The sequence below is a fragment of the Microtus oregoni genome, unplaced genomic scaffold, assembly GCF_018167655.1.
Source record: "Microtus oregoni isolate MIOR12 unplaced genomic scaffold, Mior012 000022F_ref0000154, whole genome shotgun sequence".
NCBI classification, from domain to species: domain Eukaryota; kingdom Metazoa; phylum Chordata; class Mammalia; order Rodentia; family Cricetidae; genus Microtus; species Microtus oregoni.
The window spans coordinates 13,156,304-13,645,869 of NW_024543081.1; the positions used below are offsets into that span (position 1 = coordinate 13,156,304).

The following is a 489,566-nucleotide window of genomic DNA, read 5'->3' on the forward strand; positions in this document are numbered from 1 at the left end:
AGACATCTGACACTTATCATGCTTACTTATTTCAGGATTATTATTTTTTCTAATTTTGCTTTTCGATCACATTCATGATTTGGATATTAGGGTTTTTCTGTTTGCTGGGTGCACGTGCAGGCATGCGCACATGTACACGTGATGGCGGCAGTGGTTTAGGCTGGAACCCAGAAACTTGCCTTCCACTGGTTCACCTCACCAGCCTTTATTCTTTTCTCTCTCTCTCAGAAGTAGCCCAGGAGAGGAAGTGCTGGGAAATGCTGTCTTCTGGAGGTGACACGGCCATTGCCCTCATGAACTGCCCCACAGCTGTGGGTATGGTAACAAGATGGAGGCTATCACATTCCATCATAGCTAGGGGAGGGGTTCATGAGGCCCTGCCCTTAGGTGAGGAGCTCTTGGTAATTAGTAGGCACTAGGAAGGGGAAGTCATTTTTTTTCAATGGTGTAACCACTGGTAAGTTGCCGTATGCTCCAAAATAACCCCACCTAAGTGCATGTCAGCCACCCGGATTCAGTTTGATGGATCACACACAGGAGACGTCATATATGTACGTGTATGGGACTGACAAAGAATAAATTAAAATACACAATAAAAGGGGGGAAAGTAATACATGTTGGCTGTTTATGATTACAACAATATGGGAGTATATGAAGTAAAAAAAGCCGGTTATGAACCAGTCCCATTTCTCAGGAAGTATCACTAATAACACAGAGTGCCCACACCTTCAAGCAGCATGCGGTGTGGCCACAGCCTTGAGGTTGGTGGGTTTCTTGTTTGCTTGCTTGCTTGTCTGTTAAAGATGGGGGTGGGGTAAACTTCTCAGACTGGCCTGGAACTCACTGTACTCCCGCCCCAGGCATCCCTATCCCTCGTGTGTGTTCCTGCATTAGTAAAAAGACCAGCACCTGACTCTTGAGGTCTCTTACAGAAGAGTCTTGGAATCCTGCTGGTTCAAAGGAGGCAGGGTTACATCCCGAGAACGAGGGGCCCCCGGTAGACCCGAAGGTCATAACTTTCCTACTTCCTACCTGGTCTGCTGGAAAGGGGAATGAATGCAGTTTGTGGGTCCAGTGTGGCTCCTAGCCCAAGACACATTCGTCATCTGCATCACGCCCCAGTACCTGGCCTCAGGCTCTCAGGATATAGGTCACCAGTCCACACCTTGCCCACAGAGTGATGCATCTCTCCTTTGAAGTCTAGGTGTCCTCTCTGCCGGCTGACCTGGGACAGGACTATCCTGATGAACCAGACAACAGCTAATCCCATTGTCCCTTACACAGGACAAGGGGCCTGGAACTCTTTCCTACTAGGGCTCCCTAGTCATCTACAAATTTGTGCCACTCCTCCCCAGTTATGGGAGGAGCAGTTCTGAGAGTTGGTGAAGCATGGGAGTCTGTCTGCTACCTCGGTCCCCATATGGCCATAAGAGAAATAATTGCAAAGGACCGGGAGTGCTGGGATATGGTGACTGCTCCATCGAACACTGTGAACTGTATCACTGTATGACTTTCTTATTGGAAGAAATTAGGTGTCTTAGCCTGTACCTGAGGCTGTATTCGCATCTGCATAGCAACCTCCTTTCCTTCCTGGGCAGAGCTTGGATCCAGGTGAGGAAGGCTAGGGAGATGGAAGGATGCTCCCTGAAGGGTCCAGGCCCTCAGCCTTCATCTCTGTGATGCTCTCCAAGGCTACCCAGGAAAATGAGTTCTGGCTTAGTCCAATTAGATCAGTTAAAACGGAGCCCCAGAACTGTTGCCCGCATCATCACGACTTTGAGAGTGTGTGTTTATCTTTCTGGCCATTGACTCTCCATCCACGTGGAATGACAACTGATTTCCTAACTGGGGAGAAGAGAGTGAAGGATTAGTTTCCCCAGAGTGAGTGAAGCTAAAGGTGACAAGGGTCCAGAAACTGCCACCACCAGTGGGATAGGGACAGGAAAGCTTGCCAAAGGAAGGGTCTGGAGTTAGACCCCCGTCCATCACGTCTCTAACCGACCTGAAAAGCAGGGAGTCCTCCCCATTCCTTCCTCCCCCTCCCTGCCACCTTAGCCAGCCTGATTGTGGATTTGTCCTCAAAACTATGCCTCCTGGCTGCCTCACTCTAGAGCAATGCAGAAACGTAAGGTCATTTGTGGCTCCATAGCGACTTTGAGGCCAGTCTGGAGTACATACGACCCTGTCTTTGTTGTTCTGTTTCAAGATAGGGTCTCTCTGTGTAGCCTGGCTGGCCTTGAACTCACACACCACACCCAGCTTTTTTTTTCCTGGTAGGACCCTGTCTTAACCTCACATACACATATACAAATGTATCACTCTCTACTCCAGGATGTTAGCAGTCTGAAGTGGGCTAAGATTACTGGGCCAGTTGGGACCTGTCCCTTCTAGAGGCCCCAGGGGAGAAGCCTCTCTGTTTGTTACCTTGCTCGGCTCCCCCAGCTGCCTGCCTCCAATGCCCACATAAGCGAAGGGACTTTCCTGAGATAAACCTCTCTCTGGTGTCCTGTTGGAGGATCCTATGAGGACACTGAGCCTATGTGGATGACACAGGGTTAAGGGGCTTGCCTTCATCTGTAACTTTGTTTCCCCCAAGGAAAGAAATAGGTACAGGGCAGTGTGGGGTCCATTCTGCCATCAGTAGCATGAGGACAAATGTGGCCTTTTCATATACCCGGCTAGCCAGCTTCTCCTCTCTCTGCTTCCAGTTTCATCATAGGCATGCTGGGGTTTCAGACTCACTAATTCATGCAGCTTTATGTGGGCTTCAGGGATTCGAACTCAGGTCCTCACGCTTGCACATAAGAGCTTGATACACTAAGTCACTTCCTGAATCTTCTATTTTCTCTTTCTTTATCTCTTCCCTAATCTCTGGAGAACACTCACTCACTGCTCCTGCGAAGGACCCAAGCCCACAATTCCAGTTCAGCAAAGAAACGAGAGAACATTAATGAGCTGGGCATGGTGGCATACCTTTGGTCCCAGAACTTGGGAGGCAAAGGCAGGCGGATCTCTGAGTTCAAGGGACAGCCTGGTCTACAAAATCAGTTCCAGGACAGCCAGAGCTACACAGAGGAAACCCTGTATCAAAAACAAACAAACAAACAAAACAAAACAAAAGAACATTAATGATAAGAATATTTGCCTAAAAGAAGCCCCACTAAGAAATGCACCATGGGTCTGTCTGGAGAGATGGCTCAGCAGTAAAGAGCACTGACTATAGAACCCAGGTTCAATTCCCTGAGTAACTTCAGCTCCAGGGGACCTGACACCCTTACACAGACATACAGGCAAACAAAGCACTAATGTGCATAAAATAAATTATTTTTTAAAAAAGAAATACATCACAAAAAGAGGGCTTTGTGCTTGAAGTCCTGAGTTGAAGCCATAGCACTGCATAAACCAGGCGTGATAGTGCACACCTGTAATCCCAGGACACACAGGCTTGAGAGCAGAAGGTCAAGGTCATCTTTGGCTACTTTGAAAGCTAAAGGCTGGGGGCTCAGTGGTTAAGAGCACTGGCTGCTCTTCTAGAGGTCCTGAGTTCAATTCCCAGCAACCACATGGTGGCTTACAACCACCTGTGATGAGATCTAGTGCCCTCTTCTGGCCTGCAGTAATACATGCAGGAGGAACACTGTACATAATAAATAAATCAGAAAGAAAGAAAGAAAGAAAGAAAGAAAGAAAGAAAGAAAGTTAGTTAGTTCACGGCCAATTTGAGTCTCAAGAATTCAAGAGTCCCTGTCTCACTACGTAATATGTCTCACCACGTATTGGTGGCACACACCTTTAATCCCAGCACACAGGAGGCAGAGGCAGACGGATCTCTATGAGTTCAAGGCCAGCCTGGGCTACAGAGCGAGTTCCAGGACAGACAGAAATACAAAGTAAGACACTATTTATAATGATGTTGATGATGAAAGAAGAGAAAAGGGGGCTGGAGAGATTGCTCAGTGGTTAAGAGCATTGCCTGCTCTTCCAAAGGTCCTGAGTTCAATTCCCGGCAACCACATGGTGGCTCACAACCATCTGTAATGAGGACTGGTGCCCTCTTGTGGCCTGCAGACATACACACAGACAGAATATTGTATACATAATAAATAAATATTTAAAAAAAAAAAAGAAAAGAAAGAAGAGAAAAGGCTCCAACTCGTGCGGCCCCCAGGTGAGCAGGCTAGGAGGTGTTATATGCAGTCTGCTGGGTCTTGCTAATAGCGCTCTGTAGCAGCGCTCAGAGCTGACAGAACAGGGCTACGGGAGGGTGTGACAGATGCCAGGGAAAGCTGTGTGGCTGGTTTGAGGACATAAAAAGAGGATGTGGGTGGAAAGGTGAGCTGGCCAAGGCATATGGGGCTTTAAGTCATGGTAAAGGGCTTGAAATTTGTTCATGTGTACTAAAAACAAGGTGGAGGAAGAATTTAAAATAGAATCATTATCCTTCATAAAATAATACAATTATTTTAAGGTAAAAATATAAAATCATGGCATACAAAATTATAGCATACTCTGTCCACAGAGAAAATAGATCACATTTGTACAGATCTAAAACTAACGTGAAGCTAGACAGCTGCGTTCTATCCCTGCAGTTGAAGTAAGAGACATGGCGGTGGGGGAGGGAATATGAAAAAAAGAAGCATGCCTGATTCCTTGTTGCACAGGGTCAGGTGCAGGAGATGAGAGCCCTTGCAGCTAGGCATGGTGGACCCCTTTAATCCCTGCACTCGGGAGGTAGAGACAGGTGGATTTATGTGAGTTCGAGGCCTACTTGGTCTACACATCAAGTCCAGGACAGCCAAGCCTTCATAGAGAGACCGTGTTTCAATTGCACCCTCCACCCCCGCCAAAAGGCAAGCCCCAGGACCTGAGTTCAAGCCCCAGAACTCACTGTGGGAGAAGAGAACCAACTCTAAAAAGTTGCCTTCTTACAGCTGCTCTCTGACTTCTGCACACGCCTGCCTTGGCACAAAGACCTCCATATTGAAACATGGCAGGTCTCTCCCCATGCTCCCCTGCCTGTGCTCACCACCAGGGATGTAAATAGCTTTTGTTGTTTTTCCTTTTGGTTTAACCATGTGCCATGAACTAATCCTATGCAATAATTACTTTTTCTTCTTTACTTTTGGGTCAACCAAGAAAAATCTGACCATAGCTTTTTTTTCTGGTTTTTTGTTTGTTTGTTTGTTTGGATTTCCAAGATAGGGTTGCTCCGTGCTACAGATGGTAGTGAACCATTAAGTGGGTGCTGGGAGTCAAACCCAGATTCTCTGGAAGAATAGCTAGTACTCTTCTTTCTTTTCTTTTCTTTTTCTTGGTTTTACAAGACAGAGTTTCTTTATGTAGCTCTGGCTGTTCTGGAACTCACTCTGTAGACCCCGCTGGCCTTGTACCCACAGAGATCTGCCTGCCTCTGTCTCCCAAGTGCTGAGATTAAAGGCATGTGCCACTACCGCCTGGCTATTTTGGTTTTCCCAGACAGGGTTTCTTTATGTAGCTCTGGCTGTTCTGGAGCTCACTCTATAGACCCGGCTGGCCTCGAACTCACAGAGATCCGCCTGCCTCTGCCACCCTGAGTGCTGGGGTTAAAGGTGCACACCACCACCGCCCGGCACAGTCGGTGCTCTTAACCACTGAGCCATCCTCTCCAGACCCCGTGTGGCATCATTTTAAACACAGCTGTCTCAGGAAAAGTCTAAACATTTTCTTCCTTGTGGTGATAAGGATTCTGCCCACTGGAAGACACACAAATCCATGTGTTTATTGGAGAAAATCTGATGAGCGATCTCTTACTTCAAAACAATGGTGATCGTTTAACAACTTAAATTTGCAATAGGAGTAAGGATACTGGCACCAATGTCCAGGACCTCCCTGAGTGCTACTTCTGACACTTCCTTCTGCAGTTATTCTTAATCAGGAGGCAGATGGGCAAGACAGACAAACAGCTGCCTGGCCAACCCGGCCTGGGAGTCCAGCTGTGTGACTCTGAGCAGTTACTTCACCTCTCTGTTTCAGGCATTGCCAAGTGCTCTTTGGGGATGCAAAATCAACCCCAGTAAAGACACCGCAAGGCACAGGCTCGCTGAAGTGATGGATGGGCCAGGCTGAGACAATGACAAGGCTCCTTCCCCCCTTTTTTTTATAATTTATATGCATTGGTGTCAGATCCCCTGGAACACTTGAGTTACAGACAGTTGTAAGCTGCTATGTGGGTGCTGAGAAATGAACCTGGGTCCTCTGGTAGAGCAGCCAGTGCTCTTAACCACTGAGCCATCTCTCCAGCCCAGACAAGGCTTTTCCAATGAGGGGCTCAGGCTAGGAGGCAAGGGGCAGCTCATGCTCGCTTCTGTCCCCATCCTGTCCTTTTCGGATAGATTCCTCTATTTTATCTGGAAGTCATGGTGGCTATGTCCCCTGGTGTCCTTGCTGTGTCCACACTTCCCTGGAGAGCTCACTTTGCTGCAGACCTTTGCAGTTCTAGCCTCTCCAGGTCTCCCTGAGGAACCTTACCTTGGGGTCTAAGGGATTCCTCCTTTAGGAGCTCCCAGCATGTCCCCTCCTCCATAGTCCACATCCTGATACTGTGTAACACTGGGGAAGCTGCCAGGTTTCCCTCCCTCCCCTCAGGAACACACCACTTTGCCCTCTCACAGACTCTTCTTCCCACCCCCCACCCTGGCTTCCCTGCACACTGGGGCAGCTCCCCTTGTACCCGGTTCCCTCTTCTGCTGGATCTCCTTAGGGTCTCCTGCCCTTTCAGGTCCCCTACTCTCTACAGCCCCCCATTTTCCCATCACCAGGCTCTGCCCAAGCTGTTCCACAAGGCTGGAGCTGCTCCAGTGGTCCTGTGTAAGCCTCACTCTGGTCTTCCAAAACACGACTCCTTTCTTCCTCTGACCTGATGTTCCCTCCAGCCCTCCTGCCCCCACGTCACCCCCATCAAGGCCCTGCTTTTCATCTAGGAAGACAAATATGCGAATATTTGAGAGTGAGCTTTGACCCCACAGAGGTTCAGAGACTCTGGGGACCCTTGATCACAACTTTCATCTCCTGGAGGGTAGCAGCCATACTACAGGGTGGACTATGTCCTTGCTACCCTAGTTGTTGGCATCTGATATGACTGGCCTCTTTGCCCCTGTGACACTCTCCTTTCTCATTGGCCACCACCCCTCCCTCTGATCCTCCCACTCACCTTGGCCCCTCCTGGGTTTCTTTCATGTAGCTGGTGTCAGTTCCTACCTTCTCATCCACTGATCTCCACACTCTGCCCATATGGATGCCCGCCAGCACTCCCTGTCTTGCTTTGGTCTCTGCAGCTGGAGTTCACTGTGGGTGAGGTCAAGTCTCTCCAGGGGTTCCCACCTCACTGAGTAAAAAGCCAAAGTCCCTAGCTGCACACACTGGGTGCTTCTCCTTCCTCAGCCACCTCCTCATGTACCATTTTAAATCACCTCTTTGCCGTGCCCTCGTCCCAGCCACACTGCACATTCCTGTCACATGTCCTTTGTGCCAGCTGGTTCTTCTGCACGGAGAGTCTTTCTCTTGTAAAAAGAATGACTCCTTTCCTTGCCTCCTTCAAATATTTGCCTAGATGGTGGCTTTTTTTTTTTTAAATCACAGCTGAACGGTGGTGGCACACTCTATTAATACCAGCACTCAGAAGGCAGAGGTAGGTGGATCTTTGCAAGTTCAAGGCCAGCCTGGTCTAACAAAGCGAGTTCCGGGACAAATAAGACTGTTACACAGAGAAACCCTGTCTCAAAAAAATAAATAAATAAAAGTTTTTAAAAAAAATCACACTTGCTGGGCGTTGGTGGTGAACACCAGGTCCCTCTGAGAACTTCTAGTTGTTCATAATCATTGCTTTTCAATATATACATTTTCTTTTCTTCTTTGGAAACAGGATCTATGTAGCTCAGACTGAACTCAGACTCTCCACAATCCGCCCCCCTCAATCTCCCCTGCACTGGGATTACAGGTGAGCACCACAATGCCCACCCAGCAAATTTTCTTCCTTATGCTTCATTTTCTTCCTTATGCTTCTATTTTCCACTACAGTTTCAGCCTCACACGGGAAGGCTTCTCTTTTCTGCTCATGGCTTTATTCCCAGTGCCTGACATATACTCAGCACGTTGGGAATCTGGAGCTCAGCATGAGCCAGGGGTCTTACCAGGAGGTGGAAAGAAAAGACAAGGACAGAGACTACAGGGTCACCGAGCCTTCCAGGGCTCCTGTGTGTAACTTGTAGATCTTCCAGTCAAGGACTCAGTAAGCCCCCTCCCCGTGAGAATGTCATTCCCACCCTAATTCGATGGACAGGTTTTTTCCATGCAGGGTTTCATTTCTCTGTCACACAAACCCCCTTTTTATTGGCCCGCGAAGAAGCTGCCCGGCTAGCAGGGAGACTCCACACAGAGACTACATTTCCCAGGAAGGTTGCCCACAGCGCTGCAGCTCTGGGGTTTTTAAAGGGCCTCTCACTAAATTCAGGGCGGGTAGGTGTAGAGGGTGGGGTGGGTAGGAGCATCCTCCCGATAGAAGCCAGCACCAGACAGCCACCTGCAAGGAGACTGTGTGGGTCAGGGAGGAGTCACCCTGCCTCCTGGTCCTCAAGTGTCCCAGGTGTGAGGCTAGGCAATGCCAGCCTGGGGGCAGCCTCTTTCATCTTGACACCCTCGGCATCTCTCAGAAAATCCCCTTTCTTCCCTTAACTCCCCCAAACGGTGGGGAGGTGGAGTTGTTAATCTTGTGTCTCAGCGGGTGGTGCCCCCACCCAGTGCCAATGTTCTGGGATTGTGGGGGCAGGTAAAGATGTTAGAGTTGCAAGACTAAAGAAAGATCTGGGGTCTGTGGGAGCTAGCCAAATCTCACAATACAATGCCTCTCAGTCCTCCTTCTGAGCCCGGAGGCCTCTGGGTAAATGTGGGTATGGGTCACCCTCCCAGGAGGGATCAAGGAACTGGGAGCACCTTACAAGCCCTAATGGGCTATGAGAATAAAAAACTTCAACACGTGTCACCCGATTCTCTCGACTTGAATTCTAGGGCATGCATAGCGAGGGAGTGGGGTGGGGAGGGTGGCACAGTATCTCAGAAGTAGGTGCTTTTGGGTACCTTCAGAAAGGTCTTAGTGGAAACGCAGAGAACTGGATTTCAAAATAACCCAAACAAACCTATCAGAATATGTTTTCAAATTAGGAAACTTCAGGGTCACTGACATCATCAGAATTAAAAACCTTGACCTTTTGAACTAACTTGGCCTTTGACAGCAGTCGCTTCACCTAGAAAGCTGTGGTGAAGACACCTGTCTTGGTTCCTCCCCTCCCCTCCTCCAGTCATTTGGATTGAGCTATGGTGGGGAGGCTCACCAACTTGCCCTAGTGTCAGGGACTCCCAAGCTCAGGAGCGCTTTCCCCATACCCCGCCCCCAAGCCCCCAAGTTCAAAGCCCCACCATCTAAGCCCCAGGTCTTAGCAGAAGTTCCTTCATCAGCTACAATCAATCACCCAGTCCCAGGTTACTATATAATTGGACAGCTACACGCCTTTTTGCTAATAAAACCACCGAGGTCCAGGGAACGAGCCCAGATAGGCAAGAACACCAGAACCCTACTCTAGAGCCATTGCCAAGAGGATCTGGCATTTTGAGAGGGAGGTAGGCTGCAGACAAGAGATCCTGGGCTCTCTGGGAGTCTCTTCCGCAAATCTCTGCGCCTCTAAAATCCCTCGAAGCCTAGAACTCCCAATTGCCCAGGTTGCACTACAGACGCTGGCTCCCCATGCTCACTTCATGGATTTGTGCCAAGCAGGACGGGAAAGATGGACACATTTTATAACAAAGGCATGGAATCTTCCCAGCAAAATGGCGGTGGTCCGGACCACGGCTCCCTGGTCGACTGCATACCTCCTGAACATGTCATGGCCAGAGAAACGAGGACTCCCCCCCCCATTTTTACAAATCTCTAAAGCACCCAAGAGCTTCTGCTCATCCCAGGGCCCCCCAGAAGAGTCTCTGGTTAGCACCTAAGGAATAGCGCTAATGGTGTGGATTGCACCCCATCAGGCACACCCTACTTTCAAGAGGCCAGTGGGAGAGGGGAGCTTCACCCCCACGGTGGGCCTCGTGGTTCTATTTTTGCACACCCCAAAACTCCCAAGCTAGGAAGGCATGTAAATGAACTCTTAGGTTTGGATATGTGGAAGATGTGGGGGTTTCTTTGAGGAGAGCAGGCGTCCCCAGAAGCCAGTCCCCATTTCCCAGGGGTCCCAGGAAGCTTTGGGGGCTCGGGCTCAGACAGGAATCTTCACGCAGAGATCTGGGGGCGCGTCTAGGAGAGAGGCGACTCAAGAGGGGGAAGGGACAAAGTTTGAAAGTGCCCATCCAACTCTTCAAGGGAAAGTTTCCCTGAGGGCCCCGGGGACAGAGAGCGGTTAAGGGTGCTGGGGGGCCTGTGGCCGGGTGACCCCCAAGAGGTGACCAGACCCCGGGGAGACGACCCCTCCCTCTTGTCCTGACTCGGCCCGGCTGGGAGTCGCCCAGCTCGGGGCCGCGTGTGTTAGTTGGGGCCACTTCTGCGCCGCTCCTCTAGGTTGGGGGACCCCGCAGCCGGCCGGGAGTGGGAGCCCTGGTAGTCCCAGGGGGGAGCTTTCCTACGGGGGGTCTCAAACCCCGGGGCTCCCAGGTCCCGCAGAGCCAGCCCCCCGCAAAGGGGAAATGTGCCGGCGCCCCAACGCTCCTCGGCACAGTTTGGGGCTCGTGGCGGGCGCGGGGGACGGCGACCGGCGAGCCGGGGTCCCCAGCGGGGAAGCCTAGGGATCAGGCCAGGGACCCCGAGAGACAGCGGGCAGCGGGAAGGCCGGGACCGCCAGGAAAGGTCGGGTTTGCTCGGCGGAAGAAACACAGATGGCGGCGGCGCGGCGCCATTCCGGGCCGGGAGCAGGCAGCCAGCAGCCCAGTCCTCACCGCGGTCCGCCCGCCGCCGCTAAATACCCGGATGCGCCGCCCGAGCGCCAGACGCCAAGCTGGGAAAAGGGAGGCCGAGGAGGCGGAGGCAGAGGCAGCGGCAGCGCCAGGCGCCGGACGAGCGACAGCGGTGGGGGCTGGGCCGCGCAGAGCAGCCCGCCTGCGACCCGCGCCGCGCCGGGGAGGACAGGAGCCGTGCGTCCCCTGCAGCCGCACTTCAGGGTGGCCTGCTAGTCGAGCGGGAGTGCAGATCCCGAGGCGGGTTGTGCCCAGCCTCCGGCGAGGGCTGACCCTTCGGAAGGCTCCTTCAACAGCGGGAGCAGGCCGGCCACCATGACCGAGAACTCCACGTCTACCCCTGCGGCGAAGCCCAAGCGGGCCAAGGCCTCCAAGAAGTCGACGGACCACCCCAAGTATTCAGACATGATCGTGGCTGCCATCCAGGCAGAGAAGAACCGCGCCGGCTCCTCGCGCCAGTCCATCCAAAAGTATATCAAGAGCCACTACAAGGTGGGTGAGAACGCCGACTCCCAGATCAAGTTGTCCATCAGGCGCCTGGTGACCACCGGTGTTCTCAAGCAAACCAAAGGGGTGGGTGCCTCGGGGTCCTTCAGGCTGGCCAAGGGCGATGAGCCTAAGAGGTCGGTGGCTTTCAAGAAGACCAAGAAGGAAGTCAAGAAAGTGGCCACTCCAAAGAAGGCAGCCAAGCCCAAGAAGGCTGCCTCCAAAGCCCCGAGCAAGAAACCCAAAGCCACCCCAGCCAAGAAAGCCAAGAAGAAGCCGGCTGCCACGCCCAAGAAAGCCAAAAAGCCCAAGGTTGTCAAAGCCAAGCCAGTCAAGACATCCAAACCCAAGAAGGCCAAACCTGTGAAGCCCAAAGCCAAGTCCAGTGCCAAGAGGGCCAGCAAGAAGAAATGACGATGAAGGCTTTGCTTGTGGACACCCCTTCCTCTTTTCTGTAAATAACATTTCTCTCTTGATCTCGTCTGCAACCCTTTGCCCATTCCATTCTGACTCTTTACAAAAAAGGACAGAGTTCGGATTCCTCAGACAGACATTGTGGAATGGTTCTTAACCCATTGTGCAAGGATAGCCACAGACCTCATCTTTGTAATGATGAAGATGTATTTTTTTTCCCTTGACTTGATATTAGCCTTCTTACGGGGTTAGGGATGGGGGATTGTTGGGTGGTTTGTTTACTGTGAAGGAAAATGGAACTGGCAAAGTTCTGGCTAGATGAGGGGACCCAGGTACAAAAGTTTGTCTTTTCAAGGCTTTCTTAAGTTGCTCATCCATCCCTTGTGAGAGCTTCAAAACCTCTGGTGGGGAGCAGAGGGTGACACCCCACCTAACTGGCCAGAGAGGGACGGAGGAAAAACTCCAGTGGTGAGCAGTTGGGGACCTTGTCACTTATGCCCTAGTGCCTCACCATTGTCTAGGAGGGGAAAGGGCTCCAATTGACAGCTAGCCAGAGAAACCATAGCTTCTCACTATCAGGATCTAGCCATTGGGGAAGGGGGGCTCTTTTCAACGGTCTCTTGTTAAATGGGAGTAGACTTGGGAGGGGTGGGAAGTCAGCCAAGTGCCTCAGTGTGCCTATGGAAACTTGGGTTTTTTCCACACGGTTGATGGGCTGTGTCTTTTTGTTGTTCCTTCCTGTATAAGATGTGGCTTTGCTTGGTGCCGCTTCAGTTCTATCAGCTGCCACTTAAAACCCCTCCAACCTCTTGTACTTTTTGAGTCTTTTCTAAGTAGCCGAGGAGGGCAAGAAGCAGGGCGAGGGCTGTTAAGAAATAAAATAGTTGATTTGAATTTGCTAGGTAGCTTTAGAGAGTCAGGCTTGTGTGCATGTGTGTATATGTATATATCCGTATCTAAGACTAGTACTTAGTCTCACTTCGGGAGCTGGGAGAAAAAACCTGTACAGTTGTCTCTCTTATTTTAATAAAATAGGAAACTCGTGCACTCGCGCCCCCTCCCCCTTTTTAAATAAGTGTTATCAGTGCCGGGAAAGATTTGCTGTGGTTGTAATTTTAAACTTTAAAATAATAAAACTGGAAAAGGAAAAAAATCTGAATGGTGCGTTTTTCCTCAACTGGAGGAGAGTGAGGAGCGATCGGATGGGCAATGTGGGGAAACCTGGTGCCACGTTAGCGCCGGAAAAAAGCGAAGCTTTGGAAGGAGACGGGAATACTCAGACGCAAGGGCAGGATGCCGGCCGACTGGCCGGCTCGACACAGTGGCTGGTCTTCGGGAGAGGTGGACGTGTAGGCAGTATCTGGGGCGGGGAGGCCCTGAAGTAGCTTCCCCAGCGCGGACCTCCCAGGTCTCGTCTTACAAATCAATCCACTTTTGTCGCCTGCCGACGGTGTCAGGCCCCGCCTGTGGGAGGGACCCCCACCAACCTCTGAAAGTAAGCTCCCGTTACTCTGATTGGTTGTCGGGGCCCTGCCCACGCCACGTGACGGGGAGAGCTAGGCAGTCCGAGGCACATTTCGTCCCGTGGGCGCGATGTGGGTCAGCAGCGTATGGCGCACGACGTTGTCACCCGGTCGCCGCGCGCAATCAGCGCTGGCGCAGCTGCGCGGTATCCTGGAGGGCGAGCTAGAAGAGATCCGCGGGGCTGGCACCTGGAAGAGTGAGCGAGTGATTACGTCCCCCCAGGGACCGAGCATTCGTGTGGACGGTATCTCCGGAGGTAACGTCCCCTCCTGGGAGTCATCATGTCTGGCCAGAGCCCTTGCAGGGCTTGCATGTGAACGGAGGCCCTCGGGTGGGTGTGGGGGATGCACGTGCATGCGTAGCTGCTGGTCTCCTAGTCTGTCTCAGGCACACTATGGCTTCCTAGTGTTAACTCCACATGTTTAAACCTGTTCGACGGAGGGAGGTGATTTAACCGTCAGCACCTTTTGGGCGCCTAAGGCTGTGCTGCCAAGAGACCCAACCCTGTGAGAAAAAGAGAGCGGTATCCAGCTGCATTGGCCTCCTACACCCTGCTTCCAGGAAGAGTGGACGAAAACCCTCATTCTTTCATTGATCCAAGCTGTAAAGGTTACCAGTTGCAATACCTTTATTCCTGATGACATCTGCATGAGAGACCAATTCTCCCTGCTCCCCTTGGTTTTTCGAGACAGGGTTTCTCTGTGGAGTCCTGGCCGTGCTGGAACTCACTCTGTAGACCAGGCTGGCCTCGAACTCACAGAGATCTGACTGTCTCTGCCTCCTGAGTGCTGAGATTAAAGACAGGGACACCACCTTTGGGCTAGAGAGACCAATTGTCATTGAAAGAAATCATGCCTTTGATTCCAGCACTCAGGAGGCAGAGGCTGTTGGATCTCTGTGAGTTCAAGGCCAGCCTGGTCACAGAGCTAGTGCTCCTGGACATCCAAGGCGACACAGAGAAACCCTGTCTCAAAAACCAAAAAAAAAAAAAAAAAAAGAAAAAAGAAAGAAAGAAGAAGAAGCAGCTGAAATACAGCTAGGTTTCCCCAGACCCTCCATTGGCCAGCTCAAGTGTCACAGGATATTGGGGTGGAAGACCCTCGTCCACCAGAGAAGCTAAAGTTTAAGCAAGCTAGGAGGAGATCGTGTCTTCCGCCTGTCTTCTCCTAAGGACTATAGAAAGAACTTCCCATCCCCTAACAGAACCTTCAGCCTTCACGTGATTTCAGAGAGATAAGCAACAGGCTGAGTGCTTGCCCAGCTCACCTAAGGCTGTGAGTTCATGGCCCAGCACTCACCACACTCAAAAGCTGGGGCATTTAGAGAACCAAGTCCTTAAAGATTCTTTGTCTGGGTCCCAGGTCGTGAGCCATCCCTTCCTCAGGCCTCAATTTCCTTGGGCCAACTATGTGAACTTTTTAAGGTTGATAGCCGAGGTCTCTGAGATACCCCTCTGGAATTGCAACTCTGTGGGCAACGGGTGGCTGAGCACTGGAGTTCGAGGCCCTCGGCCTCTTTCACAATTAAGAAAAGAAAAATCAAAACGGTGATGGTTTTGGCTTCAGAACCTGTGAGGAAGGTCTGGGATTCTCTCAGATGGGACGTTATTCATAGCGAGGTTTTCAACTTCTCATCCTTCAAGGTGGAGAGGTACAAACCTCTCCTGACCCTCCTGCCTTGTGACAGTAGATTCGAAGCCTCTGACCTCTCCCCAGAATGGGTCATCTGTGCAGCTGTTGCCTCTCAAGGGCAAATCTAAGCTGACTTTTCTCTGGCCCCTGTCCCAGGACCTGACACCATGGTCCTTACAGGCCCTTCCTCGCTCTTCTGAGCCCTATTGTTGGTCTTCTCCACCCCAGGAATCCTCAACTTCTGTGCCAATAACTACTTGGGCCTGAGCAGCCACCCCGAGGTGATCCAGGCAGGTGTGCAGGCTCTGGGAGAGTTTGGAGCTGGCCTCAGTTCTACTCGCTTCATCTGTGGGACCCAGGTACGCAGCAGGTGCTGGGTAGCACAGAGATCCGCCTGCCTCTGCCTCCCGAGTGCTGGGATTAAAGGCGTGCGCCACCACTGCCTGACTCATGCTCAGTTTTAATGCATTTATTTTCTAATAAAACTCATGAGTCTTACCAAACAGCTCCCAAATCTAAGAAGTTGAGCCCCAAGTAAGCATAGGCTTGCCTAATGTGATCCACTTCTTTGCTGCGGAGAAAAAGACAGTCTGATGTGAAGACATATCTTCTGTCCCTAGCATCACTCAGAATTCACAAACACTAGACAGATCCCCAATACAAACAAAGGTCTGCTCAGGAATTGAGACCTGCCAGGCCTTATCCTCTATGGCGGGAGCAGCTGCTCCAGTCCAAGCTCCAGAAGTCACCTGTGCAGTGCCAAAGCAAGAATGTGGCTGAGGCTACAGGCCTTCTGCCTGGGTCTGTTGGTTCTCTAAACCTCTGTCCTTTAGGACTTGTCCCTTAAAGCCCACAGGTACTAACCTTTGCCTGCCTGTATCCTTTAGAGCATCCACAAGAAGCTAGAAGCCAAGCTAGCCCTTTTCCACCGGCGTGAGGATGCCATCCTCTATCCCAGCTGTTTTGATGCCAATGCTGGCCTGTTTGAGGTGCGTAGAGGCCGTGGATGACGTGGAGGTAGGCAGCTGGGATGGTGTGGCAGAGTGACAGTGCTGCAGAGCAACCTATGTACCCTGGAAGGCGAGGGAGGGGCCGGGTGCCAACCTGACGTTTGCAACTGGCCCTAGGCACCTAGGAAGAAGTAGAGTTTCGGGGCTGGAGAGATGGCTCAGTGGTTAAGAGTACTGACTGCTCTTCCAGGGGACCCGGGTTCAATTCCCAGCACCCACATGGCAGCTCACAACTGTCTGAAGATCCAGTTGCAGGGGATCTGACACCTTCACACCAATGCACATAAAATAAAATTAAATAAACCATAAAAAAAAAGCAAAAGAAGTAGAGTTTCGCCTTGGGGAAGTTACGAGGGAAGGGGAACCTGGGTGGCCATATAGGAACTCCTTGCCGCAGGCTCTGCTGACCCCCGAGGACGCAGTCCTGTCAGATGAGCTGAACCATGCCTCCATCATTGACGGCATCCGGCTGTGCAAGGCCCACAAGTACCGCTACCGCCACCTGGACATGGCTGACCTGGAAGCTAAGCTGAAGGAGGCTCAGGTGCGGTGAGGCCCTGGGGCTCCAGAGAAAGGTCTATATCCCCCTGCTCAAGGAAACTCAGCCTGGAGGGGACTCCTCTTCACAAACAGCCTGAAGGGCTGAGAGAGCCGTTTGAACTTCCTCATCCCTCGGGCCCAAGACTGTATTCTATAGCTCCACATGGCCTGAGATCGGGAAGCACTTTTGAGGAGCAGGTGTGTGGATGTGTGACTAGGATCTGTCCCAGGCCAGCTTGTCCTCTTGAGGTCTGAGTCAGGGGACAGGGAGGCCCAAGCCCTTTCTCAGTGCCAGAGCTAAGGTGGCTGAGGTTGGAGAAGATGGACGAGGGTCAGGATATAGCCCCAAGGCAGTAGAAGAGCAGGTGGTTTGGTCCTGCTACTATCACCTGCTCTTGTCTGCCCCACAGAAGCACCGGCTGCGCCTGGTGGCCACAGATGGAGCCTTCTCCATGGATGGTGACATCGCTCCTCTACGGGAGATCTGCCGCCTCGCTGCTCAATATGGTGCCCTGGTCTTTGTGGATGAATGCCATGCCACTGGCTTTCTCGGGCCCACCGGACGGTGGGGACATTTGAGGCCTGGGTGGGAGCTTCTGTTGGTGGATGGGAGGTCAGGAGGCCAGTGGCAACAATGGCTGCTTCCTTTGCAGGGGCACAGATGAGCTGCTAGGCGTGATGGACCAGGTCACCATCATCAACTCCACTCTGGGGAAGGCACTAGGGGGAGCATCAGGTGCCTATAGATCCTGTCTGTGGGGTCTCCTTCCCTACATGCAGGGCCTGCCTTGTATGGGTGGAGAAGGAGGGGGAGGGCAACTGGAGGGGAGGGCAGTTCCTGGCACCTGACTGGCTCCTCTCCACATTATTTTCTGTCTTTAGGGGGCTATACCACAGGGCCTGAGCCTCTGATATCCCTGCTACGTCAGCGTTCTCGGCCCTACCTCTTCTCCAACAGCCCGCCCCCTGCTGTTGTTAGCTGTGCTTCTAAGGCCCTGGACCTGCTCATGGAGAACAGCACCATTGTCCAGTCTATGGCTGCTAAGACCCGGCGGTATGATGCCCACAGGGGTGGAGCAAGATGAGGGGAGAGATGGTAGTCACACACCTTTCTACCTCCTCTTGCCCACCTTCCTCTTTTCCTTCCTACCCGCCTCTGTCACAGCATCCTCCTTGGACCCCCCTGTACCCTTCTTTTCACCCTACTTTCCCACCTCCCTTTATCCTGCCTGCCTCTGTCTGCCCCCGCCTGTGCCTCCTCTGCTCTTTGGGTCTGTACTTCTGTCTTTATTTCTTCCTCTCATAGGTGGTCTAGATCCTGGGCCTCTTCTTCTGGCTCCATGGCCTTCAGCTACCTGTGACACTCAGCTGTGTCCCCAGGTTCCGCAGTAAGATGGAAGCTGCTGGCTTCACTATCTCAGGAGTTGATCATCCCATCTGTCCTGTGATGCTGGGTGATGCTCGGTTGTCTTCTCAAATGGCAGACGACATGTTAAAGAAAGGTAAGGAAAGGGCTGGGCAGTGGTAGCACACACCTTTAATCCCAGCACGTGGGAAGCAGAGGCGGGCAGATCTATGTGAGTTCGAGGCCAGCGTTGTGTACAAAGCGAGTTCCAGGACAGGCACTATACCTACATAGAGAAACTCTGTCTCAAAAAACCAAGGGCTTGCCGGGCGGTGGTGGCGCACGCCTTTAATCCCAGCACTTGGGAGGCAGAGGCAGGCGGATCTCTGTGAGTTCGAGGCCAGCCTGGTCTACAAGAGCTAGTTCCAGGACAGGAACCAAAAGCTACGGAGAAACCCTGTCTCGAAAAATCAAAAAAAAAAAAAAAAAAAAACCAAGGGCTGGAGAGATGGCTCAGTGGTTAGGAGCACTGACTGCTCTTCCAAAGGTCCTGAGTTCAATTCCCAGCAACTATATGGTGGCTCATAACCATCTGTAGTGAGATCTGTAAATAAATCCTGTATAAATAAATAAATAAATCTTTTTAAAAAAAAGAAAAAGGTAAGAGAACTGAGGGCAGAGTGTCCTCAGAGACGAGAACACCTATAGGCTGCATAGTTTCCCGAGACCCAAGTCTCGCTCCTCACTGCCCACACCACCTCTTGGATCAACCATCTGTCCAAACTTAACAAACCCCAGGCCACAAGGTAGCCCCATGTCTGTGAGCTCGGCAGCTCCCTTATTCTCTGTGGATGGACCTGGGGACAGTAAGCCCTTATATGTCACAGCCCCAAAGCCTGTCTGCCACTCTGTGCCTGTACTCTCTTCTCAGGCATCTTTGTCATCGGATTCAGCTACCCTGTGGTCCCCAAGGGCAAGGCTCGGATCCGGGTACAGATCTCCGCAGTACACAGTGAGGAGGACATTGACCGCTGTGTGGAGGCCTTCGTGGAGGTGGGGCGGCTGCATGGAGCTCTGCCCTAAGCACTGGGTAGGGGCCAGCAGAGCCAGAGTCCCTCTGCTGCTGCAGGGACACAGAGATCTTCTGGTCAGTCCAGACTAGAGGCTCTGACCCAATCCAGACATCCAGAGCCCGACTGAAAATGGGCCTGAACTTGTAGTTGGGGAGACAAAAATATAAAAATTGGCTATGACACTTTGGTCTGCTTTATTCTTTCCGAGTAGGCCCAGTCCTATGGCTAACTGATGAATCAGGCAGGGACTGGATCTCTGAGGGCAGTCCCCAAGCTGAGTTGAATTCCTGTGTCTGGGAGGTATTATTTGGTGCAGTTGGATTCTGTGCTGCTGTGGAAGGCAGCTGAGAACCATTCTGGGGATGCTTCCTCAATCTAACCGTGGTGGCTTGTCTCCTGTGTCCATCCAAAGGACAACAAAACACAACTGCCAGATTAGAAGGGTTCTTGGACCTGTGTTTGGGAGAGGGCAGAGGATTCAGGTCCCAAAGAGAGGAAGCAGGTAGCTACTGTAGGACATCTAACTTTGTTTTCTAGAGCTCTTTGTCCCTAATTCTGTGGCCTTAGACCAGTCAGCATGGCCCAGTTTTTCCGAGAGCTGCAATTCCATTGGAAGTCACCTTTCTGACTCTGGTTCCAAAGCTTTAGTCTGACGGCCAGCCACCAGAGGGCGCCTCGAACTCAGGCTCCAGCCGCTGCCTGCCCTGCCCCGCCTCCTTGAGCTGGGGGCCTTGGAGCAGGCTGTTGGGCAGCCCTCAGGCAAGGCCACAAGGACTGTTTGCTGTTGCCAAGGCCCTGTCCTTTATCTTCCCCTGCCACTACCACCTCCTGCTCCAGTACTGTGGGCGTCCCCTCCTTCCCACGTTCCTGACCTGGCATTGCTGCGGGCACTGTGGGAGGAGACTGGAGCTATCTGCTCTCTACCTCAGCCTTACAGGCTTCTGAGAGCACTGCAGGCTCAGTGTGGTGGTGTGGCCTTGGAAAGCACCTTAACTTGCTTGAAGTAGAACTGAGGACAAAAGGCACTTGCTTTTACTGTACACATTGGAAACAAAGCCTCGTACCTCCAGCTCACCTTTACCAGGACATCTTGGAGCGATGGTCAAACCTAACATTTTGATGGTCAAACCTAACATTGCAGAATCTTTTTTTTTTTTTCAGCTTTTCGAGACAGGGTTTCCCAGTAGCTATGGAGCCAGTCCTGGAACTCTCTCTGTAGACCAAGCTGGCCTCAAACTCACAGAGATCTGTCTGCAAAGTGCTGGGATCAAAGGCGAGCACCACCACCGCCTGGCCCTTGCAGATTGTTAAAGTCGCGATTCTGGGAATCCCCATTTGCAACCTGGTAGTGTTGGGTCAGGGCATCGTGCAATGATGGGGGACAGATCACCAAAGTCTATTAAACCAGAAGCAAACTTTATTCCAGAAAAAGAAAAACCAATCACCATGGGGCACACAAAGCGTAGCTATGTGTGCTATAGCTATGACCGCAGCCAGAGATCGGGTTTCTGCAGCTGTGGCCATGGAGGCTGGTTTGGGACCTTTTCTCTTATAGTAAAACCAAGCACAAGGTGTGGGTCAAAGAGCTTTTCCAACCTTGAGGACAGGCTTAAAGTCACAATACATTTTCAGTTTTACAACTTTTGGTTATAGGAGGCTAGAATGTTAACTTAGGATGTTTGCAAAAGCCTCAGCCACTTTTCCCTATCCCTGTAAGAATGCAAGAATGCAAGGCAGAGAGTAGAGTCACGTGGGAGACAGTTAAAAATTAAGGGAATACAAGCAGGGGGTCCCATAGAGGGAAAAGTTAGAAGCTTCGTCCCCAGTACCTGCCTAGCTGGGAAACTGGGAGGCAGGTGACAATCACTGAAAGTTTATCCCTGTACACAGTGGCTGCCAGGATGTCAGCTCTTAAGGCAGAAAGTGTTTGTTAAAGGTTAATAGTGGTCAAGCGATGGTGGCACATGCCTTTAATCCCAGCACTAGGGAGGCAGAGGCAGGTGGATCTTTGTGAGTTCGAAGCCAGCCTGGTCTACAAGAGCTAGTTCCAGGACAGGCTCCAAAGCTACAGAGAAACCCTGTCTCAAAAAAAAAAAAAAAAAAAAGGTTAACAGTGGCTGCCAGCTTTATTATTTTTTTCTCTCAAAATGTGCTTGGGCTTACAACTTGCTATTTCTAGATTCCTGAACCAGATCCTTTATTTCTATATTTTGTTCCGGGGACCCATTAGTGCTGACTGAGGGTTGCAGCTTGGCAGGAGGCAGCTGCAGCTCCATCAAAGGCAGGAATACCTGCAGACTGCCACTGGCATGCTGGAAGGAATGTAGATGGCCCAGCACCAGCTGGGGAGCCAACTGCAGAGCTAGGCCAGCAGCTTGATGTGTGTTCTGTGTAGGCTGACAGGCCATGCCTGGGGCCAAGGGCAGCCACTAGGCGATGTGTGTGGTATAGCCAGCCAGGGCCAGAACAGTAGGCCCAGGTCCACCCACACTCCGAAGTGTGACCCGCCAGCCAATGGCACAGCACCAGAGCCACCTCTGGTAGTGGTAGTGCCCAGGCACTACTGCTGGCATCGTTTTCCAGCAGGCAGTTCCTGTAGCAGCCGCACCAACCTCCTGGGCCAGCTGGCCATGGTGTCAGTCTGTGCTGTCAACCAGCATGGGGCTCAGCCAGCCCACTGTCCTGATTGAGGTTTGGTTCCCTCACCCTGCGGCTACTCTGCCATTCAGAAGAGGTCATCGGAGGTGCCCAGTACACGCAGCAGCCTCTTAGGGCGCATGTGTTTCAGAGTGGGCACATAGTGCGACGTTCTGTATGGCATTGGCAGGCTAGAGAACCAGCTGCAGGTCGGCTAGAAGCCCTCATCTTGCTGAGTCCAGGGCTCTAGGCCACGCTGTCCTTGTCCTCTGCATCTGGCAAGCAAGATGGAGGCTGGCAGGAGCAAGGGGAGGAGGAGGTAATGCAAGGACACCCTGGGGCTCCAGCCATGATGGTCTGTCTTCTCTGCTCCACACCCCCTCCTCTCTATCAGCTCAGCCCTGCTCCTTCTCAGAGCCCTTTATCCAACCTTAGCAGAGAAGGAGGGGGCTGGAGGCCAGGCCAGAGGGCACTTCCAGGTCATGGGATTCATCTGGGTCTTGGACTCAGGTATGGACACATGGGTCCACACCCGTGGAAGTCGGACTGCATTGCCATCCATATCATTGTCCTCCAAGTGCCCCGTGCAGGGACCCTGAGGTCCTGCTTTCAGACCGTCAGCTCCAATGGTTCAGCAACTCAGCGTTGCAGCCTCCAGGGCTGATTCCTAACAGCTCGATTCATTGAGTCTCTGCATGTGGGGTTCGTGACAGTGAGAGGAATGGACCCACAGGAATGGGCCCCAAAGAATGTCCCCCAGATCTTCCAGTCCTGCTCTGTGGAACACACACACACTCCTCTCAGATGTCCCCTCCACCTCCAGGTTCTAGGGCTCTTCTCCCTTCCTAGCGGGCTATCTTCAGCCCTTGATACAGTTGTCTGAGATCCAATCCCTCCGTTGCCAAGTCTAGTGTCCCTCCCTCCCCAAGTGGCAGCTGCTCTACTCCTTGGAAGCATTTGGCCATAGAACACTCCTCCAAGGGCTCAAGCCAGCCATTCACTAACATCTTCTAACCTCTGCTTCCTGTCAGGGCAAGAGGCTGTCAGAGGGACTTAAGAGTAGGCATCTCCTCTGTTCTTTAAATCTCAGCTGTATCAAAGTCAGGTTCTACTTCTAGAACCTTCTCTAGCTTCCCCATGTTTTTTCAGGCTAAACCAAGACTTACAGTGGATGAAGCTCCTGAAACCAGCTGGGGAAGAAATGGGTCTCTGGGGAGCCACAGAACACGAAACACAGGCTCCTACCTGAAATCCACAGCAAAGACACTGTGGTTCTGGTTTTCCAGCCTTGGAAACTCCATCTAAAACTAGAAATCCTTTCGAAGGTTAGCTCAGAGTTCAACCTGGAGCCAGGGAAGCTAGGCAACAGGGGGAGGAGTCACAGGCAGGTCCACAGGAGGTGGGAGGGGCCAGGAATGGGCTGAGCCATGGACATGGAGGGGTTAACCACCAAGCCAGTCTCATAGAGCGAGATCAATGGGTTACTGCCCGTGAGAGAGTGTGAGGTAGCAACAACGCAGACAGGCAGAGAAGAGCTAGGCAGAAGAGCATGCCACCCTGGGGAAATCCAGGCTGAAGAGGAGGTTGGTCAGTAACAAGTGCCCACATCCAACTCAGCAGACTGCTGAGGGCAGAGGAGAGGAGAGGAAGGGCCTTGAAGACGAAGGAAGAGAAGTAGGGAGCAGAAGCGTACCTGCGGGGAGGCACCACGGACAGCGGCTGAGCCCCTCAGCCTTGCCATTCACCAGGAAGCATGCGGGGGCCCAGTGCTTAGAGCTGAGGTGGGTATTGCTCATCATGGGCTTGGATGCCTGCTGCATGCTGGGTGCTATGCGGGGGGAGGGGGGGAGGGCAGCCATCACCTTTCTTCCCTCCTCCCTTCCCCCTGACCCCCCTGCTCCTAATTCACCCCACCGCTCCAGTGGTCCTGGAGTGCAAACAGATCCACAGGTTGTGTGTGGACTGTGGGGTGGGGCGGGGATGAAAATAGGCGGTGAGCACATAGCCACGTGCACGGGGCATTTGTGAGTGGTCGGGGCACCACCTGTTAGTCTTTCAGATGAGCACCCCAGCATAGGAGTAAGGACCACAGCAGAACCAGGTCTGTCACTTAGGGTGTGATATTAACCACTCACATCACCTCTCTAGGACTCTGTTTCCCTAGGCAAAGCAGAGACGGTGACTTTAACGGTCATCCTAGGTTTGCCACGGTGGTGCTTTCATGAGAATGGGCTCTCCAATGACTCAGGGATGTCACCAGTGCAGCCTGTGGCCACAAAAACGCCCCTAAAAACAAGGGTCTTGCCGCGCACCGCGCCCCCGTGTCTGCGCTCTGTGCGCTGGCACCCAGTTCGCGGAGCTTCGGGCAAGGGGACTGGAGGTTAAAATACACAGACTCACACAGACAGAGAGACAGCAACACGGGTCATCCTTGAATTCCCCAAGAATGCCCCCTTTATTGTGTTCAGGGGCAGATTATATAGAGATAGCCACGCCCCAGCCAAACCACCAGAAACCACTCTCCTGCCATCAGGAACTCCTGAGGGTCTGGTGCTCAGAGCAGCCATAGGCACTCAGATCAGGGGATTACAAGAAATTCAGGATCTGGGGTCTCACTGCTCCCAACAGGGTCTCTCCTGAACTTCAGACCTGATTGAAAAGGAAAATATACCAACGTCCAGAGTGTGTGCTGCCCCTCCCCCCGCTGCAACATCTTCATCTTATTCTGCCTGTGTCTTCACATGCCTAAGTCCAGAGTAACCCAAATGGCCTTCCAGGCTCTGGGTTACAGAGGTGTTCCCTAGGAAACCAAGGAGTAGAGCTCCTGTGAGCACATGCGCGTGCGCACACACACCAATGTCACTGTGGCAGATTCTTGCTCACACAGTGATCTTTTTAGCTTGGCTCTACCCTCTCCCATCTCTCATGAACTTCTAGCCCAAGACACTTGGTCACATCCCGGCTGGAGGAACCAGGCCCATGGGTCAAGTGCCTGGAGCCCTGGTCTCCTGTCTAAGGATCCATTTTCTCTTCCCCATCTGATAGGAAGATGGCTGACATCCAGAACATTTCGCTGGACAGCCCAGGGAGCGTAGGAGCTGTGGCAGTGCCTGTGGTCTTTGCCCTCATCTTCCTTTTGGGCATGGTGGGCAATGGGCTTGTGTTGGCTGTGCTGCTGCAGCCTGGCCCAAGTGCCTGGCAGGAGCCCGGAAGTACCACAGACCTCTTCATCCTCAACTTGGCGGTGGCCGATCTCTGCTTCATCCTGTGCTGTGTGCCCTTCCAGGCAGCCATCTACACGCTGGATGCCTGGCTCTTCGGGGCCTTTGTGTGCAAGACCGTGCACCTGCTCATCTACCTCACCATGTACGCCAGCAGCTTCACTCTGGCGGCTGTCTCGGTAGACAGGTGAGCTGTAGCAGGGCAGATTGGAGATGGACCTGGGCAGATTCTTATTGGCTAGTGGAGGAGAGACTAGGGATTAGAGGTTGGTGGGCATACAGGGAAGCCTCGGTGGTACCTGCCCTTTCCACCTCTACTGCGAACTTCCAGAGGACATTTCTGTGCCCCAAGTGTCAGCACAGGCCTGGTATAAGGGTAAAATAGCAACAAAAGAAACCCCTGGGGTCAGTTGTGCTAGTGCACACCTTTAATCTTAGCAATCTGGAGGCAGAGGTAGAGAGATCTCTGTGAGTTCGAGGCCAGCCTGATCTACAAAGGGAGTTCCAGGACAACCAGGGATACACAGAGAAATCCTGTCTTAAAAACATACATACATACACACACACACATGCACACAGGGAGGGAGGGAGGGAGGGAGGGAGGGAGGGAGGGAAGGAGAGAGAGAGAGAGAGAGAGAAAGAACGAACAAGAAACTCCAAACGCATTCTTCAGATGTTAAGGCCCCACATTGCACTCACATCTGCTTCCTTATCTCGAAAACTCCCTAACCAATGACCTTGGGTGAAACTTTGGGCCCCTGCTAGACGCCAGGCAAGGGGAATGGGGTGGGGAAATTAAGGCAGGTGCGGAGCGGCCGCGCGCAGGAGGCCCCCGCCCCCCTGACCGCGCGCCCTCTGGCCCGCAGGTACCTGGCCGTGCGCCACCCGCTGCGCTCCCGGGCGCTGCGCACACCCCGCAACGCGCGCGCCGCCGTGGGGCTGGTGTGGCTGCTGGCGGCGCTCTTCTCGGCGCCCTACCTCAGCTACTACGGCACGGTGCGCTACGGCGCGCTCGAGCTCTGCGTGCCCGCCTGGGAGGACGCGCGGCGGCGCGCGCTCGACGTGGCCACCTTCGCCGCGGGCTACCTGCTGCCGGTGGCCGTGGTGAGCCTGGCCTACGGGCGCACTCTGTGCTTCCTGTGGGCGGCCGTGGGTCCCGCGGGCGCGGCGGCGGCCGAGGCGCGCAGACGAGCGACGGGCCGCGCGGGGCGAGCCATGCTGGCGGTGGCGGCGCTCTATGCGCTGTGCTGGGGCCCGCACCACGCGCTCATCCTCTGCTTCTGGTACGGCCGCTTCGCCTTCAGCCCGGCCACCTACGCCTGCCGCCTGGCCTCCCACTGCCTCGCCTACGCTAACTCCTGCCTCAACCCGCTCGTCTACTCGCTCGCCTCGCGCCACTTCCGCGCGCGCTTCCGCCGCCTCTGGCCCTGCGGCCGCCACCGCCACCGCCACCACCGCGCCCATCGCGCCCTCCGTCGTGTCCAGCCAGCGTCTTCGGGGCCCGCAGGTTACCCCGGCGACGCCAGGCCTCGCGGTTGGAGTATGGAACCCAGAAGGGATGCCCTGCGCGCTGGAGAGACTGGACTAGCCCTGTCCGCCCGGGGAGCGCAATAAACCCTGCCAGCCTGGACTCTGCCGGCTGTCTGTCCTCTTCCCTGGGTGGCACAGTGTCGCCGAGGAGCGTCTAGAGGGCCTGGCTCCACCGCAAAGCAGAGGCAGAGTTGCAGCTCTAATCCAAAGGACACCTGGGCTGTTAAATGTGGTCCACCCAACCAGACACAGTGTCCCAAAGCCAGTCTGGCAGCAGAATAGCCCATTCACCCAGCCTGCACCTTCCAGGCCCTGTTTTTTTCTACTACCTCTGACTTCCCCTTTTTGCTCCCAAGCCATAATCTAGGTGTTTTGTTTTGTTTCATTGGAGAGAGAGAGAGAGAGAGGCAGGCAGAGACTGATTCAAGTCGTCTAGGCTGGCCCGAAACTGCCTACTGTAGCCAAGGATGAACTTCAACTCTTCCCCCGCTTCTCTTCTCTTACCCAAGTGCTGACAGGCACCCCAGACTCCTGGCTTGTTCAGGCAGGGACTAACAAGTCTTTCCTTGGCTACTCTGTAACCTAACAGAATGCTATATTTAATCATCAAGACAGCTTTGTAAGGCAGGGTAGATATGATTAATCTTATTTTAAAGACGTAGAAATCAAGGATCATAGAGGTCACATAGGGAGAGGCTAGATCCAAATCCCTGGCTGCCTAACACTTGTTACTCAGTGGCCTTTCTTTGCTTCCTTAAGGCTTCCATTTGTCTTTTGTTTATTTGGTCTTTCGAGACAGTATTTCTCTGTAGTTTTGGAGCCTGCCCGGGCACTCTCTCTGTAGACTAGGCTGGTCTCGAACTCGCAGAGATCCATCTGCCCCTGCCTTCCAAGTGCTGGGGTTAAAGGCGTGTGCCATCACCACCCAGCTGACCATTGCTTTATTTCTGTCTTTTGTTTTTGAAGCCTTTGTAAACGATAGGTAAGTGCTGTACTTCTGACCTATATTCCCAGCCTGGGTTTGCTCTTGTTTTACTTCTAGCGTGGAGCTCTTCTGCTCCACACGTCTGATTCTGTGTTCTAGAAGCTTCAGAGCTCGCAGGCACTTACTTTCAGAATTCTGCTTGGCTACTGAGGTGTGGGCTTCCTGGTAGTCAGGCAGTCCTGGGGTGAGTTCCCTAACCCAGACACCTTGCGTCATTCCCTTAGCTTCTTGGTGTTCCTGACTCAGAAGAGACACTGAACCTCGCTTGAGCCGCAGCTGGCCTCTTAAGGGCTCTGGTTGTCCTCCCCCTCCCCATCACCACACACAGCTGAGGAAGCCTGCGGCTGTGGAAAAGCCTAATTAACCAATAAATCAGTCTTGTAGGATCCCATGCTGCCTGCTTCTGCTCTCCCTTTCCACACATCAATAATGTTGATTAACTTCAGGCCCTAACACTGCTTGTCTGCTGCAAGGAGCACCCTGGGAAGGGCTCTCCCTATCAGGAGGCAGCTACCTAGCGGTCATTACTGCCCGCCACCTGCTGCTGACACAGAAGCCAGAGCAGCAGGAGGAAGCTGAGACCAGCCAGAGAAGTGGCTGCCCCAAGACCCAGTCAGGGCCTAACACCGGGCCTCGTGTTTTCTCCCATGATTCTTCCAAGAATCTGGGCTCAGTGAGGAAGTGCCCTGAAGGCAGGGAATGTGTTGTTGCCTCTGCATAGCACCCATGGTGGCTGTCACCACTTCTGTGCCTCACCCGACACTTCAGAGGAAAGCAAGGGGTAGTGGTTCATTGGACACAGGGAGGCAGATGACATGACAGGGGACAAACATGGGTGGCAGATAGTGTTCTCACTTCAGTGTGGAAACACCCCTGAATGGAATATGGAACCCATACGCTAAAATATCATTCCATATATAAATAGAAATATAAGCCACAGAAGACAGGCCTTGAAAGTAGGCAATGAGACATATATTGTATACCTCTGTTTACATAAGGTTCCTAGAATCAGCAAATTTATAAGAACAGAACACAGCTTGCTGTTTGCTTAGGTCCGGGAGTGGTGGGGAGAAGGGAATGAGAATGCTCATAGGTACTGAGTTTCTTCCAGGCTTGATGAAAAGGTTCTAAAATTAGATCACTAGGGCTGTCTGCAGCTCAGCTGGTGGGGCACTTGCTTGATGAGCAGGAAGCTCTGGGTTCAACCAAGCTTTGAGTTCAATCCCCAGAAGGCAGTAGCCTACACACTACTGTAATCTCAGCACTTGGGAAACGGATGCAGGAGAATCAGAAGCGCATGATCAGTGAGACAGATGTGGAGGTGCGTGCCTTTAATCCTAGCCAAGGGGAGGCAGGCACCTCCCCTTTGTGATTTTGAGGCTGACTTGGTCCATATAGTGAGTTACAGGCTAACTAGGGTGATGTAACAAATGTCTCAAAAGAAAAAAAAAAAGTTCAGCCTTACCTATGTAGCAAGTTCAAAGCAAGTAAGAGAGTCAATCTCAAAAAAAAAAAAAAAGGTGGGAGTGGGCAAAAAGATGACTCATCAGATAAAGGGGCCTGCTGTGCTGTCAGGCCTGACAACCTGAGTTTGAGTCCCCAGACCCCACACTGTGGAAGGAGAAAAGAGAGAATCCACTCCTACAAGTTGTCCTGACTTCACACGTGTGTTGGCACGTTTGAACATGGACACACTCTCCCTACACATACACTCATACAGATACATACCTTGTTAAAGCAAAAATAAGTGGGATGTTCTGGCTTTAATTCCATCATTTAGGAGACAGAGGTAAGCAGATCTCTGATTTTGAGGCTAGTCTGGTCTATGTAGCAAGTTCCAGGCCAGCTTGGGCTACACGGAGAGATCCTCTCCCAAAAGGCAAAAGTAAAATACAAGTAGATCATCATCCTACCGGGCAACCACAGGACATGCCGACACCGCTGACGTGTGCAGATTAAGTGGGTACAATTGACATGTAAACCATATTTCAATAAGTGCATTTGAAATATAAAACTAAAGTGGGTCTGGGACCCACACCGGACCCAGGGGACATTTTCAGGGTAACCTAGCAACTTTGGGTAGATACAGAAGGGTGGCTGAGAAGGCTGTCATAGACAGTGCACATCTGCAAAATAGGAATGGAGACAGACAACCCCCAGGCTGGCTTAGAGGAAGTGAGTCTAGCCACCCAGTAGTCCTCTGTAGGTCCAGGCAGATGATCCAACCAGAACCTCTGTGGACCAGAGAAGATGATGGTCTCTGGGCCCCTTCCCAGTGGCCTAAGACTCTGCTCAACTGGTAGAGGACCACTGAACAGCTAGACCCCTCGCTGGCTTGCTGAGACCTCCTGCTTTTGAAGCAGGACTCTTGCTCAGTGCAGCCAGCCAGCCTATGGGTGATCTAAGGGATGGAAGCCCAGGAAGCTTGACAGTGTGTGGCCAGACAGTGGGTGGATACTTGTATGTAATACGGGAGGACACGGTACCAGGGGAGAAAAGGTGGACCTGAAATGACCCAGAGAGGAAAGTTCCTGCCACCTGGGCAATGCAAACAAGAATTCCAGAGAGAACTTCTAGGAAGTGTTTGCACATGCCCATTGTGTGTGCATGGTGTGTAAGCCAGAGGTCCAAATCGGGTATCTTTCAAAAGTGATCTCTACCTTGTTTTCGCTCACTGAACCTGAAGCTCCCCAACTGGGCCAGGAAAATCCCTGGCATTCTCCTGTCCCGGCTTCCTCGGCTCTAGGACTGCAGACATGGCTTTTGTTTTGTTAAGGTAGGGCCTCACTATGTAGCCCTGATCAGCCTGGAACTCACAAAGATCTGGCCTGCCTCTGCCTCCCGAATGCTGGGATTAAAGGCGTGTGTGGGCCAGCTGTGGCTTTTTTGCGTAGTAGCTGGAGATTCAACTCAGGCCCTCAAGGCTTGCAAACCTGAACTGTCACCCTGCTGTGCAGCCTGGTTGACCTGGTACACTTATAGTATAGCCCAGGCTGGCCCCAAGGTCACAGCACTTCTGCCTCAGTCTCCGAGTACGAAGGTTACAGGCGTGCATCACCATGCCTGGCTCCTGAGGTGACTTGTCAAGGTGTGCCTTTTTCTCAGAGGAAGGCAACCCACAAGAGGTAGGGACGAGGAGCCGAAAGCAAGCTTGCACAGCTCGTGAGGGAGGGGTGGGTAAGCTCTGTGGAGACGGCAGGATATGCATCTCTCAGGCAGACCAGGTTGGGCAAATAACGGTTTCCAGGAAAGGAGATGTGGGGAAGAAAGGCTCCCTCTGAGGCGGTACTCAGAAAGCGCCGTAGGCTGGGAGCCCCGTGAGGAAAGCCCTCAAGGCCTAGACCAGAGCTGGAAAACGGTTTTTGCACAGACATGACAGGAAGATGGATGGCCTGCTGCTAGGTTTAGTCTTGGCTTCCAGGACTCGGGGGTCTATTTCAGGGACTAATGAAGTACTCGGGAGAGCAGGTGGTTGCCGTAATTTGGTTAGGAGAGAAACGTGTGTCCTGTGGAGCCCAAGGCAGGCAGTAGGGGCTGGAGTGGAGACTGAGTGAAACCAGGATGCTGCCCTCAGAGCCCAGGAGAGGTCACCTGACCCAAGGCCACAGCAACACTCAGGACAAGGCTGGGGTAGCCTCAGTGGGAAGGCCTTCCCAGCTGGAGCAAGGTTTAGACTCTGCAGCCCTTGCCTTCTGGTTGCTGAAGTCTTTTTGATTCTTTTTGATTTACCTTTTTTTTTTTTTTTGGTAGACCAGGCTGGCCTTGAACTCACAGAGACCCACTTGCTTCTGTCTCCTGAGTGCTGGGATGAGAGGCGTGCACCACCATGGTCAGATGGTACCAAGCACGCATAAGGAGCCACGGTGTGTACTCACACTTGAGCACCTGCCAGATGCAGCAGGAACGAGAGCTGGGGCTGGGGAGCCCAGAGAAGGGCCCATCAGAGGGTGGACTCCCAGAAAAGGCTTCCTGGAGACGCTGTGCCCAAGGTCAGTCATTAAATGCAGGCTTACTATGGCTCAAAGAGGGAGGCCTGAGAGACCATTTGCAGGGGCTCCTGATGGCAGGGGCCTCTGATGGCATGGGGTGCCCTCAGGAAGGGAGGCAAGGGCGGTGGGGACCTTGTGAAGAAGGCTCTATGTTTCATCTGAACTGAGGACTGGATCCTCCTGAGGGCAATAAGGAGCCTCTGCTCTGGTTCTGAAACCAGAGCGATTTGATGAGGTTTCAGGAGCTTTCTGTTGCCGCCAACACTGGCTTTTGTGTGGTGGAAGACCAAAGAGAGACAGGAGTGAGGACACTGGTCAGGCTGGTGAAAATCCAGAGAGATGAAGACATTCAGGACAAAGACAGTGGAGGACTCGCTGTCGACCACGTGGGAAGAACAATTATCAGACTTGGTGACGGTTGAGAAAGAAGAAAGAGGTACCTCAGAAGACACCCAGGCTTCGAGCTGGAGCCCTGGTGTGGCAGTGGGGACACCAAGGGGACAGATTCAGGGGAGGTGATGACATATTAAACTGAGGGACCTAGGTGGTGGGGGCTGCAGGGTTCTCAGGGAGATGAAGCGCCAGCACACCTGCCACGTTGTATTTAGTTCTTGTGCTTGGCTCTGGAGCTTACGTCTCATCTGCGTCAGTTGGAAGATGAAGAAGGTGAGACCAGAAAGGTTGAGTACTTGCCCTAGGCCACAGAGCTCAGGTTTGTCTGATTTGGTTTCATGGAGTTGGCGAAGGGGTAAGACAGAGCCGATTGGGGGTGGGATGAACTAGAATGTGCACAGGAGAGGGCCTCTCTGTGCCACTCTGGTGACAGGGCTGCCTGACCCTGGCGAAAGGAAAGCTCCCTCCTCCGGCCCCTCCTCCTTTGAGCTGGCAGAGACAGCATCATCTATCAATTTCGAGGTGCGGACCAGGGGAAATAAACACCAATTAACCGCCGACTTTTCTATTAATGAACATCGCTTCCTGATGGCGGGCTCATTTGTGGACTGCTCGCTGCAAGATGATGTGAGGCCAGGAGGACAGACTGAGCTTAAGAGGCTGCTTTAAGGCCGGGCGGTGGTGGCGCACGCCTTTAATCCCAGCACTCGGGAGGCAGAGGCAGGCGGATCTCTGTGAGTTCGAGGCCAGCCTGGTCTACAAGAGCTAGTTCCAGGACAGGAACCAAAAGCTACGGAGAAACCCTGTCTCGAAAAATTTAAAAAAAAAAAAAAAAAAAAAAAAAAGAGGCTGCTTTAAGAGGCTTAGGCTGATTGCAGGGACACCTGCCTGGCAACAAGCTAAGTGGCTCCTGTAGGGGAAAGGCTGTGATTGGAAGAATGGTTCCAGGACAGGGTGGCTGGAGTTCCTGTGGGTAGAATGGGGCTCCCTCCGCATCTGTGGCTCTGGATGGTATGGGGCAGGAGCAGGCACTGGCCCAGGAAGCAGTGCAACCCAGGGGAATGGGTTTGAATTCCAGCTGCTGTCCAGTTGTGAGGCATGTGGGTAGAACTGAGCCATTTGGCCTCCCTCCAAGGGTACCTCCTGGGGGCCCTCTCTAGCCGACCTCTCACCCTTTGGGGTCCCCTCATCACAGATTAGCCAGGACTACCTAGGTTCTGGACCAGCCCCATCACCTCTGACCATCATCGTAGTATCAGGTGTGTGTCTCATCCACCGAGCACACTGTACTGTGAGCTTGGCAAGGAAAGAGTTTGACCTGCTGCTTCTGAGAATGCTGACTGCTCACAGAAACAGGCATTCAGAGCTGGACAATGATGGCGTACGCCTTTAATCCCAGCACTCAGGAGGCAGAGGCAGGCGGATCTCTGTGAGTTTGAGGCCAGCCTGGTCTACAGAGTGAGTTCCAGGACAGCCAGAGCTGCACAGGGAAACCCTGTCTCGAAAAACAAAACAAAACAAAACAAAACAAAAAAAAAGGTGGGCATGGGGAATGCTAGATGGGAGTCTGACACTTTACTGATTTCAAACAAAGCAACTTCTGTCTAAGCCTCCGTTTCCCACATCATAGAATAGGGGAATATATACACACACGTGTGTATATATGTATGTGTATATACACACACACACACACACACACATAAATGTACACACACACAAAGTAACACTCTGTCACAGACCCAACACCTGCTGACACACAGAGGCATTCAGCACATACCGTCGTCACCCTGTGTGAGGAAATGAATTGTGAGGGAGCTCTGGTTTCAGGCATGGTAGAAATAACATGAGTTTGAGGTGAATCTGGCTGCCTGGGTGGGGGTCTCTGGCCAACCTGTTTGGTCAGGTGTGGGCAGCAGCAAGAGCAGGCCCACTGGAACGTGTGAACATGCGTGGTGTGAGTAAGCGCTCAGTAAGGATCGTTAGGAAGGAAGTTAGGAAGGAAGCAGTCGGGATGAGGTAAAACCAAGATCCCCCTTCCCCCACCCCTCCGCTATTCACCCCCCCCCACCGCACCCTCCCCATCAGTGGCGTCCAGTCAGCTGGCTCCAGAGCCAACCCCGGAGGACTACTCCAGCTGCATTCTTTCCTGCCGCTGCCCAGTCCATCGCCCAGGGCCCACTTGTGTTTCCTGACTCACTCCAGTGTCTGGGCCGACTCTCTCTGGCTGGCTCTTCAGACTGACTCGGGGTTATAGGAAATATTCTGGCTGGAAATGGGATGAGGCAGATTGCCTGGCCACCTGGTCAGCCACCTTCCTGCAACAAGCCCTCCCTTCACTGTCTGCATGGCCAGAGAGGGAGCTAGCAACAGACACTCTGCTAGGGCCAAGGGTGCTCTTGGGACCCAGCCTGCAGTAATAGGGGTGCAGGATGCCTTCCTTGTTCCTGGAGGCCCAGGTTTCAGGAATCAATTAGTCCTACTGTGTCCTGCTGTCTTAGAGATTCCAGGTCAATTCAGGGCAATTTTGAAGTTTCAGAACATTCAACTGTTCAAATTCAAAGCAACAGCCTGGGGCAAGGTGTCCTTGGTACGCCCAGGCAGCCCCAGAGGACTCTGGTGGCTTTTCAAGCTTCTGCTTCCAGGATGCCAGTGCTGGAGTTCCAATTTCGCTGAATGTCGATTTTCTTCAGGATGCCAGTATATACCCCACATAAACCTTACTCCGTTCGGAGGTTTCTGTACCTTCCCTAGCAGCCAGAGAGCTGGTCACCATGCCTTAGCTCTTTCCAGGTGGTGAAGGGTGAGGAGGCCCAAGACCTGAGAGGGGCGGTTTCTTTCCACCCTGCCTCTCTGCTGCCTTGGTTTCCAGCTTGCCCCATGCCCCAGGTAATGACCCAGCCCCAGTGAAGCCCCAAGAAGAGAGCAAGATCAATTGTGCCCATGGGCCCCAAGTGAAAGTCACTTAGAGAGCTGGTCACCCAGGCAGAGGAGAAAGTCTGCCCCATACAGAGTCCCTTGTTCCTCTTGTCACTCAGCAGGGACAGCACTGCCGCTCTCATCTTGGGGCTGCTAAAACACTTTGTCCTCCTAATCCTGCCAAAGTAGGGAACTATGGGTTTCCTTCCCCACAGGGGACTGGGGGTTGAACCCCTACCCAGTTCTTCCTCCAGGGTCTGAGGAGTGGTTGAGTTTCTGTTCAGTACCAAGCTGGCATCTGAAGATGGGCTCTCTTCTGCCAGTAGCCAGACCTTCCCGTTTGGCAAGAGAGAAAATGGGGGCGATGCCAGGCCAGACATGGACTAGAAGTCAGTGGCCAAATCCCTGTCCGGAGGGGGCTCCTATATGAGGATTCTCCCCCACTCCCACACCAGAGCAGTCTCCTTCAGGATAGGGTAGGGCACTGTTTAGCAGACCTAAGAGACCTCTGCAGTGAGTCCGAGTCCTTGCTACTTTGTCAGTTCCTGTTGTCACTACAAGAAGCCACCACTAAAAACAAACAGCTGAAACAGCAGATTTATTCTCACAGTTCTTGAGGCTAGACACCAACACGTGTCCCACTGAGCTCAAGTCCAGTGCCAGCAGAGCCAGTCCCTGCTGGGGGACCAGAGGGCAATCGTTCACGTCCTTCTCCAGCTTCTTCCTCAACTTCTCACATCCACACGGCAGCAATCACCTCCTGCCTCCCTCCCACAGGGCTCCCTGGGGTGCTACCCTGCTCACCTAGATGATCCAGGATCCTCTAAGACCTCTAGTTATATCTGTGCAGGCTCTTGTCATACCATCTGAGGCCTCGAGGCTCCTGGGATGAGGACCTGGGCACATGAACCACCATCTCCCTCTCACAACTTGGCTGCAAAACAGATCCCATTCCTAGTGTTTCAGTGACTGGGAGGCAAGGAGTTGGAGATCTTTCTTTGGGCTAAAAAGGGTCTTTCCTAGTCTTATGAAGGCCTAGGCATCAGCAATGCCCCTCTTCTGCTCAGAGACACCCATGCACTGCAGTGTGCCCTTGAAAATCAGGTGCAGGGCTAAACTTAAGTGCTGGTGTGGGGAGCAGGGCCATCTTAGATACCCATAGCAGCCAGGGTGGCCTCAGAGTACCTACCCTAAACCAGATGATAATAAATCCATGGCTGGGAAGAAATGGGGCCCTGGGGCTTGCTGAGAACATAGGGAGGCCACAGGAGTGATGTCTGCTAGGACAGCACATGTAGGCCTGGAGGCTGGCTACAGAGCTGGCAATGTGCAGCAGGAGCTGGGGCTGTGGTCCTGGCCCATAGAGATGATGCCGACTGGGAGCAGCTCTGCCCTCAGCCTCTAAGGGCAAGGGCTAAGTGGAACTCCGGAGTCCCCTGGGCTTTCCCTGTACCGAGAGCGGAGGGCAGGAGGGTGGTGCAAAGCAAGGAGGAGCCGTCCTTGCTACCTCTTCTCCATGCCCTGCATCTGCAGGCTGAGGGAGGTGAAGCTGGCCAAGAGGTCTGTCACTTCATCCACCTGCAGAGAGAAACCCAGACTGACCCGGGGGTCACCACACAACGAAGGCACTGCCTCTCTTCAGGGCACACAGATGCTTCCCCCGTCCTGGTGTGCCAATGACAAGGATGGGGGCTAGAGACTTCTGTGTTGGGCTCAGCACAGTCCTTGACCAGCGAAGGCCTAGGTGTCACCAACCTTTCCCTCTGACTATGGTTCATCTGGGCATCAGGTAGTCTGAGACATGAGCACACCAGCCGCCATGGCTTCATGGATGTGGACAGAAGCTGAGGTCCATGGTGGTGGCAACACCCCAGGTCCTGTGGCTGTAGCTCACCTGCTCTTTGGTACTAGTCATCTGGAGGCGGGTACAGAGGTCATCCAGCCGTTCCCGCTGCTCATGGCGCCCCAGGCGCTCCAGGTACTCCCGTAGCATGTGGATGATCTGAAAGGAGAGAAAGGAGATGGGAGCTGAGCTGCTGGCTAGAAAGCAGGCACAGGCCCAACTTTACACCAACTAGCGTAATGGAGCAGAGATGTTGGGGAACAATGTAATCAGGAAACCTAAGCCAGAGGCAAATGGTCTGCTAAGTGTGGTACCCATCCAGGGAGGAATCGCTCACCTGCTTCACCTCCAGCCGGACAGCCTCCAGGCACTGGGAATGGCCCTCCTGTAGGATGTTCAGCTTTGACTTGGCCAGGTGTAGGGGCGTGCGGCCAGCTCTGTCCAGGGCGTCCACACGGGCCCCTGTGGGAACAAGGAGAAGGAAGCATGCTGGGTATGAGAACGAGAGAAGGCAGGAAGAGGTAGAGGAAGGAGCCACATACCTCCTCGGAGCAGCGTGGTGATGACAGGCACATGGTTGGTGCAAGCCGCTGCGGAAAAAAGAGAGACTTAAGAATCACAACTGGGGAGAGCAGGGAAGAGATCTGTGTCCCTGCGTGTGCCTATGCCACAGTACCTCCCGAGACAGTGTCACCAGGTCAGTGTGCCCTATTGGACGGGACTCAGATCAAGTCCAATTTTCTACCTGTACAGCTGGGGAAACTGAGGCCTGGAGATAGGACTCACTATAATCGACGGTGTGAGTCTACAGCAAGGCTGGGACAGCCAAAGGGCTCACAACCCACTTCCTAGCAGAGGTGGCTGCAGCCAGTCCAAGGCACACCAACAGATCTGCCAAGTGCGCAGCCTACTGTGAACGGATGGTCTGTGGGACACAGTCTGTGGGGAATGCATCCTTGGGGTTCAAGCTCTGTCAGGATGCTAGGAGACACTCCTGGAGCCTGCAGAGCCCTAGGAAGCCTACCTTGTGGCTTTCGAGGACTTACCCAGGTGCAATGGTGTGTTGCCCAGACCATCCTGTTGGTTGGGGTCAGCCCCATGGTCCAGGAGAAGTTGCACTGAAGATGGAAAAATCCAAGATAGACTGTTAGAGGTTCCCACCAACTAAACCTCACCTGAAGCCAGCAGAGGCTTCCGGAGTGTGGAGTGCAGGACCTGGACATGGCTCCCCAGAGCTGTTACATGCACTCCATCATTTATGTGCTCCACAGGGTTTATGTGTAGACCCCAAGGTCTGTAGGAGAGTCAGTCTCTTGGCCTCTTGGTCCTATCTGACTGAAGAACATACTGGGGAAGGCTCCTGAAAGTATTTCCTATTCCCCATACGGCAGCAGGCTGCACTGCACCCCATGAGCAGACGCCCCTCTTCAGCCGTCCTGGGCCGCCTCATGCTGCCAAGGCTTGCCAACCTCCCAGATGGAATCATTTAGGTTAAGGACATTGTTTGGAGAGCCAGGCTGAGTCTCACAAAAGAACAAAATCTAATTCCAGAGACTGGCCATAGACGAAATGGGAACTGTAACAGTGTCCCATCTCTAGAATGAAATAGGTGACCATCTCTGTGGGGAAGGCAAAGATTTTGTAAAGAGACACACACAGTAAAAAACCTACTGGCAACCAGTGCACTATAGCTGGGCCTGGTGGCTTAGGTCTGTGAGTCTAGCTATCCAGGGGTCTGAGGCTGGAGGGTCTCAAGTTCTAGGCCTACCTGGTTTGTAGCATGAGCTCAAGGTCAGCCTGAACAACAAAATAAAAAGTAAGAAGAGAGCTGGGGATGTAGCTTAGCGGTGGAGCACTTGCCAACATGAGTGAAGCCCCTGGGTTTTATCCCCAGGACCACAAAAGAAAAAACAAACAAAAAACCTGGCCCAGGTGTAACCGTGTGGACACCTGTAATCCTAGCATTCAGGAGACGGAAGCAAGAAGATCAGTTTGTGGGCGTTCTCAGCAGCACAGCAGCTGTGAGGCCAGACTGGACTACATGAGACTCTGCCCCCCCGCCACTGGATTCATTAACAAGGACCTCTGCTTATTAAGTGAATGACTGCTCACCAAGCCAGGAATGGTGGCACACATCTGTAATCCTAGCACTTGAGGGCTCCTTATCCCACACCCCAGCCCGACCCCCAGCATGCAGACAGCAATTCCTCCTCCATTTCATTTAGAAGGATGTCCCTGGCCTTGTTCTTCCCCAGGACTCACCAATCTGGTCATTGCCATTGCAGGAGGCAAAATGGAGGGCTGTGCGGCCTTTGTCGTCAGCTGCGCAGGGGTCCGTGCCATCTTCCAGCAGCTGCTGCACTGACCACCAAGATGGGGGAGAAAGGGGAGAAAGCAGTAGTGTTAGCTATGCTACAGTCCCTAGGGATGGACGATGATGCCCAAGGGTCCTTCCCGATGAGCCATTCATAATTCACAGCAAAGTTGGTCCCTCCTAGATGCTGGCCCCTCAGGGACTACTGGCCCCAAGGAGAATTGTTATCTTAATGGCCATGGATCCGTTTTAACCTGTGTGTCTAGGGACTGGACAGAACATCAGAAGAGGCTCTTGATCTTTATGGTAGGAACTGCAGGGCACAGTAATTCTGGCACAGGGAGTGGCCCCATCCCTCTGTCTCCATGCTTAGGTACATTTTTATCCCATCTGGACACAGCTGAGCAAGCTACCGGCTGGTACTTGGTTCTCAAGAGGTCGCACTTTGAAAGGGAGAGAGCATAAGCCCCAGGGACGCATAAAATCCCAAGCTAAACTAAGCAAAAAAGGAGCGCACAGCATCGGCATGAGGTGCTGGCAGGAGCTGGGATGGGAACAGGCATGGAGGCCTGGATGTGCACAGCAGTCACAGAAAATGGGCATCATCTCTCTGCTGCCGCCTGTAGAGCCGCTGTGACGGAAATAATGGATGTGTTATTCCTTTTCTGACAGGGCGGGGCCCTGAAAAGAGGGAGACATTATGCACTAATGACCAAAAAGTGGGGAAAATTGCTGCCAGTCCTTTCAGCGTCAGTGACGTTTTAGTCTTTTTCCCAGAAGCCCCCTCAAGGATCTGAGTCCTTCCAGTCAAAGTCCAAACTGCTTCCTGTCCATGTAACTCGCCCCAGCTGAGTCAGCCTCTCCTCTCCCACATTTCTCCCACGTCCTGCCCATCCCGTTCTGTTTAACAGCAGGGGACTGTCCACTCTAGAACAGAGCTCACTGTACAGTGTACTTGGAATTCTTTTTTTTTTTTTTTTTGGTTTTTCGAGACAGGGTTTCTTTGTGGCTTTGGAGCCTGTCCTGGAACTAGCTCTGTAGACCAGGCTGGTCTCGAACTCACAAGAGATCCGCCTGCCTCTGCCTCCCGAGTGCTGGGATTAAAGGCGTGCGCCACCATCGCCCGGCTTGTACTTGGAATTCTGGCCAGGCAGCACCCTGACAACAGCCATGTAAGGTGTCACATCCACTTCACAGACCAGGACACTTTGGCCCCGTGAGATGTGAGGTTCATAGGCCACAGTGACCCAGGTGAAAAGAGGCAAAATGGGCTGCAAACTGGCGTCTCTGCTCCAGCTCAGCACATCACTGTTGCATTTTGCATTCCTGTCTGTATTTATTTTGTTTGGTTTGCTTTGGTTTGTCCTTTGGTTTTTTGAGACAGGGTTTCACTGTATGTAGCCCTGGCTGTCCTGGAGCTCACTCTGTAGCCCAGGCTGGCCTCAAACTGACCAAGATCCACCTGCCTCTGCCTCCCCAGTGCTGGGATGAAAGAAAGGTGTGCAGCACTCAGCTCCGTCTGGTTTTGAACTGGTGTCGCTTTATCGTCTTCCTCCTCAACTATATATAGGGTTTATAGCTTTGTATGAGGCATGGTGCCCCGTAAGTGCTGCCCCATTACTGTTGCTGACTGGCTGACCCGCTGGGTGTCATGTTTCACTCTTGTAACCACAGCACTCTAGAAACAGAGACAGGAGAATCACAAGTTCAAGGCCAAACTGAAAGACATCAGCCCCAATCCTATTCTCTGCCACAAGCCACAACATTATACAGTATTGCTTAGCTATCTTTTCACCAGTGACTTATCAGAGCCAGGGGCCCTGGTAAAAGTTAAACCAAAATTCAAGGAAATTTCAGTGTTGTTGCTTTGGGAATAAAGGGGGTGTCTTTTTGCTGTAGCTTTTCGATGTAGCTAACTCCCCTTCTGTTATGTATTTAGGAACTAATTCCCACAGTTCCGAACTGTCTCCTGTGCCTTTGGGGCTTACTAATCACATTCCCCTAGCTACATGAGAAAGCAGTTTCCCACTGCCAGGCCTTCGTTCCTCTCTCCTAGGTAAATGCAGAGAGCTGCCTTCCTGCAGTTATCTTTATCAGCAGGCATTGGTCAGTGTTCAGATTCCAGGCAAGAGCATCCCATTTATGATGTTCACAGCTATCCAAGGACACAGAATTACTGCTTGCCCAAGCTGCTGATTCATAGCTGCTTAGATAGGTAGCAGAATCCGCATGCTCTGGTTTTATCTCACTAAAAAGATTCCTAACTCCTTACGCTCACCTTCACCTCAGTTTACTGATGATTTTAGTTCAGGAAATTTACTGCTTGTGTTTACTCTCAAGGACAGCAGAAGAGATAATTAACAGCAACCTAAAGAAAGACCCACAACTCCCCCTGATCAGAACAACTGATAACAGCATACCCTGGAATTGATAATTTAGAGGCCTGGGTCTCCTCTTTGTTTCTACCACCTAGAGCAATAAATGTAAACTCCAGACCTAGACATGGTGAATGTGCTAATCAGATCAGGAGCCATTAGCTTCCCTGCCAACCCCCAGACTGTTTACATATGTTGCCTGGTTACCAGTATCCAGTACGCATGCCGGGAGATAAGCTGTGCACTGATTTAAAACACACTCTGTGCCCTATTCATAATTTTATAAAATAAAATTTTAATAAACCTTTATTAAAGTAGCTGAAATTTAAAGTAAACTAAACTGATCTTTTATTTACCACCTAAAATATAGCATTCCATCTAGAATTCCCTAATGATGTAATTCCTTTCTTAACTTTCTCCATTAAGGACGTGTGCTAGCCACACCCAACTTTGAACTGACAGCTGATATGGGAGTGTCATATATCAATCTGTTGATTTCATTGGTTAAGCAATAAAGAAACTGCTGGCTGGCCCTCATAGGTTAAAACATAGGTAGGTGGAGTAAACAGAACAGAAGGCTGGGAGAAAGAAGCTGAGTCAGTGAGTCGCCATGATTCTCCCACTCCAGGCAGATGCACGTTAAGATCATTCCTGGTAAGCCAGCTCGTGGGCTACAGCAGATTATTAGAAATGGGCTAGTCCAGGTGCGAGAGCTAGCCTAGAAGAGGCTAGATAGAAATGGGCCAAGCGGTGTTTAAAAGAATACAGTTTTGGTTAATTATTTCCGGTAAAGCTAGCCGTGCGTGCGGCCGGGTGCCCGGGACGCAGCTCGCCGTTCTTACTACTACAGAGTGGCACCCAGACATGATGGACTAAATCCACTTAAAAACCTGAGAAGGCTTAAAAATAAGAGGGAGAGAGTTTAACACAGATTTTTGCTGTTTGTTAGTGGCGTGCCGTAGAGAGATTTCCTGATTCGGCATCAGCAGCAGAAAAAAAAAACGCTGCGTCATTGCGGCTTCCTAGGGCTGTGCTGCCAACATGAACTCTGGCTTTAAAGCATTTCAATGGATTTTATAGGACTGGATGTTTGTGTTCCCTCTTGGGATCAGAAGGAGAGTGCTCTGAGACCCGTGCTGATGGCTCAGCACTCCCTGCCTGCACCTGGGCAGACAGCCGAATCAGGCTTAGGCAGGCAAGAGAGCATGGCGGATTAGGACTGCGCAGTGCTCTGGGTATCAGATTTGGATGTAGCTTAGATGAAAAGAATTTTATGCTGCACGCTCGGTCTCAGAATTGAACTGCTGACTGCAGCACCAATGTGGACTTGCTGTGTGCCTGGAACTGTGCTCAGCTGGGGGGGGGGGCACCAAATGGATCTGAGGCAGGAGCTACTGTAATTACTTTAATAACAGCGCATTTAAGATTTCGACTGGGCAGGACACAGACGGTACCATATTACCTGTACATGGTGCAACTTAAGTTTTTAAGAACTGCTTAACATTTTAAGAAATGCTCCTGAATAGTAAAAAAAAAAATGTTACAGATTCACAATAAAACAGATTCAGACATAAAAGACCACACTGTTGGATGAATGTACGTAGGCTTGAGAGAGAGAAGAAAAAGAATATAGAGAATAAAGTTAATGGTTTTAAAAAAAAAAAAGGTAAAGTCTTTAAAGAGACAGAGTACAGATAGTTAAGAGATTAAAAGAAATAAAGAAAAATAAGCCACGTAAAAATGGAAACTTCACAGAGAGTCTGGATTATGTACATTGTGTTTTCTTTAAAATTTTTGACTGTAAAGGAGCTAAGTACAGAGAGACATTTCATTACATGGGCTGCCAAGCTAAACCAGAATGGATATAAGGGTATTACGATTTCAAAATTTGGGTCTAAGGATATGATGCTTTGGAGAGGGTCTTCTTTTGTTTTCACAGAGGACCAGACCCTGTGGATTGCATCTTTCCCGATATGGTATGATAGACCACGACCTCCCGAAAAGTTCCTGTGAACACCCTCAAAAAAATTACTTCACTCAACTGCCAACTGAGATAAACCTGGTACACAGGTTACACCCTAAATGATCTGATTAACAGCGCCCCCATTCAGCAGGAAGCAGTTTGGAGAGAAAAAACTGCGCCCATGTTCCCAAAATATTGTTTATAAATGTTCTTTTACATTTAAAGGGGGATATGATATAGATATGAATAATTTGCATTGGTATGGATTTTAAGGTCAATTTCGTTATATGTATTTCTTGATCTTGATTAAGGTATTGTGATTGTGTAGTTCATTTAAAAATGTATTGTATAATTAAGAAATATAGGTTGTTAATGGATAATCATCGATAATAGTAAAGCTTGTAGTCATGTTAGTTAGATTTTCTAGATATATAGAGATATATTTCAGATAGGCATTCTTCATATCTCTCAAAGGCTGCAGAATATGGCATTTAAAATACTCTAATAACTTAGGGTTTTTCATGACAATAAGACATGTCTGCTCCTGGCGGCACCAATCTACTTCGAGAGGAAGATGGGCATCGAAGAGGATCATTATGGAGTTTGATAGCCATTTGGGCAAGAAACTGCTCTTGCCTGGACTGATGCATAAACTGGACACAAAGAACCCGCAGAGAGAGGACTGCTGAACTTGCCTAAAGGTGAGATGGTCTTTCGGGGTTCCTGACTCATGAAAGAGTCTGCGAGACATTCTGCAGGATACAGCAGAAAGTGACTGAACTGTCTTTGGAATTTCCTACTTGATGAAAATGTCTACTGGATACTATGGGCCTGAAGGCTGAAGATGGATGCCCCAACGGTACAAAAGAACTTTGGGCCGGGCGGTGGTGGCGCACGCCTTTAATCCCAGCACTCGGGAGGCAGAGGCAGGTGGATCTCTGTGAGTTCAAGACCAGCCTGGTCTACAAGAGCTAGTTCCAGGACAGGCTCCAAAACCACAGAGAAACCCTGTCTCGAAAAACAAAAAAAACAAAAAAAAAAGAACTTTGGGTGACTGTCCAGGCAGCGAGATGTCTCTGTCATTTCTAGAGTTTTCTTATTTCTTGTTTATGTAGGTAGTATTATATCCTTCTGGAGTCTTTGATGGAGTTGAAAAATGAATAGTTATAGTTTTCCATTGTTATAAAAGATAAAATAGATATAAACATTGTAACTGTAATTCTTGCTTGATAACTGTTTTATATGTAATTTTGCTATGTTAAAGTTAAAGCTTTCTTTTTTTGTTGTTTAAACAGAAAAAGGGGAAGTGATGTGGGAGTGTCATATATCAATCTGTTGATTTCATTGGTTAAGCAATAAAGAAACTGCTTGGCTGGCCCTCATAGGTTAAAACATAGGTAGGTGGAGTAAACAGAACAGAAGGCTGGGAGAAAGAAGCTGAGTCAGTGAGTCGCCATGATTCTCCCACTCCAGGCAGATGCACGTTAAGATCATTCCTGGTAAGCCAGCTTGTGGGCTACAGCAGATTATTAGAAATGGGCTAGTCCAGGTGCGAGAGCTAGCCTAGAAGAGGCTAGATAGAAATGGGCCAAGCGGTGTTTAAAAGAATACAGTTTTGGTGTAATTATTTCGGGTAAAGCTAGCCGTGTGGGCGGCCGTTCTTACTACTACAGACAGTCACAGCTCTGTGTACGCGCATGAGTGTATGTGAGCATGCACATGAGTGTGAAAACTCTTTTACAGGGAAAAAGCATTCCAGTCCTGGAACCTACTAGGGCTGGGGAACAGCTGGTTATAAGGGCATATATTACTGGGAATGTTTGTAACAGGAAAATTAATTAAGAAGAGAAAAAGAGAAGAATAAAGGAACATGAATAGACAAATCCTGTTGTGAGTAGATTTTTTAACCCCCAGACTTTAGTTCCCTATGCTTACTGTGGTGTCTTTGATTGGACCCTGAGAGGGGTTTCTTACGAGCTGGACTCTAAGGAAAGATGGTTTTTAAAAAGTGGCCAGGTGGGCAGGAAGGGTCTAACCTGATGATCTGAGTTCAATCACTGAAACCCACGTGGTAGAAGGAGGGAACAAGTACACATATGGTATGGGAGGTCCTTCTGTCTGTGTGTTGCTTATATTGGTTAATGAATAAATAAACTGCCTTGGCCTGATAGGGCAGAACTTAGGTAGGTGGAGAGGACTGGACTGAATGCTGAGAGGAAGAAGGGCGGAGTCAGAGAGCTGCCATGAAGCTGCCAGAGTCAGACATGCTGAATCTTTGCCAGTAAGCCACTGCCACGTGGTGGTAATATACAGATTAATAGAAATGGGTTAAATTAATATGTAAGAGTTAGTAGCCAATAAGAAGTTAGAGCTAATAGGCCAAGCAGTGATTTAATGAATACAGTTTCTGTGTGGTTATTTCAGGGCTAAGCTAGCAAGGGTGGCTGGGAACTGAGCAGCAGGACAAACAAGTGGGCCTTCCTCTTACACACGTAAGTTGTACAATGACATCTACAAGCATACACATGCTCCCCAAAACAATAAATATGAAAAAATAATGTCTATTATCTTTCATTGCCAAACTTTCTAAGTTGATGCTCAAATATCCTCAAACATTAAATTTCATGGAAAACAGACCAAGGCAAGAAGTGGACAAACCTTCCAGGTTCTGGGCCTGCTGACTACTGCTGAGCCAAAAGCAAGGGAACCATCTGGAAGCAGGTCCCTGAGATAACTGTGCCTATCCCATGACTGCTGTAAGGGGGCTCCTGTAACCATGGCCCCTCACTGTTCACATCTTACCTGTTGCCACAACAGCCCACCACCAAATCAGAATGCTGTACCCTGGAGGGAGGCAGAATAATGGCCCTCAAATTTTGTGGATGTTACTTCCAAGGCAAAAGCAATTTCTGCAGATCTGCACAAGGCTAAAGACTCTAAACTATGGAGACATTGCTGGATCATCCAGGCCCAGTGGAACTAAATGAGTCCTTTAAACCAGGGGACCCTTTCCTACTTAATAAGCTAGAGAAGGCAAAATGAGGGCTCAGCTCACTGCTAGGGGTTTGTGGATGACAAAGAGGCCTAAGAGAGGCCTGGCAACTTAGAAGTTGCAAAGCAAAGAGAAACCGATTCTTCCCATGACCCTCCAGAAATGCAGACAGGTGGAGTTTTGGCCTGGCCAGGAAATCTGGCCTGGAGGTGTGACCTGCAGAACTGTCCATGCCACTCGTGATGCTGAGCACTGAACGTAGGTTGTTTGTGGAGGCTTTTCTGACGGTGAATTCTGACTTGATCAGAGAAGTACCTAGATCACCATCAGTGTGAACCTATGAGGGCATTCTCAGAGAAGATTCCGGAAGGCCACCCTGAGTGGGGCAGCACCATCCCATAGGTTGCGGGCCCAGAAGGGCAGGAAAGAAGAGGGAGCCTGAAAGCTCATGCATGCTCCCTGCTTCCTGCCACAGGGACACTGACCTCTTCTGCCATGCCCTCCAGCAACAACCAATGGAAACTTGCTTTGTTTTGCTTTTTAATTTATCCATCTTTTTGTGTTTTTGTGTATGTATGGTTTCTGATCATGGTATGTACAAGTGCATGTGCCTATGTGTGTGCATGCAGGGACCAGAAAAGGGCATCAGGGATCCTCTGTCATTTGCCACCTTATTTTAAGATACAAAGTCTCTTACTGAACCTGTAGATTCCTGCTGCAGTTCGGATGGCTGGCCACCAAGCTCCTGGGATCCACCTGTTTTCAACCCTGATGCTGGGGTTACAGGTACATGGAGCCATGCCTGACTTTTTTACATGGGTCCTGGGGATTTGAACTCAGGTCCTCTTGCTTTTATGGCAAGTACTCTTACCCACTGAGCCATTCACTAGGCCAAACCTATTATTTTTATCTCACTCTATACCCCAGGCTTTTTTAGAACTTGCTGTGTAGACCAGACCGGCCTTAATAGTCATCCAACCACCTCTGCCTCTTAAATTCTAGGATTAGGGCATACTCCACTGCACTGAGGTCTGAATGGAGTAGATGAGCTGAGCATTAAAAGATCTGAATTCGGGGCTGGTGAGATGGCTCCGCAGTTAAGAGCATTGTCTGCTCTTCCAAAGGTCCTGAGTTCAATTCCCAGCAACCACATGGTAGCTCACAACCATCTGTAATGAGATCTGGTGCCTTCTTTTGGCCTGTAGGCATACATGCAGACAGAATATTGTATATATAATTAATAAAGATTTAAAAAAAATTTTTTTTTTCGAGACAGGGTTTCTCTGTGGCTTTGGAGCCTGTCCTGGAACTAGCTCTGTAGACCAGGCTAGTCTCGAACTCACAGAGATCCGCCTGCCTCTGCCTCCCGAGTGCTGGGATTAAAGGCATGAGCCACCACCGCCCGGCTTAAAAAAATTTTTTAAAAAAAGATCTGGATTCAGGAGCAAAAGTAATCTCCTTCCTTAGGTGCAAGTTTGTCACCATGACAAAGTCTGACGATACAGCAGCCACAGTAACCCAACACGCCACTTCCCCTGACACATGGGAGGTATTGTTAGCAGATTAAATTAGTAGCAGCAGTGGTAGTAGCAGCAGCATTTGTCCTAGAAGCTGCCCTTGTACCTCTGATGCTCTACCTCAGTTAGGGAATGCTCAGAAACAGCAACAGAAAGTCAGCTACAGTGTCCTGCAGGGATCCCACCCATGCTTGTGAGATGCCCTTTCAGTAACAGGTCTGAGGACAAGTCACTGGAGAGCCAGGGATGCCAGATGATTACCCGGCAGTCAAGGGAGTGTTCACTGATGCTGGATGCCCTTCGGTATGCTGTGAATATATTTTATTACCACTGGTTAATAAAGAAGCTGATTTGGCCAGTAGCCAGGCAGAACAGAGTCAGGTGGAAAATCCAAGCAAAGATACAGGGACAAGGAAGGCAAAATCAGGGAGGTGCCAGCAGCCACTGGAGAAGAAAGATGTGAAGTAACAAGCCACGAGCCTCGTGGTAAAATGTAGAATAACAGAAAAGGGTTAATTTAAGTTGTAAGAGCTAGTTAATAATAAGCCTGAGCTAAAAGGCCAAACAGTTTGTAACTAATATTAAGCCTCAGAGTGGTTATTCAGGAACTGGTGGGTAGGAAAAAAACCTGGAGGTCATTCCTACCAAAAGTGGGCACTTGCTCTTTGCTGAGGGCTATGCTGAACCCCAAAGATTTAAAGAAAAACACAAAACACTGGCATGGTCCCTAGCATCAGGAAGCATACAGGGCACTGTGACACCAGGAGACACTGGTAACAGAGGGGCATGGTGAGACAGTGAGGGAGTCCTACACCCTACTTCTGTTTTGCAGTGACTTCAGAGTCAGGGAGTGAACAAGGTGAGCATGCCCCGAGGGAAGGAGGGTGATCTGGCTTTTCCCTTCCCCATCAGCCCACAGGTCCCACTGTGCACACTCACCTGTTTCTACATCATTGGCATTGGCCGAGTCCCTCAGCCTCTTCAGAGCTATAAAAACAGAAAAGACAGTTAAAAAAAAAATGACCATAACAAAACAGAAGGCACATGGCTTCTGAGCTTTCCTTGATCGTCTACCCTTCAGTCATAGCAGTACAGAAAGGCAAAGGTGTCGGGACAGAAACCACCAGTCTGGGAACAAGGAGAAACTGGAACTGGACCACAGTTGGAGGAGAGACCAATTTCTGTAGCAAACTGACTTCTGGAACCAGATCTAATTTCTGCCACTTGTGGTAGCTGGCGATCTTGAGCAAGAAAGTTACTTACCCTGGGCCCCAGCCCATCATCTATAAGACAATGCTGAGCTGTTTGGCCAGCTCTTAAGTTGTTACAAAGAAAATTGAGATAATATTTTTAAAATAGGAAGAATGAGAGGGTTTGCTTAGTCCTTTGTAAGATAATCACACCCAAGCTTTTATTATTCTTCTTCACAGCGGTCATTCCTAAATGACTTACCAAGCAGAAACTTCTTTGCCCTCTTTGCACTGATTCTGACTCTACTTTAGAACAAAACTAACAGCCTCTGTTGTCTGAGAATGGTCAAAAAAAATGCAAACTAGATATAATGATTGCAGGCATCTATATGCACTTTTTTTGTTACAGCACTTTGAAATTCTCTTTTAAACTTTATTGAGTCAGGGTTTCTCTGTGTAGCCCTGGCTGTCCTAGAACTCACTCTGTAGACCAGGCTGGCCTCGAACTCACAGAGATCTGCCTGCCTCTGCCTCCCAAGTGCTGGGATTAAAGACAGGGACACCATTGCCCGACCCTCTTTTGACTTTTAAGACACCAGGTCAAATGGTGCTAGTCTGAAGAGACCTTAAAACTTTCCATTCTTGGGGTTGGAGATGTGGCCCAGAAATTAAGAGGACTGGCTGCTCTTTAGAGGTACTAAGTTCAATTTACAGCAACCACATGATGGCTCACAACCATCTATAAATGAGACCTGCTGTCCTCTTCAGGAGTGTAGGGATACATGCAGGCAGAATACTGTATACTGTATACATAATAAATAAGAAAAAACCCTTTCCATTCTTAATCCTTCTGCACCCCATTTTCCTTTTCACCCACAAACTGTAGAAAACAATATAACAGATATACCAGGATGGTCTGGCTGACCTGAGCTGGACTACGGTACAACCTTTTTCTATGTGACTTGAGATCGGCAGTCCAGATGGGAGTAACTGGACTTGGTGTGATAATATGTATTTTATTTGGGGATGCTGAGATGGCTCAGTGGGAAAAGATGCTTGCTACAAAACCTGACCTCCCCAGTGCAATCTGCAGGATTCACACTGTGAACCAGGCTAACCTTGAACTCACAGAGATCTCCCTACCACCTCTGCCTCCTCAGAATTACAGGTGTGCACCATCACACCTGGCCGTTTTTCTTGTGTATAGCAAATTCTGTACAAGTCACTTCTCGTGGGTCACAATCTATCTCTTGAAATGATTATAAAAGTTTGTGAATCAAATGAGTGTTTGGCCATCACAAAGGTAGGCTTTATAAGCAGAACCTTACTTTTTTTTTTCTTATTCGAGACAGGGTTTCTCTGTAGCTTTGAAGCCTGTCCTTCAACTAGCTCTTGTAGACCAGGCTGGCCTCGAACTTACAGAGATCCACCTGCCTCTGCCTCCCGAGTGCTGGAATTAAAGGTGTGCGAACCTAACTCTTAATACCCCCAGTAAAGCTAGTAGTGTACCCATTCTACATATAGAAAACTGGGGCTACAAGTGTCTGTAGGTGTGTCAGGGCCACGTGTGGAGCAGTCTGGTTCAGATCTGTGCATTCACACAAGTAGGTATGGCATAGCCACAGGCTCTTGGCTTCCTTCTTTAATAATAAAAATATTCTCAATCGTCCCACATTATTGTCTACTAACAACCACCCTCGAAAGTGGAAAGATTTTTTTAGTGATGTCCAAGTGGCCGAAGACACGGTCCTCGTTAGCTCTAACTACTGCGATCACTCACGAGCGACCCCAGGATCCCTGGCAGAGCTCACCGTGCACCTCCTTGCCCGTGGGCCCGAGCCGGCGGTGGGGCCTGGCAGCACGCCTCAGCCGTCCGGCGGGGATCTTGCAGCGCAGTTCATCGCGGGGCTCGGTGTCCTGCTGCCACAGGACCTGGAGGTAGCGCAGCGGGGACTGGGCCCTGCCGGCTGCCCGGCCCGGGAGGCCTGCACCGCCGCCCAGCGCAGCGCCTAGGTCCGCGAAGGAGAACAGGCCTCCGGTTTCCGCCAGAGGCTCCGGCGCCACCGCGCATTCGCCGTCGGAGCTCGAGCGGCCGGATCGGGACTCGTCATCCGCGTCCCCGCCGGTGGCTGCCATGGCAACGGCTAGGCGCGGGCCTGGCAGCGCCAACCTCGTTCCGGACCGACCAACGGACCCGCTTCCCTCCAGGAGAAGCCTCGCTGTCAGCGAGCGGGAGGGCGGGGCCTGCAACCACGGCAACAGAGTGCGGGCAGACCGGGCCGCGTAAAGCGTCGGACCAATCAGACACTGCAGAACATGTACAACCCAGCCAATCAGGCAAGGAAGGCAGAGTATAAGGAGAACACTGGTTTACGGTGGTCTGACTGGCGGACAGATAAGCCAATCACAAATTGGAATTACTACGCACTAAGCGTGTGTTCCTACTGGAGCCAGTAAAAAAGCTGAGTTCTGGGCACTTCCCCCCCCCCAGCCGGGCACTTCCCCCCCCCCCCTCTACTTCCAGTTCTTCCTGTCGTAGGTCCGGAAAGACGACTGGCAAATGCTTTAGCCAATCACGGTAAAATGCTCCCCAGCGACTCGGAAACTAGTCTGGTGTAGGTGTGTTTTGAATCAATGAACAGACTTACAAAACGCGGTTTTCGACAAAACGCACGATGATTTGGAAATATCACCTCTAGGCAGGCGGTAATATCTTCTAACATAATAGATTTCGCTCCCTCAGGGTTCACTTGCCCTCGAGGGGAATCATTGCTTTAAAAAAGATTTTTTAAAAAAGATTTATTTATTTATTATGTATACAGTGTTCTGTCTGCCTATATTTCTGCAGCCAGAAGAGGCCATCAGATCTCATTATAGATGGTTGTGAGCCACCATGTGGTTGCTGGGTCTTAAACTCAGGACCTCTGGAAGAGTTGTGGGTTCTCTTAACCTCTGAGCCATCTCTCCAGCCCTTAACACAATTTTAATTCATTGTAATTAAACAAGAGTAACCCTTCAGTAGACAGATTAGTGCAGAACTATTATTTAGCCTTGAAAGTCCCACCTAACACATGCCTGAACCTGACATAAGAGGGCTGCAAGCACACACACACACACACACACACGTCATTTACATTTGGTCAATTCGTACATAAAATAGAAAACAATCGAAAGAAATTTATTTCCTTGGTAAATAAATACCTGTATTGTTGCCTTGTGGGACTCCCAAGGACTTGGATTCTAGTTTTGTTGTACCCCGTGTTTGCAGTTTGGGTGCAACTTCTTGGAGCCAATCTTTGGAGCCAGTCTTTGGACCAGGAGTCTTTCTAGGAAGAGTATGAATACCAGCTCAGGCCAGATCCAACACATTGCCTTTCCTTTGCATCTTTCTTTGCCTCCACCTGCTGGCCTTCACAGTGTGTTAGAGAAGTTTGAACTGATTATCAGCATTTAAAATTTGACAGCTGGTGGTGCCAAAGAGATGGCTCAGCGGGTACGAGCACTGTCTGCTCTTCCAGAGGACTTGGATATAATTCCCACCACCCACATGGCAGCTCACAACTGTCTATAATTCCAGTTCCAGGGGATCTGGCATCCTCACACAGACATACTTGCAGAACACCAATGCACATAGAAATAAATAAACCTAGCAAAAATATTTTTTAAAGATTTGGCAGCTAAGCCAGCAAGATGAAGAGTGTTTCTCAACCTGTGAGTCAAAAACAGCCCTTCCACAGAAGCAGCCTAAGACTATCTGCATATCTGTTTTTTACATTATGATTGATAACAGCAGCAAAATGACAGGAAGTAAGCAACGAAAAGAATTGTATGGTTGGGGTTCCACAGCATGAGAAGCTGTATTAAGGGTCGCAGCGCCAGGAAGGGTGAGAAGCATTGGCTCAGCGGCTGGAAACTCCTGTTGCAATAGCCCAAATACCTGGCTGTGATCCCAGATCTTGTGGTGGAAGTTCTCCCTCAGCCTCCACACTTGCTCCATGACATGGACACACTGGCAATCTGTCTATCTTCCCTCTCCTTTTCCCTCCCTCCTTCACCCCTGCTCTCACACCACAAATAATAATAAAAATTTAAAATGAGACTTTGCAACTTTTTAATGGCATTCTCCTAAAAACGGGAAGGTATGTCAACTCATCACCTGGTTTCCCCACTGCGCCTGTTGTACATTGTTATTTCAGGCTTACTATGCAGCCTAGGATGACCTTGAACTTCACTTCTTGAAAAGTACTAGGACCACAAGCACCCAGCACCCTCACGTTTGGGTGTTTCTGGGTATCAAACCCAGAGCTTTGTGCTTGGTAGGCAAGCACCCTGTCTACAGAGTTACACCCAGTTCCTGCTCTCCTTTCCCTTCCCTACATAGTCTCGCCACCCTTGTTGCCTTCTGATGGAGGCTGAAAGGCAATTGACACTTCCTGTCGTATTCTTAGGAATCCCCCCTCCCCCGTCAGAGTTTCTCTGTGTAGCTCTGACTGTCCTTGAATTTTCTCTGTAGACTAGGTTGGTCTTGAATTCAGAGATCCTTCTGCCCTATCCCCCAAGTGCTGGGATTAAAGGTGTGCGCCACCATCCAGAAAGTCTATTCTTAAGATAAACTAGCAAGAAATCAAAATTTTGCTTTTTTTACTCAAAAGTGGAATGTTGAGGCAGGATACGATGCCATAAACCTTTAAGCCCAGCATTCAAGAGGCAGAAGAAGGTAGATCTTTTTTTTTTTTTTTTTTTTTTGAGACAGGGTTTCTCTGTGGCTTTGGAGCCTGTCCTGGAACTCGCTCTGTAGACCAGGCTGGTCTCGAACTCACAGAGATCCGCCTGCCTCTGCCTCCCGAGTGCTGGGATTAAAGGCGTGCGCCACCATCGCCCGGCAGAAGGTAGATCTTTGTGAGTTTGAGGGTAACCTGGGCTATATTGTGAACTGCAGACCAGCCAGAGCTAGAAAGTAAGACATAGACGTTTGGTTTTTCGAGGCAGGATTTCCCTGTCTCCTACATTCTTTATGCCTCTTCTTTTGACTAGATCCCTGAGCCCTGGGGGCGGAGTCTGATGAAGACAGCGGCTTTAGCTGTGAGCGCTCCAGAGTCTCTCACTTCCTGCACATTTTCCAGGTGTGGATCTTTGTGTTAGTTTCCATCTGCAGGAAGGAGCCTCTCTGATGTTGACTGAATGAGGCACTGATTCTGAGGTTTCTGTTGGACATCCTAAAATTTTCATTTCTAGTTTTATTGCAGTTTGTGGTTTCTTTAGTGATTCTATTTCTACTTTCATCTCTCAGCCGTTTTCAGTATTTCATTCAATAGTTTGTGCTTTCAGTGTCTTCATTAAGGGATTCATTCTTATCCTCTTTAAGGTCCTTGAACGTATTTATACTTGCTGCTTTGAAGTTCTTATCTTGTGCTTCAATTATATTGCATTTTTTATTCTTTTCTTTTTCTTTCTTTCTTTCTTTTTTCTTTTTTCTTTTTTTTTTTTTTTTTTGAGACAAGGTTTCTCTGTGTAACAGCCCTAATCAATCAGCCTGGAACTCACTCTGTAGATGAGGCTGGCCCCAATCTCAAGAGATCTGTTTGCCTCTGCCTCCTGAGTGCTGAGATTAAAGGTTTGCACCACCACTACCTGGATTTTTTTTTTTTTTTAAAGCAAACCTCTGGGCTGGAGAGATGGTTTAGAAGGTAATAGCACCTACCTGCTCCTCTTCCAGTTCCAGGGAATCTGACACCCTCTTCTGGCCACCAAGGGCATTGCATATGGTGCACATACATATACATAGGCAAAACTTTTATATATACGAAATAAGATGACTAAATCTAGAAAGAAAATAATAGAACAAAGCAAAACAAAACAATACCCAGACAAGTAATCAGATTGTGTATTTGTGGCCAAGAACAATATATTCTTCAAAGTGCATGGTGAAAGGAAAAGATAGAATTTAAGATACAATAAGGAGACAGCCTGCCCCTTCATTGGCCTTTTTATTATAGAGTGTGCCTCAGTTTAGACTTTGCCCAATAAAGTCTATACAGGAGGATCCACAATGATGCTTCTAGCTCTCACTGGTAAAATGCAAGTGGGGTAGGTAGGGCTTCTGAGATACCGCTCAGAGCAGTGAAACAAACGGGGTAGAAGGGGAGCAACAAGCAAATCTCATGGCCATGGAGAAAGGAGCTTCAAACACATTCGTCTGCAAAGCCTAGATAGGCTGGGATAGACTAATGACCCAAGCCAGAGAATTTCCTGCCTCAAACCCCAGGCAAAAGAGCAAGAGAAAAAAAAGCAGCATTGCAGCTGCTGAATCCCCTGTTCCAGGAGCCGGAGGCTGCTCTGTTCCTTCTCCTTTGAAGTCCTGCTCCTCCGATTACAAAGGAGCCTTGCAAAATCAAACTCCCCGTGATGAAAGATTGCATAGTCTGTGAAGGGCTTTCATCTGCTCACCAAAGTTGCTTTTCTTTTTTTTTTTATGAAACAAAAATCTTTATTGCTACAATATACAAATACAGGGGGAGTGCAATGGGTAGACTTAGGCACTCATTAACAAAACAGGTTTACTCCAGACATCTACAATACAGTTCTTAAGGTCTATCAATCCTTCAAAACAAGACAGGGACATTTGTCCATATACTGGAGACCTTTATGTTTAGGGACAGCCAGAGGGATAGAAGCATCAAATAGTGCCCCACAGACATGCGATTTACCATGGTGACATACTTCAGAAATCTCTGCGTGTAGGTTAAAGCAGGAAGATTTCAAGGCCAGCCTGCGCAATATACCACTATGAAAGAGACGGAGAGGGAGCAAGCTCTGTGGCTTATCTGTGACCTCCCAGTACAAATGGACTAGATAGAATGCCTCGACCATTCCATTCCCCAAACCTCATAGGAGTGCAGTGCTCGTTTTAGGCTGGAAACTTTGTACACAGAGGTACTAAGCAGACACACAGTGGGACATAACCGACACCCAGGCAGAAGACAAGCTCTCCTGCCTTTACTTTCATTAATCAGGATTCTCTCAAGGTTAAAGGAACAGAACTGATAGAACTATATATAGTAGAAATAGATGAACTTTAGGACCAAGGATGTAGGAGTCGTCCATCCACAAGGGTGGAAGTCTCTTACAGTTCCCTTCTTCCATATCTTTTTATATATGCTGCCAAGAGAAGGCATGGTTTCAACACAGGATGGGTGTGTTTCCTCAAATAATGTGATGAAGAATCTCACCTCACAGGAATGCTCAGCAGCATGGGTTCTAGTTGATTACAGGCATAGCCATGTTGACAAACCAGGTTAGCCATCAGAGACGTCTAGAGATCTTGGACAAGGGGTCAGGGAACACAGGGTCTTTCGAGCTCAAGAATCAAAAGAAAACCATGGCACTGAATCCAGGTTAATGGCATGGAAGGACACCAGAACACCCAGTCAAAAAAATCAGACCCTTCCTCTAAACCGCCATGTAGGAGAAAGTCACTTACGATCATGTCCTGGCAAAACCCTTTTAGAAAATGCAAAACTGGGGCTAGAGAGACAGCTCTGCAGCTCAGAGTGCCTGTTCCTACAGAGGACCCAGGTTAGATTCCCAGCCCCACACGGTAGTTCACAGCCACCTGTAACTCCAATTCCAGGAAATCCAATCCTTCATCTGACCTCCACAAGCACCAAGCATGCATATGTGCAAGGAAATCACTCACACCCTTGATGAAATACCTATTGCTAGGTTTTCAATTCTCAGTATCAAGAAGCAACCTTCCCCACTTACTGCCAACAATGACAAAGTCTGGCCTCCAGGTCATAGATACAGCGCTGACAACATTTGTGACACATGTGTGTAGCAAAGGAGACTCTCTTGAGCTGCCTGACAGTAATCAGTGTATCCATGAGCTCAGGACAAAGTTGAGCAAATCTTCCCACATGGACATCACCCCTGTCATCATAGCATTCTAGAGGGGCGGGGTACAGCTCTTGGATCAGCTGGTTGAGGTTGGCTGTGTGATACAGAAGGTCTTTCAGGACAGCCATGGAGATATCATTGTCATAGAAATTGACCCTAGTGAGTTGGGAGCACTGGCTCAGGGCAGGCAGGAGGGTAATGAGCTGAGAGTCCACCATCCAGCAGCCCTCCAACTCTAGGGTCTGCAGAGTGCCCGCAACACTGTTTAGGAGATCATGGAAAGGTGTAGGATATAGGTCAATTAATTTCACAAGCCTCAGATTCAGGTGTTTCAGCTGATGGAGACTCTGACTCTGGGACAAGGAATTCAAGTCTAACTGTGAAAGCTTGCACACAGTGATGGATAGGGTCTCCAAAGGGGTCTTCAGGTACCTGAACAACTGTTTCATGTGCTCACTGGAAAAGTAGACCCCATTCATGGAGAGATGCTGCAGACAGTTGAGTTTAGAGAACTGAGAAACAAACTTAGTGATACACTTCTGTATGTCTGAGGGGGTATTTAGAACCTTAAAGGTGTTCTTGTGGATCCGTGTTAAAAGGAGTTTTTGAAGATTTCTCATCTGGTCCAGGTAAGATACAAAATGCACCAGAGTGGACAGACTCCAACCTGTATTCAGTTCCAACTCCTGGATGCTGTCAGGCTGGAAAACCATCAGGACTTTCCTGACAGTGTACACGGGCAATGCCCATATCTGCATCTTCACACAGCACAGCCTGATGAAACTTCTTCTCTGCTGGGCCCACTGTAACAAGTATGTTTGCTGTTCATTCAGATGGAACCTGAGGCAAAGGTCTGCGACCACCTTCAAACGCTGCCTCAGGGCGTATCTAGGAGAGCGCTTCACCGCTTGCTTCTTACCCACAGCCTCTGCCGAGCACTCTCCATCCTCTGTGCCAGCCCAAACATCCCAGAAGTTGTGCTGCACATTCCTCAAGTCGAGCACCTGGAGCTTCCCCCTCCTGGGGAGCACCTTCTGTGTTCGCAGCATGTCTACTCCATCCAGGACTGCCTGCAAGGTCTCCAGGTGGGAAGTCTTCATGAGGGTCCCCACGGGAAGGAAGCTGAACGGCCAAACTGCTACCATAGCCCTCAGAGTGTTACTTTGTCCGTGGTTGAAGGCTTCCTTGAACAGCGGTGGGAACAGCACCCTGGGCAGGCACTGCAGAGCAGAGATGGCCAGGGCTTCGTCCCTCAGCAGGCTCTGCACTGCCAGATGCAGGAGTGTGGGTGGGTCCTGACCACTCATTCTTCAGATCTTCAATCTGAAGCAATCAGAAACAAGCACTAATTACAGAACTCAGAACCCCAGAAGAGTCAGGCAGCCACTCCAAGCTTGCGCTCCAAGGCTGTGAGTATCTTTCCCGGCTCTTCTCGCTTTTCTTTTTTTTTTAATATTTATTTATTTGTTTATTTTTTTTCTTTTTTTCCCATTTATTTATTTATTAAAGATTTCTGTCTCTTTCCCGCCACCGCCTCCCATTTCCCTCCCCCTCCTCCAATCAAGTTCCCCTCCCTTGTCAGCCCATAGAGCTATCAGGGTTCCCTGCCCTGTGGGAAGTCCAAGGACCACCCACCTCCATCCAGGTCTAGTAAGGTGAGCATCCAAACTGCCTAGGCTCCCACAAAGCCAGTACGTGCAGTAGGAGCCAGTACGTGCAGCAGGCCAACGTTGCTTTTATAAGTTGTGTTAAGGTACTGTCAAGCAACAGACCTAGTCCCGACTCAAAGGCAATTGTACAAATACAGGTTGAAACATAAGCGAGAGACCGAGGTAGCTGCTACAGTACAGCTGACACGGTGGGAGCCTAGACACGAGTGGTGGGGACAAGGTGGGGAGACCTAGCTTACAGGAATGTTTCTGGAAGCAGAGCCGGCAAGATTTGCACATGTGCCAGGCAGTGGTGCTGCATGCCTTTAATCCTGTCTTCGGGAAGCAGAGGCAGATGGATCTCTGTGAGTTCGAGGCTAGAGTGAGTTCCAGGATAGCCAGAGTTCCACAGAGAAACCTTGTCCCCTCCCCCCCCCCAAAAAAACACAGAGAATACATTGGATATGAGAGGGAAGGAAGGGTGGCTGTGGAGGTTTTGACGTGAGCAACAGTAGAGGACATGCTGTCCTTATGCCCACAGATAAGCACTGGGTAAACCAGGAATGATAAGTACACCTGTTTTCCACCCTGAAGGCTGGGACTGGTTGTGGTTAATAACCTGCTGGCCTTTGCTACCTGTAATGCCAGGCTTGAGTCCCCCAGAATGTTTATCCTGGACACTCTCTCCCTAGACCTTTATCTTTAGCTTTGTTTCTCAGTCAATAGAACCTATCCTTAGGGACGCTGTCACGTGAACTTTATATGGTAACCTCTATACTATCTTGATGAGAGACCACACCAGATCCTGGGCTCTTGAGTTATAGAATCTATCCTCATGGTAGAGGTCACATGTACTTTGGCAAAGAGTTTTGATGCAGTCACGCCTTAAGCTTTATTGTATACCCGGGACTGAGATAACCGTTATCAGGAAACTTTTTCCCCGCAAATGATATTGTACTTCAATATGTCTAAAATAAACTGCCCAGTGTCAGACTCTAGAAGTTGGAATCAGCACTGGTCAAGTAGTGCCAAACCTGATTTCCTTTCTTGCCTCTCTGTTCATTTTCCTGTTGGCTGTAGCATTTTCAGGGACCACCCCCCCACACACACACACAAGCAACTGGAAAACTAAAGTTGTCCTTAATTGAGAAGGGAAAACTGCGGTTGAAACTGGGTTGACCTGAAAGTCAGGTCACTTTGAAAGTGTTGTTGTTGTTGTTATTATTATTATTATGGTTTTTGTTTTGTTTTGCTGTATTTGTTTTGTTTTGTTTTTGAGAAAAGCTTTCTCTGTGTAGCCCAGAGCTGGAACTTGCTCTGTAGACTGGGATGGCCTCAAACTCAGAGATCCATCTGCCTCTGCCTCCCAAGTACAGGACCTGGCTATCATCATCATTAGTGATGCTGGTGATCAGATCCAGAGCCTTACACGTGCGATGAAGCCCTGGCTGTCCTAGAACTCACTTTGTAGACCAGGTTGGCCTTGAACTCAGAGATCCACCTGCCTGTGCTTCCTGAGTGCTGGGATTAAAGGCACGTGCATTAAATTTGTGATCCTTCTGCCTCAGCCTCTGAAATGCTGGGACTACAGAAAGGTGTTACCATGTTTGGCTCAAAATTCAAAAAATATATTTTGTGTGTTACACAATATTATAATATATATTATGTATATATTTATAATTCATATCTTTCAATTTCACAACTCTTTTTAAAATGTCATTACACATTTTGAGAAACATTATCAAATTTTGATAAAGTGTATGAAATCCCTGGCATAGATGCACTGTGAGATTTCAGGTAAACTCAATTCCTTAGTGCCCTGATTTACCTTTAAATATTTTCTCATTGGGGATACTTATTGACAACCATGGGTCCCAGCCATTCCTGCATGCAGAATGCCAGCAATACCTTAAATCCATACCAAAGTCTATTGCATACATATGTTCCCAGGTGGGTTTCTTTCTGCAGGATTCCAGATGCTACCAGACACAAAGGGAATGATAACAAAAGAGAAACCCAAGTGGGGAAAGCTTCCTTGAACAATTACAGTAAAACTACTATTGTGCAAATTTTATAAAAACATATGAGTATCTGAGCACCTTACTGGAAAACCTCACTGCAGTTAGAATAGGTCCTCGGAGTCTAGGGGCTCTGAAGCTTAAGAGTCATTTGTCATGGGACCGTATTCACCTCTGGTCATACTACAGAGGAGGAGGCAAAGGAAAACAGCAAAAGCAACCCTCCTTTGAGGAGCTGTTTACCCACCCTTGGTATTACTTTCTATATGTCTGGCGGAGAAGCTCACGGCCTTGCTCTCAGGTGAACCTAACATTTTTCTGAGTGCTTCTATCTCCTAATGCTATTGCTTAAGCCTAGGTTAAATATCTTGGGGGGCGGGGTGTGCTAGCACAAGCCTTTGATCCCAGCACTTAGGAGGCAGAGGCAAGGTCTCTTGTGAATTTGAAGACAGCCTGATCTACATATTGAGTTCCAGGACACCAAGAACTATGTAATAGAGACACCTGTGTCAAAAATAAATAAGAAATCTTAGCCGGGGAGCAGTAGGGCAGGCCTTTAATCCCAGAACTTGGGAGACCGAGGCAGAGGGATCTCTGTTAGTTAAAGGGTACCCTGGGCTACACAAGATTGAATCTGTCTAAAAGAGAAACAGAGCTCACACAAAGGTGATCCCAGCCCTTGGGATCACCTGTCTAATCCCAGCACTAGAGAGGTGGAGACAGGAGTGATATGGCTGGGTAGAGGGAGGAGTATAGGTAGAAAGGAGACAGGGGCTCAGTGCAGTCCGAGGTTTGGTGGAGACAGTTGCAGGCTGAGGTTTAGTGGAGAGTCTGGAGAAAGCAGTCTGAGGACAGGATTGCCCCTTCCGTCTGAACGCTGGTAAAAGAACACTAGTGGCTGTCCTGTCTATCTTATCTGCAGCCTTAACCCCTACATCTGACTCTGAGTTTTTATTATTAAGACCAACTAGAATTTGGCCGGGTGGTGGTATACACCTGCAATCCCAGCACTCAGGGAGGCAGAGGCAGATGGATCTCTGTGAGTTCGAGGTCAGTCAGTCTACAAGAGCTAGTTCCAAGACAGCTAGGGCTGTTATACAGAGAAATTGTCTCGAAAAACAAAACAAAACAAAAAAGCCCAACTAGAATTCGTTCTACAATTTAATGTGTGTGTCCTGGAGGTTAAAGGACAATTTTGAAGAGTTGGTTCTCTCCTTCCACCATGTGGGTCCCTGGGATCGATTCAGGTTAGGCTTGGGCGGCAAAAACCCTTACCAGCTGGGTTGTTTCACGTATTCCAGGGTTTAATTATTTAAAAAAAAATTTTAGGACATTTCTCGCTGCAGGCAAACCACTTACACCTAAACCTCAGGTCAGGCCCACTACATCTTAACGCCCCTCTAGAAACCGGCAGTCTGCCATCTGTTGTGTGACAATTCTCTTCCGATTCCCCTTCTTTCCTCTTTTTTCCCCTTTAGTTCTTGTTTTGTTTTTTTAGCCTCTTGCTCTATAACCGCACTGTCCTTGAAGTAACTAAACTCGGGTATTCCTCGATCTCGCTGCGAACCTTCTGCCCCCGCCAACTATGAGATCGCAGACGTGAGCCAACAGGTCCTCTAGGCTTCCCCTTTATACAGAACTCCCGCCGCCCCCTATTTCTGCGCTTACACCAGCACTCCAGAAGCACATCCTTTAAAAAGCCTCCATTGGAGGAAGAAGGAACACGGACAGCTTGCGAGCTCGGTCCTTCCAATCAAACGTACACCAGGTCCCCAGCCGGCCCGGAAGGGCTTCCGGTAAGACTTGGGCTGGGCGGGACTTCCTGTCCAGCCAGACAGGCGCAGAGTACTTCTTCCGCTCTCTCCCGCGGGGTTCTGGAGCGCGGTAGCCATGTCTTACCCGGCTGATGACTACGAGTCTGAGGTAATGAGGAGCTGTGCGCGTGGCGGGCTCCGCTTCGGGCACCCGACTCGGTGGGATCTGTCCCCAAGATAAGGCGGCGTCCAGATCGGGCCGGAATATGCCGGCCGCGACCATCCCGGCCCTCCCTGCTCCGGGACTCCTCACCGATCACGCCTCTGCCCGACTCCTCGGCGTTTGTCCCCGCGTGTCGTTGCAGCCCGAGGCAGGCTGATGGGTGTTTGGAGCTGAGCTCTTTGCTCTGACGCGCTCGTACCGTGCTTTCCTTATTCCGCCGTATCCGTGGGTCGTCCTTGCCCCTGCTCTCATTTCTCGCACACTTATGAACCCCTCCGAGGTGGGGACTGCCCTATCTGCGTGGTGACATCAGCCTCCTGCTTGACGTGTACGCCTGAGGACGGGCGTTTTGGAATCCCCACTGGGCGTGCATTCCTGACTTTGTCTTTTTCCTCGCAGGCTGCATATGATCCCTATGCGTACCCGGGCGACTATGATATGCACACAGGTGAGACCTGAATTCGCCCTGCTGGCTCACTGTCTCCAGGGATTGGCACTTTTTTGACTGTCTCAGCTTTGAATCCGACAGGTCCCTGGTAAAAACACCTTGGTGGCCCAGGTCTGGGGTCGGCCATTAGGCCTGAGTGGTAGGTTAGCGCCAAGAGTCCAATAAATCAGGGCTTTTTTGTGCTCTTCCTGCCGGTGTCGGAAGGATAGCTGGCCTGGCTAGGTTTCCCTTCCTTGTGGGTAATGTTATGTGTCATGCTGGAGATGGAGCCCCATGCTTCTAGGCCAGCTCTGAGCCACACCCACAACCTTCCTTGTTTAAACCATCAGGTGAAGGTGGACAACCTTTGTGGGTGTGCTGATTTGGACTGGAGATTGAACTCGGGGTCCGGTGCAGCCCGAGCACACACTACCACTTGACCCCTATTCCAGCCCCGAGGAAGAAAAGCTTGGTGTGAAAAATGTACTTGATTCAAACCAGGTCCATGTAAACTATCCCGGGGAGGCTTTTGAAGTTTACTCAAATGCTGTGGTGACTTTAAGATGAAGGAAGTACCAAGTGGCTTGCACTGCTTAGGGTACGTTACATTAAATGTTTTATTCAGACCCTTAGAGTTGTTTTACAAACTACGTTAATGTCTCTTTAAAGGTGAAAAAACTGAGGAAGGAGACTGAATAGCTTTCAATAAGTTATTTAGTTAGAAAGTGAATTTCCTTTTTTTGTTGTTGTTTTGGTTTGGTTTTCTTTTTTTCTCTTTTTTATTTTCTTTTTATTTTTGAGACAGGGTCTCACTGTAAATATAGCTCTAGCTATCCTGGAACTTACTATGTATACCACGCTGGCATCAGAGACCCACCTGCCTCTGCCCCCCAAGTGCTGGGATTAAAGGTGTATGCAACCATGCCCGGCTAAGAAATAACTTTGGTGGTAATTGTTCTGAAGGATCGAGGGTGACTTGGGGAAAGTTTGTGTCTCTAAATGTTTAAAGGGAAATTATACTGGTTTGTGTGGATCTGAGTTTAGTGTATGGGGTGGGGTGCGTGTTTCTGTGGCTGTGTGTTCCCTCCCCAACCCACCCCAGCTTCTATGATTAAGATTGAACTCTATCCCCAGCCCTGTGATGTGGTCCTGCCCTTCTGGTCCATCATACGTATGAGCTTGCAAGCACTAGAGTTTTTATTGTGTCCGTCCTTTAGGAGACCCGAAGCAGGACCTGGCCTACGAACGGCAGTATGAGCAGCAGACCTACCAGGTGATTCCCGAAGTGATCAAAAACTTCATCCAGTATTTTCACAAGACTGTCTCAGATTTGATTGACCAGAAAGTGTATGAGCTTCAGGCCAGTCGTGTTTCCAGTGATGTCATTGACCAGAAGGTGTATGAGATCCAGGACATTTATGAGAACAGGTATGTGCTGTTTACTGTGTTTCTGTGTGGGACTGGCCTACTGATGAAGTTCCTACAAGATGAGTAATGTGTAATCGTGTGTGTGTTATGGGTTTTGGTTTTTGGGAGATGTTTTCACTGTGTTATGATTCCTTGGGCTCGAGCAGTGATTCTCAACCTTACTCATACTGTGACTCTTTAATATACAACTCATGTTGTGGTGACCCCCAACCATAAGATTATTACCGTTGTCACTTCATAATCTTATTCTGCTACTGAATTGTCATGTAAATATTTTCGGTCATAGAGGTTTGCCAAAAGGGTTGAGACCCACAGGGTGAGAACCACTGGCCTTGTTCATTAACTGGACTTTGTATCCCACAAACAAGAAAGGTTCATATCTAAAATAATGTCACTACTAATAAAGATGGTAGTAGCAATTAGCATATATTCCCAGTGCAGGTTAGCAGAGCTGGAGTATTTTGTGTGGCTTCTACTTTGCCTGTGACAGTAATCCTATGGTTTAAATTCCACAGGTTTCCTCTTTTTACAGTAAAGGAAGCATAGAAGCAACCATAGCTAGCCCCCACCGTGCATATGCTGAGTTCTAAACCTGCACACTCTAACACCACAGCTTAATTTCTGAATTGTACAACCTCCCAATGCATATCAGCACAGACCAAGCTCCAGAGTAGTGGATAATAATGTTTGCTGGATAATAGGCAGATCAGCTAGGGATGAGACGGGAAATATTTTAAGGAAGTTCTGGGAAGATGCGGTATGTGCAAATGACCAGACACCTGTTGGATCAGTGAACAGGATTTGAACTCTGTTCCCACATTGCTAGGGTCCAAAGAGAAGAGCTGGATTGAGAAGAGTCATAGACTTGGAGGGCTCAGGCTTGTTTTTGTGATACCTCCTGTGTTCTGAATTTGCGGGTTGGGTCCTGAGTCTTTCTTGTTTTGGAGTTGTGAATTGTTTTCGCTTGGCTTTCAGCTGGACCAAGCTAACTGAAAGATTCTTCAAGAATACACCATGGCCTGAGGCGGAAGCCATCGCTCCCCAAGTTGGTAACGGTAGGTGGTAGATGTGAACGCTGTGTCTCGTGGGCTGGATAGCAGATATCATGAAAGCAGAAAGGCCAGGGAGCTTGTGTTTCTTTCTTCTTCCTTTTTTGCTTTTACCAGCTAGGATTTCTCTGTGTAGCCCTGGCTGTCTCGAACCTCACTCTGTAGACCAGGCTGGCCTCAAAATCAGAGATCCACCTGCCTCTGCCTCTCAAGTGCTGGAATTAAAGGTGTGCACCACCATGGTTGGCCTGTATGTGTTTCACTTAGCATTTTATTTCCCTGGAGCTTAAGGTGTAGGTTTTTAGTAAAATTACATGGTTAGAGAAAGCTGGATAATTTGAGCTTTTCCAGATATGAACTTTTCTCTTCCATCTTTGGGGTATGTGGTCTTTGAGTTACTTTGGCTTGGGCTAATTATCCCCTCACCTTTCACTTTTCTTTTTCTTTAAGGCCAGTGATAGCATGGTGAGACCCTGCCTCAGAGAGAGAGAGAGAAGGGAGAGATGGCTAGGAGCTCTAAAGCAGCATGGGACATCCTTTTCTCTGGGCACACCTGGCCAGTATACAGTCCTTTGTTGAGAGAGGATCTCATTGTGTGTGGTTCAGGCTTGCCTAGAATTCACTGTGTGGAACAGGCTGACCTCAAACTCACAGAGATCTCCCTGCTGCAGCCTCTCAAGTGCTGGGACTAAAGGCACGCTCCACCACCCTGGCTGGGTGCATAGGTTCTTGGGGCATAAGCTTAAGAGTTTAGAATAGAGGTTCTTTTTTTTTTTTTAATATTTATTTTATTTATTTATTATGTATACAATATTCTGTCTGTGTGTATGCCTGCAGGCCGGAAGAGGGCACCAGACCTCTTTACAGATGGTTGTGAGCCACCATGTGGTTGCCGGGAATTGAACTCAGGACCTTTGGAAGAGCAGGCAATGCTCTTAACCACTGAGCCATCTCTCCAGCCCTAGAATAGAGGTTCTTAATCTGTGGCTAGCGACCCCTTCTGTGGGGTTGAACAACTCTTTCACAGGGTTTGCCTCTAAGACCACCAGGAAACACAGATATTTACGTTATGATTCCTAACAGTAGCAAAATTTATTTATAGAGTAGCAGCAAAATAATCTTATGGTTGGGTTCGGGACACTACAGCATGAGGAACTGTATTAAAGGGTCCCAGCATGAAAAACATTGAGAACCACTGGTTTAGGGCCTAGAGAGATGGCTCAGAGGTTAAAAGCACTGACCGAGACTGAGGTCCTGAATTCAAATCTCAGCAACCGCAAGGTGGCTCAAAACCATCTGTAATGAGATCTGGTGCTCTCATTCTAGTGTACAGACAGAATACTGTATACATAATAAATAGAACCTAAACAAAAAAGAGGTTTACCCTCTAGATCACCCTTGCCCCTCCACTGAAAGGCTGCAGCTGCAGGAACACCAGTTGCTTTGTAGATTAACGAAGTACCCTTTTGCTATGTCTTTTAGATGCTGTATTCCTAATTTTGTACAAAGAATTATACTACAGGCATATATATGCCAAAGTCAGCGTGAGTACTTTACATTAATGTTGGTGTTAAAACTTTTGTGAGCTGTCTGTGTCCGTTTCATCTCTAATACACTCCCTAGTTGTATTCTGTGTCTTAAGGTGCTTGGTACCTCTTTGTTGTTGTTTCTTTTTATATATATTTTATGTGTTTGAGTGTTTTGCTTACATGTATGTCTGTGTGCCTGAAGAGGTCAGAAAAGGGCATCAGATCCATTGGACCGGAGTTAACATACAGTTGTGATCCACCATGTGGATGCTAGGAATCTAACCCTGGTCCTCTGCAAGAATTACTCTTAATCACTCTAGTCCCCTACCCTCCATTGGTTGGTTGGTTTCTTTTAACGTTTTGGTTTTTCAAGGCACGGTTTCTCTGGTAGCCCTGGCTGTCCTGGAACTCAGTCTGTAGACAAGAGGGTCTCGAGCTCACAGAGATCCATCTGCCTCTGCCCTCAGAGTGCTGAGCTTAAAAGTGTGCAGCACCACTGCACTTTTTAGAAAAAAAGACAAAAGAATAGTTTGACCCATAAAGTTGGCATCTGTTATAGACACTTGAACACTTGTGCCTGCCTGTCCATCTCCACCATCCCAGTCCTCCTTCTTGGGAACTTACAATAATATATCCCCCCATAGTCCATGTTTAGGAAATCTGAGGTTAGATCCTTGACCCTGCTGAATCTGGCTGACTCACTTGCCAGTTGCCTTCCCTGTGACTGTCTCCACCCTTCCTGATTCCTAGCTATTCTCTGCCCGTCAGAGCACCAGTCACTAGCACACTGAGCTGGGGAACACAGTGAACAATCTAATTGTCCAAGGCAGTTCTTTCTACTCCCTCACAAATATGCTGTCCCACTATGTTCCCCAGCTCAAGAGACTCTGAACCGGAGTCAACCTTTGTGAAGGACCAGATAATAAATATCGTAGAATTTGGGGACATGGTAACTTTTTTTTTTTTAAGATTTATTTATTATGTATACAGTATTCTGCCTACATATATCCTATATAATCCAGTAGAGGGCACCAGATCTCATTACAGATGGTTGTGGGCCACCATGTGGTTGCTGGGAATTGAACTCAGGACCTCTGGAAGAGCAGTCAGTGCTCTTAACTTCTGAGCCACCTCTCCAGCCCAACATGGTAAATTTAATCTGTTCATCTGTGCCTTTCTAGGAGTCATAAATGATACCAGTGAGTAGGCGTGTCTTTACCAGGAGGCGGTTCATGGCCAATGGCTTTGCCATCCCGATTCTCTTGTCTGTCGCTGGAAACCCTTGGTAGTTCTGTGCTGTGTTATCTCCTTTAACTCCTTGACCTTCAAGCTCTCCAATGTTACCTTGTCACTTTTGTTAGGGCTGTGGCTCCCTGAAACACCTTCTGTTTCTCTGCTTCTCTAGATCTGCAGCCCCTTGTGTTGGCTGTGGACCTGACCTTCAGTTACTAGGACTCCTTTTTCCTCTTTCCTCTGTGCTCTCACATGCAGGGAGAGAGCAGACCTGTGCCCTGATATCCCTGTTCTCTTTACAGGGGGGACCCTCTTTAGAGCAGAGGTTTGAATCCTATTACAACTACTGCAATCTCTTCAACTACATCCTCAGTAAGTCTCACTTTTGTCCAGGGACGGTTTTAGGGCACCCGACTCCTGAACCGGATTCCAGTGTGGGGAAGAAGGGAGGTCTTGTCGTTTATAGTGCTCTGGTGAGAGAGGTTATGAAGGTGCTCTGGCCCTGCTCCGACAGGCAAACTTCTGTCTGAGGTCTGATTTTCTTGTGATCTCTACAGATGCTGATGGACCTGCTCCCCTCGAACTTCCCAACCAGTGGCTCTGGGACATCATCGATGAGTTCATCTACCAGGTGCCTGTTCAGCCTCAGCCTTAACGTGAAATAAGTAATCCCTACAGAGAACAGCCGTGGGTCGTTCATTTGTGTGACGCTGTCTCTAGCGTGGTTCCCTGGCACTGGGCTCTGGGTTAGAATGTTTTTCTTTTTCTTTCTTTCTTTTTTTTTTTTTTTTTTTTTTTTTTTTTCGAGACAGGGTTTCTCTATGGTTTTGGAGCCTGTCCTGGAACTAGCTCTTGTAGTAGACCAGGCTGGTCTCGAACTCACAGAGATCCGCCTGCCTCTGCCTCCCAAGTGCTGGGATTCAAGGCGTGCGCCACCACCGCCCGGCTGGAATGGTTTTCTAAAGAGAACACTGAAGCCTGAGAATTCCAGATACAAACTTGGAAGTCTTTGGCTCGAACTCTGTCACCTAGTACTTTTCTGACTTCAGGAACTGGTCTGGCAGCAGCATGCTTCAGGCTTTAGAGTCAGGTGGCTGTTGATTCTGGTCTGCCTCATGTCTCAGTAACTGGTGTTGTTTAAGCTTTCAGTGCTCTGTCTCACCCATCAGACAGAAACATTTGGGTTTCTCTTTGTAGATCAGGGTGGCCTCTGTCTCCCAAGTGCTGGGACAAAAGGGGCATACCACCCTGCCTAGCTAGAAATAGTTCTTTATCTTGATTGTGGTGTTTGCCTGACTTGCGCTGGGCCAGAATCAGGAACACATTGCTTATCAATGAGGAACTGTCTCTTGCCTCAGGGTTCTCTTGTTGAGGTTGCACAGAGATTGGCCAGGTATAAGGTGTGGTCACGACTGTGTAGCCTGCTGATAGAAGTTCAGTGTCACCACTGTTGGGTCCTGGAGGCCCTGAATGTTGGGTGTGTGGCTTCCTCGCCTCCGGTGCTTAGTCAGAGAGCAGCTAACGTGTGTTCCGTGTACAGTAGTCTTGTCACAGTCCTTTTCCAGCTTTGCTTTAGTCGTCTTACCAGCAGAATACGCTCCGGGGTTTGGTGGCACACACATGTGAGTCCAGGACTTGGAAGGGAGAGGCAGGAGGATTGTAGCAAGTTCCATGTTATCTCAAATCATTGCCTTTGTTTTAATTTACTTTGACGTGGCATCTTATGAATCCCAGGCTCTCTTCGAACTTCTGCCTCTTCTCCATGTTGAGGGGATTACAGACCAGGTTAGAAATTAGTATATATTCCTCCCCCTCTGCACAAGACAGGGTTTCTCTGTGTAACCCTGGCTGTCCTGAAACTCAGTCTGTAGACCAGGGATCAGCCTGTCTCAGCCTCCCAAGTGCTGGGACTAAGGGTATGTGCCTCCACTTGAAATCAGTATATTAATTTAAGGTATTTGAATGCCGCAGGCCAGGGAGCCTTTGTGGGTAGCGCGTTGATGAATTGTGGCAGGTGCAGATGCCTTCAGGCTCTGTGAGAGAGAGGGAGAACCCAGTGCCCTTCATCGCACAAATCTCAGGCCACACTGTGTACTTGGCACCTGTGGCTTCTCAGCTTTGTCAGCCTCTTGGCATAATTTGAGATTGTTGGCTGTCTGATTGGCTTGGGAATGGAGGAGAATCCTCTGGTTGAGCTTTATCCGTCTTAAGATAAGCATAATTCCTTAGTTTAGCTGGTGTTCTTTTGTTAGGGGACTTTCTAATCCACAGAGACGGGAGTGCCTGCGAGTCTCCCTGACCAAGGAAAGAGACTTCCTCAGTCAGCGCTTTTTTTTCCCCTTGAGATAGGGTTTTACTGTGTAGCTCTGACTGGGCTGGAACTCACTTTGTGGACCAGGCTGGCCTTGAACATCTGCCTCAGTGCCGGAATTAAAGACTGCCTCTACCCCTGGCCTTTTGATGGAGTTTTATGTAGTCTTTTCAACCTCATATAACACAAAAGTACTTGCTGCTGTTGCATAGGCATCAGTTACTCTAGAGGGAGGGGCACCACGTTGGTGCCTAGGTGTTTATATGAATTTGCCTATAGAGCTGTTGTGACAGTGTTGTGCTTTATTGTGCCGTTTGCTATGACTTGAAAACACACACCTTGTCTTCATCCTGGCGCTTAAGCAGAAGTATGGCCATTGAGAGTGTGAGGCCACCTGCGCTATATAGCTAAGTCATTCCCTATCCTAAAAATTATTGAATAAAAGCCTGTGTCACTTCATTCTCAGCACACGACTGTCACTGGGATTTACCCTCCTCTCATCTTTCCCTCTTCCTCAACAGTTCCAGTCATTTAGTCAGTACCGCTGCAAGACTGCCAAGAAGTCCGAGGAGGAGATTGACTTCCTTAGATCTAACCCTAAAATCTGGAATGTTCACAGTGTCCTTAATGTACTTCATTCACTGGTAGACAAATCCAACATCAACCGGCAACTGGAGGTCTACACGAGCGGAGGTGAGTGCGGTAGGCAAGGCCGAGCTGGTCTCCCTGAGATCTTTGTTTTCAACTGCTCTGCAGTGTCTCCAGGGCCTTTGTTTGCATTAATACCACCCAAACTTTCTGTTGGGAATTCTTTATGTGTTAAAAAAATATTGCTGTGTGTGTATGTGTTCATGATGATATACATGTGGACACACATGCAGAAGTTGGTTCTCTCCTCCATAACATGGATTCTTGGAATCAAATCCAAGTTGCTGGCCTATTACAGCTGGTGCTCTCACTAGCTGAGCCATTTTACCTGCTCTTTACATTTAAAATAATGCGAACCGCTGGGCGGTGGTGGCGCAAGCCTTTAATCCCAGCACTCGGGAGGCAGAGGCAGGCGGATTTCTGGGAGTTCGAGGCCAGCCTGGTCTACAGGCTAGGTCCGGGACAGGCACCAAAGCTACAGAGAAACCCCGTCTCGAAAAACCAAAAAAAAAAAAGCGAACCATAACATTTCCATTATTATGTAAGCGTGTGTGTTTATCACCACTGTAGTTGGTGTGAACCTGGAAGAACAGAGCCTAAAAATGAGGTGGACTAAAGTATCATGTGTAGTGATGAGGCCTGCAGGCCACGTCCCGCCACCCAGCTAGCTTTACCCGAAATAATTACACAGCAACTGTATTCATTTAAAACACTGCCTGGCCCATTATCTCTAGCCTCTTCTTGGCTAACTCTCACATCTTAATTAACCCATTTCTAATAAATCTGTGTATCATCACATGACTGTGTCTTACCAACAAGATTCTAGCCCACGTCCTTCACGGGCCAGAGAGCCATGGCGTCTGCCTGACTCTGCTTTTTTTCTCCCAGCATTCTGTTCGCTCTACTCCGCTTATCTAAGCTGCTGTACTGTCAAAAGGCCAAGGCAGTTTCTTTATTTGACCAATGAAAGTAACATAGACAGAAGGCCCTCCTACTCCATTTCCCCTTTTTGTTTAAACAAAAAAGAAAGGCTTTCATTTTAACATAGTAAAATTACATATAACAAAACAGTTATTAAGCAAGAATTAGTTACAATATTTAGATCTATTTTACTATAACTATCTATCCATTCTTCAACTCCATCAAAGACTCCAGAAGGATATATTACCTAAGTAAACAAGAAATAAGAAACTTCCAAAACTCTAGAAATGACAGAGACATCTTGCTACCTGTACAGTTACCCAAAGTTTTTGTACCGTTGGGGCATCTATCTTTAGCCTACAGGCCCATAGTATCCAGCAGACATTTCCATGAAGCAGGAAAATTCAAAGACAGTTCAGTCACTTTTTTTTGTATCCTGCACAATGTCTCGCAGACTCTTTCATGAATCTGGAACCCTGAAGGATCATCTCACCTTTAGGCAAGTTCAGCAGCCCTCTCTTTGCGGGTTCTTTGTGTTCAGTTTATGCAACAGTCCAGGCAAGCTATGTGCTCAGCATATGCATAGCCCTAGATTCATTCCCAGCACCAAAAAGAAAAAAAAATCTTGTTCCTCACCTCATCAGGTAAGTCTTTGGAAGCTCATTCTTTTGTTTCTTTTTATTTTTGAGACAGATTCTCTGTGTAGCTCTGACTGGCCTGGTCTTGAGCTCAGAGGCCTGCCTGCCTCTGCGGGGATTAAAGCCATACGCCACTAAACCAAGCAAAAACTCACTTTTTTTTTTTTTTAAATTAACAGCAAATACTGTTAGTTCACCAAGTTTTCTGTTGTTGTTGTTGTTCTTTTGGTTTTTTGTTTTGTTTTGATTTTTCAAGATAGGGTTTCTCCGTAGCTTTGGGCCTGTTCTGGAACTAGCTCTGTAGAGCAGGCTGGCCGTGAACTCACAGAGATCCTCCTACTTCTGCCTCCCAAGTGCTGGGATTAAAGGCGTGCACCACCTGGCTTCACTAAATTTTTTTAAATTCTATTTTATTTATTTCTGTGTATAGGTGCACATGTGCCACAGTGTACCCATTCAGAGGGCAGAGAACAACTTGTAGGAGTTGATTTTCTCTTTCTACTTGGGTTCTGGGAGTTGTGGCTCAATTTGCTAGACTAGGCTGCAAGTGCCTTTACCTGCTCAACCATATTGTCGGCCCTTTCAACTCCCATTGAGAGATTATTTTGGAGACATGTCTGTCAAATTCACAGGCGTGAGTTTGGTTTGTTTGTGATTGTGTTAAGTAGAGTGCTGAGGAAAGGGACTAGGTCTTTAGGTCAGCTGTGACAAGGAGCAGGCACAACCATGTGGCCTCCAGGACACACTGCCTGAGGGTACAAAGGCAGCCATGCTTCTGCCTGGCATTTGTTTCAGTGTTATCCATGCCTATTGGATCCACAGAAAAGGCCATAGCATAGCATCTGTGGGTAAATAGCTTTTGGCTTTGGCCTGTGAATAACTGTTCTCAGTGAGGTCCTTCTCACGTTCTTAGATATGTTAGGATTAAAACAAAAACAACAAATGAGCTGCCACTCTCAATGCAGCTGCTAGTCATCATAAGATGAACGCATGCGCACACTTTGAAACCTGGCATCAGGTGAGGAGTCTTAGTAACAGTCAGGGCCCAGGCTGGTCACTTTTTACCTTCATCTGTGGAAGCACTCAGAACATCTTTCCCTCACAGGCGACCCTGAAAGCGTGGCTGGGGAGTATGGACGACACTCCCTCTACAAGATGCTGGGCTACTTCAGCCTGGTGGGGCTTCTGCGCCTGCATTCCCTGTTGGGGGATTACTACCAGGCTATCAAGGTTCTAGAGAATATCGAGCTGAACAAGAAGGTAGGTGTAGCGGATTAGGACGGTACAATAAATAGCCAGGTCATCTCAAGAATAACAATTATTTTTTAATGGCTAAAAGAGGAAAACTCATGCTACAAGAGTGAGAGGTCCGTCTTCCTATCTCCGGCGGGCACCACGCAGGGAGAGAGCGCACACCTGGGTCTTCCCAGTTTTTCTTTTTGGGGTCCAGGTTGCCATTCCTTAATTAGATGTGATTGGTTGACAGTTTCCCCATCATCTCCCCCTTTTGTCTAAATAAGATCGATCCAAATCCAATACAACTATATACAATAGGAACAGATAACAAATATAAAATTACAAACAATAAACAATATTAAGTAAGGAATGCATAACAAAAGTTGTACTAAACATTCTATTTCAAGGAGTCTAAATATTGCATTGAAAATAAGCTTGTCTAAATGAGGAAGGTGGCTACAATTATCTAATCTTTAACTCCATTGAAGATCTGAGAAGGGAAACAATATTACTTGAGTAAACAGGAAGTGCAATCGAGAAACTTCCAAAATATGCAACAAATAACAGAGACAACTGACTACCTGGGCAATCACCCAAAGTCTCATTTACAGTGTTGAAGCAACCAACTTTGGCTAAGGCCTAACGTAACTGACATACCATTTTAAAAGGCAAGAAACTTTTCAAAACTATCTTACCCTGTCTTGGCAGGATATGACAGTCCTGTTTTATCCATTTATGGATACTCTGTATCTCTGTCAGTGGTTGATGTATGGACATTTCTTTGCCTAAAGGTCGGTTTTGTCAAGAAGAAAGGCTCCAGGTGGAGTGTCTTTGGTGCTCAACATTCTCTCAGGAATAGATCAGTGTTGCCAGGAGCGATTGTGTCTCACTACCACGGAACTCTTAAGTTAGATTAAAAGCCATTTTCTATAGCTCTTTGAAGAGGTTGAAGATTATCTATCTGGGGCTGGAGAGATGGCTCAGAGATTAAGAGCACTGGCTGCTCTTCCAAAGGTCCTGAGTTCAATTCCCAGCAACCACATGGTGGCTCACAGCCATCTGTAATGGGGTCTTGTGCCCTCTTCTGGCCTGCAGGCATACACACAGACAGAATATTGTATACAGAATAAATAAATAGAATATTGTATACATAATAAATTAATTAATTAAAAAAAGATCTATCTATACTGAATATAATCTCTATGTATCTAAAGAACCTGATTAGTCTAATTATAAATATTACAAACATAGATGACTATTGATCTATAATTCTCAATACCTATCTAACTTAAAGACTAAGACAATAAACAACTGTGCAATAAATAAAGACAATGACCTTCAAATGTAAACAATGTATAATCAGAGGTAGTAATGTACACTGCAATCTGGTAGGTATAAATACATAAACAATATTTCAAACAGGTGGAGGCATACATGCATACAATATTCAATATAATTTAACTTTGTATCAATATACAAGAATCTATACCAATATAATTGTCTAAAAACAATAACTCACAAATACCAATCTATTATCCCATCCAATTATCCCTCTTTTTTTTTCTGGTTTGATATGAATCAGGACTCATGGCTACTGCTTCCACCTTCCTTTGCAGAGCATGTATTCCCGTGTACCTGAGTGCCAGGTCACCACATACTATTATGTTGGCTTTGCGTATTTGATGATGCGTCGCTACCAGGATGCTATCCGGGTCTTTGCCAACATCCTCCTGTATATCCAGAGGACCAAGAGTATGTTCCAGAGGACCACATACAAGTATGAAATGGTAAGAGAACTGCAATCACTGTCTCACCGGGCAGCTGATTCCTTAGCACTTGTACCAACAGTTCTGGATAAACACTATCTAAAATTTGCTACTCTTGCCGGGCGGTGGTGGTGCACGTCTTTAATCCCAGCACTCGGGAGGCAGAGGCAGGTGGATCTCTGAGAGTTCGAGGCCAGCCTGGTCTACAAGAGCTAGTTCCAGGACAGGCACCAAAAACTACAGAGAAACCGTATCTCGAAAATAAAAAAAAAAAAAATTTGCTACTCTTAAAAATACTTCATTTCACCAGGCAGTGGTGGCATATGCCTTTAATTCCAGCACTTAAGAGGCAGAGGCAGGCGGATCTCAGTGAGTTTGCGGTCAGCCTGGTCTACCAATCGAGTCCCAGGACAGCCAGGACTATTACACAGAATAACTGTCTCGAAAAACCAAAACCAAAAACAAACAAAAACCTACTTCATTTCAATATAATTTAAATTGTGTGTATTTGTGGGATATGTGGTAATTAGATAAAAAAGAAAAAGAAAAATCAGAGCTGGGTGGTGCATACCTTTAATTCTTGTACTTAGGAGGCAGAGACAGGTGTATCTCTGAGTTTGAGGCTAGCCTGGTCTACATAATGAATTCCGGGACAGCCCATATATATAAATAGACAAACAACCAAAAATTCAGGATATTTTTTATAATCTATAATTTCTTTGTGTTGAAAACCTTAAAACTATTCTTCTAGTGCTTTTTGTTTTTGTTTTTTTTTTTTTTTTAGATTTATTTATTATGTGTACATCATTCCTTCCATGTGTGCCCGCATGCCAAGAAGGGGGCACCAGGTTTACATTATAGATAGCTGTGAGCCTCCATGTGGTTGCTGGGAATTGAACTCAGGACCTCTGGAAGAGCAGTCAGTGCTCTTAACCACTGAGCCATCTCTCCAGCCCCTTTGGTTTTGTTTTTTTGTCTGTTTCTGAAATAGCATTTCACTGGGTAACCTTGGTTGTCCTGGAATTTGCTCTGTAGACCAGGTTGGTCTCAAGCTCAGAGATCTGCCTACCTCTGCCACCAACAGCCCACCTGGCTCTTCTAGTTTTTTTTTTTTTTAATTAAGATTTATTTATATATGTTCTGCGTGCATGTATGTCCTCATACCAGAAGAGGGCACCAGATCTCATTATAGATGGCTGTGAGCCACCATGTGATTGTGGGAGTTAAAGTCAGGACCCCTGGAAGAGCAGCCAGTGCTCTTAACCTCTGAGCCATCTCTCCAGTCAGTCCCTTTTCTAGTTCTTTGTACATATAAATTTATATAAATTTGTATATTGATATATAAAATATAATATAAGATATTGGCATATTTTAATTGATATAAATTTGGCCCTTGCTATTCTCTGAACGCACTCACTTCCAGGGATTACAGCAGCTGTTGTGCGGGAACTTTGTTGATAGCTGCAGCTGGCCATTGTCTTCCTCCTCAGCATGTTGGGTTTTTAAACAGTGTCATGGTTTTCTTCATTACGTGAGAGTTTCGTGCATGCACACAGTATAACTATATCTTCATCATATCCACTCCATACTTTTCCCAGAACTCCCAGCCCTCTCAACCTTGTGTCTTTTGTTTGCTTGGTTATGTTTAAGAATCAGTTATGTTTAAGAATCAAATGTCTGTTGCCCATGCCCTCCTGGGTACAGTGCCATTGCAAACTGACTCTCCCTCAGATGCCATCACCTACTAATGGCTCCTCAGCAAGCGGTGAGGGCTCTTGAGCTCCGCCCCTTCCTGTTCCATGCTGGAATGGTGACTGTCTTGCTAGTTCTTTTTTTTTTTTTTTTTTTTTTTTTTTTTTTTTGGTTTTTCGAGACAGGGTTTCTCTGTGGCTTTGGAGCCTGTCCTGGAACACGCTCTGTAGACCAGGCTGGTCTCGAACTCACAGAGATCCGCCTACCTCTGCCTCCCGAGTGCTGGGATTAAAGGCGTGCGCCACCATCGCCCGGCTGTCTTGCTAGTTCTTGTCCAGGAAACCACAGTTGGTGTCATTCCTGAGTGCAGGTGTCCTGTCATGTCCAGAAGACACTATTTTACTCCAGAGTGTAGGCAGAGTTTTTCTGTCCCTACCAACTGCTCCCAAATAACCTGCAGCTGCTTCTCAAATAATTGACTTGAGAGCAGTCAGTTATACAAATACAAATTATAAATGATTGGTCGATAGATAGCTCAGGCTTATTGCTAGTTAGCTCTTATATTAAAATTAACCCATATTTCTAATCTATGCTTTGCCACGTTGCTCATGGCTTGTTTGCTCATTTTCTACACATTCTGCTTCATCTCCCCTGACTCCATCAGCCCTTTTTCTCATCATTCTCCAAATTTGGTTTTCCTGCCCATAATTCCTGCCTAGCTGCTGGCCAATCATCATTTTATTAAACCAGTTGGAGTGACAAGTCTTTATAGTGTGCAAGAAGGTTTTTCCACAGCACCAAAGTCCTTCTTAGTCTCTGACTCTTCAGTCTTCCTGCCCCTCTTTCTCCATGGTCCCTGAGTCTGGGGTGCAGGGAGTGCAATATAGATATCCCATTTGTGACTTTTTTGGGATTTTGGCCACTTGTGAATTTCTGTGTTAACTGCTGTCCATTACACAATGAAGCTTCTTTGATAAAGCCCGAGAGATACAGATTTAGAGGACATTTTGGTGCTATGTCCATTTAGCAAACTAATAGCATTAGGTTCACCCATGGGGCCTATGGGCTTCCCTACTGTGGGTTCTCTGCCTAAATTACAGAAGGAGATATATAGTTCCTCCTGTGGAGCAGGCCTTAAACCCAATCAGAAGGTGGTTGGTTACGCTATAATATTTGTGCCACTGTTCCTCCTGTGGGTATATCTTTCCATACTGTTCATTATCTTAGCTTACAGGACTTACAGCTTTTCTTCCTGTGTGTGGGGGGGGGGCTTAAACTTGGTGTCTGATGCTTGGTAGGTAAACAGTGTACCATTGAGCTGTGTTCCCAGCTGCTGCCACCCCCAAAAGCAAAAGCAAAGACATTTTAAGAGGTCTCACTAAGTTTACCAGGCCAACCTTACACTTACTTTGTTGCCCTAATAGGCCTTGAATTTGTGTTCCCCATCCCTTAAACACTAAGGTAGCTGAGATTAAAAGCCTTTGCCATTAGGGTCAACTCTCTTCTACCCCTCTGTCAGATCAATCTCTTGCTTCTGTGTGTGAGAACATGTGGTTTTTTTCAGCTGTGGCACGTGTAGATGACCACTGACCACTGAAGTACACTCCAGCAGGACTCTGCTTCTGTTGTCGTGACATCACCTTAGATTATTAACACTTTGGAACTTGGGGTAGATGGGCTAGGAGCTTAACTTGATGGTAGAGCCCTTGCCTCGCATGATGAAAGTCTTGGATTCATTCCTCAGCACTGAAAACAAACATCTGAAGCAGTTAGTGGGGGACGATGGGCTCAAGGCATGTGTGCTGAAGAAGTGTTTCCTAGGAAGCATGGATGGCCTGAGCAGAGAGGGGCTGGAGCTGGAGAGTCCTGACACAGCTCTCTAGACTAGCTTAGGCAGTGGGCTTCCTGGGAATGCAGGGATTAGTTTTGGTAGTTCGTCCTTTATCAGGTTGAAGATTTTTTCTTTTAGCATCAGATGTTTCTGCGAACAAGTTTTTATAAGAATTGACTTTCCAGCCGGGCGATGGTGGCGCACGCCTTTAATCCCAGCACTCGGGAGGCAGAGGTAGGCGGATCTCTGTGAGTTCGAGACCAGCCTGGTCTACAGAGCTAGTTCCAGGACAGGCTCCAAAACCACAGAGAAACCCTGTCTCGAAAAAAACCAAAAAAAAAAAGAATTGACTTTCCAGTAATGTGAGGCCAACCAGAGAGGCCCTGGGGAGGGTTCTGGAGACGGCCATGGAGGACTTAGCACTGGGTGGGGCTCGAGAGAGCTTGGGGTTGGGGTTGTAGGCCTCCTGGGAGAGTGCAGCGACTGACGCGTGCTGCACAGCGTGATAAATGATGGTCTGTGTTTCTTTGACTTCCCCAGATTAACAAGCAGAACGAGCAGATGCATGCTCTGTTGGCCATTGCCCTCACCATGTACCCCATGCGGATTGATGAGAGCATCCACCTCCAGCTGCGGGAGAAATACGGGGACAAGATGCTGCGCATGCAGAAGGGCGACCCCCAGGTCTATGAGGAGCTTTTTAGCTATGCCTGTCCCAAGTTCCTGTCCCCTGTGGTGCCCAACTATGACAATGTGCATCCTAACTACCACAAAGAGCCCTTCCTGCAGCAGCTGAAGGTGTTTTCTGACGAAGTGCAGCAGCAGGCCCAGCTCTCTACCATCCGCAGCTTCCTCAAGCTCTACACCACCATGCCTGTGGCCAAGCTGGCTGGCTTCCTGGACCTCACAGAACAGGAGTTCCGTATCCAGCTGCTTGTCTTCAAGCACAAGATGAAGAACCTGGTGTGGACCAGTGGCATTTCTGCCCTAGATGGCGAGTTCCAGTCAGCCTCGGAGGTGGACTTCTATATTGATAAGGTATGGCATCCCCTGTTTATCCTCTCCAAGGGGTAAATGATAGATCTTATAATTAAGTCAGATATGTAGTAAGTTCCAGGCATAAAATGGTAAAGAAGGCTTTGTTGAGAAAGTGAGGTTTAAGCTGGGATGAGAGCTCAACTTTGGCTGTGAGAGACTTGTTCTCCACAATTGCTGCACATGCTCAGTTCTTTCATGCCTGCCCTGAGACCGACAGTCACCTCCCATCACCCGCCCACTACAGTGGTTACTCTCCTGTTGATGGGCTTCTGGGTGATTTTAGGTTATTACGTGAAGGAACACATGGGGTCTTGAGCTTATGATCCTCCTGCCTCAGCTTCCCATATGCTGGGTTGTACACATATGCTGTTGTCCAGTGTACATAAGGCTTTTGTAGGTTCGCTCCTAGTAATCTGTAGCACATTTGTATACACGTCTGAGAATGTGTTGAGTTCCTACTGAAGTGTTAACAGCATAGCAGTGGCTTCCTTGGACTACGGCGGCCTGAAGAGTAGAGCTGTGACTCCAGGTGGAGCCAGACTCTTTTTTTTTTTTTTTTTAAATATTTATTTATTATGTATACAATAGTCTGTCTGTGTGTATGCCTGAAGGCCAGAAGAGGGTACCAGACCCCAATACAGATGGTTGTGAGCCACCATGTGGTTGCTGGGAATTGAACTCAGGACCTTTGGAAGAGCAGGCAATGCTCTTAACCTCTGAGCTATCTCTCCAGCCCCATGGAGCCAGACTCTTTAGTGTCCTGTGTAACAAGAAGATGAAAACGACTTTTGTTGTTGTTTTGTGCAGTGCCGGGTATGAAGCAGAGCCTGTGCATGTTAGGCAAGCACTCTCCAGCCCAGTTTTACAACCTGTTTTGTGAAATTGCCCAAGTAGGACTAGAACTTTGATCCTCCTGCCTCAGTTTCCTAAGTAGTTGGGGTACAGGGCTGTGCCACCATGCCTATTGTTTTAGTTTTCCATTGCCATGGCAACATCATCACATCACCAAGGCAGTTTGTAAAAACATTTCATTTGGGGCTCATGGTTCCAAAGATTAGCCATCACGGAAGGGAGCGTGGTGCTAGAACAGAAGCTGAGGGCTCACATCCGATCCTTAGGCCTGAGGCAGAGGCAGACAGAGTTAACTGGGAGTGGTGTGGACTTTTGAAATCTCCAAGCCCATTCCTGGTAACAGCCTCTCTAGCAGATCATATCTAATCCTTCCCAACAGATCCACCAACTGAGACCCAGCATTCAAATATATGAGCCTATGGGGCTGTTTTCATTCAAACCACCCCACCCAGCCTCGCTTTAATTTGCATTGCTTCTTTTATATATCAAGTAGTTGCAGTTTCCCTTACCACGGTACTTCACTTGAAGTGCCCCTTGGTGTATTTGCCTGGAGGTCAGAAAACAACTTGCAGTTCTGTCCTGCAGTGTGGGATCCAGGTGTCAGGTCGTCCATCAGGCTTTCACAGAAAGTGCTTGTACCCACTGCAGCAGCTCTTTCTGGCTCTCGTGAATAGTGCTTTCAGGCTTGGGTGTGTGTGTGATTATGGAATGGATGGGTCCTGTTTTGGGTAGTCTGTTAGGAGAGAGCGAGTGTGTGTGCCACATGGTGTGTGGGAGGGTGGAGGACAGCTCTGTGAGTTGCTCTTCTTTCTCTACCTTTCGTGGGTTCTGAAATCGTGCCCATCGTCAGGCTCGTGTGGCTTTCCAGTAATTTGGCTTCAACAGTTTACTTGGAGCCGGGAGTGGTGGCCTCTAATCCCAGCTCTCGGGGCAGAGGCAGCCAGATCTCAGTGAGTTTGAGGCCAGCCTGGGATACAGAATAAATTCCAGGACAGCCAGGGCTACACAAAGAAACAAAAAAAAACAAAAAAAGTATACTTGCTGCTCTTCTGAAGGACTGGAATTCACATCAGGCTGCTGTCTAATGCCTCTAACCACCTTGGGTACCCGCTCTCATATGCAGACATGCAGATACCCACCCGCATATAATTTAAAATCTTTTTAACTTTTTTTTTTAATTTATTCTTATTTTATGTGCATTGGTGTTCTGCATGTGTCTGTGTAAGGGTGTCAAATTCTCTGGAACTGGAGTTACAGACAGATGTGAGCTGCCATGTGGTTGCTGGGAATTGAACCCGGGTTCTCTGGAAGAGCAATAGTGCTCCTAACCTCTGAGCCATCTCTCCAGCCTGTTATTATTATTGTTATTATTATTACTTTGGGGAGGGTTGTTTTTTTTGTTGGTTTTTTTTTTTTTTTTTTTTTTTTGAGACAGTGTTTCTCTATGTAGCTTTGGAGACTGTCCTGGAACTCAATCTTTAGACCAGTCTAGCTTCAAATTCACAGAGATCTGCCTGCCTCTATCTCCCAGGTGGTGGGATTAAAGGTGTGCACCACCACCACAAGGCTCCAGCCCCTAATTTAAAAGTTAAAATAAGTTGGAGAGTAATGAAAAAAGACATTCTACATAAGCCTCTGGCCTCTGTGCACAATTGTATACATCTGCACAAATGTGTGTCCGCACCCCTCCCACACGCCTGTTCTCTGCCCTGAATTCTTTCTCAGTGTTTGACATAAACAATTTCTTTATAGTACCATTGACCTGTTCTTCCCACCATCATCTCCTAGTGACCAACAACTAGTCCCAACTCAGATGCTTTAATAAATACTTCTCCCCAGTTGGCTTGTAAATTACAAGTTTTATTTTTCTGTTTTGTGTTTGTGTGTGTGTGATCTGTGTGCCGGTGTGCATGTAGAGGTCAGAGGACAATTTTTGGTAGTTGATTCTCACCTTCCGTCATGATAAAATAGTCTGTCTTGTTTTGCTCTGCTGGATTCTCATGACTCCACCTCCCAACCCAAGTAGGAATCCTGGGATTATAGATGATCACCATCACTGAGCCAGCTCACAAATCATGTTTTGCTGTGACATTGTATTCAGATAAAATTACTACTGCATCTATGGTTTAAAGGCCCTATGCCAGTTATGACTTGGGTGGTTTGGAGTGTTGAGAGCAGAGTGGTCTTCACTGTGTAGATGAAGCAGGGGTGCTCCTGTTTCATCAGCCTCTCAAGTGTTAGGACTACATGTGTGTGCCTGCGTATGCATGCTTTTATTTATCTGGTCATGATCTGCTTTACCCAAATTTGCTTTTGAAAATTAGTGTAGGAGCTGAGTATGATAGTTCAGGTTCTCTCTAATGCTGTTTGCTTGGGAGGCTGAGAAGGGAGCAACTCAAGTTCAAGGCCAGCCTGGGCAATTTAGACCCTTTCAAAAAGAAAAATAAAGGGCTGGAGAGATGGCTCAGAGGTTAAGAGGGCTGGCTGCTCTTCCAAAGGTCCTGAGTTCAACTCCCAGCAACCACATGGTGGCTCACAACCATCCAAGATGAGATATAGTGCCTTCTTCCAGCCTGCAGGCATATAGAACACTGTATACATAATAAATAAATAAATATTTCTCCATCGTCTTTAAAAAAAAAAAGAGAGAGAGAGAGAAAAAAGAAAAATAAAGAGGGCTGGAGATGTAGCTAAGTAGTGTAGCCTCCCCACCCCGCCCCCAGTACTGGGGACAACACTTGGCACCGTTGTACTTTGCAGTTAAGTGGCTCCACACTAGGTGGCTCTCTTCCCCCGCCCCCCACCACTTCTGACTGCTTTCTCCCATAGGACATGATCCATATTGCAGACACCAAGGTTGCCAGACGCTACGGGGATTTCTTTATCCGGCAGATTCACAAATTTGAAGAGGTAAGATGTCTGAGAGAGTGACTGATAAGCCTGAGGATAGAGGTGGGGCTTTTAAATTTTTCTCATGCTTCTTTTTAAGCATGTGATTGGCCCTTTAACTTTCTAAGCTCAGCTGCCTGGCAGCTTGGGGAGTGGATTGGGCCCAGGACTTGCTGTGTCAGCCCTTTCTAGGGTATCTTTTTCCAAGATCTTGGTCTGCGGGTGGCCTTAAAGGGTGCCACTCCTTGCCCTTCCTGGTATTTCCTAATATGGGTGGATTTGCTGCTGAGTCCCTCCTTTCCCGGTTCCCAGTTGGGGTGTTCTCCAGCCCAGACAGGTCTGGCCAGTGTCTGCAGGCTGAACGACTAGCAGCTGTGTTTAACAGGCCTGGTACTCACTTGTCTTACCCTAAGAAATGTCTTGTGTGTCATGCCAAAGAGCACAAGTTGGTGGGACTCCCTCGTCTATCTCTGAGCCACTTTGTCCTCCGACAGAGGCCATGCTCCTTCAGGATCATGACCATGTGGCACTGTTTTTACTATTTAGCTGTCTAAGCCTTGCCTGTCAGACAGCGAATCAGGACTGTTCTATCAGGGAGAGGTTAAAGCTAACTGGTCTAGGCCCCCGAACCCCTGTCCTGTCTATGAAATAGGCAGAGCAGTATAGGGTATGGGTTTGTCAATAAGAAAAAAAACTGTGACCACTGAGGGTCTAAGGAATGCCTGGCTTTCTGTGGCCCTCCCTGACCTCAGGGCTGCTGGAAGTCTGGCTTCTTAATCATGGACACTGTTGAGATGGGTCCCAAAAGTCCCACATCTAACTTTGCTTTACTGTTCCTTGTAGCTTAATCGAACCCTGAAGAAGATGGGACAGAGGCCCTGAGGATGCTCATGCAGGAGTCGAGAACCTGTTTGATAATAGAGAGGGAAGCACTCTTGTCACCGAGAAGCCTTACCTAAGTCAGCCATCAGCTGAGTTGAAACGTGCTCAGATTAAGGACTGGATGTTTTAGGAGCTCTCAGTAAAGGGTCTTTGTTGGAGCTGCCTTTGTGGTCTCATTATTTCGTGGTGCATCAGACAGTGTGGAAGCTGAGTTCTTTCATCCCTGTGTTCAAGACATACTGTGTGCTCTATAGGACGTCTGACCTGCTATAATTTGCATAGCATGGTAGTGGCAGTGCTGGCCCCTGGGAAAAGACTGTCGGACTTCTCTACTGCCAAGAGTTGTGCAGACAAGTCTCAGACGCGCTTAACCCCTACAGCTCAGGTTTTGTGCAGTGTCCCATTTGTTGAGAAAGTAGATAGATCCTGCGGTGATTGAGGTCATATAGTTAGAAACAAGCCAGTCTTCAAACTAATTTATTACTGCCTTCTGTCCAGATTAGTGCCTGCTCTACAGATCTGTTGTAAAAATCTTTCTCGTGTGGTGGCAGGGGTTGGTTGAGACAAGGCTGTACCCCAGCATGCCCCTAGAAAATCCTACTGCCTCACTTCCGTACTGCTAGGATTATAGATGTGTCCTTGTGGGGTTTGGTGGGGGGATCTTGAGTATGGGTGTTTGCATATGTCTGCACACCATGTGTGTAGTGCCTGCAAAAGCCAGAAAGGGGAGTCAGATCCCTCTTAGCTGCTGAACCATCTCTCCAGCCCTTTTTTTTTACTTTTTGAGACAGGATCTTGATACGTGACTCAGGCTGGCGGAGCTTGGTAACTTCTGGTGGTGACAGGTGCTAAAGCTGGGCAAAGTGGCTTTTCCTTTCCTGGGCGCTAGTGATGTGCCTGTCACCTTGTTGTCTTGACTGGCAACCCAGTGCCTGGGTTTGGTGCCTGGTGCAGAAGGTGACTGCAGGACAACTGCTCTTTGTGAGCCCAACAGGAACGGGCAGATGCTGTTTGCACCCATTTGTTGCCTGGCACACGGTGGATGCTCTCTCGTTCGTTCCTCCCCCGCATTTGGAATTCATAAACTCTTCTCTCCCACTGATTCACCAAATGCCTGCAAGCTATTGCTGTAACCTTATGTGGAAGGAGATCCGTGTGGATAGAAGCTAGAGTCTTAGACATCCAGATGGGCTCTGAATCCAGTGACAGGGATCCTTACGAGAGCCACAGTAGGTAGAGACAGGAACAGACGTTGGGGTTCTCAGCCCTGTGCTGAGGAGTAGCTCAATGTGATTTCTGCTCTAAGCCTCCAAGCGTGTTACGATTTGGTACAGCAGCCCTGGGGACAGCATAGAACTTAGTAAGACGATGGAGTCCTAGATCCACCAGAGTCTGCCAGGCAAGGAAGAGGTCCAAGTATGAAAAAAACAAATTGTATCTTTTCAGCTTTTTGTTTGTTTCAAACTTTTTGTTTGTTTGTTTGTTTGAGACAGGGTTTCTTTATAGTTTTGAAGCCTGTCCTGGAACTAGCTCCTGTAGATCAGGCTGGCCTCAAACTCACAGAGATCCGCCTATCTCTGCCTCCCAAGTGCTGGGATTAAAAGTGTGCGCCACCACCGCCCAGCTAAACTTAAACTTTCATGGTGGATATATGATAAGTCATGCTTACTGTATCTGATGGTGATAGGAGCTATGGAGAATTATAGGCAATCTCACAAGGGTAGTTTTGGCCCAAGTATGGTGGCTCCTGTCTGTAATCCCCACACTTGGAAGACTGAAGCTGGAAGAACATTGGAAGCTCTGGACCACCATGCAGAGGGAATGGGGGAATGGATTTTAGAGACGATGAGGGAACACACTGATAGGTGTCTTTTCAAACAGAATCCTGAAGGCATATGTTATAGATACCCAGACAAGTATTCATCTGCAGAGGGAAACTGGCTCTGAAACCAGAGCACACTAGATCCTGAGGGAATGGCAGAAGGAAGGCTGGTTGGTACAGATACCTTGAGCGGGAAGCTAGAGACCGTGTGGGATCTGTAGGTGATGGTAAGGGTGGCAGCCTGCATGAGGCGGGAAGTCATTTCCCACCAAAGAATTAATAGAGCTCTCTGCTAGTTCCAGAGCCAAAGGGTGGAGTTCAGATATAACCCAGGGCAGCCCAGTTCTAAAAACTGTTGTGCTGGGACCCAGCCCCACTCCCAAAGGGAAAAAGCCAGAGCTCATTCTCCCTTTTAATATGGAAAACATTCAAGCACTTGTAAAATCCTTGGGAATTTTCCAAGCACTACATCTGTGACCTTGTAGGAGCCTGAAGAGTGGAGTCAGGATTTGCTAAGCTTTGGATTCCTCCATCTTCCTGTCCAGTGCTAGTTCCCTGGTTGGGGGAGGGTGCTGTGCTCAGATTCCTAAGGAATGCCTCCTGCTGTCCCACCATCAGCCCTGGCATTGGTCGTGGGTGACTCCCCTGGGCTAATTTCTCCCCCAGTTGTAGTTTTAAAAATTCAGTTTTTGCTGAGTGGTGGTGGTGCATGGTTTATTTCCAAAACTTGGGAGGCAAAGGCTAGCCTGATCTACAGAGCGATTTCTAGCACAGCCAGAGCTACACAGGGAAACCATGAGTCGAACAAAAATTGAGTTTTTAAGGCCAGGCATGATGACGTGAACCTGTAATGCTAGCACTTGGGAGGCCTGGCCAAATGTTTTAAAGTTGACAGGTGGTGCACAGCTTTAGCCCCTGCACTCAGGAGGCAAGGGCAGGTGAATCTCTGAGTTTGAGGCCACTTTGGTCTACAGAGCAAGTTCCAGGACAGCTAGGGCTACACAGAGAAACCCTGTCTTTCAAACATTAACCAAAATAAACAAAGCTCCTGGGCTAACACTGGAGTTGCAGGTTTTCTCTTTTCAATCCGGATCAGGGACCTGGAGAGATGGTTCAGTGGTTAAGAGCAAATACCGAAGAACTGGGTTCACTTTCCAGCACCCACATTTGGTGGCTCAAAACTCCGTATGAGGGTCTAGAGAGATGACTCAGCAGTTAGGAGTACTGACTTCTTCCAGAGGACTCAGGTTCAATTCCCAGCAACCACAGAACAGCTCAGACCTGTCGATAACTCCAGTTCCGGAGGATCTGACATCCTGAAATAGATATATGTACAAACTCCCAGTAGGTCCATTTCCAGGGCATCCTTGGCCACCTGTAAGCACGCTGCATCTAAACTAAGACAGCCTCATACACGTGTTTAAATAAAAAGAATACTCAGGGCTTTTTCCAGATGAGGAGGCTGACAGGGCTTCCTGGCCCTCTGCTTGCCCTAGCCAGGGTCACACAGAGCCAGTGTGTGTGTCTGGCTCCGGATCACCTCCCAGCCCAGTGGCTGTGCTTGGCAGCCGGCAGCCCTTGTGTCGGGCAGGCACAGCTGAACTCTGCCTGGCACAGAGAGGAAAGGCAGTGAGTTGAGCGTCTGCACCCGACAGGCAGGGGCCTGGTTCTGTCTTGCCCAGGGCAGAGCAAGCCGGCTCAGAATCCTTCCCTACATGGCCAGAGCAAGTATTCTGTTATCAGGGTATGGGAGTTCTGGGTGGAGCTGGTTACCAGAAGTTTCTGAATCAGTAAGAGAAGGCAGCAGAGCAGAGTGTGGGCTTGTCTGCACTGGGGTTTGAGCCCTGCCTGTCAAGTGCTGTAGTTTCTCAACTATAAAATGGGAAAGACACCTGCCTCCAGATTGTGCTGATGAGTAAATTAAAGTTCTTAGCACAGCACTTAAAGTGTAGTTAGGGAACGAAAGCCATTATTAGCGGGTTGTGAACTTGACAGTCATAGACTAGGCAGAAAGGTCATGTGTGTAACAGCCTGGCAATGTCGTGGTAGAGCAAGGACCTGCAGCCTCAAAGACCAGTTAAAGCTTTATCCAGTCTGTTTCTCCAAGGAGAAATGGAGAGTTGGGGCTTGAGTCCTCAGTGGCATAGCACATGCAGGGCCTTTGGGGGACCCTGGGGTCCACTCCTGTACAAAAGGGCCGGTGCAGAGGCCATTTCACAGAGAGGTTCAGGCACTCCCCAGAGTAGCCCAGCAACAGGCACAGGAAAACCCAGAGGCTTCAGAAGTTACAGGGGACAGGATTTAGCTATGGGGGTTGCTAGGTGGGAGAAGGCCAGTTTTCTGACTCACAGCTGGAGCTGGTGAAGTGGGGACAGTGCCAGGGCAGGAGGGAAGTGAAGGCATCTGCGGGTGGGAGGGGAGCCTGTGAGACTGGCAAGGTTCCAAGGGCATAACAACGTGGAGCCAGCCATTAGCAGGGGCTAGAGTCCTGAGCGCTAGACTCCCAGGCTAGAGTTGGTTTCTCAGCATCCTCTAAAGGCCTTGGGAACCTGTCCTCAGTTCCTCCCCCTTTCTTCACTCTCTTCCTCTTATACACTGTACAGTGAACCCGAAATGGGCCTTTCCTTCCCGTATTGCCTAGACTGTTGGGTGGCTCGGGACTGCTCTTCTGCCAAGTAAGGCAAGTAAGGCAGATATCAGCCCTGCCGGTCTCGAATTCTGGGTGTCATATAGGATCTATGTGAACCTGAGAGCACCCGAGAAAGAGGTTTCTTGGTAGCAATGGCTTAGACAGTGGACATAGCGTCTTGAATGAGCAGCTGATAAATCCTTGAGGAATACGTGAATAACCACACACCAGGAAGTGGGTGGTGCATGCTTTTAATCGCAGCACTTGGGAGGCAGAGGCAGGCGGATCTCTGGGTTTGAGGCCAGCTGCTCTACAGATGGAGTTTCAGGGCTATTACACAGAGAAACACTGTCTTGAAAAAAAAAATAGGAATTAGCATACCAATATCAGTCTAAGTGGTGTGTACAAGTCCTACGTAGAAAGTGGAGGCCTAGAACAAGGGCCACAAAACCACGGATGGTGGGCTGCACTCGGGAGGGGAAACAGTGACTGCCTTCCTGACTTCATGTCTGTGGCTGCTCATTTCACCCAGCCTACACTGCAGTGAGGTCAAGAGCTAACTTCCCGGGATGGGGAGAGGTTCCAGGAAGAGGCTGAGATGGAGGCAAGGGACCTGCCAATGTCAAGGTCCAAAACCCAACCAGCAATTTCCTGAGGTTTTCCGGAAGGAGGTGGGGAAGGGAAGCCATGGTGTGTCCTGGTGCCTGTGGCTCTACATTCCTGTCCAGCCTATTGTGAGGCCAGGTTTTTGCTCATTTCTGCTCCCTCCTGCACCAACCTCCACGTCCTCTGAAGTTGATGAATCCTGAGAGGCAGCCTCCTCTGATCATAGCTGGGAACTCAAGGAGCCTCCAGGGTTCCCATTCTGATGTGGCCCCTTCCAAACCAGGAAACTTCTGTGTTAACTTCCTGAGCCTCTGCTATCTACCCAGGCAGTCAAATGGAGCCTCTTGCTTGCCATCCCCCTGGACATCCCCCCATTAGCCTAACTTCCTATCCCCCAGTTAGCTGGTGTCTTGGGTCACCTGGGGCTGAAACCCACCCTAACTCCTCGCTCTTGAGCAGAAAAGTGCCACTTTCTGTTTGTGACAGGAAGAGCTACTGGCGCCGTGCTACACAACACAGGGACAGGCAGTAGGGAAGCAAACAACCCTTTTCCTGTGTGTGACAGCTCTTTCCTTAGTACTTAGTCCTCGGAGAGGCCATCTTCCTGTGTCCGGAAAGCTTAGGAACCATTTCCGCCCTGCCTGCTTTTGACTTGCAGAGGGGCAGGTTATACAGAGAGGGAGAGGGCTCCCCTGAAGCATAATCAGGCAATTCGCCGCTCGGATCACTTCTAAGGCAAGTACTTTGACTCATCCTCCAGGTGAATTTTTGCGCTAATCTACTGAGACGGGAGCCCATCTGCTGGCCAAATGGCAAGTAGGGCCATAAGCAGTTACCGCTGCTGAGAGGGAGATGAGAAACTGCTAGGAGGCCAAAGTTGGAAGTTTTGGGGATGTCTGCCCAGGCTTGGCCTTGGACATCCGAAGGCAGGGCTCCAGTGTAATTAGAGCAGCCTAGGGTGGCTCCTGTTCACCAGCAATCCAGAAGCTGGCTGAATTGTGACAACCAGCTATGCAGCAGTGACCTGGACACAGTGTCTGCTGTGATTTACAAGGAATACACCTTTTTTTTCAGGATGTATTTATATATATTAATATATAATATATAATGAATTTCTGTTTTGTTTTGAAGACAGGGTTTTTCTGTGTAGCCCTGACTATCCTGGAACTCACTCTATAGATCAGGCTGGCCTCAAACTCAGAGATCCACCAGCCTCTGCCTTCTGAATGCTAGGATTAAAGATGTGCACCACTGTGCCCAGAAGGAGTACATCTTGATGGTGAAGAAAACTCTTGTAAAGTCCAAAAGACCAAAGCTGAGTCCTGACTGCATCTTCTGTCGGTCTCTTTCTGACCCCAGAGTCCTTATGAAGTGTGGCAGTGCATGTTAGTGACCCCAAAGTCCTTATGAAGCAGGGCAATTCATGTTCGTGACCCTAGAGTCCTTATGAAGCAGGGCAATGCATGCCAGTGACCCCAGAGACCTTATGAAGCGTGGCAATGCATGTTCGTGACAAAGCACATGCAATGTCTGGACTACAGCTGATGCCCAGGTTAGCTGTTTGTATTATTTATCATCTTGGTCCAATGGGCAAACACTTGTGTACAAAACAAATACCATCCAGTGTGGGTGACCCCCAGTGTGGGTGACCCCCAAGGGCGTCTCCTGCGGAAGTGAGAGGATCCTCAAGGTGCTTTGCCCGTTTTCTCGTCCCACTACTCATCACCTCTACATGGTAGCTGTCTGGGACAGCTTACAGACCTGTTTTCCACACCAGCTGTCAGTTCCTCCGGGGTAGGCGTGTGGAACATCCCCTCTGGGGCCCTTCCCTTCTGAGAGTGAGTCCTGTGAGAAGACCTGAAAGCCTGGCTTCAGGGAGGAGGTAGCATCTGGATCAGGTCTCAGCAATAGGCATCTCAGAACAGCCAAAAGCAGAGGGACAGCCTGAGACTCAACAGTGCCCGCTGAAAGGGCAGGAGTTGGGCTCCCAATCCAAGCACATTTGTGCCCCCAACAAACCTCTTCTTCCTCTGCTCAGTTCAGTGTGTAGGGGGAACTCGCTAAATTAGGATATTGGCCTGTTAGGGCTTTCAGTAGGCTCTTTGACCCGGGGCAGTCCCGACGACAGCATGCACCCAGTGACAGCATACACCCAGAGCTTAGTATAAGGGTGGCCCCATTTGCCCAGTCCCAGGAAGAATTTCTAGAACATAGTAGGTGAGGACAGGAAGGTCTAGAAGGCGAGGCCTATGTGGGATTCCAGGGCTCAGGCTGTGAGCAAGTGTCCTAGTGAATCCTGAGCTGCCCTGGCCCAGGACGAGAAGACGAGAAAGCTGCCATCTCTCCATGTGCCCACTGCTGGCCTTAGCCCTGCCCTGGGACTCCACAAGGCTCCCATTGTTAACTGCTCTGCGAGGCTGACCCCCAGGGAGCAGCTCTAAGCTGGGGGCCTGGGCAGGGCCTCATTCTTGGGACAGCTTGGGTGGAAAAAGCTGCAGGCCACACCAGAAACAGCTAAGGAACTTGGGGAATCCTAGGCTGAGAACCCTGGAATCTGAGGGTCAAGGCCTTTTAGAGAATGCAGTGTACAGTAGGCCACAGGTGTTCTGTGGTCTGGTCTGTCCAGCCCAGGGGGGTGATTGTGTGCACAGCCCATTCCCTTCTCTCTCTCTCACCCTCTCTCTTTCTCTCTCTCCCTCCCTCCCTCCCTCCCTCCCTCCCTCCCTCCCTCCCTCCCCTTCTCCTTCCCTTCCTTCCTCCCTCCCTCCCTCTTTTCCTCCTTCCTTCCCCCTCCCCCTCCCTCCCTCCGTCCCTCCCTCCCTCTTTTTTTTTTTTTTTTGGTTTTTCAAGACAGGGTTTCTCTGTGGTTTTGGAGCCTGTCCAGGAACTAGCTCTTGTAGACCAGGCTGGTCTTGAACTCACAAAGATCCGCCTGCCTCTGCCTCCCAAGGGCTGGGATTAAAGGCAGGCATACGCCACCACCGCCCGGCCCTCCCTCCCTCTTTTCCTCTCTCCCTCCCTCTCCCTTCCTTCCTCCCTTCCTCTCTCTCCCCCCTCCCTCCCTTCCTCTCTCTCTCCCTCTCTCCCTTCCCCTCTCCCTTCCCTCCCTCCCTCTCTCTCTTTCTCTCTCTCTCTCTTTCTCCATCTATCTTTCTCCTTCTTTCCCTTTTCTTATAAAGCTGTACCTGCCCTTCTCTGAGTTACCCAGACCTCCCACCTTCCCAGTGATTTGCCTGAGGTCCTGGGTGGCTGAGTGAGCATATTTGTACTTCCTTGTCTGGGGGCTGGCTTTATTTTCAAATCAGAGCCCTGGCACCGGAGTGTGCCTTGGTACTCTAGTGCTGTCTAGTGCTTGGGCAGAGTGAAGTCCTGGGTTGAACTGTCAGCACTGCAATAATAACAACTCTGTAGAAAGTGTCATCTAACTGAAAGCAGTGTCACACTGACATGAAAAAGCTAAAATGAATGTCTGTGTGTGTGCCGTATGTATGTGTTCGTGTGGGTCTGTGCACGTGTATGGGAAGGTGCTCGTTCACACGGGTGCAGGGCCAGAGGTCGAAACTGAGCGTCTTCCTTGAGCACACTCTCTACCTTGTTTTTTTAATTTCTTTTTGTTACATTTATTCATTTATTTTGTGTTGTGGTGGGGGCGGGGGACGTTGCACATGCTCTAGCAGGCGTGGAAGTCAGGAGGACTCGAGGGTGTCAGTGCTCTCCTGCCATGAGGGTCTCAGGGATTGAGCTCAAGTCACCAGGTTTGGTAGCAAGAGCCTTTATCCACTGAGCCCTCTCTGAAGGGACTCTGGCCAGCTCAAGCATGGCAAACACGGCTCTGGCAGGCCTTGCCCTTCTCCCTCATTCCCTCCACCGCGCTAAAATCCAGGAGATTACATTCCTAAAGCTAGTCACCAAGGTGACTCTTGTATGACTACTTCCTCCTCCTGAGACTGACTGCCAAGCTATCAAAGTATTGAAGTCCTGCAATCAAAAGCACCCTTTCGCTCACCTCATAAACATGTCCAATTAAAATGAAACACCTCATCCTGACACGGGCTTCCCTTTCTACCTTTATAAACCACCATTTGTCTGTGGGCCGTGTCTCCCCTGTATCTAGAAACAGTCCTTGGTCCCTCAGGGACAAATGCCCCTTCCCCTCTCCCTTACTCCCCTTTCTCCATCTTTCTCCTGTCTTTGTCTCTTATTCCCTGCCTTTTGTCCCTCTGAGGGACAAAACTTGGTCTTGGAGTGTCCTGAGCCGATGCCAGGCCTTTCACTTTCGCTGATTTCACCTTAATTATTTATTTGAGGTGGGGTTTCTACATAGCTAGGGCTGTCCTGTAACTCAGAGAGATCCTCCTGCCTCTGTCTCTGGAGTGTGTGGGTCAAAGGTGTGTGCCACGACAACCAGCTTCCATTTATTTGTTTGTTTGTTTATTTATTTATTATTTATTCTTCCGAGCCAGGGTTTCTCTGTGAAATAGTCCTGGCTGTTCTGGAGCTCACTCTGTAGACCAGGCTGGCCTCGAACTCATAGACATCTACCTGCCTCTGCCTCCCAAGTGCTGGGATTAAAGGTGCGCGGCACCACCACCCAGCTTTAATTTTTTTTTGAAACATGCTCTCACTATGCAGCTCAATCTGGCTGTGAATTTGCAGTCCTCTGGCCTTAGCCTTCCCCATAGCTAGAACTGTCTGGCTTCCCAAGGCTTCTTTTTAGACCACTGTGTGTTTTGGTATCATCCAGCTGTGTGGAAACTCAATCTCCCAGTTCCCTGCAGAGCAACACTGTTTCTAGAGCTTTACTTTTGTGAGCAATGACTATCACTGTATGCAGACCCATCACTTCTGGAACTCAGTCCTAGAACTAGGCCTGCTGTCACAGGTGGAAACCCCTTCCCTTTTACGCAGGCTGATGTTGAGCAGGCAGGTGACATTTTACTCAGGGCCTTTCAGGAAGTCACAGACGAGAGAGCAGTTGGTGTGTGACTGTGCCGGCCAGGTACCTGTTCCCATACTCAGGAACACACAAATCCACCTTTGTCTCTAAGATGGAAGGGACCGTGGGCCTCTGCACAGCTGCATTATCAGGTGGCCTGGATCAGAGACCAGAGGTCCCTGGAGGCAATAATGTCCTTGCTCCCTTCTTTGCATCCTCCCTCCCTCCCTCCCTCCCTTCCTTCCTCTCTCTCTCTCTCTCTCTCTCTCTCTCTTTCCCTATTTTTATATTTTCAAGACCAGGTCTCACTGTGGCCTGGAACTCACAGAGTTCTGCTTGCTTCTCCTCCTAAGTGCTGGGGTTAAAGGCCACACTAATATGCCTCTAGGCCCTCTCTAAGATCCATTGAGGTTCTTTTTTGCAGGGTCGGGATGATGGACTGACTGGGTTTGAGCCTAAAGTCTTGCAATTGCTAGGTAAGCAGTATGCCCTTGACTGATGCTGTCTGTAGCCCATTCCTCTCCTTTTTGTCCCTGGAACTTGCCTTGAGACCTGCATGTGAAAATAAATGTGAGCCCTGGGTCCTGGTTTGTTCATTCATTCCTTCTCACCAGTATTTATCAAATGCTACACTCCTCCATGCTCAGTGGGTTTTTGGCTACTCTTTGTGATGGTTAATTTTCATTGTCAACATAGAATCACCTAGGACACATACATCCTGGGCCCTTGTGAGTGGCCAGGGAGGAGGACATTCCTTGAATGCAAGTGAATACCATCTGCCTTAGTTACTGCGTGACTGCCAAGGAGACACTGTGACCAGGACAACTTATAGAAGAAAGCACTTAGTTGGGGGCTTGCAGTTTCAGAGGATTAGTCCATGATCATCATATCACTGGAATAGCTAAGAGCTTATATTCAATCCACGAGTAGAAGACAGAGAGAGAAAACAAGAGACAGAGCCTGGCGTGGGCTTTTGATACCTCAAAACCTACTCCCAGTGACAAACTTCTTTTTTTTATTATTTTTTTTTGACAAACTTCTTCCAACAAGGCCACATCTCCAAATCCTTCCTAAACAGTTCCACTAACTGGGAACCAAATGTTCAAATAGATGAGCCTAGGGGGCCGTTCTCATTAAAATAACATGCTGTCTGGTGGGCTGGGGTTCCAGATTGTATGAAGGGAAATAAAATGGGGCTGGGGAGATGGCTCAGTGGGTAAGAACATTTACTGCACAAGCACAGGGATCTGAGCTTGGATCACCAGCAGCATGGGAAGCACCAAACGTTGTCACAGGTACCTGTAACCATAGTGCTGTGGGGCCTGGGAGGGGACAGGAAGATGACTGGAGTTTGCTAGCTGCCAGCTTAGTTCCAGACTTAGTAAAAGACCCTGTCGCAAAAGAGTAGGACACCTGACAGCCTTCTCTGGCCTCTGTGCACGTGTGCATGGGTGCACACACTTGTACATACACACACACACACACACACACACACACACACGCATGCATGCACGCACAAAACCATAAAAGCAGAAAGTCAGCCAGCACCAGCATCATCCCCTCAGCCCCCTGACAATGTGAGCAGCCTCCTCATGCTCCTGGAGCCGTGCCTTCCCTACCATGATGTGCTGGACCATCACACCGTGAGCCAATACAAGCCTTTCCTTCCTTATGCTGCTTAAAGGAGAAAGTAACTAATACATTGTCAGTTTTTAAAACCTTGTTCGAATCTCCAGCACAGCCCTCTGCTAAGCGAGTTGTCTGGCAGAATGGCAAGTGGAAGTCACTGCCCTCAGTTCTTGTCCAGGTCAACCAGAAACCTTCTCTGGCTCTGGCCACTCTATTCCCATTGCTCATTCTCTCTGTTAAAGCAACCCCCTCCCCGAGTCTGGAGATGTACCTCAATGTCTTGTACGTGCTGGGCAAATGGCATACCACTGAGCCGCATTCCCAGGCTCAGTGATTGACGTAAAAAGTAAGGTAGGACTGATGGTGAAGCTCATCTGGTAGAGTGCTTGCAGAGCAAACACATAGGGCCCTGGAGTCAGTCTCTAGTACTGCAGAAATAGAATCAGACACGTGCAGACATAATGATCAAGAGTGCTAGCTGGGCATAGCGGGCTGTGCCTTGAATCCCAGCGCTCGGGACGCGGAGGCAGGCAAATCTCTGTGTTTGAGGCCATTCTGATCTACAGAGAGAATTCCAGAGCAGCTAGGACTATATAGAGAGGCACTGTCTTCTTTGAAAAATTATCTAAAGGCCAGGCAGTGGTGGCACACACCTTTAATCCCAGCACTTGGGAGGCAGAGGCAGGTGGATCTCTGTGAGTTCGAGGCCAACCTGGTCTACAAGAGCTAGTTCCAGGACAGGAACCAAAACTGTAGAGAAACCTTGTCTCGAAAACAAAACAAAACAAAAAAAAAAACCCAAAAAACCAAAAACAATGCTCTAAAGTCCTAATCCTGAAATCATGTCTTCACTTTGACCAAGAGACCAGACCTGCCCATGGGTCTGTGGCTCTTGAACCTCCCTGTAAACAAGGACTCATCCTCTTCCTGCACCCTGACTGACTGTCAACACAGCATTTTACTGTCATTATCTCACTTGGTTACCCACAAAGCAGGGATGCAGGCAGGGCAAAGATTATTATCCGCACCTTACAGGGAGGGAAATTGGGGCTCACTGGGGTGAGGTGTCTGGCCTGCAGTCACACAGCTCTGGTCACCGTGCAGGCCCTTCATGATGCGGCAAGCTGACTCAGGCACTGGATTTCTGAAGCCCACAGATGGCTGTTGGGGGCCAAGGGCTGAGCTGTCTAAGCTATTATTAAGGCAATGTGAGGGATCGAGGTCAGACCAACGGCAGTAAGTCACTGACCGGCTCTCCTTTTGGAAACGGGTACAACCATTTCTGGGACTCACTTTGTAGACCAGGCTGGTCTTGAACTCAGAGATCTGCCTGCCTCTGCCTCCGGAGTGCTAGGATTAATGCATGTGCCACCCCTGCCTTGCTTCTGATGAACAATCCTTACTGGCCCTATTTATTTATTTGGAGACAGGGTTTCTCTGTGTAGTCTTGGTTGTCCTGGAACTCACTAGTCCAGGCTGGCTTCCAACTCCCAGAGATCCACTTGCATGCTGGGATTAAAGGTGTGCTATCATTCCAGGCTCCTTTTTATTTTTATGTTGTAGTTCAGGCTAGCCTGCTACTGTGTAACCAAGGTTATCCTCAAACTTGGGTGGTTCTTCCTGCATCTGCATTCGCCCATTGTATAAACATGTGAGCCATTCTTCCTAGCTTTACTTCTGAAACAGGTCTCTTGTAGGCCAGACTGACATCTTAACTCCTGCTTCCACCTCTCAGGTGCTGGGATTATAGCCATATACCAGAGGTTCTATCTCCATGTTTAAGATACTAGGTGACACTAGATCATGGGATTGGGGAATGAGGGAGCCAGGATTTGAGACTGAGTCGATAGAACTCCAAAACCCTGTTCCAGATGACTCAGGCCCGGTTCATTCCCTCAGGGGGAGCCGCAGACCCAATCCTACTAACTATGCATAGGTCAGAGTGACGTCACCATCTCAGCAGCTGATTCAACAGCTCCTCGTCCAGAGAGGCCTCTGGGGGAGGGGTCTATTGGCGGGGTCTTAAACCAGCAGACCAGACGACGAGGTTCCAAAGCCAGGTGTGGCCAGAACACTCCGTTAGAGAGTGGTCTGTTTCTAGGTCCTTCCAGCAAAAGCGCAGCCCCCTGCCATTCTTGAAGTTGAAGGGACGCGGGCCGAGAAGGGTGTGTGCGAGCGAGTGAGATCTAGTTTACACAGCTAGATGGGGACTCCCAAGAAGGACCAGCTTGGTTGTGGGGTCTCCAGCCTGTCACTACATAGCTCTCTGGATTGGTAGTAGTTTGCGTCCCCTAGGCAGGCCATGAGGGGGTGGAGGGAGGGCGACCGGAATGTTATAGAGTGGGGAGGGGTGGTAGGAAGCTGGTGACCATATGGAGGTTTGGGATCTGCGTGGAAAGTGCCTCGATTCTTTAAGATCGGGTGTGGGTGTGGTTCACAGAAGTCAGGGAGGTGGATCCTCAGGTTTTGAGGGGTGAGTTTGAGGCAGGCAAGTGGCAAGCGAGAGTGTCCCGCCTCTGGGGTAGGAGGGTCTGGGGAGCTTGCGGGTGGCGATGGGGAGGGGCTAGCCAGCGATGGGTTGTCCCGGCTGCCAGGAGGGGTTCCTCCTGGGAAGGGATGACCGGTCTGGAGAAGAGGGGTTATGGGGCGTCGGCCCTTCCGGGGAAGGGGCTCGACGGCGTGGGCGGGGCCGCAGGGTGGGGCCTTCTCCTCCTCCTCCTCGCGCTCCCCCGCGGCGCGGGCGAGCTGGCGGGCGGGCGGGCAGGGGCGGGGACGGAGGCGGTGGGCGCCCGCGGCCGGCCCACAATGAGGAGAGCGGGCCGCGGTGAGTAAGCGGCGGCCGGCCAGGCCGGGCCACGCGGGGCGGAGGCTGCGCGGGCAGGTCGGGGCAGGCTGGCCGGGCGGGGTCGGGATCCGAGCCCGCAGCCGTAGCCGCGCCAGAGCCGAGCGAGGACACCGAGGCCCCGCCCCGGCCGCCGGTGGCGCCCCGAGCTCCCAGCCGCGCCGCAGTCTCTGCCGGAAACCGGCCCTGGCGGAGCCCGAGCACCAGCCTCGTGCTATCTGATCCGGAGTCGGAGCTGCACGAGCCGAAGCCCGAGTCCCAGCCCCAGTCGGGGCCGGCCGAGCCCGGCCCACCATGGCGGGGCCGCGGGGGGCTCTCCTGGCCTGGTGCCGCCGCCAGTGCGAGGGCTACCGCGGCGTGGACATCCGCGACCTGAGCAGCTCCTTCCGGGACGGCCTGGCTTTCTGCGCCATCCTGCACCGGCACCGACCCGACCTGCTGTGAGTGCCCGGGGCGCGCGAGCGCGCGGGGTTGGGGACCGCCGCCCCCCTCAGTGACGCGGTGGCGTGCGCCACCCCGAGAGATCCGGGAGTCCACACCCGTCTGCTCTGTGTGCAGAGCAGGGGAGCCGAGACCCCAGACCCGTGCACCCCTCCCCCGCCTTGGGCCCCTGGTGTCAGGCTGACCCCTCCTCAGGGACGCTCTTACTCGAGGCTCCAGCGCACACGCTGAGCCTCCCTTGGGCGGCGCCTGTTCATAGTACCCCCACACTTGACTGTAGGGGGATCAGGCTGTGCCACTCCCCCAGATAGGCTGCCTCCGAGTTTGAGCTCGTTTGAGCAGACATTCAGGTGCTCTGGGAGGCTGACTTTTTCCGGTAGGAATTTACATCGGGAAGGACAACCACCGGAAAGGGTGTCAGAAAGAAGGCTGCCCCAAATCTCGTCCCACCTGAGACCGTTGCCCGGCTCTATTCACCCGGTTCTTCCCTTCCCCAGAAGCCTAAACCCGGTTCCCTTTTATATATAAGCTCTGTCATCCGACTCTCCAAGTCCCATATTTTGTCGGACTCCCACGGGAATGTAGGTCATTAGTTTCACTTCTCTTCAGCTCTTTTTGCCATTTACATTTAAAGTGCAAAAAACGGGGGAAGGAGGGAAGGGGGGAGGGAAACCACCTCTCCGTTAGGCATTTTGGGCTGATGCGCTGTTGGGCATTAACCTCGTTTCTGGCACAGAGGTCCTAGATTAATGACTGTCAGGTGACTTGGGTTACACTACTTCCCAACACCACTCAAGTAGGAACCTGACAGGGTGTATGCCCTATAGTCCCGCTGTTCACAGTGGGGCACAGCGATGGGGCAGAGAAGGCGCGGGGCGGCTGGGGTGGGGAGGGGTGGGGGGGGACAACTTTAGGACGGTTGACAGCCCGATCTGTAGCTTCCTGCTGGAAAGTGGGTCCCTCCTGCCCGAGCCACTTCCAAAGGGTCTCCTGGAAAAATGTATTCAGGCCTGCAGAACGATTGACATGGGCTTCTACCTCAGCTTCTTTTCTGAGCCCTGGAACCTCTTTTCGTTGGTTCATTGATTTATTTAATCGTAAAACTGAAAGTGACAGTTCATCTGGTGTCTGCCTTCCTTTCACTTCAGGCTTTAGTAGCAAATCTGGAAGAGGCCTGGCTCTGTCTTGCTTACAGCTCCCCTGGGAGGGCTCCTCCAGCTCTCACAACTGGCAGTCTCTGCTGCTCTCTCCCAGACCTGTTTCCATAGGACAGGCTGTGGGAGGGCCCAGGAAGGGATTGCCCAGCTCTAACTTGATTTACCGTGTGTGCAGTTGAATAGTGTCCCAGGGGCCCTGGAAGACAGATTTTGGGGGTGTGGACGCCGAAGGGAGCAAGGTTTTATAGCATGGGACCCAGTGCTAACCGAAAAGGGGAGTGGGGCTTGGGCTTGCAGTGGTGGAGAAGATGCCAGCTTGGCCCCTGCTTTGGAGCTGCCCCTCAGGGTCTTCTGTTTTTGCTGGGGACTAGCCCTGAAGCAGGAGGCGGAGGATGAGCCTCAAGAGAGGATTTAGTGTCAGGATGCTAGGTGCTGAATCCCCGGCTCTAAGTGCTGGCTGCCTGGTGCTAATGTTTAAGCCCTGGGGAAAATCATTGGTTCTCTGGACATCTGGAAGGTGGGGTTGATAACAAGACCTACCTCACAGCCCTGTGGTCAGGATTTTAAAGGAGGTAATAAGCAGGCAGTTAACACTAACCACTAGAAGAGGTGCTATTAGGCAGTAGGGGGTGGGAATGACTGCTTAACCCCTTCATCTAGTCAACAAGTATGTGTAGTCACTGCTCCCACACAGTGGAGTTGGCAGAGACCACAGCCAGCAAGGCAGAAGCCTACATACTGAGCCAGTCGTGGTGGTCCATACCTTTAATCCCAGCACTCGGAAGGCAGAGGCAGGTAGATCACTGAGTTCAAGACCAGCCTGGACTGAGTTTCAGAACAGTCAAGGCTACACAGAGAAACCCTTTCTTGAAAATCAAAAATGAAACAGGACCAAAAAACCTACATACTGTCACACATGTAGAGCTTGAGGTGACTAACTAGGGGTCCCTACCTGGAGGCCTCCAGGGGACATCCTGGGGAAAGGCCAAGGTCAAGAGAAGGCCCCAAGGCCCCACCTGAGGGCTTTCAAGGCCCAAGGTGTCTAGAAAGCAGGTGTGAAGGGCTTCCCTCCCAAGCAGAGGTCTAGACTCAATCCAGTTGGTCATTTGCTAGGGAGGCTGGGCCTGGACCATGCTAATTGCGTGGGAGAGAAACTGAAGCCAGGTTCTTTGTTTTATTTATTTATTTATTCATTCATTCATTCATTCATTCATTCATTATATGTACAACATTCTGCCTTCATGTATGGTTGCAGCCCAGAGAGGGCACCAGATCTCATTACAGATGGTTGTGAGCCATCATGTGGTTGCTGGGAATTGAACTCAGGTCCTCTGGAAGAACAGTCAATGCTCTTAACCACTGAGCCAACTCTCCAGCCCCTGCCAGGGGTTCCATAAAGTGCAGAGAAGGGTGGAGGTTTATCTGTCCTCCATTTATATATTTGCTAGGGATTGACTCCAGTCCCTTGTGCGTGCCAAGGAAGCACTCAGCCACTGAGCTGCAGCCTCAGCACTTTGGGGCGGATCCGTACAGGAGCAGATGTGGAGTAAGGGTCCTAGCCTCCAGGGCTGCAGGCCTTGCCAGCCCAGAGCTGGTCCCACGCTCTCCGTGTGTGCGCATGAGTGGGTGAGGAACTGGACAGTGCCCTTCTGCCTCCTCCAGCCTTTTCTAAATTCCCTTGAGGCCAGGGCCCATGTGGCATTCATTTCTGTGCTTTCATTTCCTCGCGTCAGATGGAACTTTCTCGGCCTTTGAAAATTCTCAGAAAGATGTGTGCAGCCCAAACCCAGATGGTGTTTAGGGGTAGAGATGAAGTGGGAGACGCTGAGGAAACACTAGGATTGTGTGTGTTTATGTATGTGTATATTTGTATATGGTGTGTGTGTGTGTGTGTGTAGGCTGGAGGTCAAATTAAGATGATAGTCCTGTTTTTTTGAGACAGGCTCTCACTGAGACCGGGGAGGGGCGGGCTAATTAGCCTAGGCTCTGACTGACCACCAGACCGCCTGTCTCTTTCTCCCCAGTGCTGGGGACGTGAGCATTGTCGCTGTGAACTGAACTCAGGTCCTCATGGTTGTGTGGCAAGCGTGTCACAAGGGAGCAACCTCCCCAGTCCCAGTTACCCCAGTTCTATAGGTTTCATCACGTAATATTTCAACAAACGTGTACAAGAACACTTCCTGGACACCAGGAACTGTGTAGGGTCCTGGGGAGGCAGTGGGGACAAACTATGACCCCTCCTTCTAGGAACACTGCTGAGGAAACCAAACGGTCCAGACAAGTTGCCCTTCTGTCACTGGATTTGGAGTCCCCTGTGTTGGACACTACGGTGTTTAGTATTACAGACGAGGAAACTGAGGTACAGAGAGACGAAGTAGCTGGCAGAAGAAGGTCACTGCTAGGCAGTGGCAAAGCTTGTACACTTTGCAGTATCTAGGAGGCCTCCTTCTGTCACTCTCAGATGCTGCTGGCCCTCACTCCGGCCCGGGAGCAAGGCCTGAGGCTCTCCTGAGTCTTCGGCAGTGGAGGCAGGTAGGGTTCCTGACGCCCACAGTCACACAGCCTACCTGAAAGAGCAGGCCCACAGTGCCCCGCCCACTCATAGTCCAGCCCACTGGTTTCCACCGATGGATAAAGCCAACCAGCACCTGTGTTTCCCACACCAGTGCCCTGAGGGGAGGTCCTGCCACCACTCACCTGCCCCATTCAGAAGCCAAGAAGCCCTTTCTAAGGGAAGTAGGAAGTCCCCTGGAGGGAAGCTGTCCCCAGGAGTGGCTGATGGGACAGACCAGCTGTTAGTTCTAGCAGCTCTGCAGTATGCTCATTTCTGCTCTGCTGCTAGCTTGTTCTATTTTGAGCCCCATTAAGAAACAAATGTAGGGGCTAAAGTTTATTCAGTGGTTAAGAGCTCTGGCTGCTCTTCCAGAGGAATGGGTTTCAACTCCCAGCACTCACTCTAGTCCCAGGGAATCCGATGCCCTCTTCTGACCTTGGGCGTCAGGTAGGCACATGGGACACAGACATACTTGCTGGAAAACATATATATATATCTTGTTAATTAATACATATTAAATAAACAAGAAAATATGTATGTGTACATACACACTAAAAAAAATACAAATTTAACAAAACAAACAAAACAGAAAAACATTCCTCCTGGAGTTGGATGGGGTTTTAGATTCCGTGCTTGGTATGGCTTGTGTGTTTGTGACATTTGATGGAAGTTCCAAAAGTATAGATTCCCAGGGCTGGTTAGCTTCCCCTCTTGAATCTCACCACCCTCTTCTGTAAAATGGGGTGAGCACCTGTCAGGCAAGCTGCAGGGAAGTGCAGGCTCCTCTGCATGGGAATGCCCACATTGCAAGTCTGCATACTCGGTTTGTCTTTTTTTGTCACTGACTGAGGAGAATGTCTCCTGAGGAAGAACTGGCCATGAATCAAGAATCCAGCCGTGACTTGGAGCTTGGATTGAACCCACCCCTTCTCAGTGATTTCTCAAGCCTGGCTTGGGTACCTTTAGGGGCCATAGGCTCACTCTCTGCTTCCAGTTGACAGCGACAGTTCCATCAGGGCTTGCAGCCTCAGTTTCCTCCTCAGGAACCTCTAGGTGCCCTCCCAGCTCTTGGAGAGCCGAGGCTGGTCCTACCAGGATAAGATCACCTCCTCCCTCCGTCCTGATTCCGCCTGTCACCTCTCTTGATAGTCCTTCTGTCTCTTGCAGCGACTTCCAGTCTCTCTCCAAGGAAAATGTCTTCGAGAATAACCGTTTGGTGAGTCCTCAGACAGATGGGAGCACACAGGGCTGTGGTGGGAGAGGGCAGGGGTCGCAGAGGGCCACTACATTTGGAAAGGGGACTGGTTCAGGACCTAGGGGAGGTCCTGGTTCTCCCTTCTCACAGCTCCCATGGGTGAGCTGCTCCTTCAGCTGCTCCTTCAGGTCACCATGTGGGGATGGGATTATAGTCACCCAGTCCCCTTACAATGAGCTGGTCCCGGTCTGAGAAGTGTTTCCTGACTCTGCCATCTTGCTGTCCTCTCCTCACTGTGGCCGCTCCTGTCTCCATCCTAGGCCTTTGAAGTGGCTGAAAAAGAGCTGGGGATCCCTGCTCTCCTGGACCCCAATGACATGGTCTCCATGAGTGTCCCTGACTGTCTCAGCATCATGACCTATGTGTCCCAGTACTACAACCACTTCACCAGTTCTGGTCAAGGTAAGAGGGGACAGCCCTCCAGGGAGGCTGCCCCGGGCTGTTGACTTCTTTTCTGAGCAGTACAGAAATAGCTGGGATGGCCAGGTGGTGGTGGCACATGCCTCTAATGGGAGGCAGAGGCAGGTGGAACTCGGAGTTTGAGGCCAGCCTGGTCTACAGAGTGAGTTCCAGGACAGCCAGGGCTACACAGAGAAACCCTGTCTCAAAAAACCAAAAAAGGAAAGAAAGAAAGATCCAGGAAACAAACAGCCCGCCATTCATTCACTGACTATAGATTTGCTAGTTCATATACATTTTTGCATTAAAACAGCACTGGCTTGGGTGATGTGCTCACACCTGTAATCTCCATACTTGGGAGGCTGAGGCAGGATTACCTTAAGTCTGAGGCCAGCCAGGGCCACACAATCAGACCCTGTCTGCTTTGCCCTGTGTGTGTGTGTGTGTGTGTGTGTGTGTGTGTCTGTGTGTGTGAGAGAGACAGGCAGTAAACACAGGTGAGCTCATCTATGTGTTCACCTCCCCTCACCCACTGCACTTCCTGTCTGACACTTCCTGTCCCGACACTTCCCAGCGCTTTTTCTTCCTGCCATGCACTCTGTTCTGGGCTATTGCATAGCATCTTTGCAGAGCCTGCCTCCTCGGCTTGAGTGTAGAGACACTGGAGAAGGGCATATGCTGGAGGGACAGGCATCCTCTCTGTTCTAGTCAGGTTCATGAGTGTCCCAGGGCAGCTGGGGGCAGACAGCTCCTTTCTGCATAGGGGAAGTGAGTCTAAAGAGGGGAAGCAAGGAGCTCAAGAACACAGCACAGGCCGGGTGGTGGTGGCGCACGCCTTTAATCCCAGCACTCGGGAGGCAGAGGCAGGCGGATCTCTGTGAGTTCGAGACCAGCCTGGTCTAGAAGAGCTAGTTCCAGGACAGGCTCCAAAACCACAGAGAAACCCTGTCTCGAAAAACCAAAAAAAAAAAAAAAAAAGAACACAGCACAGAAGGTAAACAATGGGGCTGAGGAGTCAAGGGTTCTGAGTCCTACACTGGGCAGTTGCTGCCACTAGGTCCTGAATAGCCAGTCCCATGTGGGTCATGTTTTCTGTATCTGCTCTGTGTGGGCAGAATCCAGTCTGTCTCTTTAAATGGGGCGGGACGGGGTGGAGCTGGAGAGCTGGCTCAGTGGTTAAGAACATAGTCTTCTTTGAGGGGATCCAGCACCCACATGAACATGGAGGCTCACAACAGTCTATAATTCTAGTTCCAGGAGATCGAATGTTCTGACCTCTGCAAGCATCAGGCATGAACATACATGCAGACATAATTAAATGATAATAAAAAACTTTGGAGTAGACCAGGCTGGCCTCGAACTTACAGAGATCCACCTGCCCCTGCCTCCCGAGTGCTGGGATTAAAGGCATGCACCACCACTGCCTGGCCATAAAAAACATTTTTATAAAAGGCTGAATGTGGTTGTGCACGCCTTGTATACCAGCTCATAGGAGGCAGAGGCAGGTGATTTCTGTGAATTTAAGGCCAGCCCGGTCTGCTAGGCCAGCCAGGCCTTGTCTTAAAAAAATAAAAGAGAACAAAACCCCAAAAAACACTGTTCTAGAGCTGGGAATGTAGCTTAGTTGGCAGAGTGTGTGGACACTGTGCATAAAACCCTGCTTGGGTTCATTTACCAGCACCATGTAAATTAGTGGTAGTGGCCAACACCCGGAATCCCAGCATTTGGGAGATGGAGGCAGAAGACCAGAAGGTCAAAGTCCTTGTCAGCTACACAGCCTGGGAGACATAATATCTTGTCTTTAAAAATAAAAAAAATCTGTTTTTTGAGCCAGCACTTGCTGCTAAGGCTGATGACTGAGTTCCAGCCGTAGAACCCACATCATGGAAGCAAAGAACTGACTCCTGGGGGCTGGAGAGATGGCTCAGTGGTTAAGAGCATTGCCTGCTCTTCCAAAGGTCCTGAGTTCAATTCCCAGCAACCACATGGTGGCTCACAACCATCTGTAATGAGGTCTGGTGCCCTCTTCTGGCCTGCAGGCATACACACAGACAGAATATTGTATACATAATAAATAAATAAAATAAAATAAATATTTTAAAAAAAAAAAAAAAAAAAAAGAACTGACTCCTGAAATTCGCCTTCTGACTTCCGCTTGTGAACCATGATGCTTTCGATCTCTGTACCCGAAAAGTAAATAAATATCAAAATCTTAGTTTAAAAATAATAAATTAGGGGCTGAAGAGATGGTTCGACTACTAATAAAGACTTAATTCAGAGCCGGGCAGTAGTGATGCACGCCTTTAATCCCAGCACTTGGGAGGCAGTGGCAGGTGGATCTCTGAGAGTTTGAGGCCAGCCTGGTCTACAGAGTGAGTTCCAGGCAACCAGGTCTGTTACACAGTGAAACCCTGTTTTGAAAAACCAATCAAACAAACAAACAAAAAATAAAAGACTGAGTTCTCTTCTCAGCACTTATGCCTAGCAGCTCACAACTGCCTGTAACTCTAGCTCCAGAGGATCTGGCCTTCATGGGCATTGCACTCATGTGTGCAAAATAACACAAAGGCCAGGAGGTGGTGGTACACGCCTTTAATCTCAGCACTTGGGAGGCAGAGAAGGACTTCTGAGTTCAAGACCAGCCTGGTCTATCAGAGCTAGTTCCAGGAAAGGCTCAAAAGTTACAGCGAGGGGGCTGGAGAGATGGCTCAGTGGTTAAGAGCATTGCCTCGTCTTCCAAAGGTCCTGAGTTCAATTCCTAGCAACCACATCGTGGCTCACAACCATCTGTAATGAGGTTTGGTGCCCTCTTCAGGCATGCACGCAGACAGAATATTATATGCATAATAAATAAATAAACAAATAAATATTTTAAAAAAAAGTTACAGAGAAACCCTGTCTCAAAAAGCTAAACCAAAACAAAACAAACAACAACACATAGACACACACATATACACATAATCAACACATAAAAGAAAACTTTAAAATTTGAAATTAAGTAAGCAAAGTGTCTGGAAGATGCATGTAGCCGTCTGGAGCATGCTGGAACTTCGGTATCTGCACACACCAGGGACAACTGCATTGGAAGACCCCAGAGTCACTGTGGGAAGGAGCCTAGCTTCAGTAGAGATAAGAACATGGCCTCAGACTTTTCCCTTTGTATTGCTTAACCTCCACCTCGGTCTCCTCTTTGGGATGGGGTTGTGCATAGAGCCCACCTCACAAGGTTGCTGTGAGGAGTGAAAGGGATGTGTGCAGAACATGTTTGTCCTCTCTGATTTAGGACTCACGTGTCCCCAGCTTGTGCGGTACGGTCTCATGACTGTGACTCTCACAGCCTGGGAAACAATTAACATCTCTAGTGTACCGTGTGCTGAGTTATAAAGGATGAGCGTCACCGTAAGGGTGTTTCCAGTGCTGATGGTCTTGTTGGGTGGAAGCCCCTGTAACAGAAGAACATATGTATCTGGATTGCTGATCAAGTGTAGCTTGCATAATAGTCAGGATCCATGAATGGACCATGTGACCCTGATCACAGTTCTCTTTCCAGACTGCACCTCTCTACTCTGTTCTTTGGCTTCCTCCTACCCCTTTCAGATTTTTTTTATGTAGCCCAGGCTAGCCTGAAATTCAGTATGCTTCTTCCTCACCTTCTAAGCCAGTTATAGATGTGTGTGATCATGCTCACTTTGTTTCAGTCTCTTTGTGACCAATCATGAATCTCTCTTCAGCCCTTCCTGGGAGTCAACTTCCTAGACCTGCCTGCAAGGTGGGGGTGTTCTGTGGAGTTTCATTGGTTAAGATAAAGTTTGTATCTTTTATGTCATTTGGCCCCTAGATACAAACCATTTTTATCCCATCTGCCACCGCTGTGATGTGTTCCAACCCTGTGTTCCCTCCCCCAGATGGTCCTGTATTGTACCTTTTGGGCAAGTGGAAAGTGTGTGTGTGTGTGTGTGTGTGTGTGTGTTAGAGAGAGAGAGAGAGAATGGCCAGTTCTTCCTAACCTGGCCCTCTCATCTGTACAGTAGCCACTGCCTTTCTCCTGGGAAACACACAGAATATACTTAAGTATGTACAACCCAGGGCTCCCACATGCTAAACAGGCACTCACACTGAGCCCAGTCCCAGCCTTCCTTCCCTGCAGACCAGCACTGTCTGCACAGCTGTGCTGCCCCAGCACCTGGAACCCAGTACTTTGTAGAGCCCTTGCTGTGTGCCAGGCATTGTGCTGGCTGCTGGGGAAAGAGAGAGTTTCAGAGATCATGCTGTATGGTGTTGGAGGAAGAGAAAGAAAGCATGAAACAGTACATTTCTCAGGATCTGGGCAAAGGGCAGAGTTCACCAAGGAGAGCAGGAAGTGGTCACTTTAGATGTGTGGTCTTGGAGGGCCTTGGAGGTGATGTCTGAAGTGAGTAGGAGACAGCCAGACAGCTCTGAAGGTGTGGGGAGGAGTGTGGCAGGTTGGGCTCTAGGGGGAAGAGGACAGGAGCCAGCCCAGGGAATCTCCCCAGGGGCTTGCCTAGGCTGCTGAGTCTCCTAACCTTTTCACTGTGACTCAGAATAAAACAGCTTTCCAGTCAGGCATGCCCTTAATCCTAGCACTAGGGCAGCAGAGACAGGTGGATATCAGTGTGAGGCCAGCCTGGTCTATATAGTTCTAGGGCAGCCAGGGCTACATAGTAAGATCCTGTCTCAATAAAATACAACAAAGCAAAAACAGATGCATTCCCTGCCACATCCCCAAGTTCACACACATGTGTATGTGACATAAGCTTTAGAAATCAGTCCCTTCCCATTTGACATGATGGCCTTTGCATTGTGTAGATGTTTCTCCTCTATGTATACCTTTGTTCAGATGTTGTATTTAATTGAATTGTATTATCATTATTATTATTATAAATATTTGTTTTGTACATGTGTATGTGTGTGCTGAGCATATCTCTGTGAGTCATATGTTGGCGTCATAAGCCTGCAGAAGTCCAGAAGGGCATTGGATCCTCTGGAACTGGAGTTACAGGTGTTCACGAACTACTGCCATGTGGGTGCAAAAACTCAAGCCAGGTTCTCTGTAAGAGCCATTTTGTTTGTTTGTTTGAAGACAAGGTTTCTCTGTAGCTTTGGAGCCTGTCCTGGAACTCACTTGGTAGACCAGGCTGGTGCTAGCCTCAAACTCATGGAGATCTACCTGTCTCTGCCTCCTGAGTACTGGAATTAAAGGTGTGTGCCACTGCCACCATCATCTGGCATAAGAACCATTTTTTTTTTAAGCTGGGCAGGGGTGGCACACGCCTTTAATCCCAGCATTTAAGAGGAAGATGCAGGTGGATCTCTGTAAGTTCGAGGCCAGCCTGGTCTATAGAACTAGTTCCAGGACAGCCAGGGCTATCCAAAGAAACTCTGTCTCAGTCCTCCACCCCTACCAAAATTCACATTTGCATGTTTAATTTGTGTGCATGTATACCATGGCTCATGTGTGGGACAACTGTGGGAGTCATTTCTCTCCATCCACCATGTGGTTTCCAGAGACTGAACTCAAATCATCAGCCTTGGCAACAAGAGCCTTTGCCTGCTGCATCATCTCACTGGCCCTTTAATTGATTAACTCACTAATTAGTTATTTTTTGAGACAGGCTCTTACTTTGTAGCTCAGACTAGCTCAGAATTCATAATCGTGTAGTGTTAGCACTCCAGGGACTGGGATTACAGGTGTACAACACACACACACACACACACACACACACACACACACACACACCTGCACATACCTTGTTTCTTTTCAGTACTGGGCTTGAACTCAGAGCCTGGATTATGTTAGCCAAGTGCTTTGTGGATGAGCTGTCTGGATACTTGTCAGATCACTTCACACGGACTGTTTTGTGGTGCACGGTTCTCGAGAAGTTAGAGGTTGGATGTTGTTTTACTGCATGGGTGCAGAGGAGGTTCCCAACGACACTAGCTGATGGAGGAGGGGCGTAATCTGAGGGAAGCCCTGGCATGTGTGTGGGGTTTCCTCTGACTCTGGGCCACATCTGCTCACGTGGAGACAGGCGGGCGACCTCAGGGAGTAGGCCACCTCCCTGAGCCTTCAGATCAGGCTTCATCCCTTTGCCTGAGTGAGAAGGAAGCTGAGGCTCAGCCTGCTGTACCCAGGTTGTGGTAATCCTGTACAGTGCGAATCACTGGCTCCACTTGAGGGAGGCTCAGCAAGGCCCCTGGCACAGGGCCTGAAAATGGAAGTGTTTCCTGCTCTGTCTTACGTGCAGCCCAGGTGCAGACCCGTGTTCTGCCCAGAGGAGGTGGCTGTGGAGCTTCGGGTGGGTTGGCGCCTCCTTGGTCTCCAGGTTCTCTCCCTGCCTCAGACAGTGTCTTTCCTGTCTTATAGCGGCTGTCTCACCATCACCCTCACCAGGAAAGGACCCAGCACTCCCCTCTCCCCCATCTGTATCCCCTGCTGTGCAACCAGGAGAGGAGGCTCAGGTAGGCAGACTCCTTGGGTGGAAGAGCAGGCAAGGGGCACAGCCTGTATGTTTTCTCCAGAGTTTGAGTGAGTCACGCTCATTCCTGTGACTGTGGACAAACCCCATGCTGTCCTTGCCATCATGGGACTGTCAGGAGCTATGCAAATGACACACAGTGATGTGACTGTCCCTTTGACTCTGTGGAGTCCCAGGTTTGAACTCAGTGTGAGTGAGGCCCCTCCAAGGCGGCATCTCTCAGGCCCTGTTGTCCAGACAGGAAACAATGACTCAGTGAGGCTTGGTCCTTTGTCCAAGGTCGCTCAGTAGAGAAGTGGGGACCACCTTGTTAGTCCCCTCTCCAAAGGACATCAGCTTTTCATGAGCTTTAGAGAGAAGCAAGCCCAGAGTGAGTACCCAGACAGCCTGAGTGGGCTGACAGCTAGTTGATGGAGAGCCAAGGCCACCAGAGGAAAGGAGGGTTGGCTAGAGCAGCTATCAGGAGGGACTTGGCAACCAAAAGTTGCCTCTCCTAGGGCCAGGAGGCCTTCCTTGGAAGCTGGAAGTCTGGGCTTCACTGTTTCTGTACTGACTTGGGACATTGAGAAAGTCACCTTCTCTGGGCTCTGGCTTCCTCACGTGGGAGAAGGCGACAGCCTGCCGTCCTCTGGCTCTCCTAGGACTCTGGTCTTCATGTGTTAGCACTACGGAGCTCTGTGTGCACTTGAGGGACCTGGCTGTGGTGGAAAGGGAAGGGAACTCTTCAGGAGCAGCATGGCTGGTAACTGTGCCCCATTTCCTGCAGGGTGATGACCTCTTCTCAGCCAGCCTGTCTGAGCAGGGCAAACAGCAGCCCCCCAGCAGCGCATGCGCAGCCTGCGGGCAGCGGGTGCACTTGGTGCAGCGGTACTTGGCCGAAGGCAGGCTCTACCACCGGCACTGCTTCCGGTGAGTGCTGTAGGGCAGGGCATATCTCCCAGCACCCGGGAGGGAGCTCCCTTGGAGTCAGCACCCACTGTGCCCTTCACACCTGCTGTGGCCGTTCACACCCACCAGGCTGTTTATACTGGGCATTCAGCTTCTCCTCACTTCACAGAGGAAGAAACTGTGGCCTAGAAGAGAAAGACCAAGACCCAGTCAGTCACAGGATTACCCTCCCATTCTCATTCTATTTATTTATTTATTTATTTATTTTGTATACAATATTCTGTCTGTGTGTATCCCTGTGGGCCAGAAGAAGGCACCAGACTCCATTACAGTTGGTTGTGAGCCACCATGTCGTTGCTGGGAATTGAACTCAGAACCTTTGGAAGAGCAGGCAGTGCTCTTAACCTCTGAGCCATCTCTCCAGCCCCCTTCTCATTCTTTTTAAAGATGTATTGATTTTTATGTATGTGTCTATGACTGTGGAAGCAGAAGGTGTGTGTGTGCACGCCCCTGGAAGCCATCTGCAGTTACAGGCCGCCGTGAGTGGCTCGATGTGGGTGCTCGGGAGCAAACTCAGGTCCTCTGCAAGAGCAGCAGTTGCTCTCAAATGCTGAGCCATGTTTTTTCCTGGGGTGCTGAGGCTTGAACCCAGGCTCAGGCATGTGCAGGGCAAGCGTCTCACCACTGAGTTTTGTGCTCAGCCCCCTCATCATTGGAGCTCAGTTGAAACAAAGAATTTTCTTGGGTTTAAGTGTGACTTCCTGGGGATGCCAAGTTGTTTGTTTTTGTGGTGCTGGGACTGAACGCAGTCTGTGTCTGCTAGGCAAGCACTCTACCACTGAGCTATTCTTCCAGCCAAGGGAAGACAGGTTCTCCTTTTTGCTTTTTCTGTGTTTGTTTTAAGGCAGTGCCTTACTGTGTAGACCAGGCTAGCCTGGAACTGGTATTTCTTTGGCTTCAGTCTTACTGCGTAGACCAGGCTAGCCTGGAACTGGTATTTCTCTGCCTCAGTCTTCTAAATGCTGAGATAAAGTACATCGGCCTAACCCTTCAATCCCAGCACTCGGGAGGCAGAGGCAGAGGCAGAGGCAGGTGGATCTGTGAGTTTCAGACCAGCCCGGCTACAGAGTGAGTACCAGACAGCCAGAGCTACAAAGTGAGACCCCGTTTTATAAAACCAAAACAAAAAAAAAAACCCCAAACAAAACAGGTGTGTACCAGCATACCTGACTTTTTCAAAAGTGCATTTGAGGGGCAGGTGCGAAGGCTTAGCACTTAAGAGCAGTGGTTGCTCCTGCAGCGGACCCAAAGTTTGATTTCCTTCATGCACATAGCCTCTCACAACCTCTGTAATCCAGTTCCAGGGGATCTGATGCCTTCTCCTGGCCTCCTTTGGCACCAGGCATCCAAGTACATAGATCTACACGTAGGCAAAAAAGCCCAACACATAAAATAAATCTTAAAAAGTACCCCCCCCCCCCCCGCAACACGCATTTAATATTACTAGATGTGCATGCATGGTCTGACCCTGTGTCTGTAGGTGTGTGCCCTGTACAACACACATTTGATATTACTAGATGTGCATGCATAGTCTGACCCTGTGTCTGTAGAAGTGTGCCCTGTACAAGAGCTTTCTGCAGCTGGGCTCACCCACACAGGAGACACTCCGATACACTGTATTCTGTTTCATTAAGAGCAAGCCAGCCCCAGGCTGGGGCTGTGTGACTCAGTGGTGGAGTGCTTATTCATAATTCACAAGGCTCTGGGTTCCACCCCAAAACAGTTGAGCTTGGGCTGTGGTCCAAGGGTAGAGCACGGTGTTTAGCCTTTTTAGAGGCTTTGGTTCCCAGCCCTGAAAAACAAAGTGAAACCAAAACAAACCTGGTAGGTAGGGAACCAAACTGATTTCTAGAGTAACTGGCTGATGGCGGTCTTCCCCTGGGGCAAACCCTGGGGCACTTTCGCCTCTTCCCCTTGCAGCACAAGCTTGTTTCACAATGCCTGTTTCTAATTTGACATGGTTTACTTTTCCCCTCTGATTCCAACAGTTGCTGTGTTCTTTTTCTTCTGGAAAGTCCAGGGTATAAAGCCAGTTGAGCCTGGCAGTTGAAGGAGGGAGTAAGGGGATAATAACTTTGGTCTCTGATGGAGGACTTACCCAGGACCTAGCCAGTGTGCCCTGCTAAGGGAATACCTGCTCTGTCCTCTGCAGATGTCGGCAGTGTTCCAGCACGCTGCTCCCGGGTTCTTATAATAGTGGGCCTGAGGAAGGCACCTTTGTGTGTGCAGAACGCTGCACCAGGCTGGGTCCAGGAGGCCGATCAGGAACTAGGCCCCTGTCACAGCGAAAGCAACAGCAGTTAACAGAAGCCAAGGATGGAGAGGAGAGTGACCTTAGTGTGTCTGCAGTGGCCGAGGCAGATGGGTTCCAGGCCAGCTCCGAGGTACAGCCCCAGACCCCGAACAAGCCACTTCTTCCCAGCAAGCCCCAGGAGTTGGCCAGTCCCCCTGCTGGCCGGCCCACACCTGCCCCCAGGAAGGCTTCTGAGAGCTCAGCCTTGACGCCCCCAACACCACGGCCACGGTCTAGCCTGCAGCAGGATGGCTTGGTGGAGCAGGGTACCAGCAGCGGCCTTGTGAATGGTGAGTGAGAACACAGTGGATGGGGCGTGCTGGCTGAATGTGTTCCCTCCTGTGGGCATGTACATAGCCTTGTGTTCCTGGAATAGTGTCAACTTTCCTTCTTTCCCTCAAGATTCATTTTAAATTGTGTGTATGTGTGTCTGTGCATGTGACTGTAGATGCCTACAAAGTCCAAAGTCGAGAAGAGGGCATAGGATCCCTTAGAGATGGAGAAACAGGATGTGTGAGCCACCTGATCTGGGTGTTGGGAATTGAACCCAGGTCCTCTGGAAGAGCAGCAAGTGCTCTTGACTGCTGAGGCATCTCTCCAGCCCTGTGAACTGCTCTGAGCTGGCACCTGTATGTGCTGTGTGATGAGGTCTCCTGTGTGTGTCCCAGTCACCTTGTGCCTTTTCATGCCATGTTGTTCTCCAAACTGGTGCAGCTCAAGCCGCAGCGCCACCTGTGTCCCGTGTATGCATTTTGTTTCTGTCTTGTGGCTTGGAGTATAGCAGGCATACATGTGTGTGTCTTGAGTGTCTGGGACTGTGCATGTTGATGTCAATAGTATGTGACCTGGTTCATTCCCAGGTATGCTTCAGGTAACTTCCACTTTCATTATGTGATCTGTTATCTGTCTGGGGAGGGCAGTGGGGTCAGGGCCCTTGGGCTCATCTGAACTTCATGGAAACTCTTGGACTGCTGTCTGCGGGGTTTTCTTAGATGACCTCCATGTGTTCCTGAGCTGTGCAGAACATCCCTTATGATTTGGTCAGGGAAGGCAATGAAGGCCCGAGGGAGAGAGCATCCCGGGACTTGTGCCAAAACATTCTCAGCATTTCTGGAGGCAGGCTTAGGTTTGGGTACTAGGGACACCAATAATGTTTGGACCTTGTTGTGTTTTCTTGGAGGAACCAGTGATTTGATAGTGTGTAGACATGCTGTTGGGGTGGATGAAAGGAAGCCAAGACTGGGATTTAGATAGCTGTAGTCAAGGGAGGTTTCCAGGTGGAGGTGGCACCTGGGTTGATACCCTGGTATAGAAGAAGTGACTGAAGGGATTTGGGTTGGGACTTTTCATTTAGCATGCAGTTGGGCCTGTCAGAAGCCTGCCTACAGCCTGACTGACCATTCTCCTATTCACCTTTGATCATGTATCTTATCTCCCTGAGGGCGGGGCAGGGAGGGACTGCGGTCACCCTGGTCTGTGATTTGCCATGTAGGGCACAAAGTGCTGGCTTGCAAAGCCAGCACTCTGGCTGGCTCTTGGTACCCCTCTACAGCCCATGAAGGCCTGGTTCATTGTCCTCTCACGTCTAGGAAGACTGCAGGAACCCCCTGTTCCCAGGCCAAGAGGCACACCCAAGCTGTCGGAGAGGTATGCTGGCCCCTGAAAGGCCTCTGGGGGAGTGGGGGTTTCCAGGGCCCAGATGGGGAAAGGATTTCCTGGCCCACAGGGAGGCTCCTCTCTGAGTGAGGAAGGAAAGCCGTGTCCCCAACCTGCCTGACCTGTGCTCCAAGTGGGGACAGCCACCTCTAGAGTCACTTTGCCTCCCAAGCCTGTGCTTCCTGCATGACATGGGCGTCTAGGCCTTTTTCATAGAGTACATAGTTCATAGACAAAGCTGATGTGCCTGCCTCTCTCCAACCCCACTTTGGGGAGGACATACTTTTAGCTTTTCTTTGAGAGCGGTCCTCATTAGGATAGCTGCCCTGGGAGGGGTAAGGGGCCACAGTGCCCCACTAGTAAACATTTGTGCAGTTCCTGGTGTGTAACCACACTCGGGAGCAGGGTGTCGAACTCACTGGACCCTGTGAAATGGAAGGCTAGCTAAGCCTCCATGGAGCTGATAAGCCTGAGGCATAGGGAGGTGGGTGACATCATGAAATGTCACACAGCCCCTCTTTTGGGCTGGATTGACAGCAGCTGTGTGATTGAAGGCTTGTCTTCTCTGGGCTCCAAGGTGCCCTATTGGGATGTGACTGTCACAACCCATTTTACCTTTTTGCTTGGCCTGACCTTGGGGCTAGGCTTGGGAGAACAGAGGGGGCAGTTTCTCCCCCTCCTCTGGGACAAACTGAAACTTCCTAGAGAGCAGAAGGCTGACCCCTTGCCTTGGCCTTCCTCTAGGATGCCAGCACCAAGGAAGGACCCCCCATGGATTGCACTGGTGCAGACAGAGCCAAAGAAGAAACCAGCCCCACCGCCCCCCAGCAGCAGTCCTGGGTCACCAAGCAGACAGGTGGAGAATGGAGGCCTGGAAGAAAGGACCCAGAAGAGCCCAGTAGCTGGGCCAGAGCCCAAGCCCTACAACCCCTTTGAGGAGGAAGAGGAAGAAGAAGAGACAGCCCCAGCAGTACCAGGCCCTGCCCCAGCCCCACCAGAATCCACACCCAAGTCTCTGCACCCCTGGTATGGCATCACCCCCACCAGCAGCCCCAAGACAAAGAAGCGCCCCGCCCCAAGAGCACCCAGTGCTTCCCCCCTTGGTGAGTTCTGGGTCTGAGGTATGGGAAGCTTTGTTATGTTTTTGTACACTGTGGGTATGTGATCTCCCATTTCATCTAAGAGAGGCTGGGAGAAGGGCAGTCACTTTATAGGAGAGGCAGAGCACTGGAGCAGTGGAGGCAGAATTTGAACCCCAGCTTTGTTCATCCATCCATCCATCCATCCATCCATTTAATGTGCATTGGTATTTTACCTGCATATATGTCAGTGTGAGGGTGTCAGATCTTGGAGTTATAGATGTTATAATTTGGAAAAAGTGGTATGTGAGAGAGAGATATCATGTGACAGAGCTAAGGTGGAGGGCTTTTTTATTGGGGAAAAGTGAATGGGAAAAGGGGAGATGGAGACCAGCCTCTGGGGACAGGAGTGGCAGAAGAGAAGAGAGGGAGACAAACAGAGACAGAGAGAACGAGGGAGAGATGGGAGGTGGGCAGGGCCCTTTTAAAGGGGAACAGGAGGTGCTCTTAGTGGCTACAGCTGAGGACGTATACCCCAAGGTCAGGCCAGCGCAGATGCCTGAACTAACAACAGATAGTTGTGAGCGACCATGTGGGTGCTGGCAATTGAACCCGGGTCCTTTGGAAGAGCAGCCAGTGCTCTTAACCACTGAGTCATCTTTCCAGCCCCTGAGCTCCAGCTTTTAACACTTCCTGTTGTGCTAATTCAGCATGGGAGTCAGGGAGTACTTGGCACAGCCTTGGACTTGTGAAAGGCATGAGGCAGGAGTTCACTTGAACCCTGCCCCCTGTGTCTGTCTCTCCAACCACTGAGAAGTTCTACCTTTGTAGGACTTGGTCTTTAGTCTCCTCATGTGTGAGATGGGGGTGAGCTCCAGGTCCCTTCACCCTAGCACGCTGTATGTTTTGTTTTTACCTCAGATTTGTCTTAAACTCTTGGTCCCCTATCCCACTCCTAGGGGTGTGGCTGGCAGTTCTGGGACCAAGCACCTCCTGGGAGCAATTACAGGCAAATTCTCAGTCCTGTATGCCCTGGGTCCACTTGCTGGTTGGGTTCAGGGTAATGGGGGCATGAGCTCTGAAGTTGGACAGAGCTGTGCTTAAGGGTGACCCTAGCTAGGGAGGATCCTTCCCTGAGTCTGCGGCTTCATCCAGGAAGTACAATGATGGATGTGGAGGCAGAGTCCGTGTCATCTGCAGAAGGGGAAAGCTGTGCTTGGCAGTGCCTGGCCCAGCTCTGGCTGCAGCAAGTGCTGCCCCCACCCTGTGCTGTTGCTTTCTTTCCAGTCTCTGCTGGAGACGAAGGCCAGCCTCATTTCCCCTGCCTTCCCTGTACAGGAGCCTCCATCTGCCCCATGGCTTGCCCTTGAGTGGGCTTGGGTGTGGGAGGATCGTGGGACATGTGGGGAAGTGGAAGGCAGCTGTCTTTCTGAGTGGGAAGTTAGGGCCATAAATGTGCCACAAGTTGGCACCCTAGTGCATCAGGGGTACAATGACCTAGTGCCTTAGTGACGTGGGTCCTGGCATGGGTTTGGTGTTCTCTGGCCTCCTGCCCATCCAGATGGGAAAAGCTTGGTGTCCAGGGCTACCCCCAGCTCTGGGAGTAGGATGTGTTGGGGGAGGACAGAAGTCCTGCTTACTTACCACTTGAATGTTACTGCTATTCGTCTTCAACAGTTCTCCACGCCTCCCGCCCGTCACACTCAGAACCTCCTTCCGCCACGCCATCGCCAGCCCTTAGTGTGGAGAGCCTGGCATCCGAGAGCTCCAGTCACACTGCCAGTGCAGAGCCTTTGGAGATGCCTGCCGTACCCAAGAGCTCCTCAGATCCTGCTGTGCACGTGCTTGGTACCCCTGGCATAGCTGGGAACTCCGTCACCCCCTCTGCCAACTCTTCCCTATCGTCTTCTGGGGAGCTAGGACAGCCTGGTGGTGAACAAGTACCCCAGGCCAGGACCAGAGGCAGCCCAGGTACCCAGGCCACCAAGCCCTTCAGTGGTGCTACCCCCACGCCCTTCTTGTTGGCTGGAGACCGGAGCCCTGCCCCTTCCCGGGGTAGTTCATCCCCACAGCTGCAGATCAAGGTAAGTGCAGAAGCAGCCTTCTAGCTAGTGGATGTGTGGCTTGTCTGAGGGCAAGGAGGCCCTCGTCTGGGATCTTGAGTGGACACACCCATTATTACCTGTGTGAGGCCCTGGTCTGTGTTTCTCCATCCCTCTGTCTGTCTGCTCCCAGCCTGTTTCTGACAGGGTGGGATCTGTTCGCCCCTGTACCCGTTGCCCATACCTCCTCTACCCTACCACCTGCTGGCTTCACTGATGCCAGGTCTTGGGCTTGTTCATTAAGACCCTGTGCTTGCCCTCCATGGGCAGACAGGCATATGATTATTGTAATATGGAGTGAAGCACAGATAGGAAAGAGGACTCCTTCACTAGACACTGCAGCTCTTACCAGGAAGTGGGGAGGGTACCTCCTGTGTGTATGGGACACCTGGATTCCGGAGGTCACACAGGCCTAGTGGCCTCTGTTCTTGAGTGGCCCATTGTCATTGTCTGGTCTGCAGGTTCTGAAATGACTCCCACAGGTAGCCATATTGGTTTGTAGGAGCCAAGGTTAGCACCCATCAGTCTAAAGGGCACCGGATGCACACCTTCCTGGGTTCCTCTTTTATGGTTATGGGGTATAAAACCAGGCCCGACCCTAGACCCATGCTAGGCTCTGTCTTCTCTCAGAGGTAAAGCAGGCATGAGGAGGATCTAGCTGGGCCCCTATCCGGGAATCTGGCTTTTGACAGGTTCTGTAGTTCTGAGTTGTCTTGTTTCTTGTACTGATCCTTTCTGGGCCACAGTGACTCATGTAGGTATGGTATTTCCAATTCTGCTATCTATTGTGTGACATTGAAAAGGCCTACTTTTGACAGTAAGCTACTGGGTAGTGCCAAGTTTCCAGAATGTTCTAAAGAGCCTCTGGGTATCTAGATGGTGGTAGGTGATGGACTTGGGGTAGCTTAAAGAACCGTTCCAGGTCCTTTGTTTATATGTTTTAGTTTTTCTTTATTTTAAATATGTGTATCCGTGTATGGGTTTGTGCATGTGAGTGCAGTACCTGTGGTAGCCAGCAGAGGGGGTGTCATAGGGGTCTGGTGGTCACCTGATGTGGGTGCTGGGATCTGACTTTGGACAAGCAATGTGTGCTCTTAACCACTAAGCCATCTTTGCAGCCTGCCCACCTCCATTGTAATGAAAGCATGGCTTGTACAGGAGACTGATTTGAGAATGTTCTGTGGCTTTAAAAGCCCTGGAAGGACTCAGGCCTTGGGCTTTCCTGGACTCGCTCTAGGTGTTGATACAGAGAGGGAAAAGGCAGAATCTCGGGTTGTCCTAAGGGACTCAGTCTCACTCTTACCTCTGGATTAGGAGAGAATGTTGAGGTTATGGGTGACCACACTGTCTCTGTCCCAGGCAGAGACATTAGTCCTGCCATGTTCAACTCTGGCTTAGGCGCTTTTTCTGCTTCAGGGAACCACTGCGCAGCTTGGAACTTGACTGGATAAGGGCAGAGCCTGCTCCCATCCCCACCACCACCCCATCAGTAGAGGGAAGCTGAGGCCTCAAGTGTGCTGCTTGCTTTCCATAAACCGAGGGGTAATGTAGGGAAGGCAGGACCCTGGTCTCAGAGTGGGCAGGGGTCTCTAGAGAGACAGAAAGATGAAGAGCCAGGGTCTGAGTATGTCTGTAGTGGGCAGGAGAGGGGAGGGAGGGGAGAATCGCCCCTCTGTCTGTCAGGTAGAGGGAGGGTGGGATTCCTGCTATTGCATTTCCTGGCTGGGTGACTCTAGATGGGGGAGCTGTGCCTCTCTGAACCTTTGAGTCTCCACTGGAGAAAGTGTGGCCGTGAAGACTGTAACTGTATAGTCAAATGTGAGGTCTTTGACCTGTGGTGGATGCTACTGGACCTCTGGGAAGTGGGTGGCCTGGAGCTGGGTGCCCAACCTCTCTGCACTGAGCTCAGTTGTAAATTGGCATGCAGTGAGTGAGGCCTCTGTGCTTGAGTACCAGGGCTAGCACCCAATGCCTTGCACTTGTTAGGCAACCCATCATTTTGTTTTTTAATCTTTATTTAGTTTTGCTTTTGAACAATATCTTACACATATAAAATGTATTCTGTTGTTTTGCTTTGTTTTTGTTTTTCCAGACAGGGTTTCTCTATAGCTTTGGAGCCTGTCCTTGAACTAGCTCTTGTAGACCAGGCTGGCCTTGAACTCATAGAGATCCATCTGCCTCTGCCTTTCAAGTGCTGAGATTAAAGGCATACGCCACCACCGCCTGGTTTATAAAATGCATTCTGATAAATTCCCTACCCTCTAATCTCCTGCTCTGTCCTTTAGCCCTTTAACACATAACCCCTTTCCTCCCCCCCCCCCCTTTTTTTTTAAATAACCCTGACTGTCTTACAAATCACTGTGTAGACCAGGCAGGCCCTGAACTCACAGTGATCGGCCTGCTTCTGCCTCCCGAGTGCTGGGATTAAAGGGGTGTGTGCCACCACACTGGGCTCAAAGACTTTTCCCTCAGCCGTGCCCTTGAGCAGAACGTGTGTAAGGTGTGGAACTGACACTGGGGAAGTACTCTGGAAGTGGAACCATTTGGAACTTGGGGGATTCTGTTCTTGCCTGGGCCCTCCCCTCCTGCCACGTGGGTTCTGGCCTGCTTTCCTTAGCCCTGTGTGATCAGACTTCTCAGACTCCACCATCCGTCATGTCTTCCTTCAGTCTTCCTGCAAAGAGAATCCTTTCAACCGGAAGCCATCTCCTTCCGCATCTCCAGCTGTAAGGAAGGCCACCAAAGGAGCCAAGCCCATGAGGCCACCTGCCCCCGGACATGGCTTTCCACTCATCAAACGCAAGGTGCCGGCAGAGAGACCCCGAGGCCCAGCTGGCCGGGGCCCAGCACCCTCCCCACAGCAGCCATAGGAATCTGGGACCTGTGGGTGGCCCAATTGGAAGGTTGAATTTAACCCAGGGATCCTGTGTAGCCAGGAGCAGAGGGAGGAGGTGTCTCTAACAATAGTTCAAGTGCAGAGAGGGAGCACTAGGAGAAACGTGTGCTTCTCAGAAGGGTGCCCCAGGGTGCTCTGTAACCTGGTACACTAGCTGTCTGGCCCACAAAGAACTCCTCCTGAGTGACAGAGAAGGGAGAGGCTTCTCTTGGAGCAGGAATTTGGCCTCTCATTGGGAGTCTGTCAGACCCTTGGTAGGGAGGGGACAGCCCCTTCTCCACACCTATGCTGCCTTCTTGTCATGCTACCTTGTGGGACAGGACCTGGCTTCCTGCAGCCTGCAGTGGCCAGGGGACCCTGTGAGTTGGACGGGAGCAGGTGAAGGGGAAGGCCACTGCTCTTTAGGTGACCAGAGTATTGTTGGGCAGGTCCAGGCTGACCAGTATATCCCTGAGGAGGACATCTATGGTGAGATGGACACTATTGAGCGCCAGCTGGATGCCCTGGAACACCGTGGCGTTCTGCTGGAAGAGAAGCTGCGTGGAGGAGCAAATGGTGCGGGAGCTGCCGAGAGATGGCTGAGGGCTGTGGGTTGATGGGAGCCCCTCACCTTGGGGTGCTGAGCTGGGAGGGGTGCCAGCTCTGGCCTCAGTGGGGATCTGGCTTCCAGAGGGCAGTGAGGACAACATGCTGGTGGACTGGTTCAAGCTCATTCACGAGAAGCACCTACTGTTGCGGCGAGAGTCAGAGCTTATCTACGTGTGAGTCCTGACTCCTTGCCTGCTTCCCACTGGGGTCTGGGGAGGACTCGGAGCCTGCACACTCTGCCATGGCAGCTCAGTGTGGGTGGCTGGCACTGCACAGAAGCGTTTACTTCCTCTTCATCTCACCCTTTAGTGTTAAGCAGCAGAACCTGGAGCAGCGCCAGGCTGACGTAGAATATGAACTGCGGTGCCTTCTCAACAAGCCAGGTGAGCCAGCTCAGCTACATGAGCCTGCCTTACAAACTGAAAAATAAGCCGGGCAGTGGTGGCACACGCCTTTAATCCCTGTACTCAGGCAGCAGAGGCAGGTGGATCTCTGTGAGTTTGAGGCCAGCCTGGTCTATAGAGTGAGTTCCAGGACAGCCAGGATTACACAGAGAAACCCCATCTCAAAAAACCAAAAAAGTTGAAAAGTAGCTGGCTATGGTGGCACATGCCTTTAATCCCAGCACTTGGAAGGCAGAGGTATGTGCATCTCTGAGTTTAAGGCCAGCCAGGTCCACAGAGTAAGTTCGAGGACATCCAAGGCTACACAGAGAAACCCTGTTTTGGAAAACAAAATAAACCCATCAAGGTCTGAGGAGGTGACTTAGTTACTAAGTGCTTGTATAAGTATGAGGATCCAAGTTTGACTCTTTTTTTTTTTTTTTAAAGATTTACTTATTTATTATGTATACAACATTCTGCCTCGATGTATGCCCGCACGCCAGAGTGCCAGATCTCATTACAGATGGTTGTGAGCCACCATGTGGTTGCTGGGAATTGAACTCAGGACCTCTGGAAGAACAGCCAGTGCTCTTAACCTCTGAGTCATCTCTCTAGCCCCTCAAGTTTGACTCTTAAAACCTATGCATTTGTGATGAGCTTGTCTGTGGCTGTGGTGTGCAATGACTGTCGTGTGGGTGGCTGTGGCATGCACTGACCATCGTGTGGGTGGCTGTGGCATGAACTGACCCTCATGTGTGTGGCTGTGGCGTGTACTGACCATCATGTCTGGCTGTGGCGTGCACTGACCATGTCTGTGGCTGTGGCCTGTACTGACTGTCATGTGGTGGCTGTGGCGTGCACTGATCTGTAGCTGCTAGTAAAGTCCACAGAGCCATGGAAGGATCCAGGGTTCCAGCCTTTTTCCTACGTCAGACTTGGGTGATGGATCGTCATTGCCATTTCACAGCTGAGGTTAGAAATGGACCCAGAGGCTAGGCTTTTTTTGTTTGTGTAGCTGCTAGCTCTGCCTTTGCCCTGTGCAGGTCCTCAACACCAGTCTACCATCTCTCTGTCTTTCCTCTCCATTGACTGGGGAACTCGGAACGCTGGAGTACCCCCATGTCACAGAATGTCCTAGGCATCCTTTGCCAACCATGAGTCACTCCCAAGTCAGCAGGAGCTGGGGGTGTGGCCAGCACTCAGGAGCCCAGTGTGAGAGAGTGGGTATGAGCCATCAGCCCCAAGGCTGTGGCTGTACACCCTGTCCTCTTTAGCTTTCCCCTGATGCTGCTTTTGAAGATAAAGCTGGTTTATTTGACCCTGAGGGAGTTCGGTCCATAGATACCAAATAGGAGGTCAGGCTGCCTGTGTTCAATTTGGCTTTACAGTCTCTGGCCATTGCTGGCCAAAGGCTTCGTTTTCCAAAGCTTCAATTTCCCTCCATGTAGATTAGAAGCATAATTTACCAAGCTCTAGATGAAGAAAGGCAGAGCAGGATTGGAACTTGGGTGGTGACTGTGAAGCCCTACTCTGTCCCCAGACCTGGGCTGGACTTCCTGACCCTCAGTTTTGGCAAAGTGAGGTCATAGGGGAAGGGGACAGTTCCTGGAGCTTCAGGAGGTTTATTTCTAGGTGTGTAGCACATGAGGGGCACCAGGTGTGGGTGCCCTGGAGCCTGGAGATGGTGAGAGGAACCAGACATGAGTGTGCCCCCTGATGGTGGTCTTGTGAGGCAGCCCTGGGCCTAGAAGAGGGAAGAGGCTGGAAGTGACACCAGGGATCCTCATGACTGGCCTGTCCCCAGTGCCCTCCTATAGGCTTTGGGAACATGTTCCTCTGTGTGACCGGGACCATACTGCTTCTGCAAGTGGACCTCTGGAAGTTCCTTGTCATTCCCACCCCTGTCCACTCAAGCCAGTCCAATAGCTTTTCTCAAGATGCCACCAACACATGTGTTAGGAAGGCTTTGGGGAGTGCTGGCCTGCTTGGTATCTTCAACAGTGGGCTTGATATGCAGGAAGCCCTTGAGAATTGCTAGCCTTTTTTTTTTTTTTAAAGATTTATTTATTTATTATGTGTACAACATTCCTTCCGTGTATGCTTGCATGCCAGAAGAGGGCACCAGATCTCATTATAGATGTCTGTGAGCCACCATGTGGTTGCTGGGAATTAAACTCAAGACCTCTGGAAGAACAGTCAGTGCTCTTAACCTCTGAGCCATCTCTTCAGCCCATGAGAATTGCTAGCCTTGCATGATGTCCTTGAACAGTGTGTTTGGTGGGCACCTTGGCCTTGCATGGTATCCTTGAATGACGTGTTTGGTGAGCAGGAAGCCCTTGAGGGTTTCTGCCTCTACAGGGCGTCTTTTGAAGGCTTTCTGGTGGGCTTCCGGGTGTCCTTGTTTCTTTCTAGAATTGCTTCCAATCTCTCTAAGAGCTTGTGAGTGTCAACTCTGGGCCCTCCACTCATTCCACAGTATAGTTACCTGCTGTCTTCCCGGGAACTCAGGTGGTATGTCCTGTTACTGTGAGGAAGAGGGTCCCCACCACTCACCCTGGCTTTCTCCTTTGGCAGAAAAGGATTGGACAGAGGAGGATCGGGCCAGAGAAAAGGTGCTGATGCAGGAGCTTGTGACCCTCATCGAGCAGCGCAATGCTATTGTCAACTGCCTGGATGAGGACCGGCAGAGGTGACATGCTTGGGACCCCATAGGTGGAGCCACTTCCTGGCAGAGCTCTGCCTTCACTGCCAGCTTTCCCTCACGTTTGACAAGTCCTGTGGGGCCTGAAGGTTGGAAGGGGCTCATGGGTGACCTGGCTCTTTCCTGCTGTGGTCACTCAGCTTGTCATTTCCACCCCAGGGAAGAAGAGGAAGACAAGATGTTGGAAGCTATGATGAGGAAGAAAGGTGAGGCTCATCTTGTGGAGGGACCAGTACCTACCTGTGAGCGCCAGCCTATGTTTGCAGCCTGGAAATAGAAGGTTGAACAGGCCCCATAGGGATGGTTGGTCATAATGCAAATTCCAGGCTCCATTTTGCTGGAAAGCCAAGTGTAGTGAGGCCAGTCACAGCCATGCGGCTGGTTCAGGCTGGGAGGGGAGAACTGTGGTCCACCAGGAGGTCTTGACCCAGGATGGCTTTGCTCTGAGCAGATTATCTTTCCAGAGCTCTGCGGGTTGGCTTAGGAGTATGGGAATCTAGAGCTAGGATCAGAGTGCCTGGAGTTGCTCCCTGAGAGCTGTTTGGGTTGGGGTTTGACCTTAGTCCCACCTGTGGCTCACTGTTTGGCCTCATGGCTACATCTTGGCTGAGGCTGGAGCCAGACTGAGTGCTGGTCCTTTCTCTAACATGAGCTGGTGGCTGAGCCAGTTCCTTCAGCCCTCACTTCACTCCCATTCCCATGGTGCCTCTCCCCGGTGTGGGCTGAGGGTTTTGGAGCTAACTCTGCAAAGCACCAGTCTGGGATTAGGGACCTACAAGCACATGGTTGGTGTTGGTTCTTTTCAAAGGCACACATTTTCCTCGTGAGAGTTTGAGGTTTGGGCAGATGGTTTCTGAGGTGTTCCTTAGTCCTGGCAGTTGAGATTTCTGTTGTAGCCTACAGAGAAATGTACGTCAGTCTAGGTGATGGAGCTATTGAGTAAAATGTGAGCTATACCTCACAGTGGTTCTCAACCTTCCTAATGCTGCAATCCTTTAGTACAGTTCCTCATATTTTGGTGACCCCCAACCATAAAATTGTTTCTTTGCTACTTGATAACTGTAATTTTGCTACTGTTATTAATCGTAATATAAATATCTGATATGTAGAATATGCGACCACAGGTTGAGCACCGCCGTCTCAGGCTCCAGACTGTCCTCCCAGGTGTGGATCCCAGGGAGAAAAGGGAACTAGGCATAGTGACATGACTTGGTGCATGGGTGGGCTAAAGCCGCTCAGTGTCGCTGGTCACTGCTCCATCCTGCCCCTGATGGTCCCTCTTTGCTGCAGAGTTCCAAAGAGAGACTGAGTCCGAGGGTAAGAAGAAAGGCAAGTTCAAGACCATGAAGGTGCTGAAGCTGCTGGGAAACAAGCGTGACACCAAAAGCAAGGTCCCTGGGGACAAGAGTTGACAGACAGCGCAGGAAGCAGACTTCCTCTCCTCTCCTGGAGTCTCCAGGCCAGAACAGCACTCTGCTGCCCTCAGACCTGCCAAGGGGGTCAGTGACCTTGGGAGGGAGTCCCTGGGTGAGCTTTGGCCTCCTTGGGAGTCTCCAGCTGGTTTGGGCTAAAGTTTTCTTCCCTCTTTCTTCCCTGTGTCCCAGACAGCTGTGACTTAGCCCTGCCCACTTGCATTCTGACTCCAGATGCTGTGACAGGCCCAGGGGCAAGCAGGGATGCAGGGACTAGGCAGAGGCAGTAACTCTCCTTGTACTTCTGAACCAGGCCAGATGGAGTCTTCACTGTCAGTCCTGCCCAAGGCAGGCTCTGGCCATGACATGTGCACCTTGCAGCAGGCCAGCAACAAGGCTGGCTGCCTAACTTCTTCCTTCTCAGCCCTGACTCTTAGTCTCTGCCTTCCTGTCTAACACATGTGCCCTTGAAAGTCATGTCCCCTCACTCAGGAGCTCTATGAAGTCTTAGATTCTGGACCCTCAGTGAGTGCTGTTTTGTGTCAGTTGGGAATGAACTGCTTTCCTCTGCCTCCCAAGCTGTAGGGAGCTCTTCCCTTACCTCTCCCTTGGTTCATGGGAAGTCTCACCCACACCATGGGGACCTGGTGGTTGTGCTGAGGTGGTGACTCAGACTAGCCTAGAAAGGTGTGATTTGGGTAGGTGCTAACCTTTGTTCTCTAAGGTGTTGTGATCTGACCTCTGATGCAGGGTTTTTGCCCACTCCATACCCAGGGGATGGACCCATTCCTTTCTGTGGTTGTCTGTTCCCTCTGGGGACTGGTGGCATTCACCCCTGGATGGCCCTGGGAGAACAGTACTGGGGGTACATCTTTTCCCTGGGGAATATGCCAGGCAGCCTGTGGTCCAAGCACTGTTCTTGCTCTCGGCATCTTCAGTGCCTGCCCCTCCCTCTGCATCCTGGGAAGGAGTGCACTGTCTCTCAGTTGCTAGTGCCCAGTAGCCTTGGCCACAGCCACATCTGTGCCCTTTTGCCTGTGTGTGCTCCACCTCATGGCCAGGTGTCTGGCCACCCGGGAGGGGCTGGGCTGTCCACGCAGTTGGGAACTTGACCACAGTGCCTCCCATGGGGCAGGATTCCCTTCTTGTTTGGGGAGAGGTGCTTGCACTCCCATATAGCCCCTGGCAGTCTTTCCAGATGCACTGTTGACCTGAAGCCCAGGCTACCACCTCAGGTTTTTCAGAAGGGTCCTGTGACCCAGCTGCTGTAACCCAGGAGAGGGCTCCACCAGGCTGTCTCAGTGTCAAGCATAGTTTCCATGTCTCCAGGGACCAGCCCTCCTCACAGAAGTCACCTGTTGCCTGTGAATGTGGACACAGGCTTGCCACATCTTGCTCACTTTTCAAAAGAAACCCAGAATCTAGTTTCTGTCAGGCATAATCTGTAAATGTTGCCATCTATTTGAGTTTGCCACTGTAGTCAGCACTTGCCCTGGCTTTTCCAGTGTGCTAGGCTTGGGCTGGAGCTGTGTCCCTACTGACTGATGCTATCTGCTGGCTCTTGTGTAATAGCCATGGTTATTCTTCGGTAAGAAGACAGATATGGGACTTGTAGCAGGTGCAGGAAGGATTTCATTTCTAGAGACGGGAATGATGGGATACTAGTGAAGGTCAGGCTGTTCAGAGTCACAGCCTGAAGGACACTGCTGTGCAGTAAATCAGTTGTGGGGAGCGAGGGCATACCAGGTGGGAGCAGGGCTGTTTCCTTATTGGGTTCCTTGACCTTCAGGCTGGGACCTCGGGAGCATGTGAATGGAACTGGAACCAAGGCTGTGGCACCTGCCAGAGCCCTTTTAGTATGGATCCCTCCTTTTATGTTTCTTTCCTTAGTCTTCATTTGGTGGAAGTCATGAAGCTGACCTTTAACCCCTAGTGGGCTCCTCAGCAGTAACTACCTGGATGGAGTGTCTTAGTGAGACGGGTGTTCACACCGCAGAATTGAGGGCTAGCACTGACGACAGGCTGCTCAGGAATCTGTTTCCCTGCTCCTCTGGAAATGTGCAAACAGCAGTTAGAACTCATGTGCACTGGACGGGTTCTGATTCTGAACAGATTAAATGTGTTTATTCCTGTGTAAACAAGGCAGCACATGTCATGGCCAAGTTAAATGTGTTTTATTGGCCAATTAATCATTGTGGTCAAACATTTGCCCAAGGCTACAAGAAGGCAAAGAAATAGATCCTAAGATACAGGAAGGACAGAATCGTGTTCACAGAGCACCTGGAGGACAGCTGTGGCGTGGGAAGAGCCAGAGAGAGGGTGCCCTTAGGCAGATGTCCATGGTGTGTCTGGGCTCTTTCCTCTGAAGAAGGTGCCAATACTGTGGCTGTGACAGTGACTCAGAGGCATCACTGTGGCCTCTGCATCCCTGGGCAGTGCCACATCATGATCTGGCATGGTCTCTGAGGGTGGGCAGACCTGGGGATGACACTGCTTGGCGAAGCGAAGGCTCTGGTGGTCGCACTGGGCTGGCCCACCCTTGTCTAGGATTAGGTGGTGGCCAGAGCCTTCCTAAGCCTCTCGCTTCTGCTGCGGTCGATGTCCTCCATTTCCCTTATTTTCTGCAAAGGGCCACCAGGAAGATGGCTGTCATGGCAGGACACCATGGTGGGAGCTTGCCACCTGAGAGGCCAGCCGTGGTGCTGGCTGGGGCTCCTCCCATTTGAGTCTACTCCTCCCCACTTTTGGGCTTTCCTACCTGGGAGATTTCAGCCAGGATGATTCCTCGGTATTGCTTGCCCTGTCCCAGAGCCTCCATGGCAGCCAAGAATTCTTTCCTGTCCTGGACTTCCTTCACCACTGCACAGAGGGGAGGGCCATCAGTGCACAGGACAGTGGGAGTGCACAGGGACCCAGGCAGCACATAACCTCTGAGGGAGAGCAGGGCGGGGTGGGGGAGGGGGTCTCTAGCAAGTCATGTTCTCTTGTTAGCCCCATCAGTTCTACACACACACACTCACATTCTTCAAACCGGTCCACCTCGGGAGCTGGGTCCTCTTGCTGCATACGTGGAGCCGTTTTCCGTTCCTCTATGTCCTTCCCAGTGGCAAAGATATTTTGGAGTCTTCGTTTCTCCTTCTCCAGATCTCCTGTAGGGCCCAGAGACAGTCTTGTTAAGAGGGAAGAGCAGTTGTTTCCCTCTTAACCCCGCTGCAGTCTGTTGGGGTTGAGAGGAGTGGGCTCTGCAGACCCAGCACCTCCCTTGGCTGTTCCAGAGCAGAACATGGCAGGTTAGCAGTTGAGACAACCAAGAAAAAACTTCAGTGCAGAGCTAACAGAGAATCCAGAAATGCAGACCTCCGAGGTGACCTATGTGTAGGGAATTGTGAGGATGCTGGGGCATGCTCCCAGATGTGGGCTCAAATACAGAGGAGATGGACTTGAGGGACCATGTATCCCTCTGGGATTAGGATTAGGAAAACTGGATTAATTTCAGAAAAGCTATAGGATGAAGAGGGCCATCTGTCTGGGTTTGTTACCCACTACTGGAATGGTGCTGTCTGTCCCAGGCCTCTGTGACCCCAGAAGACAGAAGAGAGCCCCTAGCCCAAGACCATCACTTACTGGTGGCCTGAGGCTTGAATTGCTCACGGTTGTATGCCCCATTGGCTTGACACATGCTGGCAGGCCGGAGGTGGGAGTGGGTAGCCAGGATGGGAGGCAGGTAGATGGTTGTAGCTGGCTTCTTAGAAGGAGAGTCCCTCTGGCTGGATGTTGGGTTGCACTGCAGGGGCAGAGGGGCTCCTCCTGGGAACAAAATGGTCAAGTGACGGCACCTGTTTGTCTTTCTTTTTGAAGAAAAGTAGTATTTGCCAAATAGAAGTCAAACAGTGTGGACAGTCCAGCCCTCTGAGCGTGCTCCTCTGCAGGCTGTGCTAACAATTAGGTGGTCGCTCCTCGTTCTTGATGCTTCTAAAACACATTCAAGGATGTTTTTTGTTCGGTATGTACACAGACGGTTCTTAAACACTGGATCACACCTTTTCACTTACCAATTTATCACGACCAACTTTCCATAAAGACACATTTATATGTAACTTATTTTTTATAGTAATCTACTAGTTGTTAGAATGATTACACTATTTATTCAGCTAGTCATTCAGGTTCTCTCTGGGTTTGTTTTGTTTTTGTTGGCTGGATTTTTACTACTTCTGACAATGCTGCAATAAACATTCTTATACACTGAGTCTTTGGTGTTTTTATTTCTCTGTGTGTGGTTTTTGTTTTAATGTGCTGTGTGCATGCATGTCTGTGTATGTGTGCAGGTCAGGGAATCAGTTCTCTCTGACCATGCGTGTCCCAGGGATCAAATTCAGATTGTTACACTTGGCAGCAAGCACCTTTCCCTGCTTAACCATCTCACCAGCCCTGTGTTTTGTTTTTTGCTTTTTTGATGTTGTTTTTTGTTTGTTTGTTTTGTTTGTTTTCTTAAGACAGGGTTTCTCTGTAGCTTTGGAGCCTGGCCTAGAACTTGCTCTGTAGATGAGGTTGGCCTCAAACTCACAGAGATCCACCTGCCTCTGCTTCCCAAGTGCTGGAATTAAAGATGTGTGCCACCACCACCTGGCAGTTTTTGCTTATTTTAAAGGCAGGGTCTATCCAGACTGGCCTCCCAACTCCATATAGACCTTAAACTTTTGATCCTCCTGCCTCTATCTTCCAAGTGCATGGATTGTAGGTATTTGCCACCACACCTGGTTTCTGTGGTGCTGGAATGCACCAGGGCTTGGTGCATCTGAGGCAAGGGCTCTGCCAACTGAGCCAAAACTGCAGCCCAGATTGTGGTTGTAACAGGGAAAGCTTTTGTAAAAGGGTACATTGGAGCAGACAGTGAAGGGTGATGAGCCAGACCTGCAGTTACTTTGAGGAAGACTGTTCCAGGTAGAACAGCTGGGGTGAAGGTGCTCAGGCACTGTGTACCCAGGTATCTAGGTAGCAGCCAAGAGGCTAATGGGGTGAGAGACAGAGATCAGGACTTATGGAAGCTTCTGGAAAGAGGATTTTATTCTACAGCGTAGCAAGCTGTTGGAGGGTTTGGGGAAAAGTTACCCTTTCTGCTGTTGACAGTCCCATTCATGGCTAAGGGTAGGGTCAAGGAAAACAGCTATTCAGATAACATGCAGCATTGGTGAGGAGCAGAGAAGACAGGTTATCAGGAGCAGGTTGTAGCTTGCAGGGCTGTTGACCAGGTAGGAGGGAGAACAAGGGCCGTCAAGGATGACTGGGTTTCTGTGCTGTGGACTTAAAAGTGTGTGCCTGCCTTTACTCCCCACTCCCCCACTGCCTTCCCTTCGTGGAACCAAGCAGATACCATTCCCGGGATGATCCCGTGCCCCAGGTCTGCCTCTCCCCTGAGCACACGCTGAGCAAGCAAATAGTTACAGCCTCAGTGATGCTGGACATTCATGTCGGGGAGAGGGATCTGTGGCTTCAACCAAGCTATGAAACAATATTTTGCTTAAGGAGAAGTAGACAGTGAATTCCTAGGGAACAGCTTCAAGGAAGCCTTGTCTTTCAAGGTGTACTTATTTTTATTTTATGTCTATGGATGTTTGCATATATCAATGTATACCATATATGAACCTCTTCTGGTGCCCACAGGAGTCAGAAGAGGATCACTTCGCACTGGAGTTTAGATGGGGGTGAGGCACCATGTAGGAGCTGGGATCTGAACTCAGAACCTTTGCAAGAGCAGTAAGTATTCTTTACCACTGGCTAGTCAGTATTCCTTTACACTGTGTGAAGATGTGTCAGTGTGAATGGTTTCAAAAAAGATAATGGCCAATAGCTAAGCAGGAGGTATAGGCGGGACTTCTGGACAAAGAGCTGCAAAGAAGAGGGCAGAGTCACCAACCAGATGCAGAGGAGAGGTGAAAGGCACAAGTCGTAGATGGATAGAGCTAGAGGGACAAGCCCAAGCCCTTGGCTGAACTTCCATGATTAAGTTTCTGTGTAGTTTGTGAGCTGGCAGCACAAGGAATAATCTGTCCACAGCATGTCTCAAGCCCAGCACTTGAAAGGCAGAGTTAGGCGGGTCTCTGTGAGTTCGAGGCCAGCCTGGTCTACAGAGTGAGTTCCAGGAAAACCAGGGCTACACAGAGAAACCCTGTCTTGAAAAACAAACAAAAAATATGTTATTTTTAGTTACTCTAGATATGTATATGCCTGTGTGTCTGAACATGACTGCAGTGCCCACAGAGGCCAGAGATGTGGGATGGCCCTGCAGCTGGAGTTGCAGGTGGTTGTGAGCCACCGACATGGGAGCTGGGAACCAAATTCAGGGCCTCTACAAGAGCCTTCTCTTACCCACTAAGCCACTTCTCCAGCCTGCCTCACTCTCCCCAAACCTTTTTATGAGATGGTCTCACTATGTAGCCCTGGCCAGCCTGGACCTTGTTGTATAAACCAGGCTGGCCTGGAACTTTTTTTTTTTTTTTTTTCCAAAATGGGGTTTCTCTATGTAGCCTTGGCTATCCTGGAACTCACTCTGCCTGCCGCTGCCTACCAAGTGCTGGATTAAAGGCTTGCACCACCACAGCCGGGCTCAGCCTTGAACTTTTGGTGATCCTCCTGCCTCTGCTTCCTAAGTGCTGGGACTAGAAGTGTATATAATCATGTCTGGCTTCTGTCCTTTGAGATGAACTCCCCTTCCCTTTCACATAGAGGAATATTAAAGATATATCCCTGGTCCTCTGTTCAGAAAGTCTCTAGAGTGACTGTCCTTACTTCTCATGGTGTCCAAGATGTGTCGTTGCTGGAAGTTAGTCAGTTTGGACTCCTTCATCATCACTGCAAAATAAAACACTCTGTGAGACCTCCTGAGCTGCAGCTGAACCCCGCATCTCCCCCACTTCTCGGCATAAGACCTGAGCTGCAGCTGAACCCCGCATCTCCCCCACGTCTCGGCGTGAGACCTCCTGAGCTGCAGCTGAACCCTGCATCTCCCCCACGTCTCAGCATGTCTCATCTTGCCCAAACTCCATACCGCAGCACTGCTCCCCAACTCCCAACTAAGCACGCATGTTCTTCTGCCTGCTTCATTTTCTCTAGTACATGTCACATTTTTAGGTTTTTTCCTTTTTCTATATATTCATCTATCCATTTATTTATTTATTTATTGGGTCTTACTGTATAGCCTGGCTGTTCTGAAACATGGTATATTCATTGAGCAGGCCTCAAACTCACTCGCCTATGTCTCCAGAGTGCTGGGGTTAAAGTCATAAGCCACTATTTTTCTTTCTTTCTTTCTTTTTTGGTTTTTCGAGACAGGTTTTTTTTTTTTTTTTAGCTTTGGAGCCTGTCCTGGAACTAGCTCTTGTAGACCAGGCTGGACTTGAACTCACAGAGATCTGCCTGCCTCTGCCTCCGGAGTGCTGGGATTAAAGGCGTGCGCCACCACCGCCTGGCCTATGGATTTTTTTAAAAAAGTCTTTTTTGTTTGTTTGTTTTTTCGAGGCAGGGTTTCTCTGTGTAACAGCTCTGGCTGTCCTGGAACTCCATCTGTAGGTCAGGGTGGCCCCAAACTCAGAAACCTACCTGCCTCTGCCTTCTGAGTGCTAGAATTAGGGGTGTGTACCACCACCCAGCTTTAAGATTTTGTGTGTATGGGTGCCTGTGGAGGCCAGAAAAAGGCACTGAACCTCTATAGGTGGTTTCAGGCCACCTGACATGGTTGTTGGAATTGAACTTGGATCCTCCAGAACAGCAGCAAGTGTTCTTAACCTCTGAGCTATCTCTACAGCCTTTATTTTATTTTATTTTATTTTATTTTATTTTAAAGACAGGGTATTACTAATTATCTAATTATCCAGACTTTTTTTTTCTCAGGCAATTCTCTCAAGCAGAAAACTTGCATATCATTATATCTGCCTAAGACATACATCTTTTTTTGTGTGTGGCTAATATGGGAACTCCAGTCTTCTTGAAGAACAATACACGTTCTTAACCACCGAGCCGACTTTTCCAACTGTAACATTTTTTGTGTGCCGTGTGCTGAGATTGAAACCAGGCTTCATGTATGCTTAGCATACGTATTACTGAGCTACACCCCAAAATTACTGAGCTTTGTAATTTTTTCTTGTTAACCTCCTATACTGTTAGCTCTATGGAAGCAAGAATTGTTTGCTTTTCTGCAATCCCCTAACACTTTACTTCCAGTACGTAGGAGAATATGAAAATCACATATCAGGTGTTTTTAGTTGTTGGATAAATGAATGTATATATATATATATATGCTCATCCATGTATCAGAGGCTGGCGCCACAACTGTGAGCAGAAACAGGCACTTTCTCTGCCTGGTGGCATTCACCATTTAGAAGGTGCTGGCTGTGGGGCTGGAGAGATGGCTCAGCGGTGAAGAGCACCAGCTGTTCTTCAGGAGGACCTGGGTTCAGTTCCCAGCACTTGCACGGGGCTCACAACTGTCTGTTACTCCAGTTCCAGGGAATCTTGCACCCTCACACAGGCATACATGCTGGCAAAACACCAATGCACAAAAATAAAAAAATAAATCTTAAAAAAAAAAAAGGTGAGGGGATGGAGAGATGGCTCAGAGGTTAAGAGCACTGACTGCTCTTCCAGAGGTCCTGAGTTCAATTCCCAGCAACCACATGGTGGCTCACAACCATCTGTGTACTGAGATCTGGCGCCCTCCTCTGGTGTGCGGGCATACCTGGAGGCAGAATGTTGTATACATAATAAATAAATAAAGAAATCTTTTTTTTTTTTTAAAGGTGCTATCTGGGAAACCAAAAGCTTATAAGACTGACTATATATTGTGCTAAGCCCAGGGAAGGCAATTGGATTTGGTACTGGAGGTTTTCACTGTGGTGAGGAGAAGTTAGGTTTCATTGAACGTGCAATGTAAAAGATGAGCTAATCACCCCAAAATTCTCCTTCCTTTGGACTTTGGTCCTCTCCTGAACTTTTCTTAATCCCAGTCTCTTAAAGAAACCACCACCTCTCCTGTCGTTGTTCCTGTGAAGCACTGACCTCTGAGCAGCTCGCAGGTCCCCGGCGTGTAAGTGACCTGCTTAGGGCAGCGCCGGAACCCGGTTCCTTTGGACACTGCGCCCACCCTCTCCTGTGAAGCCATGGGAGGGCCCTAGGAGGGAGAGAAGCAATGACCAGCCCTCGTCTCGCGTCGCAGTCCCGACCTCTCATCGCCAGCACCCTGGGTATCTGAGAAGCTGGTGCCCGAACCCTCGGCTCCGGACCGTGAAGTGAACACAGTCCCCATCGGGACGGTCCCGGGCGGAGCGCTCACCCTAAGCGTGGCAGCGCCCTCCTGAAGGAGAACCTCGGGGAAGCCAGTGTGTTAGGGCCCGCACCAAGCGCATCCGTTACTATGGTAACTAGCGTACACGCCCACGCGTGCGCACTCGCGTCTCGTTCTTGGCTGTCTCCCGGAAGTGATTGCTTTTGGGTCACGGCGCAGGCGCAGACCGCGGGTAGTGCCGGGGACGACCGAAGCGCGCGGTTCACTCTTGTGCGGTCCCGAGCCGTCAGTGCGGTGAAGGCATCATGTCAGACAACGAAGACAAGTGAGCGCGGGCTCGGAGGGGAGGACTTCGTGGTGCGAGCTGGGCGCTTGGAGCACAGGCTAGCCCAGCTACGGGGTCTGTGGGGGTGAAGTCTTGAGAACTTCCTACTTCGCGGAGAAATGCTCCCGGGACAGTGTGCGGAGTTAAGCCCTCTGGGCACCCCCTTTCTGGAAGGGAATGCCGGTGGTGTAGTTCGTGTAGTTGTAGAAATAGGAAGAAGCAATCCAGAGATGTCCCGGGAGGCTGGGAGCAGGCGCGGGCTTGTAGCATAGGTGGCCAGAAGTGGGCTGAACTCTGGGTATATATTTATTTTATTTATCTGGAGACCAAATCTCACTGTATACCGGGTGGTTCCACTTTAGTAATCCGTCTTCCAAATGATGAGATTAAAGCGTGAACTACTATGCCTGGCCCCTGGTATTCACACTTACACACAGACACATATGAGAGAGAGATGGTATTCACATATACACATGAGAGAGAGAGAGAGAGAGAGAGAGAGAGAGAGAGAGAGAGAGAGAGTCTCAGCTATGTAGCCTTGGCTGTCCAGGAACTCACTGTGTAGGCCAGGCTAGCCTCAAACCCTAAAAAAATCCACCTGCCTCTTCTTCCAAAACACTGGGATTTATAGGTCTATGTCACCATGTCCAGCTCTTGGATATATTTTACTTTTTTTTTTTTTTTTTTTTTTTGAGAGAGTCTGTCTACATGGCCCTAGCTGTCCTGGAAGTCACTGTGTAGATCAGACTGTCCTCAAATTTATGGAGATCCGTCTGCCTTTGCCTCCTGAGCACTGGGATTATAGGGGTTTGCCACCATGCCTGGCTGCTGATACAGTTTAAAAATAGAGCCAAGAGGATTTCCTGATGGCTGCATGTGTTAGGTCAAAAGAGAAGATAAACTATGGGAGTCCTAAAATAGATGTAGCTGTCAAAACTCAGAAATAGAAGCTGGATATGGTGGGCTTACCCCTGTAATCCTAGCACTGGGGGGGCTAAGGCAGGAGGATTGCTGTGAACAGATGTCAGTCTGTGCTGCGTAGCGAGTTCCAGGCCAGCCTGAGTTACATAGTGTACAGAGTGATGTTGTCTCAGAAGCAAGCAGACAAAACGCAGGAAAAATACAGTGAAAGCAGAGACGTGCGTGTCGACCAGGGTTGTGCGGACCCCTAGAGAGGAGGTGGCTAGTGAGTGGGGAAAAGGGGGAACCCAGGAAAGGCTGAGGAGGCGCTCCCCCTGAGTGTGAAGCAGGAGGGAGGAGCCAGATGTGCCAGCTGTTGGACGAAGATGAGTGAGAGTGGGAAGGAGTTAGCAAGGAAAAGATCATTAGTGAAGCTGACTGGCGCTGCTTTTAAACCCAGCACCCGGGAGGCAGAGGTAGGCGGGTCTCTGAGTTTGAGGCCAGTCTGGTCTACAGAGGGAGTTCCAGGACAGCCAGGGCTACACAGAGAAATTCTGCCTTGAAAACAAAACAAAAAAGGTAATCAGCGAGCAGAGCTTGGGATGTGGTGAAAGTCTTACCTGGGTTAGGTTATCTTCTCTTCACAGTCACCTCAGGGGTAGGGTGATAGTGGTAATGTTCTCTGCTGGGAATTAATGCCCGGGGTTTTCGTGCATGCTGTGTATACACTACTTTTGAGCAACACCTCCAGCCCTGAAGTAAATTTTTTGTTCTTGAGACAGCATCTCCCTGTATAGCCCAGGCTGGGCTTAAACTCCTGCATCTCCTCCTCCATTCCAAATGCTAGGAGTATGGGAGTGTAGCATCACACTTACAGATGTATAGCTTCCCCCTTCCGATGGGGCTCGTCCTGCGCTGGTGACTGGAGGATGGCTTAGTGATTGCCAGCACTGCTGCTTGTCCAGGGAGTGAAAGCTCTGCTCCCGGTACCGTGTTGAGCAATACCAGCTTTAGGGGAATTGACACCCCATTTCTGGCTTCCACAGGCATCTGCACACTCGTGCGTACACTCACATTCACATACACAAACACATAGGGAGGCAGAGGCAGGCAGAGCTCTGTGAGTTTGGGGCCAGCCTGGCCTACAAGAGCTAATTCCAGGACAGGCCCTGTCTTGAAAAACCGAAGAAAAAAAAAAGTCCTCAGACCAGAAAAGTACATGTTACAGGCTGACCACAGTAGTTCATAGAGAGGGAAACAGTGGTGAACAAGTCCTAGCAAAATTGGGGGGCAGACGGGACAAGATTGAAGGCATACAGCGAAGATTCCTTCATTGAGATTTGCTGTCCCTCCTACGTCACACCCGATACACCGAGCTGTGCCTCTGATTCTGGCAGGTGACGCTCTAACCAGCTGTTCCTTCTGGCTTAGCTTTGATGGCGATGACTTTGACGATGTGGAGGAGGACGAAGGACTAGATGACTTGGAAAATGCCGAGGAGGTCAGTAGCCCCCCTCAGCCCTCAACTTCTTGCACTGCAGCCCGGGCGCTAGACAGCGGGGTGGGTGATGGTTACCGAACGGTTTTGCTGTTCCCTTTTCCAGGGACGTGTCTCCCACAGATACAGGCAGGGTTTCTCAGTAACTGTGGAGCCAGTTCTAGAATGCGCTCTGTAGACCAGGCTGGCCTCGAACTCACAGAGATCCGCCTGTCTCTGCTTCCTGAGTACTGGGATTAAAGGCGTGCTCCACCACTACCCAGTTCACAGATACACTCTTAGCCTTTGCATGAGCTAGACCTTAGCTTGGTTGTGGGATTGTTGTATCTTATTATGTATGGGTTTTTTTAGACTTGTTCTTGGTAGATAGCCCTAGAACTCAGCTGTTTAAACCAGGCTGGCCTCTAGCTCACAGCAACCAGCCTGCCTGTGCCACCTGCATGCTGGATTAAAGGCGTGGGCCCAGGTGGAAGCAGCTTTGCTCCCTTTCATTTGCTGCTTGCTCTACCCCAAACACTTCGAATACCTTGGGGCCTGTAGCAAGCACTCGGCAAACAGTTTTTATTTTATTATTATCATTATTATTTTTAATTTATTTAACTTTATTTTCTGTGCATTGGTGTCAGATTACCCTGGAACTAGAGCTACAGATGGTTGTGAGCTGCCATGTGGGTGCTGGGAATTGAACCCAGGTCCTCTGAAAGAGCAGCTAGTGCTCGTAACTGCTGAGCCATCTCTCCAGCCCCCACAATTTTTATCTTTTAAAAAAAATAGTTTTTTCGTGCATGTGCACTTGCGTGTCTGTGTGCGGTGCACTCACCTGTGTAGTGCGGTGGAGGGGCAGAGGCTGCTGTCAGCTGTCATCCTCTTACGGTGTTCACCTTCTCTTTCAAGACGGGGTCTCCCTGAGCTTGGGACTCACTGCGTCAGCTAGACTGTCTTTCTCTTCTTACCTCCTGGTTCTGTGGTTAAATACACACACTGTTATATACCCAGAGTCTTACATGGAGACTAAGGATCCAAATTTAGGTCCTCCAGTTTGGGCAGCAAGCTCTTTACTGTCTGAGCCATACCCTAAGCTCGAATTCTTGGTTTCAGAATCTTGTAAACTCTCGTCACAGGCTGTGCACAATCCTGGCAGCAGCTAGTGCTCTGTGCCTCTGTTTTCTCCTCTAGGTCAAGACTCTGCTATCAGAAACCCTTTGCTTAGTACCTTAGCATCTGTGGCTGTTCTGGCGGATTATTATTTGTGTGTGTGTGTGTGTGTGTGTGTGTGATGGAACCCAGGTGTATGTGTGTGTGTAGCGGAGGATGGAACCCAGATGTGTGTGTGTGCTTGTGTGTGCGTGTGTGTGTGGAGCGGAGGGTGGAACCCCGGTGTGTGTGTGTGTGTGTGGAGCGGAGGGTGGAACCCTGGTGCGTGTGTGTGTGTGTGTGTGTGTGCGTGTGCGTGTGCGTGTGCGTGTGTGTACGTGTGTGTGTGTGGAGCGGAGGGTGGAACCCAGGGCTAGCCTGGACAGATATGTGGCAAGTTGTTACTCAGTATGGGTGGTGACTCTTTCTTCTTACCATGACTGTCCTTGCCACTCGACCCATTGACTCAGTTGCCACCCGTGAAAGATCTGGTGTTTGTGCAACTTCCCATTTAGGGTGTGCTCATCACTTACAGGACCAGCCTTCTTTTCGGTGGCGCAGCTGGCTCTGGAGTCCTGACCACAGTCTTCTTTACTGCTGGCTTGGAGAATTTGGTCAGGTTGGATGGCTCTTGAAGCCCTTGGAATAGGGACCATGATTCCCACCTATTCCTCACAGAGTAGTAAGGAATGGGGCATTAGTAAATGTGCTTAGATGTACAGAAAGCGTTAATGGTGGTCGTGAGTGTCATTGTCATCATCTTCCTCTCTGACCCAAAACTCACCCTGAGATGTCCCCTCTGTTTTCTTCTATCCAGGAAGGTCAGGAGAATGTTGAGATTCTCCCCTCTGGTGAGCGACCGCAGGCCAACCAGAAACGCATCACCACTCCGTACATGACCAAGTATGAGCGAGCCCGTGTGCTGGGCACCCGGGCACTCCAGATCGCGTAAGTGTTGTCCCTTGCTGTCCTCACTGTGAGCCCCAGGCTGTTGATCCTGCCCAGCCCCTGTGTGCCAGGCATTGTGCTGGGCTTAGGGATCCTGTGGTGTAATGTAAAAAATAGGCCATGAAAAGTAACCACACAGGAAGAAAGTGTCAGGAAGAACTCTAGTCAGGCCTGGTGGCACAGACCTGTAATTGAAGACACTCAGGAGACAGAAACAGTGGGAGAATGGGTTCAAGGCCCACCTGGACTATGGGTTCAACATTACTCTGGGCAACTAGCAAGACCCCATCTCAAGCTAGAAGTGATAGGGGATTTGGGAACATAGCTCAGTGGCAGAGTGTCTGTCTAGCACGTGTGAGGCCCTGAGTTCAGATAATTCCTGTCAGTTTGCTGAAGTGAGATAAGGATGAATTCAGGGAAGGCCATGGTAGCCCTTCAGGCTTGTACCCCTTCCTGTTATGAGGGAGACTGGCCAGCCCAGTGAGGTAGGGAGGGCCCTTCACGTGGGAAAGCCCAAGAGCAGCAGTGGCTTCTGGGGTCTAGACTGTAGGTAGGCAGACTCAGGCAATCAGTGATTGCTGTAACCTGGAAGAGGCAGAGTTAGTGGAACTGTAGTGGGAGACCTGAGCCTGAGAGAAACTGCTGGACTTCTGACGTGGTGGTATGGGAGAATGGCGGATGCTGCAGGACAGACCTGGGAGTTTAGAGAAAACACAGCCAACGGAGCATTCTACCACCGGATATGTGGAGGCCTGCATGCTGGAGGCATAGAGCTCTCTGCATCCCCTCACAGGTTCACACAGCCCTGGGGAAAGATAACTGCGGTGTTGCCTTGATAAAGGGTTTTGTGTGAGGACGAGGTGGTCTTCGGCCATTCCTCAGGAATGGACGTTTCTTTTCTCTAGCACGGTTGCACTCTTGGCTCCTTTGAGTAAAGTTAGAGCCACCTTCAGGGGCTACGGTCCTATTGGCCCATACTGTCCGTTATGGCACTCAGTGTCTCCATGTGGCCATTTAAATTAATTAGTTAATTAAAAAATTGGCCCTGTGAGATAGCACATGTCTTTAATCTCAGCACTCAGGAGACTGAGCCTGTGGATCTTTGTGACTTCAAGGCCAGTCTGGTTTACGGAGTGTGTTCCAGGACAGCCAGGTTACACAGTTAGATGCCATCTCAAAAACAATAACAAAAAGCTCCAAACCACCACCTCCACAACAAAACCTACCCAAACAAATGAAAACAAAGCAACCCCCTCCCCCAATAGTGGACACATCTCAGGAGTCAGGAGCATCTCTGTGGCTCCAAGACAACCCGACTGTCATATTTTTCTTTGGGGCTTTAGTGCACCTTCCCCTGAGGGGTCCATGCCCTCTGGTGGTACTCTGCCTGTTGTGAGGGACAGCCAGGCTGGATCCTGTATATCCGCACTGGATGGGTAACCTTTGCTTAGGTGCTGAATGAAATGCCTGCTTGGATAGCTTTTGATGGGGTTCAGTCCGGCCCACTAGCACCACCTGGTGGCTGATTCGCTCACATCTTGCTAACTGGGTGGGTGATGTGTAGTGGCTGCAGCACAAATCAGTCACTTGAAGCCCACTCTTGCACTTGATGTCCATAGATAGGGACACTGACAAACAGATGCCCTTCAGGTGCTCCTGTTATGTATGGGGAGACCAGGCCCAGACAGTCAGGGCAGCCGTGCATGTCTGTAAGGCTTTGTATGCAGTGGGTGTTACAGACAGGTCAATACAGCCGTGCATGTCTGTAAGGCTTTGTATGCAGCGGGTGTTACAGACGGGTCAATACAGCCATGCATGTCTATAAGGCTTTATATGCAATGGGCATTACAGACAGGTCAGGGCAGCCGTGCATGTCTGTAAGGCTTTATATGCAATGGGTGTTACAGACAGGTCAATACAGCTGTGCATGTCTGTAAGGCTTTGTATGCAGTGGGCGTTTCTTTTGTTTTCTTGGTGTTAGGAACTAAACCCGGGGCCTTACGTTCTATTGCCAAACTACACCCCAAGTTTTGGAGACATTTTGTTATTCAGGAAGGACATTTGGTTTCTGCTCTTGGAAAAATTTCAGGCTTTTGAGAGTAGCAGAGATGAGAATATTTAGTAATGAACTAGTCAGTGTTGCTCTCAAACTGGTTGGCCCTAGAGTCACCTGGCAGCTCTAAAGGTACAATCCTCAGAACCCTTACTGAGAAAGTCTCAGGACTGGAGAGATGGCCTAGCAATTAAGAGCACTTGCTGCTCTTGCAGAGGACACAGGTTTGGTTCCCACCATCCACATGATGGCTCACACCATCTATCCCTCTAGTTCCAAGCTGGGCGGTGATGGTGGTGTGCACACCTTTGATCCCAACACTTAGGTGGCAGAGGGAGGCAGATCTCTATGAGTTTGAGGCCAGCCTGGTCTACAGAGTGAGTTCCTGGATAGCCAGGGCTACACAGAGAAACCATGTCTTGAAAAAACAAACAAATAAATAAAAAAGTATGTCCTGATAGTCTAGAGAAGACGTGGGCCCTGGCTTTGGTGTGCTTCTTAGTAGCCCTGGATTTATAGGTATAAGCCTGTCTAGGGTGATCAGGGGAGTTGTTCTTAGGGCACAGAACTGGAGGTGCCATCCCCTTGTTTAGTGTTGGGGCCTCTGCTTGGCCCAAGCATTAGCTGGGGACTGGGCCCTCACAGTGGCCATGTGTGGTCCTGGGCCACCAGCAGCTCATGGTCTGCTGTGGACAGTAATCTGGTGTCTTTTGGCACATGTAAACTCACAGGCAGTGAAGACTGTCATTTCTGGAGTGAGGACACCTGAGCCCTCAGGCTGATGAGAGATGGTGCAGAATGGACAGGCGCCTCAGCTTCTTTTCTGTGGCTGTGACAGAATCCTTGGGGAAGGTTCCTCGCTCCGTACGTTTGGCTCACAGTTCTGGGGGTTGGAAGGTCTAAGAACATGACACCTGCACCTGGTGAGACTTCAAGCTGTGTCATAGCATGGTAGAGGGTTACATGGTGAGACCAAGCAAGCTGGCTTGGGTTTCTCTTCCTCTTATAAAGCCTTCACAGTGGTCCCACCCTCAGGACAAAGGTCCCTCCTCTGTCTGATACTATCATCATGCTAACTTAAGAACATAGGGGACACTCAAGAACATGGGAGCGGGGAGGCATAAAAGTTTGCTTTGGGTGTGTGGATGGGGACCAGGCTGGGAGAATGTGACCCTTCTGGGGTTGTTGCTGTGAAGGGCTGTGGGTTTGACTGATGTGGTAAGAATGAAGGGCTTCTTCTGATGGAGCATTACAGTTAGATGACTTTAGTGTGTTTCATAGGGCACGTCATAGCACAGTGGTTAGGAACACATCTAGACTCTGCCTCTCTGCCTGTGTGTGTTTGAACCTTGAGTAGGTTACTCGCCTTTCTGTACCTCAGTTTCCTCACCAGAAAAAAGTCAAAGTGGGACTCCCCTCAAATGAACAGAGAATGTCAAGGTAGAGAACAGTGAGTGGCGTGGAGTCTTCTAGTCTTCGGTTTTCCCAGTGAGGCAGGGATTATCTTCATTTTTAAATGAGACCATTGGGAGCTGGAGAGATGGCTCAGAGGTTAAGAGCATTGCCTGTTCTTCCAAAGGTCCTGAGTTCAATTTCCAGCAACCACATGGTGGCTCACAACCATCTATAATGAGGTCTGGTGCCCTCTTCTGGCCTGCAGACATACACACAGACAGAATACTGTATACATAATAAATAAATAATTATTTAAAAATAAATAAATAAATGAGACCATTGGGATGTGGACAGAAATCTAGTGGCTTGTCTTTGGAGGCACAATTTAATCCAGTCTGCTGGTCTTCTCTCTGCTTAGTGGTAGCTCCCTGTATACTTCTGCCACCACAGCTGCCTGCCTAGGTGACCTTGCTGGATGAGGAGCAGGACACCATAGTCACCTTCTCTGAGCCTTGTTTCTTGTCTCTCCAACCCGTGTCTGTCCCTGCAGGATGTGTGCCCCTGTGATGGTGGAGCTGGAGGGGGAGACAGACCCATTGCTCATCGCCATGAAGGAACTCAAGTAAGTCCCTCAGACAGGGGTCCTTCCTCCAGAGCGCAGCAGCAACTCTCGGCCTCTCCATCTGTGGAAGCTGGTGTTTGATCCTGTAGATCTCTGACTCGTTCATAGTCAAGCCCCCGAGATGAGGGAGGGGGTTTCTGTGACATGTGCTTCTCCTGCCTGTTCCCTGCTGAAGAGCCAAGGCACCCGCCCTCATGTCCTGTGACTTTCCCACCACAGGGCCCGGAAGATCCCAATCATCATTCGCCGTTACCTGCCAGATGGGAGCTATGAAGACTGGGGTGTGGACGAGCTCATCATCACCGACTGAGCAGCGTTGTTGGACTGTGCCGGGCACCATTTCTATGCCCATTTTATACATGTAAATAATAAACTTTGCCCTTCCTACCCCTCTGCGCCTGCTGTCTGCAGTGCTGCCACCTGCTGCAGAGAGCGGGCCCACATCGAGGTGGCCTTGTGACTGTTAGCTCTTTCTGAAGCACTAGGGACTTGGCCCCGTGGGTCCTCCCATCCCTCCCTCTATCTCCCCATGCACCAGAGTGAAAGCTGCTGCAGGGGAGACACCTCAGCTGCCTTCTCAGCAGACAGATGAGTCTTTGTGCCCAGGGAGCTGGTTGCCATGGAAACCCCCAATTTCCTTTCCAGTGGGGACTGGCTGCAGGGGCTTCTCCCTTCTCAGGAGTATCACAGAGCAGGTCTCATCAAGCCAGCCATTGTTCCTAGGGACCTGCCTGGAGCTCTTATCAAGGACTCAGATCCCCTTTCAGGAGTGGTGCCCTAGCAGGAAGTGTGGGGGTGCAGTGATTCCCCCACTGTCCCCAGGCAGAGCCCTGTTGGGCAAGTCAGCAACTGGAACAAGGACCAAGCACCTGTCCAGCTCTGTCCCGGGCCAGTTCACATAGTGCCCTCCATAGCCATCTCTTTGCTCTGCCGCCTTGTGCCTCTGCTTCTCAGACTTGAGCTAGGATGATGTGCTTGCTCTTGGGTTCAGCCTGGGCTCACTCGCAAGGGTCCCTCTTCTGTGCGTTCCACTTCCCCCCACTTCACATCCTGTGGCAGAGGTGTGTGAGGAGCTAGGGATCAGGACGGTGGAGGCAGGAGGCTCGCAGAGTGAGTTCAAGGTCAGCCTGGGCTATGTGAGACTTGTCTAAGAATTTGTTTTAGAAAAGAAGGCATGGACTCTGGCATAATTAAAAGGAAGACCTCTGGTCCACTGCAACTCCAAGGAGTCATGGCACGCCACATGGGACCGGGCACCCTGGTCAGGGTGGGAAGGATGTGTGGCCACAGGAGTAGGAGGGTGCTTGCTGCTTTGGATGGTGGTTAATTCTGGGAGTCACAGACTTCGCACCCTACCACCCTCCTCCAAGCCTCTGGAATCCTTTAATCAAGCTGGGTGCTGAAATTTCAGCCCTGAAATGCCGCCTTTGTGCCGGCATCCAGGCAGCCACCCCAGAGTGCGGGGTCACTCTCTCGGCCCATTTCTCTAAATGGTCCCTTTGTTCCCTGCTGGGCCGCTCAGTATCAGATGTGATTAAAGGGAGCTGGAGCTTGGGTAGGAGGGGGCGTTAACCCTTAGGGGATAGGGTGTAAGGAGGCTGGAGCTTGGGTAGGAGGGGGCGTTAACCCTTAGGGGATAGGGTGTAAGGAGACAGAGAAGAGGGTGCTTTTCATCTCCCCCTTTTAATTCTGCTCTTGGGAAGCACCTCATTCAACTGGCCGGGTCTGTCACTTGCCTGCATTGTCAAATCTGTCTCCTTAGGTTTAAGGTCATCTCCTCAGCCATTTAAAGAAACACCTGGCTTTGGAGCCTGTGCTGTGCCCGAGCGCATCCAAACTCTTCCAAGGGATGTGGACAGCCCACTAATGCTGGCTTCCACTTGGCCATTTCCCTGCCGCCTGCACCAGTGGTAACTGGATGACCAACCTCATGAGCTAACAGCCCCCCCCATGGGCCCCTCCATCTTGCCAGCTTGTCTACGGTTCCCCATCAGAGCAGGTGCAGTATGTAGAACGGAAGTGGACAAATGTTCTGCTTTTCAGTAGAGGGGCAAGTGAGCATCAGCAGGAAAACTTGGTTGGAGTTGGTTTCATGTCTGACAGTGCTGGTATCATAAGATGAAAACCTGCAGCCAGGAGAGGAAGTTTGTCTATGGTTCCTGGTCTGGTAGATGTAGGGAATGCCCCAATCACTAGACCTTGTTTTCCCCAGGGAATCGGCAGTCTCCTGTCACCTGTGATGGGTGAAGAAGGTAGTCTATGTGGAAGAGTGCTGATGAGGAGGGGCACTCAGGCATATGCAGGCCCCCAGCCTACCCCTTGTATCCCAGCCTAGTGCCTTCAGTGAAGATAATCAAGTATGTAGATGCATATGCCCGGACTTAGCTCAGGGGAAGCTAGGCCCCAAGATTTAATAAAGGTGGAGCAACGGGTCACGTCGTCCAACAGGTAAAGATCTAATAAAGCCCAATAAAAAAATACAGCTTCCATGTAGTTTGGGTGGTCTGATGCTGCATTCGATATTGTTAAAAAGAGCGAGGGTTTCGTATGCCAGGCTTCAAAGGAGCCAGTGGTTTGGGGGAGGTGACCAAAAGAGCTTACTGGTTACAGTGTCTAGATGGAATGGTGGGTCGTGTTCCCGGTACCCACCCGCTCAGGGACTGATGGAGATGGGGGTATGATGTGGAACAGTAGACCTTGGAGAGTGGTTCAGGGCACGTGCTGTCGGGAGGGCACCAGCTTCCCAAAGCATCAGGCAACGGGAGCCACTCCCTCGGAGGCCTAATGGATGTACGTGCATCTTTACATATGTCCTGGCAAAGCCAGCAACTGGGGGCACACTAGGAGCTTTGCTGCTATCAGATGTGTGGCCGTTGGCACTTCTTGTCAGAGCAACTTGGTAGAGATTCCCCTTGACCTTGGTGAGGTGAGCTTGGCAGTGACATAGGTCACGGCCACTACTGAGGACAAACTCTTGGGGGGGGGGCACAAGTGGATGGAGCTGCTTGGCTTAAACAAACGTGCTGCTGTGATAGCTAGCGTGGGCTCTCTCTCATGTGTGTGTGTGTGTCTGTGCACTGGGGGAGGCGATGGGTGGAGAAGTGTGGCCACAGAAGGTCCATCCACACATTCTATGGACCCACCATCCCCAGGTCAGGGGAGAAAGACCCTAGGAATCGCTCACCTTTGCACTCTGCTGGCCGCTCCCAGAAAACCTTTGAAGAAGCACAGGTATGGGGGTAAGAGACCAAGAGACAGGCCAGGTCAGGCCACCAAGCAGGCGACCGGAAGTTTTAATTTTATTACTCGGAGTGCTTAATGCAAGTTAATGGGGACTGGGGTAGCTAGAGGAGGGGTGGGAGCATGGCGACTATGCAGATAAATAAGGGGCAGCGATGTGTTACATGTGGACTGGGGAGACAGAGCTACGTTCTTTATTAAGGTATCTCTGGAGCGAAGGGCACAGGGCGAGGGTAGAATGTACACGCAGGGGTTTAGTGTCCAGCCTGCTGCCAGCAGCCTGGGTGCTGGGCTCTGGGACTAGGGCCTGTACAGCGCTAACTCTGAGCCTGGGGACTTGAGGCTGACACTCAGGAGGCAAGAGGAAGACTGGCTGAGTGGCCTCTGGCTTTCCGGGAGCCCCTGCCTCCTCACTTGGGGTGGGCTTTGAGGTGTGGGAGGTGGTAGGGAAGAACGTGGGGCTCTCCTCAGATAGACAAGGTTATTGACACAGAATTGAATCTGGGGACCTCTGCCAGTTCCTTCCTGTGTCCAGGTGTGGGGGGCATTGAAAAGACAGGAGCTTCCAGGGAGTATCCCAGCCTACGCCCCACAAAGCTGTTCAGAGCTGTCCCCAATGAGTCCTCAGGACAGGACAGCCAGCTCTAGACTTTGAGGCAGGTCCCTGGCAGCCTGTCTCTCAGGCACTGTGACACAGCAGTGCTTGGGCCTCTGAGCCCCTTGCTTTCTAAGGAGGAAATGGGAGTGAGGCCTCCCACCCTAATGCTTCTGACCTCCCTGAAGGAGTGAGCAGGACATCTCGGGTCCTGGGGTAGAGGGTCATTTCTAGGGGCAGGTGGTCCCTCATCCTCAGTCTGGGGCAGCCATCAAGTCCTCCCCTGCCAGCTCACTCAGGGCTGGGCCTCCCGAGCTGGGGTAGGTGGAGGGCATCAGGGCAGGAGCTGGCAGAAACCTCCCAGCTGCTGTCGGCCTCTCAGCCTCCCCTACTGCCCCTGCCAGGCCTGAGGCTGATGAGGAGCGGGGCACACAGGCTGGGGGAAGGTGGGGACTGGTGGTGGCAGGGCCCCCTCTAAGGTCGGGACAGAGTTGTATATACCGGCTGCTCCCAGTGTGTGGGACTGTGGGACTGGGGCCCTGAGGGGCTGGGATCAGAGATGGCCGTATAGAGGGGCCGTTGAGAAGGCCCCATGTAGGAAAAGGCTGAGTAGAGGCCAGAGGCCTGACCCGCATGGCCGTAATAGGGTCCTGAGGGCTGATGGTCAGAATAGTCGAACTGGGGGCGTGAGATGGAGGGGAAGGCGGAGCCGTAGTGGGGCAGACTGAGGGAGGTATAGGCGATCTGGGAAGTCGACGGCTGGTCAGTGTAGTGTGGGGGTCCCTGGGGGCCTGTGGTCTCTGTCTTCACCTGGGCTTTGGCATCCACACCAGGGGGTGAGACCGTGGGCAGAGCCACACCTGGTGGCTTGGAGATCCAGGCAGAGTGTCCACTGGCCACAGCCAGGGCACTGCCCAGCCCGTAGCCAGCTGCTGAGTAGCTACCCACATGGCCTGGGTGCCCATTGGGTGGCAGGTATTGGTCCAGCTCAGTCACATCAAAGGTCTCCATGTTGGACATTACCTCGTGACTGATCTCTCCGATGTCCACGTTGCCGAAGTCGATGTGGGGCTTCCCGCCCTCCCCCAGGGAGCGCCCATCCCTTTTGGGGTCTGCCTTGCCGGACTGCAGCTCTGTCTTTGGGGTGGTTGGAGGGGTGGGAGGCCCATGGCTCTGGCCTGGATGAGAGAGAGAGAGAGAGAGAGAGAGAGAGAGAGAGAGAGAGAGAGAGGTGAGAATGAGCAGGTTAGAGGCAAATGGACCCTAGAAGGCCTCGTGGCTCATCTCCAGGCAACAGGATGCTGACCACTAAGACCAGACATGCTGCCTAACGGCTGAGCCTACTGGGTCATGCTGGGCTATCGTCCTGGGCCCTGCCTGCTCTTCAGAGCACCCTTGACATCTGCTGGTCACTTTTCCTGTCTACTTTGGACTGTTACCTCTTACTACCTCAGCAGCACTGTGGCCTCTGCAATACAACCCCAAGCCTGGCTACTCCCTGCCCTGCTGGCCCCCTTGGCTTTGTCTGTTAACTTTCTTGTCCACACATCTCAGCAAATGCTCAGGGCACCTGCAAGTGCCAGGCCAGGTGTGCCAGATCCTAGGAAGAAATGGAAATAAAATCGGGCCCTGTCTCCAAAAGCTTGCAGCCACGGAGAGATAAGAGCCCCCACAGGGTTCTAGAGCAGTGGGCCCTGTGTGAAGGCGCATGCAAAGGACTGAGGGGGTGAGAGAAGGAAGCCATCTGCTGTCTCAGGGATTTGGGGGAGTCTCAAAGGGGCTCCGATGATGAGATCACATGGAAGGAAGGTGACTGGACCAAGCATCTCAGCACAGAGAAGCAAATCCATGGCACAGCGTTGTAAGGTCAGCAGCTGCCGGGGCAGATCGTACCTCAGCCATCACACTGGAGGCAGTGCCAAGTCCTTCATTAGCCAAGGGCTGCAGACTTCAGGAGACCTACCAAGGCTTGAATTCTGGCTCTGCCATTCACTGTGTGACCCCGGGAAAACCCTCAATCTTCCTTTAAGCAGTTTGTCAGTAAAGCGGAGATGAGACCAGGGAGCCTAGGTACCGCATCATCTTGGGGAGATGAGACCGGGGAGCCTAGCTACTGCATCTCGGGGAGCCTACTGTGATTACATCCTGGAGTCGTATGATTCCTGGACAGATAGATGCTGCCACCTGAGTCTCAAAGAGGCTCTTCCTATGCTAGTTTCTTCCTGTACGTCATTCACTCGATTCCATCCCTACTCTTCCTCTAGACTATAGGCTCCTAAGCCAGGGACCATGGGCTTCTCCTGGTGGCTCCTGGTACCTGACACAATGAGAACTTGGCTTGTCTGCTGAAGCCAGAGCAGCTCTCTACTCTGAGCACTTCCTGTGCATCACACTGGCGCTCTGCTCATGAGGAACGCAAGCGAAACATTGCCCGCAGAGTCCCACCACCTGGGCTCAGACCTCAGCTGAGGAGCAGGCTCTTTTTCCTGTCTCCTCATCTGCAGGACGCTGGTGAGGAGTTGCTCACCTCACCATGGCATTTCAGGCTGACTGGCTGGTGGAAGGGATCCACACATGCAAGGCAGCCTGGTACGCTCAGTGTCAGCTCGCATCCTTAGGGAGAAGTAAGTAGGAATGGGCCACGTAGGCCCCTCCGTGGCATGTGCTCAGCATCGCCCCAGGGCAGGAGCCGGAAGACGCAGTGGTTTCCTCTCCACCCATGTTTGATCACTCACCCTGCCTGCCTCTTATCTCTGGTTTTTCCAGACAGGGTTTCTCTGCATAGCCTTGGAACTCACTCTGTAGACTAGGCTGGCCTCGAACTCAGAGACCCACCTGCCTCTGCCTCGATTAGAGGTACCACCACCCGTCTTTTTTGTTTGTTTGTTGTTTGGTTTTTGGCTTTTGATCAATCGTTTCTCAAAAGCACCAGAATCCCCACTGAGCTGCCTCCGGGTTCTGTTCTCCAGCTGGAGGAGCTGCACCCCTGGCCAGCCCTTCCCAGATCTCAGCTCAGGCTAGGGAACTCTCCATTGCCTGGCTTCTCCCAGCCCCACTGTAGCTCTGCCAACAGCACACTGGTAGCTCCCAACCCAGCACTCACCTGAAGGGTGCTCTGGGTTCCCGTCTGAAATGGGGGAACCTTCTTCCGGGTGCCGATGGTCCAGGTGGGCACTCTTGTAGTGGGCCTGGATGGCAGCAGCCCCTCCTTGCTCAGCCTCCCCGCCTGGGCATTCTGCCTCCCCCTGGGTTGCCTTCCCATTCTTCCGCCGCCGAGGTTGGTACTTGTAGTCGGGATGGTCCTTCTTGTGTTGCATGCGGAGCCTTTCAGCCTCCTCAATGAAGGGGCGCTTGTCACTCTCGTTCAGCAGCCTGGAGGTGGAGGACACCAGAGCTAGTGAGTGCTGGGGCACCCGGGCAATCTTCCCTCTGAACTTCATTCCTGGGATGGGGAACCCAGAGGGCAGGCCCAATGTAGGACTCTGCCCTGTGGTTAGCTCCCAGAAAATGTCAGACCAAGGAACCCCAGCCTGAGGTGGTTGTCATCTCTGTCCCCTACCTCTCAGTGGCTAGAGGACAGCAGGAGCCACCAGCCTCTGAGCATGTGGTCAAAAAGGAGTTACAAGGGGCAGGTGTCAGTGCAAGCAGAGGGAAGTCGGTCCTGTTACTGAAGCCCCACTGACGGGCGAGCTCCCTGGCACACACCTGGAGGCGTGCAGACAGAAGCACACGGCTGTAGAGGAACCCAGTCTCTGCTACTTACTAGCTGTGTGCCAGACTTTGCACAAGTTACTTCTCTGAGTCCGGGTTTCTTCACCTACAAAACGAGGATGATAACACCTACTTCACCCGGGTGTGGGGTCACCAGAAATATATATAAATACACGAAGTGCCTGGGCCTGGGGAGAGGGAACCTAGAGGAAACAGGGGCTACTCTGACGGTTCCTGGGGAGGAGCTGCACGGGACAGCCCAAGGGTAGATCCTCAAGTCCAGAAAAATGATTTGGTGAAATTTCTATGTGGTGGGGCTGAGTGTTCTAGGTGTGAGTCCCTTCAATACGGGGGCACTGTCTCCAGAGAGAGATCTTGTGTCTGGACCTGGGAGTGACAGAAGGTAGAGGAATCTTGAGTCTCTTCCCAGACTCTGGGACAGACTGAGGCCAGCCCTCATGACATGGAGAAGCCCTCATGGCAGTGCCCCCACCCATTCAATTCCAGCTTCAGGTTAAAGTTGAAGGGTGGAGGGTACCAGGACTTGCCTGCCCCAGGGTAAGGAAGACAGGGTGGGGCACCTTAAATAGGGGGAAAGAACAGATCCATAGACTCCAGACACAGGGACCACTGGTCCACTTTAAGGGTTTCTCTCCCTCCAGCACACCCAATTGGTGCCCTCTTCTCCTAGGCAACAGAAGACCAAGCCCCCTCTCCGGGATGGTTATGCCAGGCACTTTCTAGCCAGCAGCAGCATTCCTTTGCAGCTTAGCCTCCTGGTCTGCCCTGCACCCTGCCAGCATTCCCCAAGGGACCCTCTAGCTGAGCCAGACTCCATTAGAGTTAGTACACTCTCTGGATAGGTGGAGACCCCAAGTTAGGCCTTAGAAAGAACCACAGAGCAGAATGGTGGGGTCCTGTCAGCATGGACCCAGCACAGATGCTCCTGGGGTGGCTGGTGACACTGGACAGTCTCTCCTATCCTTCTCCGTGTCTCCTGCCTGGCTGCCAACCTGAAATCACCAAGAAGTGGCAAGGAATGTGGGAGAGGGCCCCACATAGCAGAAGTGCAGGAAGATTACGACACTGGAGTCTACCATCACCCCCCAAGCCGCACTGTACCCAGTCAGCCCTAACAGAAACCCGGGGAGCCGTGGTGCTAGTGCCAATCTTAGCCAACTCTGCGCAGGACTCCTCATCCACCCTACACCATCTCCAAAGCCACCCTTTCGTCCTGTACAAACCCTCACATTCAGAGCTACCCTTCTCCACTGCCCGCCCCCCAACCCCGGCCAGCTTGGTCCTCATTTGCTCCCTTTCTTTCTACCTGCCTCTTGGTTTGTAATGGGTGGAAGGAGAAGGGAGGCTGATTTCCAGCCCAGTGGGGCAGCTCCTAGTGGGGCACTGGCCGCTGTTCTATGTGTCCTCCTGCCAGGCCAACATGTGGGCAAGAGTCTGTGCGACTTGAGGCAGGAGAGGCCAATGAGGGCCCTATAGGAGGAGCTCGGCTGCAGCCTGGTCCCAGTTTCCTGGCTTGGACTGTACTTTCTGTACAGGTTAAACAGGACTGAACATCCCACAGGTCAGCATGTCATGGTTCCTCCCCAGATGGCAGCCAAGTTTAGTGTGCCAAGTGCTCACACGGCCACCCAAGACCTGTGTTCAAGTGCACTGATCCCAGACTCATGCACAGCTCTCTCCTCAGTCTGTGTTTTAGGCTGCTCTTCAGTTCTGTCGACCCAACCATCTATGCTCCGAATGTCCTTAGAGGCACTTTGGAAAAAGTGTGTTCAAACCCTTGGAGCAACTGGCAAGCTCAGCCCACATTCCGGTGTTCCTGAGGACCCCCATCCAGGGCCTAAGCAGCCACCTCCCCTTGACATTGTTTTGCCACTTCCCATCCCTGGGGTGGTCTTCGGCCATCCGGGCTCTCCTGCCTCACCTGCTCCAGGTGGAACGCTGTGGGCACAGTCTGAGTGGTAGCCAGGGATGAGTCTGCCTGAAGGGGACTAAGTCGAGGGTTCTAAAGTGGGAATTGGGACAGGGACAACGGAGGGACTCCATAAACCCTGACAACAGATGGTGGTTGGAGAGTTGGGGGGTCCATCTCTCAGTGCTATTACACGCCTAGACGGACCTTGGACAAAGGAGTTAGCCGCCACTGCCTTCCCTGAGCAGAGCTGGGCTCTGGGCTCATAGTGGCTGGGTGTCCAGCTATTGCCTGGTCAGGGCTGAGGAAGCTGGGGGAGGGGTGCCGGGCCTTCAGCAAGCACATGGCAAGCGCAGGTCAGGAAGCTACTTGCGGATGGCTCTGTTCTTAGGGAACGGTTTGCTTCTTCTGCTACTTCAAGGCCTGTGGTCTTCACACCAGACCAACAAAGTGGAAGGAGCCGGCTCTTCTAACAGACCCCAAGTCTCCTCAAGCATGGAGCCCCCTCCATTTTCCTGTTCTCTGCCCACTCCAGACCACTCCAGAGAGTCAAGTGTGACTTCTGTCACCAGAGAGAATGTGGGGAATACCTCTGACAAGGATTGGTGACTGGACTCTGTCGCTGACTGACCCAGGTAGCCAAGACTGCCTCTTGGGCCTGTCTCTTGGAAAGTCTAGTGGGGATCAGGTGACTTCACAATCTAGCTCCTGCTGGAGCCCTTGTTCCCTTTGAACCTGACCCAGGGTGCCTGTGGCGTGAAGGGGTGCTCCACACATCTGGGACTGGCCAGGTGAGCACAAGGGTCAAATTTGCTCCCTGGGAAAATGTTGCCCCAGAGGCTTGAGGACCAGCTTAGGCAGTCTAGGGTTCTGAGGGACCCTGGCAGGAAGCAGGCTTCCTCCTGGCTAGGGTGCTCAGCTCCAGTTCTTGAGCTTGGGGAAGAGGTTGCTCAACCATTGGGTGGAGCCCAGGGAGGGAAGATGGCGCCAAAGCTGGAGAAAGTGGAAAAGAGGGAGTAGCTTGGTGGCTCGGGGACATGGTTGGACAGGAAGGCCTCTTTTTGTGTGCCCTGTCCTGGGAATAAGGAAGCCCTCAGTGCAGAGGCTGGGGTCAGGAAGCTCTCCCAGGGCAGTTGGAGCAGGGACCCTGTGGGAGCAGGGAACTCTGCTTTCTCTGGGTTTCTAGTTTTCCTTGCAACCCCTCCTCCCTACAAGCTGTCCATCTGGCTGCTTCAGTGTCGCAGCGGCTACAGCAAGATCAGTTCTCTCCCAGAGTTTCCCACATTCTCCCGACCATTGAAACGGGTGGGGGTGGCAGCGGCACCCAAATGTGTGAACGTGGGATTGAGGTCATCAGAGCGTCCCACCACGCCATCTTCCCTGCCCACCACCCACAGAATTCCAGCCACGAGGGGGCGCCTCCCCGCCCGCCATCTCAGGATGGGGAGGCCCAGCCTAGGCCTCTGGGGTTCTGAGTTCCAGGGCAAGCAGCCCGAGGAGTCCCCCAGGAGCACTCTGGGTAGATGGGTGGGCAAGGTTACCAAATCTGGTCTTCTAAAGAGATGGTTGGCCTCCCCTAGGAGAGGGGCCTGGGCGATCCTACTCTGGGGCCCCAGGCTAGCCCTAATGCCCACGAAGCTAGGGCCTGCGGGGCTGGGGCGGGGCAGGGCTCACCTCCAAAGCTTGCCCAGCGTCTTGCTGAGCTCGGCATTGTGGAGGTGCGGGTATTGGTCGGCCAGCTTCCTGCGCGCCGCCTGTGCCCACACCATGAAGGCGTTCATGGGCCGCTTGACGTGCGGCTTGCTCTTGCTGGCGCCATTGACACGCACGGGCATGGGCACCAGCGTCCAGTCGTAGCCGCTGAGCACCTGGCTGACGGCCTCGCGGATGCACACAGGGAACTTGTCATCGTCTGCCTCGCCGTCCTGCTGTTCCTTCTTGACCTTGCCCAGTTCGCCGGGCCCCGGGCTGGCTCGCAGGCCCGAGCCACCGCCGCCGCCGTCGGGTCCCAGCGACGGCGCGCTGCCAGGGGACAGGCAGCGGGGCTCCTCGGAGCCCACAGGGCTCAGCTCCACCTCTGATAGGTCCTGTTCCTCGGCCATGTCGCTCCTGGCCGCCGCCGCTTCGGCCACCTCCCCCAGGCCCACCGCCGGGGTCCTCGCGAAGAGCCCAACGCCCACCTGGACAGGAAGGAGGGCGCGATGGAGAGGCGCAGTGCGCCACCCCAGGCTGGACGCGGATGTAGCCCCGAGGTGGCGGCCCTCTTTGCCCGCGCTAAATCCACTCGGGCCTGGGCCCGCGCACATGCCAGACCCTAAGTGGATGCGTCCCGCCTCTATGTCTTCCCACCCCCTGATCCCAACCGTCTCTAGGTGTGGGTGGGTTTTTTCCTTAAACCTCCTCTTGGGTGGAGGTTTGTTGATGGAAAGGAAGAAAAACGGACCCTTTATTCGACTCTAATCCGGGCCCCTGGAATTTCCCACCTTTTCTCTCAACTCTCCTTCCCCTCGTCTGCCCTGACAGTCTAAGGAAGCTGGGTGGGGGGACGCAAGCCTGCCTGTGGGGTGTCAGCCTCTCCCACCCCAAACTGGGGGGACCCAGATCCATGATAGCAGTCCTGGCCCAGGGGAGCGGTGCGCACTCACCTCCTCCGACCTCTCCTCCAGTCTGGGGCTCGTCCTGAGGAAGTGGAAAACCGTGTCCCAAGGTGTGCGGTCCAGGTCGGGGCTGGGGGGGGGCTGACACTGATGGACTGGGAGGGAGGGGCTGGGGGGCCCTAAGCCTCAGGCCACAGCCTCGTCTGGACGGAGCCTGAATCCTCACCACCAAACACCCTGGCTGGACAGCCCGAGACTGACTGAGCGACTGAGCCGCTGCAGACGGCTGGGGAAGGAAGGAGGGGGAGGGGAGGGGGAAAGGAGGGAGGGAAGGGCAGAAGGTGGAGCCTCCAGCGCTGCCTTCATCCCCAGCACCCAGGACGCCTCTACTCTGCCCAGCCCCCCCCCCCCCCCCCCCCCAAAGCCCTGCCGGCACTGCTGCCTAGGCCCGTCTCCCTGGCCTAAGCTTGGGTTTGGGCAGCTGGTGTGAGAGTCGGGGCACTTTACATCTGGGAAGGGAGAGATGCAGGTGGCGCAGTCAGAACCTGTTGCCTGGGACCCTAGACCTCTGCCGCAGGTCATGGGCTATTGACAAAGGACTAGGGGGAGATGTGAGGAAAGCTGGTAATCTCAAAGGGTGGCAGCCTGTGTTGCTTGATTTAAGAAATCCTACTGAGTCCCACTGTGTGCTGGGGACCGCTGCCAGATGGCCTCGCTGGGTCACCCTCTCCTGCTCTCTCTCAGTGTATACAGTCAGAGGTCCTGACAAGGAGGTCCGCAGCTGAACAACCTTTGCCCCGTACGTACATATACCCAGGTTCAATCCATAATTCCCTCTCTCTAGATAGCAGCCTTCAGAAAGGTAGACCTGCCCAAGGTAGAGAGACACAGGAGGCTCAGACCGGGTGGGAGAGGGTCCTCTTCAAGGGGACATGGAGGACTTTGGGGTCTCACTCCCACACTGATCTCTTCCTCTCCTGGGACAGGGAAGAATGGAAGAGTCCCAGCCCTAGATGTCATGAAGTCCCTCACTGTCCCACACTGAGAAAGGAACTGCCCTGCCTCTGACCCCCCTTTCCTCTGCCCCTCACTCTCATCCTTTGTTCTTCCTGCCCATCGCCCCAGGGTCCCTTCCCCTCATCCCTTTCCTTGGTCACACCTCCATAGGCTATTGTCCTGTTCTCTTCTCAGCAAAGGCAGCCTTTCCTGGTTGAGTGGCTATGCAGAACTAGGGTTCCCACGGAGGGACAAGCAGAGGAGCCTGGGTCACACCAGTGACAATATGTGGCTTCTCTGTCTCTCTTAGCTGGACAAGGTCCTAGGCCCACACCAAACAGGTACTGTCTGGAGTCAGGCTGGAACTGGGGTCTGGAGAATCAAGGCCTCATGACTGGGGACGGCCCCAGGGTGGATAGTGGAACACAATGAGATAGTCACACAGGGCAAAGGCATGTCGAGGGGGTGGCAGACATTGGTAACACACACTCACACATGCTTGCGCACACACAACCAGCCAGACAATTGGGCCAGTGTGTCTGGGGCTGCAGAGCCCAGTGAATTAGGAGTTTGATAAGGGTTTTCTCTTTCTCTCGCTCACTGGCCTTGGACAATCTCCCCCCAGTTTTCCTCGACGCCACCCCCGGCGCTGCCAACCCTCCTCCCCCGCCTCCCTTCTCTTCCCTGTGCCCAGACTCTTGTTCGGGGCCTTGAAACAGTGAGCTGTCTTTGTTCGAAATACAGGTGAACGGCAATCATGTGATTAACGCACACACACATAAAAAGCTTTTTAACAGCGCCCGCCCGGCCTCAGAACCGCCCGGAGAGAAGCCGCCTTGGATGGACAGAGGGACTGAGCTACAAGCATCCAGCCAGTCGTGTCCCGGCTCCTCTGCAGCGGTCTCCAACGTCCGCTGCTGCCTGCCCGCTGCCTGCCTGCCGGCCTGGCATCTCTCTCCCGGTGGGTCCCTGTTCATCTCCCCACCCTTCAGTCCCTCCTCTTGGAGGGAAGGTCCTCCCTGCTCTCTGTCTGTGGCTGAGCCTGAGACCCCTGGGGCATGGAGGAGCGCTGTGGGGGGGGAGTGGGCCCAGGATTATAGGAAGCTGGGGGTGGGGGAGGTGGTGGTCTCACAGCCGCTGACCTCTCCAGTTCCCTGCCACCACCCTCTTGGGCCCAGCTGCCAGTAAGGAGTGCGTGGGGGGGGGGGGGGAAGAGGGGCTCTATAGAGGGTCACACCTGGTTTGTGCTCCCTCTTGTTTCTTCTTCGTCCCTGCACGCAGGTTCTCCTGAGTGCTGGACTTGCTTGGACCCTGCCTAGCTACCTGCTGAGAGATGCTGCTGGGGCTAGGCCTGTGTGGGGAGGGCAGGGGAAGGATTATGTGTTGATTGAGGGATTCCCCTGTGAACAAGACGTCTGTAAGCCCCAGACTGGCAATCATGATGCTTTTGCCTCATTTTCGGTCTTAGGAACCCAGTGCTCTCCAGCAGGAGAAGGCAAAGACCCCATTTTCTCTACAGAGTAGGGAATTAGGAAAGTGGGGAGGGTCCCTGCTTTTCGATGTCAGGCCTCAGGGACCTCAGGGTGGCCAGGAGGGCCAGGGCTACCACCTGCTTCTTTTCCCAGCTGGCAGCTAGAAGGGAGGGGCTATTTTCTCTCCATCCCTGATTCTATGCCAGGGATGCTCGTGACCCCACACCCCACATCCTATCAAAGCTGCCCTGAGAGGAGGGCTCCTCCCCACCATGGGTGAGGGTGGTGCTGGTGTATGCTCTTCAGCAGAGGGCCAAGGCCTGCGTGTGGTGGAATCACAAGCTTCCTGAGTGCAGCTCATGTTCCTTTGAGATGGTCCCCAATCTCCCCAGAAGGTAGTCCTTGGGAGGGACCTGAATCTCTCAGTGGGACTCGAAGTCCACTGATGATACTGCCAGGCCAGATCATCTTAAGTAAACAGTAACCCTTAAGCCTTTTTGGGGGTGCTGTCCTGCCTGGCAGCAGGCTTCACCCATAATCCCCAACCCTGAGCCCAGGCCTCTCATTTGTCACATCGCAGAGGAGTGCCATCCTTCCCTGCCTTGGAGGATATACAGAGAGTGGGAAACCTGCTACTTGGCAGAAGCAGGAACCGTGAGGTGTTAGGATGGCTCCAGGAAAGCCTGAGCTTTTCCTCAGGTTCACTTTTCCGTACAGTCATCTGTCTTTCAGATTCCCTCATAGGACACGGAAGGGATCAGATGGGGGCCACCTCTGATCACAGAGGTATAGACCACACCTGGAATCCCTGCTCCCTCTCATCTGCCTTCCCAAGTCTATGTTTTGGCTGTCCTGGGTCTTGGGGGCTAGCTTGATGCTTCTCAGTCATGAGGGGCCTGAGGTTCTGCATTCCTGCCAGTTTGTTTCCTGGCACCTGCCCAGGGACGGTCTCAGGCCTGGAATCAGGTACACAAGTCTCACTATGCAGCCTCAGTTGGCCTTGAACTCTCCATTCCCTGGCCTCAGCCTTCCAAGGAGCTAGGATTACTGGTGTGCACCTCCATATCAGCTGTGTGCAGTTAAGACAAATGCTGGTTTGGATTTAAAAGTGTCAGATTCTACGCCATACTGGTTCGTTTTGAATGAATTTCTGGGAAGCAGAGGCAGGTATATTTTATTTTTATTTTTGTAATTCCCTTGACAGGCTCTGGTTTCCTTCCAGGGTCCTCTGCAACTCCAAGACTGGGAGGGACCCCCTGCCAGATCCAAAGTGTCTAAGAAGAATGGATAGGACTTAACTTGGACTCTGAGCCAGAGAGCCAGTGACCAAACTTGTAGTCACTAGAGTTTGAGGGCGTGGCAAGGGAAGGGCTGTGCATTGGGGAGGCAGAGGGTCAGGGTTGGATGTCAAGAGTAATCCTGGCATCCAACCGTGCCTTGGCTCCTCAGCTTGCACTAGGGGGTGTCTGGGGATGAGTATGCACCCTTAAACACCTTCTAGGTCACTCCATCTTGGCAGGGCTGTGTAGTAGAAAGTTATGTGGCGCCAGGGAGGGTCTACCATTCATACCCATGTGGCCCTGGGCAGGCTAGTCTAGGAATGTTGGGACTTGGTTTTACCTGTACAATGTCGACAGCTTCATACATTTACTGCTTATATCTTTAAAGTGTGTGTATGCAAGGGAGAGAAAAAGTAACACACACACACACACACACACATCTACTTAGTAATTACAGTAAGCGTTCACTAGAGAAAATAAGATAGGCAATGGGCTAATGCCGAGAGACATGGTGAGGGGTTCCCTTCATTCCCATTGCACGGGCACCTGGCTGTAGACCCACCTTTGGGAATTCGGGCTCTGCTTGCTTTTGTAGTGCCAGGGAGTAGGGAATGGGGAAGGGGACCCAGGGTTGAGAGACTCCCACATACTAGGTAAGCACCCATGTCCAGCCCTTTTCCTCAGGAACTTCTCCTACGGCTCTCAAATCCAGGTCCAGGCCAGGGGAGGATGTGCTGAGCTCTTGCCTGTGTGTGGTCTCCACTCTGCGCCCTGTAGCAGCAGCTTCCAGAGTCTCTAACTAAAGTGGGGAGGGAGAACCTGCCCATCACTGAGGGCTTGTGATGTTTGATTCCATACTCTGATCAAACCTCTGCCTGAGTCTGGTATCTTTATTCTTTAGGGAAACTGAGGCATAGAAAGGCTGAGGGATGAGCCCATGTGCAACAAGCTAGTTATGAGAGTGATGAGACCTGGGGTTGGTTTCTCCAGTCTAGTCCTCATGGCTGTCTGCTGCCCCTAGACCCCAGGCAGAGTCACAGGGGCCTATCTTTTCTTCTCTCCTGCTGGGCTGGGCTATTCACCTTGCCCACCGAGTTCTCTCACTGGGCATCGCCTGCCAACTGTGTGCTGAGGTCTAGTCCTTGCTTGCAGCCCAGCTAAGAGGCCCTCTTCTGGGCATTTTTGCTAGAATTCTTTTCCCTCTGTGCTCCAGTGGAGACATGTCTATGTGTGTGTGCTTCCTGTGTTCTCTCTTCCTGACCTAGCTTGGTGGTCAAGACGACCATAATTTTCTGTTGCAGCCCTCGGAGGGCAGGGCTTGTTGGTCTTGGTTGATCTGCAGCCCAGTGTGCCTTTTGCTGGTGGTCCTTGAGTTGAGCTCCTAAGGAGGAAAAGAGAAAGGGACTGGAACAGTCAGGGAGGGCTTCCTGGAGGTGGAGGGCCTGTGCTCTGAGGCAGGAGGAGTATATCTGTTCCAAGACCTGACAACAGGGGCCCTGGCCCTGCCCTCTTTCTTATTTGAGCTGGAGGCCATTCCAGAGGCCCAAATCTTCCTTCTTCCAACCCCACCCTCTCCGGGAACAAGGAAGTTGGGGCTGGTGCCCAGGGCTGCCTGGGGCAGCCTGGCCTCTGCCCCCTTCTTAGAAGCCCTCAGAGACAGAGACTACTCATTCCTGTCATCAGACCCTGAGAGCCCTTCCTGCTTTCTGCTCCGAGCTGCTCAGTTGCTTCTGGGCAGAGCAGGGCAGGGGGGCTCAGAAGCTGGGACAGGAGGTGATGGTGGCAGGCCTGGTTTTGGAGTTCAGGCTTTGTTTAATCAGACTAGCTTGGAGTCATAGAACCTGGCATGGCTGAGTCTTTCACGGATGATATATACTGGAACCTCTCTCCGCTGGAGCCCAAAGGTTTCAACTGCTGCAGGTGCCTAGGTGGCCCTGGCTTCCTTCTTTTCTTTCTGGACCTTAATTTCCCTATTTATTTATTGTTTGTTTTTATTTTTGGTTTTTTTTTTTTGAGCCAGGGTTTCTCTGTGAAACAGTCCTGGCTGTCTTGGAATTAGCTCTTGTAGATCAGGCTGGCCTCGAACTCACAGAGATCCACCTGCCTCTGCCTCCCGAGTGCTAGGATTGAAGGCATGTGCCACCACCGCCCAGTTAGTTTCCCTATTTGTAAAATGAGGGGTAGCAAGGTATCATGAGAGCCCCAATAGCCCGTGCCATGATTCATAAAGGAGGACAGTGTTCAGCCCAGTGCCTGTCCCTTGTGCACCTCAGCACATCCCTGGGTCTCTCCCGAGGGTCAGGGTCATGGTCAGACACCACATTTCCCTACAGCTGTGGTAATGTGTTTCTAATGATGTGTCGGAAGTTCAAGGTTCCAGAATTAAGAAATTGCCTTGCCTTTTACTTAAAACATAAACCCTCAATTTATTTATTTTGGTTTGTTTTCAAGACAGAATCTTACTATGTAGCTCTGGCTGTCCTGGAATTCACTATTTAGACCAAACTGGCTTTGAACTTATAGAGGAATCCTTTTTTGGGGGGAGGGGTTAGTGTCTTTGTTGTTTTGGAATAGGGTCTCACTTGACGTGGCCCAGGCTGGCCCAGGTTTTGTTTGCTATGTAGCCTAGGCTGGTCTTGAACTCACTGCCTCCTGCTTTAGCCTCTTGAGTGCTGCAGTGGTGCCTTTCTGCTTATTAACTACTGTTTTGGTGGATGATAGGTCCATCATCCCAGAGAGGACAGAGCTGCTGAGCGTGGCCTTGAAGGCACCTCAGTGCCTAAGCACGATGTGGCCTTCCCCAGCTCTGCCTGTTTTGACATTTGCTGGGTGACTACTGGGTGTCAGGCCTTGTTCACAGGACTTGGGGGCCCCTCCTGTCTACTGCCTTCACTTTCCCATGATTGATGCCTCTGTTCTCCCTCCAACTTCTCTCCTCCAACTTAGACCCTTTCCTGCTTCCTGTCCTCCCCCTCCCCCATCCCAAGAGTAAGGGGAAGAAGGGCTGTGATTTGATTTCAGCTCTCCCATTCCCACACCAACCTCCCAACCCATGGACCTCAATTTACCCCTGCTCTTGGCTTTCACTACAGCCAAGTCCACCCTCCCACCCCACAGGCCAGCCTATCTTCTGCCTCCTGCCTTGCTTGCCCACTCATGGGGCCTTATGTCTTTGGGTTGTGACCTCTGGGCTGGGTTCTGCTTCCCTCCTCGGTGGGGCTGCAGGAGGAAAGTCCACAGCAAAAGAGAGAATCACCTGCGTGTAGGTGTGGAGGTCGTTTGGGGGCCTGGGAAGGCCTGAGCTGGTACTCAGGGTGCACAGCTGTGGGTTTGAATCCCGCACCCCCACTTCTCAGCTGTGTTTCCTCTGCAGACGGCTTACAGCCTCTGGCTCTTAGCTTCCTTCTAGGCTGAGGTTGGGATTAAAGCAGATCGTGTTGGTACACATTTAGGACAGTCCTTGGATCACAGTGGAGCCCGTCAGTGGCAGTCACTGTTGCTAGCTTCTGCCACAGGTGACTGTCCGTTATCTTGAGCTTCACAGTGGTCACCGCTGCTAGTCCTCTCAAATTGCTTTCTCCAGGAGTCCCTGAATCTGCTCCCGCTAACCCAGACAAAGCAGGAGCAGGGTCCCAGCCCGATGAACCACACAGAAAGGGAAGCAGGTGACAGGAGTCATGTGATTTTGGGACTGGACATCACTGTGACTTTTGCCTCCAGGTCTTCTGAAGACATACCCAAGGGAGGGCTCTGTTGTCTGGAGGGTAAGGGAAGAACTTACAGATTTATTAGGGATTGCTTTTCCGTTCATTCGTTCATTTGCTGATGCCCCAGATGCTTTTTAGGTGACATTGTACAGACAGATGTTCATGGCAAGGGAATAGGGAAGACAGCGGGAAGGAGCAGGGACGGAGGCCTGGAGCAGAGAGACATGGCTGTGGACACAGGGGGCTGTTCGTACAGGGGAGGCTACACGTGACCTCTGAGGTTTCAGTCTGTCTACAGCCAGCTGCCAGCAGCTGGGCGAGGGTCTTGTTGAGATGAGCAGCTGGCGGCTCCCCCCCTGGGATCCCGTGTCACTTTTCTCGGTCATCCAGGGTCCCACCCAGGACTAGGCTGGGTGTGAATTGAGCCCAGGACACTTGTTTATTACTTTTGTTCTCGCATGGTTTACCTCTGTCTCCTAGAAGTGACGGGGGGGGGGGGGGGTGATCGGAGGGCTTTTGGCATCTGTGTGACTTTGATGAGATCACTTTGTTATGAGAAAGGGAGCTGAGTGGTATGGAGGCCGGGACAGCAGAGCCAGAGAGACCAGAGTTCAAGTGCGATCTCTGTCCTACTTACCAGGTCAAGCCACTTAATCTCCCTGTGCCTTGGTCTCCTCATCCGTAAAATGAGGATGGCGACACCTGTCTTATGAGACTGTTGCAAAGGTGGACGGGAGCAAGGAATGGCAAGTGCTCTGTGCAGTTCTGGGGCAAACCCGGGCAGGGTGTTGCCGTCTCTGGGTCACTTGGAATGTGAGTTAGTGTGTCCAGCATTGGCCAGGCATGGCAGCTAATGAGCTACATTAAAAGGCCTGGACGATCATGTCCCTTCCTAAGTGAAGAGCCCTTGTGCCAAGAACAGGGTCTGTGGGAGAGGCCCGCGAGAGGAATGTGCACATACCAAAAAGCTGTGCTTCACATGGTGTGACTGAAGGAAGCCCACCCACCCCAGCCTCATGGATTCTGGTCTTTTGTCTCTCCACATGAGCTGAGAAACCAGAGACTGAGTGCCTGCTGTGTGGGCCTCGGTCCAGAGTCAAGTCTTGCAGACTGTATCTCGGCAGGTGCCATGAGAGGAACTGTTCCCGACTCTGTTAAGGTCCCTGTGTGACCTTGGGGAAGTCAGCAGCCCTATAGGTGCACCCCTTCATTTATAAGAAAAGAGCTTGCTTCTGTCATCTCTAGGTGCTCTGTCGCAGTCAACATCGGGGGTCTTCAGGTCCTACAGGGAGAAGCATGCACCTGGTTTTGTGTCTCCTCTAGACTGCCGCTTCCGGCCTAAATGTGTTAGCATACTACATCCGTTCATAAGTGTTTACTGAGCTCATTGACCATGGAGATACCGCACTAAAAATCCTCTGCCCCTCCCTTCCCTGTAGACCTGTCCCGTGGTCTGGGTCATGGCATTCCTGCAAACTGTGGGGCAGGAGCCAACCGTGCCCTCCCAAGTGGTTCCTTGCTTACCACTCAGCATAATGGTCAAGCCTACAGACAAACCCATGATCCTCTAGTACCAGAACTCCCCTCCAACGGTGTACATGGGACTTTCCCTTTATTGAACATTGCAACTTGTGATGATGTGTTTATTGTAGACGTGGCCCATCCTCCCCTGAGGAGAGGGTGGTGGTGCTTGGTGCATGGCGATGCTCAGGGAACGAAACTAGCGACTCAATGAAACCTCCTGGAGAGAGGAATGGGGAACCAGGAGCTGGCCGAGGGTTAGCGGCCAGCCTTCTCTGGGGTCCCTTCTGTTTTGGAGGCAATTGGTCAGATCTTGAACTCTTCTTTTCCTGGAGTTGGGGCCCTGGAATGGGGCATAACTTACTGGGGAGCCAGGCCCCTGGTATCTAAACAAGGGGAGGAGGGGATAGAGAGTTGAGCCTGCTCCACCCCTTCACCCAGCAATCAGGAAGAACAGGGCAGATCTGTCAGCCTCAGATGCCACCCGCCCCTCCAGGGGACCCAGCCCTGAACCCAGGGAGTCAGGGCAAGGGGGGGGAGACAGGAAGCCCCTGTGTCTTCCCCTCCTCCCTCCTGTCCCGCCCTCCACCTCCATTCTGGTGAGAGCTTGCAGCCTCAGGCCTTGGCACTCTGAGGACGTGGGTGGTGACAGAGTGGGGTAGGATGGGGGACACGGACAGGACAGAAATCCCATCCCTTCCCATTCCTTTCTTCTCTGGGTTTTTGGGTGGCTACTGCCTCGGCAGCCCCTGGAGCTATGCCTGGACCTTGATAGAGGGACAGAGGGAAGTACTGTGGGTGCTGCCCCCCCCCTCGGAGGCCCCCCTGCAGGGTGAAGGACAGGCTGGGATCTATCTACTGGCTTTCCTGGGAGGTCAGGCCTTGCTGAGAATTGCTATGTGACCTCAGGTGGAGTACAGCTCTTCTCTGACCACCGCCACTTTCTTTAGCTGCCAAGGGAGCCCCCAAACCAGGGGTCACAACAAACTCTTTGGAGAATTTGTAAATATAGATTCCCAGGACCCATTTGGAATTACAGATTTGGGTAGAACTCTGCAATTTTAAAAGCTCACCTATGAAGATGGAGGTTGCAGGGACATTTTTGGAGCATGCTCCTTCCAAAGCCACCATGCCCCGGCCCCTGCCCAGCATCAAAACTTCCACCAAGCAGACAGGTCTCTCCTGTGTCCTGTCTGGGACAGGGGCTGGCAGCGGTGTACTCAGGCTGCAGGAGCAGTGTATTGTCCTGCACAGAGGAGCCTGGGAGGTCCCAGCTCTGCCTGGAGCTATCCCTGCTCCCTTGGTCCACCTTAGAATCTCTTCCTCTTGACTCTGTTTCCATTTTGATTTCTTTCTCTCTCTACTGTTTCCTTTTTCTGCCTCTCTTACTTGACGCCATAATCTGTTGTTTGTTGTTCTCCTTTCTTTGTTTCTCTTTTTCTTTCTTTTTTCTCTTTCTCCCTTCTTTCTCTTTCTTTCTCCCTTCCTTTCTCTCCTTTTCTTTTCTTTTCTTTTCTTTTCCTTTTTTGTACAAAGTCTCTCCATTATGTAATCCTGGCTCTCCTATGTAGTAGACAAGGCTAGCCTTGAACTCACAGAGATCTACCTGCCTTTGCTTTTCTGAGTGCTGAGATTAAAACAGTGTGCCGATATATCTGGTTTTGTTTCCCTTTCTTAGTGGTCAGTCTGTCTGAGGCTGTCTCCCTGTCCTTGCTTCCTTTCATCCAGTCCACCATTGTCTTCAAGGTCCCTACCTCTCTCTCCCTCTAGGCTGCATCCCATTCCCTCCCTCCGGCTCTCTTTTCCTTATCTCTCTGTCTCTTTCTCTGTGTGCATTTCTCTGGGGTGGGGGCGGGGTTGCCTGGGAGTTAGGGAACTCTGGGAAAAATGAGACTGCCACGGGAAGAGGTGACAGGCTGGAAGGACGAAGCAGGCCTCGGGTTGGGGCTGTCTTCCTAGTTTAACCTCTCCACCTGGCTCCAGCCCACGTTTCCATCTTGCTTGTCTCTTGGACACCTGCAAGTGCTGGGTCACCTGCCCCTCCCTTGGCCTGAGCCCAGCACTGAGCTGCCTCTTCTGATTTCCGGCTCAACTACCTACCTTTGGTCCATTTGCTGGCTGCCCTGGGATGTGGTTCCCAGGCCCCCACAACACTCCTGTCCGCTGGTGGCAGGACACAGGCAAGGAGGCAGGGGCAGCCTGGATGAATCTGGGGCTAGAGGGTTCAGGCCTGTCCGGACAACAAAGATTGTCCATACTGATGGTGGGGTAGGTGTGGGAGCCTCTTCTTCCTGTGTGAGCCCAGGCTAACTTGCTCAGGGGTCCCATAGCCAGGCCTACAGATCTGAGAGAGTTGAAGGGAAGTGGGGGCTGAAGAGAGAGCAGGAGGAAGGGGAGCCGAAGCCAGGTCCCCAGAACTGTGCCAACCACTCACTGGCAGAGGGAAGGGGGCTGTGTTTCTCCCTTTCTGGGCCTCAGTTTCCCCATAGAGACAGACGTGACTGGCTGAGGTGGCATTTGAAGCCCCACTCTCTTTCTGATGGGGCTGAAGCCTTTATGTCCAGAGTGAATAAGACTTCCTGTCCCTGCTCGGGCCCCACAGGCTTAGAGGATCCAAATGTCAGGCAGCACCTTCCCTCAGCGCCCTGCCCAGACAGTGTGATGTTGTCCTGCCCTATTTCTTACTTAATCCTCCAGGGCCTACCCTTCAAAGGGCCTTCTGGGGGCTGGGAGGAAGGTACCCCCAGGATCAGGATCCTGAGGAGGCTGAGGACCCTGGGGCCAGGTGTGGCTGTAGAGATCTTCTGTCCCCAGGCCTGTCTGGGAGTTTTGGGTACATAGCAGGGGTCTGGCTCTCAGAGGAGCGGGGCTGGGCCTCCTTTTTCACCCTGGGACTTGATTGCAGGAGGCCTGGGAAGGAGGCAGCTCCTGTTCTCCTAGAGTTCCTGACTACTCTGGTCCCTGCTGCTCTGTGGCTTCAGTGAGGGACAAGTAAGGGAAGAGTCAGAAGAAGGGGTTAAGTCGGGGACTCTTGGGATGGCTCTGACCATCTTCTGGAGGAAACAAGGGCTCTATTCTCTGTGTGGGAATTAATAGCAAGGAGGGGACGGGGGTGTCATTCAAGCCCTGATCAACTCCCAGAGGAATGCGAGAGAAAGAGACAGACAGAGACAGAGAGACAGAGACAGACATAGAAACAGAGAGACACAGAGACAACAAAGAGATGGAGAGACAGAAGCAGAGAAAGAGAGTTGACAAATGGAGGCTTGAGGCTCAGATATAAGAGAAGGGCATGAGGACTGCTGGTCACAGTAGCCCCTGGCATGTGGCTGTAATGCCCTAGGACAGATCCTGCTCCCACAGACGTATCCCCACACAGCAGGGAGACCTGATCTTGTCACCCTTCACCAAGGCTCTCCCTCTCTTGTTTATCATTCCCAGATGGCTGCACCCTCCACTTCCGTGTGTCTTTCTCCCCTGAAACCTGGAGCCTGTCAGGACTGAATGCTGCCCCTGCTTTCTGGGGACAGCCACCTGCCCTGTCTTTCCTTAGGGGTCCAGGGTTCACTCAGACCCCCAGGCTGTGAAAGTCCAGTCTGTGCTCCTGAGCTGTACCCTCTGTCCTGGTCCCAGGAATTCCTCTGACCCAGTTCCAGGGTCAGTTCAGACACATGCCACCAGGTGACTCCTGCATGAGAGGGGCGCACCGGGGAGCTCAGCTGTCGCGGGGGGGGGGGGGGGGGGAAGGGGGCGCAGTTCATCAGCTGCTGAGCCCGCACCTTCTGGTGTCAGCCTGGCTCACGGCTGAGGACCAGCAGCCCCCAGAGTCATCTGAAATGTCACAGCCCAATGCAGACCCTGGAGGAGCTCCAGGCCACACTTCTGGTTTTGTGGGCACATACACAGAGGCCTGGGAGGGCACTAGCCTGCCCTGGGTTGGAGCTGAGCTGGAGTTGGCCCAGACCATCTGTCTCCAGATCGGTGTTCTGACCCCCTGTGAAGAGTCACACCGAACAGTGTACTCAGACTGGGGGCAGAAAGAACTAGGGCCTCAGAGGGTGCCGAGCACCTGGTCGAGTCAGGAACCTTGCCTGTGGCTCTGTGACTCATCGTCACCAACCTCCGTCAGCTGGCAGCATCACTGTAGGGGAAAAAGAAATGTAGCAGCCACGTAACACTCGACCCTGGATGGAGCCACTGTGTGCTGCTTTTAGTTTGGTTCTTTTTTCCCCTCCCTCCCTCCCTCCCTCCCTCCCTCCCTCCCTCCCTCCTTCTCTCCCTCTTTTCTCTCTCTCTCTCTCTCTCTCTCTCTCTCTCCCTCTTTCCCTTTCTTTCTTTTTTCTTCCAAGAGAGGGTTTCTCTGTAAACTTTTGGCTGTCCTGGAACTCGCTATGTAGGTCAGGCTGGCCTCAAATTCTTTTGTTTAGTTGTTTATTTGATGTTAGGGGTCAAACCTGCGGCCTTGTGCCTTCCAGGCAAGTACTCTACCGCTGAGTTAGAGCTCAGGCCCTGGCTCAGGGCTATTACAGTTCCTGGAAGTCTAGGCAGTACCCGGTACCTTTGGGCTAGAAGGCTGGCTGCGAATGCCATTGGCTGCTTGCAACCGCACCTGACAGCCCAAGCACCTGCAGTGCCGTCAGGGTCCTCAGTGGCAGTTTTGGCGGGGTGAGTTCTTGATGGCCAGAAGGGTGCCCACGGACCAATGGCATTCTGTATCTGATGACCATCCCGTTCCCACCTCCCTGACGGCTGGTGGTGTGGTGAAGAGTCGGGGACATGACACTGTGACAGAAGGGCAGGTCTCAGTCTCCTCCCTTATGCAGTGACCGGCCTTAGTTACCATGGAAACTGGGGAGCTAGAGTCTGGAGAGGAGGGGACACCTGGGGTACCAAGAAGTCAGCAGAGTATACCAACATTTCTACACTGGGCTGTGTGTCAGGTATTTGTCTCAGGCTGTCACAGACCAGTTGACAGGAGCAGCTAAGAGAGGAACAGTTTATCTGGGCTCACACTTGGAGGGTGCAGGCCATCATGGAGTGGAAAGCAGAGCCACAGGAAGCTGGAGGCAGCCAGTCATATTTCACTCACAGTCAGGAAGAAGAGAGATGAATGCCGGTGCCTTCTCCCCATTTTTTATTATGTGTGTGTTTGTTTTTGAGCGTGCTTATGCATGCCCGTGTGCATACAGACACCCGCAGAAGCCAGAAGAGGGTGTCTGCTGGAGCACTTGGGAGCAGTTTCAGGCAGTTATGAAATGTCTGATGTGGGTGCTAGGAACTGGGCTTTGGTCCTCTATAAAAAGCAGCAAGTTGAGCCATCTCTCTAGGCCTTATTTTCTTCTTTTAATTTAGTCTAGCCTGTGGAATGGTACCACTCACACTGAGGGTAGATCTTCCCACCCCAATCCAATCTAGATTTTTCTCCACTTGCCTCTTCAGTAATTCTAGATCGCGCCAACTTAATAATAACCATCAGTCACCAGAGGCTGGGAGGCTGGACTCCTGCACTCCTGCATCCTGATACACAGCAGCTTCCAGGAGTTAACTGGACCTTGGTAATTCCTTATTCCCAGCCAGGATGGGGAGAGGCTCAGCAAGGGAGAGGAACAGCGAAAAGTTAATTTCCTTTCACAGATTTTTTTTATGTTGTTACAAAAGATGGTAAAGTATAGAAAGGCCACCCCGAGGGTCTTCATGAAGGAGCTGGCCCAATGACCTCGAGGGGAATCCTCAGTGGCAGCCTCAAAGGTGGACAGTAGGTGGGCCAGGCTATTCCGTGCTCCTTCCCAAACCCCATGTAAGGATGGAGGCTCTAACTAGAGGTGCAGATGGCACAGGGCTGAAGGCAGCCCAGAGTTTCCTGCATAGCTTGGAAATGTGGTGGGTATTGTATCCTCAGGGGATACAGGCCACAGAAAAATCTCGGGGAGCCTTACAAGGACCCACCACCCAGAGTGGCTCAGAAGCTGATGACTTTGGCATACATTGTTTTCCCCACCTGGTATGTAATGGGAACTCGGTCAGTGTGGGAGAGGATGATGCTGTCGAGCCAACCCAACTGCTGGCAAGATGAAGTGTTTGGAAGAGGTGAAGTCTGGGTCTTGGTGGGAACAGAGAAGAGCGGCGGGGTGGGGGGGGGTGCTTGATGGCTGTCTCGAGCAGGGTTGCTGAGAAAGATCAGGAAATCTGGGAGCACACAGTCCTGTGCCATCTTCCAGCTCAAGCTGGAGTCTCTTTCTTGTGCACCAGCTCTTCCTTCCCTCTTAGCCGGAGCCTCCTTCTCTACAAAGTGGGGGTTGGGGGATGGGAGTTACTCAAGGCTCAAGAGGGGCTGCATGTGGTCCTATGGTGTTCTGGCCACTGTGCTCTGTGTTGGGAGAGGTACCTTGTACTGAACCAGTTGACAAAAGCATGCAGGGGCTGCAAGATGCTAGATTTAGAAACAGGAGAAGCAGATTGCTGGTGTGAGAAGTCATGAACTTATTCAGCTGTGAGGGCACAGGAGCCTGGCTCTGCCTTGCTGGGAAGAACCCAGAGCGAGGATTAGACAGATGGTTAGGCAGTATCCACCAGAGGACAGCATGACGTGGAGGCAGTGCTGGTATCTTCTAATTCTCAATATTGGAGCCCCACAGCTCAGGGTGTGTAGGTTTCTTATGGAGCGATGCAAATTTTTGATACTGGAAGAAGAATATGGTAGCCAGAGGATCCACAAAGAAGGGGCTGGGGAGATGGCTCTGGGAATGAGGTGTCTGTCACACAACCATGAGGACCTGAATTTGGATCCCCAGTGCTTATATAAAAAACTGAGCTTGACCCTGTAATCCCATGCTGGAGAGGCGGAGGCAGGAGGATCCCTGGGGCTTGCTGGCACGCCAGTGAGTTTCAGTTTTACCGTCTCAAAAACTAAGGTGGAGGGACTGGAGAGGTGGCCCAGCCGTTAGGAGCACTGGCTACTCTTCCAGAGGATCCGGGTTTGGTTTCAAGCACCCACCTGGCAGCTCACAACTGTAACTCCAGTTCCAGAGGATCCGACACCCTCACACAGATGTACGTGCTGGCAAAATACCAATGCACGTAAAATAAAAGTAAATTACATAAAAAGCCCAAGGTGGAGAAGGATTGATGAAGACATCCAATAATGACTCTGGTCTACACACACACACACACACACACACACACACACACACACACACACACGACACATACAGGAGCCCACACAAGTATTTTTGTTTTGTTGTTTGAGATGGGTTCTCAGGTAGCCCAGGTTGATTTTGGCTGCTTGATCTCCTGACCCCTCCCCCAACACTGTGATCACACGCCCCACCTTCTTGCTTTTATTTTTTTCAGTCGTCTCATGTTGTAGTAAGGCTGACCTTGAAGTTACTATGTATCTCAAACCTGAGGCAGTCAATCCCCTTGTGTGACATGGTTCACAAAGATGGGGGAGTGTAGAAGGGCCACTTTGAGGGTCACCATGCAGGAACTGGCTCAATGGTCTAGAACTGAATCCCCAAAGACAGCCAGCCCCAAAGGTGGAGAGCGGGTGGGCCAGTCCCATTCCAAGCTCTTCCACAAACCTTGTGTAGGGACGGATGCTAACAAGAGGTGCAGAGGGCAGAGGGCACAAGACTGAGTGCAGGAAGCCCAAGGTTTCCAGCCTGTGAGCTCTGGGGTTGTAGGAATGAGCTACTCTATCTCTATCTGCTCAGTAGAAGTGTTTTCAAAAGCCAGGACTGGAGAGATGGCCAGGTGGTTAAAAGCATATACTGTTTTGCAGAAAACTCAAGTTTGATTCCCAGCACCCCTGTCAGGCAGCCCACAACTGCCGGGAACTCCTGTTTCAGGAGAACACAACACAGCAAGCCCCCGAGGGCACCCGCACTCCAGGGTTCAGACCCTCACGTGCATGTGATTTTGCAAAAGCTTTTTTTTTTTTTTTTTTGGATAGAATCTCACCATATAGATTTCCTAGAATTTGCTATGTAGAGCAGGCTGACCTTGAACTCATACAGATCCATGTGCTTCTTTCTCCCATGTGCAGGCATGAAAGGCAAGTGCCACCACACCCCATTAACTTAAAAAAATCTTTTTAAAATAAACAGCTGAGCAGTGGTGATGCACAGCTTTCTAATCCCAGCACTAGGGAGGCAGAGGCAGGTGGGCCTCTGAGTTCGAGGCCAGCCTGGTCAAGAGTTACAGGACAGCCAAGGCTGCACAGAGAAGGCTTACCTCAAAAAACAAAATAAAATAAAAATAATTATAAACAAATAATTCTATTTGTTATACACACATATATATTTATTTATAGGGAGATGGGAAGATTTAGAGATGTTTGTACAGCTCACGGTGGGGAAAGGGTTCCTTTGTGTCAGACTGGGGGTATTCAGTAAGCATAGCTGTGCCCAGGGCCAACCAGGGAAGACTTCCCAGTGGAGGTGATATTTGGGTCAAACCTTAAAGGAGGAGATGGGTTAGACAGAAGAGTGGTCCAGTGATGGTTAAAGGAGACACGTGGAGGATTTGGGTGGAGCCTTTGTGTGGAAGGGCTGGCTGAGGGTGAGGTGCCGGGCTTGGGCTTTATCCTATGGACAACCAGGAACCATAGAGTTTTAGAAAAGGAATAGGAAAATGACACAGACATTGTGTGTATGCGCACGCATGCATGGGAGTGCCAGTTCGTGTGTGTGTGTGGGGGGGGCACTAGGGATGGAAGCTTAAGCCCCTCCCATGCTCTGGGACAGTTCTATACTGTGTGTGTGACACCCCTCAACCTCAACCTGTTTTTGAAGTATATTCTTTTTTTCTTAAATTTAATTATTTTTTATTTTATGTGCATCGCTGTTTTACCTGCATGTATATCTGTGTGAGAGTGTCAGGTCCCCTGAAACTGGAGTTACAGACAGGTGTGAGCTTCCTTGTGGGTGCTGGGAATTGAACCCAGGTCCTCTGGACGAGCAGCCAATGCTCTTAACCACTGAGCCATCTCTCAAGTCCCCTGAAGTTTAGTTTATTCTTCTCTCTCTCTCTTTTCTTCTTCTTCTTCTTTTGGGGGTGGGGTGGGGGAGGTTTCGAGACAGGGTTTCTCTGTAGCCTTGGAACCTGTCCTGGAACTAGTTCTTGTAGACCAGGCTGATCTCGAACTCACAGAGATCCGCCTGCCTCTGCCTCCCGAGTGCTGGGATTAAAGGAGTGCGCCACCACTGCCCGGCCTGAAGTTTACTCTTAAAGAATCATAGGAGATTCGTAGTTGAAGGAGTGGAGAGGAGGTGCTAGAAGATCTTGGGGGCCAAAAAGCTGTTAGGAGACTGGGGTGTTAACTCTGCAGACACCAGTGAAGCCAGGGTAGGGTGAGAGCAGGAGGGGACATCTGAGAATTGGGAATGGGCTTGGGAAGCAGGTGGCAATAGCAGCACTCACTGTTCCTCGGATGTTCGGAGTGGGCCTGGAATTGCTGTGTTACAGCGAGAGTTTCCTACCTGAATGAGGGAGGGGTAGGTGACAGGTCCCATTCAATTATACTCTACATCACGGAGCTTTTGACGAACCAGAATTCTGGGCCTCGCACTTAAAAACCGTGCCAGTGGCACCTGATAGACATCTCCTCCACAAGTAAACAAAACAGCAAAGACAAACATGCATCCAGGAAGTGTAACAGCTGGGTGTGAATCTCTCCAGACCCTCAGCTCTGTGCCTGCCTGGGTAGCCTTGTGCACATCTGGAGGTGTTCGTATGTAACTGCCTGACAGCAAAATACACAGAAAGTGATCCGGTCTGTGAGTGGAGTGTGAACTGATGTGTGTGTGTGTGTCTACCTGCGTCTTGAGGTTCATATCAACTTCGCTGTCAGGAAACTGTTCCAGAGTTCCCCCACCCCACCCCTGCCACACCTTTTTGTTTGGTTTTTCTTTTATTATTATTATTATTATTAAAAATTTCCACCTCCTTCCCTCCTCCCATTTCCCTCCCCAATCCCCCCACTTCCCCTCCTCCTCCCTCTCCAGTCCAAAGAGTAGTCAGGGTTCCTTGCCCTGTGTGAAGTCCAAGGTCCTCCCCCCTCCATTCAGGTCTAGGAAGGCAAGCATCCAAACAGACTAGGCTCCTACAAAGCCAGTACATGCAGTGAATCAAAACCCAGTGCCATTGTCCTTGGGTTCTCAGTCAGCATTCATTTTTTCTTTCTTTCTTTCTTTCTTTCTCTCTCTCTCTCTCTCTCTCTCTCTCTCTTTCTTTCTCTCTTTTTTTTGAGGGGGGGTTTTCAAGACAGGTTTTCTCTGTAGTTTTGGGGCCTGTCCTGGAGCTTGCTCTGTAGACCAGGCTGGTCTCGAACTCAACAGAGACCCGCCTGCCTCTGCACCACCACTGCCCAATTGCTTTATGTGTTTTGATGCTGTGTTATTTGATGCACACTTATTTCTGCCTAAAATATTTATTTGCTTATTTATTTTAATTTGTATGTATGTATGTGCACACCATATGTGTGTTTATGTCACCATACATGTGTGTGCCCATAGTGGGGGCTTCAGGTCCCCTGGAGCTGGAGTCGCAGGCAGTTGTCAGCTGCCTGATGTTGGTGCTGAGAACAGAACCCAGGTCCTCTGCAAGAGCAGTTCAGGCTCTTAACCACTGTGCCATCTCTCCAACCTTTACACGTGTCTCTATATCTTTGTTATGATTAGCTTCTGACTTGGTTAAGTTCTAGCTTCTTATTATTTTTAGTGCTCTTTGGCAAACAGTATCTGAAGGAGAAGGGGGATAAAATTAATTGTAGCCAGTGGTTACTGCTTTGATGGACATTGTGACTGTAGTGCTGTCTTCCCTGTCCTTGGGACTGGTCAGAGGGATCTGAGTAGCAATGCCCCCTATTTCCCATTCTCTGCCCACATCTTCCCATATGTGCAGTGAGCTGCCCACCCTGAGCTGTGGCCCCGCACCTACCTCCTTTTTAATGTGCCTCCCTTTGTTGTTGTTGTTGTTGTGTGTGCATGCATGTATGTGTGTGTGATATGTGCACATGTGTTGGGACTGGATGCACGTGGAGGCCAGAGGTCAACATCAGGTATCTTCCATCCTACTTTAAGACTGCATCTCTCATTGAAGCTGGGCCTCACTGATTCAGCAAGAAGGGCTGATCAGCAGGCTTCCGGCATTGTCTCGTGTTTGCCCCACCTCCACCCCGTGCTGGGATTGCAGATGCTTGCCCCTGTGCCAGATGCTGGGAGTCTGAGCTCAGGTCCTCAGGCTTGCCTTGACTGAGCGATGATTCCCCAGCTCCAATGATCTGGATTTTTTTCGCACGGCATTGTCTGTGCCCCATGCCTGGCTTTTCTTTTCCCCTCTGGATGAAAACCAGGAAGCCATTCTCCTTGTTGTTCTTACAACACGAGGCTGAACCTGGCAAGGGCAAATCTTTGACTCTGGTTGCTCGGAGGAGCCTGGCTGTATGTTCCAGTAGGACTGGAAGCTGTGACTGGGTGACCTAAGCCTGGCATTGGGGGAGGCAGCAGGGACATCTGGGTGAGAGCCGGTGGCCGAGGCTGTGCTTTTGTTACCACATCTGTGATATGGAGCCACAGTTCGGGTTCTGAGGCCACTGTGATGTGTGGGACACTTGGAACGTGTACACTGGGACACGGGGAGCTTCGCTTCCACAGATATTTAGGGTATCTACTGCATGCCACGTGTTCTCAAGCCCTTCAGGCTCGGTCAGTAAAGTAGTACAATTCAAATTGTACCCAGAGGAAACAAACAAAAACCAAAGTAGATTGACTGGGAGGAGGGCAGTACGGGGGATGGAGCCTAAGGCCTAGTGCATGCTGGGAAACACCTTGCATTGAACACCCTTTCCCTGTTTTGGAGACAAATTGCCCGGGCTAACCCTGGACTTGTGGTCCTTTTGCCTTAGCCTCCCAAGTAGTCGGAATCACAGACTTGAACTATCACAAGGGCTACAGATGAATTGTTTTCACCATGTGATTTGAGGAAACTGAGCAAGGAGGTGTCAGAAGCAGAAAGAAGGGAGGCCACAGCTGTGAGCAAAGGGATTCAGGCAGGGCCCTGATCAAGCCGTTGACTGAAGACCTGAAACTTCTGAGGATGCCAGGCCCAGGGGTGTCTCAGAAAGAACACTCCAGACAGCAGGAACAGTGGGTGCAGAAGTCCCAGTGGGCGTGGTGGCTGGGGTGTTCTAGGGATAGCGGGAGGCCAGTGTGACTGGAGTTGAAGGAGAGAGGGCGTGCAATGGGGGTAGAGGTCTAAGGTCACAACATGGTCTCTGGGCAGGTCTGGCTTTGCTCTGAGGACAGGAGTGATAGAACGTTGAAGTGCAGCAGAGGTAGGTTGGGGCCTACACTGTCAAGGGTGTGCCCGTTCTGCACTCCTGAGAAGGCCTGAGGTGTCAGGCCTGGGAGGCCAGGAAGAGGCTCCTGAAGGTAACTCAGAAGAGTAGGCGCTAAACTAAGGGAGCTGGGACTTGTTTGCAGTCCCAGCCCTTGGGAGGTGAAGGCAAGAAGATCCCAAGTCCCAAGTTCATGGCTAGCCTGGACTACTTAATGAGGTTAACCTGGGCTACACAGTGAGCCCCTATGTATTGATATGAGTGGCGGGCTGCATTCCTGCTGCCTGGCTGCCTGGCTAGTTCATGCCCGAAATAACAACACACAAATTGTATTCTTTTAAACACTGCTTGGCCCATTAGCTCTAGCCTCTTACTGGCTAACTCTCACATCTTGATTAACCCATTTCTAATAATCTGTGTAGCACCACGAGGTGGTGGCTTACTGGGAAGGGAAGGATCTTAACCTGAGTCCATTTTGGAGAGGAGAGCTATAGCGTCTGCCTCACTTCCCTTCTTCCCAGCTTTCTGTTCGGTCTACTCAGCCTATCTAAATTCTGCCCTATCAGGCCAAGCAGTTTTCTTTATTAATTAACCAATGAAAGCTACAGATAGACAGATGACCCACCTACATCACCCCTAACGCCCTGATTGAGTTTGTGAGTTATTTTTTCCCATTTAAAAATGACTTTTTTAATTTTTAAATTTCTTTTTATGGAAAATACATTTTCTTTCATATAAGACATTCTGCCACAGCTTCCTCCAGCTCCTCTGAGACCCCCTCCTTTCTTTTTGGCAGTGCTGGCGTCTACCATGGAGTCACATCCCATGCCTTAAAAATTCCTCTTCCTGCTATGTGGCGGTGGTGCAGAGGCAGCATCCATGGCGCACGCCTATGATCCCAGCACTTGGGAGGCAGAGGCAGGCAGATCTCTTAGTTCCAGGACAGCTAGAGCTACACAGACAAACCCTGTCTTGAAAGACACACACACACACACACACACACACACACACACACACACACACTTTCTCTTCTTCACAGCTTCACTGAAGTATGGTTGACATACAAGGCTCTCAGGCTTACGATATACTTAGATGGTCTTTGACACACAAGAAACCCCAAATCTAAAACCATCGCCACAAATTCTCCCCCAGTTTTCTTCTTGGCATTCTCTCCCTCCAACATTGCCCCATCCCCAGAGAGCCGTTAACGGGACTGGTCCACTCTGGGTTAATCTGCATCTTCTAGAATCTTCTCATGGAACTCACAGTGTGTGCTTTCAGGGAGCAGAGTGTCCGGCTTCTTTGGTGCAATGTAATTAGTTTGCTGTCCATCACTGCTGTGCGTCGGAGTGCTTCCTTTTCATTGTGCAAGAGCACCAAGCTGTATGGGTGGATCGTAATTTGTTTATCCATCTGTCTGTTGACGGATGTCTGGGCTGCTTCCAGAATTGGACTTATTACAAACAAAACCGCTATGGGCATTCGTGTTCTCACTGTATAGACTTATGTTTCTCTTCTTGTAGGTAAATACCCAGGAGTGCGATGTCTGGGTCAGACACTGTGTCTATTTAACTTTGTAAGAATTTTTTTTTGGTTGTTGTAGTTTACAAAGTGACTGTACCACTTAGTGTCCCTACCAGCAGAGTGTGAGAGTGTCCAGCTTCTTTCCAAGCTGGATGGCACCTGCTATAGCACTGTACTCAAGGTTCCTTGTTCTAATAAACACAGAGGAGCCTCGATGAGACTGGTTGGTTTTCCCCTAATGGTTCATGTTCTGGTGCCTCTTATGCTTATTTGCCACATGTCCTCTTTGTTCAATTACCTATGGATCTTTTATCTATTAGAGAAAAAAAATAAAGAAACTGGGTGGTGGTGGCATATATCTTTAATCCCAGCACTAGGGAGGCAAAGGCAGGTGGATCTCTGTGAGTTCGAGGCCAGCCTGGTCTACACAGAGCAACCCTGTCTTGAAAAATTGGGGGAATAAAAGAATGGTGGGGCCCGGGGATGCAGCTCAGTTGGTAGAGTACTTGCCGAGGGGTACACAGAGCCCTGTTCTATCTACAGCAAAACATAGCAAGACGTATCCGAGCAGGATTGTAACTCAGCACTTGGGAGGTGGAAGTGGGAGGACCAAGAAGTTCAAGGTTATCCTCTGCTACACAGAGTTCAAGATCAGCGTGGGATGTCATGAGACTATGTCTCAAAACAGAAATAGGAGCAGGGAGATAGTTGAATTGGTAAAAATGCTTGCAATCCCAGGAACCCATGAAAAAAACCAGATGTGGTACACAGCTGTAATCCTAGCACTCCTGCAGTAATACAAGAGGTAGAGATAGAAGAATCAGCTGGAAGCTGGTGGGCCAGCTGCACAGTGAGGTGGGAACAGGAGACACGCTGCCTCAACAGGGAGAAGGAAAGAACTGGCTCTCAGAAGTTGTCCTCTGACCTTTATACATATGCCCTGAAGTGTGCCCTCCCCCCAACATAAGCTCACACACGCAGAGATTTTTACAAAACAATAATAAAGGATGGAAAGATGGCGGCGCCGTGATGAAGAGCACTTGTTGGATCCTAGCACCCACATGATGGTTCACACCCATACTCCGTCCCGGTTCCAGGGACTCCAACTGGCACATACATGACTACATACATGGAATATGTGCAGGCAAAACATTTACTTACATAAAGTAAAATAAATAAATCATTAAAAATTTAAAAAATATAATTTACATTCTTGAGTGTTAAGAATTCTTTTTCTTTTTTTTTAAAGATACAGTGTTCTGCCTACATGTAGGCCTGCAGATCAGAAGAGGGTATCAGATCTCATTACAGATCGTTGCGAGCCATCATATGGTTGCTGGGAATTGAACTCAGGACCTCTGGAAGGGCAATCAGTTCTCTTAACCTCTGAGCCATCTCTCCAGCCTCGAGAAGTCTTTATATTTTTAATGATTACAGATTTTTATTGCCTATGCAACTTACAAATATTTCTCTGTCTTTGGATTGTCTTCAATTTTTAAAACTTCTTATTAGGCCATATAGATGTGGTGGCACACACCTTTAATCCCTGCACTCAGAGGCAGAGGCAGGCGGATCTCTGTGAGTTGCAGGCCAGCCAGGGCCACACAATGAAACCCTGCCTCGAAACTAAGCCTTTTAATTAGCACATATTAATGTCCTTTCGTCAGCCGTGTCCTGTGCAGAGCAAGAGCTTTGTTTACCTTTTTCTCTTTCCGTGCACCGTGCATTTAACGTGTCTCCGGAATCTTTGCCTAAGGGCTTAGATTTTCTCCATGAAGCACAGCAGTTTCAGATGGCCTATTTATGCCTGTGACCCATTTGGGTAATTTTCTCATATATGGTATGAGATGTGGGTTTTTTTTACGTGACTAGTCAGTTGCTCGAACCCTATTGGAGAAATTGTCCTTCCCCAGTGACCTGTCCCTTTAAAAAACAAAACAAAACAAAACAAAAAAACCCAAAAACAAAAACCTTGTCCTGGTTTGCTGATTTGCTTTCTGTTGCTGGGATATACTCCACGACCAAAAACAACTTGGGGAGTGTAGGCAGATTTTTCTGTCCCCTCCAGCCAGCTCTCAAATAATCACACGGGGACGTCTTATTAATTATAAAAGCTTGGTTAATTATGAAAGCTCGACTGATAGCTTAGGCTTGTTTCTAACTAGCTCTTATAACTCAAATTAACCCATATCTATGTTCTACCACATGGCTTTTACCTCTATCCCATTTTGTGTGTCTGACTCATTCCGCATCTGCCTGGCTTCTCCACTCTTCTTCCCCACATCCTGTGTGCCTGGAAATCCTGCCTCGCTATTGACTGTTCAGCTTTTTATTAAGCCAGTCACAGTGTCATAGCTTCACACGGTGTGAAGGAATATTCCACAGCAGGGGAGGAGGGAGAGGGTTTGTTCCATCACACACACACACACACACACACACACACACACACTCACTCACACACACACATGTATTGATGTTTTCCTGCATGGATGTCTGTGTGAGGGTGTCAGATCTTTCCAGCCTGGGTTTGTTTCATCTTAGAGCTTACAGTCCATCAAGAAGGGTGGTCAAGGCAGGGACTCCAAGCAGGAACTGAAGCAGAATGCTGTGGAGGAATACTGCTTACTGGCTGGTTTCCCATGGCTTGCTTTCTTACATACCCAAAGACCACTTGGCAGGCATAGCACCGCCCACTGCGGGTTGGCCCCTCCCACATCCATCATTAATCAAGAAAACTCCCCACAGGCTTGTGTGTGGGCCAATCTGAGGGAGGCGTTTTTTTCTCAGTTGAGGTTTCTCTTTCCGACGTCTGTGGCTTGTGGCAAGTTGACAAAAAACCAACCAACATAGTACTTTTATTTATTTATTGAGTGTATGTTTGTGTACAGATGTATGTGTTTGGGCACATCTGTGCCAAAGCGCATGTCCAGAGGTCAGAGGACAGCATGTGGTTCTCTCCTTACACCACGGGGGTTCTGGGGAATCGAACTCCGGTCATCAAGTTTGGTGGCAAGTACCCTGCTGAGCCTCTTACTGTTCCGGCTTTGTCTTCTGCCCATATGTTGAAAATTAATTGACTATGTGAGTTTATTCTTAGGCACTGTTTGTCCATTGATCTGCATTTTTGTTTTGTTTCTCAAGACAGGGTTTCTCCGTGTAGTCCTGGCTGTCCTGGAACTCATTCTGTAGATCAGGCCAGCCTTGAACTCAGAGATCTGCCTGCCTCTGCCTCCCAAGTGCTGGGATTAAAGGGATATGCCACCATGCCCAGGACATAATTTTTTGATGGAGTACTATACTGATATGATGGATAGCTTTGCCAGTCACGTGATCGGGTGGTATAAGTCCATGTGTGTGGAGGTCGGAGGATGACCTCAGGTTCTTGCCTTCTGTCTTGTTTGCCACTGCCTATACTGCGCTAGCTAGGGCTTGAGCTTCCAGGGGTTGTCGTGTCTCAGTCACCATCTCTCGGTAGGAGAGGCTGTCAAGCTTGCATGGTAAGTGCTCTACCCATTGAGCCATATCTCTGACCCCTTGCTGGTGTTTTATTGGGACTGGAATTGGCTTAAATCTGTCAAACAGTTTTAGGAAGCTGATACCTCACCAATATGGATTCTTTTCCTCCGTGAACGTAACAGACCTTGGCAGTGGATTTTTGTTTAATGTCTCTGTGCAATATTGTATAGATTTCACAAATAGGCCCTCACATCGTCTGTTAAATTTATTCATAAACCTTTGCCTTAAAAAACTGTTCATGTGTGTGTATGATGTGGTGTGTGTGTGGACCTTAGAAGACAACAGATGGGAGTCAGTTCTCTTTCTATTTTGTAGGCCCCAGAGAACAAACCCAAATCACCAGACTCGGTGGCAAGTTCTTCTGCCCACTGAACCATCTTTCTCACCCACCCAGTTCATATTCTAAGGCTGTTTTAGTTGGTTAGTTGTCTTGATTTTATGTTTTAGTTTGGCAAAACATTTAAAGTACAGAAAGTTTTTAAGGACACTCAAAAAATTCCGGAAAAATCCTTTACCCAGATTTCTATGATGCTAACAGTTTCCCCATACACACCCAAGACAGGGTCTTACTATGTAGCCCTGACCTGAAACTCACTTTATAGACTAGGTTGGCCCCTAACTCAGGAGGTGGAGGTAGGAGGACCAGTAGTTCAAGGTCTTCTTAATGCTATAGTAAATTTAAGGCCAACCTGGGCTACATAAGACCCTATCTTTAAAAAGGTGGGAAGTAGCCGGGCGGTGGTAGCTTTAATCCCAGCACTCAGGAGGCAGAGGCAGGTGATCTCTGTGAGTTCGAGGTCTGCCTGGTCTGCAGAGTGAGTTCCAGGACAGACTACAAAGGTACAGAGAAACCCTGTCTCTAAAAACCAAAACCACCACCAACAACAAAGGTTGAAGGGAGGGATGGGGAAAGAGATGGAGGGAGGGAGGGATGAAGGGAGGGATGAAGGGAGGGATGGAGGCAGGGAGGGAATCAATATGGTGCAGAAACTATTAAGTGAATGAATTACTGACTTCAGATATCCTTAGTTTTCCCATGAGTGCCCTCCGTTCTTCCCTCCCTTCCTCCTTCTCTCCCTCTCTCAAGGACTCCATCCCAGACTCCACACCACATTCAGTTGTTGCATCTCCTTCGTCCCCTCCAAGCGTCCCTGAGATGCTGACAGTTCCTCCAGCGTCTTCTCTTGTGTATTGTGACTTTGACATGTTTGAAGAATGGAACACTTTGTACCTTGATCCTTATTATTTTCCTGTTGTTTTTTTCCTCTTTGCATGGATTTGGTGGAAGAACACCACCAAGACTGATTGTGTGGCCATGGTCTTAGGGTCTTGGGGGGTCATTGCATGGTCTTTGGCAGTGTGTGATAACCGTCATGCTTAGTGGTGATGTGAACCAGCTGTAGTTAAGATGGTACAAGCCGGGTTTCTCTACTGCAAAGACCCTGCTTTCATAAGTGTGGGAGGTAGATTGCTATGTGCAGTTCGCACTCAAGAAGAGGGAAGAGGCTCCTTCCACAGTATGCAGGGCATGTTGTGGCCTCTCTCCTCTGCCCATTTCTAACTCGCTGCCTACCGGTACCTCACTATTTATAGCGAGAGTTTAGCCATTTGTCCAGCTTTCCAGTTTATTTATTACTGTGAATCGGTGTGCACAAGTGCGGAGGTCAGAGAACAACTTGAGGAGCTGTCTCCTCCCTTCCACCACACAGGTTCTGGGGATCAAGTCACCAGGCTTAGCGGCAAGCACCTTGATCCCGTGAGCCATCTTGTTGGCCCTCCATTTGTTCAATCTTAATGCAGAGTAAGATGGTGTCAAAATTGCTACCTCACACTCTTGTCTAAAATAAACTTATCATGGATCAGATAGTGTTTGTGTGCAGCTCTCTTCATCTTCTGTTTCCGGTCTCTAGACAAGCACATCACTGTTTGGCTCAGCACCTCCTTTCCTCCATTCTGGGTCACTGTAAACTATATTTAAAAAATACAGCCCTGATTTCCCAAACTTCTTATTTGGTAATACTGTTAAAGACTTATATATATATTTCTTTTTTTACTTTCTGTTTTTTCAAGACAGGGTTGCTCTGGAACTCACTCTGTAGACCAGGCTGGCCTCAAACTCACAGATCCACCTGTCTCTGCCTCCCCATCCCAAGTGCTGGAGTTAAAGGTGTGTGCCACTACCTAGCACTAAACTGACTTATTAATTATACAGTTTTTTTGTCACTTATTTGTTGTGGATTTTCCATGTGACTGTGAAGAGCGCCGTCCTTCGCCCTTTCCACTCGGCTGCCTTTTCTTCCTCTTTCTTGTCTTGCCACACTGGTTTCTTCGTTTAGGCTGATGGAAGGGAGAATGGACATCCCACATGTGGTGTGAAAGCAGAGACCACAGACCCATACAGGATTGGGGGAGGGGTGCTGCGCGGGAGACGGAGGGGTGGCATTGTCAAAGGGCCCCTTCTCGGTAGAGGTGGAAAGAGATTGACCTTCCTCCAGTGTGGGCTGGCGCTTCAATACGAAGGGGCTAAAATATGGATATTTTCAGAAAGTCTCAAGTCTGCTTGGGCCTCCGCCATCCTCAGCATTCCTCTCCTCCCCAGTCCCGGATTCTTGGTTTCAGGGGTTCTCCCCGCTCCACACAACCCAAAGTAGTTGAGTTGGAGAGGGATCCCAGCTAAGGTAAGGTCTGGGTTGTGATCAGGTCAGGGGCATTGTTAGGGGAGCCTCAGGTAGGCCATGGGGATCTTGAGGAGGACAGGATGGCAGTGAGACTACACAGCAGTAGCCATGACACACTGAGCACCATCACACGCCTTGATTGTGACCGTTCGTTCAGTGTTCCTAAGCACCCTGTGAGGTGACTGCGAGGGCCCCTGTCTCCCTAATCGTGGGGACATTCTCCGGCCCCTATGGAGTGGAGCAGGGAGGCACTAGGAACTGGCGGCTTTGCTCCAACTCCTGCCACCTCTCTTCAGGCATCACCTGCCCTGGAATTCTGCCCTGCCACCCTCCCTATTCCCTGTCCAGTGCCAGTGGTGCCAAGCCAACTTCCCTGGGTTTCCACTTACTCACAATCTGTCTCCTCCCAGCTTAGGGACTCTAGCTCGCCCTTCCTCACTCCTCCTGCATCTAGCAAGGGCCTCAGTACACAGTGGGCATCAGCAATGGCTGTTGCCCCCAAGGGCACAGTGGGATAGCAATGTCAGATGCCGTCTTTTCAACCCAATGTGGGGTCACTAGCAAGACTTCCTTCGATGAGACTGTCACTTGGGAAAGGATGAAGCCTGGCCCAAAGGCATCTTGGAGCCCATGCCTCACTATATTATACTCTGCCACCAGCCGGCCCTAGGATGCTCCAGGAAGTGCTGTGTATGACACCCGCCCCCAGGCGCCACCTCTTAGAGAAGGGACCATTGTCTCCGAAGGGTTAACGAGGGATGCAAGGAAGGGGCCCTTTAGCCATGGTGCCCTCTGACCTTTCATAAATCAGAGGGGCTGGGGGCGAGGGGCTGCTTGGCAGGACTTGGTGGGGTGGGGACTTAGAAGCAGCTGCGCGCGACGTTGACATTGTTCCCACCATTCTGAGTGCAACAAATCCCTCTATTGTGTTCCTGGTTTATCTGGTTCCTCTTGTTTATGAGCAGGGCTCCTTTGGCAGTGGTTCCAGCCCTGGGCGGGTGGAAAGAGTGCTGGCACGCACTGAAGGGGGAGGGGCAGGAGGGGGCGCTGTCAATGCCCGCATTGTCCCCGCGCTTTTTGTTTCTACTGTAATGACATGTTGAGAGAGAGAGAGAGAGAGAGAGAGAGAGAGAGAGAGAGAGAGAGAAAGAGAAGAGAGAGCTGGGCAGGGAAGAGAATGGCAAAGAAAGCCGAGCAAGTGCCCTGGTGTGGATTGATATCTGGGCCTGGGCGGATGTCCTGGCAGCTGGGCAGCAGGGCCACATGGAACCAGGCAGGGGTGCCTTGGAGGGGGTGGCGTGAGGGGTCAGCCAGTCTCCCCCACCCTAGCCTCTGCTGCCTGGCACCAGGTTCCCCCACCATCCGCCGGTCCTCCTGAGGCAGCTGGAGTGGAGCTAGTGCCAGGGTTGGGGTCTGCATTCCGATGTGGCCCTGCCAGCCTGCGCTGCCTGGGCAGCTGGCTGTGCCTCTCAGTTCTCTGGATCTGAGGTCTGTGAAATGGGCAGTGCTAGAGGTGACAGGCTTCCTGGACTTCTGGACTTAGAAGGGTGCTCTCCCTAGTCCTGGGCTGCACTGCTGAGCCTGGGCAGAGGGAAAACTCGTGCTAGAACAGGGTCCTGAGCTGTCCCCGGAACGATAAGACCAAATGCCAGCTTGGCTCTGGGGGTCTCATCTCCCACCTGGGCCTCTGAGAGATGTGAGGGGCCAGGAAAGAAAGGCACATGAACATGAGAGGGGGAGCCATGGGCCCATCCAGCTCAGTCACAGGCTGCGAGGTGGCTCCTGAGCCTCTCTCTCTCTTCGGGTGTCAGCTTCCGGCCTGGGCTTATCTAGATGTGTGAATTCAAGGTTCCTGAAGGAGCCATGAAGCCCCTGGACCTGTCAGAGCTGGACGAGTCTCTGAGGCTATGGACTTCTCCCTGCCACTGCTAATGTCCTCTGTAACATCTGTAGTTCCCTGCCTGGACCAGCCCATCGCTATGACGGTGCAAACTCTGTCTTTGACTAACCCAGACACTGGAGAAACCAAGGCTCTCTGAGATCTTCACTCTTTACCTGCAAAGTGTGAACAGTTTTCCCCACTGTCCTTTCAAGGCCACATGTGGACCTGTGGAAAGTTCAAGATCCTCTGAGATCGTCCTTGGCTAGGAGCTTGCTGTCCAGGGAATGGTTGAGTATATTTTTCACAGGGTGAGGGTTTATGTGATGCTCGAAACAGAACCCAGTTTTTTAGAATTAGAGTAAAGACCATATATAGCCAGAATGAGGACTCAGACTCAGGTTACGGCTATTCAGAGCTCAGCCTAAGATCACAGCTCAGTCTAGCGTCAGGACTGGAGTTTAGTCAGTCAGAGGTTCTGATCATGGCTCAGATCGTAGCTAGGACCAGGACTCTTACTAGCATCGTTGTGAGGGCTTAGGATCATGACCAAGAATAGGTCTAGCTAGGGTCAGGGCTCAGTATGTAGATGCGGGGAAAATTCACTGTAGGAGAAAGTCAGGATTTACTCAAGATCCAGACTCAGGATAAGGGTCCTGTCCAGGCCAAGGATCAGGGTGATGTAGGGTATGGAAAAGGGCTCAGTAGACAGACTGTCAGAGACAGGGTGAGTATTCATTCTCGAGGGAGGATAATGGTTCAGGCTGGGCTTGAGGCTTAGTCTATGACCAAGGAAAGTGCTCATTTTTGACTCAGGATTAGGGTTCATGTCTGTCACCAAGATCAAGGCTGGTAAAGTGTTCATTTTGGGTTTAAGGTCAGGCTGCAGGCTGGGGTCAGGACCAGGGTCAGGCTGGGTAAAGGCCTCTGGCAATCACCCAGCTTTGATAGACAATCTATAGCCAGTGTCAAGGGCTCTGTCTGTGGCTGGCCTGGGGCCAGGACTCAGCTGTGATGTGGGTCAGGACCCTGTCTGGAGCTGCGTCTGTGGAGAGACGCTTGGGGGTTGGGAAACATGGTTAATGCAGAGACTGGGGAGGGTGGGGTAGAAGAGGTCGGGCCAGGAAAAGAAGAGAAGTTGAGGAGACCCTGACCATGTGCAGGATATGCTGGTAGAACGTTGCCTGTCAGGAAGATGTCCCCGTGGGGCTGCTTCTAAAGTCTGCGTGATGGTGGCTGAACTAGTGTTGGGGGCATAAGTGTGACGTGGGTAGGTCAGCATGGAGGCATGTTGATGCCTCCTCTATCCGTCATTGTGAGCTGTGTGTGCTGCCTCTTCAGCACGTAGGGTCCCACAAGGGTCCCGGCCATCCCACATGACCAGTGCCTGAACTTTGCATAACCTGTCAGCTGAGAACCCGTGATGACTTACTGGTAGTTGGAGATGCTCCAAGATCAGAAATAGCCCCAAGGCCTAGCAAGGACCAGCTTAGAGGTGGCTGGGCAGGGTGACCGTTAGGTCAGAGGTCAGTCACAGCACAGCCCTATGTGCCACAACCCTTTCTCCTATATCATCCAAGCAAACGCTGGTTACAGGCATGCGACCAAAGCAAGCAGAGATGGGTCCAATGTGAAGACATGGAGCATGGTGGGGTCCCCCAAAACCTGGATTGGATCCCCAGCATGAAACCAGGCATGATGGTATACACCTGTAATGCTTAGATTTGGCAGGTAGAGGCAGGAGGATCAGAATCAAGATCATTTTTTACTACATAGGAAGTTTGAGACTAGCCTGGGCTACAAGAGATCCTACGTGTGTATGTATATATATGAAGAGACATCTGGGATGAGATGGATGACTTCTGCTTCTGCCCCTCCCTCCCTCAGACTCCCCTGACACTACTGTCAGGCTTTTCTGGTTCTTTCCTGCTGCCTCTATTCAGGGGCTAAGTGAGCAAGGAAACCTGCTCTGGTCACTGTTGTCTTATTTTCTCCATGCCCATCTTCTGGACTTTAGACTTCTGTTATGAGGGTCAGCATACACACCATGTCAGGGCCCAAAGGGACCACGGGGCCTCCTAAGCCTCTCATGCATACCCTCTCCGGCCGGCTGTCTACGGTACACTGAGTCTTTGCTGAGCATCCAGCCCACAGAGGGGAATCCCACACAGGCCTGTTCGCTGCTGGGGGAGCCACTGCTCCGCTGGGAGAGCCCCTAGCAGGGGAAGGCCTGGGATCACAGGTTGCCCAGCTAGGGAAAGGACCAAGGAAGATTTCCTGGCGTTACTGACTTTGAGATTTAGATGCGGAGGAATAGACCGGCTGGAGTTTGTACCCAGATGTGCTGATGTTTGGTGTGGTGGTTCTGAGGAGTGTTTCCTCGAGGAAGAATAAGGTCCCTGCAGGGAGCAACCAGTGGTAAATAGCAGTTTTGGGTTAGATTTGGTGGGACTGAGCCCTGGTTCTGGTGCCTTCTAACCCTGGTACCAGGGAGGAGCTAATGGGTCTCTCTGCATTAAGCTAATCTGGAAGGGGCCTTTGAGGACGCAAGGCTCACAGCTCCTGCCTGTCAAATGAGACCACATGTATGTCCTGCAATGGCCTGAGCTACTTTCTCAGATTTGCCCCACTGTGAGCCTTCTTGGTAAGAATGTGAAGCACAGAGACCCCAGAATGCAGAGTCCTCACTAGCTGGAGCTATTTACCTCCTGAACATAGAGAGCAAGAATCAGATGCCCCAGGGCTGGAGAGACATCCCAGATGACATCTCACAACCCCCTGTAACTCCAGCTCCAGGGGATCCAACACCCTCTTACAGCCTTCGCAGGCACCAAGCATGTATGTAGCATGTGAATGTACATGCAGGCGAAGCACCCCCATCCAAAAATAATCAGTAAATGGAAAAACAAGTCAGATGCCAGCTTTTTGGTTTGCGGTGGTGCTGAGGGTTGAACTCACACACGCTTAGGAGCAATCCCTGCCACTGAGCCATGCACCAGCCCCCAGGTGCCAGTTTGGTGACTGAAGCCATCACTGCAATTGGCGTGTGTCCCGGAGGCTGGACAGAGAGCAGCCCAGAGAACCTTCTTAGGGTCTGCTTGCGTCCCAAGCCAGAGCCATTTCTCCATTTACAACTTAAATCTGAGTTCTGTATTACACATTTTCAGAGTAGAAGCCTTAAGATAGTGACAGTAAAAGTGAAAATGGGAAGAAGAGCAAGGCTGTCTGTACCCCGCTTGGCCATTTGGTGTCCGCTTGGGGGGCCTTGGGCTTTTCTGAAGATTCTGGGCTGTCATGGGAGTGGAGTGAGGAGAAAAAACTGCCCCGCATGGGACCCAATCACATAGTCATTGGCACAGGTACCATACCACACTCTGCCTGCATACGTGCTGGGCGTAGGACAGCAGGATCCTGGGATGTGACACCTGTCAAAGTTGTTCCCTCTGTCACAACAGGTTACAAGGCAAGGGCGCTTTCCTAAATCTATAGAACTGCGCTACATTATAGCTCAGTCGACAGAATGCTTACCTAGCGTGCAGCATGCCCTGGCCTTGGTTCCCTGCGTTACACACAGCGGGTGTGATGGCATGACGTAATTACGGCACTCAGGAGGGGAGGCTGGGTGATCTGAAATTTAAGGTCATCCACTGATACATGTGACTTTGAAGCCAGCTAAGGACCACATGGGACCCTGTCTTAAAACCAAACCATGAAGTGATTTTTTTATAAAACTGTCTCGGCTTGGTGTCTCTCCAGAAATGTTTCAGAGACTGAAGATGCAGTTTAGCATGCACGAGACCCTGGATTCAATCCCTAGCATCCACGCGCGCGCACATACACACACATGCACACACGCACACACAAAACAAAACAACAAAACCCAACTCGCGCTTGAGTGTGGTTGTGCATGTATAAAAAGTACCCATAATATTCAGGTAACCATCTCAACGCTGTTTGGGTGTGCAGTGGCATTAGTTGCATACACACCGTGCAACTGTAACCACCTCCATTTCCACAACTCTCTCATCTTCTCAAGTCAGGGTTTCTCTGTGTAGTCCTGGCTATCCTGGAACTCATTCTGTAGAGCAGGCTGGCCTCGAACTCACAGAGATCCGCCTGCCTCTGCCTCCCGAGTGCTGGGATTAAACATATGCTGCACCTCCTCCTGGCTCTCTCATTTTTCAAAATTGAAAATTTTGTGCCTCTCAGGTGCTAACTCTCTGAGCTCCCCTCACCTCCCTGGTAACCACCGCTCTCCTCTCTGCCTCTCACCTTGCCCACTCCAGGTACCTTATTTAAGTGGAGTCTTTTTGTTTCTGGCTTCTTTCACTTAACACATGTCTTCAAGGGTCATCCATGTCATAGCATGTGCATGATGTGTGTATGTGGGCATGGTCACCCTGGTGCTCACGTGGAGGTTGGCAGACAAATCTGTGAAGCTGGTTCTCTCTTGCCTCTGTTTTCCGGGTCCCAGGGATGGAACTCGTCATCACCTGGCCTCCTTGCCTCCCTTTTATGGTGAACAATATGATGTCCTTCATGGCACTGAATACTATCTGTTTGCCCATTGGCTGTCCATGGTCCCTGGGTTGACCCATCATTTGGCTGTGTGAGTCACGCTGCTAGGAACAGGGGCAGCCTGCATCTGTGAGTCTGCTTTCAATTTCTCTGCTGTTTTATAGAGGGATCACAGAGAAGTTTCCCTTTGTCTCAGCTCCACACTCCAGGACTGCACTCTCTGCCTATGAGAAACACCTTATGGGGCGCCTAGGGAGGAAAGGGAGGGCCCAGTGAAGTTAGACCCTTGGTGGCTAACTGAGGATTCCTGAGCAGGCAAGGTGTGAGAGAGGCAAGGGGTGGTATTTTAGAGTCTGCCCGAGGAGCCCAGGCACCCAGCAGGGTGTGCCTGTGACGGGGTCCATCAGTCTTGTGTAATAGCTCTGGCTTCTCCTGGAGGTGAGAATCTAGACTATAGGAGAGGGGGCCATGCACCACTCAGGATTTCGCTCAACTGCTGGTGTCACCTTGAGCCAGGGAATAACATGTCGAGTGAGGGCTTCACCCATAGCAGACCAGTCCCCTGTACTTCTTCATGGTCTCCACAGCCACCCAAGAGGACATTGCCCAGGCAGCTTGGCTCCTTCATACCTTTGACACCTAGAGGCTCAGCTGGGTTCCCTTCCTGAGGAGCATTCCTGAGGGGGTCCCTCCATGGCCACACACGTGTACACACTCACACCACACTCACCTGTGTACCCACAGCATGAATATTCCACATACATTTTCTGGCCACTCCCGTTCAGAAACTCCACACTGTGCAAGCATCTAATTGCACACTTATATTGAGACACACATATGCACCTAGCAGACACCACAAACACATGCCCAAAATTCACTGACATGTACACGCTCATATGCAAGTGTGTGCACTAGTCACCTGAGTGTGTGCATACGCATTCACAGGCACGAATACCCACAGAGGAGCACACAGTCATATACAACCATAGCACACACACAGAGGCAGAGGTGCACAACTTCACACACTTGCATGCAACCACAGGACACTCAGATACACACCCGCTCATTCATACTCATTTGCACACTCACATATGCTCCTTAGCTTTTAAATATTATACTTACAAGTCTGGTGTGGTGGCACACACCTTTAATCTTTGCATATGGGAGGTAAAGGAAGATCTCTTGGAGTTTGAGGCCAGCCTGGTCTCCATAGCTACTCACAGGCTAACCAAGACTTCACAGAGAGACCCTGAGGCAAAAATAAAATAAAAGTAAAGTAAACTACACTTGCTGGGCAGTGGTGGCACACACCTTTAATCCCAGAACTCAGGAGGCAGAGGCAGCGAGGCCAGCCTGGTCTACAGAGCGAGTTCCAGGACAGGCTCCAAAAAGCTACACAGAGAAACCCTGTCTCAAAAAAACAAAAACAACAAAAACTATATCTATCTATCTATCTATCTATCTATCTATCTATCTATCTAGTGTATCTAGTGTGTGTGGGTATGTGTGTAGATCAGGGGACAATTTAGGGGTCCATTCTCTCTTTCCACCAACTGGGTCTCAGAGACCAAACTTGGAGTCAGGATTGGAGGCAGGAGGCTTCACCTGCTAAGCCCTCTCACCAGTCTCTCATCTATATACTCTACATTTTAAAAAATATTTATTTATTTATGTATGTATGTGTGTATGTATGTATGTATATATTGTATTTTTGGTTTTTAGAGATAGGGTTTCTCTGTGTTGCTTTGGAGCCTGTCCTGGAACTAGTTCTTGTAGACCAGGCTGGCCTCGAATTCACAGAGATCCTCCTGCTTCTGCCTCCCGAGTGCTGGGATTAAAGGCGTGCGCCACCACCGCCCAGCTAGATTTATTTATTTTATGTGTTTGGATGTTTTGCCTGTGTGTATGTCCCGCACCTGTACCTGTACCTAGCAACTGCCATGTGCCTCGGCATCAGGCTTGGCTCATCCAGTGTCTGGCGCTCACTTCTGGTGACTGTCCTGTTAGAAGCCTCCCTACCCCAGTGTGCATCAAGAATCTGATTGTCTCACAGAGCTGAACCCTCCTTGGGGGCAGTTTGTGCCGGCTGGGCAGTTTCCCGCATAGAAAACTCACGTCACCCAGCTGGTGGATGAGCCCCCACCCCCCCAGGATGCAGTCTGTCTTGTCTGTCCACCACAGGCTGGGCTCAGAAATGATCTATGGATCCTACAGAATCAGGGTCTGAGGTGGTTGTCACAAGAGTGGTTGTCGGGAGCCACCCTGTCATGGCCCTCCTCCCACTCTTAGTCTCAAGGCCTGAAACCCTCTTTGGGAAAGATCTCCATATCAGCTTCCCTGGATTTGGGAAGCTTGGTTTGGGTCTGTCTATGGGATTTCTCCCTGTGGGACACTTTTGTTACCATTTCTTGTCTGTCTCCCTCATAGGACTGTGAGCTCGCTGGGGACACAACTATGCCCTCTTCATCTTTGGGAATCTAGTTGTGCTGGCAGGGTCCACAGAGAGCTGGTTCCAGGAGTATACTGTGTGGAATTCTGGAACTTTCTCCTTGCCTGACTTGCTTGTACATTGACCAAGGTGACCTTCCTGCTGCCCCTAGGGAGGGTTCCCTCCGTGGGACTCAACCTCGGCCTCTGTCAGCCTTCAGGTGTCTGAGAGCAACTCCACGCTCAGGAGTAGCCATGGTAGGTGTGGCCTCCTCCCCCTTCTGGCCCTGGGTAAGCCAAGTGAGCAGGCTCCTTTTTCTTCCGTACCTAGGGCAGCTGACTTGGCTGATCATGGGGTCCGGGAACCTCTTGGCTCAAGTGGGGACAAAGCAGATAGAACAGTCCAAGAGAACTCTCCTGCCACAGGTCAATGCTCCTCACTTCAATATGACTTCTCTCAGCCTCAGTTTCCCTCTCTGTAATACAAGGCTGGGTTGTCTCCCTAACCCCGAGACCCTCCCCAGCTGTGCCCTTCTGTGACTGGAAGTCTGAGAGCAGAGGCAGGAAGGCAAGACGGCCCCTCTTCCCCACCTCCTCTCTCTGTCCCCCAAGGTCACCCCAAAGCTGCCCCTCCCCAGCTCCCTGGGACTTCCCTGCAGCTGCAGGCTGGGGAGACAATCGGGTGCTTTAGAGAAATACATTTTTGGGCTAATTTGCCATGCGTAAGTGTTTCTCTTAGCCTTTAAAGGCAGAGAACAAAGAGACCTTTCTGTGCCCGGGCAGGCTGCTGGGAAGGGGACCGCAGCTGTAAGGGCTGTCGACCCTCCCTTCCTCCATCCCCGTAAGCATCCCAGCACACAGCCCCCGTCCCCCCCAGGAGAGACAGCCTGGACTTTCCCAGCCTCCCCCAGTCGCCAGTTTGGCCCAGCCCCCTCCCACCAGCTGCCCCAGGGAAGAGAGAAAGTGTGCGTGGGTGGCGGCTGGGTGGGGAGGGGTACAAGGAGAGAAAGTCACTCTCCGCGTGGTTGTGGCGGCGGTGGCAACTAGGCTTCGTGGTGGCCTGCTGCTGCGTGTTGGTGGTGTTCTCTGAGTTGTGCAGTGTGGTCACATGCCATTGGCTCCAGTCATCAGGTGACTCATCCCGCATTGAGATGTGACAGTTGCTTCATTCATTCATCCATCCATCCATTCATTCAACTAGTCTGAGTTTCCCGTTAGTTTAGGTCTGTCTGTTGATGATAATAGACAAAATGAACTAGGTGCCCATGCTTCTAAGAGGCGGTGACATCTTTGGAAGGAAGCAATGTAAACAAAGGCACAGAGCTTGAAGGGGCATCACATCCTGAGTGGGGTGGGAGCTCCTGTGCACAGTGATGGGGGACAGGGACAAGGCTAGCTCACCTGTCTCTGGGCTACTTTACGCGGTAGTGATTCTCTTGAGCCTGAGGGTTTCACAGTGACTGTCCCCAACCATGGTGCTCAGCAATGTCTGGGCATTTGTTCAGGTGGTCTTTCTGTCTAGAGCTTGCTCCACCCACTTCTCTGCTCTCATATAGATAGGGCCCGTCACCATTCTCTCTTCCTCCACAGGGCTTGGCCACTCACTGTCTTCGCTTGCTTCCTGGTACACCTTGGAGCATGTGCGCATGTATCGCATGTCCGTGCAGAGGCCAGGAGCCACCCCTCCTTCTCTCCCTGTCTGTCCCAACTCATCGTCATGAACCTCCCAGCCTCTAGCTCAGACAGGGACTTTGGATGCCACCCCCTCTAGCTCACAAGGCCAGCTGCTAATGTTTATGGAACACTTACTGTAGGGCAGACACCTGTCAGCCCACTGCATCACAGTGACTGCTCTATGATGCTGCTGTGCCCGGCCGCTGTGCTACCCAGAGGCCAGCTGGGCTAGAGGGAGGTCTGGAGCTGCCTAGAATCATCGGCTTTTTAGGAAGGAGGTGTCAGAGACCAGACCCAGAACCACTGTAGCCGTATAAACCAGGAGCCTCCCAGAGCAGCCCCCACCCCTGGAGCGCGTCACCTTGACATCCTGCCACTTGTCTGGATGCTCTGCTCTCCCCCAGGCCTGGGCGCTCTCTGATTCCCCATGTACAAGAGAGACATGGGAAGATGAAGATAGGGATGTGGAAGGGGACCACATGAGGACACGGGGAGAACAAGAGCAGGGTCTGCCTCTCTTGTGCTGTGAGACGCTGCTGTGGATGAAGGTAGCCTTTACTCTGGGATTTCATGACCCTTGAGAGGGCTGGGGATATAACGCAGTTAGTAGAGTGTCTGCTTCATGGGCATCAACCCTGGGTTTATCTCCAGAACTGTATAAACCAGGTGTGGAGACACACACCTGTAACCCCAGCACTCAGGATGTGGAGACAGGAAGATCAGAAGTTCAAGGTCATTCTTGACTACTTATGGAGTTCGAGGCCAGCCTGGGCTACATGAGACCCTATCTTAAAAAAAAAATAGTATAAGGAGCCAGTGACATGGCTCAGAGGTAAGGACTCTTGTTGCTAAGACTGACAACTTGAGTTCAGTTCCCAGAACACCCCATGATGGAACGAGACTGACTCCAAGTTGTCCTCTGACTTGCGCTCAGGTGCCAAGGCACACATACACTCTTGCTTGCTTTCGCTCTGTCTTTCTCTCTTTGTATGTGTGTGCCCCTCTCATTTATAAAATCAGTAATTCTTTAAGATGAAAGAAAAGAAAAGGCCCTTGAGAGATCCCTGTGGCGCCCAGTGAACAGCGTGCTGACACCTGCAACAGATTACAGAGGCAGGGTGTCTGTACTTGTGTGCAGGTGTGTCCGTGCAAATATGCATGGTGCACTGTCTCTGCCTGCGCATGGATCAGAGACGGTGGTGACTGCATGACAACTACATCTTATCTGTGGTGCGGAGGGGGCTCATCTTCCCATACACACGCCTGCTCACGTCAGTGCATGCCTGGGACTGTGCCCATCAGACATACTCCTCTGCTGCATGGATGGAGCAGCATGCAGCCTGTGCCTATCAGACTTACTCCTCTGCCACACAGATGGAGCATCATGCAGTTTGTGCCTATCAGACTTACTCCTCTGCTGCATGGATGGAGCAGCATGCAGCCTGTGCCCGTGCCCATCAGACTTACTCCTCATGCATCTCCTACCCCGGGATTCAGGGGAGTGCTCGCTGTGATAGACAGGCCCATCTGAATGGGGCTTCTGCTAATCTGCCACAGTCTGCAAGCACAGGCCATATCTTCCCAGTCCACTGATGAGCACTTAGAGTACTGTGTGTTTCTACTAGGGAACTAGGGAGACTGGTTTTGGGGGGCACAGTCTGTGTCCCTTCAGGAAGCACAATCTGAAAAGATAAAGCACCTTGAAAAACTGCCAGGGAAGTCTGCAGAGGAGGAGTAACGGCTGCAGAACGGGGAGCATTGTCCACCAAGGACTGGAGTTTAGGGAAGGAGACAGGAAGCTTCCTCCTTAGATTAGGAGGAAGAGAGGGCAGACAGTGGTGGCACAGGCCTTTAATCCCAGCACTCGAGGGGCAAAAACAGCTGGTTCTCTGAATTTGAGGTCAGCCTCGTCTACAGAGTGAGTTTCAGGGCAGCCAGGGAAATTTTGTCTCAAAAAAAAAAAATAATCATAAACCTGGAGAGACAGCTTGGGTTTAGAGCACTTACTGCTCTTGCAGAAGATCTGGGTTCAATTCCTAGCACCTCAACCTTCCGTAACTCCAGTTCCAGGACATTTAATGCCTTCTTCTTGCCTCCACAGGTACCAGCCATTCATATGGTGCAGACATATGAAGGCAAAACACTACTCATATACATTAATAAATCAAGTAAATGAATCATTTTTTTTAAAAAGAAGAGGTGTCGTGTCAGGTGTCCTCATGGCCCTTGGAGGAGAGCGTAGTAGGCTACAGTCTAAGTCTAGTTTAGACAGAGAGGGGAAAGCTGGGCCCCGTGGCCCATGCTTGTAATCCCAGAACTCAGGAGGCTGAGGCAGGGGATTGCTCAGTTCTAAAGGAGCCTGGGCTACAGAGGAAAACCTTGCTTCAAAACAAAACAAAACAAAATAAAAGGGAAGAATTGAGGCCAGGGAGGGAGGGAAGATGACAGCTGAGATAACGAGAGGCAGCCCCCACTCAGAAAGCAGGTTCCTAAGCCTGCAGGGTTCTGTCTCAGGAGGGCTGTAGCCTAGGGGGTAACAGTCAGGTGAGGGCCCAGGTCAGACACAGGAAAGAACCCTCTGGGAGGTAGCATCTGGGCTGAGTTTTGAAGGACGGAGAGGAGTTGAGGAGACTGACTAGAGAGCGGGGAAACTGCTTTCCTCATAGCACAGGTAAGGTTGTGCTGGCCCCTGTGTTTGCCACGACTGAAGTCAGCAGCCAATCCCTGCTCCAGAGCCTTGGTAGCATGCGGCCAATGGTAGATTGTTCAGTTTCCCAGCTCCCTCCTGGTTCCAGAGCCTCAGTCCAACTCCCTGTTGTTCCACCAGGTTTCTCTCTCTTTAGCACCCAGTGTCACCTCTTCCTGTGTGGCCTAGACCAAGGCATGAAGGGGCTGTTCAGTACCAACTCACAACAGTGGCTGCCTGCCTGGGACCAGACTGGAAATCCCAGGCGAATGTTTGAGCTTCTATTAGTGGTCAGTGGGGGACACTGAGGATTCTGAGCACATTGACAACTTCATGAATCCAAGACTCACCAGTGAGCTTGACGGATTTAAGAAGCCTGTAGGGGAGTCAAGCAAAGGGCCCTGGGCAGCGGTGTGTGGGTGGGAGGGAGCTTAGTAACCAGCTCCGAGGGTGATGGAGAACAAAGGTAGATGCGGACTCTCACAATGGGAAACTCTCACTTCAACGGGGTCAAGTTTCCAAGGGAAAGCCACAGCTTAGACGTGTAGGGCAAAGTAGAGCAGGTAGCTCTCTTGAGCTGGGTAAGTTGACTCCAGCTCGCTGCCCCTCCAGGGTTGCAGGGTGCAGTACCCAGCTCTCCTTCTCTGCTGGTTTATTGTTTACTCCAGGGGGACAAGCAGATGGCAGCCAGGGTGGCAAGCCCTCTCTGGTCTGTCCGAGACCCTGACCTACACCTCAGCTTTAGCTTTGACTCAGGCAACTTCAGCCCACGCTCGGGGCAGTGTGAGGTCACTGGAGGACCACGTAGGGGAAGGGGGTTAGGGACAGGATGCGCTGGACGGGGGTTAGGGACAGGATGTGCTGGACTGCGCAAGGGTGAAGAGCAGGCCTCTCCCACTCTACCCATAGCTCATGTGTGGGACAAACCGGCCAGCTAGCAAGGGATGGGGCATACAGGGAGTGCAAAGGGCTTGAAGACAGACAAGAGACTCTAGACCACCCACGCCCCAACCTGCCTGCAACAGGATGGGTCTCTGGGCCTCAGCACATCTGGCATTGCCCTTCCCTCCCTGTCTCTGGGAAAAGTCCTGGTCTGAAGGGCTGGGATCCAACACGGCCTCCAGTCTGCTTGATCCTTCTCAGAGTCATTTATCAACCAGGGGCAACACTTGGACTTTGTTTTAATATAGTACTTTATTGTCCTGTAGATTCTGTTTTTTATTTAGATTTTTAAAATATTATTTTATTATTTATGTATATGCATGTGAAGAGGGGCAGCCATAGAGGGTGTGTGGCCCTTTGGAGCTGGAGTTATAGGCAGTTGTGAGCTGCCCCATGAGGGTGCTTGTAGAACTCAGGGCCTCTGGCAAGGCAGGCAGCACTCATCCACTGAGCCATCTCTCCAGCTCCTTTCGTTTTTAAGCAATATATCTGATAGAAGAGCCCACTAACATAGCGCAAAAATTCAAATGCACCACAAAGGTCGCCCTTTGACCTCATCGGGTCTACCGTCTTACCATTTTCTTTTCCACTCTTCCGTGTGCTTGCACGTGACGTGCACGACCACACACACGCTACACATGGTACACACTCGCACTGCTCCTTGAAGGACAGTTGTGCTGAAATGAATCTTCATTCGCATTTTCGCTAAACAAGGTGTTCTTTCGCCTAGTTACAATGTAATTTTCAAATGTCAGGAAATCAGCAATGCTGCTCCCTAATCTCCAGGTCTCGGTTCCATGAATCATCAGTTATCCTATTAACATCCTTACCACAGCGTGGCTTGGACCTCGGATGATGGCTGCCAGTGATGGAGGAGGATCATCTGTCTATGTGTTACTTTCATTGGTTAATAAAGAAACTGCCTTGGCCTTTGATAGGACAAAAAATTAGGTAGGCAGAGTAAACAGAACTGAATGCTGGGAGGAAGAAGGCAGTGAGCCAGATGCTATAGCTCTCCTCTCCAAGATGGACGCAGGTTAAGATCCTTCCCAGTAAGCCACCACCTCGTGGTGCTATACTCATGAATAGAAATGAGTTAATCAAGATGTGAGAGTTAGCCAGTAAGAGGCTAGAGCTAATGGGCCAAGAAGTGTTTAAAAGAATACAGTTTCCATGTAATTATTTTGGGTAAAGCTAGCCGGTGGCCGGGAGTCCTCCCGGGTGGCGGGAAGCAGCCCGCCACTCCATTTACGTGCCAGGCTTACATGTGTTGCCCTTGACACAGAGGAGGTTATTTGGGATAATGTTGGCATTATTGCTTTTTGCCCCCCTCCCTGTCCCCCTTATTCCTCCCCAGGGTCCCCACCATGCCTTTGGGCACTCCTAAGATCCAGATAGGACTGTGGCCATGTCCATCTCTCTAGGACATCAAACTCCTGAGGGTGGAGAGTGAGGGCCATTCCCTTCTGGGTTCCACCAGCTTAGCACAAACCTCACACCTGTGACCTTGAAGAGTCCCCAGCCTTAGCCTCCTGCCACCTGCGGGCCCTGGTCCCAGGTTTCCTGACTAGGTGGCTGCTCTTCATCTGCCTGCCACTCCCTCATATGGGATGTCTAGAGTTGTCTCTAGCCCCGAAATATCCATGTCCCAAACCTGTGTCACCATCCTGTCCCCACCACTTCCTTGCACATCAATGGCCCCACTGTTCTTGAATGATCTAGGCATGAGGCTTTCGAATTCATCACCTTCATGGCTGGTCATCAGCCACAGCAATTTTTCCCGCAAGCCATTGTTCATATCCACCAACCCCTTCCGAGGGCTCTGATCCCCTCTTTCTTAGACTCTGTTTTGGTCTGAAATCTGGATGCTTCTGTCCACTTTCTAAATGGCCAACCCCAGCAGAGCACTAGGGATCGTGCTGGGACAGACCCTCCAAGAAACACACAGCATCCCTAGTAGGAAGGGACTTAAAATCCACAAGTGTGCCTCCCCTTCCCACTCCCCCCAACTGCACACCCAAACAAACTTCTTAGCAAGGAACCTTCCTGCATCCTGGAAGCTGGGGCCCAGGAGAGGTTGGGGACACTGACTACTGTGGTTAAGCCCGGAGCAGAAAGAAGGAACCCTAAAGGGTATGTGAAGGGCACCAAACTGCGAGTTGACCTTTCGAGAATGTTCTTGTCTCCCAAGCTCGATCCTGCCCACCATCGCCACTGCTCATGCCCTCTGCCCACCTCCACTGGGCCCTGTCCTTGGTCAGACACAGGGTAAGGACACAGATGCCGCACACTGATACCATCCACGCTGTGCACACACACAAGGGGCAGCAGGTGGCATTCTTCTGAGATCCGGAGCGTGGCAGAGGACAGTGGAGCTAAGCCTTGAAGAATGAGCAAGAGTCTGTGCAGAGCCAGACCTGGGCAAGGAAAGTAGCGGGCATGGAGTTAGTAGGGACTTGGAAGTGTTTAGGGGAGGTCAAGCTGGGAAAGGTGAGGTGGCCAGACTGGAGGACAGTGAAGCAAGTGCTTGTGGACTCAGGGACTTCTGATCAGAGATGTGTGGCCTCGGAAACCCTTCCTGCCATCCATAACTTCTGTCTTCTAAATGGGGTCAGCTTCTCCAATCTGGCCCATGGGAAAGCAAGAGGGTACCTCCTCAGCACTTGCCAGTTTGCACGGAGCCGCAGAAGAAAGGACCTGACCAGGGTGATTGTCTGTCTTTGGGAAAAGCCAGGCAGGTCATTTTCCCGAGTCTAGACGGTTGGGGGTGAAGAAGGAAGGTGCCCCAAGTTCCTCTGAGGAGGACAGGCTGGGTGATAGGCCTAGCTGCTGGGAATTCTGGGAAAGAGCCACAGTGCCCACAGGGCCTCGCCAAAGCAAACCAAGCTGTGCTGGCTCTGCCTCCCTGTGCTAGGGGGTGGAGGGGGGGTGGGGGGTGTCTGCCCCGGGGGAACGGGAGGAACCGGGTGGCGGATTTGTGTTTCCACTTGATTTCCTCGGTTGTTTTCCAAACGTGGTAGCGGTATCCTGAGGGGCGGGGTGGAGGCGGAGAAGCCACCGGAAGGCGCCATAGCCCCACTGCTGCCTACCCCCATGTGACTTGGCTGACGACAGTACTGCGTGGAAAGGCCTAGAGGCTTCCGTCCCGGGCTGCTGGACAAGTGGGTGGCGTTGACCAAGGCACTGGGCCCACACGGGCCGCACCCTGCGTGATCCGTTGTCTCCAAGCAGGCTGCCCCACTTACGAGGAACCTTTGATCCTGTGAGTTAAGAGTGATCCTGGTGGTGGCTGACTCCCAGACTCGATGTCATCCTGGGGGCCAGGTCCCTTAACAGGCCTGGGGCGTACATAGCTGCCTCTGTCTCCCTAGCTTCCTCTTCCTGCTCCAGCTACCCCCTAAGCTCTTTCCTACTGCCTGTTTGCAGGTCCACCATTCTGGGTCTTGCTGCCCGTCCCACCTGGATACCCCATTCTCGCTAGTGTCTTTCTTGCCTTCTCCGGCTCCAGGCTCTGGTCACTGCCTCAGCGGTGGCCTTACTCATTCCACTCACCCCTGCTCCCTCCGAATTCCTCCCTCTCCTCAGGATCTGCTCGGACACTGTCTGGTTGTGGGATAGTGGACCAATCCCAGCCTTTGTGAGGCTTCCAGCTACTCCTCTGAGCAGTGGAATTATTCCAGAAGAACCAACGACCCCCCGCCCCTGCTGGGTTGGTAGGAGAAGTGCCTGAGGTAGTTACCGTCCCTAACCTCACAGCAGCTGTCTGCCTGAGACTTTGCTCTGAGACTCAGTTTCTCCTTCTGAAAAATGAGAATAACAACGGTACTTTCCCTGTGTGATGGAAATCTGGCTTCCTGGAGAGGTCAGGCCTGTCAGTGAATCTGGATAAAACCACAGAAGCTGGAATCTCATAGCCCAGCGAAGCAGAGGCCACAGGGCTAATGGGAGTTTTAACAAAATCAAAACCACACTGAATTATTTGTTTACTTATTTATTTACTTATTGAGACAGTGTCTCACCCTATGGCCCTAACTGGCCTGAAAATCCTGTGTAGACCAGGCTGGCCTCAAGCTCACAAAGCTCTACCGGTCAGCCTCCATCTCCCGAGTGCTGGCTGGCACTGAAGGTGTGCTCTACCATGCCTGACTGGGTCACTGATTTTTAGTAGGAACTTGGGCTCATTTGTGAGAGCATCAGGCTCTGTAACTAAACTGAGGTTAATAACTAATTATTTAAATTATCTTTTGGTGATGCTCCCTATATGCCAGGCCAGGGTTTAACTGAGGAGCCAGGCTCATCCCTGAAGTTTATTGTTTTACTGGACAATCTCCGAGAAAGCCGCCAGCATGGTCTTCGTTCTACGGGTGAGAAAAACAAAGACCCGGCGAGATCAGGACTTGCTCAAGGGTGTGTCTTAGTGGAAGAGTTTACATGAGAATGTAGACAAGGGTCTTCTTATGGCGTGGTCCTCTCTCTTTTCTGCCTGTCTCCCGATGCTCCCTGTACAACCTGTAGCAGGAGCCCACCTGCTGGTTGACGTTGTGAATTGTGTGTGCCCGCATGCCTGGATCCCTTCTCCTGTTTCTATCTGATGCCTTCCCTGCACTGGGCTTTTCTCTTGACACCATCCTAAGGCCTTGAAGTGGACAAGGTACAAGGGTGCCAAGTCGTGGGGCTGCCCAAGGGCCCACAGTGGAGCCACCACCTATGGTGTCAGGCCCTCTGACTCATGGCAGGGGCCTTGCATCTTGCTGAGAATGCCCAGGCCTAGCCTGATTGCCCCACAGCTGTGTCTCAGCAAGCCCAGCCAGTAGACTTACTGAGTGACGCTGACCTCAGCTGAGTGACCTCTCTCTGCCCTCTGAAGAATGAATTCATAGTCTCTTGCCCCACCTCCCCCCCCCCCCACCACCCCTGCCCCCTGCCACCCCTCTCTGAGACAGGGTCTCCCTATGTAGCTCTGGCTGTGCTGGAACTTATGTAGACCAGGCTGGCCTCGAACCTGGACAGATCCTCTTGCCTCTGCCTCCCGAGTGCAGGGATGAAAGGCATGTGCCACAATGCCTGACTGAATTCTCTATTTTAATGGACCACAAATCTGTTGAGTGGCTGTGGCTGTACACTGGCACGTAAAGCTTCAGGAGGCCAAGCCCAGCCCGACTGAGCGGAAACCCTGCAGTCAAACTCTGCTTTTGTGGGCCATTTTGAAGGCACCACAGCAAGATGGGACTGGTGGGGGGCTGTCCCTAGAAACAGTCCAAAGGAGGGTCTTCATGCTATATAGTCAAGGCATAAGTTGTAGATGAGGTTTGTCCTCTAGAGGTGCTGTTCAGGGGCCTGTCACCCACCCACCGGTGACCAAGGAGTTCACCTTACACACCTACTAGGAAGAATTCCCACTCCAGGCACTTAGTAGGTATTGTGTAAACATTAGCGGCAAGAACTGGATGATAGAGGGGCAGCCACCTAAGAAGGAGGGGCCTGTGGAAGTAATCCCCAAAGGTGTAGCAAAGTTCTTCAGGGTCTCCAGCGTCTATGCCTGAGACCCCCATGACATCATACCCATGGACAGCCAGGGTCCTTGTCTCAATGCAGCACAGATTACATCAACCCCCCACCCCCTGTTCCAAGCTTTGGTGGACCCCTGACGTCGTCCCTTCCTTTAGTCTTCACAGCTGGGCTCCTGACCCTCAGTGTTTGACCTCTCCTGCAGCATTGGCCCCCTGCCTGCTCCTAAGCTCAGCAACACTTTCCCTTTTGGGGCCTTGGCATGTGATCTCTCTGTCTAGAATATTCTTCTACACATCTTCCTTCTTTCATTCAGAATCTTAGTCCAATGTCACACTCTTTTTGTGGTTCTCCCTTCCTCTCTTCCCTCCCCCTCTTCCTCCTCCTCCACCACCTTTTTTTTTTTTTTCAAGACAGGGTTTCTCTGTGGTTTTGGAGCCTGTCCTGGAACTAGCTCTTGTAGACCAGGCTGGTTTCGAACTCAGAGAGATCCGCCTGCCTCTGCCTCCCAAGTGCTAGGATTAAAAGCGTGTGCCACCACCGCCCACCTTTTTATTGACAGGGCCTGGCACTTTCTCTGTAGCCCAGGCTGGTCTAGAACTTGAGATTCTCCTAGCTCAGCCTTGGGAGTCCTGGGATCATGGGCGTGCACCATTGCAGCTGCAGCGATTGTGTTTCTCATGGCCCCCTCCCTCCTGGTTTGCCCTGATGTCAGCTTATGGGTTTATTGTTCATCTCCCTCTCGTGAACATTGACTGCAAGGGCAAAAGCAGGCCATTTCTCCATGGGTATAGCCCCTGGGCTGGAACAGCGCCGAGGACACAGCCCGAGTTCCATCATTGTTTGAAGACCTTAGGAAGGGGGAAGGGAGGGGGGGAGGGAGGAAGGAAATTGAAGGGAGGGAGGAAGGCGTGAAGGAAAGAGTGGGAATGGAGGAGGAAGGTCAAGAGAAAGGGTAGGAGGGGGAGAGGACGCAAAAGCATCTTTTAGTGTCCCCTGCCCTGTTCTAGAAGCCTGGGCACCAAGAATAGTACATAGAAGGTGGGGCAGCAGGAGAAAGCTGGGCTGGGAATAAAGAAATTCAATTAGATTTGAAGAACTTCCTATAAGACAAAACAGAGCAAAGATGGGAGGCACTTTGTCAAGGAGAGACAGCTTCCCTGCAGTACCCTTGGAACTGGGTAGACCAGCCATGGGACCTGAACCCAGAAGATGTCAGGAATCAGGGGGTTCCCCAGAGGGCAGGCGATCTTGAAGGCCCTTCTCATGGCTCATCCGGCCAGGCCTAGGCAGGTAGAAGCCCGTCTATGGATCGTCCCCAGGCCAGAGGCAGCTGGGATTTGGCCAAGCGGCCATGTTGGGAGTCTGGTTCTGACTAACAGAGAGGGCTGGGAGACAGGAAGTCCCACTGCTCTGGACCCCATAGGCCCCTCCAGCTCCTACTTCTCCCTGCCTCCCACAGTGGCCTCAGGCCCCTGTGCCCGCGCCCATGGGGTTAAATCTCTCCCTGTCTCTCTCTGCTCCAAGTTGTTTTCCAAGCGAGGCAGAGAATGGTTCTCTTGTTACCAACATGGCTTCTGGGCATTGGGTAATGCGCTCCCTCTTCTCCCTGCCCCATGTCACAAAGGGACCTTTTGTTCCTCTCCCGGCCCCTCTCTCTGGCTCTTCTCTGCCCCCCACCCACCCTAACTCCCTCCTCCCCACGCCTCCTGGCCTACTCTGCTGCACCCCTGGGCTGCAGGAGTGACCGTGGCCTGGCCGTGCTGCCCTCCTTCTTCCAGGGCGCCTAGGGAGGAGAAAGGACCTTGGCGGTCGCGGCGGCCATTTTGAAAACTGTCCTTCTAGGCTGTCCGCGGCTTCTCTGAGGCTTCCAGGGCTGGAGGAGCCACTCTGGGGGAGCCTAGGGCTCAACTGAGGTCCTGGGGCCCACTTTCTGCCACCAGGCTGAAAAGGGACCTTCATCTTCCAAGCTTCCAGCCCAGGCGGCTCAGCACTGAGACAAGATACTTTTCAGTCAGCCATCTCGTCTACACAGCGGCCTCCTGGGGCCAGGAAGTTGCTGTCCTGGAAGGTGGAGACTAGGGCTCAAGGGGGGAGTGTTGGTGTCAAGGCCTCGGTGTGCAGGTGCTATGGTTGGGGCCAAGGCACAGGTGTTCCCCAGCAGACCCCTCTAGAGAGAGCAACGCACACACTGGGTCTGGCCTCTAGAGAGGGCCAAAACCAAATTCCCTGGAACTTTGCAAAATGAAACAGACTGTGTCTGAGATGGGGAGTGTCAGGAAGCCAGCCAGACAGTGAATGAAGCGTCCGCTCCCTGGGAAGCTTATGCCACTGTGGCCTCCCACAGCCACCCCGCAAAATGGAAGGACTGATGATAGCACTTTTTAAATGAGGAAACTGAGTCACAGGGAAGCTACACAATCGGGTCCTGGATCTCACCCCCACTGACTCCAGTTCACTTGTTTTGTCTTCCAGGACCACTGCCTGCCCACCCCAAAAGAGCCTAGTGCCTGGAAGGAGAGGGACAGGAACACTTGGGTGGATTCCACCGCCTGGCCATGTCTAGAATCCCAGAGGCCATGGCTCTGAGGAGGCTGGGCTCAGCGGCCAGAACACTCACTGACTGCTCCATCTCTCCCATTGGCATGGACAGAGCATGTTCACAGGCTGGGAGTATGTGTGTTCCTCTGTTTCTGTTCTGCTGGGCTTGTGTCGTAGGGGGCAGAGACAGCCATGAACTTGAGGACTCGTTGGGATGGGTGGTGAGGGGCACTGGGAGAGTGGGGGAGAGTTGAACAACTGTGGCCCTCAAAGAGAGGGGTTGAGTCTCAAATGCTGCGAGTCAGGATGCCTGGATACACTGAGGAATCCTTCTTCTGTCTGGAAGCTGAGGGTGAAAAGCTTCCTGGAGGAGGCGCTAGAGATTAGCTCCAAATGGAGGCTGAGGTAAGAAGCAGGGAGGAGCTGCTACTGGGGGGAGGCAGGCAAGGAGGTGGTGCATGGTGTGTGGGAGGGAGAAGTCCCATAGCCCATATGTGCCCTAGGTGGAGCGTGGAAAATGAGGGGTGCCATGTGAACCCAGAGGACTGATGGTGGCTATTGAGAAGACGCTTGGATCCTGAGGGCAGAGGGAAGCTCTATGTATGTGTGTGTATGTATGTATGTATGTGTGTATGTATGTATGTTTGAGACAGAGTCTGTCTATGTAGCCTTGGCTGTCCTGGAACTCTATATGGGCCAGGCTGGCCTCCAACTCACAGACACCTGCCTGCCTCTGCCTCAGTCCTGGGATTAAAGGCTTGTGCCATTAGCCCTAACTACTCACTGAGTTTATAGAGTCAGATTTATGTGTTCTAGAAAGTTCTCTGCCCTGTTGGCTAGGTCTGTGCCAGCCTGGCTTACTGTTGGGCCTCCAGCACCTAGCACAGTGCCCAGCAGATGTCAAAGCTTTTGAATCAGTGGGTGGTGCGGGCGGCATCCGTGGAGGCAATGGCTCTCTCTACTGTGGCACTGAGGCCTCAGTCTCCTCCTGGGTAAAATGGGGTGACAGGTGCCCGCCTGGTGGGCATGTTGCAGTGGTTGGAGAAACGTGGCAGGATTACCTACGTGGCTCATGTATGGCCAGCACTCTGGTATGGGGTCTTCTTTGGGGGAATGTGGAGGCTGGGACCCTGGGTGGGGCAACAGAGATCATGCCAACAGTGATGGTCTTCACATAGCCCCCAAACAAGCCAGGAAGGAGGAAGGTTGCTTTTCCTGTCACATCATCCAGGTAGATGAGGCTCAGGTAGGAACCTGACTTGCCCAAGGCACCTCCACCTCTGAGTGGTAGGCGGAGAGTCACTGGATGCCAGCTTGTACCACCTCGAGGATCGGGATGGGTGAGACTTTGAGACTTGGAAATGGACCAGATGGTGGGGGCAGGCACAAGACAGGGAAGGGATCAAGATCAACCCACCCCCTATGTTTTTGGTAGATAGATCATGCCATTTCATAGCAAGGCAAAGCAGTTTGAGTACTGTGAGCATGTATGTGAGGAGACACTATGAGGTCTGGGGGGGGGGCAGGGGCGGTCTCACAGCTTGGGACTGGGAAAAAAAGGGGTGAATGCCCCCCCCCATGCTAGGGCAAGGCCAGGGAGATGTGTGGAAAGTTGTAGATCCCCTGGGCATGGAGAAAGGAGGGAAGGAGGATGCTGCTGGCTTGTCTTCCTGCCACAGGGGGTCATAGAGGTCAGGTGACCAGCAATGTGGCCTGGAAAGACAGGAGAGATGCTTCAGAGAGAAAGACCTGGGCCCTGGACCGTCCCCAGAGCAGAGGTGGGTGTGTTTGAGAAAAAGGACTTGCTGGTGGTATCTGGGGGCAACACCAACTCCCTTGGACACAGGAGGGGGATGGAGGACCACAGTCTAGGAACACTGTTTTCTACAGGGTGAGAGAAAGGAGGGATGGGGAAGGAGAGATACTGATGGTGCATGGGGAAGGCTTCGAGGGGAAGATCACCCAGCAGGCAGGAGAGTCAGGGAGGGAGGGTCTGGAGACAGGAGCCATCTGATGGTGGGGGAGGGGAGCTGAAGTGGCATTTCCATGCTGCAGTTGGAGGTGGCTTCATAGAGCTTGGGGTGCCCTAAGAACTGGCATCTCCAGGTCTAGAGAGGGCATGAGGGTGCATAGAGCTTGGGGTACGCTGAGAGCTGGCATCTCCAGGTCTAGAGAGGGCACGAGGGTGCATAGAGCTTGGGGTACGCTGAGAGCTGGCATCTCCAGGTCTAGAGAGGGCACGAGGGTGCATAGAGCTTGGGGTACACTGAGAGCTGGCATCTCCAGGTCTAGAGAGGGCATAGAGCTTGGGGTGCCCTGCGCTGGCACCTCCAGGAGTTGCTGAGCTGCCTTTTTCCTTCTTGGTGCTGGCCACATTCCCAGCCTGGGAGCAATGACCCTGTCCTACACCCATGCCATTCCGGATGGTTTTGCAGAGGTAGTCCACCTGGTCATGGACAGCTATCATCACCCCACTGTGTGGGCATCAAGGAGAGCAAGGGCTAGGCAGCTTCAGAGGGATTGGGTGGTCTCCAGCCACATCCCTTCGTGTGACCCCTCCCACTTTTCCCCCAAAGGGCTGCAAAACTGTCGCCTGCCACAACATGGTGCCGGAGCACATAGTAGGAATGTCTGCCTTGTCTGCCCTTGGCAGAGTTCAGAACCTACTCATGAGGCCGCCTTACCCAAGACAATATTCCTGAGAGGGAGAGAACAGGGCCCCCTGCTGGTCTGCAAGAGAGGGGTCGTTTCCTCTATCCAAACCGGACACTTCATCTCCAGGGAACCGCTATGAGCCTCCCAGACCACTCATGCCTTCTGCCATAGACATCAGTCATCCTTGCTGCTCGGTTCCCAGGGTTGGGGCAGCAGGACAGGAGACCAGCCAAGGTGCACAGGAGCAAGAGGGCCCAGGATCTCAGGAGTCGTTGTTGAGTTAACCTTACTTGTCTCAACTTTTGTAGGTTCCCTCCATGGCGGGCTGCAGGGTCACCATGTGACACACAGGACACACCTGCCACAACTGCAAGGCAGGGCTGCTCCCAAAGGACCACGCGCAAGTCCGGTCTCTGTCGTGACTTGGTTCCAGAAGAGGCTGCACCCGACAACGCTCTGTTAAAGATGTGTCTGTGTAGCTCTATGCCTGGAGACGCTATTGCAGTGTGTGTGATAACAAAAGCCGGCTGTGACCTTAACAGTCAAGAGCCCAGGACGGGAACCCAAGGCAGATCACGTTTACATAACAGAATGCATTGTGGTGGTGAAAAAATGACATTCCTGCAGGATTTTTAATATTGTAGAGAAGTGTCTATGGTGTAAGGTCATGTGAAACCCAGGACATCTGCAGATATGTGTGTTCAGGTAGCTTCAACTAGGAGCAGTGTGGTCAAAGCTAATAGTGAACCCTGTACGAATCCACTGTATTTAAACACGTGGAGAGAGAAAACAGGACAGGTTGGGGCGATGACTCAATTGGTGGTGTGCTTGCTGTACAAACCTGAGGTCCTGAGTTCAGTTCCCAAAACCACATGAGAAAGCCAGGGGTGATATCATGTGCTTGCAATTCTCGACACCAAAGAACACAGGCAGATCCCCCAGCTCAAGAGCAGCTGGCCTAGAAAACTTGTCAGGTTCTAGGCCAGTAAGAGTCCCTGTCTTAATGTTGTCCTCCAGCCTCCGTATGCATGTACACACGAGTTACCCGAGGAAGGTGGGGAGATTGCACAGACATGCTTATACACATGCAAACACTTTTCAGAGTGTAATAGAGATGGTTCAGTGAAGCACTTGCTGCTCTAGCAGAGGACCAGAGTTTGATTTCCAGTACTCGTGTTGGAAAGCTCACAGTCACCTGTTACTCCGTTCTGGGGGATCTGATCCCATTCTGGCCTCTTTGCATACCCACATGTACACGCATAAACACACACATAAACAAACATCTTTTTTAAAAAAATTTAAAAAAAATCTGGAACGACAATAGAAAAAAATTGAACCTTTATTCTTGGGATTGTGGACTTTAGTGAATTTATCTATTAATTTACTGTTCTTTGAGGCAGGGTCTCACTATGTAGCTCTGGCCAGGCTGGAGCTCCATGTAGACCTGACTCTGGCCTTCATCTTTTGGCAGTCCTCCTGCTTTGGCCTCCTGAGTGCTGGGATTACAGTTGTATGTCACTGCGCTCAGCTGAGTTTACTTATTTTCTAACTTTACTTTATTCCGTGTGTGTGTGTGTGTGTGTGTGCTGCTGAGGCTAGATGAGTCCCTGGCTGCCTCCCTCATTGGCCCCTGGTCCCTGCCACATCCCGGCAGTCCACGATGGTGGCTAGTTAACTGGGATCTGCGGACAGAGGAGGTGGAGGGCTATATCTGGGGCCTCAGCAAAGCAGACCCCACCAGAGGAGATGGCCTGGTGTCCTCACTGGGTATAATGACCTGATGGCAATTAAAGGCCAGCAGGGACTCCTCCCTCCAAGAAGGATGGATGGGAAAGGGGAGGGGCTCCCCTGGGGCTACGAATGCTTAGATGCTGCCACTGACAAGCTGAGCTATCCATAGCCCTGAGCACAATATGGTCATTAACCCCTGACCCTGGCCCCTACTTAGCCACTTCCTCTGCAGGAGGAGGAGGGAGGGATTCCATCATGATGCTCTTTTTAGTGAGGTTTGGGGGGTCACAGCTCACTTGCTCTCTGTAGGCGCCTCTGGAACTCAGGTCTCAGGCTCTCTAGCTCCACAGCTATTTCAGATTAGAGCAGGAGAGAGCATCTCACTCTTTGGCACCCTCAGGAGCATTCATGGGCCAAGTGCTTCAAGCCAGAGTAGTGTGAGAGGAAGGAATGGACAGAGACAGACAGGGAGGCCTAGATAAAGGCTGCCCTTGTCCCCTCCACGCATGTTCAAAGGCACACAGAGAACAAGCCTGCTAGGAAATGGGTCCTACTCAAACATTAATGCATTAACACTCCTAAATAGGCCCCAGCAGCACAGCCCCAGCCAGGCAGAATAACTGGTACATATCCTAGAAACGCAAGCCTGGCGGAATACTTGGAATCTGTCTACACAACTCAGCAGTGACTGGGCGAGCTTAGGAGACAGTCCCAAGGCCATCTCAGCCCTGGAGACACATTTCAGCAGCTCCCTGGGGTGAATGGTCTTAGACCCACAGGGTCAGGGTGGGGAAGGAGCCTCAGAGCTAAGGAAGATCATTGCTGAAGCCCAGCACAGTTTCCAAAGGGGCGGGAGACCCATCCCTTAAAATCAGCCTCGCTGCATTCGCCACTCATCCGCGCGTCTGCTCGTTTTGTATCCGAGCTCCCAGCCAAGGCCGGTGGCTGTACAGGAAACTTCCAGATAAAGCAGTGTAGGGGTTGGGAGGGAGGATGCGAAGTGACATTAAAGAGCCACAGTGGCCTACACAAAACTCCAAAGTAATCCACAGGCAAATAACGAGAAAATGAAATTTACCCAGGAGACACATCCATCCAAACAGTATAAGAGACTAATGCTGGCTGGAAAGATGACTCAGCATGTAAGTGCTTCTACTTCAGGGCCCGCTGACCTGCGTTCAGACCCCAGAATACAAATGGTAGAAGAGAAAAGACTCTCATGGCTTACCCTTTGACCTCCAAACCTGGGCCTGTGCATGCTTAAGTGCTTGTGCACACACACGGACACACACACACATGCACACGGACACACACACACATGCACACGGACACACACACACACACACATGCACACGGACACACACACACATGCACAGAACACACACGGACACACACACACATGCACACGGACACACACACACATGCACATGGCAGGTTTTTTTTTGTTTGTTTGCTTGTTTTTTGTTTTTCAAGACAGGGTTTCTCTGTAGCTTTGGTGCGTGTCCTGGAACTAGCTCTTGTAGACACGGCAGTTCTTAAAAAATATTTGTGTATGAGTGTTTGCCCATGAATGTGTATCAAACCTGTGCCGGGTGCCCTCAGAGGCCAGAAGAGGGTGTTGGATCCCTTGGGACTGGAGTTACAATGGATGTGAGTCACTGTGAGGGTCCTGGAAATTGAACTCTAGTGACCACTGATACCTCCTGCCAGCCTGCTAATGTTTTTTTGTTTTGTTTTATTGCAAAGCCAGGCTTAGTGGCACACAGCTGCAACCCCAGCACTCAGGAGATAGGGGCATTGACTGGAGAGATGGCTTGGGGGTAAGAGCGCTGGCTGCCCTTCTAGAGGACCTGGGTTTGATTCCCAGCACCCACATGAGCTCACAACTGTAACTTAAGTCTTAGGGATCTGATGCCCTCTTCTGGTCTCCAGGACATTGCACCGACATACAACACGCAAGCAAGACATCCGTACACATAAGATTTAACATGAAGAGAAAAAAGAAGAAAAAAAAAAGAGGCAGAAGCATGAGGATTGTTGAAAGTCTAGGATAGACTGGTCTACATAGCTCTTGGCCAGGCTGGGCTGTATAGTGAGGGAGTGTCTTTTCGAAAAAAAGCACAAATCAAAACAACAACAAAACCATGAACTGCAGCTCCAGCACGAGTGACAGAAGCCAGCTACAACGGGACACACATTAAATTATTCCGCAGCAGCAACTCCGAGGTCACAGCGGAGGAGGACTGGGGAGAGCTGGGGAGAGAGAGCCAGGAAGTAAATGTAGGTGGGGAAACATTTGGCGGCGGGGGGGGGGGGGGGGGGGGGGGTGGGGTGGGGGGGTGGGTAGGAGGGGCATGGTAAAAATATTTTGGAATTACAACACTGGCGAAGCTTGTGTAGCCTTGCAAAGGGCCCAAACAACGCTGGATGGATACAGTAGACAGTCAAAGTGGTGGTGGCTGTGTGGTGTGTGGATCATATTCAGATGTAAAAATGATTGCATATAACGTCAAAGGCAACAGAATAAAACTCCCTGCCTTCATTTCTTACCTGCTTCATTTCTTGTTTTTTTATTTGTTTGTTGGATTTTTTAAAAAATATTTATTTATTTATTATGTATACAATATTCTGTCTGCCTATATTCCTGCAGGCCAGAAGAGGACACCAGACCTCATTACAGATGGTTGTGAGCCACCATGTGGTTGCCGGGAATTGAACTCAGGACCTTTGGAAGAGCAAGCAATGTTCTTAACTGCTGAGCCATCTCTCCAGCCCCTTGTTTGTTGGATTTTTTTAAAAACGGGGTCTTACTATGTAGTTCTGGCTATCCTAGAACACACAAAGATCCACCTGCCTCTGCTTCCTGAGTGCTGGGATTAAAGGCATGCACCACCCGCCAAGCTGGCTTATTTTTTTGAAATAGGTTTTTTTTGGGGGGGGGGTGTTGAGACAGGGTTTCTCTGTGTAGCTTTGGTGCCTGTCCTGGAACTCACTTTGTAGACCAGGCTGGCCTCAAACTCACAGAGATCCACCTGTCTCTGCCTCCCGAGTGCTGGGATTAAAGGCGTGTGCCACCACCACCTGGCTAAATAGGGTTTTTACTATGTAGTCCAGAGTGACTTCACATTCATAATCCTCCTGCCTTAACCTCCTGAAAATGGGTATAGATGTCTGTCAGCCTGGCTGAGTCTAAAAAATATGATTTTAAAAAAACCTTCTACTTATAATAACATAATAAATATAATAAAGGATTTACAGTGTTACTGAAAAAATTGTTTAGTGGTTTCTTTTAAAAAATTAAAACCTTGGGGGGGCGGGTGTGAGAGGGCTCAGTGGATAACAGCGCTTGCCACATAAGCTAGAGAACCTGAATGTGATCCTGGGTCCCACGGTGGAAGGAGAGATCCTATTCCTTAACACGATTCCCTGACCTCCATGAGTGAGCCTGCGCACGCACGCACACACACACACACACACACACACACACACACCACATTAAAAAATTTGATTTTGTTTTGTTTTGTTTTTTTTTTTTTTTTTGAGACAGGGTTTCTCTGTGGTTTTGGAGCCTGTCCTGGAACTAGCTCTTGTAGACCAGGCTGGTCTCGAACTCACAGAGATCTGCCTGTCTCTGCCTCCCAAGTGCTGGGATTAAAGGCGTGCGCCACCACCGCCCGGCTAAAAAATTTGAAAGTAAGAAAGATAATAAACTGTACTTACTGCAGGACCCAGTGATAGCATCCCAAGTATTTGTTGAGAGAAATGCGTGCACAGAACCACGGAGCAGTTTGCAGGTTGGGAAAATAGCTGGAGAGGTTTACAAGTGAATGCTGGAGTCTGGCACGGTGGTCCCACGCCTTTGATCTCAGCACTAGGGGAGGCAGAGGCAGATGAGTCTCTGCGAGTTCCAGGCTGAACGGGGCTATACGGTGAGACCTTGGTTGGGCTGAGAAGATGGCCGATCAGTAAATTGCTTGCTGTGCCCAAGTTCCCAGAACCCAAGTCTAAAAATATGGCAATAAAGCCAGGAGGTGGTGGCACACACCTTTAATGCCAGCACTCAGGAGGCAGAGGCAGGTGCATCTCCATCCCCAGCACCACACAGACCAGATCCGATGCTGCCTGCCTGTCATCAAAGGGCTTGGGAGGTGGTGATAGGAGGCTATCCTTGGCTCTATGGAGAGTTCTAGACCAGTCTGGCCTATGTGAGACCTTGTCATCATAACCAAACCAAACCAGGACTGGGGAGATGGCTAGGCAATTAAAAGCACACACTGCTCTCGCAGAGGACTTGAGTTTGGTTCTCAGCACCTATGTTGAGTAAGAGTCTGGAACTTCAGGTCCAGAGGATCTGAGGCTCTGGCCTCCAAGGACATCTGCACTTGTGCCCACATACCTCTCCCCCATATGCATAGTTAAGAATAATTTTTTAAAAAGGAGTCCCTATAGGGGAGGAGCACAGAGTGACAGGGGTGACTGATGTAAGGGTGTAAGAGGAGTCATTGATGAAACCTGGCTTCCTGGCTAGTTTTTAAAACTGGCCATGTTTGAAACTTTCCTTAAGGAATGAAAGAGAGCTAGGTGGTGGTGGCACACGCCTTTAATCCAAGCACTCAGGAGGCAGAGGCAGAGGGATCTCTCTGAGTTTGAGGCCAGCCTGGTCTACAGAGTGAGCTCCACGACAGCCAGGGCTACACAGAGAAACCCTGTCTCAAAAAACAAAAACAAAGCAAGCAAATAAACAAACGAAGAGAGAGAGAGAGAGAAAAAAAAAAAGAAAAGGGAAAGACCCAAATCAATGCCCAGAGGCAGCCAGTAACTCACAAGGCGAGTCAAGATACCCACTTCTTCCTGACTGCCTCTACATTCAGTTCAATACAATCACGGGGACCAGCAAGAGCCCCGGACACCAAGCAGAGGAGTGGAGCCTTGCCTGCTGAGCACCCAGCCTTAGCCTAGGGTGCCACTTCAGGGCTCCCTGCAGCACAGCTGGACCTGAGACTGAGGGGATAGCACAAGGCTGCACCCGGGGGACACTGCAGGACACTGACAAGGAATTCCTCTCATCCGTCTCCACCTGTCATTCCTGGAGCCTTCTTGTGTGGCTGCACTCACTTGAGCATCCCAAGCTATGTCACTCGAGGTCACAGCCTGAAAGAGGGCCCGAGGTCTTCTGGCTTCAGTCCTAGGCTCTTTCCAAAGAGGACCCCAAGCCAGATGGCTGATTCTGAATCTCTGGTGCACTGTGGGGTGCCAAGCATCTGCAGGGGTAATAACTTCCCACTAGAATTTGGAAGAGGCAGGGAGAGAGGAGGAAGGAAGAGGGAGGAAGGACACAGAGGAAGGGAGAGGAAGGGAGGGACGGTCTGAGACCTAGTCCTCAGTGACCAGTAGGCTTGGGGAACAATCAGACACTGTCTCTCTACTCCCCACCCCCAGGCTGCCATGGCTTTCATCACTGACCTAACCCAGAGGGCAGAGTGCTGGGCGGGGGTACAGAGGGCAGGGACGAGTCAGAGGTCAGCCTTTGCATGCTGAGCTGGGCCAGTGGTTGGAGGGACTCCGGTCCCCTCTGAGGTATACATCCCACCGCTGGCCTAGTCATCTGACTGAAGGCAGTGGCCGAGCAGAAAGGGTTGCCAAAGTGGTGGGATCAGGACAGTTACTCATTTAGCCAAACAGACCTTTGTGGAATGCCAGTCACATGCTGCTACTGTGCTAGGAGTTGGGGATGGAGGGTGGTTGATTGGGCTAGGCTCCAGGCTCTGGGAGCTTACAATATGGTAGAAGGTAGCAGAGAGAGAGAGAGCTGGTCAGTAAGCAGATAGATACACCAACTGCACACTACCTTGTATGAACACACAATGGCACTGCTGGCCCCCTGAGTCATTTCATGTCACCCCCAAAAGGTGTTGATGTGCAATTAACCCAGGGGTCTCTGCTGGGGTCTCTGCCAGCTGCCCCCTCACTGGCATCTCCAGCGTCTCCCCAGAGACCGTTTGAATAGAGCCGGTCACCTACTCCACTATGCTCATCTTGGGATTCGCTGATTTTCTCCCATCTCGCCTGCCACTCCCACTTGCTCTTACGAACTTGTCAGCAGCAGGCTCCACTGTCTCTTTCACTGTCCTCTTGGCTGCACTTGGCAAGTGCTCAATAAATATTTATAAATGAAGTTAGGAATGAGTGAGTGGGTCCGACCCACCCTTGACTTCTTGACCTTCACAGTGACCCTTCCATGCCATGTAGGCCTTGTGCTGGGCACAGCAGCAGCTCAGGGGTACAGGGTCAGGCACAGCCTGGCATTCTAATGACTCGCCTCACCATTGTGCATATACTTCAGATTCTCAGGCTTTGCAGTCAGCCCTGAGTCAGCTGGCTGACCCTGGTGATGCCTATTTGAGGCAGTACTGAAATTAGCCACTAGGTGGCAGCACTTCCTCAGGAAAAGGATGTGTGACGGTAAGTAGCTCTGGGGATTGAATCTCAAGCAGGGAGCCACAGAAGTGCAATCTTGGCGGACCAAGGCCTAGAACGGGGCTATAGCTTGCACATAGCTGCAAGCTTTAAGTGGCATGACTGAGATAGAGGAGAGGTCAGTATGTTTGGAGAGAATGGGGAAAGGGGCCTGTACATGGGGGAATAGACTGGCAGGCGGGGCCTGAAATGAGTGGTTATCCTTGCTCTGGTTTAAACCTCAGGAGCTCAGCGGCCCTTGATGAAGGGCCTAGACGTCCCTAGGAGGTCTCTGCTGAGCACTGTGCATGCGGGGCTCGCCCTGTGCTCTCATGAGACACCATTCCCAGCTGTTTATCTCTCCTACCACATGGATTCTCTGAAGTCAGACATCCCACCCTGCCTCTAGACATCTTTATCCTCTTCTCTTACTCTGCTGGCACAGAGCACCTCCTGTAGACAGCTCCTCCTCCAGGAAGCCTGCCCTGGTTAGAGCATTCCTCTGGACCCACATAGCACCCTGCTCTACAGAGATGGGAAGGCCCCTGTTAAGGAGTGTTGGTGCCCTCCACAGCCCTGCCTGGTATTTAGACTCGGCATTCTGGGCCTCTGACATCTTTAGACAACACTCACAGAATTGTGCCAATGCATCCTACAGGATCCCTCTGCAGGTCCGAGAAGAGCCCAGGGATCTGAATTCAGGACACGTCCCAGATGAGCCACACACAGAAGCATAAGAGCAGTAAGGCCCACCGGAGGCGTGGTCAGCACCACCCTTTGAAAAGGTTGACTGCACTGCTTTCCTGTGAAGCAGCGTGCAGCCTCTGCTATCTGTGTGGCAGAGCTCACTCACAAAAACACATTCGCATTTCACCTGCCTGAATGGCTGTCTTGGGAGGACGGTCACTCTGCAGCCACCTGTATGGCTGTCTTGGGAGGATGGTCACTCTGCAGCCACCTGTATGGCTGTCTTGGGAGGACAGTCACTCTGCAGCCACCTGTATGGCTGTCTTGGGAGGACGGTCACTCTGCAGCCACCTGTATGGCTGTCTTGGGAGGACGGTCGCTCTGCAGCCAAGGCATGCAGGAAAATGGCGACTGCCTAAGGTTCCCAGTGAAATGAATGGTGGGGCTTGGACTTCCGCTGTTCATCTGGGGGCTGGAAAGGTGGATTTGATGCAAATTTTAGGCTGGAGGATGCTGTTTCATTGAGCCCAGTTCAGCACCCAACATTGGCCTATGACTCCAGCATCCGGCCACTACTGCCGTCCTGATCACTTCTCCCTGAAGATGTCCAGCCCTCTGGACCTTCTGAGGCCACCCTGAATCATCTCCCGGTCCCATAGAGAACCATGTCAGTTTCTACAAGCATTTTACACGCAGCCAGATGTGTGTCAGTGACTTGCCCCCAATTCTCTGCTATCAGATGGCCGAGCCTGGGTATGAACTAGGGTTGTGTCAGGGGAAAGGCTGAGGAAGCCCTGAGTTGGATCCCTGGCTCCATCTCAACTGGGCAAGCAGTGCTGAGGATGGAAGGCAGGAGGTTGGGACTTTCAGGCCATTCTCAGGTAGTGACCTTGGGCTTCAGGAGATCTTATCTCAAAAACAAACCACCAGCCTTGAAGACAGAGCTTGGTGAGGTGGTGAAACCACTCCTGCGACCGACCATGTGTGAAAAGGGAAAGGTGCCTCTTCGAGCCCATCCCCCACTTGTACAGGGTAGCTGCCAGAACTTGTTCCGCTTCCATGAGGTGAAGATGAGCCAGGCTTCTGACAGTGACCCGAGCTGCAGAGTGTGGACACAGGGGAAGGTGGCTGCTATGGTGGCATTCAACACACCTGCTGAGACTCAGCTCGGGCCCCCTGTAAGCAATGGGAAGACTTCCATAGGACAGGTGGATAGTTATCCCATACCCTGGCAGGGGTCTCTGTGAACACCACGGCCTCTGGACAGAGCAGTATCAATCCAGGAGAGGCAAGATGGCAGTTTGGTTCAATATCTTGAATGAGTGACTCAGTGGCTGGTGTTGGTGCAAACTTTTGGGGTCTGCTTCTGAGTTTATTTTTGGCATATGTGAGCACAGCACAATTCGGTAAAGTTTCTGGGTGATGATTAACTCAGCCACGTGCACATCAAAGCCCGAGGCATGACCCCACCGGAACTCTGTAAAGTACAAGGGATGTCTTCTGTAGAGATGCCTTCGACAGATTAACTGAGAAAACAAGCTCAAGATAAGGGTCCGGGGAGGTGTCCAGTGTGGTCTCAGCCATGCACATAGTGCAAAGGTCACCAAGCAATTAACCACCTCCATTCCCAGCTTTCTGGGCAGAAAACGGGTTGTACATCTCTCCCTTTGAAGAAACAGCCCTGCGTGTTTAACATTCCCGGCTCCGCTAGTGCTTGCCTGTGAGCACAAGGACTCCCTGCCTCTTCGATGCACCCCCTTACAGCTGGATAAGGACACTGGCCCCACTCTGCTTGGATGAGGTGGGCGCCAACACTGGTCCTAGCAGGGCCGTTCTCCTCCAGCGAACTTATATAACATGATCACTGGCAGCAGGCGTCGGTGGGCCGATGAGATTGGCCTCCCAAGCTGGGAAGCTTTGATGCTGTTTGTTGAGCCTCAGGGACATGGGGGCTGTACCTTTATTAGGATTCCAGGGCCTTCAGGACTAAGGAAGGAGGTTCGGTGTGAGGGATCTTTTGTCAAAACACCTCAGAAACGTTTACTGAACGCTAATAGTATGTTTGTGGGGAAACCGGGGTACATGCAGGAAAGACGAACCAAATCTGCCCTTTAGAAGCCCACTGAATTTACCTCTCGTGGCTCCAAGTTTAGCTCAAATGTTCAAAGGACCCCCAAACTGGCGGTAGGTGTTTCAGGACCAAGGTCTGGTTCTTACACCAACTGTAAAGCATCTCCGAACAAAGTTACGGCCTCTCTCAGGTACTTAATTTCTTTCTGAGACTGAGATCTTGCGGGAACCTTCCAGTCCTGGCGCTCGGTGGTAGGGGAATCACAGGCTTTCCTTCGGAAGTGGTACTGAAAATGTGAATGCGAGGTTTGCAGTTCACTGAACTTCGCCGTTCCCAGGATGCTTCCGTTGCCCTGGCAACCGCCGGGCCTAAGTGGTCCCCAGAGTGCCGCTAAGGAAGCCGGGAAGAGCCCTTCCCTCCCCAAGATGGTGGCGCGGCTTAGGGCGGGGTCCGCCAACATGTTTAGACCTTTCCTTCCTTTCCCGTTTTTTCACATTAACAGCGAACTTCCACCAACACTTGTTCTTTTTCCTGGTTCAGAGAGGCTGGGAGAAGAGAGAGAGAAAGAGAGGTTGCCTGCAGCGATTGGGGCAAATACCCAAAGCGAGAGGCGGGACTTCCGCGTTGTACCGGAAGTGACGCGACAGTCGCGGTCGCCGCCAGGTGGAACGGCAGGTGGGTGCAGGTGCCGTCCTGGCCCAGGCCCGGCTGTGGGACCGAATCTCTCGGTGAGCTACCGAAGCGGCTCCCAAGGGTCTGGAGACCGTGGGGACGGACTCTGGAATCCGAGCCCTTCGCCCTGGCCTGGGGTCCTCCTCTGTACCAAGTAAGAATCACCTGCTCCCCTTCCAGCCTTAGGCTCCCTACCCCAGTCCAGAGGGGAGGACCAGAGGCCTGCTGTCCCGAAGGAGGGAGGGGTGGGAGCTTGGTGCTGGCGTCTGGGCACTTCAGTTCCCTGAAGCCCCGTGTTCTTTTCTCTCTCAAACCCAGTTTCCCATTCCCCTCCCGAGCTGGGCAGTTAGCCAGTCGGCCCCAACTCTCGGCACCATGTTTGCAGACTTAGACTATGACATCGAGGAGGATAAATTGTGAGTATTTTCTTCCTCAAGATCTGGGAGCTGAGGACCCAGGTCCCTCTTGTCCTTGGATGTCCTAGCCACACACTTTTACTTCTCATGGTATGGAAGCAGAAATAGGTCTGGACATTCGAGTAGGTTCATCTCTGTGTGTTTGTGTGTGTGTGTGTTTGTGTGTGTGTGTGTGTGTGTGTGTGTGAGAGAGAGAGAGATAGGCTAACGGATAATAATGATTCAGGCCATGTGCGCATGATCCATCCACAGCACAGCAGGCGGAGTGGTCCTCCTGGGGTGGTCTGGGAAGGTGTTCCAAAGGTGGCAGCAGAGCCAGCTTGCTTGCAAAGGCTGCATGGGAACATCATCGACCTTCCTCCCCAGCATAGATGATCAGTAAGGTAGACTTTCATAAATTAGATCTGGCTGACCTTTAGAAAGTACTCCCAGAGCGAGGAGTAGATCTCATGGCCTTGTGTGTTAGTCCTTTGTAAGGGCTGAGCAGCCCTTGGTTGCTAGTGATCGGTCTTCAGTAACCAAGCTGACACCTGAGCCTGTTCACCACGAGACACACCTAAGCTCACTGATCGTGAATGCTGGCTGGTAACTGAGCAGTATAACTGGGACATGGCTGGAGGATGGTTGGACAACTGGCTATGATGTCCTGGATGTGCCTTAGAAGGGGAAAAGGATGGGGCCTGGCTGAATTTACGCGTTTGTTTCCTTGGCACTGCCCGCTCTGGCGAGGATGGGGAGAGCCTTCCGTGCCCTTTTCTTGTATCAGGGAGCCTCATTTTATTTTCTGGGTGAAGGAACAGAAGCAGAGGAAATGCCTGACCTGAGTCCCAGGGCAGATCGTGGCAGATCTGGGCTCCGGCCCTTCCGCTGCACGACTCTTGAGCGTGTCTGGTGACAGTGCTCTTTCTGGCTGAGGGAGGCAGAGGCTACTTTGTGTCGCCTGCTCCTTCCAGTCACCCTTTCTCCAAAATTCACCTTCGCTCACTTCTATTTCCAGAGGAATCCCCACTGTGCCTGGGAAGGTCACCCTGCAGAAGGATGCTCAGAACCTGATTGGGATAAGCATTGGAGGAGGGGCTCAGTACTGTCCCTGCCTCTATATTGTCCAGGTATGAGGTGCACTTTGGAGGTGGGGGCAGGGTCCTGGGTGGAGCAAGTCGCCTCCTTTCTTGCGTGTGACAGAAAGAGGTTCATTTCTCCACTCAGAAAGCCCGGCTGCAGGGCTGGGAGATGGCTCAGTCGGGAGAGTGTGTGCCGCGCAGGCTGGAGTAGCGAAGTTCGATCTCAGGTGCCTGAGTCAAGCACTGATGTGGCAGTATGCGCTTGTCACCACAGTGCTGGGGAGATGGAGACGGGGATGCTGCGCTTCACTGCCCAGCTAGTTTAGACTAATAGGTGAATTCCAGGCCACAGACAGACATGAGTCAAAAAAAAAAAAAGTTGATTCCTGAAGAATGGAAGCAGAGTGGCAGACCAGCCCAGCACACACACGCACAAAGGTCTGTCTGTCTCCATTCTTTTACAATTTTATGATCGGTGTTTGCATGTTTATGTGTGTCTGATGTGTGTGTATGTGTATGGGTGCCCTCATGTGTGGCAAACATTCAGAGGTCAAAGGACAATCCTGTTAGTCAGTTTTCTACAGTAAGATCCCAAGCTTGAAATCGGGCCATCAGGTTAGCATAGTAAGCACTCGACCTGCTGAGGCATCTCCTTGGTCCTCCTCGTTTCTGAGCTCTGTTCTTTGCAATACCGGCCACCGCTCTAATGGGCCTGTCCCCGTGCCTCTTCCGTTTCCATCTGTTCTTCGCGTGCAGCAGGTTCTGATCTGGCTATCTGGCAGACTCTTGGCCTTATACCATGTGTGTCCGACTGAAGTCGGTGCTGGCCAGTGTCTTAGCATGTAACAGACATTCAGTACCAGTCTCTAGTGAGCCTGCTTGCCAACTGAAGTAGGAAGGCTACGAGATAATAATGTCCTTGCTGGGTGTGGCAGCCTACACCTGTAACCCTGCACTTGGGGGGTGGAGGCAGGGAGGATCAGCCGCTCTCAGTCACGCTCGGCTACACAGTGAATGAGTTTGAGGCCGACGTGGGCTACTCGAGATCTAGTGTCAGCAAACAAACAAAGTAGCAGCCCGAGACTCACGTGTCTATCCCCAGATACCAGTGAGTTTCTTGTCCACGCTGGGTCTCAGTTTTCTCATCTGGAAAATGAGGGTTTAAAGTGTGTAACCAAGGTTTGGTTCCCAGCATTGATATCAGGCAGTTCACAGCCACCTATAACTCAAGTTCCACGGGATCAGATGCCGTCTTCTGCCACCTCCAGTCCCTGCATGCATATATTCACACACATTCACATGAAATTTTTAAAATTAAATAAGTGTACTGGGCTTCATGAGACCCTGTTTCAAAAGAAACAAAACCAAGTACATGAATGAAGTAAACTATGTAAGCACAAGCGTCTTTGAGTTCTTGTGAAAATGCAGCAGAACGGCAAAGTCCAGGGGCAGGCCCTTATGCTGCTTCACCGAGACACAGGTGCAGTGGTTCTCCGGCAGCTGTGCCTTTCCCAGCTGCTGTGCTGGTGTTAGGGAAGCGACTTCATGGTTTTCCTGAGGAAGCTGCCCTGGTGATCTGTCCACTGCGGTGACCAGTCAGTTACATTTCTGTGTCCTTAGAAGGATCCAGACTGTCTCCTGGTGGGACACCCAGCAGAGTAGGCCTCAGGGAGGATCATCCGCTCTTACCTCTGTCTTCGAGGGTGATTTGTCTCCTCTGCCCCAGGAGACTGAGGGAGACCTTTCTCGGGTCCCTGCTGACCTCGTGCCTTCTCAGCCTCAGGGCCACTCCCCCGGCCCATCTGTTCTGGACCTGAAGGGCGGGTTTGTTTGAACAAACTGCATCATAACATGAGGTTTGCTTTGTTCGTTTATAGCGAGTCGAGTGCACAGAGGCCCGTGTCACCAGCAGTTCCCACCCTCCTCTCACCCTCCCCTTCAGCTGCTGCAGCAGATACAGCTCCTCCTGCTTTGCTTTTTTTTATTATTGCTTTTAGTTGTGTGCGTGTGTGCACGCATGCACGCACTTGCGTGTAGATGTCCATGCAGAACAGGTGTCAGGTCCCTCTGAAGCTAAGCTGCTTGACATGAGGGCTGGGAACTGAACTTGGGTCTTCTGCAAGAACAGGCTGCACTCTTAATTGCTGAATCACCTCTCTAGCCCTCCTGGTTTTGTTGCTCGTTTTCTTGATTGATCCCTTGTTCTTGGTTCAGGAGATAAGGAGTTCAAATATCTTCTTTTTTCTTCAAGAAGGGGTTTCTATGTAGCTTTAGGGCCTGTCCTAGATCTCACTCTGTAGACCAGGCTGGCCTCAAACTCACAGAGATCTCCACCTCCCTCTGCCTCCCGAGTGCTGGGACTAAAGGTGTGCAGCACCACCGCCCAGCAAGTTCAGCTCTCTTCTAAAGCCAAGATCTCCCTCTTATCCATCTTCCCATCACAGACACTGTCTTGACGCAGTATTAACACCACCTCAACGTTCGGGAAACATTTTCCAAATCCCTGGCCAGCTCTGGAGACCAAGAGGATAGAGAAGGGACAGAAACAAGTCCCACCCTTCTGAACGCTTGTGTTGAACTTTCTGATGAGCTGGTGTCTTCCTTCCTTTCTTTTATTTGCTAATTTTTTTTAAATTTATTTATTTATTATGTATACAATATTCTGTCTGTATGCCTGAAGGCCAGAAGAGGGCGCCAGACCTCTTTACAGATGGTTGTGAGCCACCATGTGGTTGCTGGGAATTGAACTCAGGACCTTTGGAAGAGCAGGCAATGCTCTTAACCACTGAGCCATCTCTCCAGCCCTATTTGCTAATTTTTTATGTGTGTGAATGTTTTGCCTGCATGTGTGCCTGTGTACCACATCCGTGCCTGGTGACTGTGGAAGCCAGAAGAGGGCATTGAGTGCCCTGGAACTGGAGTTACAGACAGTTGTAAGCCACCATGTGGGTGCTGGGTTTCAAACCCAGGTCCTCTGGAAGAGTGGCCAGTGTCCTTAACTGCTGAACCACCTCCCTTAGTCTTGAATTGGTGACTTTTTTCTTTTTTATTTTTTTGAGACAGGATCTCATGTAGCCTAGGCTGGCCTCTAATTTCCCCTGTAGCTGAAGCTGGCCTTGAACCCACTGATCCTCCAGCTTCTCTGTCAAGTGCTCGACTTTGAGACACATGCGGCCATGCTCAGCCTGTACTTCTTTCTGAGCAGAGCCTCTCCTTTCTTTGGTATTTACTGCTATTTGCCCCTGTTCAATCCTCTTGCTTTCCCAGACTTTCCACAGTCGTCTTCCCCCTCTTTGTTCAGACTTTCATCTGTCTTCATCTAACCCTTTGGGGACCTCTGCTCTTCATTCCCAGTCCCAGGGTCCCCTTTGTGGCTTCCGTCTCCATCGGGATGGAACATGTCCTCTGGCTTTCTGAGGATGGGCAGATGGGCAGTGCACATTCTAGAGACTTCCTTCAGTGTTGCTCCCTTAGTCCTCAGCGTTAGCTTGAGCTCAAGTTCAGGAGTAAAGGTCAAAGGGCTCTGCTGGCTCAGTGCTAGGGGACACAGCTAGAGTGACTGAGCTCTGGCTCCATCTCCATCACTAAAATTAATGCTAGGTTTGGGTAAGTTTCAATCAGAACTTTTGAAAAATGTTCATTTTTTAGATTTATATATTTTATGTGTGTGAATGCTTTGCCTGCATGTATGTCTGTGCACCACATGCACGCCTGGTGCCCATGGAGGTCAGAAGAGGGCATCAGATCCCTTGGAGCTGGAGTCACAGTATAGGTGCTGGGGACTGAACTCGGGTCCTCCGCAAGTGCAAGTGCTCTTAACCCCGAGTCATCTTCCCAGCCCTTAATTTTATTTATTTTTAGTTTTTCAAGACAGGGTTTCTCTATGTAGCCCTGACTGTCCTGGAACTTGTTTGTAGACCAGGCTGGCCTTGAACTCACAGAGATCCATCTGCCCTTGCCTCCCTAGTGTTGGGTTTAAAGGCGGGCACCATCATTACCCAGTTTACATTCCCTAATTTTTATTTTTTAAATAAATAAAGACTTTAAGGTTGGACTTGGTGACCCACACCTTTAATCCAGCAGTAGGCAAGCAGAAGCAGGCAGATTGTGAGTTCAGGGTTATGTAGAGAGATCCTGTATCAAAAATCTATTCATCAATAAAGATTTTTAAAACCCACTTATTTGGTGGGGGGGGGGGGGGCTCCTGCGTCATGGCGCATGTGCAGGCTGAAGTGTGGCATGTGGGAGTCTATTATCCTTCTGCCATGTAAGTCCTAGGGTTTGCACTTGGCTCACCAGGCTTGGTAGCAAGCCCCCTTTTCTACTGAGCATCTCACTGGATTTAATTAGAAGTTTGATGGTGTCACCTCGTTATCCACTGCCACTAGCACAGTGTCCCATTTCTTTTGGGGACCTTTACTTATGTGTGCTTATTCTTACCTGTCAAGCCTTGCGGAGTTGGTCGTTCCTGCACCTGAGGTGTCAGGGAGACAGTTGCAGGCAGCAGCCGCTCATGCTGTGCTGGGTCCTCGGAAAGCGGATTCTGTGGACTCTCCAGTAGATCCTGCCCTGTAAGGTCCTTACTGCCTCCCTTGTTCTCCAGTTGTCACAAATACACATACCACAAAATTTACTCTCTTAACCATTCTTAGGCGGCATTAAAATATATTCGCAATGTGGTGCAGCCATCACCACTGTTCAGTCCAGAGCTCTTCGCTGACTCCCTCTCCTCAGTCCCTACAGCTCCCATGTTCCTCGCTGTCTCTGTGGCTTTGACTATTCTAGGGACTCTTGTAAGCAGAACTGGGAATTTACTTTGCCTAGTGTAATGTTAGAGTTCATTGTATTGTAGTTTCCTTTTAACTCAAAATATTGAGTTAAGTGTCTCAGTTCTTGCCATGGGTGCTTTCTCCAGACTGATGGGGTTTTTTTGTAGTCAATTACTCAGTTTATTTTAATAAGCCATCCCTCAGTCACCATGAAATTTCTCTCTCAAACCTGAAAGTCCATGTCTGAGTTTCTGGGCATGAACGGGAATCTGAAAACCTGTCCTAGCCAATCCAACTAGAACATAAAACTGTTGACTCTCCTGGGCTCTCTTGGTTCCCTCAGATTTTCCTTGAGAGTGTGGTATCTCTGTAGTTACTCTCCGGTCCAGTTTGTGCTCCTCCATCTGTGTGCCCCTGTGTCTGTGTGTGCCCTGTAGACAGCTGTCTTCTCACTGTCACCACTAAACAGCTCATCTGACAGAAGGCTACCTCACAGCCAGTGAGCACAAGTCCTGGTGAAGGGGTTAGCTTGGGACAAGGACTCACAGGCATAGGACCCTTGCTCAGAGCATTCCTGGCCTGTTCTTTGAAGACCAAAGTAGCTGTTGGAATTGAGAAGTGCTTTTGGCTGCTGAGCAGCATTGTTGGAAAAGCCATGGAAGGTAGTGACACTAAGGAACAGGTGCGAGGGCCTTAAGGGCCCCTGTATTTCCTATATAGAGAAAGAATCTGACCTGTTGGGAGTCACAGTCTGTCTTCTCAAGAATGGGGAGTTTTCCTCTTGTCTTCTTGGCACTGCCTGAGGTAGAGGGAGGGCCTGCCGAGGTTCCAGGTCCATCCCATTGTCCTCCACTTCCTATACATCCGCAGGTATTTGACAACACGCCTGCAGCCTTGGATGGCACGGTGGCGGCTGGTGATGAGATCACCGGGGTCAATGGCAGGTCAATCAAAGGAAAAACCAAAGTAGAGGTGGCGAAGATGATCCAGGAGGTGAAGGTAAGACCACTGCAGGAGCAGCTGGACCCCTGTGGGAACAGCTGGTCCCTGCGGGAGCAGCTAGACCCTTGCAGGATCAGCTGGACCACTGAGGGAGCAGCTGGAAGCTTGCTCCAGAGTGTGAGGCAGAGGCTGTCAGGTCCCTGCTGAGCCACCCAGACTGCCAGGGTCCTAGCAGGCTTAGGGGTCACTGCCTACTTCTTTATAGCAATATGAGGGATATAATTCTATCTCCTGGGCCCCTTGGACTGTCAGTAAATGCTAAGAATTCTTGGGACTTATTCTGAGCCCCTCTAAGCTTCCAGAAGTGCTAAACACTAAGACAATCTATGATGTCCCTTGTTGGAACTGCAGAGGCAGCTAGATGCCAACAGTGACCTCCCTGTGTCAGTGAATCCTAGTGACCACAGCTGGGCCATGTTTGCCCTAAAGTTTTATTGTGGGGACTGCGTCCCAAATTCCTCAGGGACTTCAGGCAACAAAGAACCCTAAGCTCAGGCATCTCCTGGCCAGATGTAGCCCACACCCTTCCCTCCTGCTAGTTCCCCACCCCAGATGTTCCACTGAGAGCCTTGCTTGATCTAGTGTCCTTATCACTGTCAAAACAAGCGTGGCCATCTTGCTGTTCCCCTGCAGTTGAGCCATTGGAGACCTTTGGGAAAGTCAGTGAGCGAGCCGCATGAAGAGTGCAAAACCACAGATGACAGGCAGTCCCAGAGTCAAGGGTGGGCCCAGCTTATGTAGACTTGGGGCAGCGCCTCAGGCCCCCGGCCCCAGTCAGTGCCTTTCCCTTCCTGTCGCTATCCTCCAAGGCTCCCAGACCAGCTCCTCCTATCCCCTGCCTTTAAAAAAAAATACTTTTTTATTGGATAAATTTATTTTATATACATTTTGACTGCAAGTATATATGTACATCACATTTGTGCTTTGTGCCCTTGGCAGTCAGAAGAGGGCATTGGAGTTACAGATGGTTGTGAACCACCATGTGGGTACTGAGAACTGAGCCATCTCTTCAGCCCCACTGTCCCCTTCCACTCAGACAAAAACCACCCTGGTCTCCCATGGTCCTGTTCCTGAGTCACCTTGGTATTTAGTCCTCACAAAGGACTGGAGTCCCTGAGAAATCCTGCTTCTTCTTGTTGGTGTTCTAGTGCAGACGTGTAAAAAATAATCTCTGGGAGGGCCTGGAGCTGGCAACCACTGTCCTAATTGTGTCTGTGCTGCTCTTGCAGGGGGAGGTGACCATCCATTACAACAAGCTGCAGGCGGACCCTAAGCAGGGCATGTCCCTGGACATTGGTAAGTCAGGCCAGAGCAGCCATGTGCCATGGGCTCTGGCTTTTTCTGTCCAAGCTGGCAGAATGGCTGGCAGTAGCCATTCCCAGGCCCCTGGCCCTGCATTCTCACTACCCTGTGTTTTACACCTCCCAATGCCAGACCTTGGCCTGTGTGTCATGGCCTCTCCTGTAGTGTAATTCTAGAAAGTCTAGGGTGCAAAGTGGGCCTTATGGGTGGCTATTTGGCAGGTTGTCTGTCTGGAAGGGCAGGATCTTGCTTCTGTAGCAGCCTTGAGACAGCAATAGTTAGGTGCCACTTCTTCTGGATCAAGCACGCGACAAAGTATAAGGCACAAGAGACTTGGCAGTCTCTTGGCAGAACCCCCAGATCAGCCCGTGCTCACCACAGCCCACAGCCTGTTAGGACAGAGGCTAAGGGCAAATGAGCTCACCAGGTGTTTATCTAAGTAGCACTGTAAACCAGGCTGGCATCTAACTCAGAGATCCTCCTGCCTCTGCCTACCAAGTACTGGGATTAAAGGTGTGTGCCATCACACCTGGTCTAACATTCTTGTTCTTGAGCCCTTCCAAGACCTTAGCTGGTTATATGCAGTGACCAGCCAGTGACACTTAATGGTGTCTACTACTGTGATGTAATCAGCCTGAGAACCCACCTCCAGAGCCTTGCCTTGGCACAAGTCATCTCACATGCTGCCTGGAAGGGAGAAGGGACAAGGCCCCCTCTGTCTGGGCTGTCAGCCACTGCTTAGCATGGACAAGCTCTGTGCCCTCAGAGACACCACTGGCAGATAGCAGGTCTCACTTTGTGCCAAGCACTCCATGTTTACCTGTATGGCTCCTCCAAGATGGAGCTGAGTAGGACAGGTAGCCCAGGACATACGCTGCTGAGAGCCGCTGCTTCCTGACCGCTCCTGCTTCCTGACCGCTCCAGACACCAAGCCCCAGGCCAGTTTTCTCCATCCGCTGGCACAGCCTGCAGTTGTGATGGGGCTCAGGCCTAGATGGCCTGGTCAGCAGCACACTCATCGGCCCCTTCTCTCTTGCTCCAGTGTTGAAGAAAGTCAAGCACCGGCTAGTGGAGAACATGAGTTCTGGCACAGCTGATGCCCTGGGTCTGAGCCGTGCCATCCTGTGCAATGGTGAGTCCTCCTCCCGCCAGCCTGGTGGTCAGCTGTCCATCAAGCTAACTTCCCTGCCTCAACGTGGACAGCCAAGGCACACCTTTGTGTCCCTGGGGTCCTCTTCTACCCTCCAAGAGCTACTATAACTGTCAGCTGTGGGCTTTTAGGTCACTGCCTGGCGGTGGGGAAGGGACAGACTTGGGAGGACAGGTCCTTCCAGCTTGGATGCCTGGCCAGGCTGAGTCCCACTCCACTGTCAGCATGCTCCCTGCCCAGCCACACTTGTCCTGCTCCTGTGCTGTCCTCCTCAGTCCTGCCCTTGACCAGGAGGTGGCGCTGCCACCTTTGTCACCACTTCCTTTGCCAGTGCGCAGAGAAGCCATGTGCGGGCACTTTACACACAGGCAGACGCATGCACTGGATGTCTCCCCAGGAGGCCGATAGAACCCGTGCTCCTGCTCCTGCCATCGCCAGCCTATGCTTATAAATAGCAGTGCTATGCGTGTACTCGGGGAGGACAAAAATACCCATGGAAACCGTGGGCTCAGCTGGGCACACGGGCTTTATTGGCTGGGAGAGTGGGGGTGGGGCCTGAGCGTGTTCCAAATGGGGTACAAAGTGGCGGCTGCTATTTTCAGCCCCATGGTGCCTATAAATCCTTGTTACTGTAGTCACCATGCATTGAGATGGAATTAGAACTGGTTGTTGTTTTCCCGAACCTTGCAATTTCCCTGGCTGTAAATAGGATTTCTAAATTGAAGCTGTCATGATGTCCCATGACCCAGCTAAAAACAACTGTGCCTGCTGGCCATGTGCTCGTGTTCCAGGGAGCTAGGACCTGGAGGCTGCGGTGACCCACAGCCTCCTGAAGACTTCTAAGGTGTCCACCCTCCCCCAATTCTCCCACTCACAGCCCCCACACAGCCAGCTCTCCTGTCCAGAGAGAAGTCTCCGTGTGTGCCCGTGTCCCTTCCCTCCTGCTCAAAAGCCCCTGCCTGAGCAAACACACCAAGGCCAGGGGAGCCGGGCTCTGCTTGCTTAGGCGTAGCTCTATGACTCCAGGCAAGTTTCCTATCACTCAGCTTCCTCTGTAGAATAGGCTGAGTCGTCCCTGCCCACAGGTGCAGGCTGTAGAAGGGCCAGGGGCTGTCAGGGAGCGTTCTGTGTGCTAGCTCATAGCAGGGTGACTTTGTGTGGCTGCAGGTTTTCTCAAGCCTGGTCAGGGTTCCCCCTCTCATGAAAGGTGGGGACAGATTAGAGTTGGGAAGCTAAGGAGGTCCATGCTCCCTGCACTCCCAAATCTATGTCTGTAATGCTTTCTGCCCTCCTGTCAGCCTCCTCCCATTTCTAGCCCCAGCCCCTGTGGAGCTGAGGTGGCTGTTGTTCCCTTACCCCCTGCCCCAATCTATTCTGGTCACTGGCTACTGGCTGAGCTCTTCTGCTGGACCTGGAGTCCAAGGGCATGACCTGAGTCTTGGTTTTACCACAGTCACTCCCTGGGCCTAATGTGGTATTGTGTGACAAAACTGTTTTTTCTTTTTCTTAAAGATTTGTTTATGTATATACTGTTCTGCCTGCATGTACGCCTGCAGGCCAAAAGAGGGTGCCAGATCTCATTACAGATGGTTGTGAGCCACCTTGTGGTTGCTGGGAATTGAACTCAGGACCTCTGGAAGAGCAGGCAGTGCTCTTAAGCACTGAGCCATCTCTCCAGTCCACCTCTTTTTTTTTCCTGATGAAGGAAAACATTTAATTGGGGCTGGCTTACAGTTCAGAGGTTTAGTCATCATCATGGTGGACATGGCGGAGTGCAGGCAGACATGGTGCTGGAGAAGAAGCTAAGAGCCCTACTTTTTTTAAATTCTTTATTGATTCTTTGGGAGTTTCACATCATGTACCCCAATTCTGCTCACCCCCATATCTTCCTTTCACACCTGCTGTGCCCCCCCCAAAAGAAAACAAAACAAAGCAAGCAAACAAAAAAACCCAAAACAACAACAAAATGATCTCTTTGCTTCTCCTCCTTTCCCGCCTCTCCACACCTCTCCACTCGTCCTGGTGGCATTGGGGCTTTGGTGTGGCATATGGTATGTATGCCCCTTTGTTCTGTCAGCTTTACTGGCAAGTGTTCATTGCAGTAAGTCACTGGTCTGGCACAAGGCCTCTGGTGTCTGGCATACCATCATCATTGGAGCCTCACCAGAACTTCTCTGGGATATCCTGTGGCCGCCGCAAGTCTTGGAGATCCTGCGGGTATTGTTCCACAGGACCAGTTCTTCCATGAGCTCTAGAAGGTCCTAGATCAGGTCGATGCTAGGGTGGGCCAACCCAAGGCCTGGCTGTGGGCCTGGGTGGTAGCTGAACTGGTGACGAAACTTTACTTGAAGAGCTGCAATGCGCATGTCTACTTATTCCAGATAGGGAGCCCACGGCAGACCAGATACAGCTATCACCCAAATCTACCTTGGTGAATCTCTGAGAGGTCCCTACAGGAGCATAAGTGACTCAGAGACAACTACATCACCAAGGCCCACCTCAGCATGAGTGACAGCCCACAAAGCTGGGACCCTGGAGCGCACTGCACAGCCTGCAGGCAGCTCGACAGGTTGGAGAGTATCCTTTCCAGGTGCTCAGTTGGTCCAAGCCTCTTCAGGCAGCTTGTCTGGTCTCTGCTCCTCCCAGACAGCTGGTCTGGTCTCTGTCTTCTTCAGCTTAGCTCAGTTAGTCTGAGAGGGACTCTGGGCTTTTATTGTGTACTCTGGCAGCAAGGGGTCAAGTGAATTTGGCAAGCTGGGGAGATAAGTAGGTACTTAGTCTATGTCTGTTTGGCTTTTGGCTGTGACCAGCAAATTCTTCTAATGTAAGACCTTCCTCCAAGCCCTCCCGGATCTCTTTCCCCGAACTCCAGCCAGTCTTGAGCAGTCGTCCCAGCCACCTGGCCATGACCAAAAGGCCTTTCTCCTCTCCAACTGCTGTGTGGGGAGCCTTGGCTGCTGGCCCAGGGTTTGCTTTCTGGGCCTATGGGAAGCTACCCTTGAGTCTGGCCTCACCCTCATACACTCATGACTTAGGGAAGATCCTATATTGAAAAGGCCATCAGCCCCTGGATTGGCCCAGCCGGTGGTAGGTGGAGGGAGGCTCCTGACATGGGTCCTGAGCCAGCTCTGCCTGACTCTTGCCTCTCAATGTTTTCTGGGGAGTTGACAAGTAAGGCCTGGGGCCCATACTCTACCCTAAACCTTCTGTTTTTGGTAGAGGCTCAGGGGGCTACCCTTCCCTCTCCAGTGTGGGCTGGGCTGGGTTGTTACCCTCCCTGTTCTTGACCTCCACAGACGGGCTGGTAAAGCGGCTGGAGGAGCTGGAGCGCACTGCCGAGCTGTACAAAGGTAGGTAGCCACCAAGTGCCTGCTGCTGCTCTGCCCTGGGGACCCTGTCCTAGAGAGTGGATGTAGGTGTCCTTCCAAATTCCTACCCACCCAGAGAGATCCCCTAGGAGGTTGTCATACATAATCCCAGCTGCCTATCACATGGGATCTGCATAGAGGGCCAACTCAGCCTCCATTCCCAGGCCTTGGGGAAAAGCCTGGGGACCTAATGCCCAGTGAAGACCTCAGGTGGAATGTGAGGCGGGGGGGCCAATGTGATCCCTGATTTCTGTCTCCATCTTCTGTCACTTGGGTCTCTTCCCACAGGGATGACGGAACACACCAAGAATCTCCTACGCGCCTTTTATGAGCTGTCACAGACGCACCGGGGTAATGGCATCCCCAGACATGCCATGTGACCCTGCAAACCCCTGTCCCTCAGGGCTCAGTAACCCCGAACAGTGAGGTGTGGTTAGGTTCCTCTCTGGGGCCCTTTTCATCCCTATGCCAAGGCCAACACCTAGCTCTGACCTCCAGCCTCACACTGGGTGGCAATGACCATGGAGCATCTGGTCCAGCTGGCCTTTGGAGGATGCCACGCACCTTGCTGCTACTTACAGTGCCGGCAGCGTCTCTTCATATGGTCTCTTCAGTTCCATGTGGGCAGGAAAGACACAACCCCATTAACTGGCAAGGAAATGAAGCCCAGACAGGAAGTGTGCCCAGGGCTCAAGGTTGGATAGCTGGCATTTGAACCCAGGGGTCCAGAATCTCAGCCTGGCACTCTGCTCTCGCCTGGCGTGACCACTGTAGATTTTCACTTAGCCTTTTCTGGTTGGTTGGGGGGACAAAAACTAGCTCCCCAAAGAGCCTAAGCTCAGAGTGAGGATGCAGCTCCTGGGGAGTATGGTCCAGGCCTCTTGAAGATGTACCTCCTTCTAATGTAGACCTTTCAAGCAGACCTGGGCTTTCTGTTCATCATGCCCCTGTCCTGCTGCCCAGCAAGCCCCTGGCTTCTCCATTAGGGGGTCAAGTGGGGGCTTCAAGGCAAACTTGTCATGCAGCCTTTGGGGACGTGTTCTCTGTGATTGGGGTGCGGGAGCCGCAGCCAGCAGCAAGTGAGGCATTCGTGAAGTTTGCTGATGCACACCGCAGCATTGAGAAGTTTGGCATTCGGCTCCTGAAAACCATCAAACCGGTGGGTCCCTCAGAGTGCAGCATGCCCCACTGGCCAGAGCAGGAGGGACAGTTTAGCACAGGAGGGGTTCTGGGCTGGAGTCAGGTGCTGGATGCAGACACTAGCTTGGTCACCGCTGTGGCCAGCCAGCCATCAGTAACTGTTCCTTCCTGCATTCCTGTTGACCTCAAGACTGCTGGGTCACAATGTGCCCTTGTCCTGACATAGTCTTCTACCCTTGACATATCTGTGCCGTTTGTCACCCAACCTCTTAGATGCTGACGGACCTGAACACGTACCTCAATAAAGCCATCCCTGATACGCGCCTCACCATCAAAAAATACCTGGATGTGAAGTTCGAGTACCTGGTGAGTGTCTGCAGTGTCTGGGTGTGAAGTTCAAGTACCTGGTGAGTGTCTGCAGTGTCTGGGTGTGAAGTTCGAGTACCTGGTGAGTGTCTGCAGTGTCTGGGTGTGAAGTTCAAGTACCTGGTGAGGGTCTGCAGTGTCTGGGTGTGAAGTTCGAGTACCTGGTGAGTGTCTGCAGTGTCTGGGTGTGAAGTTCGAGTACCTGGTGAGTGTCTGCAGTGTCTGGGTGTGAAGTTCGAGTACCTGGTGAGTGTCTGCAGTGTCTGGGTGTGAAGTTCGAGTACCTGGTGAGTGTCTGCAGTGTCTGGGTGTGAAGTTCGAGTACCTGGTGAGTGTCTGCAGTGTCTGGGTGTGAAGTTCGAGTACCTGGTGAGGGTCTGCAGTGTCTGGGTGTGAAGTTCAAGTACCTGGTGAGGGTCTGCAGTGTCTGGGTGTGAAGTTCAAGTACCTGGTGAGGGTCTGCAGTGTCTGGGTGTGAAGTTCGAGTACCTGGTGAGTGTCTGCAGTGTCTGGGTGTGAAGTTCAAGTACCTGGTGAGGGTCTGCAGTGTCTGGGTGTGAAGTTCGAGTACCTGGTGAGTGTCTGCAGTGTCTGGGTGTGAAGTTCAAGTACCTGGTGAGTGTCTGCAGTGTCTGGGTGTGAAGTTCGAGTACCTGGTGAGTGTCTGCAGTGTCTGGGTGTGAAGTTCGAGTACCTGGTGAGGGTCTGCAGTGTCTGGGTGTGAAGTTCAAGTACCTGGTGAGGGTCTGCAGTGTCTGGGTGTGAAGTTCAAGTACCTGGTGAGGGTCTGCAGTGTCTGGGTGTGAAGTTCGAGTACCTGGTGAGTGTCTGCAGTGTCTGGATGTGAAGTTCAAGTACCTGGTGAGGGTCTGCAGTGTCTGGGTGTGAAGTTCGAGTACCTGGTGAGGGTCTGCAGTGTCTGGGTGTGAAGTTGGAGTCCCTGGTGAGTGTCTGCAGTGTCTGGGTGTGAAGTTGGAGTCCCTGGTGAATGTGCGCAGTGTCTGGCCAGCCGCAGTGCACCCACCCTGGAGGCCAGCCCTGAGGCTAGTAGCCATGCCCTGGCAGGCAGAATGGGGTCAGATCTCTGTTGAGTCAGGAGTTTGGGATTGAAGGCCTGACGCATCAGAAGCAGCCTAGACTCTGCATTTCCACACCAGGGGAGCTCGGAGCTACCTAGAACCTGGGAACAGGAAAGCTCTCATTCTCTGTCATTTCTGTCCCTTGGGACTCCCTGAGCTCCTTAGCAGCGGCTCAGACTAGGTCTGGGATACTTCAAAGGACATTCGGAGTCCTAAATGATAATCAGATTGTTAAAGAAGCCAAGAGAATGAACTGTTAAGTATTCAGGCTTTTGCTAGGGTACTTCTCAGAGCCTTGACAGGCCTGTGCACAGCATGCCTTCAAGAAGCTCCTAAGCTCCTTTGCTTCGCCAGCACCACCACACAGTACTTTTTGGTTTTGGATCTTTGCTCTTCTGGAGATAGAGCCCTTATGCATGCAAGGCAAGTACTGTACCGCTGAGCCTCACCCTCCAATCCCCAGAGCTGCTTTTGGATTTCTCAAGCCTTCAGGCCTGCAGTCCCAGGGGAGTGCCTCATCTCTCTGCTACCCCTTTCCTGGACCTCTGTCCGTATCTGCTTCCAGCCTTTCCCAGGTGGTCCAGAGCTAGGTGACCTGTATGGCTGCAGTTCTCTTGGTGTGTCCAGGTTCCCAGGTGACCTGAGGGCACAGGGAGGCATGGTAGGGGAGCTGAATCGTGAGGGTGGGAGTCCAGGAAGCTTGGCCACTGACTTCCTGGCCTCCTCCATTCCACCCCACACAGTCCTACTGTCTGAAGGTGAAGGAGATGGACGACGAGGAATACAGCTGCATCGTGAGTACCCAAGGGGCCCCACTGATGTCGGGAGGCCTTGGGGTGCCCACATTGCCCCTTCAGAGGGTTCTAGGTCTGCCAGAGTATTGAGTGTGTCGGGCATCCTGGGGTCTTAGTTCCTAGAGTTTGGGGCTGCCAGCCCATATTACCAGCTCCTCTGGCTTGGAGTACCAGCTAGTTTGTCATGAAGTGGCCGACTCCCCAGTATTCTCTAGGCCAGGCACCCCAAGGTTGTGAGGCTCTTGTAGAAAAAAGCTTACTGATTTCACTTCTGAGCTATGCTTTGGTTTTTTAAAAAAGTTGTTTTTTGTTTTTATATACATGAGTGTTTTACGTGTGTGTGTGTATGTGTGTCCATTTGCTTTTTTTGTTTTGTTTTTTGTTTGTTTTTTGTGGGGGGGAGGGTTGAGACAGGTTTTCTCTGTAGCTTTGGACCCTGTGCTGGCACTAGCTTGTGTAGACCAGGCTGGCCTCGAACTCACAGAGATCCACCTACCTGGATTTCTGCCTCCCAAGTGCTGGGATTAAGGTGTGTGTCCCTTTGCATGGCTGGCGTCTGTAGAGGTCAGAAATGACAGACAGTTGTGGATGCTGGGAACTGAGCTCAGCCTCTGAGAACAGCGAGGACTCTTAACCACCGAGCCACTCTCCAGCCCCTGGTGGTTTTTCGTTGTTTTTGTTTCTAGTTTGTGACTTGTTTGCAGTCAGGGTCCATTTTTTGACCAGTATTTATTTCATGTGAGCTGTGTTTGTGTTTCTGTGGTTGATATTTTCCCTCTTAAGTTACTGTTTTGAGCTTCTGTCTGTCACTGGCATCTGAAGGGCCACTGTGGTACAGCCATGAGCTGGACCAGCCCTGCAGCCTTCCAACCCCATCTGTCCCTGGGAGGCCCAGATCCACCCAAGAGAGCTGACAGGCTTGCCTGCTGCAGGCCCTAGGAGAGCCCCTATACCGAGTGAGCACAGGCAACTATGAGTACCGCCTGATCCTGCGCTGCCGCCAGGAGGCTCGAGCCCGGTTCTCCCAGATGCGCAAGGATGTGCTGGAGAAGATGGAGCTGCTGGACCAGAAGCATGGTAAGGGGCACTAGAGGCCTGTGCACTACCCCTTACCCGGCACTTAGCCCCAGGGTGGGTGCCATTCTCTCCCTGGATCAGAGATGAGGCCTAGAGAGGGTAGTCTCCCTTATGCCCCAGGACCAGGTCCTGGTAGGAGTCCACCTAGAACCTGGCTGGGTTGAGGCCAGGGCTTGGGTCCCTGATCCACTCACTCAGGCAGCCTTCTCTGTTTCCTGGGATAGGAGTTTGGAGGACTAGATGGCTAACTAGGCAGGGCCAGGAAGCCTTTGGCTATGTCCCTTTCCACCCATCCTAAGACCAGGGGCCCCAGTAAGTGTCCCAGCAGGAAGGACAGGCCAGCTCTAGATCTTCCCTAAGGTGCAGCCATAGCCACTGGGCCTGTCTGTTCACCTTCTGCCCCAGTCCAGGACATCGTGTTCCAGCTGCAGCGCTTCGTGTCCACCATGTCCAAGTACTACAACGACTGCTATGCCGTGCTGCGGGATGCCGACGTCTTCCCCATTGAGGTGGACCTGGCACACACCACTCTAGCCTATGGCCCTGCCCAGGGTGGCTTCACTGATGGAGAGGATGAGGACGAGGATGAGGAGGATGGGGCAGCTAGGGAAGTGTCCAAGGATGCACGTGGGGCCACTGGGCCCATGGACAAGGGCGGAAGCTGGTGTGACTCCTGAGTGCCCCCCCAAGTGAACCTGGGGGGCAGGGCATTGGGAGGACCGCAGTGGGAGCAGGGCGGGGCCACTGTAGGACAGCGAAGGCGTATAGTGGCGCATAAAAGCCTGCTGGCTCGGGCGCCTGCCTCCCTGCTCCTCTGTCCTCGCACAGTGAATCCAGGCTGCAGCCTGGGACCTGGACTCTGGCCTCCATCCTTCCTTCCCACCTCCCAACCGGAGGGAGAGCTGGGCCTTGGACAGAAAAGAGGAGGGGCTGGAGCAGGCAGAGCGCAGGACCTGTCCCTGTGAATACCTTGGTGGTGCCAAGCCTGCAGGGAACAGGAGCTGGGTGGACATCCGAGGCTGGGGCCAGCATACGAGGCCGGCCCCTTGAGTCCACATGCACACCTTGGCAGCCTATATTTATTTGTTCCTGACTTAGCCTCAAGGACTGAATGCTGGGCCTGTATTGAATAAACAGAAACCCAGACAGAATGGACAGGCTCCTTGCAATGGCTCAGACCCTCTGCAACCAGATCTCAGCTGCCTTCTGGTCATGAGGGAGCTGGGGCACAGGCTTAGGCAGTTCTCTCTGTGTCCCTCACTCATCTCTTGCAGCACCTGCAGGAGCAGCTTTCTTGCTTCCGTAGCATCTGGGGTTGAGAGGCTCAGGACCGTCCATGAGAACAGTGGGGCCTGAGCTTGAGTCTGCAGGTCCCAAAGCCTGACTGTCACCTGCTCCCCTCTTCCAGCACCATTGAGCACTCTCCCTTCAACCCTCTGTGTTGCTGGTTGTGAAGTAAACCTTTGTGAGACACTCACTGCTGGGGAAGACTACTTCAGGAGTGCCTGCTTAGTTCAGGGCGCAGGGGGCGCTAGGGAGATGCCGCAGCCCTTAGGCAGTAGTCTGCCTGGCAGCTCTGCCTGGCTGGGTGTGGTGCACTCCTACAGCTCTTTTACTCTGCAATGCCCGTTGGGACAGGGGATGTGGCCATCTTGAGAACAGAACGGGCAAGGAAGGTGCAAGGTCCAAAGTGGAAAAGCACCTTTGCTTGTGGCTTTGAGCTCTGCAGTCCTGCAGAAACCAGGTAGGATTCTCAGGCAGGCACTGGAGGTGGAGGGAGATGGCCTGTCACTGTCCACCCACATGGGGCCCAGCAGCTGTCTGGTCACACTGCATCTCTCAAGAGACATCAGTTGATGGTCAAAGGCACAGATCAAAGCCTACAGCTTGAAGCCAGGCATGGTGGCACATGTCTTTAATCCCAGCACTCGAGCGGCAGAGGCAAGTGGATGTGAGTTCAAGGCCAGCCTGGTCTATGAAGTGAGTTCCAGGACAGCTAGAGCTGTTGCAGAGAAACCCTGCCTCAACAACAACAACCAAACAAACCACAGCTCTGGACCCAATAATGGCCTCTGTGCAACCCAGGGCTGATTTCTGCTCTCCTGATGCATGTTTCCCCGTCTGAAGTGTGGATAAATTCTACTTCATTGGGTTTAGGAGAAACAGTAAGCCAACATAAAGGGCTTAGAACAGTGTTTGGTCAAGAAGGCACTCTCAGGAAAATGCTTAGATAAAATGCTGTCCCTTCTGGAGTCTGGGAGCCATAGGTGAGCGTAAGCACCTGAGCCTTGCCTGGTTCCCCAAACCTTGGATGGAAATGAGGCCCAGCTGGGACCAGTAGGTGGGAAGGGACCATTTGTGGTAGGAACTCAGTTGAGGTCTCCTAGCTAGAAGAGTGAGACAGGAAGACCCTCACATGGGTTAGAGTGCACCTCTCCGGTTGAGAGAGGTCATGGCCCACAAGTCCCTGTGGTAGAGAGCAGGTGCCAGGGCCACTGATGAACACAAAGCTGTGTTGTCAGGAGCAGCGCTCTGACTAAAAGTGATGGGTCACTAGAATGCCCTCTAAGGGGGTGGCTACTCAGGGCAGCAAGGGGACATGCACACCTTGAGGGCCTCTGAGGATTTGCTGATCACCCAGCTCCCATGCTCTCTGGAACTGATTGTGAAGTCTGCACAGGAAGAAGACCCAGGGTCAGTCTCTGACCCTGTGCCTCTCATCTCTCATGCAGATGGCGGCCAAATGGGCTTCAGTATATAGCATCCCCCCCCCCCCCGCCAGCCCCCAGTGTCTCTAGCTAGTGCCATTCCTTACAGACTCCAATGGCTCAGGGGACCTTATGGGGACCCTTCTGGCTATTCTTAACCCTCCCCAGCTCAGGTGGCCCCGCCCTGGCAGGCACAGGAACATGATATATCTTTCAGTAGATAGAGTTCCTTTATCAACTTGTGCTCCTGTCAGCCCACAACTTCACTGGGAATGAATGGCCTGGCAGATGGGGTACCCAGTGGATAACCCCAGGCTGCCTTCCCATGAGCCAGGCCCTCATCTGCCTAATGTCTACACAGACTCATGACCCAGCCCAGACACTGTTTCCACCTCTGGTTCAGGTCCTGAGGACCCAGCCCTGGGGCTCAACACCTCCAGAGCCTCAAGGCTGCCAGGCTCCTCAATGCTGGCAGGCATTGGCTCAGAGTCCCTCTCAGCATCCACATCCTCCGTGTCAGCGGCTCCTCCTTCAGCCGCTGGACCTGATGGGGTATTAGAGCAGCGCAGGCAGCAGTAGGTAATGACTGCCATGAAGACTCCAGCCAAGGCCACCTCGGAGCCAGCAAGGTAGAAGATGATCTCATAGTTCTTCAGGGCATCCACCAGGCGGCCTGGAGGGGGAGGGGAGCCATGTCAACCTGTCAGGGCCTTCTCTAACTCGGGGGGGGGGGGGGAGACTTACTGGTGATACACATATGCCCTGGCTTTATTCCTGATTATGAATGCAGAACTCCAAATGGATCCTTTCTTGTGAGGCCCAGAATGCCACTTTCCCTCCCTGAACCTCAATCTAATGCTTCTGAAGATGCTTTTATAGTCTACGAGGTTCCCCCTCCACATCAATGCAAGCCTACAGTGACTTGTTCCACTTGTGGGTGTCAGGGTGTCAGTGTAGCTGGACCTGGTCTATAGGGGTTTGGCCTAGCATCCTCATCAGGATCTGCAAGCTGTCCAAACTGAGCTGGTGAGGTGCCTGAGCACAGACTGGGAAGTGGGACTCTGTGCTCCGGAAAAGAGGGCTCATATCCCTTCCTGGGCACGGTATATCCATATGTGGGGGAATCTCTAGCTCCGTTGTGGGGGACTGAACCCAGGACATCACACGTGCTAAGACAGCTCATGGTGACATGCCCAGTCTCCACTGTATTTTCTTCCATGGGCTTCATTCTAGACTATTCCCATGTCCACACCAAGCTGTGGTCTTCGGGAAGTTTCCTGATGACCATGACTTCACAGCCAGTCCTGTCTCCGGCCATACGCAGTTTTGGAGTGCCCTACACTGGACCTGCATTCTTTCCTACTAGGTCCACCCAACAGTAGGTGGTCCCTGGGCTTCCAGGAGGGCCAGCTTTGAGGCTCTTGGGGTGGTGGGCTTGAGAGAGGGCACCCACACATTGGCTCGGGGGCTTTGCCTTTCTTATTGGGTCAAGCAGGAAGAGAAAGCTTGCTTGGGCCACTCTGCCATCTGGCTGGCTCTGAAGGAAAAGATGGCAGCTTACTCTTCTCTGTTGCAGCCTGGGCTCTGCTATTCATACCTGAAGCCTCTCTCTCACTTAAGCCTGGCCCTCTGGAGCCTCGGGACAATCAGACAACTCAGGAAGATGTCGGGGTCCCCACCTCTACCTTTCCTGTCTTAGCTCAGCTCTCACTTGTACAGTGACTCTTTTCCCCCAGCAACCCCCCCCCCCCAGCCCTTCACACTGTGCCCTCACCCGCTGAACTATGCCAGGATGAGCAGAAGGCTTGGCAGACAGGTGCTGGGGGTATCAGCACCTCTCCTCTCCAGCTGTCATCTGAGCACCCCTTCTCTGCCCCTAGTCAGGGCTGATTTCCTGTTCTGGCTTACAGGCTGGCTGAACTAAAGCATCCACACACATTCGGTCCAGGTTAGCTCTCTGCAGGGGCAGATCCGGATCCACAACTTGGGCTAAGCTTCCAAATCTAACCTGTTCCCCTACCCCTCTCGCACAAGGCCTTTATATTATTTGCTTGAGAAGACTGACATGCGTAAGATGCTTGGCTATTTGTGTATTTCTTCTGGAGACTGACCTTTGGCTTTTCCATCCTCACCGCCTGAGGGTGATCCCTGGGGGTGATCCCTGGAGGAGGAACTACCTAGTAATAAAGGGAGTCCACCAACCAAGCTTTCCAGCAAAGGGGCCTGCCTTCCCCCTCATCCCTGGAAGGTCGATCTTAAGGGCTTCCCTTATACTAACAACTCCCAGGTTTAGCTACCCCTCTCCTATGGTGCGCACCGGCAGAGGGCGGTCCTATGAGCACAGCCACGGCCTCCACGAGCAGTACCAGGCCCAGCGCACTGGGGAAGCGGGGCGCACCCACGGTCGCCATGAGCACCTCGAACTGCAGCGCGCCCACCATGCCGTAGGAGAGGCCGAAAGCGATGCAGAAAGCCACGAGGGTGCCATAGGAGCGCGCACGAGCGCTGATCAGGTCCGTGAGCCCGTTGGCCAGCAAAGCCAGACTGAAGAGATAGGGAACGTGGGGTCGCAGGCGTGTCAGGCCCGCCAGGGCACCGCACGCCGGCCGTGCCACGATGTCCACGAAGCCCACGATGGACAACAAGAAGGCGGCCTCAGCGTCAGGCACGCCTGCATCTTTGGCGTAGTTCACCAGCAGGATGGGGGGCACGAAGAGCCCAAGTGCCATCAGGAACTTGGTGACTACGTACACCATGAAGGCGCGGTCGGTGCACACCGCCACGTCTAGCAGGCGGCGGCGAGCCCCGCCGCCGGGTGCGCGGTCCTTCTCCGGATCTGGGCGAAGCGGGGGCGGGGGCCCTGGTGGTGGCCGCATGACGGCCCCGCAGGCGCAGCAGTGCAACAGGAGGCCGCCAAACAGCAGGAAGCCGCCGCGCCAGCCGAAGCGCTCCCCCAGCAGCTGGCCAAGCGGCGACAACGTGGACAGGAACACCGGGCTGCCCGCCGCTGCCAGCCCGTTGGCCAGGGGACGTCGCCGCTCGAAGTAGAGTCCCAGCATGATGAGCGACGGCTGGAAGTTGAGGGCCAGGCCCAGCCCTGCGGGCGAGGCGACGCTGCTGGAGTGCCCCTTCTGGCCTCAGTGGCAGGGCCAGGCTGGGCCGGGATCAGGATAAGTCCGAAACCGGGAGAGTGAGCTAGGAGACTCAGGGGCCACCCCTTTGAGGAAAACTGGGGACTGAGAGACTTGCAGCAGGGACTCTCGACTCCTGCAGGGAGAGACATGGGTGCCCTCACCTGTGAGCACTCCAGCCGTCAGGTACAGCTCCAGAAGGCGCGAGGCAAAGGAAGCCAGGATCATGCCCGCGGAAGCCAGGAGCCCGCCAGCCAGCATCACCGGGCGACAGCCAAAGCGCGTCACGAGGATGCTGGACAAGGGGCCTGTGGGCAGAGTAGGTCATCGTCTAGGTTAGACCAATCTCCTCCCCAGAAAATGCGCCAGGTCTTGCCTTGTCCCTCTGAGATCTGAAAGAGCTTGAAGGGGTATTTAACTCTCCCCCGTCCCAGCCCCATCAGAGACAAAGAGGGCATTATGGTTGAGTCACACAGCTTGACTGGGCAGACAGGGTGGTGTGTGTGTGTCTGTGTGTCTGTCTGTCTAGTGGCCACCCATCTCTTACCCTCTTGAGAGCCCAGAACCAAAGTAGGAAGGATGGCTTCCACTCTTCGCCTCTGCCTGCCACCAGACTACCATCCTCCTGAAGGCTCCCACCCTCCCAACACTCCGGCATTGGGGCTTCTCCGGGTTGATGTTGCCCAGTATAGGTTTGCTGGCAGGAATGAACCCAACCCCTCCAGGCCAGCAGTAGGAGCGGGTTTCCACTCCCATCCGTGTGCCCTACCCACTCTTTCCTAGGGTCGAGGCTTCCATGTGTTTCCCATCGAAGGTAGGGGCGGGGACCGGGGCGGTGCTTCTTTAGGCGCTAGCGCCTCTCCCCCAGGTGCTAGACCCCAGGAGGCTCTGGGAGGAGTGCTGACCGGTGCCGTAGAGCATGGCCAGCATGATGGAGGACACCCAGGCTGTGTCGCTGTAACCCGCACCGAAGTCTTGCTTGAGTTCTCCGAAGAAAACGCTCACGGCCTTGGGGAAGCCGTAGGCGAAGCCGGTGATCACGAAGCAGGCGCCCAGCACCACCCAGCCCCAGCCACCATCTGGGGGGCCTGCACCCCGTCGTGGGCCGCCAGCGCCCATTGTCTCTACCTCTGCTGGGAAAGAGGGGGGACAAAAGGCAGTGGTGGGTGCTGTAGAGAAATGAATTGAGACCTGCAAGGAGAAACAGCCCCACGCCGCCCACGGAGCCCTTTCAGGGTTATAGAGCCAGCAAGGTAGGAAGGTCACCCCAAGTCTTCCCACCTTCCTGCAAAGGCTTGTGAAGGGTGAGTGGATGCTTGACTTCAAGGGTTCCTCGCTAGGGCTTCTCACCTCCTGGGACCTAGTAATGGCAGGGGAAGGGGTGCAGTGAATGCCAGATCCCAGCAGCCACTGTGGGGTGTGTGTGTGTGTGTGTGTGTGTGTGTGTGTGTGTGTGTAGGGGACTGTCAGTGTCACCATGAATACATGTAAGTTTGTGGACAAATGAGCCAATCAGCCAGTGGGGTGGCTGCCAGCTGTAGTGGCCCTCCAGCTTGTCCTAACTTTCCTCTGTGACCAGGAATAAGTCAAGATTAAAACAACAGGGCATACTGGCCTCGTCCTAGCAGCCTTTGGTGCAGCTTGTCCTTCCCGTTCTGGAAGGAGTTTGCCCTGTAAAGTCTCCTCTCCCGGCTGAGCCTCAGTTTCCCCACCAGTAGGATGGCTGAGTGAACACCTGTACACCAGCTGGAAACCTTGGGGAAGAGGAAAGGGCTCTGGAAGAGAGACCTGAGCCCCAGCAGTTCACGATCTAGGCCCTCCATCCCTAGGCAGGGGTTCCCAAGTCCTATGGCATCTGCCACGGAACAGGAGGGTGGGAGGCCCAGGGAAGCCCTCCAGGACCTCTCCCCAGGGACACCCAGGACTCTGCCCTCCCCCAACTCCAGGTTCTGACTTTTCTTACCTGCCCCCCTCCATGGCTATGAACACAGAGACAAGAAACTGTCCCCTGACAGCCCTCACAGCACACTCACCTAGACCTGACTCTGGATTTAGGGTCCAGCCTCACATCTCCTGAGGCCTGCAGGGAGGGGCTTCCTCGAGCTCCGTGAGACTGGAAGATACTGATTCCCACAGCCTTGGCTACTATGGCTGCACTCCGGCTGAATAAACAACTTCCCCAGGCCTGGGACTTAGAGTCCCCTCATCCCACCCCTGCTAAGAGGCTTTTACCAGTAAGGGAGTTGAGCACAAGTGACCAGCAGGGCTGACCCAGTGGGACAAAGGGCAAGGAGACCCTCCTTCACCTCCCAGGTCCTTCCAATAGGGGTACAAAGCCCTGCCTTGGGGGGGGGGTGTAATCTGGGGCTGGGGGCAAAGTGGTACCCTGAAGAGACCCGGCCTGTCAAGCCACTTCCGTACACCATTGCTCCCTCCCCAGCCCCAGGTCACATTCCAAGAGGGGCTCTTGGCTTCTCTTGGATAAAGCTAATCCAGGCCTGAGCGGTGGAGGGGCTGGAACAAAGGTGCTGTGTCCCAGCTAAGGGGAACAGGCACCATCCCTTGGGGTGCATTTGGAGATGGGGGGTGGGGTGGAGGTGAGAGCTTTCGTGCAGCCCTGCCTGAAAACTTCAAGAGCCCTGAGTGACTGGAGGGGAGACAGACTGAGACTCCAGTCACCCTAGAGGATCCCCACCTCCAAGGCCTTACCCTGCCCCCAAATCAGACACCTTCACTGCCACTGTGCCCACTTCCTTTATTTATTTTTATCATTTACAAAAGTTAAAAAGGGCTGTGTGGGGGACAGGGGTGGAAGAGGAGGTGTTTCCCTTTGGGGCACAGGCGGGAAGATGGGAGGCAAGAGGCTGAGTTCTGGGGAGAGTCTGGGATCCCTGAAAGCAACCAGCTGCCCCGTCCTTCCACCCCGTCACCCTGCCCTATGTTGCAGGCCCAGCCCTCAGGGAGTTTCTGGGCTGCGGGCAGAGGGGTAGGGATGGTCCCCTGGGTAGCGCCTGGCATCTTGGATCCTCTGCTGCTGCGGCTGTCAGCTGGAAGAGCCCTGGGCAGGTGTGCAGGGCCACCTCAGGCCCCGGGGAGGACATGGCCTCAGCGGATGAGGGGTGCTGAGCGGTCGTTGGTGACAGTGGGGCGCAGCTTCACGGTGGCAAAGGGATTTGTACCCCTGTGGGGGATAGGCTAGGGTGAGCGGGGCAGAGACTCCAGGTCTGTGTACCTAGGGAGAGTGGCCAGGCATCTGGCCAAGCGTCTGCTTCTTGCCGCCCTCCCGTTTCGAGTCACCTGCTCCCATTTGGCTCCCTGCCCACTGGGACTCACCGTGGAAAGAGCTCTGGGGGTTGGTGTTCCCAGGACATAAGTTTCTGCACGAAGGGAGGGCAGGTTCAGGGGCGGAGGGAAGATGGGGTCCCACCCCTCGCCCCAGGAGAGCACAGGACTGGGAGGTAGAGGCCCTGCAGGGCTAGATTTGAGGACACTGCAGCCCGAAGTCTGGGAAGTCTGGTTTCAAAGAAAACTCTAGGCCTTGCACAATGCCACGGCCTGGGGCTGACTGCCCCTGCGAGGTAAGGCCAGTGACCCCGTGCGCACTCCTTCACCCCCATCCCCACCTCCCATCCCCCGCAGAGGAGTGGCCAAGGTCGCCCTTGCTGGGCTACTCCATAGCGGCCAGGCAGAGGACAGGTGGGCTGACCTTGACGTCGGTGGCTGCCCCCATGCTGCCCACACTGCTCCGCCTGCTGCTGGGCAAGGGTGTGGGTGCCGGGCTGGGGGCGCGGCTGGGGACGCGGCTCGGGGTCCTGGAGCGGGAATTGCTATCCCAGTAGTCTGATGAGGCTGCAGGGTTGCCTGGCCTGTCCAAGAGGTCATCAAGGCTGTGGCTTCCCCGGAGGGGGTAGGACCTGAGTTAGAGAAAGCAGCCCGGCCTGGTGCCCCCTCCCACCTGCTGGGCCTGAAGCTGGGCAGGGATGGGGGGGCAGGCACACAACAGCCTTTATTAGGAGGTGGAGAATATGGGCCACCGTTCTCCAGAGGCCAAAGAGGACAGACCCATGAGATAGATTATCTCATAGATGTCCCCTGAAGGGAGGGACAGGAACACCCTTGGGGCCCCACCCACCAATTAAGGTACCTGGAAGGCAGTTCATTCATTGGGCTCATGGGGGTCATGGAGTTCACGGGGGTCACAGGCTTCATGGGGTTCACTGGCATCTCCTCCAAAGGTTTCACATAGGCCTCAGGGAACCAGCCACTCCTGTAGAGCAGACAGCAATGGCCCCTTGAGCATGGCCAATTAAACAGGGAGGCAGCCAGACTGGGCTCTGAGGGCATATCAGACAGTGGCCTGGGTTGCCCCACCAACATGGCTTTCCTGGTAGTCAAGACCTAACAGAGCCTGTGACATGAAACCTCACATCCCAGCAGGGGCTGAGGCTCCTAGGAGAGGAGCTGTCATCTAAGTTGGCAAGCAGGCTGTTCAGGCTCTCAGGTCACATCTCCATGTCACAGTGCTCAGACCAGTTTGGGGTTGGCCTAGGCTAGTGAGTGGCACAGTTATGAGCGTCCCTCGCCACCAGACTTGGTACCCCGTAATCTTTCAGGAAGCCCATGGGGGTGGGCAGCAGATGCTGGGAGACTATTCTCCAAAAGTGGCTAAGGTAACCATCCGCGCCCAGGGAGGAGACCCTTTCCCTGACCTCCACCCTGCTGGTATCCAGGCTCTGCAAGCCGTATGTGCTGTGATGTGGCTCTGAATGGCAGGAGCCGTCGGTCACCTCTGCTCCTGGCCCACGGGGCACCAATCCATCGACTTACACCCTTAACTAGAAGTCACATTAGCTCCCTCAGGCCCACCTCTGCTCACCCACCCATCACTCACCTGGGCAGTCACCCACAGGCCTCCTCTGGCCGCCCATGAGTTCCCCTTAGTATATAAGGTGCTCACACCCCACATCCTACTCAGTCTCTTCCACCCAGTTCTCCTGTCTTCTACTCCCACATATTTCCACCTGAACCCCCCCACAGCCCCCCCACAACCTGTCATTCACCCGCCCCCCCCCCAGTCTTCTGTGGGGGTGCTCCCAGCTGTCACCTCTTGGCCCTTCAGGGTTCACACATTGGCTTCTATCTGTGTCTTCCTATAAGTCCTGGGAGAGTGGCAGGCTGAGCCACACCCTGTCCCCTCCTGCAGAGTCCAGAGCCCTGCACACTCCCTAGAGGACCACCAGTCCCATTTGTGTGGACACGAGGGGTGTCTGGTTCTCCCCCCTCCACACTAGGGTGCAGGACAAACAGCTCGTGTAAGTTCTTCGGGCTGTGAGCTGTGCAATGCAGGGCAGAGACCTTCCTTGCACCTCAGCGCGCACAAGAGCGCGCACGGGGACACAGAAGGCATGAAGGCAGTGGGGTTTTGCCGAGTCTGAGAGCCTGCTGCCCATCCCATTTGTCCCCTTCTCCAAGGCTCTTCTCAACCCCAGGAGTGGCTAAGTAGACGGAGGCAGGGCGGGGATTGGAGAAGGGGCCAGGGAGGCCTGGAAATCTCGGTGGAGCGGGGACCCTGGGGTTACACTCACGCGGACGAGCCCTCCAGCTTGCCGTAGAGCCAGCCATTCCGAGCTTCGGGCACCAGCACCTCAACGACGTCTCCAGCCGAGAAGCGCAGCAGCGTGTGGTTGGCACCCTCCGAATGGGAGACTAGGGCGCGGACTCTCCTGGCACCCCCGCCGCTCAGGCGCTCGCCGAAGGAATTGGACCGTGAGCGCTGGGTGCTGCTGGTGTAGAGCGATGCTGCGGGGGATGAGTGAAAGTTCTCCTAACAGTCTATCCTTCATCCCTCCTGCTGCAGCCCAGCCTTCAGTCCCTTCCTGGCCCGCCCCCTGCACCTCTGTTCTTGAGGTACCCACAGGCCGACGGTGTCCGGGGCAGTGATCTGCGGTCTGGCTCCAACTGCGACGCGGACCTCGCCTCGGCCGGCTCAGGGCCGTAGGAGCCGGAGCCATGCCGGCTGCGGGGGGAACCATACTCTCCCAGGGGCCTCGGGGGCTGCGAGGGGAGAGGGCAGGGGGTGGGGCGGGAGGGGCGGAGCCTCACTAGCCCCGACCCCAACCCCAGTCCCAAGGGTCGGCGTATGGATTGGGGACACGGTAGGGCCACCACGGGGGCGCAGAGGCGACCCCCCGGCGCCAGGGAGCGAGGGGTGCAGCGTAGAGCGGGAGTGCGGGGGGCGGCGGGCTCCAGATGAAGGGCGGTGGTACCCAGGACCCAGCGAAAGGCGGCGGGGGCGCGAAGGGCGGCGGGGGCGGCCAGGGCCTCACCATGTCCAGCCGGGTGGGCGTCAGGCGGCCCGAGGGGTAGGGCGGCCCCAGTGACGGGCCCAGTAGCCCCGGGGAGTGAGCACGTGATGGGCTGCGGCTGGCCTCCGACTGTTCCTTCCATAGCACCACGCGGTTCTGTAGCATCCCCCGGGCCTGTCGGGAAACACTAGGTCAAGTGTGGCCACAGATCCTGGGGCCCAACAGGTGTCACATCTTGGAGATTGCTTGAAGCTTGAATCACCACCCCTTAAGCCGGGCTGTGGTGGTGCACAGGCAGAGGCAGGTGGATCTCTGTGAGTTCATGAGTTCAAGGCCAGCCTGTGTACAAGAGCTAGTTCCTGGACAAGCTCCAAAGCTACTGAGAAGCACAGTCTCCAAAAACCAAAACAAAGCAACACACCACCCCTTATCTGGGAGCCTGCCTTTCAGGTGCAAAGGGCTGCACACCTGCCCCTCGCAGAGACAGCTGGGGTAGCCCAGAGCTGCTGGGGTTAACCACACTGTCTGAGGCCTGCCCACTCTTCCCTGGCCCATTCTATTCCAAGGAAACCATGGGCCTGTCAGGCTCTGGGCTCCATAGGGGACCATGGTCCTTCATCATGTACGCATCTTGTGGGCCCTAATCTGAACAAGTTGGATGCTGTATTATATAAAATAAGATGAACTGGGAATTTTGAGTAAAGAACTGTCTAGGACGGGCTGGAGAGATGGCTCAGAGGTTAAGAGCACTGATAGTTCTTCCGGAGGTCCTGAGTTCAACTCCCAGCAACCACATGGTGGCTCACAACCATCAGTAATGAAATCTGGTGCCCTCTTCTGACCTGCAGGCATACATGCAGAGAGAACACACTGTATAAAAAATAAATAAATAAATCTTTAAAAAAAAAAAAAGAAGTGTCTAGGCCATGTGGGAGACTCTGCCTCAGTTAATAAAGTGGAGATCAAGCAGTGACAAGCTGCCTTCATCTCATCTGCTTCTCCTAGTGGCCCTGTTACTATCTCAGCCTTACAGAAGAGGGTCACATTGCTCAGTGATGGCCTCAGTCACTGAGTGGCAGAGGCACCTCCCATGGCCACCTTTCAAGGATTTCTCCCTGGAAGCTAGAGCAGCGCTGGCAACCTCGGCAGTTTCCTGCTGCCGTGACCAGAAAGTGGCTGGCCCTGCAGACCTGGGCGGACACCATGTCTCCCTGCAGCCAGAAGTTAGCATAGGAGCTCACAGAGATGCTGGCACACTGGGCCCTGCCTGTCTAGTCTGGAGGGACCTTTGCCCGACTTGAGGGCTCCTGACCAGGCCTAAAACACCAAGGCTGGCCTGGCAGCATTTCTCTCAGTCCTGCCCAGTCAGGAAGAGGGGAGCTGGGGTTCCAAGGCCAGAGAAGACGCCATGCAAGAGTCTAAAAACGTAATGGGGGGGCGGGGCGAAAAGGGGATTCTTGGATGATAAGAGTGACTAGGGGTGAGAAGAGGAGATGGCTCAGATGGTAAAAACGCTAGCTGCTCAAGCCTCGTGACACAAGCATGAAGCCTGATGCAGGACACACATCTGTAAGCTCGATGCTCCTGCAGTATGGGGGGAGGGAGGAGGCTCGCAGCCCAGCAGGCCTCAGGTATGCAGTGCAGCAGAAGCAATAATAAGAGACCCTGTCTGGATGAGGAGGAAGGCAAGAACCCACGGACCACGCATGCCCCATGGCACATGTATGCATCCACACGAATAAATAAATATATAAAAAAAAGAAAGAAAAAGTCACCAGGACTGTGGCGGCACATGCCTTTAATCCCAGCACTGAGGAGGAATTGGCGGGCAGATCTCTATGAGGTAGAGAGGCCAGCCTGGTCTACAGAATGAGTTCCAGGACAGCCAGGCTTACTCAGAGAAACCCTGTCTTAAAAAATAAAAACAAAAAGGAAAAAAGAAAAGATAGAAAAAAGCCAAATGCAGGCAGCGGTGGGGGTGGGGTGTCATTTAGTTGGTAGAACATTAGCCTAGCATGCACGAAGTCTTGTAATCCATCCCTACACTGCATAAGCCAAGCAGAGGCGGTGCTCTCCTATAATCCCAGCACTCAGGAGGTAGAAGCATCAGGATGGTGGTGAGTTTGAGGCTATCCTGGGCTGCACAGCAAGTTTCAAGCTAGCCTGGGCTATTACATACCACCAAGTTTTTTCTAGAACTTGAGAAATCTGCTTTTGGGCTGGGACATAGCTCCAGGGTAGGCAATCACCTAGCGTGCACCAGGCCTCATGGTCCACCCCTAACATTGCCAGAAAACAAAATGAGGGCTAGGGAGCTGGCTCCGTGGTTAAAGCACTGGGGATGGGAATTTCAATCTCCAGAACCCCTAAAAACTTGGAGGTCATAAGTTGCTTCTCCAGCTGGCTAGCTAGCCTGGCCGAGCGAGCTCCAGTGATTTCTGGGTTCAGCAAGAGAACCTGGCCCAGGAAGCAAATTGGAGACCAACAGAGGAAGACAGCAGAGGTCGCCCTTGGGCCCTACACACGTTCATGGGCACAAACAACACATGGAAAAAAGGAAATTTACTATAAATTAATAAGCAAAATGAAAGAAAAGATTATGATGTATCCCAGTGTGTGGGGGAACCTCTGAAAATGGAAGAAATGCCAACCTTACGTATATAACTCATACGAGGGGACATTCAAGGGAGAGGCCATTTTACTTTGTAATTAACCAAGGTTAAAAAAGCAGCCCCCAAGCTATTGTCAAGGTGCCCAGATAGGAGTGTCTCTTGTACTGTGGGCAGAGGTACACAGTCAGCGCTGTGTAGCCTGTGTCCTCGGGCTCACCCACTGTGGAGCTGGGTGAGGTGGGAGGAAAGGCTTGACCAGCAGAGAGAAAAGGGAAAGACACCCTCCAGGGCCTAGGCCCTTCCTTGCGTGGCTTCACATCTTGCTCTGTGCTTTCTGCTTCTATTGTAATACAATGTTGGGTAACATACAGCAATTGCCTCAGGTCATGAGGAATTGGGTCAGGCTGCACTGGGCAATAGCCCCAAGCCATAGGAATTGCTTAGTCCCTGTCTTACAAGGCTGCTTCACCCTAGAAACAATATACATGGTATTGAAAACAAAACCCTGTTCCGTTCCCAGTCAAACCACAAAATCTGGCTGTAACTCCCTGGTAGCTAGGAATGCCCCCAGTCCCTCTGGATGCACCAGCTTCACCCTGTGGGAGGGTTGGGCTCCTCACTGGTCCAATAAAGTGGCCTCAGATCTGAGGGCTTCTCTGCTTCATTCTTACATCTGGGTCTTCTAGGCAGAAAGCCCTCCTTCCTCACTCCCCCAGGGTCGTTTCTTTGGGAGCACAGACACCCTCTACGCTCACTATATGGGCTAAATAGCCACCAGTCTGACCTAAGACCTGGTCTTTGTGGCCTAGTGCAAGTCTTGTTGAGGGAACTTCAGCTCTGAGCTCAACCCTCCGCTCTCCTCTGAGTCCTCCCATCCGTCTTCCTTCCGCCACCTTTCCCAGACTCTGATCTCCAGGCTGATTGCTGCCATCCACACACCCAGATTCTGCAGGACAAGGTAACTCAGGTTCTCTGACCACACCCCCAGGGGCTTCTTATTCTCTCCAAATCAAGAAGCTCAGAGGTTCTGGGAACCCCCACATTTCACTTGGTGATCCCCTCGAGTCTTAGTGGAGATGCCTCTCCTAATACTTGGGTCCATTTCCATCTCCTCCCTAAGCCTGGGGGATGCCAGACAAGACTCCCCACCAATCCTGCTTCTCATTTCAAATTTAAACCAAATTATCAAATGGACTCTAAATTATCTACCCCAAAAGACTCTCCCTTGGCTCACCTCCAAGGTAAGCTTAAAAAGTTAGCAGGGACATGGTGGCACATGACTTTAATCCCAGCACTCAAGAGGCAGAGGCAGGGGTGGATCTCTGTGTTAGAGGCCAGCCTAGTCTACAGAGTAAGTTCCAGGACAGCCAAGGCTACACAGAGAAATCCTGTCTCTCTCTTAAAAAACAAAAACAAAAACAAACAAAAAAAACCTTCATTTTTTCAAGCTCCAGCCACCAAACTCATTCAAATCCGCTCAAATCTGGCCTCAATACCCCTTCAATAGTGGCCATCACTACCCCAGTTGGAAATTTTGGATTTTGGCATTCTTACAGACTTAGATAACTTTTTCAAATGAAATAGCAAGTGGTCCAAGGTTCTCTATGCCCAAGGCTTTTTGCCCTTCACTCTTGCCTCTCTCTAAATTTCTGCTCTGCCCACCAGGTCCTCTGCCACGAAAAGCCTAAACCCCAGCCTAATGCCTCTCCAGTGTCCTGGCTTTTGATTCAGCTGATGAACCTCCTCCCTACAAAATCCCCACCCACCAGTAACAATCTCCCTGCTGCCCAGCCCTCATCCTCACCCTCTGCACGCCTTCCTACACCCCCATCCTTACAATAGTCTGCCTAAAAGTAGGGGGTGCATATCTTCCCATAGCCTTTTGCTCTAAACAGTTAGACATGGTCACGGGACACCAGCTGCTCTGTCTCCAGACACTGGCCACAGTGGCGATGCTTGTCCCCTGCGGCAAATAAAATCTCACTTCCTAGTCCCCCCATCCCTACTATGCGCTCACTCAAGGACCTCATTGGCCATCAGGCTTTCCCAGCACTCCCCTAATTCAGAGTCCAGCTTCTCTATGGTTGATTAGATCCCACCCATTCCTCAGCCCTGACACACTCTTCCCCAATAACCCGTTCGGGTCCTCGGTTCTCCCTCACTCTTTCTCTGAGACACACGTGGCCTACCTTCTAACCCTTTGCACATTGGACCCCAATCAATAGGACTAAACGTCCTCAAGAAGAGCCCTGCACAACTTCATTTCAGTGGTGTTGGAACGTGGAATGGGTGCCTTACCTCCCACCCTGCACAAGCTTGTGCTGTGGTAACACCCCACGACATGGAAGCCATGACTGCCCCTGGCCCGGAAGAGACTCAAGCACCGTGGCTGCCTCCAGACAGGTCATGCCCCTCAGAAACATGACAATGGATGTGTGGACACTAACTGGTCTTTCCTGTGCCAATTTTGCTAGGCCAAAGGCATGAGCAGGGCACCCACACAGGGACAAGGAGAAATTCATCTGTTGGATGGGAAGCATAATTTGGGAGTTAACCATTAAAAAAATCTACACAATTTCAGACTGGGATTATACATCCATGGAGCAAATGACCCCTCCAAACCTTACAGTTGTCCCTGGGAGCCAAAACCATTTCTGCTCCTGCAAGCACAACCTGGACACCCCAGTCCACCAACTCACTCCTGGGGTCAGGACCCCACAGTCACACTCACCCTTCTTTATCCCCATATCCCTCTCATAAAAATGCTCCAGCTGGAAAATTCCAGCCGTGCCCCACTGTCCAGAGCCAGGGAAGTTTCTGGATTTGTCTGAGAGCCAGCCAATGACATACCGGGCAGGCATATCCAACTTAGTGCAGAACAGTCAGCAGATGAACCCTGCTTAGCCAGAACCTGGTTCAGATCATTGGCAAGCCCAACTGCATAGGGCCAGAACCAGATTGTACCCGGTTGGTTGCCAAGGCAAGGGCATCAAACGGGACTTGCATTGCCTGTCACGATGGTACTTAACGGTTGCTACCCTAGAGGACCATGTGCCAGTCATCCTCACTGTGGATGCCTGAAAACGTGAGCCTGTTTCCACGGTGACCAAAGGTCAGAGCGTTGGAACTTTCCTCTAGTTCCTCCAAGGTTCCTCAATAGAGCTTCTACCTCAAAACAAAGGTTCCACCCAGGTGTCGACAGAGAGTTCTGCTTTGGGCGAGGTTATTGTCTACAGGTGTGGCTAATAGCCAGACCTTGTGCTCCAGGAATAGAGAAGTAGATTGTTCCTGCCTCAAACAAGAATCTAGGGATCCAACTAAATTCCAGTTCCCTTAAGGAGATAACTTGGGATTCCCCCAGGGAGTGGTTTTCCCACAGAGTGTTTGATCTAGGGTGTGTATATGACTTGTTTTGTTCTAGCAACAGAATGTTTAACTGTGGATGTAGCCTGTGACTTCAATTGGTCTGTTCATTTCTGTGTATTACATTAATGCAGTCTTTTGTCTTACTCCTACCTTTTGGGGTCAGGGTATTTTAAGCACTTAGAAATTAAACGTGGGTGAATTTTCAGTACTCACTGGAATTCCCTCCTGATACTATCCTATATGTTTCTCTGTTTTATAATTTTCATTCTCGTCTTCATTCTTTACTATATTTCTAATCCCCATGCTTCTACCCTGGCGAGAGGTATTTTTGTTGTGGATGGTCCTGACACCTCACACTAGGCTTAGATGCCAGTGGAGAAGAGAAGCCCCGGGCTGCTTCAGTACTCCTGGGGGTGGCTCTACAGAGGCATCAATGATGGGGTCTGATGGTTACCACACGGCCAACTGACCAATCAGATTAAGGGAGACCTGACCTTAGGACAACATAGCTTTAGGCACCTTACAAAATCAAATAGATTCCCTGGCTATGGCGGTCCTCCAAAACCGCAGAGGACGTAATGACTGCCAACAGGGGGCACCTGTGCCTTCCTAGAGGCAGGATGCTGTTTTCATGGGAACCAGCCTGGCCTAGTTTTAGGGAAAATGCTAAACAATTAGAATCAAACACAGAGAAAGGACCTGACTATGTGGGGACCACAGACTGCCCCCTTGGCAGGCCCAGTCACCATGATCATGCTAACTCTACTCAGTGGTCCCTGCCCTTTCAGCTGTCTCACCGAGTTTCTCCAACAAAGACTATACGCTTTTACTGCCCAGAGGGTCACTACCAGCCCCTAACCCACCTGAAAGGGACCCCAACATGACCCCCTTCCACCGTTAGGACCATTGACTCCCTCCTGCTGGAAGAAGACCCCCTGAAAAAAGTCCACAGCCCCTCCCTCTTAGCCCCTTCACCCTCCCAGAACTGGGATCTGTTGCTAATACCCTTAGGCCATGTGGAAGTGAGTTTGACTGTCTGGGGCGCTAGCCCCCCAGCCATAAAGTCTGCTCCTCCTGTAGAGACAACACCCCCACTGTGTCAGAAACAACCTACCTAGCTCCCAGTAAAACCTCAAAATTAGCTGTAACTTCCTGGTGGCTACCCACATATGTGTGCGTGCAGATATACCTGTCCCTTAGGTATATACTAGCCCCACCAAGCAAGCTCAGCCTTTATCCCTTGAGAAGGTTGGGGCCCCTCGCTGTCCCAATAAAGTGGCCTCAGCCTGTTAAGATCTTGTCTGTCTGCCTCTGCCTCACTTTTCTGACACAGCATCTATGGTTGGCTCCCAGGGTCAGATCTGGGGTGTCCTACATCCCAGGTGAGGCAGAGACCATGCTTCCTGTCGCCTATGCACAGAAGAAGTTGGTTTGAGTCACACACAGTTCCCTCCTGAGTGGTATTTGGGGGAAGGAACAACCCTGCTCTTAAGGAGGTTGGAGGTTAGCTGCTCAGGGCATGGACAGAAAGCAGCTTCCTCCTAAAGGCAAGATGCTGTGGCCACCAAACAGGGAAAAAATACCCAGCTTTTAGCATTTAGGGAAACACAGCCAGGGGAATGCAAGCCAACTCACAGAGATGCCACCTCATGCCAAGGAGGGTGGCTAAAAGCAAAATGGCTATAATAAGAGCAGGCAAGGGTGTGGAGAGATCACACACTGCCAACTGAAAGTATCTGGAAGTCTCTCAAATGGTTAAATGTAGCATTAGCATACAGTCATCAACCTGACAGTTGGATGTCCAATGGAAATGAAAGCCTGCCCCACCCTAGCTCCTTCAAGGATGGTCCAAACAACGTCTTCCTACAGTGTCCAGCAGGGACTGGACATCCAGACACAATTCTGCAGAAAAAGGAAAGCCAGTGACAAAGGCCCCACACTGATATGAATGCCCACAGTGGGCAACTCTCCTGAGACAGGAAGTGACCGGGAGTCATGCAGAGCTGCAGGTGGACAGGCTGGAGAGGGACAGCCGAGGAGTGGGCTGGGCTAATGCAGGGGTTCTAGGCTGATGACTGACAGCTGTGCTCTGAGCCTACTAAGACTGTCAGCCATCTATAGACTGGGGTGGCTAGAGACTCGCTCTAGAGAAGACAGGAAACAATGTATACGTGACGACCAGGAGAGGGACTAGGAGGGCACCATGAAGATTACACAGTAACTCAACAGGCCTGGCAAGAATCAGGGCAGGATAGGGGACACAGTATCTCAGGTCAGTTAGCAGGGGACACCCTAGGTGTCCTGGAATGGGGACGGCGGAATAGGCATTTAGAAGACACAGGCTGCGGGCTGAGGAGGCAGCTTTGTTGGTGAAGTATCTGCCGGCTGGTGGAGTACCTGCCTGTTGGTGGAGTACCTGCCTGTTGGTGGAGTACCTGCCTGTTGGTGGAGTATCTGCTGGCACGCATGAAGACAGCCCTGGCTGGGCTCAGCCCCTAGCTCTACATAACACTATATGGTGGAACATGCCTGTCATCCCAACAGTTGAGGTAGACAGGAGGGTCAGAAGTTAAAGGTCATTCTTGGCTACAGGGTGAGTTAGGAGCCAACGTGGGCTATCTGAGACCCTGTCTCAAAAAGAAGCAGAGGAGGAAGAGGAAGGACAGAAGGAAGAAAAAAGAAGGGAAGAAAGAAAGAAGGAGGAGGAAGAAGTGACAATGATGACCACAGATGTCAAAGTGGCCAAAAGCCAAAACTCAGCCTGTGTGTTGCTAGTGGAAGCCCATACTTGAAGAAAAACAAGAATTGTTCGAATCAGAGCAAAACTTAAAACATCAAATTTGACTCAGAGAGCTATCAAACACATAAAAAAGATGATCTTAATGAGAAGGGCCTAATAGTCTTACACCCCAAAGCACAAAACAACACAGCAACTAAGTACAGAAAGCAAAACCATTAGCAATCCAAGAGAACGAAGAAAACCAGACTGTTCCAGCAGAGAGCACAAAGCCCCCAAAGTCCACTTAGGTGGCACAATTAATGTCTCGTCACTGTAGGAATCAACGGTGGGCACGTACATTCAGCATTTTTAAAGAAATGGGAATGCACTGGACGGTGGTGGCACGTGCCTTTAATCTCAGCATCTCTGCACTCGGGAGGCAGAGGCAGGTGGATCTCTGTGAGTTCAAGGTCAGCCTGGTCTACAAGAGTTAGTACCAGAACAGGCCCCAAAGCTACAGAAAAACCCTGTCTCAAAAAATGTGGATGCTGAGCTGTGGGGGTGCACACCTTTAATCCCAAATCCCAGCACTTGGGAGGCAGAGGCAGACTGATCTCTGTGAGTTCAAGGCCAGTCTGGTCTATAGAATGAGTTCCAGGATGGCCAGGGTTGTTACCCAGAGAAACCCTGTGAAAGAAAGAAAGAAAGAAAGAAAGAAAGGAAGGAAGAAAAACAAAACAAGAAAAACTTTGTAAGTGAGATTGCTGCCAAAGCCTGACTGGTGCTCTGAGTTGAGTACTGGAAGCCGAGTCAAGGCTAAAAGAGAGAACCAACCCCACAGAGTTGTCCTCTGACCCAATAAAACAAATGACTTGCATATGAAAGAATAAGGGTTTGTATGCAAAACAAATCAGAGTTAATAATATATGCAAACGAATAGAGAAACAAGAGTGTTGTGAGACTGATTTCTACTCAAGGAAGAGAGAAGGAAGGAGCACCCCTGCTTCCTGCGTACATCTGACTCAGGAGACCATGGCTTGCTCTCCCCAGCCCCACTCACCCGGCCCAAGAACTGCAGGAATGTGTTGGAGAGCAGAAGGTGTTTCTCAGCCAGGAAGCGGTAGCGCCGCTTTTCTTCCAGCTCGGCTGCACGCTTACTCTCTGACACAAAGGCCTGCATCTGTGCATGCAGCCGGTTCACGCTCTCCTGGGGGCAGAGGAGAAGGTTCTGGCTGGGGGCCCTTCTCCAGACCTCCCCTGAATGCGTGGTTTGCACCTTCAGCCTGTGTCCCTGGGTCTCTGGTACCCCGCACACGGGAGTGCAGAGTGGCCATAGGAAGGATGTTTTCTGGGAACAGGAATGAGAGGAATGAGGGATGCTCTACTTGGAAGGGAGATTCTGGGGAGAGCAGACAGGAGCTCATTAAAAGGGCGGTAAAGGAAGCAGAGGTTAAACCATGGGCTTGGGGTTCAAAGACTCAGGCGCGGGGTTGGGGGAGCAGCTGGGAGTGCCCTTGGTAGGGACTGGATGCTTCTTTTCAGTCAGGCAATCCAAGAGCCACAGACCCAAAGGTCCCATTTTCTCAGTGAGGCTGAGGAAGGTGCTGAGGATGGCCTCTGGCGACTCTCCCCTGCTGTGATCCCCACAGCTGGGATCATTTTGGGTGGAGGCGTTCACAAGGGTGCTAGGGTTTCCCCCAGGGACCTGCTCCCAGCCCCTCAGCCTTCCCACCTTCATCTCCCGCGCGTTCTTGTCCCTCTTGCGTTCCATGCGCCACAGCTCAGACATGCACTTCTCCAGGTTGGCCGCTCGGTGGCGATACTCAATCTCATAGTGCTGGGAGCTATCCTGAGGCAGGACGGAGAGACAGGGGGATCCCCACATCAAAGAGGCCAGGGCTCAGAGTAGTGGACCAGGAGCCAGGGGCCCAAATGGGACTGTGTACAACCTGAGGCAGGTGGATGCTTGGCATTGGCTTATCTGACATTCTCTTGCGCCAGAGCGCATGTACGAGCTCCTGCGCACAGCCGCCTTCTGTCTGGGAGTGACTGGCGCAGAGGGACAGACTTACTTTGATGAACTGCATGTCCAGCTTGGTATTTTTCTCCATGTGCTGAAGCAGGTCTCCGTGGAATGTCTGCACCTGTGAGGAGCATAGTTTTACTTTTTATTACAATGCTGCCCACCATATCCATAACACACTGGGCCCTGGCCCACGTAACAGATAAACGGGGATGACACGGTCATGAGTAGAGGAAGGACTGCAGAGTTGGCCAGATGGTTTCTGGCTTGGAATCCTTCAGTAAATGCGTCGAAAGGCCCTTGGGTCTCATTTTGAATCAGTCTGGGCCTGTGTATTCTGTTCCCTCTGCCTGTAGTTCCCGATCCATCTTCAAATGCCCCTCTGCTGAGAACTTTTCCTGCCGCCGCAGGCAGAACCCACGGCCCTCGCTGGTTTCCATAATGCACACCCATTCCTTTGCTCTTCCGGCCATGGGGAAGAATTTACTGCAGTTCCTTGTCCACACTCCACTGGAACTGTACCGCGTATGGGGGAAGTGAGGCTCTGGTCCCCAGAGCATGGCAGGACCTGCCCTATACAAGGGTCCAGAGCTGCAGAGGCCTGGGAAGGGGGAGGCACGTGGGGAGCCCCTGTAAGCATCCCCTGGGTGGCAGGAAAAGGCTGCTGAGGTGAGAGTCAAAAGAGCTGTGTGTCAGCCCTCACTCGGCTTCAGCTGCGCTTTGTGACCGCGGACTAGTTCATCTCTCACGCTGGGCCTCAGTTTTCCCAGAGCCTGGTCTGATGCTGTGGGCAGGGTAGGACCCTGGCGCGTCCCTCGACCCTCTCTCAGCTTCCCTGAGGCCGCAAGCCTGAGCCACTGGGTGCTAGCTGCACGGGAACAAGATTACCCCCCACCCATCTGACAAGTCCACTTCTGCCAGCTCCGAGAGCCTTTTCTGTGTCCTTTCGTCATTGGTGGGAGGCTTCCGCTGCTCCGGGCCCTTCCCATGGGGCTAAGGTGCCACACAGAAAAGGAATGCTGGGAGCGTCCCCATGAGCAGAGAGTTAGTAATACTAGAATATTTTTAAGGGTCTCCCAAGGTTGTTCCTAAGCGCTTGTTGGTGGCTGGTCCGCCAGGGACCCTGAGGCTCCTTTTTGTACAAGTCCTTGAACCACAGCTGCTGCCACCAGCCTGTGTCTGAGGAGGCTTATAAGAGCAGCAAGCAGAAAAGTGGATCATTCCAGAACCTCAGACGAGCGTTCTTGCTGGACGGGACCACTTGGAGGGGTGTGGCCCTCACAGTGCTGTCTGCTTGTATCTTACATCCTTGTCTACCTGCTCTCCTCATGATGCTGACCCACACCAAAGAGACAGTCCGGGGGTTTCTGTGCAGACACATATGTGTGTTCCTGCACAGTCAGCAAACACAACCCACAGAGCCTGAGGAAGGTGTGGGGCTGGGCACATCCTCATACCCAGGCCCCTGTGGAACCACAGACAGTGAATGGCGAGTTACCCCACGGGAAACTACTGACAGGCCAGACTCACTCAGGATGCTTTAACTGGGAGAGCCTGCCTGTGGAGACCCGGACAGAGAACTTCGTGGGTGGGCATGTGAAGTGGAGCAGCCTGCCCTGACAGCCGTGCTGCAGAATTCCTGCAAGGGTAACCTGCAGGGCTCTCCGGTGCAGTGGCACAACTGGGGTTGCTCATGGGGCTCCCAGGTCCTGTGTGAGCTGAGGCACACGCCATGGTCAAGGACAATAGAACAGGGCAGCCGTATCTCAGTCTCCCACTGCTGTGGTGTGGTTGTGCGGCCGAAGGCGGAGAAGACTCAGGCTGACTGCCAGGTGGGGTCAAGTGCCACAGTGTGTCCAAGTCTCCCTTAAGCTGAAGTGCTCTAACAGAGACTGAACTAAAGCAAAGGCCTCGCTGCAGAGAAACCAGAGGAACGCCTGCTATCAACAGATGTCTTAGGACCCAAGAAAGTCAGCAAACCCAGGTCAGGCTGAGGGATTCCTTCTGCCTGTCCTTACAGGGCACCCTCATGGCATTAGAGGATCCTGTGAGGTCCTGGACTCAGACACAGGAAATCACACGATGCAGATCACCAAGCCCTGTGAGGGGCCGGCAGCAGCCCTGTCTTCCTTTGCAGCTTGGGTGTAAAACCCAGGCCCTAGCTCTACCACTGAGCCACAGCCTCAGCTGGACAAGGAGTCTTTTGAAAGCTGCCTCAATGGAACAACCCTAGCTCTTCTCCCCTTGAGCCCCCAGCTCAGCCATCATGCCCAAACAACGCTTTTCTGATCCACCTGACAGCGACCCACAACACCAGCGCGACAGTCCGTGTCAGTCTGGGGACTCATCACTCCACACAACTGACACCCACTCCTCCTCAGATGCCTTCTCTCAGCTTTGCAGCTTCCTCCAGCCTTGACTCCCTGTTGGGCTCTGCTTCTTCCCTATCTTGGTCAGCTCCTCAGTGCTGGTGTTGATAATTCACAGATGATCAGCCCAGACCCCATCCCGACACGGCTGACTTTCCAGACTGCTGATGCCGGCTGAAAAGCTGACAGCAACCCTGTAGGTCTAGCTCAGCGGTTCTCAACCTGTAGGTCGCGAGCCCCTTAGGGTCACATAGCAGATATTTATGATTCATAACAGTAGGAAGATTATAGTTATGAAGTAGCAATGGAAATAATTTTATGCTGGGGGCCGGTCACCATACCATGAGGAACTGTATTAAAAGGTCGCGGCATTAGGAAGGTGGAGAACCACTGGTTTAGCTGGTCAGCCTGGACAGCAGCCTCAACTTCTCCCATTTACATCTTCCTCCATCTTTCAGAAGATTCTGGCTCTCTCCAGCCTCATTTCTTCCCAGTACCACCCACCGCACAGCCACCCTCCCCCACCACACAGCTACCCTCCCCCACCGCACAGCCACCCTCCCCCACCACACAGCCACCCTCCCCCACCGCACAGCCACCCTCCCCCACCGCACAGCCACCCTCCCCCACCGCACAGCCACCCTCCCCCACCGCACAGCCACCCTCCCCCACCGCACAGCCACCCTCCCCCACCGCACAGCCACCCTCCCCCACCGCACAGCCACCCTCCCCCACCGCACAGCCACCCTCCCCCACCGCACAGCCACCCTCCCCCACCGCACAGCCACCCCTCCCCCACCGCACAGCCACCCCTCCCCCGCTAGTCTTCCTGCTTCTGCCCTTCTTCCCTTTAACAAAGTTCTTAGTGTGGGAGCCACACTGATCCTATTAGAATGTAAGTCAAGCAATGAACAACTGAGGTTTTATTTTTGAGACAGGGTCTTGCTATGTAGCCCACGCTATCCTTGAACTCAAAATCCTCCTGCCTCTGCAATGTGTGATAAAGGTATGTGCCACTTCACCCAGCTAAGCCACGAACAATTGGAAAATGAAGTTGGTGATGCCATTGACAACGACTTCACAAACATCAGATCAGGCTCTGTGGACAGACGGACGGTTAGGTGGGTAAAGCTCTCATTGTACAAATGTGAGGATCTGAGTTTGAATCCCCAGAACCCATTTAAAGCAGTACACAATAGCCCAGGGAATCCCAGTGAGCCTCTGGCGAGAAAAGACAGAGATAGGAGAATCCCTGAAGCTTGCTGGCCAGCTAGCCTAGTGCAGGCGTCTGCGAACAACAGGTAGGAGGCAAGGACTGAGACCCCTCTGACCTCCACAACTGCGCCCTGGCGCCTGCATACCTAGTACTCACACGCAAATGAACGCATATGCACACAATCCACACAACACACACAAAGACTTTAGAACGCCCGAAAAGCAGGAACTAACCTGTCCTCGGATGTGTAAGACTGTTAGGCTGAAAATAACACGACACTACTCAGAAAAATAATCAGGGGCTCTAGCCTACGGGTGATCTGAAGACACACGGTGACAGCACCACCACCCCCAGCCATCCCTGTCAAATTCCAGCAGGCTTTCCTAAAGAAATCCACAGGCTAAGTTCGTGGGTTATAAATAAATGGAAAGAGAAAAACAAAACAAAAAGCTGGGCGGTGGTGGGGCATGCCTTCAACCCCAGCACTCAGGAGCAGAGACAGGCGGATCTCTGTCAGTTGAGGCCAGCCTGGGCTACAAGAGATAGTTCCAGGACAGTCAGGGCTGCATGGAGAAACCTTGTCTCATAAAACCAAAATAAAATAATAATAATAATACATAAATAACCAATGGATGATAGATAATAGAGATAGATAGATGATAGGTAGATAGATGACAGATATATCGATGATAGATAGATAGATAATGATAGATATATAGATGACAGATATATAGATATAGATAGATACATAGATAAATAGACAGACGGAAAGGGGTCTCGGCAGGCAAATGCTCTCAAAGAAGAGAAGTGACTTTCTTAGCCTGCCTGGTCTCAGAGCTCACCCTCAGCTATATGGGAGATAGCATGGGACTGGCCTCTGAACAGAAAGCCAGCATGGAACAGAGCAAGAGCCCAGACAGGCACCCTGGGTGCCACTAGTCAGTTTCCAGTCAGGACTTTGTGTCTGCCGATGATTGAAGGAGAGTTGTCAGTGGTGTTGGACATCTGATGATCCCCAGAGTGTGTGTATGTGTGTATGCGTGTGTGTGTGCTTGTGCGTGTGTGTGTGTGTGTGTGTGCGCACGCGTGTGTGCGTGTGTGTGTGTGCACGCGCATGTGTGGATGCTGACTCTGCATACAAGGACTGATTGAGAAGGAGCAGAAACAGATGTAAATCCCGGAAGAAAGAGTATCCAGAAGAAAACAGAGCGACACCGTTGCCATGGGGCAGCAAACATTTCTCAGCTAGGATGTAAGCATGAACCAGTTACAAAAATTGAACATTCCTGCTCATCAAAGACTGGCCAGGCTGGGGAGAGAGTATGGGAGTAAACCCACTGGCCGATCTTGCTGAAAACCTGGGTTCAGTTCTCAGCACCCACACTGTGGTTCATAATCATCTAGAACCCTAGTTCTAGGGGATAAGTCACCCTCCTTGGCCTCCAAAGGCATTGCATATAGGTACACATATAGGCAAACCCTCATACACATGAAATAAGTAAAAAAAATTTAATAAGACTAATATATATAACACATATATAACATATACATAACACAATACAACATATACACAAGACACACGCATAACATATATATAACAATATACAACATACACACAACACACATATAGCATGTATAATACACATATACCATACATGACACATATACAACGAAATATAATACATATCTAACACATATAACATGCATGTAACATATATAACACATATATAACGTGTGTGTTATATATAATTTCTTGTGAGGTGGTTTTTCTGTGTAGCCCTGACTGGTCTGAAGCACACTCTGTACACCAGGCTGGCCTTGAACTCAGAGATCTTCCTGCTACCTACCTGACCTGGTGAATAGAGGGGCTGGAGAGATGGTTCAGAGGTTAAGAGCATTGGTTGCTCTTCCAGAGGACCCAGGTTCAATCCCCATCACCCACATCCATCTCTAACTCTGGTCCTAGGATATCCGACACCTTCCTCTGGTCTCCAAGCTGACAAAACACCCATACACATAAAATAAAAATAAAACAAACAGATTTTCAGTTATGGCACCAATAAACCATAAAACCAGGCAGCACAGCATGACAGATAACCGTCAGGGTGCAGCGGTGGCGTGTGCACATGGGTCCTGACCAACAGTGTCCTCTGGGACTTCAGACCTGCTCGACAAGAGGAGAGTCAGGCCTGGGCCTGGAACTCTGACCATCTACTCAGTGCTAGTGAAAGCAAGGAGGAGAGTTTGGAAGGGTTTGGACGGAGGGAAGGGAAGAGAGAGATGATGTAATCTCAAAAATAAAAGCATTAAATAAAAAGGAAAAAAGAAAAGAAAGAGACGGTTGCACAGCAGGGTATGGAGTGCATGTCTGGAGTCTTCGCGAAGGAAAGGCTAAGACGGGGAGTCTGATGTCAGTTCAAGGCCAGCCTGGGTTACACAGCAAGACACTGCAAACATTGTCCATAAAAATAAAAAGAAAAGACAGACAGACAAGCTAAGACTGGGAAGAGGCAGTCATTGGATTTGTACATCTGACAAAGGACTCATAATTTGATTATACAACGAACGCCTATAAGCTGGGCATGCTGGCATTTTCCTGTAATTTTAGCACTTGGGAGAAAGAGGCAGGCAGAGGTCCGTGAGTTTGGGTCCAGCCAGAGCTACATCATGAGACCCTGTCTCAAAATAGAATGTCAACAATGAGTATAGCCCAATAAAAATGGCAAAACACGTAAGCGCATGCTCGTGAGAGACCACACACATTATATCCGGCGAGCCCATCAAAGTCACGGTCATCCAGGGTGTACAAAACAAAGCTACAGTGAGGAACATTCCATAACCAAAAGAGGACAAAACAGAAGACAGTTGGCGGCATGGATGCTGGCAAGGAGCTGAGCGGCAGGGATGTTTGCCCGTCACGGTGGGACACAAGGGTCAAAAGCTTCATAAACGTCTTCAGAGTTCTTTACAAAACTGACCATATGTCAGTCTCTGACCCAAAGATATCACTCCCGGCCGTCCAACAGAAAGGAAATCACAGATCCACAAAGGACTTCCGCGAGCTCTCAGTGGCTTTCTTCCTGGCGGCCCAGAGCTAACAGCTGTTGGCTGGAAAGGACCCACCTGGTGACAGAGACAGACCGTGGGCACAGACACAGCCGAGTCACTAGGCTCTAAGACAGAATGAAGCATCCATACGCACAACACATGAAATTGTAAGCCATAAAGTAGGCCTGTAATAACAGAACTGGGCGGCCTGGGGGCTACGTCTACAACCCCAGTCTACCTAGCTCCAGTTACTAAACCAACATGCACCATGGCAGATGTATGCATCCACACACATAAATAAATATTTAAAAAGAAGAAATAAAAAGTCACCAGGACTGTGGTGGCGCGTGCCTTTAATCCCAGCACTGAGGAGGCAGAGGCCGGCGGATCTCGGTGAGTTTGAGGCCAGCTTGGTCCATGAAGAGAGTTCCAGGATAGTCAGGACTACACAGAGAAACCCTGACTCAAAAACAAAACAAAAACCAAAACCAACCAAACAAACAAAAACAACAGAAAATGTCAAGTACCCAAGAGGAAAAGGCTAATTTTAAAGACTGGTCCTAAAGGTCTAACAATAGATAACAGGGGCCCCTGAAGAAACAATGCAAAATTAAACAACAACAACAACAAAAACTTGAAGGTCTGGAGAGATGGTTCAAAAGTTAAGAGCACTGGCTGTTTTTCCGGAGGACCCAGGTTCTATTCTGAGCACCCACACAGCAGCTCACAGTTGTTTGTAATTCCAGTTCCAGGGGACCCAACACCCTCATACAGACACATACACACGCAAAACACCAACACACATAAAAATAAAATCAAATAAATCATTAAAAAATAAATAAACTTGAAATGATATATTTAATAAGCATGGAGATGGAGAGATGGCTCAGGACTTGTTCCCTAAATGTGAGGACTTGAGTTCAAATCCCTTTGTGTGTCTGTAACCCTAGCACTGGGGCAGGGGCTGGACAGAGGCAGGCTCCATGAGCATACTGTCCAGCCAGCCTGGCCAAAACTGAGCTTCTGGCTCGGGGAGACATCCTGACTCTAGGTGATAGGACAGCCATAGACGGAGGAAGACACTGACGCAATTGCTCTGGCCTTAGCGCTTGTGGGCTACATATAGCACAAAACAAGAGACATCAGAGAAGGTGAGGAGGAGGAGGAGGAGGAGGATGAAGAAGGGGGCTCAGGAGATGGCTTAGCAGATAAGAGCACTAACTGCTCCAGTAGAGGACCTGAGTTTGGTTCCCAGCATCCACAGGGAGGCTCCTGTCTATAGCTACAGGCCCAGAGGATGCCCTCTTCTGGCCTCCACGGGTACTGCACACACATAGTGAGCAGACACACATGCAGGCAAAGCACTCAGATGCATAAAATGAACTAAAAATAGTTTTTGAAGAATTACATCTCAGTCGGGAGGCAGAGGCAGGCGGATCTCTGGAAGTTCGAGGCCAGCCTGGTCTACAAGAGCTAGTTCCAGGACAGGCACCAAAGCTACAGAGAAACCCTGTCTCGAAAAACCAAAAAAAAAAAAAAAAAAGAATTACATCTCAAGCCTGGGTAGATGGCTCAGTTGGTAAGGTGCCTGCTGCTTAATTATGAGGGCCTGAGCTTGGATACCCAGCACCCACATGAAAATCTGGGCATGTGATGCTCCTGTGATCCTAATACTGGGGGATGCAGGCAGGTGGGTGGATCCTGGGCTCACTAGCTAAACTGGTGCTCCAGGTGAGAGACTGTGCATCAGAAACTAAGGTGGAGGGAGACAGAAGTCACTGATGTTGACCTTTGGTCCACCACGCATGAGTACACCTGGGCATTTGCATGCATATGTGTGTGTGCATGTGTGTGTGCGCGTACGTGCGCGGACACACACACACGGAAGATGTACATCACATAACAGAAAATAACCCAGACTGATCAATCTCAAAATGCATTCTAGAAAAAAATTATTAGATTTAAGAAAAGGAAAAAGGGGATCGCACATCTAGGCAAAAAAAAAAACAAAAAAAAACAAGAAGACCTGGATAGTCAGACTTTTCTATAGCGGAGCTCAGAGTTCAGGGCTGCAAGAAAAACACTGAAGATACTCCAAGGAAAGGAAGAAAGAGAGAGAGGGAAGGAAATGGAGGGAGTGGGGTGGGAGCAAGAAAGGATGGGGGGAGGCAAAGTGATCTTTTTACTATAACAAGAATAAATGTCACCCAGCAGCAAAACTCAGAGAACATTGTACCTGGATCCCCTTCCTATGGGAGCTATTGAAGGACAGTCACACTGTGGGTACTGCCAGGTCACAGTGGGAAGGTGAAACAGAGACAGCTGGGGCAGGTGTGGCATGTTCTGATGACAGCCACAGTTCTCAGAGTGCTGGAGACTAAACACAGCTCATTGCAACTGCTCTCCAGAACGGTACACATGCGGCCAGCAATAGCTGCTCCAAGGCTGCTTGCTGTGTGCAATGTGGGATGCAGGACATTCTAATGCTTTATTCTGCACACGCCCAAGAAGAGGGATCCTTGATGGGGGATGACGGAGACGGAGTGTGATGGAGAAGCTGCTGGAACACTGTGGCTGAACTGGAAGTTCCAGGCATTTTATCCTGAGAGCAATGTGTATATGCATATAGATACACATGTGTACATGCATGCAGATATGAGTGTGTGACTCTCCCTGTGCTTATGTATAGCACAGGCCACTGAGAAAGGCCAGAATTAATAATGAGTTTTGGAGCGTTCAATGCTCCCAGTGTCCAGATTATGATCTCAAAATACCACTTGCCACAAAACTTAAAAACAATCAGAATCAAAAAACATCAGGGCTGTGTGGAGAAACGGCAAGTCCACATCTAAAGGAAGGAAGGAAGGAAGGAAGGAAGGAAGGAAGGAAGGAAGGAGATGAGGACAGAGCACAGGAGCCAGCAAACGTCCAGGGTCCTCTCTACAGTGCACAGACGCTGGAGATCCAGGCTTCCCTGGCTAAAGACCTTCCACAGAGACAGCTGTTGCCCAGGACCAAAATATACATAAGGGGCTGAAACCGCTAACCTGCTGGTAGCAGAAGAGATAGCAAAAATTGGTGTAGGTGAAAGCATCAAGTTATGGCTGGAGTGGTTAGTGCTTGCTGCTCTTGTTAGTGTTTGGCCAGTTTTGTGCCCAGAACCCACACGGGGTGGTTCCCAAGCCCCTCTTAACTCCAGCTCTGAGGGACCTGATGCTGTTTTCTGACCTCCAAAGACACCTGAATACATGTGGCATACATACAGAAATACAAGTAAAAATAAATCCTTTTTAAAAAATCAAATTAAAACTGGAGAGATGGTTCACCCTTTAAGAGCACACACTGCTCCTGCAGAGGGCTAGAGTTCGGTTCCCAGCACCCACACTGTGCAGTGCTCATGTGCCTGCAACACCACCAGGGAATCTGATGCCCTCTTCTGGCCTCCATGGGCAATTGCACTCATGTGCATATACCCTCTCTCAGACACACACTCATGCACATTAATAGCAACTGGGTTACCTTTAGGGGAAGATGGTGGAGGGTCAGTACTCATTATCCTGAGAGCTGATAGGAGAGGAGGGCATTCTGCCCTTTGCAATGTGAAGCACATGGTAGGTAGCCACGGAGATAGAAATCATAACTCTATAAATATTGCAGTGGTTTGAATAGCAATGGCCCCCATAGACTCCTATGTTTGAATGCTTGGCCCATAGGGAGTGGCACTATTAGGAGGTGTGGCCTTGATGGAGTAGGCATGGCCTTGTTGGAGGAAGTGTGTTACTGTGGAGGTGGGTTTTGAGGTCTCTAATGTTCAAGCTACACCCAGTGTGGGACACATAGTTTCCTTCCTGTTGCCCATGGATCAAGATGTAGAAATCTCAGTTCTGTCTCCAGCACCATGTCTGCCTACACGCCACCAAGAAGATAATGGGTTAAACCTGTCTACAGGACACAGACACCCCAATTAAATGTTTTCTTTTATAAGAGCTGCTATGGTCATGGTGTCTCTTCACAGTAACAGAAACCCTAACTAAGACAGACATATTTAGGTAACCACGCTTCCTCGGTCAACTGGCAGAGCTGGGGAACCCCATTCATAAGTGGGTCTACAGGGCAGGGTGCTCCCCAACAGAAGGACCCAGATCAAGTCTGGGGTGAAAGATCCAAGGACAGAAAAATCCGCCAGACTGAGCCAGGAACAAGGCAGAGACTCCCAGGAGTTAGGAGGTCAGACCAAGGGGCCCAGGTGCTCAGCAGCCAACAAAAAGAAAGGGTGAAAATTCAGGGAAGTCTGTTTTTAAAAAGACCTGAAGCAATGACAACCAGGACTACACAGAGAGACCCTGTCTTTACAAAGAAAAACCTCACATTCTAGGTCTTGGGATTGGATGTGGGGGGCAAACTGAAAAAGTGCCAGCTTATACATTCACTGCTGTGGGTGCAGGGAGGGGAGGCTGTGGGTCTGATGCACACAGGAGGGGTTTCCAGTGCCCGGGTCTGGGGACAGACTGAGTTCTAGACCTGAATGCTAATGATGACGCTGGACCGCATCATCTTATCATAGCGACATTCGCTGAATTTATCTATAATTTTGCTATCTAAAAGTTTTGAAAGAGATTTAAGCCAGAGCCTGTCTCTTCTTTACTCAAAGAGCCAGGGATAGTGCCACTTCTGGAGAGCAGTGACCCCCATGGCCCCTATGGCCCTGCTACTGGCTCATCTCATCTTCTGCTGGCTCCTTGATGCTGTTGCCTGTGTTCCTGTCCCTGGGGGAACTTCCACAGCTCCTCCAGGTCTTCTTCCCCACCACCCCTTTCTCGGCATGGCTTTGCAATCCTCCCAAACGCTCCCTGCCCTGTACTCCTTTTCTCCACTGCAAGGTTTGAGTTTACTGTGGAGCACATACGGTCCCTGGCTGTCCTTTTGGTCTTGCCTCGCTGTGGGAGGGCGAGATTTCTGTCTGTATCCCAGCCACCTCCAACAAACAGTGCCCAGGATCCGTAGGGAATGGAGAACCAAAGGGACAACCTGCTTGGTGTGGTTCTGGCTGGGGGCCCTACCCAGTTGTCACAGCCAAGATGTTGGTGCCTGGAGAGGCAGCTCTCCTTACAGAGTGGGTCTGGGTGACACTTGTGCAGCCCAGGTGAACCACAGGGACATAGAGAGCCAAGTTCTATAACCAAGGACAAGTCTAAGCATGTGCTGGGGACTTAGTGCTATGCTACCAAGTGTCTGTGAAGTCCTGGCGCCATAGTACCTTAGGCATTTTCCACTAGGAAAACTGGTTTCTGTGTCAAACAGAGCCCCAAAGGGTACCCTAACATCCAGGCCCCCACAAGTTAGAAACCAGGAACTGTCGGTCGAAATACCCTTCTGAGTCTTCCAAGGCCTCTTCACCATCATGGTATGCCCACTTTCCACTCTGCCCAGCTTCCAGACTCTGGTCTGCTTCTTTCTGCCCCTGTGCCCTCTGGGAATCTTCCCATCTCTCCTCCAATAGCACGCTCCACTCCCTTCCCACAGTTCAGTCTCCTTCCACATCGGGGGAACCCTACCTAGAGGCCACAGGACCTGGAGCTACAAAGAAAGAAGACCCCTGCCTTTGCTGATCCTGTAGCTGACAGGAGCAGGCATAGACAAATTAAGGTCTCATTAGCCCATAGACCAGCTCAAGAACCCAGGGCTCACCCTGCCAGGAAAATGGTTTCTTAAGACAAGGTCTCACACTATGCAGCTGGGTGTAACTTTGAATTTCTGGTCCCTCTGCCTCTGCTTCATAAATACTGGGGTTCTAGGTCTACACCACCATGCCCATTTTATGGTGTGCTGGGATCAAACCCGGGGTTTCACCTGTGCTAAGCAAGCGCTCTACTCTAACCGAGCTATAACCCTAGCCGTAGTAAACAGCTTCAATTTATTGATTCATTCTACCCCCACTAGGGAGCACTACCAGGAAATGTGATTATTTCCATTTTTTTTTTAAGGTAGGTAAATTGAGGTCCAGAGTCCAAGGGTACCAAACCCAGTAAGTGGTGGAGCCGGGCTCTGAGCCTGAACTAGTTTCCTGCGTTCACTCTCATGTGGCTAGGAGCAAACAGAAGCATCTGTTGGCATCAGGAAGAAAGGGTGCACGGAACCTGCTGGGGGAAGGGGCACCTGTCCCAGACTGCAGGGCTGGGACTCGGGAGTGGACGGCGCTGCTGGGTGTGTCAGGCCTGAGGTCTTTGCCAAGGCACTTGGATTTGCTCCCCAAGACAATGGAGCAGCATGTTCAGATCCCCATGGCTGCTACAGGGAGTTGGAAAGGGGAGCCGTGGTGGGGAAGGGCTATGTCCTGGGCCTGGTGCTGCAGGCCTTTCTCTTCTCAGCTCCTCCACTCATTCTGGAACAGGGGGCAGTGCCCCTTAGACCCTGAGACTCAGCTCCTCGAAAAAAATGGGACAGAAAAGGCGGTGGCAGCTGATTTGCTGAGGCTCGACCAGGCCAACTTGTCTTCATACTGTCAAGGGCCAGCAGAGTCTAAGAAGTGAACCCTAGTCGGAGGTCTGAGAGCGGGCCGGTGCTCTCTCTCTCTGGCATAGGCATGTGTGGGATTGTATGTGTCCATATGTGGGGGGCACATGTGCATGTGAGTGGCAGGCGTCACTTCCTCCATGGCCACCTTAGCTTTTTTCAAGAAAGGGTTTCTCACTTATTTACAGCTCACTGACTCACAGACTATCTGTCTGGTTAGCGAGTCCCAGGATCCTCCGGTCTTCGTCCCCCTGCCGAGATTACAGGCGTGCCACCATGCTTGGACCTTTACAAGGTGCTAGGACCTGACCCAAGGCCCTCAGGTTTGCACAGCAAGCATTTTACCACTCGCAGTGCCTATCTCCTCAGCCTCTGGGCCTCATTCTTGAGCTGACGCCCATCTGCTAGAGCGATGCTGGCCCTGGGGCCTGATACTCACCACCACCTCCAGGTCCGAGTTCAAGTGCCGCTGAGCATCCGACATCTGAACCAAGATCTCACCTGGAGGCAAGAGGGGCTGTCTTTAGTGTGGAGAGCCTGCTCCATCTGCCTTCCTCGTGCCAGAAGCCAGTCAGAACACTTCTGGCTGGACTGGGGACCAAAGTCCAAGGATTTCACACATGGATCTGACTCAAGACTTGGTAACTCTGATCTATAAGGAGGGTAAGGGAAGAAGTGGGGTGCAAACATGAGAGATGGGACTCCCAGCACTGGCCACAGGCCTGTGCTGAGGTGGGGGCTTCTAGGAAGGCACATGTGCAGAAGGAGGCCCTAATGAACCCCAGAGCATGGGCCACATACGCCCTAGACCTGAGGAGACAATAAGAACACAGGCAAGCCAGGCCAGCACGCCTTTAATCCCAGAACTCGGGAGGCAGAGGCAGGTGCATCTCTAGGTCAGCCTGGTCTACAAAGGGAGTTCCAGAACAGCCAGGGCTACTCTGTCTGTTCAAACCTGTCTCAAAAAAAAAAACAAACAAACAAACAAACAAATAAAGCCATAGGGAAAGAGCTGGGCTGCGACAGTAGGCAGAGGCTGGGGGTGGGGGGTGAAGAGGACAGAACCTCACCCAGAATCTGTGATGTGGAGCTCTGCAGGGCCTGCTCCCCAATCTTCTGGATGGCGTTGAAATACACCTCAGCTGCCTCGGACAGAGCTGCAGGAGAGGTGAAAGGTCAGGCCAGTGCTCAGTCTGTGCTCCTGATTGTGCAGGGGGACACTGAGATATGGCGGAATGGGGGAAGGTACCCTTGGGTAGGTGCCTGCGGCAGAGGAAGACCGTCCCCGTGGGTCTCGTGGGAGGGCCGCAGGAACCTGTGTGCTCACGAAGGTGTGGGTAGTTGTACTGTAAAGCTAAGGGCAGGGAACCTAGTGAGGAGTGGGCTGTGTGGAAAGTGTCTCAGAGTGTCTGGGACACGGGTGGGTTGTGGGACCTAGGGCTGAGGGTGAGCCCAGCACTTAGGAAGGAGTGCTAAGCTGTGGGCTGCTGCCCCAGTGATGGCAGGGGCTGAGCGCCAGGGCAGACACTCACCGTGGAAGGCACGGAGGTAGTTGTTGCCCAGGTACACCAGGTTCTCCAGTGCAGGGTTAAACTGCTCCATGATGCTCTGGACCGGGGGGGAAAGGATGCAGGCCATGGTGGAAAGAAATAGATGGACAGAGGCACCTAGCCCTGTGAAGCCCGCCTTGACCTCTGAGGTCACCAGAATCCTGGCTCCCTCCTACAGAGTCTCGGAGGCATCTTTGGGGAGCCAGACCCAAGCCAGGAGCCCCTGGCAGAGAGCTTCTGCCACACACCTGCCCCGGAGAGGCTTGCTCCCTCCTGACATGAAGAACCTCAGAGTTGTCTTGGTCTCACTGGCTGAATGAAGCCCAGCAATCTGCTGCCACCAGAATAGATTCTGGTGGCATATTGCAGCCTGTCCTGTGCCCAGGCCTCACCAGAATAGATTCCTGGGGCTGCTGATATCATCCCGCATATCGCCTTGTGCAAAGAGACCCCTGGGGTCCACAGTGTGGTTGTGTCACCACCCTGGGCTGTGGCCAGCTGGAGAACACTGGACAGTGAAGGCAATCCTGACACTTCCAATTTAGGTCCTGACTCCAATCCCAGCAGCGCCTCCTCTTCCCTTGCTGACCTTAAACAAGCGTTTAACCTCTGTAGGCTCGGTTTCTCATCTATCCAATAGGCTGGCTACTTGCTGCCTCCCAGGTGAGGGTGTGCAAGGCATGTATGGGGAAGGGTGCTGCATACAATTCCCAAAGACTCCCCTCCACTCCCACACCTGGGGCTCCCTCTGTCCTGGAGCCAACCTGGCTGCTACATGCTGGTCATGGCCCATGAGCTCACCTTGTAGATGGCCATAGTGGACCTGTAGAACTGGTCCATTTCAGGGGCCATGGAAGGTGGCGCTGGAACTGAGGAGGCCGGTGGTTCTCGCAGGGCTGGGAGTGCTGGGGTAAGTCTCCACAGGTCCCCAGTGCTCTGCTTCTCAGGCAGCAGGCCGCAAGGAAGCTGTTGAGCGGGGCCTGCAGATGGAGTCCTGTCTGGAAGGGGGTGGCTGCTTAATTATTCACCAGCCAGGGGGTGTCAATGCGATCTGGGGCGTAACCAGACCCTGTGGGGAAGGCATCCTATGACGCAGGCGGCTCCTGTGACCGGCCCTTCAATTATTTACCGTCTGGGCGTGTACTGGTGGGCATGCGTGGATGAGCCACTTTCCCAGGTCACCTCCTACTCAAGGCCCTGTGCCTGGGAGCCCCCAGGCCTTCCTCAGTCCTTATATAGCCCTGCCCACCATATAGGTCTGGAACATGGACCTTCCTGCTGGAGCAAGCTGGGGCATCCTGGAGATAAACCCACGTGGAGGACTTACTGCTCTGACAGGCCTCATCTCTGCTTGGGACCCGACGCCTTGAGGGGGACCCTGACCACTTAGCACCCCTGCCCCCAGTGCTGGGGATGGAACCCACGGCCTCATATATGCCGGGCAAGTACTTCACCTCTGAGTTCCCTCCCCAGCCCTAATTCCCCGCCTCCTAATGTCAGAGCAAGGATGACATGAACCCGAGTCCCACAGAGCTGGGGCAGAGTGCGGCCCTCTTCTCTCACTACCCAGCATGTGGGCAGACCTTCTGCCCTTGCCACGCCTCAGATGAGGTTCCCATAAGCTTCCCTGGGCTGATGGGTCGGGCACTGACTGCCCACTCCATTGTCAGTTATATCAGGGCCAGAGAAGAGGGTGTCCCGGTCGTGTCTGAGGAAGCGGGGTTGGGACGCAGTACACTACTACAGCACACACTACACAGGTGAACTTGATTCTAAACCCGTTTATTTCACAGTTGAGGTGGCCTTGAACCCCTGCCCACTCTCCTTCCAGAGAAGAGTGTGTGCACAGAATTGACCTTTGGGAGCTGGCAGGGCTCTTAAGGTGGGGTGGTTGCAGGGGTGGGGTGGCTGGCAGGTGTAGAGGGGCAAAGTCAAATGGGGTTGGATTTCAATAGCCTGGATTTCACCTGATGATGGGGTGGAACCCCATTTCTCTAGTCCCTGACTTCAGGAAGAGGGAGGAAGGGGTGGGCTGCCGTGGCCAGGGAACCTGGGAGAACTCTCTGGGCACACTGGGCACCTTAGTGTTGCTCTCACTGAAATGTAGGGCAGTTGAGAGAGCCAGTTGGCCTTCACAGTTTGGTAAGAGGGCTGAGGGGACTCTGGGCTTTCAGAGTGGCAAAGTGCAGGTGGGTCAGGAGAAGTGCCTTGTGGGGAACTGTTTGCGCTCTGAGCCCCAGTCCTCAGGTGGACACGGAGCTGCCTGGCCCAGCTTGGTCCTCAGTGTGCTGGGTGACCTGGCCCACCCCTGCCAGTAGGGCCTGGGGGCTCAGGGCGACAGCAACAGCTGGACAAGCTTCTGGAACTCCTCCCGGTGCTCATAGATGTAGACCTCCGTCTCCCAGAGAGCATTGACCAGCACCGCATCACTGACCTCATCCAACATGATGTCTGTTCCTAGCTGGGGGTTCAGTCTGTTGGGAGAAAGGAGAGGGTCACCCAGCATGCCCAGCCTGGGTGGGGACAAGAACTTGGGCTGGGGAGGGGCTGGGGAACAGAGCACTGCCCTGAAGCTGGGAGAGACCACATCAAGAGCTGGCAGTTAAGTGTGTCAGTGAGTCTCATCACGTGATGGTGGGCAAGGACCTCTGTTGGCGACATGGGGGTGGGTGGGGCTCGCCAGGCCTGGGAGGAGTCAGGTCAGACCCAAAGCTTACCTGAAGTACTGGATGCCAACCATCTCGCACCAGGCCCGGGCCCGGTCCACAGCCCGACCGTCTGGATCTGTACACTGAGGAAAGCAGGCCCCATAAGCCCGGGCCACAACACCCTGCTACCCACCCTCCGAGATCCCTGGGTTCTACTCATTCATCAGCAGAGTGATCTGAACAGGTCCACTTCTCTGGGCCTCAGTGACTGGCCTAACTGTGCGGAATCTGTTCAGGATCTCTGAGTGGCAGTGAGGGCGGTGACAAAGAGCCCACCATCCCCTCCCTGTGTATCTGGTCTTCCACCCAGCTGCGTACAGACAGAGAGCTACAGTCAAAGGACATGTGAAACCCCAGTGGGACCTGGTCAGGCTGTCCCCCAGAGCCGGCTGACAGGGACGGACATGGCAGTGTGTGGGGGCATTGGCCAGAGGTGGACCCTGAGGGAAAGGGTCTGGGGAAGGGTACCAACTCACACAGTCCACCACCATCTTGCCCAGTTCCTTGGCTCCAAAAACAGTCTTGGCCAGTTCCCAGGGGTTGCTGGGGCGGAAGACATCTACACAGGTTACAGGCACTTGAGGGGACCTTCCTGTCCCCAGAGAGACAACAATGGAGAGCTTCTTCACCTTGTTGCCCTGGCCCTGTGGTGAGGAGGACAAAGGTAGTAAGGAAACTTTCACAGGCCAGAGAGAGGCCAAGGCTGGGTACAAGGCTGTGAGGGGCAGAGACAAGGCTGTGAACAGGAGTAGGCCCAGACTCGAATCCTGAACAGCCCTACAGCTGCTCCCTGGTGTGAGCTGGTGTGAGCATGACGGCCACACCTTCAAAACAGAAGAGGCCTGCGGGGCATGTGGTGGGGAGTGGGTGCTGAAGCTCTGACTAGAGGCGGCCCTGTACTTGCTCAACCAGCTCTGCTGCCAGTTTGCTGGGTGACCTTGATGGAATTCCTTCCCACTCAGGGACCCCAGCTCCCCATCCTTAATAGACCCTGACTTTGACTGGACAAATCGGAGACTGCCTGAACTCCTTGAGGAACCCGCCATCTCCGAGGCCAAGGGTGCATCTCGGTGCTCCAGGGCTGTGCTGGACTTCGGTGCCTCTCCAGCACCGCACAGCGATGGCATCCCAAGTGCCCAGGGCACTCACACAGGCACTGCTACGAGTGGAAGTGAGGAATGGGGCAGGGCCAGCTCCCCACAGCGCTGCTCCACTTCCCCTGGCGCACAGGCCTTGTTACCTTGCTCTCATGACTTGGTTGAGGGCCACTGCCTGCCCTTGGCTCATTGCCTCAGGACAGGTTCCACGCTCAGGAGCCCTGTCCCAGACCTCAGTTCTCCCACACAGGCCCCCTCCTCCTCCTGCCTTCGACACATTCAGGAGAGTCTCCTGTTTATGGCGTCTCTAAGCAGGATGTAAGTTCTGCAAGGCAAGAGCGTGCCCAGCTGGGTAGCGCTAGGCGAGCAGCTGTACACTGCCCTCCCCACTCCCAGCAGGTGCGAGCCCTGACCACAGTCTTCTCTGCGCTCAGCGTGGATGGGGCCTCAGAAGTCTCCTACCACGGACAGTGCCCATCAGATAGGCCCAGCGAGAGATATGACTGTTGCTGAATGTTGTAAACGGGCAAAGACGCGTATCAAAGCGGCCTGTTCTCATCAGCGGTATATGGTGATGCCCTCACCTTGCGGATCATATCTTGATTGTACTCATGGATTTCAGTCATAGCATCTAGCGTGGGGTTGTTGGCCAGCAGCCCACCATCCAGGAAGCGTCCGTTGGGCCGGAAGTAGGTTGGGGCTGCCCCACTGCTCCGGGCTGCCCGCCATACCAGCTGGTCTAGGTGTGGGAAAAGAGGGTGACTCAATGACATAAGACCTGTCCCTTCAGTACAGGAAGAGGGGAACTTGGAAGTCTTTAGAAACAGGACCCATAAGGCCTTGCTGCTGGGTCTTGCCATCCCGATGAGCAGTTGTTTGTCACTATGGACTTCCAGGGGCCTCTTCGCTCCTAACAGCCTCCAGCAACAGCTGTCCTTAGCCAGCCAAGATGGCGATGTGGGTGGGAGGGCATCCAGTGCCCCGTTTGTGACTCCCCACCCCCTTCCAGCCTCAGCTAGCTCTTCCCATGGACACAGCAAACAGTTGGCTCTGACCTGCAGGCTGAGTCGGTGGCTTCAGGTTAATGTTTCGGTTGAAGCGAGGTTCCCGAGTGGCCTCTGGTGCGTCATAATTCCGGAATAGGTGGAGCTCCGCTGGCTGTCGGTCAGATAGTGTCCCCGTCAGCATCACCCTGTAGGGAGCAACAGAGGAGAGCTGGCCCAGCCGCCCATCAGCTCCTCTCCAGGGTCATGCCCTGGACCCTGTTCGTAGTGCGCTTCTCCCTGGCATCTCCTGTGAACCTGGGGCGGTTTAAGAGGGAATCTGGCCAATGGCGCCTGCCTTACTCACGGGTGTTTCACTCTATCCAATAAGCCCACTCTGGAAACTCACCCACCCCAGAAGGTCGCCAGGGCAGCAGACAGGCTGCTCAGAACCAATGGCAGCATCTGGTTTAAAATAGATGACCAGGAATATCATTGTCCATCGGCAAGCCAGCTGCCATAATGCTGCGACTCCTTACTCCAAGAGTGGTGGCCGAGTGCAGGGCCACTAAAGAACACCCAAGATGGGACTTACTGGGAGGCATGAATGCCAAGATAGAGGGGAGGTAAGGAAAAGCAAGGCTTGGGGCAGAGCCTTCAGCGTGCTGCCAGCGGTTTAAAAACAAGGCAACAGTGTAACTACTCAGCTGGGTAGAAGCCCGCACTGAAAGGCCGCTGAGAGCAGTGAGCAGGCTGCATGCTGGGGCTGGAGAGACAGCTCAGCAATTACGAGCACCTGCTGCTCTTTCAGAGGCCTGAGTTCAGGGCCCAGAACCCACAGGATGGCTCATGACCATCTATAACTTTAGGCCAGGGGATCTGAGGCTCTCTGCTGGGCTCTGCAGGCACCATGCATGTATGTAGTGCACAGGCACACATGCAGGAAAAACATTCACCCACATAAACTAACAACAGAAAGGAAGGTTCCTCCTAACCCTGGGACATAAAAAGCCCGGGCACAGGCTCTGGGAAACTAGGGTGTGTTCAGATCCTTGCAGAGGCCTGGTTCTGTGAGCTCCAGTCCCCTCCCTGGAGAGGACATTCATTGGCTGCTCTCAGCACCACGGCAGCTAGCCGCCCTCTGTACTCTGTCACAGAGTTGATCTAACTGCAATAGCAGCATACGTGTGTCAGTGAAGGACAGGACTTGAACCCGGTCCTCTGGAAGAACGGCCAGTGCTCTTCACCACTGAGTCATCCCCCCAGCCCCTGATTTTAGTCGTAAAAGCCGGAGAGGAGCTGACAACAGCTGGGTGGTTTAGTGTACCTCCTGCTTTTACAGAGGACCCAAGTTTGGTTCTCAGTAACCATGTCAGGAGGCTCGTAATCACCTGTAACTCCAGCGCCAGGGAATCCATGGCCTCTGAGGGCACCCACACACATGGGGATATGTCCACATTCACAATGAAAAGATAAATTTTGCTTAAAAGGATAGGACCCCTGACAAGATGAATACACAAGGGCCAAAGTCCACCAAAGGTGAGGTCTAATGGGAGACTCTTTCTAGCCTGTCTGTGAACTCCTAGTTTGTGTTCACATCACCTGGGGAAAGTCAGAGTTCCCATGACAACCACCCAGTCAGTGAAAGTGGCAGCGATGGTGGCAAGCCTGCATACCTAGGAGATGGCACAAAACCCTCTGCAGGGAGGGCCACTCTGAGTTTCAAAGAATCTGATTTTCACATTAAGAAGCAGTGCAGACAGGAAACATCCCAGCAGGGAGGGCACACAGGAGAGGTCACCATGAGAGCTGGGAACAGAGCTCAGTGATGGAAGACAGCCACTGAGTCAAGGCAGACTAGTGACCGCAAAACACATGCACGGGCTGCAACGGACCACAGTGCTGCTGTGTGCAAAACAGCAAACAACAAATGCAGGCGTCCTAACATCTCTGTTGCCCTGCAATGCTGGGAGCACACTAAGCAAGCACTCTGTCACTGAGCAGGGACTGCAGAGCAAGCCTCGTGATATTTTGGGGGGACAGGAGATTACAGGTAATGACTTTGAAGACCAAAGAGAGAGTGCTTTTTTTTTTTTTTGGTGGGGGATGCACACCCATATGTACACATACATGAACTTTTTAAAAAAAAAATCAGCAGATAGGTTAAATAACAGAGCAACAGTGAGAATCAGTGGACTGGAAAACAGGTAAGAAACTAACCAGACTGCACCACAAAGAGATCAAATGGTAGAAGGTGGGCACAGTGGCACACACCTTTAGTCCCAGCACTTGGAAGGCAGAAGCAGGTGGATCTCTGTGAGTTTGAGGCCAGCCTGCCAGGAAAGCCAGAGTTATATAGTGAATCCTGTCTCAAAAGAAGAAAAAAGAAAAAAGGGGGAGAAAGAAGGTAGAAAATTTAAGAGAGGGCTGGCTGATTAGCTGGCTCAGCTGGCTGCAAGTCCCGACAACCTGAGACCAACCCGCTGGAAGGAAACAATCCTAAACTTGTCCTCTGACCTCTATGTTCACGTTCTCATTCTTTCTCTGTCTCTCTCTCTGTGTCTCTCTAAAATAAATGTTAAAAATTTAAAAAAGAAAATGCAAGAGAAGTTAAAAGATCTAGAGGCGATAAGTATGCATTTAATACGAGCTTAACCTAATTTACAGAGGAAAAACACACAAGGAGAAAGACGGGCGGGCGGGGGGGGGGGGGGAGTAATGAGCTAGCCGAGACAAAAGTTAAAGTGATGAGCTGGGCGGTGGTGGTGCATGCCTTTAATCCCAGCACTCGGGAGGCAGAGGCACGAGGATCTCTGTGAGTTCAAGGCCAGCCTGCTCTACAAGAGCTAGTTCCAGGACAGGCTCCAAAGCTACAGAGAAACCCTGTCTTGAAAAAAACAAAACAAAACAAAAAAAACTCAGAGGTTAAGAGCACTGACTGCTCTTCCAGAGGTTCTGAGTTCAATTCCCAGCAACCACATGGTGGCTCACAACCATCTGTAATGATATCTGGTGCCCTCTTCTGGTGTGCGGGCATACATGGAGGTATACATAATAAATAAACCTTTTTAAAAAAAAAGTTAAAGTGATGACTCAGGATTCCAAAACCTGAAAGATGCCAGGGCAAACCCTGGCAGAGACCACACGGACATAACAGAAGAATCCATGTCTGTATCCTAACACGGAGCAGGCAAGCAACGGGCAGAATCTACACAGAGGAGACCGACTGCCTCCAAGGGAGACAACAGACGGCAACTATGTGCCAAATATTAGAGTCCCTAATTTCATAAAACAAACGCTAAAATACATAAAATACCACATAGGCCCTAAAAATCTAATCGTGGGGGGACTCCAGGGTTCCCCTCTCATACTTAGATAGGTCTTCAAACTTGAACAGTGAACTTCAGAACTGAATCTACTACATGTCTCAGTTAAGATGACAGAAACTGTGAGAAACACCGTGGAGGACAGGGTAATTTCAGGTTATAGCTCTCAGGGAAGCTAGGCACGGCTTGCTGACTTGCTCAGCCTGCTTTCTCATCCAACTGAGTGCCACCTTCCCAGGGATGGCACTGCCCACAGTGGACTGTGCCCCTTCGTATCAGTCATTAATCTAGACAATAGCTCACAGCCAAAGCCATACAACTAGAGCCTGTCTCAAAAAGCTAAAAAGAAAGAAGGAAGAAACAACCCTCCTGCTGGAAAAAAACAACCCTAAGCTGCTGGGCCTTGCTCACGCTCCATTTCCTCCAGGCAGCTCCCTCCTCTCTCTTGCCCCTAGTCACTCAGCAGGTTGACAGACACTGTCCAACGGCCTGTCTGTGCTAGAGGCCAGGGCTGCAGAGGACAAGGCTGCCATGTTCCTGCCTTTTTAAGCTCATAGCCTGGCCAAGGATATGGGCCCTGCTGCAGGCCTGTCTTCAGAGCCGCGGCACGCTGCAGGCTCTTCTGGGGCCTCTTTAGCAGCTTCCCTGCCTGCTGTTTAGCTTACTTCTCTTCCAGCTGCCCTGGGGTGGCCCTCCTCCTTCCCCTCCATGGGCACTGCCGAGCTGGTCCAGCAGAGATGCCACGTGACGGGTCAGGGAACAAGCACAGTCTAGTGTGACAATATCCCACGAAAGGTTAAGGAGTTCATTACGTCTGCCAAGTGGTCCAGTTGGCTTGGAGGAAGCAAGCCCTGCTCTCTCCAGGCCACCCAGCTCTGACCCTCCTGGTTCCTCTCCTCTCCATTCATGAAGACAGTCTCCCCATGTTCTCAGGGGTCTCTCATCTAGATGGGATGAAGTGCTGTCCTGTTCCCCAGATTTGGGCAGGTGGGGAACATGGCTTACTTGGGTTTTTTGACATCTGTCATCTTGGTATGTTCCCCAAACTCCCGTTTCAGGAACTCTTCCAGGGGCCCAGACTCATAGGGCCGTGAGCCCCGAAACACCTCGTCCTTCATTCGGAAGTACACACCACGCATATAGGCCATGGACTTACCTAGGAAGAAAACATGAGGAGTTGGAGACCCTAGGATGATGTGCAGGCCCCTGTGGGATGACAGCATGCTAAGCAGCTACAAGCTTCAGGAAGCATGGACAGGTGCTGGCAGGAGGTGGTGAAGGAGGAAATCTGTCAAAGGGCTCATGGAGCATGAACTTCTAGGCCCTTCTATAAAACCTGGCCATACAAGCAGAAAGCCCCTTACAGGGCTCGCTACTTAAATCTGTATTACTAAAAAGGGCCTCGAGGATACAAAATTACACAGAAGTTAGTCCCATTTCCCTGTCACAGTGAAGGAGGAACAGGCTGTCTTCTGAGTCTGTGGGCCAGAGAGGCTATGGGAAAGGAGGTGCCCAGGCATCTTACAAGCTCCTTAGAGCCCAGGGTATGCAAGCAGAGAGGCTGCTGAAGCAGGACTGTGCCTGTCTGAGGCTAACTGGATGCTTCTCACTCCAGCCTCAGGTCTTCCCATCTGAGGCTGGGCTGGGACCTCTGCCTGTTCTGCAGGAAGAAGACGCCATGTACTATGGATAGAGCAGGTTCTGAGGTAGCTCTCCTCTCACAGGCCAGGAGGGACTCGGGAGAGCTGGGCTGACTCCTCAAAGCCAGCCCTGGTTCTTGTCTGATGTGCAGCGTGACATCATGGTCATCAGAGTCCCTCTGCGCTCACCCCACAGAGCCAGGGTGACAATCATCTCCCGAATGAAGCATCTGCTGATAGACCACTGCTGATGGCCGAGCCCCCGCAGCTCCAAACATAGCCCCGCAGGGAATGGCCCCTGACAGCTCCCTGGGATGGGTACACCCATATTCCCGAAAGTCCCTAGATTGACCCCATGGCCTCACCCCAGTGCCCAGCAGATGCCCAGATGCCTGTACTGCTGTCTCACCAGGAGTCTCCTGAAGCCAGGACTCAGGCTCAATCACTCCCCAGAGGAGACAGATGCCAGGCCACTTGAATGGCAATGCTGCTGGCCCTATGTGGCAAACTCCAGCTAATCAAATGTCTGTACTTCTGCAAACCTAGATCAAAGGAGGCAGGCTAGTGGCCTGGGGGTGATGGACTGAGAGTCTAGGGGATACTCTGGCCTGGGTACTCCCACGGTTGTGCCATGTGCCTCTTCCCAGCCAGAGTTTTGACTGTCTAAACAGCCCAGGACTATGGCATCCTGCAACTCACTCATTACCCCAGAAATGCCCACTCCATTCATCAAAGGCTTTTGAACTGGCAGAAGCTGGCAGGTTCTATGGTTTCTGGCTTGCAGGAGTGTGGAGGTGGTTGAAGACCACCGAGACATAATACCCTCCTAAACTAGCTCTGTACCCCAACCTATGAGGGCAGATGGCCCACCTGCCCACCCCACCATACCCCAGAGGCTATGCTCACTGTGCAGAATGGCCAGGGCCAGGATGCCCCCGGTGCTGGTTCCTGCCACCCAGTCGAAGAGGTCCTTGGTGGCTACACCTGAGGCCTTCTCGATGGCAATGAGGAGCTGGATGATGACCAGGCCTTTCACGCCCCCTCCATCCAGGCAGAGCAGGTGATCATGGCTGCAGTGAGGAGAGCAGTGGGCCAAGAGGGTCTCATGATGGCACTCTCGGCTCTGTGCCCTGAGCTTCTGCATAGCAGGGGCCACGTGAACAAAGCAACAGAGCCTGGGAGCCTACTTGCTATTGGGTATGGAACCAGGTGGGGAAGGGAAGAAGCAAATGTTTCAGGTGCGCACAGGGAAAAGAAGGGTGGGGAACACAGTGGAGGCCAGGGTAGAGATGGGGTGAGGAACAGGATGGCAAATGGGATGAGGAGTGGGGTGGGGAGCGTGGTGGGGAGCATGGCGAGGAGCAGGGTCACGGCTCTGTGACCCTGTACAGAAGTGATTCAGGTCAGCTATAGGCCTGACCCAATGTCTGTTGGAAATAAACAGGAGGGGGAGGAAGGGTTGGTTCTCTCCAGCAGGGTCAGGTGTGTGTGTGTAAAGAGGATCAGGGAAGTGGAGGGGAGGGAGGGAGGAAGCTCTATGCTGGGACCTGGGGAAAAGGAGGCAGAATTAGCTCACTTCACTGACCCAAGCTCCTTTGAGGAGGTACCCTGCTGTCTTTATTATTGTCTTGGAAAGAGGGTCAGAGGTGAAGAGAATGACATGAAGTCACATGCTTGGCTTCTGAGTCACACACTGTAGCAGGCTTATCCGTCCTGCAGCCTGTGAGTTGCATGTGGCTGAGGACAGCTATGGATGCAATCAGAAACTGACTTAAAGCATAAGGTGTGTGTGTGTGTGTGTGTGTGTGTGAGAGAGAGAGAGAGAGAGAGAGAGAGAGAGAGAGAGAGAGAATGGATGTGTGTCAAGAGAGTATGTGTGTGTGATTTTGTTATAACACAATTACACAGTTCTTGCGTGTGAACTCTGTAGGTGACAATGTCATGTCTCAGTGTTAAAAGGTTGTACATTCCTGCTCAGCCCAATCTAGTCCCAAAGAGGGCAGAAAATGCAAGGTGCTAGGCCTCATGGCCATGCCCTAGGGGTGCTTGCAGTCTATGCTCAACTCTCCCTTCTAGGCTCATTTTTCCCTCTCAGTTTTATGATTTTGTTACATTTCTGACGTTATAAGATAAGAGTTTCACACTAGCTCAGACTGGCCCTGAATTTACAATCCTCCTTCCCCAGTCTCTCGAGTTTGTGAGGCTGACAAATATGTGCACCACGCTTGGCTGCTTCTCAGCTTGAATCGCTGCCTGTAAGAGATCGATCATGATCACTGGCTTTAACTGTCAGCTTGACACAAAGGAGAGTCACCTGAGCAGAGTTTCCATGAGAGACTGCCTACACTGGGCTGGCCTGTTCAAATCTGTTGGGGAGAAAGAACTTAGCCCACTGTGGGCAGCACAATTCTCCAGGCCGTGGGTCCTGAACTCTGTACAAGGGGAGGAGTCAAGCTGAGCACAAACAAGCCAGCGTGCGCACACTAATCTCCCTCTGCTCCTGAAAGCAGATGGGGTGTGACTAGTAGTTTGGAATGCCTACTTTGACTCCACACAGTGCTGGGCTCTACCTGGGATTAGAAGATGAAACAAACTCCCTTCTCCCTTAAGATGTTTTCTGCCTGCTGTTTTCCTACAGTAGCAGAATTGAACCAGGATACCCACCCAATGCCAGCAGGATTAGCTGCAATAGCTACCCAGCCACTAACTCCCTTGTGGTGGTCCGGTCCTGCCACCCTCTGAAGCAACCCTTCTTTGCTCACACTCCACCTCTGCACAACTCCCTATGACAGGGCAGCTTGACTCTGCATGGCACTAGATGTCCAACACGTGTGACAGGGAGGGCAGTGGAGCAGGCCCACGTGTCCCGCCTTTAAGAGTCTTCTAGACTAGACACTTGGCCATTCAGGGAGCTCAGAGAGTTCAGGGGCAGCAGTGAAGATGATGGAAGTCTGGAGAGCCCCAGCCGAAAGGCTTGAGCAAACAAGCAAGATTCAGAACATAGGTCTGGCAAGAGCAAGGTTACCCATAGTGCAGGGCTGAGGTTAATATTCCTGTGGGTCCTTCAAGGGTCTCCTAACTCTTCACACACGGCCCTTGCAGGTACACCCTGGACTACTGAGGAGTCAGCGGTCCTCCTCCCGCTCTGGTCAGGAGCTCTCCCTCTTCCCGCGGGTACAGCTGCTCTGCCTGGGCCTCAACAGAGGTTTATGCATATGTGCAAGCCTATGAAATGGTTTGTGACTGCAGGAGGCACCATGGAAGCAAGGGTCAGGAACAGAGTAGGTATATTTCCAGGGCGTATGGAAGCATATGCAAGCAGTGGCCATGGAAATGAGGGGCGGGTTGTGCCCCAGGAGGTTCACACCTCCAAGCAAGACTTCCAGGCCACAGGAGCAGAAGCTTGGCTGATGTCAAGAAGGGTAAGTTCTCTGCAAGCACACAGTATGTGCTCCCAAGAGGACAGGAACCCTGGATGGCCTGAGTGGGGACCCCCACTCTGACTCACCTCTCAGGGGCTCACATTAGGTATCTACTAAGCCAGACGACTATTCCTCCAGGAAGGCGCCCAGCAGCAGTGGGACAAAGACTGGACAACGGTACAGGGCAACAAAGGGAGGCTGTAGAAATGGCCAGTCCCTGTCCTGGCCACTGAATGCGCTGGCCAGTGTTCACCAGGGCTGTGCACCAAGACCAAGATTTGGAAGTATTCAATGTTGGTGGGGCACTAGGAATTAGGATATCTACAAGAATATTAATACAAGGTTGGGAGTGGGTCCTGGCCCCTAGCACCAGAAGACACTTCTCTCCCAGTTCCCATAACTCTGGCCCACAGCACAACACACATGTGCATATCTCCTGACTTCAGTTCTTTTCTCTAAGTTGGAGCACTGTGTCCAAAGCAGAAACAGATCAAAAGGCTTGCCTATCTTTTCCAAAACTGTAAAATTTTCCAAGTATATATATATATATATATATATATATATATATATATACATACACGTGTGTGTATGTACACATATAGAGATACATATACCTATATGTACATATATACATGTGTAGATATATAGACATATACATATCTGTACATATACATGCACATATATGGACACAAACATACATGCATATATGAACACATATGCACGTGCATATGTAGATATATATCTAGACACATATACATGTATATACATAGACATATATGTATAAATATCAGGATTTTCTCTTAATGCAGACAAGGATTGGTCCCAGAGTATAAGACCTATGGTTTGGGGTGTCTCCTGGTAAATTTGGTGACCACGACAGGATTCCGACCTCTATCTCTGACCCTTCTCCCAGGCCTACCGCCTACAATGCCAGGGCACACAACGGCGAAGCACTGGGTCTGAGGAGGGAGGAAGGCAGGTTGGGAGCTGGCAGCAGAGGGAAGCAGATGCAGGCATCTCTCCAGTAGGGGTTCGGTCAACCTTCTGCCCATAAACCATAGGCCAAGGAAAAAGACCACGAGACCACACTGCATGAGCGCAAGCTCAACCCTGCTGTGTGACCCCATGCTGGGCTCCGGATGGGACATCATCTGTCACTGATGAGCCGCCACAGGTCCAGACTTGTCTCTACCATGCCTGCGCAGCTAGGAGCGGGGTGAGGGCAGCAGAAGTTCCACACATCAGCCTGTCCCTCACTCTACTTACGTTCGCTTCTCGTCCCGCATGGAGCTCAGGATGAATGCCGGCTTCCGGGCTCGGGAGATGGGCATGAGGTCCTGAAGCTCTGTGGGAACAGGGCAGGACACTCTGGAGCCAGCAGGGGGGTCTCTAGAGCAAACAGAACTGTGCCCCATCCTGCTATACATCTCCTCATGGCTAAGTTCCACCTGTGGCTGAACTCACACTCCAACGCCCCCACTGTCTGCCTCCTGCCCTAGGAGGGGCTCTCTGCCCTAGGATAAAGCTATGCTCGATGCCACGGACCTGCTAGGCAAGGGCAAGCTGGAATGAGGAGGGGGCCTGCTGCTTTGGGGAGACTCTCCACCGGTCCAGCTAGCTCCCAGAAACTCCTGGAACCCCTCCTATCACCCTGAAGCTTGACCTCCCAGCTGTGTCCCGGGCCGATGTCCGAGCTGATGCTACCAACAGTCACCCATGCCTTGATGGCAGACCTTCAGTTTAGTCTTCCTCTGCGCACTAGCCCCAACACCAACCCTCCAGGTCGCCCTGCGTGATGAGGTTGACAGCCACGGTGCAGTGAAGCTACAGGCAGCAAGGTAGGTGGGTGCCAGCAGTGCCTCCCCTAGCAGGCACATGCCACAGAGCAGGCAAGGGACACATGCAGGAGACTGGCCAGCAAGGCAGCAGATGGGTGTCAAGGACAGGGTGTAGGGGTGGTGCCTATGCTGGGTGTGCAGCTTGAGAAGGGGGAGTGGGGTGTAGAGCTCTAGCTACACTGGGCAGGGCGGGCTCAGCGGCTTCTCTAGGCTTAGGCATTACCCATTCACCGCCGCACCCAGGCCCATCCTGGTTTGAGTGACTGCCTGCCTGTAAGCGGAGAGAGAAAGATGGGGTGCTAGGGATTTCAGGTTTTCTGCCCTCCAGAGCTCCAGGCCTGGCTAGGCTGGCAAGAGGGGCTGGGCTTTGGGCTTCTACCTCCACGGTTTGAGAGCTTTGGATGGGTAAGACTCAGTTCTGTTTAGGGATTCTTACTCCCAAACATTCTAGGTCCCTGTGTGGTCCAGAACACAGAAGGCCCTGAACAGGGTCCCCATCTACTCTGGGACTGTCTCCAAGGGCACCAGTGGCTTCTTGGCCACTCCAAAAGCCTGAAGTAACTGAAGGAGCCAGCAGGGGGCACATCACGTCTCAAGCCAGACAGATTCAAACAATGTGAGCGCTGAAGCCAGGAGACCTAGCAGCACTCCTTACCACCCACCCTTCCCTCCCAGGGAACCAGAGGCGGTGATAGTGCCCACCTGAGAGGTGCCATGAGAAATGGCTTCCCTAAGCCAATGTTCAGGGCATTTTCTCAGGAATGCTGGACCTGGTAGACCTCAGGGATGTGTGGGTCATTTGGTGGCCTACACTGGCTGATAAAGCTTGGCTCTCCTCCCTTCAACTACTTCCGCCCTGAAGCCATTATCCTTTTGGGGGCTGCTGGGATTCGAGGGCCCAGACAGAGCTGAGGAGCGGGGAAGGAAAGCAGTGGCCTACCTAGGCTGTTTAAGCTGATCTCTGGGGGCTGAGTTTTGTCCAGAGAGAAGAAGGGGTGAGGTGTTGCTGCAGAGCTCTGGTCCGTGGGGACCCCCTGGATGAGTGGGAAGCGGTGGTCGGCCCCCACAGTTCTCAGCAGACTCAAGAGCGCCTTCCTGGTAATCACTTGTCAGGGTTTGGGAAGGAGAGATGGCAGAGAGCAGACATGGTGTCAACTAGAAAGTGAGACCCCCTCTTTGCAAATGGTTCGCATCTAGCAGGTGACCTGGCTGTGTGGAGGAACTACCCTGACTAGCAAGCTGGCTGGTCTGCTGCATCAAAGCAGCCTTCTGGCACCAGGGAAAGGGCTAAGGAGGACTGTGGGGTACGAGGGGATCAGAGTCATCCTAGTTACTGTGGGCATCCCCTCTCCTTCTACACCAGCTATGATGCAAAGCAACTAATTCCATGGTCAGCAGTTCTCAGAGGGATGAGCCAGAGGAGACCCGGAAAGGATGCCACAGCTAGCACCTTTGCCTACTTCCATCTTGGGCTCTGTGTCTTTTCTGCAGGGTTGGTTCTGAACCCAAGATTGAGCAAAACTGGAGAAGGGAGGAGGGGAAAGGAGGGGAGGGACCATCTAGGCTGTTTAAGCCAATGGTGGGGTTGAGCTCTCTGCTGGGAGAAGAGGTCAAACCATCTGGGCCACACCCACGCTGACCCCACACTCCCGCAAGCCCTCAGGAGGGTCTGTGAAGGGAAGCTGACTCCTACAACTCTGAAGCTGATCATGGTGGACAGGACATCAATGCACATGCGAGTCTATGCATGCACCCAGCACGTACAAAGTATGGGCATATGTGGACATGCACGGCACATGCAATGACCCCATGCTTGCTTGCTCTGGAGCTGCACACCTGAGCCCATCCCACTGAGAGCCTGAACACCCTCACCGTGAGGTGAGGACCATGCTCAGCAAGCCCTTGGTGGGCCTGCATCCCTGTCTTTGGGGAAGGAGGCCCCCTTTGATCTGCATACACTCCTGGCCACTCGGCAGGGAACAGGGCCAGTCTGACACCTTACAGCTGGGACGTCCCTCCTCAGTCTCTATACCGCCACCCCCCAGCTCTGATCCCAGATGGCAGAGCACATACGTTTGCTGATCTTGGAGGCCATGAATGCAGGAGTCTCCCCAAAGTCATTTGGGGTGTCCACTTCTGCCCCAAATACAATGAGGGCTTTGACCATCTCCATGTTATCTTTCTGTTGGGGTGGAAGGTGAGAAGAATAAAGAGTCCATTAACTTGCTCACAAGTCCTCTCAGTGGCATGAGGAGACTCTGGGGCCTCCTGACAGGACAAAGAATGCCTTCAGTGCACCCCTCAGTGAGGGCTTAAGACGAAGAAAATGGAAGTTGTTTGGTTGGAAGCGTCACCTCAGCCCCTAACATTCTTATCCAAACAGTCTGGAATGTTTGGGTGGGGGGCTTCACCCCAGCTCCTGGCATCCATTTTGAAATGTTGGGTGGAGGCTCCATTTCAAGCCTCAGTCCAGACTCCACCTCCGGAAGACCCACCAAACGGTGACCCCCTCCCCAGAGAGGGTCAAGACCACTCCCACATGCTATTTAAACTGTCCCCCAGACAGACGGCCGTCTTCCTGGTTTTCCTTCCCCCTCTCGGTGTTTTCCCAGAGGTACACTTGGGAGCCCAGGCATCCATTAAACCTAGGCTTCTAATTCGGTTTGATTTGGTCTGATTTGGATTACTGTGTCAGCGGTAAGAGAAGTGTTTGAAGAACACTGGAGCAGCCGGAATCCTGGGTGGACATGGATTACTAACTGGGCATGACAAGGACCCCAATGCCTCAGGTCCATGGGAAGCTCAAAGTCTTCCCAAGTTCAGTCTTCCTCTAGTTTGTGGAAGTTGACAGTGTGTGCAAAAACTAGCAACCACAGCTTCCTCCTCCCATATGAAGGCAACCTGAGCCCTTGCCCCCACAGTGACCCCAACTGAGTCCAGCTAGCCCCTCCCCTTTGTGCTGCACATAACCAATGAGCAGCGTCTGAGTCCTGTTACCCTGCAGTTGACCCAGCGGAGCCAGCGTAGTCCATCCTGCTCCAGCTTTTCTGTGTGCCATCTGTTCTTTCTTCTTTCCCGCATCACCCAGTCAAGGTTCAAGGACCAGCTGTGCAGGACTTGGCACAGAAAGATTCACCCCAGCTCTTCCTCACAGGAAGCAAGGCACCTGGGCTGACAACCCGGGAGCCATGGTGTGGCGGTTTGAACAAGAATGGTCCCCATAGCCGGGCGGTGGTGGCACACACCTTTAATCCCAGCTCTTGGGAAGTAGAGATAGGCGGATCTCTGTGGGTTTGAGGCCAGCCTGATCTATAGAATAAGTACCAGGACTGTGACCGACTGCTTCCCTCAGTCCCGTCTGAGACTAGACGGACAGCAGACAGGGCTGTTCCTGCCATGGCTAAGCAGGCTCACACTGCTGTCTCATCCCACTAGAGATGCTTTAAGGCTGAAGTCTATTTCCTAACAAACCAGTGGCTGCCACCAGGTACTCTGGGCCTTAGGAGGAAGCATGTCTGATGATGCAGCAGCCGAGGAAAGGAGGGGGTGAGCCAACACGGTGCCTCTATTGTTCCTCCCACACCCCCACCTCAGCTGGCAGAGCCAGCACAGGGAGGCCATGTGGCCACAGGCTCACCGATATGGCCAGGTGCAGTGGCGTGTTCCCATGCTCTCCACGGGCACCTGCGTTGGCCCCGTAGGTCAGCAGCACCATGACACAGTCAAAGCGGTTGCGCATCACCGCCACGTGCAGGGCTGTGTTTCCCACGGTGCTTGTGCTGTCCACGTCACAGCCGCGCTTCAGCAGCATTCGGGCCATCTGGGGACACAGACCAGGTGGGCACTCAGGGGTAGCCTCCTGAGCATCCTCCAGTGTAAGCAAAGGAAGACAAGCTCAGAGGTAGACTCTAGACCTGAGACCCCACACACCGGGAGCTAGGAACTAGGTGACAAACAGGTGATTCTAGAAGCTTCTTCTGGTCCTTTCCTGAAGTTACAAAGGGGTCTCTGGACCAGGTCCCACAGCGCCAACACCCTAAGTCCTCCATGGGATATGTCTCAGGCGCCTTTGCATGGTATCCTGGCTCACTCTGAACTATGGAGAGGACGATGCTGAGCCTAAAGCCCCATCCACCCTTCCTGCAGCCTGAGCCTGGATCCGTCACTGCAGCTCCTTCCTCAGACCTGACACATGACACACTTTCATGCCTCACAGATCTGGCACTGAAGGAACATGTCTGAACAAACTGGTGTCCCACAAAGGTAGCAGCTCAGCCCTCTTGCCCGTCACATGCAAGTACAGCCTGGGGTGTTGGTGGCCGGCATGTGTTGCCAGGTTAGGTTACCTGGGCATCCTTTCAGGAGGGCAGAGCCACTGGAGCGCTTCGGGAGAGACCTCAGCTTGGGTGGCTACAGGCTCTCTGTGTGAGCTGCTGTGCCCAATGGACATATCACCACTGCCCCCTCCTACATGTGAAGTGTCATTTTGCATGCACTGCCTTGCTAACTTCCCAAGACCTCCAAAGTCAGTCATGGACAAAGGAATTAAGGCCACCAGCGATGAGCAGCAGGACAGCAGTGGGACCTCAACTCTTGGGCACCTCTGACTTGTCACCAGGGGCCACTATAATCCTCTCAGTTGTCTCCTCGGGACCTGCCCAGCCCCTCGTCCGCCGGCTCTGCCTACCTCGGCGTTCTTGGCCCAGTGGAGCGGGCTGGCTCCGTAGCGAGGATCCTTGCTGTGGATCTGGTTGCTGTCCATGCTGATGATCATTTCAGCACACCTGGAAGAGAGCGGGGCAGTGAGGGCACACTGCGCCAGTCATGACATGGGGCTGCAAAACGGCCAACCATCTGGCCTGACGATGACCTCCGAGATAACACACCAAGGCAAATATAAATAAACACAACTATATTAAACTGAAAAACTGATACACAGCAAATGAAATAACCAACAAAATAAAAAGGCAACCTATGTGCCAGGGTAAAAACTGAAAACTAAGGCCAACTGTGGTTGGGATTACAAATCTAATTAATGTAATCCCAACATTCAGGATGCTGGGGCAGGAGGATTCCAAATTCCAGGCAAGGCTGGACTACACTGCATAGGCCTTTCTCCAAAAGCATGTGGGGGTGGGGCACAAAATGGTGCAGCGGCTAAAAGAGCTTACTGCTGTGCCTGAGGACCACTTCATCCCCGGGCTGCACATGAACAGAGAGATAAATGCAAGACAAGCATAACAATAACTATAAGAAGCAAGTCACAGCTGGGCGGTAGTGGCACATGCCTTTAATCCCAGCACTCGGGAGGCAGAGGCAGGTGGATCTCTGTGATTTCTAGGCCAGCCTAGTCTACAAGAGCTAGTTCCAGGACAGGCTCCAAAGCTATACAGAGAAACCCTGTCTCGAAGAAGAAGAAGAAGAAGAAGAAGAAGAAGAAGAAGAAGAAGAAGAGGAGGAGGAGGAGGAGGAGAAGGAGGAGGAGGAAGAGGAGGAGGAGGAGGAAGAGGAGGAGAAGAGAGGAGGGGAGGAGGAGAAGGAGAAGAAGAAGAAGAAGAAGAGGAAGAGGAAGAAGGAGGAGGAGGAAAAGGAGGAGAAGGAGGAAAAGGAGAAGAAGAGAGGAGGGGAGGAGGAGGAGGAGAAGAAGAAGAAGAAGAAGAGGAGAAGGAGAAGGAGGAAAAGGAGGAGAAGAGAAGAGGGGAGGAGGAGAAGAAGAAGAAGAGGAGGAGGAGGAAAAGGAGGAGAAGAGAGGAGGGGAGGAGGAGAAGGAGAAGGAGAAGAAGAAGAAGAAGAAGAGGAAGAGGAAGAAGGAGGAGGAAGAAGAGGAGGAGGAGGAGGAGGAGGAAGAGGGAAGGAAGGAAGGAAGAGAGGGGAGGGGGAGGAGGCAGCAGTAGCAGCAAGTCACAGGGCTGGACAGCTGGCTCGGAACTTAAGGACATTGGTTGCTGTGCTTCCAGAGGACCTGGGCTGGATTCCCCATACCCACATGGTGGCTAAGAACAGTAATTCCTATCTCGAAAAACTAAAAAAAAAAAAAAAAAAAAAAAAAAAAAAAAAAAAAAAAGAGCAATTCCTGTTTCAGTGTGGCTGATGCCCTCTTCTGGCCTCTATGGGTACTGCATGCATGCATAGAGGGGCAAAGATACAAAAAGGCACAACATTCACATGCATAAAATAAAATTAAATAAACATAATTTTTTTTTTGGTTTTTCGAGACAGGGTTTCTCTGTGGTTTTGGAGACTGTCCTGGAACTAGCTCTTGTAGACCAGGCTGGTCTCAAACTCACAGAGATCCGCCTGCCTCTGCCTCCCAAGTGCTGGGATTAAAGGCATGCACCACCACTGCCCGGCCAAACATAAATTTTTTTTTTTTTTTCAAAGTGTTTGGTTTGGTTTTAGTTTTTTTTTTTTTAATATTTGTATGCTTTATTTAACTTTATTTTATGTGCATTGGTGTGAAGGTGTCAGATCCCCTGCAACTGGATCTTCGGACAGTTGTGAGCTGCCATGTGGGTGCTGGGAATTGAACCCGGGTCCTCTGGAAGAGCAGTCAGTGCTCTTAACCACTGAGCCATATCTCCAGCCCCAAACATAAAAATTTTTAAGCAAATAATTTATCAGCTGTGGCCTGGAGTGTTACAGGCGGGTTACAGCAAGGTTGGCAAATCCCTGCCATGGCTTATCTGCTAATGGTGACATGCTTATTTGGGGGTTGGTTGGAAGCTAGTGATGTGCTATTTCACCTGATGGACAGAGATGGGCATGAATAGCTGTTAAGGGGGACTAAAGGATGTCCAAAATAGCATCAAGTGTGGTGACACGTGACTAGAATCTCAGCACTTGGAAGGCAGAGGCAGGAGAATCAGGAATTCAAGGTCAGCCTGTTTTGGTTTTGGGTTGTTTTGTTTTGTTTTGTTTTGAAGATTGACCAAGAGATCTTGGCTTTGGATCTCAGAATTCTATGCACAATCAAAACATTCTAATCCATTACACAGTCTTGTAGAATCTCCGACATGGGAATGGCTTTCCCTGCCTGGGAACTTCACTTTATAGACCCAAATAGACATTTCCCCAAAGAAGACATAAAAATGGTCCATGACAACAGGTCTATGGCAGGCTGTTGAACCTCAATGACCACCAGAAAATGCAAATGAGAACCACTGAGATCCCATCTCTTGTCTGTGAGGGCAGCTACTATCAAAACATAATCGGACCCAGTGCTGGTGAGGGCATAAGGAAGAGGGAGCACTCACACACCAAGCAGAGGAGAGGGAGCACTCTCACACTAAGCAGAGGAGAGGGAGCACTCACAACCAAGCAGAGGAGAGGGAGTACCCTCACACTAAGCAGAAGATCTCCATCATGGAAACTCACAGAGATTAAATAATTCACTAATGGATGATGAGTAGGTCAATTAAAAAAATCAGGGAAAAAAATCCTGGAACTACATGAAAACAAAACAAAAAAAAAAAAACCACAACACAAAACCACTGGGACACATTAAAAAAGGCAGTCTAGGAGGAAAACTTATAATTCTGAGTGCCTACACTGAAAAATCAAAAAGAACACTAATAAATGACTCAATGCTACAACTCAAGAATTTGAAAACACAAGAAGAAGCTAACTCCAAACCCAGGGGACAGCCAGAAACAATAAAAATTAGAGCAGAACCCAATGAAACAGAAACAAAGAGAACAAGACAAAGAGTCCCCACACTGCGTTCTCGGCACAAAGGTCGTCACTGGACTGTGACTCGGGATGCACCAAGGGCACCGAGGAGGCCCACACAGGCAAGCATGTGTCACCTGGTGTCCATCAGGTCACACCTGTCCCTAGCCCACCTGTCTGCTTCCCCTCTGCACTCCAGGACACTGGAGTCCAGTGCTGTGAGGAGAAGGCTCGAGTCTGGCCTGCTCCATGGACAGGGCTCCTCTAATTCATTTCTCAAGGCCAGTGCTTAGCACAGGAGCCCGGGGGAAAACCAACTGACCCCAGATGTTGGTCTGGCTGGGCAGCACAGGGGAGTAAAGGCTCACGATCAGAAACCCGGATGCATTAGCACAAAACTGTAAATGGTCTATTCTTTGCACAGCAGTTTCTGGACTTGGGTGTACAGCTACCACATTGTTGTGAAATATTATTTCAAGTGTGTTGCTTTTGTTTATGCTGATTTATTTAACTCTGTGAAGCTGTGATTCCTTGCCTGTCTAAAACACTTGATGAGCTAATAAAAAGCTGAACAGCCAATAGTGAGGCAGGAGAAAGGACAGGCAGGGCTGGCAGCAGAGAGAATAAATAGGAGAAAACAGGAGAAAAAGAAAGAAGAGGGAAAAGATGGAGCAAGCTAGAACAGGGGAGGAGGACACCAGGGGCCAGACACAGAGTCAGAGTGAAATTAAGATACACAGAAGAAAACAAAAAGCCCAGAGGCAAAGGTAGTCGGGATAATTTAAGAAAAGTGGACAAGAAACAAGCCAAGCTAAGGCTGGGCACAAATAAGTAAGAATAAGCCTCTGTGTGTGATTTATTTGGGAGCGAGGTGGCGGGCCCCCCAAAAGAGTCCAAAGAGGAAAGGGTGGAGGGTGAAGAACAAAACCACCACCACCACCTAAGAGCACCCTTGGCTGAGGAGACTTGAACCAGGGCCCCCATCTTGGCCCTGCAGGGGTGGGGTCATGTGAGGGCGAGCCTTACCCCTTCTGGGAGAACTTCATGGCTGTGTGGATGGGGAAGCCGCCGGGTCCCATGATGTTGCAGCGGGCATTGCAGAGCAGCAGCACACGCACCATCTCCTGCTTGCCCATCTGGCAGGCCAGGTGCAGCGGGGTCAGCCCCTGCTTGTTCACCTGGTTGAGGCCGGCCGAGGCGTTCTTCCCTAGGAGCTGACAGGACAACACAGGTAAGCTGCCTGCCGTGCCTCTCTCTAGCACCCCAGGGACCATCGCCCTCCTGACACGGAAAGGACATTCAACTCCACGAGAATAAAGGGGAGCAACGGCATGAACAGCACTCGGGCAGATAAGAAAGCCTAACAATGAGGTTGGGGTGTGGGGCGGGAACCCGGCCTGACTGTGGCTCATGTGGACATTTCTGAAGAATGTTTACCCAGGTGTGGTAGCACGTGCCTGTAATCCTGGTACTGGGGAGACTGAGGCAGAAGATGAAGTTAAAAGCTACTCTAGACTACACAGTGAGTTCCAGGCCAGTCTGAGCTGCATGAGACTGTATAAAAAGAACAACCAAAAGAACCTTAAGTTTTCTAGGTGGAACAATTCTTGCTGCCCACCAGATGTCCTTCTGTCCTGCTTAGTCTCGTCAATGTGACCCAGCCTAGAGTCCTGGGAGAGGAGACGCCTCGGCTGAGTAATGGTCCGGGTCACGTTACTCTGTGGGCATATCTCTGAGGGACTGTCTTACTGATGCAGGAGAGCCCAGCCCACTGGGGTCTCCATCTTCAGGCAGGTGGTCTCACACCTAGCTAAGCCAAGCACGAGGAGCAAGTGAGGAGCCAGGGAGCAGTGGTGCTTCGTGGTTTCTGCTTCAGTCCTTGCTTGAGTCCCTGCCTTGACTTTCCTCTGTGACAAACTGTGATCTAGATGTGTAAGCCAAGTAAATTCTTTTCTCCCCTAAATTGCTTTTGGTCAGAGTACAGCAACAGAAAGGGAAGTGGGATTCCTTCAGTGCTGCAGGATATGTCTCTGCATGCAGGTATTGTGCTTTCAGGAAAAGAATTCGACATGACCTAGTGGTAGAATGCTCACCTGGCATGCATAAGGTTCTGAGTCCAATCCCTGGTACTGCCTCTTCCTGTCTACCCAAATCCTAAGGTACTTGAGTCTTTTGTATGGAATGGTTATTTTGCAAAGAGCCCACACATACCCTCCCATGTACTTTGTCATATGGGAGCCACTGTGTTGTCCAGGCTGGACTGGAACTGTGTTGGCATCCTAGCTAGCTGGGATTACATTCTGCACGCCCCATAGGACTTGTGGTCATCTCTAGATGGCGTCTATAGTCTAATACAATGTGAACACTAGCTGACACTTGTTTGTTTTGCTTTGCTTTTCCTTTCTCAAGACAGGGTCTCTCTGTGTAACATCCCTGGCTGTCCTGAAACTCACTCTGCAGACCAGGCTGACCTCAAACCCACAGAGATCCGCCTGCCTCTGCCTCCCGAGTGCTAGGACTAAAGGTGTGTGCCACCACTGTCCGGCTAGATGAATAGTTGTTTGTGCTGTGTTTTTAGGAAATAATGATGAGGAAAAATTGCCCAAACACGGATGTAATTTTCCTTCAGAGATGAAGCCCACCCAAAGACACCCAGCATGACTGTGCTAACAGGAAGCGGGAAGGATTTTGTCCTCTCACGAGGAGCTCAATGCCCTCTCCCTGATGACAGTTATGACCACTGGGGACAGCTGTGACACGAGGAAGGCTGGGGACCCAGAAGTGGGGCAAGGAGCTGGCAACATGGGGGAAGCTTAGGCCAGCCTGCCCTATCCCCAGGTTGGTGGCCCTCAGGGACCACATTGTTTGCTTCTACCAAACCTCAGTTTCCAGTACGAAGAAAAGACAACTCCAACCCAGGAGAGCATTTTGAGAATTGACTAGAACACATGATGCAGGCACAGCCAGCATCCGTCGGAGGTAGGTGCGATGCATGACCACTGGCCAAGCACACTGCTGTTCCTCCTCCAGCACTGGGCATGCCTTCTGTTGGACTGCACAAGACACAGATGTGTGTTTCTAGAACAATCCAGATGCCAAGCAGAGAGGACAGAACCTGCAGATGGACCTGCTCCTTCTAGACAATAAAACACGAGCTGAGTGTCTGCCTTTCCTTTCCACTTAACGGTGGCTTCTCAACAGCACCACTCCATCTCCTGGTTAGACTATGGCTCAGCACGCAAGCACACTAGCTGCTCTTCCAGAGGGCACCCACAGGGCAGCTCACAAGTGTCTGTGACTTCAGCTCCAGGAGATCTGTCACCCTCTTCTGGCCTCTACGGGCACAGGAAACATGGTGTGCACAGGCATACATGCAGGCGAAGCACCCATACACATAAAAATAATACATTAAAAAAAACCTTAAGCCGGGCGGTGGTGGCGCACGCCTTTAATCCCAGCACTCAGGAGGCAGAGGCAGGCAGATCTCTGGGAGTTCGAGGCCAGCCTGGTCTAGAAGAGCTAGTTCCAGGACTGGAACCAAAAAAGCTACAGAGAAACCCTGTCTCGAAAATCAAAAAAACAAAAAAACAAAAACAAAAAAAAACCTTAAAACAGCTTCTGTTCTAGAACTTACAGAATCAACACGAGTGTCTCTGGCACTAACACCTTTAGGTGCTGGGCAGTTCCCATAAACTAGGTTAAGATTCAGTGTGCCTTGAGCAAGGGCTGACCTGATGCACCCAGCCCAGGGTCTGAGCTCCTGAGCTTCATGCCTGACTGGAGTTTCCATGAAGTTCAGCTTGCTGAGCTGGAGAAACTCCATGGCTAAAGGTATGTCTCCCTCTCAGCATCATGGGGTGAAGGGTGAGAATGGGGGGAAGGATGAAGCCTCAGGGATTAAGGATGGCTGAGTGAGAAGCCTCAGAGTGACCCATGAACCTAAGGCCCCCAAGCAAGTTTCGGGCACAAGGAGGTGCCTGGTTGTTTGGTCCCCTGCCCATTACCCAACACTCACCTGAAGCACCTGGGAATTGTCCCCTTGTACAGCATAATGGAAGGCGGTCTCTCCTTTGTTGTCGGTGACATCCATCTGGGCGTGGCAGTACTGTACCAACTCCACCAGGATCTCACTGTCACCCTTGCGGCAGGCCAGGTGTAGTGGGGTGCAGCCCTCCTCATTCTCTGTGCTATTGGCGCAGCTATTGGGGGTGGGGTGGGCAGTGATAAGATGGGGACCAAAAGCAGGGATGCTAAGAAGCCCAAGTGCAGAAGCAGAATCCAGGCAAGATTTGGGGGTTCTGGGGCGACTCAAGCCCCAGCTCAGCCAGAGCCACTGTGCTGTGTCTGCTGAGCTGTGCCAGGCTGCAGTGCATTCTGCTCACCTGTGGGGAGATGTGCCCTTGGGCTATGCCAGCATGAGGGGGCAAGAGGATGGCACAGAAAAGGGTCACGTAACAGACACTTGTTGAGCCATTGTACTCCAGGAATTGTTGGGAGATGGGACACCAGGGTGCCCAAGGTCATGCATGAAAGCTGGAGAGCTCAGAGAGAGGTTTTGGTTTTGTTTTAGAAATAAGGTCTCACTATGTAGACCGGGCCAGCCTCGAACTCACAGAGATCTGTCTGCCTCTGCCCCCCAAGTGCTAAAACTAAAGGCACACATTACCATGCCCAGCTTGGTGAGGTTTCAGCTAGAACCCAGGCATTGAACAGAGAAGTATGCGGCGGCCAGGCAGTGACTTGCAAGGACATCCAAGGAGACCTCTTTAGGGAATCTGCAGATACAGCATTGACTAGATGGATATAAAAGAGGCCACCCAAGCTTCCAGGAGAACAGCGGGGCTTGGGAAGGAGACTATGGCCCGAGCCCCTATGCAGCCTTCTCCTATTGAATAGCCTGGTTCCAGAGCCTCTCTCTGAGGTGACTGAGTAGTTGAAAGAACTCAGTGTTTAGCCGGGCGATGTTGGCGCACGCCTTTAATCCCAGCACTAGGGAGGCAGAGGCAGGTGGATCTCTGTGAGTTCGAGACCAGCCTGGTCTACAGAGCTAGTTCCAGGACAGGCTCCAAAGCCACAGAGAAACCCTGTCTCAAAAAACAAAACAAAAAAAAGAGAACTCCGTGTTTGCATTTCCTTCTGACTGTAGTCAATGTCCACTCGTGAGCCAGGGCAGTGCTGCTCCGTTCTTACCCGAGCCACAGACACAACAAAGACTGAGTGGGGAGACTCCATACACGCAGCATGTGTACTGCACAGGGACGATCACACCCCCCACCACACTCCAGTGGCCCAGCCCCACACAACACGCACCCCCACGGCCCGACCGCCCACCTGATGATGCGGCTGTGATGGAAGCACTCCCGGATGCCCAGCTCCACCGCTAGGTGTGTCACCGTCCAGCTGGGGTGGCTGCGGATGAGGTCGGACAGGTGCTGCAGCACCTCCACATGCAGGACCTGCATGGAGCTCTCGTAGAAGGGCGGCAGCTGGGAGGAATACTGTTGGAAGTTCACCAGGGCGTCCGCCTCTGACTCCAGCTGGAACAGTCTGCCGCCAAGGAAGAGGGGCCACTAAGGTGAGCCATGGGGACAGAAGGTGAGCCAACTAGGGGTAGTACCCACCATAGTCAGACTCTGGATGCCGCAAACAAGCCACCCACTGCCCCAGGCTGCAGCCTGATCCCCTTGCTCCAACAGCAAACGCAAAAATAGAGTTTACTTTGAACTTAATTGTGTGTAAAGTCTTCCTCTGGTGATGGAAATCTCTGCTTTGGTTGCCACATTCTGAGCCTCAGTCTCAAACTCTGGCTCTTTGTATATGGTCAGAATTAAGTGATAGCTAACCTAGATGGCCAGCAACAGGGTACCATGTGAGTTACGGCTCAATCATCTATGCGATGGACATTACACAGCCATTTAAAATGGTTTAATGTAATAGGGAGGGGCTAGCAAAATAACCCAGTGAGTAAATGCATCCACTGCCATACCTAACAACCCTAACCCCAGCACTAAGCCCTAACCCTAACATCCTAACCCTAACCACTAACCCCTAACTCCTAACCCTAACCCACATAGAAGGGAGCCATACCTAAAAGTTGCCCTCTGACTTCCATTCTACACTGAGACATGACCCCCGCTCTACATGTGATATGACCTTGGCATCCACTGTACACTGAGACATGACCCCCACTCTACACTGTGACATCACCAAATACAATATTAAAATGTAATAAATTATTTTAAAAGAACAGGGAGAGATTTATTTTGTAACAATTGAAAAAGCAGAATATAAATAACATATAACACAAAGTGATGTCAACTATGCAAAAAGAACTGTAAAGATGTGTCAAAATGTGTACAGAAGCAGAATAAATGTAACATTCCTACCCATTTCTCTTATTTCTAAATTTCTCTAGTGAGCATATGCACTATTTTTCTAATCAGAAAACAAAATTCTGTTTACTGAAAAGGAGTTGGGTTTGAGTTCAGTTCTGCTACAAAGTGCTGTGTGACTTCAGTAAACCCTGTCCCTTCTCTGAGCCCATCTGAAACATGACACAGATTATCTGCACTACCGTGAGGATCCTGAGGAAGCAGCATGACCTTCACAGTATGACTTCCAGTATGGCCTGGGGTGCCCTCAGCAAACACCACCAAGCCTGGTCTATGCCGGTCACAGTTCTTAACAGAACGACTATAGGAACAAACCAGTATGGTATTTCGAGACAGGGTTTCTCTGTGAAGCCCTGACTGTCCTGGAGCTCACTCTGTAGGTCAGGCTGGCCTTGAACTCAGAGATCTGCCTGACTTTGCCTCCAGAGTACTGAGATTAAAGTCATCTGCCATCACTGGACAGCGATCTCTTTTATGTGTGTGTGTGTGTGTGTGTGTGTGTGTGTGTGTGTTTGTTTTTCGGGACAGGGTTTCTCTGTAGCTTTCGAGCCTGTCCTGGAACTAGCTCTTGTAGACCAGGCTGGCCTCAAACTCACAGAGATCCACCTGCCTCTGCCTCCCGAGTGCTGGGATTAAAGGTGTGCGCCACCACTGCCCGGCGCCCAGTGAGCTCTTATGGGGAGGGCAGCAACGTGAAGTACTCAGCAGCAAGAGGCAGCACCTGCTCTGCAGACAACACCAGCACTCAGCGCACAGGAGGAGGAAAGCTGGGCTTCAGTCCTGGCAGGTTTTGACTTCTCCTGCCCACCATGGCGGCGGCAGTGAGCCAGGTAATCACACTTGGTTTTTCTTCACCTGCTCTGTTTAGAACAATGTCCAGCACAGAGGAGGGCGGGAAATTCAGTGTCATCCTAAGCTATGTGACAAGCTTGACGCCAGCCTGGGACACATGAGACATTGTCTGAAAAAGCTGAAGTTCAGCAGACTGGACAGTGTTGAAGAGAAAACTAGTGAGCGGGAGAAGAGTCCACAGAAAACAGACAGAATCAAGTGTAGGGACAGAAAAGAATGGAAAAATATGGAAAAACAGTAGAGACACAAACCATCAAGAGGGGGCCAGATGCAGAGCAGAAGAAACAGACGGAAGTCTTATTTGAAAGGTTAATATCTTCAAACTTTCTAAAACAGACTTTTAAAAAGCTCTGTTGATTTCCTATATCCCCCAAGTTCATCCCCATATAAAAAACAAAAAACAAAACAAAACAAAAAAACCCCAAAATGTAAAAATGTAAATGCCAAAGCTGGGTTTGATGGCACTCACCTATAGTCCCAGCACCCAGAAGGCTGATGCAGGAGAGATTGTTGTGAGTCTGAGAATCCTAGGCCTCAGAGTAAGTTTCACGGCTGCCTAAACAACAGTCTGTGACCCTATTTCAAAACCCAAAATAAACTAAAAATAAGGCAGGCAAGGTGGCTCAGTGGGTAAAGGGGCTTGCTGCCAAGCCTGACGACCTAAGTTTGATGCCCAGGACTCCTCATAGGATTGACACAAGGAAGAAAGGGATTCCTGAAAGTTGTCTTCCCACACACAGGCAAAGAGGTCATTTTTGGAAAAATATGTTATTAATTAATTTATTTATTTGTATGTATACACATACACATGTCAGCCAGAGACTGAAACTCGGATTGTCAAGTTTGATGGAAAGAACCTTTACCCATTGAGGCATCTCATTGTACCATAAATAAATCTTTTAAAAAACAAAACCCCATCGCAGGGTAGTGGTGCACATCTTTAATCCCAGCACTCGGGCAGCAGAGGCAGGTGGATCTCAGTGAGTTTGTGGCCAGCCTGGTCTACAGAGTGAGCTCCAAGGACAGCCAGGACTCTTACACAGAGAAACCCTGTGTCAAAAACAAAAACAAAAATCCCAATCCACATCTACCACCATGTACAGGCTGTACAAAGGGCTCCGAATTCTCTGGCATGCCCTTCACCAAGCCACCAGGATCTGTGTGACACTGCTCTTTGACCCGGTTGGCTCACTGCTTTATCACAATAAGAAACAGCAAAGCTGTCCCGGTGTCTTTACAGAGCCTTGAAGATACTGGAGGCTTCTATGTCTCTCTCAGGACCTGGCTGGCATGTCATGGGGAGCTGGGGCAACAGGGGAGATCCCTGGGCCCTGAATGAAGACACTTGTGAAGAGAAAAGTGCAGCCGAGCTGTCCGAGCAGGTGCTCTGCAGAGAAATGAGTCCTTGTCACTGGGCTCTGCTCAGACCGCAGATTTTAGGCTAAATGAATCGGTACTGCTTGAGGCCACTACATCCTGGGATGCTCTGTTACAGCAATAACTGGCACTGAGGCACTGTTCAACACAAGACAGAAGAACCTGATGTGTACACAAGCTGCAAGGAGGGGATTAACATGGCAGAGGATAACCACAGTGGGACAGCTGGCTTGTCAACACGGAAGTCAAGACAACACAACGACAGCTCCACAGAGCCAAAAGAAAACAAATCCTGGGAGAAGACTACAGTAAACCCCCAAACAAACAAAGAACAATCCGAGGGGGCTGGAGAAACGGCTCAGCCGTTAAGAGTCCTCGGTGTTCTTGGAGAGGACCAGAGGCCAGTTCCCAGCACCCACCCTTGTAGGGCGGACCACAAGTGCCTGTAACTGCAGCTCTGAGAGTCTTGTTGTGGGGTGCGCTGTTTATGTTCTGACAAACAAAACTTGCCAGATCAGTGAGCAGAGCTAGCCACTGGTTAACCATAGAGGCTGGGCGGTGGTGGCACATGGCTTTAATCCCAGCACTCAGCGGGTGTAGACAGGAAGTGACAAGATGGGGTGCAGACAGGATCTCAACCCCTTTTGGATGCAGGAAGGGGATGGGTAGGAAACAATTAGAGGCTGCTCCCAGTTCTCTGATTTTTCAGGTTTTTACCCCATATCCGACTCCTGGTTTTTATTGATTCACACTGCATCTGGTGTCCAACTTTTGCAGCACGAATTCACAAAATAGCCGCTTTCCCATGGTTTTGCAGTCACCGGCACCCACCAGAGCTGCACGTGGCAGGAACTGCACCAGGCAGAGTCACCACACCATCAGTTACATCCCCCCCCCCCATTTCCCCCAAGAGTCTGGGATTTTTCTGTTGCAGCCTGAGTCAGCAGCTTTCACGCATTCCCTCGTGCAGACACCTGGCTCTTTGGCTTCTTTCCCCCCATGGGTTGCGGGCTTTTCCTGGACCCCCTCCTCAGGCTGCTGATGCTCCATCAGACGCAGCTGTCCGCAGTCAAGCTGCTGACTGCCTGCGCTCCGTTCTCCACTCAGGCGGGCTACATGTCACCTCCATAATCACCAGATTTGGTGAGACAATTGGGAATTCTTAAAGGGGAGAATTAGATTTAAAAAAAAAAAAGTTTTTCCCACGTTAAAAATGGGAAAAACGATTACAATGGAGGGAGTTAGGTTTCTGTGTGTTACACAATGAGTGCTTTAGAAATGGAACAATTAAATGAGGGCTAATTAACTAAGACTGGACTTACATAATGTCCAATTATAAACACTATTGAGTTGATTCTTTTTTTTTGTTTCTGTTTTGTATTCTTTGTTTTTTGAGACAGAGTTTCTCTGTGTAGTTTTGGGGCCTATCCTGGAACTAGTTCTGTAGACCAGGCTGGCCTCAGACTCAGAGACATGCCTCTGCCTCCTGAGTGCTGGGATTGAAGGTGTGCGCCACCACCATCCAGCTTGGTTTGATTATTTTTGTTTTACCCCTAAAAATGTTGGTTGATGTGAATGCCAAGTTGGTTGATATGAGTGCCAAGAAACAGGCTTTAGAAAAAGTTACTAAAGAAAATATGCCATTTTGACTCTTAAGTTACAAGCCTTAAGAGATATTCAGATAAAGACAGGAATTTAAAGGAGAACCAAACTCAGCATTACATTTTAAGATTAGAGAGGAACAGCGCAAGGTTTTCAAACAACCAACCTTAATTGATCCAGTTACCTTAGGGGAACTGCCAAGTGACAGGTATCCCCAAGGCTATGTAAGAGCTGACTGGATTCCTGTGGAAATGTTAGATTTGAGGAGATTTAAGGAAGCAATAGTTTGATATGGTATTCATTCACCTTTTGTGAAGCAGATGTTAAATTCATGGTCAACTAGTAAAAGAATTATTCCACAAGGGCTGGAGAGATGGCTCAGTGGTTAAGAGCATTGTCTGCTCTTCCAAAGGTCCTGAGTTCAATTCCCGGCAACCACATGGTGGCTCACAACCATCTGTAATGATGTCTGATGCCCTCTTATGGCCTGCAGACATACACACAGACAGAATATTGTATACATAATAATAAATAAATATTTAAAAAAAAAGAATTATTCCACAAGACTGGAGAGACTTGGTTAGAGCAGTATTGCAGTCTGGTCCTCAACTGCAGTGGAGGACCTGGTGGAAAGATGAGGCTAGGACCACTGAACAATGAAGTAGGGCTAGAGGGATAGAAATTTCCCCAAGACCAGCTTCATGGAGAGGGTGATTGTGCTGATGTACAGACAGAGTCTCCGTATGATGACCACACCTTGGCTCTATGCCATGCAGCAGCTTTGAATTCTGGGGACAACAGAATTGAAGTCGGAAAGAGAACTGAGTCATTTACTAAAGTTATACAAGACCCAAAAGAAAGTTTCACTTTTTTTTATAAATATTGACTTTAGCTATGAATAGAATGATATCAAATTTAGAAGACAGACAAATTGATTCTTTGACTTTTGAAAATGCTAATTCACAATGCAGAAGGATAAATAGGTCTTTATTTTTTTATTTTTTATTTTTTTAATTTTAAAAATTTTTTTTAAACAGGTCTTTAAAGGTAAGATCAGCACCCATAAAGGAATGAATCCAAGATATAGTCAATATTGAATATTATCATCATGATGATAACTGGATAGGACAGGTGATTTCCAGAGGCTCGAAGAAAAATCAAAATGTCAGGTGTTTTAATTGTGGCAAACAAGATCACCAAAAAAGGAATTGTAGACAAGGCATTCCCAGAAACTATGTTTCTTTACTCTTTCTTTTTCTTTTTTTCTTTTTTGGATTTTTCGAGACAGGGTTTTTCTGTAACTTTGAAGCCTGTCCTGGTACTTGCTCTGTAGAGCAGGCTGACATAGAACTCACAAAGATCTGCTTGTCTTTGCCTCCCCAGTGCAGGGACTAAAGTTTTGCGCTAGCACTGCTTGGCAACAATGTTAGATTAGTAGAAACATTGTTTCTAAGAATGTTTCTTGAAACAATGTTTCTTTTTTTTTTTTTTTTTTTTTGGAAATAGGGTTTCTCTGTAGCTTTGGAAGCTGTCCTGAACTAGCTCTTGTAGACCAGGCTGGCCTCGAACTCACAGAGATCCACCTGCCTCTGCCTCCCTAGTGCTGGGATTAAAGGCATGTGCCACCACCGCCCAGCAACAATGTTTCTTCTATTCTAATCAGAAGGCTCTTGCCTTCTGGAGTACATAGTAGGTATGGCAAAGGCCTACACTGGACCAGTGAATGCAGATCAGCAAGGGACAGACAAGGTAATCCTTTGATATTGGAAAACACTTTTTTTGGGGGGGGGGGCTCTCACAGGCCCCCATTTCAAATTCAGTTCAATCATTTTCTGTTACCATAGGGGAAACTGCTCCACAGAGCAATTAAAGGACCTAAGGCCTATTGTAAAAAACAATGCTGCTCTGGATGACAGAACAGATTTAGAAGATAAAACAAAAATTTCAAGAGAAACCACAAAGCAAATATTATAAAGATTAGATTTTGAACAATAGAGACCTCTTGGTTAGAAGAGGTGACAGTTCATCAAATAATATGACCATTCAAACTAAATAGTTTTAACTTATAAAGCTAGCAAATGCTTTTCATTTGATCAAGCATAACTTGCCAAGGGAATCTCCCCAAATCTAGGGTAGGGGCAGGGTTTTGTTTTTGTCTTTTAGGAGAATGAAGGCATCCAGCTATGAAATCTGAAGACCACTGAACAAATGAGACACCTGAAGAAAAAGACTGAATCATCCAGAGAAAGTGTCCCAAGAAAAAGAATAAATTGCTCTATTGGTAGATCACATTTCCAACAGAATAAAATTTCATAAATTTTCCCAAATGTTTGCTTCCGCTGTTCTCTACAGACATATAACACAAATGGTCTTTTTGTAGTCCCAGTCCAATTAAAAATTAAAGCTGGCTTTGGAGTTTGAGCACGGCTCTCTCCTTCTCTAAACCCAAGCATGCTTATTAAAATAAAATCCAAAATCCTTGTATCATGTCAGAAGAGTCACCTAATATGGGACAGGAGAATAACCAAAATTAGAGACTATTTTATCGCCACTAATCTTGTAATTCTTTGTTTTTATTTTGATCTTTAACACTTTTAGAGTATATTATCTCAAAAATTATAAAATTAATATATACATTAAATTTTGTCATGATATTAATGGTCATATAGAGTACTAACTAATTCTAAGAAGGCTTCATCTAGCTTTCAGTACATGACTTCGGGTTTGAGTTTCTATCAGGAACTAGGAATTAAATTTTTGCACTCTTAACGTACATCACAAATTATAGTCCTTTAGCCTCTTTGAGATCTGCTACATGTGACATTTAAACTGTTTAAGTTTTCTGCAGTGAACCATGACCATGCCTAACAGCAACCTTTGAAGTCCCCAAGAGGAGGAGGGAGCCCCACAATGACGATTCCACCAGAACCATGATAACATCACTAAGCTGACAAATACCACCCATAGATGGCATTGGACCACAAACTGCTCAGGACCATGTCAAGATGGCTAGCTGAGATGCTCCAGCCTCACAGACTCCTCTACCCAGGACTTGAAATAAGCCTTGCACTTTTCCAAAACACAAAACCTGGACAGCAGGTGATACAGCTAGCTCTCCCAGGACTTGATAATTATCCCATCTTTTTCAGGTCCCCTACAGATGTCATTGTCCCCAGACAGCAGAAAGTAATTTTAAAAAAACAACGCCCACATTCCCAAGAGGTGGGGGTGGGCATTTTTGGGTTGTTCAATGGGTTATGGATATTGCTCATTGTTAGGGGAGTTGGTTACAAGTTGTTATTGGTAATGGTCAGGAAAAAACTGAACAAAGGAGATTAGATTCAGGGATCTTGCTCTGAAAAGAAAAAAGGGGATATAAAAATATATAGGAGGAGTCGGGCAGTGGTGGCACACGCCTTAATCCCAGCACTCGGGAGGCAGAGGCAGGCGGATCTCTGTGAGTTCGAGGCCAGCCTGGTATACAAGAGCTAGTTCCAGGACAGGCACCAAAAACTACAGAGAAACCCTGTCTCGAAAATAAAAAATATATATGAGGGGGGCTGGAGAGATGGCTCAGAGGTTAAGAGCACTGCCTGCTCTTCCAAAGGTCCTGAGTTCAATTTCCAGCAACCACATGGTGGCTCACAACCATCTGTAATGGGGTCTGGTGCCCTCTTCTGGCCTACAGGCATACACACAGACAGAATATTGTAAACATAATAAATAAATATTTTTTAAAAAAATATGAGACAGAAGATAAAAGGATAAATTATTGAATCTACCTTTAAACCAAAAAAGTTACTAGTCTTAAATATTTTACACTAGTATGGATTTTTGTATATTGATACCAATTTGAGGTTATTTTTGTTGGAACATACTGTACATACATTTCTACTCTTGTTCAAGGTATAGTAACCTATACAGATCATTTAACAATGTAAAGAAAATTAATTCCTAGTCCTTGAAAGTTATTATTACAAGCTATTATATTATATTAAAGAAATGTAGGTTAGTAGTCAGTCACCTTTTACAATCAAACTTGTAATCATATTAGGTATGTTTTCAGGGTCAAGCAGAGATAATTTTTAGATAGACATGTCATCTTCTAACATTTCATAGAGCTACAGAATATTGGCATTTATGTTTTAGTAACAGAAGGTTCTTTTTTTATGACACTGAGATATGTCTGCTCCTGGCAGCACCAGAGAAGATAATGTGCATCAAAGAAACTCTATATGGAGTTTACTTTCTCTGTGGCAAAAGTGAGCCACTGGACAAGAAAATGCCCTTGCCTCGACTGCTGACAGTGTGCTGTCCAAATTGGATAGGCAGGACACAAAAGAAAGTGATTACCAAACTTTTTCAAGACAAGGTAGGACAGCCCTTCAGAGTATACTGTTTCACTGAAAAGTCTGTCAGATATTCTAGGCTGGTAGACTCAAGATGGATACCCCAACATTACAGAGAAACCTTGGGTGACTGTCCAGGCAGCCCGATGTTTCAACATTACAGAGAAACCTTGGGTGACTGTCTAGGCAGCCCAATGTTTCTGTCATTTCTCACATTTTTTGGAAGTCACTTGTTTGCACTTCCTGCTTACACAGGCATTACTACTTCCTTCTTGGGTCTCTGGTGGAGTTCAAGACTAGATAGTCACAGTTTTCCTCGTTAACAAATTCAGAAAAGAAACTCACAAAAGAGGTGTAAAGTGAATAAGGTTGAGAGATATAAAAAGATAGTTTTGGTTGATAATATACAGAATTAGAAAGTGAATTAGGTACAACACTTTGAATTCACCAAGATATGATAGATAATGGAGTATTTTCTCTGAATTTGTCAAATGTTAGTAGACTAGACATTGTTAATGTAATTATTGCCTTATATAACTGTATATAATTTTTGTACTTACTGTATATAGTTTTTCTATGTTGGTTAAAACCTTTGCTTTCCATTTAGACAAAAAGGGGGAAATGTTGTATGATACTCTGCTTGTGTTCTGACAAATAAAACTTGCCGGGAGATCAGGGTGGAGCTAGCCACTAGCTAACCATAGAAGCAGTGGTGACACATGCCTTTAATCCCAGTACTCAAGAGATGCAGACAGAAAGTGCTGAGGTGGGGTGTAGACAGAATCTCAACCCCTTTTGGATGCAGGAAGGAGGCAGGTAGGAAGCAACTGGTAGCTGCTCCTTTGTTTCTCTGATCTTCCAAGTTATTATCCTGACAATCTGACTCCTGGTTTTTATTAAGATTAATTAGATTAATGCTTCAGAATCTGACACCATCTTCTGGCCTTTGGAGGCAGGCACACAAACAAAAAAAATTAAAAAATAATAGCTGGGCATGGTGGCACATTCTTTAGTCCCAGTACTTGGAAGGCAGAGGCAAGTGAACATCTATGAGTTTAAGGCCAGTCTGGTTTACATAGTGAGTTCCAGGACAGCCAAGCTATATAATGAGTCCCTGTCTCAAAAAACAAACCAAAATAAATGAATAAATAAGAGAAAACAATAAAATATTACAAACGCATGAATGGAAAGGGCTAGACTCATGATCATGTGTGCTGTATACATTCACAGTTTCTGCAGGCACCAGGCATGCATATGATGCGCAGACATGCATGCAGGCAAAATAGCTGTACACGTAAAATATAAAAAATACTAATGAATACATATATATGATATTAATATTTAGGCATATATAACATCTGTAAATATATATAAATACTAAAACACACACACACACACACACACACACACACATATATATATATGTTTTTTTTTCAAGATAAGCTTTCTTTGTATAGCCCTGCCATTAGAGAACTCACTCTGTAGACCAGGCTGGTCTCAAACTCAGAGATCTGCCTATCTCTGCCTCCTGGGTGCTGGGATTAAAGGTGTGCACCATCATGTCTGGCCAGTAATAATATTTTTTTATATTTATTTATTTATTATGTATACAATATTCTGTCTGTATGCCTACAGGCCAGAAGAGGGCACCAGACCTCATTACAGATGGTTGTGAGCTACCATGTGGTTGCTGGGAATTTAACTCAGGACCTTTGGAAGAGCAGGCAATGCTCTTAACCTCTGAGCCATTTCTCCAGCCCTAATATTATTATTTTTTATTTTTTTATTTATTATGTATACAATATTCTGTCTGTGTGTATGTCTACAGGACAGAAGAGGGCACCAGACGTCATTACAGATGGTTGTGAGCCACCATGTGGTTGCTGGGAATTGAACTCAGGACCTTTGGAAGAGCAGGCAATGCTCTTAACCACTGAGCCATCTCTCCAGCCCCCCCTAATATTATTTTTAAAAGAGAACTATTTTAATGGCTGAGAGCTGAGCAGGTACATCACTGATGATGCTCCAAATGGTTCAGCACTGCTGAAATGGGCTCTAGTCCACTTACCCACTTACAATAATGCGCTAGTAGTCACTCAAAGGAATGAATCACTGACAATATCAAGTCTCAGGACAAACAGTATCAAGATATCGCATTCACAGTCACTAGAAAAATACATGATCATTACCTACCCAGGTTGTCACTGCCTTGGGTCCACCAGCATTCCTGGGGAACAGGAAGGTATGCACACAGCAAAAGCAAGAAAGACCCTACATCTCCATCAACTGCACAATAAATAGTGATGTGCGGTCACATGCTGCTTGATAACGGCTGCATTTTGAGAAATGTGTGGTTAAGAAGTGAATGGTGAGCCAGGCGGTGGTGGCGCACGCCTTTAATCCCAGCACTCAGGAGGCAGAGGCAGGCGGATCTCTGTGAGTTCAAGGCCAGCCTGGTCTTCGTAGCGAGTTCCAGGACAGCAGGGATACTTAATGAGACTATGTCTTAAGAAAAGGAAAAAAGAGGCTGGAGAGATGGCTCAGAGGTTAAGAGCACTGGTTGCTCTTCCAGAGGTCCTGAGTTCAATTCCCAGCAACCATTTGGTGGCTCACAACCATCAATAAAGAGATATGGTGCCATCTTCTGGTATGCAGGCAGAACACTGTATACATAATAAATAAATAAACCTTTAAAGAAAGAAAAGAAAGAAAAGAAAATGAGTGAAAAACACAAAAACAATGAGCATAAAAGTTGGTTGCCATTCTTTGGTGAATGGGGCCTCAGGAAACAGTGTTTTCTGTTTCTCAGCATGGAGCAGTACAGAGGCATTTGTGATGAATCTCTGAGTGAAAGATACTCTTCTAGATGTCTGTTGTAGTTCACGTTTTTAAAATTGCTTATGTATATGTAGGTATGTGTATATGCAGGAATGCAGATGCCTTCAGAGGCCAGTAGAGGGCACCAGCTGCCTGGAGCTGGAGTTAGAGTTGTGAGCTGCCTGACCCAGGTACTGAGAACCTGGGCTTAGGTCCTCTGCATGAGCCCTCCCTGCCTCTGAAGCCCTGGAACAGCCTTCTTCCTTCTCCTCTGGAACAAAGCAATCCCTCTTCCATAGCAGCTCTGCTTCCTGTGTCCCTATGGTTACCTGGGCTCTACATCTGTTACACCACTCCTTACAAGGTGTTAGCAGACCTGTGTACTTGGGGCTTCCTTCACCAGTCTGCAGGTTCCTTAAAGACACAGACCATGTGTGTCATCTCACAGGACTCCTGTGAACAGGTGGATGATGGGATAGCCAGACAGAAGAGCAAGCAGAAACAGCGATGGTATAAACCCACCTCGACATCAGGCAGCCCAGCTCCATCAGACCCTGAAATGGAGGCTTGGCTCTCTGGACTCTCCCCTTTTCCCACCCTGCCTTGCCCAGGCATCCTGCCCTAGTTTTCTAGGCTCAAGAAGTCCCAGCAGGCCTAGTGCCAGCCATAACACAATAGCTGTCCAAACCAAGATCCAGCTGAAGGCCACCCCAGCGGGTCCCTCTCAGCTTCCCCATCCTTCCTCCTTCCCGCCATCTACAGGAGTGAGGACTCGGGAACTGATCCATTATTTTCTCTTCCCGGCCCTTCCTTTCAGTACTATAACTTTCAGGCAGAGCTCCAAAGAAGCCCTATCCACATGAACCCCAAAAGCCTAAGAGGGAGGGAATGAAAGGAGAGGTGCATTCCCACTGCCCGTCACCTACCGGAAGCCATTCTGTGGGTTCCTAGGGTTCATCAGGATGCAGTCCCAGGTACGACTGGAAGCATTCTGGAACAGGATCAGCTGTCCTTCCTCTCGAGCCCGTTCACTGGAGGCGTAGTCGGCCACCAATACCTCCTTCACCCGGAATGGGTTTGAGAACAAGTTGGTGACACTACTGAGGGTGTTGACGAGGCGTCCGAAGAACTGCATCCTCCGTGGGGCAGGTGAGGGCCCAGCCTGCCCTCTCACTCTGAAAGAACATAAGGTCTCTGGTCAGTTGGACAAAGTCTCTCATGCCCACCTACAGGTGTCCTGCCGGGCACTCCATCATCCCCACAGCTCTGGGCCCTAATTCTGGACCTGCAGGAACCTGAAAAGGAAAGAAATGACCCTGAGGGGAACAGCAGGACTGTTGGAAAGTTCTAGAGTCCCAGGCCAGGCCAGGGACCACTCTGACAGAAGACTGTTGCGGACAGTAAGGACAGCGGGCGTGGATGTGCTATCTGAGGCAAGGCCTGGGCAAGTGAACAGCTTCTCACCTCCAAGTTAAAGATGACGTTCTGCAGATAGCACATGTCAATTCCATAAGCAAAGCCAAGGGCCCCTCACTACGACACATCAGACTGCACCACACCACTAGGAAGAGGGCAGGGAGTGACTGTCTCTGCACCCTGTCACTGGTGGTTTCTCACAGAGCTCTGAAAGCAGTCATGGAGACAGGTCCTTGGGATGAAAGTCAACTCAGGCTCAGACACGCCAAGTGTGTGTTTGGGGATTTGTGAACATAGAGATGTGTGCCAATGTCTGTGCGTGCTTGTGGAACCAGGGCCAACTTTCAGGTGCTTCCCACCTTGTTTTTGAGACAGGGTCTCTCTCACTGACCTGGAACTCACCAAGAAAGTCAGATGGGATAGCAAGTGAGACCCAGCACCTCCTGTCTGTCTCTCCAGCATCATGATCCCAAGTGCAGGTGATTGTGTCCAGCTTTGTTTGTTTGTTTGTTTTTTGAGACAGGGTTTCTTTGTGTAACAGTTCTGGCTGTCCTGGAACTCACTTTGTAGATCAGGCTGGCCTCAGACTCAGAGGTCCACCTGCATCTGTCTTCCAATTGCTGGGATTAAAGGCATGGCCACCACCATGCAACTGCCCAGCTTTTTCAGATGTAGGCTGGAGATGAACTCAGGTCCTCACATTAGAATGACTGAGCTACCTCCTTAGCTGAGATAAAAAAAAACAAAAACAAAAAACAAAAAACCTACAAATTCAGTCAGAGTTTCTGCTACAAAAGTTGTCTCCCAGTTTAGATTGGAGTCTTGGATTTGTGTGCCACGTACACTAAAGATGGAACCCAGGGCCCCACATTCATCAGGCTGCACCCCCAGTCCCAGAGTTAGAAATGTGTTTTCCTAGGCTCCCAGAAAGCACACTACCTTCCCCAGAGGCCACCCCCTAACTCAGAGTCAACATGCCACCTGCTGAAGAGTAGGCCAGACAGCACAGACAGAGCACCGCACTAGGGATGTCCTGAGGGAGGTGGCACATGCGTGGAGACCAGTTCTCAGCCTTGTTCTGCTCTGGTCCAAGGTAGAAAAAGAGGACTGGCCTTGGAGATGGGATAAGACAAATCAAGTGGCCTCCAGAGTGAGCTAAGAACAGAGCCGGGTCAGCCATGACGCCACCTCAGAGCTTCCCTTTCCAGATTCAGCAGCTGCATTCTGAAAGCGTTCATGGAGAATTCCAGAAATAAGATATTCATTAGTTGTAAACGTTATGCTCTTCCAGATGCATGGTGAAGGCAAACCATGCTGGTGTCCCTCCCCCAGGTGCACACACAAGCCCTTTCCATGACTTCCACACTACAGACACATCACCTGTTAGTCACCTAGCCGCCTGCTTCCTTCTCAGACAGTTCTGGCACTGTGGTGCTTGTGTCCAGGTGGCTCTGGTGCTAATAATGGCATCAAGAACTAGCGCTGCTGGGAGTGTACTTGTCTGGCATACACTAAAGACAAAGCCCAGAGTCTGCAAACCCTAGCACTGTATAAACTGGGCATGCTCGTGCACACCCATAATCCCAAGCACTACTCCAGGGGTGGAGTTCAGGGGCATCCAGGCCCACGTGGTGAAGTCGGGGCTAGCCCGGCACCTGGAAGACAGTGCTGTTCTAATGCTATCTCTATTTAGTCACCCCACCCCCATTTTACAGATAAGGAAACTAAATCTTAGCGAATACAACTGCAGCTTCTATGACAATAGTGAGACGTGGTGGGAAGAACATAAGCTGTGGTCCTCTCCTTGAACACAGGGGCAGTCATGTTTGGTGGCCCACACCTGATATCCCAGCACTCAGGAGGCAAATGCAGGTGGTCAGCCTGGGCATGTCGCACATTCCAGGCCAGTTCTGAGTCTATGGTAAGACCCTGTCTTGACAAATCAAAGTAGACAGGGCTGGAGAGGTGGTTCAGAGGTTAGGAGCACTGGCTGCTCTTCCAGTTTCCAGCACCCACACAGCAGCTCACAACCATCCGAAACTCCAGTTCCAGGGGATCTGGCGCCCTCTTCTGCCTCCACAGATGCCAGGTATTCACGTGGTGCACAGACATACATGCAGACAAAATAAGTAAGTATACACAAAATAAAAATCAATAAACCTTAAAAAAGCAGTAAGACACAAGACTCATTAAAATAAGACACTAAGAAAAATTTCACATGATCTCACTTACATGTAGGACTAAATTCAAACAAAAAATTGAACAATGGCTATTGGATCAAGAAATAGAACAACATAGATCAAAGGTCACAGTTGGGCATTGTGGAATATTCCTTTATACTGTGTGAATATATGTTGCTGTGATTGGTTTAATAAAGCTGACTGGCCAACAGCTGAAGGGGACAAGGTTAGGCGAGAGAGCTAAACCGAGACTGCTGGGAGGAAGAAGGGTGGAGTCAGGGTTGTCAGCACATGCAGAAAGAAGCAAGATGGGCATGTTGTACTGAGAAAAGGTATTGAGCTACATGGCAAAGCATAGATAAGAAATGCGGGTTAATTTAAATGTAAGAGTAGCTAGTAAAAAGCCTGAGCTATTGACTGAGCATCTACAGTTAATATTAAGTTTCTGAGTGATTAGGTGGGAGCAGCTGCCAGCACAGGAAAACTCCACCTACAGAGTGTAGAGGCACAGGTCTTTAATCTCAGCACTCTGGAGGCAAAGGCAAATGGATCTCTGAGTTCAAGGCTAGCCTGGTCTACATTGTGAGTTCCAGAATAGTCAGGGCTATAAAGAGAGACTCTTTAAAAAAAAATCAAAGATCACAAAATAGAGAATAAACGAGTCTGGACAGACAACATAAAGTTATGATTAAAAGTAAGACTACCATGGTAACAAGGTGGCTTGGCACATTAAGGAACTTACAGCCAGGCCTGACAACCAGGTTGATCCTTCAGACTCACAGGTAGAAGGAGAGAACTGACTTAAGTTATCCTCTGGCTCCCACGTATACAACATAATACACACACACACACACACACACACACACACACACACAAATGCACACAAACAGACAATAAAAATGGTAAAATGTAATAAAAATCATATACATGCTCTTCCCTTCTGCACAGCCACCCCCAGTGCCATTACCCTCACTTTACATGGGAGGACACCAAGTAACAGAAAGGTTAAGTGACATGCCCGAAGTCACACAGCTGACAGGGTGAGGCATGACCGCTGCATCCTCTGTGAGAGACTCCAAGGCAAGCTTCTCACCCCTGCACGAAGTACTGCTCGAGTCGATTCAACTTTCCTTTCTGCTTTCCTTCCTTTCTTCCTTCCTTCCTCCTGCCCTCCTTCCCTCCCTCCCTCCCTCCCTCCCTCCCTTCCTCCCTTCATGTTTTTTTTTTGTGTGTGTGTGACAGGGTTTGTCTGTGTAACAGCCCTGGCTGTACTGGAGCTTGCTCTGTAGACCAGGTTGTCCTAACTCACAGAGATCCACCTGCCTCTGCCTCCCGTATGATGGGATTAAAGTTTCCCATCAAGTTTCTTGATTCAAAATTCCACTGAGAAAATATTTTGCACATTTTTTTTAAAGAACTGGCCAGATGGCTCACTGGGTAAAGGCAGTTACTGTGCAAGCCCAGAAACCTGACTTCACCCCCTGGAAGCCATGCTAAGGTTGAGGGGGTGAGGCGACTCCATGAAGTTGTCCTCTGATTCCACATGTCCATCATAGCATGCACTACACACACACACACACACACACACACACACACACACACACACCCCACACATGTAAAAAATAAATTAAACCCAAAATAAAAAAGACAATAGATAAAAGAAGCATACCAGGAAGTCTGGAGGTGAAGGTCGTGCTTTTGTGGGTAACACTGTTGCTTTTCTTGATTTCCCAAGTGGCACACAAAATTACTGTGGCTTTATGGAAAGCAGGTGTGTAGTCTGGGCTGCGTGTCAGGCCTAGCACAGAAGAGCTATCTATAGCTTCATGCAGATTTGCCAGCGGCCAGGCCAGATGTGGAACAGTGCTCCAGGGATGGAAGAGCCTCGAGAACACCCACTCGCCAGTGGGACCAGCAGTCTCACTTAGAGGAAGGTCCTCACCCCAGCAGCCTCTAGCAGAGACACCACCCCTGTGCTGAAAGGCCTGGCTTCCCTCCAGCCTGCTGGGGCCAGTGCAACATAATGATGTAACTAAGGAAAAGGCCAGGATGCCAGTCCCCTGTGACAATTCTAACAGCAGCCATTGTTCTCACCAGCTGAAGAGAGGAAATGAAGCCTAGGGACCTGTGGGTCACATCCTGGAACAAGCATGCATGGACAGCCAGGGATGCTACAAGGCCTTTCTCCTGCCATCCTGTCCCTACCGCCTCAGGGCCCAGCTAGGTCCTTCCAGGCTAGCTACAGGGAAGAATTCAGACTGGGAACAAGCAGCTCCCAGGGCCTGTAAGGGTCCTCCACTAGGTGCCCCCTCCTCACCTGCTGGGCTTGCTTCATTCAGCTCCTATGTTCCTATAACATTCGTTTTCTACTACTGACCTTTCTGTTCCGTGCCAGAGCTGGCTCCTTGATGGGGCATCTGACACAGACTGCCTGTTCCCGCTTCTAAGTGCTACAAGTTAAAAGAGAAAAGCCCGAACTGTCCATGGTGGTGCTGCCAGTGCTCACTCCAGCGCGTGGTGAAGCTCGGTGTCTATCACCCACCTGGTCAGGGCCCAGTGGACCTGCTTGGTTTGTTTCTGGAAGAAAGACGGTGTCTGTGGGATCTGAGACTGTCCTGGAGGGACTGAAGAGAGGAAGGCCAAAGACTAGTAGACTCACGACAGAAACAGGGAACTCACATCCAGGGAGGGCCTCAAATGGAGGGTTCAAAAGACAAGGCCACCAAAATGAAAAACAGAAGTCCTGGAGGGGCCCTGGAAGAGTCTGCAGTTCCCCAGAAGGGGATACGTGGGTTCAGAGCCCAGGTTCTGCTCCGAGTGCACGATCCCTGGGTAAGGACATTAGAGGATGGGGCTCAAGTTCTAAGGGAAAGGCAGAAGGCACCTAAGGGGCATGGGGAGAAGCCCCCTCCCCAGCCTGTACAGCAGAGGGAATGGGTAGAAGGACAGAGACTTGCATGGCCACCATGGACAAACATGTTGTCTGGCCTGGCTGAGGGAGGTCTGCATCCGCCTCATCACGAAGGTCCTTAGGCAAGTCTCAGGAGAGACAGGAGCTGGGCCACTCTTTGGGGTCACTCTCTTGCTAAGGTTACCACTGTTTGTCTGGCTTCCTCACTCTTGGATGGTTTCAGGTAGAAGCTGCTAGGTGGGAGCCAGGACTCACTCAGTCCCTTCTATAGGACCCAGAATGTTCTCCCTGCGTACGCCAGAGCCCCTCCTTACCATCCTGGGTCCTTTGCTGCTCCAAAGGCAAAGCAAGCACTGGACGGGCCCCTTCCTACAGCTGGCATTCAAGACGTTTCTAAATGGAGGTGTGTGAAGCCCAGGTCGTGGCCCAGTCTTACCCACACGGCTCCTCTGTGCCTATCCACAGGCAGACTACGGAGTGAATGACCATACTCCCCTGCTGCATGACCGCAGCTCCCCATTGAATGGTCATGCTTCCCTGCTGTACGCCCCATGGATCTCCAACACTTCAGAGAAAACCCAAACTCCAGAGCACATGTCAGAATCTCCAGAAGAGGGCCAGCCTGCACTCCCCCGCACCCTACTCTAGTCATTCAGCCCCAGCATTATCTCCCAGACATGCTAGGCTTGTGCCTCAGTGTGCATAGGCGCTCCAGCACCCTCATTTCCTGGTCTGCATTGCCCACTGCCCCACTTAACCTCTCTCTCCTGACAGATAAGAGGTGTGCACTCAAATAAACCTTCCCTCTCTTATCTCTCAAGACCCAGTTTGGGAGCCACCTCTCCCAGAAGCCGTCTTTTCTCTCAGTCTATCTCCTCTGCAACCCCACACCATGGGCGTCCCTCACAAAGGAACCCTGGCACTGCTTTTATTCCTTCTTCAAGGGCGTGACACGCATTTCCAGCAGCTGTTTGATAAACATTAAGTTTATCGTTAGCTTAACAAATCACTGGCGGAATGGGACACCTCCTGGCATCCCTGGAGCAAGTAACAAGGAGGCCCCGCCTTCTTCTGCACACCCGGCTCTTCTCTCCACAAGAAAGGAGCTGAACCCAGCCTTCTGTTTTCCTCTGAGAAGCACCTGCCTCACCCAACTGCAGCCACCACCAGGAGACCCTTCCTCCAGCACTGCTGGGTCTTACAGGAGTACCAGAGGGCGCTGGGCTGGTTCCTCCTGGAAACATCAGTTTCACCAGCCAGCAGGGTACCAACAACCAAGCGCATTTTTAGCCTGCCATGAGAGCTGTTTAGTGATGGGGCTGCCTCCACCTGAACCAGTCATAGAAGGAGAAACAGGCCAAAATATCTGAACAGATCTCAGATGATGGTTGTGGGGGTTTCCGGGCGCACGCCCAAACACACAAAACTGCCTGTCACAGCATGTCTCACGATCGGAACACTAGGGTACCATCCTCCTGAGCAGCTGGCACCTCTCCTGTCCACCCCACCCCCAGGCTGCAGGTTGAGAACCCGAGGACTGATGCAGGTATGAGGCCTGTTGTCGTTGGTTTGTTTGTCTGTTTTTTTCCCTGAGACAGGGTTTTTCTGTGGCTTTGGAGCCTGTCCTGGAACTAGCTCTTGTACACCAGACTGGCCTCAAACTCACAGAGATCTGCCTGTCTCTGCTTCCTGAGTGCTGGGATTAAAGGCATTCGCCACCCTGTTGTCGCTCTTGACTTCCTTTCTATAGCTTTCAATCTGTACACAATGCCCGGGAGTGTATGCCCTCCACACAGGCCACACTTCCTAGTGTATATACATAGGGCGTTTAGGTGCAGAAGAATGTACACATAGGCACAGTATTTAGGTATCTTGGTGATAACACTTTGCTGGGCAAATAGGAAATCCCCTCTTAAGTGTGCTACCATAATCACATAAAAGGGTGAGGAAAAACCCTAAGCACTGAGCCAACAGTAGGAACCTTTATACAACATGACAGTCACACGTCTGGTGTCACACTGTGGGGCACAGGAGGAAAAACAGGGAAGGCATCTGCCCCAGAAGCGATGTGATTCAGCCACATGGTACACTGAACAGTGTCTGCCATTCCCCCTCGGGTACCACAGCTGCCTGGGTGCGGGTCACTGGGTCCCACCCAGTATGGGCAGGATCAAGTCACATGACACTAGCTCAGGAACAAAACTCAAAGTACGATTTCTACTACACGGAGACCTCTTTGTAACATTGTCAACTCCAAAAATCAAGTCAACCTATTAGACACTGGGAACCCTCAGAGCTGGAGAGGTGGTTCAGAAGTAAAGAGTTGTTGCTCTTGAAGAGGACCGGAGTTCAATTCCCAGCACCCACACGGCAGCTCACAGCCTTCTGTAACTCCAGTTCCATGAGATCCAGCCCCTATTCTTCCCCCAACACACATCCACACCAGGCACACATGGAGTGAACGTAGATGCAGGCAAAACATTCATATGCATTAAATAAAAATAAATTATTTTTAAAAATAATACACTGGGGACACTCTCCACTGAAAATCCAGCTCCAAGCTCATGAGCATGGCCTCCCTTCCTCGTGCTTGGTGGTACATCAATATTTGCTCAGTGGAAAAACGAATGAACAGTAAAGGTGACATGAATAAAAAAGAGCCTGTGTAATAGCGGTGATTAATAAACACTGAAAACATGAACAAAAGGAAATGTCCTTCCGCTCTTCTCTCCCCCATCACCGGTCCCTTTCCCTTTCCATCCTGCCTATGACACACGCACTTGTACAGGGCCACACTGGCCACTAGCTTTGTCTTCTACCTCTTCTCAAATACTGAGTCTCATGGCAGCCATAGTGGGGCAGGAAATACAGTCCTGTCTGGGACAGTGAGGAAACTGAGACCCTGGGGAGAACAGGGCCTCCAAGTTCCAGAAAGGCTGGGACAAAAACAAAACACTGAACTCGCCCAAGGGTGGAGCTTCAACAATGCCAAACCAAACCTGCCCAATCCTGTTGGGCTGGCAAGAGGGCAGGTGAGGGAACCTTAGAGGAAGGGTTAGTATTTGTTTGGGGTCATGTGAGTAGCCCATTAAAAACAAAGGCACCGATCCATGAGCCCTTGTGCCCTCCCAGTCTCACACCCAATCCCTGGCACAGCCACATAATCACCTGGGTCACAGGCTCCCTGTCACCAGCTTCCAGGTCATCTGTGGGAGCTGGAGGTAAACCCAGAATTGGGTGCTAGAAAACTGGGGAGAACACTGGGGAGCAGAAGAAAATCAGAGGCACGAGAAAAGATAAGCAGGGAGTTAGAAATAGGGGGCGGGGGACACAAAGGGAGGGACACAGGAAGCAGGTGGCCTGGAGGAAATAGGGCAATAATTTACCGAGGCAGAAAACCCAGGAGCACTTAGAAGCACACAAGGAGTTGGGGACAAGGGGCAGTCCAGGGTGTAAGCCGGGGCACTGAGCTGGGAAAAGGGTTAATTTAGGAAGTTAGGGAATCTAAGGGAGGCAGCCGAGAAGAATGCGGATGGGAGTTGGGGACGCCAAGGGATCAAAGGACAGAAGCCGGGAGCACTGAGGGGGAGGGGAGGATCAGACAAGAGTTAACGGAGGCCGAGCCTCACAGTCGAGACACGAGGCCAGTCCTAAGCAGGGAGGGTCCAACTGGCGACGTCCGAGACGGTGTGGGGGGGAAACCCAGAAGGTCTGGGTAGGGCCGTCAGGCCCCGCCCCCGCCGCGCCGTCACTCACCTCCGCTTACTCAGCACTGCTCCGCCCTCCTACTTCCGCAAACAAACGCGCCCCGACCACCTGACGCCCCTAAGGCTCTCCACCAATCGACGGAGCCCATGCGGCAGGCAGGCTGCGGCCCCGCCCCCAAGCACGGCCGCACACGCGGCCGGGCGCCTCCGTCTTCTATAACAGCCCAATGGAAGCCACTTCTGTTGCCAGAGGGCGGTCGAGATTCCCGTTGGAGCCAATCCTGCGTGGCTGATGGCGGCCATATCTGCATCGGGCGGAAGGTCCTCGTGAAGGCAGTTTGGCTGACGGGTTGGTGAGGGGCAAGTGGCCGCCCCTGACTCGCCCTGACCACACGCAACCCGGGATGGCCCTGAACTTTTCTTTCTTCACGACATCTCATGAGGGTAGTAAGAAAGCCAACAAAACCACAAGACATAACCAGGGAAAACCTGCTTTGATTTTGCCAGGTTCTCCCAAGCCAGATTGCAAATCAAAATATGGGATTTCTGATTAGATTGAATTAAGACTAAAAACGATAATGTTTGCACGTGGGCGCTTGTGTGGATGTCTTTTCCTAATCCCTCGTCACCTTATTTATTTTTAGACAAGGTCTCTCACTGAACTTGGAGCTCACCCACTGGGCTAGCCATGGGACCCCAGGAGTCCTCATGTCTCCTCTGTCACAGCTTTGAGGTTATAAACACACATTTAGCCTTTTCGATGGATGCTGGGGATCAAACTCACGTCATCATGACAGCTCAGCAAGCATTTCTAACCTAGCAGTCTACCCAGCCCCTAAACTGTGAGTGCTATGTGATAGAATTTTATTTGTTGTCTGGATCCATAACTCAAGATATCAAGGAATGCTGAGTGTGGTCATTGCATACTTGTAAGTCCAACCCTTATATGCTGGGGACTGGAAGATCAGAAATTCAAACTTAGCTTCAACTAGTTCAGTTAGAGCCCAACCTGATATTGTCTTTAAATAAATGTCTGGAAATAGCTTAGCACTTTTAGTAGAAAGTTGGTCAAATGATCTATGTGAAGCTGAAAAGTGACATCAGGGGGGTAGATGGTGGTCATTGAGAAGACTCAACCCTGGTGCCAATCTATAGTGGGATTTTCATAAATGGCAGTTAAGATTAATAATACTGATATTGAGGACTGCTAGAGAAGAGCCAGGAACCCGGGTTTGGTGATTCATTTGCTTCTGACTAAGAAGGTCTCTTCCCCGTCTTCGGCCCACCTGATTTGTTTGAATCTTTATATTCTCTAAGGAGCCTGGAGCCAGAGACCTCCCAGACTGCTCTCTGTCTGAATGAGAAGTGTAGTCGCTGGTGCTCCTAGTCCCTCCGCAGACGTCAATGCCCAATTGTGGGACAGCCAATGCTACCACCCTTCTATGTTTAGTTAAGAATCTACACAGGCCCGGCAGTGGTGGTGCACGCCTTTAATCCCAGCACTCAGGAGGCAGAGGCAGGCAGATCTCTGGGAGTTCGAGGCCTACAGAGAGAGTTCCAGGACAGGCCCCAAAAACTACACAAAGAAACCCTGTCTCAAAAAACAAACAAAAAAAAAAAAGAAAGAAAGGGAAAAAAAGAAGAAAAAGAAAGACCCTACACGGGTTGCCAGGGCCATTGGCACACACTTATAATCCTGCCACTTGAGAGGGAACAGTATAGTTTCACAAATCCAAGGTCAACCTGAGCTGCATAGCAAAATTTCACCTCAAAAATATAAGTAAAATATAAGTTTTTCTCTGTCCTGCCAGTAAGATCCTAAATAATGACATGGAGACTTCTTGTTAATTATGAAAGCTCGGCCTATAGCTTAGGCTTATTTCTAACTAGCTCTTATATCTTAAATTAACTTGTATTTTTAAGTCTATGTTCTTTCACGTGGCTTTTTATCATCTGTTCATTTTGCACTTTCCATTTCATCTCCCTGGCAACTCACATACCTAGATTCCTTCTTCTGCTTCCTCTCTCTAACCGGAAGTCCCACCTACACCTCCTGATTAGTTATTGGCTGTTTAGCTTTTTATTATACCAATCACAGCAATACATCTTCACACAGTGTACAAATGTCCTATAACAGTAAAAGAATAAGGGAATTTACATAGGTTACTAAAACCAACTGTAGCTGGGCAGTGGTATCGCACACCTTTAATTCCAGCACCCAGGAGGCAGAGGCAGGAAGATTTTTGTGAATTCGGGGCCAGCCTGGTCTACTGAGTGAGTCCAGAACAGCCAGAACTGCACAGAGAAACCCTGTCTCAAAAAAGCATAAGTAATAACTGCAGTTACTAATAACTGTATAGAGTGTTACTGATACCATGAGCTGCTGGTAGTGACATTAGTGGGTAGTTAATCTCTCTTTTTGCAGGGGGAACTGTTTCTTTAAGCTAAGATTTAAAATTTGTTCAAGTTTTATCTTTGATTTGAGGAAATAAATGAAGATTTTTCTTAGTGAAAATACTTTGCCCTCCATACTCCCCCAAACGAAATTAGGGTGATGGCAATGCGGAAGGAAGCTTGCAAAAGACAGGGCATCCCGCCCACCACCAGAAGGTTAACAGGGTGAGCTCCATTCATAAGCAAACACTCACCCTGTGTTCAGATTGGCAGGTTTGACAACACTACCACACAACCGGATCTGAAACACAGGAATGGGCAAGGAGCCTGGGTCAGTGGGGCTGGAGGCACCGAAGGTGCACAGAAAAATACTCAACCAGCAAAACCTCAGTGGATGATGAAGCAAAGTGTCCTTTCTGTTGGTACTTCTGGCTAATAAATGTGAGATCATTTGGAAGCAGCAGAAAAGCATGCTACAAAAGGGAAGGGTGGGTCAGCTCAGGGCGGCCCACTCCATCTAATTCCTACAGCATCTTGAATAGGAGCCATTAGTAATGAAATCATAGGGCATCTCCTAGGGCTGGAGAGATAGACACCACAGTAAGTGAGGGTACTTGCTGCTCTTGCAGAGGACCAGGGTTCTGTTCCCAGCACCCACCTCAGGTGGCCTATAACCACCTGTGCACAGTTCCAGGGGACCCAGCACCCTCCTCTGGCCCCTGCAAGCACACCCACACATGTGCGCACACATCCTCCACCCGCAGACACATAAATAGAAAATAAATCTTAAAATGAAGAAAAAGAAGATCCCAGGATGGTAGTGGCACATGCCTTTAACCCCAGCACTCAGGAGGCAGAAGCAGACTGATCTCTGAGTTCGAGGCCACCCTGTTCTACAGAGCAAGTTCTAGGACAGACAGCACTACACAGACAAACCCTGTATCAAAACAAAACAATCAAAAAAGAAAAGAAAATTCTCCTAAGGGTTGTACTCAGTCCTGTAGCTATGAGCACCACAGAGTTTCCCTGGAATACAGGAGACCAGTTCTCTCCCTTGGAGAAGGAGACAGAAATTAGCTTGACATTAATAGGGCAAGCTTGCACTTCCTGGTTCTATCCTTACGATGACACTGAAGAGAAATGCTACCGTCCTCACTTTGTCGACAGAGAGAGCATGGAAGTGAACCCAGAGGTGTGAGTCAATGAGAGGCAGAAGAAGGACCTGTCTTATCTTTTCATCCACCCCTTGCCAGATGAAGTTCTTGTGCTGATAAAACTGCACAGCTAAGTCCTTGGAAGCCCAGGCAGTGGTGGCACACACCTTTAACTTCAGCACTCAGGAGGAAAAAGCAGGCAGATCTTTGTGAGTTCAAAGTCAACCTGATCTACAAGAGCTATTTCCAGGACAGGATTCAAAGCTACAGAGAAACCCTTTCTTGAAAAACCAAAAAGGAAGGAAGGAAAGAAGGAAGGAAGGAAGGAAGGAAAGAAATAGAAAAAGAAAAGAGAGAGAATGAAAGAGATGGGGGGACATGAAGAAAGGGTAGTGCACACACAAGTATGGGTATGACTTCTCAAGGGAGAGCTGCTTTCAGGCGTCCTGGCACTTATAACATTTTTCCTATGATCCTGGGTGTCTGCACAGGAGAGCTTGTGCCAGAATGTAGAGGTCAGAGGACAACCTTGGCTGTCAGTTCTTGATTTCTGCCTTTAAAACACATCTCAGGGCTGGAGAGATGGCTCAGCTCGGCAGTTATAAAGGCTCATACTAAATTGAGGACCAAAGGACCAAATTTGATTCCCAGCACCCACATCAGACTCTTCTCAACCATCTGTTGCTCCATCTCCAGGGGTATCCTACTCCTCTGTCCTCCACAGGTACCTGCACTCACGTTTCCATATCGACACAAAGATACATACATACACCCATCAAAAAGAACACAAATCTTTTAAAAACTATCTTTGTTATTTTCCACTGTACACGCCAGGCTAGCTTACCTATGAGCTTTCAAAGATTTCCCTGGCTCCCCCTCGAATCACAAGAGACTTCTTCCACATTTTGTCCTAGGTTTCCTAGTCTTTCTATTGTGTCTCCAACAGACCCCCAACTACAGGCTCTAAGGCTGTGAGTGTGTTGGGAACAGCAGGCTACAAGGGCTGGTTTGTGCTTAAGGCAACATGGAAGGAAATGTGGCTATCGGGTATGAGTCAGTTAAAACATGGCTGCCCCAGAACATGGTGCGTGGGTGGGGCTATGAGTCAGCACAAGATGGCTGACAGTGAATGTCCAGGGAACCTCAAAGTAAACGGTGATATAATCTGTTATATAATTATTCTTGGCACAGTGCCTCTTGTGTGATTTTGTGTAAACATGGCCTTAAGGTCAGGGCCCTTATTAGCCCTTCACTTTGCCTTTGCCAGGCTGCCTATGTGTATTTTCATTTAGGTCTGTGCAGCTACCTCGTGCAGTCTGTGTACTGGCATGTGTGTGCTGACATATGCCTTGGTACCTGCTGACAGCTGCCTCTCAGCTCCTGTGACCCTCCTCTTATCCTGGCATGGGAGCCTGGACCTCAAAACATGCCGTGGGCATTAGCCTTCCACTTACTGTGCATTCAAATACTTTTGTATTTATCTAACAATTGACCAGCCAGATATGATAGTTCCAAGGCAGGAGGGTGAAACATTGGAGACCAGCTTGGGCCACGTAGTGAGACCTCACTGTTGCTGTTTTAGCCTTTGTTAGTTTGATTCTTTTTTGAGACTGGGTTTCTCTGTGTAACAGCCCTGTCTGTCCTGAAACTTGCTTTATAGACCAGACTGGCCTCGAACTCAGAAAGATCTGCCTGCCTCTGCCTCCCAAGTACCAGGACTGCCACCACCTCCCAGCTTGCTATTTTAGCATTCTCATGGGAGCTATCTCTGTGTAAAAGGGCAGGAGAGGTTAGCAGAGTAGTTGGTATAATAGAGGTGATGTGGACTGCAGAGTCAAAGCCAGGAAGAGACCGAGGAGAGGTGGTGTGTGCTATGAAAGTGCCCTGCCACCAAGCCGTGTCCCCAAACCCTGAAGCCTTTCACGTGTCTGGAAAGACCTCACTGAGGAGGGGGACTACAGGAGGACAAAAAAGCTAGGGGAGAGAACCAGGCTTACCTGGAGTAGAGTGCCCCAGCTGAAGGAAGCATGAGGCAAAGGTGACCCGTCCACCCACACACCCACCCCCTGCTCCAGGCGTATGCTGGGGTTCTTCCAAGAGAAGCAGAGGCCACTGTGGCTGGAGCAGAGTGAGCTAGGGGAGGTGTAGTGCGGAAAGGGGTGCAAGGGATTAGGGGAGCATGAGGGTGTCAGACCCACAAGACTATTAGAGTATCTTGAGATGTTGGTCTCCACTCCCAAGGTAATAGGGAGCCTTGGGAGAATTCATAGCGGAAGAGTGAGCTGACTTTGTTGTTGTTTGTTGTTGTTGTTTTGAGACAGGGTTTCTCTGTAGCTTTGGCTCCTGTCCTTGAACTCTCTCTGTAGACCAGGCAGGCCTCAAACTCACAAAGTTCTGCCCGCCTCTGTCTCTGCCTCTGCCTGTGCTGAGATTAAAGGTGTGCGCCACCACTGCCTGGCTGGAATTTACATTTTAACTGAGCCTGTCTGTTCTGAGAGAATGGGCTGTAAAGGCAAGGAAGAAGCCAGTAGGCTGTTGTGGAGACAGTGGTGTGGCATGTTCCACTCAATGTCAGCAAGAGAATCACTTCAGTCCTGGTTGGTATTCAGATAAAAGGTGAAGGAAGTCATAACTCGAAGGCCCGGATTCTTCCCATGCAGAGCTCAGTGAGGTATCTCGTGAGCAGGAGCAGGCACGCCATCCTCCTGCCACCTGCTTCTGCAAAGTTCCCTGGATCCCAGCCACACTGACTGTTTACATATGTTTGTTCTTTCCAAAGACAGACAAAAAGCCACATGGCTGACAAAGCCAAAGTATTTCTAGGTTGGCCCTTGATAGGGAGAATAAAAAGACAAATATATATTCCTATTATTTTTAATAAATTTATTATTTTGTTTGTTTTATATCCCAGTTGAAGTTTCCCCTCCCTCCTCTCCTCTCAGTCTCTCCCCCACCTCCCTCTGTTCCTACCCCCCCACCAATCCATTCCTCTCCTGTTTCTGTTTAGGAAAGGGCAGGTCTTTCATGAGTATCAGCAAAACATGGCATAACAAGCTGTAGTAAGTAAGACTAAGCATCTCCCCATGTGTGAAGGCTGGGCAAGGTGGCAAGGTGACCCAGTATGGGGAGTAGGGTCCCATAAGCCAGTAAAAGAGTTGGAGACACCTCCTGCTTAGGAGTTCCATAAGAGGACCAAGCTACACAACTGTAACATATACGTAGAGAGCCTAGGTCAGTCCCATGCAGGCTCCCTGGTTGTCGGTTCAGTATCTGTGAGCAGCTGTGAGCCCAGGTTAGCTGGTTATGTGAATTTCCTGGTGGTGAGACTGACATCATCATCATCATCATTATTATTGTTGTTGTTGTTGTTGTTGTTAGTATTAGTTTTCGAGACAGGGTTTCTCTGTGTAACTTTGGAGCCTGTCCTGGAACTCACTCTGTAGACCAGGCTGGCCTTGAACTCACAGAGATCCGCCTGCCTCTGATTAAATGGGGTTTCAAAGACTGAATACAAACAGGGTCGTGGTGGCACACACCTGTAATCCCAGCAGGTGGATCTCTCTGAATTCAAGGACTGCCTAGTCCACAGAGCAAGTTCCAGGACAGCCAGGGCTACACAGCGATACCCTGTCTTGAAAAAAAAAAAAAAAAAAACATACAAATTTGACATCTGGATTAGGAAAAGAATAGTAAGAACATTCTAGGTGGAATAAACCATGGAGGAGGCAAGGTGAGGTCAACATCTTGAAATTACACAGACTGGGGGCTGGAGAGATGGCCCAGCGGTTAAGAGCACTGACTGCTCTTCCAGAGGACCCGGGTTCGATTCCCAGCACCCACATGGCAGCTCACAACTGTCTGAAAATGCAGTTCCATGAGATCTGACACCTTCACACCAACAAACATAATAAAGTTAAGTAAATAAATAAAAAAGAAAAAAAAAGAAATTACACAGACTGGGAGGAAATTACGTGGCGTGAGTGTTGTTGGAAGCAGATGTGTAAGCTAGAGAGCAGACCACAGGGTCAGCTGGGGTCTAGATACTGGGCTGTGGCTGTGGCCCTGTTCTGAGGCAGTAAGATTGCTTGTGCAGAGAAGCAGTGTGCAAAACCCTTCTGCTGTAGCAAAGACAGCAGCAGGGGACCTAGAGGCCAGAGCAGCTGTGTGTGGTTAGGCGAATTATGCCTCCTCCCAGGGACAACTGGGGCTGTGTCCTCCTGCCCTCCTCAGGAAGGAAGCAGCCGCCACACACACTCCCATCCTGAGGGGAAAACCTGACCCCTGGTCAGGAAAGATGGGATTTCCCACGGTGGAGACCCTGGCCCACGTGTTCAGCATGTGACCAGTCATCTGGCTGGGTTCCCTTTGTTCTGCTCGGCTGTAAATCACATTGGTAGTTCTGGGTTCCTGAGAGCCAAAGGCTTATAGGCTGAGCTGGCACATTCAGGACTTATGGCGCCAGGTACCAGATTCAGAGCTCTGAGTGCTGGGCTTAGAGACTCTGTTCTGAGCGGCCTGAGGCTCGGCCGGTGGTGAAATGCTTGGCTTTCACTGGTAACTACCAGCAGCAGCAGTCTGCGTCAGCCGCTGTCACAGCTCTGGGGCAAAGGGTGTGGAGACGTGTGACTTCTAAGGGAGATTAATGTCAGGGCTTCTGTTTTGTTGTTGTTGCTTGTTTGTTGTCTTTCAAGACAGGATTTCTCTAATTTTCTCCTGTCTGCACGCTGAGAAAGCGAGAACTCGATCTGTGTAGATAGGTTGGCTTTGAACTCAGAGATCTGCCTCCCAAGTAAAGGTGTGTGCCCCTCCCCAGTCTGAAGGCTTCTGAAGGCTTGATTGTTCTCTGGGACTTTCCTATGGACCAGAGGGCATAGCTTCTCCTTTTCAGGTCTCCACTGACTCAGATGGTCACTCTCTGGTACTCTTCTGTTGCCTCCTTGGTGGTACTGCTGTTGCCACGGCCACCGCCGCTGCCTCCAGCTCAGCCCACTGTGCACATAGAAATAATCTCAAGTAGGCAAGGAAAAATATCTAAAAATCATTTCCCCACATTTATTTGTTTGTTCCGTGTGTGTGTGTGTGTGTGTGTGTGTGTGTGTGTGTGTGTTATGTGATATGTGATGTGGGCACATAGATGTGTGGGTACACATACCCTTAAGCACGTATTCTGAGGCCAACACAGGACATTGGGTGTCGTCCTTTTCCCTTCTTCACACCTATTGCCTTGAGAAACTCTCGGGATCCCCCATGGCTAACCCGGAAGCGCTCTGTTTGGGCTAAACTGACCAGCCAGTGATCTCTCAGGATCTGTTGGGGTACAGGGATTTCCTACTGTGTGAGTAATGGGGTTTCCACCTCAGATCCCATACTTGCAGAGCAAGCATCTTGCCCTCTGAGCCACACCCCACACACGCCCCAGAAGCTTTTCAGTGGGTCTAATGAGGCAGCACCAGTGGCAGCCAGGAGGGTGCTACCTCCCAACAGACTAGAAGAGCAAGTTGAGCTAGGAACGATGACATGTTTTTGTAAGCCTCGCACTTTGGAGGCTGAGGCAGGAGGATTGCTGTAGGTTCAAAGCCAGCCTGGCCTATTGAGTGATGTTATCTCCAAAACAAAACCAAAAAAAAAAAAACCAATAGTTTGGTTATATAGGCAAGAGTGTGTATGTGTGAGGTGTTTTCATCAATCCAGCATACTTCTTCATGCAAATGAAGGATTATATTTAGGCCAATCACAGACTTTCTGCTTCTAATCTTCAAGGTTATGACAACATTATTATTACAAAGGGGCTTGAGAGAGCCTGTTGCCCCCTTCGGCCTCTCAACTGTATGATTTGGCGACAAGGCATTGGTTAAAGCAGCGCAGGCCCGCTCTAGGTAGAACCTGCTGGTGTCTTGAACTTCCCAGCCTCCAGCATCGCCAGTAGTGAGTCTTCAGCCTGTAACCCAGTCTAACGCATTTTGCCATGCAGTAGCCTGAAGGGCTAAGATGGTGCTTGTAAAAGTTTGGTCAAAATCATGAGGTGATGGACTGGGGAGAGGACTCACGGGACAGAAGCACTTACTGAGCATGACCGAGGAGGACCCAGAACCCACATCGAAAGCCTCTTGTAGCCTAAGCACTGTGAGGGGCACAGACTAGGGGACTGCGGGTTGCTAGCCTGGCTCTGGGTTCAGGCTCTGTCTCAGTGGAATAGAAGAACGATAGAGCAGGAGCCTTGACATCCTCGTCTGGCCACCATAGATTTGCATGTACACCACACACACACACACACACACACACACACACACATGCACATCTCTCACACACATACACACCACACACACATATACGTCTCACACACATGCACATCTCACACACACACACACACACACACTGTGAAATTATAATGGGTCATGTTTTGGATTGTTTCAGGAAGGATAGGCGGGGGCTGATGCACACCACACATATGCACACACACACACACATGCACATCTCTCACACACACGCACACCACACACATGTACGTCTCACCCACATGCACATCTCACACGCAAACATACACACACACACACTGTGAAATTATAATGGATCATGTTTTAGATTGTTTCAGGAAGGATAGGTGGGGGCTAATGCAAACCACACATATGCACACAAACATACACACGCACACACACGCACACACCATAAAACGATAATGGGTCATGTTTTAGATTGTTTCAGGAAGGATAGGTGGGGGCTAATGCAAACCACACATATGCACACACACACACACACACACGCACGCACACACACGCACACACCATAAAACGATAATGGGTCATGTTTTAGATTGTTTCAGGCAGGATAGGCGAGGGCTGGATCTTCTTGTTAAAAACAGTCCCGCGATTTCATTGGCTCACCATAAGGTACTTCGCTGTTGAGTGGGAGGAGGGAGGAGATCTCGTGTTTATTGCCACCACTTAGAGTTCAGGCTGAGAGGCACTCATGGCGGGGGATGAGTACCCAGTGCATCCAACCCTAGCCCTTAAAGCTACCACTAGAAGCAATGTGGCTCAAAATTCAGTGGCCTAAGCGAGCCGTGTATCCATATCTAATTTAAAAGGAGCTGGAAAGAGGAAGCAGGAAGAGCCTAGAAAATTTGTGAATATCTCACCAGATCTCAAGGTGATCAACAAAGCGACAGGTTAGTCTGTGATGACAAAGACCACTGTGCTTGATCAGCTGTTAGTCATGTTTCAGCCAGTCTTTGGACAGGTTTCTCAAGCCATATGCAGATGAGTTTGACATGCCAATACAGTCATTTATATAGAGATTTCCATCAGAGACAAACAAGACAATACAGTGATTTATATAGAGATTTCTGTCAGAGACAAATGAGACAAGATGGGTAGTTCCTATCTGACTGAACGGAGAGGCAAATGCTGGGTGTGGTGGCACTTGCCTGAAATCCCAGCCGCAGCAGGCAAACAAAGTTGGACAGCAAGTTCCAATACAGCCTGGGACTTTGTTGCAAGACCTTGGAGATGGGACAGGGAAAGGGAAAGAGGGAAAGAAAGCATTAGGAAGGAGGAAAAGGAAGGAGGGAGAGAGAGGAAGAAAGAGAGAAAGCCAAATGAGTCAGAACATTTTAATATAAACTGCAAAGATCCAACTTGGACTAGTGTAGGAAAATAGATAAAAGTAAGCAAAGAATTGTTCAGAATCCAAGGAGGAAGAAGTGAGGCAGGCGAGCATAAGCAACAGCATAGTAACCCTTGACAGCATGGTAACCCGTGACAGCGTGGTAACCCGTGACAGTGTGGTAACCCATGACGGTGTAGTAACCTGTGACAGTGTAGTAACCCGCGACAGCGTGGTACCCCGTGACAGTGTAGTAACCTGTGACAGTGTAGTAACCCACAACCGTGTAGTCACCCGTGACAGTGTAGTAACCCGCGACAATGTAGTCACCCGTGACAGTGTAGTAACCCGCGACAGCGTGGTAACCCGTGACAGTGTAGTAACCCACGACCGTGTAGTCACCCGTGACAGTGTAGTAACCCGCGACAGCGTAGTAACCCGCGACAATGTAGTCACCAGCGACAGTGTAGTAACCTGGGACAGTGTAGTGACCCATGACAGCGCAGTCACCCCGGACAGCTTGTAACCCGCTACAGTGAAGTAACCCGTGACAGTGTAATAACCCACCACAGTGTAGTCACTGGAGACAGTGTAGTAACCCGGGACAGCATAGTCACTCATGACAGCGTAGTAACCCGCGACAGCGTAGTAACCCGCGACAGCGTGGTAACCCGTGACAGCGTGGTAACCCGTGACAGTGTGGTAACCCGTGACAGTGTAGTAACCCACGACCGTGTAGTCACCCATGACAGCGTAGTAACCCGCGACAATGTAGTCACCAGCGACAGTGTAGTAACCCGCGACAGCGTGGTAACCCGTGACAGTGTAGTAACCCACGACCGTGTAGTCACCCGTGACAGTGTAGTAACCCGCGACAGCGTAGTAACCCGCGACAATGTAGTCACCAGCGACAGTGTAGTAACCCGCGACAGCGTGGTAACCCGTGACAGTGTAGTAACCCACGACCGTGTAGTCACCCATGACAGCGTAGTAGCCCGCGACAATGTAGTCACCAGTGACAGTGTAGTAACCTGGGACAGTGTAGTGACCCATGACAGCGTAGTCACCCCAGACAGCTTGTAACCCGCTACAGTGAAGTAACCCATGACAGTGTAATAACCCACCACAGTGTAGTCACTGGAGACAGTGTAGTAACCCGGGACAGCATAGTCACTCATGACAGCGTAGTAACCCGCGACAGGGTGGTAACCCATGACAGTGTGGTAACCTGGGACCCTGTTTGGTTTGAGTTTCTCACACACACTCTGCTGTTGTACCAATGCTTGTGGCAGCCTAACTCCCTAGCCTGCACATACTATGCCCACACACCCAACTCCAGACAATGCTTCTGGCAGTCCTGGACTCACCTGTGCACACACATACACTAAATAAACACATTGTATTTGCAAAGAAGAGGAGGAGGCAGCTGCAGTCCCAAACAATAACAGCCCCATGAGGTAGCTGTGGAAACGTGGAAGTGGGAAAGTGGAGTTGGAGCTTCTCGCCTGAGCCCCTCCACAGGGGGATGTGGGAAGTTGCTGAGGAAAGCAACATCCGAGGTAGAGACTGAAAGATGAATGGGCCAGGAGGACGTTGGCATAGAGGGGTCTGCAGGACTAAATGCATGGGAGTGGAGAACAGGCTGGTGGCAGTGGCTGGGAGGGCTGGGAAGAGAAGCTAAGGAAATAGAAGCAGGGGACGGCCGGATCCAGGAGGCCTGAGAGTAAGGCCTACATTTGTCCTGCCTCAGGAAGGGACCAGAGAAGGTTCTGATCAACAGGGCAGCCAGGCCAAGGTGAGGTTCTCAGATGCTCCCCAGTCCTTTGCATGGAGTCTGGGGGTGTGGAGGACAGGCAGGTGGCTGTGGCAGTTGTGCTGTGAAGAGATGGCTTGGCTGAAAGGGAAGCCATAGCTGGGGAAAGGGATTGAGAAGACAGAGGAGAAGGCAATGTGAGATCACCGGAAGCCAGTCACCGCTTTGCTGTGGGAGGCAGGGGCAGGGATGAGCTAAATGCATGCTCTGCTTTCTCCCTGAAATGACTGGGGTGGAAAGGGTGCTGCGAAGCTGTTAAAGACACAGGGGGACAAGAGATGGTGAAGCGCGGCACTGACAACCACTGTGACAACGTGGAGCTGCTCATGGCGTGAAGGACAGGGATTGCTGATGGGGTCTGAGAGACAGGTGAGGCCCAGACCAGGGATGGCACCCAACACTTGGTAGGTTCAGATGCCCTGGGGAGCAGGCAAAGGCCAAAGCTCTGGGAACCCCTTGGAACGGGGGTAGGAAAGAGTCAGCAGTGGGGCTGGACCAGGGAAGGGGGCTTGAAAGCTGAAGAGGAAAGAGAAAAGGAAGGGACAGGGAGGGCTCAAAGCTGCCAAGGATCTCACAGACCATTAGTTGCAGCAACAAAGAGGTCTCCAGTGCTTCGGCAAGAGTCTCCTGTGGGACAGCACTGGCAGGGTGGGAGGAAGAGAGTGAGATGCTTTGGGGTGTGACCACAAAGAGGGGAGGGGAATGGGATGAGGGCTGAAGGGAGGGAGGGGAGAAAAGAAAACCTAACTGGTAGGATGAAGTGGGCCGTCCTGAGGGCATGAAGGTCCAGGAAGTGGAACAGGTGGAGATGTGGGTTTGGGGCATAACAAGGAGTGGCTTCTGCAAGGACCTGGATGGATGGATGACAGGGAGGGGGTGAGGCCAGACTGAAGACTGGAGGTGGGGCTACTGGGGAGATGGTGCAAGAGATGCTATATTACGGTAAGGGGCCTGGGACCTGCAAGAGACCCCTGACATCTGAGAGGGCTGTGGTACCTAAGGGGATGACACTGTGTAGTCCCAACTGCTGCTAGATTGGCTGTGGTGGTGACAGTGGGTTCTCTCTTGAGCCCAGGGATGTGGCAGGCAGGGGGAGCCCAGCTAAATGGTGGCATTTGGGTCATGGTTTGCTGTGTACCCACATGGTGAGGACTAGACAAGGATGCAGCTTCCCAGTGAAGGCTGGCCACTCTGTTCTGACCATCTCAAGCCCGAAATGCTCCCACAAATGAAGCATTTTGAGTGTCATCATGGTGCCACCTGATCTTAGGTGACACAGGCACACTTAGGCAGGCTGGGGTATAGCGCCACTGGAAGAGGGCTTGCCTGGCATGCACAAGACTCTGGGTTTGATCCCCAGTACTGCATAAACCAAGCAAAGGGGCACACGCCTATGATCCTAGCAATCAGAGGTGGAGGTGGAAAGGTCAGAAATTCATGTTCATCCTTGGCTACATAGGTTCAAGACCAGTCTGGGATACAGAAGATCCAGGAGAAAAGAACCCTCCCACTCTGCAGCACACAGAAACAAAGACAAGAGATACACTAGAAACATGGTACAAAATTGGCTTTAGGGTACAGGTAGAAGATGACCGTGAAATACAAACTAATGTAGCATTCAACCTCAGGCACTAGCCCCCCCCCCCAATATCTTATTGAATATATACAAAGATCCCCAGACTCAAAACCCAAAATGTTTCTGGTCTCCAACATGTCAAATAAGGGATACCCTTTGCCACTGTCAGAGGAAAAGAGCTTCTAGAGGGAAACGGAGGGTGAGCAGGAGAAACACAGGAATGTACACAGCATGTTAGAGTCCCTCAGCCATGATTCCTCTCCCACTGTTTCCCTCGTATGTCCCCAGCCATGGCCTGGACATACTGCTGTTTGTCTGGACACAGGGGAAACGCGGAAGCCATCCTCACTTCACTCCTATACCCGTGGCGACTGTCCTATATGATCGTTATCTACTGTTAACCTTGCTTTTTTTTAAATTGATATTTATTGAGCTCTACATTTTTCTCTGCTCCCCTCCCTGCCTCTCCCCTTTCCCTTTCAATCCTTCCCCAAGGTCCCCATGCTCCCAATTTACTCAGGAGATCTTGTCTTTTTATACTTCCCATGTAGATTAGATCTATGTAAGTCTCTCTTAGTGTCCTCATTGTTATCTAAGTTCTTTGGGTTTGTGATTTGTAGGCTGACTTTCTATGCTTTATGTTTAAAAAACACTTATGAGTGAGTACACGTGATAATTGTCTTTCTGTGTCTGGGTTACCTCACTCAAAATAATGTTTTCTAGCTCCATCCATTTTCCTGCAAAATTCAAGCTGTCATTATTTTTTTCTGCTGTGTAGTACTCCATGTGTAAATGTACCACATTTTCCTTATCCATTCTTCATTCAAGGGGCATTTAGGGTGTTTCCAGGTTCTGGCCATGACAAACAAAGCTGCTATGAACATAGTTGATCACATGTCCTCGTGGCACGATTGAGCATCCTTTGGATATATACCCAAAAGTGGTATTACTGGGTCTTGAGGAAGGTTGCTTCCTAATTTTCTGAGAAATTGCCACACTGACATCCAAAGGGGCTGTGCCAGCTTGCATTCCCATCAGCAATGCAGAAGTGTTACCTTTTCCCCACAAGCTTTTACAAGGTGATAACACTGAACTGCTAAGACAGGAAGATGGCTGAAGGGGACTGAGGACCCACCACACCTGGGGAATCAGAGGTTCCCCTACCTCCTGGCCTGGTGGATGGGACCACAGCTCTGAGATGGTGACAGTGGTGACAGAGGGAGGCTTTGTGGGAAGGGAAAACAGCTTTAAATACATTGACACGCTTCAAACAAGAACAATATACCTTCAGGGTCCACGTGGGTCTGATTACAGAAATAAAGTAATCTCTGAATAATGGAAAGGTAAGACTGACACACCTTATGAGTTTTAATCGATTTGTTGGGTCGGGGGAGGGCTGCTTGGGACAGCGAGCAGGAAGAGCTGGCAGTATACACAGCATGCAGGGGATTGGGTGTAGTTTAGTTGGTAGAGCGCTAGTCTAGTGTACACAAAGCCCCGGATTCGGTCCTCAGCAGGGTGTGGAGGCACACACTTGCAATCCCAGCACCCAGGAGGTGGAGGCAGAAGCATCAGAAATTCCCAGTTACATAAGAAGTTTGAAGTTAGCTTGGGCTACATGAGATCCTGATTCAAAATAAAAGAAAGAACAAGAAAGAGACTATGAGAATAGACTGTGGGCACCTAGCACAGTGCCTGGCACAAAGGAAGTGCCTCGTTGTGCCAATCATCATCATTATAAGTGGTCATTAATTACCAGTAGTGAGAAACTAGTGCAGGGCTGGTGGTTGGTGGAAGCATTTTGAGCAATCCCAGGTGTCCGAAGGTGCGAGAAGGAACCCCTTTTTAGCACCACTTCCACTTGCCAAAGGGACCCAAGGAAATGCGCTGCTGGCCAGAGCTGAAGGGAATCCAAAGAACATCAGCTCCCAGGGACTGGAAATCAAACCAGAAGCCAAGCCCCACACTCTCAGTCTGCAGGAGCAAAGGAGTATTAGAAAAATGAACAGCATTCCCTGACCCCTACTGAGTTCAGCTAGAAGTGCAACCCAAGCTGCACCCCGGCCCTGAACTACTCCCTCTGCTATGCGTCAGAGTCTCCTGGGTACAAGGCTGGGCATCCATTCCCTAGAGTCTAGAAGATGAATGGGGACCAACTGGGCCAGCAACAGTTCTGTAGGGCTGTGTAAGCAGAGGGTGACTCTCTCTCTCTCTAGAAACTGGCAACCAGGTACCTCCCTGCACAGTGAGGTGTCCTGACAGGGTGAGATCACACCCAGCTTGGTGTGACTGAAGTCACTTACCGTGGGATAAGTAGGTTTCTCAGAGGGCGTGTCCTAGGAGACATTGGAGGCCTCATTTGCGTCTCACCCAATATCATTGATTTTCTATTACACAATAAGCATGGTAGAAAGGCTTATAGGTGTGAGGGCATGAAACTATTTCCCAGCCCACAGAGCAGGCACTGTTACTATGCCAGCTCCAGAGTCGAGGAGGTCAGCTGGGAGGGGCAGCCCAGAAACCCATTCTGCACCCATCTTGATAGTCTCAGTGTCTTCATTAGGATATAATTCAAATTTAAAGAAAAAATTTAAGTTTAATTTCCTTATAACTGTCATTAAGAGTCCCCAAATAGCTGGGCGATGGTGGTGCACGCTTTTTTTTTTTTTTTGGTTTTTCGAGACAGGGTTTCTCTGTGGTTTTTTTTGGAGCCTGTCCTGGAACTAGCTCTTGTAGACCAGGCTGGTCTCGAACTCACAGAGATCCACCTGCCTCTGCCTCCCGAGTGCTGGGATTAAAGGCGTGCGCCACCACCGCCCGGCTGGTGCACGCTTTTAATCCCAGCACTCAGGAGGCAACTACAGAGTGAGTTCCTGGACAGTCTGGGCTACACAAGGAAACCCTCTCTTGAAAAAAAGAAGGAGAAGAAGAAGTCCCCAAATATTGAAATTTGAGCATATTTTCTTGTATTACAGTTCCTTCTATCTCTATTTTTTGGTAAGACTGTCATGAAAAAAGGTCACGGTGGCTTCCTAGCTGAAACCCATTTCTCACCCCTTACACTGGAAGTCGACAACAAAGCTACAACAGGGTGAGTTTCTCCAGAGGCCTCATCTTCCCAGATCTTTCCCTGTGTGGGGGCACGCCTGGCTCTCCCAGTGCGTCAACATTCCTACTTCTTCTAAAGACCGAAATCAGACGAAGTTAGCATCTACCTCATTTTAACCTACACCTCTTTAAAACTTGCTGATATTCCTTTATTCAGAGGACGCAGCACCCACAGGGCAGCTCACAGCCATCTGTAACTCCAGTATTGGGACTCTGATGCCCTGCCTGGTGCCTAAGGACACTATGGACATGTGGCACAAATAAACAGATGCAAATAAACATTCATGCACAATAAAATAAAATAAATATCTTAAAAAAAAACAGTTTTACTTCAGAGTACAGTCATGTTCGGAGGTGTCAGGTATCCCTCAATATCCACAATTTGATGACACAACTTAGCCCACACGCGATGTCTTAGGGTTTCTATTGCTAGAATAAACTCCATAATCAAAGCAACTTGGGGAGGGAAGGTTTTATCTCATCTTATAGCTTGTAGTTCATCATCCAGAGAAGTCAGGGCAGGAACTCAAGGCTGAACCTTGGAGGCAGGAGCTGATGAAGAGGCCATGGAGCGGTGCTGCTTATGGGCTTGCTTCCCATGGTCTGCTCAGCCTGCTCTCTGGGACCACCAGCCAGGGACAGCACTGCCCGCTACTGTCCCCCCACCCCCCACGTCAATCAAGAACATACACTACAGGCTTGGCCACAGGCCAATCTGGTGAAGGAAGGCCTCTTCTCATAGAGATTCCCTCTTTCCACTTGACTCCAGCTTGTGTCAAATTGACATAAAACTCCCTAGCAGGGAGTCTTCACATATTTGTATCCGAACGCCTTCAGAGTAAACCAAAGACATGAGGCCCCTTTACCTAATACATCATGAGTATTTTCTGAAATCAAGAGCACTCTCTACAGCTCACAGAACAACTACCAGGAGGAGGAAACTGATCATGCTGTGCTTTGAGAATATAGTGTTGTCTGCTACAAGTTATCACTCTTCCTAATCCATCTGTTTGCCCCGCCGCTGGTTTACTAACTTGGATCCCTGGTGAAGGCTGGGTCTGCCAAGTTCTTCCATGGTAGAGTTACTATTTTCCCTCTAGAGTTAATAATTAACTAGTTCAGGCCAATGAGAAAGCGCAGCGGATAAAAGCGCTTGCCACGCAAGCCTGATGACCTGAGTTTGATCCTTGGGACCCACCGTGGAAGGAGAGAACTGACTTCTGAAGGTTGGCCTTGTGACATACACACACACACGTAATAAATAAAATAAAAACATAAACATAATAGTTAATAGTCTTATTAAAATTACCTTGAAACTGTGAGTCTCTTTTAAAATATTTTTTATCTTTGATTACGTGTAGGTGGGGGGTGTACACGTGAGTACAGATGCCAACTGGAGGGCAGAAGTCAGAGGTTTCAGATACCCCCGAAGCTGCAGTTACAAGAGCTTGTGAGCCACCTGATGTGGGTGATGAGAACCTAGTTCAGGTCTTCTGCAAGAGCAATACATGCTGTTAACTGTTGAGCCAATTCTCCAGCCTGAAATATCTTTTTTTTTTTACTTTTAAATTTTATTCATCATCATCATCATCTCTCTCCCCTCCCTCCAACACCCTGTGTGTGTGTCTGTGTGTGTGTGTATGTGTGTGACCCGTTTAGGTCAGGAGACAACTTCGCGAGGCCAGTGCTCTCCTTTGACCGTCACTTAGATTCTGAGGCTTCACCTGCTGAGCCATTTTGCTGGCCCCAAACTATGTGGGTATCTTGCTTCTTGTCAAACACAAATTCCTGCTGATGATCCCTGCTACAGTGCATTATTACAATGAGGTGGCTTGGTGGCCATTCTCTGACGCCATAGTTCTCTCCACCTGAGGGGCTTTCCCCACTTTTGGCTATTTATTTCAATCACTGTAAACTCAACATTTCTCACTTAATAGGTTATGATCCATTGTTGTTCTATTTAAATGCCCAAGTTGTGCAGACTTAGCTAGTCAGAGCTGTCTCAAGCCAGAGAGCCCCGCTCCACTTTTTTAGCTTACAGGAAGGCAATTTATTGACAGAAAAATAACCAGAGAAGTCCTCTGCACAGACAGCGACCACAGTGACCTTCCTTCCTGTGGGGGCTGTCAGGAGGTAACATCCTCAATCTGCCTGATCTTTCACCCAAGTGAGCAAGAACTCTGAGGATTGACAGGTCCTCAGTCCAGGAGTCATAGCCTTGTTTCCTCCTGTGGCCCCGTTTGGTAGACAGAACAGTGCCCAGGTCCTTGAAGCCGGCATGATGGCATATGGGGAGGCCTCATCCTGGTCAGTCTTCACCTTCATTCCACGAGTCCCTCTTGGCAAATGGTTTCCTTTCCAGAAAGACCAGTGACATGGACAAAGGTCTCATGAAAGAAGCAAAGATGTGAGCCGTACTGAGTTCTCTCCTCCAAACACTTGAACTCTGAGGTCGAAGAGCTATTCTTTCTCATTTGCCGTCACCTCGCAGGGTAACATTTTCTCGAGTCATCTCGGGACTCTGCCACTGGAAAGAGAAGGCCAACCACACCTTTAAATGCATGATTGCACAACAGCATTGACCATTACCAAAACGAGATCAACTTCTCCGGGCATCAGGGTGTGGACGCTGAGGTGAGGACTCCTCTGTCCTCCTGGGCTGAGGGTTTGGCCCAAATCTCTAGCCACGTGGGGTTCCCACATGCCATACAGGTCTACTGGATTCCTTCACTGGTTGAAAACCTACTATTTGTCAGGCATGGCCTGAGCTCTTTAAAAGGTAGGAAGATGTGTGTGTGTGTGGGGGGGGGGGTGAACCGGATAGACAGCTAATGTTTGTGTACTTTCTAGGACTGAGAACATTAGTCCAGAGGCCAAATTTTTAAAAATTCCTTTTCTTATTGATAACTTTGATACTTACCTTATTCATTCGTTATGTGTCTGTATGCGAGTGCACACATCACAGTAAGTATGTGGAGTTCAGAGGACAGCTTCCATCGTGGAAGTGGTGGGGACCAAATGCCAGTTGTCAGAATTAGTGGCGAGCACATTGGCTCACATGCGAGTGGAGGCAAAGGGGAAGACCAGGGGTAAGCAGTGGCTACTGTCTCTAGGAATACAAACCTAGGGCTCACAGGCGTGAGATCATCCGGGCAAAGGGTGTAGATCGGAAAGGAGTCGACAGTGAACGGTGAAGTGAAGCAAGTTACACCTCCGTTGCTATTCTCGAGAGGTGTCACGTGAACGTATCTAGGACGAAGTCCCGGGGACTGAGAAACCTCCACCCCGAACTCCTACTATGGGCCCCTAAAGCAGGGCCTACTGGGGGCGGGGCCTCACTTGGGTGTGGGCGTGGCATCGACGCTAGTCGGGCAGCTCTGGGGCCGGCCCGCGGCCTGGGCGATGACGTCAGTGCATGACTGGGTTTTTATGAATGAAAGGAATCCTGTGCGTGAGTAATTCCGGGAAGCTCGCCTTACAACTGCGCGCGGCTCCGGCCCCCTGCGCCGCCCGCCCCACAACAAAACTCTGAGAGGCCGGCGCTGCGCGGAGCCGGGTACCTAGTGAACTGCGGTCCCGATCGGAGAGGAGTGGGGCTCGAGGGCGGCCTGGGACCGCCACCGCGACAGCTGCGGGGACAGCTGCGACAAGCGCGCGTGGAGCGCCGGGCCTGGCGGAGAGCGGTAAGGACGCGTCAGGGACCGGGACCGCGCTAGGGCTGAGCGCTCCGGTCGCGCCTGGGCCGTGCGTGGGGGCCGTGCTGTCGGCGCCCCTTGTACTTCTGCCCACCGAGGGGCCTCCGAGGGGCTGGCTGGGAGGCGGTGCGCTGGCCCCGGAGGAAGCCGAGGCGGAGGCGGGGGCGGGGGCGGGGCGTACACATACGTGACTCGGTGAGAACAGTTCTTGGAGGCGCGCCCAGCACCGTGTGTGCGCGGTTTGTTTACGTCCCCGGTGGCGTGCGTGCGTGTGTGTGTTCTCTAGGGAGCGCCCTGGGTCCTGCGGGCTGAGTGTGCCCGGTTTACCTCGGGGTGTGTGTGTTTGTCTTTGGCTGCACGCGCACCCTGGATACTGACACTAGCCCGGTGTACCTTGAAGTGAGTGTCACACCGGTGTCCGCTGGAGCAAATGCGGAATAAGAACCCGAGTGAAGGAAGTGGCCCAGTCGATGGTCATACCAGGTCTGGATTTTTTTTCTTCTCCCTCCTCTCCACCCTCCGCCATCCTCCCCCTTCCCACCAGACGGGACTGCCCGGCCCCAGTTGTCTCCGGAGTTTCCCCTGGATGGAGCCATGTGACATCAGTGTTTGTTTCTTGCCCAGCGCGGGTGCCTGCAGCGTTAGGTAGAGCAGAGCCAGCCTCCTCCTGGCCACCTGGTGGACCTGGTAATGAAGTGCGTGAAAGTCCTTCCTTAACCCCAGGTTTTCTGGCTCAGTATGGACTGTTCATCACTGGACTGTCCTATTCCTCCTGTCTCAGGAGAAATAGGGAAGGCCAGAAAGGCCATGGCAAAGATTGGGGAAGGCAAGGCTCCTAGGCTGCTCTGGTGGCTACAGTGACTGGTCTGGGTTTCTGAGGCCGCACTGGGTCCTGAAGGAGGGAGAGAGAGAGGCTGATAGCCAACGGGCCTGGTAGTTTCAGTTCTCAGGTGGGACTCGTTAGACTGGACCTGTATGTGGACTGCTGGACCTCAGGGCTAATTAAAGACTGGCACACCTAGAGGCCACCCCGGACCAGCAAGATCAGCAGGCAGTGTAATCCCTGTCTTCCTGCGGGAAGGGTTAATGTGGGAGGGGAGCACTGCAAGAAAACACCTGCTGAGGCCAGCAACCTGAAGGGTAGCTAGTTCTGGGAACCCCATGACCCGACTCAGACTTTTTCCCCTCTTGCCCTGGATTCCAAGGAGGTGGCAACCAAGTTTGTTAGGGGGTGGAATCAATAATACTTTAACTTTGAGCCCAGTGAGTTGGTCTGCGGCAGAAGGGTGGGGGAGCTGTCTGTCAGTTGTGAAGCGCCGCCTGTTTACCAGGGGAAACTGGGAAAGCAGAACCAACCCCAAGGGCCTGCAGCTGGAGATGTATGTAGAGTTGGTGGTGGGGGCAGGAGCTGTAGTCAGGACCACAGGATGTAGGTGGGTCCATCCTCAAGGCTGAAACATCAAGAAACATTCCCCAGTGAGGCTGGGGGTCAGTGGTGAGGGGAAGTGGCTAACTGGCTCACTGACAGATGGAAACTTAGCATTGAAAGATTCTATTTTCCTTTGAATCCCCAGAGGTCTACTAGGGCCCAGGATCCCTAGATAATGCACTTTTTTTTTTTTAAAAATGAGCATTTTTCTTGCACATATGTGTTTGCACCCTGTGTGTGCCTGGTGCCAGCAGAGGTCAGAAGAGGGTCTTGGATCCCTTGGAATTGTAGTCACGGATGGTTGTGAGCCATCCTGTGAGAGCTGGGAACTAAATCTGGACCCTCCTCTGCGAGAGCAACAAGTGCTCTTAACCACTGAGCCATCTGTCCACCTCAGTTTTTGATGGGAGGATTTATATACACTTGCTACAGCAGGAAGGCCTGGTGAGACCAGGTCACCCATGGCTGTGGTAGTGGGGGTGCTGCTGGCTCCTGTCTCCGTGCACTAGGAAGCTTTGCTGACACTTAGCCTAGCATAGCGGCTGGACCACACACTTAGGGGTGCAGTAAACAGTCCCAGAAGGGACTGCCTTCTGGGAAACAAAGTAAAACAGCTCACTACAAAGTGGCAGCTGAGATAAGTGCCCTGAAGGGGAAGTAGCAACAGGGCTCCTGCTTAGCCAGGGCAATCATGGAAGGTTTCCCTGGGGAGTGGCTAGGGAGTAGAGTCTAATGTTGCAGTGACTCTGGAACACAGAGGACAAGGGCTATGGTTTCTTGTGGGGCTTTCAGGGCTCAACACAGGGCCTGGCATACAGTAGGTGCTTCTTGGATATGTGGATAGCTAAAGAAATGGGCAATGGCTCCATGTCCTTGAGCCCAATGACACAGATAGAAAGAGGACCACAGGTTCAGGAAATGGAAAGCAAGACGGTGGACGAGAGGAGTCTTGTAGGAATTCCCCAACCATGACCAGGTCCTTCAGGGTGCAGGTGGCTTCCTCCTTCAAACACTCGGAGCCTGTGTTCCTTTTGGCTAATAGTCATTAGGAAATCCAATCTGCTCATTTGTTGATTATTAGCAAGAAGAATGCTGGGAGGCTGGAGGGAACAGGTTATCGGCTGGAGGCTCCTCTGTGGGCTGGGCAGCTGATAGAATGGGCGCTTTGGGTTTTGATCTTATTTTCCCAAAGACTTTAAAGTTCAGTTTTTTTATATATAGGCGTTTGTGCCTCAGTGGAGTTTTGTGTTCCACACGTGTGCAGTTGGCTATGGAGGTCAGAGGGTGTCAGATCCCTGGAACCGTAGTTACAGGCTGATAGGATCCACACCATGTGGCACTGAGGAGAGAACCTAGGTCCTCTGCCAGAGCAGCAAGTGCTCTTAACCACAGAGCCATTTCTCTAGCCCTATTTTTGTTTTGTTTAGTGATCCTGGGTCTTATGTAGCCTGAGGCGGCTTTGAACTTCTGGCCTTCTTTTTCTGCCTCTTGAGGGCTGCCCTCACGGTGTACATGACCACACCCGACTAGTACAAGGTCTCGAAATCTGCCAAACATGGCCAAGTTTGCAGGTTCGTGTCTGTAGTGACCCCTTTGATGCTATTGGAGGTGGAGGTGGAGGCAAAGGAGAGGGTAAGGCCGTGGTCAGGCCACTGTGGTCTTGGTCTGGCTGGAAGAGGAAGTGGCCCCTAGCTGTGCAGGTGGAGGAGAAAGGAGGTCAGGGCTCATAGCCCGGCTGCTTGTGCGCTCATGCTTCTGCCTCCAGGAGGCCTTCCCTGGTTTCCTTTCCTTTCCTCCAATGTCTCCACCCTGCTGGAGGCTTTGGAGCTTCACGCTGGGCCAGAACCTGACAGTGTAAACTCATGACATTGCCATTGCTGGATGGTACCTTAGGTTCCAGGGAGGTTGGGCATGTTGGGAAATCCAGGCCCAGAGAAAGGGAGTGACAACCTGGAGTCACACAGTGAGAGTGTGGGTAGCATCATGGAGCTGGAACCCCAGGCTGCTGCTCGCCTGTACTGCTCAGTTCTCCCAGTCTTGCGCCCTTCCAGGAGGGAGGAGGCGCCCCATGCTCACTGCCAAGACCCAGGCAAACACATTTTTTCCCTCTGTCCTCACCAAGTAAGCAATGTGGCTCAGCAGCCAGAGAGGAGCCCATGCCAGTGGGTGGGCCGTCTGCAGGATGTCTCGGGTGTACAGCGAGAGGCCAGAGACAGGGACAGGAAGGCCAAGGCCCCTGGCTGGTCAGCCGTCATGTCCCCGAGAATGAGCTCACTCCTGAGTCTCCAAAGAATACTAGGAACCTCAGACCTGGAGTTGGCCCCGCTGGCTTCCCCAGGAAGAAGAAAAGTCTTGAGGGTGGGGTCCCTGGGTCAGGCAGGTTGGTGGCAGTGGAGTCTCCTTGCCTTGTGTCCTAGAAACTGGGGCCTGCTGCTAGAAGCCAAAAGTCAAAGGCAGTGGGAAAATCTCTCCCCCTTCTCATGTTGGGACAGTCCCTCTGTGACTGGCTGACTGCTGAGCTAGGACATTCCTGGGCAAATCTGAGCCTCCATGGACTTTGAGGATGCCACTGAGGGGCCTAAGGCTAGAATGCGGGTTGGCGGGATGTAGGAGGAGGGGCAGGTCCCAGCCTTCCTAGCATTCACTGTCCTCAAGGGTATGGCTGCAGTCCCACCTCTTGAGGGGCTGGCTGTGCCATGTAAAGAAGGTTCAGCAGGAAAGCTGAGGTTTGGGGTGTTTTGGGATTTTTGTTTTGTTTTTTGAGACAGGGTTTCTTTGTTGTAACTTTGGCTGTCCTGGAACTCTCTCTGGAACGCAAAGATCCACCTGCCTCTGCCTTCCAAGTGCTGGGGTTAAAGGCATGCGCCACCTGAGGTTTTGAAAGCTTCAGGGGCTGTTTCATCTCCCCGGAAATAAGTGCTTGGCTAGAGTGATCTGTGCCCAGCCAACCCAGTCCAGCCCCGACTTGATCTAAGACGCAAGAAGACCAGGAAAGATAACTGATCGTGAGGGCTATACTGCCAAGGTTCTGGGTCTGAATGGCGCACCCAGCACTCGGCACCCTGCAGGTCCCTAGTTAACTTGTGCAGGGAGAGGCCCCCTTCTTCTACCAGGTCCCTTGACTAAACAGCTATCCCCTACCAGTCCAGCTCCTCACAGCTGGCAAAAAGGCTTGGGTATCTGGTGTAACTTGAATATCCCATCCCTGGCCGACCTAACCCAGGTCCAGGCACAGCACAGGTGGAGTGGCTTCCTCCTCACAGATGTGAAGAAACAGGGCTCATAGAAGGAGCTGTACCGTGGGCATACTGCAGAGGTGTCGAGCTCAGTACAGCTTCAGTCCTGGGCTCTGCCCTGGGTAGCTGTGACCCCTCTGTCACTGTCTTGGGGCAGTATTTGACAGTGTTATCAGGAAGACTGTGAAAATGATGGTTGGAAGGGACCAGGGGTCAGTCCTGAGCCAGGTGGTGGTGGTGCACACCTTTAATCCCAGCACTCAGGAGACAGAGGCAGGTGGATTTCTGTGAGTTCGAGGCCAGCCTGGTCTACAGAATGAGTTCCAGGACAGCCAAGGCTACACGGAGAAATCCTGTCTCAAAAAAATGAAGAGGAAAAAAAAAAAAGTCAGGCAGAATTCTGCCTGGATTGCAGACAGGCTGCGGTGTGGCTTCTAGCAAATGAGGTGCCTCTCTGGGTCACTACTTCCTCTTGGGGTGGTCTCTAGGGCCTTTCCTCATGCAGTTCTGTGGTGACCCTGGCTGGCTGTGCTGACTCAGAACAAGCCCCCAGAGCTGACTGCAGCCCTGACACCTGGCCAGGCTCAGCAATTTTACTAAGCTGCCAGACCACCTCTGCCCCTATGTATGACAAGTTTCCACTGAAACCATGGAAGGAAACTGTCCCACTCTACAGGTGGGATAGTAGAGACCAGAGATGTGAAGTAGTTCTCCCCAGGCTGCACAGCCTGGAGAAAACATGGTCAGGACTCAAACTCTGGGGCTTGCCTCTCAGCCAGTGCCGCCCCTTTCCATTTCCCAAGCCCTTATCTGGGCCAGAGGTTACCTGGGTGGGGTCCCTATGCTTGCTCCAACTCTCCTGGCACCTGTGACATTTGTCCCACAAGGTGGAAGACAAGGAGAAGAATGTAGAGGCCAATGAGCAAGTTCCACTCACACTGTGTTCCCCTAAGCTCGTCTTGGACCTTGGCTAGGACACTGACCAGCTGGGTGACCATGACAGAAACCCCACCCACCCACACCGCCGCCTGCTCCCTGCCCCCATTGGGCCTGGGCAGGGCAGCCTCAAACACCCGGGGCCGACTCAGCTGTCTAGTGTAGGGACAACAAGTAAAGGGATGGTCACACCACTGAGGAAGAAAAGCAAGGGCAAGACGGGCTTGGGGGCAGGGGGCATCCAGCAAGGCCTATGGATCAGGGAGGGCTTCCTACCCTAGGGACAGAGTAAGCAGGAACCTGGCAGACAGACTGAGAGGAAAGTGGAGGGGCAGCAGGGGGTGGGGTGATAGGAACTGAGCGATTCTTCCAGGCTGGAGGCAGACTAGTGGGAAGCAGGGTGGGGCTGGGCACAGGGCCTGCCGCCTGGAGCACTACATGGTGCCTGGACTCTTGTCTTCTGGCCAGTAGGACCCACAGGAGGTGCCATGTGGCCATGACATGTCAGATTTTCTTATTGAATAGATATCACCCCACCATAGTGTGTGGCTCAGGCAGGGAACTGTTTAAAACACACGCCACTTCAGATATGATGGCCACACCTATAACCCCAGAGATGATGGCCACACCTATAACCCCAGAGATGATGGCCCACACCTGTAATCCCAGAGATGATGGCCCACACCTGTAATCCCAGAGATGATGGCCCACACCTGTAATCCCAGAGATGATGGCCCACAGCTATAATCTCAGAGATGATGGCCCACACCTATTAAGCCAGGACTTGGGTAACTGAGGCTGGAGGATTGCGAATTCTATTCTGTCCTGTGAAGTCAAGGAGACCCACTCTCCAAAATCAGCACAGGGCATCTAGAACTGCCCAAGTCCTGGTTTGGGCCCCAAGTGCAGCTTCCAGCTACATCAAAAGGGGCACGGTGGTTTTTTGTTGTGTAGAGATAGGGTCTTGCTTGAATGTGGTGTGTAGCCGAGGATGGACTAAAAATTGTGATCTTCCTGCTTCAGCCTCCCCAGCCCTGGGGCTGCAGGGTGTCGTGCCTGACCTAGCGGTTTTGTTAGTTTTAGTTCTCTTTTATTTGAGGCAGGGTCTCACGTAGCCCAGGCTGGCTTTGAATCCATGATCTAACAGGATGACCTGAACTTCTGACCCTCCTGTCTCTTTCTTGATGCCAGGATCTCTGCCCTGCGCCTCTGCTCCCCTGCAGGCCCCATAAGACCCTCCTAGCCTTGGGATCACAGTAGCTGTGTCAGTCAAAACAGTGTCTTGAATGGGCAACTTCCCTTTCCTGCCCCACTCCTTCCTGCTGTCTGAGCTGCTCCACTGACCCCTAACCTAGTGGGAGTTTCTCAGAAGCTCCAGACTGTCCCCACCAAGGCCTGAGTCACAACTGAGAATTCCACAGTTGCCACATGAGCATCTTCTCTGGCCAGATCCTGTGCTAAGCTGGGGTAAACTGTAGAGTCAGCAAGGATCCTGTTGTTGGAGAGGGGACATCCTTACAGGGCAGACACTGAGCAAGGTGCGGCATGTGTGTGAGTGTGGTGAAGACTCAGTGTGAGATGTGTGTGCATGTGGGTGTTAGCATGCAGGATGCAAGTGTGTGTGGAGGTCAGAGCTTGGCGCTGAGTATCCTTGATTGTGGTGTGCAGACGTACATGAACTCAGAGCTCCTGGTTCAGCTAGCCCAGCTAGCCAGTTAGTTCCGGGAGTCCCGTCTGTAGCCTCCTCCCATCCTGGGATTACACTCACCTTGCATTTACATGGCTTTCGGGGGATCCAAAACCCTGGGCCTCTCACTTGCCCAATAAAATAAATAAATTTTTGACATTTATTTTTATTTCCTATGCATGAATGGTTTGTCTACATGCATGTCTGCACCGCGTATTCAATCCCCGATTCGAAAAGAAAGGAAAAGAGTTGGCGAAATGGCTCCGTGGCTAAGAGCACTTGCTTAACAGGGTTTCATGAAACCCCAGCTGGCCTCAAACTCCACCACACCAGCCTCCCCCCCCCCACAAGTTTCTGTTCACCTGTCTCCCCAGTGCCAGATACATGGCAGATTGTAGCTAATCAGGAAATGGTCACTGAAGGAATGTGAGTCTTGCAGGCCCTGGGGAAGGCTCTGGGGACCACTGGGCTCATCATAGGCTAGAGAATAGCTGCTACCCCTCTAGAGCCATGGAGAGTTAGTGACTGGCAGACCGCAGGCAGTTTGGGAAATCTTCCCAAAATATGATATTGGCAAGTGCTGCCGGGGAGGACACTTGGGCGCTGTATCTTGATGAGGTACAGGATGAATTTTGGAGATTCACTGACCTGCACACATTTGGGCACATTTCTGTAGACAGCCTGTAACCCCAGCACTCAAGAGGCAGAGGCAGGGAGTTTGAGGCCAGCCTTGGCTACATGAGATTGCTCTGTGGTTAAAGGAGTTTGCTGCCAAGCCTAGGATCTTAAACGGATGCCCTAGAACCCACAGGTGGAAGGAGAAAACTGACTCCTGCAAATTATCCTCTGACCTCCACACGACTGTCAGGGCTCTGGTGGACCCAGCTAACACATACAACTGAAACAAACCAAAGCATGCATGTCCTGGGCCCATGGGAGGAGTGTCCACTCCCTCAGTTCACGTCTGTCAAGTGCTTAGTGTGTGCAGGCACTGACCTTGGTGTGGTAAGGCTGGGGCCAGGGGACGGGGAGGGAGGGACAAGCTATTAACTGGGATGGACACTGGCATTCGGCAAAGACCTAGATAATGAGGAGTCACTACAGGGAGCTGGGGTCAAGGGAGGCAGGACTAAATGCTGACCTAGGTGCCTTGAATGCTAGGCTATGTGTTAGTATTCAGGCATCTGTACTGGCCTGCCCTTGGGGTCCTGACGGGCTATGTCTTCAGCTGCAGCCACTAATAGCACCTCCTGTGCACATCTGCTACATTCTCTGCCTCTTTCTCTTCTGCCACTCTTGTCCACACCGACCTGTCCCTGCCCCTTCTCTCTCCTCTTCCAATAAACCCGTGTGAAGTAAAACGTGAACAAACCAATGAAAATGACCTTGAACTTCTCTTTCCCAGGCCTCCAGCCCAGAGGGCACCTTCTGCAAAAATGTCGGTGGATCCCTTATCCAGCAAAGCCCTGAAGGTAAATTAGCTTCTGTGGACCACACTAGCTCCTGTGGGCTCTCTCTGCTGCTGCTGCTCCTGGTACAGCAGTGTTGTCCCAATTCCCCTTTCCTTCCTGGAAGCCCCAAAAGGGGCCTAAGCAGCTACAGGGCCAGAGGGGCAGGTCACTTCCCACTATGCCAGCTTCCCCTGTGGAAAGGGACTTTCCAGGCTGCGTTTCTCAGCGGGGATCCAGGACTTGACTTGGTTGGTTTGAGCCCTGGGTGGTCTCCTGTGTGCTAATGCCGGGTCCCAATCACCTTCAAGGTCTTGGCTCAAGGCCAGTAACCGCCAAAACGGGGAAGGAGGGCGCACTGGGAAGTGGGGCGGCATCCCCAGCACGGGTTGCGTGCCTCTGTTTCCCCAGGTCAAGCGCGAGCTGAGCGAGAACACGCCGCACCTCTCAGATGAGGCGCTAATGGGGTTGTCGGTGCGCGAGCTGAACCGGAACCTGCGCGGTCTGTCGGCAGAGGAGGTGACACGGCTGAAGCAGCGGCGTCGCACACTCAAGAACCGCGGCTACGCGGCCAGCTGCCGTGTGAAGCGCGTGTGCCAGAAGGAGGAGCTGCAGAAGCAGAAGTCCGAGCTGGAGCGCGAGGTGGACAAGCTGGCGCGCGAGAACGCCGCCATGCGCCTGGAGCTCGACGCGCTGCGCGGCAAGTGTGAGGCGCTGCAGGGCTTCGCCCGCTCGGTGGCCGCCGCCCGCGGGCCCCCGGCACTGGTGGCGCCCGCTAGCGTCATCACCATCGTCAAATCGGTGCCAGGCCCTGCCCCCGCTCCTGACCCTGCCCCCTGCTCTTAGTACCCACCTCTCCCCCTCTATCCCCCCCCCCCCCCCCCCAGCGATGCCCTCTCCGACCCGGTTTCCTTTCCAAAGTGCCTGAGTGCCTCCTGCTCCTGGTCCCTTTCTCTGCCACCGCTACCCAGTGTGGTGACTTCACATTCCTTTCCTGGGCTCTTTTTAACTCTTGCAGGTCCCCAGACTGGGACCTGGTGGCCCTGGGGAGGGGCAACTTTGCTAAGTTGAGGGGGAACGACGTTGGGGTCCTGGGTTTCCCTGGGCTGAAAGTTCATCTCAGATTGGAAGCGAGGTGGTGCAGAGATAGCCTACAGAAGAGCTGGGGGCAGGGAGGCTTTAGATTGTACCAGTATGCCCTTCAACCCTCCCAAGATTTAGGACTAGGTGTGGCCTTGTGGAGCTGCCCTGTTTGGAAGCAGAACTCAAAAGACCTCCCAACTCTGCTTGGAACCTAGGAGACTCTTAGCTAGGGTCAGGCTTTCTCAAGCTAAGAGTCTTTGGAGCAGACCAGTGGAGCTCTAACAAGTGGGGAAGCTGCCAGGCAAAATGACCCAAGGCCACACAGCACTGAGGGGTTGAGCTGCGACCCAAAATGAGCCTCTCACGGCTGCCCTAACATTCCAACCATGGATTGACTTCACGGGGAACAGACACAGATAACAGCTGCGGTAGAAGGACCTCTCTGGCCTGGGAGACCTTCATCTATGAAGTGGGAGAAGCTGAAGGAGAGAGAAGGTGACACAAAGGGATGAGGTGAGAAGCTGGCCAGCCAGAGGAGGGGCAATGGAGAGACAGACACTACAGTCCTGATGCAGGGAATAGAGAAAAGGGGGTCCCTTGGAATTAAGGCTTCCACTTTGGTCTGGAGTATCTGTGGTGTGGGGGCTGACCACTGGTCCCCTGGGAAGTCTGGCCCTAGCACCTCCCCAACGCTGTATACTGCTGACCCCTCCACATTGTTATTTATTGCACGGATCTAAGTTATTCTCACCAGACAGAGCCCAGCTTCTTTTCCCTGGGAAATACGTGGGCCCTGAGCTGGACTTTATATTTTATATCTACAAATAAATCACATTTAATCTTATATTTAGGGAAAGCTGGATGACAAAAACAATAAGGTTTTTTTTTTTAAAAGTGCCCAGCTCCCAGAGTTATTTATTTTCTGACTTAAAGTGAGCCAGTTATCTGCCTTGAGTATTTTGTAGACGTTCTGAATAAAGTCGAATTCTCTTTTCCACAGAGAACTGCATGTCCTCTAGTGTTTTATGTGTGCTCTGAATGAGTAGCCTGAGACCACTTTTGGGCCTCAGGAACTTTTGGCACTGAGAGGCTAAATCCCATTGCTAGCTTTTGCAAGTATGTGTGGGTGGAGACTGTGCAAGAAAAAGTTGTGCTCACGGTCTGTGCAGTCTCAGGCAGAGAAAAGTCTTGGGTTTTCAAACTGTCTACCACTTTCACATAGGTCTGACTTTCTACAGCCCAGTGAAAGGCTGAGGTCTAAACAGCAGGCCTCAGCCTTAATCTTAGGTCTTGGGAGGGAAGGAGAAAGGGGTACCCACTCATTAACTCTGCCTGGAAAGGAGCGGAATACTCAGCTCTTCAGCCAGGGGTCTTTCTCTGGGTGGCACGGATTAGTTTCTTGGGCTCTGGATCCCTTAAAAATGAAGGTGCTATAGAGGCATGGTCTAGAAAAGCCCTGAAAGCATAATAAATGCCGGTCTACAGGACCAGGGTGAGGACCTTGTTTGTGGCTGGTCAGGAGGAAGGGAGGGGCCAAGGAAAGCAGCAGAGTCGGACTGTAGGGAAGAGTTAGATCATGTGTCTCCCCCTCAAACTGGGGCTGTGCCAATACTCCTTCCTGAGAGGCCAAGCTCTCAGGCCTGGCAGCAGGAAAGGGTGGGGGGTGGAAGTGGGGGTGCAGAGATGATGTAGACTGTTTACCTTCAGGTTATAGGCTGCCTGGGAAGTTCCCCCGCCCACACGCATTCCAGCCATGCCTCTCACCCACAGGCCAGACCTTAGAACAGCACAGTGCCTGGGCCTGGCGCATGCAGGGAAGGTATCTTATGCCTTAGGCCTCCTGGTTCCTAAGGATGGAAGATGGGCTCAGAGAAGCCAAGGAAGGTCTTTGATCTTCTGGGAGATACCTAGAAAGGTCACTACCTGCCTCTGGAAAAGAACAGGGAATGAGGCCCAGCCCTCATGGGGATGGGGAAAGGGTGAACACGTTGTGGTAGGTTGTCTGTGAAGAAAGGAGAAACTGTCCAATGGGGATGTGGAACCTGACTTTAGTTCCAGACACCCCATGACGTACACACATCACACACAGGAAGAGGGTGGACACCCCTGTCCACGCCCACTACACCTCTTCCTCACAAAGGGGGCAGGAAAAAAACGGCACTGGCAGACAGAAGAGATTTCAATACAATCTATATTATCTCATATATATATTTCTTCCTGACTTTATTTGCTTGCTTCTGTCACGCATTTAAAATATCACAGAGACCAAAATAGAGCGTCTTTGTGGTGGAACGCAGGACAGTCACAGACGAGATACAAAACTAGGGCTCTGGCTTCATACAGCATACAGTTCATTTTCAAGTATTTCCTTTTATGTACAAAGAGCTACTCTACCTGAAAAAAATAAAAAATAAATGAGACAAGATAGGTTATGCATCCTAGGAAGGATGGGGCAGTCGGGTACAGGTTCCTGTCCTGTGTTCCCATGGACATTAGCTTCCTGCCCTGAGCTCTCCCGCAGCCTCACCCACCATGCCAACAGGCAAGTGTCAGGGTGGGTGGGGGACAGTGGGGACAGGACCAGCAACATACTTTGGCCTGGAAGGAAGGGAAAAGCCTGAGAAACAGACTGGTAGAAGCAATCCCAGGAGGGAACCATGGCAACGTCCCAAGGAGCTCCCACCTGCCTTCCTGGGCAGCTTGGGACATCTGGCCAGGCCTACTGGGTGGGGCTGAGAGTTGCCCTCTGCACCCTACATGCTGGCCTCTAGGCCATGAGGAAGGAAGGAGGCTAAGAAGGTTGCTAGGATGCAACAGCCCCATGAGGTCCCTTCCCATGGACCCTAGGGAAGGAACCTGTTTGTTATAGAAGTGACCAGAGGGAGGGAGGGCTTCCAGTGAAGGCCACAAGGCAGACTCTTCCTTCCACATCACTGTCCACCTCAGAGGCTACAGAAGCTAAAACCCAAGTGCTGCCTGGATTCCACGTGCCAGGTTCTCTGCCACCCTACCTTGGAGTCCCAGGCCTAGAGGCATGTGAGTGGAGAGGGAGCCAGGGGAGAGAATGGGTGGTCCCAGACAAGGGCACCTGACCCAGTGCCGCAAAGTCCTGAGTGCCAGCAGCTCAACAAGGAAGTGCCTGGGAGAGACTGGGGACCGGGGAGGGCTTTCATATGTGACTAAGGCACAGAAGAGATGGGCCAGGGGCCAGAGAGAGCAGAACACCAGGCCCTGCATGGCCAGGGGACCCAGGAGGGTCTGAGACCACCCCTCCCATGACCCCGCTGTATAACCATCCCTCCTCCAGCCTTCTGGAAGTGGTCTGAAATGTGGAGACTCAGACTTCTCCCACGACCCAGGAGGGATAAGCCCCAGGCAGAGACCAGGACCCAGCAGGAGTCTTACTGCTCCACTGAGGAGGTGGTAGGGAACCCAAGCCCTGGCACAGTCAGGAATTATAGAAGGGCTCTGCCCCAAACTATCAAGAACTGGACCCAAGTGAGAGAGCAGTATGGGCTTCTGGCTGTCCTCAGCAGGCCAGAAGAGCTATGAGGCAGCCCAAGTGGCCACAGTGAGGACACCCAAGGGCCCTGCGACCCACACGTCACCAAAGGGCCCATAGGCACAGAGGCATCCTTCCTAGGGGGTCTGAGGCTCCTGGGGGCTGGCTCCGATCCTTGCAGCATGCTAGGCAGGCCTAGGGTGGGAGAAGGGGAAGAGTCCATGGGGCATTCACATCGCCTCCTGCTGCCCAGAATGAGACAAATCTCACACTGGACAAAGATGAACAGGGAAGGGCAGGCAGGTGGGAAGATCAGGTCGGGTCTGGGTATTGCACGGTGTGGGTGGGCTGGGCCTGACAGCCTCGGCAGATAGCTTGTTGGGGAGGGGGCTTAGGATGCAGCTTCTAGCCAAAACACAAGCATTAGACCCAGGCATGGCTGGTTCCAGACGTGTCCCCAGTACAGGATGGGCAGCAGAGGTGTGGCAGCTACAGCCAGTGTCCTCTGCTCTTGCCCCGGGTAGTGCAGGGTCGGCCATGTAGACACATTCCTGAGGCCTGTTCCTCTGGAAGCAATATGCGAGTTGTTTCTGGTCCAATAAATAAAAGGGCAACAGCAAGGTTGTGCTGGCTGCTCCCCAGCCTGGCTGGAAGCTGGAGGAGGCACCTTTCCTTCCCCACCAGGGCCCACATTTAGAACTCATCATCAGAGCTGAGCAACAGAGTCTTCTCATTGTCACGGGCACCGCTAAGGCTGTGGGACCGGGAAAGGCTATGGGTGCCACCACGCCAGGTGGGTCCAGGCTCCAGCGTGGACTGCTGTGTGTACTGCTGGTAGGCAGGTGAGAAGTTGTGGATGGCATCCTGCACAATGTCGTGTGGGTTCATGGTCTCTTTGAGGCTGCTGGAGATGCTCTTCATGGGGGCACAGCGGCCTGCAGGGAGCAGGTGGGGCAAGGGCCAGAGTAGGAAGAGGGAAACTTGATTAGTTCCTGCCCCTACTCCTGGGACAGACCCCACCCCAATGTGCTTGTTCACTTGTCCCCTCCTGAGACAACAGTGCTGTTGCTGACTGGAGTGAACAGGGGAGCTGTGAAGAAAGTGAAGATGGAGGGACAAAGGCAACCATCCCGGGGAATGATGCTCACAGGCAGGAGCGACTGGGCAGAAACGGAAGTCTGCAGCAGTTAACCTGGAAGACCCCAAGCTCCAGTGCCAGAGGCTCAACAAGGAGCAGGCTGTCCTCTTAAGAGGGCAGGAGCTTCCAATCCCTCCATCTGAAGATGTGCCCTACAGGACTGGGGCAGGGACGGAAGCACAGTGCGGGTCACTGAGTCAGGCCGGAAGGATGAACTCAACCCTGGGCCCAGGACTTGGGACTCAGTCTCTCCACCCTCTGGGTACTCTGTCTTGGAGACACTGCCAAATGCCCCTGCCATTCTTAGTGGGCACTGTGCCCCAGAACCTAGCAGGGTGTATTTCAAAACTAAAGCATGGAGCAAAGGCAGCCAGGCTCAACAAAGGGCAGCCCTCTTAGGCAGGTGCTCAGGGCTCTCATCCAGAAGTGCCAACGGGGTGATGGGTACACAGAGGAGCCACAGAAAGGCATGCCAGTGACAGGACCAGACTGACGTGCAGGACAGACGTACAGACAGAGAAAGAGAGCAGACCTACCGTATGGACCGTATGTCAGCACTGCCCGAGGCCAAACCCAGGGCAAATGCAGGGTAAAGGGGCAGGGAGAGAAGCCGGAGGGATAGAGAAGACAAGAGACAGCTGAGTGAAAACGGCCTGCCCACCCCACGCCCAGTGACACTCCCACCCATCCCCCAGACACCAAGGCTGGACACTCCCACCCATCCCCAGACACCAAGGCTGCTCTGGTTGCCCCTGAAGGACAGTGCTCATGCCAACAGGAGTCATCCATCTTACATCTGAGTCAGGGCTTCTATTCCCACTTCTCCCAGGGTTTGCTGGAGCTACACCTGCACAGAGCCCTGTGCCTTGCAAAGCTCACTCCTCTGCACAGGCTCAGAGGATGACTGTAGCGCAGAGCTGACTTTTCACCCCAGACTAACGTGAAGCTGTGAGGGACTGGGTGCCATGGTTACGAGGAAGAACTAGAGCTCACACCAACAGCAGGTTGTCCTGGGTGGGCTGTTTCTTCTGGGGGGAGGGGTGCACCTAATGGTGGGGTGCTGTCTGAGGGTAGTACATGGAAAGACAGTCAGGTCACCAGTAAGGCGTTCCTGGAGAGCCTCCATGACACAACACCCCTCTGCTATAGATAACCCAGCTATTCCTGCAAACGGCTTGGTTTCAGGCCAGCACCTGTTAAACCAGGCTTAAGGAACGTGTGTGTGTGTGTGTGTGTGTGTGTGTGTGTGTGTGTGTGTGCGCGCGTGCGCGCGCTTATCAGATCTTTCCCACTGGGGCCTAGCAGGTAGCAAGGGGCACCAGCCAGCAAGTGGCTCAGCACAGAGTAGGGATGCCATCAAACACCAGGGTGGCAACCAGAGCACCACAGTGTGGCAGAGAACACAGTCCAGCAGAGGCATTTCAAGGTTTCTTCCCAACCAGGATAGGAACTATCGAGGCCTGGACAGGGAGTCCTGTGCCTGTGGACCCCTAAGGCTCTCCATGCCAAGCACAGGGACCGGTGGTAGGCACTGAAGCCTGGGAAGGAGGTTGTCTGGTCTGTAGTCATGGGGGAAAGCTGACGGCAACTGGATGGCATATGCCTTGGACAGGAGACCTCCCTCTCCCAACCCATGAAGTCTCTCACTGTGGATACCAGCCTCGGGCATTCCCCTCAGGAACAGGCCTTCTACCCCACTGGCCCACTGCTTTCCCAGACAGCTGCACTTCCAGTCACTAGAAAGCTCCTCAAGGCTTATGTGTCCTAACCAATCACAGAAGCACCCAGGGTGGGGCCCAACCTCCTGTACAACAAAGGGCTGCAGAACATTCTTTAGCAACAAGGAGCAGAGGTGTGAAAAGCAAGCTGTGGAAACTGCCTCTGATCCTGCTTCTCACAGGGAAACAACTTCCTGCTGTTTCTTCCTTGAAGAATCTCACTCAGCAGACAGAACAGGACAGAGCAGACTCGGCACGGTGGTGTCTGGTCACTAGTCTCTGTCCCAACTTTCTTTTTTGTTCTTTTTTTCAAACTCACAGTAACCCTTCTGCCTCGGCCTACCAAGTGCTGGGATTATAGGTATACACCCTTCTACCCCATCTGTGGGTCTCCACACTAGGACCTAAAGGCTGAACTTAAGTTTCCAGAAACAAACCAGGGGTCCCTCTGGGACCTGAAACCCCTATGCTCTGACCTCTTTAGCCCCTCTTTCAGAAGAGACAGGGTCAACCCTTATAAGATGCTGGGAGGTTCTGGAGCTGACCTCATGAGGCTGGGGTCCTGCTCTAGGAACCTGGCTCATACCTTGAGCGTCCAGCCTCTTGTCAGCGTAGACCTTGTAGGTGAAGGCATGCCGCAGGGCCAAGGCTGCGAAGAACATCTCAACACAGATGATGAAGTCCTGGTAGCCAGCAGCCACAGTGCCCTCACCCACTGACACACGGGCTGAGTTGATCTTTGGGATGGCCCCACATTTCTCTAAGATGGCCAGTAGCATGCCTGGACAGGAAGAGGCATTGTCTGGTCACACACTGGACCCCTCCCTAGCCCTTCATGCAAAGCCACAAGGATAGCCACACACTGCAGGGTACAGGAGGGCTCATTTGCTCCTGGAGGCAGGAATGATGAAATAAAGTCAAGGTCTCTGCAAACCCAATCCTTGCAGCTACCTGTCAGTCGGAAAACTGCGACATCACTAACCGTACAAGGCTGCACTGAAGTTTCCTAGAAGCCTCAGCCCTCCCAAATGCCCAGTGGCCAAGGCATCTCTGAGCTCCAGGGCAGGACATAAAGGACAGCACTCTGGCCTGGGACTCAGTTGTGAAGATATGAGCAGGAGTGGGAGGTGGACCCGGGGCTGTGATCACCAGGCCGAGAGGAGACTCACCTTGCCAGAAGGAGAGAAAGATGACGGACTTGACCATGAAGAACTTGAGGACAGGGCTGTAGGGACTCAGCAGCTCCCGGGTGGCGAAGTAGAAGAGGAAGAGGGCGTAAAGGGCCAGGCTGACTGAGATGTTGTAGATGATAGTCACATAGAGGTACCCACTGGTGACACTGTGGAACAGGCATGCCGTGGCTGGGACCGACCCTGAGAAGGCAGATTGCTCCCTCCTCTGCCCTGCCTACAACCTATTTCCATGGGTCATGGCTGTGCTCTCCAGCAAGGAAGGCACAATGACCACTGGAGGGGGGGATGGGATAGGGGGACACACTGGGAGTATGCTACAGAGGTGTGTCTGTAGGCAGGCAGTCTTCCACTCCTGCTTCACTCACTCAGATGGTGACCCTGCTTTGAACCCATTCCTGATGGAGGGCACTAGAGGAAAGCCAGGGCTATGCTGCAGGCCATAGGTCACAGTGGATACCCCTAAGCTTGTTCTGCTCTCCTGACCTCAGTGGGCTGTAGTACACGTTCCAGGCAGTAAGAAGAACTCACAGTATGGGACCAGGTATAAGGCCGCCTTCACTAACCCACAAATGAAAAGGTGTGGCCAGTTCACACAGTAGAGTCTACCGTGTGACTCTACTAGGGCTAAAGACTGCCTCCCAGGCTCCTTCACTTTTAGAACCTGTCTTAGAGTAGCCACCACCCTCTGAGACTCACCCACAGTTACTACTTGATGTGGGAGTGTCATATATCAATCTGTTGATTTCATTGGTTAAGTAATAAAAAGACCTGCTTAGCCCTGATAGGTTAAAACATAGGTGGGAGTAAACAGAAGAGAATGCTGGGAGAAAGAGGAAGTGAGCTCAGAGACGCCATGCTCCCCTCTCCCGGGCAGACGCGATAGCTCTGCTCTCTGAGGCAGACTCAATCAAGCTCCGGCCCAGGATGGACGTAGGTTAGAATCTTCCCAGTAAGTGCACCTCAGTGCTACACACATTATTAGAAATGGGCTAGTCCAGGTGCGAGAGTTAGCCGAGAAGAGGCTAGATATAATGGGCCAAGCAGTGTTTAAAAGAATACAGTGTCCGTGTAATTATTTCGGGGCATAAGCTAGCAGGTGGCCGGAGTGCTGGGGACACAGCCCTGCTGCTCCTATTACAACAACTACTATGCATCCTAAATATTAATATGGATGTGACTCGCTAAGACCAAGTGCAAGATGGCCACTGCCAGGCTCAGGCTGAGAGTCAGGGAGGTCTGAGTCCCATGCAATTTAGGAAAAAAAAAAAAACACGTACAGGATCTGTCAAGGTAGGGCACCCACCCTTGTGCCAATATACCCATAAGTCCCAGGGAGGACCCCTGCTTACTCAAAGTCCCCGTCCCGGTACTTGCCGAAGGCCTGGAGAATAACAGTGCTGACGGCCATGAGTGGCTTCACCACACAGAACTGCAGGGTGGCCTATTTGGGAAACAAACAAGACAGGATAAAGTAGGGATGCGGGAAAGCACCAGTTCTGGCAGCTGAGCCTATGCTGGTTCCTAGGAAGGAGGAAAAGGGAACTGTGTGCAGGGGGAAGCAGGATGGGTAAAGAGACATGATGATATTGGGGACTCAAGGACTAAGAATATAGGGCCCAGTGGACCAGGAGTAGAAGACACCTCAGAGATGGCTCAGAGGATGAGGGGCCTTCAGGAAGATGGAGAGAGGCAGGATCCAGGTAGAGGGAGCAGCTTCAGGCCAGTAGGGTAGGGCTCAGCAGGTAAAGACATAGGTAAAGACTTCTTTGCCAAGTCTGCTGACCTAACTTTGATCCTCAAGACACACAGTGGAAGGAAACAACTTCCTGCAAGTCATACCCATGCATGCACTCATGCAAATAAATACATATATGCATGCATGCATGCATGCATACATACAAAGGTGCAGTTCACGCAGAGGCTCACCCAGGGCAGAGTGTGAACAAGGACAGGAAGTGGGCACTAGAGAGAACAGCAGGTCCTGGACCGCATTCTCTGAACAAGTGAGCTCTAAGGAGGAGTTAGCCATACAGGGAGCGGGTGAGGACAAGGCCTCTGCTTCCCTGACCCATGCTCTGGCCTGGGTCAGGGTTTCTGAGGAACCAGGGTCTGAGTAACCTGGAGTTGGCCTTCAAGAGCAGCAAGTGGGGAGAAGACATCCCTCTAATATGTGGGAGCCTGAAAAGGTACGTGGGCATTCAGGCCTGGTTGGCTATCCACTGCAGTCTCTCAGGCAATCACCTGGGCTCCAAGTGGTAGCCACCTGGGCAATGTTAAAGTAACCCATGCCCACGGCACAGGGTTGCAAATATGGGGATGGAAGTGGATGTCCGCGTCATCCACAGGCTCCCAGTAACCTAAAAGTGTTCATCCTCAGCCGGAAGTCCTGAGTAAAGGAGAGGGCACATGAAACTCCAACACGTGCCTTGGAGAGCATGGCTCTGGATAGGACCAGTGGCTGGAGCAGAAGGGCAGCCTGGGAACCCATCTCTGCCCCACTGAGGACTGGGCTGTGCCATGGCAAAGGAGCATGTGACAGGAAGAGCTACGTGCTGCTACTAGAAAGCCCTACACAATCCCTGGACTGCAAATCTTCACCCAGAGCGAGCTCGGGGAAGGAAGAAGAGCAGTCAGACAAGAAAACTTGAGGCATAGAGCTGAACGGTCAGACGAAGGACTGGAGCCCAAGTCAGCAGACCTCAGAACCTTTGTCCAGCTATTCCATGGGTCAGTCTGAGATTCGCAAACCAGGTTAGATGTCAAAGTGACATCAGTCCCAGGAGTGGGCAGTCCTTTCTACTCTGTTGGGATGGATTGGGGTCACTGATCCAAACATCTTCCCTCCCTTCCTCCCCCTCCCTCCTTTCCCTGTCTGCCCCTCCTCCCTCCCCCTTTTCTCCTCTTCATTGGCAGTGCTAGGGACAGAACCCAGGACCTCACACATGTGAGGCAAGTGCTTTTCCACCACTCTGTAGCCCTAGCCCAGGAATTTCCACTTTTAACAAGTGCTCCAAAAGACTCAGACACTGGGCTCTGGGCCCAAGGACATCCTGGCCCACCCTGTGGCTCTGGAACGAAGATACTATGAGTGCTGGGGCGCCTGCTGGGAGCCTTCGTGTGTTATTCTCCTCTCACTGCCGGCCTGCCACGTCAAGTTCAACAGCAGAGTCTCAGAGCCCACAGAGCAGGGAATGACCCACACCTGGTGATGGTGAGGCCGACTGTGCTCTGGCTGTGACCTCTGCTCTGCTCTTGAGAGCAGAACTCTGAGGACAATGTAATGATCAAAAGTGGGGATGAGTCACAGCTGGGCCTGGACAGGGTGACCGGGTGGCTGGACCACATAAACAAGGCTCTGCAAGCCCCACCCTGGACCAGGACAGTTTTAACCCCTTCTGGGCCACTCCACAAGAGAGATCCTGAGGCTCCCTCAGGGAGACAGAACCAGTGGCTGAATTGGAGCCTGGGCATGTCTACTGACATGCTGCTTGTGTGGGCAGCCGTGCTGTGGGCCCTGAGCTCTCCATAGAGGATGAAAACAGGGTGGCCCTAGGGTAGGCTGCAGTGTTCCTGGCGGGGAGGGGGGAGCGCATTTCTCTCGATTATTTTTGGTCATGCTGGAGGGACAGACTGAGGGCCTGCAGAGGCCAAGGGCAGTTACGAAGACTGGGTGTGGCACCCTCAGCTTGTGTCTCCCTGAATGAGCCAGAGCTGTGCTAACGGCTGACACCCACGGCCTCATCTGTTCCTTTTAGTTACCCCTTGAGATAAGTACTGCCACCCTCATTTTATAAAAGGACAAACAAGCTCAGAAAGGTTGAGCAAATAATCTGAGGTCACATAGCCAGAGAAGCTAGAAGTCCAACTCTAGCCAGGAAGTGGTAGTCAAGGAAACCAAAAGCTGCAGCACTGCCAACTGGAATGTGGGAGAGGGCAGGGACCACACAGTCTTGTCTGCTATGTATCTTTAACACCTAAACCCTCCAGCCCTGGACAAAGGGATGAGTTCTCAGACTGACAGGCTACAACTCCTGGGTGCTTTCTGGTTCAGCACAATTCAGTCCAAATGAACAAGACTCCAGACTAGATTCCCTGGCCCGAGGCTGCTGGGTATTCCAGGATGTTCACTGCCCACCTTAGCAGATGGTCCTAACTCGGTGTCTCCAGATCAGCTTGGGGACAGCTGGGGGCCAGGTGACTTCCACTGGTAGGGCACAGGTCAGCATGCAACAGGAACTGCCCTCTGAGATGCAGGTCTGAACCTGGGTCCCTAGCCTGGTCCTCCTGACCTGGGGCTGCTTCTGAGCACATACATACCTGTTTGCAGAAGCGCAGGAAACCGATGGAGTAGGTCTTTCCCCAGAGGCAGCATGTGCCATACATGCAGCTTGACCTAGGGGAGACAAGTAGAAAAACCTGGGAAATGGGAAGGGTGGGATGGAAAGGCTGCCCTCTGCATCAAACAAGCCAGGGCCCGGGTGGGGCCAGCAATACACACAAAATAGCCCAGAAAGCACTGAATGAACAAGAAAAACTGTAGGAGAAAGCAAACAGGAGAGGACAAAGAGGACAAGGAAGGAGCTAGAGAGCAAGGCAAGCAGAGCACGGGCATGGGTGTGGTCTGGATGTCCAAGTGCATGGCTGTGGGTGCCCACGTGGGGGTCAGAACACTGTTGTACTTACTCAATGGCCTTCCCCCTGATCTCAGACATGATGGCACTCTCTCCCCCAAGGTACTCATAGCACAGGCTCAGGAAGTTATAGATGACAAAGGCTGTGGAAAGTCCAGAGTACTCAGGTCAGCAGAACGGTCCCTCAGAATACAACAGCAAGGAAAGGGGCTGAGCACAGCTGCGCTTAACCCCGGCAGGCTCCTGATGATAGCTGACCCTTTCAGGATACAGGGCAGCAAAAAGTTGGGGCAAAGAGCCATGGACCCCTGAGCCCAACCGCCCATCTATGGACCATGCTTCTATTACTTAGGAGCTATATGGCTTTAGGCAGGATTCTCAAGCTCTCTGTGCCTGCTTCCTCCTCTGTGAACTGGGAAAAGTGCTTCCTGAGGGCCCACTGTGAGAAGAGCAGTGGCCATGAAGCCCCACTGGAGGCTAGGCTCCTAGGACAGCACTCAATAAATGGCGTGAGGCTTTCTCCAGGGTGTGAACACACTGCAGGTAGGAACGGAGTCCAGCCTCCAGTACCGACTGAAACCCTGGTACCTGTACCCACAACTAACACTGACGGGATGAAAACCGAGGGGATAGATGTGGTGCCCCAAAGCAAAGCGTCTGCAGCAAAGGCCCAGGGCAGGCCACAGGCCTCCCTGCAGACTGGTTGTCACAGGACTCCCTTTGGTAGGCCTGGAAGGAAACCTTCAGAGAAACCACAGGGCCCAGCATCATCATCTCTTCCTGCCAAGCAGTCCAGCAATGCTTTCCTGAGGAGGACCTGCCATTGAGCTTACACCCTTCCCGTTCTGTGCCGTAAGCCTGGGCTGTTGGTCTAGCCTCAGCTACAGCCAGTTCTGACTGAGCTGCTCAGACTACCACTGCATTCAGCTCTCAGCTCAGGACTGCCTAGAAGTACACAGCCAGCCAGGGTGCTGCTTCACTCCAGAGAACCATTAACGAGTCAATAATGGACTCAACCAGTTCTCAGAGAGAGGAGACAAAAAGACTCCTTAGACATGACCTGATTGGTCAAATCAGGCCCCCCGCCATCTGGAAAAATCCATCCCTTCCTACAAAACACAGGCTCACAAAGAAAAGATCCAAACACTCAGCAATAGCGTTTACACCAGAGGCCTCTACACAGGCCCCACGGAACAGAGAGGGGCCAGGAGGTGTAACTCAGGCAGCAGGCTGTTACCCTACCACACTCTTTTTTATTTATTTATTTATTTATTTATTTATTTATTAAGGATTTCTGCCTCGTCCCCGCAACTGCTTCCCATTTCCCTCCCCCTCCCCCGATCAAGTCCCCCTCCTCATCTGCTCGAAGAGCAATCAGTGTTCCCTGACCTGTGGGAAGCCCAAGGACTGCCCACCTCTATCCAGGTCTCTTAAGGTGAGCATCCAAACTGCCTAGGCTCCCATACAGCCAGTACGTGCAGTAGGATCAAAAACCCACTGCAATTGTTCTTGAATTCTCAGTATTCCTCATTGTCCGCTATGTTCAGCTAGTCCGGATTTATCCCATGCTTTTTCAGACCTAGGCCAGCTGGCCTTGGTGAGTTCCCAATAGAACATCCCCATTGTCTCAGCGTGTGGGTGCACCCCTCGCGGTCCTGAGTTCCTTGCTCGTACTCCGTCTCCTTCTGCTCCTGATTTGGACCTTGAGATTTCTGTCCTACCACACTCTTAACATGGTTCCAAACCTGGTCTCCAGGAAGGCCCCTGTGCATCCTGAATACCAGGCCATGTGCTAGGCTCCAGGACACATCAGTGACCATGGGATCCACAGTTCAGAGGGAACTGATGGTCTCTCCTACTCCTGCCCTAGACTGTCGGACATCTAGAACTTTCTGCTCCATTCTAGAAACCACATCTCAAATTATAGACAAGAGTATGCCATCAGGAAAGGAGGGTGAGGATCAAGAACAAACAGGACTATACTAGAGGCTTGTCCACACTCCAGACAAGGGCCACAGTCTCAGGGCAGATCCCAGGAGGACTTCAGCTTAGCAGAATGAAAAACCTTTTTCCCTCCCTGTTTTTCAAGACAGGGACTCATCATGTAGGTAAGGCTGACCCCAAACTGGGAGAGATCCTTTGGCCTCTATCCCCCAAAAATGCTAGCTTACAGGCAAGTGCCATCACACCTGACTTGGAAAGAATATTTTTTTTTCAAGACAGAGTGTTTCTCTATGTGTATTCTTGGCTGTCCTGGAATTTGCTCTGTAGACCAGGTTGGCCTTAAACTCAAAAAGATCCGCCTGCCTCTGCCTGCCGAGTGTTGGGATTAAAGACGTGCACCAATTAGAAAGAATATTTCTTATCAGCATCATCATCAGAGAAGGAAGCTGTGACCTCCTGGCTGGCCATCATTAGATGCAGGCATCAGAGGCAGGTAACCCTCAGCAGAAATGGGGGCCCCTTCCAACCCCCAAAGGCAACTTCTCTAGCCAGTAACTACCTGGACAGGAGGTTACAGTCTAAGTCATTATGGTCCCCCCAGTTTCTCAGCTGTGAGCCCCACAAACAGCTCCTGGGAGATCAGGACGTCGGTGCGAACCTGTTCAGAAGTGTCCTCTAGCTGTCCCTGCAGCTGCACCCAAGGCCAGAAGTCATATACTGTTCACTATATGCTCCCTGACCACCTATGGAAGGCTAGGTACCATAAAGAACTGATGGTCCTATGTGCTTCTGGCTGCTCCCAGCTCTCTCCTGTCAAACCTGAGCATCTTCAGCTGGTCTCTGCCTCTGCTACACGGAAACTCTAAGTTGATCCGGAATGACTAAGTTGTCTGGGACATTCCAGATAACTGAGGATATGTCTGCAAAATGGAATTTGCCTGCTCTGACAGGAGTCCCTTCTGCTTGTACACTGAGACTCAGAACATTCTTTCCCACATTCCAGAGGCACGTGGCCTTCCTAGGCAATCACAGTTCAATGAGCCAACTCCGCTGGACAGGGGACCTGCCCCTAAGCAACTGTCCCCAATTCCACACTGCTCCAAAGCCTTCCTTCCCTGTGAATGCATCCTTTGTGAATTCTGCTTGTCCCTGCTTCTGGCAGCCCACATGCTGTTTCTGAGCCCTCACCCATCAGCTCTCTCCCTTTACTTAGATCCACTGAGCTCCTACACTTCCTGTTTGTGAGCTGTGGCTAGTGGCATCATTAACTGTCAGGGTGTCCTACTGAGAGCAAACTGGCCAATTGCTTTAAAATTTTTTTTTTTTAAAAATTCACATATATTGGCGATTTCTCAGAAAATTAGGAAACAACCTTCTTCAAGACTCAGCAATGCCATTTTTGGGTATATACCCAAAGGATGCTCAATCATACCACAAGGACATGTGCCCAACTATGTTCATAGCAGCTTTGTCATAGCCAGAACCTGGAAACAACCTAAATGCCCCTCGACCAAAGAATGGATAAGGAAAATGTGGTACATTTACACAATGGAGTACTACACAGCAGAAAAAATAACAGGATTTTGAAATTTGCAGACAAATGGATGGATCTAGAAAACATCATATTGAGTGAGGTAACCCAGACCCAGAAAGACAATTATCACATGCACTCACTCATAAGTGGCTTTTAGACATAAAACAAAGAAAAACAAACTTACAATTCACAATCCCAGAGAACCTAGACAACAATGAGGACCCTAAGAGATACATACATGGATCTAATCTATATGGGAAGTATAAAAAAGACAAGATTTCCTGAGTAAATTGGGAGCATGGGGACCATGGGAGAAGGTTGAAAGGGGAGGAGAGAGGATGGGGAGCAGAAAAATGCATAACTCAATAAAATCAATTAAAAATTTCACATACATTTATTTGTATATATGTGTGAACACACGTGTGCCACATTATGCGTGTGGAGATCAGAGAACAACTTGCAGGAGTCGCTCTCTCCTTCTGTCAGATGGATCCTGGAGAACAAACTCGGGTCATCAGCCTTGGTGGCATCTTCACTGGCTGAGCTATCTCGCTGGCCCCAGGCCTATGGATCTTTGTTCATTCTGGGCCACACACAAGATTCAGTGTGTCTAGGTGTGAGCTCTGGGCCAAGGGTAACACTGTTCAGCTGTGAGGCCAGCACAAGGAAGGCTGGAGCAAGAGGATCATGAACTTGAGGACAGCCAGGGCTACACATCTAGACTGTTACCTCGAAAACAAGAATCTGAACTCTGAAACGGGGTGAAGGACACTGCATTCCTCCTACGCACGTACACTCTTCCCAACAGAGAGCTCACAATTCTCTGGGGGAAAACAATGGTTTCTTCCCTTTCCTTTACCAAGCCCAGCATACGGCTAATCCTGGCTGCAGAGAACCAGGCATCTATCAGGTCATTTTGGGCAAGCTTTGCAGCTCCCTGCAGTTGTTTTCACACTGTGTAGTGGTGTGCGATACACACTCCACCTGGTAACTAGCAGGTAAGAATGTGCTAATGATGATGAAGAACCTGGGCCAAACTGTAAACACCACATAAACATGTGTAACACAGCATACTGCAGGGAGCAGAGGAAGCTGCATCTCCGCCTCTAGTCACCAAGTCCCAGGCTCTTACCTCACCCCAAACCTACTCAGACACCAAAATGCATACGGCAATTGTCTCTCACTCAGCCCTGTGACCTTTCCCAGTGCTGTGTGAACTACAGCCTCATCAGCTGAGTGCTGTATTATAGTGATATTTTATTTGTGTTATAATAAAGCAAGCTTGCCTGAAGATCAGAGTGCAAAGCTAGCCACATTAGAGAGCCATACAGGCTAGGCAGCAGCCACACTAGTTAGCCAAAGAGGCCAGGTGGTGGTGGTGCACGCCTTTAATACCAGCACTATAGAGGGTTATAAGATGGGAGGAGGGTTCAGTCCGCAGTCTGAGGTTTGGTGGAGAGCATAGCAGTCTACAGTCACACTGAGGATAGGGGTAAGATCTCTCTAGTGGCTTGACTGCTTTGCTTTTCTGATCTTCAGCTTGAACCCCAATATCTTCTCTGGGTTTTTATTACTCGTGCTACACTGTATGGAGCTGAAGCATCCTGGGAAAGGGGCTCAACATCTTTGAGGTTCAGCCCCTGCCTTAGAGAATGGGAACCCTGTCATCTACACAAGTATAGTTGTACACTTCCTGAGTGTAACACATAGCTGTCCCCTCTAAAATCAACTAGACAATTGGACTGACCTCATATAAGAAGCACACTACCAAGGGCAGGAAGAATGCCAAAGCGGTCACTGCTGGGAGACAACAGAAGCTCTGGGTGATGCTCTGGGCTAGCTGTCCTGGAGGAAAGGAGGTGCCAACAAGGACCCCAAAAGAGCCAGGTGGGCGGCTCATGTAATGCAGGGAGATCTCTGCAAGCTCAAAGCTAGCCTAGGTTACACAGGGAGTCTCAGAGTTGAGTGTGATGGCACACAGCAGAGGTAGAAGCAGTGAGTTCTAGGCCAGCCAGAGCTATGAAACAAAACCTCATTTTAAAAAAGGGGAGGGGGGCTGGAGAGATGGCTCAGTGGTTAAGAGCAGTGTCTGCTCTTCCAGAGGTCCTGAGTTCAATTTCCGGCAACCACATGGTGGCTCCCAACCATCTGTAATGAGGTCTGGTGCCCTCTTCTGGCCTGCAGACGTACACACAGACAGAATATTGTATGCATAATAAATAAATAAATAAATATAAAAAAAATAAAAAAGGGGAGGGTAGAGCCCAGAGGACCCCAGTCTCGTGCAGCTGAGGTTGTGGGTTGCAAGTGGGTTAGTGACCCAAAGACTCCACACAGAACTTCAGGCTGTGAGTGTGTGTCTAAAGGGCTAGAACTCGGCCCGGCTGAGGGCGGTAATGAGATTGGCAGAAACGCAACCATTCCCATAGCCCTCTTCCCATACCCACTGCTCACACAACCTGCCTGCATCTTCTGAGCAGAAGACAGGAATCGTATGTTGTGGAGAATCACACGGCACCTGTCTCATGTCTGTATGAACACGACAGGGAAGACTGTTTATGCTCAACTGGAAGACCCAGTTATCAGGAAGCAAAGCTGAAGACATTAGATATCTGAGGATGCTTTCTAACACAAAGGTAAAAGACTAAAGCAGGGGCAGAGAGATGGCTCAGAGGGTGATATAAGCATGGAGACGCAAGCTCAAATCCCCACAAAGCCGAGCATGGTCATGTGCAACTGGGATCTGTAACTCCAAAGCTGGTGAGGGGTGGGGGATGTTTGGGGCACACCAGAAGATTGATAAGGTTTTCTGGCCACAGTCTAGCTCCAGATTCAAAGAAAAACCCTGACAGAAAGTGATAGACAGGACACCAGACAACCTCCTCTGGCCTCTGCATGTGCACACACACATATGCATACAGCACATGCGCGGAGAGGGAGAGGGAGAGAGAGAGAGAGAAGCAAATCAAACAGATGCAAAGAGCTCAAGGAGGAGCTGATACGGAAGAAAGCGTAATTAATATCCCCAGAGAAAAGAAACTCTGAAGCACCAAGAACAGGGGGCTCGGAGAAGCACAGAGAAGAGCCAGCACACATCACAGTGAGGTGAGAGAAGCAGAGCTGGGGAAGGACGCTCACAGATGATGACGTGAAAAGCAAGCCAACCAACAGCTCCTGGAGAGCAACAGGAAAAAGACGCTGAAAAGACGTGAGAGACTCGTGAGCCTCGTTCCAGGAGGACATCCCACGGCAGGAATCCCAGAGAGGAAAAGAGGAAAGAGACGATACTTCCGAGGGACTTGGAGGAACAGCTGAGAACCATAAAGATGCCCTCCCTGGGTGGACATTCCCAAAGACCTGAAAGATGGAGAAGTGTTTCAAGTCCATGTGCGGCTGCTGGAAGCCCTGCTCAGCCCACTGAGATCTTGAATCCCTTACACTGAGCATATAAGTAAGGCCAAGCTCCTGATGAAGACTCAGGCCTGCTGACTTCACCAAGGTCATGGTTTATGGCTCCTACCTGTGCAAACTTAAACCAAATGGATGCTTCAGTCCATGGCTAAGAGGAGTGTTCATACTTGAGAAAGCCATGAAGGCCCTGGAACTAGGCCTCTGGATGAAGTGACAGGGACCTGGACACAAAGATTAGGTATGCTGTGGCTAGTGGTGGGTGGTCCTGGCTTGCTTTAACTCTAGTATATACTTTATATTCAGACAAATTAAGCAAAACCTGGGTAGTTTTGGAACCCAACCTTGCTGAGTCCTGATGTGAGTATCTCTTTCCAGATTACTAACTAAACGATAAAGTTTAAATAATTAAATCATTTGTAAAAGGAAAGGAAAAGTATCAAAGACACAAACAAGGGAAGGTCTCAGGTCCTAGGTTGGGGAGTTCAAGCCTGTCAACATGGTGAATATTAATTACTCTATCTTCTGTGATTTCAGAACTTAGAGGTTGAAAACAAGATCTTAAAAGGCAGGAAGAAAGCTGGGTGATGGTGATGCACACCTTTAATCTCAGCACTCGGGAGGCAGAGGCAGGTGGATCTCTGTGAGTCTGAGGCCAGCCTGGTCTACCAGAGCTAGTTCCAGGACAAGTCCCAAAGCTACAGAGAAACCCTGTCTCAGACAAACCAAAGAATATGCCAGTGACTACACAGGGTCAGAATCCAGCAGACTTCCCAGAAGCAGCACCAGGAGATGAAGCTGTGAGAAGTAGCCTGTAGGACCCGCCCTCGAGGTGCGGTCCCTTCCCGGGGATGTCAATCACAGAGCAGTTCAATAAGGACACTCTGGACTTCACGTCAGCACCCCTATGCACCTGCTCGTCCAGGAGGCTGGTGAAAGATGGGCACAGACCAACAGAGAGAAGAAACCACAAACAAAGGAGAAACGGAAACAGGTGGCCCACGCTGTACAGAAGCCGACACAAGTCCAAAGAGGTGAATGACAGAGCCTGGTGACAGCTGAGCAGAGGAGGTCTCACCAGCAAGCACTGCAGACTCCAGGGAAATGTGGTCAAAGAAAAAGCCAGCGGTGACAGAGTCACACAGCGCCTGCTGTCTCAGGGAGAGTGGGGCTGGTCATTCAAAAACTCAAACTGTAGCACTCAGGAATAAATGAACGATAAGTATAGAAAACTGGACAACCCCAAAATTAAATATGTAGTCAGTACTTGTAGCAAGACCCGGACTTCTACATGGAAAGGGCAGGGGAGCCAGCCTGAGGTCTACCTACAAACACAGCACTCAGGAACGGAGGCAGGAGGACCGAGCATATGGAACCCATCAGAAAACCAAATGAAATGAAAAAAAAGGAGTGTAGGGCAATGCAAGGCTCACCTCTAGACAATATTTAAATATATAAAATGCAAACACTAAATGCACACCTAGAAAAAATTGTAGTCCAGTCTCCCTGGTAAGGTGAAGAAAAGAGAAGTGTTCATGAGCGTGTGTGTGAGTGCATGCATGTGTGCCTTTTTAGTTTTGCCACTAAAAGAGACCTGAAAAGAGGTACAGAAGGGACAGGTGAGAGTGAGGGCCAGGCTGCTGACTCTAGACACTAACAGCCAGTGACCTCAGGCAGCCTCAGCTCCAGGTGCTCAGCGCTGCTTGTGAAGTCCTGGGAGATGGGCAGTCTGAGACAACAGTGTTGCTAGGAGATGAGCTTCCCAGAGTGGCAGACTTCCTGAGCCAACCTTTCCACAGGCAGGGAGGCTGGCTGGGGCAGGTGGGAGCAACAGAGAGGCCTTTGAAGTGGGGGTGCCACCCACCATCTGCTGCTACTCTGGGGTGTTGAGTAAGGGCAGAATGGTAGCTCCCCCAAGTCCCCACAGTTTGCGAAATGTCCCATCTTCAGGGCCGAACAAAGGAGAAAAGCCTACATTTGCCCCTAGACTACACAGGACACAGGGACACAAACATGCACAAAGACACATACACAGCACAAAAACAACCTTTTGCTTCTATAAGAACCAGGTGAGTAGAAGCTGCCCCACTTGAGGCTGGCACCTGAAGGGAGAAGGGTGCTCAGCTCTTCCCCTCCCCAGCCAGAGTCTCCCTGGGGGTTTCTGCTTCCAGGGACATCAAGCACAGTGGAGCACTGAGCAGGTCCCCATCTGCCTCTATATTCCCTCCTGGAAGGAATTTATGAGAGCACCAGCCAGGAGGAGGGTACTGGGAATCAATGCATCCCTACAGAGGGGTGGGTAGAGCTCACGGTGTGAGCTACTCAAGTCTGTTTACTCAAAAGTACACGCCTGGCATGTATGGCCCCCCTTCCTCCAACACAGACTGGACTGGGAAGTGTCTTAGTTGGTTGAATGTTTGCCTAGCATCTAGAAAGCCCTGGGTTCCATGCCCAGCACCACATAAAACCAGATATGGTGGCACACACCTATAATCCCAGCACTTGGGACGCAGAGGAAAGAGGATCTCTAAGTTCAAGGTCAGCCTGGTCTACAGATCAACTTTCAGGACATCCAGGGCTACACTGAGAAACCCTGTCTCAAAAGAAAAAAGAGAAGAAAAAGAGTTTGAGATCTGGTGCTGTAAAGATGGCTCAAGGTTAAGAGCCCTAGCTGCTCTGCCAAAGGAGCATTCTGGCTTGGTTATCAACACCTTCTCCTGGCCTCTTCAGGCATTACATATGTGGTACACAGACCTACATGCAGGCAAACATTCATACACATAAAAGATAGACAGACAAAGACTATAAGGTGCACACCTTTACTCCCAGTACTCAAGAGCAGAAACAGACAGACCTCTGAGTTCCAGGCCAGTTGGAGCTATAAAATGAGACCCTGACACCACCCCCAAAAAAGTTTGAGGCCATCCTAGGCTGTGTATTCTGTCTCAAAGTGGGTGGAGGGGAGTCAGCTGAGTCATGTGCCTGGTTGTGCTCTCCACTGAGGGCAGCCCCCCCGGCAGAGCAGCATCTGCTGCAGACGCAGACGCAGATAGCGCCTGGTCTACGTGTGGACAAAGAGGATGTGACGCTCGGGAAAAGGCAGGATGAGGGTCGGGCCTCAGGCCCACAAAGGACTGGAAAACCAGACCATGCCTGCTCCCAACACCAGGAACTACTTTCTGCTCTAGCTAGGATGGAAGTTGATGTGTTTCCTGTAGAGGCTGTGGAGAAGGCAAGAAAGATGAGGGGGGACATGGTGGGAGGAGCTAGGGAACCAAGGCCATGAGAGGGTGCAAGTCCTTTCCTTTGAGACACAACAGAGCACCACATGGGACACATGGGGTTGTGGCTGTGTAAATCGTCCCACCCATACCTGGGGTTTCTATCCCTGGATGGACCATTCACAAGTTGCTTACCAGCCAGAGAAGCTGGAACTGAGAAAGATGAGCTAGAGGTGGTGCTTCTGCTTCTGGGTATTTGTGAATGTGTCCTGGGGTCCCCCACACCAAAGCACGTCTGTAAGGGGAGACTTGGGTACACGTGTACCCATCTATCAGGGTAGATGGAGAGTCAGGTGGGGAAGGGGAATCTACACTCATCTTTGTGAGAAATGATGCCCAGACCCCATATCCCAGAAAAGAACGAGCGAAGTGCACTGCCCTTGCTCCCATGGCCCCCAGCTCCCCAGCCCTCCCTCCAGTCCCATTCCAAATTATGTCCTCACCCTCGTAGCAGTCACGGATGGTGCCGAAGTACACATAGTACTGGTCGTTGGTGAAGAAGAGAAGGCTGAGCCAGGAGTCGAAGGCGTAGATGGGCACAATGAAGAGGATGCGCACGATGTAGCGCTGCTCGTTGGGCCGGCTGTAGCAGCGCAGATGCATGTAGATCTGGGCAAAGGGCATCAGTCAGTCAAGACCTACTGCTACCCACCTGCCTCCCTCCCGGCCACTTGCCCTCGTCTTCCTGCACCAAGGGAAGAGGTGGGCTTCTGACTTCTGTCTCTGCTCTTCTTGTTCCATGGCCTGATACAAAGTACCCCTGATACAAAGTACCCCCGAGACTTAGTCCTGCTCAATGAAGTTAGTTGATAAAACTTCCATCATGAGAGTCAAATCAAAGGTATCACATAAAGCTGGTGTGAGCAGCATCTACAACCATCTTTCAGCTAGATGGGACAGTAAGGCCACGGTGTTGTTGAAGTTGAGATCCTATTCATCCTGCCTTTCCAGAGTCACCTTCACAGGGTTACACAGCAGCAGCACTGAGTTAACTGAAGGGCTGGTCAAGGGTCGAATCAAGGCCATCTGCCTGTGGCCCCTCTGCCTTGTATCTTAGCAGATGCCAGAAAGGATGGGACAGACGGGGGCCTCACTCTGGAGGACATAGATACACTCCGGGCCATGTGGCCACAGTGGTGTGCTCACACTATGCCTTGTTCCTGAAGCTGCTTGTTCATCCAAGGCAGCACTGCGATGTCCCCAGGGAGGCAGAAGAAAGCAGAGCCAAGAGCCAGTCCCAGTGCCTGGTCCCAACTCTCATGGCATCACTCTTGGCCCAGCCCGGCCCTGACTGGGGAAAAGGACAAAACAATCCCATCTGTTGTAAGCCAATCTCTTGGACACTGATAGATCTAAAAGAGACTGAGACACATGACAGCTGGTGAGGGACTGCCAGGGGCCTGCGCAGACTCACCCAGCCTGCAGTGGGGCATTCATCAAGCCTCCTTCTTGAGCACCCAACCTCCCCTGGGGCCATGAGTACAGGAGACTCGAGTCCTGACTTCTCTCTCTGAGCTGCTACCCACATACACGTGACCAGCTCCTCTCTCACGCTCTCAAGTCTCTCCGTTGCAAAGACATCTCTAACATGTACAGTTGTGTGGCTTCAGCTAGACATGGGCAGAAGTCACAGTGTCACTTCTAGATCAAGGCAGACACATATCTGTGTGTCTCCTCCCATCCCTGCTGTTCTGGTTGTTAGAGAAGTGCAGACAACTCCAGAGCTACAAGCTGCCCTCAGCTGAGCTGGGGTGTGGAGGAGAAATCCCCTTTCCTAGCAGAGCGCACTTATGGCTACAGTCAGGCTTGCCTACAGGATGTTTCGCTGGACTAGAAACCACTCAGGACACTTATGGAGGCTCCCTCTTCACACCCAGGTACCTGGTGGCAGGTGATGAGTAGAGCTGTCCACACAAAGAAGCCGGAGATGGCCTGGGCGGCGGTGGTCATCAGGAACACAGGCTGCTCCATGGCTGTGGGACTGCCCTCAGGGGTTGCAGAGACGCCAGGCGAAGCTGCTGCGGTTGTGGGTGATGCTGGGTCTGGGGCCAGCGCAGCCCCCCTCACTGTCATGGTGCCCAGCAGCAGCAGGCTCCCTGAGAGAATCTCTTGGAGTAGTGATGGGCTGGCCTAGAGAAGAAATCTGGGTGAGTCTAGTGTTTGAAGCACCCTCTGAGATCTACAGCACTCTGGCCCCAGACATGCCCTACTCAGCCCTTGCCCTGCCATGTCTAGGCCAATACACAATGGCCTTGTGACATTCTAAGACCTTAGTCAGACCAGGACCTTTGTCTGTCAAAAGTCCCCAACGGCTACCTATAAAGTTAGGAAACCAAAACATGGCTGGGAATGCAGGGGTACAGAAGAGTGCCACTCCACAGCTGTCAAGAACAGCTCAGCCTGCCTGCTCCCTGACAGTCCCCAAGTGCTGCTGCTGCCAGCTAGAGCCCTCATATGGCACATACAACTGCCTCATGGGCTCTTCTGTCACCCCCCTGTGGAGTCCAAGCAGACCTTGAGCTCACAATCCTCCTGCCTCAGGCTCCTGAGTACTGAGATTACAAATGTGGACCATCCTGATCTGGCAAACCATTTTACTGCTAGGGACGTCTACCCAAAGAGCTTGGTAGTTGACTTTCTGACTTCCCTAATGGCTGACAGCCATCTACCCCTTGGACTCGGCCGTGCTTTCTTCGTGGCTCTTCCCAACTGTGTGCCTTCAAACTGCAAGCTACAGAAGCCAGAACTTCACTCGTGTAAGCACTCAGCTTCTCATCTCCATGCCAGCCCCCAGCAACCATCTCGTCCTGAAACCCTGCCTATGCACTTCTAGACGGATACTCCAATCCATTTCAGGGGCCGTTACTGTCTAAGTGACACATGCCTACCTTTCAGAGGCAGTCCCAATTCCCGTCTTTGAATCCCCACCACCATTCAACTTCATTACTGGCTTTAATCCATATTTCAAAGAGAACATGAACAAGGAACAAGGCAGAATTGAGGAACCCGACACTAAGGAAGTCCCGGTGGGAAAGCAAGGCTGGAGAGGATGGAACTCTGCAGAACCAATGCCCTTCTAGGCGGAGAGCTGGAGTCCCATGTGACCTGGAACAGTAACTCCATACGGTCCAGAAAAGAGCTGCTCTCAGGTACCCACGGTGTTTAACAATGGAGGCCAAGGCTGGGCCAGAGACCTGAGCCACTTGCAAAGAGTGAAGCTTTCCAGGGTCGTCCAGAATGTGCTCTTAGGAGTTTGATGCCCCAGACTGACTGCCAAAGTGACAGCATTAGGCGGTAGGGTATTTGGGGTGCTTAGGTCAGAAGGGTAGAAACCCCACAAATAGGATTAGTATCTTCATGTGAGACCCTTTGCCTTTTCTGCAATTTGAAGACACAGAAAAAAAGAGTTGTTTATGAACCAGAAATGGGCCCCACTGGACAGAGTACAATCAGCGCCTGGATTTCAACTGCCCAGCCTCTAGAACTGTGAGAAACAGGCTAGTTTCCAGCACTGTCACAGCAGCTGGGGAGGAGGAGTCCAACTGCCCCCTCTACCCCAGCTCAGAGCCTGCGAGCCTCATCCTCTTCGGTGCTGCCACCTACTGACAAGAGTCAATGTCTTCCGCCATCAGGTGACCTGGAAGACCAACTGCCCAAACCACAAACTCTGGCCACAACTCTGAGAGGAGTAAAAGCAGAGACGGTGAACATCACAGACACTAGGGAAGAGGCCTGAATGAAGCTTGCGTCCCCAGCTTCACTGTCAGTCCTGGAGACCAAGCTCACAGTCCCTTCCAAGTGCAGGAACTGATATCTAGGCCAGAATGTAGTGACACCTGCAGAAGACTCCCTGGGGGTTTTTGTGGGGTCAAAACAGCTCACACCTGTCCTATGAGCGAGCCGCACCCTGCTTAGCTCCCCTCTATCACCCCGTCTCCACACCTACCTGTCGCTCCTGCAGAACATGGGACCAGGCAGATCCCTTAGACTGCTCTTTTCTTTCACATAAACAATCCCTAACCCATCGCTTAAAAGACAGATTCAAGACTCAAAAACAGAGAAGGCGCCTAAATTGGGAAACTCAAAAACGGAGAAGGTGTCTATATATAAAGACTGGTGGTACAGCGGCAGCCTAAGAATAGCTGCTGCAGGCGCGGCTGCCAGGCTGAGAACTAGCGCCTGAGAGTTTCCTTATGAAGGTTTGCACTGTAAATCAACGTCTTTGCCTGTCAGATTAAAGAATAAACATGAGGGTGGGCACAACATGAACAAATACCCCTAAATGGCCAGCATGTCGCCCAAACACTATCTCACGTGTGTCTTCTTTTCTCTCATGTCAACTTTAAAGTGACATTATCTGCATCCTGGAAAAAGGGGGAAAAAAAGAGGTAGAACTTGGCTTTCAGCCCCCACCAAAAGATTGGAAGGTTTCTAGAACACTCCCAGACAACAGTTAAAGCAATGCCCTCACTCACAAACATTAGTCCCTGGTCCCTTGAAACAGGTGTAGCAGCTCTTCCACCCAGACACAAGGCCCACGTGGAGGCTGCCAACATCTGCAGTCCAGTCTACAACACGCTAGCCTCGCGAATGGTTCCCAGTGTGAGCAGAGGGTGAGGATGGTGGAGACCCTGTGGCCAGCGTTCCATACCTAGGACAGACAGATGTCTCCCTGGGGAGGAGTACTCACTGGCCGAGCTCAGCATTGGAGCTTCAGAGAAACAGGGACTGTGGCTGGGACAACTGCAGCTGGCACAGCCCCTCTAATCCACGTGGTCTCCATGGCTCCCCTTTCACATACAGTCCATGTTCCTCAAGGTGGGAGGAACATACAAGAAAAGGCTCAGAATTCCAACTACTTTACTGTTCTAGCAGAGTGTCGTGTGGGGGGTGGAGGGTGTTCATCTGTGTGTTTCTCAAGACAGGGTTTCTCTGTGGTGCAGCCCTGACTGTCCTAGAACTCGCTTTGTTGACCAGACTGGCCTTGAACTCAGAGATCCACCTGCCTCTGACTCCTGAGTGCTGGGATTAAAGGTGGTGGTCATCACCGCCCAGCTAAAACTATCTCTCTTAATAAACTCCAACTAGGAAAGGGGAGAAAGAAAGCGCGAAAGCTTTTTATGCTAAGAAAGATGCACCGCAGAGTGGCAGGGTGTCTGCAGCACAAACCTGGGCACAGCAAACAGTCACAGGCTCAACTACACCATCCAACCTGAAGACACAGGAGATATGAAGAGTGTTTGGCTACACTGATACACAGTGAGCACAGCATCAAAAGACAATGGAGAAAAAGATGAAAACCACAGTGAGGTACACCAGAACTACAAACCGAGAAACAGTGCCAATGCCAAATGCTGGCGAGAAAGCAGAGAAACTGCACCTCACAAGCACACCGGTAAAGGACAGGCAGAGTATGGTTTGGGCCTTTTTTTTGGGGGGGGGGGTCGAGACAGGGTTTCTCTGTGGCTTTGGAGCCTGTCCTGGAACTCGCTCTGTAGACCAGGCTGGTCTCAAACTCACAGAGATCCGCCTGCCTCTGCCTCCCGAGTGCTGGGATTAAAGGCATGCGCCACCATCGCCCAGCTGGTTTGGGCCTTTCTTACACAACTGGCAGGAGCTGGGGCAGGAGGATCACCTGAGCTCAGGAGTTTACAACTACTGTGATGCTCAAACTTAACTGGCAACTTGAGAAAATCTGGAATCCCCTGGGAGGTGGGCATCTAAGCCTGTCTGTAGGGTATCCCGATTATGTTAACTGAGGTGGGAAAGTCTGCCCACAGTAGGCGACACCATTCCCTAAGCAGGGGATCCCGGCCGGTCTAACAGTGGAGAAAGCAAGCAGAGCACACACATGACTGAAGAGGTCATGCTGACCAGCAGCTTCAAGCTCCTGACGCCCTGACCTCTTCACCACGATGGACTACAACCAGGAACCGTTAGCTATAATAAGCCCTTTCTCCTTTAAAAAGCCCGAGAACAACCCAAAGTTCTGTCAACAGGTGAATACTGGGGAGAAAAAACTCTACATCCAGACTTCAGACAACTACTCAGTATTAAAAAAGAGGAAGTCTGCCTGGTGGTGGTGGCAGCAGCAGGCGTTGGCACGTGCCTTAAATCCCAGCACTCTGAGTTCAAGGCCAGCGTGGTCTACTCAGTGAGTGCCAGGATAGCCAGGGCTACATGAAACAGGCTAGATCCTGTCTGGAAAAACAAAGGCCCCAACACTAGGCACAGGAAGCTCTCTCTGTTGGCCAGAGCTATTCAGGAGACTCCTATTACTATTACACTGTGGCTGCATGCACCATCACCCTAGGGTGCAGCAGCAGCAGCAGCAGCAGCAGCAGCAGCAGCAGCAACACACTGTGGCAGTAACCAGCAGCTCTAATGGAACTCAAGACCTGCTCAAAGAGAGAGAAGTCAGGCCCGGGACTGGAAACCTGCCTAGAGAAGGAACTTTAAAATGGAAAGCATGGGGTTACCTCGAGGGCACATGCTTAGTCAAAGTGGCCAATCTCAAAAGTCAGAAACAGAGCCCATTTACAGAGCATTTTCAACATGACAAGGCTGTAAAGGCGGAGCTCAGGAGAGCAGTGAGCAGAGGCCAGGGACAGTGAGAAGGGGCGTTGTGTAAGCAGGTTTCTTCTAATCATGAGATAGCTGGTATCTTGACAGTCAGTGGTGAGGGGCCAACAAACTCACATGAGATAAACCACACAGAACTACACACAGACACATGCCCTCTCATGGGTAACACTATAGAACCAGAGAAGTCTTTTTTTTTCTGTGTAATAGCCCTAAGCGATCCTGGAACTTGCTCTATAGATCAGGCTGGCCTCGAACTCACAGTGATCCACCTGCTTCTGCCTCCCCAGTGCTGGGATTAAAGGCGTGCACCACCATGGCCTGGCAAACTAGAGAAACCTTACAGCCCGGTTCCCATGGTGTTGCCCTGTGTGAACTTGCTTCCATGAAAGACGGACATGGCCCGTGGAGGGAGCACTGCACCTTTTATACTAGGTCTGTAACTTCCTGTGGGTCTCCATTTGTTTCAGATAGAGGGTTAGTTTTTGTATGATTTTTGTTTTTAGATTTTTTTAAATTTTTATTTCATGCATGTGAGTATTTCTGCCTGCATATGTTATGTCATCACAAGTGTACCTGTGCCCCAGAGGTCACAAGACTGGGTCAGAGCCACTGGACATACAGTTACAGATGGCTGTAGGCCTTTGCTCTGCATGGGTGCAGGGAACTGAACCTAGGTCTTCTTCAGGGGAGAAACAAGTGTTCTTTTTTTTTTTTTTTTTTGGTTTTTCGAGACAGGGTTTCTCTGTGGCTTTGGAGCCTGTCCCGGCACTAGCTCTGTAGACCAGGCTGGTCTCGAACTCACAGCGATCCGCCTGCCTCTGCCTCCCGAGTGTTGGGATTAAAGGCGTGCGCCACCACCGCCCGGCATGAAACAAGTGTTCTTAACTGATGAGCCACCTCTCTATCCTAAAATAGATTTTAAAGTCTCCAGCATGTAGAGATGCATATTGACATATAATATGGGTTGTTTTTTTTTTTTTTTTTTTTTTTTTGGTTTTTTCGAGACAAGGTTTCTCTGTGGTTTTGGAGCCTGTCCTGGAACTCGCTCTGTAGACCAGGCTGGTCTCGAACTCACAGAGATCCGCCTGCCTCTGCCTCCCGAGTGCTGGGATTACAGGCATGCGCCACCACCGCCCGGCTGCGGGTTTTTTTATAAAAAAAAAAAAACAAAAACATGAGGGGCTGGAGAGATGGCTCAATGGTTAAGAGCATTGCCTGCTCTTCCAAAGGTCCTGAGTTCAATTCCCAGCAACCACATGGTGGCTCACAACCATCTATAATGAGGTCTGGTGCCCTCTTCTGGCCTGCTGACATATACACAGAAAATATTGTATACATAACAAATAAATAAATAATTTTTTTAAAAAAAAAAAGCATGATAGGCCGGGTGGTGGTGGTGCACGCCTTTAATCCCAGCACTTAGGAGGCAGAGGCAGGCGGATCTCTGTGAGTTAGAGGCCAGCCTGGTCTGCAAGAGCTAGCTCGAGGACAGGAACCAAAAAGCTACGGAGAAACCCTGTCTCGAAAATTCAAAAAAAAAAAAAGCATGATATTATATCTCACGCCCATCCCCACTGCCCAAGACTGGCCTTAAATTCTGTGTACTAAATTGGGCGGTGGGGACTCACACCTTCAATCTCAGCACTTGGGAGGCCGGCAGATGCAGGTGGGTCTCGGTGTATTCAAGGCTAGTTTGGTCTAGGATAGCCAGGATTACACAGAGAAACCCTATCTCAAACAAACAAACAAAAATTCTGTGTTCTGTATTCAAGAGGTCTCTGTGGGGTGAAGCTTAGTTGGCAGAGAGCTTGCCTAGCATGCCTGAAGCCCTGGGTTCAGCCCCAGCACTGCACAGACACGAATGACAGTACACTGGGAATCCCAGCACTTGGGAGACAGACCAAAGGGAGCAGAGCTCAATGCCACCCCCCTGCTATTTCGAAAGTTCAAGGCCAGATTGGGCTTCTAAGACTGTCTCAAAAGGGAGGCAGGGATTCTCCTGTCTCAGCCTCCAGAGCCTGAGCACAGCATCCAGCTTGGCATTCTTTCTTAAGGGAAGAGAGAAAGATGGAGTAAGAGCACACAGAGTAACTGCTGAGACTGTGGTGGGGGGAGGAGACAGGCTCTTCAGCATGTACAGAATTTTCCATAATGAAACACTCACTGGGCAGAACATGAAAACCACCACAAAAGCTGAGACTGAGTTGAGTGACCATGGAAATCCCCAAGGCAGAGAATGTCTCCTTTCCTTACCTTGCAGAAAAATAATCTGAGTGGCCAAACTTAACAATAGGGAAACTGAGGCTGGACTCGGTGCCAGGTGCTTCCTTCCTCTTAAGCACTGAAAAGGAAAGAGGAACTGTCCCACTGGCGTGGGCATTTCTACCAGGCTGTATGTAGGAGGCTAGCTTCCTAGACCTGCCTTCAAAATGTCCTCAGGCACATTTGTGACATTCCTTCCCAGGAAAGAGCCTGTTTGAGAGGCCTAGGACATCACCAGCAGAAGCCACAAGGATGGAAGGCACTACTGGTGCAGAGCTTTGTGATCAAAAACCATAGCTGGCATTGGTTTAAAAAAAAATTAAAACAAAACAAAACAATCCCCAAAAAAGTTTTCAAATTCTGAGATACTATGAAGTGAATTTTCTAGCTGATTAAAGAATTCCCAGAGAATCTTGGTTGTGTTAGAGACTGAAGCAAATGTCGTCTGTTTGGGTTATAAGAACATCTGACTAACAGGAAACGGAAATGTTCCAGCTAAATTCTGATCATTCCTTTACAGCCTGTGGCTGGGATGGACAGTGAGTAACCTGATTTGAGAAGAGCCAAGGGAGAAGCACTGCCCAGGGCTGCGGCATGGGCAGGGAGTCTTGTCGGGGGAGGGAGACACGAAAACTGGGCACGGAAGGACGGCAGTCAGGCCTTCCACTGCACCAAAGCTCCGCTGCCCAGAAAATGTCAGCCTAGGAAGCCAGAGGGCTTGCACTCTAAGTGACACCAGCTTTAAAACTTAGGACATCTTCAGCTTGTCTTCTGACCTCTATGTTGAATGGGTCTTATAGATATAATGTAATGGGAAAGGCAAGTTATATATACTTATCAGTACATCAAAACCCAGAAAAAGGAGGTGCATGCTCAAAAAGCCCAGTGTTTGTCTATCCGTGTATGCGTGCTGTTTATGTGTGCACCCATGTGCACATGCGCAGGGGCCAAAGGAGGGAGTGTGCCAGGTGTCCTCTACTGCTCTGTACCTATTCCCTCGGGACAGGCCCCTCAATGAACCTAGATTGACAGCAAGCTCCAACGATCTTGCCCCACCAGTACGCACAGTCACATCCGGTTTTTTATATGGGCGCTGAGGAACCAAGCACAGGTCCTCATGGTTGAAACAGAAAGGGTTCTACCCACCGAGCCATCTCACAGCCACGTTTGGCTTTCGTTTGTTTTGTTTTGCTTTGAGACAGGGTCTCACTACACAGCCTTGGCTAGCCTGGAACTCAGGGACCTACCTGTTTCTGCCTCCCAAGTGCTAGGATCAAAAGCATGGCAAGTTTGGGGGTTACACTGCTGATAAAAGTGTACAAGTACAGCAAGCAATGGTCACTAACATGGTTCATCGTTCTGCAGACATTTCTGTCCTTATTTCTTACAGCACAGTCTCTTAGCCCCTTGGTCCCAGGCTGCAGATCACACAGAAAGTAAAGCCAAGCGCTTGCTTGGTCCCTTCAGTGGCCCACCTGCCAGTGATTACTGTCACCCCACCATCCACCACTCACCCGCCAGCCTGCAGTTCATAAGAGGCCAGGCCTCAAGCTGGTACTTTGTCCTAGATCCTGAGTCCTGGGTAGCTGAGCTTGAATCTGTGTGCTGTCACCTGAGCTGGACCTGAACAAGTGACCAGGCTCTTATCTGGGGAGCAGAGCAAAGGTGCGTACTGTCCTGTTGCCATGGCCTTTGAGTCAATGAGTTTAGCAAACCAGAATAATCTACACTTTCAAAAGGATACAGAGTTGGGGATGTGGCTCAGTGGGCAGAATGGTTGCTCGGTGTGCACAGCACCGTGGGTTCCACCCCTAGTATATATACCAGACATGATGGCTCATGTCTGTAATCTCAGAGCTATGGAGGAAGAGGTAGAAGACTAGTGTTGGCTACACAGTGAGTTTGAGGCCAGTCTGGGTGTGTGAGACTATTTCCACAAAATTAAATAAATAAGTAGGTAAATACATAGGTTACAGAATTGCACATGGTTCGGCATTCACACAGGGGTCTAGACAACCCTCCAAACTTCCCATGCATAGCACTTCCATGGCGAAAAATGAAATTCACCCACCCAGGTAAAATCTTTTTAAAGGCTATAATTAGCCTCACCTCAATTCAGGTCAGATATCTGCTGGGAAATGAGTCTGCTGCTGAGTGAGGAGGAGCATCTGTGGTTTCTGCAAGCTCTAAGTCTACCATGGTGGAGAGGGGGAATGCCTAGAGAGCCCATGAGCTACAAGGCCTGCCTTCTACATCCACTCAGCAGTGTCAGGAGTCCCAGTCTCCTGTCTGAGTATCAGCAGCAGACACCCTGTCGTGCCACGCGTGAGCACACTTCTGAGTGTCCAAGAGCTTCTCCTCGCCCTGGTCCGCATGATCACAAAACATTAAACCCTCACCTCACCAACACCCCGAGGCCCAGCCCACTCCAGCGGAACCTGGCTGTGCTCAGTGTGAAGGCCTGCATGCCTGTCTCCAACATTCGCTGCTTCTCTAGGCCCATGATGCCAGGCATGCAGAAGGGAACAGGAAAAGGCAATTGTGTGAGCAACTGAGTGATGGAGAGCCTGGAATTACAGCCCCCAGGCTGCTCTGTGGGCTCTGTCAGCAGAACCCTCCCCACTACTGACACTTTACAGAGTGGCTTGAGTACCCAAGTATCTGGCTGGAGGGAGGGTATAGAGAGGGCAGAGGACGGATGCTGAGTCACATCTGTCTTCCAGCCTGGAAAGGCCACACCAAGGAGAGCAAAGGACTGTCACAGCCTGGTGGGGCACATGAAGGCGTCTGTGAAGACAGAGGCTTTCATTTCACCAGCTGGAACACTCTAGCAAGGGGCTACCTACTTCTGGAATAAAGAAGTTCCTTGAATTAGGGACATTGACCACAGGTGAGCTTACTCCTGCCTTCGCCATGACAACAATGCAAGCTTCTTGGAGGTCAAAGGTCATGTCTTGGAGTATCTGCCTTGGGGACCATTTTCCCTGAAGAACTCTTTCCTCAACTGCCTGCACATCTATCACACCCGCCGTGCCACTTTCCGAGCAGGGTCTTTCTCCCAGCCTTTTAAACTGTGATGCTATCGGTCACTCAACACCTTCCTTCCCAGTGAGAGGAGCTCAGGGAGAGCAGGGACTATGGCCTTGAGGGCGGCAGGGACTACGGCTTTGAGGGCAGCAGGCAGCAAGTGTGTAGGTGCTAGAATATAACTGTTGAACACGGATTCGGAGGTAGGGGACACAGCAGGGATGGAGAATGATGTGGAGCTGGCCTGTGTCCTAATTTTTGAGCAGGCTCGTGCCAAGGACACCTCACAGAGAGTCGTTGCAAGGTGGTGTGCAGGCCACAGATAGCATTCTGGCCACGTGTGAAAGAGAGCTCATCTGGCCAGAGCACCCAGGCAGAGCGCCTATGGGGCCACCATGACACAGGGGCTGGACTCATGTTGGGGTGGGGTCTGTGGCTAACAGGAAAGAAGGAAGCCAGCTTAAGCAAACCCAGCTCAAAAACAAGGAGCAGCCCACACAACATCCCCTCTGCTGTACCCCAGAGGACCGAGGGAGCTGAAGCTGAGCCAGAAGTTTGAGAGCACAGAATCAGTGGGAAACAGGAAGGACGGTCGAGAGTAAAGTTCAACCAGGTCCTTGCCAATGATCTATGCCAAACCCAGAAACCCACTCAGTAAACTTCCCCTCCCCAACACATTCCACACCTGCAGTCTTCACTACGAAAAGATAGGGTCGCTGGTCCCTCTCTGAGACCACCCTCTTCACACTGCCCTTCTTCAACCCTGAGCCCCGGAGTCAGATCACCTACACCTGACTCCAAGCTCTGCCAACTCTAGCTGTGTGTCAGAGGCAAATTATGCAACCTCTCCCTGCTTGGCACTAAGGGCACACGGTCACACGCAAGTCACAGGAGCTTCCAGGAAAGAACAAGATGCAAGTACCATGTGCTGCTGCCACTGCCACCGCCACCACATCCTCCCATCATGGGGCGATAGGGTGGGGTGTCACATTCCTATCAGTCTCTGAGCCCAGGCTGGCCTTACCTCTGTCACTGGTTTTCTTCAAATTGTGTATGTACATGTGTGTGTGTGTGTGCATCTATACATGGTATATACATGCTTGGTGTGTGTATGTGGTGTATGTGAGTTGTGTGTATATGGGGTATGTGTGGGTATATATGTGGTATCTATGGTGTATGTGTAGTACATGTATGTGTGTGTTAAGTGGTATGTGAATATGATGTGTGTGTAGTGTCTATGTACGTATTACATGTATACAAACAGAGACCAGGAGGTTGTCAGGTATTCCTTTGAGGAAAGGTCTCTATTTGGGCTCAGGCTAGCAGCTAGCAGACCCCAGCAATCCTCCTGGCTCAGGTCCCTACCCCAGCACAGGGATTCCAATTGCACTTGAGATCACAGCCAGCTTAAGTGGGTGCTGGGATCCAAATTCAGGTCCTCATGGTTGTGCATGTGGCAAGCAATCTTAGCCACCAAGCCCCCCTCCAGTCTCACTTCATGCCAACTTCCCACTTTTATGAGTCAAGGGCTCACTGTAGCCCAAGCTGGCTTAAACTCAGGTTGACCCCCTGCCTCAGCCTGAGTGTTGGGTTTATAAACATGAACCACAACACCCAGTCAGGTTTTTGTTCATTCATTTCAGATGTGAACCCTTCCAAGCTGTAGCCATGGAATGTGTGCTCAGGCAGCTGCCGTGCACAGGCCAGGCTGCCAGGCTGCTCGGCAACAGGTGGGCAGGCTCCTCTCTGGAATGTGACTACAAACACCCTGAGAGAAAGTTTTGTTCTTGTTTGTTTTATCCCCTGGAGGAGCGTCCATTTTTACATGCCTCCTCCTCTCTCCCCATAGGGGCTCCCTGCTACTGAGTCTCCAGCCTGGGAATGCAGAGCCCTTAGGCCTCTGGGAGCTGCTCAGCTTGGTCAGCTCCAGTGGCTGCCTTTGGAGTGAAGCTGACCCACATCAGAGATAGGCGACAACCACAGGCTGGCCCTTCTCCAGAGGGGATTAGAGGAAAAGAGTGGCTGGCCAGCAGCTGCAGCTTTGCCTGGCTAGCCTTCTGAAAAAGGTCACATGACTCACGACAGGCCAGGGGTCCACTTCTCCTACATGCCTTCCCATCAACACCCCCAGACAGGCCACTAAAGGCTGAAGCAGAGAGGAAAACGTACCCAGGTTGGCCCTGTTTGCCCAATGGGAGTGGGGGACGTTGAAGCAAAAGGCAACAGCAGAGGAATCCAAGTCCTTCAGCAGGGGATTATTTACAACTGCCCTGAATTCAGTGCTTTTGCTTTGGGTTCTTTGAGGTTTTGTTGTTGTTTTGTTTGCTTTTTAAAAAATGTGTGACTGTGTGTGAATGCTTCGCCTAACAGACAGAATGTTATGTCTGTGTACCACATGAACGCCTAGTGCCTACAGAGACCAGAAGAGGGAAATGAACCCCCTGGAACTGCTGGAGTTAGGAAGATAGTGAGCGCCACGTGGGTGTGGGACTGAACCTGGGTCCTCTGCAAGAGGAAAGTGCTCTAAACCACTTCAGCCCCAAATTCAGTGGGGTTTATTTGGTTTTGTTGCTGATTTCTCTAAGACAGGATCTCACTATGTAGCTGTGGCTGACCTAGAACTCTCTATGTAGACAACACAGGCTGTTTCAGATCTGCCTGCCTGTGCCTCCAGAGGGCTCGGGTTAAGTGCAAGCACCATCATGCCCAGCAAATTCAGTGGTTTTGTTTTTTGTTTTCAATAGTACCAGGCTGAGTTCTGGCTGCTCAGTTCTCTTCCACACCAAGAACAAGTAGATCAATGTGCAGCCTCTAGGGCTAAGCTTTGGAGCCTCTCTAAAATGACAGCTAGTTAACGTCCCATCTAGTACTGAGCACATGACTGCAGAATCCTGAACCCCAACATTCCCACGGCCTCTTGGGAGCAGGCTGCCTAAATAAGGACCGATGCAGGTGCCTCTCGGCAAAGTCTCTCTTCAGTCCAGGATCAGGAGGTGGCAAACCCCAATCAATCAACTCCATTCACAAACGTGCAGTGAGCAGACAGCCCACGCTGGCACGCACCCCCAGAGTGAGCATGGGGCTCAAGACAAAAGCACAAGAGGCCCCAGTCCAGATGCCTGTCCACACAGGAAGGCTACACAAACAGCATCAAATTCAGCCAGAGGACACATCCACAGTGAAAAAGAACAAAGGACAGTTCTACAAAGCTGGATGGCCTCACTGACACATGGAGGGAGAAGCCAGGCACCAGGGACTTGCACCGCCATGCACCAGATGCTCAAACCAGGCAGAGTGAACCCCAGGTCCTGAGCTGTGAGGAGTTATTACAACAGAAGGTAAGTGATCACACGGAGGCCCAGGGAAGAATGGGATACCTGGGCCACAGTGTAGAAAGTCCCATGTGACAGCAGCAGGGAACAGACTGGGGGAAGGGCGGAGGGCAGTGCAGACACTCATGAGCACTGAACTGGTATCTGGGGCTGCTGTGGAGGGAAGGAGAGAAGCCAAGGAGCTGGATGAGCACAGGCATGGAGGTGGGGCACCAGGGACACCAGTAGTGCAAAAAGCAGCTTCTCAAGCAAGCATAACTCAAAGTGCCACTACAGGTCTGGGACACCCAGGGCTTTGGCTGCCCGTGGGGAAAGCCCTGAAGGCTCCAGAGGAAGTGAGCTGAGTGAGGCCCTGGGTTTAAAGTGACAAACTCCACAATAGGAGCTGGGGATCCAGAGGTCCTATTCACTAAGCAACCCCCACATGCCCTTTCTTAGACCCTTTTGTGAAAACTAGGTGTGTATTTTACCGGATGAGGTCAGATGCCTACGTAAGGCTGGCCGCCCATGAAGGGGTGGCCTGGCCTTCCTACACTGAGCCAGAGGTGAGTTCAGTTAAGCCTGTCTGATTTTCTGCAAAGGATGTAACATCCACATGTCTCAGCCATCGGAAGTACACGAGGAGCTAGGCTTGGTGGCATTCGGGAAGCTGAGGTAGGAAGAATTCTCAAAGGAGTTTTGGACTAGCTATGGGCAGGTTCTTGAGCCCCTGTTCCTTGTGGGTAGAAGAAGGCACACAGGACATTCACCAGGCAAGGCCAGCACCTGCACACCCCAGCCCAGAGGCACAGCTTCTTGTGGCTGCCCAGAGACCCTCTATATACAGCAACACCTCCTTTGTTTCACGCAGCGCCCTCCACCTGCTGCTTTCATTCAATGGTTTATCTGCGGCAGCCCCGAGCCATTATCAGCTCTGCCGTGACTGCACAGTATCCCATGTTTGGACAGGCCATAACTTCTTTGTGTCTCCCTGAAAATAGACACTGAGGCTGAGTCCAAAGCGACAGCAATGCCCAGCCGTGTAAACCGATCACTCTGCTCATATGGTAACACCTCTGTAGGCTAATCTTCATGTGGTTTCTGGCGGCTCAGAAATGTACCTTCAGATAGAGGGGAGTGCACTTAAGTTGTTCATCTAGGAAACGAATATTGGTATTGAAAATGATATTTGAGGTGGTGAGGGAAAAAGGACAGAGAAAAGCTGAGTTTTCAACAAACAGAGCTGAGTGACAGTACTGCATTAGATCAGACCCAACCCACTCAATCTTCTGCCCATGAACTAGTTTCCTCACTTTCACAAAAGAGGGGAGACCCAGGACCGGGGGTGCAGCTCAGTGGTAGAGCCCCTGCCTAGCAATGCACAAGCTCCAAGGTCTACCCCAGCACTGCCAAAAAGGAAGACTGAAAATACTAGACCTAGACAGTCATCCCTTCCCACCTCCAGCTCTGATGTCCCGATGGACAGAATGGGTCATCAAGTCATCCAGTCCTAACTGATGCCTCTGAATGAAGGTACTGGTATGCAGGGGAGTGCCGGGAGTGCCGGGTAGTGGGACAGAGAGCCAAAGGCCTCTAGCTTCCAGTCAAGCCTTCTCAAGTGAGAGAAAAGCCCCTCTCATCAGCCTTCCTGCCGAAGCTGTGGGGACATCACAGTCAGACAGACACTCACATGACATCCACCCTCCCTACTCCTGAGCCATCACTGTTACATAACTCACGTGCCCAACAGCCACCCCACCTAAGCATTGCTCTCCAGTCAGTCAGTCATGGAGGATGGGGGTAGTCTCAGACATTAATCCAAGTGTCCTCCCCGAGAATGAGGGCAACTGAGGACATGCAACCAGCAGGATGGGGCTTCCTCCTCTTCCCCAAATCAGGCACAGCTACTAGAAAAAAATCTCTGCCAGAGAGAGCCAGGTGGTCCACCTGTCTCCACACAGAGGCCCCAACCCCACGGACAGGCAGAACTACAAAACACCAAGGCCCCAACTCCACTAGGGTGGCTGTTTCATAAAGCAAAGACTCAGTCGAGGCCAATCCCAATTGTCACAAGCCTGATCCCTTGAAGCACACTGTAACACTCATGCGTCATGCAAGGCCTTCCTGGAGGTGAGACAGAACCCCAAACTCACTTTAAGGCTCACTTCACCTTCGGGTTATGTCACCTGCTTGTGTCCCAGGTCTCTGTGTGTTCCACATGGCCCCACTGTCTGAAGGACCTCCCTTCTTCTCCAAGAGCCATGATCCCCCATCTACAGTTTCAACTCAACTGCCCGTTAGCCCACCCCAAGCAGAGCACACTGCTGCTGCCTCCTGGGTCCTCACAGATCAACCAGGACCTTCATAATACACTTTCCACCTCTGGCAACTTGGTATGCCAGGCTTTCCCCAGATGCTGCAACATTGGTGGACACTCAGGTCAGGTCAGGAAGAGCCAGAAAGCCTGGGGCTCCCTTCTAGGACCATAGGCATCTCACCCTGAGTCCCAGTTTCTCCATCCACAGAATAAGAATACTTATTCCCAGGGCCGAGGCCACTGGGAAGCATCACTTGCAAAGTCCTACACAGATCATACTGAAGATGGAATCAGGGTAATAAATACATGTCAATATTAACAATATAAAGATGATCACACACACACACTGCCAGCACCCATCACTGTGCTGAGGGTGCTGCTGGGATCCCTGTTTACTGCTCACTGGAGATAAACAGAGATGCGAACCAGAGGCTACAGCAGCTACAGCAGAGCTTTTTTATAAATGACCCATGGGCCTTGGAGAACAGCTGCACTCTGCAGAGTGAGAGGCCTCAGCCATTTGCCAGAGGATAGGGTGCAGTTTGCCCATAGGGGTTTACCAGGAGAAAAATACAGGTGCCAGATGTACCTCAGGGTGGGGAAGCCGTCTGATATGAAAATCCCTTTCAGAATGACAGATGCAATTACCTCAGAGGGGAGGGAGAGAGAAGAGAATAGCCATCTTGGAATAGGCCATGACACCCACGTAAAGGGCTTGCTGGTCTCAGCAAGAGAAACAGTCTTCACAGGATCATTGTTCAGACTTGAGGTTGGAACAGAAACAACAGGTGTATGTATGCACACCCTTCTTCCCAACCCTCCAAACTGTGGCCCTCCTGCTGTTGACCAGGCTTTCTGACTGGTAACCCACCTGGCACAGGGAGGTGGGCAGAGGGTTAAGAAGCCCACTATGAAGGGAAGTTAGGAACAGCAAGTGTCCTAAGGTCACTCCAGTTTCCAGCTCTGAGGATGCCCTGCTCTGAAGATGCCCTGCCCATCATTCACGCCACGGTACGGGCCAGCATGGAGGCTGAAGACCTCTTCTTTCCCACAGAACTTCAAGCAAAGTACCAGAACCATCACTCTCTCTACCTGTAGCCAACTTTATAACAACCTAGGCAAATGCCTGTGACCCCACACTCAGTAAACAGTGAGGTAGTGTAAGCTCCTACGTAAAATATATCAAACTCAACGGTAATCCCTTCTTTTATGGGGAAGTGTGGAGGGGTTAAATGGGGTCTTGTGTGACCCAGGGTAGCTTTAATCAACAGGAACCACCCCACCAGCACCAGCAGGGCACCGGACCCACACTGCAGACCTCGCTATGTCAGTGTTCACCTCTTTGTGTGTGGCTTTCTCTAACACACACAAGAGCTGGAAGTGACGCGGGTCAGGCACAAAGGCTTTCTGGGTGGGATCTTCCCCCTCCGGTTTCCACTCCAGAGAAGGAAAAGGGGGTGTCTGCTGGGCTTCCTGCCTTCTCACAAGCCCGAGACCTCCCTTATCCCCTGTAGGAGGATACTGGGCACTGCTAGCCCCAGTGATGTAACCTCAGCCCCAACGACAGGCCTGTTCTGGAGCTGGGCACGGTGGTACATACTAGCACTCAGAAGAAGACCAGGAGCTACAGGGCTCCCAGGCTACATGGCACCTTATCTCAAACAAACAAACAAACAAACCAGGCATGGTGGTATACACCTTTAATACCAGCACTTCAGAGGCAGAGACAGGTAGATCTCTGTGAGTCTGAGGCCAACCTCATCAATGTAGAGAGTCCCAGGCCAGCCAGGAATATACAGGGAGACCCTGTCTAAAATAAATAAATAAAATTATTAGATAAATAAAATAAACTGCTGGGCATAGTACCACATGCCTTTAGTCCCATACTCTGAAGGCAAAGGCAGATGGATCTCTGTGAGTTCAAGTCCAGCCCGGTCTATATAATGAGTTCCAGGGACAGTCAGGGCTATGCAGAGAGACCCCTGTCTCAAAAAGCAAAACAAACAAACAAAACCTAAGTAAATCAAGGAAACACACAGGATGTCCTGATCACCATGGAGGAGCCACCATACCTCAAGAACAGTCCTGAAGAGCAGAGCCATTAACCGCCCACTCTTCCATTTGCTCCCTCAAAACCACCTCAGCACCTCCTCAGTGCAGGCTTCATGCTGGACAGGACACCCTGCTAACTGCAGGCAGAAGAAGCCCCTGGACGCTGCATGCCAGCTGGCTATGTTGCTCTCGGGCAGCAGCTAGGGATGTGAGCACCTCTGCCTGAGTGCTCAGGCCAAGTCCAGTCCTGAATGCCCTCTGCATGTGGCTCTGAAAAGCAGAGTTCCAGTGGTGGCTGCTATGAACACTGCTGACTGGGGCTGGAGAGCTGGCTTGGTGATTAGGGGCTGGAGAGATGGCTCAGAGGTTAAGAGCACTAACTGTTCTTCCAGAGGTCCTGAGTTCAATTCCCAGTAACCACAACTATCTGTAATGAGGTCTGGTGCCCTCTTCTGGCCTGCAGGCATACACACATACAGAATATTGTATACATAATAAATAAATATTTTTTTAAAAAAAAGAGCACTGGCTGCTCCTGCAGAGGACCAGGTTCAGTTCCCAGCACCCTCATGGCAGCTCACAATTATCTGTAACTCCAGATCTTAGGGATCCAAAACCTGTTTCTGACCTCCCTAGGAGGCAGGCAAACACTCATCCATTCAAAATAAAAATCAATAAATCTTAAAAAACAAAACAAACAAAGAAACGCTGCCCGTGACTTCTCAGTGTGCGTTGGGCAAGACATATATTATATCCCACACTCCACACAGCAGAAACAGTACAGGAGGAATCAGGAGACAACCTAAAACTAGGGGGGCCCACTCAGATCCCTCCATGGGGCCAACTCTGTCTTCCTGTTCTGGTCTCTGAGAAGCAGAAATCACCTTCAAAGAACATGCATGGCAGTCCTGCTAGGTATTGTTGTAAGGCTATGCTTCTCAGGCTGGCCTTGAACTCATCCTCCTGCCTCAACCTCCCAAGTAGTGGGATTATGTGCAGCAATACCACCACCTTAACTATTTGTTGCTTTATAGCTTGGAACAATTATTTCAATAAAACAAAGTCTCACTATGCAGGCTGGCTGTCCTGGAACTTGCTATGTAGACCAGACTGGCCTAGAACTCACAGACATCCATCTACTCTGCCTCTGCCTTCAGAGTGCTGAGGTTAAAGGCATGTGCCACCATGCCTGACTGCCTTAATTTTTTTTTTTTTTTTTTTTTTTTTTTTTTTTTGGTTTTTCGAGACAGGGTTTCTCTGTGGCTTTGGAGCCTGTCCTGGAACTAGCTCTGTAGACCAGGCTGGTCTCGAACTCACAGAGATCCACCTGCCTCTGCCTCCCAAGTGCTGGGATTAAAGGCATGTGCCACCATCGCCCGGCCTGACTGCCTTAATTTTAAAAAACATGAATTACAGCTGGTAAGCAACCTGCCCAAGGACACGGTGCTAACAAAAGCATGGATTTGACCTGCAACTCCTCACTCTCTTTCCAGGTCACCAGAAGGCTCAGCTCATTAGTTCCCTCTCTCCTGCTCTCACTAACCATCTTCAAACCTTCTATGAAGTCTCTAATTTTAAACTTTAGTTTTTCCATTACTATTATTGTGTGTGTGTGTGTGTGTGTGTGTGTGTGTGCGCGCGTGTGCACACAGGAATGCCACAGCGCACATGCAGACGTCAGAAGACAACTTTCAGGAGCTGATTCTCTCCTTCCACCACAAGCTCTGGGGATCAAAGGTGGGTCATCAGCCTTGCAGAGCAAGTGCTTTTCCCACTGAGCCACCTCGCTGGCCCAGATTCCTGACCGCTCAACTGCCCATGCTAGGGCACTCAACTTGGTATTCTCCCCCAACTCTCATGCCATGTCCTACAGCCCACAGCCCCCACCTCCTCACACAGCTGCACTTCAGCAGTATTCTGCAAAGACCCTCCAGTGGGGCACGCACAATCTCACAGCCTGTCCAGATAAGGGATGCTTCTAATTCCTCACACTCTGGTAGGACTGGCAAGTCACTGTATCAAAAGCCAGCCAGCCAGCCAGGTCCCTAGTAAAGTAGAGCAGGCAAGTCTTCACAGAGCTCACAGCTACACTCAGCTTGCCTGGCTCCATTACCAGCTCTATCGCTGTACCTGAGTGCTCAGAGCACAGACGGTGGATAACAGACCCTAAGTCCCAAGGATATTTGAAAGCTGGGATGTGAGAAGCTATGACCCCAGGATCTCTGGAGAATCAGGAGTTCTCCAGGAACTCCTTAGGAAAACAAGTTTGGGATTGGTTCAGCAGGTGAAGTACCTCCTGTCAAGTGCGGCACGGCACTACGTACACTGGGCAGACGGCACGTGCCTGTAATCCTAGGGAGGATCAGAAGTTCAAGGTCATCCTCAGCCACGTAGTCAGTTGAAGTTCTGCCTGGAATACATGAGACCCTGCTCAAATAACCAACCAACCAACCAACCAACAGGTTTTTGTTCAGTGAACCCAAATGACAGAAAGCAGAAGAGGCCAGCAGGAGAGCAGGTAACCATTCCAAGGGAGGGTCCAGAGGCCTGACCTGGGGCACAGTAACCTTTGGCTCAGAAGATGCAAAAGAAAACCAGATGCAGAGACTAAAGGGAAACCAGGGACCAGAGGGGCAGCAAACAGGAAGGAGGCAGGTCATCTTGGAGTTATTTGCCAGAATGAAGGAAGCAAGATGCAGGGTGATGATACAGCCTCGTAACACAGGGCTGTGCCTGTCACTTCCTCTCAAACTTTCAAAGGTTCTTTGTTGACCACACCAGGACCAAATCAAAACCCTGTGAGAGGGGAGGCATGCCAGGCCTCCATATTTGCCGGGGCTCCTGCTACCTAGAGGCCTCCTCTTCCTCCTCAGTACCAAATCCCTAGTCCTTTGGGACCTGCAAGGCATCCAGCACACCCCATGGCAGAGGGGAAGAGCAAGATGGAGATGGGACCAACTCCCCTGTGATCTGAAAGGTGAGCCTGCCTCACCTGATGGTGGAGATGAAAAGATAAGTCACAAAAGCATTCTGAACTGAGCAAGCGCTCAAGAAACAAACTGTTGTTCCTACTGTCCTCTGGGCCCCTTCAGTGCCCTCTTCCTACCACAGGCAGAGAGAGCACTGTCTCAAATGTATTAGTTACACACCGGGCTACCTCAGCCAACCCAGGACTCTGGCCTCACTTCCCCGACAGCCAGCAAATTCAGGGCACACACGTGATACTCAGTATTTGCTGCCCCCAAAGCCTCAGCCAAGGTCCTGGGGCAGACCCCATATAGAACTCTGAAAGCCCAGATTCAGGCCTCCTAGCACTCACACCAAATCCCCAGTCTCATTTGCTGCTACTCGCTTTCAAAACAATAAAGGGCTGTACCCTGCCTTGCCTAGCAGTTTCTACTCCAGGGAGCGTACAGAGAGAAATGAGCACAGCAGGGACTGGAAATAGCACCGAGCCCCTCTTGGGGAGAGGACTGGGCAGGTTGGCCGGCAAACAAGAGCAAAACCTCGAAGATAGAATGTGAGAGAGCTGAGGACATGGCTCAGTGCCTGGAGTGCCTTAGCCCGATTCAGAGAGAGAGAGAGAGAGAGAGAGAGAGAGAGAGAGAGAGAGAGAGAGAGAGCGCAATCCCTAGACAGGAGTCCAGGTCCACAGAACTCAGCCAATGCCCTGAACTAGGACAAGCTGGTCACTCACATCCTTCCCATCTAGAACCCCTCTACTCCTTCCTAGTTCAACCCCACCGCCCTGGGAGCAACTGACAATCCATCCCGCAGGACTGCACAAGGGCACCCAGGCCAGCCCCTAGACAATACTTAGAGCCTCTCCACCCACATTGGCCAGTGGGGTCGCCATCTATGTCCACTTCCCCCGCAGATGGGGAGCCCCTAGAGGCAGGTAACAGGTCCGGTCCCTCCGTGTTCTACTCCAGGGACATCAAGGAGAAACTGGACATAGCAGGGACTAGAGATAGCCTGGCACACAGTAGATGCTCAGTAAGTTAAGGCAACCTGGCAAGACACAGTTCCTGACTCAAGGATGATGGGTTCCACCAGTCTATTTGTATCACGCTGACAAGTGAGTCACTAATGCCCCCCCCACCTGCTGCCTCAGTTTCCTCATCCACAACTATGCACAATACGTTACTCACACGGAAAATACACATGAAAAACAAAAAGGCCCTGAGGAATCTCAGTCGCCCAGCTTGGGCTCAACTGTCCTTTCCTGCTGAAGTCTTTTTCACTGGCCTGTTCCCGGACACCCAGCTCTAAAACCACCTCTGCACTCCTCTGCCTTTGTCTTGCGTTTCTGGAATCCCTGGAGTTACTTATTTCCAAGTCAGTTTCTGCCCTGCCACCTCAGAGTTCCCAGATGCCTGGATCATCCAATCTGTGTCCTGGTGAACACCACCCTTCCCTTCCAACTCTGGCACAACACAGAACTCTCAAGATGTTCAGATGTGCAAAGAGCCCAAGGGCCCACCATGTTGACATGGGAAGGGATGCTGCGAACAGCCTGTCAAGAAAGCCACCTCAGGAGGAGGTGGCGGTGGTGTACACCTTTAACCCCGGGGCACACCGTTAATCCCAGGTCTCCCAGTTTGAGGCCAGCCTGCTCTACAGAGTGAGTTTCAGGGCAGCCAGGGCTACACAGAGAAATCCCATCTTGAAAAACAAAACAAAAAGAAAAAAAGGAAAGCCGGACCTCTAAGACCTGCACCTTCACTGATGCTGCTGCTACCGCCGTGTGTGTGTGTGTGTGTGTGTGTGTGTGTGTGTGTGTGTTGACTGAGTCTGCAAGCATTAGCCTCCAGGGCACAGATTGCTACTTCTCTCCTTACATACAGCACCTGGCAGCCAGATGAATAATACATGGCCCTTCACCTCACACACAGGTATCAGGCAGGCAGACACCTGCTTTGCCCCACCACAGCCTGCAAGGGAGGGAAGGATGAGATGCCCTGCCTCAAACAGTCCCCCAGAAAGGCTACAGACTAGAAATTCGGGCCCATTCCCCAGACTCCCTTGCCTTGTAACTGCCTGGAGCCCCTTAGCGCTGGGTCTTATTCAAGCAAAGTATCCAAGGGCGTGCCCAGGAAAATACAGGCACAACACATAGGTCGGATGCACACTCTCAAACCAATCTCTAGGGTTCCTTTGAACACCGACATCCTGGGGTCCCCGGATTCCTATCTGTCCCCCTCCAAATTTACTTGACCTGTGGGCAAGGCTCTCACATCCCCCGTGTACGCTTGTACCGCTCCGAGGGCCGACCACCTGGCCAGGTCAAGGCCACCACACAGGGGACGGACGCCTCGACGGCGGTGCGCAGCACACCCACCGCGGTGCCCATAGTCCCACCGGTAAGAGGCTGGGCCCCGCGCCGCCCATCCCTGCTCCCCCATGGGCAGGTCCGGTTACTCTCAGGGCCCCGCCACGCTGGCGGAGCGGGCACACCCACGGGCCGCGCGGGGGCCTGTGAGTCCCTTCCTCCCCGCGGGGAGCCCCCAAAGAGGGGCTCTCCCCAAGGCGCAGCTCTGGTCGGGTCCCCGCTCATCCCGCGCATCCCGCCGCCCGGGTACCTCAAGAGCCCATGGCGCTGGCGACTGCGGGCGGAGCAGGCGGCGCCGCAGCCCGGTACCTTCGCCGCCGCTGGCGCGTCCTGAGCCCCGCCGAGTGCCGCCTGGACGCGCCTGCGCGCTGGCAGCGCCGCTGGCGGGGGCGGGGCCGGAGCGCGCGACTGAGGTCACTTGCCGAGCCTTAAAGGGGACGCGCGTTGTGAAGCCCCACTACCGAATCTTGGGCTCTGTCCTCTCGCAGCTCGCAGACGCTCTGGGAGAGACCTAAGGGCCAGATTTCCGAGTCCCACCCATCACGGTCCTGGGATGCACAGACTGACCCGTTGGGTACAGACTCTGCCCTGAACACCCGTGGGCTGGCTAGCGCTTCAATTCTCTGAAGCCTTTCCTGCGCCTACGCTGAAGGCGAAAGGAAATCTAGTGACCATTTGCAACGTGTAGGGTGGGTGTGGGATTATGGAACGGGCTTCCACGGAGCGTTTTGTGCAGTTGTTCAAAACGAAATGCAAAGCACCAAGAGGCTTTTTCTTTCCACTCCACCCAGATCCTGTGGGTTCTGCCCCACCTCGTTCCAGGCCGCCTAAGTAACCAAATTCTGCAAGTGTCGTTCCAGTCCCCTGCCCCATTTTGATCTGCGAGATCCCAAACGTCTTACCCAGTTAACTGAAATGCGTAATATGCAACCAAGTTTATTTTTATCTCCAGCTCCAACTGTCTACCGACGCCTCTTACTTAAGAGAGCTCAGCAGCCTCCCCTCCCACAGCATTCCTGCGTCTCTGCTTCCAGTCCCCAGGTCAGAAGGTCTGGAATCATCCTTGAATCCCTTCCCGCCCCCATCCGTTTGAGTAGAACATTCTGTACCCCTAGACTCTGACCCCCTACATCCCACCCGACTCCTACCATGTGATTCAGGCTCTGACCAGGTATTGTGAACTAAGACAGCTGGGGTTTTCTAACCTTGTCCTCTGCCAATCTGTCCATGTGGGAACTAGAGGGATTCCTTTAAAGCCCAGATCTAAACGGGACAGTGGTGACACACGTCTTTAACCCCAGCACTTGGGAGGCAGAGGCAGGCAGTTCAAGGGCAGCCTGGTCTACAGAGGGAATTCCAGGACAGCCAGGGCTACTCGGAGAAACCCTATCTCAAAAAAACAAGAAAAGACAAAAACAAGGAAACAATCAAACAAGCAAAAAACCGAGGAGCATTCATTACACCCTGGGTTTGATTTGTTATGCCACAAAAATAAAATAAATAAAACAAAACCCAAGTTGCACTATAGCATTTTGCTCAAAAGCCTCCACTAGTTCCTCACTAAATCCCAAATAGACACCACATCTTCAGATGTCTGCACAGGCCCTGGTCTGGCATTCTCCTTCCCAAGGTATGCCTGACTCCATCTCCTCCTTTCCCTGGACACAGGCCTCTTGCTGTCCCCACAGTCAGCGATGGCCTTCAGCTTCCATGCCCCTGCACCTGCGGGGATTGGAGTTTCCCCAGCCACACCTGCAAAGGTGTGCTTTGCTGACTACACTAGCGAAGCCCAGGCAGGATTGTTCTGAGACAAATGTCTACCAGAATAAGGTTGCCGAGCCCCACAGGCACTCCACATCCAACATTTACCAAGCCCTGTCCTATGAGCACAATGGCTTTTGTTTGGTTGGTTTGGTTTTTTCGAACCAGGGGGTAGCCCTAGCTGTCCTGGAACTCACTCTGTAGACCATGCTGGCCTTGAAGGCAGAGGTTCACCTGCCTCTACCTCTGAAATGTTGGGATTAAAGGCGAAGCACATCGTTTTTATATTTTATTCTTCATCTTCTTCCAGGAGAAGAAAGTTCCAGAAAGACGGTTGCATTAACATTTTCTTGGCAGATGTGAGGGGAGAGCACTCACAACAGACCAACGATGCCACACAAACCTCCCTCTATGAACCAGTGAGTTTATTGAACCGACTGTGGCGACATAGGTGAGGGCTTAGTGACAGCTGCAATGTGTGACTCCCGCAGCACCGCTGCCTGTGGCCTCTGAGAGTGTTGCAGTATTTAGGAGGCAGAAAAATGAATGCAAGGGAGGGGCACTCCTGTAAAGCTAAGGGGAGATCACTACCCATGCTGCGTTGGCATGACTTTTTTTTTTTTTTCTAATCACCCATGCATCTGTAAGCAACCCTTCACTCTTTCTCCTAAAAGCAGCTGTGCTAAACTCCTTGGTTCACCAAGGTACAGTGGGCAGGGTCATTCCTGTTTTCTGGGGTTGGTATCTTTCCTGGGACCAGGAAAAGTGAGTGTAGCAAGGGCAAAGACCCTTTGTTTCCTGACAGAAACCGACGTGGCAAATGTGCAGAAAGTATCTGTAACATGTACAAATGTAATAGCTAGGTCCAAAGGGGAAACCCCAAGCAGGAAAGAAGGCAGCTCAGCAAGTAATTAATAGTGCTTGCCCACCTGAGCTCGACCGCTAGGTCCTATATGATTGAAAGAGAAAACCGGCTCCTACAAGTTGTCCTCTGACTTACATGCACACATAGTGACACAAACACTAGATGGAGAGATAGATAGATAGATAGATAGATAGATAGATAGATGATAGATAGATCCATACATACATACATACATACATACATATTTTTTCAAAGAAAAAAGCCAGGAATAGTAGCACACACCTTTAATTGTACCACTTGGGAAACAGAAACCAGTGGGTCTCTGTGAGTTCAAGGCCAGTGATAGCGGGACAGTCACTCAAAAAATAAATAAGCTGGGGCTGGAGAGATGGCTCAGCAGTTAAGAGCATTGCCTGCTCTTCCAAAGGTCCTGAGTTCAATTCCCGGCAACCACATGGTGGCTCACAACCATCTGGAATGAGGTCTGGTGCCCTCTTTTGGCCTACAGACATACAGACAGAATATTGTATACATAATAAATAAATAAATTAATTAATTAATATTTTTAATAAATAAATAAATAAATAAGCTGGACAGTGGTGGCACACACCTTTAATCCTAGCACTTGGGAGACAGATGTACGTGGATTTCTTAGTTCAAAGCAGCCTGGACTACAGAGCAAGTTCCAGAACAGACAGGGCTACACAGAGAAACCCTGTCTCAAAAATCCAAAAGATAAATAAGTAAATAATCAGAAAGAAAGAAAGAAAGAAAGAAAGGCATCTTTCCAACCCAGGTTTGAAATCCCTGTTTATTCACAACTTCCTGGTTCCCCCTCCAGACCTGTTATGCTCTCTAGGGCAAAGTCCTTGCCCCCAGCTCTCACCTCATCAACCCCACTTACAAACCAGACTCACTCTGATAGCTCCTGTCCTTTCCAGAGCTGTTGGGCCAAACCACATCCAAATCCAGATTTTTAGTCTCTGCTGGCCAGGGTTACTCAGGCTCAATTTACAGAAGCCTTGTCTGGCAGAGGCGCAGGCAGGTGGTGGGTATTTTACGCATGAGTTGCCAGAAAAGGCCCCAAGACAGTCACCTAACCTGGTGACCGAGGTTTTGGCAGATGGCACACGGGGCGGGGGTGGGGGTAGGGGGCGGGGGCGGCGGGTGTTGCGGGGGCTGTTTGCTCCTCTTTGAAAAAGAAGCTCCCCTCACCACTTAGGCTGTTTAACAAGGAGCTGGGGGCCAGCCTTCTCTCCAAGTCTACAGCCGCTACCCTGCTTCAGCCTCTAGGCCAATCTCCTTTACACCTGCCCATCAATGACGAAGGAACGTCTTTCCCCGCCCTCAGCTCCGCCCCCTTTCTGGTACCCACCAGCTTCCTTCAGGGACCACAGCAGGTACTAGCTTCTTGTTCCTTTTCGTCCTGTTTGTTCACTTATTCTGCTACAGGGACTAGAACCCAAGGTCTCTGCATGCAGGGCACGCTGCTATACCGCTGAGCCGGGCCACAGCTGTTCTGTCCTTGGTCCTGTTTTGAGACAGGGCCTCATTCGGTCGCTCATTTCAGCCTGGGATTTACTATGTAGCCCAAACTGACCTCTAATTTATGGTGATGCTTTCCTTAGCCTCCCAGACTGTGGGGTTACAGACAGCTCCCTATCCTTCTTGAGTTCATTTTTCCCTAAGGAAATCTTAGAAACAACCTGGCAGTCACCGAAGAAAGGCTAAAGAAACTGGGTGATCCACACAATCCACACAATGACATTCAATGTAGACATTAAAACAACAATCTCTCTCTGTGTGTCTCTCTGTCTCTCTCTTTCTCTTTTTTTTTTTTTTTTGGTTTTTCGAGACAGGGTTTCTATATTTGGAGCCTGTCTTGGAACTAGCTCTGTAGACCAGACAGGCTGACCTCTATCTCACAGAGATCCACCTGCCTCTGCCTCTCAAGTGCTGGGATTAAAGACGTGCACCACCACACACTGCTGGGATAACAGCCTCTTTTATTATTATTATTATTATTATTATTATTATTATTATCATTATCATCATCATCATCATTATTATGTATGAGTGTCTCACCTGCATGTACATGCCTGGTGCCCTCACAAGGTGTCAATTCCCTGGAACTGGAGTCACAGATGGTTGTGAATTGCCACGTGGGTGCTGGGAATCGAACTTAGATCCTCTAAAAATAGCAGCCAGTGCTCTTAACTGCTGAGCCATCTCGCCAACTCCCTTAAAATTGTCTCTTAATGGGGGCTGGAGAGATGGCTCAGAGGTTAAGAGCACTGACTGCTCTTCCTGAAGTCCTGAGTTCAATTCCCAGCAACACACATTGTGGCTCACAACCATTTGTAATGAGATCTGGTGCCCTCTTCTGGCCTGCAGGCAGAATATAGGCAGAATACTGCATACATAATAAATAATAAATCTAAAAAAAAAGAAAATTTTTAAAAAATTGTCTCTTAATGCAGTTGGAGAAAGGCTCAGTCCTTAAGAGCATGTACTGCTCTTGCAGAGCCCAAAAATTCAGTTCCCTGCTATGGACATATGAACATAATATCGCTGCTATGGCCTGCATGACATTGACACTCTTGCGCGTGTGTGTGTGTATGTGTGTGTGTGTGTGTGTATGTGTGTGATATTTATGTTTTAATAAATAAAGCTTGCTTGAAGATCAGAGGGTAAAACTAAGCCACTAGAAGGCAGGCAGTGATGGCTCACACCTTTAATCCCAGGATTTGGGAGACAGAGGCAGAGGGATCTCAGTGAGTTCAAGGACACCCTGGGCTACACAAGATCAATACAGAAGTGGATCCTTGTGATGGTGGCTCACACCTTTATCCCGGTACTCATGGGTCACACGCCTTCAATCCCAGCACTAAAGGGGAATATAAAACGGGAGGAGACAGCGCTCAGGGCTCAGTCTGCAGTCGCCCATCCTTGGTAGAGGTAAGACTTCTCCTATGACTTGGCTGTTTTGCTTTTCTGATCTTCAGCTTGAACTCCAATATCTGTCTCTGGGTTTTCATTATTCATGCTACACACATATACAAAGTTAAGAGTAATTATACAGTCTAAAAACATGTCTCTCAACATGGTTAGCCTGGCTGTGGAGGAAATTACTAGGGATGGTATCATACAATAAAGGTCAGAAGAAGTTTGTGTGGCGGCCTGGCCTGAACTCTATTTTCAAAGGCGCTGAGAGGGAAAGGTCTGCAGGAGCTGTAGCAGATGGGCTGTCAAAGCATCCGCGCAAGTGGCAGCGTTGTGAGTAGTGATTTTTTTTAAATTTTCTATAATTTGTTTTCCAAAGCATGTAATATCTCCGAACTTAACAAGGAGTTATTTCAGGAAGTGAGGCCTTGGCCCATCTGTGTTTTCTTCCCATTGTACATCACACGTCATCTGTCTGCTGCGGAGACAGAGGCCCTCTGCGGGGTGGGGATGCAGGGTCACTGTCTCTCCGTAAGCTCCCATGCCCGGCTCGGTAAAGAGCCACAGACAAAGTCTACCCAATACTGAAGTCCAGTGTCAGGTTCCGCCTCCTTCCAGTCCATTCCTGGCTCTTGGTAGGGAGGTAGGGAGGGGAGAGCAGAGGCCTCTGGCATGCATGCTGATGAGGGGCCCGGCTCTCCCACAGCCTCTATCCTTGTGTCTACAGGTACACTGTAGGAGACCAAGTCTGGTGACCAGAGAGTCCGTCTGCTTAGCAGGCAGGAGTGTTTCCCAGCAGAATGGCCTTAGGCCTGTAACTTTGTCCTCTGAGCCTAAGTTTCCCCATTTTCCAGTATTTCGCTGCTGTGTCCAGAGCAGTGGCTGCTGAACCTCTGATTTAAGCCCTGTCAGAGTCAAACCTTCTGGTGGCAGCAGACTGGCATCTAATACAAAGTAAGCTAAACACAGATGCGATGGGCTCACTTAGGTTCAAGGTGGAAGACTTGAGGGTTACAATACAGGGGCAAATGGGGTGCCTTGCTTTTTCTGTCTCTTGCTCACTCTCCCGCTGTGTGTGTGGGGGTGTTGGCTGCATTCCCAGCTGGCCTTTCACCCCCTGACTGAGAGTGTACCTCTTTCCCAAGAATTCCAGTTGTCCGAGGATTGCCTAATTGGCCCGGCTTGTGATAAGGGTCCCATCTCTGAGCCAATCATTGAAGAGAGGAAATGCCAGTGTGTGTGATGAGCCAGGCTGGACAAAGGTCATGCCTCAAGAGACAGTAGGCGGGGTGAGTTCTTCTGAACCCAGGGAACTCTAAAGGGAGATGGCGAATACCTGAAGAATGGCAGGATTACAGCTGAGGGGAGAAGGAGCGTGGGGAAGAAACTGCCTGGGGGCAGGGGAGCAGATCAGGAAGTTCAGGCCACTCCTCTAGGGTCACCCAGAAAAGAAGAGCCTTGTGGGACTGAAATGCTACCTCACCCAGAGCAGAGAAACAGGAAGTAGGGCAAAGCCATCAGGATGGGGTGGTTCTTTGGAGGCCCATAGCCTGTACAGTGGCCAAACTACCTGGTTTAAAGCCCCGCTCTGAACTGAGGCAGAACAACCTTGGGCAAGTCCCTCTGTTTCCTCAGCTGCCCCAGAAGCCCTCTTTCAGGGCCAGTGCCACAGTCTGGTTATGTGAAAGGGTGCCGATAACATCAGCACTTGAGAAACAGAGGCAGAAGGATCAGGAATTCAAATCCGGCCTTGGATACATAGCAAGTTCAAGGCTAGCCTCAGGTACATGAGACCCTGTCTCCAAAGCCTGAAAATAAAAGGAGGGGAGCTGCAGCCACTCCCGCCGGTGTCCCAGACACTTACAGCTTGAAGTAGGAAGACTGTCGCAAGCATGAAGCTAGCCTAGGCTACATGGTGAGTGCAGGTTACCCTGGTCTGCAGGGTGAGAGCCTGTCTCCAAAGAGAGGAGCTGGTGAGATGGCTCAGTAAGGAAAACTGCTTGCTGCCCAAGCCTGATGACCTGAGTTCAATCCCCGGAACCCACGCGTAAAAGGAGAGAACAGACTCCTGCATGCTGTCCTTTTACACATGTGTGCACACAAAATAAATAAATGCAATAAAAAGCAGGGAAAGGAACATGAGGAGAGGAAGAGAGGCGTCTAGAGAAGGTAAGAGAAGGAAAGAATAGAGCTGGCCTGGGGCGAAATTGAGTTTAAGGTTAGCCTGGGCTACAGAGTGAGTTTGAGGTTAGCCTGGGCTACAGAGTGAGCATAAGGAGAGCCTGGGTTACAGGGTGAGTTTGAGGATAGTCCAGGCAACTTTATGAGATTCTATCGCAAAATGAAAAGTAAAATAAAGGTTGGGTATTTAACTCGGCGGTGAGGTTTCCACTTGTTTTGCATACACGGGATCTTAGGTTCAACCTTCAGTACAGAAGGAAAAGATAAGAACTGGAGAGACGGCTCAGTGGTTAAAGACTAGAGTTTAGTTTCCAGCATCTAAGTCGGGCAGCCCAAGACCACCTATAACTCTAGTTCCAGAGACCCTGACCTCCTCTTCTGGCCTCCACACACACCTGAGTACACAAGGCATATACAGACACACATACACAAAAATATAAATAAATCATTTTTAACAAAAGGAAAACATTATTCATAAAACACACACTGGGCATCTCATTTGTGCAAACTTGTGTGTGATATAAAATGTGTGGGCAACTTCTTTCTTTAAGATATTTTATGGGGCCGGGCGGTGGTGGCGCACGCCTTTAATCCCAACTCGGGAGGCAGAGGCAGGCGGATCTCTGTGAGTTTGAGACCAGCCTGGTCTACAAGAGCTAGTTCCAGGACAGGCTCCAAAAACCACAGAGAAACCCCGTCTCGAAAAAAAAAAAAAAGATATTTTATGGGCACACCTTTAATCTCAGAGCTCCAAAGACAGAGGCGGACAGGTCTGTGTGAATTCAAGGTCAACCTGGTTTGCACAGTGACTTCAGGCCAGCCAGTGCTACACAATGAGATATTGTCTCAAACAAAAAATTACATGTATGTATTTGTTGTTGTTGTTGTTTTCGAGACAGGGTTTCTCTCTGTAGCCCTGGCTGTCCTGGAACTCACTCTGTAGACCAGGCTGGCCTCAAACTCAGAGATCCACCTGCCTCTGTCTCCCGAGTACTGAGATTAAAGGCGTGCACACCACCACCTGACTAAAAAAATATTTTAAAATTATTTTATGAATTATGTCTATGTGTGTGCATGTGTCTCTGTGTGGGTTTGTGCAGGGGTCAGAAACTGTATAGTTATAGGCAGCCATAAGCTGCCTTTTGTGAGTGTTGGGACCCAAACTCAGAAAAGGGCTTCAGATCCCCTGGAACTGGAGTTAAAGATTCACAGAGCCTTGCTAGTTAGTAAGCAACAGTGACTGCCACTTGACAAATGAGAAAACCAAGGCACAAGGACTCAGTCACCCTGAGTGGCCCTGCACACAGTGAGCCTAATGACAACTTGTGAAATGAATCTAGGACACGTTCCCACCCCCTGAGCTGGTGACCAGTCAGCATTAGAAAACCCAGGCCATCCTTCCTGCTGAAGTGGTGACATTTAGGGCACAAGTGGTCAATAGGAAACAGAACAAGGCTGCTCCTGGGGGAACATCTGGGGATGTGTGAATGAATCGGCGAGGTGAGCCCAACTCTCTGTGCCTCCCAGCTGCACCCATACCTGTCCCTAGAACCCTGGAGGGGTGAAACCCCTGCTAAAGCAGTCCGCACCCACAGACAGGCTAAGGGACGTGCAGGTCCAGGGTTGGGCTGCGCTGGCAGCTGAGAGGGAGAAACAAGGCCCTTAAAAAAGGAAGCTGATGGCTTATCTTTGTCGGTGTGGAGGATTTAGAACCTCTGGGTGTGACTCTAGACACGTCCAGGTGTGTCTCTAGAGAGCTTTAACGGAAGGGGGCAGCATTGTCCTACTGACTGGATAGAGGGAGCCAGTGAGCTGAGCCCCAGACTTCATCTCTCCCAGCTTCCTGACTGGGTGCAGTGTGTCCAACTTCCCGTTCCGGGTGCCACAATGCCCCATCATGAAAGGTCCAAATGCGGTTTTCCTTCCTTAAGCTATGTCTGACATTTTGTCACAACAGGAAGAAAAGCAACAAATACAGGAGAAATCCCCCTGAACATGCAGGGGCCATATAGGGAGCTGAGGGGCTAGTACAGGAGGCCTGGGTGTCCCAAGTCTAGAGTTGCCTTCATTTGTTAAGCCTTCTGCATGCCTGCCCAGGTAAACCTGACTTCAAAGGCAAGGGTGGGGCTCACCAGAATCACAGGTGCTTTGAAGGTGCTGGATGAGAAGCCCGGGAGGTATAATTACCTGAGAAGCATTCTCCAGAAGGCAGGGAGGAGCCCTGCTGGTGCCAACCAGCCCTGTGGAAGGGGTCTCCGGTGAGGCCTCCTTAAAGGGACAGTGTTCTCCCCTGCAGCCTCCAGAATGACTCTTTAACACCATCACGAGGGCTGTTTGCTGAGCATGGCCTACCTGTGTGGAAGGCAATGGGCTAAACTGGGAAGCCATCCTGTCCCAGTAGCCTATGGTGCATAGGCACACAGCTGCACGAGACCCTTTCATCGCATCAAAGGAGCCACGAGGCTGGAGCGAGTGCATTCTGCTCTTCCCGAGGACCTGAGCTTGGTTCTCAGTGGCTTCTCCAGATGCAGGAGATCTGACACCTTCTTCTGGCCTTGGAGGGCACCTGCACACATATGTGGTGTACTCCCACAGACACATACACTCATATATATGTGTGTGTGTGTGTGTGTGTGTGTGTGTGTGTGTGTGTATGTATGTATTTGGTTTTTGGCACAGGGTTTTTCTCTTTAATATAGTCCTGGCTGTCTTGGAACTTGCTCTATAGACTACTTTGGCCTCAAATTCAAATACTTGCTTGCCTCTGCCTCCCAAGTGCTGGCATTAAAGGCATGTGCCACCACCGACTGTCAAAAAAAAAATAGTTTCTTTTAAAGATTCTAAAAGGAGGCTGGGCGGTGGTGGCGCATGCCTTTAGCACTCGGGAGGCAGAAGCAGGCGGATCTCTGTGAGTTCGAGACCAGCCTGGTCTACAAGAGCTAGTTCTAGGACAGGCTCCAAAGCCACAGAGAAACCCTGTCTCGGAAAAAAAAAAATAAGAAACAAAAAAACCCAAAAAACCAAAACCCACAAAAAACAAACAAACAAAAAGATTCTAAAAGGAATCTGGTCAATGGAGACTTCTTTTCTGCCTGCCCCAAAGTTGCTTGAAACCACTGACATCACCTTCATTCCAGGCCTCCTCTAGATGCTCTGCCCCTCCCTCAGAGTCCCTGCCCACTCCTAGCTTTCTCTCTATACTCTCATATCCTGCAATGTAACCCGGCAGTTCAAGCATCCTTGCCTCTTGCCTAGGTGGTGACCATAAATAAGAATTTCCTAGTCCTTCTTCCAGTCTCCCTGCCACGACTGTCCTCAAATGAGTATCTGTCAATGTCTGCTTCAACTCAGAGGAGCTGGTAGCAAAGTCAGTACTGAGGTAGTCGAGCAAAGAGAGACAGCAGCATCTGAGAGACTTGTGTTCCCGTTATAGATGAGGAAGCCAGATCTCAGAGACGATGTGGAGATTGCTCATGCCTGTTATCTTAGGCAAGACGGGATAGCTGTGCATTAAAGGCTACCCTCGGCTACAGAGTGAGAAGACACTGCCTCTGCCAGGCGGTGGTGGAGGAACACGCCTTCAGTCCCAGCACTCGGCAGGCAGAGGAAGGTGGATCTCTGTGAGTTTAGGGCCAGTCTGGTCACTCTTAGAGTGAGTTCTAGGACAGCCAGGGAGGTTATACAGAGAAATCCTCCCAGTAGTTAGGGCCACTACTGCTCTTGCGGAAGACTGGAGTTTGGTCCCAGCACCCGCACCAGATGAAGGGACTCACACTGCCTGGAACTGTCAGCTCCAAGGTATCCAACACTCTTTCTGGACTTCTTGGACACCTGCATAAACATGTGTATACATTATACATGTAAACATTAGCTTGAAAAAAATTTAAAGAGGAGAAAGTTTGGAGATGCCTGCTGCCTGAAGGCGGAGACCTGAGTTCTATGCCTAGCACCCATTTTAAACCAGGTCTGGCAGCACACACCTGTAACACCAGTGCTGGGCAAGTGGACACAGGCTGGTATCAGTCTAACCATCCAGAGAAGTCTGACTCTCAGAAAATAAACTAGACAGCAATAGAGGAAAACATTCAACATCAGCCTTTGGCCTCTGTGTGAGTTCATGCATACGTGCATGCTAACTGCTTACACATTTACACACACACACACACATGTCCACATACACACTACTATGCCTACTGGTACTTGTTTTGTGTTTTGTTTTTGTTTGTAAAGATGACCTGCTTGCAGATAGCAAGAAGTAGAACAACCTTCCTGGGTTCCGGTCAGCATCTGCATAAAGAGACCTCAGCCTCCTCAGCTGACATGGTTTGCCTAACTTCTCCCGTTGCCTCCCTACCCCCACCCCCACCCCAGAATGTCAAGTGAGACCAAACCTCTAGGCCTCCTTTCCACTTGTTTTCCCTGCTGGGAACAATGCTCTCCCACTCAGCGCTAACGAACTTCTACTCCCATTTCAAGACCCAGGGCAAGCATCTTTGTAACATCTCTACCATATACCTTCCCGTCTTCCTTGGGCCCTGCTTGACCCGGGACCACCTATGCTGTCTGGGTGGGAACTCTACTACTGAGACACATCCCTGCTCACAGAGTGTTCTAGCGTGGGATGAACCACTTCCTCGCCTGAGTCTTGGCCCTTGACAAACATGTACAGGTGCCTGGCTACAATAAAAGGTTCAGAGACTGGAACAGGAATTTGTTTCATTGCCTTGGTAGATGACATCCACAAGATGGGAATCATGGGACAATGCCTTGCCGGGCTGTCACGGCTCAGCACAGGTGCCCTCTGTGAACTTAGCCGGGGTGCCACGGATCAGCACAGGGGCCCTCTGTGAACTCAGCCGGGGTGCCACGGCTCGGCACAGGGGCCTTCTGTGAACTTAGCTGGGGTGTCACAGCTCAGCACAGGTGCCCTCTGTGAACTTAGCCTTGTCATCTGCACTCTTAATTAGTCCTGACAGTTCTTGCAAGTGGACATCATCAACCTTACCTTGCACAAGAGGAATCTGAGATGGTGTCTGGGGTCACAGAATGGGTCACCTGGCTCTCTGGAATCCATCCCTGGGCACCCTGCTCCACCTCTGCCCAGCATGCCTCTGAGCCCCACTATTATGTTTGCTGCACGAGAGGCAATGACTCACAGGTGCACGGCTGCCCTCAGTCTGAGCTAAAACTTCCTGCTGTTTATTTGGCCTGCGTAATTAGCTGTGCGGCTGATGGGTCCTCTGGACTCGATGTCGCTTCCCTCGAACATCCAGAGAGAGGACACAAGGTTGGGGAGAAGCAGGGCTGACTCTGTTGTAACTTCTCTGGGTCTGAGCTTTTGTTCTGGGGAAACAGGGTCTACTCGTCTGCACCCCAGGCTCATCCCATCGAGCACATGTCACCACACACCTTGCTCTGATTATGGTTGCTGTTCAGCGTGACTTTCATATATATAAACATTTCATTCCAGATAAATTAAGCCAAATTGGGGGGTGGAGCCCTAGCTCATTAAAACTGATGGGGCAGCCACACAATGGGTGATTTCAAGTCACGTTTGAGCTCTGTGCTCTGACAACACACCCAGATGCATCCTAAGAACGAGGAAATAGATTTTTATTTACTCCATGTGTGTGTGTATACACACACACATTTTTTAAAATTATTTATCTTCAAGGTCTCGCTATAAAGCCTGGGCTGGCCTGGAACTCTCAGAGATCCCACCTGCCTCCTGAATGCTAGGATTAATGGTCTGCGCCACTGCTACCACCACTGCCACCACCGCAGGCTCAGAGGCTGCATTTAATAAGACCCCAAGAGCCACTGTGGACCTCAAGTTCTCAGAAGCCCCTGGATGGTACCACATGACAACAGGTCTCAATGACCCTGGCCACAGCCGCCTGAGGCTCATGGCTTCTCTCTGATGTGCTGTCCCTGGCAGAAACCCCACGAGCAAAGAGGTGGACAAAGGGTGGCCTACATCACTTTGTCCTTTTCTACTTTATTACTTCAAATTAACAACCACAATAAAGCTCAAAAAAGTCCAATATTTACACAGGAAAAAGTACAAAATTCCCCCCAAAGTTCTTCAGTAATTTTTTTTCAGTTTTTTAAATTACAAAGTAATAAAAAGTTTTGCTCTTTAATTAAAAAAAAAGAAGGGAAAAAGAGGTAAATAAATTAGGAAATACACACACCGAGAAAACAAACAAAGATAAAATAAAGTTAAAAACCAGGTGTTAACCAGGAAGGGTAAATTCAACACTTAACCCTGACCCAGGGTCCTACTCAGAAGTCAGGCCTGGGAAGAGGGGTGACCACAGGTGACTGTCAGGACCAGGGGACTAACTGGTAAGTCAGAGCCGAAGCCATTTGGGAGCAGACTCCGTGAACTTGCCCTAAGATCAGATATGGAAGATGGGGCTGCCACGCACTGGCATCCGGGAAAAGAGGCAAGGACTCTATGCCCTGAGGGATGTGGAGGTCATTGTCCACCCCACCTTGACTTCAGGGGGACGAGAACAGAAACTTGGCTAGGTAGGCGTGGCAGCCCACCTGCTGCTCTGGAAAAGACAGGTCACACACACACTCACACACACTCACACACTCACACATGCACAAGGCATCATGGCCCACCACCTCACTGCCCTCTCAAGATCTCTGCAGAGAAGTGATGGGAGGGGGAGACGGAGGGGGACCAGGATATTTAGGGGGACTCTGGGAAAGCCCAATACGAAGCTGGCCATTGTCACCGCCAAGGGACTGCAGCTGTGCATGTCTCCTTGAATCCGAGGCTCATGAAATCTCAAGGGTCTTTGACCGGCCAAACCACTCCCTGATGCAAATTCTTCAGGCACCTCCAACGGCTGCCCGGCACGTGGTGGGTGGTGGTGGGAACAGGTGGCTGGAGTATGACCCGATGTCATTATTGGAGTGTTGGCAGCCTTTGGGTTGGGAGCAGTGGGCAAGGCGAGGGGGACAGGAATCCTCAGTGATAGGATATCTTGTCTTTTTGCCATTGGAAAAATAAATCAAAGAAACAAAATCCATTGTCGACTTTGTGCTGGGTTGTGTGTTGTTTTCTCCTTTCTGTTCATTTGAGTGGTTGGTTCGTTCTGTTCTTTGTTTCATTTTGTTTCTAAGAAGATGCAGTGAAGACACTAGAAAGGTTACGGAGACAACAGGTCAGTGGCCTGGCTGCCTCAGTCTACCCAGTCCCCTCCTTGTCCCTCATGGAGCCCGAGTCTGGTTTTGGACCCAGCACACAGTGCACCACCGTCCCAAAGAGGGCACCACCATGCTCCTCTGTCCTGGTGGGATGAGCAGTCATCCCAGTCACCTCACGGCTTGAGCAGACTAGCTGTGGGGGAATTTTTGCAGAGTGAACTGTTTGAGCTACTGCCTGGGAGCCCAGTCAATATGGACCATTAGATCCTGTGGCCCTTTTCCCCAAACCAGGCTAAAGGGTATTTTACTACTTCCTCCAAAGCCTAAGGCAGTCCAACCCCAACTCACCTTGGCCAGACGGCCTTCGCTGGGTATAAAAGCACCAAGGCTCTTTCTGCATCCTGGCCCCTTTTTAGCTTTGTATTAGCTTATGTAACAGCCAAAAAGCAGAAATAGGCTAAAGCCTTGGAAGCCCACGTGTGGCCGATACCCTGGTCTCTCCTAGGCACCAGGAGGAAAGAAGAACCAAGGGCTGAGAAAGGTTTTCCCAGCAGTGTTAGCGTGTATAGATTCAAGTTCGTCTGTAAGAAGCCACAGCCTAGATGGCAGGAAGGGGAGGTCCATGGTGCTGCTTCTACTTCATGTACTACTTGTCTTCCTCCCGCTAGGGACCCCAGCACTCACCTAAGCAAACACTGGTCTGTGGCGGCTCTCCTCATTTCCCAAGATGGTCAAATGGCACGCTTGTCTTCAAGAGGGGCCCGAGAGATAAGGGGGAAGAATCAAGTCAACTAAGTCCTTAAGTAGCCAGCTCTAGCGATTTCCCAAATGGCTCCCCACCTAGAGCTCCATCCATCATAGCAGAGCACTCAACCTAAAGGCAGACTGTATGACGTCAGAGGTAGGGGAGGTGGGGGTAGGGTGGGAATGGGAGGCTGCCGGAGGCTTTGGCTTTATAGCTCTAAGCGCTTCAGGCAGCAAAGTGACTGGCTGCAGGCCACACCCAAACTGGAGGCCAAGGTTGGTTCAACCCCAGGCCTGGGTCCACAGAGGCTCACCTCCTACAGGCAGGAAGGGGTAGATCTATCTTTGCCAAGTCCCTTTCCCTACATTCTGAGTCTAAAAGTGGCCATTAAGTGGGGCCACCAGACAGGACCGTCTCACTTCTCACATCCCTTGTTGTTATCAGTGCCAATGGGAACTACACTGAGGATTTCCTTATGGAGGGAATTGCAAACAACTTGTTTCTGAGGCCCCCACTGCCCACCCAGACTGGGTCCTCATGGTCAGTGCTACCGCTTACTGGGCTTAGTTATTTCTCTGAGCCTCAGTTTCTCACTTTGCTTAACGAAGGAGGGTCAATGAGATGTAGGGCGATGAGAGTAAGGGGAGGGAAGAGACCATAAGGTCCGACCAACACCGGGAATACCTAGGTCCCCTATCTCCCGGAGAAGCTTGGTGAGAGGTAGCTCACCTGTGAGGCTGAAATCCGGGAGACCTCTTGCCGCCCGGTGAGGTCTGAAGATGAGACATTGGCAGGCGCACCTCTGTGGAGTCTCATGCTCACCTTCCTCTCCCGGTCGGCCCGTGAGATTGCTCTGGGAGAAGTATTGCCTGGAGGGAGGGCAGGAGCCAACCCTCAGTGTGGGCATAAGCAGTCCCCAAACCCTCCTGGGGCATAGCCCAAGGCTCGAGGCCCCTACTGACCAGCCTGTTGGATGCGGGAGGCTGGGGTGGAAGCCACAGGCTCGGCTGCACTTCGGAGTCGGTTGGCGGTGGCCCCCGTAGGTGGGCCAGGGGGCAGGGCTCTGGTCGCGGACCCCCGCAACTGCCCCATCCTCTCTTCCCGTTCGTGTTCTCGTCGCTCCCGGTCTACGTCCTCGGGATTCCGGGCTGCACCCTATAAGAACGTGAGAGGAGATTCGCATCAGCCCTATGAGGATGCCGCACTGCAACCCAGAATCCTAGCAGGACAGAGCAAGGGAGGAGGTGTGGAGACCTTCACCTTGTTTCTTCCCATACACCAAGAAGGCCAGTGCTTACCCTCTACCACAACGCACAGGAACCAAGCCACCCAGCGCCTAGAAGACGGAAGTGCCAGAGGAGAAGCAGAGAGAGCTCAGCCTGACCAGGTTGGCATCTCCAGGACGACCAAGGGGACTTGGTCCTTCCAACCGGGCTCCCTGTGTTCCCAATCAAGCAGGAAAAGCATTCAGAGGCCCAACTAGTTGAGAGACAGACCACAGCCAGAGAAGAAAGGGCAGGTTCAGAGTCTCAACTCCAGTGACAGCAGAGCCAGTTCTCTGCCAAGGTCCCCAGTGCCCAATCATAAGGCCACCCGTTCCTGGCTCCCGGATCTGCTACTCCTACTATGGAGCCAGGAGACCTAGGGACTCCATCAATGCTGTTACCTGGAAGCCCAGGGGACAAAAGAAGCCAGGCTAGATGTTCCACGGAGCAAGAAGGCCCTCAGGCAAAGCTAGAGAAGGTGCCTTGAGCCCCCAAGGGCCTGTCCTCCAAGATGCTACCCCAAGTACAAGAAGGGAGAAAGGACCAGAAAGCAATGCAGCGTGGGAACAGTGCCTGGCCAAGTTACCTAGCTGGTCCTGAGGCCGTCCACAGGGAAGGGCGGGGGGCTGGCGGGAGGGGGGCCGCATCTGTGGAGGAGAGAGCTGCAGGCTGAGATGGGAGCCTGCTCACGGCCATGGGGTCTGGGCTCTGCAAACCCATGACTTTACAGGGACTAAGAAGCCCTGATGCTCTGGGCCATGGGGAAGGAGCTGTCTTCAGGGACCCCTGAAGGGAGTAGCTTGATTCAGAATGACGCCTCAGACCTACTGGGGTAGCCAAGCGCTCCTAACTCCTCATCTGGGCCCCTCTGAAGTGGAAATGTTGACATCTTTTGTCCTTACTTGACCTGGTCAGAGACCTTGTGACCTGGCTGGACTACACAGCCAGTACAAAGCTGGGGCTAAACAAGGTCCTGCCACTGAGTCCCATTCTGTCCCTCAAAAGGACACTGTTCAGAGACCTGCCTTGGCCATTCCTAGTCCTCCACTCAGAAACCAGGGCTTAGGACTGCCAGAGCTCCTCCCACAGGCACACTGGCTGCCTGGTTCAGCAGGAACTCAGCCCAACCTGAGAGAAACAGGGGCTGTGGCACTCAACAGTCTGTCCTGTGGCAGCGATGACTTCAGTCTCTCATTAAAAGGGAAACTGAGGGTCGGGGAGGCTAAGAGGATCACCTCAGGACGCGGCCAAGTGGCTGGCTGGGGTCTCAGCAGCTCCAGCAGGCTCAGGCCAGATATGGTCCCTCACCCTGCTCCCGTCTACCCGATGCGATGGACGCATCAAGAAATGCGCACCAGAGAGTTTTCATGGGCTTTATTTGTCCACAAGGGAACACAAAGTCAGAGGCAAAGTCGCACGAGTGACCCTACACAATGGCTCTACTGTGCAGTTGTCTGTCCTTGGCTAGGTGGCGTCTTCTCCTGGCTGTAACAGCCGTGGTTTTCCCAGAGAGACTTCCCAGGATCCAAGCCTCTGGAATTCCAGTCCCCTGGGGTGGCACATGGAAGGTCATTCCAAGGTCAAGTGGCTCCTTCCAGTTTGTTGTTCTCTGTCTGTCTGTCCAGTACTGGTGATGGCTTGTTTATTGCAGGGCAGGTGAGAAGGCCTGGTCTTGGGTTGATGGCTGTGAAAGCTTCTGATGTCTTCTGTAGATGTTCTTGGTAATGGAGCTGGCTGGCCACGCAGTGACAGGGTCACACATGGTGGAGACAATGGCTGTCCAGCTCTGAACTCTAGTGTCTGCCTCCAAGAGGACTTCAGGGAGAGATCAGGGACCAACAATGGGGCAGGGAGGGGACATCTGGCCAAGTTTGAGATTTTTGTCAGCTGGCCAGTCACACAGGGGCACTGTGAGGAAGGCCCACAACAACTGTCCGCAGAACCTCCTGTAATAACAAATGTTCCCATTTGCCACGATGGATGTAGCAGCAGCCACTTGTGGTCTTCTGAGAGCGATCTGGTGGATGACCGAGGAGCCAGAGTCCATTTCCAATTATTTCAGTGAATGAGAAAGTCAGCGCTACAAGGCCAGAGGCTGCTGTATGGGCAGCACTGGTCTAGAGTACACAAAATCCATTCTTCAAGCTTCACTGAGAAGGGACGAGCCCATCCCCAAACTGGATTCAGTTAATTTTCTGTAGCACGTGTCTGGAACCCAATGCTTTGAACCCCGTGTGTTAAGAAGCGCTAGCCCCATGACCTTGCCTCCCAACATGCTCTGAGCTGGAAGGAGCCCCACTATCCACTTTCCACTCCAGCCCCAGAGATAAAAGCCACAGGTTTGTCCCCAAGGTCCTTGGCCTATGAGATTTCCTTAAAGAACAGGCCCAGGTCACTGACTAGGGCCCAGAGAGAAGAGGAACCCAAAATCACTGTGCCCATCTTGGTATCCAGAACACAAGGCCTATTTCATTCTTAACATTGGATGGAACGGGCCAAGGGCCACTCTGTGAAAAGAGAGGCAAACGAGAACGAAGGGAAGGATAGTGTTTAATGATCTCGGAATCAATACATAGGCCAATGACGAGGTCTAAATGGAGCAGGGTCCTGTGACGTGCCACCAAGCCCCTCCCCGGCAGCGGCATTGTCTCTTCTTCCGGCTTGTTCTAGTCGGTCCATTCCTGAGAATCCCACGCAGGGCCTTTTCTGTCACACCCTCTCCACTGAACAGCCACCTCTCTGGAACAGAGTATCACCCCCGCCATCCCGCAGGATGTTTCCTCAAGCTTGGCTGAGATGGACCGAGATACCCCTGGCGGTGTCAGTACTGGGGCCCTGGAGTCCAGACCACAGGCCAGTATCTTTGGGGAGGCAGTGGTTCCACCTCCTCCACTGGCCTATCTGGGGGTCCTTGGGTGCCCAGGGGCGCCGGGCACCTGGAGAGGACAGAGAGAGCACAGCTGAGGCTAGGCCCTCATGCTCGCTGGCTAAGTTGCAAATCTTGGAAAGGCCAGGCAGGCTCTGGAAGGTCCTTACCAGTAAGTGGGCGAGTAAGTGGGTGAGTACGTGGGCCCAGCGCAAGGCCAAGGACGGGGGCAGGGTGACGCAAGAGCTTCGCTGTCTCGGGGCTGAGCCTGGCTCGAGGAAGCCCCCTTTTTCCAGAAGAGATGTGAAACAAGACATACAATTTCACGGATTCCAGGGCTTGAGGCATGATTGGTGAATGCTTCTCCCTAACCCACCCAGTGACCCTTAAAAGAGCGAGACAGAACAACTACCTAGTAAGACCCAGGGTCCTATAAACAGGAACAAAGTGGCCACTCTGACAGGGTCCAGGCTGGCCACGGAGGCCTCAGAAAGGGCAGCCACTTGGGATGCGCATAAGAGTAGCAGGAAAGTGCAGACAGCTATCAGGGCAGCGGGGGGTCCGTCCAACACCATCCATGAACCACAGGTCCCCAAAAGGGACCAAAGGTCAGGCCAGGTTCTTTTCCACCTGGCAGGTGGTGGTGCCTTCCCTGGGCCCTGCCCCCCATGGCGGCACACCCTGTCTAGGCCAAGCAGGCTGGAGACGAGGGGTTCCGGGACCCCCGCAAGTTCATCCACACTGTCCAGCTGGTACCTCCCATCTAATGGGAGCCCCGCCCCCCACCAGGTCACCCTGACCTTATGTGTCAGAGCGTGCCCTGTCCAGTCCCCCAAGCCCGCCTTGGCCTGCCGGTGACTCACGAATTTGAGCATGTTCCAGTCGAAGACGTAGTCGTAGGAGAAGCCCTGCCGGTGAAAGAGGTTGCGGAAGAGCTGGCGCAGGTAGGAGTAGTCGGGCTTGTCGTCAAACCGCAGGGAGCGGCAGAAGTTGAGGTATGTTGAGAACTCAGCTGGTAGGACACAGGGACAGAGGAGGCCACTGTGAGGTTCGCTCTCCTGGGAGCCTCGGCGGCCACCACCGTCCTAGGCACCCACTGACCCTGCAGCAGCATCACTCTAAGAGGGGCAGGCTGAAAGATGAACAGAGCACGGCCCGCTCTGAAGCAGGGGTGCTGTGGAGTAGGCACAGCTCGCCACCTGTCTCACCAAGCACTCTGCGGTCACAGCCGCCAGGTCAACAGCTGCCCTACACTCAAAGACTGTTTGTTCAAGAGCCTGGTGGGATGCAGTCCCATCATGACCTAAATTTCTACTTCTTCAGACAATCCAGGCTGAGAGTGGACCTTCAGGGTTAGGCAAGAGATGGGGCTGGGAACAACGGGTATGTAAGAGCTGGGCGTGGAGTGTGGGGGTTCAGGTATCCCAGCTAGCTCCTAGGCTGACAGACCCTAGTGAGAGACTGTCATACACACAGGTCAGGGGTAAGACCACGCCCCGAGTTGTGCCCATAGAAGGAAATGCCATGTCCGCCGATACTCACAGGGGTAGCCTTTGCAGAGGACCTCAATGGGCGTTGACATCTTCTTCTCACTGATACGTTCATACTTCTGACGTTTGGTGGCTGCTTTGAGACCCTGCCAGGGCAGGGAGCCCAGGTTGAAGTACATGAGCACGTAGCCCAAGCTCTCCAGGTCATCTCGACGGCTTTGCTCTGCACAGGCCAAGAGGTCAGGAGCCACAGGTCAGGAGGTCAAGGGTCAGTCAGGCTGCACTTCTTACTGTGTACCCTGCCCTCCCCTCCTCCATGCCCGCTGGCTCCGGAACGCTCTGTTATAACTGGTGCCCTGTTCTCCTCCTCTTCTGGACTGCCTGAGGCAGAGCTTTCTTGTGTCTGTTCCAGCCAGTTTTTCCTGCCCGGGTGCTATTTCACTCAACATCTGTGTGTGGGCACCCACCACCACCCCCTTCCGTGGCCTGTCTTGTACACACTATAGCTTGAGACAGGGCTGGGGTCAAATCACGCTCCGGAATTCATTAAGCTGCCTGCCCTTAAACAGCCATGCTAAACATCTGGGCTTGCGTTTCTCATAGAGACAAATGGGGAAACATTGCCACCCACTCGAGTGGACTGCCAAGGTAGACAAAATATACACAGATCTGCTTATGAAAGGGTCCATACGGAACAAGTCCAGACCCGGGCCAGACAGGGTGGGGAGCTTCTCAGTGAGGCTCCCCAGAAGAACCCCTGGGGTCACCGACCCAGGTAGGAGCATAAGCTCATCCTGGCCAGCAGCCACAGCATTCTTGCTCACGCCCAGCCCACTCACCAATGCCCAGGTGGGTGTTGATGGAGGCATAGCGGGCAGTGCCAGTCAGGTTCTTGTTTTCCCGGTAGGGGATATGCTGGTGGGTGCGGGCATCACGGTATTTCTTGGCCAGGCCGAAGTCAATGATGTAGACCAAGTTGCCTTTCTTCCCCAGGCCCATGAGGAAGTTATCCGGCTTCACGTCCCGGTGGATGAAGTTCTTGGAGTGGATGTACTCGATGCGGCTGATCTGGGGGAGGTGGAGACAGCAGTCACTCCACACAGAGTTGCCATATTACACAAGGCCCCTTGCTCTGGCCCGGGGGAGAGATCTAGCCTCAGTATGAAGTGTGGTTTCAAGGGGTGGCCAGGCCTCCCCAAGCTATGAGAATGGACCTTGAAGGAGCTCACAAAACATGTTGAGAGGCAGAAAGCAAGATCAAGAGGTAGGCAGAGGGCTGGAGAGATGGCTCAGTTAGGCTCACAACAAAAATATAAGGGGTGGGCAGAAAGGCAGCCCCATCCCATGGAGCCCGACCTGGCTTGACCCTCACAGGCCTGAAGCTAGTCAACAGGCATGGGGGCAGGGTCAGAGATGGGGCACGACTGTCACTGGGCTTCCAGACACCACCAAGAGTCAGGCAGACACACAGCCCACTTTCCTTCTTGATATATATATATTTTAAGTTTTTCGAGACAGGATGTCCCTGTAGCTTTAGAGCCTGTCCTGGAACTAACTCTTGTAGACCAGGCTAGCCTCGAACTCACAGAGATCCGCCTGTCTCTGCCTCCTGAGTGCTGGGATTAAAGGCGTGTGCCACCACCGCCCGGCGAGACAGAATTTTTAGGAGCTCAAATGACAAGCAGGCATGTGACATAGCTCTGGCAGGTTATGCTGACTCGGGTCTCATGTCTTGGCAGCTGAAGACCTCAAGGATGGTTTTGGGTTTCGTCCTGCAGCAAGATCTGTACCTTCCATGGGAGAGGCAAAATTCTAAGTTTTCTTATTTATTTGTCTACCTGTGGGTACGGATGCCAGGATATGCGTGTGGAGAACACCGGGGAGTCAGTTCTCCTCTCTACCACGCCCCAGGGATCAAACTCAGGCTACCAGATGCGGCAGCAAGTATCTTCACATCGGAGGCATCTTGTCAGCCCCAAGGCTAATATAAGTTAATACAGCTCTTTGCACACATGTGCACGGGCTTACATGTATGTGTGAGTTTTAGTGAATTTTGTTTGTTTTCTCCACACAGGGTTTCTCACTGCAGCCATGACTGTCCTGAAACTTGCTTGTAGTCCAGGCTAGCTTCGAACTCACAGAAATATGTCTGGCCTCTGCCTTCCCAGTGCTGGGATTAAAGGCATGTGCCACTACTACCCAGCTAGATTTTTTTTTTTTAAATAGCACTGTCAATTGAAGGTAGGGTCTCTTGAGTACCAGACAAGAGCTCCATCACTGAACTGCATCCCCAGCTCTGGTGTTCACGTTCAAGAAAGTCTTACTATGCATCACAGGCTGGCTCTAAAGCCCTGGCAAACCTCCAGCCTCAGGCTCCTGAGAACTGGCATTACTGACATAAGCTATTACACCCCAATTCTGGATTTGGATTTTATTGTTTTTTGTTTTGTTTTGTTGTTTTTGTTTTTTTTTTTTTAAAGATAGGTTTTCACACTGCAGTCAAGACCAGCCTTGATCTTACAGTAATTCTCCCGAGTGCTGGGAAAACAGGCATGAGCCACTGCACCCAGATTCTGGCTTTCTTTTTCTTTTCTTTTTTAAATGAAACAAAGTCAGTTCATTAAAAAGAGGTTTTATGGGGCTGGCAAGATGGTTCAGCAGTTAAGAGCACATATCACTCTTCCAGGCAGTGTGAGTTCAGTTCCTAGCACCCATATCAGTTAGCTCACAACAGCCTGCACCTTTAGCTCCAGGAGAGCTGACACCTCTGCTTTTTGAGACCGAGTTTCTCTGTGTGGCCCTGGCTGTTTTGGAAGGGTGGCCTCAACAGAAATCCACCTGACTCTGCTTCCCAAATGCTGGAATTAAAGGTGTGACCCAGCTTTTAAAATAAATCTTAAAAATAAAGTAAGAAGCAACCAAAGAAGATGCCTAGCGTCAAACTTTATATACCCCATCCCTTGACACGCAAGCACTCCCATGTATACACGAGCACGTACACACAAGGGCACACACATATACCAAGAAGCAGTTTTAACACAAAGCAGGGCCCTAACAGAAATAGGGGTGCTCAGAGAAGGGGGCTGTGCTGGCTAGTTTATGCCAGCTTGACACAAGCTAAGGTCGCCAGAGAGGAGAGAGCCTCAACTGAGAAAACACTTCCGTAAGACTGGGCTGTATGCAGGCATGTGGGGCCTTTTCTTAATTAGTGATGGATGGGGGAGGGACCAATCCATAGTGGGTGATGCCACCCCTGGGCTGGTGGTCCTGGGTTCTACAAGAAAGGAGGCTGAGCAAGCCACAAGGAACAAACCAGTACGCAGCATCCTCCATGGCCTCTGCATCAGCTCCTGCCTCCAGGTTCCCGCACAGTTTGAATTCAGGGGATTCCATCAGGCTATGTAAACCAAATAAAACTTTCCCTCTCCAGCTTGCAATAGTAAGCTAAGGTAGGGGTGGGCATATAGACAAGGGAGAGTGGCTTGGTTTTACTTTTTTGACAAGGCTTTCCTCTGTGCACCATCAAGGGCTGCAGGACCTGGTACCTGCTCTGCCTCCCTCCCACTCCTGCCCTGCACAGCACCCCACTTAATCTCCGTGATAACCAGGCAGAGGGAAAACCAGGTGGCTGAAGCCTGGGACTTAGTCAGGTGAGGCACTGGGACAGAGCTTGACAATCAGGCAGGGCAGCAGCAGAGGCACACCAGGAGGGTGACTCAGCAGCTTTGGGGTTTACATGAGAAATGTCTTCCTGCCACCATTACCTTCCCTACCACTATGGACTCCTTCTCGGCAACCTTAAGCCCAAATCAATTCTTTCTTCCCTAAGTTGTTTTGGGTCACACGTTTTTGTTTGTTTAGTTTTTCGAGACAGGGTTTCTCTGTGTAGCCCGGGCTGTCGTGGAACTTGTTCTGTAGACCAGGCTGACCTCGGCCTCCCGAGGGCTGGGACTAAAGGTGTGCGCCATTGCTGTCACCCGGACTGGTCACACGTTTGATCACAGTGATAGAGAAGTAATTAATACATCAGGTTTGGAGTTGAGCCTGGACTCCACCTGTCCACGAGACACCCTCGGGGTTCCACAACGGGTACTGTGTCCCCTGGTCCCTAGAACAGGCTCAACCTCTAGAGGTGGGCTGCGGGGCTGGCATGGAGGAGCCACTGACACAATGGCTGAGAGAGTAGGGGCTTGTCACTCTGCTCATACAGCGGGAGAGTCACCTGGACAACAGGAGGACTGAGGACTCACCATCTGGTCGGCCAGCAGCAGCACCGTCTTGAGGCTGAACTTTCGAGAGCAGAAGTTGAAGAGGTCCTCGAGACTGGGCCCCAGCAGCTCCATGACCATCACATTGTAGTCACCCTCGGCCCCGCACCATTTGATGGACGGGATGCCCACTGTGTCCAGGGAAAAGAGGCGTGACCAGGGTCCCTCTGCATCGTCTTCTCTCTGCTCTACACCAGGACCAGCCTCTTCCACCCTCCCATCTGTACTGTCCCCTCCACTCCCACCTCAGCCTCCCTCCCCTCCTCTCCCTCTGCACCATCTCCCATCTCCTAGCCCATCCCTGCATCACCTCCTCCCTGCATCATCTTGTAGAACTTGCTCTCGATGTGGAGCTGCGGGTGCTTCGTTTTCACACATTCGAGCTTGATGGCTACTTCCTCACCAGAAGCAATGTTGGCACCTGCCCGTGTGAGAGGAGGCAAAGGACCAGGGTTAATCCCAAGCGGCCACGTGGTCCTTACCCAGTCAGTGACTCAGGTCTGAGGCTGCTTGGCTATCAGTAATATTCAGTGAGGCTGAGAAGAAGCCAGGTCAGAGGAACCAGGGAGGGTGTGGGAGGGGAACCGCTGGGTACTCTTGAGCGGTGTATGGGAAGTATATGGAAGGGAAGGAGGTGACACACCCTAGCCTGCTTGGAGGACACAGGTCAGGTGCATCCAGACAGACCAACACCTGTGGGGGTGTCACGGGATGGATGACACACAAAGGCTTGTAATTCACCAGGGAGCAGAACCTGATCCTAGAGCTAGGCAGGTCAGTGGGTGTGTCTGGGCTGAAGGGTTACAGAGAAGAGGAGGGGTGAAGAGCCCAGTGAGGACTCCGAGTAGAAGGTAGCTCAATAACCAACCCCTCATCTACATCAACGGCAGCCCCCACACTGGACCCCAGCACCTTCTCTCTTAAGGTTCTCAACCCCATTATACAGATGAGAAAACAGACTCAGCCGAGGCCACGCGGCTAGATGGAGAAACGGAGAGCGAATCTCGTCCTCCTGGCTTCTGAGTCTAGGCACAAGGTCCTGTCTGTATCACTGCCTCTCCCCACCCCTCCTAGCTTCTCACAGCCGCAACAAGAGCTCTACCTAGGGAATTATATGCTCCAAGGCCTAGCTCTCAGCCAGAAGCTGTGGTTCAAGAAGTCACAAGATAACCTGGACATGGTGGCTCACATCCAAAATCCCAACGCCGAGGAGGCTAAAGCAAGAGAACCTCCTGAGTTCAAAGTCAGCTTGGTTTACAAAGGAGTTTCAGGCCAGCCTGGGCTACACAATGGTTTCTAGCCTGGGCTACAGAGTGAGACCACGTTTGGAAGGGAGGGAGGGATCATTGTAAAACTTGAAAGATCTGTAGTTACTAGGGGCCTGTGGAGGAGAAGACAGGAGGGGGGAAGGAGGGGGTTAAAAGGCCAACTGGAGGCCGGAAGCAGATCTGCAGCTGCAGCAGGCTGGGAGCCAGAGCCAGTAGCTGCTCTTGGGAATGATGAAAATTTACTATTAGCAGAAAGGGCCACCCAGCTCACTACATAACCCAGGCTAGTCCCAAACCTGTGATCCCCTGCCTCAGATGGAGACAACTGGCTTCCACACGTATGCCACAGTACTCGTGTGCCCCACACATACAGACAAAACAAATTAAAATGCAGAAGCAAAACAATGACAATAAAACAAACATGTATATTAAAACTTTCTCAAAAAGAGAGAGAAAGGTGTATGGGGGTGAGGGAGAGTTCTCAAGGAGATGGCCAGATGGCTCAGGAGGAAAAGGTGATTGCTGCCAAGCCTGATGATCTGAGTTCAATTCCCAGAACCTACACAGAAGGAAAGAACTACTTCAAAGTTGTTCTCTGACCTCCATGCACACAAGCTCACATACACAAAGATAAGGGGGGAAAAACTCAAAGGTTCCCTCTCCTTCAAAACATTCAGAACCCCTTCACACTGGCCAAAGCACCAGACATAAGGCTGAAAGAAAAACACACAATTCTTATGACAGACAAACAGCTAATGGACAGGAAAGACCCAAGGGGAAACGGGATGGAGGACAGGGGACTGACAGTATCCGTGGAGAGAGTGCAGCCACAAGTCCCACCATGCTGATATTCCTCTCCTCACAGGCCACAGGGCTCTCCTCCCTGCACAGCTGGAAGGTGACTTTTCGTGGCCCAGCTGTGACCTCTACTTTAGGAGGCTGGCTGACATTCCATTTTCTTAAAGATTGTAATTTTTGCCAGGTGAGGTGTGGTGGTGCACACCTTCAACCCAGTACTCTCAATATGAGGCAGAAGATCTCTGTGAGTTGAGGCCAGCCTGGTCGACATCGCAAGTTCCAGGCCAGTCAAAGCTACATAGGGAGACTAGTCTCAAATAAAAAAAAAATAATAAAAATAAATCAAATTATATGTATGTGTGTTGGGGGGTGGTATATGAACTCGAGTACAGGCACCCACAGAGGTCAGAGCATTGCATTATAGTTCCTTGAAGCTGGAATCACATGCAGCTGTGAACCACCGACCGTGAGTGCTGGGAACGAGAGCCAAACTCCAAACTCAGGTATTCTGCAAGAGCGGTATGAACCCTTTTCCTTCTCTTTTTCTAGACAAGGTTTCTCTGTGTAGCCCTGGCTGTCCCGGAAGTTCCTCTGTAGACCAGGCTGGCCCTGAAATCACAGATCCGCCGGCCTGCCTATGACTTTTGAGGGCTAGGATTAGAGGCACGCTTGATTATTTTTCTTTTGAAAGGCAGGGTTTCACTATGTAGACCAGGAACTCAGAGATGCACCCACCTCTGCCTCCCCAGTGCTCAGCCAGGGTGTACACAACCGCAGAGCCGACTCTCCGGCCCCATTAGCCAGCATCCTTGTATGGTGGAAAGAGCCTGGCCAAGCTGTCCACTGCAGAGTGTCTGCAGCAACGAAGAGCTTGGAAACCACCCACATGTCCGTCTTTCAGGACTGGCTAAATAAAGAACAGCTGATCCGTAACCGAGCACAATGGGGAGAGGAGGAAGCGCCCTCCAAGGGACAGAGCGAGGCCTCCAAGTTAGAGGAAGCGAACACGCAAAGCCCAGACCGCATAGTCTGCGCTTTCAGACAGGGAAGCATCTGTGCTGGGCTGCAGTCACGTGAAGGAAAACAAGAATGGCTGACGGGGTGGGGGCGGGGGACTTCATGGTCACCCTCTCGTGTGTTACTTCTTGTGTGCTTCCGTTGAAATGAGACAGGTAAACTCTGAGACACAGTCATGAGCGCTGAGGAACTATTTAGATGTCCACAGGGTTGTACAAACCACCGCACAGTCAATCTGAGAAAGAATCCAACACAGCCTCAAATGCCACGCCCTTTAGCGATCTGCCGATGTCCTCGCCGGGGTGCCTAGTGACCACTTAGCTACTTTCTGCGTGTGGACTTGCCTATTCTGACCCTTCAATGAAATGAAAGCAGCCATTATGCGGTCTTCGGTTTCCTTTCACGCACACATTATTCCAGTTTTTGCATATGTACTTGATTTTCTGAGCTACATAAAAGAAAAACTGATTAGATGACTAAATCTAGGGAGCAACTAGAGACTGGTTTGCAAACTACTTTTAGAAATTTAATCATATCATCACTATTATTATTTGTATGTCTGTGCATGCATTTATGCGTTCGTCTATGTGGAAGCCGGAGGCTGGTGTTGGGAGTGTTCCTCCATTACTTATTTTTGAAGACAGAGTGGCTGAAGAGATGGCTCAGCAGTTAAGAGCACTCACTGGCTGCTGTACTGGAAGACACTGATTCTGTTCGCAGCACCCACACGGCAGCTCACAATCATTGCTAACTCCAGTTCCAGGGGATCTGATGTCCTCTCTGCCCTCCACCAGCACTGCAACAGAGTGCACGGAAAACACCCATACACACAAAATAAAGATAAGTCTTTGAGACAGGGACTCTCACTGAACTTGGAGCTTGTCCCATCAGTTAGGTTGGCTAATCAGCAAGCCCCAGGAATCCCCCTCTCAGCCTCTGCCTCCTGGTGCTGGGATTAAAGACCTGCGCCACCACTGTGTACGAAGAGGGGTCACAGAAGGGTCACTGTTGCTCAGGTTCTCAGGCTTGCGAGGACCTCAAGCACTTCATTTTCCTCCAAGCTCCCCATAAAGTCCCTTCGACGCATTGGCAGTCATTCCATAGAGCCCACAGTTTTCTGAGGGGCCATAAAGCTCCGGCACTAGAAGGGACCTAGGGTGACTTGGAGTCCTGTGGTCTTGCCATAGGCATCAAAAAGCAGAGACTGTAGTGGGTGTGAGTGAGTGTGATGTTGCACACTTGTAATCCCGGCACTTAGGAGGCTGAGAGTGGAGGATGGGAGATTGAAGCCAGTCTGGGCTACATACCAAGAGCCTGTCTGCCACAGTCAAGCTGTTGGATCAGGTCCTGAACCTGTCACCTGCTGACCACGGGACCTCAGTAGCACCCTCATCACCTGGTGTCATCAGTGTCTGTGCATGCACTGATGTGTGTATCTAAGGGGAAGCCAGAGGCTGGTGCTGGGAGTTTCCCTCGATCGCTCTCCACCTTATTTCCAACACAGAGGGGCTGGAGAGATGGCACAGATCTACTTCTGAGCCCAGGTGCTCCTCCTGCAAACTGTCAGCCAAACTCAGCTTGCCAGGCTGTCTAGGACACAGAGGCGCTCAGCAGAGGCCCAGCGCACAGCAAGCACTCCAAGGTGAGGGCTGCTGAGGAACGACCCACCCCAGCCAGAGATGGGACCAGGTGAGGAGGGGCAAGAGCTGCCCACACAGGAGCGGGAGCAGAGGAATAGGGACAACACAGCATTCTGGGTGAAGGAACATTTCCCTAGAGAAAGGGCCGTGAGCTCCTAGGGTAGGGACAGCTGAGGGATTTGGTGCAGCAAGCCCAGGGGCAGCTGAAAAGAGTAACAGAGGTTGACAGGGGTGAGGGCTCAGGACCTGAAGGGGCTAAGATCCTGGCCACCCAGCGGGAGATCCCAACCAGCACAGTGACAAGAGGTCCCAGTTTCAACAGTTCCTACGACAACGACGTTCGGAGTTAGACAACTCTGTGCTGTCAGGGGTTTGGCAATACCCTTGACTTCTCCCCACTGGATGCCACCACTGCCCCCTCTCCTATGTTGTAATAACCAGAAATGTCTTCAGAATTTGCAAGATGCCCTCCAAGAGACTGAAATCACTTCTCACTAAGAATCATCAGTGACAAAGGGGGCTTGAGGAGGGAAGAGAGCTCTGGGAGGTCACAGCAGGGTGGCCATGCCCTGGCAGAAGGCAGAGATGATCCCTACCAGCACTGGAGATTCAGCAGACACACAGGGAGCAGGGGAAGGGGCTTTTCATCCCCTGATGAACTCTGACACCCACCACCCTGCCAGGGTCTACTGTTATCTTTATTTGACACAAGGAAAACCCTACACAAAGGTTGAATAACCATATACCAAACAACTTCCAGGTCATGGACTGGGACCTAAGCTGTTAGGCAAAGCCTTCTGACCCTGCCCCCACTAACCACCACCACCAACACGACGGTTCCCTCTTCCACTGCCAGGCCTCCCGAACCCCAGACACAGGCCTCGGTTTCCTCCCCCACTACCTTTGGCAGTCTGATTCCCATCAGGAGGCAGCCAGTCTTTTCTCTGACTTCCCTTAATCCTGCCAACCACTGAGCTATGGTTCAGAGAGGCTAAGTGACTGGCCTAGGCCAGACAGAACTGGCTGGAGCAGAGCCAGGATTTCAAATCTGTCCCAGGGCCTCTGCTTCTCCGTCCACTCCAGCTCCCAAGCACACTGGTTCATTGAAGCTGCTGATAGCAACTGAGCCAGGCAGTCCTGAAGCTCTGCTCACCTTCTGTGGCAGTGCGCTACAGACAGCAGGGCAACCAGAGGCAAGATGGCTGGGATGGGTGCCTCCGTGAAGGGGAAGGCTTGGAAGCCAAAAGAGATGACCTGCTTCCTGGCCCACAGTTCCACACAGCACCAAACGGAGAACTGATTAGTCCCCAAAACAATCTTGGACATAGACAAAGTGTGAGCCTGGTTGGCTCCAGATGGACTAGAAACCTAGAAAGAAGCTACAGAGAGTGGTGGGCAGCCCCTTTAGCTCACTATGGCCACCTACACAGACACTGAGACTGGGGAGGGGTGTGCAGAGCCCGTCCACCTTAGAACCAGCAGCAGCAACCACTCCAACTCCCATGTCAAAAGGTGGGGTGCTGGGCATGGGGGGACACATGGTTAAGATCCCCCCACCAGGGAGGCAGAGGCAGTCAGATTTCTGAATTCAAGGCCTGCCAGCCACGACCACACAATGAGACCCTGTCTCAAGCAAATATCAAGCAAAGGCCATCCCTATAGCCACCTGCTCTGTATCCCTTGCAGAGTTGAGGCACAGGGGTCTCTCCCCACCTTCTAACGGATCTAGAGAGCCCCCCAGGATGCACAGCTAACCTTAGACCCTAAAGGGAGGGGACTATGGATGGACATGGACAAGAAGGAGGGCTGAGGACCTCAGAACCTCTCCACAATGCTCTCATCCCAAGACCTCATTCCTCGAGGTCAATCCTGGAAAGCTAGATGTGGACACCTAGCCTGGCCCCACCTGTAGAGGCCATCTGGAGTCAGGCCCTGGCCCAACACCATGATGAGAATGTGGCCAGCACTCTGAACAAAGGGTGCCAGCAAGGCCAGTCATAAAGGTCCTTTGGCCACCACTGCTGCCACACAGGCAAGATGGGGTCTTGGGTGGTGCTGACATGAGGTGCTCACCACACACACCCCAACATAGGTGCACCCAGTCAAAGCTGGACAGAGGGAGAGCTCCCCTCCCCATAGGCCCCCAGAGGACTGAGATCCTTAGAAAGCATCGGTTCCCAGCAGAGCCGAAGGGGTGTGCAGCAGCGTAAAGACCCAGGCCAGCACAGGCAAGGGGTTCACGCAGCGCAGCCTACCTACTTATCTCACAATCTCATCTCCCCCGGGGAAGTCAAGGCTGGCAGGGAACCAGAGTGCACAGCTGGCAGAGGGAAAGACCAAGGGTCAATTTATTCCAGAGCAGGCAGACAAGAGTAAATCTGGGCCTGGCAGGTGGTGTAACAGAGGCGACACCACAGATAAACAGGAAGTCCTGCTCCCAGGGAGGTAGACCACAGGAAGCAGGGACACGGGCCTTTCTGAGTGACCTCGGGCCGCACTGCTCCATCCACAGTTTCCATGTATCTTCTGTAGAAGGGGGGTCAGGATAGGGTATTGTCTAACAGCAGGTACCTCCTGATGTGTATCAAGAGCTGTACATGTGTGTGCTTGTGTGTGTGTGTGCATGCACCCAGGGTTGTCACACTCATGCCTGGTCACACAGTAAACAAGGATCACTGAAAACAGGAACCTGGCCCGCCCAGTTCCCAACTCCTACTCTCTCCTATCCTACCACAGCGAGGTTTTTACAGGCTATGTCCCATTTCCTTGCTCTCTGCTTCTCTCAAGCCTTCACTGGATATGCACTGTGGATAGATCACATACGGGGCACTGGGGTAAGGGTCGGGGAGCACACACAGGCTCACACCAGCTCCTCCCAAAGGGAATGAGAGGGCCCAGAAACATCTTGATCTCACGTGACTTATTCTTTGGCCAGAGTTACCTCCCTACACTGCTAAGGCTTGGCCATTATCTCCTGAGTTCAAGCAATCTTCCTGCCTCAGCCTCCAGAGTAGCTGGGTCTTCAGGCTCACACCACCACACCCCACAGAGAAACACCAAGTTGTTTGCTGGCATACTCATCTACCCGCCGCTAGGTTGTATTCCACAACAGTGCCTGATCACCCCGGGACACAGATGAGGAACACTGAGGTCTTGGAGCAGCTGCACATCCAGGTGTGTCTGCCTCCCATTCCGTCTTCTACCCTCAGTGGAGCTGCGGTGTCAAGGCCACGCCAGCCACTTTTTCTGAGCAATCTCCAGCAGACAACTCAGCCATTCTACCCCTTTGCCACCAGAAGTTCTGGGGCTGTCTTGAGTGTGCCAGTGTTCAGAAAGGGGCCTGCGGGTACGAGCCAGGAAGGCCCGTGCATCCCTGCCCATTGCTTCTGAGGCCTACTGAATGGAAGAATTCATACTTGAGGGGGACAGGGACTCTGAGCACTGGCGAAGAGAAACCCCAGAATGAACTAATTAGTGACCCCAGTGTCCTGACTTGTCCATTATCTTTGCCCAGGAAACAAGAGGCAGCTGGGTCCTACTCCTGAGGGCACGGGGCAGCACCAAAGATGACCAAGGAGGCTTCCATCTCATTTTAGCAACTCCCAACTCTATCTATGCAATTACCAAGCAAACTCTCCCCTGCAGGCCAACAAAAGACTCAAAATGGCACAGGGCAGGGCTAGGAAAGCAACACTGAAGGGGGGTGGGGGCTCATTTCTCCCTCCCTAGAGGCTGAGATGGCAGCAATCTGCTTAAAAAGACATCAGGGAAAACTCAGATTTCCAAAAGGAAGCACATCCAGAAGACAGGGAGGGCCCAGAGGGGTAAGACTCTCCCTGTGTCGCTGCACTCCAGAAAGCCACATAGAAGGAGGAGGGGCCTGTACCTCCTGGGAGCTTCCCCAGGGGTCCATGATAGTAGCCGCCTTATCCATCTATGTCAGGACCCGAGGGGGAGGATGCCTATCCAGTCAGGGCTTTCCCACGCCCCAGTGGAGACCCAGGTCTGCTGCAGCTGGAGATCAGCTAAATATATCTCCTCTGCTATTGCGGTCTACAGTGCCTGTCCAGCTGTGAGAGGCATCCCCAGAACACCTGAGCCTCCTGGATCTGGGGTTACCCTGGAGGCTTACAAGCCATGCCACATGACCAAAGCAAAGTTCTGCCCCCAGATCACAAAACCCCAGGTTCTCCCCTCCTTCTCCTCCTCCTCCCCAGAGCTGTCTCCAGGGCCACAGGCAGAGAGGCCCAGTTACTTACCCAAGTAGATGTCTCCAAAGGACCCGCTGCCGATCTTTCGGCCCAGGCGGTACTTATTCCCCACACGTAGCTCCATGCTTCACCCTTGGTGCAGAAGCAGAAACAGGTCAGAGACGGGACCTCGGGCACCCCCACCGGAGGCTGGCATTCTCCCTCCCACTGTCTGGGAAGCAATCTGGCTTCACTTCGCTCAAGGGCAGTCAGGTGTCAGCCAGGTGTCAGGGAGCCTTCATGCCCACACACCTGGACACGGCTGAGGCAGGTTTAGAACAGGCTTCATTTAGACCAGAAAAGGTGGAATCAGAGCCAAGGCCCAGGAAGAGAAGGCCAAGGGGACCCTCCAGCATGAGTGTCCTCGGGGGGAAGCTGGTTGCCACGGGCAAAGGCCTGAAGCAACACCAAGGACAAAGGGGGTAACAGGGAAGAGCCAGGAGACCCAAGTCTTGAGTCTTGAGCTCAGCAGAGAATCTCCACCAGCCCTAACAGGCTAAAGGCCAAAAGTCTTCTCCAAGGTGCCTTATCTGCATGCACTCAGAGGCAACAAAAGAACCTCAGGGAGGCCCTGTGCCCCAGAAATAGAAGGAACAGGGTCCATGGGGGCAAACCATCCTAAAATGTACTACAGTCACCACCAAGTTCCAACCTCCAGGGAAGGGAAGAAAAAGGGAAGGGAAGGGGCCCTAGAGCACTAGGAGACTCCTGAGGTCACAGGGTACCCACCTCAATCCCTGCCCCTGGGCTGCTAGACTTGCACAGGGCTAGGCTGGCCTGTTCCAGTAGGCTCCACGTGAGAGAGGGTCTGATCCCCACTCCTAAAGGGAAGGCCATGGTCCTTCATAATGCCTCCTGGGTTCTACTCAGGATGCAGGGAACAATTTCTAGGCCTCTCTGCATGCATCTCTCTGGGCAGGTTCTCAGGCAAGCTTCCTTGAAGACAAGGAGAGAGGGTCTCCTGGGAGAGGCCCCAGGTACAGCGAGATCTGAAGTCACTTGTCCCACAGGACTGATCTGAGTAGCCTCCCTCCTTCCTGAGATAGTTGGATGTCTCAAGCCTGTAGATAACAGCGACTGGGCCTGGTGGCAGGGCCCCTCTGTACTGGCCTGGTAGAGGTCTGGGTACAGTTCCAGGCCAAGAAAAGAGAAGACCCAAGGATGGTGACAGTTTGGGCTGCTGGAAGATGGGGAGGCAGAGATGGGTAAACTATGCAATGGGGAGAAAGGGTCTCTGAAACCTCGGTTGTTTACAAATGAGTTAAAGTGAGCAAACAAGGAGACTCCTTTTCCAGATGGGAACCCAAGCCTGGAGGGGCCTTGCTACCACCCAGCAGCAAGCCAATGGTAGAATCTCACCTAGGACCAAACGGGTCAGGCCACCTACCTAGAACTTATTTCACTCCAGGCTTGAGAAGTAAACCTGAAAGGTGAGATAGTAGCTGTGCTAGCTAGCTCGAGGGGATGGGGGGGTACCCCTTCCCTGTGCCAAGCCTACCCCCAGCTGCCAGGCCTGGAAGGAAGCCGGGAGAGACTCACTAGGGCTCCTTAATCAGCCTAAGAGTCAAGAGGTCCACACCAGGAGAGGCACCCCAGTCTAGTACTAGCTCCCAAAGAGCCACTACAGACCTTATACCGGGCACAAGGAAGTGGCTGTCACTGGGTGACAGCCAAACTCTGAACTGTCCATCAAGGGCCTTTGCCCACATGGCTGGCCTGGCCCCAGCTGAGTTGCCCTGGTTGCCAACAGCAAGTACTGCACATGTGCAGAAAACCCACCAGCCCGGTACCACGGGTCCACAAGCGGTCCAGCTTCTTTCCTAAGTGCACCCGCCAAGGAAGACAGGAGCAGAGGCTCACACTCATGATCCCTATGGGAAAGAAGGGGGGCTGGGTGTGTACACACAAACACCCCCCTCCCCCGCGCCGGGTTTCCACCAACGCCAACTCAGAGACCACACATGGCAGCCGGGAAAGCCACAGGTTAGGAAAGGAACATAAATATACTGCATCCTATATTACATAAATACCCACGCCAGGTTATATAAATACCAGTGCCCTCTGTCTGGGTGTCTTACATAAATACACCGCACATGACCCCCCCCCCCCCAGCCCCTCTCTGCTCACGGCTGTCTACACAGATGGGGAGAGGGCTACAAACCAGCAACGCTGCAGGACCCCACCAACGTCAGGGTCTCCCTACCCTAGAGACCCAGAGCCCTAGAGAGTGTCTAGCCTATCCCAGCCCTCTTCCACTTAAAAGGGGGCTTCTTCAGACAATCAGAGTAGCTTTCCAATTCTTCACTCCCTCTCCCCTACGGGAGGGATGGGGCAGGGGTGGGTAAACAAAGTTTTTTTTAAAAAAAAGGATGGTCAAGAGGAGTCAAGACTTCTCAGCTGGTTAGAAAAATTACAAACTACAACCAGACGGGCACATAAGCAGTCCTCCCCCTTCTCCACACACACACCACCCACCTTCCCCAGGGCCGAGACCCTGGTTAATGAACCAGTAAAATAAAAACTGAAGGAATACCCTAAACCTGGGAAAGCCGTCCCAAACACAGTATTCATCGGAACTGTACCCCTTTCTCTCTCTCCAGAACCCCTTCCCAGGGGGAGGTTATGCCAAGAAAATATGTGGGAAAACTCTGGGCAAAGTAGGGGGAGGGGGCTGGCCTAAGTCGGAGCCCAGGCACCCAGCTTCACAGAGGATTGCAGCGCAAGGCTCTCACACTGCAAAGAGAATCCAGGCGATAAATAATCCCCTCCCTTCTCGCCACAAAGGAAAACAAAGCCGGTGGCCCGGGTGACCACGCACCCCATCACTTAGGACCGCCTGGCGCCCCCACCCTACACGCAAACGGCCTCGCTGACCCGGAGCCCAGGGCACAGAGGAGGGACCGTGGCCAGCCCGGAACCCACGCGACCCCGGGACCTCGGCCAGGCCCCTGCCGCAGGTCCCCCACCGCCCCAGCCCGGGGCCGCCTCGGTGCAGCCGGCGGCCTGCAAAGCTCCCGTCCCCTCCGCGTCCCCGGCCGCGCCTTTGTCCTCACGGGCGGCGCCCCCAGCCCAGCGCGGGTGTCCGCCCCGCGCTCGCGCAAAAAGAAAACACAAAGAGGCGGAGGTACCCCGCTTCCCCGGCCCCCGATGCTCACCGCGCCGGGGCGGCCCGCCGGGGCGGATGACAGAGGATTCGCGGGGCCGCGGGCGCGCCAGCCTCTCCCCGGCCCGCTGCGCTGCGCTCGGCCCGGCCGGGCTCAGGCTCCGCGCTCCACCGCCGCCGCCTCCCGCCGCCCGCCCCCGCCGCCGGCTCGCGCGCTCCCGGGCCGCGCGCGCGTCCCCGCGGCTCCCATTGAGCCCCGGGCCCGCCCGCTGATGTCATTCCCCCTCCCGCCGCCGCCGCCCCGGAGGATTTAAAGGGCCCGCGACCCCCGGGAGCGCGCGCTGACGCTGCCACCCTGAATGAGAGGGCACACAAAACTCGAATTTCCTATACTCCAGCCTTTTTGCCCTATCTCCAGCCAAAGCTGCAGGCTCCCGGGAGGACTGGCCAACATGCCTGGCACTGCAAAAAAGAGATTTGGGGGCTCGGAGAACACTGGCCAGGAGCTTTGGGGCTAGGCATGGAGGGGCGTGGACAAGGGCCAGGGAGGTAGCCAAAGAAAACTCGGGCAGACCCCTTTCTTTGCTCTGTTCTTTCTGACGCTCAGCTCCACTGTGGCAGACCCTCAGATCCCAAAGTAGTCTCACCCTTTGAGTCCCCTGCCCTCACCAAGAACTCACATGAGAGAGGTGCTCGTTCAGCCATGTCATTCCCTCAGACAAGGCCTGGGTTTCATTAACAGTAAATGAGGAAGAAAGATTGTATCCTCCTCAGGTCACGGGAGAGTTAATGAAGGCTTCCCACCAGCTTCCAGCACAGCCATGAAAGGTCCCAGCGCAAGGCTATTAAAATGATATTTACACTGGGTCACGCAAAGCTCCAAATTATGACACACCTACATTCTCTTACACAGAACTGTGTGACCACCTCCTCCCATCCCGGAAACGCATCTCTGAAAGAGAGTCACTTCATAATAACAGCATCTTCTCCCCAGGCTGAGGGACTTAATCAGATGCTCCCCAAATTGCTGGGAGCCCTACAGACCAGGTCCGTTCACAGGACACAATACTGTGCCCAGGCCCACACAGTCTAGCAAGATGGCCATGGTCTTCTGGTGGTCCAGGGGATGCTGACCCAAGAGGAAAGTGAGAAGGAGCTGCCTCCAGAAGGCATCTGTGATGGTAAACTGGGCACTGGCTCTCTGTACCACCTTTGTCCAAGCAGGGACGCTCAGCCAGATGGTGGGTTGAACTTGGGCCGGCATGGTGCTTCTTGGCGTCGTTTTTGTCAGTTGATTCCCATTTGGCAGATTTTGTATTACAGGCCACATTCCTGACTTCTCTCAAACCCTTGGCCCTTCTGAGCACAAATCCTCAGCAGAGGCAGCTGGTCTGGGCAGCAGTCAGCTGCTGTGGTCAGAGCCCAGGCACTGGGGCCCTGGCAAGACTGAACAGAACCCAGCACACACCAGTGTCCTCCTGTCTTTACCACCCCCAAACCTTCCAACCTGGGCCCAGTTTCCAAATGTGGACCTGCTCTCCAGCGCCAGGAGAGGCGGCTAGCTCATTTAACCCTCTCCTCTCCAGTGAGGACAACAGATGTTCATTCTAGGGCTTCCAGAAAGGGAATTGGAGGCTCCTTAGTGCTCACTCAACAGCAGAGGTCAGCCTGTCTAGAGACGGGAACCCATCCAGATCTGCTTAAAGCTGCTCTCCTCCCCTTCCTGGACATCATGCGCCCTTTGGAACAAGGCTTCTGTCTGCACTTCACTGCCCAGCTTCCCCCTTAGTCCTGCCACTTGCTCTCCATTCCAGGACCTGCAGTCTCTCCCTGGCCCACACCTCCCACTATGAAACCTCTGGTGGGTGTCCAGGCATAGCTAATCTTGAGAGCCCCTAGTTCCAACAAACACCCCAGACCTGCTGAGGGGTTCAGGGTAGTTGGACCCTCCTAGATTCCCTCTTGGATCTGTCCCCCTCGTAAGGATGCCCCCCCCACAGTTGTCGCTGCCTGATCCTCTTCCTTCCTACACCCCCATAAGTCCAAGCTATGAGTCCTCCCCAGAGCTCTGCAGCTGAGCTCTGAGGGGAGACAGCCGTGTGACGCAAAAGCTAGCAGAGGAAAAGGAAGGAAGGGAGTCTGCTCCCAACAGAGAGCCTGCCTCATTCTAGCAGCCAAGAGCCTACCTTCAGTTTACTCTCATTGCTTCTCAAAGATCCCCACCTCTTAACTTCCAAGTCCAACGGTGTAGGCTGATGGCCATTCCTTGGCACCTTCCACTCACCCACAGATGCAAGCAGACAAGCCCCAGCTCGCCAGGGGACACACTAGCTTCTCACAGTTCTGTTTCTCAGGAGCAACAACTTTCCCCACTCCTTTCCAAACTGGACATTTGCACACTCTTAATCTTACACTCCCTCAGGACCACTGGGCAATCCCGAACGCTGGGCCCGGGGCTCAGGCATAGCCCCGGTAAGACAGCACAAGGCAGATGAGACCAGGACCGCACAGAGGAGCTGGATTCTTGACTGTGGACATTCTGGCTTACTAAGTGTTCAGGATAGTCCTAAAAATTACTTTCCCCTGCATGTTCCTGCCTGCAGCATTCTTGACTTTGGTTCCTCTGTTATGAGCCTCTGCCCTGGCCATTCAGCTGCCTGGCACGATTTCCTGAGAGCCCTACCCTCACCCATGCATTTCCCTGAGGCTCCATGCTCAGTCCTTTCAAGAAAGGGTTTCCCTGTCTCCTAATTTAAGATTCTATTGCTGGCCTGGTGAGGTGGCTTAAAGTGCTTGCCCCTCTGGGGGCTGGAGAGATGGCTCAGTGGTTAAGAGCATTGCCTGCTCTTCCAAAGGTCCTGAGTTCAATTCCCAGCAACCACATGGTGGCTCACAACCATCTGCAATAAGGTCTGGTGCCCTCTTCTGGCCTTTGGCATACACACAGATAGACTAAATAAATATTAAAAAAAAAAAAAAAAAGTGCTTGCCCCTCAGAAAGCCCAAGGACTCCAAGTTTGATCCTCAGAGCCCACGCTAAGATAGGAGAGAAGAGATTTCATAGGGTCGTCCTCTGACCTCCCCATGGACTCTGTGGCATGTATGGAGTAGTACTCCCACCCCACACATCATCCAACATAATTTAAGACCAAATGTATAAAGGTCCATCCTGGACCCTAGACCCCATGGGATTAGCGTCTCTCCTGCACCCCACTGCCCACTGACACTCACGCTGTAGTATACTCTGGGTGCTGCCTGTGTTGTTGTTCATCTCGGTCTCCCACTTAGAGAATTAAGGTACATGAAAGCAGAGAATCAATGCTATTTTGGGTTCTGCTATGTTGTGAATTATCTATAACAGTGTCTGGCACCTGGGAGGCATTGAACAAACAGCTGGTGATTGAACGGACGCTGAAGAGGTCTCTGCCCTCCCTCTTTCAAGGGCTGTGCCCTGGTTCCAGGACCTAGCAACAGAGCACACTGTCAGTTCTGACCCAGGAAACACCCACCCTAGGAGGAGGCGGTGGCCCGCTGGAGCTTCCTCACCCAGGCTTGTGAAGGACTTGGCACCCTCCTTCTGGGTCATGCTCTAAACTGTCCAGTAACAAAGCAACTCTGAAGTCGTGGAGATGGAACAGGCACCTGCAGCTGGGCCTGGTAACCTGCATCTGGTTCCTGAGACCCATGTGGTAGCAGGAGAAAGGTGTCCTCTGTCCTCCACAATCACACCATGTCACACACACATACCACACACACACACACACACACACACTAAATACATGTAAATTTAAAACACCAAAGTGATGGGGGAGACAGCTCAGCAGTTAAGAGCCACCACAGCCATTTCTCCAGCCCTCATACACATAAAATTTTTTAAATTAAAAATAAATATTTTAAGTTGGGTGGTGATGGCCCATGCCTTTGATTCTAGCACTCAGGAGACAAAGGCAGGGGAATCTCAAGAGTTTGAGTCCAGCCTAGTCTACAGAGAGAGTTCCAGGACAGCCAGAACTACACAAAGAAACCCTGTCTCAAAAAAACTAAATAATAAATAAATAAATAAATAAATAAATAAATACTTTAAAACTCCGGTTTCCCAGTTACAGAACTGCAGGGCCCCAGAGGCCCCTCTACTCCCCTCCACTGACTTCTACCCCTACAGACCGATGTCTAAGGGAGGTAGGAACCTGGCTGGGCAGCTGGAAGCAAAGACCCTGTGACTTCAAGAGGCTGGGGTCTGGGAGTGGGCACAGTGAAGCAAGCTTGCCTAGCGCTTCAGCAGCAGAGGCTGGAGTGAGTTTGAAGCCAGCCTGAGCTACACAGCAAGCTCCAGACCAGTGAGGACTTCACAATAGAGACCCTGTCTCAAACAGCAACAACAAAACCAAGAGCCTGGAGAGAAGATGGACCAGTAGTTAGGGGCTCATACTGCGCTTGTGGAAAGCCACGTCAAATAGCCACGATCACCTAACCCCAGCCAAGTAGTCCGGTGCCTCTTCTGGCCTCTGTGGGACCTGCACTTATATGCACGCTATCCCTCCCCCCACCTCAAGCCCCGCACATAATCAAAAATAAGTGTATTTTAAAAAACAACAAACGAAGAAAGACTCTGTCCTCAAATGCTGATCTTCCACCTTCTACCAGGCAAGTTCCTTAAAGTCTCCCCACCTCTTCTGTAAAGTGCTGGATGACAGGATCAAAAATCCACAAAAGTAGCCTGGCGATGGTGGCACACACCTTTAATCCCAGCACTCAGGAGGCAGAGGCCTTTGGCTCTGTGAGTTCAAGGCCAGCTTGGTCCACAAAGCAAGTGCCAGGACAGCCAGGGCTACACAGAGAAACCCCTGTGTCTCAAACAAAGAAACACCAACCAACCAACCAAATAAATCCTAAAAAACAACTTTGCCTAAAAGTCCTGAGTAGTAATTACTTTTTCTGCTCTCAGGGGAGCTGACTTAAATCAGGACTCTGAGCTGGGTTTCCCTTTAGTGCTGTAAAGGACTTTAGCGGTCACGTCCTGCCTCCTTCATCTATCCCCTGAAGGAGCATCACCAGACCCATCACAGGTGGACTGGATTGGAAGGCTGCAGGCCTTCTTGTACCCCCTTGTTGCCCATCTTGCTCTGAGTTTCTGAGAAACCAGCAGGCAGCCCCTGGTTGTCTCCCCAGCCCGAGGTGTGAAGCCCACCCGTGTCTTGAAGACTTCCTCCAGGGACCTCCCAGCCTGTGGATGCTGCCCTTCTGCTTGGTGGGGTCCCAGCTTCCGCTCCTCAGATGTTCCTCAAGGCTCTGCCTACTTTTGTGTTCTTCCAGTCCAAGACTATGTCTTCCTTTTAACTCAGGCTGCTGGGTAATCCCTCAAGCTACCCAGGTCAAGCCCCTGGGACAGTGGCTCCCCCGTCAGAGCCGGGAAGTGGAACTGCAAGAGGCCTAGCTTTGAGAGCCATCTGTCAGTGGAATCTTGCAAAATCCAAGTCTCTCGGGCTGGAGAGATGGCTCAGCGGTTAAGAGCATTGCCTGTTCTTCCAAAGGTCCTGAGTTCAATTCCCGGCAACCACATGGTGGCTCACAACCATCTGTAATGAGGTCTGGTGCCCTCTTCTGGCCTGCAGGCATACATGTAGAAAGAATATTGTATACATAATAAATAAATAAATAAATATTTAAAAAAATCCAAGTCTCTCTTTGGGGGCGGAATGAGACACCCTGCACAGGTCCTCAGCCTCCCTGCCCTGGCTTTCCCTGCCCTGGCTTGAGGTGGGGCGGATGGAAACCGTCCCTGTGTTCCAGATCCAGGGTTCTGTGTTAGCAAATCCTCTGAGGATATGTGAGCCTGGGCTCAGTGGGAAAAGGTTCTCCTCTTGCCACCTGCTACTCAAACATGAGCCATCCTCTCTACCGCTACATCCCCACTCAACTCTGAGTCCTGCCACCAGTTTTGCAACTCGATCCTACAGCTGCTGGACAGCTGTGGAGAATCTTCCCTCACTATTCCACCTAGGGATGAAATGCTCTCTCTGGGCGGCAGGGTCTGGCTTCTGTGAGCCTCGGGCTCCATCTCACATACTCACATACTGATCTCCTGCATTTCATCACTCACGCTGCAAAGCCTTTGGCTAGAACGACCTGCCCCAGACTCGTCAGTGCTGCCTATAGCCGTAGCTCTTCACCTCCTCTCAAGAACTTTCCTTCCCCACCCAGCACCTAGCTGCTACTGTGGAGTTGAACCAAGGCCCTTGCAAAGCTATCCTTAGCCCTCTTTTGACTTTTTGTTTTAGGAAAAGTCTCAAAAAGTTTGCCCAGGCTAGCCTTGAATTTGCAACCCCCTTTGTCTCTTGAGTACCCGGAAATTAGGGTCCCCTCCCTTCCCCTCCCTTCCACTCTGAGCTTCTATAACAGCCATTCAGAACCTTGTCCCTTGTTTGTAAGGGACAAGAGTCTCCAAACATATGCTCTTCTAGCTCTGGGAAGTGGGAGTCCCTTCTCAGGGGCCCACAACCACTTATTATCCAGGGCTGGAGTGAAGATGATGACCCCTCTTCCTCAATCCATGTGACTCGTGTCCTGGCCATGTCACATGCCTGTCCACAAACACTTTCTGATGCTCTTTAAGGGACCTGAGAGACTTCAGGGCTTGTCGAGAAAGAACATTACAGACATGAGCTGCCCTCTTGCTCTGTCCCCAGGGTATTCAAAAACACCCACAGTACCACCAGGCTAATGTCACCACTGAGCTACACTCCCCCCCCCCAGTGCCCAGACTAGTCTCAAAGTCCTCAAAGACCCTCTCCTCAGGCCCCCTGAGTATCTCGACAGTAGGTATACCATCATACCCAGCCATGTTTGCTTTTTGTTTTTTCTCAAGATAGGGTTTCTCTACGGAACAGCTCTAGCAGTCCTGGAACTCACTCTGTAGATCAGATTGGGCTGGCCTTGAACTCACAGAGATCCACTGGATCTCTGCCTCCAGAGTGCTGGAATTAAAGGCACGTGCCACGACCGCCAGGGCGGGCACTTTTGTTCTTTTTTTTTTTTTTAAGATTTATTTATTTTGTATACAGTGTTCTGTCTGCATGTATGTCTGCAGGCCAGATTTCACTACAGATGGTTGTGAGCCATCATGTGGTTGCTGGGAATTGAACTCAGAACCTCTGGAAGAACAATCAGTGCTCTTAACCTCTGAGCCATCTCTCCAGCCCAGCACTTTTGTTCTTTTTTTTTTTTTTTTTTTTTTTTTTTTGGTTTTTCGAGACAGGGTTTCTCTGTGGCTTTGGAGCCTGTCCTGGAGCTAGCTCAGCAGACCAGGCTGGTCTCGAACTCACAGAGATCCGCCTGCCTCTGCCTCCCGAGTGCTGGGATTAAAGGCGTGTGTCACCATCGCCTGGCTTTTTTTTGGTTTTTCGAGACAGGGTTTCTCTGTGGTTTTGGAGCCTGTCCTGGAACTAGCTCTTGTAGACCAGGCTGGCCTCGAACTCACAGAGATCCGCCTGCCTCTGCCTCCCAAGTGCTGGGATTAAAGGCGTGCGCCACCACTGCCAGGCTGCACTTTTGTTCTTAAACTTAAGCAAACACTGCCCAAATACAGCTCTGACATGTTCCCACAGGCAGTTGCCCCCTAAAACTTTATCTACAGAGAATCTGGGGAGTTGGCAGTGTAGTGGGATGGAGCTGGAGGGTCATGGAGGAAGGTAGGATTTGAGTGGTGGAGGAGGAGGGGTCTGGGGGACTAACCCCAGCGAGCACACTCTACTTCAGCCATTTCCCACTCTTGAGAAGCCAGCCAGCTGACGCCCGTGACCCACCCTCACCCTCTCCTCGGGTGCAGATGGTCCAACAGTCCCTGACTCTGAGGGGAACATCTTTGAACCTGTGTGAAGATGGGGTGGGGGCACCAGAGTTAGCATGTATGGAATGGACAATGTGCCCTGGGCATTTCTAATGTGCTTCAGGTTTAACTCCAGGGCGGTCCTACGGGCAGAAGGCAACCCTCACTGCAAATAGGGAGAAAGTCAAGACTCAGAGAGCTGAGTTTATATTCAGGAATCTATGAAAGACCAATGTGCTTCTACAGACCCATCTTGGAGTCTGGTACATCTCTGCTTCCTTGATACTTGGCAGTGGGAACCTGCCCCTGCTATCTGAGGTCCCCACTGAAAAGTTCCCTTGCCCTTCTAGACACCACAAATCCAACTCCCCAGGAATGCTGGTGACCACTCAGGTAGCTATGTCCCTCGAGTTTGGTGGTGCACACCTTGAGACCCAACTCTCAGAAGGTAGAAGCAGGGATATCTCTGGGTCTCAAGCCAACCAGGGCTACATAGTGAGACCCTGTCTCGAAGGAAAGGAAGGAAGGAAGACCACAAACAAGACATTAGCTGTGCCCACGGTTGAGCCTCTGCACCCAGCAAGAGCTAGTGATCAAAATAGAAAGAACATGAGAAAAGAAAAACTACAGCTTGTGTTCTTATCCAACTTCCAGTTTGGTCTTCCAGATGCTATTTATTTACATGTGTATGCAGGTATGTTCACATGCATGCACACTCAGGTGGAGGCGAAGGGCTGACGTTGATGTCTTCCTCCATCACCTTCCATCTTACTGCCTTCCATCTTACTTATTATTATTATTATTGTTATTATTATTATTGAGACTGGATCCTACATAGCCTGGGCTATTCTCCCTAGGTAGACCAGGATAGCCTTGAATTCCTGCCTTAATTTCTCCAGTTTGTCTCAACTGTCTGACCAGCAGCCCTGAGGCACCGGGAGCCCAGATGACCGCTGTTGCACCTGCTTTTCTCACATACGTTCTGGGGCTGAAACTGAGACCTCACCTCAGCAATCAAGCCGTCTCCACAGCCCCTGGGTGTTCTATTGCAATATTTATCACTTATTTGCTAACATGGCAGAACCTACATGCTATGAACATGTAAGTATAACAATACAAAACAAACGCTCAAGTACTTTTACAGGGCTAGACGAGTGGGTCGCACGTGCCCACGTGTTATATGAGGACGCGGGTTCTTCACGGCTGCTCCACAGTCATGCTGGGAGGCTGATTTTAAAGAATACATCCTACCCTTAGTTTCCTGTCCCAGAAACAGCCTGGTGAGATGACTCAGTAGATAAGAGGCCTGACTGCTTGAGTCCCATCCCAGGAACCCACAGGGGATGAGTGGAAATGTCATCTGAGCGCCACATGTATGCTGTGGTGTGCACCCCGCTCACACACACAGTAAACAAACAAATATATAAAATCTGAGTGCCACATGTATGCTGTGGCATGCACCACGCTCACACACACAGTAAACAAACAAACAAGCGCATAAATGTTTTTTAAAATTGTGGGACTAGCCGGGCAGTGGTGGTGCATGCCATCAGTCCCAGAACTTGGGAAGCAGGGGTAGGCAGATCTCCAAGTTGGGGGCCAAGCTGGAGAGTTCCAGGACAGCCAGGGCTACACAGAGAAAACTTGTCGTAGAAAAAAAGAAAAGAATGAGACACGAGAGATGGCTAAGTGGTCAAGAGAATTTGCTCTTGTAGAGTTCCGGAGTTTGATTCCCAGCTCATAACCACCTTAACTCCAGTTCTAGGAGATCCGATGCCCTCTTCTGGCTTCTGCCAGTATCAGGCATGCATGTGGTACACAAACATGCATGCAGACAAAACACTTATACATACAGAATTTAAAAAATCTTAATAGTAATTTTTCGTTTTTAGAGACAGGAGTTCTCTGTATAAACAGCCCTGGTTGCCCTGGAACCCGCTTTGTAGACCAGACTGGCTTTGAACTCAAAGAGATCTGCCTGCCTCTGCCTCCCTAGAGCTGAGATTAAAGGTGTGTGCCACCACCGCGCACTGAAAAAAAATCTTTTTTAAAAATTGAAAACCCAGCCGAGCAGTAGTGGTACTTGCCTCTCTCTGTGAGTTCGAGGCCAGCCTGGTCTATAAAGCAAGTTCCAGGACAGGCTCCAAACCAAACCAAATAAAACAAAAACAAACCAAAAAAGCAAAAAGAAAACCTGACTATTAGGCCAGACACACTTTGAGAAGAAAGAGCCAATCAGAATAGAAACAGGAACCTGCTGATACTAGAAGGGCTGGGATTGGATCCTGGCTCTATTCTAGACCAGTCCACTATTCTGTGCCTCAGTTTCCCCATCTGTAAGATGACAGTGTGCCTGTTTCATGGCATTGCTCTGAGGGCTGGATGTACTCAGTGCTAAGGTACCTGCTTAGCAAACACAAGACCCTGGGTTCAATTTCCAGTACAAAATTAAACTACAGACAAGATGGACTCACTGGCGGGGTGCTTGCTGGGCATGCAGGGAAGCTCTGGGTTCAAATCCCAGAACCACATAAACCTGGCACGGTAGCACAAGCCTGTACTCTAGCCCAAGAGGATCAGAAAACTCAATGTCAAACTCAGGTCTACAGCAGGCCCAAGGCAAGCCTGGACTACATCTCAAACAATAAGCCAGCTTAGTATTGCTGTAAAGGACATCAGGCAATGGCCAGGCATGGGACTGGCCAGGAGCATCGGTGGGCTATCGCTGTTGTCTCGTTAGCCTTTGCGTTCAGAGACAAGCAGTGCATCTAAGGGAACTCTCAAGCTCAAAATCTTCCTCCTGCCTCCACCTCAAAGGCTGCTGGCATTTCAGACATGAACCTTCAAGTCAGATCGGAGGCTTGGTTCTTGACCAGAGATCAGTGGAGGAGAAGTGAATGGGTCCCAGGCCCTCGGCAGGCATTTGACTCTGAGTCCTGGGCCTCATCAGCATGCAGATGTTCAAAACTGTGGCTATAAAATGGAACCTATGGTCTGAGAATGGGGAGGTGGCTGCCTTCACTCTCCATGACAGAGCACCCCTCCCTGTAGGTCCCCCAGGGGTAAGGGGCAACAGGCCAGGTTTGGGAAAGGAACACCGAATGGGCTTGTGAACCCCAACTGCAGACTGCTGAAGTTTAGAGGTTACCCCAGGACTAGGGAATGCTTCTCATCTGCTGGGAACAGAAGGGACAGAACACAGGAAAGCTCAGAGCCCCCCAGAGGGCAGCTACAGGGCTGGCATCCTCCCGAGGGATGTGAAGCCCACTCTAATCCACATACCCACTGAAGACGGTTAGTGAGTTCAGAAGGTGAGAGGCAGGGTGGGGTGCATGACCACAAGTTGACCGGGCCTCTCAAAGTAGAAGGCCTGGCTTCCTATGCATGGCCATGCAGCGAATGCAAGCTGTCAGGCCCACTTCACAGAGCAGGAAGTGGACACTCAGCAGAGACTCCTCTTTTCTCTAAGTAAGCCTTGGCTGGTCCCAGGGCAGTGATGACTCACCCTTGATCCACCCACCTCTTATCCCAGTTGAGCTCTGAGGTCCCCTGTGCACGCTCCTCAGCAGCCTGTGTGGAGGTCAGAGGTCAGTGCTCTCCCCTCCTACCATGTAGATTCTGGGAGCCACACTCAGGTGTGCAGGCTTGGCAGTAAGTCATTTACCTTCTGGGCCACCTCACTAGCGCCTCCTCCCCGTATGGAATTTTAATTATTTGTTTGTTTGTTTTTGTTTAATTATTTGTTTGTTTGTTTGTTTTTGGTTCGTCTAGATAGGGTTTTTCTGTGTAGTAGTGCTGACTGACCTGAAATCACTTTTTAAACCAGGCTGGTTTCAAACTCAGAAATACACCTGCCTCTACCTCCTGAAGTGTTGGGATTAATCCCAGCACTCGGGAGGCAGAGGCAGGTGGATCTCTGTGAGTTCGAGGCCAGCCTGAACTACAAGAGCTAGTTCCAGGACAGGCTCCAAAGCTACAGAAAAACCCTATCTCAAAAAACCAAAAAAAAAAAAAAAGATTTATTCTTATTTTATATGTATTGGTGTTTTGCCTGCATATATATCTGTATGAGGGTGTCAGATACCCTAGCACTGGAGTTACAGACAGTTGTTAGCTGCCATTTGGGTACTAGGAATTGAACCCAGGTCCTTTGAAAGAGCAGCCCGTGTTCTTAACTGCTGAGCCATCTCTCCAGCCCTGGGTGGGGGTGGGTGGGGCTTAAGATAGAATCTCAAGTAGCTCAGGCTGGGTCAAACTTAACTGAAGCTGAGGATGACCTTGAATTTCTAATCCAGTTCTGTCTCCACAGCCTCACTGCAAAGTGATTAGAGGTGTGTGCTACTACACACAGTTGGCGTGGTGCTAGGGAACAAACCTAGGGCTACATTCAACTAGGCTGGCACTCAGTCAGCTTAGCCCCTTCCAGAACACCCCCTGGATATTTTATTTTATTTTTTTATTTTTATATCTATTTATTTGGTTTTTTCGAGACAAGGTTTCTCTGTGGTTTTGGGGCCTGTCCTGGAACTAGCTCTGTAGACCAGGCTGGTCTCAAACTCACAGAGATCCGCCTGCCTCTGCCTCCCGAATGCTGGGATTACAGGCGTGCGCCACCACTGCCCGGCCCCCGCCCTGGATATTTTAAAGAAGAGGCTAACAAAGCCCGCACCAGAGCAGAGGGTGACCTTGAACTTCCGATCCTCCTACCCCTGCTTGCCTAGGGCTGGGACCACAAGCCTGTACCGTCCCACCCTTGTGGATCTAGAATGAGACCTAGCCTCAGCCGCTCCCGAGTTAATCACAAAGCCCTCTTGCCTCCTCTGCTTCCTTTGCTTCCACTCTGAACTTCTTCCTTAGTCTCACACCAAGAGGCTGACTATATGGCTGGTGCTCACTGATCCTACCTCTTGGGAACACTGGGTCTGCTCCACAGCGCCAACCTGCACCCGTCCTTCCTGGAGCCTGCTCATTTGTTCCAGCCCAGAGAGCCCTCTCCCCATTCTGGTAGTCCTCCCTCTCCTCAGCACCTCCCTTGGTTCAGGTCCCAGACAAACAGCCCCAGTTCTGTTTGCGTATATTAGTCCATCAGGCCTCGCGCGCGCGCTTAGGAAGGTAGTTTGCTGTCTCAGTTCCTCAGGGCAGGAGGCTCTTTTCCAAGATCCCACTGTAGGGGGAAGGGCTCCTGACCACGGCACCCCAAAAGCAGTGTTCTACACCACCTCCATCTCCCCTCACTTCCTTTCTCTGGGGTTCAGAATGGCGCCCAGCCACTGCCCATCTCTCACTTGTAACACTATGCAGCCATTAAAAGGGGTAATCACACACATGGGGATGACTAATAGCGACACCAGAAGATGCTCCTACCATGTTCAGAGGAAAGCAAGACAGAGAAACTAAATGCAGTACGAGAAAACGACGCCAATATCCCTGAGCAAAAAAAAAATAAAAAAATAAAAAATAAAAAGTACAGCGTGCGAGGACATACACCCAAATCCCACGGTGGTTCAGTTTGCGTCAGTAGCACTGAGGACTTCGTCCCTAGTTTTCTCTTTTTAACAAATGGTCACTCAGTGCACACTTCTTTCTAAGGACAGCATCATATAAAACAATAATAATGCATTTGTGAAGTATTTGAGACTGGCTCCTTCCGCCTCAACTTCCCGAGCTTCAAATCCCCCCAAGGCCTGCGTTCATTTTCAAGTCCAGGTAAGTAGGTCTATGAGACAGGGAAGGAGTTTGGGAGCACGGTACCTCCAGTCACCCGCACCCAGCTCTTTCCATGCTTTGCCAAGCCGGGCCTCTGAGCGTCTCCGGTGGGGCTGGCTTACCTGACGCAGGGAGGTCAGCCTCCGCGGCTCCAAGACACGCACACCTGTCACTCCAGGTGAGGACTCCAGCGAGCCCAGAGCCCCGGAGGAGGGAGTCGCAGGGGGCGGGACGTGACGTCACATCCAAGCCCCGCCCCTGACTTCCCGATCCCGCCCCGGCTTCCCAGCCCTGGGGGTTCGTGGTTCTCATGCTTGTTGGGTGAGGTGCTGGACACTTCTGTCGACACTCACGCCCTGCGTGCCTGGGCTCCCGGCCATCTGCCCTGCCTCCTTCCCCACCCACTCTCTTGTTAATACAAAGCCGTCAGACTCCAGGTTGAAGCTAGCTGGGGTGAGGAGGACTGGGAGCGGACATGATTTCCAAAATGTTTTCTTCTTTTTACCAACTCCCCATACCGCCCACCGACTGTTCCCCAGCTAAGGGATCCGGGATTATGGAACCCTGTGGATTAGTTGGGTAAAGGTCTTTTGGTTGAGATCACCCGTACAAGAACTGTCTTTGGAAATTTGCGAGCTACCCCCAAAGTTTTGTTTAGTTTTGGTTTTTTTTTAATGTTTGCCTTGGACTAGCAAGTCTGTTTTTAGAAATCTGTCCTAACAAAGTCATCTGGAAGACTTGTATTGTGGGGTTCTTTTTTTTTTTTTTTTTTTTTTGGTTTTTTGAGACAGGGTTTCTCTGTGGTTTTGGAGCCTGTCCTGGAACTAGCTCTTGTAGATCAGGCTGGTCTCGAACTCACAGAGATCCGCCTGCCTCTGCCTCCCGAGTGCTGGGATTAAAGGCGTGCGCCACCACCGCCCGGCTTGTGGGGTTCTTTATACTGGTTAAAAAACTGGAACTAATCTAAGTGACCGACCAAGTGGGGGCTTGCTGAGTAGCACACATACACAGTGGAGTATTACGCAAGCAGCAAAGGGTATGTTTACAAACAGCTTACAATAATATGAGGAAATGTTAGAATATTAAGAGAATGAAAAGCCGGATGCGGATACAGTCACAGTTGAAAATAAACACAGTTTGTGCCCTGGGAAGAAAACGTTTGCTGTGCCCTCTATGGTGGGGGCACGATGAGGCTTGTTGAGCCCTTTCTTCAACCGCTAATGGGCTCATTTCACTGGGTGGCCTTCCTTCTTGAGCAGTGGGCTTTGTAAACGCCTGTCAAGCCCTCTCCCACCAAGCCACCTTCCAGCCTTTACTTCCTAAAAAGTTCCCATTAGCTGGGCATACTTCTCAACAAACAGCCCTACGTTAGGAGGAAGAAATGAAGGTCTGGGAGGCCGATTCTCCGGTCACGTGACTGGAAAGGGTCAGAAAAGGGCTACTCTGTCTCAAGACCAACAAGGAATCTTGAACTGACTCTGGGAAGTCTCCAGACCAGCAAGGCCACTCAGGGACCCCAGTGTGTGTGCAGGGACAGCCCCAGCTCTCCTCCTCGAAGGGCCCTGGGTGACAGCTGCTGCAGTGGGACCAGGGTCAGGCGCAGGCGTCGCTGAAGTGCCGATAGGGAACACTGCTCCCAGATCCTTTAATAGCCTTCATAGACTGGCTCCGTGTGGTAGTTAAGTGTGGAGGGCTGAGGCAGGAGGATTGAGTTTGGGGTCATCCTATCTCAAAAAAAAAAAAAAGTGAAGAAAGGAAACAGATGCACTTCAGTGAATATTTTCCACGAGAAGCTGCTTCGCTAAAACCGGAACAGCCAGCAGCACGCCCCAGCATTTCATACTCCACGTTCACACTCCCCTGATCGCTCTTCAGTGTACATGTACACACACACACCATACACACCACACACATGCCATACACACACACATCACACACACCATACATACCACACACCATACACACCACAGACACGCCATACACACCACACACACACCATATATACCACACACACCATACACACCACACACACACAGTATATACCACACACACCATACACACCACACACCCGCCACACACACCACACACCCGCCATACACACCACACACCCGCCATACACACCACACACCCGCCATACACACCACACACCCGCCATACACACACACCTCATACACCACACACACCATACACTACACACACACCATATATACCACACACACCATACACACCACACACACACCGTATATACCACACACACCATACACACCACACACACCATACACACCACACACACACCGTATATACCACACACACCATACACACCACACACACACCGTATATACCACACACACCATACACACCACACACACACCGTATATACCACACACACCATACACACCACACATGCCATATATACACACTACATACACTATACATACCATACACACCACACGCACTGCATACACTACACACACACCAGATACACCACACACATGGCATACACACACACCACACACACACCATACACACCACACACACTACACATACATACCATATACGCACACATACCACACACCGTATACACATCACACGCTATACATACCACACACACCATACACACTACACACACCACACACATTGCACACACCGTACACACACCATACACACCACACATACTGCACTCATTACACATACATGCCATATATACACATGACACACACCATACACACCACACATGCCATATATACACACTACATACACTATACATACCATACACACCACACGCACTGCATACACTACACACACACCAGATACACCACACACACACCATACACACCACACACACTACACATACATACCATATACGCACACATACCACACACACCACACACACACCATACATATCACACACACATACCACACACACACACACACACCACACACACACCATACATACCACACACACACATACCACACAAACATACATATGCAAACACCACCACCACCACTACAAAGTACTCTTCGGGGCTGGAGAGATGGTTCAGCACTTTAAAAGCACTGGCCACTCTTGCAGGGGACCCAGGTTTAACTCCCAGCAACCACATGATAGCTCTCAGCCTCTAGTTGTACCTCTAGTCCCAGGGGATCTGATACCTTCTTCTGACCTCCATGGGCCCTGCATGCATGTATGCAGATATTCATACAGGCAAAGCACCCAATCAGCTGAATAAAATAATTATAATAAATTTCAAATTTGAAAATAAATAAACAATATCCCTTTCTCCCTGATTCCCACCACCTTCTCCTTCCCATTCTTCTGCAGGAAGTTACCATGTTTTGCCAGAGATGACTTATGAAATCTATAGAAAGGTTGGGTATCACCCCAAACTCATCCTACATCTCCCCCAGCTCCCCCTGCCCACCCTCTACATAGTCACCAGCCCCGGTCCTTGTTTTTCTTTTCTTTTTCCATGATATTTATTGAGCTCTACATTTTCTCTGCTTCCCTCCCTGCCTATCCCCTCCCCCATTCAGTCCTCCCCCAAGGACTCCTCCCCATGCTCCCATTTTACTCAGGAGATCTTGTCTTTTTCTACTTTCTACTTCCCATGTAGATTATATCTATGTAAGTCTCTCTTAGTGTCCTCATTGTTGTCTAAGTTCTCTGGGTGTGGTTTGTAGGCTGGCTTTCTTTGCTTTATGTTTGAAAACCACCTATGAGTGAGTATATGTGATAATTGTCTTTCTTTGTCTGGGTTATCTCACTCAAAATAATGCTTTCTAGCTCCAATCCATTTTCCTGCAAAATTCAAGCTGTCGTTATTTTCTTCTGCTGTGTAGTACTCCATTGTGTAAATGTACCACATTTTTTTTTATCCATTCTTCGATCAAGGGGCATTTAGGTTGTTTCCAGGTTCTAGCTATGACAAACAATGCTGCTATGAACATAGTTGGACACATGTCCTTGTGGCACAATTGAGCATCCTTTGGATATATACCCAAAAGTGGTATTACTGGGTCTTGAGGAAGGTCGTTTCCTAATTTTCTAAGAAATCGCCACACTGACATCCAAAGGGGTTGTACCAGCTTGCACTCCCACCAGCAATGCAGAAGTGTTCCCTTTTCCCCACAACCTCTCCAGCATAAGTTGTCATCAGTGTTTTTGATCTTGGCCATTCTTACAGGTGTAAGATGGAATCTCAGAGTTGTTTTGATTTGCATTTCTCTGATGACTAAGGATGTTGAACATTTCCTTAAGTGTCTTTCAGCCATTTTAGATTCCTCGGTTGAGAGTTCTCTGTTTAGGTCTGTACTCCATTTTTTTTATTGGATTATGTGATCTTTTGATGTCCAATTTCTTGAGTATTTTTTGTATATTTTGGAGATCAGACCTCTGTCTGATGTGGGGTTAGTGAAAATCTTTTCCCATTCTGTAGGCTGTCGTTTTGTCTTATTGACCATGTCCTTTCCTTTACAGAAGCTTTTCAGTTTCAGGAGGTCCCATTTATTAATTGTTTCTCTCAGTGTCTGTGCTGCTGGAGTTATATTTAGGAAGTGGTTCCCAGTGCCAATGTGTTCAAGTGTACTTCCCACTTTCTCTTCTATTAGGTTCAGTGTGGCTGGCTTTTTGTTGAGATCTTTGACCCATCTGGACTTGAGTTTTGTGCATGGTGATAGATATGGGTCTATTTTCATTCTTCTACGTGTGATATCCAGTTATGCCAGCACCCCTTGTTAAATATCCTTTCTTTTTTCCATTTGATATTTTTTTGCTTCTTTATCAAACATCAGGTGTTCGAAGATGTATGGATTGATAACTGAGTCTTCTATTCGGTTCCATTGGTCCTCCTGTCTGTTTTTATGCCAATACCAGACTGTTTTCAGTACTGTTGCTCTGTAGTGGAGTTTGAAGTCAGGGATTGTGATGCCTCCAGAAGTTCTTTTATTACCCAGGATTGTTTTGGCTATCCTGGGTTTTTTGCTTTTCCAAATGAAGTTGAGTATCGTTCTTTCGAAGTCTTTGAAGAATTTTGCTGGATTTTTTTTTTTATTTTGGTTTTTCAAGACAGGGTTTCTCTGTAGCTTTGGTTCCTGTCCTGGAACTAGCTCTTGTAGTCCAGGCTGGCCTCAAACTCACAAAGATCTGCCTGCCTCTGCCTCCCGAGTGCTGGGATTAGAGGCGTGCGCCACCACCGCCTGGCTTTGCTGGGATTTTGATGGGCAAATTTTCTTCTTTTTTTTTGTGACCAGCCATTGGCCACTATTCTTACTCATATCTATATTACAGGGCTGGTTTGTTTTTGTTTTTTCTAGGAATTCTTTACATATTAAAGAAAGCATATTTTTCCCCATTTGTTTTCTTCTGGACTCATGCAGAGATTTTGATAGGTGCTTCCAGCTGGAGTTGCGGGGTTCTTTTGGGATAAGTGGCTCAGGGGTCTGGGCTTCAGGTTGAGGTTCTGGCCCAGGGCCTTTCCCCTTTCTGAGCTGGGGCTACTGACCGACCCTCCCAGTTCTATTTCCAATGTTTCTTGTTTTGGTTTGGTTTTAGACAAGAGCACAGGCTGGGCTGGAACTCCTGGTTCTTCTGTCTCAGCCTCCTGGCACTGGAGTTACCTGGGTGTGGTTATTTGGTGCCCATCATTTCTTTGTTTTTGTTTTTTTGTTGTTGTTGTTGTTGTTTTGAGACAGGGTTATGCTGTAGCTTTGGAGCCTCTCCTGGAACTAGCTCTTGTAGATCAAGAAGTTGGTCTTGAGCTCACGGAGATCCGCCTGCCTCTGCCTCCCGAGCGCTGGGATTAAAGGCGTGTGCCACCACCGCCCCACTTGGTTCCCATCACTTCTTAGGACCCACACCTGGGAGGAGACCCAGACTTTGCCCTCATCCTCTGAGGCCTCGTCAAGGACCTGTGCACTCTTCACTCCCTAACAATGTCCACCCACCCCAAGCATGCCACGGGCCTGTCTCTTCTGCTTCCTCCTGCCCAAGGGCAGACAGTTGTGGTAAGTTGTCCTTGGCCACAGCTCAAATCACACCTCAAGCCTTACTCAGGTGGCAGACCAATTCCTCTACCTTTACTCCCTGTGTCAAACTCCTACACAAACTTGGAAGCCCAGCTGTGGGGCTCTTTCCTCTGGGAAGCCTTCCATGATTGCTGTCTTCAATCTCTGATGCCCCCCTCCATGTCTGTACTCACCAGGATTTGAACCAAACAGAATCTCCTGACATGAATTACCAAATGATTCATTAAAGACAGGGCCACCTCGTGTTCCGGGCCTCAGTTTCCTCATTTTGAAAGGACTATCACCGTGTAAAGGAAGCCTCAAGAGTGTGAAAGAGATTCAAGGAGTCAGTTTGTGTCAGGCATTGAGCACAGCCTCACTGTAGAGCCCAACAATGTCTCCCTGCTGGGAATTGGTCTAAAGAATAAAGATTAGGGGCCAGTCAGATGTCTCAGCAGGTAAAGAAGCCTCGCTACTAAGTCTGATGACCTGAATCTAATATCTAGACCCACATGATGGAAGGACAGAAATTTAGACTGAAGAAAACAGGCCCCACGCGTATGGCCAAGTCAGTTTACCCACTGGGGTAACATGGGAGCCTTCTAGAGTAAGGAGCACACGCTGGCTGATGGCGCCCAATAAATCCCAGACAAGGGCAGGGCGAGCAAAAGTTCAGTCTAGATTTTCTGGTCATTTGCCCAAAGTTGGCCATTGTCAGTCTAATTCACACTGCACAGGGCTGGACTGGCAGGCCCCAGCTCACCAGCGATCTGGAGTTTACACAGATAAAGCCGGCGTGTTCTGGTTTTCTGAATGGGCCAAGATTGATCAGGAAATGTAATGAACCGCTTTTTGTTTTTGTTTTAGTTTAATGAAATTTTCAGGATGGATTTGTTTGTTTGTTTCTGTTTTTTTGAGATAGGGTTTCCCTGTGCAACAGTCCTGGCTGTCCTAGAATTTGCTTTGTAGACCAGGCTGGCCTTGAACTCACTGAGATCTGCCTGCCTCTGCCTCCCGAGTGCTGAGACTAAAGGCATGCGCCACCAGGCCTGGCCTACAGCAACTTTTGACTCTATTTTTGAGGAGAGGGGTGTCAGAAACCCTGGGTGGATGCAGAAACAGTACTGCCCATCCAGCCCAGCCTGATAAATGACTTGGGAACAGAGAGGGGGCTCCCTGCAAGTTTACTGGGAAGAATTGAGACTCTGGGATCACATAGCTGGGCTTTGGACCTTGGATAGGGCTTGGTTCTTTTACAAAATGTTTTCTGGCAATCCCATGAACTTGGTTTACGGTAACGGCAAGGACCTTCTGACAGCCACAGCCATACTTTCGCCTCACCCACTGTCCGTCCCTCAGCTCTTCTGTCCTTGGTTACTTCTTGCTTGGAGAGGTGGAGGGAAGCACAGGCTGCAAGGCAGGCTGGGAGTAAGCCATGTCCTCCCCATGAGGAATCCCAGCCTCGGTTTTCCCACCTGCAAGTTGGGGGTAAGAATCCCAGCTCGAGGGTCTCCCAGAAGTAAGGCCCAGTACAGGCATCTGAGTGGGGAGCCCCCTCCTCCCTCCCACCTGGGAAAGGCAAGAGCAGAGTCTAGAAGTCTGAGGTCCATGCAGCCCACCTGTTCTACCAGAGATCAGTCAGCACATCCCAGGTGGAGGCTCTCTCCAAACAAGGAAGTGCTTTGAACTTCTTAGGGATGATGGGACAGCAATGAAGACAGTGATGTCATAGCTCTGGCCATGCCCCAACATTCCAGCAGCTGGGGCAGGCTGGGTAAGTGCTGAGTGAGTGTGTGCCCAGCCAACTGCTGCAGGGATGCCAACCTTGGTCCTGTCCCCTGGTACGCCCCACCCACAGGCTTTGAATCAGGGTGACGTCCTCATCCTCTTCAGCTAACAAGCACATCCCATGGGAATGACTGCCCAGTAGGTCACATGTTCTAGAAGTTTGCAGCCAAAGCCCAGAGAAGGAGAGACACTTACCTGAGGTCACACAGTAAATGTGGGACAGGGCCTGAACAGAGGACGCTGGACTCCCCTAATCCTCGCGGCGTGCTGGGTAGGATCTGGAATTTGAGCTGGAGAGCACCCATGCTCACATGGGCAGCGCTCAGAAAAAAGCAAGGTGAAGCCGACAGTGGTGGCCCATGCCTTTAATCCCAGCACTGGAAGGCAGAGGTCAGTCTGGGCAACAGAGTGAGTTCCAGGACAGGCTCCAAAGTTACAGAGAAATTCTATCTTTAAAAATAAAAATTTAAAAAAAAATTTAAAAAAAAGAAAGAAAAGAAAAAAGAAAAAGGTCGATCTGGAAGGCTCAAGGTCATTCCCCAGAGTTGAGAGGGTTTGGGGGTGGGGGACAAGACTGCAGCAGAGGATCCTGGGTAAGTCACTCTCCTCCTCCTCCTCCTCTTCCTCTTCCTCCGCCTCCTCTTCCTCTTCTTCTTCTTGGTTCTTTGAAAAGTCAGGGTTTCTATGTGTAGCCTTGGCTATCCTGGAACTCACTCTGTAGACCAGGCTGGCCTCTAACTCACAGAGATCTGCCTGCCTCTGCCTCCCCAGTGCTGGGATTACAGGCGTGCGCCACCACCACCACTCAGCCGGGCCTATTCTTGAGGCAGGTGCAGGAGCCCTTAGTTCAGGGTCAGGCAGCCTCACCGAGGGGTGTGCACAGCAGCTTTGTGGGGAGACGGACAGGATGACACCCCAACTTCCTGCATTCAGTGGTGTACAGGGTGCTCCAGTCTGTAAGGTCGTGTCCAGTGGGACTCAGTGTGGAGGCTCTGGGTGCTAGGCAAGGGGACTGGGCAGGATGTGGGAGTGTGTTGGTTCCAGCCCTGTCCACTCATCTTGTCGTATTCCATGTCCACATTGCTTGCCATTGCCTTTGGAGACAACCTCTCTCCCTGTCCACAGTTTTAGGGAACTGCTGTATGTTGTATGTATTTTCCACAGCATCTCACTATGACTAGCAGCGGCTGACCTGGAACAATCTATGTAGACTAATGGATGGGGACTAGCCTGGAACTCGTGAAGATCCACCTGCCTCTGTCTCCCAGTGCTGTGATTAAAGGCGTGTACTACCATACATAGTTCAACCCTTTTTTGTGTGTGTGTGTGTGTGTGTGTGACGGGGTCTTGAAGCCCAGGTTGGCCTTGAACTCTGATCCCCCTGCCTCCACTTCCTAAGTGCTCAGCGCCTGTGGTGTGTGCCACCACGTACAGCTTTCTGTTTACTTCTTTAGTTTCTTAAATGAAAGTAACTATTAAAATAGTAGTGACGCGGATACCATGTGAAGCTTGCTATTTCTAAGGTCTAGTGATGTCATACACACTCACACTGTAAACATCACCACCATCTGTCTCTGGAACTTTCCATCACCTTAAACTGAAACTGCACCCATGAAACACCAGCTCCTAGCCCCTCTCAGCCTCCCCAACCCACCTTTCTTCTCTCTGTCTCTAGGAACTTCTCCACTCCAGCTCCCTCACACAATCTTAGACACACAATCTCCCCCTTCTTGGGGGGTGGCGAGGCTGTATTAGGGTTCCCACCCAGGACCTTGCATATTATACAACCAGCTCCAACCTGCTTGTTTCTTAAACTCTGGGACAGGTACCTCCTCTGGGAATAAGACCGGGTATTCAAACAAGCTCTAGGCCTCATTGGCTTCCAGTCCAGACCCCAACCCTGGCTGAGGCTTCAGTTATTCACCAACTTTGTATCCCTCGGCTCTCTGCTCAGAGTAGGAAATTCTTTCCATTGCTTTGCAGTCCATAATGGTGATGATGGTGATGACAACGATGATGGTGATGATGGTGATGATGGAGGTGGTGTTGATGGTGGCTGTGGTGGAGGTGGTGATGGTGATGATGGAGGTGGTGTTGATGGTGGAGATGGTGGAGGTGGTGATGATGATGATGATGGTGATGATGGTGATGATGGAGGTGGTGCTGATGGTGGCTGTGGTGATGATGATGGTGGTCATGGCAAGGGCAGGAGGAATCTCAAGCTCTCATTTGGCACCGTCTCCGGAACTAACATCTTCCTTGGCCAGGGTGACCTCCCGAGACCAGTATCATGTCTTTCTCACTCTTTGACAAGACCAGGCCCCAGCTGAGTTGGATGTTGGGGTGGTGGGAGAGGAAGTGCCCAGTCTTTGCCTTGAAGGCACCAGCTCATCCCTGCCCCTCCTCCACCCTAGACACCCTGCTTTTATTTTTCTCTTCTCAAACCCAGCCTCCTCCCACTGCTGGCCCTGGGTTCCTGTGACTGAAGGGCCTTCACAGGCTTGGCGTGGTCACACAGCAGAGGAAGCTGCTCACAGACAGGCTGCCCTGAATCCCCAGCTGCCCCAGCTCTGTAATGATCTCTGCTTCCTGGGCCACTGGGGAGGGCGAGGGAAACTGAGGTATGGAACAGTGTGTTCTGTAGGTCACCTTTGATAAGCTCAGTCTCCTCAACATCCTCTGGGCTCAGGGACCACACAAGAAAGCAATTTGTGGGGCCCCTGCAGAAGGTGATACCCAAAAGCTAAGCAGAGACAGGCTCAGTCAGCCATCTTTCTATGTGGTGGTTAAGCCTCAACTATAAAGAGAATGCAAAATGGCCCCTCCCCTCAGTGGGTGGAGCTGAAGTACTCTGGGAGGTTTGTCCTTCTGATCAGGGCTCTGTGAATACTTCCCCTTGCTTTCCTTTTCTGTGCCAAATGTGAAGGCGACTGCTCAGTGCAGACAGACCCAGAGACAGGGAGGGTCAAGTTCTGCCTCTGTTTCTCTCTGAACCTCAGGATCTTCCTCTGCCTGTGATGGCTGCTGCGCTGTGGTTCCGGGAGGGCGGGGTCGCAGGGGCTACCCGACTCCATCCTAGCCTTGTCCCTCCTGACAGCAAACAGAGAGCAAGTGGCGCTGGTGAAGGCCGTAGCTGGGATGTTGGACCAGAAGGAGGCCTCGGCAGCGGTGTAGGATGGTGTGAATGAATCCAGAGCCCCCCCCCCCCCCCTCCAGCGGCCCTTCCTGTGAGCACCCGGACTGTAGAGAGTGGACTGAGAATCGACCATGACCAGGATGCCAAGTCCTCAGACCTTGAGGGAGGCATGAAGGGACCACTGTCAGTCAGGGTCAGCCCTAGCCTGTCCTCGTGTTAGGAGTAAGAGCTGGCGATTCCCTGCCCCTTTCAGGACTCAGTTTTGAGTTTTCTTTGGGCCCAGACCTGAGCCTGTGGTTGTGAGGATCCCGCCCCCAGCTCCTCCCCTCCCTCTGGTCATGCCAGGCTTTGTGAATAGGGACAAATCCTCGGGGATTGACATCTAAAATCCCCGTCCTCACAGCTTGGTTCGTTTGATACATGGGGAAACTGAGGCTCTTGGCATGAGACTATTCAAAAATCTTAGTTCCAAGACGTTCATTGGCCCCGTTCTCTGTGCCCCTTTATGGCCCCAGCCCTGGCTGGAGCAATCAGCCTGCGCTCGGCTGCTGCCCCCGTGTGGCCACCTTGGGCAGTACAGGCAGGATGCGATGCCATTGGGTCTTAGCCTGAGAGTGCACAAGTTCATTTTAGCAGGTGTATTCTGAGCCATTACATGATGGAGAAACATCCATCGCTTCCTCTTTTTGCGGAAAGAAAACCCGTATCCCACGCAGGTGGCGGATAGACTTGCCCATTCTGGATGAATGAGACAGGAATGACAGGAATGAAGTTGTCTAAACAGTACCAGTCTTCCTTTTACAGTTGGTATGCTGGGAAGTGCACCAGCCAGCGCAACAGGGAAGACTGAGGGCACCCGGGGCTCTCGCTAGGAGAAGCTGAGGCACTTGGGGGCTATCTGTGGGACCAGGAGAAGATGACTCGGAGCAGTCATTCGGGACTGTAGGACTAGCCCTGGGGAGGAGGGATGGGAGGTGCAGGGTCTTTTGGAGATTGCAGTCCTCACAGCCCCAATCTCTGCCATGCTCCATTAACTGGAGACCTAGGAAAGAGCCAGTCAGGCCAGACCACACTGATGAGGCCTGGTGAGCTTCACCCTCCCAACCTCTGCCCTGTGGCATTGCTGCTGGGGGGCTGGGCTCTATGACAGGCTCTATGACAGAAGCCCAAGGAGAGGTCAGGGCAGATTCAGAGTCCTAGAGACAACTCCACTGGTCTTCTTGGAGTTGCCTCTGGAAGTGTCACAGTTCAAATGGCAAGGGATCCTGGCAGTCGGGAGCCAGAAAATACTGAGTGTTATAATAGAAGAGTGTTCTGGCAGTCGGGAGCCAGGGAATAGCACAGGCTACAGTAAGTGTAGCAGCTTACAGCCCTGCTCTAGGGAAAGGTTTCCCCAATGTAACAGCTCTACTCTGGTGGTTTCCTGTCCCTTGTGAAGTTGTTGCAACTCGGCTCTGGTGCTCTATGCTCTTCTCTGCTATGGGAAGGCTTCCTTAGCCAAAGTGTTGCTCTCCCCCTCTGCCCCATCTCTGCTCTGGGGAAAGAAGGTCTTCACCCAAACCTCATTCAAGAGATTTATTGGGAGGGAAGAATCCAGGAGAGCGGCTGCCTCTGCCAGGGTGGAAGAAGAGCAGCTACAACTTGAACAGGCACAGGGCGTATATAGGGCTTCTTAGGGGCAGAGTTTTTCCAGGGAGCAGAGAGATTGGTTAGTTTAGTTGGTCAGGGGCAGAGATGGCTGGCTGATTTCAGAGCTAAACTGTGTTTCTTTTTTTTTCTTGTTATTTATTTATTAAAAATTTTCACCTCCTCCCATCCCCCCATAAACTGTGTTTCTTTTACTGACCTTTTAAAGTTTTTTTTTTTTTTTGGCTCTAGTTTTGGGGCAGGACATATTTCTTTCACTGACTCTGATTCTAGGGACAAAGTGTGCTTCTTTGGTACTGGTTTCAGAGTCAGGGCATGTTTCTTTGGTTCTGGGTTCAGAGCTAAAGCATATCTTTCACTGGCTCGGGTCTCAGAACCAGGGTGTGTTTCTTTCACTGGTTCCGGTTTCAGGGCCAGGGTGGGTTTCTTTGGCTGGTTCTGGTTTCAGGGCCAGGGTGGGTTTCTTTTCTTTTCTTTTTTTTTTAAGATTTATTTATTTATTAAGCATACAATGTACTGCTGGCAAGGAAGGCACCGGTCTCATTACAGATGGTTGTGAGCCACCATGTGGTTGCTGGGAATTGAACTCGGGACCTCTGGAAGAGCAACCAGTGCTCTTACCCTCTGAGCCATTTCTCCAGCCCCAGGGTGGGTTTCTTTGGCTGGTTCTGGTTTCAGGGTCAGGGTGGGTTTCTTTGGCTGGTCCTTTTACCTTACAGCCTCGCCTCTTAGAGACTCAATTCTACAATGATAGAAAATGCCTCTCTCTGACTGGAAAGATGGCTCAGAGGTCAAGAACATTGGCTGCTCCTCCAGAGATCCTTAGTTCAATTCCCAGCAACCACATGGTGGCTCACAACCATCTGCAATGAGATCTAGCGCCCTCTTCTGTCATGCAAGTACACATGCAGGCATAACACTATACATAATAAATAAATTAATCTAAAAAAAGAAGAAGAAGAAAATACCTCTCTCAGTCAGAGAGTGGTGGCTCATGCCTTTAATCCCAGCATTTGGGAGGCAGAAGCAGGCAGATCTCTGAGTTTGAGGTCAGCCTGGTCTGCAGAGTGAGTTCCAGGTCAGCCAGGGCTACACAGAGAAACCCTGTCTCAAAAAAACCAAAGCAAACAAGCAAACAGTCTTTCTTTGGAGAGACTGGGGGAGTTATATCTAAATTTGCTTACCTTTTGAGCCACACTCCCAATCCTTGGGTTGTCTGTCCTGGAGCTCACTCTGGAGATCTGCATTCCCCCTCCCCCTCCTCATGCATCACCACCCCCCGGCTAGACTCTTTTTTGAAGGCAGGGTTTTTACTTTATTTTATTTTATTTACATTTATTTATTTATTTATTGTTTTTCCAGAAAGGGTCTCTCTGTATATAGCCCTGACTGTTCTGGAATTCCCTATGTAGACCAGGCTAGCTTCGAACTCACAGAGACTTGCTTGCCTCTGCCACGGGAATGCTGGGATTAAAGGCATGCGCCCACCACTGCCCAGCTCAAGAGCTCACACCTTGAATTGCAAAAACAAGCATAGTGCAAAGTGGGAATGGCAGCTGTCTTTAAACTCTCAAAGCCAGTGTGACAGGCTTCCTCTGACGTGGCCACACCTCCTACATCTCCACCAAGATCTCATTCAAACACCCCCACCGCCACAGAGAGAGTCCTGCTGAGCCCAGGCCTCCGGGCTGCAGGGTTCTAACCACCAGAAAACACTGCCTGCAAACGCTTGGCTCCCTGGCGACGGGATGGCGGCTTTCTCTTGTGCTCAGCAAAAGTGTTGGCATTCTGCAAACCCCTGGGGACGTCTGAGTGAGTGGCCAAAGACAGAAAGGGGTAACAGGTTGGCTTCAAAGTGGCATCAGGCATCACGCTAACACTCTTAAGAAGCAGTGGATTTGAAAAACCTGAGGCTGGATTACGTGGGAGCCTGCAGAGCTTCCAGAAGGACACACCTTCTGGAAACAGTACTGGTTGCTGCCTCTCGGGCCGGGGGAGGAGAATGCAGGGGAGGAAGGCTTACTTTTCTGTTTGAATGTTTATATTATATATTGTAATGTGCGTAGAGCCTAATGTGTTCTAATTATAATGAATTTCCATGTGCGTGTTTAATAAATGGATGCAGAAATAAACACTCACCTGGCGAACTCCCTAAACACGGGCTCCCCAGCAGGTCTGGGGGTGGCAGGCAACTAGGAGGAGCTCCCCAGGTGATGCTGTCACAGGTGGCCCTGGACTACACTTGAGGAACAAAATCACCAGCTGGGTCTTCTTCCTGGCCACTCAACCGGGTTCATTTGCATGATTTTGCATATATTTGCATGACTCCCCTTGTTCCAAATAAAGCCTGTGTTCTCCTTTATCCTCGCTTCTGTCACCCAAAGGAAGAGTTTCCTCCTCTCTCCTCCCCATGACCTGACTGACCTGGACAAACTCCCCTCACCCTCTGTATCCCAGCCAAATATGTCATCTTCATCCCATATTCTCCTGGTCCCCTGAGACCCAGCAGGGATGTCACCTCCTCTGAGCCTCCCTATCCCCAGTGTCCTCAACCCTCCTCTGAGCTGTCCAAAGGCTCCTCCTACCTTCCTATGTTTACACACCTCACCCACCCACGGTGTCAGGGACCAATGACCCCAGAGCCCATTAGACTCATTTTGAAGATTCAGTAACTGGGCTTGATGAGGTCACCTAATCCATCTCCAGAAAGGGGGCTGACAGCACCTCTAAATTCTACTTTTCTTTTTTATCCACTTATTTATTTTTTGAGAGAGCATGCATGTGTCACAGTGCATGGGACGGGGGTCAAAAGTCAGAAGACTCGAGGTGGGGTCAGTTTTTTCCTTCAATCATGTGGGTCCTTGTAACATGAAGGGGGCCAGGCCTGCTTGTTTGGCTTTTGTTCTGCCCAATTCTCCACAACTATTTAGCCCCAAAGAAAAAATCACACATAGGTCTCCATAAATTACAAGCTGATTGGCCCATTAGCTCTAGCCTCTCACTGGCTAACTCTCACATCTTGATGAACCCATTTTTCTGATCTATGTTAGCCGTGTGGCTCAGTACCTTTTTTCAGTGGGGCAGATCACATCCTGCTGCTTCAGTGATCTGGGCAGGAGTGGGAGGAATCAACTTCCTCCTTCCCAGAATTCTCCTGTTCTCATTACATCATTTCTACTTCCTGTCTGGTTTTCCCGCCTATATTTCTTCCTGGCCAATCAGCGTTTAATTATAACATGATTGACAGAATACAATTCTCCCGCACCAGATCCTGGGGACCAAACTCGGGTTCTCAGGTTTGGTAGCACATGCTTTCACTCACATTGAACTCACAGAGATCCCCCTGCCTCTGCTTCCCAAGTGCTGGGATTAAAGGCGTGGGCTACCACGTTTGGCTCCATTTTTTTATGTGTGGGGTGTGCTGTGTGTGTGTGTGTGTGTGCACTCACGTGTGTGCATGTGGTGTGTGCAAGCAAATGAAAGTCAACCCAGTTGTTTTTCCCTCAGTGGCTCCCCTGCTTTATTTTGTTGTGTTTGCTGAGCCAGGGTCTCTGTCTGAGCTTCAGGAATCTTTTTTTTTTTTTTTTTTTTTTTAAATTTATTTATTTATTAAGGATTTCTGCCTCGTCCCCACAACCGCTTCCCATTTCCCTCCCCCTCCCCCGATCAATTCCCCCTCCCTCATCTGCTCGAAGAGCAATCAGGGTTCCCTGACCTGTGGGAAGCCCAAGGACTGCCCACCTCTATCCAGGTCTCGTAAGGTGAGCATCCAAACTGCCTAGGCTCCCACAAAGCCAGTACGTGCAGTAGGATCAAAAACCCATTGACATTGTTCTTGAATTCTCAGTATTCCTCATTGTCCGCTATGTTCAGCTAGTCCGGATTTATCCCATGTTTTTTCAGACCTAGGCCAGCTGGCCTTGGTGAGATCCCAATAGAACATCCCCATTGTCTTAGTGTGTGGGTGCACCCCTCGTGGTCCTGAGTTCCTTGCTCGTGCTCCGTCTCCTTCTGCTCCTGATTTGGACCTTGAGATTTCTGTCCGGTGCTCCCGTGTGGGTCTCTGTCTCTGTCTCCTTTCATCGCCTGATGAAGGTTAATATTCCTGAGGATGCCTATGAGTTTGTCTTTGGATTCACCTTCTTATTTAGCTTCTCTAGGAACATGAATTATAAGCTCAATGTCCTTTATTTATGGCTAGAAACCAAATATGAGTGAGTACATCCCATGTTCCTCTTTTTGGGTCTGGCTTACCTCACTCAGGATAGTGTTTTCTATTTCCATCCATTTGTATGCAAAATTCAAGAAGTCCTTGTTTTTTACTGCTGAGTAATACTCTAATATGTATATATTCCATACTTTCTTCATCCATTCTTCCGTTGAAGGGCATCTAGGTTGTTTCCAGGTTCTGGCTATTACAAACAATGCTGCCATGAACATAGTTGAGCATATACTTTTGTTGTATGATAGGGCCTCTCTTGGGTATATTCCCAAGAGTGGTATTGCTGGATCCAGGGGTAGGTTGATCCCGAATTTCCTGAGAAACCGAAACACTGCTTTCCAGAGTGGTTGCACAAGTTTGCATTCCCACCAGCAATGGGTGAGTGTACCCCTTTCTCCACAACCTCTCCAGCAAAGGCTATCATTGGTGTTTTTTATTTTCGCCATTCTGACAGGTGTAAGGTGGTATCTTAAAGTTGTCTTGATTTGCATTTCCCTGATCGCTAAGGAAGTTGAGCATGACCTTAAGTGTCTTTTGGCCATTTGAAGTTCTTCTGTTGAGAATTCTCTGTTCAGATCAGTGCCCCACTTTATAATTGGGTTGATTAGCCTTTTACGGTCTAGTTTCTTGAGTTCTTTATATATTTTGGAGATCAAACCTTTGTCAGTAGCAGGGTTGGTGAAGATCTTCTCCCAGTCAGTGGGTTGTCTTTTTGTCTTAGTGACAGTGTCCTTTGCTTTACAGAAGCTTCTCAGCCTCAGGGAGTCCCATTTATTCAATGATGCCCTTAGTGTCTGTGCTGCTGGGGTTATACATAGGAAGTGGTCTCCTGTGCCCATGTGCTGTAGAGTACTTCCCACTTTCTCTTCTATCAGGTTCAGTGTGTTCGGACTGATATTGAGGTCTTTAATCCATTTGGATTTGAGTTTTGTGCATGGTGATAGATATGGATCTATTTTCATTCTTCTACAGATTGACATCCAGTTTTGCCAGCACCATTTGTTGAAGATGCTCTCTTTTTTCCATTGTATACTTTTAGCTCCTTTATCGAAGATCAGGTGTTCATAGGTTTGTGGGTTAATGTCAGGGTCTTCTATTCGATTCCATTGGTCGACTTCTCTGTTTTTATGCCAATACCAAGCTGTTTTCAATACTGTAGCTCTGTAATAGAGTTTGAAGTCAGGGATGGTAATGCCTCCAGACAATCCTTTATTGTATAAGATTGTTTTGGCTATCCTGGGTTTTTTGTTTTTCCATATAAAGTTGATTATTGTCTTCTCCAGATCTGTGAAGAATTTTGATGGGATTTTGATGGGGATTGCATTGAATCTATAGATTGCTTTTGGTAGAATTGCCATTTTTACTATGTTGATCCTCCCAATCCAAGAGCAAGGGAGGTCTTTCCATTTTCTGGTGTCTTCTTCAATTTCTTTCTTCAAAGACTTATAGTTCTTGTCAAGTAGATCTTTCACTTCCTTGGTCAGGGTTACCCCAAGGTATTTTATGCTATTTGTGGCTATCGTGAAAGGTGATGCTTCTCTGATTTCCCTCTCTGCTTCCTTATCCTTAGTGTATAGGAAGGCAACTGATTTTTTGGAGTTGATCTTGTATCCTGCCACATTACTAAAGCTGTTTATCAGCTGTAGGAGTTCTTTGGTAGAATTTTTGGGGTCGCTTATGTACACTATCATATCATCTGCAAATAACGAAAGCTTAACTTCTTCCTTTCCAATACGAATCCCCTTGATCTCCTTATGTTGTCTTATTGCTATTGCTAGAATTTCAAGCACTATATTGAAGAGGTATGGAGAGAGTGGACATCCTTGTCGTGTTCCTGATTTAAGTGGGATGGCTTTGAGTTTTTCTCCGTTTAATTTAATGTTAGCTGTTGGCTTGCTGTAAATAGCTTTTATTATATTTAGGTAGGACCCTTGTATCCCTATTCTCTCCAAGACCTTTATCATAAAGGGGTGTTGAATTTTGTCGAATGCTTTTTCAGCATCTAGTGAAATGATCATATGGTTTTTTTCTTTCAGTTTATTTATATGGTGGATTACATTGATAGATTTGCGTATGTTGAACCAGCCCTGCATCTCTGGGATGAAGCCTACTTGATCATAATGGATAATTTTTCTTATGTGTTCTTGGATTCGGTTTGCCAGTATTTTATTGAAAATTTTTGCGTCGATGTTCATGAGTGAGATCGGTCTGTAATTCTCTTTCTTGGTTGGGTCTTTTTGTGGTTTTGGTATCAGGGTAACTGTAGCTTCATAAAAGGAATTTGGCAATGACTCTTCTGATTCTATATTGTGAAATACATTAAGGAGTATAGGTATTAGTTCTTCTTGGAAGTGCTGGTAGAATTCTGCATTGAAACCATCTGGTCCTGGGCTTTTTTTCGAAGGGAGATTTTTGATAACCATTTCTAATTCTTCGCGAGAAACCGGTCTATTTAGATCATTCACCTGGTCTTGGTTTAGCTTTGGTATGTGGTACTTATTTAAAAAAATGTCCATTTCTTTTGTATTTTCCAGTTTTGTGGCATACAGGCTTTTGTAGTAAGATCTAATGATTCTCTGAATTTCCTCTGTGTCTGTGGTTATGTCCCCCTTTTCATTTCTGATCTTATTTATTTGCGTGTTCTCTCTCTGTCGTTTAATTAGTTTGGATAGGGGTTTGTCGATCTTGTTGATTTTCTCCAAGAACCAGCTTTTTGTTTCATTGATTCTTTGGACTGTTTTCTGTGTTTCTATTTTGTTGATTTCAGCCCTCAGTTTTATTATTTCCAGTCTTCTACTTCTCCTGGGCGCGTCTGCTTCTTTTTTTTCTAGAGCTTTCAGGTGTGTTGTTAAGTCCCCAATGTATGCATTCTCCGTTTTCTTTAAGTGGGCACTTAGTGCTATGAACTTTCCTCTTAGCACTGCTTTCATTGTGTCCCATAGGTTTGAGTATGTTGTCCCTTTATTTTCATTAAATTCAAGGAAGACTTTAATTTCTTTCTTGATTTCTTCCTTGACCCAGGTGTGGTTCAGTAGTTGACTGTTCAGTTTCCATGAGTTTGTCGGTTTTTTGGGGGCAGCGTGGTTGTTGCCTTCTAATTTTAATCCGTGATGATCTGATAAGACACAGGTGGACACTGATATTTTTTTGTATCTGTGGAGGTTTCCTTTGTTTCCGAGTATGTGGTCAATTTTTGAGAAGGTTCCATGAGCTGCAGAGAAGAAGGTATATTCTTTCCTATTTGGGTGGAATGTTCTATAGATGTCTGTTAAGTCCATTTGCTTCATTACCTCCAATAATTCTTTTAATTCTCTATTAGGTTTCTGTCTGATTGACCTGTCCCTTGGAGAGAGAGGTGTGTTGAAGTCTCCTACTACTAGTGTGTGTGGTTTGATGTCTGCCTTGAGTTCTAGTAATATTTCTTTTACATAAGTAGGTGCTTTTATATTGGGGGCGTATATATTCAGGATTGAGACCTCCTCCTGATGAATTGTTCCTGTTATGAGTATAAAGTGACCGTCTCGGTCTCTTCTGATTGATTTTAGTTTGAAGTCAGTTTTGTTAGAAATTAGTATGGCCACACCTGCTTTTTTCTTAGGACCATTTGCTTGAAACACCTTTTCCCAACCCTTTACTCTGAGTAGGTGCCTGTCTTTGTGGTTGAGATGTGTTTCTTGCAAACAGCAGAATGTTGGATCCTGTTTTCGTATCCAATCTTTTAGCCTGTGCCTTTTTATAGGTGAATTGAGCCCATTAATATTAAGTGATATTAATGACCAGTGGTTGTTTACTCCGGTTATTCTTATTGCTTTTGGTAGTAGAGATTGTCTCCCTTCTTTGAGATGTGCTCGTGAAGGGTCATTAGATGCCTGGGTTATTGTAGGCAGTGTTGGCAGTGTTGGATTCCTTGGGTTGCGATTTTCCTTCTATTACTTTCTGTAGGGCTGGATTTGTGGCTACGTATTGTTTAAATTTGTTCTTATCCTGGAATGTTTTGTTTTCTCCATTGATAATGAATGATAGCTTGGCTGGGTATAGTAGTTTGGGTTTGCATCCATGGTCTCTTAGCTTCTGCAGAACCTCTATCCAGGACCTTCTGGCTTTCATAGTTTCCATCGAGAAGTCAGGTGTAAGTCTGATCGGTTTACCTTTATAAGTTACTTGCCCTTTTTCTTTTGCAGCTCTTAATATTTTTTCTTTAACCTGTATATTTTGTGTTTTGATTATTATATGGCGAGGAGATGTTTTTCTTTGATCCAGTCTGTTTGGTGTTCTGTATGCTTCTTGAATATTTAAGTGAATATCTTTCTTTAAGTTGGGAAAGTTTTCTTCCATAATTTTGTTGAAAATATTTTCTGGGCCTTTGAGCTGTGACTCTTCTCCTTCTTCTATTCCTATTATTCTTAGGTTTGGTTTTTTTATTGTGTCCCATAGTTCCTGAATGTTTTGTGTTGAGAATTTGTTGGCTTTGCTGTTTTCTTTGATCTGTTCGTTTATTTTCTCTATGGTGTCCTCAGCATCTGAGAGTCTTTCTTCTAGCTCTTGTATTCTATTGATTATGCTTGTTTCTGTAGACTCTGCTCGTTGGCCTAGATTTTCCATATCCAGCTGGTCCTCAGTTTGTATTTTCTTCTTTGCCTTCATTTCAGTTTTCAATTCTTGAACTGTTTCCATTACCTGTTTGATGTTTTTTTCTTGGTTTCCCAGGGTATCATGTACGTATTTACTCATTTCTTCAAACTTTTTGTTATACTTCTCACCCATTTCTATAAGGGCATTTTTTACATGTTGTTTAAGGGACTCTATTATCTTCATAAAGTCGATTTTTTCCATTTCTTCTGTGTTAGGTTGTTCAAATACTTCTGTTGTAAGATCATTGGGTTCTGATGTTTTCATGTTGTTTTTCGGATTATTGGGAGAATTCTTGCCTTGGCGCCTGCCCATCTCCTCCTATTGATCCTATCCAATGGGTCCTTTAAAAACCGGATCAGGTTTCCCTGCTGGCCAAGGGCTCCGCTTACAAAATGCCCTCACTCTCTTTCCTGGTTCCTGCTGCAGGCCAAGAACCCTCTCACCCCTCTGAAGGATCTTCAGGACAGGACCAGGCTCCCCTTGTGCCAGTGACCTGGCCAACCAAAGGCCTACCTCTTTGATTCGATTGTAGTAGGGCGATCTGCTCTCCTTATTGCACGCCTGTTCCCGCCGCTTGGGTCTGCCTCTGCGCCGGTCCCCGAAAGCCTCTTCCTGTATGCAGTGTTGCTCCGCCGCGTCTGGCCGCCGCCGCTCCGCCGCGTCTGGCCGCCGCCGCTCCGCCGCGTCTGGCCGCCGCCGCTCCGCCGCGTCTGGCCGCCGCCGCTCCGCCGCGTCTGGCCGCCGCCGCTCCGCCTCTGTGCGTCTGGCCGCCGCCGCTCCGCCTCTGTGCGTCTGGCCGCCGCCGCTCCGCCTCTGTGCGTCTGGCCGCCGCCGCTCCGCCTCTGTGCGTCTGGCCGCCGCCGCTCCGCCTCTGTGCGTCTGGCCGCCGCCGCTCCGCCTCTGTGCGTCTGGCCGCCGCCGCTCCGCCTCTGTGCGTCTGGCCGCCGCCGCTCCGCCTCTGTGCGTCTGGCCGCCGCCGCTCCGCCTCTGTGCGTCTGGCCGCCGCCGCTCCGCCTCTGTGCGTCTGGCCGCCGCCGCTCCGCCTCTGTGCGTCTGGCCGCCGCCGCTCCGCCTCTGTGCGTCTGGCCGCCGCCGCTCCGCCTCTGTGCGTCTGGCCGCCGCCGCTCCGCCTCTGTGCGTCTGGCCGCCGCCGCTCCGCCTCTGTGCGTCTGGCCGCCGCCGCTCCGCCTCTGTGCGTCTGGCCGCCGCCGCTCCGCCTCTGTGCGTCTGGCCGCCGCCGCTCCGCCTCTGTGCGTCTGGCCGCCGCCGCTCCGCCTCTGTGCGTCTGGCCGCCGCCGCTCCGCCTCTGTGCGTCTGGCCGCCGCCGCTCCGCCTCTGTGCGTCTGGCCGCCGCCGCTCCGCCTCTGTGCGTCTGGCCGCCGCCGCTCCGCCTCTGTGCGTCTGGCCGCCGCCGCTCCGCCTCTGTGCGTCTGGCCGCCGCCGCTCCGCCTCTGTGCGTCTGGCCGCCGCCGCTCCGCCTCTGTGCGTCTGGCCGCCGCCGCTCCGCCTCTGTGCGTCTGGCCGCCGCCGCTCCGCCTCTGTGCGTCTGGCCGCCGCCGCTCCGCCTCTGTGCGTCTGGCCGCCGCCGCTCCGCCTCTGTGCGTCTGGCCGCCGCCGCTCCGCCTCTGTGCGTCTGGCCGCCGCCGCTCCGCCTCTCTGAGCTTCAGGAATCTAACAGCTTCCATTCTATGCCCAATTTGGGGGTTACAGGCTTGCCCAGGTTTTTTTGTTTTGTTTTTAATATTTATTTATTTATTTATTTATTATGTATACAATATTTTGGGGTTTTTGTTTGTTTGTTTATTTGTTTGTTTGTTTGTTTGAGAGAGGGTTTCTCTGTAGCTTTGAAACCTCTCCTGGAACTAGCTCTTGTAGACCAGGCTGGCCTCGAACTCACAAAAATCCACCTGCCTCTGCCTCCCGAGTGCTGGAATTAAAGGCGTGCTCCACCATTGCCCAGCTCACCCAGGTTTTTATATGTGTCTAGGATCTGAACTCAGGTCTTTTGCTTGCCTGGTAGGGACTTGACTGACTGGGCCTTCTCAGTGCCCCATTTTACTCTTAGTTTGTGTGCTTGTTTTGGAGAGCTGGGGTTCAGACTGAAGGCCTTGTGCACATGAAGCCAGCACTCTACCACTGAGCTGCCTTCCCAGCCCCCAGCCAATGTCATTGAATTTGCTTTGCTCTACTTGATTTAATTAGGCCTAAAATTGCCAAGTCATCCACACTTACGTAAAAATATTCCAACCCTGAAATAGCTGGGGGGGAATTAACTCCCCTCTCTTCCTGTTTCTCCCCTAACCACACGCTCTAGGATGAAGCACTGCACAGTCTTGGGTCTCCCTCCGCCAGAACTCATTTGAGTTTATCTACAGATATGATGCACGCAAATATGGAATAGCATTTTATTAGAAGATATACATGCAGAAATACAAAACACAGACAAAACAAACAGGGGCTAGAGAGAGACCACTCGGTGCTTAGGAGCACATGTTGCTTCCAAAGGACCGAGGTTCAGTCTCTAGCTCCATGTCAAGTGGTTCACTACTACCTGGAAGTCCAGCCTCAGCGATCTGACGCCCCCCTCTGGCCTCTGCAGGCACGCACTCAAGTGCACATTACCCACCCCAAGTCCATAAACAATACAATAAAAGTTTTTAAGCTAGGTGCTGGCAATGGCACACACCTTTTAATCCCAGCACTTAGGAGGCAGAGGCAGGAGGATCTCTGTGAGTTCAAGGTCAGCCTGGTCTACAGAGCCAGTTCCAGAGCAGCCAAGACTACACAGAGAAACCCTGTCTCAAAAAAAAAACAACAAAACAAACAAGCAAATGAACAAAAATTAAAAGGAAAAGAAAGGCAATAAAGATACTCACCTACAAGCCGGGCGGTGGTAGCACACGCCTTTAATCCCAGCCCTCGGGAGGCAGAGGCAGGCAGATCTCTGCGAGTTCGAGTCCAGCCTGGACTACAAGAGCTAGTTCCAGGACAGGAACCAAAAGCTACGGAGAAACCCTGTCTCGAAAAAAAAAAAAAAAAAAAAAAAAGATACTCACCTACATACTCATAGCTCCGGAAAGTCCCAGTGGGACTGCACCCCGAGCCCCTGTAAACATGTGTACCCTCCCTCTCCCTCCGCCGCCCTTGGCTTCTCCTTACAGATGGACCACATAATATATTTCCCTAAATAATAAGTTTAAGATGAGAATTGCTAAATTATCATTGGTGCAACATGTTCAGCATTATTAGGCGAGACTGAATAGTTTCCAAGGAGGGTAAATGAGCTTATACTCCCACCCAGAATGGATGAGCGTCCCCGTGGCTCTACAGCCTCACCAAACCTGGCACTCTTCAACTTTATAATTTCTGCCAAACTAGTGGGAGTAAGATCCCAACTCATCGGGGCTCTGATTTGCATTTCCCTGATTACTAATGATACTGAGTTTCTGGTTTGTTGATATCTTCTGTATCCTTAGTGATTTTTTTCCCTTATTTTACATCTGTCAGTCACTGAAAGGCTGTAATAAAAATCTGTAATTATGTTGGGTTTGTTCGTGTCTCCTTGTTTTGCCATATACATGCATTTAAAAACAGATTTTAAATTATGAGTGTGCAGTTCCCTTGAAGGCCAAAAGAGAGCGTGAGATTCCCCCTGAACTGGAGGCAAAGGCTGCTGTGAGTAGGCAACCTGAGTGCTGGAAACGGCCCGGCCCTCCAGCGCCACACACACAGCCCAGGCTCTTAAGCCGTCTCCACAGCTCCAGGCTTTCAATATTTGGAAAAATGCAAGAGTTTAAGACTGTTATGCCTTCCTGGGGTTATCTTCCTTCTTCTGTTCTAACAGTGCTTTTGCCTTGAAGTCTGGTTTGTCTGACACCATGATAAGGCATAATGACAATGCTTTTGATCTTTTTCCAAACAGAGAAGGGTAACTCATGGCCGCCCCCTCTTCTCGTCTGAGTCAAATCACTTCCAAGTTGCCAGTTGGCCTTAGTAAGAGGTGACTCAATTTCTTATTTAAAAATATTTTTTGTCGGGGGCTGGAGAGATGGCTCAGTGGTTAAGAGCATTGCCTGCTCTACCAAAGGTCCTGAGTTCAATTCCCAGCAACCACTTGGTGGCTCACAACCATCTGTAATGAGGTCTGGTGCCCTCTTCTGGCCTGCAGACACACACACGGACAGAATATTGTATACATAATAAATAAATAAATATTAAAAAAATATTTTTTGTCATAGAAAATTTCAAGCATATACAAAAGCACAGAAGAGCGTCCGCCGGCCCCTGAGTGGCTCAGCAGCTGAGATCCAGCTCTCTGGCTCTTGTGCTGAGTCAAGGCAAATCCATGTCATGCAGACCAGCTCTAAATATCTGAGTGTTTGCCTCAAGAAATACATGCTTATTTATTTAAAGACAGGCTCATGCTATTAGCTCTGGTTGGCCAGGAACTCACCCTATAGAACAGGCTGGCCTTGAACTCACAGAAATCTGCCTCCTGGGGTGCTAGTATTAAAGGTGCACCACCAGGCCCAGCAGGGCCCTTCTTTTAAAAACAACCCAAACTCCATCGCCATTTTACCAGAATCTCCTAGCAGCATCAGGTGTCATCCCCCCTCCCTTTGATTTTTTTTTTTTGTTTGTTTTTTTCAGGGTTTTCTGAGACAAGGTTTCTCTGTGTAACAGCTCTGGCTGTCCGGGAACTCACTCTGTAGACCAGGCTGGCCTCAAACTCACAGAGATCCTCCTGGCTCTGCCTCCCCTGTGCTGGGATTAAAGGCGTGTGCCGTCACCACCGCCTAGCCACGTGTCTTCTTTTGGTCAGTGTTGTTCACTTTGGAATGTAGAAGCAGCCCGGAGACTGTGACTGTCGATGTCTCTCAGAGCCTACTGACAGTGGTGTGTCCCTTGGTGATGAAACCACGGGTACTGCCCTTTTCGGGTAAGCAACCAGCATCAAGCAAGCAACCTGACCAAACGTGGCGGGGCACACTCAGGTCCTAAGGCAGGTGGGAGACTTGGGAGGAAGAGGAAGGAGGATGGGGGATAAAAGAGGACAATAGGGAAAGTGATCAAATCTCCCCAACTCCATGGTCCCCACTCCGCCTCTTATTTCCGTGGTGAATCATTTCTTGAAGAAGCTTTTTTATTGTTGTCTTATATGAACATGTATTGTTTTTAAAAATCATGCCCACAATCATCTTTAGCACCAGACAGGACCTCGTGGGGGATGGGGAGGGTGCTAGGAATTAAACCCAGTGTAGTGGTTAGTTCTGTTAACTTGACAGATACTAGAGTCACCTAGAAAGAGAAAACTCCTGTTGAGGAACTGCCTTCATCAACCTGGTCTAAAGGCGTGTTTGTGGGGGCATTTCCGTGGGTGGTATCAGCCCTAGGCAGACTGAACCTGTGCTGTATGAGAAAAGTGGCTGCAGGAGCCTGGGTACCAGTCAGAAGGCAGTGTTCTTCCAGTCTCCACTTCAGTTCATGTGTTCAGTCTGTGTTCAGTCTGTGTTCAATCCCCGTGTTCAGTCCCCGTGTTCAGTCCGTGTGTTCAGTCCCCGTGTTCAGTCCGTGTGTTCAGTCCCCGTGTTCAGTCCCCGTGTTCAGTCCCCGTGTTCAGTCTGTGTGTTCAGTCCATGTGTTCAGTCCCCGTGTTCAGTCCCCGTGTTCAGTCCCCGTGTTCAGTCCCCGTGTTCAGTCCGTGTGTTCAGTCCCCGTGTTCAGTCCATGTGTTCAGTCCCCGTGTTCAGTCCGTGTGTTCAGTCCCCGTGTTCAGTCCCCGTGTTCAGTCCGTGTGTTCAGTCCCCGTGTTCAGTCCGTGTGTTCAGTCCCCGTGTTCAGTCCGTGTGTTCAGTCCCCGTGTTCAGTCCGTGTGTTCAGTCCCCGTGTTCAGTCCGTGTGTTCAGTCCCCGTGTTCAGTCCCCGTGTTCAGTCCGTGTGTTCAGTCCCCGTGTTCAGTCCCCGTGTTCAGTCCCCGTGTTCAGTCCCCGTGTTCAGTCCGTGTGTTCAGTCCCCGTGTTCAGTCCATGTGTTCAGTCCCCGTGTTCAGTCCGTGTGTTCAGTCCCCGTGTTCAGTCCCCGTGTTCAGTCCGTGTGTTCAGTCCCCGTGTTCAGTCCGTGTGTTCAGTCCCCGTGTTCAGTCCGTGTGTTCAGTCCCCGTGTTCAGTCCGTGTGTTCAGTCCCCGTGTTCAGTCCCCGTGTTCAGTCCGTGTGTTCAGTCCCCGTGTTCAGTCCCCGTGTTCAGTCCCCGTGTTCAGTCTCCGTGTTCAGTCTCCGTGTTCAGTCCGTGTGTTCAGTCCCCGTGTTCAGTCCCCGTGTTCAGTCCCTGTGTTTGGTTCCTGCTCAGGCTTCCTTCCTTAGACGCTGGCTGGGGCCCAGAGGCGAACGGTGAAATAAACCCTTTCCTCTCCAAGTTGCTCTAAGTCAGAACATTTTATTCCAGGAATAGGAAGCAAACTAGATCACCAGATGTCACCAATATTAGGCAAGCACGCTACCATTGAGACCCACCCCAGCCCGTGCATGCGTGTGTGTGATATGTTACATTTGTTTTTAGTTCTAAGTCTTCGAAATCAGTATCCTTCCACGCATGGTCTTCTCAGAGCACAGCTCTGAACTGGGTTGGGATCATGGTTACTAGGTGTCGCCTCTAATCCCTGGGTCTGGGGCAGTGTGGGACCAAAGGAGAGCAATACGCGCTTTTGCAAATGCAGGCGTTCCCAAGAGGGATGTGGTCACAGCTTTGCTGAAATCCAGCCTCTCTCCTACCCAACTCCCTTCTGTACCTCTCCTCAGAGTGGGCTCTGCAGCTCAAAGTCCTCAAGACTGCTACTAGGGTGTGCTGTGGGAGGGCCAGCCCCCCCAATATTTCCCCACTCCCTTTCTACCCCTGCCTGCCACACTTTCCTGGTTAGTAACCATTTTGGTGGGTGGGCTTTCCCTGGAAGGAGAGAGTGGGATCAGTCTGTGGCCCTCTGAGGCAGGAGGGGAAACTGAGACAAAGAAGAACACCTCCCTTCCTGTAGTTCAGCTGCTGTGACTATAGGGCCTGGGGCTTCAGTGTGGAGGGCTGACTGGAGTGAAGGGTGAGGTCTAGCAGCTGAGGCTCTCCAGATGCCCCTGACAGGGCTGGGCCTGTTCTCTCACCCAGCAGACTGGGACCAGGATCTCTCAGGCAGGAGCCAGCCGCTGCAGAAAAGGTCTAGAAAGGCCTTTGCGGTTGTCTGGTAGCCTGCCAGAGTCGACCCTGCACCTCAATTGAGAGGTGAGTTTTGAAGAAGGATAAAAATAGCAGCCATTAGCTGGGGCTGAGTGCTTCTCTGACCACTCAGAGCTGTCCCAAGGTGGCAGTCCTCATGTCCTCCTCCTGCAGATGGGCAAACAGGACCTCGGCCAGCTGTGCAGAGGCTAGCCTGCAGCCACACAATCAGAAGAGCTGCCTCAGCTTCCAGGTTCTGTGGGACCTCTGGCAAGACCTTGGCCAGAGTCTCACAGAATGGACCTTTGTGGGTCCTCTTGCCTTCTCTCATCTTTTCCCCTTGGTCTCTCCTGGATTCTCTGTCTCTCTGGGTGCCTCTGACTCTCCCCAGGCCGACACGGCCTTCAGTTAGGTTCTTCAGGACTCTCGGTCAGACTGGTGGCTTTCCCATGCCTGCAGCTCACACACCATTCAGCATGTCCCTGGACACACTTGAACTATGGGCCTGGGTCTTGAGCTGCTTTCAGTATTCTATCTCTGTGACCTTTTTTGGGGTGGGTGGGTTGGGGAGGAACAGGGCTTCATATAGCTCAAGACGGACTCAAAAAAATCTGTAGTTAAAAATAACCTTGAATTTAGTTGGATGGTGGTGGCACACGCTTATAATCCCAGCACTCAGGAGGCAGAGGCAGGCAGATCTCTGAGTCTGAGGCCAGCCTGGTCTACAGAGTGAGTTCCAGGACAGCCAGAGCTACACAGAGAAACCCTGTATTGGGAAGCCAAAACAAACAAGCAAACAAACAAACAAACTCTTTAAACTCTTGATCCTCCTGCCTCCACCTCTCAAGTGCTGGGATACAGGAGTGCACCACTATATCCAGTGTGGCTCTGGGGATTGGCTCAGGGCCTTTGTGTGCCAGGAAGCACTCTACCAACTGAGCCACATCCTCAGCCTGAAAGCTCTACCTTGGCTCTTGGTTCTCAAGGTTTTCCTCTGTAGCAGATCTCTGACATCAGACAGTGTGCACATCACACCAATGCCCTACCTCAGGGTGACTGTCAAGATCAAGCCCCCAGGACCTTCTGATGGCCCACTTCCTAGAGGGTCCACATCCTTTGAACTGTGTCACAGACTGGCAACAGAGCCTTTAACGCAGGGACCTTTGGGGAGCATCCTAATTGCTTATCATATCGTGCCTGCAGGCTGAGATGTTGTGAGCCTGAAGCTTGGGGCTGTGGCAGCATTGGTGGGGCTGTGGCAGCATTGGTGGGGCTGTGGCAGCATTGCCGGGGCTATGGCAGCATTGCCGGGGCTGTGGCAGCATTGGTGGGGCTGTGGCAGCATTGGTGGGGCTGTGACAGCATTGGTGGGGCTGTGACAGCATTGCCGGGGCTGTGGCAGCATTGCCGGGGCTGTGGCAGCATTGCCGGGGCTGTGGCAGCATTGCCGGGGCTGTGGCAGCATTGCCGGGGCTGTGGCAGCATTGGTGGGGCTGTGGCAGCATTGCCGGGGCTGTGGCAGCATTGCTGAGGCTGTGGCAGCATTGGTGGGGCTGTGACAGCATTGGTGGGGCTGTGATAGCATTGTCGGGGCTGTGGCAGCATTGCCGGGGCAGCATTGCTGAGGCTGTGATAGCATTGTCGGGGCTGTGACAGCATTGTCGGGGCTGTGGCAGCAATGGTGGAGTCCATAGCTCACCTCCTGCAATCTACCTACCCTACTCACTTTCATCACTCAATGCCCACCTCCCATTCTCCCCAAAGCCCCCAGTAGACCTAGCTTCCATTGCCCCTCAGCCTGAGTCCTCTTTCAGTCACCAGGGTGTGGCAAAGTCACCAAGGAAGGGAGAGCTTCCTTACCCATGTCTTCTCTGCAGGGACCAGGCCATAAATAGCCTCGTTTCTCTTTCCACTTCTGCAAACTCAATTGCCCATGTCCCGCCTCCTCTCACCTGTCAGGGGAACTGGAACCAGTCCATCCCTTCCACTCCTTGTCACTAACCTGTCTGCACCTCTCCACTCCTCACCCAGGGACTCCTCACAGGCTTGGCAGGTCCTGTGGTTCCCGGGCCCCAGGCCGCCCCCTCCCATTGCTGCTTTCTCCTCCAGCTTCCTTCAGGGGCCTTGAGACGCGGAGATTGACAAGGGTCTGTGGGCTCCCATGGCGCACCCTACTCCAGCCCACTCAGCTGCCAGAGCCCGGCTTCCTGGCATCTACCCTACTTTCCATTTCTGCTCCCAGACAGCCTGCCCATTGCTCCTGTTGCCTGAAGAAAAGGCCCCACCTCCTCCGTTCACATCAGAGCTCTCTGGTCCTGCAGTTCCCACGCTATCATCCCTTCTTCAGCTCTGCTCTCTTATGGCTCCAGCTATGGTTGAAGAAAGACCAGGTGTCTGCCAGTCCCCTGTCCCAGCTTGTCCCCTTCCCATACATAGGGTACCCACAGTGCTCCTGCCTTTCCTCCCATCATGCCACTGGGAAACCTGACATCCAATCTCATCCAGCAGGGTAGGAAGACTGGCCCAAGCTCTTATGAACACCACACCCCAGTGTTGAAGGGGCCGGGTTCCGAGTCTTTGCTTTAGTGCCAAAGCTCCTTGTCTGAGATTGCACCTCCATTGCTTAAGGCAGGGCCTCATGAATTATTTGTTGGGTGAATGGCCTCTTTAGAATCGGGCATGGTCACTCTGGGCTATGTGCTAAGGACAGGGGTAGA

The 489,566-nt window shown here is 51.0% G+C and overlaps 16 protein-coding genes and 1 long non-coding RNA gene across 34 annotated transcripts; 9 read left to right on the top strand and 8 right to left on the bottom strand.

Annotated features, from left to right (window-relative positions):
* The first annotated feature begins 11,018 nt into the window (after positions 1–11,018).
* On the top strand, positions 11,019–13,005 carry LOC121461512 (histone H1.0). The gene has a single exon (XM_041672600.1). The coding sequence runs from the start codon at positions 11,293–11,295 to the stop codon at positions 11,875–11,877; it is 585 nt and encodes a 194-aa protein (XP_041528534.1). The 5' UTR covers positions 11,019–11,292; the 3' UTR covers positions 11,878–13,005.
* Positions 13,006–13,438: 433 nt separating this feature from the next.
* Gcat (glycine C-acetyltransferase) lies at positions 13,439–19,173 on the top strand. 2 transcript variants are annotated; one of them, XM_041672237.1, is made up of 9 exons: positions 13,439–13,657; positions 15,261–15,391; positions 15,920–16,021; positions 16,440–16,586; positions 16,993–17,147; positions 17,236–17,318; positions 17,465–17,636; positions 17,963–18,084; positions 18,859–19,173. In XM_041672237.1, the coding sequence occupies exons 1-9, from the start codon at positions 13,471–13,473 to the stop codon at positions 19,008–19,010; spliced, it is 1,251 nt and encodes a 416-aa protein (XP_041528171.1). In that variant the 5' UTR covers positions 13,439–13,470; the 3' UTR covers positions 19,011–19,173. The 2 variants fall into 2 exon arrangements, with proteins under 2 accessions (XP_041528171.1, XP_041528172.1); XM_041672238.1 differs by lacking the exon at positions 18,859–19,173 and having other exon boundaries at positions 17,889–18,079.
* A 5,513-nt stretch (positions 19,174–24,686) lies between these two features.
* Galr3 (galanin receptor 3) lies at positions 24,687–26,472 on the top strand. The gene is made up of 2 exons (XM_041672239.1): positions 24,687–25,045; positions 25,725–26,472. The coding sequence occupies exons 1-2, from the start codon at positions 24,687–24,689 to the stop codon at positions 26,470–26,472; spliced, it is 1,107 nt and encodes a 368-aa protein (XP_041528173.1).
* Positions 26,473–35,253: 8,781 nt separating this feature from the next.
* Positions 35,254–62,656, bottom strand: Ankrd54 (ankyrin repeat domain 54). Of its 3 annotated transcripts, XM_041672028.1 has the most exons (10): positions 62,496–62,656; positions 57,194–58,084; positions 52,067–52,191; positions 48,615–48,662; positions 38,777–38,875; positions 37,561–37,632; positions 37,057–37,104; positions 36,852–36,976; positions 36,566–36,673; positions 35,254–36,249 (listed from the first exon to the last, which is right to left on the bottom strand). In XM_041672028.1, exons 2-10 carry the CDS (start codon positions 58,066–58,068, stop codon positions 36,175–36,177), a joined length of 1,575 nt encoding a protein of 524 aa, XP_041527962.1. In that variant the 5' UTR covers positions 58,069–58,084; positions 62,496–62,656; the 3' UTR covers positions 35,254–36,174. The 3 variants fall into 3 exon arrangements, 2 of the variants coding, with proteins under 2 accessions (XP_041527962.1, XP_041527963.1); XM_041672029.1 differs by lacking the exons at positions 52,067–52,191; positions 57,194–58,084; positions 62,496–62,656 and adding an exon at positions 50,677–51,107; XR_005976164.1 differs by lacking the exons at positions 35,254–36,249; positions 36,566–36,673; positions 36,852–36,976 and having other exon boundaries at positions 37,059–37,104; positions 38,777–38,870.
* Eif3l (eukaryotic translation initiation factor 3 subunit L) lies at positions 62,259–84,933 on the top strand. 2 transcript variants are annotated; one of them, XM_041672026.1, is made up of 13 exons: positions 62,259–62,351; positions 62,805–62,853; positions 64,050–64,260; positions 65,236–65,315; positions 66,792–66,853; positions 68,374–68,443; positions 68,629–68,702; positions 70,904–71,075; positions 73,695–73,849; positions 75,442–75,612; positions 79,655–80,152; positions 83,834–83,914; positions 84,737–84,933. In XM_041672026.1, the coding sequence occupies exons 1-13, from the start codon at positions 62,319–62,321 to the stop codon at positions 84,773–84,775; spliced, it is 1,695 nt and encodes a 564-aa protein (XP_041527960.1). In that variant the 5' UTR covers positions 62,259–62,318; the 3' UTR covers positions 84,776–84,933. The 2 variants fall into 2 exon arrangements, with proteins under 2 accessions (XP_041527960.1, XP_041527961.1); XM_041672027.1 differs by lacking the exons at positions 62,259–62,351; positions 62,805–62,853; positions 65,236–65,315 and having other exon boundaries at positions 64,182–64,260.
* Positions 84,934–99,162: 14,229 nt separating this feature from the next.
* Micall1 (MICAL like 1) lies at positions 99,163–129,793 on the top strand. The gene is made up of 16 exons (XM_041672045.1): positions 99,163–99,679; positions 104,559–104,607; positions 104,907–105,048; positions 111,431–111,525; positions 112,309–112,451; positions 114,643–115,073; positions 116,373–116,430; positions 117,184–117,542; positions 119,196–119,602; positions 122,290–122,424; positions 122,945–123,071; positions 123,187–123,277; positions 123,414–123,487; positions 126,062–126,176; positions 126,348–126,394; positions 127,479–129,793. The coding sequence occupies exons 1-16, from the start codon at positions 99,534–99,536 to the stop codon at positions 127,598–127,600; spliced, it is 2,541 nt and encodes an 846-aa protein (XP_041527979.1). The 5' UTR covers positions 99,163–99,533; the 3' UTR covers positions 127,601–129,793.
* Positions 129,794–130,087: 294 nt separating this feature from the next.
* On the bottom strand, positions 130,088–136,976 carry CUNH22orf23 (chromosome unknown C22orf23 homolog). The gene is made up of 7 exons (XM_041672046.1): positions 136,926–136,976; positions 136,652–136,763; positions 134,387–134,449; positions 131,225–131,407; positions 130,621–130,749; positions 130,359–130,459; positions 130,088–130,221 (listed from the first exon to the last, which is right to left on the bottom strand). Exons 2-7 carry the CDS (start codon positions 136,752–136,754, stop codon positions 130,150–130,152), a joined length of 651 nt encoding a protein of 216 aa, XP_041527980.1. The 5' UTR covers positions 136,755–136,763; positions 136,926–136,976; the 3' UTR covers positions 130,088–130,149.
* Positions 136,977–137,088: 112 nt separating this feature from the next.
* Positions 137,089–146,142, top strand: Polr2f (RNA polymerase II, I and III subunit F). Its single transcript, XM_041672080.1, has 5 exons — positions 137,089–137,202; positions 139,534–139,603; positions 141,552–141,682; positions 145,681–145,752; positions 145,972–146,142. Exons 1-5 carry the CDS (start codon positions 137,183–137,185, stop codon positions 146,060–146,062), a joined length of 384 nt encoding a protein of 127 aa, XP_041528014.1. The 5' UTR covers positions 137,089–137,182; the 3' UTR covers positions 146,063–146,142.
* A 2,870-nt stretch (positions 146,143–149,012) lies between these two features.
* Sox10 (SRY-box transcription factor 10) lies at positions 149,013–158,061 on the bottom strand. Its single transcript, XM_041672079.1, has 4 exons — positions 157,874–158,061; positions 156,903–157,408; positions 152,691–152,959; positions 149,013–150,765 (listed from the first exon to the last, which is right to left on the bottom strand). Exons 2-4 carry the CDS (start codon positions 157,328–157,330, stop codon positions 150,062–150,064), a joined length of 1,401 nt encoding a protein of 466 aa, XP_041528013.1. The 5' UTR covers positions 157,331–157,408; positions 157,874–158,061; the 3' UTR covers positions 149,013–150,061.
* Positions 158,062–159,662: 1,601 nt separating this feature from the next.
* On the top strand, positions 159,663–214,790 carry LOC121461178. 2 transcript variants are annotated; one of them, XR_005976168.1, is made up of 3 exons: positions 159,663–159,782; positions 208,966–209,163; positions 211,995–214,790. It is a non-coding gene; the product is annotated as an uncharacterized LOC121461178 (long non-coding RNA). The 2 variants fall into 2 exon arrangements; XR_005976169.1 differs by lacking the exon at positions 159,663–159,782 and adding an exon at positions 204,118–204,244.
* An 8,444-nt stretch (positions 214,791–223,234) lies between these two features.
* Positions 223,235–241,982, top strand: Pick1 (protein interacting with PRKCA 1). 2 transcript variants are annotated; one of them, XM_041672094.1, is made up of 13 exons: positions 223,235–223,359; positions 223,622–223,719; positions 224,717–224,828; positions 230,420–230,548; positions 231,781–231,847; positions 232,896–232,985; positions 236,300–236,353; positions 236,660–236,722; positions 237,397–237,530; positions 237,785–237,877; positions 239,700–239,750; positions 240,683–240,827; positions 241,233–241,982. In XM_041672094.1, the coding sequence occupies exons 2-13, from the start codon at positions 223,679–223,681 to the stop codon at positions 241,502–241,504; spliced, it is 1,251 nt and encodes a 416-aa protein (XP_041528028.1). In that variant the 5' UTR covers positions 223,235–223,359; positions 223,622–223,678; the 3' UTR covers positions 241,505–241,982. The 2 variants fall into 2 exon arrangements, with proteins under 2 accessions (XP_041528028.1, XP_041528027.1); XM_041672093.1 differs by having other exon boundaries at positions 223,250–223,457.
* Positions 241,983–243,888: 1,906 nt separating this feature from the next.
* Positions 243,889–247,785, bottom strand: Slc16a8 (solute carrier family 16 member 8). The gene is made up of 4 exons (XM_041672546.1): positions 247,572–247,785; positions 246,831–246,974; positions 245,853–246,632; positions 243,889–244,208 (listed from the first exon to the last, which is right to left on the bottom strand). The coding sequence occupies exons 1-4, from the start codon at positions 247,783–247,785 to the stop codon at positions 243,889–243,891; spliced, it is 1,458 nt and encodes a 485-aa protein (XP_041528480.1).
* Positions 247,786–249,408: 1,623 nt separating this feature from the next.
* Baiap2l2 (BAR/IMD domain containing adaptor protein 2 like 2) lies at positions 249,409–279,427 on the bottom strand. 2 transcript variants are annotated; one of them, XM_041672313.1, is made up of 14 exons: positions 279,189–279,427; positions 278,370–278,445; positions 277,908–277,994; positions 277,277–277,338; positions 263,741–263,812; positions 263,401–263,517; positions 262,729–262,875; positions 252,993–253,145; positions 252,582–252,720; positions 252,252–252,465; positions 250,811–250,933; positions 250,373–250,532; positions 250,000–250,043; positions 249,409–249,847 (listed from the first exon to the last, which is right to left on the bottom strand). In XM_041672313.1, exons 1-14 carry the CDS (start codon positions 279,237–279,239, stop codon positions 249,772–249,774), a joined length of 1,521 nt encoding a protein of 506 aa, XP_041528247.1. In that variant the 5' UTR covers positions 279,240–279,427; the 3' UTR covers positions 249,409–249,771. The 2 variants fall into 2 exon arrangements, with proteins under 2 accessions (XP_041528247.1, XP_041528246.1); XM_041672312.1 differs by having other exon boundaries at positions 250,373–250,580; positions 279,189–279,424.
* A 726-nt stretch (positions 279,428–280,153) lies between these two features.
* Pla2g6 (phospholipase A2 group VI) lies at positions 280,154–328,771 on the bottom strand. 7 transcript variants are annotated; one of them, XM_041672052.1, is made up of 18 exons: positions 328,595–328,699; positions 328,134–328,225; positions 319,385–319,633; positions 306,401–306,616; positions 305,085–305,268; positions 302,096–302,283; positions 298,089–298,185; positions 297,039–297,221; positions 295,475–295,583; positions 294,342–294,506; positions 292,830–292,908; positions 289,048–289,211; positions 287,507–287,657; positions 283,248–283,384; positions 282,777–282,931; positions 281,572–281,739; positions 281,105–281,178; positions 280,154–280,861 (listed from the first exon to the last, which is right to left on the bottom strand). In XM_041672052.1, exons 3-18 carry the CDS (start codon positions 319,591–319,593, stop codon positions 280,717–280,719), a joined length of 2,424 nt encoding a protein of 807 aa, XP_041527986.1. In that variant the 5' UTR covers positions 319,594–319,633; positions 328,134–328,225; positions 328,595–328,699; the 3' UTR covers positions 280,154–280,716. The 7 variants fall into 7 exon arrangements, with proteins under 7 accessions (XP_041527986.1, XP_041527985.1, XP_041527984.1 ...); XM_041672051.1 differs by having other exon boundaries at positions 328,352–328,698; XM_041672050.1 differs by adding an exon at positions 323,724–323,852 and having other exon boundaries at positions 328,134–328,698.
* Positions 328,772–349,764: 20,993 nt separating this feature from the next.
* Positions 349,765–360,837, top strand: Maff (MAF bZIP transcription factor F). 2 transcript variants are annotated; one of them, XM_041672680.1, is made up of 3 exons: positions 349,765–350,002; positions 358,708–358,774; positions 359,162–360,837. In XM_041672680.1, exons 2-3 carry the CDS (start codon positions 358,739–358,741, stop codon positions 359,594–359,596), a joined length of 471 nt encoding a protein of 156 aa, XP_041528614.1. In that variant the 5' UTR covers positions 349,765–350,002; positions 358,708–358,738; the 3' UTR covers positions 359,597–360,837. The 2 variants fall into 2 exon arrangements, with proteins under 2 accessions (XP_041528614.1, XP_041528613.1); XM_041672679.1 differs by lacking the exon at positions 349,765–350,002 and adding an exon at positions 350,296–350,497.
* Positions 360,838–362,006: 1,169 nt separating this feature from the next.
* Tmem184b (transmembrane protein 184B) lies at positions 362,007–407,414 on the bottom strand. 2 transcript variants are annotated; one of them, XM_041672355.1, is made up of 10 exons: positions 407,319–407,414; positions 384,064–384,312; positions 382,626–382,791; positions 372,068–372,158; positions 371,702–371,777; positions 368,734–368,825; positions 367,361–367,530; positions 366,778–366,972; positions 365,010–365,030; positions 362,007–364,270 (listed from the first exon to the last, which is right to left on the bottom strand). In XM_041672355.1, the coding sequence occupies exons 2-10, from the start codon at positions 384,253–384,255 to the stop codon at positions 364,029–364,031; spliced, it is 1,245 nt and encodes a 414-aa protein (XP_041528289.1). In that variant the 5' UTR covers positions 384,256–384,312; positions 407,319–407,414; the 3' UTR covers positions 362,007–364,028. The 2 variants fall into 2 exon arrangements, with proteins under 2 accessions (XP_041528289.1, XP_041528290.1); XM_041672356.1 differs by lacking the exon at positions 365,010–365,030.
* Positions 407,415–420,796: 13,382 nt separating this feature from the next.
* LOC121461189 (casein kinase I) lies at positions 420,797–445,391 on the bottom strand. Of its 3 annotated transcripts, none has more exons than XM_041672096.1 (11): positions 445,373–445,391; positions 441,599–441,682; positions 432,927–433,037; positions 432,599–432,747; positions 429,188–429,416; positions 428,401–428,571; positions 427,722–427,870; positions 423,690–423,882; positions 423,457–423,596; positions 422,667–422,730; positions 420,797–421,975 (listed from the first exon to the last, which is right to left on the bottom strand). In XM_041672096.1, the coding sequence occupies exons 2-10, from the start codon at positions 441,672–441,674 to the stop codon at positions 422,698–422,700; spliced, it is 1,251 nt and encodes a 416-aa protein (XP_041528030.1). In that variant the 5' UTR covers positions 441,675–441,682; positions 445,373–445,391; the 3' UTR covers positions 420,797–421,975; positions 422,667–422,697. The 3 variants fall into 3 exon arrangements, with proteins under 3 accessions (XP_041528030.1, XP_041528029.1, XP_041528031.1); XM_041672095.1 differs by lacking the exon at positions 445,373–445,391 and adding an exon at positions 444,745–444,923; XM_041672097.1 differs by lacking the exons at positions 420,797–421,975; positions 422,667–422,730; positions 423,457–423,596; positions 423,690–423,882; positions 445,373–445,391 and adding exons at positions 425,338–426,928; positions 427,029–427,144; positions 444,745–444,927.
* Positions 445,392–489,566: the final 44,175 nt, after the last annotated feature.

What these genes read in the sequence shown, in the direction of transcription:
- LOC121461512 (XM_041672600.1), top strand. Translation starts at nt 11,293, where the DNA reads ATGACCGAGAACTCCACGTCTACCCCTGCGGCGAAGCCCAAGCGGGCC.
- Gcat (XM_041672237.1), top strand. Translation starts at nt 13,471, where the DNA reads ATGTGGGTCAGCAGCGTATGGCGCACGACGTTGTCACCCGGTCGCCGC. An exon ending in TTTCTCGGGCCCACCGGACG is followed by an intron (nt 17,148 to 17,235) that starts GTGGGGACATTT and finishes CTTCCTTTGCAG; the next exon opens with GGGCACAGATGAGCTGCTAG. An exon ending in GGCACTAGGGGGAGCATCAG is followed by an intron (nt 17,319 to 17,464) that starts GTGCCTATAGAT and finishes TTCTGTCTTTAG; the next exon opens with GGGGCTATACCACAGGGCCT.
- Galr3 (XM_041672239.1), top strand. Translation starts at nt 24,687, where the DNA reads ATGGCTGACATCCAGAACATTTCGCTGGACAGCCCAGGGAGCGTAGGA. An exon ending in GCGGCTGTCTCGGTAGACAG is followed by an intron (nt 25,046 to 25,724) that starts GTGAGCTGTAGC and finishes TCTGGCCCGCAG; the next exon opens with GTACCTGGCCGTGCGCCACC.
- Ankrd54 (XM_041672028.1), bottom strand. Translation starts at nt 58,068, where the DNA reads ATGAGTGGTCAGGACCCACCCACACTCCTGCATCTGGCAGTGCAGAGC. An exon ending in CAATGGCAATGACCAGATTG is followed by an intron (nt 37,633 to 38,776) that starts GTGAGTCCTGGG and finishes TTCCATCTTCAG; the next exon opens with TGCAACTTCTCCTGGACCAT. An exon ending in CACCACGCTGCTCCGAGGAG is followed by an intron (nt 36,977 to 37,056) that starts GTATGTGGCTCC and finishes TTGTTCCCACAG; the next exon opens with GGGCCCGTGTGGACGCCCTG.
- Eif3l (XM_041672026.1), top strand. Translation starts at nt 62,319, where the DNA reads ATGTCTTACCCGGCTGATGACTACGAGTCTGAG. An exon ending in GGAGGTCTACACGAGCGGAG is followed by an intron (nt 71,076 to 73,694) that starts GTGAGTGCGGTA and finishes TTTCCCTCACAG; the next exon opens with GCGACCCTGAAAGCGTGGCT. An exon ending in ATATCGAGCTGAACAAGAAG is followed by an intron (nt 73,850 to 75,441) that starts GTAGGTGTAGCG and finishes CTTCCTTTGCAG; the next exon opens with AGCATGTATTCCCGTGTACC.
- Micall1 (XM_041672045.1), top strand. Translation starts at nt 99,534, where the DNA reads ATGGCGGGGCCGCGGGGGGCTCTCCTGGCCTGGTGCCGCCGCCAGTGC. An exon ending in GCTGCGTGGAGGAGCAAATG is followed by an intron (nt 123,072 to 123,186) that starts GTGCGGGAGCTG and finishes TCTGGCTTCCAG; the next exon opens with AGGGCAGTGAGGACAACATG. An exon ending in AGCTATGATGAGGAAGAAAG is followed by an intron (nt 126,395 to 127,478) that starts GTGAGGCTCATC and finishes TCTTTGCTGCAG; the next exon opens with AGTTCCAAAGAGAGACTGAG.
- CUNH22orf23 (XM_041672046.1), bottom strand. Translation starts at nt 136,754, where the DNA reads ATGGCTTCACAGGAGAGGGTGGGCGCAGTGTCCAAAGGAACCGGGTTC. An exon ending in GACCTGCGAGCTGCTCAGAG is followed by an intron (nt 134,450 to 136,651) that starts GTCAGTGCTTCA and finishes TTTATTTTGCAG; the next exon opens with TGATGATGAAGGAGTCCAAA. An exon ending in GGTGGACCGGTTTGAAGAAT is followed by an intron (nt 130,460 to 130,620) that starts GTGAGTGTGTGT and finishes CCCTCTGTGCAG; the next exon opens with TGGTGAAGGAAGTCCAGGAC.
- Polr2f (XM_041672080.1), top strand. Translation starts at nt 137,183, where the DNA reads ATGTCAGACAACGAAGACAA. An exon ending in ATGTCAGACAACGAAGACAA is followed by an intron (nt 137,203 to 139,533) that starts GTGAGCGCGGGC and finishes CTTCTGGCTTAG; the next exon opens with CTTTGATGGCGATGACTTTG. An exon ending in ATCGCCATGAAGGAACTCAA is followed by an intron (nt 145,753 to 145,971) that starts GTAAGTCCCTCA and finishes TTCCCACCACAG; the next exon opens with GGCCCGGAAGATCCCAATCA.
- Sox10 (XM_041672079.1), bottom strand. Translation starts at nt 157,330, where the DNA reads ATGGCCGAGGAACAGGACCTATCAGAGGTGGAGCTGAGCCCTGTGGGC. An exon ending in ACGCTGGGCAAGCTTTGGAG is followed by an intron (nt 152,960 to 156,902) that starts GTGAGCCCTGCC and finishes CTCCACCTCCAG; the next exon opens with GCTGCTGAACGAGAGTGACA. An exon ending in GAACCCAGAGCACCCTTCAG is followed by an intron (nt 150,766 to 152,690) that starts GTGAGTGCTGGG and finishes TCTCTCATCCAG; the next exon opens with GCCAGAGCCATGGGCCTCCC.
- Pick1 (XM_041672094.1), top strand. Translation starts at nt 223,679, where the DNA reads ATGTTTGCAGACTTAGACTATGACATCGAGGAGGATAAATT. An exon ending in GGGCATGTCCCTGGACATTG is followed by an intron (nt 231,848 to 232,895) that starts GTAAGTCAGGCC and finishes CTCTTGCTCCAG; the next exon opens with TGTTGAAGAAAGTCAAGCAC. An exon ending in TCCTGAAAACCATCAAACCG is followed by an intron (nt 237,531 to 237,784) that starts GTGGGTCCCTCA and finishes CCAACCTCTTAG; the next exon opens with ATGCTGACGGACCTGAACAC.
- Slc16a8 (XM_041672546.1), bottom strand. Translation starts at nt 247,785, where the DNA reads ATGGGCGCTGGCGGCCCACGACGGGGTGCAGGCCCCCCAGATGGTGGC. An exon ending in GGCCATGCTCTACGGCACCG is followed by an intron (nt 246,975 to 247,571) that starts GTCAGCACTCCT and finishes CTCTGCCCACAG; the next exon opens with GCCCCTTGTCCAGCATCCTC. An exon ending in GACGGCTGGAGTGCTCACAG is followed by an intron (nt 246,633 to 246,830) that starts GTGAGGGCACCC and finishes CCTCGCCCGCAG; the next exon opens with GGCTGGGCCTGGCCCTCAAC.
- Baiap2l2 (XM_041672312.1), bottom strand. Translation starts at nt 279,239, where the DNA reads ATGGCCCCTGAAATGGACCAGTTCTACAGGTCCACTATGGCCATCTAC. An exon ending in CTCCACATCACAGATTCTGG is followed by an intron (nt 277,339 to 277,907) that starts GTGAGGTTCTGT and finishes TCTTGCCTCCAG; the next exon opens with GTGAGATCTTGGTTCAGATG. An exon ending in CCCCCAGAGCTCTTTCCACG is followed by an intron (nt 249,848 to 249,999) that starts GTGAGTCCCAGT and finishes TATCCCCCACAG; the next exon opens with GGGTACAAATCCCTTTGCCA.
- Pla2g6 (XM_041672053.1), bottom strand. Translation starts at nt 319,593, where the DNA reads ATGCAGTTCTTCGGACGCCTCGTCAACACCCTCAGTAGTGTCACCAAC. An exon ending in ATGAAGTTCTCCCAGAAGGG is followed by an intron (nt 298,186 to 302,095) that starts GTAAGGCTCGCC and finishes GCTCTCTTCCAG; the next exon opens with GTGTGCTGAAATGATCATCA. An exon ending in GGCCTCCAAGATCAGCAAAC is followed by an intron (nt 294,507 to 295,474) that starts GTATGTGCTCTG and finishes AACCCTGACAAG; the next exon opens with TGATTACCAGGAAGGCGCTC.
- Maff (XM_041672679.1), top strand. Translation starts at nt 350,445, where the DNA reads ATGCGGAATAAGAACCCGAGTGAAGGAAGTGGCCCAGTCGATGGTCAT. An exon ending in CCAGTCGATGGTCATACCAG is followed by an intron (nt 350,498 to 358,707) that starts GTCTGGATTTTT and finishes TCTCTTTCCCAG; the next exon opens with GCCTCCAGCCCAGAGGGCAC. An exon ending in TATCCAGCAAAGCCCTGAAG is followed by an intron (nt 358,775 to 359,161) that starts GTAAATTAGCTT and finishes CTGTTTCCCCAG; the next exon opens with GTCAAGCGCGAGCTGAGCGA.
- Tmem184b (XM_041672355.1), bottom strand. Translation starts at nt 384,255, where the DNA reads ATGACAGTGAGGGGGGCTGCGCTGGCCCCAGACCCAGCATCACCCACA. An exon ending in CATCCGTGACTGCTACGAGG is followed by an intron (nt 372,159 to 382,625) that starts GTGAGGACATAA and finishes GACTTTCCACAG; the next exon opens with CCTTTGTCATCTATAACTTC. An exon ending in CTTTCTCTCCTTCTGGCAAG is followed by an intron (nt 366,973 to 367,360) that starts GTGAGTCTCCTC and finishes CTTCCTGTCCAG; the next exon opens with GCATGCTACTGGCCATCTTA.
- LOC121461189 (XM_041672096.1), bottom strand. Translation starts at nt 441,674, where the DNA reads ATGGAGCTACGTGTGGGGAATAAGTACCGCCTGGGCCGAAAGATCGGC. An exon ending in CAAGATGATGCAGGGAGGAG is followed by an intron (nt 432,748 to 432,926) that starts GTGATGCAGGGA and finishes CCCTGGACACAG; the next exon opens with TGGGCATCCCGTCCATCAAA. An exon ending in CAACACCCACCTGGGCATTG is followed by an intron (nt 428,572 to 429,187) that starts GTGAGTGGGCTG and finishes TGGCCTGTGCAG; the next exon opens with AGCAAAGCCGTCGAGATGAC.